Source organism: Podarcis muralis, chromosome 16 (assembly GCF_964188315.1).
Source record: "Podarcis muralis chromosome 16, rPodMur119.hap1.1, whole genome shotgun sequence".
Lineage (NCBI taxonomy): Eukaryota > Metazoa > Chordata > Lepidosauria > Squamata > Lacertidae > Podarcis > Podarcis muralis.
Window position 1 is genome coordinate 9,023,265 of NC_135670.1, and position 566,090 is coordinate 9,589,354.

The 566,090-nt window shown below is 50.1% G+C and overlaps 14 protein-coding genes and 1 long non-coding RNA gene across 34 annotated transcripts; 9 read left to right on the forward strand and 6 right to left on the reverse strand.

Moving 5' to 3' along the window:
* Positions 1–7,112: 7,112 nt before the first annotated feature.
* PMVK (phosphomevalonate kinase) lies at positions 7,113–18,983 on the reverse strand. 2 transcript variants are annotated; one of them, XM_028710023.2, is made up of 5 exons: positions 18,741–18,941; positions 16,808–16,871; positions 13,451–13,603; positions 13,233–13,362; positions 7,113–9,241 (listed from the first exon to the last, which is right to left on the reverse strand). In XM_028710023.2, exons 1-5 carry the CDS (start codon positions 18,824–18,826, stop codon positions 9,105–9,107), a joined length of 570 nt encoding a protein of 189 aa, XP_028565856.1. In that variant the 5' UTR covers positions 18,827–18,941; the 3' UTR covers positions 7,113–9,104. The 2 variants fall into 2 exon arrangements, with proteins under 2 accessions (XP_028565856.1, XP_028565859.1); XM_028710026.2 differs by lacking the exon at positions 16,808–16,871 and having other exon boundaries at positions 18,741–18,983.
* Positions 18,984–22,185: 3,202 nt separating this feature from the next.
* On the reverse strand, positions 22,186–46,463 carry PBXIP1 (PBX homeobox interacting protein 1). Of its 2 annotated transcripts, none has more exons than XM_077920158.1 (11): positions 46,302–46,463; positions 38,721–38,874; positions 36,208–36,277; positions 34,176–34,237; positions 33,148–33,304; positions 31,419–31,652; positions 30,640–30,663; positions 30,064–30,134; positions 28,922–29,095; positions 25,637–26,682; positions 22,186–23,243 (listed from the first exon to the last, which is right to left on the reverse strand). In XM_077920158.1, the coding sequence occupies exons 2-11, from the start codon at positions 38,781–38,783 to the stop codon at positions 23,138–23,140; spliced, it is 2,007 nt and encodes a 668-aa protein (XP_077776284.1). In that variant the 5' UTR covers positions 38,784–38,874; positions 46,302–46,463; the 3' UTR covers positions 22,186–23,137. The 2 variants fall into 2 exon arrangements, with proteins under 2 accessions (XP_077776284.1, XP_077776283.1); XM_077920157.1 differs by having other exon boundaries at positions 28,922–29,098.
* Positions 22,186–295,715, reverse strand: LOC144325793 (uncharacterized). The gene is made up of 2 exons (XR_013390971.1): positions 295,640–295,715; positions 22,186–22,661 (listed from the first exon to the last, which is right to left on the reverse strand). It is a non-coding gene; the product is annotated as an uncharacterized LOC144325793 (long non-coding RNA).
* Positions 50,814–57,679, reverse strand: PYGO2 (pygopus family PHD finger 2). The gene is made up of 3 exons (XM_028710387.2): positions 57,472–57,679; positions 54,330–54,379; positions 50,814–52,886 (listed from the first exon to the last, which is right to left on the reverse strand). Exons 1-3 carry the CDS (start codon positions 57,593–57,595, stop codon positions 51,795–51,797), a joined length of 1,266 nt encoding a protein of 421 aa, XP_028566220.2. The 5' UTR covers positions 57,596–57,679; the 3' UTR covers positions 50,814–51,794.
* Positions 59,555–109,967, reverse strand: SHC1 (SHC adaptor protein 1). 5 transcript variants are annotated; one of them, XM_028709031.2, is made up of 14 exons: positions 109,810–109,962; positions 97,318–97,371; positions 88,558–88,719; positions 82,358–82,428; positions 78,959–79,022; positions 76,264–76,383; positions 74,862–74,915; positions 73,209–73,260; positions 70,563–70,689; positions 69,123–69,294; positions 66,759–66,819; positions 65,401–65,541; positions 62,169–62,419; positions 59,555–61,336 (listed from the first exon to the last, which is right to left on the reverse strand). In XM_028709031.2, exons 2-14 carry the CDS (start codon positions 97,327–97,329, stop codon positions 61,208–61,210), a joined length of 1,416 nt encoding a protein of 471 aa, XP_028564864.1. In that variant the 5' UTR covers positions 97,330–97,371; positions 109,810–109,962; the 3' UTR covers positions 59,555–61,207. The 5 variants fall into 5 exon arrangements, with proteins under 5 accessions (XP_028564864.1, XP_028564865.1, XP_028564866.1 ...); XM_028709032.2 differs by lacking the exon at positions 109,810–109,962 and adding an exon at positions 101,403–101,520; XM_028709033.2 differs by lacking the exon at positions 97,318–97,371 and having other exon boundaries at positions 109,810–109,967.
* On the forward strand, positions 112,075–118,833 carry CKS1B (CDC28 protein kinase regulatory subunit 1B). Its single transcript, XM_028709035.2, has 3 exons — positions 112,075–112,340; positions 115,920–116,047; positions 118,332–118,833. The coding sequence occupies exons 1-3, from the start codon at positions 112,282–112,284 to the stop codon at positions 118,382–118,384; spliced, it is 240 nt and encodes a 79-aa protein (XP_028564868.1). The 5' UTR covers positions 112,075–112,281; the 3' UTR covers positions 118,385–118,833.
* Positions 122,878–137,199, forward strand: FLAD1 (flavin adenine dinucleotide synthetase 1). 2 transcript variants are annotated; one of them, XM_028710404.2, is made up of 8 exons: positions 122,917–122,985; positions 125,060–125,302; positions 128,114–128,873; positions 130,635–130,782; positions 131,919–132,017; positions 132,913–133,102; positions 135,433–135,506; positions 136,793–137,199. In XM_028710404.2, exons 2-8 carry the CDS (start codon positions 125,132–125,134, stop codon positions 136,926–136,928), a joined length of 1,578 nt encoding a protein of 525 aa, XP_028566237.2. In that variant the 5' UTR covers positions 122,917–122,985; positions 125,060–125,131; the 3' UTR covers positions 136,929–137,199. The 2 variants fall into 2 exon arrangements, with proteins under 2 accessions (XP_028566238.2, XP_028566237.2); XM_028710405.2 differs by lacking the exon at positions 125,060–125,302 and having other exon boundaries at positions 122,878–122,985.
* LOC114586599 (mothers against decapentaplegic homolog 6-like) lies at positions 149,203–164,250 on the forward strand. Its single transcript, XM_028710232.2, has 4 exons — positions 149,203–149,354; positions 153,282–153,661; positions 156,155–156,247; positions 161,706–164,250. The coding sequence occupies exons 2-4, from the start codon at positions 153,286–153,288 to the stop codon at positions 162,239–162,241; spliced, it is 1,005 nt and encodes a 334-aa protein (XP_028566065.2). The 5' UTR covers positions 149,203–149,354; positions 153,282–153,285; the 3' UTR covers positions 162,242–164,250.
* Positions 177,297–235,076, forward strand: ZBTB7B (zinc finger and BTB domain containing 7B). Of its 3 annotated transcripts, none has more exons than XM_028710292.2 (3): positions 177,297–177,416; positions 229,304–230,294; positions 232,560–235,076. In XM_028710292.2, exons 1-3 carry the CDS (start codon positions 177,386–177,388, stop codon positions 233,041–233,043), a joined length of 1,506 nt encoding a protein of 501 aa, XP_028566125.2. In that variant the 5' UTR covers positions 177,297–177,385; the 3' UTR covers positions 233,044–235,076. The 3 variants fall into 3 exon arrangements, with proteins under 3 accessions (XP_028566125.2, XP_028566126.2, XP_077776214.1); XM_028710293.2 differs by lacking the exon at positions 177,297–177,416 and adding an exon at positions 177,689–177,837; XM_077920088.1 differs by lacking the exon at positions 177,297–177,416 and adding an exon at positions 184,152–184,270.
* On the reverse strand, positions 236,168–260,354 carry DCST2 (DC-STAMP domain containing 2). Its single transcript, XM_028711096.2, has 15 exons — positions 259,765–260,354; positions 258,616–258,786; positions 256,032–256,133; positions 253,444–253,638; positions 250,984–251,049; positions 249,759–249,972; positions 248,677–248,834; positions 247,616–247,780; positions 247,298–247,465; positions 243,703–243,803; positions 242,571–242,701; positions 241,597–241,724; positions 240,469–240,562; positions 238,694–238,981; positions 236,168–236,678 (listed from the first exon to the last, which is right to left on the reverse strand). The coding sequence occupies exons 1-15, from the start codon at positions 260,063–260,065 to the stop codon at positions 236,582–236,584; spliced, it is 2,379 nt and encodes a 792-aa protein (XP_028566929.2). The 5' UTR covers positions 260,066–260,354; the 3' UTR covers positions 236,168–236,581.
* Positions 265,286–285,438, forward strand: DCST1 (DC-STAMP domain containing 1). Of its 2 annotated transcripts, XM_077920324.1 has the most exons (13): positions 265,286–265,385; positions 266,762–266,901; positions 268,151–268,328; positions 270,210–270,353; positions 271,462–271,583; positions 272,664–272,821; positions 274,147–274,246; positions 274,558–274,653; positions 276,874–277,000; positions 278,898–279,014; positions 281,555–281,697; positions 282,490–282,603; positions 285,135–285,438. In XM_077920324.1, the coding sequence occupies exons 2-13, from the start codon at positions 266,827–266,829 to the stop codon at positions 285,378–285,380; spliced, it is 1,620 nt and encodes a 539-aa protein (XP_077776450.1). In that variant the 5' UTR covers positions 265,286–265,385; positions 266,762–266,826; the 3' UTR covers positions 285,381–285,438. The 2 variants fall into 2 exon arrangements, with proteins under 2 accessions (XP_077776450.1, XP_077776451.1); XM_077920325.1 differs by lacking the exon at positions 281,555–281,697.
* Positions 286,359–332,512, forward strand: ADAM15 (ADAM metallopeptidase domain 15). 8 transcript variants are annotated; one of them, XM_028709747.2, is made up of 25 exons: positions 286,359–286,542; positions 293,712–293,815; positions 294,463–294,545; positions 295,054–295,132; positions 296,312–296,388; positions 296,898–297,081; positions 297,184–297,249; positions 299,359–299,427; positions 300,224–300,393; positions 301,694–301,775; positions 303,681–303,835; positions 303,947–304,121; positions 305,348–305,440; positions 306,666–306,861; positions 309,019–309,127; positions 310,357–310,522; positions 311,696–311,767; positions 313,337–313,448; positions 318,968–319,103; positions 320,665–320,715; positions 321,568–321,673; positions 325,586–325,663; positions 327,037–327,147; positions 330,581–330,690; positions 331,941–332,512. In XM_028709747.2, exons 1-25 carry the CDS (start codon positions 286,455–286,457, stop codon positions 332,002–332,004), a joined length of 2,736 nt encoding a protein of 911 aa, XP_028565580.2. In that variant the 5' UTR covers positions 286,359–286,454; the 3' UTR covers positions 332,005–332,512. The 8 variants fall into 8 exon arrangements, with proteins under 8 accessions (XP_028565580.2, XP_028565578.2, XP_028565582.2 ...); XM_028709745.2 differs by lacking the exon at positions 286,359–286,542 and adding an exon at positions 286,907–287,395; XM_028709748.2 differs by lacking the exon at positions 286,359–286,542 and adding an exon at positions 286,919–287,395 and having other exon boundaries at positions 327,076–327,147.
* Positions 332,513–343,604: 11,092 nt separating this feature from the next.
* On the forward strand, positions 343,605–375,016 carry EFNA4 (ephrin A4). Its single transcript, XM_028710210.2, has 6 exons — positions 343,605–343,816; positions 364,318–364,610; positions 366,866–366,934; positions 367,578–367,637; positions 370,176–370,582; positions 374,423–375,016. The coding sequence occupies exons 1-5, from the start codon at positions 343,701–343,703 to the stop codon at positions 370,265–370,267; spliced, it is 630 nt and encodes a 209-aa protein (XP_028566043.1). The 5' UTR covers positions 343,605–343,700; the 3' UTR covers positions 370,268–370,582; positions 374,423–375,016.
* A 70,694-nt stretch (positions 375,017–445,710) lies between these two features.
* On the forward strand, positions 445,711–506,529 carry EFNA3 (ephrin A3). Of its 2 annotated transcripts, XM_028709174.2 has the most exons (5): positions 445,715–446,173; positions 498,671–498,960; positions 502,631–502,696; positions 504,550–504,627; positions 505,116–506,529. In XM_028709174.2, the coding sequence occupies exons 1-5, from the start codon at positions 445,743–445,745 to the stop codon at positions 505,235–505,237; spliced, it is 987 nt and encodes a 328-aa protein (XP_028565007.2). In that variant the 5' UTR covers positions 445,715–445,742; the 3' UTR covers positions 505,238–506,529. The 2 variants fall into 2 exon arrangements, with proteins under 2 accessions (XP_028565008.2, XP_028565007.2); XM_028709175.2 differs by lacking the exon at positions 504,550–504,627 and having other exon boundaries at positions 445,711–446,173.
* A 19,099-nt stretch (positions 506,530–525,628) lies between these two features.
* On the forward strand, positions 525,629–538,594 carry EFNA1 (ephrin A1). 2 transcript variants are annotated; one of them, XM_028710390.2, is made up of 5 exons: positions 525,630–525,912; positions 533,953–534,248; positions 535,143–535,208; positions 536,020–536,070; positions 537,421–538,594. In XM_028710390.2, exons 1-5 carry the CDS (start codon positions 525,806–525,808, stop codon positions 537,534–537,536), a joined length of 636 nt encoding a protein of 211 aa, XP_028566223.2. In that variant the 5' UTR covers positions 525,630–525,805; the 3' UTR covers positions 537,537–538,594. The 2 variants fall into 2 exon arrangements, with proteins under 2 accessions (XP_028566224.2, XP_028566223.2); XM_028710391.2 differs by lacking the exon at positions 536,020–536,070 and having other exon boundaries at positions 525,629–525,912.
* The last annotated feature ends 27,496 nt before the right edge of the window (positions 538,595–566,090 follow it).

Genomic DNA, 566,090 nt, shown 5'->3' on the forward strand with positions numbered 1-566,090 from the left:
TTTATATCATATTTTTTTTCTCCAAAGAGCACAAGGGGATGTACATTGTTATGTACTGAAGTTCTCACCCTGGGCCAGCAGGGGGATACTGTAGATAGTTATGCAAATGAAGGATCGAAAAGTGACGTTCAGTGATTGGATAGTTTTGTATGCAAATGAAGGATCAAAAAGTGACGTTCAGTGATTGGATAGTTTTAGAATGTTGCAACAGTTACAATTGTTCTGTAGCTCTATATAAGCAGGCTGACTGAGCTCCTCAGTTTAGTTCTGTTCCAGCTTACAAAATAAAGAGCTGCTTTGGAGAAATCGCTGTGTCGTCTGCTATGTCAACCCACAACTTAACATACTGTACATAGTTTTCAGTTTTTTCCTCAAAACAACCCTGTGTGGTAAGCAAGGCTGAGAGACAGTGATTCACCCTGTGGGTTTTGTAGCTGAGTGGAAATTTGAACCCTGGTCTCCCAGGTTGGAGTCTAGCGCGCTAACCACTACTCCACACTGACGTTGTCAATAAGAGATAGAGTTAACAACATTATTTTTAAGAAAGAGAATAATTAACATTTGCAATAAAAACAGAGTAAAACACATGTGACTTCTACATGTCTCAATAGGTTGAAATGTTTTAAGCAGGTTCTGAAAAGTGTGCCTGCCTGAGGTCAACAGGCAGGCGGCTCCAACATGCTGGGGCTGCCACATTAAAAGATTGATTATAATTAAAATTGATTAAAAGATCTCTATATATATACATACATACAGAACACACAGACACTGAGTTGGACCCTTGGCCCATTTAGCTCAGTATTACCCACTCTGACTGGCAAGCAGCTCTGCAGGGCTTCAACTGGGGAGTCCTTTCCTGCCCCATGTGGAGAATCCAGCTCACCAATTCACCAAGAACGTGTTCTTTTGCTTTAATAGTATGCAACTTTTAAAATAAAAAACCCCCAATTTTTATTAAAGTTTTCACAGTGCAATAAATTAATATCTAGAACAGATAGAATCAAAAAGAAAAGAAAGGGAGGATTAGAGAGAAAGGGAACAAAAAGGACGGAAGGAAATATTAATAATATAATAATTAATAATAATAATAATAGGCACAGGTTTGATTTTCATAAGGAACCTCCTTTGGCACAAGCGCACCCTGATCATCAGCCACCAGTAATTGGGTTTCCTAATGTACGAGTTGTTGATAATCCACCTGCTTATTTTGGGGAAATGCTTCTCTCCCCCCCACCCCCACCCCGACTCTGCTCTCCCGCTTTCTGCTCTCTAAGAGGCTCCCATCTGCACACACACACACTGTCTTTCTTCCAAAGGTTGATGGTGGCAGGTTGCCATGGACACAGCATCCAGGTACCTCTCTTCCTGCTCTGCCTCAGCCAGCAAAGCCTGGGACTTGATGGCCTTGCAAATCACAAAGCAATCGGGGAAGGGACTTTCCCGCCCCTCCCCACTGCCTATCCCCCACACCGGAGAGGCTTGCATTTGTCCAGCACACCTGAAGGTCAAGGTTAAAAGCCCCCTGTACTACTTCCGGGATCTTCTGGAGCTAAGAGAGGATAAAAATCTTTCTTATACAGTGATCAAATTAAAAAACCACTTAACACCACTGACAGTAAAGCGAACAAGGAGAACAATGAATGAACAATTGGAAAAAACAGCTACCCAAAAATCCACAGATGGAAACAGCAGGTTTCTCAAATAAATAAATTTATTTTTAATTATTATTATTTTTTAAATTGCAACATTGAACTGCAGCTATCTGGGCAGCAGGTTTGGTATTTGTTATTAATGAACAAATGTATATTATTCAGAAGCAGTGTGGTGTAGTGGTTAGTGTTAGACTAGGACCTGGGAGACCTGGGTTCAAATCCCCGCTCAGCCATGAAGCTACCTAGCTGGCCTTGCACTAGTCAGTGCTTCTCAGCCTAGCCTACTTCACAGGGTTGTTGTGGAGATAAAATGAGGAAGGGGATAACAACACCTTGAACTCCTTGGGGGGTGGGGGAGATGGTAAAAGGTAAAGGTACCCCTGCCCGTACGGGCCAGTCTTGCCAGACTCTAGGGTTGTGCGCTCATCTCACTCTATAGGCCGGGGGCCAGCGCTGTCCGGAGACACTTCCGGGTCACGTGGCCAGCGTGACAAGCTGCATCTGGCAAGCCAGCGCAGCACACGGAACGCCGTTTACCTTCCCACTATAAAGCAGTCCCTATTTATCTACTTGCACCCGGGGGTGCTTTCGAACTGCTAGGTTGGCAGGCGCTGGGACCGAACGACGGGAGCGCACCCCGCCGCGGGGATTCGAACCACCGACCATGCGATCGGCAAGCTCTAGGCACTGAGGTTTTACCCACAGCGCCACCCGTGTCCCTAGAGGAGATGGTATATAAATGCAATTAATAATAGAATTGTAAAATTAGAAGGGACCACAAGGGTCATCGGGACGCAGGTGGTGCTGTGGGTTAAACCACAGAGCCTAGGGCTTGCCGATCAGAAGGTCAGCGGTTTGAATCCCTGCGATGAGGTGAGCTCCCGTTGCTCGGTCCCTGCTCCTGTCAACGAAAGCACGTCAAAGTGCAAGTAGATAAATAGGTACCGCTCCAGGTAAGGTAAATGGTGTTTCCGTGTGCTGCTCTGGTTCGCCAGAACCGGCTTAGTCCTGCTAGCCACATGACCCGGAAGCTGTACGCCGGCTCCCTCGGCCAATAAAGTGAGATGAGCGCCGCAACCCCAGAGTCGGCCACAACTGGACCTAATGGCCAGGGGTTCCTCTACCTTTACCTTTACAAGGGTCATCTAGTCCAGCCCCCCCGCAATGCAGGAATCTTTTGCCTAACCTGGGGCTCAAACCCACGACCCTAAGTCTTGTGCTCCACCAACTGAGCTATCCCCAACATAATAAAAGATGGTGATGATGGTTGGGAATGGGCAGAGCGGACCTAATGAGAATAATAGACCTAAGTTAGTGGCGCTCAGTAAAGTCAGTGGTTCTACTCTGAGTAAAACTTAGCTGGCTACAACCCTGTATGATACTGAACCTGCGCTAGCGGGCAGAGAATATTGGGTACACAGTCCACAGTACACAGGGCCAGGATGCGAGAGATAATCTGGATCAATTGACACAGAACACAAAAGGTTTCTGCTAGTATAGGTGAAGACTGAAGAAAGCAGTTAACCCAGGTGTGCAGACTCTGGAAATTAGTTTGTACTGGAGATCCTTGGCCTCTGACACCCCAGGATTTCTCGTAGCCCCAAACCAGAGCAGGTAGGTGTGTGTGTGTGTGTGTGTGTGTACAGCAGCGATCCTAATTCCGCAACAGGCTTTAAGAAAGCCCCACCCACACATTCCCATGTAACTGTGGTTACATAAGACCCCTCCTTCCCCAAATAATCTTGAGTTGCCCTATTTGGCAAAAAGAGGAAAGTAGCTGGGGCGAGGGCAGGATTACAAGAGAACATCTGGAGAACGGCGTCCAGGATGCTCAGTGGCGGCGGGCAGCTGGGATCCCAGCCCTCTGCATCCTCACAAAGGTAGTTGTGCGGCAGACTTGAATCTCCATCCTCAGAGGCAGGATGTCTCTGAATCTGTCGCACTCAGGTCCCGCTTGCAAACTTCCTAGATTTAGGACCGAGCAAAGGGAGGACTGAGAAAAGATAGATGGAAGTTTGCTCCAGGAAGAGGCTGTGATGAGATATCATTAACTACAAACCCCAATCTACGAACTCCAAGTTTTGCAGTGTTTCTTCGGGTTCATAGCTGATGAAACTGCCGTGGCGGCCACCAACTTTGGAAGAGGACAGGGCAAACTCATGCAGAGGGCTCTCTACGGCTACTGGCCGCAATGGGTGAATACCAGCTGCTGGGAACCACAGGAGAGTCGTTCTTGTGCTCGGATCCTGTTTGCAGCCTTCCCCTTTGGACACCTGGGCGGCCACTGTAAGAACAGGATGCTAGGCTAGATGGGCCCCTTTGCCTTGATCCAGCAGCTCTTCTTATGCTAACAGCCAGGATAATTCAAAACAGAGCCTCCATCTCCTAAGGCAGTCTACCCCTGAACTGGAGAGATGATGGAGAGAAACAATCGAGGATGCTTTAAGTGCCTTGCCTGGGAGGCTTCCATCAGCAAAACAGGATGCTGGACCAGTGGTGTAGCTTTGGTTGCCAGTGCCAGGGGCCGCACTGAGGGGTGTGGGGGGAAACGAACAGAATAAGTATGTGCATTCAATTCATAGCTGTCAACGTTTTCATTTTTTTAAGGGAAATTCCCTTATTCCGAATAGGAGTCCTCGCAAGAAAAGGGAAAAGTTGACAGCTATGATTCAACTGCCTCATCACCCAGGAGATTGCAGCCACAGAGATAAGAAAAGAAGAGTCGTTCCATTGTCTGTAAAGGTCATTTCCTGGTTTGCACAGAGTATATTGAGGCAGCACCAGGTGTTGAAATTTTGCGCCCCTGTTTTGCACCCAGGGCAACCGCCCCAGTGGCCCCCCCCCCTATTCTATGCCACTGTACGGACCGAGATGGGCCCTATGCTCTTAATAGGGTAGAAATGAAATAGAAATTCACAGTTGGGTTAAAGACCCTAACCCCAGGAAGAAGAAATAGCCTCTTCTTCAGCTGTGGGAGAATCTCTGCCCCAGCGCCCAGGAAGAGTCCCAACCCACATTCCTGAGGGATCATACATCTCTCTTACACTTCTAAAATCCAAACATCAGGTCCCCGGCTGCCGGAGAGGGTATTAAGAATCATATCCTTATACTTAGAAGAGGCGGATAATCTCCCAGGCTGCAGAAAAGCATTAAGCAGAGGGCAGAGAGAGAGATTCTCAGCTGGTACAACTCTGAGCCCATGCCTGCCCACGTCAGTGCTTTGAGCATCCCCACATCAAGGTGTAGGGAACTTCCGGCCCAATTGCGGCCCTCCAGTGCTTTTCATTACTATTATTTATTATTATTCTTTTAATTTATATACCGCCCCATACCCAGAGGTCTTGGGACGCGGGTGGTGCTGTGGGTTAAACCACAGAGCTTAGGACTTGCCGATCAGAAGGTCGGCAGTTTGAATCCCCACAATGGGGTGAGCTTCCGTTGCTCGGTCCCTGCTCCTGCCAACCTAGCAGTTCGAAAGCACGTCAAAGTGCAAGTAGAGAAATAGGTACTGCTCTGGCGGGAAGGTAAACGGTGTTTCCGTGCGCTGCTCTGGTTTGCCAGAAATGGCTTAGTCATGCTGGCCACATGACCCGGAAGCTGTACGCCGGTTCCCTTGGCCAATAAAGCGAGATGAGCGCCGCAACCCCAGAGTCGTCCGTGACTGGACTTAACTGTCAGGGGTCCCTTTACCTTTACTTTATACCCAGAGGTCTCAGGGCGGTTCACAGATCAGCCTTAAAAACCACAATATATATAATCAAAATGAAGACATCCCGACATCCCTCTATGGCTACTTTATGAAGGAGGGGAGATTTGATCAGAATTCCTTGCATCGCATCTGCACTGGCTCTGCTATTAGGAGCTTTTTCTATGGAAGGAATTGTTTGTTTAGGTTTACATCCCTGCTTCTCGGGGGTTTTAAGACTCTGCTCGAACATACATTGACAAAAGGTAAACGGAATGCAACGTGTTAACGCATCCGTAACTTGAAGCACATATCCGGATGATGAATTCGTACATTTGACGCCCAAAACTCACTTATAGTTCTGCTTCCCTTTGGACCACATCAGTGAGGACGAGAGGGAGCGGTTCTTGTCATCTGGGCAGCCCAAGACCTCCAGACACACTGCCCAGGCTTGCGCCCTGGAGAGGTCACTTGGATGCTGCCAACACAGCAAAAACAACACAGGAGGCAGCAAGTTACCGGTCTCTGCAGCCGCAGCAGCAGTGCAATTCTCCAGCGGTTTGCCTTCACCCCTGGAAGCGTACTCCATTGTCTCTCGAGACATGGATGCCAACAAAAAGTAGGCAGTCGACAGCCCTCCGAGGGTACAGCATTTGACTGCAGATCACGAGGTCCCCAATTCATACCCATGTTTCCCCCTTTCCCAGTGGAAATAAATGCAGTGCTGTTTATCTGAAATGGCTAGTTTCCAAATCATGCTGTCTTTGATGAGAGGCAGTGGTGGTGCTGTGGTTAGGGGGTTGGACTAGGAACCAGGAGAGACCAGGGTTCAGGCCCCTACTTGGCCATTAAGCAAGCAAGGCACTACAGTGGTACCTCGGGTTACATACGCTTCAGGTTACAGACTCCGCTAACCCGGAAATAGTACCTCGGGTTAAGAACTTTGCTTCAGGATGAGAACAGAAATTGTGCTCCGGCGGTGCAGCGGCAGGCCCCATTAGCTAAAGTGGTGCTTCAGGTTAAGAACAGTTTCAGGTTAAGAACGGACCTCCGGAACGAATTAAGTACTTAACCTGAGGTACCACTGTACTTTTCAGTCTAACCTACTTCACAGGGTTGTGGAGAGGGAGAACCATGAGGAACCTGAAGAAAAAATACAAACGCAATAGATAGATAGATAGATAGATAGATAGATAGATAGATAGATAGATACCTGTAGACAGACAGACGGACAGTCTAAAATTCCTGGTAGAGGACAAGGATCTAGAGATCACGATAAGGGTGGCCAAATTCTGTGCGACTGCCATAAAACATAGGGAACAAGCTGTACTACCAAAAATGATTAAGGTTTTAAATGACAATTTTAGGTTATATTTTAGTGATCAAATTTTAATATATATTTTAAACTGCCGCTATATCTGTATTGTCTCTGTTATACCCAATTGCCATTCAATGTATTCCTGTTGTGTTTTATGATTTTCCTGATATTGTGAGCCGGAACTGCTCTATGACCGTAATAATAAAATTCATTCATTCACTTCACAGATAGATGGGGGGGGAACAACAACCTCAAATCAGCCCCAGCCAGCCAGGCCAGTGGTCAGGGGTGACGGGCGATGTAAAGGCCAGCAACCTCAAATGGAGGAAACCTTGAGTTTGGCTGACCCCTGTGCAAGAACTATCCTGACCGACTCCACGTCCTGCACCTGAGCAAACGAGACTCCAGACCCACCTGATGGAAACTGGACTATTCTAGACAGACGAGAGCCGGAAACTGTAACCAATCCAAAGCTTTATTTTGAGTACAACAATCTTCTTCCTCTCCAGAGGGGAAGAGAGGAGATGGGCATTTGGTTGAGCAGTGAGTGGCATTAGCAAGAGATTATACAGCCGCACATCCAGTTTGCGGTGCGGGGAAGGAAGTCAGGTGTGCTGAAAGGAGCAGAGAGAGGACCTCGTCCCGTGTACCTGGGCTGTGTTTGCACGTTACACTCAAACCACGGTTTAGTGCAGCATTATCGAGCCAGACTGCCTCTCCCACGACCCTCAGCCTCCTGAGTAGCCAGGACAGTGTCAGAAGCTGTTGCAAGCTTGCATCTGAATGAGGCATCACGGCTCGACTATGATCTGTTTCAAAAGATGCCAAATGCAAACCATGGTTTCACGAAGCTGCCTTACTGAAATGAGCCCTTGCTATGGTGAAACTGGGATTGGACATGGCAAGTTTAAGGGGAATTGGAATCTTCTGAAATCCTCCTTTTCTGGCTGTGCGAGAGGATAAGGAAAGGGGGAAAGCTCGACTGCTAGAGGGGACTAGACTCATTCGCGTGGCACTAAACCGTGGTTTGGCATGATGTGCAAACATGGCCAGGGAATATGCTAGGTATTCTGTAGCCCGGGGGCAAATCGGGTTGCATCAATAGCAAACCTTCACCCTGTCCCTAGTTTTGCTCCCAAACACCAGCCCACGTGACTATCTCACCCCAGCCCAAGCGCTCAACTCTCAATTCCCGCACAGTTTGGTCGCCCCCCCCCCTCTCCTCTTCAGCAGCAAAAGCCTGCCCTGCAATTTCTCAGCTTAGAACCCATTTTGGTCGCGTTGCCAACTACTTTCCCCATCATGGCTCCTGTGTCCTTCAGAACTTGCCGAACAACGTTCCCATCCGAGTAAAAAAGCCCTGTGTCGTTTATGTTCTGGGGATTAATCCAACAGGCTCAGCTCTCCCACTCTGGCTTGATCCCCACCTGTTGAACTTCAGCCCCCTGCCTCGTTCCCATCACATAGCAAGGAAAAGGCACAGGAGCCTTGGTCAGGGAAGAAGTTGGTGAGATGATTTCCAAATTAAGGATTCGGTTGGGGAGCCGGGCAAGCGAGGAGAACAGGAGGAGGTCAGCACTTTTAAGAATAAGGCACAGCGATTCCCCCCACCTTAGGGAAAGTGTGTGTGGTCAGTCATCAGCAGAAGCAGCTAAAAGTAACACTCAAAAGCGTTCCTGTCTCAGATAAAAATCAGCTTGAATCTGGGACGAGGAGCAGGACTGGAAAATGTCCCCTGAAAATAACATGCATATAATTCAACCAGCCGAGGGGACCCTATCCTGCCGGATTCAGGTGGACAGGATGATTGACAGGCACAGAGCTAGGCAAGGGTTACGAAATAAGATTTGTCCGGGGAAACAGAGCCGCAGAAGTGTGAAGCTTGAGGTTATTCTGCCCCCTGGTGGCTGAAAGCTGTAAAGGTCTAAAACTGCGACCCAAGATGGGAAGGAGGAAGGAAAACCCAAAACGGACCAAAAACCGCCCGCTCCCCACAGCACAAACATACATTTCCTGCAAACATCAGCCCTCACCTGATGCTAGGTGGGGAAGGCGCCAGTGCCAGGTACGAGTGCAAAAGAACAGCCCGCGGAAATGACACACAAGCGAGCAGTCGGCCAGGATGGAGACGCACACCCTGCCTGGAATGGAGTCCCGGGGAGGGAAGAACTGGCACTGAATTATGGCACTCACTGGAATGGACTCTCCAAAATGAAAGGAAGAGAAGAGTGGGATGGGTGTCAAAAAAACAACCCCGCCCAGAAATGCCGTGCCTTGAGGCGCACCTGACCGCAGCCCGGTGGCTACGGCGGCATTCTCCAGATTCTCTTTCTTTGGTGATGCAGCCAAACCCCAGCCCAGGTCCAAAGTAATGGAGGGTGGGGTGGAGGGAGACAGAGAGAGAGAGAAAGAGAAGGAAGTGGAGATAACACAAGGGCCCTGGGTTGCGCTACAGCTTGCTGTGGATAAACTGAAGCAGTTTCTCCAGCTGAGCGTCCAGGGAAAGCTGGTCTCCGTCGTTGGTGATGACCCAGTCATAAGGCACTCCCTGGTCCAGGCCACATTCGGATTCCGCGTCGTCAATCCCTGGGGTGGAGAGGAGAGGGAAGACAGTCAAACGTTGGCCATTTTGTAGTGATCAGGTGGGATTGCTATGAGGAATTATAACAAATATAGAGTAAGCCATCTGTGTCAGCAATGAAAGCATTGCGTTGACTGGGTTTAAACTATTTTGATATGATTTTTTATCAATCCACACCTCTGCATCCCTGTTCCATTTCTCTTTCTTGACCAGTCATGTACACAGATAGGCAGGTGTCCTGGGTCATCAAAGACAGTGGGCAGTTTCTTTGATGTAGCTTTTCTGATATGTTAATCTTAGGGCCAGGAAACAGGTCTCACATAGAGGTGATAATGATCGCTGTCCTCCTGGCCATCCTTCTTATCATGTGTATTGATTGTTTATGACCTCCGGGGTTGCCGAATACACTCCTTTGTAGTTTTCATTCATTTACCCCAAAAGTATGCATGCTTAACTAGTGTTTGTAGTTTAACTTTGTCCCCACGTGGGGTTTGTTGAAATGCTCAGAAGAAATCTGATTGGTTCTAAGAACACTCTGTAAAAAGGTCTTTTGTGAATAAAATGACCTGGGCCGGAGGGTGGAGACAGAGATTATTATATGCACCCTTCCCAGAGTCTTGCTGGTTCAAGCCTCTGTGTGTATTCTTATTAATCAGAGTTCATTCCTTCCTTTACTTTGGGAATGCCTCACATTTGACTTGCTGGTGCTAAATGGTCTCGGTCCCATATAGCAGGGGTGGCCGACTCTCAAGAGACTGCGATCTACTTTTAAAAACTGGCAATGATCTACCCCTGTTTTTGGGGGGGTTCAAAGTTGCTGGGCTTTTTTTTTTAGGGAGGAGGAAATCCCTGTTTTTAGGGATTAAAAAAAAAGCTTTGGTGGGCAAAACTTTCAGGAACTAAGCTGTTCGAAAACAAAGGTACAACTGTATGGGGGAAAATTTTAATGTTAGATGTTTTGTAGTGGGGGTTGTATTTTGCTGGAAACCGCCCAGAGTGTCTGGGGCAACCCAGTCAGATAGGCAGGATATGAATAATAAAATTACTATCATTATTAACACAAGCTTCCCAAATTCAGGCAGTGGGGAAGGGTGCAAGAATGCAAGGAGAGCAAACAGGATAAGGCCACCATCCTGACCAGAGATGCCAGGATAGCTCCGCTGGTGAGAGTGTGGTGCTGATAGCGCCAAGGTTGCAGCTGCGATCCCCATATGGGACAGCTGAATTGAAATACTTTATTGTCACTTGTACAACTTGTATACAGTGAGATTACTTGAGCACCCCCCACTCAGTTCTCTTTGTCTTAATTCCCCTCATTTACTGACACACACACACCAAACCCAAAAGTCAGTTGCCCTGTTGTTATCTTTTCATTCAGCAGAAGCTGTTCTTTATCCTGTTGGTGCGACTAATCCTGCTTCTATATCTTCTGCCTGAGGGCAGGAGATCAAGAAAGTGCCGGCCAGGGTGTGAACCATCCCTGAGAATTTTCCTCACTCTCCTGAGGCAACGTTGTTCCGCTATTTCATCCAGCGGATTCACGGGACAGCCCATAATATCTTGTGCTGTATTCACCAACCTCTGTAGGCACCTCCTATCAGTTGATGTCAAACCAGCGTACCACACCGTGATGCAGTAGGAAAGGACACTTTCTGTTGTTAAGCGGTAGAAGGAGATCATCAAATGTTGATTGACATCGTTCTTCCACAATACAGTGGTGCCTCGCAAGACGAAATTAATCCATTCCGCGAGTCTCTTCGTCTTGCGGGTTTTTTCGTCTTGCGAAGCACGGCTATTAGCAGCTTAGCGGCCATTAACGGCTTAGCGGCTTTAAGAAAAAGGAAACAAACTCGCAAGAACTCGCAAGACGTTTCGTCTTGCGAAGCAAGCCCATAGGGAAATTCGTCTTGCGGAACGACTCAAAAAACGGAAAACCCTTTCGTCTAGCAAGTTTTTCGTCTTGCGAGGCATTCGTCTTGCGGGGCACCACTGTACTCTGAGGAGATGGAGTCTCTGTTGGGCTTTCTTAACCACCTGGGTTGTATTTATTTACCAAGTAAGGTCTTGGAAATATTCCTGCCTTGAAGGGGGGTTGGACTAGATGACCCTTGTGGTCCCTTCCAACTCTACAATTCTATAATTCCATGCCTACGGAAAGCCCAGACAAGCAGGACAGGAGCACCAGTCTCCTCGTTGGTTTCCAGCAACTGGTGTTCAGAAGCATCGTCAAAGCGGAATACCGTATTTTTCGCTCTATAACACGCAGTTTTTTCCTCCTGGAAAGTAAGGGGAAATGTCTGTGCGTGTTATGGAGCGAATGCCTACAGATGGCAGGGGAATCCGCTGCAGTTGTGAGCAGTCCGTGGCTCTCTTTGAAACTGCAAAGCGGGTGTAAGCGGCTCCTGTCAGCGAGCCGAGCCGGGCAGGAGGGAGAGAAGCAGAGCGGGGTTGGTTGCTTTAAAACAACCCCGTGCTCTATGTCCCTCTCTCTTCTCCACTGAGCTGCTAAGTAGCAGCAAAGCTTTTCAGCCAGCCTAGCCGGGAGGAGGGAGAGAAGCAGATCGGGGCTGGTTGCTTTAAAACAACCCCGTGTCCCTGCCTGCAGTTTTTTGCTGTCCGATTTTGGATCAGCCACTGTAGGGGCTGTGTGTGTGTGTGTGTGTGTGCGTGCTTGAGCTATCGTTCTCCTCCTCCTCCTTCCTGTTCACTCTCACAGCGCCCCAGCGCTCTCCTGCGACTTTAGGAGTGATACTCTGTGTGTCTCTCTGTGTGTGAGGCATCGTTCTCCTTCTCTTGCTTCCCCTTCACTCTCCCAGCGCCCCTGCTACTTCCAGCGCCCCTGCGACTTTAGGATTGATACTCTGTGTGTGTGTGTGTCTGTGTGTGTGTGAGGCATCGTTCTCCTTCTCTTGCTTCCCCTTCACTCTCCCAGCGCCCCTGCTACTTCCAGCGCCCCTGCGACTTTAGGATTGATACTCTGTGTGTGTGTGAGAGAGAGAGGGGGGGGGGTCGTTCTCCTTCTCTTGCTTCCCACTCCCAGCGCCCCTGCGCTCTCCTGCGACTTTAGGATTGATACTCTGTGTGTGTGTGTGTCTGTGTGTGAGAGGGATTGTTCTCCTCCTCCTGCTTCCTGTTCACTCCCCCAGCGCCCCTGCGACTTTAGGGCGACTTTAGCATGGATCCACATGGATCCTCAGGATTTTTGCATTGGGCTACCCCAAACTCACCGTCAGATCACATGTCTGTGGCCACAGCATGAACCACAAAAATCATACATCCACTGTTTTGTTTAGAATATTTTTTTCTTGTTTTCCTCCTCTAAAAACTACGTGCGTGTTATGGTCTGGTGCGTGTTATAGAGCGAAAAATACGGTAGCTTTGACTTGATTGCACAGCTAATATATAGGAAGAACAGTCCTTAGGGGTGCAGAAAGCTCCTTTACAGCAGGTTCCAGTCTAGTCCAGTTTTGTCTACACTACATTGCTGCATCTCTCCAGGATTAACCCCCCAGAGCAGTGTTTCTCAAGTTTGGGCCCTCAGCTCTTGTTGGACTACAACTTCCATCATCCTTAGCTAGCAAGACCAGTGGTCAGGGATGATGGGAGTTGTAGTCCAACAACCCAAGCTGAGGACCCATGAACTTACTAAGCTTGCTTCTCACCTTCCCAACCTCGTTTCTTCATGCAAATCCAGGACTGTGATGAGGCACTACAAGCGCTCCAATGGGGGCTGCGTGACGACAACCTTGCCTTTCCATTTATATAGGAGGGAAAGGTTGCCATTTTATGTTCAGTCTTATTTTCTCGCAGAAAATATTATGATCTGAACTATTATTTTTATTGGAGCAGGGATTTTTTTCTACTTACTGCAAAGAACTGTCAGATAATTAAATGTTTTTGTTTTGCATTGAATTTTAAAAGCCTAATTGAACACCAAGCCCTGCATTGGGCAATGAGCAGAGAAATGAGAGGCAGGAGTGCCTGCGGCTCACTCACCCATTACGAACACCCAGGCCCGTCTCTTTCGCGTCTCCTCCGTGGCTACGACACGCACCACTTTCACCAGATCCCCATACACGTCCTGGAACCACTCCACGTCCGAGATGCGCCGCGTGTCACTCACTATCTGTGTGGGAAGACTGGCGGGTTAACATCCGGGGAGCTGGGTTCGAATCGATCCCTGCCACCAGCAATTTGCCACCGCTCAGCCTTACCCAGATGGGCTGTGTAACGCCCTCGACCACAATGCGGCAGAAGAATCCCGGGTCGGTCTGGCGCCGCTCCTCTCCCCATCGGATCATGTCCTGCCGATACGTCTCCTTATAAGAGCTAGAGTCCAAGAGGCGCTGGAAGTCCAAGCCGTGCTCCTACAATGGAGGCCAGAAAGGTGAGCCAGTTATCAAAGCTCCGGGACGAAAATGATCGGCGAATGAAACTGATCCAAGGGTCTACTCCTAAGTATCTTGTGGGACTCACTTCTTCGTGAAATACAGTCAGGAGCTGGAGTCAGGCGTACGCCAGCAATGAACCAATAAACCACCTGATGTCAGTGACGTTAACTGTTTATGCAAAGAGACCACATAACACCGGTCGTGAAAGACCTGCATTGGCTCCCACTACATTTCCGAGCACAATTCAAAGTGTTGATGCTGACCTTTCAAGCCCTAAACGGCCTCGGCCCAGTATACCTGAAGGAGCGTCTCCATCCCCATCGTTCAGCCCGGACACTGAGGTCCAGCTCCGAGGGCCTTCTGGCAATTCCCTCACTGCAAGAAGTGAAGCTACAGGGAACCAGGCAGAGGGCCTTCTCAGTAGTGGCGCCCACCCTGTGAAACGCCCTCCCATCAGATGTCACAGAAATAAACAACTATCTGACTTTTAGAAGATGCCTGAAGGCAGCCCTGTTTAGGGAAGTTTTTAATGTTTGATGTTTTATCGTGTTTTTAATTGGGAGCCACCCAGAGTGGCTGGCGAAAACACAGCCAGATGGGTGGGGTATAAATAATAAATTATTATTATCAGCAGCTCTTCCCAGCAGGTCTTGCTTGCCCCAACGGGGCAGTTGTGACAACTGAAGGGCCCTGCCTTCCCACAGCTGAGTCCTCCCCAAGCAATCTGAGACACCTCAGTGTGTCTGCCTTTGCTCTGCCCTCTTCATACCTCTTCTGGTCCGGGGATACAAAAGGGGAGAGGAGCTGGTCGCAGCAGGAGGGGGAGACTCCCTGGTGTCTTCAGAAGAGTGGCCCCCCCTCCCCCCCAGCCTCCACTTCTGTCTCTGATTCTGGGCCTCTCTCTGCCACAGGCTCCTCCCCGCTCACCAAGGCTTGTTCCCTCTTCAGCATGGGTAGGCAGACTAAGGCCCAGGGGCTGGATCTGGCCCAATTGCCTTCTAAATCTGACCCGCGGACAGTCCTGGAATCAGCGTGTTTTTACATGAGTGGAATGTGTCCTTTTATTTAAAATGCATCTCTGGGTTATATGTGGGGCATAGGAATTCGTTCATTCCCCCCAAAAAAATATAGTCCAGCCCCCCACAAGGTCTGAGGGACAGTGGACCGGCCCCCTGCTGAAAAGGTTTGCTGACCCCTGCCCTTCAGCTTCTGCCACGTCCTCCTCCTGGCCTGCTCCCTCTTCTCGCTCTGACCTCACATCCTCGTCCCGCTGCCACTCTCCTGGCTCAGAGCTTTCTTCCCCTAGGGGGTTCCCCAGCTGGTGTCTCCCGCCACTCCTCTTCATCCAGCCAGCCCATGACAAATGCATGTGGGCAACTGTTTTTAAGATGGGGATAAGACAAATCCACTAAGATCTGACCACAGTGATCCATGTGACAGTCACCTCCAGGCTTGATTATTGTAACCCACTCTACGCGGGGCTGCCCTTGAAGCTGACTCAGAAACTCCAGCGGGTGCAGAATGCCGTGGCGAGGCTCCTTACTGCGGGATCACATTCATCCAGTGCTTTACCAACTGCACTGGCTCCCGGTGGAGTACAGAGTCAGGTTTAAGGTGCTGGTTTTGACCTTTAAAGCCCTATGTGGCCTAGGACCCTCGTACCTATGGGACTGCCTCTCCCGGTATGCCCCACGGAGAGCCTCAAGGTCCATAAATAGCAACACCCTCGTGGTCCCGGACTCTAAGGAAGTCAGATTAGCCTCAACCAGAGCCAGGGCCTTTCCAACACTGGCTCCGGCCTGGTGGAATGCTCTGTCACAAGAGATTAGGGCCCTGCGGGACTTGACATCTTTCCACAGGGCCTGCAAGACAGAGCTGTTCCGCCTGGCCTTTGGTTTGGACTCAGTCTGACCCTCATGTTTCCCTCCCCTTAAGGTTTTGATCTATGGGCTACTTTTAAAATGAGACTGCATTTTAAATTGCATTTTAACCTGTATTTTAAATTGGTTTTCCCCCCTATTCTGTTTTTACTGTAATTTTACTGGTGTTAGCCGACCTGGCCGGGGAGTGCGGGGTATAAATAAATTTTATTAATTAATTAATTAATTAATTAATTATTATTATTAAGAGGAGAAGAGACAGAGGAGAGGGAATCTATCCGAGGCTGTCAGCAAAGCTATCAGAGAACATCAAGAGAGCGCTGGTGGACCAGGCCAAATGCCCATTCATTCCAGCTTCCTGTTCTTACAGTGGCCAGCCAGATGACTCAATGGGAAGCCCAGAGACAGGACCCAAGCACAAGAGAAACTTTCTCCCCTCCTGCGATTGCCAGCAACTGGTAAACGGAAGCATTACTGTCCCCACCTGTGGATGCAGAGCATAGTCATCATGACTAATAGACCTCAATAGCCCTCTGCTCCAGGAATTTTGCCCAAACCTCTTTTGAAGCCACCCAGTTTGGTGCCCATCACTGCCTCTTGTGGCAGGGAGTTCCACTGTTTTTTAAATCTTTTCTTTGTCCGCTTTGCTGAGCTTCAATGAGTTCCACTATTACCGGAGAGGGAGAAGTACAACTCTCCGAGACACCCGTGATTTTATAAACTCCGATCGTGTCCCCTCTCATCAGCCTTTTTCTCTGGAATAAAAAATCACCGAATGCTGCTGCAACCTTCTCTCACAGGGGAGCCGCGGAATCCCCCTCGATCTAATTCAGCCGCCCTTCTCTTTTCCAACTCTCGGCTTAACTCAGCAAGGACGCTATTATGCACATAACAGAAAAGATAGTAAAGGGTAAAGGGACCCCTGACAGTTAAGTCCAGTCGTGGCCGACTCTGGGGTTGCAGCGCTCATCTCGCTTTATTGGCCGAGGGAGCCGGCATACAGCTTCCAGGTCATGCGGCCAGCATGACTAAGCCGCTTCTGGCGAACCAGAGCAGCACATGGAAACGCCGTTTACCTTCCCGCTGGAGTGGTACCTATTTATCTACTTGCACTGGCGTGCTTTCGTACTGCTAGCTTGGCAGGAGCAGGGACCGAGCAACAGGAGCTCACCCCGTTGCGGGGATTTGAGCCACCGACCTTCTGACTGGCAAGCCCTAGGCTCTGTAGTTTAGACCACAGCGCCACCCGCGTCCCAACAGGGAAGACAGAAGGGTACAAATTGGGGGAGGAACAACCTACCTTGGCATACTGCTCTTTGAGGGGTTCTGACAGGCGCAGAATAGTGCAAACATCCGGGCCCAACCTGTCAAGGGAGAAAAAATTAAATGACTCAGATCCAGAAAAGGCAGAAGTTTCCATCCTCAAGGACCCTTTAGGGGAGAAGGGCTATGGGTAGGTAGGCAAACTAAGGCCCGGGTGCCGGATCAGGCCCAATCAGTGTGTTTTTACATAAGTAGAATGTGTGCTTTTATTTAAAATGCCTCTCTGGGTTATTTGTGGAGCATAGGAATTCGTTCATTCCCCCCCAAAATATAGTCCAGCCCCCCACAAGGTCTGAGGGACAGTGCACCGGCCCCTTGCTGAAAAAGTTTGCTGACCCCTAGGCTCAGTGGCAGAGAGTCTGTTTTGCATGCAAAAGGTCCCAGGTTCGAATCTCAACATCTCCATGGGGACAGTCACCCACTGCGAGAACACGATGATGGACTAGCTAGGCCACTGGCCTGATCCCAGCAGCCAGGCTCTTCTTATGAACTCTGCCTTGGCTTAAACAAGGCCTAGTCTCTTCCCATCAGATGCGCTGCAAAGTTTGAGAACATCACCTCCCTCCAGGGAAGGGCTTGGCAGACTGTGGATCTTGCCTGTTTTCCCACAGAGCCTAGGACTTGCCATCAGAAGGTCGGCGGTTCGAATCCCCGCAACGGGGTGAGCTCCCGTTGCTCGGTCCCTGCTCCTGCCAACCTAGCAGTTCGAAAGCACGTCAAAGTGCAAGTAGATAAATAGGTACCACTCTGGCATGAAGGTAAACGGCATTTCCGTGCGCTGCTCTGGTTCGCCAGAAGCGGCTTAGTCATGCTGGCCACATGACCTGGAAGCTGTACCAGTAAAGCGAGATGAGCGTCGCCGCAACCCAAGAGTCATCCATGAGTGGACCTAACACAGTCAGGGATCCCTTTATAATAATTATAATAATAATTTATTATTTATACCACGCCCATCTGGCTGAGTCTCCCCAGCCACTCTGGGCGGCTCCCAATCAAATGTTAAAAACAATACAGCATTAGATATTAAAAACTTCCCTAAACAGGGCTGCCTTCAGATGTCTTTTAAATATAGGATAACTGCTTATTTCCTTCACATCTGAAGGGCGGGTGCCACTACCAAGAAGGCCCTCTGTCTGGTTCCCTGTAACCTCACTTCTTGCAATGGGGGAACCACCAGAAGGCCCTCGGCCTTTACCTTTACCTTAAGGACTAACGTTGGATTAAACTGCTGCAACTCGTGGCCTTCCCTCTTCCCCACACCCCTGCAAGGTGGGCTCCTTCCAGCTGCCCATGCCAACTTTTCTACACTGCCCCGCAACCTTCTCCCAGCCCCGTCGCGTGTTGCGTCACGTTTGAAGGGGGAGGAAGGAAACAAAAGGAGGAAACACGGAAGACCGCCTTGCTCCCCATCCCTAAGCCGTGGGGTGTCGCTTCTTTCCTCTCCTAACCACGGGGAGAAGGGAGGTCGGGGCCGATCTCGCGTGCGCTCCAGCTTCAGACGTTCGCTAGAGGACACGGGAACGGGATTGAGAGAAGTCTTGCGGCCACTCCAAAGAAAAAGGCTTGAAAATTAAAAAATGGGGGGACCGTGGGGTGTCGCTTCTTTCCCCTCCTAAGCACCGGAGAGGGAGGTCGGCCCGATCTCGCATGCGCTCCCGGTTCAGACGTTCGCTGCGGACACGGGATTGAGAGAAGTCTTGCCACCACTCCAAAAAAAGGCTTGGAAATTAAAAAATGGGGGGAAATACAGGTTTGGGAAGGTCTCTCCCCGCCGGATCCCGCGCGCACGTGGAGCGGTGGGTGGTCTTTCGCCTGCATCCCACCCACCCCGCCACCCGCCATCATGCACGGGGGGGCAGAGCGCTTCCTCCCGCCTGCTCCTCTTGTGCAATCCCCGCGGGGCTTCTTACTGGCTCTGGATTTCCTCCGCCACGAAGTCCTTGCCCGACTTTCTCTTCCCGCTGAAGAGCAAGATCAGCTTCGGCGTCTGGGCCATTGCAAAGAAGAACTCCGCAGCAGCAGCAGCAAGCAGCACTCAACGAAGTCTCCCTCCCTTTGCCGGCCTTAATGGTCTCGTCCGGAACTGAGCATTCCGTCCCGCCGCCCTCCGCCCGCCTCGCACCAATGGGGACGTCGCAGGCGCCGCTTCCTGGAAAGCGGGCGCTACCAAGTGAGGAAAGCGGAAAAAGGGGGCGGTGGAAAGAGGCGGGCGGGACGAGGAAGACCGAATCACGCGGCGTGGGCGGAATAGAACGATCTGAAAGGGGAGGGGCTATCCTTAAGCCACGCCCCGCATGGAACCTGCGTCTTGGTTAGGAGACAGGCGTCATTTGCATATTTAAATATGATTTAAAAAAAATAAATCTCAGTTTAGGCACAAAGGACAGAAGGGGGTCATTTGGGAGGCTTATGCCGCAATACATATATTCCATTAAAAAAAAAAATTAAAAAGTTTGTTACGTTTATAAATATTTCCTAAGTGTTGAGTGTTTGGAAATAGTTAAAAAATAATGACTTTTGAAAGGGACTATGAAAAAAAGGGTTTTTTTCTCTTCTCTCCCCCACCCCAGTTATAGCTGATTTACAGTGATGCCAAAACAATTCTAATGAATTTAAAGTATTTTCGGTTTCACTCTTAATTTGAGAAAGTGTAATAAGCATGCCCATTTAAAAATGAGTGATGTATACTTATTAGTATTAGAAGATAGTCTTTGAGAGGAAGTGAGGGAGTATATTACCAAGGATGTTCCAAAAGAAATAGTAACATTTTTAAAATTCAGATTGGTAGCTAGGTTTGAATATGTAAGCCGCAGGTGCGTACAGACACACACAAATAGTTCTGCTGGCTTAAGGTACAAAGCAAAGTATTTTGGAAGGGAAACTCTAAAGAGGGGGAGCCCTCCTCCCCCCAAAAAACCCTGTCCATTGATGTCTGAGCATGCTCTAGTAATGGAATAATAACAGATCTGGAGTTGGCAGATGCAATGGAGTACCCAGGAAGTGGGCATGGCTGGCCAGCCTCTTAAACATGAGCCCCCCATCCTGTCGCAAGTTCCACTTGTCATGACTAATATCCATTGACAGGAGTCTCCTCTTCATGAATTCACCTTTTTTTAAAAAACAACCTATGTAAGCAAGGGGCCAGTGGTCGCAGGTGCCCATTTGGGGATGATTGGGCGAAAGGCAGGGAGCCCAACAGAAGGTGGCGCCAGAGAGCCCAATGACAGGCAGAGCCACCCATTTCTAGTTCCTGTTTCCCCATGATCCTCCTCACTGCTGCCTTCTACAAGGGCAACATGGAGAGGAGGGAGGAAGCAGATGGACTGGTTGTAAGTTAAGAAGAAAGGCAAGTGTGGGTTTTCAGAGCCCTGCCCCATCTGCCCTAGTGAACCAGCCTTCGCTGGAGTGGGCACTGCGATCTCTCGCACCAGTCAATCTCCATCAGTTAATTGTGTGACGTGAAGAACGTGTGGCTTAAAAAAATGCTTCTGCCACAATGGACTCATTCCGCCTCCTCAATTCCAACAGTACATTCAGAAACTTGGGCGCAACTGATGTGAAAAATCGCTTCTTAGTCTTGCAACAATGACATCCCAGCTCTGGCCGGATACTCTGAAGTATGATTCTCCTGCTTTCCAGGTCATCAAACCCACCCAAACCTAGCGGGGGCCCGTCTAGCCAAAAATGTAGACAACTCTATGGTAGGGTGGGTGGCTGGAGGACCAGTTGTGTTCTGCTGAGTCACAAAAAGGGGATGAAGGTTGAAGTTCCCTTGTAAATCCATCTGTCTTTGAGGCTCACCCATCCATTGATACACGGCAAAGGCGGGCAGCACATTCTTAATGGTGGGATTTGTGACCTCTTAGTGGGTTTTCCCAGTAGTGATGTACAGTGGTGCCCCGCAAGACGAATGCCTCGCAAGACGAAAACCTCGCTAGATGAAAGAGTTTTCCGTTTTTTGAGTCGTTCCGCAAGACAAATTTCCCTATGGGCTTGCTTCGCAAGACGAAACGTCTTGCGAGTTCTTGCGAGTTTGTTTCCTTTTTCTTGAAGCCGCTAAGCCATTAATAGCCGCTAAGCCGCTAGGCCATTAATAGCCGCTAAGCCGCTAATAGCCGTGCTTCGCAAGACGAAAAAACCGCAAGACGAAGAGACTCGCGGAACGGATTAATTTCGTCTTGCGAGGCACCACTTTATGGAAGTGAGAGCTGGACCATAAAGAAGGCTGATCGCCAAAGAATAGATGCTTTTGAATTCTGGTGCTGGAGGAGACTCTTGAGAGTCCCATGGACTGCAAGAAGATCAAACCAATCCATTCTTAAGGAAATCAGCCCTGAGTGCTCACTGGAAGGACAGATCCTGAAGCTGAGGCTCCAATACTTTGGCCACCTCATTAGAAGAGAAGACTCTCTGGAAAAGACCCTGATGTTGGGAAAGATGGAGGGCACAAGGAGAAGGGGACGACAGAGGACGAGATGGTTGGACGGTGTTCTCGAAGCTACCAGCATGAGTTTGACCAAACTGCGGGAGGCAGTGGAAGACAGGAGTGCCTGGCGTGCTCTGGTCCGTGGGGTCACGAAGAGTCGGACACGACTAAACAACAACAAGTGTGATTTTAGCTTTGCAATGGGAGTTGGCGCACCTGTCTGGCAAGTGAGATGCTAATCTAGGGTTGCCATATTTCAAGAACTGAAAATCAGAGTACAAAAGTTGAGGGGGGAGGAATTGCCTGGACATTTTGCCCATTTTTCGAAATTCCCCCTGGACGCTAATTTCGCCGGACATGTCTGGGAAATTCCAGGCGTATGGCAACCCTAGCTATCCCAAAGATATTGGAGGTGTCAAAGCACTTTGCTTATGCTTAGAGATACAATTCCTCCTTCACACACACTTCAGCGAGCCAGTATCCTGCATGCATTGTTGGGAAAGAGAGGAGAGTTTGAGCAGGGGCAGGAACGCAGGGAGCTGTGTCAGAGGTTTGGTGCATCTAGCTTGGTGCTGTCTACACTGACCGGCAGCAGCCACCCCGGATTTCCCCTCACCCAGTGCTACATGGAATTGAATTAGGGACCTCCTTCTGGCAAAGCAGGGGGTTGAGCATTCAGCAGTGGTCCTTTCCTTAAACTCAGGAATTACTCAGACGCACAGGCCGGAAGATTCACAACGATATTCTTAGCAGGTGTCCTTGCGTTTGAAAAAACAACAACAGCAAACGACCGAAAGCTGTTGCCATGGCAAAACAAAAAGAGGAAGGACATTTCCACCCCGCCAGCATCACACACACACCCCACACTCCCTCTCCACATTCACCTTACGGCCTTCAATGGGCCACTTAATCAGAGACAACCTTGGAAAGAAAGGAACAATCAGTGCCTTTATTTGGTTTCCGACACACTCACAGTGCAAGAAATTGTGAGGGAGTAGGGAGGGGGTGAATGTGGGGTGGGGAAGAAGGAAAACAAGCCATCCCCCCAAGTGACTCAACCCTTCCCCACCCCCATCAGGTGAGGAAATGATATCCCCATTTTCACCATTCCTAGTTAGAGAGAATTTCGGGAGAATTTCAGAGTTTAGAAGGGACAACAGCAAGGTCACGGCGTCCCGAGAAGGAAAATCTCGCCGGCGTCGTATTTCTAATTTGGGGTTCCAATCCATTTTTCCTTTGACACAATTACAGTGGTACCTCGGATTACAGACGCTTCAGGTTACAGACGCTTCAGGTTACAGACTCCGCTAACCCAGAAATAGTACCTCGGGTTAAGAACTTTGCTTCAGGATGAGAACAGAAATTGTGCGGCGGCAGCGGGAGGCCCCATTAGCTAAAGTGATGCCTCAGGTTAAGAACGGACCTCCAGAACGAATTAAGTTCTTAACCCGAGGTACCACTGTACTTATCCCAAGCTGAAAGAGAGGTGAGTGAGGACCCTTGGATCTGGGTGGGAAGGCCCTATAGAGAGACCCTCACCCACCCCCAGCAAAGATCTCTCTCAACAGGAGGGGACATGGGGTGAAAAAGGATTGCTTTCCTGATGATAATCCAACCGTCCTCTACTAATGGTCATTACTGAGTGGAAGCAAACTTGGGGTGAGTGGGGATGGAGGGCTCTGAGTGGAAATGGGGGGTGGGAGGACAATGTATCTGGGTGACCCCACACATCAGAACTTGGCATGTTGGTAAAACACTTTCCTTCCCTGCCAAAGAGTAACGGTACCAACCCCTCCACCGGGACATCAAGTGATCCTTGATAGGCCCAACTCCTTTACCCTCCCACCCTGAGCCAGATTAGTCCTGGCGGGTCCTGCCATCCTAGCCATGGGGCCAGCTGGTGCTCTCTCGCCCGTTCTTGCGCCCGTGTCCCTCGGGGTTCCTCTCCTTTGGGTGGCGCTGGGAGCTGCTGTCCCGCTGCGCGAATCTGGGGAGAAGGCAATAAGGTTAAGGCTGATAACATTGAGTGGGTGAGCATATCAGACGATACAGCGATTCTTCAAACAGCTCTTGTTTATTCACAGGCCAGAACAGAACTGAACTGAAGGGTTCAGTCCGCCTGCTTATATAGAGCTCCAGTACAACGTAACTGTAACAATGTGATGGCCTGGGATTCCGAGTCTGAGAGCGATCCGGAGGAATCCCAGCCGGCACAGGAGTCCCCGCCTCCAGGGCCGGCTGAACTGGGGCAAGGCCTAGATGCTGAGGAAACTCAAGAGCAGGCACCAGGTGAAACCATTCTGGCCCCAGAGGTGCTGGAAGACTCAGTGGCTACAGGTGAGCCTTCCCCGGGGCCCAGTAACCCTTCGGCCTCTCCTGAACTGCAGAGGCTTAGGGCAGAGAGGCGAAGGGAACTGGTGTCTCCCAGGAGGAGTGCTCGCCTTAAGGCCAAGAGAGGCGGGGCTTCTGGGGGCCGGGACCGCCCCCGGCCTTAGAAGAAGATAAAGGTCAGGCAGCCCAGTCCCAGGTTGCGGGAGCAACGTCGTTGTGGAGTACCTGCTTTACCCAGTCCTTGATCTGCACTCCCAGTGTGCCTATTCCTCGCCCGGCTTCCTGTTTCTGACTCTCCGGTGTTCCTGTTCCTCGCCTGGCTTCCTGCTTCTGCCCTACCAGTGTTCCTGTTCCTCGCCTGGACTCCTGCTTCTGCCCTACCATCGTTCCTGTTACCCCGCCCGGCTCCCTGTCTCGGACCTCGCGTCTCATCTAGTGATCGTCTACCCTGCTAGAGACTCTGGACTGATCTTGGGCTACGGTAATAGTACCTTATCCCCCCTGGGACCAGCACAAACAATTTTCTAAAACTATCCAATCACTGAATGTCACTTTCGATCCCTTATTTGCATAACTATCTACAGTATCCCCCTGCTGGCCCAGGGTGAGAACTTCAGTACATAACATTGAGCCACGCAGGTGCAGAGCACACCATTGGCAATCTGCTTCCCCTTCTCTCTCCCACAACCAGGAACGTCTCAGAGCCACGTATGACATGGGGAAAACATACCGTATAAATAGGAAAATAAGAAGAGCCTGCCGGATCAAGCCAATGGCCCATCTAATCCAGTATCCTGTTCTCACAGCAGCTCCCCAGATGCCCCCGTGGGAAACCCACAAGAACGACCCACACACAAGAGCAGCTCTCCCCTCCTGTGGTTTCCAGTCGTCGTTATTCAAAAAGCGGGACTGCCTGAGACTGTGGAGAAAGATTGCAGCCATTGTGGCTAATAGCCACCAATAGCCCTCTCCTCCACGAATTTGTCTCTGAAAGACATCTCGGTCGGGGGCCATCACTGTGCCCTGTGGAATTGAGTCCCATAGCTTAGCTAGGTGAAGGAATAAATGTGAGAACCAGTGGTAGCATAAGGGGTTAAAGTGTTGCAGTAGGACCTGGGGGACTTGGGTTCCAATCCCCTACTTGATCACAAAGCTCAGTGAGACCGCATTCAAACCATATATTTAAAGCCCCTAGAGCATGGGTAGGCAAACTAAGGCCGGGGGGCCAGATCCGGCCCAATCGCTTTCTAAATCCGGCCCTCAGATGGTCCGGGCATCAGCATGTTTTTACTTGAGTAGAATATGTCCTTTTATTTACCGTATTTTTCGCCCTATAGGACGCACTTTTCCCCCTCCAAAAATGAAGGAGAAATGTGTGTGCGTCCTATGGGGCGAATGCAGGCTTTCGCTGAAGCCTGGAGAGCGAGAGGGATCGGTGCGCACCGACCCCTCTCGCTCTCCAGGCTTCAAGAAGCTCTCCGCAAGCCTTGGGAGCCTGCAGGAGTTCCCGCCCAAGGCTTCTGGAGAGCTGCCTGCATCCCGAAGCCCGGGGCACGCTGAGTAGCGCCCCCCAGGTTTCAGGCAGATATCCGCAAGCCTGGGGAGACTGGCGCGACTTCCTGCTGGGCTCCCTAGGCTTGTGGATAGCAGCCTGTTCTGGGGTGGAGTCAGGGGAAGCTCGGGCTTCCCCCACCCCAGCCCCGCGCCTGGGGGGGGAAATAATTTTTTTTTCTTTATTCCCCCCCCCCAAAAAAAAACCTAGGTGCACCCTATGGGCCAGTGCACCCTATGGGGTGAAAAATACGGTAAAATGCATCTCTGGGCTATTTGTGGGGCCTGTCTGGTGTTTTTACATGAGTAGAATGTGTGCTTTTATTTAAAATGCATCTCTAGGTGATTTGTGCAGCATAGGAATTGATTTCACCCACCAAAATATAGTCCAGCCAATCACAAGGTCTGAGGGACGGTGGACTGTCCCCCTGCTGAAAAAGTTTGCTGACCCCTGCCCTAGAGAGTCTCCCGCACCCGCAACCTCGCAGGCTCTCTCACCTGCCCGCAGGGGCTGCCCCCAGCTGCCTCAGGATCACCTCCTCAAAATTATCCGCTTCCTCTTCGCTGCCCCCCAGCTGTTCCGCCAGCTCCTCCAGCGCGTCCTCAACCTCATCCAGGAGCTCCACGAAGCTCAGGCGGTCGTGGGCAAAGGCACCGTCGCTCCCAAAGTAGCCGTCGAGGGCGGCCACTAGTCCTCCGTAGTGCTCGGCCCAGCCCAGCCCAGCCAGGTAGCTCTGGAGCATGGGCAAGAAGCGCGGCTTCTGCACTGGCTCTAACCCTTCCTGCCGTGCGCACTCGCCGACGCCGGCACAGCCCTGAGGGGGCCGGTACGGGTGCTTGGCCAGCGCTTCCCACAATGCACCGGGCTCAGCGGGCTTCTTGGCTTTCCGGTGTTCCCCGTCTTTGGCCGACTTGGCGTCTCGCGGCCCCTGGTGCTTCCTGGGACGGTGCGGCCCGTCGTTGGCCATCTTGGGAGCCTTGTACGGAGGACGGTGTTCCTTCTCCGGGCCTTCGCCGTGGTGCGTGGGCTTGCGCTCCTCATGGCCATCGTGCCTTTTGTGCCAGGCTCTCTCCTTGCCTCGCTTGGCTTTGTGGCCATCTTTCCAGGACGGTTTGGCCCCCTCTTCTGCCCCCTCCAGCTCCTGGGCCACCCTCCGCTCCACGCCGTCCAGTTCCTTCCGGAGCCCTTCGGACACGTTGCCGGGCGGAACCTTCTGGAAGGCTCTCCCCAAGTCCCGCCGTACGGACGCCAGCAAGGAGCGCAGGCGGCGGATTTCGGCCTCGGGCCTCTCTGCCTTTTCCCGCTGGCGGTCCTGCGAGGGCAGCTTTTCCGGGCGCGGCTGGGATTTGGAGTCGCCCGCCTCGGCCAGCTTCTCCCGCAAAAGATGGAGCTCAGCTCGTGTGGCGAGGAGGGAGGCCGTCTCCCGCTTCAGCGCCTCTGCCAGCCTGGAGTTCTCGGCGGCCAAATTCTGCCGCTGAGAGGTGAAGTCCAGTGCCTCGCCTTCCGTCTTGCGCAGGAGCAGCTGCAGTTCCTCCTTCTGGGCCTGCAGTTTTCCAAAAGGAAAGGAAAATAGAGATGTGTTCGTTCGCTGGAGCAAAGACGCGAGTGGAAATCCCAACCCCAGGACGCAAGTGACAAAACATCACCAGACCAAGGAACCCAGAATAATTATTAAGGGCCGCGCTCCAAAAACTGTTTGTGGAGCATTCCTTTCAGCAGTAAAATTCAGGACAGAAAGGAGTTATTTTGTCATTGTTGCTGTTGTTAAAAACGTCCACCTAGTCCCACATTCTATTCTTTTTATTTATTTATTTAAAGTTTTTATTTATACTTTTTCAAATTTATGCATTTAATTAATTTTACAATCATTTTAACATTTCAAGGTTTGACTTCCTTCCCGCTCTTTCTGCGGTTCCTTAAATTTATTTTTTCATATCTTCTGCGTATCCAAATTCATTTAATTTACTCATTTAATTATCTAATTTAAATACAAAACTGCAGGTTATTACAATAACCCTGCCAATGTTTTTATCTGTTTGCAATTTATCTGTAAATATTCAATAAACCATTTCTATTCTTTTATAAAAAGTTTGCTATCTTGATTTCTTATTCTTCTGGTGAGTTTCGCCATTTCTCCATATTCCATAAGTTTTTGTATCCATTCTTCCTTTGCTGGGGCTTCTGCTTCTTTCCATTTTGTGGTGAGTAGCATACATAAATAAATTTCTATATAATTTAGGTAGTTCTGTCCCTATAATTTTGAGTTCCATTCTCACAGCCCCCAACCAGATAACTATGGGGAACCCGCAAGGAGGACCCCAGGCACGAGAACCTTCTTCCCTTCTGTGGTTTCCAGCAACCGTTATTCAGAAGTATCGGTACCGCCAACCATGGAGTCATTGAAGGCCTTATTTACCTCCCCAAATTTGTCCAGTCCTTTTTTAAAGCCACCCAAGTTGGTGGCCGTCACTGCCTGCCTCCTGTGGCAGTGAGTTCCACAGTTCAGCTGCGCTGCGTGACAAAGTACTTTTATCCATCCTGAACTTTCAATCCTTCAGCTACCTCGGATGTCTGCAAATTCTACTGTTAGGATGACCAACTAAGGAGGAACGGCTTATGAAACTGCTGGAATATGCTGAAATGGTGAAATTAACAGCTGGGTTAAGAGGACATAAGGCAGGGTCGCCATACGTCCAGAATTTGCCAGACATAGCCAGAATACTGCACTAGGAAGCAGCGCCCAGGAGGAAATCACTAAAAAAAAGTCTGGGAAAATCTGGACGTATGGCAGCCCGTGTTGTCGGTGTCATTTAACAACTTTGGCCAAGAAAAAGAACAGCTAGACAACTTTTGTGCGCTGATTTTCACTTTTTGAAATATGGCAACCCTAGCATAAGTATTTAAGAAGGAATGAAAACCACTGATGGATTATATGTCAAATTATCACCAATATATGAAGGATTTGAAATATAAGCAGTGGATTACTGAAAGATTTAACGGTAGAGGGGCTTAGATAATAAATATGTATCTGCTATAAAACAGCTAATGAAAAGGAGTAAAAATCAAACTTCAGGAAAGGAGGGGCGGGAAGTCAAGAAGAAACGTGTGTTAAAAAAAAGATTTGTATGTAATGATAAATGCTTTGAAATATGTGGGATACTTAATGAAAATGATATGAATGGGGAGGGGGGTCAAATTCTACTGTTATGAGAGAGAAGAATCAGGTCCTAACTTATTAAGGTAAAGGTAAAGGACCCCTGGAAGGTTAAGTCCAGTAAAAGGTGACTACGGGGTTGTGGCGCCCATCTTGCTTTCAGGTCAAGGGAGCCGGCGTTTGTCCACAGACAGCTTTCTGGGTCATGTGGCCAGCATGACTAAACCGCTTCTGGTGCAATGGGACACTGTGACGGAAACCAGAGTGCACAGAAACGCTGTTTACTTTCCCGCCACAATGGTACCTATTTATCTACATGCACAGGTGTGCTTTCAAACTGCTAGGTTGGCAGAGCTGGGACAGAGCAACGGGAACTCACCCCGTTGCGGGGATTCGAACCGCCGACCTTCTGATCGACAAGCCCAAGAAGCTCAGTGGTTTAGACCACAGCGCCACCTTTTACCTAACTTTTTACTGTCTCCACCGACTGGCAGCATCTCTCCATGATTTCAAGTGGGGGACATTCCCCCTCCTACTCGGAGATGCACCTGGGTCTTGAACCGGGGACCTTCTGCATGCAAAGGAACTGTTCTACCCTCCTTCGCTCCACCCAGACCCTCCACGCCACCTGCAGTTCTGCTTGCATAAGCCGGATGTCTTGATTCTCCTTGGCCAGCTTGTCTAGCAAGAGTCCCATGGCATCCAGGCTCTGGCGGTCACCATCTGATGACATCACTGCTTCCTTGGCTCTCTGAAGCTCCTCGCCAACCGGGGGTTCCCGTGGGGGCGAAGCTGGCCAATCCTGCTGGGGTGGGGTGGGAAGTCACAGTGAGCCTTGTTGGCTCCCAATACATTTCCAAGCACAATTCAAAGTGTTGGTGCTGACCTTTAAAGACCTAAATGGCCTCAGTCCAGTATACCTGAAGGAGCGTCTCCACCCTCATTGTCCAGCCCAGACACTAAGGTCCAGCTCAGAGGGCCTTCTGGCGGTTCCCTCACTAAGAGAAGCCAAGTTACAGGGAACCAGACAGAGGGCCTTCTTGGTAGTGGCACCCACCCTGTGGAACGCCCTCCCACCAGATGTCAAAGAGAAAAACAACTACCAGACTTTTAGAAGACATCTGAAGGCAGCCCTGTTTAGGGAAGCTTTTAATGTTTAACAGACCACTGTATTTTAATACAGTGGTACCTGGGGTTACATACGCTTCAGGTTACATACGCTTCAGGTTACAGACTCCGCTAACCCAGAAATAGTGCTTCAGGTTAAGAACTTTGCTTCAGGATGAGAACAGAAATTGTGCTCCGGCGGCGCGGCGGCAGCGGGAGGCCCCATTAGCTAAAGTGGTGTCTCAGGTTAAGAACAGTTTCAGGTTAAGAACAGACCTCCGGAATGAATTAAGTACTTAACCTGAGGTACCACTGTACTTTGTTGGAAGCCGCCCAGAGTTGCTGGGGAATATTATTATTATTATTATTATTATTATTATTATTATTACTACTACTACTACTATTATTATTATTTGCAAACATCAGGATTTGAACATCGTAGCCAAGTGTTGGTCCCCAGGGGGCCCATGTGGCTCCGCCCTCCTGACTCTCCCAAGGCAGCCCATTGGCTGGAATCTTTGCCTGGGGAGCAAGCCAGCAAGAAGATTCCATATGCTGACCCAGACCCTGTATTGTTTGCACTGACTGGCAGCTGCTCTCCAGAACTCCAAGCAGGAAACCCTCTGTTCCCTCTTGCGTCAGCACAGAGATAAAAATACTCACCACCCCAACAGAGCCAGGAAGGGGCTCTTCACTGTCTGAGCTTGACCAGGTGCTGAAAATGTCCACTGGGCCTATAGGAGACAGCCGGGGTGGGGTGGGGGGAGGGTGTAAAGGAGAAAAAGGGGAGAGCTGAAAAAATTAAGAGCCTCATTCATATATATATATATATATATATATATATATATATATATATATTCTGTTTTACAAATTCAGAATATTCATTTAAACATCTTTAAAATATCAACGGCTTCCCTTCTTCTCCTTCCATGGTTCATTTTGCATATCATAAATCCCTGCATATTTTACATAAACAAAACAATTCAGCATTCCATTATTACATCCATCAGAACTTATTGACCCTGCTGAATTTAACTAAATGCTGCCAATGTTTTCAAATGTACACAATACCCCTCCCCATATATTCAGTAAACATTTCCCAATCTTCTTTAAATATATGTTCTTCTTGTTCTCTTATTCTATATGTTATAGAGCCTCTTTCTAAGCCGGCAAAATAGGGGGGGGGGGTTCTGTGGTGGCTCCCCACTGGTGGGGAAAGGGAGTTAAAACAAGACTTACCATCATCTTGGTCAAATATGACCCCTGTAGAGAGAGGTAAAGAGAGGCAATGAGGCTTTATTGTTATTTATTTCATGAAATGTCTACGCCATTCAATTGTTTTAAAAAAGCCCTCACCATGGTTTGCAAAAAGGTTAACACAGAGGGGCTACCTTTGAAGGTGACTCGCAAACTGCAATTAATCCAGAATGCGGCAGCCAGAATGGTGACTGGGATTGGCCACCGGGACCACATAACACCGGTACTGAGAGATCTGCATTGGCTCCCAGTACGTTTCCGAGCACAATTCAAAGTGTTGGTGCTGACCTTGAAAGCCCTAAACGGCCTCGGTCCTGTATACCTGAAGGAGCGTCTCCACCCCCATCGTTCAGCCTGGACACTGAGATCCAGCGCCGAGGGCCTTCTGGCGGTTCCCTCACTGCGAGAAGCCAAGTTACAGGGAACCAGACAGAGGGCCTTCTTGGTAGTGGCACCCGTCCTGTGGAACACCCTCCCTTCAGATGTGAAGGAAATAAGTAGCTATCCTATCTTTAAAAGACATCTGAAGGCAGCCCTGTTGAGGGAAGTTTTTAATATTTAACGCTGTATTGTTTTTAATACTTGATTGGGAGCCGCCCAGAGTGGCTGGGGAAACTCAGCCAGATGGGCGGGGTATAAATAATAAATTATTATTATTATTATTATTATTATTATTATTATTATTATTAAGACTGTCACAGGCCCATCCCAGAGGGAACAGCTAGCAGAGTTAGCCCCACCCTAGCAAGGCCACCGCTTACCCAAGGATGCCAACAAGGCCAAACCCAAGAGGGCAAGGAACCCGAACAGCCATTTTGTCCTGGGAAAGCCACCGTCGTCGCCCTCGAAGGCCTCCACGCCTCGATCTCTGCCGGCCCCTGGCAGAACGGGGGGCGCGTCCCGACCCTTGCGCCTGCGCAGGCCTTCGACGTCACGCTCCTTGGACGCCTCTTCCCCACTGCTGGAAGTGTTCCCCTCTTCGTCCCCCAGAGGGCCTGGGAAGGGAAAGGAGAGGAAAGAAGAGGGCAAGAAATGAGGATCAAAATATTGCATCAACCGGAGAAAACAGGCTCACCTGTGGCCGCTCGCCTATGGCGAGGGTGAAATTGCTCCAAGCAACCAAGCAAAGAAGCTATTACAGGTTGCGGATGGAGAGGTGGCGAGTCACCCTCTTTGCTCCTGAACCCTGAGCTCTCTTTATGGAAATTCAACCTCTGAACCTCATGGTTCCTGCTCCACATCCTCCTCAAGTGGAACTTGCTCTTGAACTGCAATAATACTGTAAAGGATATTGGGGTTGCTTGTGCATAAAGGGTGCTACTGTTCTAGGCAACGTAGCCTGGCTAAACCTTTCCCTGGCTGGACAGCCCTTTCTCCATGGCTGTGTCAGTCGCTGGCAGAATCCGTCAGTGGGAGTTTCCTGAACTTCTTCCAACATAGAAACTCTTTGACAGCAAGTCTCCTCCTCGCCTCCCTGCGTGGAAGTCTCCTGCGCAGAGTGGGCGTGCCCAACGGAGGTCCTGTGCTCTCCCCGCTGGTCTCTGTGGAAGAGTCTTGGAGCCCTCTCTCCGCACCCCGCAGTTTCCCCTTGCTTCCTGGTGTCACTCCTATTCCCTTCCTCAAAGGAAGTGTTCTCTCTCCCCCTGCTTGTCCCTTCTCCTGCATCATTGGGGAGCCTTACCTCCACTATCGGCTCCGATGGCAGTTCCCTGACAAATACCTTCTGCTTGCCAGGATGGAGTGAGAGCGAGTGAACATCTGTAAGCAAGAGTCTCTGGCGACCCTACAGAGCTAAGGTTTCGTCTGCTGTTCCACCTACTGTTGCCTCCTGGATATGTCCACCACTAGAATGTGGGACGCAGGTGGCGCTGTGGGTTAAACCACAGAGCCTAGGACTTGCCGATCAGAAGGTCGGCGGTTTGAATCCTCGTGACGGGGTGAGCTCCCGTTGCTCGGTCCCTGCTCCTGCCAACCTAGCAGTTCGAAAGCACGTCAAACTGCAAGTAGATAAATAGGTACCACTCTGGCGGGAAGGTAAACGGCGTTTCTGTGCGCTGCTCTGGTTCGCCAGAAGCGGCTTAGTCATGCTGGCCACATGACCCGGAAGCTGTACGCCGGCTCCCTCGGCCAGTAAAGCGAGATGAGCGCCGCAACCGCAAAGTCGGCCGCGACTGGACCTAATGGTCAAGGGTCCCTTTACCTTTAGAATGTGGCCCCCTGAAAGCTGCCCACAAGGAAGTGCGGCCCTCAGACCCGACAAGAATCTCTGCTCCACCTAAGTCCTTAAGCACACCTGTCCAGACACTAACTTGAAGCCTAAAACTCATGCAATTGCTTGCATTTGTGTTCAGTTTCCTTGCCCTCTGCACTTCCTCTGTTGCTTCTTCCGGCAGCCAAAATGTAGATGTGTAGGCTGCTTGGGGCAGAGATCTGTCAAAGGCCTCCGCATTATTCCACAAAGAACTGCCAGTGCTGATGGCATTCCGTCACCTGCTTTGTGGATGAAGACAGTTCCCTGTGGGACAGGCACAGATCCTTCCTCAGCATCGCAGGTGCTGGCCTCTTTTGCATGTGACAGGACGGGCTCTGGGGTCTTGACTAGCGTGGGGACTTCTTCAGAACTGGGGTCCACCACCACTTCAGGACCCTGGATCGCGAGAGAGAGATAAGGATGCTTGTAAAATTGGCATTGTTCTCGAATTGTGAATGTGTGTGTGTGTGCCAACTTCCTGGCAACCTCATATCCAGTGTTGCTTGGGAGTTCTAAGATACAAAAAAAAAATTGGTGCAGCTTTAAAAGGTTCAGTCTGCCATCTTGGTTCAAAATGGTGCCCAACCAAAATATTGCTCAAAGAAAGATACGCTAATATGCCTAGATTAAAATGTGAAGTACTGGATGGAAGAAAAATTAGTAAGGAAAGATAATAAGAATATATAGATGATTTGAGAAGATTGTAGAATGCAAAGATTATTTTAAATTTTATAATGTGGAGGAAATCGAGTGGGGGCGGAGGGAAGTGGGAGGAAGGAGAAAAGAAGAATATGATGGATTGAGGAAATATAAATGTAAATGTATAGGGGGATGGGAAGGAAATGGTGTTGGCTTTGGTACATCTGGTATTGTGATGTAATATGTGAAAACCAATGAAAAACAAAATGGTGCCCAACTGTATCCAGGTAAGAGGAGCCATCGTGCAAAATTTGGTCAGACCAGTTTCTTTGTACAGTAATGGCTTTCGTTGGCCAATTACCTCCATTTACATATCCAAAGCACTGCCGCCAACTCCAGGAAGCGCTGGGTGCCTGGGCACCCACAAAATTTTCGCTGTGGGCGCTTGGCCTACTGCCGCCCGCTGCCTTACCTCCGGGGTGCATCTGTGGCCGCAGCAGGCCCCAACAGAAGAGGGCCTGTGTGGATCGTTTGGCTAATTGCCAAATGGAATTGGGTTCAAAGAGGAACAAAGCCCCAAAGTTGGAGAATTCTCATATCCATGCAGAGAATTAAGCGAATGCTCTACCTTCTGACTGGCGCCGTCTGCATCAGGGCGGTCGACGAGGGTTTTGCTTTCGTCGAGAGGGGCTGTCCAAAAAGATGTCTGTGTTAAAGCTAGTAAACGAATGCGTTTATTATGTTCATCTGCATCCAGGGCATAGCTGTCAACCTTCCCTTTTTTTGCGGGAAATTCCCTTATTCCAGCGCCGCTTCCCGCTGCTATCCCGGATTGTTAGATATCCCGTAGACTGTCCCCGGGACAGGTGAGGCTGCTGATCCCTTATTTTCAAATCTGAAAGTTGACAGCTATGATCCAGGGTGGGGAACCATTTTCAAAGCCAGAGGCCCGCATTCCTTTCTGGGCAACTTCCGGGGAGGGGGGGGGCGCATGACAGGAGTTGGCAATGCCAGAAGCAAACCTGGACAGAGCAAGGGGTGTCAGGGTTCAAGGACACGTTTCAGCCAGGCAAAAACACCCAAGGAAGGTGCAAAGAAGGACTGGTGAGGGGCGGGGCCTAGAGAAAAGGGGGCATGGCCTGTGAAAGGGGGTGTGGCCTGGTGAAAGTTCCAAGGGCCAGAGAATAAGAGGGCTAGAAGGGCCGCATTCAGCCCTCAGGCCTGAGATATTCTCTCTCTCTCTCTCTCTCTCTCTCTCTCTCTCTCTCTCACACACACACACACACACCCACCCACCCACCCACCCACCACTGTAACCAAACAGGGTCTGATGAAAATACCAGGTATCCTCCATCACTGAAAATACCGTATTTTTCGCTCCATAAGGCGCACCTGACCATAAGGCGCACCTAGTTTTTAGAGGGGGAAATCAAGAAGAAAAAATATTAGTCAGTCCCTTCTCCCTCCTGGGGAAAAGCCCCCAAGAGCGGCTCCACTCTTTAAAGGGTGGGCGGCTCCTGCTGGTTTTACTACGAGGTGGGGAAATCCGTGCGCCCTTTAAAGAGTGCACGGCTTTTGCGTGCTTTTGCGGGAGGTGAGGGAATTCCCCCACCTCGTAGAAAAGCCCACAGGAGCCGCGCACCCTTTAAGGAGCATGCGGCTCCTGCGGGCTTTTCTATGAGGAGGGAGAAGGGACTGACTGGCCGCGTCAATCCCTTCTCCCTCCTGGGGAAAAGCCTGCAAGAGCTGCGCGAAGCTTGTGTGCGGCTCTTGGGGGCTTTTCCTGCTTGCCTCCCCCCTGCATTCGCTCTATAACACGCACACACATTTCCCCTTACTTTTTAGGAGGGGAAAGGTGCGTCTTATGGAGCGAGAAATACAGTATGCTTCTGTGATGGCCTGGGAATCCGATTCAGAGGATGAACCGGAGGAATCCCAGCCTGCACAGGAGTCCCCGCCTCCAGGGCCGGCTGAACTGGGGCAGGGTCTTGATTCTGAGGCGCCTGCACCTGTGCCGGATCCTCAGGAGCAGGCACCAGGTGAATCCATTCTGGCTCCAGAGGCAGTTGAGGACTCAGTGCCTACAGGTGAGTCTCCCCCTGGGCCCAGTAACCCTTCAGCCTCTCCTGATCTGCAGAGGCTCAGGGCAGAGAGGCGAAGGGAACTGGTTTCTCCCAGGAGGAGTGCTCGCCTTAAGGCCAGGAGAGGCGGGTCTCCTGGGGGCTGGGACCGCCCCTGGCCTCAGAGAAGATAAAGGCCAGTCAGCCCGGTCCCAGGTTGCGGGAGCAACGTCGTCGTTGAGTACCTGCTCCTGTCCGGACCCAGACCTGACCCTCCAGTGTTCCTGTCCCCGCTCGGCTTCCTGCTTCGGACCTCGCCCCGCTCCTTGCGAACTGTTTCCAGGCTAGTGACCCAGGACCGGATTACGACTATGACCACGGTAACCTTCCCCCCGGGACCAGCACAGCTTCCCTCCTTCAGAGCAGTGGGGTGAGCCGGACCCCATATGCAAAGCAGCTTCCTCATTATATACTGAAGTCCAGCTTGCAATATCATGCAGAGGATTACAAAGCAACAAGGGCGGCCAGGATATGCCGGGTGGGGTTAGGAAAGGGCATGGAAGGCAGCTAAGGGTTTGGGCCTCATCCATTGCTACATACCTTGTGTCTCTTCCTGGGCCGGCTCAGACCCAGCCTGCGTTTCCAAGCCAAGGTCTTCTACAGGCAGAGCCTGGAGGGGCAAAACGCAACGAAAATAGAGGTCACAAGATTTCCCCTTTTTCTCATAGAGTGGCATGGGGGAGGATCTTTACCTGGCCCCGCCCCTGTGGGCCAACTTTGGCAGGTGAGTGGGGCAACCCACTTGTCAGTCACTCAACATCATGATGGTTGTGTGTGTTTTTTGTAGCTATGTTTTTATTTATTTATTATTGGATACAGAAAAAGAAGAAGAAAACAGCTGTGATAAAATATCAGAAATAGAGATTTATTTATTTTTTAAAGCAAAATACCCAGGCGTGCAGGAGGAATTCAACTGCCCATGGTTGATCATTATATTTGAGGTGCATATTTTTAGGACCTTATTTTCTTGACTGTAAGTTGTTTAAAAGTGTTTGTAATATTGTGCTTTAATGTCGCAACCCACGCTGGGACCTTAGGGTGGAGAGTGGAATAATCATCATCATCATCATCATCGGACGCAGGTGGCGCTGTGGGTTAAACCACAGAGCCTAGGACTTGCCGATCAGAAGGTCAGCAGTTCGAATCCCTGTGATGGGGTGAGCTCCCGTTGTTCGGTCCCAGCTCCTGCCATCCTAGCAGTTCGAAAGCACAAAGTGCAAGTAGATAAATAGGTACCGCTCCAGCGGGAAGGTAAACGGCATTTCCGTGCGCTGCTCTGGTTCACCAGAAGCGGCTTAGTCATGCTGGCCACATGACCCGGAAGCTGTACGCCGGCTCCCACGGCCAATAAAGCGAGATGAGCGCCGCAACCCCAGAGTCGGTCACGACTGGACCTAATGGTCAGGGGTCCCTTTACCTTTACCTAATAATAATACAGGTAGACTGCCCCTGCCCACCCATCAAAGTCCATCACAAGGAGCTCCCGCAAGGGCTTGATGGCCAGCTGGTTGCCAGGCGCTTGGGAACTGCAGCGCAGGGGGATTTTCTGCCTCCCTAGCACCAAGCGCTTTGCACTGAGCCCCCCGCTAAAATGAGAAGGGGCAAGCTCCAGTTCTGCAGGGGTTTCCAACGGAAGCCACTTGGCGCTGCAGGAGAAAGGCACAGGGGTCCCTCTCTTGCTCATCAGCTGCCTGGCGGAAGCGGGAGAAGATGACCTGCTTTGAGTTCCCGACCGTCTCTTCGTGGTCACCTGGGCACCTGCCCCACATATGACACCTTGCCTGGAGCAAGTGGGCGTGGTTTAGGGGGAAACGGTCCTGTGGGCCAAAGGGTGGGTGATGGCGGGCGAGGTGCAGCCTGGTGAAGAAAGGAAGGGATCGTAGCTCAGGATCTCCTCTGCCTACGGAAGGCTCCAGCTTCAACTGGCTGCATCTCCTTGCCTTCTGAGAGGCTGCAGGTCCCAAGTGGGTGGGGCCAGAGGCAAAAGTGGGCGGAGCAACTGATGCAAATATTACCTGTGTACAGTATAGGTAAAGGTAAAGGGACCCCTGACCATTAGGTCCAGTCGTGACTGACTCTGGGGTTGCGGCGCTCATCTCGCTTTATTGGCTGAGGGAGCCGGCGTACAGCTTCCGGGTCATGTGGCCAACATGACTAAGCCGCTTCTGGCGAACCAGAGCAGCGCACGGAAACGCCGTTTACCTTCCCGCCGGAGTGGTACCTATTTATCTACTTGCACTTTGATGTGCTTTTGAACTGCTAGGTTGGCAGGAGCAGGGACCGAGCAACGGGAGCTCACCCCGTCACGGGGATTCGAACCGCCGACCTTCTGATTGGCAAGTCCTAGGCTCTGTGGTTTAACCCACAGCGCCACCCGCGTCCCTACCTGTGTACAGTAGGCCAGTTAATAAACACCCCCCCAATCATGTATCCAAAGGAGCATTCCACCCCCTCAAGAGGGTACGAAGCAACACTGGTGAGGGGGTGTGGCCTGAGGGTAGAGGGTGTGGCCTGGAAAGATGGGTGTGGCGTAGGTAGGCGGGTGTTTCATGGAAAGAGGGTGTGGCCTCAGGAAAGGGGTGTGGCCTGGAAAGATGGGCACGGCCTAGAAAGATGGGTGTGGCCCAGGGAGAGTGGGCGTGGTTTGAGGACGCCCTCCAACCCTGAGGTTGCCCACCCCCTTCAAACCTCACTGCCAACTTCAGGGATGGGACATCTTCCAAGGGATGCTGATGGACTCCAGCTTCCATCAGCCCCAGGCAACAAGGACAACAGCCCAGGAGGATAGCCACTCCAGCCCCTAAAAACCTGAAGGGCTGCAGGTTTCCCTATCCACCCACCCCCCAGCCTACAGAGAAAAGAAGCAGCTTCTAGGGCCCACCACAGACCCCAACCTGTGTCCTCCTCACAAGAGGTCAGGCCTGGGAGACCCAAAAGCCTACGAGGAGAGGGCTTTTGAGGAGTTTCTTATGCTGTCCCACCCCTGATGCCTTGCCCCTGCCCCCACAGAGCCTTCGCCCCCTCTCCCCAGTTTGCTTTCGGCTCCCGCTCACCTCAGAGCCGGCAATCACCCAGCTGTTGTTGTCCGACTCCCGGGAGTCTGAATTGTCAGTCATTCTGGCTCATGCCACGGGGCGTTGGGTCAGCGGGGCCTCCTAAGGATGCAGACCCCCAATCGGATGGGGGGCTGGAAGGAACAGAAGACGTCTGAAGAGAGAGAGAGAGACAGAGGAGGTTCTTTATCAGCCTCGAGTACAAAGGAGGCGAGGCCGGCCGCTTCACGTCGGGGGAATTTGACTGGCAAATTAATTTGGGCAGAGAAATTGGGGCACAGGCTGCAGATGAGATGCAAAAACCTGGAACAGGCCAGCCGGCCTCTCTGTCTCCCATCCCAGCACAGTCTGCACTGACTGGCAGCAGCAGATATGGTCTCTAACCCAATGAATAAAGATCCCAGGTTTCATGGTTTTGAGCAAACAGCTGGTTTAAAATAGGAGGATCGGAACAGAGTCAGACTGATGGGTCCATTTAGCTCAGCATTGCCTACACTGACTGGCAGCAGCTCTCCAGGGTTTCAGGCAGGGCAGATTCCCAGCCCTACCTGGAAATAGCAGGGACTGAACCCGGGACCTTCTGCATGCAAACTGAGCTAAGGCCCTTCTCCATATCCTTTCAACTTGGTAGCTCAGGGAAGTTACCTAGCTTTAAGAATCATATAAAATAAACTCCTTTGCCAGTTTCCTCCATTCAACACTATTTTGCCCTTGGGAAAACAACTCTTTCCCCTGCCAATTCCCCAAGTGTGAGGACGTGTATACACACCTCCTACCCCAGGAAGTAGGGACGCAGGTGGCGCTGTGGGCTAACTCACAGAACCTAGGACTTGCTGATCAGAAGGTCGGCGGTTTGAATCCCCGCGATGGAGTGAGCTCCCGTTGCTCGGTCCCTGCTCCTGCCAACCTAGCAGTTCGAAAGCATGTCAAAGTGCAAGTAGATAAATAGGTACCACTCCATCGGAAAGGTAAACGGCGTTTCCGTGCGCTGCTCTGGTTTGCCAGAAGAGGCTTAGTCATGCTGGCCACATGACCCAGAAGCTGTACGCAGACTCCCTCAGCCAATAATGCGAGATGAGCGCTGCAACCCCAGAGTCGGCCACCACGGGACCTAATGGTCAGGGGTCCCTTTACTTTACCCCAGGAAGTGCCCAGAGGTGACAATTGCTGAGCTGATTGTTGGTCAAGGAAAGCCTAATCCCATCACCAGACCTGCCAAGGGGTCCAGACATGCAAAGGAAGTTCTATTGTACTTTGGGTGGTGGGACTTCAGAGGTGTTTGCCTATGCTAATCTTATACCTGGGTCTTGCCCTGCCATGCCTGCTTATGCTAATCTTGTACCAAGGACTTGTTTGGACATGTTTGCCAAGGTTAAACTAGTGTAACCCCTGTCTACCTCTCCCCTTTTGTGACATGTCAGTGATGTAGCAATGATGCTGTACGAACTGTATTCTGGGATATGGTGGGAAACTTTTAAAAGTCCTTGTCACTCCATCCTCGGGGTTCAAAATTCTTCTTTGAACTTGTTGCGCTATAAACTTTGGTCTACAGCTATTTGCTCCGGTTGGTGGCTGGACTCCTTCCTTTATTCCGCAGTTTTAAGGTCATAGATATGTAATAAATGTTCATAAATGTACCAAGCAAACACGTACATAAATATATAAACCACATGTCTGAAAACGCCACAGAAAAAAAGTCCTGAACAAATTGACCTCAATTATTTCTTTGCAAGGTCAAAGTGGGAAACCTCCCCATTGTCTTTTCCCTTCACAAATCCTGTCTTAAGGGCACATTTAAGATATGAATAGGGTGTGAGCCTGTGACCTGGCCCAGAACTAAGTATTTATCATTACAAAAGACTAGCGAGGCTCCCCAGGCAATCCAATCAAGTGACCATTAAACAGGTAATCTGGCAGGCAGGAGGTAAACAAAGCACTCAGATTTCAGCCCTTCTGTGATGTATGTATGATGTTTCTGGGGCTGGTCTTGATCTACAGGGTGGCAATTTCGAAAGTCTATATAAGGCCTTGTGCGCCATTGTTCTGGGTTCCTCCTGTGTGTGGTGAGCAAGGACCCTGTTGCAACAGATCAATAAAGATCAGGCTTACTAGCTGCTTTGCTTCTCAATATTCTCTGGTTGGCCTCTGTTATTTTCTCCTACCAATAGGGAACCTACGTAAGGACTCTATATGGGCTCTTGAATATCCCATAAGGGAAAAAGGGCAGATTTTGTTTACAACAGCAGGGACTTGCAACGAGATGGGTGACTGAGCAGCCTCGCACCTGTAACAAAATCAGTGGAGTTGAGTCACAGGGTTGTAACCAATGCTGGTCTTTAGAGTAGACCCGTTGAAATTTAATGGCTTTGACTAACTTAGGCTGTATAAACACCGTACATTTAAAGCACTCACCCCAAAGAATTCCCAGCACTCTTAAAAAGGTAACGGGACCCCTGACCATTAGGTTCAGTCGTGACCAACTCTGGGGTTGTGGCGCGCATCTCGCTTTACTGGCCGAGGGAGCCGGCATACAGCTTCCGGGTCATGTGGCCAGCATGACTAAGCCGCTTCTGGCAAACCAGAGCAGCGCATGGAAACGCCGTTTACCTTCCCGCCAGAGTGGTACCTATTTATCTACTTGCACTTTGACATGCTTTCAAACTGCTAGGTGGGCAGGAGCAGGGACCGAGCAACGGGAGCTCACCCTGTCGCCGGGATTCGAACCGCCAACCTTCTGATCAGCAAGTCCTAGGCTCTGTGGTTTAACCCACAGCGCCACCCGCGTCCCAGCACACTTAGGAAACTACAACTCCTAGGATTCTTTGGGGGGGGATGTACATCAGATGCGTGGTGTATATACAGCCTTCGAGTAGAATGCACTCTTTGTGTAGAACGTGCAATAGATAAAACTCATTTATCTCAGTGGGTCTACTCTAAAGTGGATTGAGTTGGAGCCAACCCAGAATAGACAAGAGAAGGACATCTTCCCTTATTAGTTTGGAAAGGAGGGGGTGGGTGGGCAGTTTTAAAAACGTCTTCCAGGCAGAGCTATTCTCGCTGGAAAGAGAATGTGGGGAATCCAAATTATGCCGGACTCTGAACGAGGTCTGATTACCAGCACTCCGAAAAGCAAGGAGAGGAAGAGGAAAGAAGTCCTCTTGCAAACACAAAAATGGGGCCCTGGGACAAAGTTGGTGGGTTTTTGGCGGGTGACACACACAGGTGTCAAATGAATAGGTACTCCAGACCTCCCCTTAAAAAAAAAAAGATGCCCATATCTAAAAACCTCTATTTTTCTTCTCTTCTTAAATGTAATAAAAAGAAATCGAACAAAGAATTAAAACCTTAAACCATAAAGATTTGCAGTTTGGAAACAAAATTACAAAGATCCAATGCAGCTCTAAAAGGATAATAAAGTATTGTCCCTTACAAATATTCCCTTTGGTATTGGTAAGAATAAAAACAACCTCCACTTGTGATCTCCCTTATTGTTGAGAATCTGGCGTTTGCATATATTGGTGGCACTGAGTGAGCCTGCAACTCAATATTTTGTAGAAGAAGTAAAATCATGGCATATATGAAAATTAAAAATGGTCGTTCAAGCTCTGCCCATTATGTAGTTTTAGTTTATGAGACACCTCTTCAAGTAGGGCAATCTGCCAGCCCTTAAACACAGCAATCCCGATGATTAAGATTAAAGGTCTTCCAGGATTTAGCAATGCAGCAGGCCTGGTCTGCAGTTAAAAGATGAGAAGTAAGTTCTTTACTTTCCAAGACCTCTTCTCTCCCCCTCCATGCAATACATTCTTGTTAAATATCCCCCCACCCCACCCCTTCCCTGTAGGGAACAGCTGTCAGAACAGGAGACTGACTTTGGGGAAAAGGAGGGAGGTATTTTTAGTCGCTTTTAATACACTTTAGCAGGTGGAAATTGCTGAGCAGACCAGCCCAGACTGCTCTGGAGGGACATGACAAGATATTTCTTGCCTCCTGCCCCAGAATCCATTTAACTCCAAGCTTTTCGACTCCCATAGGGAGCTCCAGAAGGGGAATAATTTCTGCTCCCCCCACAACAAGTAACTCTCTACTCTTCCTTTTTTGGACGCAGGGTTTTAAACAGCCTTGCTGGTTTGGCTCCCCCCCCCCTCTCCTGCTAGGCCCCCGTGGTTATAGGAAGGAAAAGCACCTTTTTTCAGATAATTCCTAATCTGGGAGTTTGAGGAAAAAGAAGGAAGAAAAAGGCTGCTGTTTTAAATGTTATCTTATTTTTTAAAAGCATGTACCCGTGGATGCTAACACTCACTGCAGGTGCATGTAATGTTTGCCATATTTAGGGTATAAATTAGACCCATCCGTTTCAAGAGTAAAACTGAGTTGGAGACAAGCCTCTCGAGGTAGGAAACCGTTAGTCCATTGGTCTATCTAGCTTAGTGTTGCTGACACGGACTGGCAGCTCTCCAGGGTTTCAGGCAGGACACGTGCCCAGCCCTAACTTGGAGATGCTGGGGATTCGAACCCAGGACCTTCTGCATGCAAAGCAGGTGCTCTGTCACTGTGCTACAGCCCTTCCGTTCCATTGAACTGGCATAGGAAACTGCCTTCTAGTGAGTCAGACCGTTGGTCTATCTGGATCAGCACTGCTGGCACTGACTGGCAGCAGCTCTCCCTGACAAAAATTGGGAGAAAAGAGAAAAGTTTTGGGGCAGGATCCTTGGAGTGAAATAGGCACTGTTGTTCCTCTTTCAGAAGCCTAATCCCGTGGGACAAAGCTAATTCCCAACACCACACAATCACAAATCCCCAAAGTCACACTGCACCCCTAGTATGTACATATATTTCTGTGTCCTCTGATCCTGCTCTCAACGTACAAAGAGGCTGTGGTTTTGCAGCAGGCATCAGAAGATGCAAGCAGGAAGCGGCCTTGTTTTGCTGCTCTCAACTTCTGCCCCCCCCCCCAGCTCCGATGCCATAGCAACCCTGGCAGCGGTGCCCTTAATAGGAGATTTATGTGGGACAGCGGAACCTAGCCGGGCCGGATCCTTGGCGGCAGTGGCTACAGGCAGCCAAGCACCACCCGACACAGGCAGGGACAAAAATGGGCCTCTCTATACAACAACACTTAAAAAAAAATTTCATAGGACAAGAGAATCCGCAGCGGTGTGGCGGTTAGTGTGTCGGACTATGACCTGGGAGACCCAGATTCAAATCCCCTCTCAGCCTGACCTCTCAGTCTGACCTACTTCACAGAGCTGTTGTGCAGGATATGGGAGGGAGGGAGCCATGTACACCAACTTCAGCTCCTTGGAGAAAAAAAGCAGGGTATAGCTGCAATAAGGGGGTTGGACTAGATGACCCTTGGGGTCCCTTCCAATTCTACATGAGGTCCTGGCAGCACTTCAGCAGGGATGTGAGAGGGCTTGTTGAAGGGCAGGAACCCGGAATGGTGCTTCCATCATACGTGAGCTGCCTGGTATCTTCAGGGCATCTCATAATGTGTTATAGCCAAACGTGGAGCCCTCCACTACAACTCCCATCATCCGTGAGCAACTGGGCTATTCTGATGTGGGCTGATGGGAACTGGAGTCCAACAAGAGACGGAAGGGCTTCGTACCTCTGATCAGACCCTTCGTAGGTTTCGACGCAACCCACTAACAAAGCTCTTCCCCCTGGAAATAGCGTGAGTTGTGGATGCGAAACACGCACTGCTGCAGAGAACTCAAGTTGTTGGGGCAAGTGGGGAGAGCTACAGCCCTTGTTGGACTCTCATAATTCCTCAGCAGTTGCCCTGGGGTCCTTGGCAGGAAGGGCAAGATATAAGTTTAATTTAAAAAATAAATAACAAGTCGAAAAGGATCTGCAGGGCCTGTCCCCACCCTCTCCCCTCAGCCATAGATCGCCACCTGGCCTGCCTTGCAAAGCTGTTGTGAAGCAGTGGTGGATTTCAAATCCCATCACCACACCCAACCCAAGCAGGAGGGGTGATGGGAGTTGTAGTTCAGCAACTTTTGGAGAGTTCCCTCCCCCCCATCCCCTTTTCGCAGATCGCTTAGCAAAAGGACACACATTACTTTCACATTCAAAATAAGGACATAAAGGCTAATTATATTAGCAAATAGTGCAAAGTAATAAAACAAAAACTGGTAATAATATGATAGCCAGGGGTTTGGGACCTGTTGACCTCCGGAGATGTCGCTAGATTAGAATACCCATCCTCCTTGACCACTGGTCGTGCTGGTCGGAGCTGGTGGGAACCGAAATCCCTAAACATCAGTGGTTTGCCCACCTGCCATAAGGTTTAGGGTGCAACCTTGTAAGCACTGACCTGGTAGGAAGTCCCATTGAACTGAATGGGTGCTTACTTTCCGGAGTAAATATGTGCAGAACTACAGTTACTGAGATCGTAGTGTCATGAAATCAATGACTTGGAAGTCCTCCAGCCCAACCCTCTGCAATGGAGGAATCACAGCTGAATACAGTGGTACCTCTGGTTACATACGCTTCAGGTTACATACGCTTCAGGTTACAGACTCTGCTATACCCAGAAATAGTGCTTCAGGTTAAGAACTTTGCTTCAGGATGAGAACAGAAATCGTGCGCCGGCGGCGCGGCAGCAGCAGGAGGCCCCATTAGCTAAAGTGGTGCTTCAGGTTAAGAACAGTTTCAGGTTAAGAACAGACCTCCGGAACGAATTAAGTACTTAACCCGAGGTACCACTGTAATCCCCGACAGATAACTGAAGGTGTGAAGCTCTTGGGTGTTCAAAAAGCGGTGTGTGCGAATGTTGAGCATAAATAAATCACCCTGTAGCACTGTCAATTTGGAAGGCGGAAAAGATGGACCCCTTACAAGCATTCCTAGCGTTGAAGTGAGGATTATACAGCCAATTAAGATCTTGCCTCTCCATCAAAACACAACCCTAAGGATTCCAGGGGCTTGCAAACCCAAGAGTATACAGAACCGGTGAATAAATTCTTCTGGATTAATTCATGCAGGGTATGTGGGCACGACTGTGTATGCGGGTACAATATATGGGCACAGGTGGGCTTTTGCGATGGGACAGAGGAACCTCTCCCAACTCCAGCATCGCCCCTCTCAAACCACGCATAAAAGGATCTGGTCTAGACCCTTCCCTTTGCATTGATCGCTGGGCGAAATGCCAGTTTCGGAACCAAAGTTACCTGCAATAGATCCAAGGCAACAGTGTTGGGCGGAGGGGAGCACATTTGGAGGGATCTCAAAAACAAGTACCATCGAAACTGCAAGCCTACTCTCTAGATAGATAGATAGATAGATAGATATCCCGAAAAAGCAGCAACTCTCTCCCAGAAGACAAGGTGAAATCACAACGAACTCACCCCCCCTCTAAAGGGGCAACGGGAGAGCTGATGGGGCTGTTGCCATGGTAACCCTGCATCAGCGACCCTCGGGGATTCCCTCTGCTGGACCAAATCATGCCGCCGCCCCCCTCTTCCCTTGAGAGCTGCTTGCCCTAAAATTGTGCCCCCCCCCTCTCCGGTGACCCATACTATTACCCCACAACAACCCCCTTCCTCTTCACCTTTCCTTTCCATCCATCCTTACCTTAGTCTAGGGGGCTCTCGGATCTGGAAGTTTTTTTAGAAGGTGGAGAAAAGGAAGGCTGCGGACGCCTCTTAACTTTGTATAGGAAACTTCGCAGCACTTTACCCTGCGGGGGGGGGGGGGAGGAAAGGGGCGGGACCTCGGGGCCAGGCAGCCTATCCCAGGGGTTGGGGGAAATGAGTTTGGCCAATGAAGGGGAAGAGAGGGCAGGACAGGGCGGGCGGGGGGAGGACAGCACTGTTTTGGAATCCGCAATGCAATCCTGAGGCCGGGAGATAAATGTGTGCAAAACCCCCTAAATGGGGAGAATTCTGGATCGGGAAGGAGGAGCACGCTTTGCGGCGAGATTAGGGGTCCCCCATAAGATCAGCCTTCCTAAGGCTTGGGGGGGTGTAGAGAAGGGGTGCCCCCCCCAGTCAGCCATTTAGGATCCTAGCGAGCAGGCATGACTAAGCTGAGCGAGGCTGGAGAGACAGCAACAGCTGGGAGCCCGAGCAGAGAGGCGGGTTCTCCTGCCATCCCAGGGACACTTTATACCAGCCCTGGATAGCTCAGTTGGCGAGAGCACTGTGCTGGTAACGCCAGAGTCGCAGGTTCGATCCCCGTATGGGGCAGCTGCGTTGCAAGGGGGTTGAGCTAGATGACCCTCAGGGTCCCTTTCAACCCTGGAATTCTACAGTTCTGGGGAAGGACTAGGGGACCTGTCGCTGCCACCACCCCCTGGCAGGCTGGCTGCTAGGAGACCCTCGCTGCTGGCGAATTCTGACTCTAAAGTGAGAACATGGGAAGAGCGAATGGCCCATTGATCCAGTATCCTGTTCTCACAGTGGTCCGCCAGGTGCCCCAATGGGAAGCCCGAAAACAGGACTTCCACTTGCTAGGAGTAACTGGTATTCAGAAGCCTGACTGCATCCAACTATGGAGGAACAGCCGTCGTAGTTAGTTGCTCTCTCCCCCACAAATCTGCCAGCTTTGTTAATAATAAAATAATTTATTATTTATATCCCGCCCATCTGGCTGAGCTTCCCCAGCCACTCTGGGCAGCTCCCAATTGAGTGTTAAAAACAAGACAGCATTAAATATTAAAAACTTCCCTAAACAGGGCTGCCTTCAGATGTCTTTTAAAGATAGGATAGCTGCTTATTTCCTTCACATCTGAAGGGTGTGGGCCACTACTGAGAAGGCCCTCTGTCTGGTTCCCTGTAACCTCACTTCTCACAATGAGGGAACCGTCAGAAGGCCCTCGGCGCTGGATCTCAGTGTCTGGGCTGAATGATGGGGGTGGAGACGCTCCTTCAGGTATACAGGACCGAGGCCGTTTAGGGCTTTCAAGGTCAGCACCAACACTTTGAATTGTGCTCGGAAATGTACTAGGAGCCAATACAGATCTCTCAGGACCGGTGTTATGTGGTCCCAGCGGCTACTCCCAGTCACCAGTCTAGCTGCCGCATTCTGGATTAATTGCAGTTTCCGAGTCACCTTCAAAGGTAGCCCCACATAAAGCGCATTGCAGTAGTCCAAGCGGGAGATAACTAGAGCATGCACCACTGGCTAGACAGTCTAACTCCGAAATTTTGGGTCCCCTATGATGGGAGTAGTCATGATTTATGTTGGGGGGGGGGCAGGACACCCACCTGTCATCATCCTCCGTCTGGCTCCATCTAGCAGATTGGGAATGAAATGTCTCAACAAGGGTTGTTTTAAATTACTTTCTTTTGGTCCCAAGTGCTCAGAAAAATCTTGTCAAAATCTTCCTACAATTTCAAATTTTAGTTAAGCATTTTTATTTATTTACTTTGATTTAAGGGGAGGGCTACCCCCTGGCTACTATGCCCATGGTCCCTTCCAAAGTTTTGAACTCGTTTTGTACTGCAAACCCCACGTTTTGTGCTCCCCCCAATTGAGTAACTTATGCTCAAAGTGGGGGCCATAAGTAACCCCCCCAACCCAACACTGTCCACCTTGTGCCACAAACCCTGTGTTTTGTTTTGAGTATCACTTACTCAATTGTGGGGTGGTACCCAACGCAGGGTTTGCAGCACAAAACAATTCTGAAATTTTGACACCAGTTTGGAGTGAATTGGAGAATGTTGGGTTCTGCTCAGGAGTGGACCTGCTGAAACTGAAGATCATGGCTCTTAAGTCTATTGATTTAAATATGTCTACTCTGAGTAAAACATTGTTGACTAGCACCCATGGGGGGGGGGCAAGGCAGGCAAAGGGAACACAAGACCTTTTAAAAAGGATTATCTTGATATCTAAAGAGGCTACCACCTGCACCCGGGAAACAATTGTCGGGGGGGGGGGGGAGCCTTTTTTCAGCTTGAGGGCCAAATTCCCTTCTGGGGAACACATCTGAGTGGTGGGTGGGGCCAGAGGCAAATGTGGGTGGAGCAACAAATGTCTCTGGAGCAAGCTAAAGACCTGAGGAAGGAGATCATCACCCCATTCTGTACTAACCATCCCAGGGTGCTCAACCACTGCCACAATGTCCTTTCGTCTATCAGATCAAAATGATCAGATTAACAGCAAAGGTTGCTAGGTTCATAGCAGGGGCAGTCAGAATAAGGGCCACTAACTGAATGCTGATTCAGGACTTTAAATTGGAATTTATATATCAAATTTCCTTTTCTGCATATACTGTAATGTTTTACCGTTGCTATGGCCATTGGCTAATGCGAATAAAGTTTTCTCTCTCTCTCTCTCTCTTGAGCAGGCTTGTCTCTTACACCCACAGCTCTCTATTCTTCCTCCAAGCAAGCAATAGGCATTGTCACGAGTTCAAGGACACATTCCAGCCAGGTACTAACAGACAGCCTGGGGAAAGTCCTGTAAAATTCCAGACAACTACATCCCCCAATGTTCCTCTTCCCTGGCCCAAAATTATTTCCCTGCAACGCTGCTTCTAAGGAGTGCAGAGGCTTCCACTCTCAAAAACAAACCTGCAAGGCAAGCTCAGCTAAAAGATGCTGACCTGGGATCATCAGGTGAGCTTTGGAATTCCAGAGGGAGTGAATCCAGGGAGCAAGCTCTGCAAGGAGGTGAACAGGGGATCCCAGAATTGATCAGCAGCCCCGATACCTGATCTGCATCCTATAGCATGTTGGCTCTGTAACCGGACAGTTTCTGGCTTTAGAGATGCGTTTGGCTGAGAAAGCAAAACAAACCCTTCAGGCCGGGCGATTCAGCCTTCGCCATCCTGAGAAGGGGGTGCAGACATACCTGCCACACCTAAATCTCTGCAACATTCACCTCCACCCCCGCAGATTTCAGCAATAGATGGGACATTTTGACAAGCCAGCAAGTTAAATCTCAACCCAGGTCACCTGCACCCAAGTGAACAGTTCACTTTCTATATATACCGTATATGTATATTAGCATTCATTTATGTGAGGTTTTTGGAGTGGTCGCAGCACTCACAATAACCGTGAACGGGAGGTCAATTTTATCTCATAAAACCACCTTGCAGTATGTCTCCTGGAAGCACAGGAAGTTCTCTAATCCTCTCAGCAACCTTGTAAAGGGAGGTAAAATTTTATCACAGATGCACACCTGTTGCGGAATCAGACAAGAGCCTCTTTCGCCATGACATTTCGCCAGTGTTCTTTTCTGTACCATGGAAATGGTTCACTCTGTCCTCTCCCTCCCACCCACCTCCCTTAACTTCTACTCCACTGTTGGAAGATTTACCCTAAGAGCACCGCAGCCAGAACCCCCCCCCCCCAAACCAGAGATTTTGCCTTTAGATTTCTAAGTCCCCTGCCAGCCTCTTTCTTGGCAAATCTCAGCAGTCCAGGCTTGTCCTTGGCAGCCGAGTGGGTTTGGGGCTTTGTTTCTTCAGCAACCAGCCCGGGGGGGGGGGGTGCTTTGAAAGGAAGCAGAAGCTGAGAGGTGACACTTTGTCAAGGAAGCAAACAAGGGGGGGGGGGAGAAATGCCTTTTTGTGTGTGCGTCTCAGTAGACTCTGTTCTTTCAAGCCTCGGATTGTCCAAATGGGCATTTTTGTGGCTTTGGCATGTGGAGGGGACGCTTAGCCAGCATGTTTGGGGGTCAGAAAAATAGAGCAAGGGCATGAAGGTCTGGTTTGTAAATTTTGTGTGCTTATTCCAACAGGATCAGATCAATTGTCTCTCTAATCAAGCATCCCGTTTTCGACAGTGCACAGAGGGAGTTGCCTTCTACAAAGGCAGACCACTGGCCTATTTAGTTCAATACGGCCCACACTCATACGCAGCTCAGGAGGGGGAGGCAGTATATGCCTCTGAATACCAGCTGCCAGGAATCACAAGCAGGGAGAGTTGCTGTTGCAGTCAGTTCCTGCTTGTGAGCTTCCCGTTGAGGCAGCTGGCTGGCCACTGGGGGAAGAGGATGCCGGACTAGATGGACCACTGGCCTGATCCGGCAAGGCCCTTCGCATGTTCAAATGCAAACCACTAATTCATGCACACATGAAAGTATAAGTAACCAGGTCACTGCTCCCTCCCACTAGCTTTCAAACTGAGTTTATAACAGCACGGTACAAAATGTTTCTTTTAATACGTTCACATAAAAACCAAGAGAGTGAGAGATAGAGGCTGTAGGTGTCTGTATGTGTCTCTGTGTGTGTAAACACACGCGCACACACAGCAATGATTCCCTACGCCCCCAGATTCCCTTCTTTTCAAAAAGTCCAGCAGGACAAAACAGATTTTTTTTTAAGAAAACAATTATCAAAATCACACCAGTAACCACTTGACCAAAACACACACACAAGTACAAAAAAGGTCTGGGTCTAAGGGAGAAAACAAACAAACCCGCCAATTTCTTTTTAAAAGTAAAAATTTAAAAAACCAAAAAGATGTCCAAGAGTGTTTTCCTCTTGCATGGCTCTCTTGAAATGCCCTCTGAAAGAGGTTCAGGGCAAGGGTGGTCCGTTCTCCGTTACTTGAGGGCCTGTCGACCTTCAAAATATCAACCCTCCCCACAGGGCCCAGGCTTTGGCTAACTCACACCTAGCAGTAGTTCTAGGAAAATGGGAAACTGAGGGAACCGTGCTGCATTTGAGGAGAGCGGGTGGTGGTCCTCTTCTAAGCAAACGCCAACGGAAGAGAGAGCATAGACACCCCCAGTGAAGATACTGGTCCAAACCGTGGTAGTAACCGCTCTCCAGTTTATGCTAAATTGCCATCTGCTGGGTATCTGCTGCCCAAGACTGGCTGTTCTGTGGCTTCGAACCGCAGGAGCGGCTGTAAAGAAAGCCCAGGAGGAGATGGAATGCTTGAAGGCTTGGGAAAAAAAGCTCCAGGTTCCGGAGGTCACAGGAGGTCGAAAACTCTGTCCTGCCCTCCCACCAAATCCTTTCAATAACCGGGAGGCTTTGAACATGTGCTACCCGTGTTCCTTGGACAGGCTGCAGAATCCACGGACGAAGCCGAAGAGTGTCTAGTGGCGCAGAGCAGGGATGCCACCACCTCCGATGCCCAGGCAGAGAGAAGCGGCTGCGGCGGAGGAGGCTCAGCCGTCGTTGGCGGCCACCAGCTGCCCCATGCCCTCTCGGATGTAGACCGACTGGATCTCCTTGGTCTTCAGGCAGAAGTCGCAGGCCCAGACGGCCGAGGCCTCGGTGGTCAGCAGCCCGTAGGCGTTCTCGGTCATCCCCGTGCACTCCCGGTGGAACCACTTCTGGCACGAGGCCTCGCACAGGATGGCGTCCTGGTCGTCGTTGACCTCGCTGCGGCACGCCCCGCAGGGGTACACCAGGCCGGGAGGTGGCTGGTGGCCCGAGTTCCCGGAAGCCTTGCTGGAGGGCGGGAGGCTGTTGGCTTCGGGCGTGGCGCCCCCGCCGTGCCCCGTGCTGTTGGGCGCAAAAGGGGGCTGGGTGCCGTTGATGGCTGCCGGCGAACCGCTGTGCTGCTCCTGGCTGAAGGTGCTGGGGGGCGGGTTGAGCGGCTTCCCCCCGCCGTTGTCTTCGCCGCCACCACCACCGCCAGGGGGGAAGCTGGGGTCGGGCCCGGGGAAGGAGCTGGGGTTGGGGGGCAGGTTGGGGAGGTTCGGGCGCTGCATGGGGGACTGTCCGAACAGGTTGCCCGGCTGGTTGAAGCGCTGGGCCATCGGGGGCCCCCCGGGGGGGTTTAGGGCGGGCCCCGGGCCCATGTCGCCTCCGCGCGGGGGCTGCCCCATGGTTGGGGAGATCATGGGGCCGAAGCCGCCCATGGGGCCCTGCATCAGCTGCCCCCCGGGGGGGCTGAAGTTCTGGCCCAGGGGCTGGCCAAAGGGCTGGCCGCCAAAGCCCATCCCTCCGGACTGCACGTACCCGGGGTTCTGGGGAGGCATGTTGAAGGCGGGACCCATCTGGCTTGGTCCGAAAGGGGGCGGCTGCCTCCGCATGGGCTGTGGGCCCCCGCCGTAGCCGGGCGGCACCTGCGGCCCCATCGCCCCCTGCATGCGGAAGTTCCCAAAGGGTCCAGGGCTGCCAAGGAAAGGCGCGGAGGCAGAGCCGACTTTGGGGGCCCCGAAGTCATCCTCAAAGGGGTTCGACGCCACCAGGTGGTCCACCATGGGCGTGGGCGGGGGAGCAAATTCCGAGAGGTGGGAGTAGGCAGGGCCCTGGAAGGGAAAGATGCGCCACAGTTAACAGGGGGGACCTCCGCTGCGCGGATGAAACCAATCTGTACATTATGCCCAGGGAATTCTGGGCTGCTCCACCATGGGTCTGAAAACAGGGTCGTATTTCTCGACCAGCCTCGCCATCCAGGATGGCCATTTGATTTAACCAGGTTAATTCTTAATGTTTCCCCCCCCTATAACTCAATTGATCTTTTTTGGAAAATGACACCCTCCCCTCAACAAAAAAATATTGAGGTATACAGTGAAGACACGGCGTAAGAATGTGATTTAACCCAGAGCAACCAAAGAGAGGTTCGGAGGGTGGCAACCTAAGAACGGGGCCTTTTCTGCAGTGGCTCCCTATTTGTGGAATGTTGTCACTTGGCACATTCGTTTACATATCTCTAGACGCCAGGCGAAAAGGTTTCTCTTCAACCAGGCCTTTGGCTGAAATCTGATGCCCTTTTAAATGTGAGGTGCAAGGGGGGGGGTTAACTGGGTCGTCTCTGGTCTTATTTTTCATTATGTATTTTGTGTGTTTTTTATTGTAATATTGTGTTGTGAACCGCCCTGAGATCTATGGGTATAGGATGGTACACATAATAATAATAATAATAATAATAATAATAATAATAATAATACAACTCAGGATGTCTGAAAAAGTGCAGGACTGTTTGTCTTATTCATGTAATCGATAAAAGAGTGTCAGTCAGTTGTAAATGACTCTTTGCATCTCTGCCAGCCGTATTTTGTTGGTCAATTTCTCTATGAGGACTAGTCACCAAATTATGTTAAGTTATTTCAATAAGGATGCCCCTTCCATGTCTTTCTAAAACATATGGGCTATAGGAAGTCTAACTGCTAACAACAGTTAACTAATAAGAGATTTAAATGAGATATCTGCATTCTGAACCAGAGATATATTCAACAGGCTGAATGATTTGCTTGGCTAGTGATATTAGGTATCTCAATTAATGACCATATTTACTCGAGTCTAATGTGCCATCAAATCTAATGCACAATTTTCTGAACTTTGAAACAAAACAAAAAAAGTATTTCCTGGCGAATGTAAATGTGCCCCTTCATTTTTGCAACGTGATTTGGCCAAAAAAGATGAGCTTTAGATTTTTAGTAAATACGGTAATTCTTTTGCAGCTACTACTTTAGCTTTAAGACAGTTTCAAATCTGCTTTTTGATCAGGCCAGAAATTCACTTTCCAAATGACTGAAGCATTAGAAAATGGACGCAGCAATGCGGCAGAATCTGTGTGGAGCAGGAAGAAGTAAGGAAAAGTCCAGATCCAGAAATCTTACTTGGAAGAAAATTAAGGTGCATGCAAGGCAGAAGGGAAGCAGACAGTAATTCTCAGAGGCTGCTCTGTAGAGATGTATTAATGCTGATTCATATATGGTCCAAACAGGCACACACCCCAGTCACGTTACCTGTGTATTGGACTTGCGGCGCTTCTTCTCGGGACTCTTCATTTGAAGGCCTAATTAGGAGGAGAAAAGGGAGGAGAAAATGAAATGTAGATGTGACAAGCTAATCCAAAGTCTGGGTGGTCAGTCACAGCCTGAACATCCCGGTGCACCGCCTTGCAACTAAGCCCGCCCACGTCACTAGACCACAAAACCCAACAACACCCTGTTTGCCTGTCTACAGATAACTATGCAAGAAATGTGTGTTTCAAAAACAAAATCAACTGCATCAAGGTCATTCCCTGCCTAGTTGCTTGGGAGGAGGGAAGAACCTTGCTTTTCCAGAACTTTAAGAGAGACATTTGAAAAATGCATTGATTGAATTAAGTGCCACAGGATGTTGCAAAAGCCACTACCTTTAATATGCTTAGTGATAGCCCAGCCCACCTCCTTGTGTCTGTAAGCATATTAAAGGTGGTGGCTTTCGCAACATCTTGTGGCACTTAATTCAATCAATGCATTTTTCAAACATCTGTCTTCTGGAAAAGCAAAGTTCTGGAAAAGCAAAGTTCTTCCCTCCTGAACAGATTTTGCTTTGGGGCAGAGCTGGAGGAGAACAAACAGTATGAGAGGGGAAATTGCCTTCAGGCCCTGCTGAAATATTTGCCTGGGCACTGTGGAAAACTGGGTGGTGGGTAAAAACCACCCTGTGATCTTGAGATGAATGGCAGCATATAAATTGAGTTACTACTACTAATTATTATAATGTGTCCATGCTCATATTAAACAAAACAGTTCTTACGATTCCTCTAAAGCATGCGTGGATAAACTGTGGCCCTCCAGATGTTGTTGGACTACAACTCCTATCAATGGCAATGCTGGCTGGGGCTTATTGTGTCCAGTTCTGTGCAGCACAATTTAAGGAGGATATTGACAAGCTGGAACAAGTGCAGAGGAAGACAACCAAGATGAAACCAAACCTTAGGAGGAACGGTTGAGAGTTGGGGGTGTTTAGCCAGGTAAAAAGGAGACTGAGAGGAGATACATCTGAAGGGCTGCCCATGGAAGATGGAGCAAGCTTATTTTCTCCTGCTCCAGAAGCTAGGGCCATAACCAATGGATTCAAGCTGCTAGAAAGGGGATTCTGACCAAACATCAGGAAGATATTTCTGACAGCAAGAGCTATTCAACAGTGGAACAGACTCCCTCAGGAGGTGATGGACTCTCCTTCCTTGGAGGTTTTCAAGCGGAGGTTGCATGACCATCTGTCATGGATGCATTGAGGGTTTGCACCAAATGACCCTTGGATTTCCTTTCAACTCTACAATTCTATGAACACCTGGGAGAACCACAGGTTCTCCATTCCTGTTCTAAGGGACTAGATAAATTCATGGCACAATTGTCCATTGGCAGTTGGAATTGATGCTTTTGAATTATGGTGCTGAAGGAGACTCTTGAGAATCCAATGGACTGCAAGAAGATCAAACCTCTCCATTCTGAAGGAAATCAGCCCTGAGTGCTCACTGGAAGGACAGATCCTGAAGCTGAGGCTCCAATACTTTGGCTACCTCATGAGAAGAGAAGACTCCCTGGAAAAGACCCTGATGTTGGGAAAGATGGAGGGCACAAAGAGAAGGGGACGACAGAGGACAAGATGGTTGGACAGTGTTTTCGAAGCTACCAGCATGAGTTTGACTAAACTGCGGGAGGCAGTGGAAGACAGGAGTGCCTGGCGTGCTCTGGTCCAGGGGGTCACAAAGAGTCGGACACGACTAAACAACAACAACAAGTTGTCACTAAAGCTAAAATAAAAATCACCTGGAGAAGACAAGGATTGAACTTGGGACCTTCTATATGTGAAACAGATGCTCCACCACTGAGCTACCGCTCTTCTCTATAACAAAGGGACATGGGAAGCTGCTTTATTCTGAGTCAGACCACTGGCTCATCCAGTGTATTGACTACACTGACTGGCAGCAGCACTCCAGGGATGTACACAGGACCTTCCAAGCCCCACGTGGAGCTGCTGGGGGGTTCAACCTTGCACCTTCTGCATGCAAAGTACATCCCTTGTTTCATTTTCACTTACTACATTAACATACCACCTTTTTTCTTCCAAGGATCTCAAGGTGGTGTACATGGTTCTCATCCTCTCACAACAAACCTGTGCAGTAGGTTAGTCTAAAAAATGGTGACTGGCGCAAGGTCACTCAATGAGCTTCATAGCTGAGTGGGGATTTGAACCCTGGTCTCCCAGGTATTCCAACACTGTAACCATTACACCACACTGGCTCTCATGGTAGTAAACAAAGGGCCAATTTAAAGAGGAGCGCAGCAAGCTGCCTAATCCAGAGTGAGGCCATTAGTCCTTCTAGCTCTGCAGAAGAGTTTGGATTTGATATCCCGCCTTTCACTCCCTTTAAGGAGTCTCAAAGCGGCTAACATTCTCCTTTCCCTTCCTCCCCCACAACAAACACTCTGTGAGGTGAGTGGGGCTGAGAGACTTCAGAGAAGTGTGACTGGCCCAAGGTCACCCAGCAGCTGCATGTGGAGGATCAGGGAAGCGAACCCGGTTGCCCAGATTAGGAGACTACCGCTCTTAACCACTACACCACACTGGCTCTCAGTAGTAGAGACTGCCTGGCTGGCAGTAGCTTCTCGGGATTTCGAAAAGGACATTCCCAGCATTTGGGAGCCAACCTGGGACCTTCTGCGTGCGGAAGAGATGCTCCCTGCCTCTGAGCTTGCAGCCCTTCTCCCGACTGCCCTGTTCCTTCTAACTCACCAGGGTTCACGCTATCACACTGAACAACAGACTCAAAAGGACCTAGAGCTACCAGGCGAGGGCTTAAACACAAGGCTGCTTGAGCCCCTGTAAGCCCCATTGATTTCAAGGGCGGAGGGAGCTGCCACTCGAAACGTGCCGACTCCAGAAGCCTAACTTCCGAGTCCCATTGATTTCAATGGATCTGATCTCAGAACAGCTAAATCCGAACCCAACGTGCACGTTTTAAAAGAAAACAAATATTTAAATTCCAGAGGGAAAAGGGGGTTCCACCCACAGACAAGACACCCCCCCACCACCATCATCATCGTGCGCCCTCCCCTGTCACTCAAGGGCTCCGTCTCCATGGCAACCACCCTCGCCCGCCTCCCGGGCCCTTACCGGCCTTGCCCTGCTTGCGGCCTGGTCCTGTGGAGATGTTCCCTGGCGGAGGAGGCGGCGGACCCGGAGCAGGCGGAGCTGGGCCGACTCCCCCCTCCAGCTTGTCGGGGTGCGGGGCCGCCATAAGAGGGGAAAGGGGGGGAGGGGGGAGGGAGAATGGGGGGGGGGAGGGGAAGAGCAGCTACGAGCGCCGGAGGGGCCCTGCGCGCGCCATCGCGACGGGAACAGGAAGCGGAAGCCGAAGACCATAGAGTTGAGAGGACAGAGCACAGCTTCCGTCTTCCACCGGCTTTGGAAGGAGAACGCGCGCCGCTGTGCCGCTCTAGGGACTAAGCAGCTCTATGGCGACAGAAAAAAGGCGAGCCTCGCTCAATAGTGAAAGGAGGGACACTCTATTTCCCCCTCTCTACGGCTCAGGGAACCTAGCCAATAAGAAGAGAGCTTAGACATGAGGCGAGTGAAGGGGGATTGGGATGTACCATTTCGTCAGCGGGGGGAGGGAATAGAGAAACTTTTTAACAGACACAATAGATCCTGACCCTGAGTAAAGTTCCTCAGGCGGAATGAAATCAAGGCACGGCCGGAAGGTTAAGACCACTTTTTCCCCCAGAACGGGTGACATGACACACATCCTTTCCCTACCTACCCCTGTGGAATATTCCTAAACGGCAGGCGAAGGACAGGCTTAATCCTGACAGGCCCGGCCATTAGCCAATCAGCGGTAAGGAACAAAACGCTCTTAGCCAATGGAGCTTAGGTTCTGCCTTAAGGCATCATAGGAATTGTAGGAACGAATAGGAGCAAGCGATTCCCTACTGCAGAGGCGGTGGGAGCGAGTGGCCCCCAGTGGAGAGTTTGGGGCATAGCCGTCAACGTTTCCATTTTTTAAAGGGAAATTCCCTTATTCCGAATAGGATTCCTCGCAAGAAAAGGGAAAAGTTGACAGCTATGGTTTGGGATGGCAGCTGGAATTCCAGAGAGACAAGCAAGTGCGCTATACAGGCGGCATGGGGACAAGCGGGTGCTTTGGGATCTGCTCTGGAACACTTAAGAACTTCTATATTAGAAGTAATTAGCTATATTAAGAAAAAGTTTAATTATGATAAAAGTGTGTATTGGCAACAAGTAATATGAAATCGAAATATGGAATAGATGGGAGGTTGGGTCTTTAGTGTTAAGACCAATATATGTTTTATTGTTTGCTAAGAAAATTATGTTTTATTGTTTGCTAAGAAAATTATGGGACGTGGGTGGCGCTGTGGATAAAAGCCTCAGCGCCTAGGGCTTGCCGATCGAAAGGTCGGCGGTTCGAATTCCCGCGGCGGGGTGCACTCCCGTCGTTCGGTCCCAGCGCCTGCCAACCTAGCAGTTCGAAAGCACCCCCGGGTGCAAGTAGATAAATAGGGACCGCTTACCAGCGGGAAGGTAAACGGCGTTTCCGTGTGCGGCTCTGGCTTGCCAGAGCAGCGATGTCACGCTGGCCACGTGACCCGGAAGTGTCTCCGGACAGCGCTGGCCCCCGGCCTCTTGAGTGAGATGGGCGCACAACCTTAGAGTCTGTCAAGACTGGCCTGTACGGGCAGGGGTACCTTTACCTTTACCTTAAGAAAATTATGTGCCCATGGTTATTACTGTGTGCAATTTGGTATTTGTGTTTTTTTCTTTTTTCTTGCTGTATCACTAAAAATCTAAAAAATAAAGAAGAAGAAGAAGAAGAAGAAGAGGAGGAGGAGGAGGAGTTTGGATTTGATATCCCACCTTTCACTCCCTTTAAGGAGTCTCAAAGCGGCTAACATTCTCCTTTCCCTTCCTCCCTCACAACAAACACTCTGTGAGGTGAGTGGGGCTGAGAGACTTCAGAGAAGTGTGACTGGCCCAAGGTCACCCAGCAGCTGCATGTGGAGGAGCGGAGACATGAACCCGGTTCCCCAGATTACGAGTCTACCACTCTTAACCACTACACCACACTGGCTCTCAAAAAAAGTAAGACCCAAGTAAGACTCTTTGCTGGGTGCCCCCAACTCCACCCCACCTGCAGCTAAACAGGCAAACAAACAAGAAGTGAGGTTCCAGCAGCCACAGCTTTAAAGAAATACCAACTTTTAATAATAATAATAATTATAATAATAATAATAATCATTGGGTTCCTTTGGTATAATCAAGATAAAATCAAACCGATAAAAAGTGTGTGTATAGGATTGGGGGGGGGACACGTGAGGTGAAAATGAAGTCCCCCAGGGTGGGGGGACAGGCACAGTGATCATGGGTGTGTGTGGGAGGGAGGAAGGGGGGGGCTACACTTTGGCTTCTGGAGTATAACAATGTACATGCAACACTAAAGTTATCAAACTTATTTACAGACCTGGGGAGGGGAGGGAGGTGTGGCTGCAGCCTGAGCACTGCAAGGAGACGTGGCTTTCTTATACCCCCACCTCCTCTCTCCCTGGGTCCTTTGGGTGCTCTGGAAAGCTTTGTGCTCCCCAATATTGCCTCCTTGCGGAAGGTCCTCGAGTTCAAGGACGAGCGTCCCACAAATCCCGAGAGGTCCCTGCGCTGCTAAGGCTGTGCTTTCATAGAATCACGGAGGTGGGAGGGACCCCTGAGGGCCATCTAGTCCCACCCCCTGCAATGCAGGCGAGGAGAGGGGCTGTAGTGTAGGGCGTAGCCCAGAGTAATCCCGCCCCCTCCTCCACCTTCCCCGCAGGGCACTTTTGCCAACAGGGATGCCCAAGGGGTGTAGGAGTGCCCGCCGGGGCACAGTGATGGCTGTGCAGGTCCTAGAGATTGGGGGTGGGGGGCAAAAAAGGACAACAGCCGCCTTCTCTCCCACCCCAACCCCACCGCCCTCCAAAGCAGGCCACCACAGCAAGAGGGATTTTGCATAAAATCTCAGACCTGTAAAAGGGTCAAGGCACGCAGAGTTAATTAATATGTAAAGTGAGTGTTTTTTTTTGGGGGGGGGTGTATGTGTTACACATCTGGGTCCAGGGGGAGAACTGCGCTCTCTCTTTTTGTGCTTTACAAAAAAAAGGGGTGGGGAGAGAGGCTATTGTTTCCCTCCCTCCACCCTCTCCCCCACAAAACAAAAAAATACGACCAGCAACTTTGGCATTAGCTGACTCCATTGGGCAAAGATTCAATCAGGCGCTGCTACAAACGGAGACGGGAACAGACTTCCGCCCAGCCGCTTTAAAAAGTCAAGAGAAGAAGGGTGAGGTTACCTGAACTGGGGGTGGGGGGTAAATAGGCAGGCGAAGTTTGGGGCCCTTCTGCCCCAAGGGAAGCTGTGCAGGCACAGGATCCAGCAAGGGCCACGAGAAACCGAGACCCTCACGCCCTCACTGAGGACTAGCGCCCTGCGCAGGCTTTGCAAAGGTGATGCAGTGCTGGCCCAGGGCCTCCTTGTGAGAAATGAAAGGTGGGTGGCGATAAGCGACAGGAGAGTTTGTTGATAATCGGAGAGCATCTTCTACCAAGGAGGGATTTGTGGAGTGAGGCAGGTGTCCGGCTCGCAATAAAAGGGAGACGCTTTGGCAGAGATGGCACCGCTCTGGCCAGTGGTGGAGGGAACCATTGATGCCTGGTGTACAGGCGACACATGTCTGAGGAACAGAACACCCGTAAAAGGCAGGAGAAGCTGAGGTGAAGCTGCTGGAAGGGGCAAGGCGGCAATTATTTTTTCCCACTGAAGGATTTGCAGGGTGGGGATTCGGATGACACCCCAGCCCCTCGCTGCTCACGATCTCCGCTCCACTGGTTGCTGCAGGCAGAGCTCGCTGCCCGCCGAAATGATTGGCAGCCGATTGTCCATGTGGTAGCTAATGAGGTGGCTGACGCTCTCAAAGCGGTGATCCTTCGTCCGGACCTGCAGGTGCGGGAAGGAGACTCTGACAGTAAGGCTTTTTAAAAATTATTTTTTAGTAAGCCTTAAATGCACTGCTTGCGCAATGGGGCTCCTCCCATTCCTGCCTCTTACCCCACAAAACTGGCCTGGGAGTTGGTGTTGGGGAAACCCCCAGAAGAGCCCATGAGAGGAGAGGGGCAAAACAAGAATTAGTGGGCGCTGGCTCTGCCCACCTTTGGGTCTCCCTATCTCCTGTCTTTCTGCCTCTGGCTCCACCTCTTGCTGGGCTCTAGCTCCGCCCACCTTTGGGTCTCCCTGTCTCCTGTCCTTCTGCCTCTGGCTCCACCTCTTGCTGGGCTCTAGCTCCGCCCACCTTTGGGTCTCCCTGTCTCCTGTCCTTCTGCCTCTGGCTCCACCTCTTGCTGGGCTCTAGCTCCGCCCACCTTTGGGTCTCCCTGTCTCCTGTCCTTCTGCCTCTGGCTCCACCTCTTGCTGACTCTGGCTCCGCCCACCTTTGGGTTTCCCTCCTCCTGTCCTTCTGCCTCTGGCTCCACCTCTTGTTGGCTCTGGCTCCGCCCACCTTTGGGTCTCCCTCCTCTTGTCCTTCTGCCTCTGGCTCCACCTCTTGCTGGGCTCTAGCTCCGCCCACCTTTGGGTCTCCCTGCCTCCTGCCTCTGGCTCCACCTCTTGTTGGCTCTGGCTCCGCCTACCATTGGGTCTCCGGACCTACCACCCTACTAGTCTCTACAGGGGGCAGCCAGCAAAGCGGGGATTTCTGACAGGAGGGGCTGTTTTGTAGGTCGCACTTGGCCCCTCTCGCCCCACCCCCTGAAGCAGAAGAGGGAAGCCTCACCACTCCTTCGGGGTCCACGAGGAGCAGGTGCTTGGGCTGCCCCCCCTGCAGCCCGGTCAGCACATACTGCCCCGGCGTGGTGGTGCTCTCGCGCACCAGGAAGTCCCCGTTCGCCTGCAGCAGCTTCTCGGCATCTTTGCGACTCATCCGGCCGTGGTACCAGGGCTCCCGTCGGAGCTGCTCCTCCATGGAGGCCACCAGCTGGGCTGGGGACGCAGGCGGCGGCCCCCGCAAGGCATCCTCAAACGGCTCTGGGGAGAGAGGCAAGCGGTGAGAGGCGCATGACAGCCAAGTGAGGTCTAGCAGCTTGACAACTCCTTTCAGTGCCAGCGAGATATACAGTGGTACCTCTGGTTAAGAGTTTAATTCGTTCCGGAGGTCCGTTCTTAACCTGAAACTGTTCTTAACCTGAAGCACCACTTTAGCTAATGGGGCCTCCCGCTGCCGCTGCACGATTTCTGTTCTCATCCTGAAGCAAAGTTCTTAAGCCGAGGTATTATTTCTGGGTTAGTGGAGTCTGTAACCTGAAGCGTCTGTAACCCGAGGTAACACTGAAATTGGTTGGGGACTACAAGACGCTAGGAGAAGCCCACAGAGGGAAATTGAGAGTGGGGCAGAAAGCTCCCTCATCGTTTTATTCATTTATTAATTATTATTATTATTAGGGATTTATGGTGGGAGCTGGAGCCCAACCCACCACATTGGTGAAGCCTGATTTTGTGCATTAGGAAATCTCCCGCTACTCCCAATTCAAAAGTTTACAAATACCACAATAGTTTAAATGGAATGGTTTCAAGTCAGAAACATGTCGACACTATTTCTTAATCCTCTCTTTTGAAAGGGATATGCACTTCTGCAGGAACAGGTGTGTATCTTGAGATGGGAGAGCAGTTAAATTAACACTAATACAGTGGTACCTCGCAAGACGAATGCCTCGCAAGACAAAAAACTCGCTAGACGAAAGGGTTTTTTGCTTTTTGAGCTGCTTCGCAAGACGATTTCCCCTATGGGCTTGCTTCGCAAGACGGAAACGTCTTGCAAGTTTGTTTCCTTTTTCTTAACACCGTTAATACAGTTGCGACTTGACTTCGAGGAGCAACTCATAGAACGCGGTGTGGTAGCCTTTTTTGAGGTTTTTGAAGACTTTGGTGATTTTTGAAGCTTTTCCAAAACTTTTCCGATACCGTGCCCCGCAAGACGAAAAAATCGCAAGACGACAAAACTCGCGGAACGAATTAATTTCGTCTTGCGAGGCACCACTGTACCTGATTATTGAGATACAGTGGTGCCCCGCAAGACAAATGCCTCGCAAGACGGAAAACCCGCTAGACAAAAGGGTTTTCCGTTTGCGATGCGCTTCGCAAGACAAATTTCCCTATGGGCTTGCTTCGCAAGATGAAAAAGTATTGCGAGTCTCGCCATTTCCCCCCGCTTTCCCCCCCCTTTTTCAAAGCCGCTAAGCCACTAATAGCCTTTTAGCAGCTTAGCCGCTAATCCTTTAATAGCCGCTAAGCCGCTAAATCGCTAATAGCGCTAATCCTCTTAGCCGCTAATGGGGTTGCTTCGCAAGACGAAAAAACCGCTAGAAGAAGAGAATCGCGGAACGGATTCTTTTTGTCTTGCGAGGCACCACTGTATTGTAACAAAGGGCGGTAGATAAACGAATCGAACAAATATCCTCCAGCCCGAAACACACTTGTAAATATGCCTTTTAAATAAGGTCACCAAACATTATGTGCAGCCTCCCAACCTCAAGCCACACTTCATGGAAGGCTCTCCGCCCGGCCTCCTCTCCCCTCTACTATTGCTTGCAGGCAGCCATTCCATCAGGCTGCCTCAGCAGGAGAGATTGGGAGCAGAAGGCTCATTTCCTCAATTCTGCTGGAGGCCCAGTTCCTGCGCCAGCCGCCCAATGGTTGAAGAACGTGCCCGAGTTTGATTTCCCCCTCTTCCCTCCCTGTCGCTTCTCCCTCATGTGTCGTGTGACCTCAGGCACTCTGGTGATCATGCTGGGGGCCATCTTACCTTATTTTGTGTTATTTTCATTCGTTTAATTTTATTCCACCCTTTTTTCCTTTTCCTCATAACACAGTTCAGATGATGTGCTCAATGCACTTCTTATCCCGGTTTCTTAATGCTGCTCATTGACTGTAATACTAAATATTTGATAGCTCAGTTGGTAGAGCGTGAGACTCCAGAGTCGTGGGTTTGACCCCCACATTGGGCAAAAGGTTCTGCGTTGCAGGGGGTTGGACTAGAATCAGTGGTTCTCAACCTGTGGGTCCCCAGATGCTGTTGGACTACAACTCCCATCATCCCTGAGCTCTGGCCTTGCTAGCAAGGGGTGATGGGAGTTGTAGTTCAACCACATCTGGGGACCCACAGGTTGAGAAAGGCTAGACTAGATGGTCCTTGTGCTTCCTTTTAACTCTAGGATTCTATGAATTAGTGACGAGTTCGATTTCCCTCCCTTCCCCCTTTTCCTTGCGTGTCTTTTTCATTTTTAAGATAGCACCTGCCTGCAGGCTTGCGGTCTTCTTTTAATTGACCGTACGGTGGCTTCCTGGGAGTCTTTTTGGCTGAAGAATGGGGTAGAAACGCTTGATATGACAACTCTCCCCAGGGAGGCCTGCTAGGACCAATATTGGGCACCAGGCAAGGACATGATGAGATCGTATTATTGTTTTTCTCTCTCTCTTTTTTTACTTAGGATGCAAATCACTTTGGGACTTTGGCGAGAAGTGCACATTTCACAAGCCAAAGCTAGCTTGCAGGTTACTAATAATTGTACTAGCCTGTTGGAAGAGGAGGGACAAAGAGAAGAGGAAAAAGAAGAAGAGTTTGGATTTGATATCCCGCTTTGTCACTACCCTAAGGAGTCTAACCTTCTCCTTTCCCTTCCTCCCCCACAACAAACACTCTGTGAGGTGAGTGGGGCTGAGAGACTTCAGAGAAGTGTGACTGGCCCAAGGTCACCCAGCAGCTGCATGTGGAGGAGCGGGGACGCGAACCCGGTTCCCCAGATTACGAGACTACCGCTCTTAACCACTACACCACACTGGCTGTTCGCCTTGCCCCTTTCAAAAGGCATTCCCCACAACATTTCCCCACTAGGTCCTTCCACCAGCCTTTTTACCCGCCTGTGGCTACCAGGCAAGTGCTTAATTGCAAGGCTGTTGCCCCTGTGCCCACGAGTCTCATGCACATACACAAACATGCCTTTGACACTCACTCATGTCAAAGAGATCTCGCTGGGCACTGCCGTTGGCAGTGGCCCCCGGAGCCCCCTGCCGCGCCTTCTCCAGGTTCTGCACATTAACGTAGGAGGGGTCGTCAAAGAGATCCGTGCGGCCGGGTGGGCCCCTCTCCCTTCCTGCGAGAGGGGACAGAACAGAGCGTTAGGAAACCCGAAGGAAGACTGTAACAGATAAAAGCCCCACATGGCAGCAAGCAGGATGGGGAGCTCAGGAGGTCAAGGGTAGCTAAGAGGAGAAGAAGAAGAAGAAGAGTTTGGATTTGATATCCCGCTTTATAACTACCCTAAGGAGTCTCAAAGCGGCTCACATTCTCCTTTCCCTTCCTCCCCCACAACAAACACTCTGTGAGGTGAGTGGGGCTGAGAGACTTCAGAGAAGTGTGACTGGCCCAGGGTCACGCAGCAGCTGCATGTGGAGGAGCAGGGAAGCGAACCCGGTTCACCAGATTACGAGTCCACCGCTCTTAACCACTACACCTACCAGGAAAAGCCTGGGTCTACCACTTCTGGCGGGGAATGGGAACGCAGGAACATTGGAAGCAGCCTTAAACTAATTCACACCCTCCAGTCCACCTATATGGGGGCTGGCAGGGTCTTTCCAGAGTTTCAGACAAGGGTCTTTTCCCCAGCCCTATCAGGAATTGTCAATAATTGAACCTGGGACCTTCTGTACTCAAAGCAGCTGCTCTACCACTGAATTATGGCTCTTCTCCTGAAATTAAAGCATGAACTGGTGGGTAGCGCTGTGGTCTAAACCACAGAGCCTAGGACTTGCTGATCAGAAGGTCGACGGTTCGAATCCCCGCGACGGGGTGAGCTCCCGTTGCTCGGTCCCTGCTCCTGCCCACCTAGCAGTTTGAAAGCACGTCAGAGTGCAAGTAGATAAATAGGTACGGCTCCGGTGGGAAGGTAAACGGCGTTTCCGTGCGCTGCTCTGGTTCGCCAGAAGTGGCTTAGTCCTGCTGGCCACATGACCCGGAAGCTGTACGCCAGCTCCCTTGGCCAGTAAAGCGAGATGAGCGCCGCAACTCCAGAGTCGGTCACGACTGGACCTAATGGTCAGGGGTCCCTTTACCCTTTACCTAAAGGCAAATTTAAATAGGAAGCTTCCTTATCCTGAACCAGTCTATTGGTCTACCTAGCTCAGAGCTGACTGCATTGACTGGCGGCGGCTTGCTGGGGTTTCGGTCAGAGAACATCCCCAGCCCTTCCTGGAGGTGCCAGGGACTGAACTGGGGACCTTCTGCATGCCCCAGCACTGAGTCAAAGCCCTACAGCATCACCGGCTGCCAAGGGTTCCCTTTTCCCACTCAAGGCAAAGCTTGGAAGCTCACCTTGTGCTGGGAGGTGCGGTTTCTTGGATTCGTAGTCCCCGGCGGACATCTGGGAGACAGGCTGAAGGAAGAAAGGCAGTGAGTGAGGCATCTAAGCTTAGACTGGATTCGGGAGGAGGGAGAGAGGGGCCCTCAGGAACAGGAGGGGCCCTCTGAAACAGGAGCTCAAATGCTTAAAGATGCGCTTGACATTACAGTCAAACCGTGGCTTGGCTCCTGAACAAATCGGCTCCCGAACGCCACAAACCCGGAAGTAAGTTTTCCGGTTTGCGAACGTTTTTTGGAAACCGAACGTCCGACATGGCTTCTGATTGGCTGCAGGAAGCTCCTGCAGCCAATCAGAAGCCGGGCCTTGGTTTATGAACAGTTTCGGGAGTTGAGCGGACTCCCGGAACATATTAAGTTCAAGAACCAAGGTACCACTGTAAAGTCTAACGTTTTACAATTTTTTAATGTGCTGTAAGCCGCCCAGAGTGGCTGGGGAAACCCAGCCAGGTGGGCGGGGTATAAATAATAACATTCTTATTATACCTGTAGATCAGGGATGGGGAACCCAATGTCCCTTCACCTGTATATGGACTCCAACTCCCATCAGCCTTGACCAGCCTGGCCAATGGTGCAGTGATGGGAGTTGTAGTCCCCAACAGCATCAGAGGACTCTGCAGTTAGGATGGAGCAGAGTGCTACTCTGGGCTTCAGAATACAAGAATAGCCCTGGCTGATCAGGTCAGTCGCCCATCTGTTACAGCGCCCTGCTCTCCCGTTATTCAACCAGATGGCCTCAATGGGAAGCCCACAAGCAGGCGCTGAGCCCCACGGCAACCCTCTCCACCCACAATTCCCAGCGACCGATGCTTAGAGGCAAATCACAGCCTAAAAACGGATGGTAGAGCATAGCCGTTGTGGCCATTGACAGCCTTTTCCATTAATGCTCTTTTAGAAGCAACCAAGGGGGTGGCCGTCGCTGCTTCCTGTGGCAGTGAGTTCCAGGGCTTAACTGTGGGAAGAAGTATTGTCACAGAACTGTCGCACTGGAAGGGACCCAAAGGTTTAGGGGTGCAAATATCCAGAGTGTGGGGGGTCAGGTGGGATCGCTATGAGGAATTCTGAAGTATGGAGCAAGACACTGTGGCAGCAATGAAAGCATTGCATTGACTGGGTTTGAATCATTGACAAGAGTTTCTGATCGATCATAATCCATGATGGATTACGCAGAACTGGACAAATTAACAGGGAAGATCAGATATCTACGAGACCACAAGTTCATCGAAGATTGGGGGTAATTTTCAGACTATTTGAAATGCACACGTGACGAGCAAATAACGCTAGTGGGATTTCAAGAAGCTCTGTGAATGTTTGAGGAATATTGTATTGAAGAAAAACAAGAGGGAGAGGGTATATAAGATGCAATATAAAAATTAGGAAATGCGTAATTAAAAAACTGAATAATAGATGATTGTCAGAGAGGCTGAAGGAAGTCTAAATTAGAAAATATGTGATAAATTTAGATTGGATATTATAAACGTATGTTGGAAAATTAATAAAAATTATTTTTTAAAAAAAGAGTTTCTGATCGAATCCCACAAGCCTCTGCACCGCTGCCATTTGCTTTCTCTACGCCTGACAGGCACATATAAGCATTCTAAATACACAGGCCAGCTGCTTCATCTGGCATCCTGGGTCATAAAGATGATTGTTAGCTTTGACGTACCTTTCCTTGGTTTTCTTAATCTTAGGGCCAGGAAATAGTTTCACATGGAGGTGACAAAGATGCCTAATCTTTCCTTGCCATCCTTCCTCTCCTGTTTACCGCTTGTTTATGACCTCCGGGTTTGCTGAATGCATTCCTCCTTTCAATCCTGTTTTATTTACCCCAGAATGTATGCATGCTTAAATTAGCTCTTTGTAATTTTAACATTAACTTTGTCCCCACGTGGGGTTTTTTGAAATGCTCAGAGGAAATCTGATTGGTTCTTACGAACACTGTGTTAAAAGTTCTTTCGTGAATAAAACGACCTGGGGCAAGGGGTGGACGGATTATTATTATTATTCGCACTCCTCCCAGAGTCTTGCTGGCCAAGCCTCGTGTGTATTTTATTAATCAGAGTCCAATCCTTCCTTGCTTTGGGAACGTTACACAAAAGGTCATTTTGTTCAACCCCCTTGCAATACAGGAATCCCAACCTTCAGCTGCCCCAGATAATCCTGCTGGCTTCTAGTGTCATGAGATCGAGAGAGAAAACTGGCCCCCTGTTCACTTCCTCCACGCTGTACCTATTTAAGAACCAGCCTGGTCGCCTATGGCGAGTAGGAACTGCATGCAGGTGAGCGAGCGAGTTGGCAGAGGAACGCCGGCGCACTAACCAGGGTGGCTCCTAAGTGGTTGGGCATCAGGGCCGCCGCAGCTCCTTCTCTCAAGCGCATATCTACCACGCCTCCCAGCGGGGGCTCCTTCCCCGGGAAGTCGTTGTAGTACTGGTGGTCTGGCAGCGGTTCCTCCTCTTCGTCCCAAGCGGAGCCATCGAATCCAGCCATCCTGAGGAAAGAGGGCAGGTGCTGAATGCAAGAGAAGCCCTACTGGATCAGGCCGGGGAAGCTCCCATCATGCTCAGCATCCCCACACGATCCAATCAGATGCCTTAGGGAGGGCAGACAACAGGGCACAGAGGCTATAGCCCTCTCCTGCTATTAAAGGTAAAGGGACCCCTGACCATTAGGTCCAGTTGTGGCCGACTCTGGGGTTGTGGTGCTCATTTCGCTTTATTGGCCGAGGGAGCCGGCGTACAGCTTCCGGGTCATGTGGCCAGCATGACTAAGCCACTTCTGACGAACCAGAGCAGCGCACGGAAACACCGTTTACCTTCCCGCCGGAGCGGTACCTATTTATCTACTTGCACTTTGAGCTGCTTTCAAACTGCTAGGTTGGCAGGAGCAGGGACCGAGCAACGGGAGCTCACCCCGTCGCGGGGATTTGAACCACCGACCTTCTGATCAGCAAGTCCTAAGCTCTGTGGTTTAACCCACAGCACCACCTGCGTCCTTGCTATTACTACTCTGCAAACAAGTTTTATTTCGTTTTTAATCAGCAGATAACAAGATACAAGACAGCCACAGGAAAGAAGGGAGCGCAAATTGTCCTTCTTGAAATATCTTGCCTGTTTTTTTGCAAGGGAAAAACTGGGGCGGAAATCTCGCTTGAGTTTTCAAGGACCTAATGGCTTCTTTGCCATTAGGTATAATTTTATTTTATATACAAACAGCAGCTCAGGAGGGCTAGGTACCCACAGGTCTAAGCAAGCGTCCAGATTTAATACAGTCCAAGGTTACGTAGAATTGAAAATTTAAAAAATGGCAATGATTTTGATTTAAACCATGGAACCCTTTGTAATCACAGAACACACATCCTTCTCTTGGTTATGTTTTCTTATCGATTCAGTAAATCACGTAGCTGCATCCTTTATTTTTTTATAGACAATTGTGACAACTAACCTTTCTTTAAAATAAAGCTATTGTTTCTTTCATTGCTGTTCTTGCCTACAATTGTTCAATAAAAAATATTTGAAAAGCGGAGGGAGTGTGCTATAAAAAAACAAAGAGATGCCACAGCATATAAACAGGGTGTTGGAGATTCTATTCCTTGTCGGAATTTCAGATGGTGTGAGATATTCCTCTGTAATCGCTATATTCTCCAACACTGTACATGCATTTAATATGTGATCCCTGATTGGTTGGGGCATGACTGGTTTGGGAAAGGGGTGGGTGGGGCCCTCCAGGTGTTGCTCGAAAAAACCCGCTTGGCCTTACCTGTCATGAGGGGTGACGAGCTTGGGAGGGTTCTTGAGGTACTGTTTGAAGCGCAGCTCAAATGCCTGCCCAATGGTGCTGATCACGTCCTGTGCCAGCCCCTCGGGGCACTCCAGGATGTGGCAGGCTGTGGGGGGGGGGGCAGGGAGAAGCAGAGTAAGGTAACAGGTCGTATTGGATGCTGTTTCGGGTGCTCAAGAGTAGAACCAGTGCAAAAAAAAAACAACACAACCACCCACAATGAAATAAACCCAAGCAAACTGAAAGTGCTATAAAAAGACTGGGATGAAAAAAATCAGTTACAAACCGACGTAAATACCGTATTTTTCGCTCTATAGGACGCACTTTTCCCCCTCCAAAAATGAAGGGGAAATGTGTGTGTGTCCTATGGAGCAAATGCAGGGGGGAGGCAGGCAGGAAAAGAAAAGCCCCCAAAAGCCGCACACAAGCTCCACGCGGCTCTTGCGGGCTTTTCCTCAGGAGGGACAAGGGACTGACGAGGCCAGTCAGTCCCTTCTCCCTCCTCGTAGAAAAGCCCACATGAGCCGCACGCTCCTTAAAGGGTGCGCAGCTCCTGTGGGCTTTTGCGGGAGGTGGGGGTATTGCCATAGCCGCATGCCACCTCACCAGCCGGGAGAGGTGACGCGCGGCTATGACAGCAGCCTCTGCACTGCGCACCTTTCCGCTGCGCCCCGACTTGCTCTTTGGGGCTGGCGGGGGGCTTCCCCCCCGCCAGCCCCAAAGAGCAGGTGGAAAGGAACCTGAAGCCTGGAGAGTGAGAGGGGTCGGTGCGCACCGACCCCTCTCGCTCTCCAGGCTTCCAAGGTAGCCGCCTAAAGGCGACTGAACGCACCTTGAACGGCACCTTGTTTTAGAGGGGGAAAACAAGGGGGGGAATTCTCCCCCTCTCTGCGCAGCGCCTTCTGCCGCTTCGCTGAAGGGGTGCTGGGCAGAGAGGGGGAGAATTTTTTTTCTTGTTCTCCCCCCTCTAAAACAATGTGCGTCCTATTGTCTGGTGTGACCTATAGAGCGAAAAATACGGTACATATTTTGCACACAAACATTATACCTATATCTATAAATTTAATGGAATCTAATAGCAATTAGAATCTTTCTTTCTCTCTCTACCCCCCATCTATTTATCTATTCATATCTGCCAGGGAACTGCCATCAAAACAGGGGCGGGAAACAGAGGGGCAGTCCTGTTACAGGGAGCCTCCGAAAATCTTGCGAAGCAGTTCTTCTTCCGGTGATGAGGAAAGCCCCACCTCCAGAGGGGCAGAGGTGAAAGGACCAGAGGATGCTGGTGGGAGCCTCAGCACCGCTCCTGGCCAAGCCGGCCGGGAGGGAAGCACGCCCCTTCCGTCGCCCACCTTGCGCAGAGGTCTAAAGTGCAAAGAAGGAAGGAAAAGGCTGGGAGCAATGAGACTTCTATGCTGGGGGAGGTCCAGGAAACAACCACTCCCGGATTCTGCTAGTGATTGAGGCAGATATGAACTTGTGGCTCTGCACTATAAATAGTTTGCACCAAAATAAAGCTTGTAAAAGACAGGTCTGAGTCCTGCCTGGTTACTCGCGAGCAACCACCACTGCCATCTGACAATATCCAAAGCAAAAGACAAAGTAAAGAGTGCATGCTAACAGAATATCAACAAACAGAAGACATGTACCGTATTTTTTGCTCTATAGGACGCACAGGACCATAGGAGGGGGAGAACAGAGGGGATTTTTTTTTCTTGTTCTCTCCCTCTAAAACAAGGTGCGTTCAAGGTGCATTCACCCAAAGCCTCTGGAGCACAGCGGGAGTACCTGCTGCGCTCTGGAGGCATCAGGCAGCTACCTTGGAAGCCTGGAGAGCAAGAGGCGTCGGTGCGCACTGACCCCTCTCACTCTCCAGGCTTCAGTGAAGGCAACCCGAAGCCTCTGGAGCGCAGGGGGAGTTCCCGCTGGGCTCCGGAGGCTTCAGGTTCCTTTCGACCTGTTCTTTGGGGCTGGCTTGCTAGCCTTGCTTGCCTCTGAAGGGCAGCGGGGTGAAGGCACCCCGCTGCCCTGCAGAGGCTTTGCGCACAGCCATCCCCAAGCTAGAACAGCAAGATGGAGTGCTCCACAGCGCTCCGTCTCCCTGTTCTGGCTTTGGACTTAGCCACGCAGCCTGCATTCGCTCTATAGGACGCACACACATTTCCCCTTAATTTTTGGAGGGGGGAAAGTGTGTCCTATAGAGCGAAAAATACGGTAGCTCATGAAATGTTGTCGAGCGCCATCACTGATCACTTCTCCAGCTTCTTGTAGCAGCACTAGAAGCTGCCTTCTACCAAGTCTGACCCGTTGGGTTCATCCAGCTCAGGACCGTTTACACCGGAGGTGGGGAACCTTTGGCCCACAGGCTTAGATCAAGCCCACCAGGCCTCCCAATTTGGCCCCCACCTGTCACTGGTATGCCTGTCGGGCGCCAAGACTTTTTAAATAAAAAAACAACAACCTTGATTATTCTGATTAAAGTGCTCGCTCTTTTTTTTTTAATGCTGCTGGCGTTATTGTGAGTGAGCTGAACGCGGTTGCTGGAAAAGCAGGATGCAAATCTGTTAAACCCAGTCGAAGCTGACCCGGCCCCTGGAAGTTTCTGGTTGGCGCAGAACGTCTTACCTCTGTGGTTGACAGGGTCTTTGGCAACGTAGGCAACATATTCGGCCGTGTCCTGGGAAGATGGGAGACTGGATAAATGCCAGATTAAAAAGGGGAGAGAGGGAAGAAGAGAAAAAACCCCACAACTACCTTTCACTGGCGCTGCTTTATTTGCCACATCTATCTATCTCCCGGGATGCGGGTGGCGCTGTGGTCTAAACCACAGAGCCTAGGACTTGCTGATCAGAAGGTCAGCGGTTCGAATCCCCAAGACAGGGTGAGCTCCCGTTGCTCGGTCCCTGCTGCTGCCCACCTAGCAGTTCGAAAGCAAGTCAAAGTGCAAGTAGATAAATAGGTACCGCTCTGGCGGGAAGTTAAACGGTGTTTCCGTGCGCTGCTCTGGTTCGCCAGAAGCGGCTTAGTCATGCTGGCCACATGACCCGGAAGCTGTACGCCGGCTCCCTCGGCCAGTAAAGCGAGATGAGCGCCGCAACCCCAGAGTCGGTCACAACTGGACCTAATGGTCAGGGGTCCCTTTACCTTTATATCTATCTCCCACCTTTCTCCCTCCAGAAGCTCAAGATCGTGTAAATTGTTCCTACCTGGTTTATCCTAACAACCCTGCAAGGTAGGATTGTGTGTGTGGCCAAAAGTCATAAAGTTTGCTTTGGAAACCAGTGGGAATTTGAACCTGGCTCTCCCCAGACTTCAATGCCACACCGCACCAGCTCTCAGTTTCCCTGACATGAAGGAGGGTAATAAGAAGTTATCTGAATCCTGCTGGAAGGGAGAATGGCTAGTCCAGGCATAGGCAAACTCCGGCCGTTCCGATGTTTGGGACTACAATTCCCACCATCCCTAGCTAACAGGACCAGTGGTCAGGGATGATGGGAATTGTAGTCCTAAACATCTGGAGGGCCGGAGTTTGCCGATGCCTGGGCTAGTGAAAGGATCTAGCAACTGGGGTGCAGTGGAATGAATATACTCAGGACTGCATGGAGTCTGTGCTTGAAGACCCTAAAAATTCCACAGCACGCATCCCTGGAATTCTGCAACCTGCATAAATCATGCGAATGGCGTTAATCTGCATAAATTATACAGGTTCTGCTAGCCACAGGGATAGTCTATGCGTGGCTCACATGCAGAGAGGATGGTAAAGGTAAAGGGGTAAAGGGACCCCTGACTGTTAGGTCCAGTCGCAGACAACTTTGGGGTTGCGGCGCTCATCTCGCTTTACTGGCCAAGGGAGCTGGCGTATAGCTTCCGGGTCATGTGGCCAGCATGACTAAGCAGCTTCTGGCGAACCAGAGCAGCACACGGAAACGCCGTTTACTTTCCCGCCGGAGCGGTACCTATTTATCTACTTGCACCTGACATGCTTTCGAAACTGCTAGGTGGGCAGGAGCAGGGACCGAGCAACGGGAGCTCACCCCGTTGCGGGGATTCGAACCGCCGACCTTCTGATCAGCAAGCCCTAGGCTCTGTGGTTTAACCCACAGTGCCACCTGCGTCCCTGGGAGAGGATGGTACTCAACTAATTTTCAGTGCAAGCATTAGCATTAATGCAGGAGGTTTTTCCCCCATGTGCATCCCACACTGTCTCCAGAAACCCCAGAACAAGGTTAGGGGGCAAACCAGGGAGCGGGGAGAACATTCTGCCCTCTCGACACTCACCGGATCCCCTCCGGAAGCAAAAGAAATTGATTGCATATGATGGTTGGCGATGATCTAAACAATGGAAGGGAAGGAAGAAGGAAAAATGAGACGCAAAGCACAGCAAAAAAACACTTCCTCCCCGCCCCTTCCCACCCTCCTGAAATTCTAACAGTAAAGTCAAGCTCTCCTGGATTATGGGAGTGCCAGATTTTAGCTCCCCAAGGCAGACTTCTCTACCCTGATGCCCTGGCAGGGACTGGCAGGACGCTGGCAAGTGGGCACCAGGGGAAGGGGGGCAGTGGTCTGTGGGGGCCTGTACCAGCCAGGAGGCAAGAATCAGAGGCAGGAGAAGGGCTGGGTGCTTCTCCACCCTCCCCTACATCACTGTCGCCCAGAACCAGGAAAGAGCAGAAGCAGGAAGAGCAGAAACAGCACCCACACAGGCGCAATCTCTGGCTAAGTGCGCACTGCCTATTAGGGGAAGGTATATAAACTGGTGGAGGGGGGGTCGTCCCCAGTTGCTGCCAACGCCCCCTAGAGCGATGACCCAGGAATAGTCATACCTCATGTTACGTTTTTTCAGGTTGTGTCCCGCAGCGACCCGGAAGTACTGGAAAGGGTTACTTCCGGGTTTCGCCAATCACGCTTTGCACATGCGCAGTAGTACCAAATCACACCGCGCACCTGCGCAGATACAGCGCTTCAGGTTGCGGGCTTTTCATGTTGCAAACGGGCCTCTGGAATGGATCCCGTTTGCAGCCAGAAGTACCACTGTAGCTGCCTAGATGCTAGATTGCTGTGTGCAAGTATCCAGACCCGTAGAGGCAACTGTAAGTGTTATCTTAGACAATAAAGAGTTAACTCTATGCCCTGCGCATTCCGTGTCTGGGAAGCACCCCTGATGTGGTTGGCATGGCCAATGGTTGATGGCCATTGTGGCCTAGCAGTAGCTGGAAGGGATGCAAGTTTTCCTTCCCCACATTGGAAGAAGATAGAAATGTGATCAGAGCTTAGAGAAGGCAAACAGTGGTCCAGTTCAGGGATAGGGAACTTCTGACCCTCCAGATGTTGCTGGACTCCAACTCCCATCAGCCCCAGCCAGTGGTCAGGAACAATGAGAGTTGGAGCCCAGCAATGCCTGGCGGATTCCTCAGCCGTGCCTTAGATGCATGTCCCAGCCAATCAGGGATCACGCATTAAATGCATGTAAAGCAGGGATACAGAGATGTTGCTGGACTAACATGGCCAATGGTCAAGGGACAAAGGGAACTGTAGACCAGCAACATCTGGAGGGTCATAACAAGCAAGGAGGAAGGCTGTCTAAGCCCATGATCCTCAACACCCGTCCGTCACCGAGGTGAAAGTATCCATTCTAGACAGTGTGTCCCAGAGGATGTTGGGAGAGAAGATATCTCCTTACCTGTTTACAGTCAGACGCCATGAGGTTGAGGCTGCTGGTGGAGATGGTGAGTGTGATTGGCATGCCGGCAAACTTCAGGTTGCTCTTGCCGAGGATGGAGTTCAGCGAGCGGCCGCAGGGCTGCCAAGAGGGAGGGAGACGCACCCCAAGGATGTTAGCAGCAGCACTGGCTGGAGAAGACCAGGATTGAACCTGGGACTTTCTGTGTGCAAACCACGTGCTCTATCACGGAGCGACGGCCCTTCTCCAGAAAACACCCCAGGATTGCCGGGGATTGAACCCAGGGACTTCTATAGGCCACTAAGCTATGGGGCCTGAAACAGGTCTGGGTTAACCAATCAGCAAAATAAGCACGTGCTTAGGGCATCACAGAATTTTTCCATTGCCGGATTTCTAACATTAACAGTCACAAATTGCTCGGCTGCGTGTTCCATTTTCTCAGTTGAAGCATATTAAAAATCCCAACAGAACTACTGTGCAACAAAGCAGGCTGGATGCCTTACCTCTACTAAGTATAGAAGCAGATGTGTTACGTAAGGATCTGATCAAAGACTTTGCAATTAGAAAAAGCAGGAGAAGATTTTTCAAATATAAATCAAGCGGTTTATTATTGTTTCTGTTTTGAATTAGATCTACGGGGGCACCAAAACCTTTTAAGTGCTTAGGGCCTCTAAAGGTCTCAAATCCAGCCCTGGAATGAAATCTGCAATCCTAGAGATCTGCTGCCAGCCAGTGCGAACAATACTAAGCTAGGTGGACCAATGGCATGGCTCAGAATAGGGCAGGCTCTATTTAAAAGCAGCTGCTTGTTCAAAACCATGAGGACTAGGATCTCTATTTCTGTGTATCAGGCAGCTCCCTGTGTTCCTAAGACCCAAGCCTATTCGGGAATGGTGACTGGTAGCCATTGGGACTGGGGGGTGGGAGGCCCACAGTAGGCGGAGCCAGAGCCAAGGACCCCTGGGATTGGCTGTTAAGGCAGGAAGGCAGGTGACAGGGCTGGACAGAGAACCCTGCTTGAACGCCTGGAGAGCTGCTGCCAGCCAGCGCAGACATAACTAAGCTGGCAATCAATCAATCAATCAATCAATCAGTTCCTTATATGTTCCTAAGAGATCAGGGAGAAGGGTGCACAGTGGGAAGAGGCAAGAGCGAGCCTGGGAAGGGCAGAAGGAACAAAAGGGAGATGGGCTGATGACCAAACGGCCCCCTCACCTCCCCACCCTGCGCATGCCCCCCCACTTTCCTCCGCGTCCATTAGACGGGCTGTTATGGTTATCTATTGATCAGCCTCGCCTGCGCCGGGCCTTTATTGCAGCAACTCAGTCCCCATTTCCCAGCCTGAGGGGGAAAGGGGGGGCCAAGGCTGGAGACCTCAAATCAAATCACGCACAGACACACGTGCAAGCTTTCCTGAAAAGCACGCGCGGCTCTCACCCGTCTCGCACTCTGGGAGTGTTGCTGTTCCAGCTGGGGTGTGCTGAACGCATCCTCGCACCAGCTCCTTTTATCCAAATCACAAGCCCTTAAGAGTTATTCTGCCCTCTGTGGTTGGTTCTGCCGTGCTTGCTTGGGGATCTTTGCACAGACTACTAGGCCTTGTTGAAACTACAGATTTAAACCACCGCAATGCCAATATAAACAGCCATGGCTTCCCCAAAGGTATCTGACATTTTTAAGGGTGCCTCGGATCGTTAGGAGACCCAGCCCACTCCTGTTGCCCTCCCAGAGGTAACAATTCCCAGTGGGATTTCGCCCCCCTATTTCAGGAAAATAGTAATAGGTTAAAAAAACAGACATTTTTACAAGTTACACCCTTGAATATGTGAAATATTGTAGGGTGCTCCCAGAATCATACCCTAATAGACTCGAGCAGTTGTAACTCGCTCTGCTGCAGTATACTATATCCATGCACTGCACTGAAGGGAGAGTGGATTACCACTGGATTACCGCGAAAGGCTGTCTTGCGTGAGGAATCCAATTTGTAGCTGCACACAAGGCAACATACAGTCTGGCAAGATTTTATTAAAGCTTTTTTGTGATACAGTTAAGATAAAGGAAACTAATCCAAATAAAAATAAAAAAAGCAGAGAAAGAGAAGCGTTCTCTCTCAAAAGTAGCTCTCAACCCTTGTCTCACAAAGAAAGTGGTGCACCGTCCCAGCTCTCACCTGGGAACTTTCCTTTTCCTTTTCTTTTCCCTTACCTGCCAATTCCCAGAGTGGTTTAACAATCAATCCCGTTTCCTAGGAACCTCTGGGAACTGTAGCTCTGGGAGAGGAAGAGGGAAGCTTCCTAACAACTCTCGGCACCCGTAATGAGCTGCAGCTCCCAGAATACAGTGGTACCTCGGTTTAAAAACAGTCCTGTTTACGAACGATTTGGTTTACGAACTCCGCAAAACCGGAAGTCCTGGTTTGCGAACTTTACCTTGGTCTAAGAACGGAAGCCGAATGGTGGAAGGGCACCGGCGGTGGGAGGCCTCATTAGGGAAAGCGCACCTCGGTTTAAGAATGGTTTCTGTTTAAGAATGGACTTCCGGAACGGTTTAAGTTAGTAAACCGAGGTACCACTGTATTTTGGGGGAAAGCCATGATAGTTTCAAAGTGGCGTCGCAGCTCTTGAGATGTACGGGGCGAATTTTGACCACAGAGAGCCAAAGAGAAAAACAATGAAGTATTCTCGGTCCACCTCACCTTTCTCCTGCGAACGGCTCCCTTGGCCCCAGGCACAGCTTCGCAGACAAGGCCAATAGCCTCCCTGGAGGAAGAGGAGAGAAATGAGGGATGGGTGTATAGAATCTTAGAATTGTGGAGCCGGAAGGAACCCGGAGGCTCATCCATCCCTCTGCAATGCAGGAATCTCAAGTATGTACTGGCAAAAAGTGGCAGACAAGCTCACCTGAACCCTCGCCCATTTTCCTTCCTTGGAACAGGACAAAGACCTGCCATCATGTTGAGCAGCCTGTTTTCCCAGCGTGGGCCAACCACCCTGACTTTGGAAGAAGGGCGGTATATACCGTATTTTTCGCTCTATAGGACGCACTTTTTCCCCTCCAAAAATTAAGGGGAAATGTGTGTGCGTCCTATGGAGCGAATGCAGGCTCCTTGGCTTCAGCGATAGCAATGCAAAGCCTCTGAAGCACAGAGGGAGCGCTCCCTCCACGCTCCGGAGGCGTTGCTTTCGCTGAAGCCTGGAGAGCGAGAGGCGTCAGTGTGCACCGACCCCTCTCCAGGCTTCAGGGATAGCCCCCTGAAGCCTTTGGAGCCCAGTGCGAGTTCCCGCTGCGTTCTGGAGGCTTCAGGTTCCTTTCGCTGAAGCCGGGAGAATCTTGCTCTCCCAGCTTCAGCAAAAGGAACCCGAAGCCTCCGGAGCTTCAGGGATAGCCGCGCGCAGCCCCTCCAGCAGGGAGAGGTTGCGCGCAGCTAAAGAGGAAGCCAAAACAGCGAGCGGGATCCATCCCGCTCGCTGTCTTGGCTTGTGCCATAGCCGCGCGCAACCCCTCCGGCAGGGAGAGGATGCGCGCAGCCTGTACGCTGCTCTTTGGGGCTGGGGGGGGGGGGATAAGATTTTTTCCCTTGATTTCCCCCTCTAAAAACTAGGTGCGCCCTATGGAGCGAAAAATACGGTAAATTAAATAAAAGGGTGTTGGACCAGACGGGCTGCTGGTTTTGCCCACAAGGGCTCTTCCCAGGTTCTTAGGACTCTCTACCTTTGTCGCATTGTTATGTCAGGTGTGCATGGGCTCAACCGATCGCTACCGGTGCAGAAGCACTGTGGAATTGCCCGCCGTTAAGAGAGGGCACCTCTGGATGAGACGCTGCCCTGTCGCTGCTCTGCTTCCTTTGCCCAGCAGGCTATGTTGCCAGCCACCCGAGAGTCGAGAGGTTTCTAAACACACACGCACATCACACATCCGTCAGTCAGTCACCCTTCCACGCAAGCGAGAGCTCAAGGACACCTTCCGGGCAGGAAAGAACACCCAAAGAGGATGCAAAGCAAGGCGGATCGGGTGTGTGTGTGTGTGGCCTGGGGAAGGGGTGTGTGGTCCCAAGTGCCGGCTAAAGAGCCACATATGGCCCCTGCAGGGAGCCCGTGCACACACAAACACACACAGTGTGTTTGTGTTTGGTTTGTGTGTGTGTTTGTGTGTCTCCCAGCTCCTTGGTAGCAGAGCAAGGATGGAAGAGGACGTGGGGGAAGAAATCGAGCGAGAGCTGTTAATATTTGATGATGCTGTATAAACGCTTCCTGTCTTTAGCGGATTAAATTTTTTTTTTTATTAAAAAAAACAACAACGCCGGCCGTTGATGGCAGGCTTGGGGCCTGGCTGCTGAAGCCTTTCCATCTCCTGCTGGCTGCTCCCTCCGGTCACCTTTTTCCAGACCCTGCGTCTGCCCGGTAATGGACAGGCTTACAGTGCAAACACACACACACACACACACACACGCCTCTCTGCTCCCCCTCCAACTCAGCTTTAACTATTTCCTGCTGCTGCTAAGGATATGAGCTGGAGCGGCCTGCCTCTCTGCTGGCCTCTGCAGTCAGTTTTGGCTTCCCAAGGCCAGAGTGGCTGGGGCAAGCCAATCAGATGAGCGGAATACAAATAATAAAATTATTATTAATATTATTATTGAGTCTCGGGTATTACAGGCTTGGTTCTTGGGATTTAATTAACAGGGGTGGGGGAGACGCAGCTTATCTTGCTGCACCAAGGGCCCAGTTTGCATCTGATGCAGATGCAATACAGAATGACTTGGCAGCATCTGGCCCAGAGACACAACAAGTAGCCTCCTTTGATGGTGGGTGACTCTACAGCATTTCTGCACTGGGACAACAGATCGAGCCAATGACAAGGCATAAGAGAATTACTTGGCCCCCAGCAAAGCCTGGTTGGAAGGACAGCGTCCCATCCAGAGGCACAACAGGCAGCCTCCCCGGATAGTGGGTTATTCCACAGTGTTTCTGCATTGGGAGTGACTGGTTGAGCCAATACACAGCCGATGCAGAGGCACCACAAAATCGGCTCCCCAACAGGTGCCGGTTGGCAGGAGGAAACCCGGGGCAGGGACTCATCCAGAGATACAACAGGCAGCCTCCTCTGAGGACAGGAAAGACTATCGGATCACACCGTCAAGCTAAATGACCTCCACAGAGAAAATGCACATTGGAAGGAGGCAAACACAAAGCAGCAACTCATGCAGAGACACATGAGACAAGCCTCATGCAGAGACATGTGTCTTGATCGTCTCAATGCTCCCTATGCAGCCATACCCAGTACGGTGCAGAGGTGCAGATATGGAAAGGAAGTAAGCCCAGAGCAGGAACTCACACAGAGACACAACGGGACACACCCTCTCAAAGCTTACAGCATTTCTGCTTTAGGAGTTAGTGAGTGACAGGAGCGAGGCAGCAGTCAATCACCCAAGCGAGTTGGAGTTAACTCTTTATTAGCAAAAAACAGTCTGAATAGAGTGTCGGGCTTAATGAGGACAGCAACTCGTATTGCCCCCATGAAGCCGTTGCAGAGACTGAAGGTTCCCGCCTTCTCACAGCTGCCTAAGCCCCCTCCTCCCCAGGGCTTTTTCCAAGCAATTGGAGACTGAGAGCCTGCGTGCAGCCAGCCTCTGCTCCGCTCTTTTCATGCCTCTTCTGGTTCTGGGAGACAAGTGGGGAAGGGAGCTTGTCGCAGCAGGTGGGAAAGATACCTGTGACTCTTCACCAGCCTGACTTATCTCCGCCTCTTGGCCTCCCTCATCCCACTCTCCTGCCTCCGATTCTGGACTCCTCTCTGGCACCGACTCTCCCTGCTCACTAAACCCTGTTACCTCTTCCGACACCTCCTCTTTCTGGTCTTCTCCCTCTGACTACTTGCATCGTTGCCCCACCACCAATCCCAGGGCTCTGAGCCTTCTTCCTGAGCCTTCTTCCTTCTTCCTTCCCCAGCTGGTTCCTCCCACCGTTCCTCTGCATCCAACCAGTCGGCGACCCTGAGTGATGGATTGCAGCCTGTGCGGCGGCACAAGAGAACTATCCTGTCCAACCTCCCCTGTCCCCCACACCACCCCTGGTCTCCGGATGACTGCGCGGCTCACCTTGTGACTTGAGTCCTCGTGTTGAAGTCGAGAGCCCGCATGGATTGGAGAACTTCCACACAGCCCATGTACTGATGGGAGAAGGAAGAAGGGAGAGCCTGTTAGGTCCCAAAGTCCCCTCTGTTCTCATTCACCCTCATCCCCATCACCCAGATATTATGAATCAATTATTCCACCTCCACCCTGCTCACCTCCCCTTTTCCCCCTAAGTGAACAAGAGGACAGGTAGGGCCCCTGGAAGACTTCCAAGCTGCAGTATTATCCTTATTACTCATCACCACCATCAGTGAATTTATTTTCTGTCCTCCGCCAGCAGGTCCCAGGGAGGGCGATGACAATTTAAAGCCAAATGCAGCCGTAGGAATAGGGCGATGGGCCCCGGAAACCACTATCTCAGGGGGCAAAGGCTGTATAGTGGAAATGACGGAGGCTCGCTCCTCTGCAGGGAGGGAATTCTAGAACTTAGGGGGCTGCCACAGAGAAGGCCCAGTTCCAGGCCATCTCCTATCGTACAGCGAGCCAGCAGTAAATCACATCGAAATTGGAGCTCACTCTTTATTAGTAAAAACACGGTCTTTACTGGTTGGCAGTCAGGACTAGTGAGCACAGCAGCTTATCCCTGGTCGGTCTTCCCCCCATGAATCCTTTCTTCTTCTGTGATGGAACTCCTATTTGGGGACTTCCCTGGCTTTTTCCTAGCCCACATAGGACCAGTCTGGATAGTTGGCCTTGGTGAAGATTTGACGTTTTCATCCCCAAAAAGTTTTTGATTGAGTTCCACTGAAATGAGGCTGCATTTTAATGTTGTATTTTAATCTTGTTTTTAAGTTGTATTTTAATCAATTGGTTTTTATACCTGGTGTTAGCCGCCCTCAGCCCGGTCTTGGCTGGGGAGGGCGGGGTATAAATAAAACTTCTTCTTCTTCTTCTTCTTCTTCTTCTTCTTCTTCTTCTTCTTCTTCTTCTTCTTCTTCTTCCTCTTCTCAATTGCCCAGACTGAAAGTCTGTGTCTCCCCCCAGCTGCCTAAGTCCCCTTCTCTTCAGGGATTTCCCCAAGCAATCAGAAACTGCGCCTGCATGCAACCTGCCACTGCTCTGCCCTTTTCATGCCTCTTCTGGTTCTGGGAGAGCTTGTCGCAGTGGGAGGGGGAGACACCTGTGACTCCTCACCAACCCGACTCATCTCTGAAGTGGGTGGAGGAACGGATGCGAATTGTACCTCTGTGCAGTGAGCTAGTTTCTACACCCAGAGAAACAAACACACACACTTTGTATCCTTCATCTGGATAAAGCAAACCCAGCTCTCACGACCTCACACACACAGCAGAGCCTGTGAGAAAGAGCCTCTCCTGGTCCTGATCACAAAGTGGCATTTCCAGCTGGTTAGCAACACAGGAAGCTGCCTTGGACCATTGGGTCCATCCATCTAGTATTGTCTGCACTGTCTGGCAGCAGCTCTCCAGGGTTTCGGGGTCTCCCCCAGCCCTACCTGGGACCTTCTGCACGCAAGGCAGGTGCTCTGCCGACCGAGCTGCAGCCTTTCTGTTGCTGCTTGTGGAACAGGGCGCAGGAGAGATCCGTTGGCACAATCGCCAGCTGGGATGAAGAATCAACAGCAAAGAGGGCGGAAGGGGCAAGCAGCTGGCACAGGATGTGCCACTGGGCACCTGCCAGGCCGGCTGTGCGCGGTGGGAAGACACAAAGACTTCAGCGACGCCAGCGAGGCGAGGCGAGGCTACCAGTATGAGTCAGAGAAGGGGAAGTGGCAACGCAAGTGCCGCTCGCCAGACCCTGTCTCTGAACGCTCTCAGGGCAGTGTTCCGTCTTCCAATCCTCTGCCACCCTCCCGGGCGCTCAGAGGCAGCAAACTTGTCCTCTTGCCGAGTGTCCACCCTACAGAGTAGGTTAAGCCAAGGACGCTTAAGGCTCGGGCTCTGTAACGGAGCGGTGATTCGGAAAACAGGACGCTGCCTTGCACCAAGTCAGATGTTCATCCAGCTCAATACTCTCCACCCTGACTGGCAGCAGCTCTCCAGGGTTTCAGGCAGAGGGGGACAGCCCTACCTAGAGATGCCAGGGATCAAACCTTCTGCAAGCAAAGCAGATGCTCTGCCTCTGGGCTATGGCCTTCCTTAAAAATAACTGTAAGATTCCAGTCCTCATGATGCTGAATTGACAGGAACACAGGAATCTGTGATCATTGGTCCATCGAGCTCAGCACTGTCAACACTGACTGGCAGCAGCTCTCCATGGTTTCAGGCAGGGCACCTTTGCCAGCCCAATGTGGGGATGGCAAGAATTAAACATGGGACATTCTGCAAGCGAAGCAGGTGTCCTGCCACCAAGCCGCAGCTGCCTCCAAGGCTTCAGTCTTGAAACTGACCCTGGCGATCACAGCGGGACGCAGGCAAGGAGCATGAAAGGAGGCGTTCCCCTGGGTGGGTTGTAGGGGTTTGCGTGTGAATTTGTTTCCGCATAAATCCAAAAGGATATAAGGGCAGGGGGAGGAAAAGGAGGGGGGGTGTTGGAAAACCGGTCCCCTTCCTGTGTTGTACCAGCAATGGTGGTCAAGAAAACATGGACTGGAGACCTGGATCTGGACTGTAATCCTCCTACTGCTCACCTTCTCCCGTTGAGGGTACAACCAATCGTTCTCTGTACAGAGTCGGCACTGGGGCACCGAGGGCAAAGACACTCCCAGTGACACGGCTGTGTGCCCCTCACTAGACAAAGGTTTCAGTGAAGCTCAAGCCCTGGGTTGGGGGAAAGGTGCAGTGTGGAGTCAAGAGGTTAAAAGGACTCTGGGTAGCAGCAGGACATCTGCTCTGTATGCAGAAGGTGTATCGGGTTCAATCCTCAGCATCTCCAGGTAGGGCTGGGGAAATACCCTGGAGAGCTGCTGCCGGTCAGTGTAGACAAACCAGAGTGAGATGGACAAACTTGCTATAAGGCTGCTTCCTATGTTCCCATTAAATCAGAAACATGAGGACTAGAATCTTGGTTTATTTTCAGGGAAAAGGCGACAGCTCAGTGGTAAAGCATCTGCTTCGCTTGCAGAATGTCTCAAGTTCAACCCCCAACGGCACCTCCGGGTAGGACTGGGGAAAATACCCCTGCCTGAAACCTTGGGGGCTGCTGCCAGCCAGTGTGACAATACTGAGCTTGGTGGAGCAATGGTCTGACTTGACAGTTCGGACTCAACTTCAGACCATGCAATGGGGGAACAGAAAGGCATGCACTCTGCACGCCATCAGGGGAAAGTTTATTTAGCATTTCTGGTTGCGCTTTACACGCAGGGCAGCCTGTTCCGTTCACTAGAGCTGGGCCAAACACCAGCCAAACATCGCGATACAGTGATACACCGCAGTGTTGGAAAGCGGTGGGAGGAACAAGCTGCGTTGGGCCCGGCCCCACGAGGCACCAAGGTGAAACCGCCTCAACTTCCTTGGCAGGAGCAGCAACAATATCAGCCTTGCAGGGCTCGTTCCTCCACATGCAAGGTGCTAGCAGGAGTCCCTCCACCACCAGCACCCAGCGCGCCAAGGGAAAAACGGGCTCTATCAGCCACGGCGCCTTGCAGCTTATTCCTCCCTCGGTTTGAGGGCCAGAGCGCAATGGAGCCTTCACCTGGTGGTACATCGTGGGTGAGAGTGCCATCACGCTCAGGCCCTCAAACGAGTCCTGGGCGATGTATCAAGACATCACCAAAACCTACCATTTACCTGGGGCAGGTGGGTGGGTGGAACGACCTTCCTTCCAGATAACCTCAGTTCCCAAGCAGCCTGCGGGCAGCGCAAAGATGCAGAGGCGCACACCTGGAACAGCAGCAACGGGCTGACCAATCCCTGGGCTCCGCCAAACCACAGAGGGATGCCCCAGCCTCCCAAAGCAGAGATCTGGAGCTGGCGGTCATCACAGCCAGAGGCTTGGAAGGGGGGCGGGGGAAATGGAAGAGGAATTCCAGCCGACTCGATGCGCCTGGCGCATGTGCGCTGTGGCCCGGGGGGTGGACGCTCGGGTGCACGCTTGTCAGAAGCAATCATGTGGCAGAGCAGAAGACCCGGGACAGATGCCTGCCAGGGAGGACACACCATAGCAGCCATGGCTGGCAGCCTCTGCGGGGAGAAAAGGGCGAAAGGGGCTGTGTCCCCCCCCCCCCAATCTCTGCACAAAGAGGCCAGAGTAAGAGGTGGCCCCTGCTCAGGATTCTCTGCAGCGCTGCCTTTCTTGGGAGACGGGGAGGAGGGCTGAAGAGAACAGCAGGAACTCTCCTCGGTGGCCTTTTCAACAGCTCCCGACTCGAAATGACAAGTTAAGATAGGAAGCTGCCTTAGACAGAGACTTAGATCACTGGTCCATCTGGCTCAATGCTGTCTACACTGGCTGGCAGCAGTTCTCTGGGGTTTCAGGCAGGGGATACTCCCTGCTCTTCCTGGAGATGCTGGTAACTGAGACCATCCGTGTGTGAGGCACGTGCTCCGTGTTCGAAATTATCCAGGCGCATTTTGCAGCTGGCTTTCAACCACTTGTGACCAAGTGAAGATGCCTGGATGGTGCCTGACATCTCCGCCATCTGTGGATCCTTGGATCTGGGCTGTTTTCACACACTAGCACCCCTTCCTGTAGAATTCTATCAGTTATATTTTATCTGCACGATCGGAATGAATTTCTGGAACCAAAATGCTTTTTCTGTGCGGCCTGAGCACGAGCCGTCACCGTTAAGAAAAAGGGGATGGAATAGGCCAATATATATGTGCACTGTCCCTGGGTCAAGCGACTTTTCTTCTTCAAGTTCTCAAAGCTCTTAAGCTAGCTCAGGGTTGACATCTGAACTAGCCAGATGCTTAGCTGAGAATCAATCACAGCCAATCCATTATTTGAAAAACAAGACTTTAGACCCGTCTTGCCCCAAAATGGCAACTAGACGTTACGTTTTGGTGACTGCAACCTTGGTTTAAGGAGCCATTTGTTGCCTAGCTTGTATATCTGAGTTTCTAACGCTGCATGTGCTCCCTCAGTCAAGTTATAGCCCTGCCTCTGAAAAGGAACAGGAAGATTCTAGTCCTCATGATTCTACCTGGAGATGCTGGGGATTGATGCTGCAGCAGGTTGCTTTCCTCATAGCATTGATGCCCTGACCTGCGTTGCATAGATATAGGAAGCTGCCTTATACAGAGTCAGTCAACCTAGCTCTGCATTATCTATAACAACTGGCAGCAGCTCTCCGGGGTTTGGGGCAGGGAACACTCCTGGATACACCCTTGGGGATTGAATCTGGAACTTCCTGCATGCAAATCAGTGGTTCCACCTTCAAGCCACTGTCCTCCTAGGAACCAAGAAAGATGCGAAGCCGAATTCAAAAGCTGCCTCATATAGAATCACACCATTAGATCATCTAGGTCATTACTGTCTGTGCTGAATGGCAGCAGCTGCTCTCTAGGGCTTCAGAAGGGACAGTCCCCCCCCCCCCCCCCCGCAGCCCTACCCAGAGATGCCTTCTTTCTCCATGCAGAGTCAATGCTCTGCTGCGGAGTGACAGCCCTCTCCCAACTTATGTAGGTCATGCACGCCCTCTCTCCACGTGGAAGCACCTACCCTGTTCCCAGAGAGGCCAGCTATGGAAAAGAGGCTCTCTGTATGCTCTGGAGAGGCGCTGTTTTCTTAGCTCAAGAGGCACTGCCAACACACACACAAACACACAGACGTACTTCAGCACAGTATGCCCCCTGCACATTAGGTCTTGGCAACTGGAGACCTCCAAGATCAAATCTGAGCCCCTCTTTCAGTGGGATCAACTATCCCCCCCCACCCCACAGCAACAGAGGGGCGTGTGAAAGCGGGGAAAGGCAGCTATGGCCAATCAGTGCACCCCAAGTAACACGCTGAACTAGGAAGGGGAGAAAAGCTCTTGGCTCACTTTCCCATACAGTCCCTGCTAGTTGCCAACCAGCGGCTCCATGGTGGGCTGGCCCCTCCACCTGCCACTGGACTCTGACCCCATTTGATCCCGGCCAGCCCAGCCAGATGGGATTTGGAGTCCAGCCACATCTAGAAGACCACTAGGTTCCCCATCCCCGGCCGAGATACGCGTCCCAACCAATCAGGGTTCCCAGCGACTGGGACTTGCTGCCAGACCGCTGCACCCACAAATGCCCTGAACTACCTCCTGTCCCCGCCCGCCGCGATCGCCGCTAACTTACCCGGACGAGGTAGGAGACTCCGGGACCCATCACCTTGTCGTCAGGGTGCAGCCAGCCCCGGCTGGGCTTGTTGACGAAGCTGCCGTGCCGTGTCCACTCGTCTCCCCCCAGCTGGCCGCCTTCCACCCGCATCCTCTTGGCGCAGCCCAACTTGTTCATATCCTGGGAATAGAGACCGACAGTCCCCGCTGAGTCCGGGAAGGGAGTCGCGGCAGCGACGGGAGCGAGGGGGGGAGGAGGAGGAGGAGGTGGTGGTGCCGCTGGCGGCGGATGCTCCCCGGAGCTGCCCGCCTCCTTGGAGAAGGCACGGAGGCTGAGCAGAGTGGCCGGGTTGGCAAGCTTCAGGTTGGCCATCTTGGGGAAGAAGGAGCACAGGGTGGTGGGGCTGTCTTCTGACTCGGAGGACAGGTCGCCCAGGGGGAGCATGGGGCTCAGCGAGGAGGAGGACAGCGAGCTGGGCAGGGAGGGGGCCACCACCAGGGGGTCCACGGGAGAGTCCCCGTCGGCCGCCACAGAGCCCTCCTCCAGGGAGGAAAGGGAGTCATTGCGCAAGTGGTTGTATTTGCTCTTTTGCAGCAGATCCATGCCCCAAACCGGCGGAGGAGACGGGACGAAACCAAGGCGCCGGGGGGGGGGGGAGAGAAAGAAGCAGGAGATGGCGAGGGTGTGCGGGCCTGGCACCAAACTCAGGAGCCCACGAAAGTCAGAACGGATCCGAGCGAGATGACTCCTGTCCGGCCCCCTGTAGGCATGGCTGCGGAGAAGAGAGGTGTTGGCGCAAGAAGGGCAGCGGAAGCGGGGAAACTGTGCCACAGGTGAAAGACCGTCGTCACAGGGCGCAGACGTCGCTCCGTGCCCCCCGCCCCCTGACAACGCTGCCAGATGACCAGCGACCCTTGGACAGCTTTGCTGCGCTCGAGAGGAAGAGGGAGAGGCCGCCGGCTAGTCCCTGAGGTCGGAGCGATGGCCGGGAGGGAGGAGTGGCTGGCACACGCCCTGGAGAGCCGTCACGCCACCTGTGGAACGGCCGCCCTGCCCCGGGGCCGCCTGCCAAAGGTCCTGTCACGTCCTCTTGGCCACAGGCACCCCAGGCCCTGCCAGCAGGTCTCACACAGCCCAGGAGAGAGAGGAAAAAAAGACAGCTGAGATGTAGAAAGTGGCCGACAACGTCCAGAACGGTGGATGCTCTGGTCTCGAGCTCGCCTGCCGCTCCGCTGAACGGATGCGCAATGTATATAGATGTATTTGAAAAGGAGAAAAATTATTATCCAAGAGCAGGGAGGCCCCGGAGCGCCTTCCAGCTGGGCCCAGCTTGGCAGGGACCGGAGAGGTGGCGCGGCCGCAGGGTCTGCCAGGAACGCGAACAAGGCTCCTCTGTGAAGTCACGGGAGCCCACGTGTCAATCAGTGGGCAAACGCCGGCCTGCCTCCCTCGGAGAGATGGAGGTCTGGGAACACGCCGGGAGCCGAAGAGGAGGGGAAACGGGTGTTGGCCCCCCTGCACCCGGCTGGTCAAAGGGGCGAAGGCGGAATCCGAGTCCCCCTTGCTTTCGGGAGCCAGCAGGCAGCCCCGACCTCGGCTCTTCTCCCCACACCTCCTCCTCTCCCCTCTTCCCGGCTGCAGTCGCTGCTGCTGCTGCTTCTTCCAGAGCAGAGAGACGCTAATTGCTACCGCATCCTGCTCGCAATCTCTGCTGGGCTCTAAGTGACTGCGGCTCCCGTTCTGGGGAAGAGGCGGGCGCGGGCGCGGGCGGGTAGGGGGGGTGCGGTGGAATGAGAGAGAGAAAGAGAGAGAGGCCAAGCCCCCACTGCCAATGCTAGGGCAGTGCTGACTCACAAGAGCTTGGCTTCTGCACCCCCCCCCCCAATGTGCAGAAAGGAAGACAAGGCATCTGTATAATAAAATGCGGAGGGAGGGAGGAGGGGCCTTGTGGGGGGAAAGAGCCGGAGCGGCAGCACACAAACACTTGTGAAAATCAAGGTCAGTGGTTGCACAGGGAAGCGAAGGGAGGTTTTTCCGGCAGCTAGGCTGGAGGGGTGTGTGTGGGAAGAGCGCAGGGGGGAGAGGGGGGAGGCAGGACACAGGCAGCAAGAGCAGGGGGTGAAGAGGAGAGAATGGGGACCGGTTGCACAGCAAGGTGGGTCCCGATCCAATAGGGGCCACTCCGCATCTGAATCCACACTCCTGACTTAACAACACCTCTGGTTTTGCAGTTCTTTATGGCATAGAGGAACCCACCCTCCCTCTTTCTTAGTTAACGCTTTAGGATATAAAAGTTGACACTATACCCTGCAAGGTAAAGGTAAAGGTAAAGGGACCCCTGACCATTAGGTCCTGTCGTGGCCGACTCCGGGGTTGCGGCGCTCATCTCGCTTTATTGGCCGAGGGAGCCGGCGTCCAGCTTCCGGATAATATGACCAGCATGACTAAGCTGCTTCTGGCAAACCAGAGCAGCGCACGGAAACGCCGTTTACCTTCCCGCCAGAGCGGTACCTATTTATCTACTTGCACTGGCGTGCTTTCGAACTGCTAGGTTGGCAGGAGCAGGGACCGAGGAACGGGAGCTCACCCCATCGCGGGGATTCGAACCGCTGACCTTCTGATCAGCAAGCCCGAGGCTCTGTGGTTTAACCCACAGCGCCACCCGCGTCCCGCAAGGTAGGCCACTGTTAATTTCCTCGCACCAGGACAGAGAAAGAAAGAGAGAGAGAGGCGAAGGAAGGCTTTGTCCAAGTAATATGCAAGAAGCAAGATTCGAAAGGAGAGTCAGGCTTCACACACAACTCGGGCTGCTGCCCCACCTAGGCCTACTCAGAAGCAAGTCCCGCCGAATCCAAGGGGGCTTCCTCCCAGATAAAGGCGGGTTCCGCTTGCAGCCTCGGTCTCTTAGTGCTAGAGCGTTCCCTTCATCACGACGATTCCAGCCACACAAAGCAATTCTTCACCTCGAAATCACCTCTACAAATCCTCACAATAAAAATGGGGGGCGGGATCCGATAACAAGATTAGCCGTTAGACAAAGGTTTGCGAGCTCCTAGCCCACAATCGGAGTCAAACTGCACTTTTTAAAAATCCTGGTTTTTAATCCCATAATTAAGCACTGAATTCCCTCAATCCAGGAGGAAGGTATAAACCAGCCTTGGCCAAGTTGTTGTTTTGCAGGGTGAGGTTGGAGTGGATGGCCCTTTGGGTCCCTTGCAACTTTACAGTTCTATGATTTTCTGAGTTTGTGCCGTTCAGATGTTAAGACTACAACTCCCATCAGCCAGCATGGCCTATGATCAACAATGCTGCTATGTATGGAAGAACATCAGAAAAGCCTGGCTCCTGGTATCAGCTCAAAGGCCCGCTGGAACCCAGCATTCTGTTCTGACAGGAGCCAATCAGATTCCTCCAGGAAGTCCACAGGTAAGAGCCCTCCTTCCCTCCCTGCCACTCATGGGAACAAAAGAAAAGCCCACCTGGATCAGGCCAAAGGCCTTTCTAGCCCAGCCTTCCCAGTGGCCAAACAGATACTTCCTTTAGAAGCCGGCAAGCTGAACCTGAGCGCAACAGCCACTCTCCCCACTTGCAAAGGCCAGCAGCTGCCATTCATATCACTTCTGATCACGGAGGGAGGATGTAGCCATCCTGGCCAGCAGCCACCGAGAGCCTTATCCTCCCTGAATTTGTCTAGTCCTCTAAGAAGACGAGCCTGGCTGCGGGATCAGGCCGGTCACAGTGTTAGAAAGACAGAGATACACGCTAGGTGCCGGTATTTCGTAAGCCCAGGTGGAAGAGGAGGCGACGCTTGGGTGAAGTTCACCAAATCGCTGGGGGAACTGACTAAGTCCATTTGGGGGCAAAGCCTGGAACAATTTCTAGTTCATTTCTTACCATGTGTGTGTGTGTGTGTGTGTGTGTGTGTGTCTATATACAGTGGTACCTCGGGTTACATACGCTTCAGGTTACAGACTCTGCTAACCCAGAAATAGTTCTTCAGGTTAAGAACTTTGCTTCAGGATGAGAACAGAAATCGTGCTCTGGCGGCACAGCGGCAGCAGGAGGCCCCGTTAGCTAAAGTGGTGCTTCAGGTTAAGAACAGTTTCAGGTTAAGTACGGGCCTCCAGAACGAATTAAGTACTTAACCCGAGGTACCACTGTATACACACACACACACACACAGTCATACCTCGGGTTGAAGTCGCTTCAGGTTAAGCCTTTTCGGGTTTCGCCACTCACGCCCAAAATGACGTCATGCGCATTCACGGAAATGGCAAATCGTGACCCGTGCCAACGCACGGACGCAGGTTGCGTTCGCTTCAGGATGCGAACAGGGCTCCGGAACGGATCCCGTTCGCATCCAGAGGTACCACTGTATATATGATTTGGGCCTTTAAGATGAAAGTTCAAAACTGTCAGGAAAAAGAAATTAAACCATTCTTATACCAGTGTGTGTGTGTGTGTGTTTAAATTTTTTAAGCCTTTGATCAGGGGGAGAGGCCAGGGTTCAAGCTGCTGGCCATCCCTGCCTCTTGTGGAAAGGAATTCTGTAGTTTAATAACACGCTGCAGGAAGAAGTACTTTATCTGCGCTGAACCATCCAACTTTCAGCTTCATTGGACATCCCTGAGAGTTTGAGCGTTATAAGAAAGGGAGGGAAAACATTTGCTCAATCCCCTTTCTCTGTGCCATGCATAAATTGAATCACCATCTGTCTCCTCATCTCTAACATTAATTCCTCCCCCCCTTTGATAATTTTGGTTGGCCTTTCCCCCCCCAGCAAACGGAACACGAACTGATCCGGTTCGTTCTGCAAAGGGACAAACATTAACTGGGGGGTTGGGGGGTGGAAGTTCCTTTTCTTTTAAACATGTTGGACTGTGAACTGGAACCGGTTCCTTTAAATAAATAAAAAAAGGAAGCTTTCAAAGGGAGGAAGGAGGCAGAGTTTCACCCGTGGGCTCCTTCCTCCGAAAGAAAGAGGGCGGCAGGATCATGAGACCCCAAAGACCTGAAAGAGGGAAGAAGCGGAAGGAGGAGGGAAGGTTGAATAATGCTCTCCCTCCCCGAACGGATGTGCCTTTGGCCTCTCAGCCCCAGTTCAAGGACCCTGGGGGCCGGGGGAGACAGGAAAGCACACCCTGTGCGGGAGGCCCCTCTGGGCCTTGTTCCTATAGGGGCTTTGGGAAGGGGCGGAAAGAGCAGCCATTTCCGCAGCAGCCTGGCCCTTCTAGGTGGTTTCTTGTCCGGGGATGAAGTTTTCCTGGAGGGGGGGATCTCCTACCATAAGGCTAAGGGGGGAAGGGCAAGCGCTCAGTGGTTAGAGCACCAGCTCTGGGTGCAGAAAATCGCAGGTTCACTTCTTCAGGGTGTCTCCTGCCCAGAACCCCAGAGAGTTGCTGCCGTTTAAATCATAAATAAATAAATAAATTTTTATTTATACCCCAACCTTCCCGGTTCAGAAAACCGGGACAGGGCGGCTAACAACAAATTTAAAACACTTAATTGATGCAACAAAAACAGCATAAAAGACAGTATAAAACATGAATAACAATCAAAAATCAATTTTTTTTGGGGGGGGGGGATCCATCCAATAAACATTAAGATGATCACCAGGGCTAGCTGGCTAAATTAGTCCTATTTGGGCCAGCGAGGAGACCAGGGGAGAATTAGCTGTGGGATCTCAGAGCGGGTAATCTTCATAAAAAGGGGAGGGGGAGGGAAGGGGAATAAAAGATCAGGCTAAGTTCAAATTGAAAGCCAGGCAGAATAGCTCTGTCTTACAGGCCCTGCGGAAGGAAGTTAAATCCTGCAGGGCCCTGGTCTCATGGGACAGAGTGTTCCACCAGGTCGGAGCCATCACTGAGAAGGCCCTGGCTTTGGTGGAGGATAATCTGACTTCCTTAGAGCCCGGGACCTCTGCTTTTTCCGAACCATGAGGGCTAGGAACTTCTGTTACTAGGAGATGGACTGCAGCTTCGGGTGCAAAAGGTCCTGGGATCCACCCGCAAGATCTCCAGGTGGGAAACTTGCCGTTTGAAACCCTGCCGGTCAGTGTAAGCAATAACGAGTGAGACTGAACAGCCAGCGTGGTCCGACTGGTCGACCTGTGGTCTAATCAGAGTGCCGACGGAAATGTGAGCAGGCGGGTTTTAAAATGCAAGGTGGGTGGGAAGGACGGAGGAGGTCGCAGGGGGCAGAAAGCAGAGATCATAGATTTGTTGAGTTGGAAGGGACCCTGAGGATCATCTAGTCCAGTGTTTCCCAACCTTGGGCCTCCAGCTGTTTTTGGACTACAACTCCCATCATCCCTAGCTAGCAAGACCAGTGGTCAGGGATGATGGGAATTGTAGTTCAAAAACAGCTGGAGGCCCAAGGTTGGGAAACACTGATCTAGTCCAACCCCTTGCAGTGCAGAAATATGCAGTCGACCCATACGGGGATCGAACTTGCAACCTTGGCATTATCACCACCAAGCTTTAACCAACTGAGCTATCAGTCTTGGAGAGGAGGAAGAAGAAGGCCTTGAAGAAGAGGGAGAACTGGGAGAGAGGACAACTGCACGGGATGGGGTTCACATATTCATTCTGGAAACCACCTGCCAAATCTCAGGCAGCAGGATGCTAGTCCCTGTGAAATTCACACCCATACATGTCTTCCTTTGTTCAGGGCTGAGCAGCAATGTTCTCATTTAGCCACAAGGTGGGGTCGCTGCAGTGCAGAGCATTGGAAGCCAGCAAAGAATCAAGGGAGCGCTGTTTTTTTCTGGTGGTCCGGGCCACAATAAAGGCAGTCAACAACAGCATTACAATTCACCAACGAAACAAAGAGTTGTAAGGGGTGCTCATCGTGCCCCTTAAAGATCACATGCAGTAATAATTTGGGGTTTACTTGCAAAGCCTGCAACCCGTTTGCGCAACCTTCGCAACCCACTTTCAGTTTGTGACTGGGTTAGGGCCTTTGCCCCAGTTATAAATTTCCATTTCGTTTCTGCCCCAGTTATAAATTTCCATTTCGTTTCTGCCCTATTAGGTCAGGATAACATGCGCTGAGCATCAGAAAGGTCACAGGCTCCCGCCTCCCTAGATTCATGCCTTGCCGTCTCCCTTGATAACATGCGTGAGGCGCAGGGAACCTTTGGCCCTCCGGGCGCTGCTGAACTACAACTCCCAGCAGCCTAGAAAAGCTTGTATGCTGCCATATCCCCTGATCAGAGGAGGAGCAGAATCATGCAGGGGGAAGGGACTATTTCCAGCTTTGGAAGCCGTGTTTGAAATGCGCCATGCGCATTTTGCAGCTGGCTATTGGCCACTTGCAACCAAGCGAAGATGCCTGGGTGCCAGGATGGCACCTGTTGCCTCCACCATCTGGAGGTGCAAGCCTGGAGATCTTTGGATCAGGACTTTTTTTACACGCTAATACCTCATCCTGTAGAATTCTATCAGTTATATTTTATCTGCACAATCGCAAAGAATATCGGGAACCAAAATGCTTTTTCTGTGCAGCCTGAGCACGAGCAGTGAAAAACGTTATAATTAATTATTGTAGCTTGGCTTCACTTACCCCACCCCTCTGCCCTGCTCCCAGTTGTGAAGAATATCCCTACATTATGAATGGTCCGTGCCGCCATTAAGAAAGAGAGGTCAGAATGGGCCAATGTGTATTGTATATTTTTTTCTTTTGTATAATTGTGCTGTTTCTTTGTCTGTTTTATTTTTGTTTTCTTCTTTGCTTTCCCCCCTAAATGTTCTTTGTGTGTATGTGTTGATTTTAAACCAATAAAGATTAATTTAAAAACAACAACAACCCCAGAATAGGCCAATATATATGTGGACTGTCCCTGGACCAAGGGGCTTCTAAGTTCTCAAAGCTCTTAACCAAACTGAAGGTTGTCATCCGGACTAGCCAGATGTTTAACTGAGAATCAATCACAGTTAGTCAGTCATCTGAAAAATAAGATTTTAGACCCGTCTTGCCCCAAAATGGCAACTAGACATTCCATTTTGGTGACTGCAACCTTGGTTTAAGGAGCCATTTGGCACCTAGCTTGTATATCTGCGTTTCTAACACTGCTTGCAAGTTGCTGCAGGGGACCGACAGCGAGCAACTTCACAGGTGAGGTGTTCCTAGGACCAAGGTGAGACTGTCAAGCTCCCTTGCTATTTCTGAATGCTGTGAATGTAACTTGGTTATAACTACAGTCATACCTTGGGTTAAAGTAGCTTCAAGTTAAGTATTTTCTGGTTGCGCTCCCTGACAACCTGGAAGTAATGGAGTGCGTTACTTCCGGGTTTCGCCACTCGCGCATGCGCTGACGCTCAAAATGATGTCACGCGCATGTGCGGAAGCAGTGAAACACGACCCATGCATGTGCAGTCGCGTGTTCTGTTTACTTCAGGATACGAACAGGGCTCCGGAAAGGATCCCGTTCGTATCCAGAGGTACCACTGTATAGTATCGAAATGCTGCTATTGTTTTGCGGGCTGTGATATTTGCTGTTGAGTTGTTGCTTTATTATGTTGGTATGAAATTGTTTTCCCAGGGTTGATTTTGAAATGCACCCCTGCTTTCTCTGCTGCAAGCCTTTTCGAGTGTGATTCCCCCGCCCCGCCCCCCTCATGTGTGGAAAAGGAAATAAAATGAATGAATGAAGAGAGACCACGATCAACGCCACCGGGAAGTAGAGGGAAGGGAGGGGACACAGAGGGCTGACCTGCCACCGTAGCAGCCAGCCAGCCCTCCACCACACCCAGGAAGGGGAGAGGCAGCCGGCCTTACCGTGTACTCCATCACAGGCAGATGCCGGAGGGCCCCTCTTCTTGGGAATGAGACCTGCGGTTCAGTGACAAAGAGGGAATTAGCCAGGACAGTCCGAGCCATGGCATATGCTGGAAAGCGGGGTGGGGTGGGGTCTGGGAATCAGGGAACGCTGGGAAACGCTCACATGAAAGAAGCAGGAAACTGCTCTGTGCAGGCTCAGGAGGTTTGGGGGTGTCCATGGGACAGTATTGCAGAGCAGATGTCATCAGGGAGATGTCTCTGCTCCCAACCCTGCTCAAAGCTGCCTTGGAAAGCTTTTTTAAGCCAAAACCCAAAAGGCAGCATTGCTGGGGGTGTATATCAGGAGAGGTTCATGGGAGAACAGAATACTGTACAGGTGGCAGATTCAGCTCCCCAGGAAATGTACAGGTGGCAGATTCAGCTCCCCAGGAAACTTCTAACCCCCCCACCTTACCCCATCCTTCCTCAAGTGCCTAGTCCTCATGGCCGCCTGCTGAAATTTCAGGCGCTAGAGAGGAGCTTGAACAGCTGGACTGAGGCCCCATACACGCTATACCGGGGTCTGCAACCTTTAAGACAAAAAGAGCCACTTGGACCCGTTTCCGAAGGAAAAAAACTGGAAGCCGCAAAACTCGTCATTATAAAAATATCTTTGTCACTTTTTTATTATTTCTTTGTTTGACCCCTCAGAATTACTCCTCCTCATAGAAATAAATGTTAAATTAACAAGTTACCTTTTTATGTGTGTGTGTTCTTCACTCCCCTTCAAAACAGTGACCAGCGTACATGCCCCCTTTCAATGCAGTGACCAGCGTACATGCCCCTTACAATGTAGCGGGCGGGCGGGAAGGTGACGTCGGGATGGTGCGTGACTAACGCACGCACCGCCCCCATGCGACGTCACAGCCAGTACAGCGCCCGCCACAGTGGGGAGTGTCGGGCGCACAATGCGCCTCCTCCCCTCGCTAGTATCCGCCCCGGAGCCGCGGCAAAGGTGTAAAAGAGCCACATGCGGCTCCGGAGCCGCGGGTTGCAGACCCCTGCGCTATACCTTTAAAGCAGCGTCATATGCCTTTGAACAGTCGCCATTTCCCCCCAAAGAATCCTGGGAGCTGTAGTTTAAGGGTGCTGAGACCCCCTACTCCCTCGCATCCCAGAGCTGCAGCTCCCATACTTCCCAGGGGAGGAGGGCTGAACCATTTTGGGAACGGTGGTTCTGCAAGGGGAACAGGGGTCTCCTAACTGCAGTTCCCAGGATGCTTTGCAGGAAAGCCACGACTTTTTAAAGGGGTATGACACTGCTTTAAATGTATCGTGCGGACAGCAGCCTTCCCACACAAGATGCTGTTTATCCATGCAGCCCAGAACTGAGTGCAGTCATACCTCGGGTTACAGACGCTTCAGGTTGTGCGATTTCGGGTTGCGCACAGCGCCGAACCCGGAAATACCGAACCCAGAAGCACCAAATCGCAACCCGCACATGTGCAGATGCGGCGCTGTGGGTTGCGTCTACTGTTCTGTTGTGGGTCAGTGTGTCAACCAGAGAAGAGTCTTTCAGAGAAGAGGCTACCTGAAGGCAGCCCTGTTCAGGGAAGTTTTTGGTGCGTGATGTTGTGTCGCGCTTTACTGTTTTTGTTGGGAGCTGCCCAGAGTGGCTGGGGCAACCGAGTCAGATTAGTTAGCATATAACTAATAAATTATTATGATTACGGTTATACAGTGGTGCCCCGCAAGACGAATGCCTCGCAAGACGAAAAACTCGCTAGACGAAAGGGTTTTCCGTTTTTTGAGTCGTTCCGCAAGACGAATTTCCCTATGGGCTTGCTTCGCAAGACGAAACGTCTTGAGAGTTCTTGCGAGTTTGTTTCCTTTTTCTTACAGCCGCTAAGCCGTTAATAGCCGCTAAGCCGTTAATAGCCGCTAAGCTGCTAATAGCCGTGCTTCGCAAGACGAAAAAAACGCAAGACGAAGAGACTCACGAAACGGATTAATTTCGTCTTGCGAGGCAGCACTGTAAAGGCTGCAATTATAATCTGATAAATGTGATTATTGTATTTGATAAACTAAGCATTTTGGGAAGTTCCTAGCCTACACTGTTGTACATTTTCTGGTTTTTCAAAATGAATAAAGTGAGTGTATGTGTGTAATACACACACACACACACACACACACACACACACACACACACACCTCATAGACATTCCCACAGCCTTGGGCTGATATGGTGGCAAAGTCCCCTCCCCAGTAACCTCCAAAGGAAGAATGCAGAGTCCAAGATATGCTTGTGCGGGAGGCAAACAAACAGGATTTGAACTTCCTGGTGTTGCTGCTGGAAGCAAGCAAGCCTTTCTATCTGGGGCCCTAACCTCGCCCCAGGCATGGAGCCTGGCTGATGGGAGAGATTAGGGCGGGAGGCGACCAGATAAGGGGAGCTCAGAGGAGGAGCAGGAAAACGCAGCAGGCTAGAGAAAGTCAGCAGTAAACAGGCTGTGATTAATGAGCTGTCTAGTGGGGGGAGCAAGCCAGGGAGGCCTGAAAACAGGAGGGAAGGCAGAGCCGGGTGCCCAGTGCCGGCTCCCAATAGCTTATAAAGCTTTTGAGGAGGGAGGGTGGGTTCCATGGATTCGTGGAGCCCACATGTTCAAAGGAAGTCTACCCCAGAATGCCAGTTGCAGGGGGACAAACAGGGGTGAGAGATGCTCGCCCCATCACATGACTGGGGGATTTTCACGAAAGCAGAACGCTTGACCAAATGGACTTGCGGCATTAAAAGGAGCGAAAAAACTGCATGAACAATTTGCCCAGAGAAGCAGAGTGGTGTAGCGGTTAGAGTGTCGGACTAGGACCTGGGAGAGACCAGGGTTCGAATCCTCATGGGGTGTGGCCCTGGCCCGTCACTGCCTCTCAGCCTAGCCTACCTCACAGGGTTGTTGTGTGGGGATGACCCACAGGGCCCCTTCCGACTCTACAATCCTATTTTTCTTTGACTGAGGATGGGGAGAACCATGGAGCTTCTTGGAGAAGTACAGTGGTACCTCAGGTTAAGTACCGTATTTTTTGCTCTATAAGACTCACGTTTCCCCTCCTAAAAAGTAAGGGGAAATGTGTGTGTGTCTTATGGAGCGAATGCAGGCTGCGCAGCTATCCCAGAAGCCAGAACAGCAAGAGGGATTGCTGCTTTCACTGCGCAGCGATCCCTCTTGCTGTTCCGGCTTCTGGGATTCAGAATATTTTTTTTCTTGTTTTCCTCCTCCAAAAACTAGGTGCGTCTTGTGGTCTGGTGCGTCTTATAGAGCGAAAAATACAGTACTTGATTCGTTCTGGAGGTCCGTACTTAACCTGAAACTGTTCTTAACCTGAAGCACCACTTTAGCTAATGGGGCCTCCTGCTGCTGCCGTGCCGCTGAAGCACGATTTCTGTTCTCATCCTGAAGCAAAGTTCTTAACCTGAAGCACTATTTCTGGGTTAGCGGAGTCTGTAACCTGAAGCGTATGTAACCTGAAGCATATGTAACCCGAGATACCACTGTAGGCCGGGTAGAAAATGCAATAACTAATAAGTCAGTAGGGAAGTTCTGCTGCCATGGGTTCAAGTCTCGGTGTTGATCGCTGCACTCAGAGCAACGAAGGGAAGGGCCGTGGCTCAGTGGCTGAGCTCCAGCATTGCATGCAGAAAGCCCTGGGTTCAATCCTTGCCATCTCCAAGCAGGGCTGATAGGAGACACTGCCCCAAAACCCTACACAGTGGTCTAACTCAGTATAAGGCAGCTTTCTGTGTTCCTATGGCATATCCCCAGACATGTAAGACTCGGGGCATTCCAAAGCTTACTTTCTGGTTTAGCGGCATATATAAACTTTGGCTCTCCAACTCAGCTGCAGAGGTGTCAACCTTTTGCGGAAATAAGGATGTGGGAAACAGCAACCCCACACCCCGGCCTGAGAGTGCCATTGCGGGCTGCGGCTTCTGCAGAGGCCAAGCACACTCCCTTCCGAATGGAGGCCGGTGCAGGGAGACATGGCGCTCTCTTTCTCCCTTCCGGCAAAGCCAGGAAGGAGTTCTTCCTCCCGGGCGGCTGACTTACGAAAGGGTGGCGATCCCTCGCACAGACGGATTGGGAATGGAGAAAGCAAATTGTCCTGCTGGCCTGGACACACACACTTTTCTAACCCCCATCTCGGAAAGCAAGAGCAAACACGAGAGAAGAAACTACAGCCTCACCCCTTCAGGAATCGCTCCTCCTCTTCCTAGAAGAGAGAAAAGGAGGTTTCCCTAACTTAAAACTGTTTCTGGTTCTTCATTTCTCTCCCCCCTCCTCCTTTGCAGGCCATCCTGATTTTACAAGCCCTGAAATCTGAGATATCAGCCAGCCCTCTCTGGGCAGGAACAAGACAAGCCCCATAACCCAGTCGCAGTTCAGACATTCCTTTGTTCTTAGACGTCCCCCAGGTGACCAACCCAACCAGGGAGAAGGAACTCCCACTGGCCTTGATGTACCTGGTAGAAGGATTAGTCTTTCTTTTTTTCTTTTTTTCTTTTTGCAAAGTTCGGTGGAAGGCAGTTAAAGGACCAGAGAAAAGGGTGTCGCGGATAGAAGCACAGCGGTAAAGAGCTTGCTTTGCACAGAGAAGGTCTCAGGTCCAAGCTCCAGAATCTTTACAAAGGGGGAGGAAAGACATTTGTCAAACTCTGGAGAGCTGCTACCAGTCAGGGTAAACAACGCTGAGCTAGACGGACCAATAGTATGCTTCCTATAAACCAGACAGACCAATAGTATGCTTCCTATAAACCATTCAGAACCATGAGGACTAGGACCCTGCGCTATTTCAAGGAGAAAAACCGTAGCTCGGTGGCAAATCTGATACACACATGAAAATCCCCAGGTTCAGTCCCTGGCATGCAAGATGGAGAAATAACACCTGTCTGAAAACCTGGAGAGCTGCTGGTCAGTGTACAGAATACAGTGGTACCTCGGGTTACATACGCTTCAGGTTACAGACGCTTCAGGTTACAGACTCTGCTAACCCTGAAATAGTACCTTGGGTTAAGAACTTTGCTTCAGGATGAGAACAGAAATTGCGCAGCGGCAGCGGGAGGCCCCATTACCTAAAGTGGTGCTTCAGGTTAAGAACAGTTTCAGGTTAAGAACGGACCTCTGGAACAAATTAAGTACTTAACCCGAGGTACCACTGTACCTAGCTAGAAACACCAAGGGGTCTTGACTTGGGAGAAGGTAGGCTTCTCCATGTCCTGTTCCCTTAAAAGTTCAGATTATAGAATCGCAGAGTTGGAAGGGACCCTGAGGATCATCTAGTCCAACCCCCTGCAATGGAGGAATATGCAGCTGTCCCATAGGGGGATGGATCCTGCAGCCTTGGTGCTCCAGATGTCGCTGAACTCCAAATCGCATCACCCCTGGAAGTTGTAGGCCCACTACCCATCCCTGCCAAGGGTGGAGCCACTGGAGTATTTTGCCTCCACTTCCCATGTGTTGTCCAGCCCTGCCAGGCAGTGGATCTTTTACAAACGATGTGGCTTTTTCAGAAAATTCTGAACTGGGAAAGTTTGCCATGCACATATTAGGAAAATTCAATTCAGAGAGTTTTTTTCAGTTTGCATCAAAACATTTTCTGACGCCAGCTAGAGCAGGTATGGGGAAACTTTGGCCCTCTGGGTGTTATGGAACTACAACTCCCATCAGCCCCAGCAAGCGTGACCAGTGGCCATGGATTATGAAGGTTGTTGTTCTCAGGTGATTGACAGGAGGGTGGCTCTGCAGGTATGTGCAGAGGTAAAGATCTGATTTGCCAGCTGGACCCAGTTCCCCAGCCCTGCCCTAAAGAGTATGTTCCTTTTACTTTTACAATGCTAAAGTCGTGAGGAAGGCCTGTAACTCAGAGGCAAAGCTCCTGCTTTGCATACAGGAGGCCTCAGGTTCAATCCCAGGCATCTCCAGGTAGGGCTGGGAATATCCCTCTGCCTGAAAGGATAAATGGTCTGTCTCTGTACAAAGCAGTCACCTCCGTTGAAACTGCCAGCCTCGCCTAACACAGAATCTGCAGTTGGCATCTATTGTTATCAATGGACTTATGAAACAGAAAGAATTCCCCCAGAGAAGGCTGGAAGGTTTTCCAGAAAATTTCCTGCCCCATATCCCTGGTCTCTTAGGGTTTTTCTTACAGTCTCCCTTTTCCAGCCCGGCTGTTTGAGACAAGCGTTCAGAATTAGCTAGGTGCCAGGTGCAAATGAACCACTTGCGACCAAGTGAAGATGTTTGGGCGCTAGGATGGCGCCTGACATCTCCACCACTCGGAGATCCTTAGATCTGGACTGTTTTCACACACTAACGTCCCAACCTGTAGAATTCCATCAGTTATATTTTATCAGCACAATCGGAATGAATTTCTGGAACCAAAGTCCTTTTCCCGAACAGCTTGAGCAGGAGCAGTCACCATTAAGAAAGAGAGTTCAGAATAGGACAATATATACCGTATTTTTCACTCTATAGGACGCACCCGACCATAGGATGCACCTTGTTTTAGAGGGGAAGAACAAGAAAAAATATTTCTCCCCCTCTCTGTGCAGCGCCTCTTCAGCAAAGCAGCGGGAGAAATGGAGCCCCTTCCATTTCTCCTCCTGCTTAGCTGAAGAGACGCTGCGCCTTAGCTGAAGGGGCACCTACCCTTCAGTGGAAGGCAACCTGAAACCTCCGGAGTACAGTGGGAGCTCCCGCTGCCCTCCAGAGGCTTCAGGCGGCTATCTTTGAAGCCTGGAGAGTGAGAGGGGTCGGTGCGCTCTCCAGGCTTCAGCGAAAGCAACACGAAGCTTCCGGAGCGCGGTGGGAGTGCTCCCACTGCGCTTCGGAGGCTTCACTTTGCTTTCGCTGAAGCCAAGGAGCCTGCATTTGCTCCATAAGACGCGCACACATTTCCCCTTAATTTTTGGAAGGGAAAATGTGTGTCTTATAGAGCAAAAAATATGGTACAGTGGTGCCTCGCAAGACGAAATTAATTCATTCCGCGAGTTTTGTCGTCTTGCGATTTTTTTCGTCTTGCGAAGCACGGTGTCGGGAAAGTTTTGGAAAAGCTTCAAAAATCACCAAAGTCTTTAAAAACCTCAAAAAACGCTACCACACCACGTTCTATGAGTTGCTCCTCGAAGTCAAGTCGCAACTGTATTAACGGTTTTAAGAAAAAGGAAACAAACTTGCAAGACGTTTCCGTTTTGCGAAGCAAGCCCATAGGGAAAATCGTCTTGCGAAGCAGCTCAAAAAACAAAAAACCCTTTCGTCTTGTGAGTTTTCCATCTTGCGAGGCATTTGTCTTGCGAGGTACCACTGTATGTGGACTGTTTCTGGATCAGGGGCCTTTTCTCAAAGCTCTTAACCGAGCTCAAGGTTGTCACCTGAACTAGCCAGATGTTTAACTGAGAATCAATCAGTCAGTCAGTCATCTGAAAAATAAGGCTTTAGAGCCGTCTTGCCCCAACAGGGCAACTCGTCATTCCGTTTTGGTGACTGCAACCTTGGTTTAAGGAGCCATTTACCGCCTAGCTTAAACATCTGAGTTTCTAGCACTGATTTAAAAGATCCTTGTAAATGCAGATCAATGAAGGAAGCTGCCTTGTACTCAGTCACATCACTGGACCATTTAGCTCAGTAATGTCTACACTGACTAGCAGCAGCAATCCAGGGTTTCAGGCAAGGGCATTCCCACCCACAGCTGGAGATACTGCGGATTGAACCTGAGAAGTTTTGCATGCAGATCGGATGCTCTGCCACTGAACCATGGTCCTTCCCTTGGAAAGAAAGTAAAATGCCAGCCCTCATGATCTTAGACAAAGGATAGGGTTCCCATGAATAGGAATGTGGGGAGCTGACTTATTCCGTCACATGATTGGCCCATCTAGCTCAGTACGGTCTAATCCAGGGTTTCCTAACCTTGGGTCTCCAGCTGTGGTTTGAGGACAACTCCCATCATCCCTTGCTAACAGGACCAGTGGCCAGGGATGATGGGAGTTGTAGTCCAACCACAGCTGGAGACCCACGTTTGGGAAACCCTGGTTTACACTGACCGACAATGGCTCTACAGGGTTTCAGGCAGGGAACATGCCAAGTCCTTCCTGGAGATGCCATGGATTGAAGCTGGGACCTTCTGCATGCAAAGCAGGTACTGGGCTGCGGTTGTTCTGTCAGGCATCCAGATGCCCCAAAAGCCTTAACAACGGAGGCGGCTTCCTTTTCCCAATTTAACAAGCATTTCCTGAACCTCGGCTGCAACCTGACTCAGTGTTTTGTCAGATCTCCGCTGAAGTAGCAGAACTGTGTGGGAGGAAAGGGGCCACAGGGTTCAAGAGAAGATTCACGGGTGCTTCCAGGATCAACTCCATGGCTGAAGAGTGTTGGCACACTTAGCACGCAGCTGTGATACAAGTCAGGCAGGCAGCCAACAGGATTATCATCAACCAGATACCTATAGCCAAAGATTTGCAGGCTTGGCTCCAATCAATACGTGTTCCCTGATTGGATGGGATATGTACCTGGCTGGGGACAAGAATGGGGAACATGGGGCCCTCCAGATGTTGCTAGATGTTCCCATCACCCCATACCATGCTGGCTGGGGCTGATGGGAGCTGGAGTCCAGCAACCTATGGAGGGCCACAGGTTCCCCATCTTTTCCAGTAGAGAATACTGGGTGAAATGGATGATCTGTATGAAGCAGCCTCACGCGTTCCTCCAAACAGCAATTCACACAGACAGGGAGAAGGAGGCTCATCCGAAAGAAGAAAACATTATTAAAATAAACCAGGCGGGAGGAGACCCCAAGAACACCAGCTAATTTAAATCCAGATCAAAGCTTGCTGCAACTATCAAATGCTTGGGAAACACCACTGGCCCAGGGCGCAAGGAGAAGCTGCCGCAGAGGAGGGAAACCCACATGCAAGGCTGGAAAACCCCACAGATTTGGTTGCCAAAGCTCGGGATTTGAATACAGTATTTGCCTTCTCTGCCCCCAAGGGAGGACCCTGCCTGGAAGAGAAAAGCTATACATCTGCTATTTTGTAATCATGGGATATTACTCATTGCTTACTCACGTCCTTTAAAAATAACACCCCCCCAAAGCTAAGCATTTCGCAATGGGGTGGGATGCATGTACCCAGCCAGAACTGCATCCCTCCTCCACCACCACCTGCTCAACCCCAGTTCCAGCTCAAAGCAGACAGGCTGATGGGAAAGAGACAAAACTCAGACTCACCTAGTGAAGGACTATGGAAGAAAATGGCACAGCAACTGCCAAAAGGAGGATATAAGGGGGAAAGAGAGATGGTACTCCTCTCTGACAGGAGTGAGGAACCTCAGGCACCAAATGTGGCCCTCCAGTTCTCTCTATCTGGCCCTCAGAACTCTCCCCAGGCCGCACCCCTCAGTGCCCCTGCTCTGCACTCTCCTTGAGTGTTTTTGCCTGGCTGGAATGTGTCCTTAAACACTGATCACACCTCCTGCTTGCTTTGATGGTGTGTGAATGTGTGTACTGCACAAATTTACACTCATTGCTCTGCACATTTCCACATGTGGCCCTCAGAAGGCTGCCCATAAGGGAATGCGGCCCTTGGATTGCAAAGGATTCCCCCTACCCTTGCTCCATGCCGCACCAACAGCACTGCAGGGATACCGAATACAGGAGCCGCGTAAACAGCCAGAGGTCCCCTCTCCTCCACATCTAGGACATAAGCCATTGTGTCTCCTCGCTCTCTAGGTCTGCTACAAGGACTCACTCTCCCATAAGAGAACTATTGGGCCAAAGTAACAAAGGGAAACCCAGCCAGATGAGCAGGGTATAAATAAACTGTTATTATTATTATTATTATTATTATTATTATTATTATTATTATTAAGAGGCTGAGCCGTAGCAGACCTGGCCTCTGCAACAAACTCATTAACTGAGAGCAAGAGTGGAGAACCTTTGCCCCTTCCAGCAGTGTTCGAAACTCCTATTTTTTAAGGCACATTTTGCGACAGGGAATGTCATTAGCTCGAGCAGTTTCTGAGCTCTGGGTGCAGTACTGCGCCTAAGATTTCAGATTAAAACTGCAGAGTGGAAGGAAAGGAGGAACTTTTTCTGCCTCCCCCACTTCCAGCTACTCTCTGAAGACCGGAGAAGAGACCCTCTTAAGAATATTAGGGGGGTGGGCAGGGGAAGGACTAGACCATGTGAAAAATGAACATAATATTTTAACTGCAGTTCATTCATTCTCAGCTTTGTATTCTTGTTATAAAAAAGCCACCTAGACATTCCGTTGTTGCATCCATAACCTAGGTTTAAGTTGCCACTTAGCTCCTAGCTTTCATATCTCAGTTTCTAACACTGCCTTCCAGGTGTTGCTGGACTCCAATTCCCATCAGCCACAGAGCCAGCATGGCCAATGGTTAGGGATGATGGGAGTTGTAGTCCAGCAATGTCTGCGGAGGGCTGAAAGTTCCCCAGCTCTGCCTTATAAGCAAGCCAGTCTTCTCTCTCAGACCACCTTCCACAACACAGGGATGATAATACAGTACTGACCCAAGGAAAGAGATGGTGTTGTGAAGCATTTCAGAAACCAATATGAGCCTAGCTGCTAGATGAAACCAAGTGCCCATGCAGTTCAGAATCCTATTCTCATAGTGGCCAACCAGATGCCTCAGTGGGAAGCCCAACAGCAGCTGATAGGCCCTAATAGCCTTCTCCTCCATGAACTTGTCTAAGCCTATAGTCTTAGGTGCATGTTTGTAGCTTTCATGGAACACTAAACAGGTATTAAAGGTAAAGGGACCCCTGACCATTAGGTCCAGTCGTGACCGACTCTGGGGTTGCGGCGCTCATCTCACTTTATTGGCCGAGGGAGCCGGTGTGTGGCCAGCATGACTAAGCCGCTTCTGGCGAACCAGAGCAGCGCACGGAAACGCCGTTTACCTTCCCGCCGGAGCGGTACCTATTTATCTACTTGCACTGGCGTGCTTTCGAACTGCTAGGTGGGCAGGAGCTGGGACCGAACAACGGGAGCTCACCCCGTAGCGGGGATTCAAACCGCTGACCTTCTGATCGGCAAGCCCTAGGTTCTGTGGTTTAACCCACAGCGCCACCCACATCCCAAACAGGTATTAACAGAGATCAAATCCACACCATACACTGAAAGCACATCCAATGCCCATTTAAAGTACACTGCTTTCCCCAAGGAATCCAGGGAATTGTACATAAGAACAAAAGAGAAACCCTACTGGGTCAGGCCAAAGGCTCATTGTCCAGCTTCTTGTGCCCACATTGGCCAACCAGAGGCCCCAATGGGAAGTCTGCAAACAGGACCTGAGGGCGACAGCAACCTTCCCCACATGTGGTCAACAGCAGCTGGGATTCAGAAGCATACTGCCTCCTCCGACAGTGAAGGGAGAACATAGCCATTGTGGCCACTTATATCCACCACGAACTTGCCATATTTTGAAGAGGACGCGATGACGGCAATTCAAAGCAAATAAATGCAATCTGTCTCAAATTTTACTCCTGGAAATACAGGACACACGTCGCTGGCCATCACTGCATCTTGTGAAGAACCCCAAGGTAACTCGGTGTGATGATTTCAAGACTTTTAAGATGTGCAATCATCATTGGAAATAATGATCCCCCACCACAGATTAAATGCTGTGCTTCTCGATTTCAGTTTAAGATTCGCCCTGTGCCAAGAGCCCACACACCCCTCAACCTCCCCCTTTTTGAATACAATAACGGACCGAGTAGATTAGACACACAGGCTGCCTCTACTCCACCATTCTGTTTCCCACACAGTGGCCAACCAGATTCCTCTGGGAAACCTACAACTAGGGCAGGGAGGGCTTGGCCTTCCCTGGTTTGTCCCCTAGCAACTAGTATTCAGAAGTAAGTTGCCTCTGAACCTGGAGGTTCTGTTTCACAGACACGGCTCACAGCTGTTTGCAGACTTCTCCTCCTCCACCTCTTGCATGAATCTGCCCGATCTCCTTTTAAAGGAAGCTGCCAGCACAACCTTCACCGTGTCTGCTCAGTGGCAAATCCTGTTGACTTCAGTGGGGCTTAAACACACACAGACACGCACCACCACTTAGCCTACCCTGAATCTGCTGCCGGGTCGGGTCACTCCCAAGCCCCCATGTCATGGGAGAGAACCACCCATATGCAGAGATCTCGGGCTGGAGGGTCGAGGCGCAGGTTCGAATCCGCCGCAAGGCTGAGTTTTTTAACCCGTTCCCTCCCTGCCTGGCCTACCTTGCAGGGCTGTGCCGAGGATTCCGAGGAGGGCGGCCCCCTCCTTTGCTACACACATACGATTCGCAAAAGGAAAGGCGAAGAAAGGAAGAAGAAGAAGAAGACCCAAGTCCGGGGGGAGGCGAGCCTAGAGCGCCGTGGGGGGGGGAGGACTCGCCCGGAGTCAATCACGAGGGAGGGGGCGGGGCTACGAGGGAGGGGCGGGCCCGCGCTTCTTACCGGGGCGGCGGCACCATGGGGGTCCTCAGCGGAAGGCAGAGGCGGCCTCCTTCCGTCGCGCAGCAGCTCCTCGGCAAACTTCAGCTGGGCCCCGGGCCCCACTCCTCCTCCTCCCCGTCAACCACTTCCGGTTGCGGCCGCCCCAGAACCTCACTTCCGTTCTTCAAGGGCTTACTTCCGGTTCCTCCTCTATGGCTCGAGCCCGACTCTGGTTCGCACGCCCCGCCCCTCATTTCTTTTTTTTTGAACCAACCCTTCGCTAACCCCGCTAGAGATAGAAATCAAGGTAGAGTGACACGCGCAGCCTGAAAGTCGGAGGGCTCTTAAAAACAACAACACTTATTTAAAGTTCCTAATGGGGTTGTTTTTATTTCTTCCTCCCATAGAATGAGCTGTTCGACAGTGGAACAGATTCCCTCAGGAGGTGGTGGGCTCTCCCCTTCCTTGGAGGTTTTTAAGCAGAGGTTTGATGGCCCTCTGTCATGGACGCTTTAGCTGAAATTCCTGCCTGCATCGCTGGGGGTTGGACTAGATGACCCTTGGGATCCCTTCTAACTCTATGATTTACCAGGAAGTAGGGACCACCCACAATACGAAAGATGGGTGTGGCATACGGAATAGGGTGTAGACTGAAGTGTGTGAGACAGGCAGGGAAGCAAATTTCTTGAGTTTTTACCAAAAATGTAACCAGTGCAGGTTGGACCACAGCCACCCACTCAGGATAGAGATGCAATGATAGGGAAAGCTGCATGGGTCAGAATTCTACCTGCTGTGAAAGCTTTTAAAGGTTCGGATGTCAATTAAGATAGGGTCCCCAAATGAAGCGGGTCCTGGGCCAGAAAAGGTTGTAGGTTCTAATAATTTATATTAAGGCTAAAGAGTGACCTAAAAATGTTTTAATAAATTCATTGTTTTTATAGCAATATATATTAGTAATTATGTAGCAAATTACCTGTAATTTATATTAGGGTCAATATAAAAATATTATGATGTATATGTATTAGAACACGCTTAATCAACTCTAAGCGAAAGGCTGGACTGGATGAACCCCAAACTGGAATTAAGATTGCTGGAAGAAATATCAACAACTTCAGATATGCAGATGACACAACCTTGATGGCAGAAAGTGAGGAGGAATTAAAGAACCTTTTAATGAAGGTGAAAGAGGAGAGCGCAAAATATGGTCTGAAGCTAAACATCAAAAAAACTAAGATCATGTCCACTGGTCCCATCACCTCCTGGCAAATAGAAGGGGAAGAAATAGAGGCAGTGAGAAATTTTACTGTCTTGGGTTCCATGATCACTGCAGATGGTGACAGCAGTCACAAAATTAAAAGACGCCTGCTTCTTGGGAGAAAAGCAACAACAAACCTAAACAGTATCTTAAAAAGCAGAGACATCACATTGCTGACAAAGGTCCGTATAGTTCAAGCTATAGTTTTCCCAGTAGTGATGTATGGAAGTGAGAGCTAGACCAGGGGTCTGCAACCCGCGGCTCCGGAGCCGCATGTGGCTCTTTTACACCTTTGCCGCGGCTCCGGGGCGGATACTAGCGAGAGGAGGAGGCGCATTGTGGCGGGCGCTGTACTGGCTGTGACGTCGCATGGGGGCAGTGCGTGCGTTAGTCACGCACCGTCCCGACGTCACCTTCCCGCCCGCTGTCAGATTGCGGCTCCGGAGATATATTTGTTTTAAACGTCGCAATGGTTTTGCGGCTCCCAGGTTTTTTTTCTTCGGAAACGGGTCCAAGTGGCTCTTTTTGTCTTAAAGGTTGCAGACCCCTGAGCTAGACCATCAAGAAGGCTGATCGCCGAAGAATTGATGCTTTTGAATTATGGTGCTGGAGGAGACTCTGGAGAGTCCCATGGACTGCAAGAAGATGAAACCTATCCATTCTGAAGGAAATCAGCCCTGAGTGCTCACTGGAAGGACAGATCCTGAAGCTGAGGCTCCAGTACTTTGGCCACCTCATGAGAAAAGAAGATAGTCCTAACTATCCCTGCCTCCCTTCCACTTCCGCGCAGAAGAAGGAGAGCGATAAATTATTAATTTTTTTAAAAAAGCGAGCGAAGGGAAGGGGAGGGGAAAACCCAAGGCAATGCAATGCCAATGCCAGCCAATCAGCCCTCTTACGTCAAGAAACGTCGCCCTCCCGGCGCCTCCTCCGCCCAATCAGCGCCATCGGCGGCGGCGTTTGAAAAGCGGCGGTTGAGGAAGGGGTGTGCGTGTTTGCGTTTGTGAAGCGCGGGGGAGGAAGGGAGAGGACAGCAGGCGCCCTCGCGCACGCGCCGAAACGAGGTCTCGCGCCCGGCTCCTCCCTCGTCCCGCCTCCTCTTCCAACGGGCGCCAGTGAGAGAGGCCTGGGCGCGCGCCGCCGCTCGCTCGTTGGCTGCTGCTGCAGGGGCTGCCGGGATACTTCTGTGACGGGATTCTCCTATTAATTATCGTCGTTGTTGTTGTTGTTTCCCTCTCATGGCTCACAATCAGATCTACTATTCGGACAAGTACGACGACGAGGAGTTCGAGTACCGGTGAGAAAGGGCGAGGCCTGAGGCGGGGAAGCGGCGGGGTTTGCCCTGAGAGGGAGAAGAGGGGCGTGGCTAGGGGGTTGTTATGGCTACGTTGAGGGGCGGGGCCGTAAAGGAGTGGGCGGGGCCTTCCATAAAAGAGAGGTGGGCAGTGTGGGGTAGTGGTTAGAAGGTGAAGACTAAGCCCTGGGTTCAAATCCCTCCACTCAGCCATGAAGTCCATTAGGTCGTGACTGGCCTCTCAAGCTAGCCTACCTCACAGGGTTGTTGTGAGGATAAAAATGGGTGAGGGGAGTGAGAACCACTTGCTCCATCTCATCCTCCTTGGAAGGAAGGTAAAGGTAAAGGGACCCCTGACCATTAGGTCCAGTCGTGAATGACTCTGGGGTTGCGGCGCTCATCTCGCTTTACTGGCCGAGGGAGCCGGCATACAGCTTCCGGGTCATGTGGCCAGCATGACTAAGCCACTTCTGGCAAAACCAGAGCAGCGCACGGAAACGCCGTTTATCTTCCCGCCGGAGCGGTACCTATTTATCTACTTGCACTTTGACGTGCTTTCAAACTGCTAGGTTGGCAGGAGCAGGGACCGAGCAATGGGAGCTCACCCCGTCGTGGGGATTCGAACCACCATCCTTCTGATTGGCAAGTTCTAGGCTCTGTGGTTTAACGCACAGCGCCACCTGTGTCCCTCCTTGGAAGGAAAGGTGGTGTCAAAACGTAATATTATAATGGAATAGCTTCAGGAAGAATCTCTCAGAATAGTGAGCAGTTCTGATTGTAAGTTGGGGAGCAGCTCTGGAAAGAAGCTTATAATCTGTTATTTGGATGGATCTAGCATTATCATCATTACTGTTATTGTCATCATTTCTGGTGTAGGGAACAGTTTTTAGGAATAATCTCTCAAAACAGTAATCGGAATAACCAGTTATGATTGTGGGTTGTTGAGTGCAGCAGATTCAGTACTAGGAAAAAGGAGGTTTCTGATATACAGTACTTCCTTTGTTATACTGTGCAGGTAGTTTGGATTGAGAGGTGACTTTCTAGTGGCTACTATATGTATACGGTGGTACCTCAGGTTACAGATGCTTCAGGTTACAGACTCCGCTAACCCAGAAATAGTACCTCGGGTTAAGAACTTTGCTTCAGGATGAGAACAGAAATCGTGCGGCGGCGGCACAGCAGCAGCAGGAGGCCCCATTAGCTAAAGTGGTACCTCAGGTTAAGAACGGACCTCCAGAATGTAGAACTGATCGAGACATTTGGTCAAGTTGCAGGATTTAAATTGAACAAACAAAAAACTAAAGTCTTGGAGAAAAATCTAACAAATGAAGAAAAAGAGACATTCCAGAATGAAACAGGTCTGGAGATAGCAAAAAAAGTGAAGTACTTGGGGGTGAATTTGACAGCGAAAAATGTGAATCTTTTTAAAGACAATTATGATAAATGTTGGACAGAAGTTAAGAAAGACTTAGACATATGGTCAAGGCTGAAACTCTCCTTGTTAGGCAGAATTGCTGTTATCAAAATGAATGTATTGCCTAGAATGTTATTTCTGTTTCAGACATTACAAATAATAGACAAGATGGACTGTTTCAAGAGGTGGCAGAAAGACATATCGAAATTTGTTTGGCAGGGCAAAAAGCCAAGAATAAAATTTAAGACATTAACAGATGCGAAAGATAGAGGGGGTTTTGCCCTGCCGGACTTAAGACTTTACTATGAATCAGCAGCGTTTTGCTGGTTGAAAGATTGGCTGCTCCTCGAGAATACAGACATTTTGGATCTTGAAGGATTTGATAACAGATTTGGTTGGCATGCATATATATGGTATGACAAGGTAAAATTGCATAAAGGTTTTAAGAACCATATGGTGAGGAAAGCTCTGTATAATGTTTGGATAAGGTATAAAGATCTGTTTGAAAGTAGAACCCCCAGGTGGTTGTCACCAATGGAAGCAAAAGAGGTGAAAAAATTGAATATGGGTTCTAATTGGCCTAAATATTGTGAAATTATAGAACAAGATGGTGAAAATGTAAAATTGCAGAGTTTTGAGAAACTGAAGTTTAAGGTGAGAGATTGGCTACATTATCGACAGATAAATGAAGTATTCAAACAGGACAGAAAGAAAGGCTTCCAAGTGGAGAAGTCAAAACTAGAAACAGAACTGTTAGAACCCAATACTAAAAACTTGTCAAGAATGTACAACTTGCTGTTGAAATGGAATACTCAAGATGAAATGGTGAAATCTAGTATGATTAAATGGGCACAGGATATTGGGCATGACATTGAGCTTGCTGACTGGGAGCAGTTATGGACCACTGGTGTTAAATTTACGGCATGTAATGCCTTAAGAGAAAACATTATGAAAATGATCTACAGGTGGTACATGACTCCTGCTAAGTTAGCGAAGATCTATCATTTGCCCAACAACAAGTGTTGGAAGTGTAATGAAACGGAGGGAACTTTCTATCACCTTTGGTGGACCTGCCCGAAGATTAAGGCTTTCTGGGAAATGATCTATAATGAAATAAAAAAAGTTCTGAAGAGAACGTTTGTTAAAAAACCAGAGGCCTTTCTCTTGGGTATGGTGGGCCAAATGGTGCCAAAGAAGGATAGGACATTTTTTATGTATGCCACTACAGCAGCAAGAATTCTTCTAGCAAAGTATTGGAAGACGCAAGATTTACCCACGTTGGAAGAATGGCAGACGAAGGTGATTGACTATATGGGACTGGCAGAGATGACTGGCAGAATTCGAGACCGGGGGAAAGAGGCGGTGGATGAAGATTGGAACAAATTTAAAGTTTATCTCAAAAACTGTTGTAATTTGGAAAATTAGGGGCTCAGAGTTATAAGAGATAAAGAACTACAGTTGTATTAATAACTAATTGAAGTTAAATATATGAAATATAATCAAGTTTATTATCAGAGGGTTGCTGAAAAATCTTGAAACAAGAATGCAGAAAAGGGGTGGTATGGGGAAGTCGATTTTGTGTTTGTTTATGTTTATGTTTTTGCTTTGTTTTTTCTTTACTTATGGAAAACTAATAAAAATTTATTATAATAATAATAAAAAAAAAACGGACCTCCAGAATGAATTAAGTTCTTAACCCGAGGTACCACTGTACTGCCTTGAGTATTGGAGGCAACATGCTTAACAATTGCTGAAGAATAACAATAGGAAAGTGACATTTCCTTCAAGTCTAGTCTTGTGGGCTTCCCAGAAATGTAAGACCCTGCTGGATCAGGCCAGTGGCCCACCTGGTCCATCATCCAGTTCTCATAGTGGGCAACCAAATGCAAAACTCTCTCCTGTGGTTTTCAGCCACTGATATGCAGAACGAAACATTGCTTCCTCTGATTGTGTAGGTAGACCGTAGCCATCATGGCTAGTGGCCATTGATAGGCTTGCTCTCCATATATTGGATGAATTGAACATAATTGCTGGACCAGATGGGCCATGGGTCCAATTTGTTGGGTCTCTTTACTTTCTGATGATTGACTTAATGGTCACAAACTATTTTACAGCGATCCTTCCTGTGCTTCTTTTAACATTCTCTTCTCTTGATCCTGCCACTGCAGGCACGTGATGCTTCCAAAGGACATTGCCAAGCTGGTCCCGAAGACCCACCTCATGTCCGAGTCAGAGTGGCGGAACCTGGGGGTCCAGCAAAGCCAGGGCTGGGTTCACTACATGATCCACGAGCCAGGTAGGTTGCACAATGGCACAGGAGGCCTGGAGCAAATGCTAAGAGACCTTGCTTGAGGGGAAGGGCTGACAAAATGGCTTTCTGATATCAGGGTAGCAGGAAATAGATTGGGCAGGATGTGAGACCTGCTATCTCTCTGTTGCACGTGCACACATTTCTTCTTCTTGATGACCAACAAGAGCTATAGTACAATAGCTGCTTTAAACACCAAGTTGAATTGTGCTCTGCCAGAATTCTAGGCAACTGGCTTTCTTACGTCTGGAGGAGGGGTGGAGGATATGTGATCCCTGATTGATTGGGACATGTATCTAGGGCATGCATGGCGGACCTGTGCCCTCCAGATGTTGGACCGCAAATTCCATCATGGCTGACCAATGAGAGTCCTGGGACTGCTGGGATTTGGAGTCCAGCAGTGCGTGGAGAGCCACAAGTTCCCTGCCCCTGCCCTGGACGCACAGCTAGTCTGACCTGAGATAAACAGCTCCTCTAGTTCCACACTGCACATGCTTAAAACAAGGAAGTCGTTCCCACAGGAGGCAGGCGGTGTTGGTCAGCAACTCAGATGATTTTAAAAGAGGATTGGACAAATTCATGCAGTAGAAGGTCATAAGTGCCTACTACCCATGGTGGCTATGCTCTTCCTCCACAGCAGTAATACTTCCAAGTACCAGTTGATGAAACTACAGGAGGGAAGAGTTCTATTGTTCTCAGATCCTGCTTGCCACAGGCATCTGGTTGCCCACTTGGCTGGGCTAGGTGGCCCATTGGCCTGATCCAGAGGGGTCTCCTTGTGTTCTTATGGACAACAGTGAAGGAGGGCTTTTGCCTTTATGCCCTGCCTGTGGACTTCCTGGAAGAATCTTGCAGGCTCTCCTTATGTTCTTCGGAGAGCTATCCCATTCAAAGGGAGGTAGTGAGGGGTGCAGATTACTGTTACAAATTATAGTTACAATCTCAGTAACTATAGACTGTATATCTATTCAGACTTAAAGATATTTAGGCCTTTGCAGAGAGCCACTGCCCTATAAAGCCTGTGTTTTTTAAAGCACACAAATGTGGCTTCAAAAATAGCATCCAATGCTTCTGTCGGCTTCTTGCAAATCCCAGTTTTGATTTAAAGTTGCTAGTTCCTTACTGCTTTCTATTTAAGCAAATGCTTCTGCCTCCCCTAGGAGCAGAGTTTATGTATTAATAAAGTACTCCTTATGGCCCAGTTTACTGGTGTTCATAATGTTCACCACCTTTGGTATGTGATTGAATATGACAAGATGAAAAGACTCCTGGCATATACTGCATATCTTGCCTCTCAGTTTGGCAGAGCACCAGCCATAGTCGGGAGTGTCCATTACCTCCACTAAAGCAGGAAGTTACTTTCGTCTTCCCCTAGTCCAGATCACAGTCAGGGTTGGCCTGTCACTCAGTGGGTGACAGAAGCTCTGAACTGATCAGGGAGCTGGCCAGGGATATCAAGAAGAGAAAGTGCCCTGCAGTAAAGCCAAATTAGAGTTTTGATGCAGCCATTTTTTATTGTATAAACAGAAAGAATCATTTAAGAATTATTCCTATAACTCACGCCTTGCTGTAATTGTGCTATATAGACTCATCTTAAAAACTTGGCTCTGTAATTTGTTTTTATACTGAATATGCTCCGTATATAGTTTTGTTATTGTTTGTATGGTTATATGTTGGCTTATACATATGCTTATGATGAATCAATAAAAATTAACGTGATTAAGTAGAAAAAAATGAAATATTTGAAATATTTTAACTACCAAAAACAGCTTACAATGTTCTGCAGTCACAATTTTTGAAGAGGGAGAGGGACCTGTGACAAGCGTAAGATTCTGCTTCTCCCAATCCCTTCTGCCTGCAGATTTTTTAACATAGGAAGCTGTCTTATACTGAGAGACCACTGGTCTATCTCTCTGTGTTGTCTGCACTGACCAGCAGTGGCTCTCCAGTGTTTCAAGCAGGGGTTTCTCTCAGCCACATGTGGAGATGCCAGAGATGGAATCTCGGGACCTTCTGCATGCAAAGCGGCTGTTCTACCGCTGCTCTTACATGGTTGTAGCTTTAAGTTTATTGTTGCTGCAGTGTGGATTAGCAACTTCAAATCAAAACCTGGATTTGGAGGAAGCTGATGGATGCTGTTTTGGAGGTCATGTTTGTGACATCTGATTTTTAACATATGCTTAGAAACACCCATGTTAGGCTTGAGTCACCTGGCCTTTCAATATTATTTTCTAGATCTTTTTTTAACATGCCACTTCCTCTCTCCCTGCAGAGCCCCACATCCTGCTTTTCCGACGGCCGTTGCCAAAGAAGCCAGAGAAATGATGTGCTTGGGCCTTTCCCCATGTTTTAGCTATAAGCACCTTTAAACAAAAAACCCAGCAACTGTGTTTTTTGGAAAAGTTTGACAAATGTTTTCACTATGTCTGTCAAGAAAAGGCCACTCGATGCAACAGTTAATGCCGGACAAGAAAAGCTTTGCTTGCTGCAGAAAGACTGCCTGCTGAAAAGGATTGGTTTTAGCTGCTGAAACATTGATATTTTTTTACACTGGCTGAAGCCTTGCTCCTGCTTGATCCCACACAGCAGGGCTGGTTTGGTTTTTAAACCCAGGAGAATGCAGTGTGTTTCCCTGGTTGGATATTTCTAATCTATGTTTTTTAAATCTTTTTTTAAAACCTTGTATTTCATGTTAATCCTTTGGAACTTTTAAAAGTTACGCTTGATATGACTGTTCTTCAGGGTCTGTCAATAAAGCACCAAGGTTTTACACATCCTTTTTGCTTATTTCATAGACTCCCTCAAACCTTCTGGTTGCTGTGCTCTCAAATGTGGCTTGAACAGCTTTGTATTAACAGCTGGTGTCCAAACAGTGCATGGAATTGCATGCAGACAAGTGAATGGACAGGCAGAGAAGGAAAAGATCTGCCAGCGTGCTAGGTAGATATCTATATTTTATCCAATCAGTGGTTATTTCTATGCCTCCAGGGGCAGCACCTCCTCCATGGTCACCATAACAATGCTAACAACAAACCTCTTAGCAGGCTACTAAATTATTTTATTTCTGCTGGTAAGTAACCTTTATGGATTTATTTACAAAGCTGAGCTAGAAGTATTTAAAAAATAAGCTGCAGATGAGCTTGTGCATCCATCTGTCTCGGGAGATAGTGGAGGAGTATGCCTTTGCAAGTGATGTCAAACTGTTGGAAAGTTGCAGCGCCTGCTGTGGCTGTAGAGACCGATATGGGAGAGACATGTTTTGTTGCAGGTGGGGCAGATGAAGGCATCTGGTTGTGCTGTGGCACATGCATCACGGCGTTTCTACTCTTTGCGCTCCTCCCAGCAGTCATTCCTCCTCTGGTCACTGCTATGCAAAAATGGCGTGACTGTCTGTCTCCAGGCACTGCGGTCATCTGCAAGGAATTTCCACATAGCAGGGCTGATGTCACGTTTGCAGACATCTTTGTAACGTGTGTTACAGGTTCTCTTTCTGAGGCCTTTCCGCAGAAATGCAACTGTCTCTTAAAACAAACAAACTTTACGCATCAAGAAAGGACATTGGTACCTGTCTAGGCATCCCATTGCCTCTCCTTAATACTTAAGTGGGCACAGGAACAAGTGGGGGCTGGCTCATGTGCATTCAGTTGCACAGTATTTTTCCCCTCTTAAAGAAGCAACTTCCACCTCTGGGGAAAGACTTGGCAAAGCTGCTAGCATGAGCAAATGAAGGAATGGGTTAAGGTTAGGGGAACCTCTTGCCTGGGGGTGGATTGCAGCCCTCCAGTCCTCTCTGCCTGGCCCTCAAGACTTCCGCTATCTACACGCCTTACTGACCCTACCCTGTGCTCTCCTTGAGTGCTTTTTGCCTGGCTGGAATGTATCCTCTGCTAATGCCTCTTCCTTGCCTGGATGTGTGGACACAAAGCTCTGTATGTGTTGAAACCTCTGTCGTCAGTGTGGCTGGAACATACTCAACCATACAAAGGTAAGTGTCATGCCTGTTGCTCCGCCCATTTTTGTCTCTGGCCACACCCACCACTGGCCCCCTGAAAGTTGCCTTTAGTACAAGGGTAGGGTAGCTTTTTCAACCTAACAGCTATAATAATTATAATAATAATTTATTATTTATACCCCGCCCATCTGGCTGGGCTTCCCCAGCCACTCTGGGCGGCTCCCAACAGAATATTATAACACGATAAAACATCAAACATTAAAAACTTGCCTAAACAGGGCTGCCTTCAGATGTCTTCTAAAAGTCTGGTAGTTGTTGTTCTCTTTGACATCTGGTGGGAGGGTGTTCCACAGGGCAGGTGCCACTACCGAGAAGGCTCTCTGCCTGGTTCCCTGTAACTTGGCCTCTCGCAGTGAGGGAACCGCCAGAAGACCCTCGGTGCTGGACCTCAGTGTCCGGGTAGAACGATGAGGGTGGAGACGCTCCTTCAGATATACTGGTGAAACAGTGAATTAGCTGCCTCACCTACAGCTTTTTAAAATTTGAACCTATCTTGTGTCCCAAAGGCATCAGAACAGGTGAGAGCATTCAGGAGAGAAAAATGGAATTATTTTTATTCCAGCTCAAATGCAAAATGTCCACCTGGAATTTTTTTTATTTTTTTTGTAAGCTGAGAATTGGGCAGCAAGCACCCTAATTGACAGAAGAACCATTGCAACAGCCTTTAATATAAGAGTGGGCAAGCGTTAGCCTCTGGGTGTTGCTGAAATACAACTCCCATCAGCCCTAGCAATCATGGGCAATGGCTTCGGGCAATGAAAACTATAGCTCAACAGCATCTGGAGGCTCCACCAACTTGACTCAAGAGGTTGTAGTGAGAATTAAGAGGCAGGAAGATACAGTTGTCTGGTTTACACCCAATTCAAAGTGATGGTTTGCTCAACCAAAGCATAGGTCGTCTGGGCCCAACAAACTAACAATGGTTTGTTTACTGGCAGCAAACTGTGATGTGAAGTCATGATCTCCTTGGCTTAGGAAACAGTTTGTTTTGGCCATGGTGTGTTGTTAGGGCCAATCCTAACAGGCTTTCTTGACCATGGCTTCTTTTGCCACCCCACCACATATATTTGCTGACCTACAGAAGCAACAGAAGCTGGAAAACAAACAAAGCTTTGGAGAAACAAACCATGGGTTCTCTGCAATATGAGTAATGGCTTGCTGAGTAAACCATGGTTAAAGCAAACCTTGGCTTAGCTTTGTGTGCAAACACAAGCAGTGCTGCAGCATTTTAGTGAGTTTTTATGAGCAGGATTTGTGTGAGATATAAAAACCCTGGTCCACCCAGATCTTTCTACACAAGCAGAACTTTAAACGGTTTGAAGCATAGTCTAATTTTTAACATGCACTATAGCAGCTGAGCTGACTGACATGTCCTGGCCTGGGCATCATTACTAAGAGGAAACACAAGCACTCAAAAACATTTTGTACCATGATGAGAGTTCACACACACACACAAAAGAAGTCTGCCAGGGTGAATTCACATTATTAGTCATGAAGGGGACATCTCTCGCTGTAGTACTTTTCTAATGTGTGTGTGTGCATAGCGACAAGCTGATGTTTCACAACTTTCTCCTCCTTTGAGGAAATATTTTCCAAGTGAGAATGTCTGCTGAGGAAGTGCTGACCACATGCAGTGGATTCTGGGAGCAGGGTACAAACTCATTTTACTGGATAAACTGGTTGGGATTCATCACTGGCCTACGCTGACTGCAGCTGTGCCCTAGAAACACACCTTGCAAGGGAAAACTGGTAGTCCCAAGCAATCCGTAAGATAGCCTTTCTTCCCAACAGAGTTTGAAAACTGCTGCTACAGAGGATTTATATTTATATAAGATGGCAGCATGAAGTGCTTCTGTACAGTGTGCTCAGTCACTGCATTCCATCTCCACCAAAATTTTTGGATAGCTCAGTCGGTAAGAGCATGTGACTCTTAATTTCAGCGTTATGGGTTCAAGCCCCACATTGGGCAAAGACGATTCCTGCATTGCAGGGGGTTGGACTAGATGACCCTCGTGGTCCCTTCCAGCTCTACAATTCTGTAGGCACTGAGCATAGGTAAAGGGACCCATGACCACTAGGTCCAGTCGCAGATGACTCTGGGGTTGCGGTGCTCATCTCGCTTTATTGGCCGAGGGAGCCAGCGTACAGCTTCCGGGTTATGTGGCCAGCATGACTAAGCCGCTTCTGGCGAACCAGAGCAGTGCACGGAAACGCCGTTTACCTTCCCGCCAGAGCGGTACCTATTTATCTACTTGCACTGGCGTGCTTTCAAACTGCTAGGTTGGCAGGAGCAGGGACCGAGCAACGGGAGCTCACCCCTTCGCGGGGAATCGAACCACCCTAGGCTCTGTGGTTTAACCCACAGCGCCACCCGTGTCCCTAGCCACTGAGCATACTCAAGCCTTATTGAACTTTTGAGAGATTTCGTCTCTTCCTCCTCCCCCTTTTCTGACTCCCCTTCCCAAATATTTTCCATACATCTGCCAACCTTGTCTGCTGATAGACCTTCCTAGACTGATGATGATCTGTAGTGTATTAATATTATTTTCATTATCATCCTTCATTTCATCTCCTTACTTTTAGCTATCTCTCGCCCTAAGAGCCCCAACCTCCCTCCTGCCTTTCAAAGACACCCTTGAAGAAAGGTGAATGCCGCAAAGCACGATGGGAATCGTAGTCCCCCCTCCCTCCCCAAGGGTCTCTTGCTCATTCTCCATCTTCCTTCTAGTAGGCGTATCAGGCTTGCTACGAGACGAAGCTTCTGGCCAATCGGTTTCTTTCCATAGGCCGTTCTTTTCCCCGCCCCTTTTCCTGCTGTCCAATGGGAGGGGAGGAGGCGGGGCGACGTCGACGGAGCGGCCAATGGATAAGAGGCGGGCGGGGAGATTCGGTGAGCTTTGATCTGAGACGGGAGGTGAGTAGGAAGAGCGAGGGAGGGGAGGCTGCTCTCAATATGACTTTGGGGGGCTTCGCGAGGCTCCGTCCCAGGATATGTTTTCAGGGCCGTCCCATCCCCCTCTGTGTCCTGAAGGATGCGAAGGAGAGTAACTCTGGCCACGTGCAGAGTGCTTTTCCTCCCAGGGAACGCAAAACAGGGTTAGAGCAGAAATCATGTAGCATTGGAGTGGACTGAGGGTTGCCAACTTCCGCACTGGCCTCTGAAGCTGTGCCTTTAAGAGCAGCTGGATCTGCAGCGATCAGCAAAGGATTTTGTTTATCTCCCGTGACAGCCACGTCTTTACCTATTATTGTTGATTTTATTATGTAGTTTTATTAATTTTTATTTATAATTATTTTATTTTAGATTTCTTACCTGCCTTTCACAATGAAGTCCCAGAGTGGGTTATCAATAATAATAATAATAATACGGCAATATTCTTTACAACACAATGCTTATTTTCATTATCTACCAATATATATTGGGGCAGAGTTTGGTAAGATGGGCACCCTGAGCGAGGACAAAATTTGGCACCCCCACCCCCAAATATTTCTTATTTTCACAACAATTCTTTTTGGTACAGTTGCTTTTTTATGGATCTTCTCAGTGGTTACTCATATAAATATAGATCATTATTATTATTCTCTTGCCCTTCCCTCTCAAAGATTATTGTAGACCAGTGTGGTCTGCAAAAGTGTGGTATGCATACCCCAGGGGGTACAGGAAAGGGTTTCAAATGGTATCTCTCTCTCTCTCCCTCCCTCTCTCTCTCTCTCTCTCTCTCACACACACACACACACACACACACACACATCTTTATCATAGATAAAATATTATTATTAAAACTCCCCCCAAATTCTCTTCCAAGAAGGGGCATGCCAGTAAGACTAAATTTTCAAACCCAATTATTGTAAGTTTGGGAAGACCCAAGTCTAACATATTGCAGTCAATAAGGGGGAGCTGGGGTGTTTCATTTGTGTGTGCGTGTAGGTGTTTTATGAGGATGTTAATGTTTTATGCGACTTTTTAATGGCTTGATGCATTTTTGCTTATTTTTTTAAATGCAAGTCGCTCGGAGACCTTGTAGGAACAAGCGACTAGTAAGTTTGATAATAGTAATAATAATATGTGCATCAAAACTTCGCAAATGTTGCTCAAGTGGTTGAGGTTAGGGTGCTTTCCTTCCTTTCTTTTCTGACCAGTTGGCACCCATCCTCAAGACCCCTGGATTCTAGGCCCAAAGCAGAGAGGAAGGAGCAGGCGCCTCTGCAATGTAGCTTGGCTGGGCAGCTTGGATTCCTGAATTCCTTGAGAGGGAAGGGCAAGTGTAGCTCTGACTTCACCAACCTGAACGCTTCCAGGTGTTTAGGACCGCACTCCTATCGGCTGCAGCCAGCACCGCCGAGGGGAGCTTCCCTCATTTTGGGAAGGGATGTTACCTGCCTTTTATCCATGTGTCTTGTTTGGGGGCACGGAGGATGTTTTGCCTGTTTTGGAGAGGACCTTTCTGAGCATCGTCAGTGTCTCTTCTGTGAAATGGGTATTTTGCGGGGCCTGCTGCAGTCTCTCAGGTTTCCAAATGTGCCTGTGGAACTCCCCCCAAAAGAAAACGTTGGGGACCCGTACACCAGGTGACTATACTTTTAAAACACATTCAAAGCACATACCCCTCTCGCAAAGAATTCTGGGCACTGTAGTTTGTTAAGGGTTGCTAGGGCGGGGGAAGAAAACTACGGTACCCAGAATTATTTAAGGGACAGAATGTGCTTTGAATGAGCCATAACCTGTAGACATTTCAGTGCTCATTCTCACTGTTTATTAATTCTAACTCAGTGCTGTTTCATAGAATCTAGTGGCAGCTTTGCATTCAGCCGTAGCTTGGTCGCCGTAGGCGAGAAGGAACCCCACGCAGGTGACCAAGCGAGCTGGCCCAAGTCTCCCCTCTTACGTCTGGGTGGCTTCAAACATACGAGGCCTTACAAGGAGTGTTCCATCGCAAGGAGAGGTAAACAGGGAATCCTACTTTGTGATCGTCTTGCTTGTTTCCAAGTTTTAGTTCGTGCCAGCCTCCTTGCTGCTTTGCCATGTGGGTCCCCCTGCACCCTGCTGAGCGCTGGCAGTGATGCGCTGGAACATCAGGCTGTGCCAGGGCATTCTGCACACAGGACGGCAGAGCGGGTATCTCCGAGCCATGGCAGCACAGAGCAGCGCCGCCGCTCCCGGAACCAGTGAGGGAACCTCGGATGGCACCGTGACAGCTGGGATCATAGTTATCGGGGACGAGATTCTAAAGGTGCGTGAGCTGCGGGAAGGTGTGGCAATGGCCCTTGTCTTAGATGCAGTGGCGGCTGGTGATGCCCATTGGGGGCTGGCGGCAGAGAGGGCAACAGTAGGCAGCGCCAGAGGCAGTAATAGGCGGAGCTGGATTCTAGGTTTGTCCCCATCCTCCTTCCTGCGAGAGCCAACGCAATTTAGTCTATATCAGGGGTCCCCAAACTAAGGTCCGTGGGCTGGATAAGGCCCAAGGGACTCGTTTATCCAGCCTGCAGCAACCCCTGCCGCCCGCTCTTACTAGCACTCCGCTGCACGGCTGCCCACTTCCGGGTCGGAGGAGCACCAGAAATAGCTTATGCGCAAGGGTTATTTGTGCATGCACAAACGTTATTTCCAGTGCACATCCAGGTCAGAGGTGGCTTGTGCACATGCGCACAAGCTATTTCCGGTGCTCCTCTGACTTGGAAGTGCGCCAGAAATAGCGTGTGCGCACGCGTACGGGCATGCGCTCCTCCGCCCTCCAGCCCGCCGCACAATCGGTGCTGGAGACACCGGCCCGAGGTGCGGTAAGTTTGTTGACCCCTGGTCTATATGATCTACATGGAACCCCAGCCAGTAATCTAAATTGATCTTTTGTTTTTATGAGATTTCATTAAGAGTTTTCATAATACAGTGGTACCTCAGGTTAAGTACTTAATTCGTTCCGGAGGTCCGTACTTAACCTGAAACTGTTCTTAACCTGAAGCACCACTTTAGCTAATGGGGCCTCCTGCTGCTGCCGCACCGCCGGAGCACAATTTCTGTTCTCATCCTGAAGCAAAGTTCTTAACCTGAGGTACTATTTCTGGGTTTGCGGAGCCTGTAACCTGAAGCGTATGTAACCCGAGGTACCACTGTACAATTAAAAACAACAATTAAAATGAAGCTAAACAAAAGGAAGGAAAAGAAGAATGCAAAGTCCTCTCTCAAAGGAAGATCTTAACTCTTGTCCCACACACAAAGAGGCGAGACTTTTCCAGCTCTTACCTGGGAGATCTTCCGTTCCCTACCTCTCACGCAGGGTCCTTCATCAACCACCCTCTCCTTCATCCGCATGCAGACCCCTCCCTAACCCAGAGGCTTAAGGAAGATAACAAAAACCAAAGTGGAACAAAATCAAGAGCTAAATTAGAATTCCCTGCCTATTGACATCGGGCAGGGGTCTTCACTGTAGCCTTTTCAGCACCTGCTAAAAACATTTTTGTTTAGACAAGCCTACCTAGATATTTTTATGATGCATTTGGGGGGGTATTTTGGTGGTTTTAATTTTTTTAATGTTTTATTTGGGGTGGTGGTTAATGAAGTTTTCACAATACTATAAAAAAACAAACTAATTACAGGAACTAAAAGAAAGAAACTGAAAAAAGGAACAGAAAAAAGCTACAAGATACCCCCTCACCACTATATGTTTATTTGTTTTTAACCAATAATCCTATTGTTCTTTCCTTTTTATATGTAAATATTTTTATTGGTTTTTGTCATACAAAATTATAAAACATACAACACAATATATCACAAATACAATCTTATTTGGACTTCCCTCAACACCTCTGATAATCCTCCATCTTAATCACTTCTTATGCATTTCCTAACTTAATATTGCTTTTACATTCTTAACATATCATCTCTCCTTTTCCATTTTTACAATATTTCTAATATTATTCCTCACAGAACTTCTTGTAAACCTACAAACGTCGTCTGATCGTCACAAATACTTTTCAAATAATCCGTAAATTTACTCCAGTTTTTGGTAAATTTCTGGTCCCACCGGTTTCGGATCCTTCCTGTTAGTTTGTCAAGTTCCGCATAGTCCATTAATTTCATCCTCCATTCTTCCCTCATTGGTAATTCTTCTTGCTTCCATTTTTGGGCCAATAATATTCTTGCTTCCGTTACTGCATATAGAAAAAGCTTACATTCCTTTCTATTTATATCATTTCCAACAATACCCAGGAGAAATGCTTCTGGTTTCTTTATAAATGTATATTTCAACATTTTTTTCAACTTGTTATATATCATCTCCCAGAAGCATTTCACCTTTTTACATTCCCACCACATGTGATAAAATATTCCCTCTTTTTCCTTACGTTTCCAACATTTATTACTAACTTTATACATTTTTGCTAACTTCACTGGTGTAATATACCATCTATACATCATTTTCATCACATTTTCTTTTAATGCATTACATGCAGTAAATTTTAAACCTTCATTCCATAGTTTTATCCAATCACTCAACTGTATCCTATCGTTCTTTCCTTTTTGTAAACCGCTGTGAGGTATTCTGCAATCAAGCGGTATACAAATATTATCAAATAAATTAATAATCCGGCCTCTGCGTTTTGGACCAGTTGAAGTTCCTGAGTCATCCTCAAGGGCAGCCCCACGCAGATTGGATTGCGATAATCCAATGTGGATTATTAAGTGAAATATGTAATAGGATCGATGGGGTGAGCTCCCGTTGCACGGTCCCTGCTCCTGCCAACCTAGCAGTTTGAAAGCACACCAAAAAGTGCAAGTAGATAAATAGGTAACGCTCCGGCGGGAAGGTAAATGGCATTTCCGTGCGCTGCTCTGGTTTCGCCAGAAGCGGCTTAGTCATGCTGGCCACATGGCCCGGAACCTGTACGCCGGCTCCCTCGGCCAATAAAGCGAGATGAGCGCCGCAACCCCAGAGTCGGTCACGCCTGGACCTAAAGGTCAGGGGTCCCTTTACCTATGTAATAGGATGCAGGATTTGGCAATATTTGTGGCAGACCTCTTCGCACTGACAGCTCTCTTGTTTCGGCAGGGCTACACCCAAGACACAAATTCCTTCTTCATGTGCAAGAGGCTTCGCTCGTTGGGTGTGAAGGTGGCCAAGATTTCCGTGGTTCCTGACGACGTGGCTGCCATCGCCGACGAAGTCTCGTCGTTCTCCAGCAAGTTCACCTACGTCCTGACCTCGGGCGGGATTGGCCCCACGCACGACGACGTGACTTTTGAGGCGGTCGCCCAGGCTTTCGGAGAGAAGGTCGTTGCCCACCCAGAGATGGTGGAGTTGGTGAAGAAGTTTTTTGGCAAGACGGGGGCTGACTGCCCCGAGATGAAGCTGGCCCGGGTCCCCGCTTCGTCACTGCTCAACTACGGCGAGGACGAGAAGACGGGCCGCCGCTTCCCCTACCCGCTCATCAGCGTCCGGAACGTCTACGTTTTCCCAGGCATCCCGTCGCTGATGAGGCGAGCGCTGGATGGTCTCGGCCACCTCTTCCGCAACGAGAAGACCCAGTTCTGCTCGCAGGAGATATTTGTCAACTCCGAAGAGACCCTCATCGCGCCCATACTTGACCGGGCCAACGCCAACTTCAGACGTCGCACGAGCCTGGGCTCCTACCCGGATTGGGCCAGCAACTACTTCCGGGTCAAGCTCACTCTGGACTCCGATTCGGAAGAGGACCTGGAGGAAGCGGTGGCCTTCCTGATGAAGCACCTGCCGCCGGGGATCGTGGTGCCCCTAGTGGCCGATCCCGTCTCGCAGGCAGCCCAGGACGTGTATGGCTTAGCAGAATCTGGTAGGGGAATACAGTCATACCTCGGGTTAAAGACGCTTCGGGTTACATCTTTTCAGGTTGCATCCCGCGGCGACCTGGAAGTACCGGAAAGGGTTACTTCTGGGTTTCGCCGCTCGTGCATGCTCAAAATGACGGCATGCGCAGAAGCAGCAAATCGCGACATGCGCAGACGCGGGTTGCAATCTGCTCATGTTGCAAATGGGGCTCTGGAGTAGATCCTGTTCGCAACCAGAGGTACCACTGTAATGCCTGGCGTACGGCTGGATCTGTGGGGATAGAGGACCGCGAGGTTAAGAATGCGGGACTATGCAGGGGCTGAAAGGAGAGGCAGCGTGGTTTAGTAGGCAGAGCAGGGGTGGGGGGACCTGTGGTCCCTTGTAGATGTTGTTGGACTCCAACTCCCATCAGTTCCACATGGCCTGTGGTCAGGGATGATGGGATTTGTAGTTCAGCGATGTTTTCAGACTCCAGCTCCCATCAGCCCCCAGCCAGCGTCACGGATGATGCTTAGAATCTGTTTTGGCTACTGACCCAACTGCTCCCCTGTCGGGACAGAGATAGCCTAACTTCTGTGGCCTACATTCTGGTAACCTCTAGGTTAGATTACTGCAATGCATTGTACGTAGGGCTGCCTCTGAAGATGGTTTGGAAACTTCAGCTGGTGCAGAATTTGGTGGCCAGTTTGCTTACCAGGGCAAGATGGTTTGAGCATTTAACCTCAATCTTGGCTCGACTGCACTGGCTGCCAAGTAGTTTCCAGGCCCAATTCAAAGTGCTGGCTTTGACCTATAAAGCCTTGAATGGCTCAGGACCACAAGGAGCAACTCTCTCCATATAAACACTCCAGGACTCTGCATTCAACCTCTGAGACCCTTCTTCATGTGACTCCTCCATGTGAGGTTCAGAGGGTGGGGCAACACGAGAACGGGCCTTTTCTGCAGTGGCTCCCTATTTGTGGAATGCTCTCCCCAGAGAGGCTTGCCTGACACCTTCATTAATTGGCTGATAGAACATGGGACTCTTAATCTCAGGGTCGTGGGCGAAGGGTTCCTGCACTGCAGGGGTTTGGACTCGATAGCTCTTGTGATTCCTTCAAACTCTGCAATTCTATGATTCTAGACACCAAGCAAAAACGTTTCTCTTCCCCCAGGCATTTGGCTCATTAAATAACCCACGGCCTTTTAAAGTGGGGCAGGGTGTTGTTTTAGTTTGTTATTATGGTAAGTATTTTTGTGTTTTTATATTGTAAACTGCCCTGTGATCTTCCGTTGAAGGGCAGTATAGAAATTTAATAATGATGATGATGATGATGATGATGTCAAAGTTCACCAATGGTCAAGTCCTGTCAACTTAAACTACCTTATAAGGTTGTTGTGAGTACAGTGGTACCTCGGGTTAAGTACCGGTACTTAATTCTTTCTGGAGGTCTGTTCTTAACCTGAAACTGTCCTTAACCTGAAGCACCACTTTAGCTAATGGGGCCTCCCGCTGCCGCCGCGCCTCCGGAGCCCGATTTCTGTTCTCATCCTGAAGCAAAGTTCTTAACCTGAGGCACTATTTCTGGGTTAGCGGAGTCTGTAACCTGAAGCGTCTGTAACCTGAAGCGTATGTAAACCAAGGTACCACTGTATAAAATATGGAGGGCAGAACCATGCACACCACCTTGGTAGCTCCTTGGAGGAAAAGGTGGCAAATAAAAGTGATAATGTTTTTAATTTTTATTACTATTATTTTTCATCTTAGTTGCTTTTACCTCTGTAGGTTCCCCTCTTGGCCAGAAGGTGGCAGCAGCAATTCGGACCATTGAGGAAGCTTTGGATAAGTACATCCTGTCAAAGCTTTGTGTCGGATTCAATGGGGGAAAGGACTGCACAGCCTTGCTTCACCTCTTCCATGCTGCCGTACAGAGGTACTTTGCATCCTCTTCCTTCAGTATTTCTCATTAGGGCTTCCCTAGATTGGGGCCAGGCAAGGGTTGTTGTTTTTTAAGCCTTTTCTGATTGCATAACAAATCGCACAGCTTAGTCGTTTCCCAACCTGTGGAATTTTTCAGCAAGGCAGCACAAGTTTCTAATCCTCATCAGTGGCTTATCTGCATTTTTCTTCTTCCTTTCTCTTTCCCCCAATTCAGATTTGTTTCTTGGAAGAACGATAAAAAACAAAGATACAAATCAGGAGGGGCAGGTGCTCATTTGTGGCATTTTGAGGACCCCAGAATCAGGGCTTGTCCATCACAAATTTTTCCGCCTGCAAAGGCAGCAGCTGTTAACAAGGCTACATAAAGAGAACCTCCTTATTCCGAAGCAGTCTATCCCTGGGTGCCAGTTGAAAGTGGGGGAAGGGGAAAGCACCTTTTCTTTCCTTGCCTGTGGACTTCCCAGAAGCTGGCCCCATGAGGAATGGGGTGCTTTGGGGTGGCAGGGCAGACATAGCTCATTGGCGCAACAGCTGCTTGGAATGCAGAAGGCCCAGGTTCAGCCCCTGCGTCGCCATTTAAAAATAAAACCAGTTACCTGCTAAGAGGGAAGAAGTCCCTTCTCTGCCTGAGAACCCTGGAGAGCTGCACTGCCAGTCAGAGAAGGAAATTCTTGCCTAAAGGGACAAGTAACCTGGTATAAGGCAGCTTAGTGTGGGACGCGGGTGGCGCTATGGGTTAAACCACAGAGCCTAGGGCTTGCCGATCAGAAGGTCGGCGGTTCGAATCCCCGCGATGGGGTGAGCTCCCGTTCCTCGGTCCCTGCTCCTGCCAACCTAGCAGTTCGAAAACACGTCAAAGTGCAAGTAGATAAATAGGTACCGCTCCGGCGGGAAGGTAAACGGCGTTTCCGTGCGCTGCTCTGGTTCACCAGAAGTGGCTTAGTCATGCTGGCCACATGAACCGGAAGCTGTACGCCGGCTCCCTCGGCCAATAAAGCGAGATGAGCGCCGCAACCCCAGAGTCGGTCACGATTGGAACTAATGGTCAGGGGTCCCTTTACCTTTTAAGGCACCTTAACCGGTTCCCACTGAAATGAAGGGTCCCTGTGTTCTCTCTTTCCCACCCAGGCGGTGTCCGGAGAGGTCGGAGAAGCTGCAGGCTCTTTACATCCGGATTGTGTCCCCGTTTCCCGAGATGGAGGAGTTCATCGAAGACACAGCCCAGCGGTACGAAGCTTGTACTTTCATTCTGGGGGGGCTGGTGTAAGGTCCCTTAACAGGCAACAAACAAAACGATCGGCACCTTCGTTTGTTGTATCCCCGTATTCTGTGTTGTTTCATTTTGAGTACCACCTAGAGGACTTTTTGGAAATGGGAACAGCACTGTAAGCTGGCATTCTGGGGGATTTGTTTAGGCCCCAACATCCTGGCAGGACTCCTTGCTGTTTCCACCATAGCTGTCAACCGTCCCTTATTTGGCGGGAAACTCCCGTATCCCAGCGCTGTGTCCCTCTGCTGTCCCTTATTGATGATGTCCCTTAAATTTCCCGGGTTTCAAAGGAAGCAGCTCCTCTCCCTCCCTCCCTGCCGGCCAGGGAGGAGGGAGGCTCCAACTGTGTTGCTTGGCTGCGTTGCTCACCCAATAAGGAGTCTTAAGAACGACTGGGGGGTTGGAGCTTGCATGCCTTGTGCCGATCAAATCGGCCGCGTTGCCTGGGGACTCACCTTTGCTCAGCACTTCCCAGCGGAGAGGTGACGGTGGTTTTCCTTGCTGCATCCCCTTTGCCGGGTTGCTGTGCTGTGGGAACCACCGCTTGAGGCTTTGTTTGGCTGCTGCCTGGGCTTTCTGCCTTTGGCTCGGAGGGGCTCAGAAGATGAACATACCTGTGCCCGGGAAATCCCTTATTTTGGCTGCTGATCCCTTATTTTCGAGGCTGCTGGTCCCTTATTTTCAAATCTGCAAGTTGACAGCTATGGCTTCCACCCAGATCTAAAATGCAGCAGTCCTCAGCGATCGCCATCATTGTTATTAAATCTGTTGCAAACGAAAAGGTCTTCTTTGTTCGGCACCAAAAAAAAAAATGTTGGCGTCAGGTGAGACTCCCTCTTCTACCTCCCGCAGGTACAACCTTCAGATGTGTAATGTCCACGGGAACATCAAACAGGCGCTGGGCGAACTGAAGGCACAACAGCCACAGCTAGAGGCTGTGTTGATGGGCACCCGCCGCACGGACCCTTACTCATGCACCTTGACGCCCTTCTGTATGACGGATGCCGATTGGCCCCAATATATGCGGGTCAACCCTCTCCTGGTATGTAGCAAAGGCGCCGTGGCATGTCAAAGGGGGCTGGGTGGGTCTGTTGGGGTTCCTCGGAGGCATCTCGCCCAGTAAGCAGAGATGATGGTGATGATAAATTTATTATTCATACCCCGCCCATCTGGCTGGGTTTCCCCAGCCACTCTGGGAGGTTCCTAACAAAATATTGTTATTATTATTATTAATACAGTGGACGCTCGGGTTGCGAACGTGATCCGTGCGGGATGCACGTTCACAACCCGCATCTGCGCACGCCCGGGTTGTGATTCTGCACCTCTGTGCATGCACAACCGCCGAAACCCGGAAGTAACCCATTCCAGTACTTCCAGGTTTCGGTGGTCCGCAACCTGAAAAAACGCAAGCTGAAGCGGCTGTAACCCGAGGTATGTCTGTAATAATAATAATAAAGCGATGAAACATCAGACATTAAAAACTTCCCTAAACAGGGCTGCCTTCAAATGTCTTCTAAAAGTCAGACAGTTGTTTATTTTCTTAACATCCGATGGGAGGGCGTTCCACAGGGTGGGTGCCACTACCAAGAAGGCCCTCTGCCTGGTTCCCTGTAACCTCGCTTCTCGCAGGGAGGGAACCGCCAGAATGCCCTCGGCGCTGGACCTCTGTGTCCGGGCTGGACGATGGGGGTGGAGATTGCAGCTAAGGGTCTGAGTGTGGAAGGGGGGAAGCGTGGCCGCATGGCGTGGCTCCCCCGGACTGCCACAAAGCACCCTGGTAACAGCCACAGATTGAGCTCTGGGCTTCAAGGGCGCCACCTACGCTGCTGTACCAGCATCATGGGAGAATACGGTCAGTTGACACACACCCCCAATGGACCAATCCCGGCCCTCCAGCCCCTATAAACCATTGGCTTCAGATCTTGCTTCTCAGATGTCATCTGCGCTATGCTCTTAAAGCAGGCTAGAGAAAATTTACTTCAGCTTGCTGCTCTTTTATTAGTTGTGCTAATAAGGAAGACAATTCGCCTCCTTCGTGCTATGTAAAAAATCCAGAACTCTTAACATCTGTATTTATTTTTTAGTATTCCTCTCTTGTTCACTGAGCTTACTGGTGATGACCTTTATCCTTTCGTATCTTGTCATCTAAACCATTTTCCTGGCCTTATTTATCTCCCTTGTCTCCCATGTGTAATAGAGGTTTGCTAAAGTGTTATTCTGGAGAATGCAGTTTGTGTGGATTGCTAACAAAAAAGGATTTTTTTTGGATAAATAGTTATTTGATCTGTATTGCTGTATTGCATTTGCCAACCTTTGCGATACCTGCCTATGACTCAAAAATGACAAAACATGCTGAATACTTTTTTTTATTATTCTGTTCCTACATAGTATTATTGAAAGTAAATAAAAATATACCCCGAGAAAGGCATGGCTTCCCCAAAGGAATCCTGGGAACTGGAGTTTCTTAAAGGTGCTGAGACTCCCCTCATGGAACTACAATTCCCAGGGTTCCCTGGGAAGAAGGACTGAATGTTAACCCATTCTGGGAATTGTAACTGGTTTGTTTGTTTGTTTGTTTAATGCACCAGCCTTTGTCAAAAGATTTCAGGGTGGTTCACAAGATAAAAATACAATATAAAAGCACAACTAAATAGTTAAAGCAGAAAAAACGAAACGATACCACCTCATCCCATAAATACATTTAAAAGGCTGTAGGATATTAATCCATCGTGAGGTGAATAGGGGTCTCCTAATGGCACCCTTAGGGACGCGGGTGGCGCTGTGGGTTAAACCACAGAGCCTAGGATTTGCTGATCAGAAGGTCGGCGGTTTGAATCCCCGCGACGGAGTGAGCTCCCGTTGCTCAGTCCCTGCTCCTGCCAACCTAGCAGTTCGAAAGCACGTCAAAGTGCAAGTAGATAAATAGGTACCGCTCTGGCGGGAAGGTAAACGGCGTTTCCGTGCACTGCTCTGGTTCGCCAGAAGCGGCTTAGTCATGCTGGCCACATGACCCGGAAGCTGTACGCCGGCTCCCTCAGCCAATAAAGCGAGATGAGCACCGCAACCCCAGAGTGGGCCACGACTGGACCTAATGGTCAGGGGTCCCTTTACCTTTAATGGGGGGCTCGATCTGATCTATTCTATTCACTAGAGGAGACATCACCGAGTTAGACTTCTCTTTTCCTCCTGAGTGTAAACCCTTTTCCTGCCTTTCTTAGACACCGCATTACGTGCCTCTGGCCCTCCTTTGATCCTCTGTGCCTAGGAAGGTATATAGGACTAAACTTGCCTTCATTTGCTGGGTGGCTTCCTAGAGCAGAGGAGTTTGAAGGAATGTCAGCCCTCCTGATTACGTTGCTCTCCTTTTCCCAGGACTGGACATACCGGGATATATGGAAGTTCCTTCGCACGCTCTACATCCCGTACTGCATTCTTTATGATAAGGGGTAAGAACAGATGGAGAATTAATAACAATAATATAGCAATACCGACTCTACCCCAGCTGGGTGATTTGGGAGCCAGGGTCTGGGTGTGATAGATCCAGGAATGCAGCTTAATCCAGAAACTGCAGTTAGTGGTTAATTAATGCTGCAGCACAATTGCTGACAGGAGCGGGACCTTTTCAGCATGTAGCGCCTCTGCTGGTTCCCTGCTTGCCACAAATTCAAGGTGTTACTATTAGCATATGAAAGCTTTTAACAGCTTGCGACCGATTTACTGGTGAAATCATCTTACCTTCATATATGCCCACCCGAACCGCTCCGATTTGCAGAACCGGCACCATTAGGGGTGCCACATAATCCTCGTCCCGCATTTGTAAGAAATCAATCTTTTAGTGTAGCAGCACCTACACTTCGGAACCCCCTGCCTGTGGACATCGGACAGACACCTTTGCTGGACTCTTTTTAAGCGCATTTTTGCCTAAGCAAGCCTACTCAGGCATGTAGACATGCGTTTTAATCTGGTTTGTGGTTTTTTAAAGCAAATTGTTGATTTCAATTAACTTTCGAATGTTTTGAATAGTTGCTTTCCACTCTTCTTACCATTTCATGGGTTGTTGTTGTTTTTTTACAATCGAGCAGTTTGTTGCCATTTTGTGCAAGGGAATAAATGTAAATAAATACCGTATTTTTCGCTCTATAAGGCGCACCAGACCATAAGACGCACCTGGTTTTTGGAAGAGGAAAACAAGAAAAAAATATTCTGAATCCCAGAAGCCAGGATAGCAAGCGGGATCGCTGTGCAACGATCCCGCTTGCTGTCCTGGCTTATGGGATACCCGCGCGCACAATCCGGCTGGCTGTCCTGGCTTCTTGCTTGGCTGCGCGCAAACTCTCCCAGGCAAGGGGAGCCTTCATTCCCTGCCCGGGAGAGGCTGTGTGCGGCTAAGGCTGCCCCAAGAGCCGCGCTCCCTTTAAAGAGCATGCGGAGTGTGTGTGTGACTCTTGAGGGCTTTTCCCGGAGGAGGAAAGGTCCCCAAGAGCCGCTCACATGCTCCATGCGGCTCTTTAAAGGAAGCGCTTTAAAGGGAGCGCTGCGCAGAGCCTCCCGCCTGCATTCGCTCCATAACACACACACACACATTTCCCCTTACTTTTTAGGAGGGGGAAGTGCGTCTTATAGAGCAAAAAATACGGTAAATGTTCTAAGGCACATTGGAGATGAAGTACCCCTGCTTGCTGTGGCTTACATCCCTCCTGTCTCTCTCCCCCACCCCGATCCCTCTTGACAGCTACACTTCGCTTGGGAGCATGAGTAACACACAGAAGAATCCGGCCCTGCGCTATACGAACGCCGCAGGGCGGGAATGCTACCGGCCGGCCTATGAGCTGGAAAACGAAGAGGACGAGCGCAACTCCCGCCACTGAAGCCTGGCTAGGCCTGATGCTCGTTGCCCCGGCAACCGCTGGCCATCGCTGGAGAGCTGACAAGGCCCAAAGCCTAGCTTGATTAAGGCTTGGGCCAGGCCGGGGCAAAATGGCGTTGGTGCTGCCACTACCGCGGGGCCACCAAGGGGCTGCTCTCACACCGACAATGTGATCGGCCAGCCCTGTCCTTGTGACAGTTGGCTGTAAGCACCGTTCCGTCCATCATGTGAGGGGACAGTAGACCCTGGGAATAAACTAGTTCTTCAGTTGCCTCTTTGGGTTATGTTCTGCTGTGTGTTTTAACAGTGGGGTGAGGGCAAGGTGAAGTGAGATAGGGGCTCTGCAGGGTCCGGCGGTGCCAAAGAGTAGCGCTCGAATCCTTTCTTTGACCTTCCCACACCCCCAAATTTGCCATATCAGGGGCAGGGAGCCTGGCGCCATCTTGAGGTCGCTGAACCACAGCTCCCATCAGCTGTGGCCATGCTGGCTGGAGCTGATAGGACTTGGGAGTCTGGCAACATCTGAAGGGGCCACCATCCCTGTGCTAAGTGCTGGAACCAAAGGCCCCATCTATACTATACTATACTATACTATACTATACTATACTATACTATACTATACTATACTATACTATACTGCTTCCCGCAAAGCATCCTGGGAGTTGTAGTTTGTTGAGAGTTACAAGGAGACCCCGCTATTCCCCTCCCAGAGCTAACAATTTCTTCTTTTTTATATTTTTTATTAATTTTAACATATAAATTATAAAATGTACCACAAAACTTATCACTTATACAATCTTTTTGGACTTCCATCAGCACCTCTGATGATCCACCGTTTTAACCACTTCTTATGCATTTCTTAACTTTATATTGCCTTTACATCTCTTAACAAATCACCCTCCCCCTTATTCATTTTTACAATACTTCTAATAATACTCCTCACAAAACCTCTTGCAACCCTACAGATGTTGTCTGTTCTTCACAATTACTTTTCAAATAGTCCATAAATTTACTCCAGTCTTCCATGAATTTCTGGTCTCGCCGGTTTCGAATCCTTCCTGTTAGTTTATCTAATTCTGCTTAGTCCATTAACTTCATCCTCCATTCTTCAATCAGAGCTAACAATTTCTAGAGTGGTTAAACTGGAGCTCTGTGAGGGGCTACAAACTACAACTCCCAGAATGCTATCTGTTTAAAGTGATACAATACTGCTTTTAATGTCTGGCACGAATGGGGCCCAAGTCTGTTTTTCAAACCTATTTGATCAAAATTCACTCTAGAAGCTATTCCAACAAAGCTGGGTCCAGTTTTGAGGGTGCCCTGGGGAAAAGGTCCTCTGATTCGCCCCCTCCTCTGTCAAGCAAGCCGAGTGGGGCTTAGGGACGGGGAAGAAATGCAACTCAGCTCATATGGCTTCTTCACACCTCCTGAAACAATAAGGGAACTGAAATGCCCACTTCTCTGAATTTTGCGTTGCAGTTCTCAGGCCAACAATAGAAAGAGCAAGGGAAGGTAAGGTAAAGGGGAGCAGGTGGCACTGTGGTCTAAACCACTGAGCTTCTTGGGCTTGCCCATCAGAAGGTCGGTGGTTCGATTCCCCGTGACGGAGTGAGTTCCCGTTGCTCTGTCCCAGCTCCTGCCAAACTAGCAGTTCAAAAGCACGCCAGTGCGAGTAGATAAATAGGTACCACTGCGGCGGGAAGGTAAACAGCGTTTCCATGCGCTCTGGCACTCGTCACAGTCCTCCGTGTGCCAGAAGCGGTTTAGTCATGCTGGCCACATGGCCTGGAAAGCTGTCTGTGGACAAATGCCGGTTCCCTCGGCCTGAAAGCAAGATGAGCGCCACAACCCCATAGTCGCCTTTGACTGGACTTAACCGTCCAGGGGTCCTTTACATACCTTACATACAGCAACACAAATATTATTTGGCTAAAATGTGGATAGCAATCCATATATTGGTGAAAATAACGTACCGAAATGCATTCTGTCAGGGGAAACTTTTGCACAGGAAGATGTGTATACAGTACTGGGAGAAATTTGCACTAGAGCATAGATTTATTTTTATGAGGACTTTTAAAAACAGATTTGCAGACTGAGGTGGAGGACTGAATACTGGAAAATCGAGAATCAGAGAGCTGGCACTGAAACTGACCGCTCTGCCCAGCCCTAGTTCAGGGCAGCCTTTTTAATTACCCATAATGCCCCAGTGTGACAGAACGTCAAGGACTATGGGTAGTTAAAAGGGTGGGTCAAAGTTAAAAATGAATTTATGGGGGGAACCTCAGGCTTTGGGACCTCAGCAGCTCAAGGCTGCCAGATGTTGACTCTACTGTTGTTAATATCCTTGGAAGTGGGGAGAATGAACACAATAAGGGGGTCTGCCCCCCCACCCCCATGCCGGGATTGGCATCGATTTCAGTAGGGTGGAACAATGTAGGTTGTGAAAGCAGTTAAAAGTGGCCTTTTTTGCCCCTGCTTAGATCGAAACTGCCCTGCCTAGCCCCTCAGCTGCCTATAATGTTAAAAAAAATATAACATTATGGTGGTGCAATCCCCCTCATCACACCTGCATTGTGGCTAACAGCTTGCGCTGCGCACAAGACTCCCTCCACACCACAGACCTCAAAACAGTGGTTCTCTCATGACGGGAAGGAAACGTAGGTCACCTGTTGAATTTCAGGCCGCTTTTCTAACAAGCACAGATTGCGCCTTGTCATAATAAACCCGCAAAAACAACCCTATTTGAAAGAATCGGTGATGGGGCTTTCCAGCCTAGAATGTAGGATTCTGTGACTATGAGATGCCCTTGTGGTTTGGAAAGGGTTTCCGGGTGGGGGGTTTCTCTCCACATGTGACAAGAGAGGGGACTGTTCTGGCATTAGGCTAGCTAGCGAGGGCCAGGCCTCGGCAGCACCCAAAGCGGCCTTGTGACCTCTCGGATAACTGAGAAGTTTCCAGCGATTTGCACAAAAGGACAGCGTCGGCACCACACGCCTGCTTAAAGCCAGCTCTGAGCCAGCCTCCCCAGAGTCGAACATGCATCTTCCTTTGCAGAGGTTTGCAGCCCCACGTCCGTGGGTCTTGGCGGCCCTCACGGGCCCCTACTTTGGCCGCCCAAGGGCCGCACGACCGCTTGCCCTCCCCTACTACAAAAGCGGGAATGTGGTCAGTCTGGGTTACTGGGCCCTGCAAGCTCTCCGCGAATGTCTGTACGTCCTCCTCTGCTGCTGGTGCCTGAAGGAGATTCTGGACTGAAGGGTGTCCGTCTCCCATGGGTGACTAGCCTTGTGGGCTGCGCCATGCTGAGATGCCAGGCTGCTGTGCCACCTGCTGTGCCCTTCCGGGCGAGCCTTTGCCCCAGGTTTTCCAGATCTTGAAGATTCCTCCTGGCTGCTACGTTGTAAGCCACCATACCATGTAAGTTTGTTTTTGCTTGTTTTTTTACGCTTCTCAATCGCCTAAGGCCGCCTTGACCAACCTGGACTACAACTCCCATCATCCATTGTCATTTGCCATGCTGGGAATTGTAGTCCAAAAGATCCGGAGGGAACCAGTTTAGGGAATGGAGTGATCATAAGCGTGCTGGGCTTTTTTGCTGCCTGCCTGGGACCGCAGAAGTGGATAACTATTTGCCATGCTGTAATGCACATTTGGGTGGGAGATCTAGTTTAACAAGGCTGCTTTTGCGTAATATAAAAAGCTGCTCTCTGCCAGGTCTAGCTATGCATCCATCTCACCAATAATGTCCACTCTGACTGGCAGCAGCTCCCCAGCATCTCAGGCAGAGGTCCTTCCAGTTACCAACCACTTTGCTCTTCTTCAGCCTGATGCCCCCGCCAGATGATGTGAGACTACAACTCCCATCATTCCCTGCCAGCTTAACCAATTGTTCTGAATGATGGGAGTTGTGATCCAACAGCATCTCTTTAATGTGGTCTTTTAAATGGCTGTAACAGGCCCTGGGACCTTAAGGTAAATGGCGAGTAGGAAATCAAAACACTACTACTACTATTTAAAAACAGACAATTATGATTTAATACTACTACTGATCTGGGACGCAGGTAGCGCTGTGGTCTAAATCACTGAGCCTCTTGTGCTTGCCGATCAGAAGGTCGGAGGTTCGAATACCCGCCACGGGGTGAGCTCCCGTTGATCTGCCGTGGCTCCTGCCAACCTAGCAGTTCAAAAGCACACCAAAAGTGTAAGTAGATAAATAGGTACCGCTCTGGCGGGAAGGTAAACGCCATTTCCGTGCGCTGCTCTGGTTTGCCAGAAGCAGCTTAGTCATGCTGGCCACAAGACGCTGAAACACTATGGACAAACGCCGGCTCCCTCGGCCTGTAAAACGAGATGAGCACCACAACCCCAGAGTCGTCCACGACTGGACTTAACTGTCAGGGGTCCTTTATAGTTTTACTACTACTGATAATAATAATTTCCTACATTTATATCCCTCCTTTTCCTGTAAGGAGCTCTAAGTCCGTTGATAGTTCTCCTCCTCATTTAATCCCCACAAGAACCCTGTGAGGTAGGCTGGGCTGAGAGGCGGTGACTGGCCCAAGGTCACCCAGTCAGCATCATGGTTGAGTGGGGATTTGAACCCTGGTCTAGCACTCAAACCCTTGTAAAACTGGGGTCACCAGCATCGAATGATGATGATACAGATCGTGGGTAGGCAAACTAAGGCCTGGGGGCCGGATGCGGCCCAATCACCTTCTAAATCTGGCCCATGGATGGTCCGGGAATCAGCATGTTTTTACATGAGTAGAATATGTCCTTTTATTTAAAATGCAACTTTGGGTTATTTGTGGGGCCTGCCTAGTGTTTCTACATGAGTAGAATGTGTGATTTTATTTAAAATGCATCTCTGGGTTATTTGTGCGGCATAGGAATTTGTTCATTCCCCCCCCCCAAAAAAAAAATATAGTCTGGCCCCCCACAAGGTCTGAGGGATAGTGGACAAAAAAAGTTTGCTGACCCCTGATATAGATCATAGAGTTGTAGAGTTGGAATGGACCACAAGGATCATCTAGTCCACCCCCCCCCCCGCAATGTAGGAATCTTTTGCCCCACATGGGGCTCGAACCCAGAACTGTGGGATTAAGAGTCTCACGCTCTACGACTGAGCTATGCTGGCTGTGTTCTGCTTGTATATTTGTAAATAGAGCAAATGCCACAGGGACACTTTAAGGCACCCTGACTGTCTTCCAAAGAAAATAAGCTTAGTAGTGCTGCCCCCTAAACTTCTGTCTGCTCCAGGAAAATGGGTGTGCACAGCAATAAAACACACACACATATGAGTGAGAAGGGCAGGAGTTTGAGACTAGGAAAGATTTTGCTGGAGAAGCCAGCTTCCCAAATAAATAATAAACCAAGTAGGCTAACCAATGACAGGCTAGAGCAGACATAGGCAAACTCCGGCCGTCCAGATGTTTGGGACTACAATTCCCACTAACCCTGACCACTGGTCCTGTTAGCTAGGGATGATGGGAATTGTAGTCCCAAGCATCGGGAGGGCTGGAGTTTGCCTATGCCTGGGCTAGAGTATAGGCAACCAGTGAACCCTGCCTGGTTTTGCTCGCTAGATTCTCACCAGGAACCGTCTGATCAGAAGAACAGGAGTTTAGGACAGGATAGTCCCCCACCCCCACCCCGCCGACTGAACTTCTATTCTGTTTCAGGCTCCTGAGATGTAAACAGGACCAAACTGAAATAAACCAGCAACACCCAACCACCGATATAACCCAGTTCTCCGAGAGCGATGAGGATAAACGACAGCTTGGCTCTGGGAAAAGGAGAGAGACAAAAAAAGCCGGCGTCTGCGCTGGATTTCCGTCAGCTGCCGGGCTGGGGACGACTCAACAGAAATAGAAGACTCCAAACAAAGATATACAGACTCCCAGCCTGTATCCGGCTGGCTCATTCAAGGGGGGGAAACAACGTACATTGTCCTGGAATTCCACCACTGCAGCTTAGGGAGACCTTAAGCCACAGATCGAAAACCTATAGCCCTCCAGATGTGGCTGGACTACAATTCCCAGCTTTCCCGAACCATAGGCTGTGCTGGGTTGGGGCTGATGGGAGATGGAGTCCAACACTAGCTGGAAAAAGCCAGTTCCCCCTCCTTTCCAGCACAATGCCAGTAAGTGCATTGGAGATGTGTTCCCTGATTGGTTGGGACATGTGTCTAGGACAGGGTGGGAAAGTGGCTGGACTACAACTCCCATTTTCCATGAGCCATTGGCCATGCTGGAAGTCGGAGTCTGACAACTTCTGGAGATGTCCTCTATCAGTATGCCTAGGAAAACAGGGCTCCTGGGGCAGAGGGAATTTCAGCCACTGCTGGTGGTGGTTTTGCATGGTGAGGATATACGATATCTTTATTGTCATTGTCCCATGCAGAACAATGAAATTGAAAAACTACATAAAACTACATAAAAACTACATAAAACATTCAAAAACCCCTAAAAACTCTGAAACCCCATTTTAAAATACACTATACTATAGAGACCCCTTATGCTGCGTTTAGAACCAGAATTGCATTTGCGTAGAAACTGTTTCTCAGGCGGCTTGTCCTGGTCTTTATAACCCTGTACCTTCTTCCAGAAGGCAGAAGCTGAAAGAGATATTTCCAGGGTGCGCACTATCCTGCACTATCTCTGCCGCTTTCTTATGGCACCTGGAAGCATAGATTTGATCTAAGGTGGGAAGAGTGCACCCAATTATTCTCTCCGCAGTCTTTACAACCCTGGACAGCATTGTTTTTTCTCTGGCCGTGCAGCTCCCAAACCAGACACACAGACCATAAGTTAATGCGCTCTCCACAGTGCAATGGTATTGGAGGGGAGGCAGCTGAAATGTCCCCTTCAACTCAGCTTAGAAGAGCCAGGGGAGCCTTATTCTACCTTGCATGTTCTCACGATGACTTCAGCCTCTTTTAGTGCTTCTCTCTCACACATGAACCATATTAAAGCAAAAATCCCTGCATGTAGAAACATATTGCGTCAAGGCAAAGGGGTGATCAGACCTCTTGCCCCTGAGGTGCTGGCTTTCTTCATGCAGGGGGTTTTGTTTTGATTTTTATGGGACAGGGGAGATTCATGTGACCCCACCCCCTGCAATAAAACCATCATGCACAGTGGCATTTTGAAGTGGTCTATGTTTGCGGTGATTATAGACTGAATCTGATTTTTAGAGAGGGTTGTGTTGTTTCTGATCCAGATACACAATATTGCCTCTCTGTACCAATGGGTTCCTGGGGTTACACAGTTTGCAAACTTGGTTTCTTGCAATCATAATGGAGTTGGGGTGCCCTGGGATTGGGCAGACTAACTTCTCCCATGTTCCCCAAGCGAGTTCCCAGAGTACCCAAGAGGGGAAAGGTGCAATTCGAATGTGCCTCCTGACCCATTCCTTGGAAACAGTGCCTACCAACCCCTCCAGCTTCCTGGTTCAGCCCTTCCTCTGCTCATGTAGCCTGAAAACCTAATAAATTATCTTTGAACACTGGCTATATTTTCATCAGCACTTCTTCACACAACAAACTTGCAGAACTCCCTGCCACAAGAAGTGGCAATGATCGAAACTACCTCAGATGGCTTTTAAAGAAGCGTTAGGTACATTAGCAGAGGAGGATAAGCCTATCAGTGATGATAAACCATGAGATCAAAATGGAACTGCCATGTTGGAACTGCCATGTCTGAATAGCAGGTGGTAAGGACAAACAACAGTTAATGCCCATCATCTTCATAACACTAAGGTCCAACGTGAGCGCCTTCTGGCGGTTCCCTCACTGTGAGAAGCAAAGTTACAAGAGACCAGGCAGAGGGCCTTCTTGGTAGTGGCGCCCGCCCTGTGGAACGCCCTCCCATCAGATGTCAAGGAAATAAACAACTGACTTTTAGAAGACATCTGAAGGCAGCCCTGTTTAGGAAAGTTTTTAATGTTGGATGTTTCATTGTATTTTTAATATTTTGTTGGAAGCCGCCCAGAGTGGTTGGGGGAAATAATAATAATAATAATAATAATAATAATAATAATAATAATAATAATAATATTGCCTGCCTGGCCACAGCTGGAAACAGGATATTAGGATAGATGGATTAATTATTGGTCTGATCTGCCAAGTTAATGTTAATAAAGCAATGAGATATAAAGATAAAGGGACCCCTGACCATTAGGTCCAGTCGTGGCCGACTCTGGGGGTGCAGCACTCATCTCACTTTATTGGCCGAGGGAGCTGGCGTACAGCTTCTGGGTCATGTAGCCAGCAGGACTAAGCCGCTTCTGGCGAAACCAGAGCGGTGCACGGAAATGCTGTTTACCTTCCTGCCGGAGTGGTACCTACTTATCTACTTGCACTTTGATGTGCTTTTGAACTGCTAGGTTGGCAGGAGCTGGGACCGAGCAACGGGAGCTCACCCCGTCGCGGGGATTTGAACTGCCGACCTTCTGATCGGCAAGTCCTAGGCTCTGTGGTTTAACCCACAGTGCCACCCGCGTCCCATATATCCCCCAATGGACAGGTGCAAATTCTCTGGTCATATGGGACTTTTTTAAAGGATCCTTCCTTCCTCTGTGAGGGCAGAGCCGAGCTTCTAGCAAGTGTAAAAGCCCTTCTTGCATTTTTGGATAAAAAAAAAAGAGAGAGATATGCTGCTGGTGCAGCTATATCTCTATCGATTTCTACAATTTTGTAGTCGGGCACCTTAAGCAGTCCTGTTGTCTCTTGGTGTCTATAATTCTTTGCCTAACCATTGCTTTTCCTTGGCCTGAGCCCAGATTTAAAAGGGCTTGAGGGGCAAAACCCAGTTTCTGAAGAATGTTATGGATGCTGAGATTCCTGCATTGCAGCGGGTTGGACTAGATGACCCTCGGCGCCCCTTCCTTCCAACGCTACAATTCTCTGCTTCCCTGCCCCAACCCCTCCAGCGTTCAGCTTCGCTGCTGGATTCTTGCATTATTCTCTCCTCCCCTCCTCCTCTTCCCCTTTCGGTCGCCACTTCCCCATTCCTGACACCGGCTAGCCCTGCCGGCTTGTCTCCAGCTCAGCTCCAGGCCGTTTCCTGCTTCTCTTGATAAGATCCTCTCTCTCTGCAAAATCCCAGACTGGCTGGAGCTCTCTGCAAAGGTCACAGCCTGGACAGGCCTGAAATCTGGCGAAGAATGCAGCCGGCCCCTCCGGGGAACTCCCCTGTAGGAACCGGGGCTCCACATCTCTTTGCCTCCACGGGGTCCGGCGGTGCCAACAGGTGCCAACCGTTTGTTCTGTGATGGTATGACTTGGCGGCGCCCGCCTGGGCCAGCCTTGCAAAGCGCCGTTCCCGGCCTCTGTTGCAATGTTCAAAGCACATCCTCCTGCTCTGTTGAATTGTAGTTTTAACCCTCACAGAGCTACAGTCTCCAGCACCCTTGGCAAACTACAGTTCCCGGGATTCTCTGAGGAACGCCACGTGCTTGGGGCAGAAGGCCCTCCCAGACTAAAACTGCGTACAGTGGTACCTCGGATTACAGACGCTTCAGGTTACAAACGCTTCAGGTTACAGACTCCGCTAACCCAGAAATATTACCTCAGAACTTTGCTTCAGGATGAGAACAGAAATCGTGCTCCGGCGGCGCAGCGGGAGGCGCCATTAGCTAAAGTGGTACATCAGGCTAAGAACAGTTTCAGGTTAAGAACAGACCTCCGGAACGAATTAAGTACGTAACCAGAGGTACCGCTGTACACAACACATATTTAAAGTGCACGCACAATGCAAAACAAATTTTGGGAACTGTAGCGTGCTGGGAGCTGTAACTCTGTGAAGGGGTAAGCTACAGTTCCCAGGGTTCTTGGGTGACAGGATGTGATTTAACTGTATGGTGTGTGTACAACGTTAAAACACACAGCTTTTCAAAGGATAAGGATAAGGAGGTTTGATACACGCAAAACGATAAAGGCATCCTCTGCGAATGCATAAAGCGCTCCAAAGAATACTAATTTACTTGGTAGCCAAATACACAAGTTAGCCTGAGAGCTACTGCTTTATTAGGGTGGCCAACTTGCTAAAAACCATGTTTTAAAAAATGCAAGATGCATTTTAATTGTGACAACGGCACCCCTTTGACCGTGGGGGGGGGTTGAGGACAGCGGGGGGGGGGGGGACGACTCACGGGTTTGTCACCACCCATCCCCCAAATCTTTGGAGCTGCCTGCTCAAAGAGGATGGGGGCAGCCCCGGGCGCCAGTCAAATCTCGCTTATCTCCCTGGAAAATTGAAGGAGGAAGTGTAAGAGATAGCCAGCTCTGAGCCATCAGACTTGGACGCCCTCCGTCCTTAAAGGGGCAGCCTTTTTCCGCTGCTGAACAATTGCCAGATTTTTTTTAATTTCTCCTTTCCCCACTATGCTTTTATAGCAGGTGCCAGACCGACGGGGGTTTAATCTCGGCCTGTGTTCCACTGCTGCCCCCCATCACTGGGGGCAGCTGCTGGGACCATATAAAACCAGTCCTGAAAGACCTACATTGGCTCCCAGTACGTTTCGGAGCAAAATTCAATGTGTTGGTGCTGACCTTTAAAGCTCTAAACGGCCTCGGCCCAGTATACCTGAAGGAGCGTCTCCACCCCCATCGTCCAGCCCAGACACTGAGGTCCAGCGCTGAGGGCCTTCTGGCAGTTCCCTCCCTGCGAGAATTGAAGTTAACAGGGAACCAGGCAGAGGGCCTTCTCGGTAGTGGCGCCCTCTCTGTGGATTGTCCAGATAAATGTCAAACAGATAAATACAATGGTACCTCGGGTTAAGAACTTAATTCGTTCTGGAGATCTGTTCTTAACCTGAAAATGTTCTTAACCTGAAGCACCACTTTAGCTAATGGGGCCTCCCGCTGCTGCTGCTGCTGCACCGCCGCTGCACAATTTCTGTTCTCATCCTGAAGCAAAGTTCTTAACCCGAGGTGCTATTTCTGTGTTAGTGGAGTCTGTAACCTGAAGCGTATGTAACCCGAGGTACCACTGTAACTAAAAGACTTTTAGGTCATCTGAAAGCAGCCCGGTATAGGGATGTTTTTAATGTTTGAGATTTTTATTGTGTTTTTAATATTTTGTTGCAAGCCGCACAGAGTGGCTGGGGCAACCCAGTCATATGGGAAATATATAAATAATATAACTACCATGGTGATGTAATACAAGCTATAGCTTGAGCCCTTTTTGCAGCCTGCCCTGCCAAGTTACCTGAACTACGAGGAATAATAATAATAATAATAATAATAATAATAATAATAATAATAATGTGTAGGCAGAAACTTCCCCCCCCCACCCCTTTTTAGAATCCCTTGGGCAGGAAAATGAAACAGATTTTGAGGGTAGGCCTTGCAACCAGCTAAGCTCTACCTTTAAGCCTCAGGAATTGTGTCCCTTTTCCATCCTCCCCCCACCCACCCCCTTTCCCACCCAGTCCTTGTTTCAGACCCAGAACCTCTTGTCCCTTTCTTGGGCTCCGTGATCACTGCAGATGGTGACGGCAGTCACAAAATAAAAAGACGCCTGCTTCTTGGGAGAAGGGCAATGACAGGCCTAGACAGCATCTTAAAAAGCAGAGACATCACCTTGCCAACAAAGGTCCGTATAGTTAAAGCTATGGTTTTCCCAGTAGTGATGTGTGGAAGTGAGAGCTGGACCATAAAGAAGGCTGATCGCCGAAGAATTGATGCTTTTGAATTATGGTGCTGGAGGAGACTCTTGAGAGTCCCATGGACTGCAAGAAGATCAAACCTCTCCATTCTTAAGGAAATCAGCCCTGAGGGCTCACTGGAAGGACAAATCCGGAAGCTGAGGCTCCAAGACTTTGGCCACCTCGTGAGAAGAGAAGACTCCTTGGAAAAGACCCTGATGTTGGGAAAGATGGAGGGCAGAAGAAGAAGGGGGACGAGAGAGGACGAGATGGTTGGACAGTGTTCTCCAAGCTACAAACATGAGTTTGACCAAACTGCGGGAGGCAGTGGAAGACAGGAGTGCCTGGCATGCTCTGGTCCGTGGGGTCATGAAGAGTCGGACACGACTAAACAACAACAACCATTTTCCCCCTGACATCCCAGGCACTGATAAAACCTTCAGGTCAAGCCTGGCAGCTGCCTGCTGCCATTGGCATGACTTGCCCTGGCAGAGATCCCTCCAGACCAAGGTTTTCCCCCCCAAGCTCTCCCCCCACCCCACCCTCACTGACGCCCCGTTTCCTCCCCCTGCTTGCTGCCTCCCACGCAGAGAGAGAGAGAGAGAGAGAGAGAGAGAGAGAGAGAGAGAGAGAGAGAGAGAGAGGCTGGACGGAGGAAGCATGGGGAGGGAACAGCCCGCAAGAAAAGAGCTTGCCAGGAAGTCTGTGGGTTGAGCCGTCCTGGTCTCCTGGCGGGGTCTGCACCCAGTGGTGTGTCCAGCCGCTCTTTGCCTTCACAGTGAGTGTGATCCGCCCTATCTCGCTTTTGGACAGGCGTCTCTAACTCGCCGGGCAGTTAGGGAACCTGCTTGCTGATGCTGGGTACCGGGGCGGGTGCATTAACATGTTAGATGCCCGCCGCGCGTGCACTGTCGCTTGCGCGGGGCGCACGGGTGATAATTTGCTAACCAGGGCCGGATTTAGGTCTGATGAGGCCCTGAGCTACTGAAGGTAACGGGGCCCTTTATATGTCCAGCTGTCCTTTGTCAACAACAAATTGTCGCTGTTTTTTTTCTGTGTTGAATATATGCTACCTGGTAATTTATGGACCTAACAGGTATCTAAAGCCATTGGCACATAACAAAATATGTATTTTATCAAATGTTGAACTGAAACACAGTTAAGAAGAAGTCTATTAGTAGTGAAATACCATTAAGAAGAAGTATGTTAATAGTGAAATAATTATTAAGCTCAAACAAAATTATTTTTGTATGCATCACAAACTTAATAATGCAAGAACTTTGATTGGCATTTGGCAATCACGAAAGTTCCTTTGAAAGGCTCATAATCTAGTCTCTAGAAACTTGCTGTAACATGAAATAATAATTGTAGGTTTTGTTTTATTTGTTTTTAATCTTATATTTTGGAAATGTACACCCAGGTGTTTTTTCCTTTAATTTTTTGGGGGGCCCCCAAGAGAGTGGGGACCTAAGCTATAGCTTGTTTAGCTTATAGGTAAATCTGGCACTGGTGGTAATGTGCTGACAAGGGCTGAGGTTGGTGTGGGAAATAGCCCCCCCCCCCCCCCCGCTGACCAGAGATTTAAAGCTCTGTGATGCCTCTATAAACAGCCATGACTTCTTCCCCCAAAGAATCCTGGGAGCTGTAGTTTCTTAAGGGTGCTGAGAGTTGATAGGAGACCCCCTGTTCCTCTCCCGGAGCTACAATTCCCAGAATTCCCTGGGAAGAGGGATTGTTAGTTAAACCGCTGTGGAAATCGTAGCTGGTGGGTGCTGGGAACTAGGGTTCTCCTCTCAGCACTCTTAACAGTCATGGCTTCTCTAAAATAATATTGGGAGCTGTAGCGTGTGGAAGGTGCTGAGGGTTTTTAGGAGACCCCCGTCCCCTGCAGTCCCCTCTGACAACCACAATTCCCAGAGCGGTTTAACAGTCAATCCCTCTTCTTCATTGGAACCTCTGGGAACTATAGTTCTCTGTGAGGGAAACAGGAGTCTCCTAAAAACTCTCAGCACCCTTAACGAACTACAGTTCCCAGAATTCTTTGGGGGAAGCTATAGCTGTTTAAAGCAGTATTATCACAGTGCTTTAAATGTAGGTTGTGAATGTGGCCCCTGGTTGGGTCAGTGTGGTTGGTTCCCCCCCCATTTTTTAATATATAATTTTTATTTATTTTCCATTCAACGTTATACATTCACATCGTCATTGTCCACAATGCCACCCTGGCTCTTTAGAGCCTATCAACGACTCGTGGCTTTCGAAATTAACCTTTATATCATTGCAATTTATACATTTTCCAGTTCCAATTAGACTGTTTACAGAACATCTCAAAATTTAAATGGATATAGAAAGATAGAAAATTTATCATTGCAAGTCTTCGGACAGCCCTGCGAGCGATGTTAATTGCTCACAATAATCTTTGAAATATTGTATAAATTTACTCCAGTCCTTTTGGAATACTTGATCGTGATGGTTTCAGATTTCTCCTCTCGGCTTCTCCAGTTCTGCAAAGTCCATCATCTTTATCTGCCGCTCTTCTTTCGTTGGTACTAGGGTTTCTTTTCCATTTCTGGGCTTAAAGAATTCTTGCCGCGGTTGTTACATACATAGCGCTTCTCTTCCATTTGTGTGCCTCTGTTTGCACAGGTCCGTGTGGGTTAGAATGTGGCTGTAATGCACAATGGATGCCAGTTGCTTTGTGCTGTTGTGCCGCTGGCTGGCTACTGTTTACAGGGAATCAGCAGAGCAGGCTCTGGGATTTTCGGCTGGACTGCCTAGCTGTCTCCAACAGATGTGAGGAAGCATTTGAGCATTTGAGAGTCAGAGGAGGTCTCAGAAATCATCTAGTCCACTTTGCTGTTTGATACCATTGCGGCTCCTCTGCTAGATGACTTTCCAGCCTCTAGACTGCAGTGTTTCCCAACCTTGGGCCTCCAGCTGTTTTTGAACTACAATTCCCATCATCCCTGACCACTGGTCTTGCTAGCTAGGGATGATGGGAGTTGTAGTCCAAAAACAGCTGGAGGTCCAAGGTTGGGAAACACTGCGTCTAGAGAAGGAGATCTCTTCATCTCTCAAGGGGCAAACTTTTCGCCTGTTTGTGAATAGTTAGGAATTTCTGCCTTCTACTGAGTCAGACCATTGGCCCATGTAGGTCTGTACTGGTTACACGGGCTGGCAGCAGCTCTTTTGGGCAGCAGAGTCTTTCCCAGTTCTAACTGACCCTGGGACCTTCTGCTCTGTCACTGAGTAATAATAATAATAATAATAATAATAATAATAATAATAATAATAATAATAATAATATTTATATGCCACCCAACTGACCAGGTTGCCCCAGCCACTCTGGGCGGCTTCCAACAGAATATGCAGAAACACAACAGACCATCAAACTTTAAAAGCTTCCCTATTCAGTGGTACCTTGGTTCTCAAAATCTGTTCTGGAAGTCCATTCCAAAACCAAAGCGTTCCAAAACCATTAAATGAAAGCAATAATCAATGTACTGTACTATAAAATAAATAAGACAGTATTGTAGGTGATAGTCATTGTTTGGATGGGGGGCTTTTACCTATTTCCACAGTCACACAGTCAATCAATCAGTAGCTGAACTGGGTTCCACACAGTCACAAAAACAAATTGACCGAAAAAGCCTCAAAAACAAAAACACAAAATAAATAGCAAAAACAAAAGCGCCAAACGTAATCCGTTCCAGAAGTCCGTTTTGACTTCTGAAACGTTCGGAAACCAAGACACAGCTTCTGATTGGTGCAGGTGCCCCAGAAACAATAGCTGCCAACCGCATCAGACGTTTGGCTTCCGAAAAACGTTAGAAAACCAAAGCACTTAATTCCGGGTTTTCGGCGTTTGGGAACCAAGGCATTTGAGTACCAAGGCGTTTGAGAACCAAGGTACTACTGTATACGGCAGGCTTCCTCAACCTCATCCCTCCAGATGTTTTGAGACTACAATTCCCATCATCCCTGACCACTGGTCCTGCTAGCTAGGGATCATGGGAATTGTAGGCCGAAAACATCTGGAGGGCTGAGGTTGAGGAAGTCTGGTATATGGAAAAACAACAGACCATCATACAGTAAAAGCTTCTCTATATAGCATTGCCTTCAGATGTTTTCAGAAGGTTATGCAATTGCAGTGGTACCTCGGGTTAAGTACTTAATTCGTTCCGGAGGTCCGTTCTTAACCTGAAACTGTTCTTAACCTGAAGCACCACTTTAGCTAATGGGGCCTCCTGCTGCCGCTGCGCAATTTCTGTTCTCATCCTGAAGCAAAGTGCTTAACCTGAGGTACTATTTTTGGGTTAGCGGAGTCTGTAACCTGAAGCGTATGTAACCTGAAGCGTATGTAACCCGAGGTACCACTGTATTTATCTGTTTGACATCTGCCTGGGAGCGTGTTCACAGGGTGGGCGCCACTACCGAGGAGGCCCTCTGTCTGGTCCCCCCCCAGTCCCCGCAAAAAAAAAAAAAAACCCTCAGCAAAGATCATGGTGCTCTGCCTGGTTGCTAAGCAACACCTCCACCACCTCTTGGTCAGCTGACTGCCACACTCGCAGAATTAACCCTTAAATTACAAACCGAATGATCCTTGCACTTCCAACAGGCTATATTACAGGGATGCGATTGAGAAGATGCTTTGAACGCACGCACAAAAAAATAATAGTGTTGGTTTTGTCGTTCTGTCTCTATAAAGCCTCATGTTCCGGTCTCGGCGAGCCAGCTTGGCACAACGGCTTTGGAGGCACCGCTGCGTCACGCCCGGCCCCGACGACAGCCACGGGGCGTTGAAGCCGGCGGCTCTGGCCCTCTTCAAGAAGCTGAAGGAGAAGGAGCTGGAGCTGCTGCTGTGGGCGGTGGAGAGCAGGGGGGCGGGCGAGTCGGGCTGCGTCTGGGTGGAGTCGCGAGGCTCCAAGCCGGGCCTCCCCGCCTCGCTCCTCCTGTGCCGGCTCTTCCGCTGGCCCGACCTGCGCCACCCGCACGAACTCAAGCGCCTCAGCTTCTGCAAGAGCACCGGCGGAGAAGGCGGCGTCCACTGTTGCAACCCGCATCATCTTAGCCGGCTCGCCGTACCTGGTGAGGAACGCGGGAGGCAAATCAGGCGGTGTTTTGGGGCCTTTGACCCTCCAGGTGTTGTTGTTTAGTCGTGTCCGACTCTTTGTGACCCCATGGACCAGAGCACGCCAGGCACTCCTGTCTTCCACTGCCTCCCGCAGTTTGGTCAAACTCATGCTGGTAGCTTCGAGAACACTGTCCAACCATCTCGTCCTCTGTCGTCCCCTTCTCCTTGTGCCCTCCATCTTTCCCAACATCAGGGTCTTTTCCAGGGAGTCTTCTCATGAGGTGGCCAAAGTATTGGAGCCTCAGCTTCAGGATCTGTCCTTCCAGTGAGCACTCAGGGCTCATTTCCTTCAGAATGGAGAGGTTTGATCTTCTTGCAGTCCATGGGACTCTCAAGAGTCTCCTCCAGCACTATAATTCCAAAGCATCAATTCTTCGGCAATCAGCCTTCTTTATGGTCCAGTTCTCACTTCCAGGTGTTGGCGGACTACAACTCCCATCATCCCTTGTAAGCTTGGCCTATGGCCAGGGATGATGGGTGTTGTGGTCGGGCAACAGCCAACGGCCACAGGTTTTCCCCATCCCTCTTGTAGACACACGTCCCAACCAATCAGGGATCACAGACCAAATTCACATGCAGAGGTGGAAAGAAGGGGTGGGGAGCCCGCGGCCCTCCAAATGGGATGGACTCCAACTCCCACCAGCCCCCGGCCATGCTGGCTGCGTCTGGTGGACCAGATCATCCATCATCCTTGGCTATCGGGCATACTGGCTGGAGCTGATAGGAGTTGGGAGAGCCCAGAAAGTTCACGAGGACCACAGGCTCCCCGATCTATTTTCCCCGGGGGCCGAATCTGCTCTGCGTGGACCTACAATGAAGCTGAGCGCTAGAAGATCCAGGGCAGATTGAACAAAGTGCTCCTTCACGCAATGCGTAGTTAAACTATGGCTAAATTGACGTACAAACTACGAGATAAGGACAACTGTGACTTTAAAGAAGAATGGGAACACTTTACAAATTACTTTAAAAAACAACAAAACGAGTTGGACTCCTTGGCAGGTTTTGAATAAACATAAAAGGTAAAGGTACCCCTGCCCGTACGGGCCAGTCTTGACAGACTCTGGGGTTGTGCGCTCATCTCACTTAAGAGGCCAGGGGCCAGCGCTGTCCGCAGACACTTCCGGGTCACGTGGCCAGCGTGACAAGCTGCATCTGGTGAGCCAGCGCAGCACACGGAAACGCCGTTTACCTTCTCACCAGTAAGCGGTCCCTATTTATCTACTTGCACCCGGGGGTGCTTTCGAACTGCTAGGTTGGCAGGCGCTGGGACCGAGCAGCGGGAGCGCACCCCGCCGCGGGGATTCGAACCGCCAACCTTTCGATCGGCAAGCCCTAGGCGCTGAGGCTTTTACCCACAGCGCCACCCGCGTCCCTTGAATAAACATACACAACTTTATTGATTGATAACATGGTAGACAGATAATGTAAGGTTATTTGTATAATTTTATAACATGCGGAGAATAATATGTGGTGAGAAATCAGAGAGAGGAGCTGAGGGAAGTCTCTGGGGGAGGGGAGGGTTTGAGGGGGGGAGGGGGAAAAGGGGAGAAAATAATGAATATGATATGTGTTGATATGCTGTTATGTTGAAATTGTTAATAAAAACATTTTTTTAAAAGCCTATGGAACTCCCTCCCACTGGAGGCAGTGAGACAGCCACCGATTTGGGTGGCTTTAAAAGAGGATTGGACAAATTGGAAGTGAAGCCTCTCTATGGCTAATACCCAGGACGTCTGTGTTCTCCTGCCACTGTCATTGCTTCTGAATAACTGTTGCTAGGAATCACAGGAGGGAAGAATTGCTGTTGTATTCAGGCCCTGCTAGCGAGTTTCCCATGATGCATCTGGTCAGCTACTGTCAGAACAGGATGCCGGACTAGATGGGCCATTGGCCAGATGCAGCAGGCTGGTGCTGCTGCCATTATTATTATTATTATTATTATTATTATTATTATTTACTACCTTTATCTTCCAACGATCTCAAAGTGGTGTACATAGTTTCTCCTCTTCCCCATTTCATTCTCACAACAACCCTGTGAGGTAGATTAGGCTAAAAGATGGTGAATGGCCCAGGGTCCATAGCTGTCAACTTGTCCCTTTTCTTGCGAGGAATCCTATTTGGAATAAGGGAATTTCCTTTAAATAAAGGGAAACGTTGACAGCTATGCCAGGGTCACAACCAGTGAGCTTCATGGCTGAGTGGGGATTTGAACCCTGCTCTCCCAGGTCCTCTAACCATTACACCACACTGCCTCTCAATATGTTCTTATGCTCTTCTGTATTCAGCTCCCGCCATCCCTGTCCGTTATCCAATCTGGCTGGGGCTTATAGGATGCTGGACTTATTTTATGGCAGCACCCGCTGCCCCCCTAATCTTCAAGATATGAGACAAAGGATTTAAAAGTGGCTCATGCCTTCCCTTATTATTATTATTATTTTCTTTTATAGAGACCCCTCTGCCCCCCTACGGCAAGATCTCTCCTTTCGCAACCCCTCTGAAGTGCGCCAACACGTTGAACAACAACCGCAGAATATGGCAAGGTGAGAAATCGGGAGCCTCGGTGTGACAGAGGGTCTGATCCTGCGCATGGCTGATTCTGTGTCCAGGCTGTCAGCAAGGGAATAAATTTTCCCAGCAGGGATTGGAACCAGCTTCTGATCTGGTTTGTGGGCCGGTTACTCCCAGGTTGCTGAGACTCCTCAAAGGAGTAGAAGATCTGCTTTTGCATCTGGTAGATTCCAGCTTCAATTCCAGGCATCTCTTCCAGGGGGGGGCATTCCAGAATAGTGGAACAGGGAAGCAGAGCTCCCCCCCCCATCTGCTCTGCCCTGACAAGCCAGCCCCATAGCCTCCCTGCACCCATCTCTTCTAATATGAAGAGGCCTGAAACCAGGACATCGTCTTCTGGGGCTGCACTATTGCACAAGTCTCGTGACCCGTGCAAGATTGCAAAAGGGCTTTTTTTGGACACAGTGCCCCAAAAGGGCTTTGGGGGGCAGCGAACTTGTGCAGCACCTCTAAACACGCGCTTTGGGTTGCCGTGCCCCCCCCCCCCCAAACTGCAGCCCCAAATAACGCGAGATCGTGGCGGCCGTTTTGGCCGCCTCTCACAAGAAAAATCAGAATGTCCCGTTTTCGTCAGGACAGTTGGAGGGTATGTTCTCCTGTCACCTCGGGGCATCAGGCTGCCTCAGAAGAGAGAGTTGCGAAGCAGAAGGTTTATTCTATCAGCTTTGCTGGAGGCCCAGCACCACCAGACACCAGCTGCCCCTGAACTGTGCCCACGTTTGGTCAATATAGGGCAACAGTTTTGAAAATCTGTGCCTGAGCTTGGGTTTTCCTCTGCCCTCCCTGTCCCTCTTTCCTTGTGTGTTGTGCCTTTTTTTGTTTTTAAAGATTGCAAGCCTGCAGCTAGGGACTGTCTTGCTTTGATTGTAAGTAAGTCGCTCCATACTTTTTGGATGAAGAGTGGGGTACAAATACTCAAAATTAATATATTTAGGTCCTTGACTTTATGCCCCATCTGTGAGAGACTGAGCTAGACGGGACTTTGCTCTGATTTAGCAGTGCACTTCTTATTTTTGGCCACGTGAGGACTGAAACCTGCCTCTCTCAGCACTACCCTGAATCGTGGCCCCCAACCCTGTTTGAAAAGCCTCCTGCAGTTAGAGGTCCTTATCCCGGGCACGCCGATTATGCTGTCCTCTTGAGAGGAGCATGAAAAGCAGGCAGGGAACTGCCCGGTCCAGAGGCCTTCCTGGAGGCTTTGCAGAGCAGAAACTTTTCAAAAAGCGAGGGACGGACACCGACAGACGGCTGCCCCTGTTATTTCTGGTTCCCGGCGGCCGGGAGGAAGTTGCAGCCCGCAGAGACACAGACAATGTGCCCTGACGTACAATGCAGCCTGGGATCTGGCGCCCAGCCACGCCGCCACGTCTGAGCAAGCTCTCGGCGCCTGGGCTGGCTTTTCCTCTGTCCCAGCCAAAGATGTGGGACCCCAGCGAGAGACCGTGGGGCCTACGTGCCGCCTCTCAGCGCTCCCAGCCGCCCCCCGTGGGACTTCCCGCTCGCATTGTCCCAGGGCGCCTTTGTCTGAGCAGAAACCCAGGAGTCTCCTTGACCAGGAGGAACAGTCCATTCCTTATTTGTTTAATTCTATCAGTCCCTAGTTGTTTTTTAAAAAAATAATCTTATTTTTTGCCTTTGGGAGCTGTGCCTTGCCGCAATGGGGCCAAAGGGCCATAACTCAGTGGTAGGATGCCTGCTATGGATGCAGAAGGTCACTAGCTCTACTTATTACTTTATCTTAGAAGATTCTAGTCCTCATGGAACCAGATAAATAGCCGATTTAAATAGGAAGCTGCCATACACATTGAGCTCAGTACCGTCTGCTAGGGTTTCCTGGACATAGCCAGGATTCGGCCATTGTAAACAGCGCCCAGGTGGAAATGGCTTAAATGCTGTGAAAATCTGGACGTATGGCAACCCATCTTGGAATAATAATAATAATAATAATAATAATAATAATAATAATAATAATTTATTTGTTCCCCAGCCACTCTGGGCGGTTTCCACAGAGACCAAAAATACACTAAAATGTCACACATTAAAAACTTCCCTGAACAGGGCTGCCTTAAGATGTCTTCTGAATGTCAGGTAGTTGTTTATCTCTTTGACATCTGGTGGGAGGGCATTCCATAGGGCGGGCGCCACTACCGAGAAGGCCCTCTGTCTGGTTCTCAGAAGTGTAGATTTTGGCGAATTCCTTAAAAATAGCTCAAAAACAACTTCTTTTTTTGAGGGGGGGGAAAGCTCAACCACTTTGGGCAAAACTAAAAAAAAAAACCTCAACAACTTTTGTGTCTGGATTTTCAGTTTTATGGCAACACCAGTTGGTTCTCAAGCTTTTTTTCTTTGGGCCGCACTTTCAGAATAAAAATTGCTCGCATCACACCGGATTTTTTCATTGATAAGAAATGCATTGGAAAACAAAAATCTACAACTCCTAGCGGTGCTTGATTTTTTAACAAAGAACACAACTACATTATAATCTGACCACGGCACATGTGGAAAGTATGAAACAATGCAGAACATGACTCATTCCCAGAATATAATATTGGTGGTCCTTGAATCTCCCCTTCCTATTTGCCATCCTCTCCTGCTACACCCTTTGAGAATCACTGGTCTGCACTGACCATCAATGACTTCTCCAAGAGTTTTGGGCAGGGGACATTCGCAGCCCTACCTGCAGATGCTGGGAATCGAACCCAGGACCTTCCACTCGTAAACTGGGTGTTCTACCGCTGAGCCACACAGCCTTTTCCCCTTCAAAGACTCCTCCAGGGCAATACAATTCACTTTAAATCAGCATCATTATCTATACCTTTGCATCTGTACATATCTATACACATGAAAATCTCTGCCTCATTTTTGTCTTTTTTGTGGAATACAAATGCCCACCTTAACTTTGTGGTCTGATCCTGCAGGGCTCTCCTTAAAAGTTCTCAAATGAATTTTGGAATAAGGCGTTTTGCTGAGATCTCTCTGTTAACAAACAAAATCTTTCCATGTTTCCGCCTAGCTTTTTTTTGGAGGCTGTATGTGGGAACGGAACGGGATTTGGAAAGGAAAGAGCTTATTTCTCATCTCTTAACAGCAGCCCAGGGGCTCCGTGGCTAATATCCTGGAAGACTTTTAATCTTAATCATCTGGATTGCTGGCATTTAAGGGTTTGGCAAATTGCCCTTCCTTAAAAAAGATTATCTCCTAAACGAAAAGTATCTAAAAGGCAGAGCTCGAATGACTCATTCATATATATGATCTTATTTCTTGTGCAAATATTTTTATTTGTTTATTGCATTTATATACCAATTTTATCTTCCAAGGAGCTCAAAGTGGTCTATAGGGTTCTGCTCCTCACAACGACCCTGTGAGGTGGGTTAGGTTAAGAGATGGTGACTGAACCAAGGTGAACTTCAGGGCTGAGTGGGGATTTGAACCCTGCACTTCCAGGTCCTAGTCCAGGGGTCAGCAAACTTTTTCCGCAGGGGGCCGGTCCACTGTCCCTCACACCTTGTAGAGGGCTGGATTAAAAAACAACAACAACACAAATTCCTATGCACACTGCGGAGAAAATCAATGACAAACCTAGACAGCATCTTAAAAAGCAGAGACATCACCTTGCCAACAAAGGTCCGTATAGTTAAAGCCATGGTTTTCCCAGTAGTGATGTATGGAAGTGAGAGCTGGACCATAAAGAAGGCTGATCGCCGAAGAATGGATGCTTTTGAATTCTGGTGTGGGAGGAGACTCTTGAGAGTCCCATGGACTGCAAGAAGATCAAACCTATCCATTCTGAAGGAAATCAGCCCTGAGTGCTCACTGGAAGGACAGATCCTGAAGCTGAGGCTCCAGTACTTTGGCCACCTCATGATGTTGGGAAAGATTGAGGGCACAAGGAGAAGGGGACGACAGGGGACGAGATGGCTGGACAGTGTTCTTGAAGCTACCAGCATGAGTTTGACCAAACTGCGGGAGGCAGTGGAAGACAGGAGTGCCTGGCATGCTCTGGTCCAGGGGGTCACGAAGAGTCGGACACGACTAAACAACAACATGCACACTGCGAGGGGGGCAAGTAGTCCTTATCTTCCCAGGGGCTGCCGCCGCCACCGCCACCACTGCGCAATCTGCCCCACAGGAGCACCAGTGTGGTGGCAGGGGCAGGAGGAAGAGCCGAGCGGCAGCGGCTCTGCCAATCAAACGCCGCGCCTGGTTTACCTCAGCGCGGCGCAGGGACGTCTCTGCCAATCAAACGTCACTGAGGTAAACCAGGCGCAGTGTTTGGCTAGCAGAGCTGCCGCCGTTCAGCCTCTTCCTCCCATCGCTATTGCCCGAAGTCTCGGCTTCGCGGCACAGGCTAAATTTAGGACCCAGGTGGGCCTGATCCTGCCCGGGGACCGTAGTTTGCCAACCCCTGTCCGAGTCCAACACTCAAACCACTACGCCAATTGAGGCGCCTGCTCACTCACTCAGTGCCATCAGTCTATGCAGATGTTTAGCTTATTTAAACCTTTGCTGGAACCTTGATTCTCAATAATGATGGAACTCACAGTTAGAGAATACTTTCATTTTTTATAAATCTTTGTTATTCGTGTGCGTTAATGCTTTGTGATACCTTTTCAGCCGCACTTTTATCTTTGTACTTTCGTCCTTCCAGGCTGCGGCGCTTTATAATTTAAATTTACGAGTCACAGAATCATAAATAAATAATAATAATAATAAACCTTTATTGTCACTACACCACCTGTGTGCAGTGAAATTAAACAATCCCCCCCACACATACACTTAGACTTGTTCGCGCTCTGTGTGCTTGTCAGAAGTCAATTACACCACTATTATTATTATTTTTTTAGAGAGTGGGAAGGGACCCTGAGAGACATCTAGCCCAACCCCTGCAATATAGGAATATGTTTGGGCTGCCATACGTCCGGAATTCCCCAGACGTAGCTAGGATACGGCCCTCGTAAACAGCGTCTGGGCGGAAATTGCTTAAATGTTCGGGAAAATCCGGACGTATGGCAACCCATGTCAGAAGTGTCAATTTTGGCGTTCTTCTTCTTCTTTGTAGATTTTGCAAAAACTTTTATGTCCAAGTTTCCATTTTTTAAAAATACGGCAACCCAAATTGAATATGTAGCTGGAGTATCTGCACTAAGTTCTTCTTTTTGTTATCTTTGCGCTTTTCGTTAATTAACAAACTGATAATTTTTTTTTAAGTTCTTGGAGGACTTTAATGTGGAGGAATTATAATATGCAGCTGATTTAGATATACTACTAAGGACCCACGGAGGGGAGTCCTAAGATTCGGAAGAGCCTTGTTTGATTTCGAAATTTCAACGTGTTAAATGTGAGATTTGTTTTGTAAAAACCAATGAAACTATTTAATAATAAAACTAAAAAGTTCTGAAGGGAATGCCTTTCTCTCCCCCCCCTCCGCAGACACCAGCCTCTCCCAGCGCTCCCTCAGAGACGGCCACTGGTGCAAACTGGCTTACTGGGAACACCGCCTTCGAGTCGGGAGGCTCTTCTCCGTCCACGACGACCACGTCAACATCTTCGCCGACCTCCCGGCCGGCAGCGGTTTCTGCCTGGGCCAGCTGGGCTCCAGGAACCGTAGCCAAGCCGTCCAGCGAGCCCGGGCCAAGATCGGGCAAGGCTTGCTCCTGAGCCGCGAAGGCAGCGGCGTCTGGGCTTACAACCGCAGTGACCACCCCGTCTTCGTCTGCTCCCCAACCCTGGGTCCTCCCGGCGGCTCCGGGCCGGCTGTTCACAAGCTGCTTCCCGGCTACTCCCTCAAGGTCTTTGACTACGACCGCGCCGGCAACCTGGCCTGCTGGCAGGGCCACCACGACGGGCCCTACGATGCCCACAGTGTCCGGATCAGCTTCGGCAAAGGCTGGGGCCAGTGCTACTCTCGGCGGTTTATCACCTCTTGCCCATGTTGGTTGGAAGTTCTGCTGAGTATACCTAGATGAAGAGGGGGGCAAGGAGCCAGGAAAGGGGGCTGGTTTTGCGGGTGGTGAGGGGGGAACCCCCTCTCTGAGCCTTGGGGGCGTCCGGGAAAGATCTACGTATTATTTCCCAGCTTCCTCGCGCAGGGAGAGAGAGGATTCTGCGAGAGTCGGGTGGCTTTTGTAAGTTATCTGTTTCCTTATAAATATACGGGTTGAGAAGGTAGTGTCATATATATAAGTCGAGAAGGTAGCCTGAGGGCGAGCAAGTTAGAGGTAGTCGCAAGGCAGAATTAGAGCAGGGCCCAACAAACTGAGGTTGACAGCAGAATTTTTGTTTTTTGTAGTTCACAAACCAGTTCAGCAAGTTCGGTAGCTTCCTCCCTGGGAATTTTAGCACTTCTGCTAGTGCGGCTGCAGTTTTAAAGTTTCAGCATCCGTCTCCCCTATGAAAAAAAAACTACAGTTCTCAGGGAGGGGTTTTTTGGTTGTTGTTTTTAAGCGAAACTGGTTTCAAACTGGATTTGTCGTGTAAACGCAGCTGCTGCTTTGGGGATGGAAGGCAGCCACTCAAAGCAGTCTGCTGGGGCAGAAATGACACCATTCAGGTTTGTAAAAGCTTCACCCCGTGAAGCTGAACAGCAATAAAGTGCAGGTTGGAGAAGCAATAGGTGTGTTTTTTGCTGTCCGTTTACAGCATCCACTGTAGGGAACGTTCCGCTGGCTTAGACGGCCTTAGAAAACGGAATTGGAGAGATTCCTGGAGGAGGACTGGCCCATCGACGTCTCTTAAATGTGGTGGGTAAATGGAACCTCCAGTTCCAGACGCAGTCTACCTCGGAATATCACGTGCTGGGGATCGGTAGCAAGGGAAACAAACCACAGCTTCCCACCTTGCTTGTAGGACACGGGTAGCCAATTTATACCAAATCAGTTCATTGGTCCATCTAGCCTGGTAGTATCTACGCTGACTGGCAGCACCTCTCTGGGGTATCGGGCAGGAATCTCCTGCGACCTGGAGATAACCAGGAGCAAACCTGGGACCTGTCTGAATGCAAAGCAGATGCTCTGCCACAGAGCTAAGGTCCTTTATGTACCAAAACAAAACCCTAAGATTCTAGTCCTCATGATTCTGAATAAACTGGTGAATTAAAGAGGAACAATACAAGCTGCCTTAAAGTGAGCCCAGCCCTTGACCCGTCTATCTCAATATTATCAGTATACCAAGGGCAGCAGCACTCCAGGGTCTCAGACAGGCGGTCATTTGCAGCCAATTTGAAAATGCCAGCATTTGAACCCGGGACCTTTTGCATGCAGGGGAGATGCCCTACCCGTTGCGAACCTCTGGTGGGCTCCCTTTTGAGGACAGGACGCCAGGCTGAGATAAAACCCTTTGGTCTGACGTATCAAGAGTTGTTGTGGAAAGAAGCTGGGAGGACAGCAAGTTGGAAAGCAATAGCGAAGGAAATCTTGCTCATGTCCTGACCCTTTTTGATCTCTTAAGTAAGAGCCCAGCTTCGGCTGAGACATTTCTTTATTTTTGCCTCCTTTTCTCTTTTGCTATTAGTGCGCCACATTTATTTCTAGTGCGCTGCATAGAACACATAACTTGATATTTGTGCGGGGGGGGGGACCAGGTGTGACCGACCCTCTTCTCTGTTTGAGCAGAGAGAGAGGTTCAGAGGGGATCCTGAAATGAGAAAGGAGGAGGAAGGGGTGTTTGTGAGGATGGGAAAGTGGGTCTTGAGGAGAGGGTCTAAGGAGAGAAGAGAAGATGAATAGATGGGAGGTTTGCCGAGGCAGAAGAAGGGGCTGGGAATGGATGGTGGTTGTGGGAGCTGGAGGAAGTTGTACTATAACAAAAGTAGGAGCCTGACAATACCTTTTGTAGGTGTTACGGGCCGAGCAATTTTATACCCAGTTTATTTATTTCATTGTCATTTCATAAAAATTTTATACCACTCGATTGTAAAAGGAAACCAGCAACCCTCGGAAGAGGTTTACAACAAGAATAAAGCAAATAACATGATCAATGCAGACTGTTTCAGAATCATAGAGTTGGGGGGGGGGGTCCAAGTCCATGCAGTGCAGCTGTCCCATACAGGGATCGAACCTGCAACCTTGGCATCATCAGCACCACACTCTCGATAACGGAGCTATCTACCAAGAGCAGCTCTTTACAACGTTCAAAGGAATAATTAAAACCAACGATAAACGGAAAACCAGATTAAAAGGTAAAGGTAAAGGGACCCCTGACCATTAGGTCCAGTTGTGGGCGACTCTGGGGTTACGCGCTCATCTCGCTTTATTGGCCGAGGGAGCCGGCGTACAGCTTCCGGGTCATGTGGCCAGCATGACTAAGCCGCTTCTGGCAAACCAGAGCAGCGCACGGAAACGCCGTTTACCTTCCCGCTGGAGCGGTACCTATTTATCTACTTGCACTGGTGTGCTTTCGAACTGCTAGGTTGGCAGGAACAGGGACCGAGCAACGGGAGCTCACCCCATCGCGGGGATTCGAACCACCGACCTTCTGATCGGCAAGTCCTAGGCTCTGTGGTTTAACCCACAGCGCCACCCGTGTCCCATGAAACCAGATTAACCTTCTACAAATCTAGGCGGGCTTTCCTAACCGCAGGTTTTTAGCAGGCGCCGGAAAAAGTGCAGCGAAGGTGCAGTCGGTGTCAATCGGCAGGGAGTTCCAAAGTGCCAGTGAATCCTCACTATAGAAGTTTTGATTTCTTAGCAGTGCAGAACGAGTGTTCTATAGGGACATAGGAAGGTGCCTAATACTGAGCAAGGTCATGGGGTTCATCTAGCTCAGTATTGTCAACACAGACAGGCAGAAGCCTCTCCAAGCTCTATCTGGAGATGCCTCTGCTTGCAAGATTCTAGTCCTCATCATTCAAAATGTACAGCTGGTTTAAAGAAGATCATAGGAAGCTGACTTATACCAAGCCAGACCATTGGGTCCATCTAGCTCCATAGTGTCTACACTGACTGGCAGGGGTTCTCCCAGGCTCCAGGCACGATTTCTGGAGATGCCGAACCTGGGACTTTCTGCATGTGAGGCAGAAGCTCTGCCACTGAGCTACAGATCTTCAACTGGAACCCTGAATGAGAGGGTGCACCTCCACAGGCACATACCTCCACATGTGGTGGGAGTGCCCCCAAATCCAACTATTCTGGACAACAGCCATACGAGAAATATGTAACATAACTAAGCAAGTATTAGACATCACCCCAGAATTGGCCCTACTAAACATTTTCCAAGACAACAATGCCCATTTACACCACAAAGAACTCATAACCCACCTACTTTCAGCAGCCAGAAACACCATGACCAGACACTGGAGAGACCTGTCTGGAGTAAGCATGGACGAATGGTACCAAATAGTATGGGAAACAGCCCTACTAGAAAAATTAACCAATAAACTGAAACTGACACGGGGACAAACAGAAGAAGACGCCTAGTAGGGCTGTTTCCCATACTATTTAGTACCATTGGTCCATACTTACTCCTGACAGGTCTCTCCAGTGTGGCTCCCCTTTATCGCGTACACAGCCCAACAAGACAACGACAATAATCCACCAACAGCATACAAATCAATATGGCTAACCTGATCCAAAACACCCACCCACACACGAAAACAAAGATCACCACAGCTAATCACAAACAAACAACCACACCCTAGGCCAACCCCAACCTCTCTCACCACTAAAGAAACACAAATGAACAGCACGAGCAACGCTGACACCAAACCCTACATACATTAAGCAAAATAGAAACATGGCCACCCGACCCCCCCATCTCCCCCCTTCCCCCCCCCAATGTCTCAAAAAAAATATGGAACCCTGAATTTGACCAATTGCATGCAGGTGGGCAGACATAAGGTTAAGTGACCCCAAGTACATTCTCTGCCCAGGAGCTTGTGGTCATTACTACCAAGTTGACCACACCTTTCTGGCCTTTGGAGGGTCTCTTTGTCAATATATCCCCCCCCCCCCCCGGAGCTGCTTCCCTCAGCGAAGCTGGAAGGCAGGGTATACATTTCCCAGGGAATGGATGCTTGCGACAAGAGTACTTCTGAGCGCGTGCAGAGCGGCACAAAGGAAGGAAGTAAAAGCGCCACTTTTGCAGCGATGTGCTTGAGAGGGCTTCTCTGAGCATGTGCAAAATGAATTCTAACCCCCCCCCCCGCTGCAATGCAGCAAATGCATTCCGATCCAGCCCATATGGAAACAGGAAGGAAGTCAGCAGGCTGGGCGCCAAGAGAGAGGGAGGTGGGTTTCTGAGACCCCCACATCTTCCCGGGGAACCTCCCATTCTTTGAAATCAGTGTACTCAAAGTGGCGTCTCTGTGACTGCCAGCAGGGGGCAGTGTGTCCCCAGCTGCATCAAACGTTTCCTAAATATTTTTCAGGGCCCATGTACTGTATAGGAACACAGGAAGCTGCCTTATCCAGAGTCTTTGTAGTCATATAGCTCAGTATTGTCTACACAGACTGGCAGCAGCTCTCCAGGGGTTCTACCTACCAGCCCTCCCTACCTGGAGGTGCTAGGGATTGAACCTGGGACCTTTCGCACACAGAGCAGATCCACTGAGCTATAGACCTTCCCCCAAAAGGATGGTTGCCGCTCCCTCTTTCCTGGCCTGGCTCCTATGCCCATACAGTTGCCAGGCAGGTAGGAGCCCAACAGGTTTGGCTTTGACCCAGAGGAGATGCAATGGGCCATCTGCTTGCCAGAGTAAAGGTAAAGGGACCCCTGACCATTAGGTCCAGTCGTGACCGACTCTGGGGTTGTGGCACTCATCTCGCTTTATTGGCCGAGGGAGCCAGTGTACAGCCTCCGGGTCATGTGGCCAGCATGACTAAGCCGCTTCTAGCGAACCAGAGCAGTGCACGGAAACACCGTTTACCTTCCCGCCAGAGCGGTACCTATTTATCTACTTGCACTTCATGCTTTCAAACTGCTAGGTTGGCAGGAGCAGGGACCGAGCAACAGGAGCTCACCCCGTCGTGGGGATTCGAACCGCCGACCTTCTGATCGGCAAGTCCTAGGCTCTGTGGTTTAACCCACCTATAGGTTAGCTTAAAACACACACACACACACACGGATGGGGAACCCGCACTGGCACCCTCAAGTGTTGTTGGACTCCAAATCCCATGATCCCTGACCACTGACCAATGCTGGCCGGAGCTGATGGGAGTTGTAGTCCAGCACCATCCAGAGGGCCAAAGCTTCCCCATGCCTGCTTTTAACAATACAGCTCGGTGCACCCCATACATTTAAAGCTCACGAAGAATCCTGGGACCCATAGTTTGTTGATGGTGCTGGGAATCTTAGCACTGTGAAGGGTGAACTACAGTTCCCACGACAACTTTATTTTGGGAGGGGAGGGTGGCGCACAGGTTTCCTAAGCCCTGGTTTATCGCTTTGCAATAAAATAGCACTTTTAAAAAAACAATGCTCAGGCATGAGTGCAAGCGAAGAGTTAAAATCAGAGCAAAATGGAGGTGCCTCTCCGCAGCTCCCAAGCAGGGCATGAAGGCAACAGCCCTCTCCTGTCAATTGTTCCTCAATGTCTGGCATTTGGAGATAGACTGCCCCTGGAGTTGGAAGCTCCACCATGGCTCATGGCTTTATGGAAGTGACCTCCCCGGGGCTCAATCCTGGGCAGTTTGGATGGAGGTGCTGGGCTGCGCAGATGACAAGACCACCAGCCCCTGATCTCAGGGGTCCAAAGGAAACCAGAGCAAGACGTTTGGCACCAGCTTGGCTGCAGGAGGTGCTGGAAGTTGCTACCCAACTGTCTTAGGGACTCCACTTTTGTAGGGTTTACCCCTTAGCCCTTTATTCCCCTGACCCGTAGACAAATACTAAGTGCAGCCTTCCTAAGGCAGCTTCCTATTATAGCCAGATCTTTAATATGGGCCCATGAGGACTAGAATCTTACTTCCGCTTTAGGGGAAGGGCCAGAGATCTGCAATGGGAGCAGCTGCGCTTCCTTACAGCTCTCGTGCAAAGCTTAAAGGCCAGATCCCGTAGCCAGGCGGCCCCCAGAAGCTTGCCCAGAGGGGAATGTGGCCCTTGGGGTTGAAACAGATTCCCCTCCCTGATCTGAAGAGCAACCCATTCCCCACCTGGGAGACCACGAAGCCCGGAATCTAAAATTACCCTGCTGTGCGGCTGTGGCTGTGATATGAGCCATTCTGTGGCCTTTCATGTTCCTAGACGGCTGTGCATGACAGGGGAAGTGACGGCTTCCTCCCTGACGCTTCCCAACCTCCCCCCCCACCCACTTAGCCCACCCACAACCCGCAGCGTGATTCTCGAGTCTTCAGAGAAACCGAAAGATTTAAAGGAAAACAGAGGGTGGGGGTGGAGGAGGAGGAAGAGAGCGAGCCAGAATAAACTTCTTTGTGTTGTCATCTGACTGCTGGAGGGGGGCCCGGGGCAGAGGCTGGGATCCCCAGACATCTGGTAGCCGAGGGAAGATGAGAAAGACCAGGCATGGACAAACTCTGGCCCTCCAGATGTTTCGGACTACAATTCCCATCATCCCTGACCACTGGTTCTATTAGCTAGGGATGATGGGAGTTGTGGTCCCAAACATCTGGAGGGCCGGAGTTTGCCTACGCCTGAGAAAGACTCGTAGAACTGCAGAGGGTCATCCAGCCCAACCCCTTGCAATGGCGGAATCTCGAACCCACAACCCTGAAATTAAAGAGTCTCGTGCTCCACTGACTGAGCTATCCCTTTGTGTTTCCTTCCAACGGCAGGAGTCTCCCTGCCACCCGCTGCCAGAGGTAGCCGGCTCTACTGTTGGGCAAAGAGTGTGTTGTGGCAGGTTTGGGCCCCTGTTAAGTGTGGCCCTGAGAGATACAAGCATAATACTGAATCAAGCGAGTGACCTATCTAGTTAGTCCAGCATACTGTTCTCACAGTGGCCGACCACATGCCTGCGGCAAGCTCACAAGCAGGCCTTGAGCGCTACAATATTGTCTGCACTGACTGGCAGCATCTCTCCAGCACGTTCAGGCAGCGGTCTCTCCCAGTCTTACCCGTACATGAGAGCAAATCCTGAAACCATCTTGACTCGAAAACATTTCCTTGACAGAGGGGGAAATATGGGAGAAACTTTCCCTAATACAGTGGTACCTCGGGTTACAGACGCTTCAGGTTACAGACTCCGCTAAACCAGAAATAGTAGCTCGGGTTAAGAACTTTGCTTCAGGATGAGAACAGAAATCGTGCTCCGGCGGCGCGGCAGCAGCAGGAGGCCCCATTAGCTAAAGTGGTGCTTCAGGTTAAGAGCAGTTTCAGGTTAAGAACGCACCTCCGGAACGAATTAAGTACGTAACCAGAGGTACCACTGTAGTTCTTTCACTTACAAGTCCTACAAATCCTGTCTTAAGGGCGTGTTTTGTGTAGGCATAGGGTAGACCTCTGACCTGGATTCAAGAACTAAAGTATTTACCATCTCAAAAGAACGGCCTAGACTGACCAGGTACGGTAATGCCTTTATCAGGTATCTTGGCAGACAGGAGAGAAGCCACACTCTCAAATTTCTGTTGTAAACTGCCTCTTTCTGTGATGTACGGGTGGTCTTCGGCTAAGAGGTTTGGCAATTTCTGAAGTCTTTAAAAGTCCTTGTACACCTTTGTTCTGGGTCTCTCACCTCCTTGCAAGGAGCAGAGGGGGCTCTGTTACAACAGGGAAATAAAGATCTCCCTGGCTTTTGCTGGATCCTGCCTCCACCCATTCTTCTCCGACCGACAACGGACTTAGGGGACCGAAAAGTCCCTTGATGGGGAGTTAAGGCTGTCAAAGCCAACCCCTAATTTTTTCTATAACGCCACCTACAATCTGGGCCGGTGGAGGAAGAGGTGAATGTATAAAAAGCGCAGCGGCTCCCACTCTATCTCCCCCTTGCGGGATCTGTTCCTCTCCGACAGGGCCTAAAATTAGAAATCAGGCGGCAGGGTCGGTTTCTGGGGGCGCAGGGTGGTTTACGTACGCCTCCGAGTGTGGCTTGCCTTTCATGCCTCTCCTGAGCCCGCCGTTCTTTCCTCGGCCCCTCTGAAGTGGTTGACACAGGAAAGCTTCCCCTCCACCCGAGGCGGACGCCCCCCTAGAGCAAGCACCGCCAGATCCCTTCAGCCACAGAGTTTGCCTCCTGCCGTGTGGGGTTTTTCAAATCAGTGCACGCCATAAAGGGGAGTCGGCGGCTTCAAGGCCTCCCTCCGCTGTCGGAGGCAGCGAACCGGGAATCAGAAGGGGGGGAAAGGAAGGCGCTGCTGCAGTTGGGGGCTGCTTGGGGGCTTCCCACAGGGGGCAACTGGCTGGGCACTGTGAGTTGAGGGTGCTGGACTAGGTGGGCCTTTGGCCATAGCTGTCAACTTACAGATTTGAAAAATCTGAAAGGGACCAGCAGCCTCGAAAATAAGGGATCAGCAGCCAAAATAAGGGATTTTGCTATTGTAAAGAATTACATACATTGGTAGGATTGACAGATGCTGTCAATCTGGCATGAGGCGGTTGCGGTGCTGCCGCGGCCGCTGAAGCGCCGCCCTTCTGCATCCCTCCCCATCCCCTCCTCTTCCCTCAGGCCGCCCCCTCAGCTGCCACCACCGCTGCCGCCGCCTCCGGGCTTGTGGGCAGCGTGGGCAAGAGTCTCTCTCCCTCCCCCCCCTCTCCTGGGCGGGGAAGGACCGATGGAACTCATTGCGCCAGGACGACGGCGCCAGCGCGCGCGCTCTCTTGCAGCGGAGGACCCTGAGCCGCTGCTTCCCTCCCAAGCCGGGCAAGCATGAAACCCGGGAAATTTAAGGGACATCATCAATAAGGGACAGCAGCGGGACACGGCGCTGGGATAAGGGAGTTTCCCGCCAAATAAGGGACGGTTGACAGCTATGCCTTTGGCTGATCCAGCTGGGGTCTCCTTATGAGTCACAGTGTCCTCGAGCCTTGGCTGTGGACCTCCCCGGAGGAGTCTGAATGACCACGATCAGAACAGGAGGCTGGACAAGATGGGGCTTTGCTCTCATCCCCCAAGGCTGTTCGAACCATGGGATCATGGAATTGCAGAGTTGGAGGGGACCCTGAAGTTCATCTAGTCCAACCCCTTGCAATGCAGGAATCTCAGCTAAAGCATCCATGACAGGTTGCTATTCAACCTTTGCTAAAAACCTCCAAGGAAGGCGGGTCTACCACTTCTTCCCCTTTCAATTTACGGTGTGCAGGCAGAACATATATTGTTGTTGTTTAGTCGTTTAGTGGTGTCCGACTCTTCGTGACCCCCTGGACCAGAGCACGCCAGGCACTCCTGTCTTCCACTGCCTCCCACAGTTTGGTCAAACTCATGCTGGTAGCTTCGAGAACACTGTCCAACCATCTCATCCTCTGTCGTCCCCTTCTCCTTGGGCCCTCCATCTTTCCCAACATCAGGGTCTTTTCCAGGGAATCTTCTCTTCTCATGAGGTGGCCAAAGTATTGGAGCCTCAGCTTCACAATCTGTCCTTCTAGCGAGCACAGATCCCTTCATGGATCACTGCCTTACCATGGCGAAGGGGCTTGAATAACTCAGAGAAGCTATGAGCTATGCCGTGCAGGGCCACCCAAGATGGACAGGTCATAGTGGAGAGTTTTGACCAAACGTGATCCACCTGGAGCAGGAACCGGCAAGCCACTCCAGTATCCCTGCCAAGAAAACTCCATGGACAAAGACAACAGGCAGAACGTATACAGACAGCAAATTCAAATAACTCAAGATATTCATTCATTCATTCATTCATTCATTCATTCCATTCGTGAATCACTTACCGTAAAACATCTCCAAGTGGTCTCACAATAAAAACAGCCATCAAAACAATTATGCCATTTCATATATTAAAAACAATTATAACAATTTAAAAAAACAACCCAACAATTAAAAACACTTTCATATGTAAAATCAGCTTGAAATCTAGTGTGCCTAGGACTCAGTAATTCTCTGAGAGTCGGGGCAGAATACTGTGATCACCTCCACGTAGTATATACTTATAATAATAATTATTACTATTATAAAATATTTCCTCCAATAAACTCAAGGTGTGGGTAGTTCTTTTCCCTCCACAACAACCCTGTGAGATAGGTTTGACTGAGAATGAGCGACTGGCTCAAGGTCACACACAGAGAGCTTCAAGGCTGAGTGGGCATTTGAAACCTGTTCTCTCCCAGGTCAGTGGAAGCATAAACGTGTTGTGAATAAATAAATCAACACGGCTTTGGGCATGTGCAGAGTGCATTCTCTTGAGCTCGGGCTGGGTGGCGTACAATAAATAAGTAAAGAAAAGAAAAAGAAAGCAGAACAAAAAACCTCAAATATTTACCAAATAAACAGAAAATAAGACATAAAACCATTGAGTCAAAAGTTATAGAGATACAAAACAAACAAACTTGGCTCACGATGGATAGCTCCGTCAGTAAACTCTTGATCTCAGAGTTCGAGCCCCACGTTAGGCAAAAGATTCCTGCATTGCAGGTAGACTCCAAAGTTAAAGTGCAGGGATAGATCCTGATGACATCATTTATGGAAAGGGCTGGGTAAACAGAGAAGTCTGAAAGTATCACAAAGATGGTTCTGGAGAAAAGCCCCTTGGAAGACTGTTCTGTCACCAGGGAGCCACTCCTGAAAAGGCCCCCTTCTCTGGTTCTCACCAGCCTCACTTCATCCAACTGGGGGCACTCAGATCAGAGCCTCCCAGGAGGATCTTGAGGTTCAGGGAGGTATATGGTCGTGACTTGCACCCACTGAAACACACTGTACATGCTCAGGAGAACTTGCACCTCTCCTTACCCGAACAACACTCTGCATGTGCTCAGGGGACACCTTAACCTGTCCGTACTGAAATGCACTCTGTACATGCTCAGAAGCATGCCCAGTGCTTCTTACTGCTATGTAAGTACTTTAATCTGTCCCTTTTGAAACACACCCTCTGCATGTGTCCATTTCTACATTGAAATTTACTCTGCCTCTGCCAAATTTCAGGAAGGAAATCGTACGCAGGGAAACGAACGCATCTGTTCTTCCGACTCTGATGATTCTATGAAGGCAGAGTGCACAGCCATCGCAAGCTCCTCTCCCTTTCTCTCCGTTCGCAACACAGATTGTAAGCTCCTCGGGGCAGGGAACTGCTTTGGTTACAACATGCCGGAGCAACAGAACAATAAGGCCTGAGCTGCGATCCTGAGAGGTGTGTGCGCTTGGGGGGGGGGGGCGCAACCGCCAGGGCTGGGCTTTTGCGATCCTTCGGCATGCACCCGAGCCTCGCTGGGCCCAGATCCTGCATCCCTCTTGGAACGGGCTCTCCCCCACTGCTATGGGCCTTGGGCTCAGCCGCTTCAGTGAGATAATGTCTGTGCAAAGGGACCTGTTTGCCTTGGCAAGGGGTCTGTGAGCTTCCTCCAAGCTTTCCGCCCAGCTCAGCTCAAAAAGCTCTCCTGCGTGTGGCTGTTTCTGACTCAGGCTGAGAAGGAAGGGAACAGGATTGGGAAGCGGAGCCAGGGATTTTTCCATGGGGGGGGGGAGGACGAAGCTCCTGGCTGCGCACTGGGTGGGGCGAGAGGGTCTGTTCAGGTGAGGCCAGGTGAGTGTGAAGCGAGGAGGAACACGGTGAGCTCTTCTCCCGCCCGTCAGGCGGCAGCCAAACAGGTTGGGCCTGTGTGTGTGACCCCACCCAGTTACCTGCAAGTGGGGGGGGGGGGTTGAGCAGGGATAAGGGAGTCTACACCACCCTGCCCAGCATGGAGAGTTTCCTTTGCATGGATCCGAGCCTGGGCACATTGCTGGATCAAACTGCCCCCCCCCATCTGCACCCCACAACCAGCGGTGGGGCAGGGTCCGTGGTTCATTCAAAGCACGCCTTGCACTCTGGAGCCTGGGCTTATTTCATATTGCATAATCTAAACGGCTGCCGACGCACATTTAATGAACATGGCTTCACCCTTCACAGAACAGGTCCCAGCACCCTTTAACAAACTACAGTTCCCAGGATCCCATAGCCTTGCACTCTAGAATCATATACAGTGGTACCTCGGGTTAAGAACTTAATTCGTTCTGGAGGTCCGTTCTTAACCTGAAACTGTTCTTAACCTGAAGCACCACTTTAGCTAATTGGGCCTCCCGCTGCTGCTGTGACGCCGCCGTGTGATTTCTGTTCTCATCCTGAAGCAAAGTTCTTAACCTGGGGTACTATTTCTTGGTCAGCGTAGTCTGTAATCTGAAGTGTCTGTAACCTGAAGTGTCTGTAAACCGAGGTACCACTGTAGCAGGCAAATCTTGAAAATGGTTTGTGGATATGACCGCCTTTCCATGTGCCTCTCTCTCTGACCCCCCCCCCCACCCCCAGTTCTGCAATTTCTTGAAAATCATTCTGGATCCGTTAATACAAAACACATCTGCAGTGTGTTTCAGAGTCCACAGAGGAAAGAATTCAGAGATCCTCTTCCTAAATATTTGCTGCCAATCTTCCAGGCTTTGGTGTCCCAGGAGTCTTGTCTGTGCTGGCCCTTCGATCCCAAAACACAAGGAACCCAATCTCATTTTGCTTCCAATGGCGGGGTCCACCAGATACAGTGGTACTTCTGGTTACGCACTTAATTAGTTCCGGAGGTCCGTACTTAACCTGAAACTGTTCTTAACCTGAAGCACCACTTTAGCTAATGGGGCCTCCTGCTGCCGCCGCTGTGCGATTTCTGTTCTCATCCTGAAGCAAAGTTGTTAACCCGAGGTACTATTTCTGGGTTAGAAAAGTCTGTAACCTGAAGTGTATGTAACCCAAGGTACCACTGTACCCCCCCTTGCCCCACTCCCTCCATTGTTAACCACCTTGTGGGATATCTTTGGGAGAAGAAAAGGTTGAAGAGTAAACATTACACAAATCCAGAGTGGAGCCCCTAAGACGGTTGGGCGACGCCTGGTACGTCCCCTTTTGGCAATTCCTGCAGCCAAGGTGGAGCCAAATGTCTTGATCTGATTTCCTCTGGGCCACATCAGCGATGCTAAGAAGGGGGTCTTGTCATTGGGGCAGCCCAGGACCCCCATACACCCTGCCCACCCCGGGGAGGTCACTTTGGTGCTTACAAGTTCCCACTCCCTTCTCAAACTCCTGTGTCGCATGCAGGACTCCAGATTCCAATTGGATGATCCTCACCAGCTTCCCCTGACCCTTCTTTAACCCTTCACAGACCCAATAGCAGAAGTTCTGCTGCCCAGTTGTTAAACCATGTAATCACGCAGCCTTTCTCAACCTCTGGGTCCCCAGAAGATGTTGAACTACAACTCCCATCACCCCTAGCTACCAAGGCTAGAGCTCAGGGATGATGGGAGTTGTAGTCCAACATCATCTGGGGACTCACAGGTTGAGAACAAGTACCCAGAGAATGCGGATCAGACTCTGAGCAAAATAGCATTTTCAAAATCTCTCAACAGAGTCCTCACCTGCATGATAATTCATTTGACGCAGTTAAAGGTAAAGGGACCATTAGGCCCAGTCGCGATCAACACTGGGGTTGCGGCGCTCATCTCGTTTTATTGGCTGAGGGAGCTGGCGTACAGCTTCTGGGTCATGTGGCCAGCATGACTAAGCCGCTTCTGGCAAACCAGAGCAGCGCATGGAAACGCTGTTTACCTTCCCACCGGAGCGGTACCTATTTATCTACTTGCACTTTGATGTGCTTTCAAACTGCTAGGTTGGCAGGAGCAGGGACCGAGGAACGGGAGCTCACCCGATCGCGGGGATTCGAACCGCCGACCTTCTGATCGGCAAGTCCTAGGCTCTGTGGTTTAACCCACAGCGCCACTATAAACAGTCACGGATTCCCCCAAAGAACCCAGGGAGCTGTAGTTAGTTAGGGGTCCTGAGAGTTGTTAGGAAACCCCTCTTTCCTTCTCCCCAGGGATCTCGGGGAATTGCAGCCCTGCGAGGAGAACAGAGGTCTCCAAAAAACTCCCAGCAACCTTTACAGTTCCCAGGATCCTTTGGGGGGAAGCCACACTTTCAAAAGCGGCATCAGAGTGCTTTGTAGTGCAGATGAGGCCCAAGTCTCTTGAAGCAGAAATGTAGCCTTTTGGACTTTGAAAGCAAAATCATCCCCTCCAATTCCAACGATCTGGCTACGCATGCCAATGCTGGCACCGCCTAATCTCGCCAGGTTGAGCGGGCTCCGTAGAGGCCGCTTATTCACTTTCTCGCAGGAGGAATCCAGGGCCTGCGAGCTCGCTTGTTCACCTCTGCCCTCCCCCTCCCATTTTCCTTTCCTGCCATGCCTTTCTAAAAAGCAGCAAGCTGCGCACAGGGTTATTTCATTATTATTGATTTGCAAGAAGCAGCTCTGGAGAGCCTTTCCGAAGGCCAGGCTAGGATATTGCTCCAAAGGAACGGCTGCATAAATACAAGAGGAGGAGGGAGCGGTGGGCCTCCACGTGGCCTGTAGATGGTGCTTAGGGCGTGTGCGCGCTTGGGGCTGATCCGGAGCCAGATGGCTTCGCTGCGGGCTGCATCATCAAGGCCAAGTGCTGCGGCGCGGGGGGGGGGGAGGAGGAGAAGGGGGTGACCAATCCTCCCCCCCCCCCAGTGGGAAGTCGTGTGTCCCCCCCCCCCACTTTCCCCTGCCCCACCGCCTGAGGATTAAATCATCCTTTCCGCTTGCAAACTTCTCTTCCGCAGCCTCGGATGATTCAGCTGTTCCTAGGACTCTCCTCAAGTGACCGAAATGACGCCCCCCCCCCAAAAAAAACCCCTACCCAGGCCGGATCTCCAGTCCCCCCTCACCCCAAGTTTGCAAGAAGCCCGTTAACCCTTGCAAAGATTCCCAGCAAAGGGGAGAGGAGGAGGGGGGGGGGTGGAAAGCCTTTGCAAAGAACCCAGGCGTCCGGCGGATAAAGGGGGGGGGGGAGGAGAGAAAGGGATCTGATGGCCGCCAGCTTTTACGACCTGAAATAACCCTCTCCCCTCACCCAACCCACCCAGGCGCTTAGGAGGCGGGTGCGGAGGGATGAAGGGCGGCGGGTCGCGCCAGTGGGAGGCGAGGGATCGCCCGCTCCGTCCAATGGCGAGGCGGCGCAGGCGGGATCGTCCCCCGCTGCCTTGGGAAGAGGCGAAAAAAAAATAGGACGCGAGAGGATGAGATGGCGAGTGGAACTGCGCGAGCCAGGTGCGGAGAAGGCGGGGCGCCGGGAGGCTCGGGGGCGGGGCTTGGCGCAGGTGGGGGCGGGGGCGGGGCTTGGCGCAGGTGGGGTGTGTGGGGGGGTACACGGGCGCGCAATGTCGGGGGTGGGGGTTGGAGAGCGGGGGAGGGCTGGCCTCCTTTTCCGGGTTGCGGGAGGCTAAGGTCGCCTGGCGCAGCTGGGTTGCTAAGCTGGAGGGGGGGGCGGGGGAGGAAGGACAGGTGAGCCGGGGGCGTGGCCAGGACAGGTGAGCCGGGAGGGGGCGCAGAGAGGCGGAGGGGATCGTGCGCGACACTCCGCCGCCGACACCGGCCAGCGCAGGCACGCGCGCCAGAGAGATCCCGGTATCTATTGAAAAGTGTCCGCGGAGCGTCCCGAGAAACCCGGCCGGGAGGGGAAAATATTGGGGTGAGTCCGATCCTCCGCGGCGGGGCGCCGATCCTCTGGGGATGGGGGTTCTGGGTCCCAAAACTGACCCTCACCAGGAATTTGGAAATTCACCCCCCCCCCCAATTTCTTCTTCGAAACTTCCCCTCTGCTTCTCGGAGATTTAAACGCACACGCGGGGACCCCGAGAGCAGAAATCGAGCCCCACATAACAAGCTGCGTGGGGTGGCTGGGTGGGGATTTCCTTATGGCTCTTTTTCCTCTCCCCCTCCTCAAATCCTCCCCACTACCCCCCCATCACCTGCTTTCCCTAGATCCCTTTTCTCTCCCCCTCCCCCCTTCCCAATAAGAGGTGATGTTAGGACGCAAAAAGGCACGTTGGGGATAAGATCAGGGCAGGAGTGAGCCGTTTCCCTATCCCAGTTTTTAAAAACCTGATTTTGTCCGGGGGGAGGGGGAGGGCAATCTTTTGGAAGTCACGCCCGTTTTCTCTCTCCCTGGCTCCGTACCCATGACTGGAGCCAATGGTTTGTATGGGTATTTGTTTCTGTGGATCAAGAGTTATGTTTCTGGGGAGGGGGGTGTTCCCCTCTTTTTTTGGGGGGGATTACTCCACCATTCCAGGGTTTTTTGAGAGTGGATGAACTCTGTCCCTCCTTTGACAGGTTCCCTGGTTACTCCCCCCCCCCTTCCTTCTTGAGTTTGAAGATTCCCAGCTTGGGGGGCTATTTTTACCAATTGCTAAGCTTGTAGACGTCCAGCGCATTGAAGGATGGACTTAGGGGGTGCTTGGTTCGCAAAGGTTTCCTGGCAACGTGGCTGGTGCCCGGTCTGGGCCTTGGTGACATCGCAGCGGTAGGGATCCTCTCCACTGTTTATCCTTTGCCCTCTCTGCACCGTGGGTTGGCACTGCCTTGGCATAAACGGTGGGCATGTTTGTGTGTGTCATTTTTTCACCGTCATATGCCACCCGCACCCTCTGTCACAAAATCTTCTTGTCCAGGCAGGCAGGTATTGACTCCTTGCCAGGGGTGGGCAGCGTGTGCCCGCCAAAAAGGCGTCGTTCAAATAATGGTGGAGCCGGTTTTAATTGTTGGAGCTGTTAGGTTTGAATAGGGGTGAGGCATGACCGTGGCTTGCTGTCGTCCTCGTATGAGCTGGGGATGGTGCTAAGGGCAGTTGGGCATGGTTGGAGGAGAGCGGGCAGTGCCCCACAAGTGCCCAGTTGGTGGACTGTAACCTGGGGAGGGACTTTATTAGGACGAGAGCTTCCTCGTTAGCTAGAGTTGCTGTCAGGCTTGTGTCTTACCTTGCTACTGCTACTGGATTCCTTGCTTCTGTAGGGCGGACCCCAAATACCTTACCCACTGAAGCTAAGACCCTGCCATTCTTGTGTGCACGAAGGAGCAGGGGTGGCATCTGTGGCTTCGGTGCTGCCAGGGAGGGAGGGGCCCAACTGGGATCTCGTCCCATGTGCATCCCCGCTTCCCACTCTCGTACCACCCGCCAGCAGGGAATGGATGGCAAGTCAACAGAAAGCTGTTTTACCCGCTTGGCACACGGGCACTGAAAGCGGGGCTTGTCTCAAATGCAAAAGTGCCCTTTGGAATCCAAAGGGTATGATTCTTAAGGTGCCCGTTTTGCTTGGGTGCTGTGTTAGTAAGAATTGAGTGGGTGATTTCTTTTTCTTCCCTTTTCCCTTTGGGCCAACTTTACTAGTTGGACTCTGCCCTCCAAGTTACACCCAGCCCCACTGATTACCCTTCCCTCCCTTACAGGGCTGTGTCTATAGGTGTGCTCACCTTGGCAAGCCTGGCAGCAGCCTGCGAGTTTCCTACAGGCAACTGTTTGGCCGCTGTGAGAACAGAATCCTGGACTAGATGGGCTATTATGTCTGATCCAGCAGCCAGCTTCCTCTTCTGTTCTTATTGGGAGCCTTGATTCTTGGGGTGGGACTTTTGCTCAGGATTTCTCCTGACCTTTTGGCTCTCCCCGCCCTCCGCGGTGTCCCAAAACAAATTTGTAAAGTTAGGACAAAGGGGGAGTTTCCTTCCCTCCCTCCTCCACTTTCAGTGGAATGAAATGCAGCTTATGGTCCAGACGGTAAAAAAAGCAATATTATTGGTAGCACTACAAAGAAAGTGCTTCACACATGTTAAATACTTCTTACTTTTAGGAAGTCTGCTTCACATCAAAGTTGATGAGTGAGAGTTACAAGGACGGGGAGAAAAAGGAAAGCAAATGTGATCATTTGAATCAAATAAATATTTTATTTTATTTTCAAGTACATATAATTTTTAATGGCTCACCCAGTAAAACTTTCAAATCAATCGTGAGATGACAATGGAAGATTCCTTAGTTACGTATTTTAAACTAAGGAATCTCCCGTCGTAGCTGTGGTGGTTTCCGAGCCTGGCGGAGTTACTCCTTGAAAACAGCCCTTTCCCACTTTTGTTTCTTGCAAACACAGCCCACAAGAAGGAGACATCATCCTCTAACCCCTTGACAATAAAACTATTCCATCCGTCTTATTTCAGCGTACAGAATAATATGGCCAAACGGGTCTGATTGATAAGACTGATGAGTATAAGCTATTATGTTCCGATGTAGAAAGGTCCTTTTTGTTGACTGGCAATCTCTCCTAGGCTGGTGAGTCTGGTTAATGACACAGATTAGCAATTGGGAATCCAGAAATTGGAAGTGGTGGTTATTCCTGGAGACTTAACGCAGGGTGTGATCTTGCCTGTGTGGCATCCGAATTTTGTGGGGTCTTTGACAGTTGTGTGTGTGTGTGGATCCGACGTTCTCTTCTCCCTTATCACAACATCTTAATACTGTACTTTTAAAAACATCATTGAAATATGGATAGCTCAGTGGTAGTGCATCTACTTTGCATGGAGAAGGTATCGGGTTCAGTTCTTTGGCGTCTCCACTGCTACCAGTGTTTTCCAAACTTGGGTCCCCAGCTGTTTTTGGACTACAACTCCCATCCCCCCCCAGCTAGCAGGACCAGTGGTCAGGGGTGATGGGAATTGTAGTCCCAAAAAATAGCGGGAGACCCAAGTTTGGGAAACCCTGGTGTACAGAACTGGATGTACCAAAGGCCGTTTGCTATGTTCCTATAAGGCTCTGCTTCTTATGCCGGCTGGGAGGTCCCTACCCCAGCTAGATTATTTTATCACTCTGATTTTGACTTCTGTGTTTATATTATCCTGTCTAAGTATATATATTGTGATTTCTGTTTCACAAATAGGATGCTCTTAGTTGTTCTAAATGCTTCGGTTGGACACTGCCCAGAAAACCAGAGAACAAGTGGTGGGCCGTATCCAACTAAGTTATACTCAAAAGTAGACCCACTGGCCCAGTTAATCATATCCATTCGTTTCGCTGTGTCTACTCTGGGTATGATGAAGCTTGGATGCGACCCATAACCAGCCGTTCCGTCTCTGCGTTCTGTCCTCTGCACCCACACAACGCTCACTGCCCCAGTCGGGACGTGGGTCACGTCCATACCATACATTTAAAGCACTCTTATGCCCCCTTTCCCCCCTGCCCCAAAGGATCCTGGGAACTGTCAAGGGAATTGTAGCTTTGTGAAGGTGAGAACCACATTTTCTAGGATTGACACCCAGTCCCGCTTCCCCGGGAGCCCTGAGAATTGTAGATCTGTGAGGGCAAAGAGGGAGGGGTCGCCGAACAACTCTCTGCCTCCCCGAGCAAACTACAGTTCCCAGGATTAACAAGCAATCTCACTTCCCAGGGAACTCTGGGAACTATAGCTCAGTGACCGAATGACTTCCAGCCCCCTTAGCAAGCTACGGTTTCCCAGGATTCTTTGGGGGAGGCAGCCATGGCTGCTGAAGTAATAATAATAATAATAATTTATTATTTGTACCCCGCCCATCTGGCACGGGAGTATGGATCGTAAGCTCTTCTCGTGTGTAAAGGTGGACACCCAGTTCTTTGCCCACCTGCGTGCCAGAGGAGGAAAGGTGACGGTTCCCGGAGGCAGCCTGCGAGGCGAGCCAGCCTCACCCGCCTGTTAGCGCCGTCCCACCTCCCTCAGGGCTCTGAACCGGCAGCGCAAGGGTGAGCAAGGTGGGGAGGCAGCTAAGAATACACCTGCGCCATGTCCCCAGGTGTCCTCCTCATGTGCTGGAGGTGGGGGAAGGGGGGGGGCTTGTGAGGCAACAAAGTGGATTGTAGGTTGGTGTGTGTGTGTGTGTGTGTGTATGGGGAAGAGCAATAAATAGCAGGCAAGGACGTGAGGACGACTGAGAAGGTAAATGCTCGGATTAAGGCATCCCAAAATTAGTAAACTGAGCCCCCCAGCACCTCTTTGGTTTTAACTCTCCCTTCTCAGTTTTGTTTTGTGTGTTTGTTTGGTAAGATCTGTGCACCGCTCGATGGTTTTTTAAAAGAGAAAAAGCCTCAAAACGGTTTACAGAAACAGTTAAATGATTGAGAAGACCGATTAACGACAATGGTTTAAAACATTACAAAAATTAAATTAGAATGACGGAACGCTGGGTGGTATTCAGCTATGCTTTGTCCATTATGCGTGATGAAAGCTCATTCATTTCAGTGGGTGCTTGTGAGAAAAACGTAACTGAATGTCACTAGCTTTTTCGTGATGATGGTGTTTTGTGCTGGCTGGTTAGCCTTTCCTCTGAGCATGTGCGGAGTATCAGATACTTATTTGCCTCAGCCACCAGCCTGTTCGTGTGCAAAGATGTGCACCTATAAACACAACTAAGCAGATGAAATTGCCACCAATATATGAGAATATTCTGTTGCCACCACCTCACGTGCAGGGTATTTTTCTGTAAAGTCCTCACTTCATTTGCATGCATTAAGTCGTTGAGGGAAATGCAGATTTTAAAATGAACCTCGGAGCATGCGCTGAGTTCCCTTCCTTTATTCTCTGATAAAGAGTGGGTGTCAACTAAGCATGGTTTTGAAACAGCTGTGTTGAAACCCAGTTTTGCAGCTGCATCACTGCTTAAGACTTGCACTTATTATTTTTTTTCTAATAAAAAGAAGAAAAAGCTCTGGGTTGTGGGAGGTGGGGGGTTACACTTTGGCTTATTTCTGGCCCTGCTTTTCGCTTGGCTGGGTGGTCTCGTGGGTTGAGTCTTTGGGGACTCCTTTCCTGCTTCTCGCTCCTGCAGCCCGGGCAGAAATTCAACAGGTGCAGCCTTCCTCTCCCCACCAACCCATGTCCTCCCTGAAAGTTTTGCTTTTTCTCGAAAAAGGTGACGTATCTGGGTGTAAATATGACTGCAAAAAAATTTAAATTGTAGAAAGACAATTATGAAAAGTTATGGAAGGCTATCAAAAGAGATTTGGATAAGGTTGAAATTATCTACGTTGGGCCGAATTTCAGCGGTAGAGATGAATGTATTGCCTGTTACTGTATTTTTGAAAGTGTTGCTTTTTCTATCTGTTAAAAGTGTGTGGGGGGGTTTGCTGGTGACCCCAAATGCCAGGCAAGGAGGTCCGGGTTTCGGAGGCCTGAGGGACAGTCAGCGGTGCAACAGGGTCAGCCACAACGGCCGCCCGCTCTCTGGCCTGGTTTCTGCTCCTGGTTTCGGAGCCGTGGCCTAGTTGGGCCGGCTGCGCCAAACGTGGCCTGGTTGCCGTGGGAGCCTGGGCTGCCGCAGCAGCCAGCCTCCTCAGGGGGCGGCTGATGAAACCACGGAGAAATCTCCCTGCGTGTGCCGCGCCCTGTTCTCTGCTGGAGGTGCCCCCCTCCCTCGCCGCCCCAGGGTGGGGGACGACGCTGCCCCTGAGCTCCTCCGCGCTCCATGGCAACCCTGCGTGGCACACATCCCCGGCCTGGCTGCCGTACCCCAGGCGAGGCCTGTAACAGGAGCCTGGCTTGGCAGGGGGAAACCTGCGACGAGCCGGGCGCGGTGCCAACCGGTTGGCACAGCCGAGCCGAGGGAGGGCCAGGAGGGTTCGCCCACCAACCTTTCCTTTTATTTTTCCTGCAGCTTCCTTGGGAGCACCAAACAGTTTGCGTGCTGCTGGTGCTCCCCGCCCCCCCCCCCGCCCTGCCCCTGGCACCAGTGCCAAGATGACTTGGCAAAGAAAAAAGTACCAGTTGCCAGCTTGTGCCACTGCAGGGGTGCCCGGTGCCCGGCTGAAGGAGGCGATGGAAAGGCAAGGGGGAGAATCCCATTTGCTAGCTGATATTTGAGGGGGCGCTTGCCTCTGTGCGCAAAGAAAGTGGGTATACTCCCTGGCAACAGTTGGTATGACTTGGCGAAGTTCCCCTCCCCGGGGTGGTGGGTGGGGTGGGGTGGAGTGGGGGGAGAGAGCAGGTGACAAGTCGGAAGCAGAAGTGGGTCAGGCCTTGCCGCTGTGCCGGGCAGGGCTCGGCGGGCACTCTTGCCACAACCCTCCTGACTCTTCAGCTGCTCTTCCACCAGCCACATGGGCACCGGATGGGGTAAGAACTGGAGAACCCAGGGGGGTCTTTTGGGAGGGGGGAAGGAGGACTTTCTGCCTTTGGACTGCCCCCCAGGGGCTCCCACGATCACTCTGTCTTAATTTTTAGCCTTTAAACTTTTTAAACGAACCTCTAGCTGCCATCTCCCCCGGGTTGTTTTTTCTCGTTCCACCTCTGACACACCAAGTGGGAGGATTCGAACTCCGATCCGGGTGGCTGTTCCTGATCATTAGCGTGCAGAGTCAATCCTCCCTGGCATGAGAGGTGTCAATGGCTGGGCGGTGGAGTGCCAGGCCAACTGAGGGCGGAGGAACTAAAGGTTTTGCAGATGCTTCTGGACTCCATCTCCCATGTTCCCCCACCATTGGCCGTGCTTGGCAGGGGCTGATGGGAGTTGGAGTCCAACATACTTGTTCCTCATCCCTGCTTCCTCGTCCTCTGTAAATGCATTTGGTATGGGATCCCTGATTGGCTGGGACATATAGGATGGGGTCGGGAATCTACGGCCCTCCAAATGCTGGGTGCCACAGGTCCAACCGCCTCCCCCCCCCCCCGCTTCTACAGATTATTGCACCCCATAGCCTTGTTCTTCAGGACACGGCTGTGGGCACAGGTGGGGCAGAGAGGGTGTGTATGCGAAAGAGAGAGCGCTTGCATGGTTCCCTCTCCTTCCCAGGAAACTCGCTGCTCCTTTCGGCTTGGCCTAAATTGCCAAATTAATATTCATACACATACACATATCAGTTCACAGCGATTGCGTGCGAGGCAGATGGGAGCGGGCGCTATAATTCCCTGGTATTCGAGGACGTGTGCAAAGGCAGTGTAACGTGGATGTGTGGCTTTTGGGGTGGTGAGGTGATTGCCTCCCCCTCCCCACACACCAATATTTTGGCATTCACCTGTGGTGCCCGGCTGTGCCCTGGTTCTAGGCTGTGGGCACCCTTAGGACCGCACTGCAGAGGTGTATAAAACAAAGGAGACATGTGACCCTCCATTTTGTGGCTTTTGGGTGGCAAAGAAGCAGTCATGGCTTCCAACCCCCAAGATTCTTGGGATCTGTCGTTTGGGAAGGGTGCCAAAAGTTTTTAGGAAACCCATATTTCCCCTCTCGGAGCTACAGTTCCCCGAATGGTTTAGCAATCGGAGTTCTGAACTGTAGTGCTGTGAGGGGAATAGAGGGCTTCTAAGAATTCCCTTAAAAAACTACAGTTCCCAGGCTGTGTTAGCAACCAACCAGGCCCCAGGCGCAAGTCCAGTTGCGACCATTTGGAGATCTCTGGTTGCCGGGTTGGCGACTGGAGAAAGCAAAACGCCCCTTATCTCAAATAATTTCCTTGAAGCTTGCGTTTGTTTTATTCTGGATTGTTTTATTCGACGCATTGTGATCCGCTTTGAGATTTCTTCCCGAAACTGCAAAGTGGGATAGAAATGAAATGAACGACAACAGTAATAATAAACCCCGTTGTAAAAGAAAATGGCGCCAAGGTCTTCCGCTGTGGCGACCGCAACCCAGGTTAATGGTGCTGTTTGGCCATTAGATTGTACATGACACTGTTCCCAGGATTCTTTTAAGGGAAGCTACAGCGGTTAAAGCGATGTAATTGTGGTTTAAACTGGACAAAGTGAGAGCGTGGCCTTTGTTGTGGGGTCAGGACTGGGACTCCCTTGCTGGGAAAAGGAGGCTTTGGCTGAGTGTGCGCACTGCGCAATTGTGGGTGGCTGTAAGCTGTGGCCGTGGGTGGGACTCAGGGTTGGTGTAGGGCTGTGGGATTAGCATTGCAATTTTCCCTCTGGCTGGCTCAGCCAGCTTGGAATTGGAGAGAGGGGTGGTGGCGAGGTCAGGTCAGATTTTAACTCTGTGTGAGAGAGTGCCAGGGGGACAGAATCATGGCCGTTTGGGGGGTGACTTTGTGAGGTGCTGGGGCGACATTGTAGGCTGGGACGAGGGCTCTGTCTACTTCCCGCTCCACACCAGAAGTTGAGAAAAACATGGGTACCAAGTGGTCAAGGCGTTTTGGGTGTTGGTTTGGGGAAAGCCTTAAAAAACAAACCCCTGTTTGTTTTGGGTGCTGGATTTCAAAAAATGTGGGGCTCTGGGGTGGGGTCCCCCCTCAGTCTTGTTTTGAAAGCACAGCTTGGTTGACTGAGAGCTCTGTCTCCTATTCCCAGGCTGTGGTTACTCCTCAGTGTAGAAGGAACTCTTTACATGCTCAGATGCACTCTTGGTTGTTATTATTTTTTGTGTCAGAGAGAAGTGCAAACCTGGCATAGAAAAGGGTTCCTTCCCAGCCTAGATTTAGTCCTATATATAGTTGCCCCACCTGGAAGAAACCGCTCAAGACTTCCTGTTCCTACAGACTTTGGAGGAACTTACGTATATGGGGAGAATCTTACAGGGAGGCACTTTTGACCTTATTCCTGTGTCCTGGGTGGGAGTCAGTCTCATTTTTTCCCCTGGCACGAGGTGAATTGCTTTCTAACAGCAGTGTAACGGGCAGAAATCCAACAGGTGAACTTTCCCCATCCCAGGCAAGGACGTGTGGTGATAAGGATAGCTTCACCTGTGGGGTACCTGCCTGAGATCCCACCGTCTGAGCCCCAAAGAGCTCAGCCCTAAAAGAGTTGGCAGTCTTGCAGTGGGACAGTCGCACTTGCCTTGGCACTGCCCACTAGCGATGCCCAAGGGTATGAGTCTAACCTTGAAGAATTGGGGGCACTACCATTCTCTCCCCCCCCCCCCACACCGCAGTAGGTAAATATATATTATTTTTAAGTAGGTTTCCACTATTCCCCCCCAAAAAAAGAAATGCAAAACAGGGGTGCCAGTTTCTCCAACTGTGATTTGTGGACCATTCTTGGCTCAATAGCTTCATCCGGATGTTTGCATTAACAATTCTTGCTGTTTTTTTAATTGATTTTGATTCCTTTTTTATTATTTCTTATATCGTGTTTTCTCGTTTCACAATGTGGATCTCACGGATTAAAAAATACAATGGAAAACAGCGCATGACAGTTGCTACACCAGGCGGGGGAAATCAATGGAGTGGTCGGCCAATTTTTAGCAGGGGTTTAGCAATTTTTTCCAGGGGTCTGTTTGGGTGGATGAGGTTAGAGAGGAATGTATTCATATATTTATTTATTTATCTATTTATTTAGCCCATTGCTATCCTTGGGTGTAGCCAAGGAAGTGCAGGGGCAGCAGCTTCCCCCCTCTAAACCAAGTACAGTGGTACCTCGGGTTAAGTACTTAATTCATTCTGGAGGTCCGTACTTAACCTGAAACTGTTCTTAACCTGAAGCACCACTTTAGCTAATGGGGCCTCCTGCTACCGCTGTGCCGCCAGAGCATGATTTCTGTTCTCATCCTGAAGCAAAGTTCTTAACCTGGAGCACTATTTCTGGGTTAGCAGAGTCTGTAACCTGAAGCGTATGTAACCTGAAGTGTATGTAACCCGAAATACCACTGTAAATAAATAGAAATACTTAATTAACCGACCAATTGCATCGCAGGTATCTCAGTTCTGTGCCCCCCCCCCCCAAACATAAAGCCTGCTCGGCCCACTAAAATAAAGCCAGGCTACGCCCATGTCGCTATCCCAGATTCTTCTCCAAGGAGTTCAAAGTGGTCCCCGCCTCCTCATTTAATCCCCACAACAACCTTGCGAGGCAGATTAGGCTGAGAAATTCCAGCGTCGCACCCAGGGAGCTTCAGGGTCACGTGCGAATTTGAACCTTGCTCCGACACACAAATGTCTGTGAGGAATGTGTGTATGTGTGAAACATCAATCTATTTTTCAGAAACGAACGAACGAGTCACCTTTGAAATCTCCATATCAAACATGTAAACATTTGCTTGCGAAGAAGTGAGAATCCTTTTCCTTTATAGCAGCAAACATTCTGAACAACCCCCCCCCCCGATATTTATTTGTTTATTCAAATTGATATACATAGTTATGGGTATCCAATTCCAGTTCTTCATTGCCTCCCTTGTCCTTTTATAGGAGCCTGTCATCCCAGCTGACTTTTTTATATTGCAGTTTTATGTCGCGAACAGCCCTGAAATCTAGGGTGGCGTGCAGATTCTCATCGCAACTGCAATTTTTGTAGTTTCCAGCTGCTCTGTGGAGATGGGGGATTTGGGGGAGCTGCTGAACCTGAGGATATCTCCCCCCCTCCACCCTCCCGCAACTGCTTCTAAGTCCTTATACGCTTGTCTTTACTATTCCAGATGTTGATGGACTCCAGCTCCCATAATTCCCTGGGGCTGCTTGGAGTTGGAGTCCAGCAGGGCTGGCTACCTTTGTCCTGCAGAGATGCGCGCAACAACAGAGGCACAGGGTGTTGTTCCGTGCTGCCCCTTTCTGCACCCGGCCCAACGCCCACTCGGCAGCGGACCCCACCCAGCCGCCTCTCCCGAGTCCCTTGGGGCCAAGTCCCACCCTGTAATGTTCCCTGAATGACTCCACCTTCTTCCTGCTCCCCTCCTTCTCTCTGCAGCCTCCTGGCTCGTGAAGCGCTTTGCAATCTCTCCCTCCACCTGTGCCCTGAGCCTGCGGATCGGGGTGGGGGAACCTTTGCCTGGTACGGCGAACCAGTCAACCTGCTGAAGGGGTTGCATCAAGCGTGCTTCCTACTCGGAGTAGACCCCACTGAAACGAATAGCTAGATTTCTTTTTCTTTTTTTAAAATAATTTTTTATTGATACAGCAAGAAAAAAGAGGGGGAAAACACAAATACCAAATTACACACAAGAATAATCTTAGACACATAATTTTCTTAGCAAACAATAAAACATATATTGGTCTTAACACTAAAGACCCAACCTCCCGTCCATTCCATATTTCAATTTCCTATTACTTATTGTTAATGCACACTTTTATCATAATTAAACTTATTCTTAATATATCTAATTTCTTATATCTACCTTGCAACTATTACTGAAGTTCCTCGAATGCTGCAATAGAATTTAAACTACTATATTTATTTTTCAGATATTCTTTGAAAACCTCCCATTTTGAAACAAATTCCTGTTTCGATTTATTCTTTATTTTTTCTGATAAAACAATTAAATTCGGCGTATTCTGTCTAGATTTCAGCGGCTAGACGGCTAGATTTCAGCGGGGTCTGCTTCAAGTGGGACTTAGCCAGGTACGACCTCAAGGTGTCCCAGAAACCAGGGAAGTGGAGTGTTCCTCTGAGCATGTGCAGAGAGTCTTCTGCTCATTCTAACTGCCTGCAATAGCAGGACAGCTATAATTTTTCTGGCCTCCTCCGGAATGCAGCACTGAAGGTCTTTGTGCACAAGAGGAAGAAAGGGGGAAATAGATTTTTTTCTCTTTCTCTCTCCACCCCTTGGGGGGGGGGGGAATGGCTTGTGGCCAGTCAAATTTGTCCTTCCTGTTTCCTAGACTTGGGTTCCGTTTCACCAACTCCTTCCTTTCTTCTCCTCTTCCTCCTCCAGCCATGTCTTCTGTTTTTCTCCTTGTGTGTTTTCCTTTTTGGAGAAGGGTCAGAGAGGGTGACAGCAGAGCATGGCGAATATCGCTAAAGCTGCACTGATTTCTATGCCCTTGCAAAACCCTCAAATTATTATTTATTTTAACTTATTGGTTGGGTCCCTCCCCCTTTTTACTACAAAAAAACAACAACTCAAAAGTGGCAATAAACAAACAGTGCATGTTAAAACCAGCATACATCTAAAATGGAAGAAACCTAAAAAAATGGTTCATATTTTTAAAAGGCAGGACTAAAACGTCCCACCCGCTGAAGGAGGCCACAGATTAAATGAAAGCCCAAAAGCTTGACGGGAAATAAAAGTTTTTGCCTTATGCCTAAAGATAAGATGGTGCCAGCCGAGCCTCTCTGGGGAGAGTGTCACAGAAGCAGGGGGCCACCACCAAAAAGGCCCCGTTCTTGTGTTGCCACCCTCCTGCTGGAAGGGGCACACAGAGAAAGGCCTCAGGTGACGATCTGGGTCAGTCCGTGAAAATCTCTGCTTCTCCTAACCGCCTCTTTTTAAAAATCTCTCTCAAAAACAACCTAAGTTATTCAGATGGTGCCAATATCTCGTTGCTGCTGTCCTGAAGATTGGCAGTGCCCGCCCTTGGCACGCAAACCCAGGAAGCAGTCGATTCTCCGCAAAGAGTTTAGGGGCACCTGGAAGGGTGAGGTGGGGACATGGTTTGAGGAGTAAGCAAGCCTTTTTGCTCGGACAGGCTCTGATTCTGTCCTACCTTACAAGGGTGTTGTAAGGTTGGCTGGGGGCCTGATCAGCCTTGATAGCAGAACGAGGTGGTGAAAATAGGGATAATCCCACAGTGCTTGGAGAGGAGCTGGGAGTGGTGTGCCATGGGAAGTAAGTGCAGGTATGTGTGTGGGGGTATGGGGTGCAACTGTGGGATTTCCCATCCTCATTTGCTCCTTGCGCCAGCCCTGTAAGGTAGGTCAGACATCGGGTTCCAAGAAGTGATTGCAAGATTTGGGAAGAGCTGGAAATTACAACTGGGATGACACGTCCAAATAAAATTATAAGGGAGGAAATGATTAAATGGAAGTCAACAAATGTGTGTCTGTGTGTCTGTCTGTCTATCTATCCATCATCTATCTATCTATCTATCTATCTATCTATCTATCTATCATCTATCTATCTATCTATCTATCTATCTATCATCTATCTACACACACACACACACACACACACACACACACACACAAACATAGAAACACCCCAGATAATAAGAGAGAAAGGGTCAGAATGTTTGCCCTTTGGAAGGAAATGAATTTAAGCATATTTTCATGTTTTTACAAGCAAACATTTAAATATTTGGTATTGATGTTTTAGAGATAATTCATCTATTTATTTAAGAAAAGAAGATGGATATTTGACGTGTGTATCATTGGTTCCCATTTTCCCCTCCCACCAAACGCTTTGAAAATTGCTGGGGGGGGGGGGCGGTATTACTGGACCACTTTATGAATTTTGTTCCCGTTGTAGTAATTGTATGATTTTGAATTTTTATTCTTTCTTCCGTATTGCATTTAACGGCGTTACAAAATATAAGAAATAAACGAAGCGATAAAAAAAACACAATATGGATATTTAATGTGATGAAAACGCTGTCACCTGTCTTTCACGACGTAGCTGAAGAAATGGCATGGAGCACCTGGAACGAAGCGTAGTTTGGGAGCCCCCGGTTTAGATTTTTTAAGTCAAGATAAAATACAACGGTGGTGCTTTGTAGGCTGGCTTCATGCGAGTAATGAAGGCCACATCAGGATCTTTGAACACACACGTCTTCCCCCAGAGAATTCTGGGAGCTGTAGTTCATTAGAGGTGCTGAGAGTCGTTAGGAGACACCCCTGTTCCCCTCCCAGAACTACAATTCCCAAAGTGGTTCCGCAATCAATCCCTCTTCCCAGGGAACTCTGGGAATTGTAGCTCTGGGAGAGGGTGGGGCCAGTTGCAAAAAGTGGGTGGAGCGACTAGCATAGATTTTACCTTTGTGAAATAGACTTATATTCTTTGCAGACAAAGTCCTATACGCCCTGCTCTGTCCTCCATTTCCAAGCAAGGAAGAGGCATATGTCAGAGTTCAAGAACGGCAAAAACCAGGAAGGAGGTTGCGAAGCAAGGCTGGGGAGGGGCGTGGTGTGGGGAAGGAGGTGTATGGGGAGAGTCCTAAGGGCCAGAGAGAAGGCCTGGAGGGCCATCAATGCCCCCTGGGCCTGGGGTTCCCTACCCCCTCCTTGACAACTCTTATATTTTACCTGGGACTGCAAAAAGAACTCTCTGTGTGTAGATTGCCCGACTGACGGACAGTGAGGTCCATCACTATCACAGTTGGTAGAGCATGAGACTCTTAATCTCAGGGTTGCGAGTTCGAGTGCCGCGTTGGGCAGAAGATTTATGCGACGCACTGGGTTGGACGACCCTCGTGGTACCATCTGACGCTACAATTCTGTGCTGGTTCTAAGGCAGTGTTTCCCAATCTTGGCTCTCCAGCTGTTTTCGGACTACAATTCCCATCATCCCTGCCCGCCGGCCTTGCTAGCTAGGGGTGATGGGATATGTAGTCCAAAAACAGCTGGAGACCCAAGGCTGGGAAACACCGTTCTAAGGCATCTTCTTCTTTAAGTCAGCCCTTTATTCATAACCTTGAGGACGAGAATCTTGTTTTATTTTTACAGGGAGGGCAGCAGCTCATTGCTGTGCGCAAGGTCCCAACCCCAGGTGGGAAAACGGACCCCCCCCACCTGAAACCCAGAAGAGCTGTTCCAAGTGCAGCAGCGCAGACCACCAGTCTTCCGCCGGATGGGCCGGCCATTTGAAATTCCCCCTGGCACGGGGATATTTCTGATCAAAAAGCCCCATAACACAGCAAAGTATTGCAGCGTAAGAATATAAAATGGGGACGGAAGCAGCGGCTTTAGAACCAGGAAAGCGAAGGCAACGGACTCTGTGTCTGGATGAGGCCTGAGTCTAAGGCCAGGGTGGGGTCTCTTCTCTTAATAACCACTTCTGGTTTGCAACAGAGAACGAGAGAGAGAGAGAGAGAGCGCCCTTGCGACAGCAGCTCCCACCCAGGCTGAGTCACGGGCCTCTCCAGGAGGTCTCCCCCCCCCCCCATGGCACCATCCTGAACCCTCCTTGCCACACAAGGTGCCTGGGCCTCTCCCTGGCCTGCTTCGCCCTCCTTATCTCCCTGCTTGCCTCACCTTCATTTCCAGGAAGTGCAACGACCTGGCTGGTGACTGCGGAGACCAGAGTTGGGGGTGGCAGCTGGGGGAGGGAGGGGGGAGCCGCATTGGGCAAAAGGACAGGGAGTGGTTGTACTGCCCGGCTTTCGTGGCTGCTTTAAAAACGTCTTTTAAAAGATTTTCGCCGAGGTGGAGGAGAGGCTGGGGTTGTGGACCGCAAGGACTGTCACTCCCCAGTATGAACCTACCCGGGACCTTGAGATCATCCTCCGAGGCCCTTCTCCATGTGCCTCCTCCGTGAGATGTTCTGAATGTGGCAACAGGAGAGAACGGGGCCTTTTTTGCAGTGGCTCCCTGTTTAGCGCCAGGCAAAAAACGTTCCTCTTCAACCAGGCCTTGGGTCGATGGACGTCCAATGCCCTTTAAAATGTGTTTGTGGGAAGAGGGATTGTTGGTTTGTTGTTGTTATGTGTTTTATGTTCTCATCTTGTAGTTTTATGTTGCGGACCGCCCTGTGATCTTCAGCTGAAAGGGTGGTTTAGCTCATCATCATCATCATCATCATTACAGTGGTACCTCTGGTCAAGAACTTAATTCGTTCTGGAGGTCTGTTCTTAACCTGAAACTGTTCTTAACCTGAGGTACCACTTTAGCTAATGGGGCCTCCTGCTGCTGCTGCTGCGCCACCAGAGCACAATTTCTGTTCTCATCCTGAAGCAAAGTTCTTAGCCCGAGGTACTATTTCTGGGTTAGCGGAGTCTGTAACCTGAAGCGTCTGTAACCTGAAGCGTCTGTAACCTGAGGCACCACTGTATCATCATAACAACAACAATAATAGAGCCTCCAGCTGCAAGGGTAGTGTACCCCTTGAATAGCAGGTGGCTGTGGAAAAAGCAGGAAGCTGTTGGCTAGCAGAGAGGAATGGAGCAGAATGCGGCGGCAAGACTCTTTATGGGATCTTTGCCACGGGATCACATTCCCCCAGTGCTATACCAGCTGCACTGGCTCCAGGTGGAGTACAGGATCAGGTTTAAGGTGCTGGCTTTAACCTTTAAAGCCCCATATGGCCTAGGACCCTCGTACCTACGGGACCGCCTCTCCTGGTATGTCCCACGGAGGACCTTATGGTCTTCAAATAAAAACATATTGGAGATCCTGAGCCACAGGGAGGTTAGACTGGCCTCGACCAGAGCCAGGGCCTTTTCCACTGTGGCCCCAGCCTGGTGGAACACGCTCTCATAAGAGACCAGGGCCCTGCAAGATTTGGCATCTTTCCGCAGGGCCTGCAAGACGGAGCTGTTCCGCCAGGCCTTTGGTCAGGGTTCAGCCTGACTCATTTTCTCTTTGTATAAGAACAAGCACAAAGGAGGTTTCGCAGCCCGCTCACAGGTCCTTATAATATCAGTGGAAAACAGTTGGTCCTGGCTAGTATTAACCGCTTTCAATTTTAACCTGAGGATTATCATTTGTCCAGTTTTAACTTTAATTTATTTGAATTATTTTTGGGATGCATTTTAATCAATTGACTGCTTGTTTTTATGCATATTGTATTATTTATATGATGTTAGCTGCTCTGAGGCCGGAGAGGGCAGGGGAAAAATAAATAAATAAATAAATAATAATAATAATAATAATAATTGCAGAGATAATATATACCACCTCCAAGTAGCAGGTGGATGGGAATGTAGCAGCAAGCTGTTGGCTAGCGTTGCAAAATATGGAGCCTCTGGTTGCCAGGGCAGTATACCCCCTGAATAGCAGGTGGGTGAGGATAAAACAGGAGGGGGACTGCCATTGCCCTTTGTGCTTTGGGTCAAAATGTTGGATCAAAGCCCGTGTTGCAGAAGAGAACCTCTGAAAGATGGATGCCTCAGGCTGAATATGCAAAGCCTCCATGGATGGGGGCAGTCTATCCTGGAACGCCAGCAGGGACAGAAACACAGGCCTCTCCCCTTTCCGCCCCATCCCAGAGACACCAGAGACCGGCTTCTGTCAGGAACAGGACTCAGTGGCCCTGATCCCAAGCCTCATTGTTGCACCAGAGGGACAGCGAGGTGTGGGTTGTTGTGGTTTGTGGCTATGCGCCACTAGCCGGTCCTTGAGACGGCCTCAGCCATCCTGTTGCCATCTCAGGCGTCGTTGCGCAAGGGAGTTGCAGCGTAAGCCGGCAACCGCCTCTTCTTCCCTTTCCACCTCTGTGCCCGTTTTGGGGGCTACACCCTTGTGTCCTGGGCTCACCCTCTGGGACGGATGTTTGAGCGCATTTGAAGCGCATAGGGAGAGGTCTTTGGGTGCTGGTGGGAGGGAGAAATTGCTTTATATGGAGAGAGTCAGGCCACAGGGGCCTTTCCATATAAAGCAAGATTCTAGTCCTCAGGTTTCTGAATAAAGGGCTGATTTAAACAGGAAGCTGCCTTACTCCAGATCAGGCCGCCGTGCATCAAGCTCGTTATTTGTCTACATTAGCAAAGCAAACACTGTGCAGAGTCGCTGGGGCAACCCTGCCACATGGGCGGGGTATAAATAATAAAATTATTAGTATTTTAAATCCCCCGCTATGGTCCCTCAACTTGATCACATCTCCTTCGAGAAATAGACTTGTAGAAAGCCTGTCATTAGCTTGAGGAATAGGTTCATCTATTCGTTATTTATTCTTTCATTTATAGCCCATTATATACCGTATTTTTCGCTCTATAAGACGCACCAGACCATAAGACGCACCTAAGTTTTGGAGGAGGAAAACAAGAAAAAAAATATTCTGAATCTCAGAAGCCAGAACAGCAAGAGGGATCGCTGCGCAGTGAAAGCAGCAATCCCTCTTGCTGTTCTGGCTTCTGGGATAGCTGCGCAGCCTGCATTCGCTCCATAAGACACACACACATTTTCCCTTACTTTTTAGGAGGGGAAAAGTGAGTCTTATAGAGCAAAAAATGCAGTATTTCTTCCCAGGATCTCAAAGTGGCGGGCATGGTTCTCCCATTTCACAACACCCTTGCGAAGTAGCCTTGCCCTGGCCTAGGCCACACCAAAGGTCGAGTGCCATTCCCTTCCAGCCTTTCACTTTCTTTTTTTTGAAAGTAGCTCTCCCACTTCTAAATTAACCTTATTTTCAGCCGTTTGGGGCCCCTTATCTCAGCGGGCCACACAACAGCCCTCCAGAGCGGACTGGCGCTATCTCTAGGCCGCACTTGGAACGGGAAGGGTGGGAGAGAGACGAGTCTGTCGGGTGGGAGATGGCAATTCGCTTTCGCCCCTGTGCCCCCGTTGGGCATGCTGCCATCTCCACTAACCTTCCTCGGAATAAACCCATTGAAAGGAACGGGCCTCAGTTAGCCGTGCGCATTCACCTTAATGTGTGCTGACTCTTGAGTAGGACCACCATAGGCTATGGACATTAGGACGCCATTTTGGAGCCATCGGGCCTGGAGTCTTGCAAGTCCCCGCTTTCGGGACATATTGGTGTAGTGGTTAGAGAGCTGGACAAGGACCTGGGAAGAGACCAGGGTTCAAATCCCGCCCTGGCCATGGGGGGGGGGGTTGTCAGTCGCTCTCTCTTGCCTATCCCACCTCGCAAGGTTGTTGTGGGAATTAAACCCAGGAGGGGGGAGAGCCACGTACGCCACCTCCTTGGAGGAAAAGGCAGGAAATGAACGCTATCCCTGGGATACCTCAGCTTGGTAGAGCATGAGATTCTTCATCTCAGGGCTGTGGGTTCGAGTCCTGCGTTGGGCCAAAAAGGGGGTTGGGCTAGATGACCCTTGGTGTCCCTTCCAACTCGACAGTTCTATGATTCTGTGAAATGGGCCCAGTGTGTGTTGGTGCCTGGGATCCTGCCCGGAGGCAGTTGTGCCCACCCCATGCCTCTTGCACAACGGAGCATGTTTTTCATTTTCTGAGGCGCATGTCGTCCGATGCCCTTCCAGCCTATCCTAGCCCTGTTAGCAATCCCACCCCCCTTTTGCAAGCCGCCACGCAGCAGTTCCTCTTTCATATCAGCTGCCCTTCTTAAGTGGGTAGTAAACGGACAATCTTATTTCCTCGTTCCCTCGCTCTCTCTCTCTTTCGTTCTCTGTTTTCTTCCCCCACCTGGGTGGGCTCTTCTCGTCCAGCTGGCTTGTTCATTTTTCCCCTCACCGGGGTTGAGGGGTGGGAGGGAAGCGGTCTGGCTCCCCACGCTGCAGCTGTGGGCGAAAGAAGAATCGGAAGCCTGCCTGGGGAACCCAGGTGTCCGGGCCGAGGCACCTGTTTGGTGGTGAACAGATTAAGGGACTTCCCTCCCCGCTCCCACCCGCAGACTTAGAGACTAAGGGCCCATCTGCACTGAACATTTAAAGCAGGGTCACGGCTTTGCCCAAGGAATCCTGGGAACTGTAGTTTGTGAAAGGGTGCTGAGGCCTGTTAGGACCTACAGTTCCCAGAGTGGTTTGAACAGTCAATCCCTCTACCTAGGGGACTCTGGGAACTGTAGCTCTGTGAGGGGAATGGGTGGTCTCCTCTCGGCGCCCATTGCAAACTACAGTTTCCCAGGGGAAGCCACGGCCGTTTAAAGTGGGATGGAACTGCTTTAAATGCAAAGTGCAGACGGCGGGTGTAACTTTGTTAGTTTGCTTTCTATCGGACTGAGTTCTGGTCATAGCTGTCAACTTACAGATTTGAAAATAAGGGGCCAGCAGCCTCGAAAATAAGGGATCAGCAGCCAAAATAAGGGATCAACAATAACTCTGATAAAATACATATTTTGTTGTGTGCAAACGGCTTTAGATACCTATTAGGTCCATAAATCACCATATAGCATATATTCGACACAAAAAAAACAGCAACAATTTGTTGTTGACCAAGCACAGCTGGACATAGAAAGGGCCCCATTACCTTCAATAGCTTATTTAAGGGACATCATTAATAAGGGACAGCAGCGGGACATGGTGCTGGGATAAGGGACTGTCCCGCCAAATAAGGGACGCTTGACGGCTATGGTTCTGGTTTGTCTGTTTTTTAAAAAACAGATTTGAGGGTTGGCAGAGTCCCGGGCAAAGTTACCCATAGGCAGCTGACTTAGTTGGTCACGGGTGTGTTGTTTTACACACACACACACACACACACACACACACACACAGTGTTGGACTGGGACTAGGGAGACCTAGATTCAAATCCTCCCTTACCCAGTTGAGGGACTTTGGGCTGACTCCCGCCTCTTGACCTACCTCATAGGGTTGTTGTGAAGATAATACAAGAGTGGGAATAAGCTCCTGGGAGGAAAGGTGGAATAGAAATGGAAACACACAAAGCCGCTGCTTTTTCCATATCACACACTCACAACCAGACTTTTAGAAGACATCTGAAGGCAGCCCTGTTTAGGGAAGCTTTTAATGTTTGATGCATTACTGTATTTTAATATTTTTTTGGAAGCCGCCCAGAGTGGCTGGGGAAGCCCAGCCAGATGGGCGGGGCATAAATAATAAAAAATTATTATTATTATTATTATTATTATTATTATTATTATTATTACTACTGTATTATTATTATTATTATTATTATTATTATTATTATTATTATTACTGTATTATTATTATTATTATTATTATTATTATTATTACTGTATTATTATTATTATTATTATTATTATTATTATTATTATTATTATCTGCATCTGGTCAGGTACTACCGGCAGACAAACCAGAACTCAGTGCATCTGGTTGGCAATTGTGAGAACAGCTTGCTAGGCCGGCCTGGTCTAGAAGCCTCGCCTTGTGTTCTGATAGGGGCAGAAACCAGCTCAGATTATTTTGATGGGTGAAGAGCCGCAAGAGCCGTCTAGAGCCTCCTGTTTCAGGAGCAGTCTACCTCATTCTCAGCTGCAAGGGAGGAGAGTTGCTATTGAGCTCAAGGTCCTGTTCGACCTCTGTGAGAACAGGGTGCTGGGACTAGACAGGCCCGTGGCCTGATCCTGCTGGGCTCTTCTTAGTTTCTTGCGACCTTCCGCAAACCAGACCTGCAGAAGGCTAGGACCAGAGCACCTCCTTTGAGGGGCCTAATCAGAGCCCACTTCCAATGCCAGGCTGCGAAGTGATGTGTTTCTGAGCATGTTCAGAGTTCAAATGCCACATCCTGCCTGTCTGGGCATTTCTCCCAGGAAGCTCTCAACATGAGCACCTTTGCGAAATTACCCACCTAGAACTTGCCAGGACAAGGGAAGGGAGATTTTATTTTATTTTATTTTATTTTATTTACGTCTTCCAACAAAATTTTGATTTGACGAAACCAGACAAGGAGCGTCCTCTCCAGAACATGTCCTTGCCACTAACCCTGGAGAGTCGCTATCAGTCACTGATGACAGTCCTGAGGTCGATGGACCAGATCCTGACTCAGTAGAAGGCAACCACCTATGTTCTTTTGACTAATGGTCCAAACTTCCTAGGTTCCAGTTTATATGCAAAACCATGAGGACTAGGAACTTCTAATTTGGCAGAGGGAGTTGCTGGAAAGAACATAAGGACACAGGAAGAGCCCTGCTGGGAAACCAGAGCTCAGTGGCCTTGCATGCAGGAGGTCCTTAGTTCAAGTTCCGGCATCTCCAGGTAGGGCTGAGGGCATCCCCTGCCCGAAATCTTAGACAGTTGCTGCCAGCCCGTGCAGGCAACACTGAGCTCTATGGACCGGTGGTCTGCCTGTTTATAAGGCAGCCCCGTCCTATATCTGGTGCCAGGCCTGTCTCTCCTTGCCATCTCCCCTGGCGCAGTTCTGTGCCCGCCTTGCCCCATCTGTTCAGGGCACAGCGAGGGAAGAAGCCCTTTCTGCTGGCGCCTTTGCTACCCTGCAGGCTGAGTCAAGCCAGCACTTTCGGGGAGGGACCTGGGTGGGGGCGCGGCTTGGCTCAGCAGGGGCAGCGCCCACCTTGCCAGGCCGCTCGGCAGGGCAGGTTGGGGCACGCCGGCTTGGCTCAGCCCCGCCAGGTGACACAACACGGCTCAGAGAATTGGGGCAGGAGGCAAGGAAGTAGGGCGAGGAGCGAGGCTGGCGGTGGACACCCTTTCTGGGTCGCTTGGGGCAGGTGCCGTAATGATGTCTCTCCCACCACCCCACCCCACCCCCGGCGGCTGGTATTCAGAGGAACGTCGCCGCTCCTGGCAGCGGAGGGAGAGCGTCGCCACCGTGGCTGGCAGCCGTCCGTCTCCCAGGATTTGGCCACCAAGTGGGTGGCAATCTCTGCACCTTGTGGCAGGGAGTTCCAGAGGGGAATTCTAAGCAGAACCTCCATATTCCAAAGCAGTGTCTCTCGTTCTTGCTTCTTTCTTGCTCCCCCACCCTCGCGGTCCATTTTTCCTCACCCGAGGGAGATTTGGGAGGGGGAAAAGGGGTCACCAGGGCTGTGATTTGAGGCAGGATAATTGAGAGATTCCCTCCCTCTTCTTCTCTCCAAAGGTATGGTTCAACCTTTGTGGAAGGAGGAGGGGACTCTGGAGCATGTGCAGAGTGCACTTTCCACACCGCAAAGCGCCCATTTGCTAGCCTCTGTGTGGTTGGTGCGTGATAAAAGTGTCTGTGTGGAGGGGTCATCCTTGCTCGCTTGCCTTCCCCCCCTCGCCTACCCTGGTGTTTCAAAGGTGGAAATAGTGTCAACGTTGTAAAATCCTTGTCGCCTGAGATTCTTGTTCAGAACATCTGCATCCCCAGCCAGCAACATGTGGCTGAAGGCTCTCTTCCCCTTTCTGTATGCTGTTGACCAGATGTTTTGCTAGACTACAAATCCCATCGTCCTTGACCATTGGCCAGACTGGCTGGGGGCTTATGGGAGTCCAAGAACATTGGTCAAACTACAATTCCCAGCATCCCCGGCCATTGGCCATATTGGCTAGGGGGGCTCATGGGAGCTGGAGTCCAAGAACATTGTCGAACTACAACTCCCAGCCTCCTTGGGGGCTGATAGGAACCAGAGTCCTCCTCCTAGGCGCCTCCGCTGCGTAGATTTATCCGTCCTACCCTGTTCAAAAAGCCAAGAGGGTCTTTGCCGCCACCTCCTTGAGGGTTTGAAACAAACCGAAACCGCAATTGTCTGCTGCCAGAACGAGCCCAGGCATTGTGCGTTGTGACTGTGCGGTGATGTTCTTGTGTGTGTCTTAACACGCATGTGTCCTGGAGACGAGGCCCGCCCGCTTCTATGATGTTAACTCCTCGAGAACCTGGCAAAGAGTTGCAGCCTTGAAGCAGGGAGTCACACATAGCAAAATCTGAACAGGACACCCCCAAAAAAAACCCAACAGAAAATGATTTTACTTGTATATTCATAACATTTAATCCTCCTTCCTTCTCCTCCAAGGAGCTCAAAGCAACGTACAGAGTTCCCCCCTCCCTCCACACTAACCCTGCAAGGTAGGTTAGGCTGGAGATGGTAACTGGCCCATGGTGACCCCAGTGAGCGTCATGGCCGAGTACGGATTCGAACCCAGGTCTTTCCCGTCCTTATCCATCTTAACCATTGCATCAGCCCCAATAGGGAAGAGCTGGAGGGCTTCAAGGTCAGATGGTTCTACTTTGCGGATGTCACGCACATGGCAACTTTTATTTTTGTCACTCTGCAAAGTTGGGTGTGGGGGAGCGGAGGGCCGCATTCTGTTCTGGGCAGCCTGCCAAGGGCCGTGTTTGCTAGCGGTGGGCGGGGCCAGAGGCAAAAGTGGGCGGGGCAGTAAATATAAATTTTGCCTTTGAGCATGGGGCTAATTTCTACACTTGCTCACCTCTCTCTCTCTCTCTCTCTCTCTCTCTCTCTCTCTCTCTCCAGGCGAGTAAATAAGGCATGCTTTAGTTGACATTCCTGCATTTCAGGGGGTTGGACTAGATGACCCTGAGGACCCCTTCCAATTCTATGATCAGAGCTGAAAGGCACATTCTAGCCAGGCAGAAACACTCAAGCAGTGTGTGAAGCCAAGGGCCAGCGGGGGGGGGGAGTGTTGCCTGGGGAGAGTCCTGAGGGCCAGATAGCGATATCTCGAGGGCCACATTCAACCCCTGAGCCCGGGGCTCCCCACCCCAGAGCTAAGAGGCCTCCACTGACTTTTGTATGCATGTGTCTGTTTGTGAGTTGTATGTCTCGCCGCTTCTGCAGTTGGCTCTGGAGCTGGCTCGCCACTAATGGAACCTCCCACTTCAGGGGCAGTCTACCTCCAGGTGCCAGCTGCTCAGCGCATGCCAGAAGGAAAGGCGGAGGAGGAGGGCGGCTCTTCCTTTCATATGCCTTTTGGAAGGCCTAGGCTTGCCAACTTCCGAAACGGCCTCCGCAGCTGTGCCTTTTTTTGGGAACGGGATCTATAGTCAGGCATGTGTGCTTTGATCCATGTGCCGGAGGACGCCACGCGGTCTGTCTCTCACACGCTGATTTCCGCAGATTGAAGCACAGGAGCTGCCCAAGCCATGCCTTCCAGGACAGTTGGCAACCCTGCTTTGTGTTTATACGGATGGAGCCCAGAGCCTGCGAGGAGCTTGTGTGCGCATGTGAATGCCAAAGGACTCCCCGCCTCGCTTTTCTTACAAGCTTCTCTTAAATTATCTGCTTGCTGATCAGCCTCAGGTAGCTTCTGTGCTCACCACAACTGCTTCTCCCGCACCTGGGTGGGTGAGTGGGTTTAGAGGCGAGGCCTCCAAACCGACGCGATTTCCCAATAAATGTCACGAGCCGCCATTGCACATTTTCAGAGGGTTCCGAGTGGTCCCCACATCTCTTGCCTTGCGTCCCAACGACCCTGGCACGTGGCGTTATTTCCCCCCCCCCTCTATAGGGCGAGTGGGAAACGCTGAGGGATGTGCATGGCGAGATTCGAACCCGGGACTATTTCCTGACTTGTAGCCTTCGCCGCACTTGGCTGGCTGCTCGCTGGTGGTGGTTGGTGTGTGTGTGTTTTTCCCCAGGTGGGTGCCTTTCCGGGGAGCAGGGAGAAAGCAGGGTGAACCCCCCTGCCGGGCTCTCCGTTCGAGGCTGGAGAGCGTGGCAAAGGGTTAAGAAGGTTTGAGGGTGGGGTGCTCACAACCTGGGGTGTGGGCGTTGCCTCCTGTTTGAGGTGGGATCCTGCCTGCCTGCCTGGCTCAGAACTGTTTGCTCCTTCGAGAGAGAGAGGGGGAGAGAGGTAAGTGGCGAGGATGAATCGCCAGGGGTGGCTGAGGGATGTGTTTGGGCAAAGGGGGGCTTGGAGAACAGGCGCTCCAGGTGCCAGCCCTCCTGAGATCAGCTTTTGAGGGTTCGCCGGCGGCCCCTCCGCCAGAAATGTGTGCCCGTCTGGCAGGGTTCTGCGGAGAGGTTCCAGAACCAAACAGAGCTGGTCGAAGGGCCCTGCAAAAGTGTCGGAGGCTGCAATTTTAGCCCTTTCCGGAAGCTATAGGTGCTGGGTTCGGGTGACGGCAAAGGGGGACCCTCTCCCTGCCCCTTGCTACTCTCGTGGGGCAGCTTGGCAAGGGGTTTCTGCCCCCCAGCTGTGGGGCCTGGCAGTTTGGAGGTGAGGGGGAGCATTTAAACTGGCTCTGCTTTTACGTTCCGAAGATGATGAAATTATGTGTGTTTGTGTGTGTGTGTGTGTTTCAGTATCAAACATAACCTAGGCAAATGGCTGTTTTTGGCATCCTTTAACCGCCCCGTCGTATCCACAACCGAGCCCCCCAGTGTGTATTGTAGCCCCACACGTTCCCACCGCATGCTTTTGGGTCCCTGTGGTTTTCATTCCCTCCCCATTTTGTAATATATGATTTCCGCCTGGGTAGTTTTCCAAAGAGTTTCAATTGCCGCATCCCCTTGGAATTCTCCCCCCCCCCACCCCAGATCAAGTGGGGTGTGTGTGTGTGTTGTGCTCTTTCTGTGGGGTGCTCTCCCTTCCTCTATCTCCTGCTGTCGGAGGATTCCTTCGGTAACTGGAATCCACCGTCTCCTTCCATAATTGAAATTTGGCACAAACTGATTCACCCTTGGAGAGGCGTTGATGGGAGGGGAGGGAGAATGAGCTGTGGCAGGACTTTCATATCTCCGGTGTTGTGGCACAGGTTTTGCTTGCTTGCTTCCTTGAAATCCTCTGGATTTAGTTTGACACCTCAGCCATGTTTCTAGTCCTGTGTGTGTTTGCGGGGGAGAAACTGCAGAGATCTGTGAAAAGCTTTTCCGGTGCCATCGTCATGTTTTGCGAGGGGAACTCCACTTTCTGTAGTTCGGTTTCCTTCTTTATTAAATGGCAAGTTGGCAGATTCTTTTTTTAATATACGTAGATTCTATCAGCAAAGTTACTTCAACATAAACCCATTTTGTACAATTCCCGTGTTTCTGTTTCAATTCGTCCTGTTCATCTCCAGTTTCCCACTCCCAAACTCTCCTTGCCCACCAAAAAAGTAATCTCAAAAACTTACGAAGGGCAACCAGATTGCTATTAGGGTGGATGAGTCCAAGTTCAGAATTTTTGTATTATTATTATAATTATTATTATATTAAATTTATTACCAACCACCACCAGAAAGCAGCCAGCCAGGTCCCAGGGGATGTTGCGCCCATTTCAAATCTGGTATTAAAAATAGTTTAAACCGATTATAGTCTCAGGAACAGGGTGGGCCCTGAAAGCACACACCTGAGATGTTGTAGGCCAGAGTCGAATCATAGAATTGTGGATTGGAAGGGACCCCAAGGGACATCTAGTCCAACAGCAGTGCAGGAATCTCAACTAAAGATGTGTGCCTTCAGCATCCCTAGAAAGCTGTGCAGTGGCGAAGCCAGGCGTACCTCCCACAACTGAGGGGCTGCCACGGAAAAGGCCCTCTCGTTTGCCACTGCCGCCACAAACATCTGAGGGAGGTGGAATTACCAAGGTGCCCCCCAAGGAGGGTCTGTGGGGAAGGACAAGGCCTCTCAGATATTTGGAGCCTGTCATCTAGGTCTTTGGGTGCTGGCATTTATTAGCACCTTGAATCGGGCCCGGAAACTGAAATTTTCCAGTCGCAGTTGAAATCGGGCCTTAAACGGGCAGTCAGTGCTGATTTCCGCATCTGTGCAAAGATGTTTTTACAACTCATCAGAGATGTCGCTGGGAAATGATGCTAAACCCATCCTAGGTTGAAGTTGGGTCTTGTTGTCCCAGGAAAGGTGGTTGGGTAGGGGCTTAATATGCACGCAGGTAGCTACAAATTCTGCTGCCCATCTCTCAGCGCTGCGGTTTGCAGGTTGGGAGCCCATTCGTAGTGCTCAGGGGACCAATCCTGTTTTTACCACTCTGAGCACCTGGAAGTGTGCAATGTAGCAAAGCTTGGGGGAAGGAAGAGGCATAACCACTTTTCTCCGCTGCTGTGCCGCCCGACCCACGCTGCAAAAGGATGTCGGTTTTTATTTTCTCAAAAGAGGCTTTGTCAGGGTGTTGGAAGCTGCCCTGTGCAGAATCGGGTCCTCGGTCCGTCAAGCCCAGTATTGTGATTGCTGACGGGGCAGCTGTGTACCTGTCTTTACCTGCAGCTAGCAACAAAATTATCCAGTTTGTCCAGTCCTCCTTTAAAGCCATCCACGACAGTGGCCACCGTTGCAGGTTTGATCCCTGTCTGGGACAGCTGCGTATTCCTGCATTGCAGAGGGTTGATCCTCTACAATTCTCGGATTCTGCGTGGAGGTTTCTGGGTACCAGGTTTGGCGACCGCAGTTTAAAAACCTCTGCCTTACCTCCATATTGAGTACCATTTCCATTTCCACCTGTTCTTTTCTCCTTGCTTATTGGGACAAGCGAATTACTGTGAGAGCAAGCTACAGCCAAGCGATGTAATTGAGATCACCGAGTCGTAGCGTTGGAAGAGGGGCTCCATGGGTCATCTAGCCCAACCCGCTTTGCGAGTGGACATTCTGTTGTGGCGACCTAGATTCAAGGTGCCATTTGGCACCAACTTATATACCCAAGTTTCTAACACTAAACCTGAGCAACTGGTATTCAGAGGCACTGCTTCCAACAGAGGAGGGGAAACACAGCCGTTGTGGCTTCCAGCCATTAGTAGCATTTGCCTCGCTGGATTTGTCTGACCCCCCCTTTAATGCCATCAAAAGTTAGTGGCTATTGATTACCTCCAGTGGGACACGGGTGGCGCTGTGGCTTAAACCACAGAGCCTAGGACTTGCCGATCAGAAGGTCGGGGGTTTGAATCCCCGCAACGGGGTGAGCTCCCGTTGCTCGGTCCCTGCTCCTGCCAACCTGGCAGTTCAAAAGCACGTCAAAGTGCAAGTAGATAAATAGGTACCACTCCAGTGGGAAGGTAAACGGTGTTTCCGTGCGCTGCTCTGGTTTGCCAGAAGCGGCTTAGTCATGCTGGCCACATGACCCGGAAGCTGTACGCCGGCTTCCTCAGCCAATAAAGCGAGATGAGCGCCGCAACCCCAGAGTCGGTCACGACTGGACCTAATGGTCAGGGGTCCCTTTACCTTTACCTTTAGTGGGAGCAAGCTCAGAGCCTTTGGATAGGCCTACTCTACTTGGGCTTGCGTAAGATGGCATGCTCCCCCTCTTCCAAATTTCTCCCTCTCTTGCCAAAGACCCAGGAACCCATTTACAATGGATTGGTGCCCCTGATGAGATCTTGGTTCCGTCACAGGTAGCAATAGGGAAACACCTGAGTCGTTCGTCGTGTGAGAAGCTGGGGCGAAACATCCGGGAAAGTTTGGACAGGGATAGGAAACTCGGCGGGTCCTGCAGTCCCCAAATATTAGCTGTGTGGGCCTGTGTGTGCTTTCGCTCAGTCATTTCCAAACTCGCGTGTTGCAAAATTGCTTCAAGAAGTGACGCCCATGCATTGAGGAGGAATACAGGAAGCTGCAATAGAGTGAGTCCATCTAGCGCAGGGTTCCCTGCACTGACTGGCAGAAGCTCTCTAGGATTTCAGGCAGGGAATCTCTCACAGCCCTACTTGGAGACGCAATTGGGGGCTGAACCTGGGACCTTCTGCCTGCAAGACTCTGCCACTGAGCTATGCCACTTCTCCCAAAGGAGGAAGAAGAGGGAGGCCTGTTGTGTCTCTGCATGAGTTCGTGGTTCCGCAAGCTCTCCCATTAGGACCAGGCGATGTATCGATATACAGTGGTACCTTGGTTGTTGGAACTTCATCCGTTCTGGGAGTCCGTTTGACTCCCAAAACCGTTAGAAAATCAAGGCACAGCTTCCGATTGGCTGCAGGAGCTTCCTGCACTCAATCGGAAGCCGCGTCGGACATTCGGCTTCTGAAAAATGTTCGCAAACCGGAACGCTCACTTCTGGGTTTGCGGTGTTCGGGAGCCGATTCATTCGGGAGCCAAGCCGTTCGACAACCAAGGTACCACTGTATCGTCCCAAACCGGTTTGAAGTCCATATTGTGATATCAGTATCATAGTTTTTGACCTCGCAATATATTGCGAATCATGACGTGTACATTTGCTTTGGAAAAACCACAATGTGGGAAAAACCATGAAGCCTAGCTCCGTCCTTATTTCAGGCATTGTGATATATCAGAATATTGCGATGTTTAGTAAAGGTAAAGGGACCCCTGACCATTAGGTCCAGTCGTGACCGACTCTGGGGTTGCGGCGCTCATCTCACTTTATCGGCCGAAGGAGCCGGTGTACAGCTTCCGGGTCATGTGGCCAGCATGACGAAGCCACTTCTGGCGAACCAGAGCAGTGCACGGAAACGCCGTTTACCTTCCCGCCGGAGCGGTACCTATTTATCTACTTGCATTTTGAGGTGCTTTCGAGCTGCTAGGTTGGCAGGAGCTGGGACTGAGCAACGGGAGTTCACCCCGTCGCGGGGATTCGAACCGTCGACCTACTGATCGGCAAGTCCTAGGCTCTGTGGTTTAGACCACAGCGCCACCCGCGTCCCATTGCGATGTTTAGCTGGTGATATATCACAAAGTTGAAAACCAGATACCACCCAGCCCTACAGAGCATTATGACCTAGCCTTAACCCTTGCCTGCCCCTTACTGTCCTCAGCCTCCCTCTTTCTCCCTGGTGCACCCAGGACCCACTGACATGGGCTCCTTCGACAGATGACCATTTTGTTTCTTTCGCCATTTAAAAACTGACCTTCTTATGGGCAAAATCCAGTGCACCTTGGCTACCGGGACTTTCGGCTTACCAGGTTTTTGGAACTTGGCAACATGTGCTGTCTCTGCGCGCTTCCATCTCCTTGGGAACAGTCTTTCCTCCGAACAGGTCAAAGTGGCTTACATAGTCCATCCCCCCCACCTTTGCATCTTCACAACAAGCTTGCAAGGTAGGTGAGCCGCAGAGATCACGGACCAAGGTCACCCAGTGCGATTTGTGGCCAAGTGGGGCAGGTGGGGATGTGTTCAACTCAAACCCTCCAGTCTTGGTCCAACCCTCTAGCCACTACACCGCACTGCCTCCTGTGGAGGGGGGAGGGAGAGAAGCTACGCTTGCATTTCGCCAGCTGGCATGTTTCGAGGTTGCGACTGGAAGGAAAATAATAATAATGGTCTCTGTCTCAGTTGGAGACCGAAACAGAAGCACCATTGGCTTCCGTTGTCTCGGAAAGTCGCACTTCAAAGCATCAGCAAATGCAGCGATGGCAATGAAAGGAACTTTTATCTGATTTTCTTTTAAAAATAGACAATCCAAATAGTCAGCGTGGGGTTTTATTTTTTTTTATTCTGAAAAAAAACACCCAGAGACTGTCTCCTAAAGACAGAACTGTCGTCCTTATTCAGGATGCTTTCAGACCTTGTTGGATCACAGCTGCCATCCATCCCCAGCCAGCAGGACCCAATAGTCAGGGAGGATTAAGTTCGGGGGAATCTAGACGGCTACAGGTCCTCCACCCCAGACTTGGGCACATGGCCCAGGCAATCAGGGATCACATGGCCCAGCCAATCAGTGTTAAAGGCATTTACAGAGCTGTAAAGCAAGGTTGGGGAAGCTAGGGGAATGTTCAAATGTCGTTGGGCCACAGCTCCCATCAACCCCAGTCAGCCTGGCTCAATGGTCAGGAGGGATGGGAGATGAAATTCAGAAAAATCTAGCGGGTCACGGCTTCCCTCTTCTCAGGCTTTGAGAGGTGGGGTCCTACAGATCCTGGAAGTGAGGAATTGGAGTCAGGAGGAGGGTTAGAGTGGGAAGGTGGAAGGAGAGAGAAACAGAAGCCTATTCTCTCTCTCTTGTTCTCCCAAATTCATGGAGGATAAAGGCTCTCGATAGGCTACTAGCTGTGCTCCGCCTCCACAGCTAGAGGCAGCAGCGTGTGGCGTGGTTAAACTGTGGAACTCCCTGAGACAGGAGGCAGCGATGGCCGCCATCTTGGATGGCTTTGAAAGAGGTTTGGACAAATTCTTGGAGGTGAACGCTACCCAGGGCTACTAGGACTACCCAGTAGGACACAGCGATGCTTCTGAGGACAGTGGTACCTCGGGTTAAGTACTTAATTCGTTCTGGAGGTCCATTCTTAACCTGAAACTGCTCTTAACCTGAGGTGACACTTTAGCTAATGGGGCCTCCCGCTGCCACCGCGCGATTTCTGTTCTCATCCTGAAGCAAAGTTCTTAACCCGAAGTAATATTTCTGGGTTAGCGGAGTCTATAACCTGAAGCGTCTGTAACCTGAAGCGTATGTAACCCGAGGTACCACTGTACTGACCTGGAAACCACAAGAGGAGAGGGCCGCTCCTGTGCTCAGGTCATAGCTGTCAACGTTTCCCTTTTTTTAAGGGACATTCCCTTATTCCGAATAGGATTCCTCGCAAGAAAAGGGAAAAGTTGACAGCTATGGCTCAGGTCCTGCTTGCTGGCTCCCCACTGGTTGGCCACTTGAGGAAACAGGAGGCTGGACAAGATAGGCCATTGGCGTTCTTGAGACGCTGAGGACTAGCCTCATGCGCTGTGGCCTTGCAACACAGAAACTTGCTTTCTTCTACTTTCAGCGCCTGATCTGTTTCGGACCTGATTCACCACCCAGTAGCCAAACTAAACACGCTCTCTCTTTCTCTCTTTCTTGGCCCTGTCCAAGTCTAAGCCAGCGCTCCTTTTCCTGCAAGCTGCAACAACTGCGCTGCTGGACATTTTTTTTAAATATGTTCCTGAAGCGTATGACTATTTCAGTCTCCCCCCCCCCCCCTTTCTTAAAGAGACCACGTTGTTTAGGGGCTTGGAATCCTCCCACCCATCTGAGCCACTCCCTTCCCCTGGGAACTCGCTAGCAGCAAAGTCACATCAGGGCGGCTGTGTGGTTTTGCGTTGTGTTTTGTGTGTGTGTGTGTGTGTTTTATGGTAGGAAAGCCTTGCTCTCTCCTGCTTGCTCCCAGCTCTCTGGCAGGCGGGTTCCTTTCCTTGCCAGGGTCCTCCTGACCCAGGGGAGAGGCTCTGCGTGTACCGGGGGCCGTTCCCAGGACCTGTTTGGGCACGTCCCCTTCCCACCCATCGCCTGCCTGGCACCGCTCAGGAGCTGGCGCAAAGGCCGCCGCCCCCCCTCCTTCCGTCCTTCGGGGCCGGCTTGCAACAGAGGGATTAATGGGCGTTGGGCAGGGAAAAGTACAGCTGGTTCCTGAGGCTGCCTGCCAGTGCCCAGGTGTTGCCACCCTTGGCTTCCCTGCCCTGCAGTCCGCTTCCTTGACTTAGGCAGATGAGAGTATCCCGACGCCCATGGCGGGAGCCCAGCGCCACACCCGAGTTGGGAATTTCTGATAAGAGGAGCCTGGTTATCCGCATCAGGCCAGTGACCCAACTCACCGGTCCTTCTGTTCTCTAGATGCCCCACTGGGAAATGGTTGAGATAGCCTGACAACCATGCCTCTTTCCATTTTATTTTTAATTTTTCCTGTGCTCAAGCAGGGCTGGATTAACCATTAAGCAAAATAGACTTGATGGTTGTGGACCCTCCTTCCTTGGAGGTTATCTTTTAAGCAGAGGTTGGGTGGCCCTCTGTCGTGGATGCTTTAGAGCTGAAGATTCCTGCATTGCAGTGGGGTTGGGATGGATGACCCTCGGGGTCCCTTCCAAGTCTCCAGTTCTGTGATTCTAAGCCTGTGCTTCTAAGCATCAAGGGGAGGCACCACAAAATTTTTCCACTTTAACCAAATTAATGGTCACAAACTGCTCACCTGAGCGTTCGTTTTCTCAGTTGAAATCATGGGAAAAAATCGCAACAGAACAACTTTGCGGCAAAGTGGGCTTGGGTGCCTTATCTCTCCTAAGTATTGAAGCAGGCGAGCTACGCAAGGATCTGATCCAAGACTTTTCAATTAGAAAAAGGAGGAAGGTTTTCCAAGTGTAAATAAAGTTGGAAGTACAGTGGTACCTCACGTTAAGTACTTAATTTGTTCTGGAGGTCCGTTCTTAACCTGAAACTGTTCTTAACCAGAAGCACCACTTTAGCTAATGGGGCCTCCTGCTGCCGGCGCGCCGCCGGAGCATGATTTCTGTTCTTATCCTGGAGCAAAGTTCTTAACCTGAAGCACTATTTCTGGGTTAGCGGAGTCTGTGACCTGAAGCGTATGCAACCTGAGGTACCACTGTATTCAAAACAAGCATTATTTTCCATCTTACTGTAGGTTTTGTTAAGTTTCGTTTCAAAAAATTACATTTTGTTCTACGGTTTATTATTGTTTATAGTTTGAATTGGATATATATGGGGGGCACCAAAATATTTTAAGTGCTTAGGGGCTTCGATAGGTCTTAATTTGGCTGGAGTCCCCTCCTTCCCCCTCCCTGCTTTTGGGATGGGGTGGGGTTCAAGCCAGGAGAGAGCTACCTATGCTATCCTCCTCCAAGTGTGCTAGATGGGCTGGATCCAGAAGGCTCTTTTTACATTGCCGGACTCCAACTCCCATTAGCTCGCACCAGGCAGCACCAATGACCAGGGATGATGGGAGTTGTAGTCCAGCAACATCTAAGGCCCGCAGGTCCTGCATCTCTGCTTCTTAAGCTCCCTGCCTTGATGCCGCTCAGACTCTTGGTTCATCAGTCCCAGTGCTGGTTCCCCTGTTTGGCGGCAACTCTCTCTGGCAGAAAAGGGTTGTTCCCATCTCGTTCCCTCTGCTTGCGGGTTTCCCAGAGGGGCATCTGGTTGACCAGTGTGCCATCCTGGGCCGCATGGGGCTTTGGCCTGACTCAGCTGGGCAGAGTCTGTGGCAGCTGGGTGCACCAGGGAGGAAGAGGGTGATGCAGAACAGCAACTCATGCAGAGCAGCAGCAGGCAGCCTCCTGTAAGAGGCAGGCCCAGGTTCTGGCATTGAGGCATGGCAGGATCAGATGGGAGAAGGTGGAACAGCAAACTCATGCAGAGACACAACAGGGCCCCCTCCTCTTCCTGTAGATCAGTGGTAGATCTTTTCAAGGCAGAAGGTTCAAGCCGCAGTTGCGTCTCCCGGTAGGGCTGTGAGACACTCTCTAACTGAAATCATAGAGAGCTGCTGCCAGTCAGTGTAGGGAATCCTGCGCTAGGTTGACACCATAGATGGCAGCTTCCTGCATTCCTCCTCAATGCATAGGCGTTGCTTCTGGAGGCAATTTTGCAACACACAGGTTTGGAAATGAGTAATAGACACATACAGCTAATAACTCGCACAGCTAATATTTGGGGATTGCAGGAGCTACCGAGTTGCCTTTCGCTAGCCAGCCTTTCCCCGGGCGCTTCACCACGGCTTCTCGCAACACAGGTGTTTCTAAGACGCTACCTGAGAGGTCACTGGGATCCCTTGGGGGCAGTGATCAAAGGTGTTCTTAGGTCCTTGGTTTGGGAGGGAGACATTTGGAAGAGGGGCAGTGTGCCATCTGACACAAAGCTTTCCATTTGGCTGCAGAAGGTCCCGGGGTGAGTTCCAGGTTTTGAACATTCAGGAGCCAAAACATCTGAGAACTAGGCTGCTCAACTTCCAAGGTACAATGGTTGCTCGGGTTAAGAACTTAATTCGTTCTGGAGGTCCATTCTTAACCTGAAACTGTTCTTAACCTGAAGCACCACTTTAGCTAATGGGGCCTCCTGCTGCTGCCGCGCCGCCGGAGCCCAATTTCTGTTCTTATCCTGAAGCAAAGTTCTTAACCTGAGGTACTATTTCTGGGTTAGCAGAGTCTGTAACCTGAAGCGTATGTAACCCGAGGTACAACTGTACTGGAGACCCACTGCAAGTCAGGGTAGCCCACAGACGGGGAAGCTGTGCCCAGACTCCCAGCTCCTCCAACCCCAGCCAGCAGGGCTATGAATTGGGACTGAGTGGGGAGTCCAGAGGGCTGCAAGGCCCCCCAGGTGTGGGCTAGACTAGAGCATGGGTCAGCAACCTTTTTCAGCTGTGGGCCAGTCCACCGTCCCTCAGACCATGTGGGGGGGGCCGGACTATATTTTGAAGGGGAAAAAATGAGCGAATTCCTATGCCCCACAAATAACCCAGAGATGCATTTTAAATAAAAGCACACATTCTACTCATGTAAAAACATGCTGATTCCCAGACCGTCTGCAGGCTGGATTGAGAAGGCGATTGGGCCGCATCTGGCCCACGGGCCTTAGGTTGCCTACCCCTGGGCTAGAGTGTCAGACTCGAAGCACAGAAGGTAAAGGTAAAGGGACCCCTGACCATTAGGTCCATTCGTGACCGACTCTGGGGTTGCGGTGCTCATCTCGCTTTATTGGCCGAGGGAGCCAGCATTTGTCCGCAGACAGCTTCCGGGTCATGTGGCCAGCAGGACTAAGCCGCTTCTGGCGAACCAGAGCAGCGCACAGAAATGCCGTTTACCTTCCCGCTGGAGCGGTACCTATTTATCGACTTGCACTTTGACGTGCGTTCGAACTGCTAGGTTGGCAGGAGCAGGGAGCGAGCAACGGGAGCTCACCCCGTTGCGGGGATTAGAACCGCCGACCTTCTGATCGGCAAACCCTAGGCTCTGTGGTTTAGACCACAGCGCCACCCGCGTCCCTAGCGAAGCACAGAAACTTGGCTGCAAATCCATAAAAGGTATTGGTGTTGAGTGACCTTGGGCTGAACAGTATCTCTCAGGCTCGCCTACCTTGCAGGGCTGTTTGGAGGGAAGGCTATAGGCATTCCCCAGGCTGCTTTGGATGAAACTTAAGACAGGAACGTAATGCAAGCGTCTAACCGTCCTGATCGACTTAAGGAATGTTCTTCTTTGGCAAGATAGCATCCTGATTTTCTTTTTTTAATGCCTTTGCCATGAATACTACAATCCTTTAGCTTTCAGCCCCCATCCCTTGAGCCAGAAGCGAAGTCTCTTGAGTTTCTTAAGCCGGTCAGGTTCTTGAGCATGTCTAAGCAGCCAAGCCAACCCCACCTGCAAAGGCGCTTTAAAATCCCAAATTTGTACTATGGCTGCGTCTTAATTCCCTAACGTCCAGCACTTGGAGCTGCCTGCCCGAGCTGGGAACGTTTGGCAAACACGTCTCTTCCGTAATAAGTTGAACCCCATCGCTTCTGTTAGGTGGTGTTTTGTTTTAAGTTAAAAAGGAGACTCTTGCTTTTTGGCCATCTTATTTTGCGTCCCATCGTACGAGAAGTTGGCGCAGATCTTTGGATCACGTCATGTCGACGACGTCTGTGACGTGCCGATTAGCTAGGATGTCTGAGGTCACACCCCCAACATACATCGAAAACACACCTGTACCACTTTGGCAATCATGGCTTCCAACCCACCAAAGAATCCTGGGATCTGTAGTTTCCCCCACCGCAGAGCTACGATTCCCAGAATCCTTAACAAACCACAGTTCCCAGAATCCTTTGCAGGAAGCCATGCACTTTAAATGCAGCGGTGTGACCTGACTCCCACTGGTAGGAAAAGGCCCTACTTTTCAATCCTCAGCATCTCAAGGAGGCCTGGGAATCTCCTATCTGATACCCTGGAAAGTCCGTGTGGACAACTGTAGAATCGCAGAGTTGGAAGGGACCCCGAGGGTCATCTAGCCCAACCCCCTGCAATGCAGGAATGCACTTGTCTTAGCAATGGCAACAAGAAACACTGTTCTCTCCCCCTCTCTATTATATTGCTGAAATAAATCAAATATGGGTGGATTGGGCAGGGAAACCAGGATTTTTGTGTGTGGAGTTCCACATCCAGACAAGGGCAGAATTATTTCAGTTCTAAGAATATAGGCTTGGCTTCAGTTAGTGGATTTGAAACAAAAAACTAGGTAGATCCCTCAAGTCTGAAGTTGTGTGGATGTACAACAAGTATACAACGGGCAGCAGGGTGTATGCCTTACAAACAACCCAGGGTGTGAGAACCAGGGATTTTATGACCGCACAAGGCTTTGTTGTCTCAGGACTCTCAGATCCCTTTGTGCTGCTTTAGGATTGGAATTGTTTTTCAAGTTGTTCAATAGTTTGGCTGTGTGTGTGCCCTCCGTTACGACATAAAGACGAATAATTATAAGATGCTTTGGAGAGTTCAAAGCTCTCCCTGAACTTATCTGGCCAATCTTGGCTGCAGCCCTGTAAGGTAGGCTGGCGTGGCTGTCCCCTTTATGGGGCGGCGGAGACTGAGAACAGGGCAGCATTGCCCCCGAGCCAAGTCATGCGTTGGCTGGTGTGAGATTCAAATCTTGAGACTATCCGACTCGCACCCGAGGTTCCCGAGACTTGAGATCGCTTCCACGCTCGGCGCTTTGCTTCTGCCTTAATTAACTTTCCCATACTTGCAAAGCAGAATGCTAAATGTGAACATTCGACAACAAAAGCTTTGGTTTTTCTAAGCTTCTTCCTTGCGTTAAAATTTGGCTCAGGTGTGTGTGCTCGCCATCGCCTCTTGAGGACTAGCGGCCTAAGGCGCCGGCTGGGCAGGAGCCGGATTTGCTAAATACTGTATTTTTTGCTCTATAAGACTCACTTTTTCCCTCCTAAAAAGTAAGGGGAAATGTGTGTGCGTCTTATGGAGCGAATGCAGGCTGCGCAGCTATCACAGAAGCCAGAACAGCGAGAGGGATGCTGCTTTCACTGCGCAGTGATCCCTCTTGCTGTTCTGGCTTCTGAGATTCAGAATTTTTTCCCCCTTGTTTTCCTCCTCCAAAAACTAGGTGCGTCTTGTGGTCTGGTGCATCTTATAGAGCGAAAAATACGATATCCAATGCAACTCCAGTAAATCCCAGGTTCTGGTAGGCAACTGGAACAAAAAACCGAAAACCCAACGCAATTCCAAGCTGGACTGAAAAATGTGCAAATTTTTAAACTCTTCACCCCGCCCCTTGTCCCATTTGGCTCCGCCTCTGACTTGATCCTCCATAACCTACCAAATCCCTCTAGGCTCCGCCCCCACCACGCCTGGGATTCCGTCCTAGCTGAAAATTCTCCTAGGCCCCGCCTTCACCCCACCAAGCCCCGCCTCCCCACCCAAGCTGTTACTTCTGCGGTCTGCTGGTTCTGGGGCTGATGCCCAGGACGGCCGTCACAAATGCAAGGGGAACCGCAGGGCTTAGTGTCTCTTTCGGGGGAATTCTAGCTGATTCAGCTTTTCTCTAACCCCTGTGTGGCAAACGACACTTTCCAAATTCCCCCTTTGCTGCATTCATCCTCCACCCCCCCCCTTTTGCTTCTGGTCACCCTCCATATTCAGGGCTTCCCGTAAATGCGCAAAGCTCCAGCGCCCATAGATGTGCACTTTTGGCCCTGGCCTCCCGGCCCTTATCTCTCAGCATCTCCCCCGAGAGCGGCGGCGGAGGTGGAAAAACCCCTCCTCCAGTCACCGCCGGGGTAGCTCAGCCCTGCTGCAACATCCGCCACCCACTTTTTTAATTCTTCTTAAAACGGAGGCGAACAACTGCCTGGAAGCTACATTCTCCCCCCCCCCACTCTCTGCACCCCGGCCTTCCCTCAATCCTGACACCCTCCAGGCATTGAGGGACTACGACTCCCATCATCCCTGAGCGTAGGCTGTATGTGTGGGGAGGTCGGTGGGAGCCAGGAGCCCCCGTCAGTGAAGACCACCAACCTAGATGGCCTTGAAAGAGGAGTGGGGGCCTCTATAACTTTGCAGCCCAGACCGTGGCTGGCTCCCAGTGATAGAAACTCAAGTACAGTGGTACCTCGGGTTACAGATGCTTCAGGTTACAGACGCTTCAACTTATAGACTCCGCTAACCCAGAAATAGTACCTCAGGTTCAGAACTTTGCTTCAGGATGAGAACAGAAATCGTGCTCCAATAGCGCGGCGGCAGCAGGAGGCCCCATTAGCTAAAGTGGTGCTTCAGGTTAAGTACAGTTTCAGGTTAAGAACGGACCTCCGGAACGAATTAAACTCTTAACCCAAGGTACCACTGTATATAAGCTAATTGCAAAATGGCACCTTGAATCTAGGTTGCGGTAGCCGCAACAGAATGTCGATTTGCCACTGGGGGGGTTGGACTAGATGAGCGCCGGGGTCCCTTCCAACGCTACGATTCCATGATCTCAACTACATTGCTTGCCCTTACAACAATTCACCTGCCCCAAGGAGACGCACACACAGGCGAAATGGAAATGGTATTAACTATGGAGCAAGGCGTTAGGGATGCGGGTGGTGCTGTGGGTAAAAGCCTCAGCGCCTAGGGCTTGCCGATCGAGAGGTCGGCGGTTCGAATCCCTGCGGCGGGGTGCGCTCCTGTTGCTCGGTCCCAGCGCCTGCCAACCTAGCAGTTCGAAAGCACCCCCGGGTGCAAGTAGATAAATACCTTCCTCTGGCGGGAAGGTAAACGGCGTTTCCGTGCGCTGCGCTGGCTCGCCAGATGCAGCTTTGTCACGCTGGCCACGTGACCCGGAAGTGTCTCTGGACAGCGCTGGCCCCCGGCCTCTTAAGTGAGATGGGCGCACAACCCTAAAGTCTGTCAAGACTGGCCCGTACGGGCAGGGGTACCTTTACCTTTACCTATGGAGCAAGGCAGAGGTTTTTTAAGGCAGAGGTGGGGAAAATGCAGAGAATCCTTCACAGAACAGTGCCCTAAAATACGTAACTGGACTCGTTTCGATTAATGTCTGCAGGAGACTTGGATATTTAAGTTATAATTAGAAAAATCTTAATAATTATTCTTAAAGGAAACGGTTTATAAGAAGTAAATGAGGAGTCCAGATACAGGATAAAGGAAGTCTTTTATTTGGTTGGTTGTATTGTTGTATGTTATGCTCATTGTATGTTATGTTCATGTTTAATGAGGGTGGATTTGTGTATTGGGGGTGGGGGGTTTATGTTGTGTTGTAAATAAAATTCCAATAAAAATTTAAACATTAAAAAATAAAATAAACTGTGGTAGACAACCTGGCACACAGAAATTTGCATGTGGTCGCAATTGGACCTGTGGCAGTAGCAAAACGCGCCTGGCTAATTTCTAACACCGCTGGCTACGGGTTCGGCTCCATTGTCTGCCCCAGGGGGTTATTTATCGAGCCTCTAAGGGGCTGTTTTGTGTGGATCAACTGGCCAGCTTGACTTTGAAGTTGGGAACCTTTGGTTCCTTTCATGGCCAGTCTGAAGAAGTAGCCAAACCCGACGGATAAGTTCTGAGTATTTGGCGGGGCATGGCGACACTGAACCCCGCAGAGGAGGCATTGACCTTGCCCGCTCGGCCATGCTCCGAGGGGCCCGAAAAGGCCCCTGTAATTTGTTCCCCATCAGATGTTGGAGGGTATCTTTTCTGAAGCCTGGGCTCCGAAATCTCCCTCCTGGGTGACGGAGGAGACAGCTTTCGAGTGGTTGAGAGGCCGTGGGTGTGATGAGCCGCGAGGCACGCAATTCTCACAGACCCCCCCCCCCCTTTGGCCTGCCGCAGCAAAAAAATCTTTTGCTGAAAACAGGAAAAGGTGTCAAACCCCAGAGCTCCCACGTCAAAGGTGCAGCGTGGGGGGGACGGTGGGGGGAACGGTTGCTCCGTAAAGATCTGGTATGGGTGTCGCTAGATTTGTTGCCGAATCTTCCCCTTGTAGACAGTCCTTCGGCCGACAACGACAGCTTGATCGCACCCAGGGCATTCGCGATGGGGAAACTGCCATCTAGCTAAGCCTTCGAGCCCCACGTTGGACAAAAAAATCCCTGCATTTTAGAAGTTTGGACTAAATGACCCTGCTCTGTGATTCAATGATTGTCCACACGGACTTGCAGCAACTGTCCAGGGCAGGCATAGGCAAACTTGGCCCTCCAGATGTTTTGGGACTACAGCTCCCATCATCCCTACCTAACAGGACCAGTGGTCAGGGATGATGGGAATTGTAGTCCCAAAACATCTGGAGGGCCGAGTTTGCCTATGCCTGGTCCAGGGTATCAGATATGAGATTCCTAGGCCTCCTTGAAGAGCTGAGGAATGAATGTCGGGCCTTCTTCTACCACTGAGTCATGGCCTTTCCCCTAGAAATAAGCTAAGGTTCTGGTCCTCATGATTCTAGAAAATAGATTTGAATAGGAACCCAGGAATCTGCCTTACACTGAGTCGTCTAGACCGCAGCCCCATCTAGCTCAGGACTGTCGACACGGGCTGGCAGGGGCTCTCCGGGATTTCAGGTAGGGGACGTTCCCAGCCCCACCTGGAAATGCAGGGGATTGAACCCGGGACCTTCTGCATGCAAAGCAGGTGCTCTCCCACTGAGCTGGGGCGCTTCCCAACCCCCCCAGGGCTGCTCACAATACACCTCCATCCTGCATTACAAAAGGGTGCAGTCGCAAGCTCACAGGTGAGACCGGGCTCAGGGCAAGATTGCTTCATCGCCCCAGCCTGAGCCAAATGGCTGCTGTATCAGATCTTGGTGTGTAAACTCTCTGCCATAGGTGGGGAAATGATTCGAGCACAGCAGGTAGCTGGAGTTTATTGTTTGGAGTGGGGTAAGGCGGCACGACGCACCGCCGTTTAGATTAGTTCATGATCAGCTCCCTTTTTGGGATGGATGTGTAAGGCTAGAATGCCAGCAAGCATGCGCAGAGTGCCTTTCTCTTGGCACCGATGCCTTGCTGGCTTTGCAGGTTTGGGGCCCAAGGACTTCTCATTTAAAACAAGGCAAACAGATATCAGAATGTGTGGTGGTAAGAATTCTCATTTTGGATAACAAGAGCCTGATTTGAATGCCTGCTCACCCAAGGAATAAGTGGCCTTGTTCAGACTCAGTTTTCCCCACCTGTGAAATGGAATCAGCAGTGCTCTGAGTGGCTGTGATGACTAACCTGGACCATCATTTTAAGATTGTTTCTGAGACAAGCTTTATTCCTCTGGTTTTTACACCTTTTAGATACTGACTTGTTCCTTCATCTTTGAAAGCCTAGTTCTCGATTCCTCATGTTCCACAGCCTTCCAATCTGGACTACTACTACTACTACTACTACTATTAGCAATGAATCCAGAACAACTTGGGCAAAAACATCTGAACACAACATCTCCACATTCTCTAGTTTCCATATCAATTTTGTCTCTGCCAGCGAGCTGCAAAAGGGCATGTTATTTTAGAAATAAATACACTGCAGTTCTGATTTATCTTTAAATCTTGCATCAAATGCACAGTTAAACCGGAATAAATTACCCCAAACCTCTGTCAACCAGGCTATTTGGGAACTGAGCTGGATATTCCTGCGTTTGGGCAATTTTTATTTACATTATTTGGGTTGTTAAATGTGTACCCTGCCCTAACCTTTCAAGGGGCCCTAAGCACATTATTCTACACCCTGCCCTTTCTGTTATCTCACCAACCCTGTAAGGTAGACTATGCTGAGAAGAGGGCATTGACTGGCCAAAGGCCAACCAGTTAGCCTAGTGGCCGTGTGGGGATTCGAACTCGGATCTTCTAGCTCTCTAACCACTATACAACACTGCCTCTTAAGGCACAAATGCATTTCCTGAGCAGTATTTCCTAAACCTCGCATCCTCTAGGTGCAGATGTGCTACAACTCCCACCATCCCTGACCACTGACATTGATGGGAGATATTGTCCAGAACATCTGGATGAAGATTTTGGGGTGCCAAATTCCCCGAACAGAAATCTTAATTGAAAGTGAAGTTTACTTTATCAGCAGTCAACATTTTATAACAACTGAATGCACATAAATGCAACTGAAAATCAGAATTAAAATACTAGACACTCAGGCAATATTTTCAGTCAATCCTAAGAAGTCTATTAAGGATAGCTGTGCCCAAAAACTTTGCCTCCTGATCAGTGGTTGACTTATAGGAACGCTGCAGCTCGGAGGAGGGACCAGGGAAGGGACTGTATTATGGGATATATTAAACCTTTCCTCACCTCTTCATCCCGTGTGGGACGCGGGTGGCGCTGTGGGTAAAAGCCTCAGCGCCTAGGGCTTGCCGATCGAAAGGTCGGCGGTTCGAATCCCCGCGGCGGGGTGCGCTCCCGTTGTTCGGTCCCAGCGCCTGCCAACCTAGCAGTTCGAAAGCACCCCTGGGTGCAAGTAGATAAATAGGGACCGCTTACTAGCGGGAAGGTAAACGGCGTTTCCGTGTGCTGCGCTGGCTCGCCAGAGCAGCGATGTCACGCTGGCCACGTGACCCGGAAGTGTCTCTGGACAGCGCTGGCCCCTGGCCTCTTGAGTGAGATGGGCGCACAACCCTAGAGTCTGTCAAGACTGGCCCGTACGGGCAGGGGTACCTTTACCTTTACACCTCTTCATAAAAACTATAATAGAGAAGGACATGCAAAACAGACTCCGCCTCCGCATTGTTACAGAAGCTGCATCTGTTGTCCACTGAGGCCACAGTCACACCATAAGTTAAAAGCACTATGACGCCGCTTTAAACAGTCATGGCTTCCCCCAAAGAATCCTGGGAGCTGTAGTTTGTTACGGGTGCTGTTCGGTCCCCATTCTCCTCCCAGAACTACAGTTCCCAGAGTGCTTTAAGAATCAATCCCACCTCCCAGGAGCTCTGGCATTCGCTGAAACACATAAAATTCTAGTCCTCATGATAATCTATGGCAGGGGTAGGCAACCTAAGGCCCGGGGGCCGGATGCGGCCCAATCCGGCCCACAGACGGTCCTGGAATCAGTGTGTTTTTACATGAGTAGAATGTGTGCTTTTATTTAAAATGCATCTCTGGGTTATTGGTGGGGCATAGGAATTCGTTCAGTTTCCCCCCCAAAAAATTATAGTCCGGCCCCCCACATGCTCTGAGGAACTGGCCCACGGCTGAAAAAGGTTGCTGAGCTCTGATCTATGGGAACAGCTCTTCTGGGGGACGATGGGGATTGGATTGGAGATGTGCTGCTCACTGAACCACATTATGGGAACAGTGTGAAGGGGGACATGGGGGCAAAATATAATACAGTGGTACCTCGGGTTACAGACGCTTCAGGTTACAGACGCTTCAGGTTACAGACTCCGCTAACCCAGAAATATTACCTCGGGTTAAGAACTTTGCTTCAGGATAAGAACAGAAATTGGGCTCCGGCGGCGCGGCAGCAGCAGGAGGCCCCATTAGCTAAAGTGGTGCTTCAGGTTAAGAACAGTTTCAGGTTAAGAACGGACCTCCAGAACGAATTAAGTACTTAACCCGAGGTACCACTGTAATGGGAGAATCAGGGTGTTGCACAATTGTCCTCATGTTTTTTTCTCCGTGAAATATTAAGCAAATGGTGAGTTTGGGTCATAGATGATGCAGTTTAGTAGTGCATTCAGGCTATGGCATTCATGGTATTATGGGAATGATTCTTCCTTGGGAACATAGGGGAGCTGACTTATACCTTGCCGTTGTCTACACTGACTGGTTGGGGGTTGTATAGGTGTGCCTGCTTGCTATTTGTTTTGGGCTGGGCGTGGGCATTTTGACTTTTGCTCAGGGGGTGTTCCTTTGAGATGGGTGTTTTGCAGTTCCTCCCATTTCTCTATATGTCTCTTCCCCTCAAAACTTTGGGGACCCCCAGTGTTGCACCTCAAAGCTGCCCCGTTTTCTGATCTCAAACAACACCGGGCATGTTGCCTGTGGTTTCTGCAGCACGGCGACGCTCTTGACATGCTCAAAGGCACTCTCTGTAGCATGTGCAGATGTGCGGGCAATAAAAGTGGGTTGTGCTCACCCTGACTGTACAATGCTGTAGAGGGCATCCTGGGTACTGTCTACGCATTTATTTACTTGCCAGTGTGAGGAACCTGTCGCCCTCCAGAAGCCAGCAATAGCCCTCCCTCCCCCCCCACAAATTTGTCTAATCCTCTTTTAAAGCCATCCAATTTGGTGGCCATCTCTGCCTCCTGTGGCAGGGAGTTCCGTAGATTAACTCCGCTGCAGTTAAACTAAAAAGTCCCAAATGCTACCACTCATTTCTGACGCTTTCTCCTTTTTGTCCTCTCAAGGGGCTCAGCAGGAGGGTCACCCCCTCTGGCAGTCTTTGCAAGAACTCGGCGAGGCAGGTTAGGCAGAGTAAGGGGAGCCGACCCAATGTCACACTTTGGGGGTGAACAGAGGATTTGACTTTGCGCTGGCTCTGCCGCAGATACAGAGTTCTGCCCTCCTTCTGCTTTTCCTGATAAAAGCTCCATGCTTTCAACAAACTGCCTAGCAGGCAGCAGTGCAACAGGTGAAGCTTTCCCAGAAATGGCTGCACCGGTTGAATTTCTGCCCGCTGTGCGGTTTTTAGAGCCCTCTGCCTGCAAAGCCCTTATAGCTGATTGCGTCTGGACCCTGCCAGTCTCCCCTCAGCTCCCTTCCGAACCCTGATGGCTTCCGCCTGTGCCACAACCACCACCTCTAATCCCAGCCGATTGCTCCTCCTGCTAATCCCTCGTAATCTGATTGGCGTTTGTCAGGGTTTGTCAACCCAGAGGGGCATGATGTCTTAATTGCAGCTCAGCCCGTCCCTCTGCCTCCCACCTGTGCCCGCAGGGGCAGGTGGAGAAGGCCTCGTGGGTAATCTCAGGACTCCTGGGTTCTATTCCCAGCCCTGGGAGGGGAGGGAAATCGAGAGCGGAGGTTTCTGTGTTCTCAGCAGAGGCTTGCTGCCTTGTTTTCTTCCCCCTGCTGTTTTGCAGCAGCAACAGCCAGGCAGAAATTCCACAGGCAAAGCGCTGCTTGGTCACCTTTCTCTGCAGTGGGAAGGGCCGTGCAGCTGCTCGGTTTGTTTTCCTGCACGGCAGCCAGGCAGAAATCCAACAGGAAAGACACAGCTCTCACCTGATCCCTGCTGCTCAATTTCTGCCCTCTTTCACAGCAGCCAGGCAGAAACTCGTCAGGTGAAGTGCCACACAGACACTGCGTGCAGCAGGTGACCTGCGACTGCTCAGCTTATGCTGCCCTTTAGAGCTGTCAGACAGAAATTCAACAGGAGAGGCTCTTCTCTCTCTCTCTCTCTCTCTCTCTCTCTCTCTCTCTCTCTCTCTCTCTCTCTCTCTCACACACACACACACACACACACACACACACGCAATATTCACTGTGCAGGGAAGATCGCGTCAATGTCAGCCTGACATCGTGACATCCTGCGGGGAAGGGGGCAAAGGCAGTGGCGCTTAGACACGAGGAATGGGAGCACGAGGTTTGGGCTGGGGGGGGCGGGGAGAGGGCCGGGCGTGCAGTGTGGGAAAGGAGTGGGGCGCTGGGAGGGCCAGGGCGGCTGCTAGCTGGGACTTGGAGAGACCGCGGAGAGGAGACGGAGCAAGGCCTGTCCTGGGCATTTTGCCCCATTGCACCCCTCCCTGAGGGAAGGCAATCAAAGCCAGCCTCTCTCTCTCTCTCTTTCTCTTTCTTTCTTTCTTTCGTTCGTTCGTTCTTTCTCTCTCTCTCTCCCCCCTCGCTCCTCCATGCCAGGCAGGGGGTGGCAAAGTTCTGGCTGAGCTGGCATCCCCCTGGGCGTTGCCATGACGCGGACCGCGCCCAGCTGCTGGGTCAGAGTGCTCCTCCAGGAAGAAAAACCACGCCTGCCTGGCAGGTCCCCATCCGTCGTCCCCCCCAACCTCCAAGCCTTCCCACCGCCGCTCTCCTCCTCCTCCCCGCAGAGCCAGCCTGCCCACCTGCCCATCCCCTTGCCCGGCCGGTTGAGCCTGCTTGGCAGAGAGGGGAGCGGCTGCCCCTGCTTGGAGCCCGTCCCCTTCCCACCCACCCCTGCCCCGTCGAAGGCAAACACACAGCCCAGCTGGCTGGCACCCAAAGCGGGCAGGGAGCGGCCACAAGGCAGCCCCGTTCCGACTTCCGAGAACAAGGCGAGGCACCACGACGAGTCTCTCTCGCTCTCTCCCCCCCCCCATACCCCTCCATCTTTGCCCAGCTGGCACCCAGGTTATCTGGGCGAAAGGAGGGTGGGAGAACAGGATGCAGCAGGGGAAACATTATTAGAGGGTGCCGGAGGGAGTTTAGGATTATTTTACTTTCCTTTGTATAGCACGTTTTTATCCAAGCAGCCTAAGGCAGCACACGTTGCTCCCCCCAACTTCCCACAACAACCCTACAAGGCAGTTTAGGCTGTGAAGCAGTGACTGGCTCTGAAGAGCACCCAGTGAGCTTCGTGGAATTCGAACCCGGGTCCCTCCCGGGTCCTAGTTCCAACAAGTTGGGATTCGAACTCGGGTCCCTCCCGGGTCCTAGTCTGACGCTCTCGCCACCACTGGCTCTCTCTTAAAAACTGACGTCTCTTAATTGGTATTGGGTAGGGGGTGAGTTAACCCTTTCCATTTCAGTTTCTCATTTCTACCATTGTTTGATTTTTTTGTTTTCCCCCAAAAATGAAAATTCGTTCAGTGTGAATTTTTCCTACTGTACCCATTTTTCGTACGCAGTTTGCCAGAGAGGCACAGAGAGGAGCGTTTCCCCCTAATATAATGCATGTTTGGGTAGGGTGTTTCCACGAATACATGCACTAAAAGTACAATTTACCGTCAACGGCGTTTGCACCATCATCCTTTCCCATACCCCAGAAGTTGTTGGACTACAACTCCCATCATCCTTGACCTCTGCCTGAGCTGGCTGGGGACAACGGGAGTTGTAGTCGCAACATCAGCTTGAGGAGGAGCCAAAGCTGAAGAAGGCCATAGCCTAGAATATGGAGAAACTGCATCATAAAATTCAGAGGAGTGCAAATTTCTGAGGCGGGCTGCGTTTCAGTTCTTGCATCATTTCGGAAAGTGCAAAAATTAGGTAAAGGTAAAGGGACCCCTGACCATTAGGTCCAGTCGTGGCCGACTCTGAGGTTGCGGCGCTCATCTCGCTTTACTGGCTGAGGGAGCCGGTGTACAGCTTCCGGGTCATGTGGCCAGCATGACTAAGCCGCTTCTGGCGAACCAGAGCAGCGCACGGAAACGGCGTTTACCTTCCCGCTGGAGTGGTACCTATTTATCTACTTGCACTTTGACATGCTTTTGAACTGCTAGGTTGGCAGGAGCAGGGACCGAGCAACGGGAGCTCACCCCGTCGCAGGGATTTGAACCGCCGACCTTCTGATCGGCAGGTCCTAGGCTCTGTGGTTTAACCCACAGCGCCACTGCCTTAAAATGTGAACTGGATCGAAATGTTCCCCCTTTCCTGGGGAACTGCACCTGGGACCTCACCTACAGCACTAAGGATCTTTATAGTTTCTACTGGAAGTTTCTAGACTCCTGTCAGCCCCCAGTCAGCATGGCCACAGATTCAGGTAATGATGGGAGTTGTAGTCCAGCAACTTCTGGAGGGCCACAGGGCCCCCTCTTCTGTCCTGGACCGTGTCCCAACCTATCAGGGATCCCATATGAAATGATTCCAGCATGGCCTACCCCTGATCTGTACTCTGGCGCATAGAAACGGCAGTGTTCCTAAGCACATACAACATGCAATCAGAATTTCTACCTGGGAAGCGCCACGCAGCCTTGTTAGGAACATCTAGGGCAGCCAATGCCCTCCAGAGGTTGGCAGCTGTCATTCACAACCTCTGGAGGCCAGCAAGCCGGTCTCTAGGGAATGGCTTGGCTGAAGAGGCTATGCTAAGGGCCACATTCCCTTCGTGGGGGGGGGCCACATGCCAGCGGTGGGCGGGGCCAGAGGCAAAGCTGGGTGGAGCAACAGACGTAATTTGCCTGGAGAAAAAGCGCTGTTTTGTGGAGGGACAGCGCAGCACAAAATTGTGCGAGGGCACGGCAACCAAAATGACGGCCATGCTCTCTCGATAAATAATAATAATAATAATAATAATAATAATAATAATTTATCATTTATACCCCAGCCACGTGGCTGGGTTTCCCCAGCCACTCTGGGCGGCTTCCAACAAAACACTAAAATACAATAACCTATTAAACATCAAAAGCTTTCCTAAACAGGGCTGCCTTCAGATGTCTTCTAAAAGTCTGGTAGTTGTTTTTCTCTTTGACATCTGGTGGGAGGGCGTTCCACAGGGCGGGCGCCACTACCAAGAAGGCCCTCTGCCTGGTTCCCTGTAACTTGGCTTCTCACAGTGAGGGAACCGCCTGAAGGCCCTCGGCGCTGGACCTCAGTGTCCGGGCAGAATGATGGGGGTGGAGACGCTCCTTCAGGTATACAGGACCGAGGCCGTTTAGGGCTTTAAGGGTCAGCACCAACACTTTGAATTGTGCTCAGAAACATACTGGGAGCCAGTGTAGGTCTTTCAGGACCGGTGTTATGTGGTCTTGGCGGCCGCTCCCAGTCACCAGTCTAGCTGCCGCATTCTGGATTAGTTGTAGTTTCCAGGTCAAAAAACGGGAAGACAGTACGTCTGGGAGGATGGCGTCCTGGATTTTGCCTTCAGATTGTTGGAGGGTATGGGCTGCTTTCCACCCACCACATTCCTCTCTCTCTCGCCTAAATCCAGGGCAGCCCGAGACATGATGGCAGTCCAAGGTTGCATCCCAGCTAGCAAGGGTGTGAAGGCAGGGTCCGTGAGGGGCGTGGCCTAGGGAGAGAGTTCCGGGGGCCAGACACAGAGGCCTTAAGGGCCGCCTGAGCCCTCTCCCCCTCCTTCCCCCTGCAGCTTTCGCTCTGGGTCTTCTCTCTCTCTCTTTGGGCGCCCTGAGAGTGGAGGGTTTGAGGCTCTCAAATGCCATGGGTCGTGGGCGGCAGGAGGGAACTGCCCTATCTTTCCTAGGAATCTGCCTCTAACCCTGTCTCTATCAGGCCCCTGATCTCCTTTGCACCGTCTGGGGGCGAGGGACTTCCTCCTGCTCTGAGAAGAAGTCAGTGTTGTGCTCTCTCGGAGTCTGCACACTTCCTTTCCGTGTGTGTCTGTTCTTTTCTGAGTTTCTTCACGTACGTCTGCCATCTTCCCTGAAGGAGGCCTGGGTTTTATTGCTTTATTGCTTCTACGTTGTCTTCTCTGTCTCCCCCCGCCCCCACCTCATTCGGTAGAGAACGTAAAACTCTTCATCTCAGGGTGGTGGGTTCGAGTCCCGTGTCGGGCCAAAAAATTCCTGCATTTCAGGGGGTTGGTCTAGATGACCCTGGAGATCCCTTCTGCTATTCCGTGATTCTGTGATAAAGGTTCTAAGAGCAGCTTACGTAAGATCAGTTAAGAAAACGACAACTGCAATGCTTGCACTCTGAAAGACATGGCACACAAGGAAAAGGCATGGGGAGGGAAGAGGAAAGCGAGCAAAACACAACCCCTTTTTGATTTAGGCTTGGAGGGGAGGCAGGCGGGAAAGGTGAGTCCTGCACTAAGAAGGCCTTTCTTCAAACCTCGCCTCCATCTTGGAGGTGCAGCTGTCGCGGCCCTCCCTCTTGGCCACAAAGCTCACTGTGGGTGACCTAGGCCCAGCCACTGCTGTTCAGCCTAACCTATCTCACTGGGTTATATTGGGGATCAGTTTGAAGAGAACCATGTACACCACCTGGGGGGAAATGGTGGGGTTTAAATGCAAGAAATGTATAAATGGTAAGAACTGAAAGCGATCATTTCCCGCTTTTAGTTTCTTTAGCTCCTTTCCTGGATTGTCAGTTTCCTACAGAGACAATGTGTGCAGTTGGTGAATCTTTGGGCAGATCAAGAGTGAAATAGTCTCTGATGTTGAATGACGAAATACAATCAATCTTGGCGAGTGATTTAATGAGGAACCTGCAACATCGCCTCATAAACACCTCAACAGACCCAGTTTCGGATTTTCTACAAATTAGCACACTCTCCAGACCCTGTTTAACCAAGCCCAATGCCACTAACTGCACACAGGGAAATCAGCGAGGCTGGTTCAGTGGGCAATGCGAGGACGCAAAGAAAGATCTGCTAAGGGCTATTAGAATAAACTTTCCGAAATTAACAAGGGAAATAATGGGATGGAGCAGAGCAGCATATAAACAGGACTAACACAACCCTCTGTTAGCCTTAGTAAATGACTGCGAGTTTAAGGAATTGATTGTAACTTGTAGGATTAATTGATCAAAACTTCTCAAAATAAATGATTGTCCGTCCCCAAACACCTTGCTTTGAATGGCTTTTAAATACAAAACCTAAATGCTGCCTGTATTGGCTGGTGCTAACATCCCTGCTCTGTCCCCCTGTTCTTGCAGGTGAGGCAATGGGAAGCCCTGAAGACGACTTGATTGGGATCCCTTTCCCAGAACACAGCAGCGACCTGCTGGGCAGCCTCAACGAGCAGCGCCGGAGGGGGGTTCTCTGCGACGTGACCTTGCGGGCCCAGGGATCGGAGTACCGGACCCACCGGGCCGTGCTGGCAGCCTCCAGCCGCTACTTCCGGCGGCTCTTCGCGGGGCCCGGCATGGGCGTCTGCGAGCTGGATTTCGTGGGGGCCGAGGCGCTGGGCGCCCTGCTGGACTTTGCCTACACTGCCACCCTGACCATCAGCACGGGCAGCCTGGCAGAGGTGCTGCGAGCCGCCCGCCTCCTTGAGATCCCCTGCGTCATCAAGGCCTGCGTCGAGATCCTGCAGGGAAACGGCTTGGAAGCCCCCGTCCCCGATGACGCCGCCCGCGAGCGCGCCCACCGCTACCTGGAGGCCTTTGCCACCCTTCCCAACGCCGAGGGTGACCTGCCCGAGCCGCCCGTCTACCCGGCCCCCCGCCGCAGCAAGAAGATCCGCAAATTCCTGCAGGCCAAGGGCTCCCGCCTCAACAACCACCTCGCCGAGCTGTCGCCCTCGCCGTCCCCCTCGTCGACGGGGACGCAGGAGCGGCCGAGCCCCCCCAGTCAGGCCTCTCCGGCGCCAGTCCTCGCGCACCCCCACGAGGACGAGGTGCTGGCACCCTCTCGCGCCTTCCCGTACCCGTACGCCCCCGGCCTCTCACCGGAAGACCTGGGCTCGGACGAAGAGCCCACCGAACACGACATCATGTCCTACATGCGGGCCCTCAACCCGGAAGGGCCGTCCCTGGGCCTGGACCCCCCGGACAAGCTGGTGCGCAAGCGGCGCTCGCAGATGCCCCAGGAGTGCCCCGTCTGCCACAAGGTCATCCACGGCGCAGGCAAGCTGCCTCGCCACATGCGCACCCACACCGGGGAGAAGCCCTTCGCCTGCGAGGTCTGCGGGGTCCGCTTCACGAGGTGAGCCTTTCCCCCCTTTCTTTCGAAACTGGCTCGCTCTGCCCGCTGCGGCCTGGCTTGATGCCAGCAGCAGGATGGGGCAGGTGCGAGAGAACAGACTGTACCACATGGGAGTGTAGGGGGGGTGAAAATACCACAACTTCCTTCTTTTGCTGTTGGCCGTGTTGTTGAAAACACAGCTCCTTGCAAAGGAGGAGGAAAAGGTTCTAGATCAGAGGGGAAGGGGGCTCTTTTGTCCGAAGGCCCCATTGCTTTGCAGGGAACCTTCTGGGGGCTGGCATGCCCAGGGGTAGATACAGCGAGAGGCATTGAGCGGGTGGAGTTAATGGATGCGCCTCTGGATCTTTGTTCGGGAGGGTACATCCGAGGTTTATTTTTATATGCGCACAACCTGCGTCTCTCCATCCAGACATCCCAAATTTCCCGGGAAAAGGGGATTGGTTGTTAAAGCACTCAGGGGGAGGAACGGGTGTGTGTCTCCTAACAGCTCCCTTGGTATAGCACGAGACTCTTAATCTCACATTGGGCAAAAGACTCCTGCATTTTGGGGGGTTGGACTAGATGCGACCTTCGTGGTGCCTTCCAACTCTGCAGTTCTATGATTCTAAGAACTCTCAGCACTCCTAGCAAACTACACTTCCCATGATTCTTTGGGGGAAGCCACAGGTGTTATCATAGTGCTTTAAATGGCTAGTGCAGATGGGGCCTAGGCAAAACCTTACCACTCCCATTTCTGCTGAAAAGCTGGCCCCAGCTTCCTTCCTTTTTGTTTGTAAACGGGGCATTGGTCACCCTCCGAGAAGACCCATTGAAATTGGTGGGCTTAAGTGACTCAGGCTTCTACTGAATCCAGCCCAGTGTTTTTTTAAGCCATGCTGGCTTGGTTTTATTATAATTATAGAATCTGTAGAGTTGGAAGAGGAGACGAGGGATATCTGGTCCAATTCCCTACAGTGCTGGAACAATTTTGCACAACATGGGGCTCAAACCCCCAACCCTGAGATTAAGAGTCTCATGCTGTACTGTCTGAGCTATCCCAGATGTCTGTGTTGGTCGTCCCCCACCCCGAGCTGCGCAGAAGGGGGGACAGAAGTTTAAAATAAACAGTACCTTTTAATCCTGCACAAAGTGGTGCTCCCTCTGCTAGAACTGTCAGCAGCGAAGAGACAGGTGAAGAGACAGGCAGTGAGGACTGTTCCATCTGTAGCAGTCAAGGGAGCCTGCCTATAGCCAAGCTTCAAAGAAGCTTCTCCTTTCCTAGAGCTCCCTCTAGAGGCCATTCTGCATTTATCTAACTGAGCAATTACTGCGGGGGGGGGGGGGGGCTTTTTTGTACCCCATTTGCCTATTTTTGTACCCCATTTGCCACCAGCCCCTGCTAGCAAGGCCAATGCTCAGGCATTGCGATTTTTGCATAGTGCACAGACACACAAATCATGATTTGCAATATATAATATCCTTCAACATTTCTCTGATGAAAATAGAGGTGTATTATTATTATTGTTATTATTATTATTGTTATTATTACTACAGTGGTACCTCGGGTTAAGTACTTAATTTGTTCCGGAGGTCCGTTCTTAACCTGAAACTGTTCTTAATCTGAAGCACCACTTTAGCTAATGGGGCCTCCCACTGCTGCCACCGCACGATTTCTGTTCTCATCCTGAAGCAAAGTTCTTAACCCAAGGTACTATTTCTGGGTTAGCAGAGTCTGTAACCTGAAGCGTATGTAACCCGAGGTACCACTGTACTTACTATTTATACCCCACCCATCTGACTATGATGCCCCAACCACTCTGAGCGACATATATGAAAACATAATAAAACATTAAACATTTTTAAACTATACAGGTCTGCTTTTAGATGGCTTGGGGGTTGGATAACTCCATATCCTCTTAACATTTCTCCAGTGAAAATAGGGACTTCCTAAGGAAAAGCAGGATGTTCCGGAATCAAATCAGAAACCAAGATGGCTTCTTGTAAATCTGGGACTGTCCCTGGAAAATAGGGTCTGATATATTGCCAGGTCAAAAATTATGAAACAGTATCACAATGTGTACCTCAAACCAGTTTCGGACAATATATCGCCCAGCCTTAATTCTGTGTGGTCCGCTGGGCTCCTCTCCGTTTCATAAGGACTAGCAACCCTCTTGTTTGAAATTGAGGTTGCCCACAAGCAGAAGATGCTGCTGGGGCCGCGGGCAGAGGTTTCCCTAAGCTCTTGCTGACGCACATCTCCTGTCTCCCCCCCTTTCCCCCTCGTAGGAACGACAAGCTCAAGATCCACATGCGGAAGCACACGGGAGAGCGCCCCTACTCGTGTCCGCACTGCACGGCCCGCTTCCTGCACAGCTACGACCTGAAGAACCACCTGCACCTGCACACGGGCGCCCGTCCCTACGAGTGCTGCCTATGCCACAAGGCCTTCGCCAAAGACGACCACCTGCAGCGCCACCTCAAGGGCCAGAACTGCCTGGAGGTGCGCACCAGGCGCCGGCGCCGTGGGCCCGATCCCGAGCCCAACTCCTTGCCCGCCGCGGGGACGCCCTTGGCCGACCACGACTTGGCCAACGGGCTGACGGATGAGCAGTGCCTCTCGCTCGCCCGCGGCTACTGGGATCCGGCCCGCGCCCAGCAAGCCCTGTCTCCTCACATCAAAGAAGAGGAGGACGAGGACGAGGAGGAGGAAGGCCGCGAGGAGGGAATGGCGACGGACGACGGGCCGACGGCGGAGGCAGAAACGGCGTAGGGCCCCCCCTCCCCGAGACTAGGCCTCAGGCCTTCTTTGCTTTGGCCGTTGCCACGGCGACTCCGGGGACTAGGCCGTGGTCCAGGCCGAGATGCACTATTTCCCCACCCTTTCTGTTGCCGCGGCAACGGAGACGAGATGCACTATGACCCGCCCCTCCCTGGCGCACTGATTTGGTGCCTTTAGCGACCCCTCAAAGGGGTTCGGGGCAGTTATGAACCAAAGCAGGTGGGGTTGGGGTGGGGTTGGGGTGGTGGGAGGGCAGAAAAGCACGGGAGAGGGTTCATATGCTCAGGATCAATGAAATAAGCAATTAAATAGGGGTAGTGCTATTTGGGGGGGGGCGTGGGAGGGAATCCTGATTTTTTCCCCCTAAGAAAACAAGAGAATTATATAACTTTGGGAAGGGGGGAGTGGTTGGTGGCCCCCAGACCCTGCACTTTTGGGGGGTGCTCTGACCCCCATGTTAGGGAGGCTAGGAGGGGATGACTAGATTTATTTATTTTTCTTAAGGCGAGGATGTCAGGTTGAGGAGCTTTTGAGGAGTGTGCCAGGTTTGATCCCTGCCTCTGGCTTTCCAGAGAATTTTATTTCTGAGGGGGCAGAAGAGAGAAAAGAAGATCTTTATATTATTCCGGGCCCTGAGACAGGCAGCTGCTTTTTGAGAGAGGGGGGTGAGTGGGAGGCCCACAACCTTTGCATGGTGGGGAAGGGAAAACAGAGGGTGTTTTTTTCCACACCACCCAGGGGCGGTGCCTGCACCCTATATCGACTGCACCTCCTTTTTTGCACAGAGAGCCCCGCTCGGCCCTCGAGGCTTCCTGGTGGCGTCCTTGCACAGTGCAGTGGGCTGGTCCCAGCAGCAACTCGGCGTTGTCGCCCCCAGCTTGTTCAGTTGGGGTAGGAAGATGCCCCCAAAACGAGTCTTCTGACCCACATTCCCATAGCTCTTCCACACCAAGACCCGGAACTCCTTGCAAGAAGATAGGTTTTAGCACTTGGCGGGGGACGGACCATCAACTTGGGGTTACCCCCCCCCTATAAAAACCCTCCCCACAGAAGTTTCATTCCACAGCAACAGGTGTCCGGTGGACTTTTGCACAAAAAGGCAATGACCCCGTTGTGTTGACACTCCCCCACCCCACTTTAATTTTCCTCCTCCACCGTTGCACTAGGGTTTTTGCCTGCGATTTGAGGGCGGGGAGGGTTCGGACTGGCACACTCCTCAATGGTGGTTAGGGGTCAGGTCTAACTTGTTCCCCCTCACCCCCATTTGCACATTCCTTAGATTTCCGCGCCCCCCATCACCTCTCTGGAGGGGGCAAAACAGCCGGTGGGTTGGGTTGGAGAGAGGCGGCGTTTGGGGAGCGCAGGGAAAAGTCCGTCCCTAGAGTATTAGCACAGAGTTTAATCTATATTTAAGAGATGATGTAATATATTATTCCCCCCTCCCCAAACTCTGCTTTCCCTTCCACCCCCAACCCTGTCCCAATTTCCCCCACCCTCCCTGCAGGTGTGTTTTGGGGGAGCCTCTCCTCGGGTGAATAGAGGGAGGGCAGGTCTCTGGTGAGAGCCCCATGTCTTCCCGGACTTTGTTTTTTAAAAAGTGCCTGTATGTTTAAACTTGAATTTCTAGCTACTTGAAGTGCAAAAAAAAAACCCCCGCTTGTTCCACCTTACCCTGCAATACCTCAGCTACACCTCACCCTGTCTTCCCTGTCTTGAAGACGCCCCCCCCTCCCCTTAGACTCTTCCTGCAGCAGCGATTTGGTGATGGGGTGGGGGGTGGGGACAGCTGGAGATGAATGAAAATACCACCCTCCCCATTGCCTTTCTCTGGGACCGCTAGCAAAAATGTGCATATTTTCCTGGATGGCTGTGGGGGCGGGAATGTGGAAAAGACGGATCGGGTGTTCACCTCCCCGCCATTTCATTTGGTGTTGTTTTTTTTTATTAATTATTATTAATGTGCTGGTATTCCCGGTGTCCGTTGAGGCTGCTTGACAATAAAAAAAGGAAAGCAGGGGAAATTTTGGGCTTGCGTTGGTGTCTGTGCCTTCATGGACAAAAATTCTCTCACAAAAGGTGGAGCGAGGTGGCTTGCGCGCGACACGAGGGTTTACATTACCTGTGCCAGGAGGTGCCACTAGACCGGCTGACACATTGTGCGTGTGGTGGTTTTTTGCTTAAAAACAATGTTTAGGGGTACAGTGGTACCTCGGGTTACATACGCTTCGGGTTACATTCGCTTCAGGTTACAGACTCCGCTAACCCAGAAATAGTGCTTCAGGTTAAGAACTTTGCTTCAGGAATCAGGAACAGAAATCGTGCTCTGGCGGCGCGGCAGCAGCAGGAGGCCCCATTAGCTAAAGCGGTGCTACAGGTTAAGAATAGTTTCAGGTTAAGAACGGACCTCCGGAACGAATTAAGTACTTAACCCGAGGTACCACTGTACTCTCAGTTTGACTCAAGTAAATCACCATTTTATAGTTCAAATCAGGGGAAATAAATACAGTAAATGGACAAAAGTACAATGGACAAAATTTTTAGGCGTATGCAGACCCCTACGTAGCCCCAGAAAAAAGCCCCACTGTGTGTTTGTGTGTATACACACGTCTTACACAAATTCCTTCACTAGACGGGAAAATATGCTGTGAGCAAAACTCCTCCTTCCTCTACTGAGGGGTGACCATGTTTTTTGGCTGTGGCCTCCACATGGGGGTGTGGGAGAGGGTAATAATTATATCCACGTAGCACCTCCAGCAAAACGCCGCAGGGTTCGCAGGATCCAGAGGGGAGGATGCTAAGCAGTAGATTTGAATGGCAAGAAACGAGATTCTGACTAAATCTTAGGAAGAACTTTTTTGACAGTGGGATGGAGCACCTCGGAGGCTGGTAGACCCAGGGGTCGGCAAAGTTTTTCAGCGGGGGCCAGTCCACTGTCCCTCAGACCTTGTGGGGGGCTGGACTATATTTTGGAGAAAAAATGAACGAATTCCTATGCCCCACAAATAACCCAGAGATGCATTTTAAAGAAAAGGACACATTCTACTCATGTGAAAACACGCTGATTCCTGGACCGTCCGCGGGCCGGATTTAGAAGGCGATTGGGCCGGATCCAGGCCTTAGATTGCCTACCAATGTGGTGGACTCTCTGTCGGACATTTTCAAACAGAGCCTGGACAGCCATCTGTCGGATTCTTTAGCCGCGATTCCTGCACTGTGCAGCCACTGAGAATGCTCAGTCCTCACTGAACTGATTTTAGGATATTCCCCCATGTCCCTTAGACTTTTCCTAAATACCTCTTGGGTGGGTGGGTGGGTGGGTGGGTGACATTTTGGCAAACCTCAGGATTCCCCTCTGCAGCCCCAGGCCGTTTCCCTCCTGCTTGCGGGTGGGTGGTGCAATTCTGGCTGCGTAAGGACCAGCACGCCCTGGCTGTATATTGAAAAGAGAAGGCACTGATACCTAATTTATTGCCATACATACTTTCTCACTTTAAGGGAGGTGGCAGAGACTCATTCTCTGTCTCGCTCCCTACTTTTTGGGGGCAGACCTCTTCTCGCTTTTCACCTCCTCCAGCTCCTCGCCGCTGCTGGTCTCCACTTCCTTCTGGTAGCCAAAATCGAGGCTGCTGGAAGGCGGGGAGAAAGGGATGGGTGATATAGGAGATCTCATTTAATTTTAAATGGTTTCATAGCCTCACTTTTCCCGCTCGCCGGATGTGCTGGAAGCTACTCGCAAAAAGGGACATCTTAAAAATGAGACGATCTTGGCAGAATAATTTTAAGAAATAGACGAAAGACAAGAGAGAAGCACAGGCTTGGTGAGTTGTTGTTTTTTAACTCTGTAAGGTCAAGGTTTGCCTCCCACACCACCTTCTGGGGGGGGAGCATGTGGGGGGCAGAGCCAGAGGCGCATTGGGTGGAACATCCCAGTTGTGCAGATATCAGAGGTTGCTACAACTATGCACACGACTTCCCCCATGGCATCCAAAAACACCTGGAAGGGCTGAGGTTCCCCATCCCTGGTGTATTCTCTGCTGTTACGAGTTGTCCGGCAGGCAGGAATTCAACAGACGCAGTTGCAGCCTCGGCACGCCACCGTGGCTGGGCCACAGTGCCGCCGGTTGACTGCCTGCCTGTCCCACAACTGCTAAAGGCACAAAACAGTGTTTGGGATGAACAATGGCGGATCTTAAGGGCGGCTCTGCTTTGGGTGCAGAAGGTCTCAAGTTCATTCCCTGGCATCTCCAAGCCAGGCTCCCTATCTGAACCCCTGAAAAGCCACTGCTTGCCAGTGTGGGGCAAGTCAGAACTAGAGAACTATGAATCATAGAATCTTAGAGTTGGAATAGACCACAAGGGCCATCGAGTCCAACCCCCTGCCAAGCAGGAAACACCATCAGAGCACTCCTGACATATGGTTGTCAAGCCTCTGCTTAAAGACCTCCAAAGAAGGAGACTCCACCACACTCCTTGGCAGCAAATTCCACTGTCAAACAGCTCTTACTGTCAGGAAGTTCTTCCTAATGTTTAGGTGGAATCTTCTTTCTTGTAGTTTGGATCCATTGCTCCGTGTCCGCTTCTCTGGAGCAGCAGAAAACAACCTTTCTCCCTCCTCTATATGACATCCTTTTATATATTTGAACATGGCTGTCATATCACCCCTTAACCTCCTCTTCTCCAGGCTAAACATGCCCAGCTCCCTTAGCCGTTCCTCATAAGGCATCGTTTCCAGGCCTTTGACCATTTTGGTTGCCCTCCTCTGGACACGTTCCAGTTTGTCAGTGTCCTTCTTGAACTGTGGTGCCCAGAACGGGACACAGTACTCCAGGTGAGGTCTGACCAGAGCAGAATACCCCGAGCTAGATGAAGCAGCGGTCTGGCTCTGCACAAGGCAGCTTCCTGTGTTACTGTTTTGATCAGCCCCGAACCCTGAGGACTGGGATCTTAGTTTTATTTCTCGGGACAGGGCCTCAGAGCTCCAACTCATGGGAGCTCCCAGGTGGCAGCCCCCCAGTGGGCTGCAAGAGAACTGCTGCCAGTCAGTGTAGACCAGGAGTCAGCAAACTTTTCAGCAGGGGGCCGGTCCACTGTCCCTCAGACCTTGTGGGGGGCCGGACTGTATTTTGAAGAGAGAAAAAATGAACGAATTCCTATGCCCCACAAATAACCCAGAGATGCATTTTAAATAAAAGGACACATTCTACTCATGTGAAACACACTGATTCCTGGACCATCCACAGGCCGGATTTAGAAGGCGATTGGGCTGGATCCGGCCCCCAGGCCTTAGTTTGCCTACCCATGATCTAGTCCAGGGGTCAGCAACCTTTTTCAGCCATGGGCTGGTCCACCGTCCCTCAGACCATGTGGTGGGCCGGACTATATTTTGGAAAAAAAAAATATGAACGAATTCCTATGCCCCACAAATAACCCAGAGATGCATTTTAAATAAAAGGACTCATTCTACTCATGTAAACGCATGCTGATTCCTGGACCATCCGCGGGCCAGATTTAGAAGGCGATTGGGCCGGATCCGGCCTCTGGGCCTTAGTTTGCCTACCCACGGTGTAGACAGTATGGAACTAGGTGGCCCCAATGGTGTGACTCCTGGATAAGGTACCTTCCCACGATGCCTTGCCCTCACCTCGATGTCGATCCTGAGGAGCCGTCTTCCTCAGAGCTGCTAGATGTGTCGTCGTCATCTTCTTCTTCACTGCTGCTGCTGCTGCTCCCTTCCTGCTCCTTCAGCTGCTCCAGGATCTTCTTGGCCAGTTCGGGGGGTAAGCGGCGGCAGCCCCCGCGCCCTTTCACGGCCCGCTCGATCCGTGCCCTCAGCAGTCGCCGCTGCTTCTGGCGTTCCTTGTCCGGCGACCCGCTGAGCGCCTGCACTGCCTTGGTCCACAGAGCCATGGCCTCTTCGTCACTGGAATCCCTGGATGAAAGCGAAGGGCTGTGTGGCTCAGTGAGCGGAGCACCTGCTCTGCATGCGGGGGGGGGGGGAGTTTCAGGTTTGACCCCCTGGCATCTCTGGGGAAGGCACCCTGCCTCAAAGTCTCAAGAGCCAATACTGGCCAAGAGGGACCAGTGGTATCACTTGGTGCGAGGTGACTTTCTATGATGGGCAGGTATTTATTAATTTTTTTAATTTAACACTTATTTTTACATCCATATGTAAAAATGAGAGGGAGCTCAAGGCGGCCTACGCTCCTCAATAGCTCAGTCGGTAGAGCATGAGACTCGCAACCTCAGAATTGTGGGTTTGAGCCCCACGTTGGGCGAAAGATTTCTGCATTGCCGGGGGTTAGATTAGATGACGCTCATGGACCCAACTCTGCGATTCTATGAGGTAGGTTAGGCTGAGAGGCAGTGACAGGCCCAGGATCACCCAGGAAACATCCTGGCAGAGTGGGGATTTGAACCCTGGTCTCCCAGGTCCCATGGAGTTTTCTTGGCAGGGATACTGGAGTGGCTTGCCGGTTCCTGCTCCAGGTGGATCACATTTGGTCAAAACTCTCCACTATGACCTGTCCATCTTGGGTGGCCCTGCACAGCATAGCTCATAGCTTCTCTGAGTTATTCAAGCCCCTTTGCCACGGCAAGGCAGTGATCCATGTAGGGATCTATGCTCGCTAGAAGGACAGATTGTGAAGCTGAGGCTCCAATACTTTGGCCACCTCATGAGAAGAGAAGACTCCCTGGAAAAGACCCTGATGTTGGGAAAGATGGAGGGCACAAGGAGAAGGGGACGACAGAGGACGAGATGGTTGGATAGTGTTCTCAAAGCTACAAACATGAGTTTGACCAAACTGCGGGAGGCAGTGGAAGACAGGAGTGCCTGTCGGACACGACTAAACGACTAAACAACAACAACTCCCAGGTCCCAGTAGCATAGCAATGGTTGCCAGTACCTGGGGCAAGGCAAGTGTTGTGCCCCGTAACCCATGGTTCCTGCAGGGCCAGATGGCAGCAGCAGAGAAGGGTCCTCCCAGTGGGGAGAAGGAAGTGGGGAGGGGTCAGAAAGCTGGGGAGGTGTCAGGAGGGGTCAGAGGCTGTTTATTTTATTGTTATTATTAGTTTCATGAAAATTTTACACTGCTTGATTTTTTTTTTTAAATCAATGTGGTTTTTTTTCTTTTGAAATTTTGCCGCCCCCAATTTTGCACCCAGGGCAACAGCCCCACTGCCCCCCCACACACACACTACTCCACTGCCAGGTCCTACCCCAGAGCTCTAACCACTACGCCACAGTTCCTTTGCCCTGGTTTCAGCACCAACGAACTGTAAGCTCTAAATCATTTCATCACTCTTCTTTCCTGCATGCCTGGGCGCTGCAGGAGAGGCCGTGTAGAATTACGGTAGCTTCTAGAGAGGCTGGCATTATTTACTAGGGCGCCCCCAAACACGAAGTTTCTCACTCACACCTCCTCGTCCATGTCTCCCTGGTAGGTTAAAGGCGCCATGCAGATGGAGCACATGTTGTCCAGGAGTTTGTAGCAGTCCGGACAGTAGATACCTGCGGAGACAGGATGGGGAGAGTCATGTGGCGTAAGAGGAGCCAGGCTGGGATACCTTTACCAACCCTCTGAGTGGGTGGGGCCAGAGACAAAGGTAGGAGGAGCAATGGCAGAGTGGGAGGAGCAATATAAGGTGGTTCAATTTCCACACGCCCCTCTCTGTACTCTTACCCAGGCAAAATCAGGGTGTGAAGGCAAGGAAAGTGAGGGGTGTGGCCTGGAGAGAAGGGGTGTGTCCAAGGATGGGGGTGTGGCCTAGGGAGAGTCCTGAGGGCCAGGCAGACCGGCTTGGAGGGCCGCATTTGGCCCCCTGGATTGTGTTTTCCCACCACTGCCGTACAGATTTTCTGGGGGAGAATCCCAAGGGTTACATACGGAAACTTTTTCAGCTCAAGACATGGGCGTAGCCCGCTGCCACACCACAACCCCCCCCCCCTGCCACAGCCAAAATCAAGTAAATAAATAAAAATACTTAACTAAAAGTGGACAGAGCAAAGGGTATAAATTTCACCTGCTACAGCACGCTAGTTCCTACCCTCACTGCCACGCACCCCACCCGGCTCTCTAGTCTCCGTCCAAGCAAGTGAGAAATGGGATCAGAGTTCAAGGGCACAGTCTGGCCAGGCAAGAACATGCAAGGAGGGTCAGGAACGGGCTTGGTGAAGGCTGTGGCCTGGGAGCACTCCAGATACAAAGGCTTGGAGCATAGCTGTCAACTTTCAGATTTGAAAATAAGGGATCAGCGGCCTCACCTGTCCCGGGGACAGTCTACGGGATATCTAACAATCCGGGATAGCAGCGGGAAGCAGCAGGAAATGGCACTGGAATAAGGGAATTTCCCGCAAAAAAAGGGAAGGTTGACAGCTATGGCTTGGAGGCCTGCATCAGCCCTCTGGGCCTGAATCTGCCCACTCCTGCGGCAGCCGCCAGTAGCTGCATCCTGCACAATATGATTTACCCCGCCCTCCTTTTACAGCCTTTCTGGGCCTCGCCTTTGCCCCACAGCCTCCCTCGCCCCGCCCCGGCTTCCAACCTCGGCATCCCTGCGTACTGCAGGTGACAAAGTCCTCGCTGTCCACGTCCTTGCGGATCTTCCCGCAGCCCATGCAGTAGGACTCATGGATGCCCAGTTTCTTGACCAGCCACGAGCAGAGCCGAGACCTGCGGAGGAAACCCGTGAGGGATGTCTCTTTCACACACACAACGCACTGCAGGTCAAGATTCTGCAAAAGCACCACCAGTCTCTGCTTTTATCTGTGTGCAGGTGAAACGTCGTTTTGATATATATACCACCCCTATTCAAACATCCCAGCTGCTACTGGCCACAGCTTCCTCAACCCTATTATTACCACCTGCCCTTCACCAGAAGGTCCCTGGACAGGTTAAGGGTAAAGGGGACCCCTGATCATTAGGTCCAGTCATGACCGACTCTGGGGTTGCGGCGCTCATCTCGCTTTACTGGCCGAGGGAGCTGGCGTACAGCTTCCAGGTCATGTGGCCAGCATGACTAAGTCGCTTCTGGCGAACCAGAGCAGCGCATGGAAACGTTGTTTACCTTCCTGCTGGAGTGGTTCCTATTGATTTACTTGCACTTTGAGGTGCTTTTGAACTGCTAGGTTGGCAGGAGCAAGGACTGAGCAACGGGAGCTCACCCCGTTGTGGGGATTCGAACCGCTGACCTCCTGATCGGCAAGTCCTAGGCTCTGTGGTTTAACCCACAGCGCCACCCGTAACCCACCTGGACAGGTTACACGAGCATAAAATAAAGCATTATAATCAGTGTGTTCCGAAAATATATTTCTCAAGTGTAGGGTGATAGATAGATTGTATTTCCTGTGCTCTGGCCAGAAGGAAAAGGATATCGGATGGAAAGCATTTCTGATGACGACAACGACAGAATTGTTTGTCCAATGTTTTTGACTGCAGCTCCCATCAGCCCCTGCCGGCACGACCATCATAGACTACAACTCTTTCCTTCCATTATGGGGGAAAGGTTTGGGGGCTTACTTAGCTGCGAGGACCAGCAAAATGTTGGTGTGGCCCCCGTCTGCAGAGCGATTCCTCACGGCCTTTAGCACGGCTTGGGCCAGCCCCGTCCTTCGTGTCAGGATGGTGTTGTAGAGGTAACAGGTGCGCTCCTAAAGGATCATCGCGGGGAAATAAGATCACTGGGTTGAGCGGGAGACCAGGCGCCCAGGGAATTAGTTGGGGTGAAGGCCGCATGCAGAAAAAACCGGATTTGAGGTGGTCAGGTGGCTCAGGGGGGTGTTGTGGTTAGAATCATAGCGTTGCAAGGGACCCCCCAAGCATCATCTAGTGCAGGCATGTTCAAAGTCCATTTTGGGGGCCTAATCCGGTCCACCGGTCGTCTTAATCCGGCAACTTTGGTTGGCCCTTTGGTCAGCCCCTCACTTCATCAAATCTGGCCCTCTTTGAAAAAGGTTTCGACACCACTTATCTAGTGTAACTCCTCCAATGCAGGAATTTCAACTACAGTGGTACCTTGGGTTACATATGCTTCAGGTTACAGACTCCGCTAACCCAGAAATAGTACCTCAGGTTAAGAACTTTGCTTCAGGATGAGAACAGAAATTGTGCAGCAGCACGGTGGCAGCGGGAGGCCCCATTAGCTAAAGTGCTGTTTCAGGTTAAGAACAGTTTCAGGTTAAGAACAGACCTCCGGAATGAATTAAGTACTTAACCCGAGGTACCACTCTAAAGGTAAAGGTAAAGGACCCCTAACCGTTAAGTCTAGACATGGACGACTCTGGGGTTGCAGCACTCATCTCACTTTACTGGCCAAGGGAGCCGGTGTTTGTCCACAGACAGCTTCCGGGTCATGTGGCCAGCATGACTAAGCCGCTTCTGGTGAACCAGAGCAGCACACGGAAATGCCATTCACCTTCCCGCTGTAGTGGTAGCTATTTATCTACTTGCACTTTGACGTGCTTTCAAACTGCTAGGTTGGCAGGAGCAGGGACCGAGCGACGGGAGCTCACCGTGTCATGGGGATTCAAACCGCCGACCTTCTGATCAGCAAGTCCTAGGCTCTGTGGTTTAGACCACCCGCTTATTAGCCTACCTGAAGCTAAATTCTTCCCTGATCCAAGGGCGTGTGTGTGTATGTAGAGTCACTCACCTGTTCACGGGAGGGATAGTACCAAGCACACACGACCCGCCGCAGGCGCTGTATGTAGGTGCCGAAGATGGCGATGAAGAAACAGACGCCGTACATGAGACCTGGGAGACAGGTGGTTAGGAGGTTTGAAGAAGCAACACCACTTAATTATCTACCTACTTGGCACATTTAGATCCATCCTTCCCGTGGTCCTAGCCCGGCACTCTTACCACTGCCCCACACTCTTATATCACATGGAGAATCCTGGGAACTGTAGTTTGTTAAGCCAGCTTGCCGGGAGGAGGCTTACAAGGCACCATCCAACCATCTCAGGGACTCCACTCCAGATTTGCGCAGCGTTTGCTCCTGAGTCTTTTCTTCCCCTGAAGGTATCCCACAAGGCAGCAAAGGTTTGGGGTCAGTGTCAGGAGTGCGTGCAGGAGCCAGGCCCTGTGACCTGTAGGACTTTGCAGGACTGGGGCCTTCCTAAGTTTGTTCTGGAGAGGCAAGGTGCGGCCGCACAGGTGAGGCCGATTGGTAACTCACTGCACCTGGTGGCAAGCCCCACCTGCCCCTCACTTCCCTCTACAGCAGGTGCAGAAATCACCTTCTTGACCGCTGGGCCCACTCCTGGTCTTGCCCACTCAATCCTTCAGAGCCTGTCTTTGCATGCAGGGGCATTCCCTAACTCACCGAGGGTTTGCGACCCATTGGCTCCCTTCACTTGGTTCCGCCTGTCAGTCGAAGCTGTTCCCTGGGGTGTGGCCGCCCTCTCATGCTGACAGCTTCTAGGAGCCACAGGTGAAAGCTGGGTGCAGGGTGGAGACCCAAGATGGACAAACTAGCCCAGAAGGAGCCCGATGTGTCCCCCGCCAGAGGTACTATCCTCTCCCCTAACACCCCGTTGCACTGTGGTACCCTTGCGGAACATTTCCTGCACTGTGCAATTCCAGAAGCAGCCACAAGAGGCTGGTGCAGAGCTTTGAGCTTTTAATGGGTGATTCCATGGACCAGGGGTCAGCAAACTTTTTCAGCAGGGGGCCGGTCCACTGTCCCTCAGACCTTGTGGGGGGCCAGACTGTATTTTGAAAGGGGGGGGAAATGAACCAATTCCTATGCCCCACAAATAACCCAGAGATGCATTTTAAAGAAAAGCACACATTCTACTCGTGTGAAAACACACTGATTCCTGGACCATTGGTGGATTGAGAAGACGATTGGGCCAGATCCGGCCCCCGGGCCTTAGTTTGCCTACCCATGGACCATAGCAGTTCAGCAGTTCAGGGAATCTCCCTCTCCTCCACTTTGCCACTGTTATTAAGTTCTTGGTGCGCTTTCTTCTGTGCAATGCAGCTTAGACATCTGTATCCCCCATCTAGTTTCTTCCCTGATGCTGGTGGCCGAGTCTGCCTTGCAGCTGGACTTGTGGCCGCAAAATCCCACTGGGACCTTTCAAGTCCGCCTTTCACCAACCTGGCTGGCACCCTCCAGATGTTTTGGACTACAACTCCCCATCAGCCCTGGGCAGCGTGGCTGTTGACTGATGGAACTTGTAGTCCACAATGGCCCGGCTGCCTGGGGCCGATGGGAGATGTAGTTCAAAACAGCTTGAGGGCGCCAGGTGGTGAAGGTTGCTCCAGCCCACAACCTTAAGGCTTCCTCTCCCACAACCAGTCATGGAGTGGCTCTCTCACCGTCTCTGGTGCCACCTACTGCTATCCTCCCCATGCCCTCTCAACGCCCATCAGCAATCACGTGACAGCAGAGGTTCTCAAGCTTTTGAGGTCCACGGATCCTTTGACCAGCTACATTCTTTCTGCAGCACCCCTGTGGAAAGCCCCGTTATGGCGCCCCTTGCCTGCAGAGCTGGCAGACTCTTAAAGTAAAGGTAAAGGGACCCCTGACCATTAGGTCCAGTTGTGGCCGACTCTGGGGTTGCGGCGCTCATCTCGCTTTATTGGCCAATGGAGCCGGCGTACAGCTTCTGGGTCATGTGGCCAGCATGACTAAGCCGCTTCTGGCGAACCAGAGCAGCGCATGGAAACATTGTTTACCTTCCTGCCGGAGTGGTACCTATTGATCTACTTGCACTTTGAGGTGCTTTTGAACTGTAGTGTGATGGCCTGGGAATTCGATTCAGAGGATGAACCGGAGGAATCCCAGCCTGCACAGGAGTCCCCGCCTCCAGGGCCGGCTGAACTGGGGCAGGGCCTTGATTCTGAGGCGCCTGCACCTGTGCCGGATCCTCAGGAGCAGGCACCAGGTGAATCCATTCTGGCTCCAGAGGTGGTTGAGGACTCAGTGCCTACAGGTGAGTCTCCCCCTGGGCCCAGTAACCCTTCGGCCTCTCCTGAACTGCAGAGGCTCAGGGCAGAGAGGCGAAGGGAACTGGTTTCTCCCAGGAGGAGTGCTCACCTTAAGGCCAGGAGAGGCGGGGCTCCTGGGGGCCGGGGCCGCCCCTGGCCTCAGAGAAGATAAAGGCCAGTCAGCCCGGTCCCAGGTTGCAGGAGCAACGTCGTCATTGAGCACCTGCTCCTGTCCGGACCCAGACCTGACCCTCCAGTGTTCCTGTCCCCGCTCGGCTTCCTGCTTCGGACCTCGCCCCGCTCCTTGCGAACTGTTTCCAGGCTAGTGACCCAGGACCGGACTTCGACTACGTCAACGGTAACCTTCCCCCCGGGACCAACACAGCTAGGTTGGCAGGAGCAGGGACCGAGCAATGGGAGCTCACCCCATTGCGGGGATTCGAACCGCTGACCTCCTGATCAGCAAGTCCTAGGCTCTGTGGTTTAACACACAGCGCCACCCTTACCCTTTTTCAAATACCCTCCCTTGTGAAGTGTTCCCTCAGCCTCCTCTCCCCTCTGCTTGGGAGTCCTTTGGGCAGCCACAGCCACTGCCCCTGGTCTCTGAGCTGCCTCCCCACCCCAAAGAAAGGTGTCTCCTCACACTGCCCCACAGGGGCCTGGGAAGCACTCCCTAGTCAGTCCCAGAGGCAACTTTCGCCTGGGGAGCTTGTAGCCAGGGCCGCTGCAACTAACAGCTGTGCAAACCTTGGGGAGGCAGAGGGCATCAGAGGAGGGATGGAAGGAAAGAAAAAGGGTTGGAGGCCAGTGTTGCCCGTGGCACCCCTGACCATCATTCAAGGCAGCCAAGGGTGCCACGGCACGCTGGCTGAAAACCATTGCTCTACAGGACAGAGGCAGGAACGAAAGTAGGAGGGGGCTATTCGTGTCTTGCCCATCTGATAGGCTCCCTGGAAGCATCCAATGGGATGGCACTTCTAGGAAGAAGATGGGGACAGAGCTGGTTACAGGTAGGTAGCCGTGTTGGTCTGCTGTAGTCGAAACAAAATAAATAAAATAATAAAATAAAATAAACTAATTCCTTCCAGTAGCACCTTAGAGACCAACTAAGTTAGTTATTGGTATGAGCTTTCGTGTGCATGCACACTTCTTCAGATACACTGAAACAGAAGTCACCAGACCCTTGTATATAGTGAGAGGGTGGCTCTGGCTCCACCTACTGTTGGACCTCCAGCCCTACCAGTCCCCAAAGGCAGCACCAGCCCCTACTGGGGAGGAAGCCTTTCCCAGCCCCTCCCCCCCCCAGTTACCAATGGTGATGTAGCCGTCGTAATCGGGCTCCGCCGGGCGCAGGCGACATTTCCGGGACAGCACGCTGACGTTGCCCCTCTGCAGGACCTCGAAGGCCGAGACCATGTCGCGGTACATCTCGCCGGTGTAGCCTGTCCCGTTGACACTGACGCTCATCGTCACGGGGGCTGCGGGGAGACGCGGCTCAGGCCCTGATCTGAACGGGAGCCCTGATGTCTGAATCCCAATCTCCACCCATAATTGGTGCAAAAACAGATCCACCCTTGTACTCTTTTGGCAGGCTGCACAATAGACCACCATCCCACCAGTTCTGTTACCTCTTGCGACGATTTCTCCATGCAGCAGATACCGCACCAAGTCCAACAGCCAGAAGACCGAAAAGTCGGCGATGATGAGCAGGACAGCAAGGGTCAGTTGGCGGAAGAGGGAGACGATGGCCAGCGTGTAGCGGAGTTGCTCTTTGCGGGGCAATATGAGCGAGGCTGCAGAGGAAGAAGCAATAGCGGCTGGGTGGACTCAGGGCCACATTCACATCATTTAAAGCACTACGGTGCCCCTTTAAACCACCATCCTTCCCCCCCCAAGGAATTCTGGGAGCTGTAGTCTGTCCAGGGTGCTGAAAATGATTAGGAGACCTCCCTATTCCCCTCACTGAGCTAAACTTTGGAAATTGACAGTGTGTCACCTAAACACACTACATTTCCCATGATTCTTGGGGGGCGGCGGCAAAGCCATGCTGTTTAAGGTGGTATGGTACTGCTTTATATGTACAGTCATACCTTGGGTAATGAACGCTGCAGGTTGCGCGTTTTCGGGTTGCGTTCCGCTACTTCCGGGTTCGGCGCAGTTTCAGTGCTCACGCATGCACAGAAGCACAAAATGATGTCACACGCATGCGCAGATGCGGCGCTTCAGGCTGCGAACACAGCGGGTTGCGAACGTGCTTCCCGCACGGATCATGTTCACAACCTGAGGTATGACTGTACAGTGAAGATGGGGCCTTGGTGTGTAATGCATTAATAGTAGTAGTAGTAATAATAATAATAATAATAGTTATAATAGTTATACCCTGCCTATCCAGTTCAGTTTCCCCAGCCACTCTGGGTGGCTTCCAACACATATAAAAACATAATGAAATGTCAAACATTAAAAACTTCCGATACAGGGCGGCCTTCAGATGTCTTCTAAAAGTTGTGTAGTTCTCCTATTTATTGGATGGGAGGGCGTTCCACAGGGAAGGCGCCAATACCGAGAAGGCGCTCTGCCCGGTTCCCTGCAGCACACATATGCATGTTTCCACCCAACACCTCTCATTTTAGTGAATAATTTCCGGAGGCCAGAATATCCAGGCTGGGTCTTTCTAGAGCTGCTGCCTTACTTGGGCGGATGTACTTGGTACACTCCTTTGCAGACAACGGCAGGACGGTGGGCTTCTTGTTCTTCCTCCGCATTGCGTCCATCTCCAGGAACGGCTTGGTGATAAAGATGTTGTCAAAACTGTCCTCATGTAAATAATGCTTCCGGTATAGCAGAGCCCTGTTGAAGTCAAGCAGCAGACATTTCCGTGTTGCTTTCACATGAGAAAGGCTGATAGGTTAGCTCAGCAAGTATAAGAAGATCCCTGCTGGATCAGGCGAATGGTCCATCTAGCCTAACACCCTGCTCTCACAGTGGGACCCGAGCACAAAAGCACTCTGTTCTCCTGCAGCTTCCAGCACATGGTCTAAATGTCCTTGTGGCGATCACACAGGGTCCCCGGACGTTTAACGGCCTATTGATCCCTGTGCCACCACTGTGCTCGCTTCCCCGCTGCCACCAACCCGTTACTCTCGGGTACACACTGATTCCAGACAGATGTTAAAATTAAACCAAATAAACAAGTTTATTTTACAAGTATTAACAAGTTTATGGTTTCTCAGATAATATTCTTGTCAGTTTCTTAACTTTAGTTTCTTTACTGGCCTATACCTTCCTAATACCTTCTGACTGATTATCTCAGCTGTTTGACTGACTCCTCTTAACAGATTCTCTCACATCAGACTAGCCCAACCCACAGACTTATCCTCTCCCTCTCTTCTCTAACACCAGACTGACTTCTTAACAACTCTAACTCTAACTCCTCCCCTTGGGTTCCTATTGGTTAGTCATTTTACAACTAGTTAACCCTTTCCTTATGAACCCAGTATGATGTCACACACCTAGGAGGGCAAACGCCACAGGCCTCCCAACCAATCAGGGATCACATATCAAATTGAACTTAACAGTGGTGTTTAGCCAAATGGAACTTATAGAGGTGAACCTCCAGAGGTTGTTGGACTCCATCTCCCCTCAGCCCCAGCTATTAAGGCCAATGGTGAGGGATGATGGGAGTTGTAGTCTACTGCCACCTGGTTCCTTAGCCCTGCCTTAGGAATGGCATAGAAGCTCCTCGCTCCTCTTGGCCTCCTTGCTGTGACTCACTTGACGTAGAGGTACAGAATGACCAAGGTAGACATATAGCCAAAAAGCCCTACAGCCTCCTTCGCAGGCTGCAGGCGCTTGGAGACGTCCTCCATGATGTCAAAGGCGACTTGGGACAGGCTCTTGCTGGCATTGACGGTCACGTCGTAGTGGTGCACAGCTGTGATGTTGAACTCGAACTCGTGTCGCACGCGGTTCAGCACAGCCACGATCGCTGGTGATGCATATTGGGGGAGAGGGGAGGGGAGGGGAGGGTGTGAGAACAAGGGTGGCTACGTCTATACTACAAATCTAGCGGGGGTGTGAATCGCTTTGTTAAAAGGTCACGTTTTGGCGACTCACAGAGCCACAAGACTGTTAAGTATAATTGTTTAATTGCACGGTGAAATTGAGAATGCCTGTATGTATATTACTAAGGGTTTAACATTGGGATATTCCACTGAAGCATACTGAAGCTCCCTGAGGTTGATAATTAACTGCTGGTGTTCTCTGCTAGCTTTATCGCGAGTGTTTAACCTTAGATCATGTGAGGGGTATTTGACTGCAAATCTCCACCTTGAAGGGAGTTGCCTGTTAATCTTTCTCTGGAAGCCACAGGGAGCAAAGGATGTGGTAATGATGTTTCTCCAGCAGCAAATAACCTTATGCTAGATGAAGCTATGGCAGAGACAGAGCTTTGATTTTTGCTCTGACCGTAATGATATTATATATTTAAGAAGAAGAACCTCTGCATGAATATGCATATGCTTTATACTACTTTCTGGGTATATCATTGATCGTTTTTGTACCTGTTTTGAATGAGTTATGGTTAGTAAAGCTTTGAATCATATTTATAGGTCTGGGCAATTTTTATTCCAAAAGGAGTCAGTTTTTATGCATCCAATTGTTTCATGGCGCACAGGAATAATGGGAATTATAGTCTCAAAACATCTGGAGGGCCGAGTTTGCCTATGCCTGGTCTGAGTTTTGGTTTTAGTTTTCCTTTGCCCTCCCTGTGCCTTTTACCTTATGTGTCTTTTTTTTCAAGATTGCAAGCTTAGGAGTAGGGATTGCCTTGCTTTGATTGTATATAGGCTGCTCTGGAAGCCTTTTGGGGTACCAAATGCTATGTATAAATAAAGGTGTCCACTTAAAAACTCAGGGAAAGCCCTGCTGGATCAGACACCGGTTCAGGCCCACCTGAACTGCACAAGTGTTTTATCCCCCAACCTTTCTCCACACTCACGCTCAACAACCTTGCGGCGCAGGAACGGTGCTATGTACTGTGGGATTATGCAGAAGAGCAGGAGGACTGTGGGGGAAAAAGACAAGACCATTAGGAGGGCAGGGCAGAGTGGTCTAGCTCCCAGCCGCACACTCATTCATTGGCTGGCCTCAGTCACAGCAATATTGCTACTCCTAAGCATTAATATAGAGATTAGTGAGGCCAAAGCATGTTCAACACATTATTTCATTCACCCACAACAGCCCTCTAAGGTAGGCTTGTATTACCATCCCTTCTTTTGTCAGTTAATCGGGGCCTGAAAAGCCAGTGAACTGCAGCTACCATATATCTTGCCAGCACATAACACAACCATAACACACCAGTCTCCCCCGCCCCAGTAGCTCCCAACAATATATTATTAAATGGCTGATTTCTGCGAATCTCTCTGGATTCAGCTATACAGCTGCAAACATAACGTTTTAAGTGTGTTTTAAGTGCATTATACAAATGTGACACTAGATGGCGATGGTGAGCTATTGACAAATTCAATATATAATTTTATTTATTTTATTTTTTAAAAAGCATTTTCACAGCATTTTTTTTTTTTAATGTGTCTAGATTCCACCTCTGTCTGGCCTGGTCGGACTCCGGGGCTGAGCTCTGGTGGTGTTTGAGGCTGGGGCCATGCAGAGAACGTGAAGAAGCATCTGAGTCACGCTAGCTATTTGCCACAGACACCAGAGGTCAAGGCTCACACTAGGATGACGAAGGGGTCAGAGGTTGCACAAAGCAGTGACATGGCTCATGAGAGGTCAAGGGTAACGTTAAGCAGGTGGATGAGGGGCTCAGAGGCCGGTTCATGGACTTTGATTAAGGCCAGGGGTCCCAGTAGGCAGAAATGAAGCTGGGCAGAGGTCAGGGGTCATCCTAAATAGTGACCAGGCTTGTAGGAGCTAGAGGAGCTATGCCGTGTCTATCCTGAATAAGCATAGTTTGTGCTGGTTAGGTCACAAACAGTGACTAGACTAATGTGGAGTCATGCTAAGCAGTGAAAAGTCGGAAGAGGTCATAGGTCAGGGGTCATGCTAAGCAGAAACGAAGTGAACCAGGGGTCAGAGGTCAGGAGTCACACTGGGCAAGGACTAGGCTAACGAGCAGCTGTAGGTCATTCTAAACAGTGATTAGCCTAGCAAGAGGTCAGAGGTCGCAGTAAGCAGTTGTGATGGCCTGGGACTCGGGCTCAGACTCGGAACCAGAGGAGTCTCAGTCTGCACCTGATCCTTTGCCTCAGGCATCATCTGAACCAAGTCTGGGGCCTGATCCTGAAGAGCCCCAGTCTGCACAGGTTCCCCTGCAGCAAACACCAGCTGGGCCGAGTCAGGGGCCTGAGCCTGCCTGGCTCCAGATGCGGGGATTCCCTTGTTGCCTCCAGCTGGGCCATCACTTACAGCTGCTCCACTACCAGTTGGGTCAGGGGAGGCTGAGGCGGTCTCTGGGTCTAGTAACCCACCGACGTCTCCCGAGCTGCAGAGACTAAGGTCTGAGAGAAGTAGAGACCTGAGTACTCGCAGGAGGAGTGCTCGCCTTTGGGCGAGACAGGGAGGTGAGTCGCCGGGGGATCAGGACCGGCCGTTACCCCCGTCAGAGATAAAAGGCTGCTGGACCCAGCCCCAGATTGCGGGAGCAACCAGTCATTTAAGAGAGGAACGCAGAGGGAGAGCTGAGTCTCCAGTAAGAAATGCTAGAAGCAAGGACAGCAGTTATGCGTCTAGGCAATTTACAAAGTCCAGAGAGATGCCCAAGAAAGTGGTTTGCTTCAATTGCACAAAATTGTATTCATTTAGCACAGGCATTCCTAGTTTTGCATCACTATCAAAAGCTGCTCTAGCCATCTTAGAATTCAAAAATTTGAAAAATATTCAAAATTCAAAAAATTGTCAAAATCTCAAAAATCTCAAAATACAAAACAAATCTTCACTGCCTTGGGTCACTGTGAACTCTGAGCGGGGGCGGGTTGCTTAATCCCCACTGCACAATAGAACAAAAGACCATGTGCTTACCAGGAAGTTCTCTCAGAAAAATACTACACAGCTCAAAATCACAATCCAACGCAATCCTTCAAAAATACACCAAAAATATGCAAAGGTTGCTGTTTGCCAGAACCTGCCTGTGATCCTGTGCCTGACCTTGCCTGGCTTCCAGCCTTGGCCCTGTCGGACTGACACCTTGCGGAACCCTTGCATTTGGGATCGGACCTGGACCGCGTTACTCTGGTTAACCCTGGGCCCAGCGCAGCAGTGACTAGGTTGACGAGAGATCAGGGGTCACGCTAAGCAGTGACTAAGCCAGCGAAGGGTCAGAGGTTTGGGGATGAAGGGCTGGAGTCAAGGGAATCCCACTGACCGCTGCCCTAGTGTCAGAGGTCAAGTGCAGCCATCGGAGGGGCGGCAGGAGGGTCAAGGGGTCAAAGATTACGCTCACTATTAGCCAGGCCACAGAGGTGCTTGAAGAGCAGGACGACGGAGCAGAGGAAGTAGAGGAAGGGGACTGCCCGCTCGCACGTGTCCTTGGCGTTGTCAAAGAGACGGGTGCACTTCCGGTAGGGGGTGCCCATCTCCTCGTTGCAGACCTCGCCCAAGTTGAGGAGGAAGTACCACACGTTGCGCAGGCAGTGAGCTGCACGGAAGGAAGGGGCAGAGAAGAAAAGTGTCAATTTGATTGTCTGGAGCACGTGCAGAGCACAGCAGCTAGGCTGCTTGTGGCTGCCGGTCAATAACACCCTGCTGGCAGAATTTGAACTCGCGGCGAGTCTTCCGCTGGGCCAATGGGGGAACTATTGCAGGACCTCCCCCCCCCATCATTGTTTGTACAAACACGACACACACACACACACACACACACACACACACACACACACACACACACAACATATGCGACGCTTCTGTTATAAATTCATAAAAAATCAGCCGTACATTGGATCTGTACTGTTCCACTTTTATTTTACACCATGAAGGAAGGACTATCAAAGGAGGGAGACTTGACACAAGGCAGCCATAATCCCCAAGCGTACCAACACATCCGCAGCAAGCCCTACCCAGTTGGCATGCCAACCTTGATGGTCCTAGACGGAAGATCATTACACTCACAAAGGACCTGCATATGGGAGTGGATTCAGTACAGACTGAAACAAAGGACAATGACCAGCCCTTCCCTCTGGGGCCAAGAAACAGTGAACTCCTCTTTGTCCTCAGGAATGTAATCATGGGGAGGGGGAAAGGAGGAACCGGACAGGTGACAAGACACTCAGGTTACCTCCACAACTCCTCCCTCAACCCCTCCTCTTTGAGATGTGTCAATGATGTAGTCATGATGTAGTTGTGATGTAGTTCTAGGAGTGTAGCATGGGGGACTAAAGGTAAAGGTACCCCTGCCCGTACGGGCCAGTCTTGCCAGACTCTAGGGTTGTGCGCTCATCTCACTCTAGAGGCTGGGAGCCAGCGCTGTCCGGAGACACTTCCGGGTCACGTGGCCAGCGTGACATCGCTGCTCTGGCGAGCCAGAGCCGCACACGGAAACACCGTTTACCTTCCCGCTAGTAAGCGGTCCCTATTTATCTACTTGCACCCGGGGGTGCTTTCGAACTGCTAGGTTGGCAGGCGCTGGGACCGAACGACAGGAGCGCACCCCGCCGCGGGGATTCGAACCGCCGACCTTTCGATCGGCAAGTCCTAGGTGCTGAGGCTTTAACCCACAGCGCCACCTGCGTCCCGCATGGGGGATTAGTAGCTAATAAAAGTTGGGTTCTTCTTTTGTTCAGGGCTTCCATCTTGTTCCACCTGGTGGCAGGTGGGAGTCCTGTCGTGACAGTCTCCAATAAAGACCAAGCCTACTGGCTGCTGTTTTGCTCTGGTATTCCTGGCTGGTGTCCTTAGTTTTTTGTCCAAGGGAGCCCTCTGATTTCTCCATTAACAAATTTCAAGGTATAATATGTCCTTCTTCAGCTCAGGACCAGGTTACTTGAGAGACGGCCTTATCCCTTATACATGCAGGAGATCACTGCGGTTGCGGCAGGGTCTCCCTGCTAATCTCAAAGAATTCAGAAATCCATTATCTCAGAGCAGGGCTTTTAGGGGGCCTGTACCTGTTCTGTGGAACAGTATCCCTGTCCAGATATGACAGCCCCCCCCCCCAACTAGCTGCACTTCCTGGAAACAACTGGATATATTTTTGTCCTGGCAGGTTTTTCCACCTGGATAAATGGGTCTTTACCACAAGTGTACACTTTCCTTGTCTGTTTTCAATTTCACTTGCGGAAAGCTCTCCCCAGAGAGACCAGCCTGACACCATTTTAGGTCCTGGGGGAAAACAATCTTCTTTCACCAGGCCTTTAGCTTTTAATTTATAGGCTGTTTTAAACTATTTTTAATATTGCGTTTTAATGTTGTAACTCATACCTTAGGGTGAAGGGCGGCTAATTAATAAATAATAATACTCTGTGGCCTCCTTGACTGGGTGGGATGTTTTATTCCTGCCTTCTTAAAAGAGGGTTGTGCTTTCGGTTTTTCACTTCTTTTGTGCCAGCTTTAATGGATGTGTTTGTTTGTTTGTTTGTTTGTTTGTTTGTTTATATACCATAGGTTGCTTTGAGTTATAGATGCATTCATTATTATTATTATCATTAAATTTATTGATTTTCCCCCCTTCTTTTTACCAAGGTAACTCAAAGCGACTTTTGGTATATAAACAAACGAACACATATTATTATTACATTTAATTTTTATTACCTGTAAATTGGTTTGGAATGTGATTAGTAATTCAAAGATGATAAGGATGATAATCGTAATAGTGACACAGTCTCTCTGGGTAAACTAGCTGCCTTGTGGTAGGTTGGAGTTAGCCAAAAGCTCTCTTCTCATTTGATCCCACGGGTGACGCCATAGGAAACCCAGCCAGATGGGCAGGGTATAAATAATAAATTATTATTATAGGGTGCAACCCCTTTAGTCCATCTCCTTGGCTTCTTGCATCCTTCCTTCATCCCAACCCATTCTTCACCCATTCAAACTCACCCACGTGCCGTACAGAGTCCATGACAGATCGGAAAAGCTTTCGGACGCGGTCACCAACCACTTTTGCCTTCTGAGCGATGTCCTTGATTTTTCGTAGCGCATCTAGGCAGAAGATGTTGGGGGGGGGGGGGGAGAGAGAGCCCACCTTAAATATGGTCGGTGTCTATTAAGAACCAAGAACAGTGCCAGGACTGAAGGCGTAGGCAGTGTTGGTGCTGTTCTAAAGTTACTAGACTCCAATTCCCATCAGCTAGGATTGCCAGATTTCAGAAAGTAAAATTCCTGAGCTTTTTGGGGGGAAAACATAACCCAAAAATAGTGATTCTAAGGTTTTTGAGCTGTTTCCGCTGCTTTTTCCATCATGTTACCATATATCCAGGTTTTCTCTGACATTTTGCCAATTCAGCAAAATTCCCCCTGACGCCATTTTTACACCCAAAAACCAAGACGTGTCAGGAATTTTCCTGATATATGGCAAGCCTACACCAGCCCATGTTAGGACGGTTAATGGTTAATGAGGATGTTTAGCGTGGAGAAAGCAGGAGAAGAGGAGTTTGGATTTGATATCCCGCTTTATCACTACCCGAAGGAGTCTCAAATCGGCTAACCTTCTCCTTTCCCTTCCTCCCCCACAACAAACACTCTGTGAGGTGAATGGGGCTGAGAGACTTCAGAGAAGTGTGACTGGCCCAAGGTCACCCAGCAGCTGCATGTGGAGGAGCGGGGAATCGAACCCGTTTCCCCAGATTACGAGTCAATCACTCTTAACCACTACACCACAGATAGGCTGCCTCATCGATACTGTCGGGCACCCAAGGGAGCTGAATGTTTGGAAACTGGGAACAGATAAACGGATGTCCACACAGCACAAACTAAGGAATACGCTCCAAAAGGAGGCAGTGATGGCAACCAACTTAGATGGCTTTAAAAGTGGATTCAGCAAAATCATGGAGGCTAGCAACTGCTACCAGCCACAGTAGAAATGTTCTTCCTCCAATATTGGAGGCATTCATGTGCCTCTGAATTACCAGTTTGGTGTTGCTGCACTCTGTCCTGCTTTGGGGTTTACCGGATGCATCTGGGGGTTGTTTGTTTGATTGTGTGTCTGACCGCTAACCAGAAGGTTGGTGGTTCGAGCCCATGTTGGGATGTCTGTGAGCAGGAATCCTACACTGCAAGGGGGTTGACCCAGATGCCCCTCAGGGGTCTTCCAACTGTACAATTATGTGATTCTACAATTCATTTGGGCCACGGGTGGCGCTGTGGGTTAAACCACAGAGCCTAGGACTTGCTGATCAAGCAAGGTCAGTGGTTCGATTCCCCGTGACGGGGTGAGCTCCCGTTGCTTGGCCCCTGCTCCTGCCAACTTAGCAATTCGAAAGCACATCAAAGTGCAAGTAGATAAATAGGTACCGCTCCAGTGGGAAGGCAAACGGCGTTTCCGTGTGCTGCTCTGGTTCGCCAGAAGCGGCCACATGACCCGGAAGCTGTACGCCGGCTCCCTTGGCCAATAAAGCGAGATGAGCGCCGCAACCCCAAAGTCGGTCACAACTGGACCTAATGGTCAGGGGGTCATTTACCTTACGATTCATTTATATTTTGTTATTTGTTTATTTATTGGATTTCCATACTGCCCTTCATCACAAGATCTCAGGGCAGATGGCAAGATCTTTCCCCCAGAAACTTGTGTGGAATCACATGCTAGTGGTCGCCAATGTCCGAGACATAAAGTGGGCGGGGTCACGGAGGTAAATATTGCCTTTGCACAGTGCAAGTAAGGCAAGCAAGAGGCAGTCTTCTTCTTCAAGGGAGCGTGTCAGGAAAAAACACTTGAGGAGGGTGTGAAGTTGGGCTGTTGAGGGGCGTGGTCTGGGGAGAAGGCGTGGCCTGGGCTGCTGAGGGGGCAGGGCCTAGGGAGAGGAGGCATGGCCCGGGGAGAATTCAGAGTACAGTGGTAACTTGGGTTAAGTACAGTGGTACCCCGGGTTACATACGCTTCAGGTTACATAAGCTTCAGGTTACAGACTCCGCTAACCCAGAAATAGTGCTTCAGGTTAAGAACTTTGCTTCAGGATGAGAACAGAAATCGGGCTCCGGCGGCACAGCAGCAGCAGCAGGAGGCCCCATTAGCTAAAATGGTGCTTCAGACTAAGAACAGTTTCAGGTTAAGAACAGACCTCCGGAATGAATTAAGTACTTAACCCGAGGTACCACTGTGCTTAATTCGTTCCGGAGGTCTGTTCTTAACCGGAAACTGTTCTTAACCGGAAGTACCACTTTAGCTAATGGGGCCTCCCACTGCCACTGCGCCACCAGATTTCTGTTCTCAACCTGAAGCAAAGTTCTTAACCCGAGGTACTATTTCTGGGTTAGCGGAGTCTGTAACCTGAAGCGTATGTAACCTGAAGCGCATGTAACCCGAGGTACCACTGTACCAGACAGAGAGGCCCAGAGGGCCCCATTCAACTCCTGTGGACAGAGGTCTTCCAACCCCTGCCTTTCAAAAAATACACTCCCAACCCAGCTAGTGATAAAAGTGCAAGACTAGTGCAAGCATAGCAGCAACAAAACCCCGTCGTCTCACTGATCAGGGGCTCGCGGGCCCTCTGCAGCATTTCTGCCGTCTGGTTGAGGGCGAGCTCGGCGCCACACGACACGGCATCGGCGCACCGGGTGAAGTTGCGGATGATGTTGGCGAAGGGGCCCTCCATGGCCAAGCCGAATGCCAGGATCAACAGCATGGTCTTGCCTTCTTCTGTAGGGGGCGATAGAGATGGGAGACGGAATAGAAAAGCGTCAGGGGCTGAGTGGGTTCCCTCTCAGCGAAGCCTTTCTCCTCCCGCCCCAGAACTGCAGCTGTATGTCGCCGGCCAGTTCTTAGGCCCTGCCAACAGCACTGAGTGAGGCGCTTCAACAAAATGTTGCAGTGCGGAGTGTGGCTCTTTGCGGCTGCCTCCTCTCAGGCCTACCTGGAGATGCCAGGCATCGAAACTGGGACCTTGTGTGTGCAAGGCAGATGCTCTCCCAGCGACATAGCTGTCAACTTACAGATTTGAAAAGAAGGGACCAGCAGCCAAAATAAGGGATTTTCCAAGCACAGGTATGTTCAACTTCTGAGCCCCTCCGAGTCAAAGGCAGAAAGCCCAGCCAGCAGCCAAACGAAGCCTCAAGCGGTGGTTCCCACAGCGCAGCAACCCAGCAAAGGGGATGCAGCAAGGAAAACCACCGTCACCTCTCCGCTGGGAAGCGCTGAGCAAAGGCGAGTCCCCAGGCAACGCGGCCGATTTGATCAGCACAAGGCATGCAAGCGCCAACCCCCCAGTCGTTCTTAGACTCCTTATTGGGTGAGCAATGCAGCCAAGCAACACAGTTGGAGCCTCCCTCCTCCCTGGATGGCAGGGAGGGAGGGAGAGGAGCTGCTTCCTTTGAAACCCAGGAAATTTAAGACACATCATCAATAAGGGACAGCAGCGGGACACGGCGCTGGTATAAGGGAGTTTACCGCCAAATAAGGGACAGTTGACAGCTATGCCCAGCGAGCTACAGCCCTTGTTCTCTCAAGTAACCAGTATTAGGGGTAGGAATAGCCCCCAAAGAATAGCAGCTTTCGCTGTGGGTCGTTCCCCAAAATAGTGGATTCTGTTTGGCTCACGACGCCACTTCCTACTGCCCACCTCCAATGCTGTCTGGGTACTGCATTATTTTCACTTGTCTTGGGTTTTTCCACACTTACTTGAGAAGATCTGGGGCAGCATGAGGAGGACGGTGACACGAACTTTGCATGAGAAGGCCATACCAAGGCCAAGCCCAAGGGCCAGGGTGATGGTCGACAGAAGGCAGTACCAGATGTTGTACCCCTGCACGAAAATGACCATTGCCCCATAGGCTGTGGCGAGGACCATGCCCAGGGCAAAGCCACCCACGCTACGGGTCACGGACCGGCCCAGGGTGTCCTCGACCACCCGTGGGACCTGTGGCTTCTTTCTCTTCCTGTTTCGACCCCCATGCGGTGAGAAAATAGACAGGAGACCCATGGCGGTGATGGCTTCAAGGAGGATACCCAACAGAGTACTGCATGGGCCAGAGCAGGGGCCGCTCCGTGGTCTCCGTGTCTGCAATGGGTTTGGAAGTGTGTAGGTAAAATCACAAACCAAGAGAAACCTGTGTCAAAAACTTATGGGGTGGTAAGATATTTGGAAGGGGGGAGCCAGGAAAGGAGAAAGTCTCCAGTCAGTGTGTTATTGTCCCAAGAACAACTACACCAACGTTCCTATTTGAGGTCTGAAAAACCAGTACACTTGAGATTCCGCTAGGCTCCACACATCACATGTCAGATTCTGTCCCTAGCCCCACCCACATTCTACAGTAGCTCCTCCCATCCCTTGCTGGATCCTCTCTTGACTCCACCCTAGCCACGCCCACATTATGTACTAGCTCCACCCATCATCTGCTGGATCCTCAATTGACTCCACCCTAGCCACACCCACATTCCACACTAGCTCCTCCCACCACTTGTTGCATTCTGTTGACTCCACCTTAGCCCCACCCACATTCCACACTAGCTCCTCCCAAACCACCTTACCAAATTCTGTCCTGGCCTTGCCCCTAGCCCCACCCACTTTCTGCCCTGGCTCCTCCCATCACTTGCTAAAAACACTTCTTTTCAGTTTCCACTGCAAGTCTGTCCCTATCCATTTATTTAAGCCCTGCCCTGATTTCGGGTGATTCCCCCTAGCCCAAGCCCTAGCATTACACAGAGGATATGAAATTTGTGAAATCAGTGTTTGGCAACTTAAATCAGAGGGACAAGCCAGGAATTGCTCTAGAACTTCAGAGGATATCCTTCGAAAGGGCATTGCTAATAATAATAATAATAATAATAATAATAATAATAATAATAATAATAATAATTTTATTATTTATACCCCACCCATCTGGCTGGGTTTTCCCAGCCACTCTGGGCAGCTCCCAACAGAACACTAAAAACAGAATAAAACTTCAAACATTACAAACTTCCCTAAACAGGGCTGCCTTCAAATGTCTTCTAAAAGTCAGATACTGTAGTTGTTTATTTCCTTGACATCTGATGGGAGGGCGTCACAACTGAGAAGGACCTCTGCCTGGTTCCCTGTGGTTTCGCTTCTCGCAGTGAGGGAATTGCCAGAAGGCCCTTGGCGCTGGACCTCAGTGTCCGGGCTGAACAATGGGGGTGGAGACGCTCCTTCAGCTATCCTGGGCTAAGGCTGTTTAGGGCTTTAAAGGTCAGCACCAACACTTTTAATTGTGCTCGGAAACGTACTGGGAACCAATGTAGGTCTTTTAAGGACCGGTGTAATATGGTCTCAGCGACCACTCCCAGTCACCAGTCTGGCTGCCGCATTAACTCAGTTTAATCAACTCAAATCAATTCTGCTCTTGCAACTTAACCAACATTGCTTCTATTCATCCAACGATCTCAATAGATCACCCAGCAGAGCTGAAATTCTGAGAGAGAAGGCGGTGCATTTTTCCTGTCCCTTGTAAACACACTTTGCTCGGCAACGTAGAACCCAGATTGTGATGACACAATTCTCACGGAAGGGGTCAGGCTGTGTTTGGAGCTGTTCCGCTTCAGGTTACTTGTTGGTGTGTGTTGAGGGAGGGGTTTTCCCTTCAATGGAATGCTCATCTGCACAAATAGGATAAAAGAATCACTGCACTTAGAAATCTAGCCTGTCAGGAAGAAGGCTAGGCTAGTGGGACTTTCTGCTTCGATTATTGTTTGTCTTTTGTAAGTTTTGGTGATTTTAAATTTGGAGGTTTAAGTATAATATGTTGGTATGGGAAACTGTCGTGTAACGGGCCAACGGCCGTAATAAAGATCAATCCAATCCAATCCAATCCAATCCCTTCAATGGAATGCTCATCTGCACAAATAGGATAAAAGAATCACTGCACTTAGAAATCTAGCCTGTCAGGAAGAAGGCTAGGCTAGTGGGACTTTCTGCAGCTACGGCTGTTCCCCAACTGCTGATAGATGACAGTGGAGGGAGATGCCTGTTGGAGTTAATTACTGTGCACAAGGTTCTTGCATATAATTAACAAGCAACAACAACACCCTAACCATTCCGATTTTCCTCGCCGGTGAATCCGTGCTTTGGACGTCTTGGTTTTTTTAAGAAATACAACGTCCTGCTCCTTTTTTGCATCAGGATACAGGTGCTATGGGGCACTCAGACGACAAAGGAAAGTACCAAAGAGTGAAGAAGCAGAAGGGCCGGAGGCAAAAGCCCCCCAACACCAGTAAGTCTCCCCCTTTGAGCACTTGCCCTACACTCAAGCCTTGGATGAGAGGTGGGGTATCCATACCCTTGTCCTCTAAGCCTCCCTGTCCGGCCCTTAGTGACTCTCCCCTGGCCACACTCCCTCTCACCCGGGAGGACATGCCCTTCACTGGGTCTGACAGTGAAGGAAGAACATAGGAACCAGGGCTAGTAGCCGTTGGCAGACTTTTCCTCCATTAATTTGTCTGATCCTCTTTTAAACCTGTCTAAATTGGTGGCCATCCCTGCCTCCTGCGGAAGTGAGGTCCATAGTTTAACTCTGTGCTGTGTGAAGAAGTCTTTTCTGTTATCTGTCCCAAATCTTCCAACACTCAGCTTCGTTGTACGTTCTATCCACTCTCTCCGCGCCAAGCGTAGTTTTATAAACTTCTCTTGCAGCTCTGAAGCGCGCTCTCAGCTTCCTCCTGCCTCGCTTCTGCATCACGTTCCTTTGGAGCCAGCCGGACGAATTCTGGGCTGCCAAGTTTTTCCTGGGGGCTGGAATTGGGAGCTTGTATGCTCTGGGTGAGTCCACTTTGATCCAGTAAGGGCTGGAAACGTGAATGCAGATGGAGGTAGATATATATATATGCATTTTGAATTGGTCTCGGCCAACATCAGGTCCCGAACTATCAGGGTCCCATGAAACTGGAGGAGCTCACAGCATTTTGGAAGCAGGTAGGTAGTCCATAAGAGGCAAATGTTGCATTCTAGAGAAGCAAAGACGGGCAATAACTCAGAGCACCTGCTTTGCTTGCAGAAGGTTGGTGCCTCCGGTAATGGCGGAATTCCTCTGATCGGGAGGAATTTGCCCCATGGGAATCTGGGTCTGGCCACCACGGCAAAGGCGGAGACCCGCAAAAAATCACAGGTGGGAGAAGCCTGTGAGCGTGGGATTCGGCGGGCACCTTTTGCGCCTCCCCTACTCGTGGGGAAACCCGGTTTTGGGGGTCCGGAGCGACGTGGGGTGAGCAGCGCAGTGCTTCGAATCGTCTGCTTCTTCCACGGAACGAAGCCGCATAGCTGTTGTCGGAGAGCACTGACTTTTTCCTGTGGACAATTTGATTCCAAAGTAACTACCCGTGAGTAGAGCTGAAGCGGGAGAATTGGATTTTTAAATGCTTAATTTGGTATCGAAACGGGGAGGTTCAATACAGGTTAAGAAACTGTTCTTTAACCTGAAGCACCACTTTAGCTAATGGGGCCTCCCGCTGCCGCTGCCCGATTTCTATTCTCATCCTGAAACAAAGTTCTTAACCCGAGGTACTATTTCTGGGTTAGCAGAGTCTGTAACCTGAAGCGCCTGTACCCCAAGGTACCACTGTATTACAAAAATGCTTTAAAAACAATAAAAAAAAAATCAGGATTTTCACTTTGGGGAACCCTAAGCAAGAGAGGCCCCTGTCTTGATTTCCAGGCCTTTCCAGGATGCTGATTCTCCCCATGACCATCTCCGAAGAGCACAAGATCGACCTGATGTGTGGCATGGCTGGTGAGGAGGAACGGCGGAGGCTCTGGGGAGAAAGAGGAGGTGCCACGGCGGCGGAAGGATTTGTAAAGGGTTTGGGCAGCGAAGGGCCCACCATCTTGGGAGACCTGTTAGCAGCAGGGCCCAGTTCCCTTTAGCTTTCTGCAAATACCCCTGTAACCCAAAACCTCCGTGCAAACAACCAAAACCATGAATGGTCTTACACTGGAAGAGGCTTATCTAGTGCCAGGGAGTTGTGGCAATCAGTGGTCATATTTGGAGATTTTAGAAATTTCCGTGGGGACCATGGCATGGCACCAAAGGGCCGCCACAGACGGGGTGTGTGGCATATATCCTGTTTACCCAGGCCTGAGGTGCATGTTTGCAAGGCCTACGCTGTCCCTGCGGTTGTAATCTTTTTCAACTGTTTTTGGTTTTGAATTTTGTGTTGTTGTACCCCTGCCCGTGGGACCTGCTGGTAAAGGGCAGGTAATAAATTCAATTATCCTAACGCACAATGTTTCCCACTGGGAACATGGCATGACACAAAATGGCTGCCACAGGGCGCTTGGCATGGGCATAGCCAGGGTTTTTGTTAGGGGGGGCAGCCAAAGTTCTTGAGCTTTTTTAAAGGAGATCCTCCCCCAAGTTATTATGCCTTTTGGGGGGAAATCATGGGTAAATATATACCCCCAAAAGAGGATACAGTGGTGCCTCGCAAGACGAAATTAATTCATTCCGCGAGTTTTGACGTCTTGCGATTTTTTCGTCTTGCGATGCACGGTGTCGGGAAAGTTTTGGAAAAGCTTCAAAAATCACCAAAGTCTTTAAAAACCTCAAAAAAGGCTACCACACCGCGTGCTATGAGTTGCTCCTCGAAGTCAAGTCGCAACTGTATTAACGGTGTTAAAGAAAAAGGAAACAAACTTGCAAGACGTTTCCGTCTTGCGAAGCAAGCCCATAGGGAAAATCGTCTTGCGAAGCAGCTCAAAAAACAAAAAACCCTTTCGTCTAGCGGGTTTTCCGTCTTGCGAGGTACCACTGTATTACGTGGGGCAGGCTTTGGTTGAGGGGGACAGGCTTCTCCAGGGGGCATAACCTCAGTTGACTGAGTACTTTCAATGGTTTTCAAATAAATGTGAATATCTGGGGTGTGTGTGTATGTTTTCAGGGCCCACTGTTCCCGTTATTGTAATCTGCTTTTACTTTTAGTTTTTTAATTGCTGTACCTCCCCTGGAATCTGCTGGTAAACGGCAGGTGATAAATTTAAGATAAATAAATGAACATGCCATGGGGGTTGTTGAAATTCCAAAAGTGGTTTAAACAACCCATCTTTCTTCAGAAGTGCAATGTGTATGCAATTAAATCAAGCTAGTTCCTCCCCAGCGCTGATAAGAGCATGGGGCGGCCCCACAGCATAAAAACTGACCGTCTCCCCCATCTCCCTCCCCTAGGTGTGGCTGCCCTGGGCTGGGGTACGTCCCCACACTTCCGCTGTGCCAGCCTCCTGGTGGTACCCAAATTCCTGGGGAAAGAAGGACGGATTTACATCCTCACCTATGTCTTGGCAAGGGTCTTAGATGGTACAATAAATACTCATATCTATGACTGCGTGAGAGAAATGTGTAAAATTAAGCTTGATATATGGAGAAATTGAATGGAGAATTATTTTTCTTCTTCTCTCGTAATACTATAAAACTCAGGGATATAGAATGGTACACAGTATGTACAATACAGTGGTACCTCTGTTTACAAACTTACTCCTTTCCGGGAGTCCGTTCTTAAACCAAAACCGTTCTTAAACTGAGGCGCGCTTTCCCTAATGAGGCCTCCTGCCACCGGTGCCCTTCCACCATTCGGATTCCGTTCTTAGACTGAGGTAAAGTTCTCAAACCGGTTCACTACTTCCGGTTTAGCGGAGTTCGTAAACCGAATCGTTCATAAACAGGACTGTTCTTAAACCGAGGTGCCACTGCCTAGGTCAGGCCAATGGCAGTGTCTCCGTATGTTCCTTAGAGTTTTACTGCCCTTCCCACCTAATTTTTCCTATTCCCACCATGGAACGCTCATCTTCCTGCCCTGGTCTGCCATTGGATTCTTCGTCAGCAAATTTTTAACGGGGTGTTTCTATTAGCGCAGGTTTAGGAAACCTCAGGCACCAGGGGCCTAATGTGGCCCTCCAGTCCTCTCTATCTGGACTGTCAGAAAAAATAGTGAGACAATAGTCATGCTCACGTCATACATTTAAAGCACTCTTACACCACTTTTAAGAATCATGGCTTCTCTCAAAGTATCCTGGGAACCATAGTTTCTTAAGGGTGCAGAGAGCTGATCTTTCATGGAGCTACAGTTCCCAGGATTCTTTGAGGGGAAGCAGCCATGGCTGTGAAAGAAGAGCGCTTTTGCATGCTGTGATCTTACTGGACTTTGAGGGCCCTTTTTCATACAGGATAAAAGAATGGGAAAGGAGTAATGTAACACTGTATAAATTTATGAGGGTTTTTGCAGTAGCTGGGGCTGTAGTGTTTAGTTGCTACTAATTGTTGTTTTCAGTGCATTTTGTACTGAATATGTTTTGATACGCCTCTATCCAGCATGATAATGTGTGTGCGCTTGCATGTATATAATACAACTTACTATATAATAAGATTGTAAGGATGTCGTCATGCTGCAGTTTGTGTGGCTGCTGATAGTGTGCAAAAAAAGAGAACGTATGGGGTGAATGTGACCAATAAAGATTATTAACGGGGGCAGGTTTGAGCATCCCTACTTTTTCTTTCTGGCTGAACAAGAGGGCTACCCACAGAGGCTGTGGTAAGCAGTCTAACTTATGGTGCCAACTATGCTGCCAGTGCCAAGAAAGCCACAGCAGAGGCCTCTGCCCCATTCCTGGATAGTTTGGCACAAAGGGTGCCACTCTTCTTTCTTGCATGATGTTTGTCTCCCTCCTCCCCACCAGGTCCGGTGGCAAATACCCGTCACAACCTGGGCGAAGTGGTGCGTTCCATCAGCTGCACAGTGGAGATGCAGATTGACAATGCCAAGCGTGCCTGGAAGATTTCGCTGTCCCCTCTACGCAAGATTCTCAAGGACATGGTGGTGAGAAGCAGTTTACTAGCTCGCCAAGTGGGGTGGGGTGGAGTGGGGGTTGGCAGTACTGCTAGTGCCCCCCGAAGGTCCCTGGACATTCAGCATGGGAGCTTCTGGCAGGGAGAAACCCTGGTGTGATTGATTAATAATATGTTATTATCTATTAAATTTGTATACCGTCCTTCATCCGAAGATCTCAGGGCAGTTCACAGTACAGTGATACCCTGGGTTACATACGCTTCAGGTTACATACGCTTTAGGTTACACACTCCGCTAACCTAGAAATAGTGCTTCAGGTTAAGAACTTTGCTTCTGGTTAAGAACAGAAATCATGCTCCAGCGGCGCGGCAGCAGCTAGAGGCCCCATTAGCTAAAGTGGTGCTTCAGGTTAAGAACAGTTTCAGGTTAAGTACGGACCTCTGGAACGAATTAAGTACTTAACCCGAGGTACCACTGTATAAAAATGCAAGTTAAAAATGCAAAACTCGCCATATAAACAAGAACAGAACAAAGCTATAGCCCCCGCCTCCACAAATACATTTAAAAGGAAATAGGTTAGTCAGCCAAAGGCCTGGTTGTAGAGGAAGCTTTTCAGCTGGCGAAATAGAATGAAGGCGCCGGACGAACATCCCTCGGGGACAGGAATTCCACAAACAGGGAGCCACTGCGGAGAAGGCCCTTTTCGCGTTTCCACTCTCCAGACCTCACGTGGAAGGAGGCACACAAAGAAGGGCCTCAAAGGATGATCTCAGGGTCCGGGATAGTATGGGGAGAGGTGGTCCTTGAGGTATTGCGGTCCTGAGACGTTTAAGCTGTTTAAGGAGTCTAGGCAGAGGCTGAAGAAAGCAGCTCAGCACAGAGGGGATAGTTTTCTAGGAATGGCTTGGCTTTGCAAGCTGGGGTGCTGCTAGTTTTCTTGGAGCATCTGCCTGGCCATTGGGTGTTGCTGGACTCCAATCAACCGCAGCCAGCATGACCAATGGCCAGGAATAATGGGATATGTGGTCTGGCAACACCTGGGGGGCCACAGATCCCCTCTTCCCTAGATTACATGGATTACATGGACCACTGGTCCCATCCATCAGGTCATGCGACGTGAGAATGGTGGAATGGGAGCCCTGAAATTTGCCCATTGTGGTAGCTGTCCCTGCTGCTTGGGGAAAATATATAGAAGCGATCTTTTCCATCTGTGGGGCTGCCATCTCTAGTCCACCCCCCTCTGCCCCCATCCCTCTCCCACCCCTGTTTTCTGCACCAGAGGAGTGGCAAGACCCTGAGGTCCGAAACCAGGGACGTCTCACGTTCCTTCTCAGAGCTGAACGAGCAGGTGGCCAGCCAGGCAGGCCTTGGGATTCGCTCGGTGAGGTCGGCGGTGCACAAAGCCAACCCTTCCACACAGGAGATCTACGAGGCCAAGACCCGGATGCGCTGTACCCGTAAGCATATGGGAAAGGGACACGTGGGGTTGTGAGCACGGATTATTCGAAGGGTGGGCATGAGGATCAAATATCTGGTCAGCATCACTTTTGCTTCTGTTCACCATCCATCAGTTCTGTCCCATTTCCACCTTTGTCAGAGCTTTATTTTATTTTTTTAATGCATTTAAACCCACATTTGACTCTGCATTCAAACCTGCATTTAATATCACATTCACACCATCCATTTAAATCACTCATAATCCACTTCAACAGTCATATCTTTCCCCAAATGTCTCCAGCGGTTCTCAACCTGTGGGTCCCCAGATGTTGTTGGACTACAACTCCCACCAACCCTAAGCTCTGGCCTTGCCATCTAGGAATGATGGGAGTTGTAGTCCAACAACATCTGGGGACCCACAGGTTGAGAACTGCTGCAAGCCGTCTTTGTTCATTCATTTCAATGGGGCTACTGTAAGTAAAACTTAGTTGATGCCGCCCAGAAAATGTAAAAATATAGAGCATTAAAAAGTTGACAACATCAAATAAAAAATGGCAGTGGACACCAAAGAAGTTATTCCTGATAAATCCTAATCTTTCCCCTATATATCGGAGAGGGTGTATCATATCCTCATGAGGGATGGGATTGATTGATTACATTGTACCCAAGGAGCTCAAGTTGGCGTTCTCCTCCTAGTCATTTTACCCTGTGATGTAGGTTCAGCTGAGAGTGAAATTACTCAGATTACTGATTGGCAGATATGGCCATCTCTGACTTTTGTTCTACTAAATAGGACTCTCTTTCCTTGAAGGTTTTTAAGCAGAGGTTGCATGGACATCTGTCATGGGTGCTTTAGCTGAGACTCCTGCATTGCAAAGAGTTGGAATAAATGACCCGCGGGGTCCTTTCCAGCTCTGCAATTCTATGTTTCTATGATCCTAAGCATGTTCTCGAACAGAAATCTAGATTTTAACCATCAGGAGCTGTTGAGTCTTTTACTCTCGGCTACTTGTGAACTGGAAGATGCTGCAGAACATAAATATTGAACAGCGGTATCGAAAAGTTTGGCATTGTGCAAAAATTTAGGGCAACCAGGGGGCAAAGGATAAAGGCCCCATCTGAGAAAATATGGAAAGCATTTATTGACTGCACAGCAGAGCTTTCCAAACTGAGTCGAGACGCGTCTGTGTGCGGCTGCAGTGTGAGGACGCTCCCCACGCTCTTCCTAGGCCTGGAAAGGGGTTAGTTTAACCTCTGGTTTGCTAGTAAAACTGAATTACTCGTGTTGCAAAATGATGCATGTCTAAAAAGTGTGTCACCGACATGTAAAGTTTTGAAAGCTCTGCTGTACAGGATAGCTCAGTCAGTAGAGCGTGTGACTCTTAATCTCAGGGTTCCAGCCCCACATTGGGCAAAAGATTCCTGCATTGCAGGGGGTTGGACCAGTCCCTCTGCATCCCTTCAAAATCTATGATTCTACTCTTCAAACTTTTCAGTCCAGTTCCCACTTTTAACCCAAACATTCATTTGTGGATTTCTGAACCTTTCACCAAATATTTGCATGCCGGTAGTGCTCCTGTCGCAACCCACCTCGGACCAGGCCGTGACCCACGAGGGGGTGCCGATTCACCAGCTGAAGACCTCCTTGACTGCAGACCTTTAAAGTTATCTCTTCGTCTCGGAACCTGTAAAGAAAAATCTAGTGAGGAAAACCCTGTTACAGAAACTATAAAGGAGAAAGGAAGAATTAAGTGTGAATAGCTGTCTTAAGCCTGTTACGTTAATGACTTGCCCTTGGCATCTGTTTCGTTTGATTTATTTTCAGTTTGCATTTTCAAAGAAGTTTAGCAAATAAAATAGTAACAACAACACTGTCAACGCTTTCCTTTTTCCCCTTCTAGAAATTATAGACCAAGCCATCAAACGCTGCCAGAACTGGTTTGCAGTTAAGCATGCATCTTGCATGCGGACAATTTCTGTGCCCTTCATCAACCACCTGCTTTGCATTCCTATGAAGTTCAGCTTCCTCTGCCACTTTGCCAAGAGTGAGTTCCAGCCAAGGACAAGAGAAGAGAAGCTGCCGTGATAATAATAACAATAATTTATTATTTGTACCCTGCCATCTGGCTGGGTTTCCCCAGCCACTCTGGGCGGCTTCCACAAAGACAAAAAAATCCACTAATATATCATACGTTAAAAACTTCCCTGAACAGGGCTGCCTTAAGATGTCTTCTGAATGTCAGGTAGTTGTTTATCTCCTTGACATCTGATGGGAGGGCGTTCCACAGGGCGGGCACCACTACCAAGGAGGCCCTCTGCCTGGTTCCCTGTAGCTTTGCTTCTCGCAGTGAGGGAACCGCCAGAAGGCCCTCAGCACTGGACCTCAGTGTCCGGGCAGAATGATGGAGGTGGAGACGCTCCTTCAGGTATACTGGGCTGAGTCCGTTTAGGGGTTTAAAGGTCAACACCAACACTTTGAATTGTGCTCGGAAACATACTGGGAGCCAATGTAGGTCTTTCAAGACCGTTATTTTGTGGTCTCGGCGGCCGCCCCCAGTCTCCAGTCTAGCTGCCGCATTCTGGATTAGTAGTAGTATCTGGGTCACCTTCAAAGGTAGCCCCACATAGAGCGCATTGCAGTAGTCCAAGCGGGAGATAACTAGAGCGTGCACCACTCTGGTGAGATAATCCGCGGGCAGGTAGGGTCTCAGCCTCCATACCAGGTGGAGCTTGAGGTCATTGCTTGTAGGGACTGCTTGTTGTGGGGCTGGCGGGCTGCTTTTTAGCCTCTTGATAACAGCTCTGCTACCTAGGCTGAACTACAGTTCCCAGGGATCTTTGGTGGGCAGGGGAAGCCATGCAGGACCACCCTAAACCAAGGTTTGGCTTGGCACACCATGTGAACCAGACCGGCGTGTCGGACTCAAATCCCAATCCAAACCACATGCTTTCCAGAAGAGGGTCCCTGAGGCTGGGCATCCTGTCCTGTGAGTGCCCACCTGCCACCAGCAGTGGTACATTCCCCCTCCACCTGCCCATCTGAAGTGGTACATCCCTGCCACATCCTTGCTGAGCACCTAACTCTAGTTCTGAAATGCAGCTTCGCTCTCCAGCTGCTTTCTTCCACCTCTTCCTCCTCCTCTTCCTCTGCAGTTATGCACACTTGGTGCCGCGACAAGATTCCTGTGGAAGGGAACTTTGGCCAAACCTACGACCGGGTTAACGATTCCGTGGACAGTTTAAACCAGGACTTCACAGCCAGTTTAGCGGTCAAGGTGCGTATGGCAAGGGCAGTAGGGGTCTATATATTTATTTAAAGCACTTCTGCCCTGTTGTTCAGCTGAAAAGACCCCAAGCAAGGCTTAAGGTAAAGGTAAAGGGACCCCTGACCATTAGGTCCAGTCGTGACCGACTCTGGGGTTGCGGCGCTCATCTCGCTTTATTGGCCAAGGGAGCCGGCGTACAGCTTCCGGGTCATGTGGCCAGCATGACTAAGCCACTTCTGGCGAACTAGAGCAGCGCATGGAAACACCGTTTACCTTCCCGCCGGAGTGGTACCTATTTATCTCCTTGCACTTTGACGTGCTTTCAAACTGCTGGGTTGGCAGGAGCAGGGAGCGAGCAACGGGAGCTCACCCTGTCGCGGGGATTCGAACCGACGACCTTCTGATCAGCAAGTCCTAGGCTCTGTGGTTTAACCCACAGCACCAACAAGCAATTAAAAAAATAAACAAACCCCAGGTATTTAACAACAACAACAACAACAACAACAAATAAATAAATAAATAATAATAAATAAATAAATAAATAAATAAATAAATAAATAAATAAATAAATAAATAAATAAATAATAATAATAATAATAATAATAATAATTACTAATAATAATACACCACCCATCTGGCTAGGTTGCCCCAGCCACTCTGGTAAGCTCCTAACAAAATATCCAACAGACAATAAAATGACAAACATTAAAGATTTCCCTATACAGGGCTGCCTTCAGCTGTCTTCTGAATGTCATATAATACTTTATATCCTTGACATCTGACGGGAGGGCGTTCTACAGGGAGGGCACCACTACCAAGAAAACCCCCTGCTGGTTCCCTGTAACTTGGCTTCTCGCAGGGAGGGAACCGCCAGAAGGCTCTCGGCGCTGGACCTCAGTGTCCGGGTAGAACGGTGGGGGCGGAGACGCTCCTTCAGGTACACTGGGCTGGGGCTGTTTAGGGCTTTAAAGGTCAGCACCAACACTTTGAATTGTGCTCAGAAATGTACCGGCAACCAGTGTAGATCTTTTGGGACCAGCGTTTAGGACATTCCTTTCCTTTCTTCTCCCCCACCCTCCCGGCATCCAGGAAGAACACCAGACCATGCTGGTCGGTGCCAACCTCTCCCACAGACACCTGGTGGATGAAGTCAACGAAGAGGTGGCCAAGCAGGGCGAGCGCCTGAGCACCTCCATGTCTGTGCTTCGGGTCCTCCTCTCCTGCATGTTCATCATCGTCTTTGCCTCGTGAGTTGGGCTGGGGGCGCGGCGGCTCCTGGGTGGGGTCAGGGAACCTATTTGGGTTGTGCCTGAGGCAAGCCTGAGGCCCTAGATTTGAGCACCCTTCGGCACGTTGGCAAGCTTCGTGGATTTTGTTGGATGTCTGACCATCGGCCATGCTGGCTGGAGCTGATGGGGGCCGGAGTCCCTGAAAACATCTTGAGGGCTGCAGGGAGGGCCTTCACCCCTGTTGTAGAAGCAGGAGCCAACAATTACAGAAACTGTGCCTCTGCCCTGCCTACCGACCTTCCTAAGTCTCTGGGCGAGCGTTTGACACCTGGCTTTTCACTGACTGCAGCATGAAAACGTGTTCTGTCGTTATTCCGTGCGTGAAAATAAAAGAAGCCAAGGGAGGGGAATCTGTGGCCCTCTGGGTTTTGCTGGTCTATAGTTCCCATCATCCCTGATGGGAGTTCTAGTACCAACAAACAACTGGAGGGCTGCAGGCGCCCCATCCCTGCTTCACCCCTCTGCAAGAGCATTTAACGTGATCCCTGATTGGTTGGGATGTGTGCCCAAGACAGGGGTGGAGAACCTGTGGCCCTCCAGAAGCTGTTTGATTAGAATCATCCTCCCCTGCCCATTGGCCATGCTGGCAGGGAGGACTGATGGGAGTTGGAGTCCCAACACCATCCAGAAGGTGTCAAGTTCCCCTCTGTGGAGCCAGTGTGGTGTAGTGGTTAAGAGCAATAGACTCGTAATCTGGAGAACCAGGTTCGCGTCTCCGCTCCTCCACATGCAGCTGCTGGGTGACCTTGGGCCAGTCACACCTCCCTGAAGTCTCTCAGCCTCACTCACCTCACATAGTGTTTGTTGTGGGGGAGGAAGAGAAAAGGAGAATGTTAGCCGCTTTGAGACTCCTTAGGGTAGTGATAAAGCGGGATATCAAATCCAAACTCTTCTTCTTCTCTTCCGATCTTGTGCAAGAGGAATGATTGTGGTGTTCCACATTGGCTGTGGGACTATAATAAGCAGGTGTGCAGTGGGGATGGATTTTGAATTTCTACCGGTGGTGGATTGGACACCAGAGCTGACAACCACCAGCAGCCCTGACCCAGAGCTTTGCAGCCTTGGGCAGCTGGGATCTGAATGTTGAGGACTAGTTGCATGCTGTGTCATTGGTTGCTGTTTTTTAGCAAATAGGCTGCATCCCAGGCCTTGGCAGGAGCTTTTGCAGTGGGCTGTGATGGGTTGGTAGTGGAGTTCGGTGGGATAGGCAGACAAGATTGGAGTGTCTCCCCACCTCTCGCCACATTCTTTTCCAGCCCCTTCTCCATCCTCTTTTCCCTCAGGGCGTTCTCCTACACAAACAGCTACACGCAGGACATTCGCTTCGACAATCTTTACATATCCCGCTACTTCCGGCAGATAGACGCCCGACGTCGGAAGCAGGTAGGAGCGGCCAGAGTTTGCCGCTTGGCCGGGTGGTGGCGGTCAGCAGTCACAGCCAGAGGGGGTTGTGGTTGCAGGCGGCAGAGGTCAAAGGGCATTCGGGGGAAGGAAGCAGAGCCCCTGTGGGGTTCTCAGACCCATGAAGGATTCGTCCCTCAGCAAACTTTTAGTCACAAGAGCTGAAGTGGAACCTCCACATCCAGAGACAGTCTACCTCTGGATGTAATGTGCTGGGTGATGGCAACAGGCAACAGGGTGATGACAACTCTTCCCCACTCCTACTGCCTCCTCCTGCCCTGCGACCCTTGCAGAAGAAGCGGACACTTCTGCCCTTGCGGCGTGCCGAGCAAAGCAGTCTCATCGACCCCCTCCGCCTCGCTTTCCAGCCGCCCGAGACCAAAAATATGGTAAGTGGATGGGCTTTGGGGCAGAGACCTACGGAGGTGGGGGTGGTGGGAGTTAGAGGGAGGCATCGAGGCAGGATACCAAAGGATTGGGATCCTGGTATGCTTTAATAATTGTGAGCTGTGTATCCAGTGCCAGCCTTACTCAGAGTAGGTTCATGGAAGTCAATGACATGACTCACTTAGGTCCATTAATGTCAGTGCGTCTATTCTTAGTAGGGATCGCAGGATCTATCCATTTCAATTCTCTTAGGCCACATTTGCAGCATACCTTTGAAGCACTACTATACCACTTTGAACAGTCATGGCTTCTCCCCCAAAGCATTCTGGGAGCTGTAGTTTGTCAAGGGTGCTGATAACTGCCAGGAGACCCCTGTATTTCCCCCCCACACACACACAGCTACAGTTCTCATTCTGGGGTTGGCCCTGTGAGTTTTCCTACCCCCGCACCCCCACTGCTGTTTTCATGCCAACTTCAGCTTTATTAATAAGGCAACCAAATGATAGTTGTAGCCAAGCAGAATCATACTAACATAATAATATTCATAGGAATTATACAAAACAAAAACGTGACCTATACAATATATCATTATGCGTTTTGGGGTACCAGACTCCCCTAAATTCCTGGATCCAGTAGATGTTAGAATTTAACCAACTCCTGAACCACTGGATCCAGCAAGGGTTAAAGTATAACCCCCTGGCCAGTCTCCTGATGAGGTAATCGCCTGGGAGATGAGCCATTAAGAAAACAAAAGGAAAGTAATGGGCCATTTAGAAAGCAAATTAAGATGGCTCTGTGCCAGACACAGGTGAGTGGGGCTCCTCCTTCAGTTCAGAGCTCGTTAGAAGAATGAAAACCAGGGTCTGGAGTTTTAGCATAGGCTGGAATGTGATTGGGAGAAAAAAGGTTTCAGTTTGGTAAAGGCGGCAAGCTAGAGAGAGGGTCAGAACTGTGTCTGATGTCTGTTGAAATCCAGGGCTGCAGCTATGGGGGAAACAAGACCCTCTTGGGACCAGGTTGTATATATGTGTAAATAAACCATATACCATAGAGATGCCACAGTCTGCACTGCGCCTCCTTTCCAAAGGGAAACACAGGTGATGTGTATGTTGGGCCTGAAACCCCTCGAATCTTGCACTGCCCAGAGATGTACAATATAAAGCAGACATAAAAATCCAGAATCTTAAATCTCGAGGAAGACTATATGACCTTGTCCAAGTTCAGCAGCTTTCCCTGTGAGCTCTATATGTCCAGTGGTGCCCTCTTTCTTTGGAGAGGCAGCGGTGGAATAGTGGTTAGAGTGCCAGGCTAAGACCAGGGTTCAAATCCCCCACTCTGCCATGAATCTCACTGGGTGTGACCTTCAGCCAGTCACTGCGTCTCACGGGGTGGTTTTGCGGATAAAATGGGGAGGAAGAGAAATGGGAGGAAGGCAAAAACGTTCCTTTTTAATCAGGCCTTTGTTTGATCTTATTGATGCCCAACACCCTTTTAGAATGTGGCTTTTTTTTGGGGGGGGTTAATTAGGTTACTGCTTTTGGTTTGATTTTATATGTTGTGGTCTTGTTGTGAACCGCCCTGAGACCTCCAGGTATAGGGTGGTGTATAAGTTGAATAAAGAAATAATAATAATAATAATAATAATAATAATAATAATAATAATAATATTAAATGTGCACCTCACCTTGAGCTCCTGGGGTGGTGGGGAAAGGTGGAATATAAATGTACACAAGTACCGTATTTTTTGCTCTATAAGACTCACTTTTACCCTCCTAAAAAGTAAGGGAAAATGTGTGTGCGTCTTATGGGGCGAATGTAGGCTGCGCAGCTATCCCAGAAGCCAGAACAGCAAGAGGGATTGCTGCTTTCGCTGTGTAGAGATCCCTCTTGCTGTTCTGGCTTCTGGGATTCAGAATATTTTTTTTCTTGTTTTCCTCCTCCAAAAACTAGGTGCGTCTTATGGTCTGGTGCGTCTTATAGATCGAAAAATATGGTAAATAGATTTAGCTGTTATTAATTGTTGCCCAGGCCAGACAACAAGTTCTTTAACCTGACTCCTTTTGCTCCTCCTCTTGTGATTTCTCTGAACGTTTTCCGCGTAGGTGTTTTATGCTGTTTACTGTAAAACATGGGCGATGTCCTCTATCCGGGAGCTGATCAGCCCCATATGTGTCACTGACCCACACTTATTCCTCCCGCGCACACACCCTGCTTCTTTCCAGATGTCAGAATTACTGGGCTGTTTGCCAGCATCGCTCTTCGTGATCATTGCCTGCGTCCTTGACTTCCTGCTGTATACCATATTCAGCACCATCAAACACCACTCCTTTGTGGAGTATTCTTTCCGCAGTAAGTTATATGACCCCGGAAGGGAGGTTCCCCCTTTCCCCTCCTCTCCAGCCCTGCCTTAAACATCAGCTGGATATTTAGAAAATATCAAACGGGCAAATATTTATTAATTTCCTTAGTTTTAGTACAAGGGTGGGAGAACCGTTCTTGTACTGCAAGGCAAACCTGCGGTGACCCGGGAATGGGCGTTCTCCGCTGCTGCCGCCTCTATGCTGAACCATAAAATAAAATGGCATTGGTTACGTTTCATCCCGCCTCTTATCTCAGTTATCTGAAATAAAACAGCAAATTGCACAACTTACGCTGTTTTTATGCATATGCAAGAACGAAAAAAACGAATCTGTATAACAGAATGTATCATAAGTTCATTGCAACACACAACAGGATCTGATTTCCTCGCCTTACTTGGATCTGTGTTGGTGGGACACCCCCTACTTTTATGCTTTAAAAGAAACTCCATTCTAGCTTTCTTGGGGGGGGGTCTTGCTCAGCTGGTGCCCTGAGCACGTACAGGTAAAGGGACCCCTGTTCATTAGGTCCAGTCGGGGACGACTATGGGGTTGCGGCGCTCATCTCGCTTTATTGGCCGAAGGAGCCGGTGTACAGCTACTGGGTCATGTGGCCAGCATGACTAAGCCGCTTCTAGCAAACCAGAGCAGTGCACGGAAACGCCGTTTACCTTCCCGCCGGAGCGGTACCTATTTATCTACTTGCACTTTGACGTGCTTTCGAACTGCTAGATAGGCAGGAGCAGGGACCGAGCAACGGGAGCTCACCCCGTTGCGGGGATTCGAACCGCCGACCTTCTGATCAGCAAGCCCTAGGCTCTGTGGTTTAACCCACAGCGCCACCCGCGTCCCTTGCCCTGAGCACATGCCTGTATGGCAATCCAGCACCACTCCCAGGCACCAGCAAGATGGCGCAGAGTCATTTTAAGAGCAGGAAGTTTTTATGAGCGCAGCGTTTGTTGTTGGAAAAGCGGAATACAAATCAACAGCCCTATTGCGATGTGCTCTACGTGGGTCTGCTGTCAAAGACGACTTGGAAACTTCAGCTGGTCCATAAGGCAGCAACCAGATTCCTGGCTGGGGTTCCATTTAGATCTCGTATAACCCCTGCACCAGTTGCCAGTTTGTTTCTGGGTCCAGTTCAAGGCAGTGGCATAGCATGGGGGCGGCAGCACAGGGCACAAAATTCTTAGGGTCACAAAATTTCAGCACCTGGTGCTGCCTCCATACAGCTGCGTGCTTCTGTCGCTGGGCTCTGTTGAAAATGGCTTCTCCGTGTGAAGCAGGAAGTGACCTCTCCAGACAGCAAAACAACTTCTTCTTCTTTTTCCCTGTGGCTGCAAACTCCTGGGTGACACGGATGCCATTGGGCAGTTGAATGCGCATGTGTACTCCATCTGTTTCCCTCTCTCCCGCACCCTTTCCGCCTTGCCCCAGACGCTTGCTACCCACGCTATGCCACTGGTTTAATGTATTTATGTTGGTGTTCAAAGCCCGATATGGCTCACGCCGCAAATACCTTGAAAGACTGCCGCCTTCCCTCGGGTGTGTGATAGACAGAGGGGCCCCTCTTGGTCGTTCCTTTGCCCGCAGAGCCCTGGGGTGGTGGTGGGCTGCAAGAGGGCTTGTTCTCTGGTGGCCCCCAAAACTCCCTCCATACAGGCACATGTCTCACGCCTTCATTATGCGGCTTCTGGCAAATGTTGAGGACGCCCCTTTTCACCCTGGCACTTTGACACTTACTATTTTTGTGGTCACAAGTTGTTTTTACTTTTTTTAAAACAACAACAACATTGTGTTTTAATGTTGTGAGCCGCCCGTGGGATGGCTGGGGTGAAGAGCGGGTGATAGCTAACTAGCTAAATCCCTTCTCCTGCCCCTCTCTGCAGGCAGCCACCACTTGGAAGTCATAGTCGGAGGGAACACCATGATGGCCCGTCTCCTGCGCAGCACCATCGGGGCCCTGAACACCTCCTCGGAGATGGTGATGGAGACAAACAACCTGCGTAAGTTGAGAAGGAGTCCAGGCAAGGGCGCCGTGCAGAGGATGGAGACCGTAAGATTGGGGGTGGAGGGTATTTTCTGTGCAGTTTTCCTGGAAGTGGGGAGGGATAAGGCCCTACGGTCCAGGGGTTAGCCTCCAGAGCAGCTGCCAATAGTAGTAGTAGTAGTAGTAGTAGTAGTAGTAATAATAATAATAATAATAATAATAATAATAATAATAATAATTTTATTTATACTCCGCCCTCCCCAGCCAAGACTGGGCTCAGGGCGGCTAACACCAGGTATAAAAACAATTGATTAAAATACAACTTAAAAACAAGATTAAGCACAACATTAAAATGCAGCCTCATTTCAGTAGAAATGAGTGCTATGCATATGGGCCAGATTTAGGTCTGATGAGGCCCTAAGCTACTGAAGGTAATGGGGCCCTTATATGTCCAGCTGTCCTTTGTCAGCAACAAATAGTCACTGTTTTTTGTGTTGAATATATGCTATATAGTAATTTATGGACCTAATAGGTATCAAAAGCCATTTGCGCATGTTGCCATGCAACCAGTCCACGCAGAATGTAGGCACCCTATATATAGAAATAAGCAAACCAGTGATATTTTAGGTAGCAGGCGGGGCCCATCACTTACATCCTAGGAGCCTACACAACACAAAACACTTTTGCTGTATGTAGGTTTTGTTTTATTTGTTTTTTATCTTATATTTTGGAAATGTATGGTACATCCAGATTTTTTCCTTTAATTTTTTTGGGGGGCCCCCAAGAGAGTGGGGCCCTAAGCTATAGCTTGTTTAGCTTATACGTAAACCCAGCGTGGCCTGAGAGGCCTGTCCACTTTTGCCCTCGGCCCTGCCCAGCGGAAATTTTCCCAGAAGGCAATGCAGCCTTTGGGCTGAGAGAGGCTCCCTGCAGGCCTCCACTCGGGATTGAACAAGACCATGGCTGTTGCGCTCTGTCAAAGGTTGCCCCTCCGTATTATGAATCTGCATCCTTCTGTTGGTTGAAGGATTGGTTTTTGTTGGAGAACACTGATGTCCTAGATCTGGAAGGGTTTGACAATGCTTTTGGTTGGCATGCATATTTGTGGTACGACAAGGTTAAAGTTCATAAATTGTTTAAAAACCATATTGTCAGAAGAGCAATATTTATGGTCTGGATGAAATACAAAGACTTACTAGAGGGTAAGACCCCGAGGTGGTTATCACCGGTGGAGGCCAAGGCTCGAAAAAGACCCAACATGGAGGCCTACTGGCCGAAATATTGGGAAATAATTGAAAAAACTGGAGACAATTGGAGGTTGCAGAGCCAGGAGAAATTAAAAAACAAGGTGCGAGACTGGCTACACTATGCTCAAATTCAAGAGGTTTTTAAAATAGATAAAAAAGTTGGTTTCCAGGTGGAAAAATCGAAACTAGAGACGGAACTATTGGAACCAAAAACTAAGATACTCTCGAGAATGTATAACTTGCTGCTTAAATGGAACACACAGGATGAGACAGTAAAATCCGCCATGATAAAGTGGGCACAGGACATTGGGCACAACATTATGTTTGAGGACTGGGAAAGGTTATGGAACACCGGAATGAAATTCACGGCATGTAATGCCTTGAAGGAAAACATTATGAAAATGATATACCGGTGGTACATGACCCCAGTCAAGCTTGCTAAGACATATCACCTGTCTGACAACAAATGTTGGAAATGTAAGGAGGCTGAAGGGACATTCTTTCACCTCTGGTGGACTTGCCCAAAAGTGAAGGCCTTCTGGGAAGTGATTTACAATGAGTTAAAAAAGGTATTTAGGTATACCTTTCCCAAGAAACCAGAGGCCTTCCTTCTGGGCATTGTAGACCAGAAAGTGTTAAAGAAGGATAGAACTTTGTTTATGTATGCTACTACAGCAGCAAGAATTCTTATCGCAAAGTATTGGAAGACACAAGATTTACCCACACTGGAGGAGTTGCAGACGCAACTGATGGACTATATGGAACTGGCTGAAATGACTGGCAGAATCCGAGATTTGGGAGAGGAAACAATGGAAGAGGACTGGAAAAAATTTAAGGACTATTTGCAAAAACACTATAAGTTGTATGAATGTTAAGAACGTGCATGATTTGGAAATTTTAGCTTCAGCAACTCGATGTGGTGAATTGAAAATTAAGTTATAAGAAAGACGAGGAGGAAACATGAAATAACTATATTATGTTTATTTTAAGGCACAAACAATTGAGATACAGTATTTCGAATTTAGAAACATAATATTTGAAAGATACAGTAAGACATGAAATAAGGTAACAAATTGCTGATGTTTTTATTGCAAAGAACGCAGGGTTCGGAAGATGTGGGGAAGTCCAGTTGGAATGGTAAAAATATTTTGGAAAAGTTGGTTTTTTATATATTTCTTTTTCTCTTTGTTCTATTCTTTTTTCTTTATTCTGTATTTTTCTGACTGTTTGAAAGAAAATTTAATAAAATATTTATATATAAAAAAAAGGTTGCCCCTCCGGTCCGTCTCTCTCTTTCTCTCTCCCTCAGACTGCTTGCCGGAAGCGCATGGAATGAGCAAGGAGCAGTACGTGAGCTGCGTCACACCGCTGGGCGCCCTGATCCTGCTGTGCTTCGCGCAGGTCTACGTCTTCCGCATCCGCCGTGTCATTGCCGCCTTCTTCTTCCCCAAGGTTGGGACGCCAGGCCCCAGATTAAATGCACACACTCACCCTGCCCAACACGAGAAATGTTCTCCGTTGCACCGTGAGGGCAACCAGCAGTGCCAGATTTATGTATAAGACACAAGTTATAGCTTAGGGCCCCACACTCTTAGGGCCCCCTAAAAAAATTTAAAGGGAAAATAAAACCTGGATGTACATTTCCAAAATATAAGATAAAAAACAAATAAAATAAAACCTACATACAGCAACAGTGTTTTGTGTTCTGTAGGCTCCTGTGATGTAAGTCATGGGCCCCGCCTGCTAGCCTGCTCCCTAAAATATCACTGGTTTGTTCATTTCTATATACAGTGGTACCTTGCTTCTCAAACTTAATCCGTTCCGGAAGTCTGTTCCAAAACCAAGGCGCGCTTTCCCATAGAAAGTAATGTAAAACAGATTAATCCGTTCCAGACTTTTTAAAACAACCCCTAAAACAGTGACAATTTGTTGTTGACAAAGGACAGCTGGACATATAAAGGGCCCCATTACCTTCAGTAGCTTAGGGTAAGGTTACCAGATTTTTTTCAGTGAATCCAGGGACACTTTTCAACTTCAATTGATTTTGTATGTGGACTGATTTGTAAATCCGGGGACTGTCCCCTGGAAACGGGGACGTCTGGTAACCTTAGCTTAGGGCCTCATCAAACCTAAATCTGACCCTGGCTACCAGGATGGTTGACGTCCATTTGCGGCCAGAACAGCCGGACGGCATAATAACAACGCTTTCTCTCCAGTCTCACGTTCTCTCTCTCTCTCTTTCAGAGGGAGAAGAAGCGCATTCTCTTCCTCTACAACGAGATGCTCCGGCAGAGGATGGCTTTCATCATCGTGCAGCGGAAGCGCATCATCCTGCGCGTGCGGCAGCGCAAAAGACTGGTGAGTGGAAGAACACAGGCAGCTTCCCTGAATTGTAGAGTCGGGAGGGAGCACCAGGGGTCATCTAGTCCAGCCCCCTGCACTGCAGGCTTCACAGCTGAAGAATCCCAAACAGATAGCCATCCAACCTCTGTTTCAAAATGTCCAAGGAAGGAGAGTCCTTCCCTGGAAGTCCGTTCCACCGTTGAACGGCTCTTGCTGTCAGAAAGGTCTTCCCGACGTTTCGTCGGAATCTCCTTTCTTGCAGTTCGAAGCCAATTGGTTCAGGTCCTCCCTCCCAGAGCAGCAGAAAACAAACTTGCTCCATCTTCCATGCGACAACCCTTTAGATATGGCTCCCATGTCACCCATTGTGCTTTATAAAGACTAGGACTAGCCGCCTGAGAAACAGTTTCTATCCAAATGCGATTTTGGTTTTAAACGCAGTGTAAGGTCGTCTTTAGGGACGCGGGTGGTGCTGTGGGTAAAACCTCAGCGCCTAGGGCTTGCCGATCGCATGGTTGGCGGTTCAAATCCCCGCGACAGGGTGAGCTCCCATCGTTTGGTCCCAGCTCCTGCCCACCTAGCAGTTCGAAAGCAACCCTAAGTGCAAGTAGATAAATAGGTACCACTTTATAGCGGGAAGGTAAACGGCGTTTCCGTGCACTGCTCTGGTTCGCCAGAAGCGGCTTAGTCATGCTGGCCACATGACCCGGAAGCTGTACACCGGCTCCCTCGGCCAATAAAGTGAGATGAGCGCTGCAACCCCAGAGTCGGTCACGACTGGACCTAATGGTCAGGGGTCCCTTTACCTTTACCTTTAAGGTAGTCTTTGAGTAGATTGTATTCTATTATGGGGTATCAGAGTTTCTGGGGGCTAACCAGGCTGGGATAGCAGGCTTGTGGGTTTTTGAATGTCTGATGTAGATTTTTTCAATTTCGTTGTTCTTTATGGGACAATGACAATAAAGATTATCGTATTGTATTGTACTCCAGGTTAAACATACCCAACTCCATCTGCCGTTCCTCATATTATCTCATTTCTTCTTTATTTCAATGTGCTATTGAATAACATGTTTTTGATTGAATAAAAGGAAGGATTTTCCCCAAACAGGCTTGCTCCCAGTGTGGATTTGCTTGTGAGCACCTGTTCTCTGCCCCCAGTGCATCTAGCGCACGAGTGTTTGGGCAGTTCTGTGCAATCCATCAAATCTCTGCCCGAAGGCAACACCCTGCCCCCGTTTCCTGCCCACTTGAGCCCCCTACCTTTCCACCTCCCCTGCTGCGCGGGGACCTCAGGGCAAGGCTTCCTGTTGGCTCAGCTGATGGGCCTCCGCCCATTCCCTCCCACTGGGGACCACTGAGTAAACCAGCAGCCTAGCCGGGCGCTTTTAAGCACCTGATGATTTAGCAGAGCAAGGGTCAGATAGTTTCATTCCAGGAGCTTGGCTGAAAAACAAGGCACATTCAGGCTCCATGACTATACGAAACAATGGCTCAATTGGACCCGGGCCAATCTCTCTACCTGCAGGGGAAGGGAGGGGTGGCATTACTATTTTTTAGAGCATTTGCACCCCGCTTTTCAGCCAGAGGCTCCCAGAACAGCTTACCTACAAGCAGTTGAAACAAGATTGTCCCTGCCTGGAGGCCTACAATCTAAAAAGAAGGCACACAAAGGAAAAGGTGCAGGGAGGGAAGAGGGGGAAAGGAAACTCAACATGGATTGTACCACTTCAGATTGCAGACACGGGGGTGGGGGGGGAGAGAATTCCATTTTAAATGGCTCTGGAATCTGGATCCTAAAAAGAGACTGTTGAATGCCGACTTTTTGAAATGGGTTGTTCTATTTTTATTTCTGGTGAAGGTTGTTATGTAATTTAATGTTGATGTCCCCAGCACCTTCTCGACTTGGATATATTTCCAATCAGCAGTCTCCTTCCTTCCCCAGGCATTTGTTGAAGGATTCTAAGAAATACACCCAAAAAAGTCTGTGCTGTTCTGAAACTGGTGGTTAAAATCAGGGCCGTTTTGAAAGGTTCAGTTGGCCATCTTGATTCAAAATGGCGCCCAGCTGTATCCAAACAGAGATGAAGACTCACTCTATGATTGCAGGAACTGCTGTATGAAATCCTTAGCAAGGATATAATAATAATAATAATAATAATAATAATAATAATAATAATAATAATAATAATAATAATTTATTATTTATACCCTGCCCATCTGGCTGGGTTTCCACAGCCACTCTGTGCGGCTTCCAACAAAGTATTAAAATACAGTAGTCTGTTAAACATTAAAAGCTTCCCTTAAGAGGGCTGCCTTCAGATGTCTTCTGAATGTTAAGATGTCTTCCGGATGTTAAGAGGCATCCGGAAACATGTGGCTAACACCTTTCCCTTTAGTGGAAATTCCTGCATTGCATGGGGTTGGACTAGATGACCGTTGGGGTCCCTTCCAACTCTGCAACTCTGATTCTATGATATAACATAAGCATATAGCTCCCTTTCTTGCTGGGGCTGAGCACCTCCCTCCCTTCTCTCCTCCCACTGCAGGAGAAGCCCTTCCTGGACAGGCTGGGCCGCTGGCTCCCGTTCCTCCAGCGGTTTCTCCGCAAGTACTGCATCCTCTGCGGCCTGCCCCAATCCAGCAACTCCAAATTGTGCCCAGACCCCGAGTGCGGGACCCTCTACTGCCGGATGTGCTGGCAGGACATGGGGCGGGTCTGCTTTGCCTGCAGCCCAGAGGAACTCCTGTCCTCCGATGACAGCAGCGAGGACCAGACAGGCTATGCAGATTGAGACAGTCAAAATGGCACCCACCCCGCTTTTTTGTTATTAAATGATTGGCTTGGTTGTTCGTTTTCCTAATCTTGGTTTTTCTTTTTTGAAATAATTTTCATTCGATTTTACAAATATAAAATTATAACTATACAGTGGTACCTCGGGTTACAGACACTTCAGATTTCAGACTCCGCTAACCCAGAAATAGTACCTCGGGTTAAGAACTTTGCTTCAGGATGAGAACAGAAATAGTGTGGCAGTGGCAGCGGCAGCGGGAGGCCCCATTAGCTAAAGTGGTACCTCAGGTTAAGAATAGTTTCAGGTTAAGAATGGACCTCCAGAACGAATTAAGTACTTAACCCGAGGTACCACTATACAACCATACACATATACATTTAAGGATTCTTCCGAATCTCTAGACTTCTCACCATCCCCTCCATGGGTCCTATTATTAAACCTTCTCTACTGCATCTTCTCTACTGTCCATATTTTATATAACTCCATTACCTCCATAGTACTTGCTACGTACATTACAAGTGCTATTGCAATCCTGCTAATGTTTTCATCTGCTTACAGTGGTCTCCAAGACAAATTATAATTTTTCCCCATTCTGTGTTAAAGTTTGGTCTTCTTGGTTCCTGAGATTTCCTGTCAGTTTCGCCATTTCGGCATAGTCCAACAGTTTAATTTGCCATTCTTCTCTGGTAGGGACTTTCTCTTCTTTCCATCTCTGGGCTAATAGCATCCCTGTGGCTGTCATCACATACATAAAAAGTCTTAGGGGGTAAAGGGGTCCTTTACCTTTACCTATGATTTTTTTTATTTATTTAATGTATTTATTTCAAAGATTTATATACTGCTTGCCCATCATAAAGCCCTCGAAGCAATTTACAAAAAGAATGAAACAATAAAATAATCAGTAAAAAAAAAAAGTTTTTTAAAAAACCCAGTAAGCTAAAAAACCCAGATTTTAAAAATCGGCCAAAATTCTACATATCTGGGTAGGTTTGCTTAAACAAAAATGTTTTTAGCAGGTGCCGGAAAAGACCTGACATCAATAGGCAGGGAGTTCCAAAGGGCGACTTCTTACAAATGTGGGACGACGACTATGCGGGTGTTACGCGCGGATTGCAACAGGATCAGTCCTGCAGATTGGAGCAGCGGAGGGGGCGTGTTTGGGGTAAGGCGATTTCGCAAGTAAGATGATGATGATGATATTTTTTTATTATTGTTGTTGTTATTGTTATTATTCTGTTTGGCAACACCTGTCAGGTCCAAAATGCCACGCCTCGCCCTTCCCTCTGGGGAAGGGAAATCCCGAGCCTCTCCACCGCCCCCCTTCCCCGCTGCTGCTCGGTGCCAATCCCTTTTCGGAGGCGGCGCCGCTTCCCAGCCTCGGAGCCCCTTCTTCGGCCGGGCGGAGAAGCTGGCGCCTCGCCCGCCCGGTGCGCCCTCCTTGGGCGCGTCCCGGCACTGCGCCAGCCGGGGAAGGAGGGCGGGCGCGCCGCGGCTTCTCGGGCCGGGCTTTGGCAACGCGCAGCCGGGCGGAGGCTGAAGGTCGCTTGGGCAGGAAGTTCCCGTTCTCGGGCGGGCCCAGCAGCTGCGCTGCAATGCGAGGCGGGAGGGCGGGCGGAGGCGGCGGCGGGGCCGAGGAGGAGGCGGCCCCTGATCCGTTGCAGCCCGGCCCCGGGGAGGGATTTAGCCGGAGCCTTGGCTGCTGCCCTGGCTGCTGCTCCGGAGCCAAGCTGCTCCCCTTCCCGGCCGCCCCGATCTCCGGCTGCTCTCCAAGCGAGCGCCCCGAAAGCGCCGCCAAGGGCGCACGGACCTCTCCAAGGAGCCGGCGGCTGTTGCGCGCTAGGGCGCACCGTCGGGGCGAGTCTTCCCGCGGCTCCCCGGCGGCTGCGAGAGACGCATGGCGCTGCTTTGGGGGGTCGGCGTACTTCTGGCTTCCTGCGCTCCCTTCGGGGTTGGCGGCTTTCTCCCCGGAGCGACGCCGGAGGAGCGCGAAGGCACTTCGAGAGCACGGAAGGACGGTGAGTCAGAGAGGCGTATGCCGCTTACCCCTTTCCCCGCCACCCCTTGGGGTCGCCTTCACACGTTACTTCTTCCCAAGCGCGGGTCCGTTTGCAGTCAGCTACCACGCAGGCTGACCCGGGAAGCGAGAAAGCCGCGGCGGAGTTGGGAATCCCGAGTAAACACGCATGAAGATTTGCAGCATTAAAAAAAATGGAAGCATAGCTTGGCTTGTTTTGATCCGCTACAACAACCCTGCGAGGTAGGTGGGTTATTGTGAAGCTTCCTTATTTCAAGTCAGGCCATTGGTCCATCTTCTGTATATCCACACTGGCTGCCTAGCAGCAGCAGCTCTGAGTAAAGGTGCTTTTATTGCCAAGCTTACCTGGAGATACTGGGGATTTAACTTGGAGCCGTTTGCATGCAGAGCAGGTGCTCACAATAATAAATCAGGCCAGCATTATTGCGTGTTGCAGAGAAAACAGCAGCTTGTCAGTAGTGAGGTGGGAGAGGTAGGAGCGGAATTTCCTGATGACTCAAGTTGCAGTTCTATTCATATCTGCAAAGAAGTCATTCCCGTTGGATTCGATGGTAAGTGGCATTAGAATTGCAGCCTCTCTCTTCTAAGCTGTTATACCAGGGTGGGGAAACCTGTGTATCTCTCTTGCCAAATGTTTGCGGACTCCAGGTCCCATCAGCCCATGCTGGCTGGAGCTGATGGGAGCTGGAGTCTGACCTCATGGGCCACATCCTTTGGACCTCTGTAAATGCATTTTTATGTGATCCCTGATTGGTTAGGACATGATTGGTCCAGGACAGGAGTGGAAAACCTGTAGACCTGCAGATGTTGCTGGACTACAGCTCCCATCATCCCTGACCGTGGGTGCCATGCAGTGTGCATGACCCTGGCATGCCCAGCCCCTTCATAGGAAATTTTGAGGGTGCTCGGGCACCCAGTGCCCCAGGGAGTTGGCCAAACTGGCTGGGACTGATGTGAGCCAGACAACATCTGGAGTGTGACAATTTCCCCATCTCTGCCTGTGGTTTAGTTTATCCCACCATGGAGCCATTGGCCAACCCTCTTCATTGGAGTCAGACAAGATGAAGGTGCCCCTAAGCATGTTCAGAGGGCATTTGCATTAAAAGGTAAAGGTAAAGGGACCCCTGACCATTAGGTCCATTTGTGGCTGACTCTGGGGTTGCGGCACTCATCTCACTTTATTGGCTGAGGGAGCTGGTGTACAGCTTCTGGGTCATGTGGCCAGCATGACTAAGCCACTTCTGGCGAACCAGAGCAGCGCACAGAAACGCCGTTTACCTTCCCACCAGAGTGGTACCTATTTATCTACTTGCACTTTGACGTGCTTTTGAACTGCTAGGTTGGCAGGAGCAGGGACCAAGCAATGGGAGCTCACCCCGTTGCAGGGATTCGAACCGCCAACCTTCTGATCGGCAAGTCCTAGGCTCTGTGGTTTAACCCACAGCGCCACCCGCGTCCCTGGCATTTGCATTGTCACACAGTAAATAGACCCATATCAAATATTAGAGGGGAAATTTCCAAAATGGAGGGGGAGGGGAGTTGCTGCTAAAAAATTTAACCCCCCCCTTACAAATTAAACACTGAGTCGTTTAGGCATGTTTTCATCGCGTTCAATGGGATTGCTCTCAAGTAAGTATGACAATAAGATTGCAGCCCTTAACTGCCCTGCCCTGGAAAATAACTGAAGTGAATGCTCTAGACAGGTGCCTCTTTGAAAACGTGTCTTGCTCATCTAGAAAGCTGGGATTGGCGCTGTTTTCTGACTGCACCCTTGGTTGTGTGAGTCTGGGCTTCCTGTATGGTGTTTGGTCTATTCTTGCCCTCTGAATCAGCAGCCGAAAGAGCCAGTTTTTGCCCTAGTTCAGTGGCGGAGCAAGTGCATTGCACACAGGAGGTCTCGGGTTTCATCCCTGGCATCTCCAGGTAGGGCTGCGAGAGACTCCCTCTCTGAAAACCCTGCAGAGCTGCTGCCAGTCAGTGTAGACAGTACTGAGCTTTGATGGGCCTGACTTGGAAGAAGGCAGCTGCCTATATTCCTAGGTTCTCTCCCCATCATGGGTGGAGGTTGCTGATAGCAGGAGAAGGCAGGTGAGGAGGATTTGGGGGGTGGAAGGGACGCTGGTGGTGCTGTGGGTTAAACCACAGAGCCTAGGACTTGCCGATCAGAAGGTCGGTGGTTCGAATCCCCGCAACGGGGTGAGCTCCCGTTGCTCGGTCCCTGCTCCTGCCAACCTAGCAATTTGAAAGCATGTCCAAGTGCAAGTAGATAAATGGGTACGGCTCCGGCGGGAAGGTAAATGGTGTTTCCATGCGCTGCTCTGGTTCGCCAGAAGTGGCTTAGTCCTGCTGGCCACATGACCCGGAAGCTATACGCCGGCTCCCTCGGCCAGTAAAGCGAGATGAGCACCGCAACCCCAGAGTCGGTCACAACTGGACCTAATGGTCAGGGGTCCCTTTACCTTTACCTCCATTTTTTAACAGTGGTTTGAGATGAAATCAGCAGGTGTAGTTTCCATGACATGGAAAGGAATACGATCACCTGTTCACTGCTGCAGGTCAAATTGCTGTTAAAGGCGTAGCTGCAGAAGTTGGCAACACTAGACCAAACATCCATGAGTTTGTTTTCCAACAGGTTTATGAAGCCAAGAGCCCTCTCCCCCCTGTTAATCTCTCTAGCCCGTCCTTGGTTACTTCAGACACGGTTGGGACTACAGCTCCCATCCTCTGACTGTGGGCAACGATGGCTGGGAATGATGGGGTTGTAGTCCTAGCAACATCTGGGGACCAAGGTTGGGTGTGGCTGCTCTGTCGGCAGGTAGGCTGCCTCTGAACCTGGAGGCTCCATTATCTGCTATCCTCGTTATAGTTACCTGTTTGAGAGATGGCAACCCTGGTCCTCCACTTCCAAAACAGTGGGGGATCGAGAAGTTTAGGATGAAGGGAGGTTAAAGGCTGCTTTTCAGAATTTATGCCTAGGGATATAACGGGGATTTTGTGGGATCAGAGCAAAACTCCCATCTCTAGACCATTATCTTTCTGTTCTCCCAACAGTGGCCAGTCAGATTCCTCTGGAAAACTCCAAGAACGAAGGCAGTAGCACGGCCCTTTCCTGTGTGAGAGAGCTGCTGCCAAGCCAGGATTAGCGATTCTGAGATTGATCTGGATTAAGGCAGCTTCCTAGGATCCTAAAAAACAGAGCTGGAGAAACTGCGGTCTTCCGGATGGTGCTGAACTCCACCTCCCATCTTCCCTGACCTGTGGGCCATTGCTGGCTGGGGCTGATGGGAGTCGGAGTCCAGCAATGTCAGGAAGGCTGTGGGTTCCCCGTCCCTGCTTCACACCTCTGTTAAGTGCAGTTAACCTGTGATCCCCAATTGGTTGGGACGTGTGAAGGACAAAGGGAACCAGTGACCTTAAAGGTGTTGGACTACAACTCCCATCATCCCTGACCATTGGCTGCACTGGCTGATGGGAGTTGGAGTCCAACCAACCTTTGGTTTGGGCTGCTAAGAGATCGGGGGGAGCTGGAAGAGGTTTTTACTGTACTCCTTAAAATCTACACAACCCCCTGGAAGTGATGGGAGGGGACATTGTGTGTCAGCACACTCAGCGTTTAGTGCCTCTCCAATAACAACGCTCCGTTTACGTTACTGTGCTCTCCTCGATCGGATGCAATCTTCCAAGAGATCCTCACTCTGGCTTTCAACTTATCCTAAGTGCTGCACAGAAATCCATGTGTTTTCTGCTAAATTTTTTTATTGGTACCTCCACAATGGATTTTGGCTTTGCCCTTCTTGAGCTCCTGGGCTGCATTGTCTTCCAAGCAACCTTCTGGGGGCCAGATGCCAGGGGTGGGCAGGGCCAGATGTCAAAGTGAGCAGAGGAATAGGGGCTTCCATCTGGCCAGCAGCCCCTGTGAGAACAGGATGTGGGCCTTTAGCCTGATCCAGCTGGGCCCTTCTGATGTGCTTTTCACGGAACCGTAGGGTTGGAAGGGAACCCTGGGGGTCATCTAGTCCAACCCCCCCGCAATGCAGGAATTTGCAGCTGTCCCTTACCGGGATCGAACCTGCAGCCTTGGCATTGTCAGTGCTATGCTCTCACCAGCTGAACTATTTTATGAACCTTTACTCAGACGGTCTTCACACTTCTTAAATGGTGTAGCAAACAGGCGGTATATCATTGGTAGAGCGCTTGCTTTCCATGCAGAAGATGCCAGGTTCTGTTCCCAGGATCTCCAGGTAGGGTGGGATGAGGCGCTTGTCTGAAATCCCAATGGAGCTGCTGCCAGCCCGTGCATGCAATACTCGGCTAGAAGGACCAACGTTCTGACTCTGGAACAGGAACCTCGGAAGCCGCCTTCTGCAATCAGCCATATGTTTTGAATGATGGGGGCTGGGGTCTCGCGTTATTTCTAGGGGGAGGGCCCAGACCTCGGTGGCAGAGCGCATGCAGAATTGCAGGGTTCAGCTCCCGGGATCTGGAAGCGACTCTTGTCTGAAATCCCAGAGAGCTGCTGCCAGCCAGTGTAGACAACACTGCTCTTGATGGGCTGAATCTGCATAAGGCAGCTTCATAGATGGTAGGAAGGAGCTTAGTCCACCCAAATTCCCGGAATGCTGCTGCAGGCCAGTGTGATCAATCCTGATGTCGATGGACCAAAGATTGATTTAGAAAGACGTTTCCCTTTATCTGTGCACGAACATGTCAGCATGTCAGGTCAAACAGCAACGAGATGCACCTTTACCAGGAACTGAGCCCCATCGAACAGAGGCAGGGGATGGTTCTGAGTAAACATGCATGGGCTTGTAATGTTAGTCACCTTTTCTGCACCCCCCCTCCCTGCTTTCAGCTCACCACCCTCCCTTTTCCAGCACCATTTAAGCCCTTAAGCCTGTTTGAGGAAAGGCTCATTTGCTGCACATCTCAATGCACTGTGTCGAGTGATTCAGCAGAACCCCACTAAGAAAGGAGGTCCTTTCTTTAGTTCCTTGGAAGGGGGGGGGGGAGAAGTCTATTGTGGCATAATCTTGCTCGTATTTCAGCTCTAAGGCTGAATTCTGCTCGTGCAAAAGAATAAGAATAAGAATAAACCTGTGCGCAACACCACACAGGTTTCTAGTCCATAAGATCTTCAAAGTCTGGAGAGGGACTCAAAAGGTAGGGCAGATCTAGAGGACCTGCGGCCCCCTCCAAAGGTCAGACCGCCAGCACTCAAGGTGATGTATAGGACTCGGCCTCCCACCAGCCTCCCAGGCAGTATGACTAGTGGTTAGAGATGGTGGGAGTTGGAGAGCCCAGCAATATCTGGAGGGCCAAGGTTCTGTCCACAACTGTTTCCATGCCTTTCAGAAGCTGAACCAATTAGGCCTTGCAACTGTTTATAACAGTGTCCATTTGCATTATTCATTGAGGTGACGGCATCGCAAGCTTTCTCCATGGGGAATCCAGACTTTCCAAGATACCGATTTAATACATGGCTGGGCATAAAAGCTGGTGGGGGGGGAAAAGGGCTTTCAAGTGGATAGAGCAGAGAGGGAAGGGGAGCGGCGAATGCTTTGTTTTTTTGGCATTCCGTGTTGCACTGGAGAAGAAATCTGTTTCCGTTTGCATTTAAAGGGGAACTTGTTATATCTGCACTTCCCGGAACAATCTGCAAACCAGAACGCCCTCCTTTGAAATGTGCAGCTCTCCAAATTTTGCAGTTCCATCCTCCAGCTGTGTGAGGGGTCTTCAAATACATATACCAGGACGTTGTGTGCGTCAAAATGTATGCATTAGTCAAAAAAGCATGCAGCAGTGCATTGTGTCTGGGAAAAGGTTATTTTGCAAAAATAATAGTTGAAATTTCATACCAAAAAAACAGGCATGAGAAATTAGCACTAAAATCAACAAGAATGAGAACCTCCAGACACTTTTAATGTGATATGGCACCCTTTTATCATGTATGCAGCGAAACCATAATTTTCATGCCTGACAAATCTGGAACTGGACTTGATAATCTGATAACGCTGATCCTCTAGATTGTTGCTTTAACCCATGTGCTATTGGATTCATTCTACGTGCCTATTTTGTAGTTTCGTTTTTCACCTGTTGTTAAATCCCTGTGGTTTTATATGCATTATATAGTGAAACGAAACCTTGGGGGGGGGGGAGAGAAATTGATGCTGAAAAGCTGGTGAATTTTCACGAAGGCTTGAAAAAAAACCTAAGCGTAGATTGGAGTGGTGAGCCAAATTTAAGATTGCAGGAAAACATGAAACCGAGAGTAACCCCTTGCCCATTCCCAATTTCAGATGTTGGGACCCAGCGGCCATGGGATGACAGGACCTGTTCGTGGCCCATCTCACCAACGATCCTGCAGGGCGGGCAGCCCGTCAGCCTGAAGGAGGCGGCGTTGGTGAGTTTCCCTGCCGGCTTTCCAGCTGGAGAGAGATCTGTTAACCGGGAGAAAGCTGGAGGCGGTCGGAAAGGGGGCAGTGGAGCAGCTGCGGTGACGCCGTGACCTCGAGCTGAGCTGGCCAAATGAGCTCATCGCGCTCTGCAACCGGTGCCACTCGCCTCCCCCTCTCCCCAAGCCTTCAGCCTGCCCTCCCAGTCCTATGCCTGACCCACGGATGCTGGGAGCCTTCAAGCATTTCCGGGTATTACTCCTGGGCAGGAAACGCTGGGTGGGGATGGCCGGGGTGGGGGGAGAGAAGCAGACACCCCTGCGCAACATGCTCGGACACACACACACACACACCGCTCCCCTTCACGCCTGCAGGAGGACAATGAGCTAAGCTGGGCGAGGTGCTTCCTGCCATCAAGGGGACGAAGGAAGCTTTTTTTTCCCCTGCCCTAGGTTTGGCCTTGGTGAAGGGGGCACTTTTGGAAAGAGTTTAGCTTGCATGCAGAGATCTGGCCCAAGAGGGTGGTCTCAGCCACTTGCTCTGGCTCACAGCGATACCCCTTCTTACTAAGCAGGGGCAGGTGCGATCTGTCCACACAGAAAACATGATGGGTTCCCTGTCGCCTTCTGCCAACCATCACCTCTCTCCTTCTCAGGGGTCTCAGGGCTTCCCGGCTCGGCTGAGGGTTGCACTGGAGGTCGAGGGAGATCGCCTCCTCCTGGACTTGGTACAGAATCGGTGAGTTTGGGTTTGCATCATTGGCAGAAGTGACAAGCGCCTTCTAACCAGAAATCTCTAGCTTTGCCCCTGGAATTGCAGTGGTACCTTGGGTTACATACACTTCAGGTTACAGACTCCGCTAACCCAGAAATAGTACCTCGGGTTCAGAACTTTGCTTCAGGATGAGAACAGAAATCCCACAGCGGCGGCAGCAGGCGGCCCCATTAGATAAAGTGGTGCTTCAGGTTAAGAACAGTTTCAGGTTAAGAACGGACCTCCGGAACAAATTAAGTTCTTAACCTGAGGTACCACTGTATTGGGGATTGAACCCGAGACCTTCTGCATGCAAGGCACGTTCTCTGCTAGGGTCCCTCGACTAAAAATAAATTAAGCTTCCAGTCCTTGTGGTTCTGATTCAAGGGGCTAATTTTAAAAAGGAGCTTTGCTGCCATCTTTTCCCTGCAACCTTCCTGCGTCCTCCAAATCCACGGTTTTTCCCTGCTGATTTGTATGTCTTCCTTCGTAGGGAGCTGCTGGCAGGCACCCAAGGACTCGTCTATTACCTTTCCAACGGGGAGAGGGCGACGCATCCGACAAGCACAGAGGTGGGCATCTGTTTTTCTGGCTCTGCACAGCCCATTCCTCTGCTGGCACCCATCCCCGCCGAGATCCGGGGCCTGGAGAACATTTATTCCTGGGCCCACCTCCTCTGCCAGCTGGGACTCTGCCACGATGCAGAAGTTTCAGCGGAGGTGCCAGCTCCAGGGCTGGAGAAGCAGGCTGGGATCTGAGTGGGCAGCGATTGGCCAGGAAAGAGAGTTTGGGGTCATGGCAGCAGAGGGTTCACAGGGAAAAGGTCCAGCCTGTGGGCGGAAACTCTGAAAATGGCGGATTTCACGTTGGGAAAAGGTAGCTGCCTCAGGCCTTTCATAGTCCAACCACACTGTGTATGATTCTGGTTGTTGTATAGTGGTACCTCAGATGCTTCAGGTTACAAACTCTGCTAACCCAGAAATAGTACCTCGGGTTAAGAACTTTGCTTCAGGATGAGAACAGAAACCGTGCTCTGGCGGCACGGCAGCAGCAGGAGGCCCCATTAGCTAAAGTGGTACCTCAGGTTAAGAACAGTTTCAGGTTAAGAACGGACCTCCGGAACGAATTAAGTTCTTAACCCGAGGTACCGCTTTATTCTCAAAAAGGTTATTGTGGAGCTGGGAAGGGTTAAGTTAAGGGTTATATTTAAAGCACTTTAAGCTGCCATGCTTCCCCCAAAGAATTCTGGGAGCTGTAGTTTGTGAAGGGCGATGAGAGTTGTTAGGAGACCCCTGATTCCCTTACGGAGAACTACGGTTCCCAGAGTTTCCTATGAAGAAGAGGGAATGGTTGTTAAACCACTCTGGGAATTGCAGCTCCTTCAGGGGAGTAGGGAGGGCGCCTGACAACGCTCAGCACCCTTAGCAAACTCCAGCTCCCAGAATTCTCCGGGGGAAGCCATAGAACGGCATCACAGTGCTTTACAACGTATGGTGTAGATGTTTATAGACTTGGAAGGACCACACAGGTCATCACTCCCGGCAGTGCAGGAATCCTTTACCCGACGCACGGCTCGAACCCACAACCCTGAGATGAAGAATCTCTTGCCGTACCGACTGAGCTGTCCTAGGTCATGTGGCCCCAGTGGTCAAGGGGATGGGGCAAATCTCCTGTGAGAAAAGCAGGGGGCGGGGCTATAACGCCAAACCTGGGTGGCTGTGCTTATTCTCCCTGCTTTCTCCGTCTTCCAGGGCAATTGCTGCTATCGAGGCAAGATCCAGGGCTACCGAGACTCCTGGGCCAATGTCTGCGTTTGCTCTGGACTAAGGTACGAGGAGGGACACGGGTGGTGCTGTGGGTAAAAGCCTCAGCGCCTAGGGCTTGCCGATCGAAAGGTCGGCGGTTCGAATCCCCGCGGCGGGGTGCGCTCCCGTTGCTCGGTCCCAGCGCCTGCCAACCTAGCAGTTCGAAAGCACCCCCGGGTGCAAGTAGATAAATAGGGACCGCTTACTAGCGGGAAGGTAAACGGCGTTCCGTGTGCTGCGCTGGCTCGCCAGATGCAGCTTGTCACGCTGGCCACGTGACCCGGAAGTGTCTGCGGACAGCGCTGGCTCCCGGCCTCTAAAGTGAGATGAGCGCACAACCCTAGAGTCTGTCAAGACTGGCCCATGCGGGCAGGGGTACCTTTACCTTTTTTTTAAGGTATGGGGAGAGGCTGGACAAAGTGAAGCTCTGTGGGAGGACAGAGGGTTCACCCCTGAGCAGATTCCTTTTACTCTTGCGGTTTTCCGTGGGCAAAAATGTGGCTGACTGTTTATTTTCTTTCCGCCCTGCCAGTGGTCTGCTGGTTGTGTCCAGCGACAGGAGCTACAGCCTGGAGTCCAGAGCAGAAGAGGATCAGGGTACGAGGGCCTACAGACTCGAGTCGGTCAGGCAAGAGACGGGGGAATGCGTGCTGGTCTCTCTGTCCCGGGGACAGTTCCACCCGCGGCCACAGCCCGAGCGCAGCTGGCTACAAAGGGTACGTTTTGAACATCTGGGCCAGAGCAGCCTATTCTGCTGCTTATTCTGACCGGCAGTAGCAATCCAGGTGCTTAACAGTGTTTTTTTTTCCGTCTCCCAGGCGAAGCGCGAAGCAGAGCCTGAACGTGGATTCGTGGAGCTAGTGATGGTGGCCGACCAGGCAGAGGTGAGACGATGCTTGTACCGCCCCCCAGGCCCCCACGGCAAAGCCCATAACACAAACGCAAACACATTCCTCGTAGCTTCCCAGAAATAAAGTTGCCGTCTCTTCTAAAATGCACCGCAAATGTACAGTTTTACCCGGTGAGGGACATTTCCCAATTGGCTGGTTCCTCAAGTTGCCAGATCTCAACGAGGAGAGGTTTCCCTGTTTCTCCTTGTTCCCTCACCGTCCCCATCAGAAACCAAATCGGAAATCTGCACTGAATGTTTCCAGTGGTTGAATCTGTTGCCGTTTGGTAAATCTATTGCAGCCGCGGTACGCAGAAAGGAGTCTGGTAAGATGACTGGTTGAAAGGGTAAATAAATCTTTAGGTCTTTAAGTCGTGGCATACAGAGCTGCCCTAAGTATAGTCATACCTTGGAAGTTGAACAGAATCTGTTCCAGAAGTCCGTTCGACTTTTAACCGTTTATGCTGATAATTGCTTCATTTTATTTTCTCCGTAAACTACTTTGAGGTGGGTTGTTATAGTTTGTTTTGTTTTGTTTTTAAACTGAGCGGTGTGTAAGTCTTAGAAAATAAATAAAAATACAGGAATTCCAATGGAGACAAATAGTAAAGTAGAAAAGTTTTGAGTAAAAAACACTGTGGAGGTGAGGGTCAGAAAGTCACCTTATGAAGGAATGTAATTATTTGGTTTGAAGGTTATTGTGAAAATGTTTGAAAAAGTTAAAATATGTATATGTATACATTGGTACCTCGATTCTCGAACTTAATCCTATCCAGGAGTCTATTCGACTTCTAAGGTAAAGGGACCCCTGATCATTAGGTCCAGTCGTGACCAACTCTGGGGTTGTGGCGCTCATCTCGCTTTATTGGCTGAAGGAGCCGGCGTACAGCTTCCGGGTCATGTTGTCAACATGACTAAGCCACTTCTGGCGAACCAGAGCAGTGCACGGAAACGCCGTTTACCTTCCCGCCAGAGCGGTACCTATTTATCTACTTGCACTTTGACGTGCTTTCGAACTGCTAGGTTGGCAGGAGCAGGGACTGAGCAACGGGAGCTCACCCCGTCACAGGGATTCGAACTGCCGACCTTCTGATTGGCAAGTCCTAGGCTCTGTGGTTTAACCCACAGCGCCACCTGCGTCCCTATTTGTCTTCTGGAGCCGTTCAGAAATCAAGGTGTGGCTTCCGTTTGGCTGCAGGAGCCTCCTGCACTCAAGCGGAAGCCATGTTGAACAATTGGCTTCTAAAAATGTTTGCAAACCTGAACACTTACTTACAGGTTTGTGGCGTTCGGGAGCCAAGCCACCGAACAACCAAGTTACCACTGTATATAAATACAGGAATTCCATAGCGAACCCAAACCTGTTCAGGCGCCTGGGTTTTAAACAGGTGGTACAGGACAGGGCCTTAACTTTGTCATGCAGGAAATCTGAAGTTTTTCTTTGTACTTGCGCACTTCCCACCTTCTGTCCAGAGAAGCAGGAGGCATGATCAGAGTTCATTGGCATTAGTGACATGGTTAGAAGGTGTATGCAAAAATGTTTAAAAAGAAAAGGTGGGAAAGACCAGAGTAATATTATGTCAAAGGTATATAAAGTGGTATAAGGGATTAAGACATGAAGATCAGGTAAAAAATGATGTGGAAAGAGAAGAAAAATTAGAGACATAATAGGTCGAAACGTATAATTATAAATGAGGTTTGACAGAGGGTCAGAATTTGCTGAACTTGATTGAACAAAGGGGAACACAAAAAAGGGAGATGTGAGGAAGTCAGGAAAGAGGGTTATAGAGTTATGAAATTAAAAAATTGGGGTTTTTTTCTTTCTTCTTTTTTCTTTCTGGGTATATCTGTCTTTGTTGTATGCCTGTTTTACTTATGTTTTTGTTTTGTAAAATCTTAATAAATATCTTTTTTTAAAAAAAAAACAGAGTTCATGCGCACATTGCTGCCAGGCAGAAGTGTTTGAGGAGGGGCGTGGCCTGGAGGAGGAGGGGCGTGGCCTGGGGAGAGTTCTGAGGGCCGGACAGAGAGATGCAGAGGGCTGAGCTTGGCCCCCAGTGTCTGAAGTCCCTTCCCACCACCTCTGCTTCTGTTTCCTTTTCAGTTTGAGCTGAACCCCGACCTTAACTGGACGCAAACACGGATGCTGGAGATCGCCAGCCACATGGACGGGGTGAGTGGCTGCCCTAGGCGGATGTGGGTGGCGCACGTGGGAATTGTAGTTTGACGACGTCCTTGGACTCCAGTTCCCATCAGCCAGTATGGCTGATTGTCATGGATTATGGGAGTTGTAGTCCAAATCCTCTTCCAGGTTAGGGGAGGTTGGCTAGGCAATTCTCTGTTGAGTTCCCCTGACGCCAGGCAGCTTCATATATATTGGGGAACTGTCTTTGCTTTTTAAAAGACATTTCTCCAAATGCTTCAGTGTTTACCTCACACGGAGAGTAATTTTGGGGAGAGCGCGGCAGGGAATTTGCAGCTTAGGACCCAAGAACCTTAAGGGCTGCTGATTCCTTCAGCTCTGCCTTCTGGGCTGAGGTCTTCTGAGGGGACACTTTGATGGCCGACGCTCCTGAGGGCCAGCTGGACTTTTCCAAGGGCAGAGCCTTTTGTATGGCAGGGTCCTGACCTATGGAAATCCCTTCCCCTAGAGTTTCGACAGGAATAATCCCTGCTTGGTATTTGGATGTCTTCTAAAAAAGAAACATCCTGGATTATTCAGACAGGGTCTTTCGAATGTGCAATTCTTTGCCAAGCAGCCTTGACTGATGTGCTTGACACTTTTATGACGATCTTGTACTTTTTAGTCTGTATACCGCCTTGCAAAATTTATAATTATTTAAATGAATGAATGAGTGAAAGCACTCACCCCTTTTTTTCTCTTGCCCTCTGACCTTTTCCTTTCCTTTCCTTTTTTTCTTTCTTTTAAAAACCCGCTCTCTCCTATTTTCTTCACCTCCTCTGCCCAGTTTTACCGGACGGTGGGTCTGCGGGTGGCTCTTGTCGGCCTCGAAGTCTGGAACAAGGGGAACCGCGTTTCTGTGGACGGTTCCCCCCGGGCGGTTCTGGAGCGGCTCCTGCGGTGGAGGCAGGAGGAGCTGCTTCCTCGGATCCCACACGACAGCGTCCAGCTTATCATGTAAGGAGCCTGAGGGTTAGCCGCCCTGAGCCCAGTCTTGGCCGGGGAGGGCGGGATACAAATAAAATATTATTATTATTATTATTATTATTATTATTATTATTATTAGGAAGGGCTCCAGAGAATCCTTAGCGGGGGAGTGTAGGGGGGGCGGACTGGCAAAGTGAGGTGTTTGTAGACGGAGCAGCCTGGGTCTTCATTTGGTGCATTCTGGGTATTTGCCCCAGGAGGAGTACCAGGTGCTTGGCCTGGATTACCGGTGCTGTGTGTTTGGCCAGGCAGGGGGTGTGGCCTGCACTATTGATGGGCAGGGATTGACACCAACCAGGCCTGTGGGCGGGGCTGCACTTTTGATGGACAGGGATTGACACCAACCAGGGCTGTGGGCGGGGCCTGCACCTTTGATGGGCAGGAATTGACACTAACCAGGGCTGTGGGCGGGGGCTGCACCTTTGATGGGCAGGAATTGACACTAACCAGGGCTGTGGGCGGGGCCTGCACTATTGATGGGCAGGGATTGACACTAACCAAGCCTGTGGGCGGGGCCTGCACTATTGATGGGCAGGGATTGACACTAACCAAGCCTGTGGACGGGGCCTGCACTTTTGATGGGCAGGGATTGACACTAACCAGGCCTGTGGGCGGGGCCTGCACTTTTGATGGGCAGGGATTGACACTAACCAAGCCTGTGGGCGGGGTCTGCACTATTGATGGGCAGGGATTGACACTAACCAGGCCTGTGGGCAGAGCCTGCACTTGTGATGGGCAGGGATCGACACTAACCAGGCCTGTGGGCAGAGCCTGCACTTTTGGTGGGCAGGGACTGACACTAACCAAGCCTGTGGGCGGGGTCTGCACTATTGATGGGCAGGGATTGACACTAACCAGGCCTGTGGGCAGAGCCTGCACTTGTGATGGGCAGGGACTGACACTAACCAAGCCTGTGGGCGGGGTCTGCACTATTGATGGGCAGGGATTGACACTAACCAGGCCTGTGGGCAGAGCCTGCACTTGTGATGGGCAGGGACTGACACTAACCAAGCCTGTGGGCGGGGTCTGCACTATTGATGGGCAGGGATTGACACTAACCAGGCCTGTGGGCGGGGCCTGGAAATATGATAGGTGGAGCTATCCCAAAGCCTGCCCACTTCATGCCTGCCCACTTCATGCCTGCCCACTCAGCTGTGGCAGGATTCCCAATGTGTACTTGGCTCTGTCTGGTGTAAAACCTTATCTCGCCCCCCCATGCCCCAATTTGGTGATCTTCTCCCACACTTCTTTCTCCTGCCCTTCCCCATAGGGGATCTCCATTCACCGGGGGCTCAATAGGAACGGCCACGCAGGGTTCGATTTGCTCCCATCGCTCCGGCGGGGTCAGCATGGTGAGTACTTGTGCCCCTTGCTTTCTCAGAGGCCGGGTTAGCAGCATGTTTCTGGATAGCCCAGGTAAGCGGGTGCCTGTTGCATTACTATCTGTTCCACGGAACCAGGGCAGCCTCATTGAAAGCCTTGCCTGGAGTGGCTGTGGAGCTGTGCTTCTGATATTTTGGGGGGAGACTGACCCACCAGGACTATCGGGGTTCTGCATTTGTGTAGACGTTTGACCTAGAGTTTGGAATTTTATGTTCATTTGTGTTGTTAAATGTTGCAGAGCTTTTTGTTCCAGCCACATTTAATAATCCTCCCGACCCAAGTGCTTTGGGGCAGCGATGCTGGCGCTCCTTTTTCCTTACGGGTATTATGGTCTGTAATAATCAGGAGCTGGGATCTGTAGACAGCTGTCCTTCTGTTTAAGTGACTTAGGCAGGAGACAATTGGCCTTTTGCTGGCCAAACTTCCGGGAAGGCCAGTTCAGTTTTATGTTAGATATTTAATGGAAGAAAAACCCCAAGGTATCACTCGCAGTGGTTAAATTTCTGCCAGTAACACTGGGAGCAAGAGAACATCTCGCCGCCTGAAACTGTAAGAACCTTTTTTCAGGGACTAATGTGCAATTATTGTAGCTGTATATGATGGTTCTTACATTGTGCAGTACTTTACAATCTGTTTTGCTCCGAGATTGTTTCGTATGGTGTGTTTGTTTTGGCCTATTGAGCATAATAAATTGATTGATGGATGGATACGCTTTTGGGGTTTGGGGTAAATCATGGAGAAGTGGAACGAAACAGAAAGGGTCACAGTCCTGATCTGCTTAGCAGAAGTAGTATTCTGGGAATAATAGTATAAAAGTAAAAACAAGGAATAAATGAAGTATATATATATTTAAAATATAAATAAATAGGTATTCTGCTTTTAAATGCCTGCTGAAAACTTTTCTGTTTCATAAAGCTTATGCTTGACAAGACACCTTTCCACAACATTTATCTGATTCTATTTTATTGTATGCTTTTTATGTATATAAGGTAACCTTTCGTAGTTTGCACATTAATTTTTTTTTTTACTTGTTCATTGAACTACAGAAAGGGAAGAGAGAGTGAGGAGAAAAACAAGTACATAAGTGAGATGAACAAATCTCTTTCTAGTCTCTCCACACATTGCTCTTTCCAATACACCACAAAACAGTTCCATCTCTCCCCATGGATTATATATCCCATCTCATGTGTTTTCTCTTTTTCTGGATTATGTCTGTCGTTTTATCCATCACTGCCACCTCCACACATTCCTGAAGAGATGGTGAATCTGTTGGCCTTGCATTTCCTTTCCCACAGGGTTTTTAACGGCCCTTAACTAAGGATCTTTATTCTTTATGAGTTAGTGGTATACTGTATATGCATGTGTTTTTATGAATGAATAAAGGAGGAGTTGTTGTTTAGTCGTTTAGTCGTGTCCGACTCTTCGTGACGCCATGGACCAGAGCACGCCAGGCACTCCTGTCTTCCACTGCCTCCCGCAGTTTGGTCAAACTCATGTTGGTAGCTTCGAGAACACTGTCCAACCATCTCGTCCTCTGTCGTCCCCTTCTCCTTGTGCCCTCCATCTTTCCCAGCATCAGGGTCTTTTCCAGGGAGTCTTCTCTTCTCATGAGGTGGCCAGAGTATTGGAGCCTCAGCTTCAGGATCTGTTCTTCCAGTGAGCACTCAGGGCTGATTTCCTTCAGAATGGATCGGTTTGATCTTCTTGCAGTCCATGGGACTCTCAAGAGTCTCCTCCAGCACCTCCAGGTCACAAAGAGTTGGAAACGACTAAACAACAACAAAAGGAGGAGTGCGAATTAGGTTGGCTTGCTCAAAAATGCAAACCAAAGGGAGTCGCAGAGCAATCTCCAGCTGTCTTTTCTCCTCTTCCAGGACCACTCGGTCAGCCCCTTGATGATCGCCTCGACTCTTTCGCACCAACTAGGCCACAACCTGGGCCTTGACCACGATGGCGCTGGCTGCAGCTGTGATGGCTCTGGCCCTAACTTTCCCCCTGGTCGCAGCTGCATCATGGAGCCACTGACGGGGTGAGCCTCTGCATTCATGTGGGGTCCCCCCCCCGGGTGGCTGGGTGGACTGCTGAAATGCAGGGGGTTTGAGGACACCCCACCTCTGACCGTTTCCCTCTTCTCTGCCAGCATCATGCCCGGTTTAACCTTCAGCAGCTGCAGCCATCGAAAGCTCCAGCAGATCCTGCAGAGCGACCGGGTGTGGTGCCTCCTCGACGTGCCGGATCCAGGGCGCCTGGTGGATTCTCGCTGCGGGAACTTCCTTGTGGAGGACAAGGAGGAGTGCGATTGCGGCCTCCTGGTGGTACGAAGGGCACCTCTCTCCCCATCTTCCTCCTCCTCTCCTCTTTATTATTATTATTTTTTTATTTATACCCTGCCCATCTGGCTGGGTTTCCCCACCACTCTGGGCGGCTCCCATCATCATCCAGCAATAAATAATCAAACATTAAAAACTTCCCTAAACAGGGCTGCCTTCAGATGTCTTCTAAACTTCAGATAGTTGTTTATTTCCTTGACATCTGATGGGAGGGCGTTCCATAGGGAGGGCGCCACTACCGAGAAGGCCCTCTGCCTGGTTCCCTGTAACTTCTCACAGTGAGGGAACCGCCAGAAGGCCCTCGGAGCTGGACCTCAGTGTCTGGGCTGAACGATGGGGTTTGAGACGCTCCTTCAGGTATATGGGGCGAGGCTGTTTAGGGCTTTAAAGGTCAGCACCTTTGCCCCATGCAGCTTCCAGATGCCCTTGCTGTGTAGTAACAATAATAATAATAATAAATAATAAATAAATAATAGTTTTATTATTTGTACCCCATCTATCTGACTGGGTTAGGGACGCGGGTGCCGCTGTGGGTAAAAGCCTCAGCGCCTAGGGCTTGCCGATCAAAAGGTCGGCGGTTCGAATCCCCGCGGCGGGGTGCGCTCCCGTTGCTCGGTCCCAGCACCTGCCAACCTAGCAGTTCGAAAGCACCCCGGGTGCAAGTAGATAAATAGGGACCGCTTACTGGCGGGAAGGTAAACGGTGTTTCCGTGTGCGGCTCTGGCTCACCAGATGCAGCTTTGTCACGCTGGCCACGTGACCCAGAAGTGTCTCCGGACAGCGCTGGCCCCCGGCCTCTTAAGTGAGATGGGCGCACAACCCTAGAGTCTGTCAAGACTGGCCCGTACGGGCAGGGGTACCTTTACCTTTACCTTTACCTTATCTGACTGGGTTGCTCCATTTATGAGAGGGTTGTGTTCCGAGGCACGGCACGTTGAGGTTAAGTCCTCTCATGTATGACTCCATATAGAGGCTTCAGCACAGAAGCCTAGGCCGAAAAGGGTCCCCTTGAAGTAGAGAGTTCTCCTTCGTAATTGACGGAGAAAGCTGGAGTTGGTGTGAAGGATGCGTCCTCTACGTTTTGCTGAGAGCCTGCTTTGGCTTTGCTCAGCTCACTGCGGCCCGGTATAGTTGTGCACGTTAAGCCTAAGCAAGGATCTGGGGCAGCCCAGTGGGTTTTTCACTGAACTGATGCCTTTCTCCTTTTTCAGGAGTGTACAGACCCATGTTGCAATGCGAGCTCGTGCAAGCTGATGCCCGGAGCCCAGTGCGCCATGGGGGGAGCCTGTTGCCACGAGTGCAAGGTAAGTTGTCGGAGCAGAGGAGGGAACATCTGCCAGTGGTTTCTCAGCCCTGCCTCGAAGGGGTGTTGCGTTCTCATTCACACAAGCCCTCTAATTTGACTTTTAAGTGAAAGCTTGCATGTTCCACCTAAAGATTTGTTGACCAATCCGGGAGACCTGCTGGTCTGTGACTGACAAGGCATGTTGGCCCCAAGTCTCTCTTGGGCCCCCTTTTGAGCCCCCAACTCTGATCTTGCAATAGTTATCTGAGGCCCTTCTCTGGGTGCCCCCTCCCTGAGTGGTCCCATGGGTGGCAACATGAGAGCAGGGCCTTTTCAGTGGTGGCTCCTCGCTTGCAGAATGCTCTTCCCAGAGAGGCCTGCCTGGTGCCATCAATACATACATTTAGACCCCAGACAAAAACATTTATTTTCCGCCAGGCCTTCAGCTTTTAATTCTCAGTAGCCTCTTTGTGGGCATGTGGTGTTCCAACCCTGCTTTTTAAAAATGTGAATGTATTCCAGATTTTTCTCTTTTGTGTGACGGTTTTGATGTGAATATTATTTGATTGATGTTGTATGTTGTTTGAGTTGCTTTTTTGTGGCAAATAATTTTTATGAACTACAATAATTTAGGGGTGTGTTTGCAGCACACAACTCCTAATAGGCATTTTTATGATTTTATGACTCCTCCTTGATGGCCAGAAACTTGATTTATTGCACTAATTTATTATACTGCTTAATGTTGCAATAGGCTTTTTTTCCACCAGGCCTTTGGCCAAGGCACAGTCTGACCACCTCCTTTGGTAATCCTCACATAACTCTAGCCCAATGGTTGCCATGAATTTGATTTTGAATTGATTTTAGAATGAATTGATTTTAGAATATACAGTGGTACCTTGGGTTACATATGCTTCAGGTTACAGACTCCTCTAACCCAGAACTAGTACCTTGGGTTAAGAACTTTGCTTCAGGATGAGAACAGAAATCGTGCTCCGGCGGCGTGGCAGCAGCAGGAGGCCCCATTAGCTAAAGTGGTGCTTCAGGTTAAGAACAGTTTCAGGTTAAGAACGGACCTCCGGAATGAATTAAGTACTTAACCCGAGGTACCACTGTATTTCAATTAATTGATTGCGATTTTATGTAAACTGTGTTATTTTTACTGTGTTAGCCGCTCTGAGCCTGGCTTCAGCTGGGGAGGGCGGGATAAAAATAAAATATTATTATTATTATTCGTCCTTCAACAGCTCCGCAGTGCAGGATTTCTCTGCCGGGAAGCCCAGAACGAATGCGACCTCCCCGAATACTGCGACGGTACCTCCCCGCGTTGCCGGGCCAACGTCCACAAGCAAGATGGGATGCCGTGTGGGGACGAGAAGGCCGTCTGCTATGCCGGGGTCTGCCCCAATTACTTGAGCCAGTGCCAAGAACTTTGGGGCCCAGGTGAGCTGGTGTTTGGGGCTGTGTGCAGGGGGGAGGGTTTTTCCAAGGGTGGGCTGGGGCGAGCGCCCGAGAAGGCCTGACCTGCTTCTTGGCCTCATCCGCACCATGCATTCAAAGCACGCTTACACCACTTTAAAATCCATAATTCAGAACAGTTTAGAACTTAAGAAGGGCCTCCTGGGTGAGGCCAATGGCCCATCTAATAGCCGGCATTCTGTGTTTTTTTTAAAAAGATATTTATTAAGCTTTTCAAATTATTACAAAATGAAAACAGAAAAAAGAAAAATACAAAATAAAAATGATTAAAAACAATCCAATCTTTCCATTACTTAACTTTCATTTGCTTATTTCCCGGACCTCCTCACACCTCCCTTTTTTGTATTCCAGTTCATTTTATTAGTTCAGCAAATCCTTTCCCTCTTTATTTAACCTAGTCTTTAATCTTAAAATATTATAGCATTAAATTTTTTACCTATTAATGATCCATTTTTTCATATTCCTTTATAGCATTACAGCTAAAAACCCCTATACTTCAATCCAACCTCATTTTAACACTCTTTAATTTTACAGTATTTCTGTAAATAGTCTTTAAATTTCTTCCAATCTTCTTCCACCGACTCTTCTCCCTGGTCTCGGATTCTGCCAGTCATTTCCGCCAGTTCCATATAGTCCATCATAATAGCCGGCATTCTGTTCTCACAGTGATCAACTGGGGAAACTGCAGGCAGGATCCGTGCACACCAGCTCTCTCCCTTTTTTCAGGGCTGGAGTCAGCACAAAGAAGCAGAGCCGCTTGTCAGTGAAGTTAACTGTTTATCCAAGGAAATAAACGTCCAACTCTTCAACCCTTCCCAGTAGGCCTTGCCCCCCCCTGTGGAGCAGTTGCCAGGACTGAAGATATACAATATACGATCTCTTTATTGTCATTGTCCCATGCAGAACAATGAAATTGAAAAACTACATAAAACTACTACAAAACTACATAAAACTACTACAAAACTACATACAGTGGTGCCTCGCAAGACGAAATTAATTCGTTCCGCGAGTTTTGTCGTCTTGCAAATTTTTTTCGTCTTGCGAAGCACGGTGTCGGATAAGTTTTGGAAAAGCTTCAAAAATCACCAAAGTCTTTAAAAACCTCAAAAAAGGCTACCACACCGCGTTCTATGAGTTGCTCCTCGAAGTCAAGTCGCAACTGTATTAACGGTGTTAAGAAAAAGGAAACAAACTTGCAAGACGTTTCCGTCTCGCGAAGCAAGCCCATAGGGAAAATCGTCTTGCGAAGCAGCTCAAAAAACAAAAAAACCTTTCGTCTAGCGAGTTTTTTGTCTTGCGAGGCATTCGTCTTGCGAGGTACCACTGTAAAACATTCAAAAAACCCTTTTAAAATACACTATACTATATAGAGACCCCTTATGTTGCGTTTAGAACCAGAATTGCATTTGCGTAGAAACTGTTTCTCAGGCGGCTAGTCCTGGTCTTTATAACCCTATATCTTCTTCCAGAAGGTCCTTGCCTTCTGCCCTTTCTAAGTCTCCTCCTCTCCTGGATGTTTCCCAAGCAGTCTTACACTGCTTCTGCGCACTTCTGTTCCGCTCCCCTCGTTATTCTCACGGGATCATAGATTTGGAAGGGACCCTGAGGATCATCTAGCCCAGCCTAGTGCAGGACTGTGTCCCATACGGGAATCAAACCTGCAACCTTGGCATTGCCAGCACCAAGCTCCAACCAGCTGAGCTATCTAGCTATACGATAGGTTCCTCAGTGTTAAATAACCACACATACACAATTTTTAGTGAACGTTCCCTCATAGTTGCTAACAAATACAGTGGTACCTCAGGTTACATACACTTCAGGTTACAGACTCTGCTAACCCAGAAATAGTGCTTCGGGTTAAGAACTTTGCTTCAGGATGAGAACAGAAATCGTGCTCTGGCGGTGCGGCGGCAGCGGGAGGCCCCATTAGCTAAAGTGGTGCTTCAGGTTAAGAACAGTTTCAGGTTAAGAACGGACCTCCGGAACGGATTAAGTACTGAGGTACCACTGTATATGGTTCTTTTGCCTGTTAATTTTTTCATTTATTCACAAGCCGTGACTATCAAAATGGCATCATGCTGCTGCTGTCGTTGGCTGTCCTGATTGTCTCTCCCCTGGCAGGTTCGGTCCCTGTCTCGGACGCCTGTGTGGCCTCATTGAATGGCAGAGGTGACCTGGAAGGGCACTGTGGTCAGCAAGCCGATGGTTCCTATTTGCCGTGTTCAGAGAAGTAAGTGCTTTTCCTGTAAGGGTGGGGGCCAGTGAGGGGCGTGGCCTATTGGAAGGGGCGTGGCCTGATAAGAGTTCCAAGGACCAGATCAAGTTGTTGGGGGGGGGGGGGCGATTCTGTCCCCCAGGCCTGAGGCTCACAAACCCCTTGTACAGGCAGACAAGACTAGCTTCCCTTGTTTTAGGCAGGTTTATCTTTCCTAGTTCTACCTGGAAATGCTGCAGGTCAAACCCAAAGCCCTTTTAAAAATTGTAGTAATAATGTAAGCTCAAAGGTATTGACAAACAAAAGCAGAATTGAAGTTACCAAACATGGGAGCAGTACAGAGGTTGTACTCGGGTTAGAGGCGCTTCAGGTTACAGGCGCTTCAGGTTACAGACTCCTCTAACCCAGAAATACAGGGACCTTGGTGGCGCTGTGGGTTAAACCACAGAGCCTAGGACTTGTCGATCAGAAGGTTGGTGGTTTGAATCCCTGCAACAGGCTAAGCTCCCGTTGCTCGGTCCCAGCTCCTGCCAACCTAGCAGTTCGAAAACACATCAAAGTGCAAGTAGATAAATAGGTACCTCTCCGGTGGGAAGGTAAACGGCGTTTCTCTGCGCTGCTCTGGTTCGCCAGAAGCGGCTTAGTCAAGCTGGCCACATGACCCGGAAGCTGTACTTCCTCGGCCAATAAAGCGAGATGAGCGCTGCAACCCCAGAGTCGGTCACGACTGGACCTAATGGTCAGGGGTCCCTTTACCTTAACCCAGAAATAGTACCTCGGGTTAAGAACTTTGCTTTAGGATGAGAATAGAAATTGCGTGGCAGTGTTGTGGCAGCAGTGGGAGGCCCCATGAAAGTGGTACCTCAGTTTAAGAACAGTTTCAGGTTAAGAACGAACCTCCAGAACGAATTAAGTTCTTACCCTGAGGTACCACTGTAAAAGCAACAAAAGACATTATGGAAGCTTTCCGTGAAAGGGAGAGAGTTTTCTTACATCTGAGTTTGATAGGTAAGAAATGAAATCCCATCTGAACAGCGTAGAAATGTCCCAAGTCTTCCTTACTCATAGAAACACATGGGGTATAGGAGTTATTTTCCCTGCAATGGCCGAAGCCCCCATATTGTACCGCAGTGACACTAGAAGTCTTGCTTCATTTACTTGAAAAAACTTGAGGGCTGGAGACTTGACGTGGAGAGAGTCAAGAGCAACCAGTGTGTCAAAGACTTGCAATCCCTTTCTGGCAGGGACGCCTTGTGTGGGCGGCTGCAGTGCCAACCCAGCAGTACCAATGCTAGAAAACAGAACAGAACGACCAGGGCTCCCGAATGCCCACATCACACCCCGACTCCTGTTGATGACATCCTGGATCTGGCCATGGTGTTGCCCGGCACAGGTTGTGGGGCTGGCAAGGTGAGTGGGCATCGTGCGGGCACAGGGGGTGTATCTTGTTAGGTCACCCCCCCCCCCTCCGCGAGCTGCCGCTTGGAACACAATCCTCCTCTGAGATGGTCAATTTGTTCCTTCTAGGACATATAGGACATAACATACAATTTGAAGATTGGGGAAAATTGTGGAGAATAGATTTAAAATTTACAGACTGTTCTCTTTTGAAAGAAGTTAATAATAATAATAATAATAATAATAATAATAATAATAATAATAATAATAATAATAATAAATAATAATTTTTATTTATATCCCGCCCTCCCCAGCCAAGGCGGCTAACAAGCAATAATAAAAACAAGTTAAATGATTACAACTTAAAAACAAAATTAAAAATACAACATTAAAATATTGAAACATTAAGATATTAAAATGTAGCCTCATCGCAGGAGGAGAAGGAAAAGAAAAAAGAAAGAGAGGGAGGGAATCAAATTGGCTCCAAGCCAAAGGCCAGGCGGAACAACTCTGTCTTACAGGAAAGAAATCAGATCCTGCAGGGCCCTGGTCTCATGAGACAGAGCGTTCCACCAGACCGGAGCCAGAGTTGAAAAGGCCCTGGCTCTGGTTGAAGCCAATCTAATTTCCTTAGGGCCCAGGACCTCAAGGGTGTTGCTATTTATGGACCTTGAGGCTCTCCGTGGGGCATACCGGGAGAAGCGGTCCCGTAGGTATGAGGGTCCTAGGCCGTGAAGGGCTTTACAAGTCAAAAGCAGCACCTTAGATCTGATCCTGTACTCCACCGGGAGCCAGTGCAGCTTGAAAAGCACTGGGTGACTATGCTCCCATGGCAGAGACCCCGATGTATAGATGGTATATAATACCAGTACAGATTGCAAGAATGTACAAAACTGGGTCAAACGTATGCTGGAAGTGTAAAGAAAAAGAAGGGACTTTTTACCATATGTGGTGGGATTGTAGAGAAATTTTTTAAAAATTGGGAAATGATATATAACGAGTTGAAGAAAATGTTTAAATTAACATTTGTAAAAAAAACCCCAGAAGCATTTTTGTTAGGGATTGGGGAGGGGGAGGGAAAAATGGGGGGGGGGGAATGAAGAGGATATGTTTTGATAATTTGTTATGTTGAAATTCTTAATAAAAACTATTTTTTTTAAAAAACTGTTCCTTCTCTGGTTGCAGGTGTGTGTTGACCAACGGTGTCGAGAGCTCTCCTCGCTCAAGCTGCCAGCATGCCAGTGCAACAGCCATGGGGTAAGTGGAAGGACTTGGGGGGCAGAGCCGTAGTGGTCTGGGGTTGCAGGGGTTGCGTGGGTCTGCCGAAGACCCATTACGATTTCTGCAGCCCAGTCCCCGCCTCCAGAATCCTAGAGCCAGCCAATCAGCATGAAAGGAGAGCTTTTTAGCCGCTGAGAAGTCTTCTCGTCCTTTGTGCTGATTGGAGCCAATGGGAGTGGAAGGAGGGGAGTCGGCCATTGAGGATGGGCTCCTGGGGTCACTCTGGAGAAGGGGCTCGGGAATAACACCTAGGGGGATTTTGTTCTGTATATGCTCCAAATCTAAGCATTTAGGAACACACTGAAATCACAAGACGCTTCAGTTTCGAGAGAACGGCGTGCAAGTTCTGTTGTGGACAGTGGGACTTTCAGGGAAACGCAACTTAAGTTATTCTGAAAGAAGATATCGGAGCACTCCAAGTTATTTGCCCATGAATGTGCACAGAAAATAGATCTGGCTGAAAGGCCACACAGGGAGGTTTTCATTGAGTGTTGCAATGTCTCTGCCCAGTACAGTCGTACCTTGGTTTTCGAACAGCTTAGTTCTCAAACGTTTTGGCTCCCGAACGTCGCAAATCCAGAAGTGACTGTTCCGGTTTGCGAACTGTTTTTGGAAGCCGAACGTCCGACAGGGCTTCCAATTGGCTGCAGGAGTTTCCTGCAGCTAATCAGAAGCCGTGCTTTGGTTTTTGAACGTTTTGGGAGTCGAACGGACTTCTGGAATGGATTCCGTTTGACTTCCAGGGTACGACTGTATACCTGTAGGAGCATCTCCATCTTCATCGTTCAGCCCGGACACTGAAGTCCAGCTCCGAGGGATTTCTGGCGGTTCCTTCCCTGTGAGAAGTGAAGCTACAGGGAACCAGGCAGAGGGCCTTCTTGGCAGTAGCGCCCGCCCTGTGGAACCCCCTCCCATAAGATGCCAAGGAGATAAATAACTATATGACTTTCAGAAGACATCTGAAGGCAGCCCTGTATCGGGAAGTTTATAGTGTTTGATGTTTTGCTGTGTTCTTATTCTGTTGGAAACCACCCAGAGTAGAATTCTAAGATTATTGTACAATCTTGGTAAAGGGTGTGGCAGTGATTATTGTGAAGGCACCTCTGAACCTGCCACTACTCTACTGTATGGGAGGAGGGGAGTTAGAAGCCAGGAATCTCCTCCCCATTCCCCTCACAGAACTACAATTCCCAGAGTTCCTTGCGACGACAGATTGCGAAACCCCTCTGGGAATTGTAGCTCTGTGAGGGGAATGGGGGGGTGTTGCCTAACAACTCTCAGTCCCCTTAACAAACTACAGTTTCCAAAGATGCTTTGAGGGAAGGCATGGCCCATTTAAAGTGGTATGATACTGATTTAACTATTGCATGGATGGAGGCTGAGTTTCAGCAACCCCATCTCCCATAGAGGCGGATTGGGGCCTCCGAGGGTAACCCCTTGATGGGCCACGATGTGGCGGAAGTGAAGGGAAAAAAGAAAGTGCTCTGGCCTTTTCCGATTCTGCCAAGTCACCTCCTTCTGTGGGTCCTTCTTCCCTGTTTGCAGGTATGTAACAGCAAAGGACACTGCCATTGTCAGTCTGGCTGGGCTCCTCCGAACTGTCTGAGCAGCGGGTCGGGGGGCAGCATAGACAGCGGATCAGCTGCTATGGAGTCAAGTAAGTAGCCGTGGGGCCCAGTGGGCTGGGATAAGTGCTGCAATTCTCAAAGAGGCTGAACGGTCAATTGTAGCTCTCTGGGGGGAATAGGGGTTGCTCCTAACAGCTCTCGTTACCCTTATCAAACCCCGGGTCCCGGGGATCTTTGGGAGAAGCCATGACTGTTTCAAGTGGCATCACAGGGCCTAGGACCCTCGTACCTACGGGACCGCCTCTCCCGGTCTGCCCCACGGAGAGCCTCAAGGTCCATAAATAGCAACACCCTAGTGGTCCCAGGCCCTAAGGAAATTAGATTAGCTTCAACCAGAGCCAGGGCCTTTTCAACACTGGCTCCGGCTTGGTGGAACGCTCTGCCTCTTGAGACCAGGGCCCTGCAGGATCTGATTTCTTTCCGCAGGGCCTGTAAGACAGAGTTGTTCCGCCTGGCCTTTGGCTTGGAGCCAATTTGATTCCCTCCCTCTCTTTCTTTTTTCTTTTCCTTCTCCTCCTGCGATGAGGCATTTTAATTAGGCATTTTAATATTTTAATGTTTTGGTATTTTAATGTTGAATTTTAATTTTGTTTTAAGTTGTAATCATTCAACTTGTTTTTATTATTGCTTGTTAGCCGCCCTGAGCCCGGGCTTGGCTGGGGAGGGCGGGGTATAAATAAAAAACTATTACAGTGGTACCCCGCAAGACGAACGCCTCGCAAGACGGAAAACCCGCTAGACGAAAGGGTTTTCCGTTTTGGAGGCACTTCGCAAGACGAAGTTCCCTATGGGCTTGCTTCGCAAGACGAAAGCCCATAGGGAAATCTCCGGGACAGCGGGGAAGCGCCTCCGCTGTCGCCCGCCAGCATTTTAAAAAGCCCCGGGACAGCGGGGGACTTCTCCGCTGTTCCGGGGCAATTTAAAAGCCCCGGACCATGCCCCGATGCCGGGCGGTGGGGCGGGAACGCCTCCCCCCGCCGCCCGCCATCAGGACCATGCCCCGATGCCGGTGGACGGGCGGGAACGCCTCCCCCCGCCGCCCGCCATCGGGACCATGTCCCGATGCCAGGGACGGGGCCGCGAAGCCTGGGCGCGCTGATCTCGGCGCGCCCAGGCTTCAGGATGCCGGCATCTCTCCGCAAGCAGCGGCAGCGCTGCCGCTTTTTGCGGAGAGGTCCGCGAAGCCTGGGCGCGCTGATCTCGGCGCGCCCAGGCTTCAGGATGCCGGCATCTCTCCGCAAGCAGCGGCAGCGCTGCCGCTTTTTGCGGAGAGGTCCGCGAAGCCTGGGCGCGCTGATCTCGGCGCGCCCAGGCTTCAGGATGCCGGCATCTCTCCGCAAGCAGCGGCAGCGCTGCCGCTTTTTGCGGAGAGGTCCGCGAAGCCTGGGCGCGCTGATCTCGGCGCGCCCAGGCTTCAGCATGCCGGCATCTCTCCGCAAGCAGCGGCAGCGCTGCCGCTTTTTGTGGAGAGGTCCGCGAAGCCTGGGCGCGCTGATCTCGGCGCGCCCAGGCTTCAGGATGCCGGCATCTTTCCGCAAGCAGCGGCAGCGCTGCCGCTTTTTGCGGAGAGGTCCGCGAAGCCTGGGCGCGCTGATCTCGGCGCGCCCAGGCTTCAGGATGCCGGCATCTCTCCGCAAGCAGCGGCAGCGCTGCCGCTTTTTGCGGAGAGGTCCGCGAAGCCTGGGCGCGCTGATCTCGGCGCGCCCAGGCTTCAGGATGCCGGCATCTCTCCGCAAGCAGCGGCAGCGCTGCCGCTTTTTGCGGAGAGGTCCGCGAAGCCTGGGCGCGCTGATCTCGGCGCGCCCAGGCTTCAGGATGCCGGCATCTCTCCGCAAGCAGCGGCAGCGCTGCCGCTTTTTGCGGAGAGGTCCGCGAAGCCTGGGCGCGCTGATCTCGGCGCGCCCAGGCTTCAGCATGCCGGCATCTCTCCGCAAGCAGCGGCAGCGCTGCCGCTTTTTGTGGAGAGGTCCGCGAAGCCTGGGCGCGCTGATCTCGGCGCGCCCAGGCTTCAGGATGCCGGCATCTTTCCGCAAGCAGCGGCAGCGCTGCCGCTTTTTGCGGAGAGGTCCGCGAAGCCTGGGCGCGCTGATCTCGGCGCGCCCAGGCTTCAGGATGCCGGCATCTCTCCGCAAGCAGCGGCAGCGCTGCCGCTTTTTGCGGAGAGGTCCGCGAAGCCTGGGCGCGCTGATCTCGGCGCGCCCAGGCTTCAGGATGCCGGCATCTCTCCGCAAGCAGCGGCAGCGCTGCCGCTTTTTGCGGAGAGGTCCGCGAAGCCTGGGCGCGCTGATCTCGGCGCGCCCAGGCTTCAGCATGCCGGCATCTCTCCGCAAGCAGCGGCAGCGCTGCCGCTTTTTGTGGAGAGGTCCGCGAAGCCTGGGCGCGCTGATCTCGGCGCGCCCAGGCTTCAGGATGCCGGCATCTTTCCGCAAGCAGCGGCAGCGCTGCCGCTTTTTGCGGAGAGGTCCGCGAAGCCTGGGCGCGCTGATCTCGGCGCGCCCAGGCTTCAGGATGCCGGCATCTCTCCGCAAGCAGCGGCAGCGCTGCCGCTTTTTGCGGAGAGGTCCGCGAAGCCTGGGCGCGCTGATCTCGGCGCGCCCAGGCTTCAGCATGCCGGCATCTCTCCGCAAGCAGCGGCAGCGCTGCCGCTTTTTGCGGAGAGGTCCGCGAAGCCTGGGCGCGCTGATCTCGGCGCGCCCAGGCTTCAGGATGCCGGCATCTCTCCGCAAGCAGCGGCAGCGCTGCCGCTTTTTGCGGAGAGGTCCGCGAAGCCTGGGCGCGCTGATCTCGGCGCGCCCAGGCTTCGGCATGCCGGCAACTCTCCGCAAGCAGCGGCAGCGCTGCCGCTGCTTGCGGAGAGGTCCGCGAAGCCTGGGTGGACAGCTTTTGAAGGCAGGGGGGGAGCAAAGACTTTCGCCCCCCGCCGGCCTTCAGAAGAGGTCCTGGACCTCTTCTGAAGGCCAGCGGGGGGCAAAAGTCTTTGCTCCCCCCTGCCTGCCTTCCCGGGAGAGCGGAGAAACGCAGCGCGTCCCGGAGGGCTTTTGAATGCAGGCGGGGGGGGGGCAAAGACTTTTGCCCCCCCCCCCAGCCTTCAGAAGAGGTCGGGGGACAGACTGTCCCCGGACCTGGTCTGAAGGCGGTTTCCCTAGGAACGCATTAATTGATTTTCAATGCATTCCTATGGGAAACCGTGCATCGCAAGACGAAAAACTCGCAAGACGAAGAGACTTGCGGAACGAATTAATTTCGTCTTGCGATGTACCACTGTATTATTATTATTATTATTTAAATGCGACTCGACAAACTTCTCGCATCAAAACCTTTGAAAAGGCCTTCAGCTATTTTTCTAGCCGTTAGCTTCCATTGCTGCCATTGATAACCTGCTTTCAGGTCTTGCTTTCGGGCTTCCCCATGCGGAATCCAGTTGACCACTGGGAGAACAGGATCCTGAAGCAGGTGACCCTTTGGCCTGATCCAGCAGCCATGCTGTTTTTATGTTCCTATCTGACACCCGTTCTGGGCCTGTTAACAACTCAGTTGGCTCAAGAGAGGCATGGTTAGCCAGGAGTCTTATTTCTATTACTTACTTCTATTTTATTTTATTACTTACTATTTATTATCTACCTAATCATCATTATTTAAATCATATTCATGTGTTGAAACGCATGTTTTCAAAGCCTCTTCTGGAAGCCGTAAACGTTGCGAGGCAAGACAATTTTGAAAATAAAACATCAGTAACAGCAATGGAAAATACCATAAAAGGAGGCAGACAATTGCTCTTCTGCTTTCTTTTACAACAGTGATTTCCCAAAAGTGCTGTAGCCTGAGGCTGGCTTTTTTCCTTTTCTCTTCCAAATTAAAAAACTTGAAGGTGCACATAATTCATAGACCCAGAAAGTAGGTCCCAGTGAAAGGTCACACAGCCTTGAAGGACACTCATGCATATACAATCCAGCCACATAGTTGTTATATCTCCCTAGCATCCCTTCCAGACATCCTTTTTATCTTGCATTCCTGACAATTTGTGCTCCTGATGGCATCAGGATGGTTTTGTATGCGATCCTGCTCTTGATACCCTTTGCTTCTCTTTTCTGTCCCGCTTTTGTTATGTTCTAATAGCACGAGACTCCCCCCCTCCAGGCGGCAATAATGTTGATAACATTGGGGAAGCTTTGCAGAACTGCTAGTAAAAGCAGGATGGCGTGGGGGACGGTTAAAAATCCGCCATGAATGCGTGCTTTTTTTCGTCGATGAGAAGAACCTAAGGAGATCCAAGCAGGCTCGTCTCGCGTTCTTAACTTTGCAGAACACAGCTGCAAAGCACAGCAGCCCAGGGTTGTCCCAAGCGAAGTCCTACAGAGAGCAGACCCCTTTAAATAACTCTGTCCAAATTGGTCGCGTTGTGGGTTTACTCTCGGGACTAGCACTGGATGCAAACCCCAGTCTGGAGGAACCCCCTAGTGCAGCGGTTCTCAACCTGTGGGTCCCCAGATGTTGTTGGACTACAACTCCTATCATCCCTGAGCTCTGGCCTTGCTAGCTAGGGGTGATGGGAGTTGTAGTTCAACAACATATGGGGACCCACAGGTTGAGAAAGGCTGCCCTAGTGTATCATTGCAGGAGGAGATCAGTATCCAGGCCAGATTCTAGGGAAAGAGAACAGCCAGAAGATCCTAGGAAGCGTGGATGAGGCCAGGGGCCTATCTAGTCCAGTATCCTGTTCTCACAGTGGCCAATTGGATGCCTGCAGGAAGACCACAGGCAGGGCGTAAAGGAAAGAGCCCACTGTTGCTCGTAGGAACTTAAGAACAGCCGTGCAGCCCGGATCAGGCCATCCAGCATCTTGCCCTCACAGTGGCCGACCAAATGCCTGTGGGAAGCCTGCGAGCAGGACCCAAGTGCGAGAGCAGCTCCCTCCATTTGTGACTCCCAGGAACTCCCAGTATTCAGAGGGACATCCAGCCTCCGACAGGAGAGGCAGAGCAATAGCCATTGTGGCTAGCAGCCACACATAGCCAACAGCTTTGCCCTCCGCAAATTCATCTAATCCTCTTTCAAAGCCATCCAAGTCGGTGGCCATCCCGGCCTCATGTGGCAGAGAGTTCCATAGTTTAACTGCGTGAAGAAAGACTTTCTGCTGATCTGTCCCGAATCTTCCAACATTCAGCACCCATGAACCCAGCTCTCATATGTTGAGAGGGAGAGAACAACTGTCTCCACCCACGCATAATTTTATAGAGTCCCATTGTGTCACGTCTTTTCTCTCAGCTTAAGGGAGTCCCAAACGCTGCAGGAGAGTTGCTTCAAGCCTATTGGGAAGGGAGGATTAAACCCCCAGCCGCTCTCCTTCTGCCGGGTGGGTGGATAGCTCCGTATTGTATATAACAGCGTAGGGCGTTCAGAGCTGGTGACTGAGTTGGGAACAAGGTCTCTTTTGTTAATGGGAAGGCAGCGGGGGAATATACAGCCTGGCATGTGGCATTGTGGACGTGCGTCTGCCTGGCACTGAATAACACACTGTCTCTTCTTCCCCCCACCCTCTCCTTCCCAGGGGGCAGCGCCACCTCGACCGCCTTAGTGCTGACGGCACTCTTGCTGGTCTTAGTCCTCTGCCTCGGGATCTGCTGCACCAAGCGGGTCCACAAGCGCCTCTGGCAGATTGGCAAGGGCACCAGCTGTCAGTACAGGTAAGATGGCACACCCTCCTTGCCCCGCACCTTTGTTCCCTGCCCCGCTTTCCACCAGTGTCCTGGTGAAATGACTCCCCCACTTTCCCTCCAACATCCCCTCCAAATGGCTGCCCTAGCAAAGGTGTGAACCTTCCTTCCTTCCTCCCTCCCTCCGTCCCATTAAAGGCCAAAATGTGCCACCCAGGTGGCTCAAAGCCGTCATGCCAGGATCTCCTTTCTGATGCTGGTTTTAATTTCAGGACCACAATATCTTTCATAGCACCTCTGCCGATATGACCCTATCTGGATTCCACCCCCTCTTCCACCTTGGTCTTCATCTGAGTCGGTTTTCCAGGTTTTGGAGGGTGGTGGTCAAGGAACAGGGCCTTTTCAGTTGTCTGCGGAGTCCTCTTTCCAGCTAAGGTCTGCCTGCTGCCATCGTTCCGCTTTTATTGGCACCAGGCTGAAACTCTCCTCTCCTTCCAGGTCTCTTAGTGGAGTGTGATCTGTCGGCCGGTGGCCTACATGGTGGGAATATAACCTTGCTGTTTTTAGTGGGTTTCTTTATGAGCTATCTGCAATGGCTCTATCGGAATGTATTATTTTTATGATTTGTTCTTTTTAATGTTGCTTGGAGACTTGTCTGCAGCAAGCAATGGAGAAGTCAAATAACTGTGGAGATGGGTTGTATCCCGTTTCAGCCCTAGTCGGAGCAGACCCGCTGAAATTATTTGTTTATTATGTTTTTATCCCACCTTTTCCTCCAAGCGACTCATGGTGGCATGCACAGTTCCTCCTTCTCCCCATTTTATCCTTGCAACAACCCTGCAAGGGAGCTTAAGCTGTGAGACAGTGTCTGGCCCAAGGTCACCCAGAGAGCTTCACGACTGGGTGGAGGATTTGAACCCTAGAATCATAGAATCATAGAGTTGGAATAGACCACAAGGGCCATCGAGTCCAACCCCCTGCCAAGCAGGAAACACCATCAGAGCACTCCTGACATATGGTTGTCAAGCCTCTGCTTAAAGACCTCCAAAGAAGGAGGCTCCACCACACTCCTTGGCAGCAAATTCCACTGTCGAACAGCTCTTACTGTCAGGAAGTTCTTCCTAATGTTTAGGTGGAATCTTCTTTCTTGCAGTTTGGATCCATTGCTCCGTGTCCGCTTCTCTGGAGCAGCAGAAAACAACCTTTCTCCCTCCTCTATATGACATCCTTTTATATATTTGAAGATGGCTATCATATCACCCCTTAACCTCCTCTTCTCCAGGCTAAACATAAACATGATCTCCCAGCTCTTCGTCCAATACTCTAACCACTACACGACCGCAGGCTCCTTAAACAACATGACTAACATAGGCCCATTAATTACAGTGGGCTTACTCTAAGCAGAGCACAATTGGATGCCATCCAGTAATTCCTGCCCTAACCTCCATCTGATCCCTCACACTGTGTTGACACCTGGCTGTTTCTCTCCCCACGCACCCATCCCGTGCCCCACAAAGGGACCTCTCTCCTCCCCTCTCCCCAATGTCACACACTGCTGTGGAACACTAACTCTGCTCCCCTCACCCTGCAGCACTGAGGCAGAGTCCCGGGTGCGATTCATCCGCCCAGCTGAACAAAGAGGGTAATATGGCTGATCCTGCAACAGCTGAGCTTTGATGTCATTTTTGGGTGTGAATGAAACGGTGGAGGCTTCCCCCCCCTTCCTATCTGGTGCTGGTTTGGTGCTTTGCCTGGGTTTGGTGCTTCTATACAAATGTACCGTATTTTTCGCCCTATAGGACGCACTTTTCCCCCTCCAAAAATGAAGGGGAAATGTGTGTGCGTCCTATGGGGCGAATGCAGGCTTTCGCTGAAGCCTGGAGAGCGAGAGGGGTCGGTGTGCACCGACCCCTCTCGCTCTCCAGGCTTCAGGAAGCTATCCGCAATCCTTGGGACCCCGCGGGAGTTCCCGCCGGTCTCCCAAGGCTTGCGGAGAGCTGCCTGCATCCCAAAGCCCGGGGCGTGCTAAGAAGCGTGCTCCGGGCTTTGGGCAGCTCTCCGCAAGCCGTGGGAGCCCAGCGCGACTTCCCGCCGGGCTCCCTAGGCTTGCAGATAGCAGCCTGTTCTGGGGGCTGGGGTCGGGGGAAGCTCGGGCTTCCCCCGCCCCAGCCCCGCGCCTGGGGGGGAAATAAATTTATCCCCCCCCCAAACGGTGCACCCTATGGGGCGAAAAATACAGTATTTCTCTTGCGTGCACTCTTCTCTCCTTTGGGTCGAAATCCAAGTCCCTGAGGGCTGCTTGGGGACTCTAGAACCTTTTGCATCTCGAGGGCCGCATTCCCTTCTGGATGACCTATTGGGGGCCGCATTGCAGCGCTGGGCGGAGCCAGAGGCAAAAGTGTGTTGGTCTCTCTCTGTGTTGTGTATATGTGTGTGTTGGCCTGTAATATGTCTCCTAAGACCAAGGCCTCAGCCTCCCTGTTCTCCCCATCAGGATCACGCACCCTGAGCCTCGGACTTACAGCCAAGCCCCACCAGGGCGCCCCCGCCCCCCACAGTTCAGGCAGAACACTGAGCTCCAGCTCATGCCGACTTCCAAGGTAAGTGATGGGTTCCCACCTTCGTGTGTGGATGGCGCCTGGCTGTGCCACCTGTGATCGCTGCATTTCTTTCATTTACTAATTCGTTAGATTATTACAATATCATCTTACGGTTCAGACCCCTTACTCACAGCCCCTCCAAGGGTCCCTATTTTTTCAGGGGCGTTCCTGATTTGGAGAAGCCGTCCCGGTTTCTGATTCGATCCCGGAATGTCCCACTTTTCCTTAGGACGTCCCTATTTTCATCGGAGAAATGTTGGCGGGTATGGAGTTATCTGACCCTCCAAGCCAGGGGTCAGCAAACTTTTTCAGCAGGGGGCCGGTCCACTGTCCCTCAGACATTGTGTGGGCCCAGACTATATTCTGAAGAAAAAATGAACAAAGTCCTATGCCCCACAAATATCCCAGAGATGCATTTTAAATAAATGCACACATTCTACTCATGTAAAAACACCAGGCAGGCCCCACAAATAACCCAGAGATGCATTTTAAATAAAAGGTCACATTCTATTCTTGTGAAAACATGCTGATTCCTGGACCATCCATGGGCCAGACTTAGAAGGCGATTGGGCCGGATCTGGCCCCCGGGCCTTAGGTTGCCTACCCATGCTCCAAGCTGTCTGAAGGCAATCCTGTAAAGGGAAGTTTTTTTAAAAAAAATGTTTAATGTTGTGTTATGTTTTTATATATGTTGGGAAGCTGGCCAGAGTGGCTGGGGCAACCCAGTCAGATGGACAGGGTATAAATAGTAAAATTATATCATTATGGAATGGGACGCCCCTATTTTCATTGGAGAAATGTTGGAGGGTATGTACTTGCAATAATGAGATACCAGAAGAATTTGGAGGGGTGCTGCTTTGACAAAGTGGTACAATAAAGTCTGGCAAATAAGCACTTGGGGTTTTTTTGGCAGGGGGGTGGAATTGACTAACTAAACTTGGCCCAAGGTTTGAAGCACAAAGACCTTTTTGCCACAAATCAATACACCTCCTTTTTATGCACATGGCTAAAAATGAATAGAGGCTCCCCTAACACTATAAAACCTTGTGGTTAATGCAAACTGCATATCGCCTTCCATACTAATGGGTAGGAACGTATGTTCTTTGAATGTTATTTTGGATGTAAGGCCTAAACTTCCATCTTCAGGGCTAGGGTGGGATATTTTATTTATTTGTTGCATTTATACCTCCACCTTTTTCTTCAGGGAGCCCAGGGTGTGGAGTACATGATTCTCACCATCATTTAATCCCCACCATAACCCTGCGAGGTAGGCTAGGCTGAGAGGCAGTGGCTGGCCAAGGGTCACCCAATGAGCTTCATGGCTGAGTGGGGATTTGAACCCAGGTCCTAGTCTGACACGCAGCTTACAACCACCACACCATGTAGGCTTTCGGCTACGTGTGTATGATATAGTTAAATAATAATTGCATTTTTGTTGGATGAGAGGAAACTGTTTTAGTGCCACAAAAAGAAAAGGGAAAAATTTAGTCTGTGTTTTTAGCAACAATCCCCCCCCAATATATACCGTATTTTTCGCTCTATAACACGCACCCGACCATAACACGCACGTAGTTTTTAGAGGAGGAAAATCCGTAGGCATGCCACCCGTAGGCATTCCCTCCATAACACGCACAGACATTTCCCCTTACTTTTTAGGAGGAAAAAAGTGAGTGTTATGGTGCAAAAAATACGGTATATATATACAGGAGGTAGGTTTTAAAATTACTGAAGTGAAGCACTCTCTCCCTTCCCCCCCCCCATAGCAACAATTTTATTTTATTTTAGAATTAACAAACATTACCTCTCCCAGTTCTTCTTTATTATATTTATTACATTTTGTTTTAAAAAATTAGCTTATTAAATACGATGGATCCAAACTGAGGAGTGGGTAGTTGTGCAGAGTCTGAAGAAAACCAGAATCTCATGACCTTCTTTTACGCACAATCTCCACACACCCAGTTGTCAAATTTTGTTTCCTGGTGATAACTTATTAAGTTGTACTTTTCAGCCTTACGGACATTGCAAACTTTTAATTCCAAGGTTGCAGATAAAACGTTTAGTAAATTTGTGTTTAGTAAATTTGTGTACCATGTGTGTGCATGTTTACATCTATACAGATAGATATCTATATCTGTCTAGATCAGTTACAGGTTGCTCTGAAGTTTTCACTGATTATAATCGGTCCGTTTGTGTGTTGGTTGCCATGGTAACTATAGGCTTGGGGCCTGTCTCCTAGGCTGCTTCTATTGGTCATGGATGGTGGTGGGGCTGTTGGGCTGTTGCCACGGGTGATTGGCTGAATAGTTGCTGACAGGTGGCGGGGCTTAGAAACTGTTGCTATGGCTGGCTGTGGGAGTGGTCAGTTACTCTTGGGAGGCGGGGCTTACAGATCATTCAATCCTGTTACATCCTGAGAGTGTACCTTGTTTTTTTGTGGGTTTGGGGATTTGGGGGGGGGGGGATTAGTGGGAGAACAAAAGCACCTTTGCACCAAAAGAGATAAGTTCCCTTCCACCCTGCTAGCCTGGAAGCATTTGATGCTAAATGTAATATTTTAATATAAACTCAGCTGCATACACTGCAGACTAATTTTAATCATGAAGTGCCATCTTAGTTTGAAGCGCTTAATTTTCCAGGCCTACCCTCCAAATGCTGAGTAGTGAGTTAAAAAATGGGGGGGTGGAGTTGGGGGGGGGCTTTGCAATGGAGTATGCTGGTAGAGGGCATGGAATGGAGTGTCCCAGAGGCAGAGGTGTGGCTTGCTGGCTGGGAGCCCTGAACAGAAACGCTCTTTCTTAGGAGGTGATGATGCACTGCAACATTTTTGTTGCTGCGCAACCCCTTTGTTTAATTTTTAAGTCGGAAGAGGGGGCCCGGCGCGTCCATAAGGGAGCTGAATCTCCCACAGGCCCCTCTCTCCCTGTAAACACAGCCCTGAATAAAAGGCAAACCTTCAGAATGGAACAATTTCCCCAGAAAAAGGGGGAGGTGTTGCCCTGTGAGACTATATGGTATTGTGAAAGAGCAGGTAGAAGTGTAGATAGGACTGGCTAAGGAGAAAGTCCCACAGCACCCTCAAGTGGCTGGAGGGTGTTATGACAGCTTGTGCTGCCTCCTTAGGCTTACTGCAAAGGTGGGACTCTGACTCCCATCAGCGCCGGCATCCAGTGATGATGGGAGTTGTAGTCCATCCACATCTGGAGGGCCGCAGCTTCCCCAGCCCTGCTGTTACTAGGCTTAAATGCTCTATAATTCACCAAAACCCTGTGCCAGATTTGTAGAAACCTGGTTCTAAGCCAGAATAGATGTGGCTCAACTAGGTTAATTAATTTGAGTGGGTTTGTTCTGAGTAGAACATGGCTGGATATGACCTCTAAATGCTTAATTTTTTAATTCCTGAGGCTGAGTGGGATTCTTTAAAATGCGACTAGGAGAAGACCCCCTTCCTTAATTTTGGAACGGCCTTTAGTTTCTCCTTCCTAAGCCTCCCAAACCAGGCTCAGGCTGGCTGGTGGCAGTTTAACCCGGTGGAGCTCGAGGCACTCTGTACGTGCTCTGGGACACCCCTTTCTTCTTACTCGCGCAAGGTGTTCGCGGCAGAGTCTCTGCAACATGTTCTGGGACCGATCTAAGACTCAGAATTAAATTCCTAAATAGACGAGAAATTTTTGGGGTGCCTGTTTCTCTCTCTGTCTGTCTCTCTTTTCTCCTTGCATGGTTGCATTTGCATGAATGTGTGTGCCTCTCATGTACCCCTAGCCATGCATGCCACAGGCTGGAACGATAACTCTCTCTCTCTCTCTCTCTCTCTCTCTCTCTCTCTCTCTCTCTCTCTTTCTCTTTCTCTTTCTCTCTATCTCTTCCAATCTGCTCTCTGGTTTCCTTCTGGCGCTGCCTTCCGTCTCTCTGCAGCCTGCTGTCCCTGATGCCTCTCGACCTGACCCACCATCCAAACCTCTTCCGCCTGACCCGATCCCAAAGGGTCAACAGGTAACGGAGCGGGAGGAAGGAGGGGGCAGGGGCGGCTTGTCCCTTGACCCCATTGCATGGTCTCCTGCGACTGGAGGAAAAGTCGTCGGTCCATGGCAGGGCCTCAGTGTTTTGTGTGCAGGTGTCCCAGATTCAATCCCTGATGTTATCTCCGGCTAAGTGTTGCCTGAAAGAGGCTGCCAGTCCGTGTGGACAGTGCTGAACTAGATAGACACAATGGACTAACTTTGGTATTTAAAAAAACAACCGCTTCCCGGCTTCCTCTTTAAATCAGAGCTTTATGCAGAACCACCCTATTAAAAAAGTTAGCCAACAAACTTAAAATAGCTTGGGGAGGACAAGCAAAGGAGGATGGCTCCCCCCCCCCCCGCCCCTGTGTGACTCCCCTTTATTACATGCACAGCACAAGACCTATCCCCCCTCCCCAAGCATACAAATCAATATGACTAATTTGACCCATCAACGCAGCTCCCTTCACCAACAAACGACACTGCAACCAGCTGAACGCAACGAACCAAGCTCTGGGCTCTCTAATCTCTCGCAGTGCCAATGAAAATAAATAGATAGATAGATAGACCTACCTGCGTGACGGTGGCACAAAATCCCTGCCCAAACACTGTAATAGAACGAAAGGTCATTATTCTCCCTATTTCTCTTCCTCCCCTCTCTTTTCCCCCATCTGCACAATGTCTGACAACAGTGTCTCATACTGAATGTCAACAAACCGTGAAAAAGTCCCTATGAATTCTGTGAACCGCCCTAAGACCTTCAGGTATAGGGCAGTATATTAATATTATTATTATTAATAATAATAATAGAAAGTGGAGATACTATATGTACTTTTCCATGTTCGTTTGTTTTGTAGCACAATAAAATCTGTAATAAAAAAAATAATTTAAACAAGAAGAGAACCATGAGGACTAGAATCCAGCAAAATCCAACCACAGGTTTCCTCATCCCTGGTCTAAGCTGACCGGCAGGGCCCCTCCAGGTTTTCAGACAAGAGAGCCTTTCCCAGCCCTACCTTGAGAGATGCCGGAGGCTGAAACGGAGTCCTTCTGCATGCTCTGTTTCTGAGTCGAGGCCAAACCTTAAAAACATGTAAGGTTCCGGTCCTCATGGTTCTGAACAAATACCAACATAGGAAGCTGCCTGCTGCTGAGTAAGGCCATTGTTTCCACCCAGCGGTGGCTCTCCAGGGTCTTTATCCAGCCCTGCTTGGAGATTCTGGGGATTGGACCTGGGACCCGCTTAATCCAGATCTGCCTTCCCTTAGTAAACAGCAAGGCCCTCCCATGCTTCTTCCAGAGCTGCTCCCCCAACATACAACACCCCCCCAATCTTTTTCTTCTTCTTCTTCTTCTTCATCCGAGCATGTCTTGTCTGTTGCTGTACCTCCTCTTTCTGCCCAGGCCTCGGTCCAGGACAGGCCAGCGCCCCCAACGCGCCCATTGCCTGCTGACCCCATTCCTAAAGATGCTCAGGTAACTGGCAGCATGGTGCCATTCCTGGTGGTGGTGGGGTGTGTGTTTTTTGGAAAGGGAGGAGGGTGGTCTGTTTGGGCAGGGTGGAAGGTGGATGGGAACAGCTGTGGGAGTTAATGGGAAGGTCCCTCCCCCAGTTCCCCTCCAAAAACAGGGAGCGATCCCTCTTCTCCATACACCGAATATTGATAAATTCCATCCAAAATCCATTTTCAAGGACGAATCCCAGTTGTCCGGGAAATTCCAGGCGTATGCCAGCCCTATTCCTCCCCGTCCGATGGGGAAGAATATTTATCCCATAATTTTTACCCCATAATTTTTACCTTACCTGGCTCTCATCCTGGTTTGGGCCAAGCAGAAAGCTGCTGGAGAAGTTCCTGGTGCTTTTTTGTGCTGATTGCGCTTCTTGGAGCAGAGCAGTGCGATGTCATACCCAAGGCATTCTGGGAAGTGCCAAGAAAAAAGCACACCAAGAACTCAGGCCAATGTAAGTTTCAATCGTGGGAGTGGTCCCTTCTCGCAAATCAATAGTCAATAGTAACAAAAACTAATCCATTCAAAAGTATGTATTCTGACAAGGGTTACAAACTCAAATAGAGATTGCAAACTCTTAACAGAGATTACAAACTCAAACTCATAAAAATATGTACAACACAATAATTCATTACAGAATTAGAGATAAGAGTTTATGAGTAGAGATAAGTTCACGTCAGTCCAGATTCGTCGTGGAGGTCTTAGTTTCAATCATTGAGCAGAAGTCAGTTATGGATTAGAAACCCGGACAGGGCCCTGTTTCGATGTATTCACCGTCATCAGCTGGAGGTATCAAATATTACATGAAAATACGTTTAAATTCTCAATTATCATAAATTATAATTTATAAAACAGTATTATACAACATTTGGTTCCTTACCTAATTTTTAAAGGGTTGTGTAAGTTTGAAGGCTTTCGGATAAATATAACCTGTTATTTTCTACGTTTCTCGAGGATAACAACTGAAAATAATCAATATTAATAATAGTTACATGTGTTGAATTGAATTAAAAACTCTAAGGTTACTATTGACTTATTGATTTGCGAGAAGGGCCACTCCCACTATTGAAACTTACATTGGCCTGAGTTCTTGGTGTGCTTTTTTCGTGGTATATTTAATAACAAGAACTCCAATTTATTCTGGGAAGTGCAGCTGATGGGAAGCTCCCAAGAGAGCCTAGCGTTGCTGTATGTGGGATGCAGCCTTCTTTAGCATCTCATGCGATACTGGGACCTTGCGACCATTCAGGCCGCAATGTCGAGAGGTTTGGAGCAGACAAAAGGAAAGACTGTGGAACTCACTGCCACAGGAGGCAGAGAGGGCCACCGACATGGGCGGCTTTGAAAGAGGATTCGACAGATGGGTGGAAAAGAAAGCTGTTCCGCTCGCAGAGCTACAATTCCCAGAGTTTCCCCAGGAAGAGGGATTAAGTGTTAAACCACCCGCAGAATTGTATAGCTCTGTGAGGCAAATGGGGAGGTCTCTTAACCGCTCTCGGCGCCCAGAACAAACTACAGCTCCCAGAATTCTTTGAGAGAAGCCATGGCTGTTTAATGGGCTATCCCAGTGCTTTAAATGTATGGTGCATATTAAAGATATGTAACCACTTGAAAGAAACAATTAGGCCTAGGATTAAAATGGAATTCAATTTATAAATAAGAAAATGTACGATAAGGAAAGCTATGTAATATGATTAGGACTGTGATATGGTTTTTTGAAACTCTGATATTGGACACTGCTACATATAATTACTAAGAAATTCGGACGGAAGAGATTCGAGGAAGTCAAATACTATGTTTATGAAGATGGATGGTACTTAATTTTAATTAATTAAGTGGTAATATGTTGTATGTATCTTTTTTCTCTTTTTCTCCTATTTTTTGTTTGTTTTTATTATTGTTAATCTTTTTTTTTTTTTACTATGTTTATCTACTGAAAATAATAAATATTATTTAAAAAAAAAAAGTATGGTGCGAATGTGGCCTGAGGCAAATTTTAGACACGGGACACAACAACCAGTCGGTGGTGTTTGAAACCCAGTGTACCACTTTGAGCAGCCATGGCTGTCGTTGTCATTCTGTCATGACAGAAAGACCAACAGAAAAATAACAGAAAAACTAAGAGAAAAAGACAACAGAGATTTTGAAAAAGATTGGGAACCCTTCATATTATATTTTCAGAAACAAAGAAAGGCAATAGACTTGATGGCAGGATTTAAATAACATTCGCATTATTAGTACCAGAAAATGTTTAGAAGAATAGTGGAATAAGATGATGTAGTTAATTTTATTTTTATGTTTATAGGTTTGATGTTACATTATTAATAACCTTTTCTGTTGAGAGATAGCAAAGGGGATGAAAATAGAAACAAACCAGAAACGCAAGTTGGGGGGTCTTGGAGGGGAGGGAGGGAGGAATATATAGTAAACGTTAAGAATGTGAGATGTATGTAATGAATGAAAATGAAAAATGAATAAAACTTTTTTTTAAAAAAAGAACAGCCATGGCTTTTCCCAAAGAATTCTGGGAGCTGTTTTCCTGTCAAGGGTGCTGAGAGTTGCTAGCAAGCCCTTCTATTCCCCTCCTAGAGTGGGGTAACAATCCCTTTTCCCAGGGGAAAGAAGTGAAATTTGTAACGACACTATTCAGCTGCTGAGGCCCACAAGTGAAGTGAGGCCCACAGAGCTCATTTACGTGGTTCCACTCTCTGAGCATAATTTAGCTTGACACCAGCCATGGAAATATACTATATTTTTCGCTCTATAAGACGCACCAGACCACAAAACGCACCTAGTTTTTGGAGGAGGAAAACAAGAAAAAAAATATTCTGAATCTCAGAAGCCAGAAGAGCAAGAGGGATCGCTGCGCAGTGAAAGCAGCAACCCCTCTTGCTGTTCTGGCTTCTCTGATAGCTGCGCAGCCTGCATTCGCTCCATAAGACGCACACACATTTCCCCTTACCTTTTAGGAGGGAAAAAGTGAGTCTTATAGAGCAAAAAATACGGTAGATATATTTGTTTGAGGGGCATCTGGTTGGCTACTGTGGGAAGAGGATACTGGGCTGGATGGGTCATTGGCCGGATCCAGTCTTCTTACGTACTTAAGTTGACGTCAAAGCAAGCAGAAAAATGATAAACCCTTGGCCATTTTGTAAGGTTAATTGAAGTGAGCGGCAGCCCCCTTGCAAAGATGTCAGGAAAAATTGCTCATACACACGTGTTGTTTTGCATTGCGTGTGTGTGTGGTGTCGCACCCATGCACTTAATGAAGAGTCTAAAAATAAATATTCTGCACCTCTCTGGCCTCCGCCCCCTTGCTAGCGTGAGGTGGTGCGCAAGCGTTTGAGCACGCGTCACAACCCGCCTCCCCTAATTCAGGCTCCCTCTGTTTTCCTCTCAGCCCCCTGCCAAGCCTCCGCCACCCCAGAAACCGCTCCCTTCGGATCCCCCCCGGGCCGAACTCTGCGCTGTTCCCAACTATGACCCTCGGGTCCAGATGCTGCCATCGAGGTGAGTGGAAGAACGGGAGGCGGCTGGGGTGGGAGAGGCCGAGAGGGAGACAGCTGCTTCTTTTCCAGGTGCGGGGATTTGGAGGAGAGGGGTGGTGGGCAAGACATGCTGCTTAAACCAGGGCTTCCCAAACATGGGTCCCCAGCTGGTTTTGGACTACAGTTCCCATCATCCCTGACCACCGGTCCTGCTAGCTAGGGATGATGGGGGTTGTAGTACAACAATAGCCAGAGACCCATGTTTGGGAAGCCCTGCCTTTCAACGGTGCTGCGGGTGGTTTTAGATGTTCTCAATACCGTTTTTACTCGAATGTAATGTGCACTTTTTTCGCCAAATTATGTTGCGAAAATTAGGGTGCGCATTAGATTTGATGGTGCATTAAAAAGTAAAGGTAAATGGACCCCTGACCATTAGGTCCAGTCGTGACTGACTCTGGGGTTGCAGCACTCATCTCGCTTTATTGGCCGAGGGAGCCGGCGTACAGCTTCCGGGTCACGTGGCCAGCATGACTAAGCCGCTTCTGGCGAACCAGAGCAGCGCACGGAAACGCTGTTTACCTTCCCGCTGGAGTGGTACCTATTTATCTACTTGCACTTTTATGTGCTTTTGAACTGCTAGGTTGGCAGGAGCAGGGACTGAGCAACGGGAGCTCACCCCTTTGCGGGGATTCGAACCGCCGACCTTCTGATCGGGAGGTCCTAGGCTCTGTGGTTTAACCCACAGCGCCACCTGCATCCCTGATGGTGCATTAGATTTGCGTAAATGCGGCAATAATGGTTCATTTCATAGTAGCCTCGTACCCAATGTTGCTTGGGAATTCTATTATTATTATTATTATTATTATTATTATTATTATTATTCATATACCACCCTTCATTGAAAGATCTCAGGGCAGTTCACAAAATAAAAATGCAAGATAAAAGCACAAATAAATAGTTAGAAACACACACAAAAATAATCCCCACCCCCCAAAAATGCAGTGCAATTTTGAATGTTGCAGCGATTCAAAATGGCGTCCAATTGTATGTGCTGGCCAGCAGTCAGGGATGTTGTAACTTAACGTTATTCGATTCCGGCTCCCATCAGTCCCCAGTCATCATGGGCAATGGTCAGGGATGATGGGAGTTGTAGTCCGGCGACATCTGGAAGGCTCCCTAGCCCTGCTCTAGTGAAGTTAATTAAAAAAAGAACTTGTTATGACACGTACGCCTCAGCGCGAACCTTTCCTTCTTTCTCTGCTTCCCACGCAGGCCAGCTCCTCCTCCTCCTCCTCCCATGGTGTCCGGCCCATCATTACACATCCACAATATCTAAGCCAGGCCAGGCCAGGCCCACGGACTCTTCCTGCGGTGCCCCTCTCCGGCCAAAACGGGCGATGAGGACGACAACCCCAGCCCCTTCCTGGCACTCGCTTCGCTGGCTGCTTCGAATTTACAGGAGGGCGGCTTTGCACCCTTGCGAAGGCAGGGCTGTGTTTCGTTTTGTTTCCCCCCCTTTGCCCAGAAGTTGCACTCCTAGCTTGGCTGGAAACCTCCGCCATTTTGGCGCCATTTTGGCTCCAAAGTCCCTGCTTTTGGTTTCGGAACCTGAACACAAGGAACTGTGGGGGGAAAGGGAACAAGTCTTTGCACTGGTGAAAAAGGAGGGCGAAGGTGTGTGTATGTGTGTGTGAGAGAGAACAATTGTGTGTGTGTGTGTGTGTGTGTGTGTGTGTGTGTGTTTATGAGGGATGTCATTCCCTAAGGGAATCCTCCCCTCACGAATCTTGCCTGGAAATCGCCCCTTTCTTTTCTTCGTAATAAAAACGGACTGGTTCCACTTACTTCTTTCAGCGCCTCTTTATCCAGGCTGGGACTGACCACGAAGGAAGGCCTGCCTCAGGCGCCATCTGAAGGTGCCACCATCTTTTAGCAAATGTACCCGCAGGGCAGGGGAGTTGCCCCCCTGTCCCGTTCCGTCGGAGCAGCCGTGGTGTTGGGTACTTGGGCCACAAATCACCAGTTTGTGTTAGGATGCCGAACAGCCAGGGTCTCTCTCGCACTGTGCCATGTAAGCAAAGAAAAAAAGTGGTGGTGTTTTTTTTAAAGGGGGTGTTTGGGAAGTGGTAGGAGATCTGGTGCCCCGGCAGAAAAGAGCCTGAGTCCCACAGTCCCATCTCCTAAAGAACTCCTCTGCATCCCTGGTTGCTGTTGTCCTTACAGTGGTACCTCTGGATGCGAACGGGATCCGTTCCAGAGCCCCGTTCGCATCCAGAAGCAAACGCAACCCGCGTCTGCGTGTCCGCGGGTTGCGATTCGCCGCTTCCGCACATGCGTGTGACGTCATTTTGATTCGTCTCTGCATGCGCGAGCGGCAAAACCCGGAAGTAACGCGTTCCGTTACTTCCGGGTCGCCTTGGAGTGTAACCTGAAAACGCTCAATCTGAAGCATATTCAACCCGAGGTATGACTGTACGTAAGAACATAAGAAGAGCCATACTTTGATCAGACCAACGCCCACCTAGTCCAGTATCCTGTTCTCACAGTGGCCAACCAATGCTTCAGTGGGAAACTGGCAAGCGGGACCCAAGCACGACTGTAGAGGCAAAGCGTAGCCATCCATAGCCTTGTCCTCCACCATTAATTGGTCTAATCCTTTTCTAAAACCATCCAAGCTGGTGGCCATCACTGCCTCTTGTGGCAGGGAGTTCCGCAGTTAAACTGGTTGCTGCATAAAGAAGTCATTTATTTTGTCTGTCTTGAATCTTCCAGTGGAACTGAATGTTGGAGGCCCACAAGTTCTGGTGTTAGGAGAGAGGGAGGAAAGCATTTTTTTTCAATCCACTTCCTCCGCGAAATGCATAATTGTATAAACTTCTATCATGTCACCTGTTACGTGCCACAAAAAATTCCCAAACGCCGTAACCTTTCCTCGTTGCCTTTGGCGCAGCGCTGGCGATCCGCCTGCTTTATATGTAGCTGTAGTGAGAAATTTTATTTTGCATTCAGAATTCATTTTGCGTTCAGTTTTCTTGGGGGGAATGTGTTCAAATAATTATTCTTGCATATCAAGCGGCTGATTGGAAGCCTGTTTTGGTGAGCCGTTTTCTTCTTGCAGCGAGGCTGTTCTCTGAGAGGCAGGTTGGGATTCTCCCCCCCTTTTTTGACAAAAAAATTGGTCATTCACCAAGACTCTCCTTTTGTCCTGGGAATCTGAAAGACACTTCTTGCCATCTGCTGATGCACATGAGGAATCATTTGGACACGTTCCCCAGAGAAGATTGTTTAAAAAAAACCTTTCCCAAGGACTAATTGGTACATATTTGCAAAAGGCTTAAGAGCAGAAACGGATCTGTAACCCATTGTTCTGTAGTTTTCGTCGCCCATTGTCCTTTCCTCTTGTGTTTGTTTCTTTGGAGTACATTAGTATATTTTCGTATTTGTGGGTCTTGCCTCATGGTTGCGTTTGTCTTGGCACAAGGCATCGTGCTTTTCAGGAACCAAAGAGCCTTGTTCAAATAGGAATTGCGGATCTCAGTTTGCAGGCCAGAGCTTTGGGTGGTCTAGCTTGGACATAACACATAAGCTATCTGTGAATTTCTGGTATGAAGTGCCAAATTATTTATTCATTTCGTAAAATTTTACACCACTTAATGGGGAAGTGGAACCTTCAGAGCAGTTTATGAAAAGAAAGCGATGAAATTGTTAATAAGAAACAATAGAAAGCAACTGTTCTGAATGTACAAAAAATAATTAAAATCAGCAATAAGCTAAAAACTGGGTTAAAACATATGCCAAGTACATTCTACATGCCTGGGTTGGCTTGTCTGAACAAAAAATATTTCAACAGGCGTCAAAAAGAGTACAGTCATACCTTGGAAGCCGAACGCCTTGGGAGTTGAATGTTTTGGCTCCCGAATACTGCAAACCCGGAAGTGAGTGTTCCAGTTCACAAACGTTCTTTGGAACCTAAAAGTCTGACGGTGCTTCCTGCAGCCAATCGGAAGCCGCGCCTTGATTTCCAAATGTTTTGGAAGTCGAATGGACTTCTGGAACGGCTTCTGTCCAGCTTCCGACGTACCACTTGACAGGGAAGATGCCTGCGTGGTATCAATCAGCGGGGAGTTCCAAAGTTAACTGGTGCCACACTGAAAGATCAATTGCTTACAAATGCAAAATTGGGTTTTGTGCGGGACCTGTAGCAGAGCCAGTTCCGCAGATAGAAGTGGAGTAGATAGTGTGTAAGGGAGTTAACTGGTTCCAAGCTGGTAAGGGCTTTTTGTACTGATAGGGACACCTTGAATTCTGCCCAGTAGCAAATCAGCCGGTGCAGATCTCTTGAGCACAGGAGTTATATGCTGACAGGGGTCCCTGTCAGCAATCGTGCTGCAGCATTCTGCGCTAGCTGCTGCTTCCGGATCAAGCGCAAGGGAAGCCCCGCATAGGGTGAATTGCAGCAATCCAGTCTTGAATTAACCAGTGTGCATGAGCTGGTGCGACCAAGCTGTATGTGCCCATCCCATAGCTCCGCGGTGTTGTCAAGAAAGCAACCTGTTTTGTGGACTCAGGACCCAGGCTCAGGTGGATGGGAGCAGGGGGGAAGTTGATGAAGTCCGGGTGGAATTTCTCCCCAGGGTCTCCTTCCCGCATATCTCCAGGTGATGCCTGTGTTATTGATGCGTTTCTGGTAAAGGTGAGGCCTTTGGGGAGAGGAGGTGAAAGAGCTCTGCTCTGAATCAGGTGTATGTGATCATATTTAGGCATGCTGTGGCGCCCATGGCAAGGCAACGGTGCTCGTGTTTAGATAAAATGTTCCCAGATTTGAGTTGATTGTGAGATACGCATTGTTGGAGTTTGATAAGACTCAATTGTCTTGCTAGGAAAGGGGACTCTTTAGGTCTGATCTTGTTTATTATTATTCATTCATTTAACAAGATTTAGGCATTTACCATATTTTTCGCTCTATAGGACGCACCAGACCATAAGACGCACCTAGTTTATGGAGGAGGAAAACAAGAAAAAAAATATTCTGAATCCCAGAAGCCGGAACAGCAAGAGGGATCGCTGCACAGCGAAAGCAGCGATCCCTCTTGCTGTTCTGGCTTCTGGGATAGCTGCACAGCCTGCATTCGCTCCATAAGACACACACACATTTCCCCTTACTTTTTAGGAGGAAAAAGTGAGTCTTATAGAGCAAAAAATACGGTATCTTACAATTCTGTGATTCTAAGATCTACATATTGCCCGATCAATGAAATCCTACGGTATTTTACAATTCTGTGATTCTAAGATCTACATATTGCCCGATCAATGAAATCCTGTTGAGCGGTTTATGTAAAGCAAAAGTTAAAAGATTCAGATAAAAACCAAACAAAAACCAAACAACAAAAGTCAGTTGATGTAAAATTTACCAAAATACCAGCAATCAATCTATAGCAGTGTTTCCCAACCGGTGTTCCGCGGCACACTAGTGTGCCGCCGGACGTTGCCTAGTGTGCCGTGGGAGGGAGGCGGGCGAGTCGGGCTAATCCTCCGGCCCCGCTCCCCCGGGGAACGTGCCCCGTCATCCGCTTCTGCCTTGCTCCCTGTGACAGGAATTCCCCAAACTGCATCAGCATCTGCCGCTTGCCCAGCAGCCCCGGCGCTGCCTTGCGCCCGGCGCGCCCGCCATCCTCGGCGCAGGGAGCGAGGGGCGCGCAGGCAGGCGCTGCCCGGCGGAGCGACGGCTCCTTCCGAGCGGCTGGCAGTGTCTGGGCATGACTGGCCTCCCGCCTGGTCCCGCGGCGGCTGCAGACGCGGCTGAAGCAGTGCAGGGAAGGAGACGCCCGGCCGCCCAGCCCCGCCCCGCACGCTCCCACTCTCTCTCGGCGGCCGGGGAGCGGGGCCAAAGCGGGCCCCCACCTGAGTGGCGGCTGCGTGAGCCAATAGGCGAGCTGGGGCAGAGGGGGAGGCGGGGCTCCGGAGAACAAAGGAGGGAGGGGGCACCTGGGAGAAGGGGGCGGGGCGGGAGGAGCGGGGAGCGCGGCGCTGCGCCCGGGACGCCCCAGTTCCGCCGGGTTAGAAGCCGGCGGCCTACCTCTGCTGGCCGTGGAAGGCAGCCGGGTCTGGGTCGCGCCCCGAGAGTGGCGGGGTCCGCGCACAGCCTGCCCTCCAGGCTGGGAAGTGGCTCCTAGGCTCCGCCTGAAGCCACGCAGAGCCCGCAAGGCGCCCTCGGCGCAACTTGGCCGGGGCAAAAGGCGAAGCTCTGGAGGGAAAGGCGGCCGGATTCCCCTCCTCGGCGGGTCCGGTGGTCTCCCGCCTCCTCTGAGGAAGGGTCTCTTCTTCAGCTTTTCTGATCCTTCGTGGCCCCGTTGGGAGAAGCCGAAATAAATAATGGCCATGCCATTAAAGTTCTCTCTTTTATAAAAGGGATCCTAATAGAATCGTAGAGTTGGAAGGGATCCCCAGGGCTATCCAGTACTGTACAACCCCTGCAGTGCAGGAATCTCAGCCATAGCATCCATGGCAGACAGACATCCCACCTCTGCTTAAAAACCTCCAAGAAGGGAAAAACCTCCCGAGGGAGACCATTCCCCTGTTGAACAGCCCTTACCAGCAGAAAGTTCTTTCCCATGTTTAGTCAAAATCTTTATTGTAACGTGAATCCACTGGTTCGAGTCCTACCTTCTCTACCTTCTATGCTGTTACTATTTTTTTATTTTTTTTTACATAAGTAAAAAGTGACCTTTCCCCATCTGGCATGGTGGTGTGCCTCGAGATTTTTTTCATGAAACAAGTGTGCCTTTGCCCAAAAAAGGTTGGGAAACACTGATCTATAGAGCATAGGAACTGTTTGGCTGCTGGGTCAGGCCAAGGGCCCATTTAGTCCAGTGTCTGTTTTTGCCATAGACAGCCAGAAAACAAGAGTTGGAGAACGTGAAACCGACAGAGTAATCCATCCGTAGATATTTTGGACCCCTGACTCCTATCATCCCTGACCATTGTGCATGCTGGCAGGGGTTGATAAGGAGTCTGAGTCCTGCAAATGCCTAAAGGAGGCACAAAGTTGGATCCAGAAACCCCCCATCTCCCCCCCCCCATCTCAGAATGGCCACCTCTGTTTTACCTTGGATAATTCCGTGTCCCTAATTCTGTGTCCTCCACTTTTTGGCAAGCAAGTTGTGGTTGCTTTGCTATACCACTAGGTGGCAGCCCAGCCTAGGAGTCCATCACCCCCCAGCTAAAGTTCTAAATATCCATACAGTTGCCTGGTTTGTTCCTAGAGATTTCGAGACTGGGCAGTGCAGGTAGTAGCAGAGGCTTCTGTTGCAAGGATCTCTGTTGGGGCGTAATGTGTACGTAAGCTTTGATGGTAACACTGAGTTCTTTGCTTGGGGAGAGAAAAAGGTAAGAACATAGCCAACACGGTGCAGCCATATTGTCCTCCACAAAATTGCCTAATCTTTTTTTTAATTAAAAAAGAAACACATTTGTATTAACAGACTTTTCATAAATAATCAAGGTACAACAAGTGTCTGTTTTCGAATACAGGCCAATTGCAGTCGTTCTCAGACATTTTTGTTGTAGGCATTGAGGGGTTGAGGGAGGGAGAGGGAGGAGAAAATAGAGAAAAGAAGGAAGAGGAAGAGGGGGGAGGTGAGGAAGACAGTAAACCTTCCTTCTTTACTTAGTATATGAGTGCATCATGTGAATAGGTGCCCCATATCCTCTGAAGCTCAACATCAAAAAAACGAAGATCATGGCCACTGGTCCCATCACCTCCTGGCAAATAGAAGGGGAAGAAATGGAGGCAGTGAGAGATCTTACATTCTTGGGCATGGTGACAGCAGCCACGAAATTAAAAGACGCCTGCTTCTTGGGAGAAAAGCAATGGCAAACCTAGACAGCATCTTAAAAAGCAGAGACATCACCTTGCCAACAAAGGTCCGTATAGTAAAAGCTATGGTTTTCCAGTAGTGATGTATGGAAGTGAGAGCTGGACCCTAAAGAAGGCTGATCGCCGAAGAATGGATGCTTTTGAATTCTGGTGCTGGAGGAGACTCTGGAGAGTCCCATGGTCTGCAAGAAGATCAAACCTCTCCATTCTGAAGGAAATCAGTCCTGAGTGCTCCCTGGAAGGACAGATCCTGAAGCTGAGGCTCCAATACTTTGGCCACCTCATGAGAAGAGAAGACTCCCTGGAAAAGACCCTGATGCTGGGAAAGATGGAGGGCACAAGGAGAAGGAGACGACAGAGGACGAGATGGTTGGACAGTGTTCTGGAAGCTACCAGCATGAGTTTGACCAAACTGCGGGAGGCAGTGGAAGACAGGAGGGCCTGGCGTGCTCTGGTCCAGGGGGTCACGAAGAGTCGGACACAACTAAACGACTAAACAACATCCTCTTTAAAAGCTATCTAAGTCGGTGACCGTCACTGTGGCAGTGAGTTCCGCAGTTTAACTAGGCCCTGTTTTTATAAACTTACGCCATGCCACCTCTTGCCTGCTTTTTCTCTAAACTCGAGAGCTCCCAAGGGTTGCCACCCTACCTTGCAGGGGAGTCGCGTCCCTGAGCTAGCTCCCACCCCCCTCTATCCTCCAATGAGGCCCCAGGCAAGCATGGTCACTCAAGGAGAGGGAGCAAGGCAGAGCCACAGAGGGGTGTGGCTTGAGGGGAAAGGGGCGTGGCCTGGGGAGAGTTCCGAGGGCCGGACAGAGAGCCCTGGAGGGCCTGAGGCTCCTTCACCCTTGTCTTAGGCTGCTGCTGTTGGAGATGGCGTCTTCCTGGCTGCCATCGCCGCTGAGTTTCACCTCCCAGGACACACATCCTGTGGCGAAACGTGGAGGTTGAGTCACGGGACGTACAAGAGTTTCGGATGGAGACTTGGCAAGGGGGGGTCGCTCCGCCACGCAACCCCTGCGTGAGCTTCGGCTGAAATTGAAATCGCTGGGGATCGGGGCCTGTTGCCCGCACTGCAGTTGTGTGCTGACCTTGCACTTTGGCACAAGTTCTCTCGGTGTGTGTTGTGTGTGTCCCACGGTTCAAGCACCTTCTCCCCCCCCCCCCCCGTGAGAACAAAGGTTCCCTTGTCCTGCCCAGCCACGCGGATCCATGTTTATGGGGCTTCCCAACCCTGTAATTTCACCAGGTACGTGACTCTCAACAGGAGCCCCCGGCTGCCAGTCCACATCATGTGCTGGCTAGCTTGGGAAGGAGGCATGGCTGGCACTGGAAAGGCACTGCTGAAGTCTCTGGGTTTGGGTATATTTGGGGGATGGAGGGAGGGAAAGGTTGCCCATCAAAAAAGCCTTGTGTGTGTGTGTTGGTAATGGAGCACGCCGCGTTTTGCACCCAGCTCCTTAGCCTCCTTACGTGATCTCCACCTGGGAAAACTATCAAAAGCGGATTTTTTTTTAATGACAGGGCATCCTCCAACACCTGGAATTTCTATGGGCCGCCGGGCTGTGTTCCAGGTCCTGCGGGACGTGCCGATCATAATCGATCCCAACTTTGAACTGCCGAAAGAAATATGGAAGAGGCTGGCAGAGCAGGAGCCTCTTCATCGCAGGGTTGTGGGTTTGAGCCCCATGCTGGGCAAAAAGATTCCTGCCTTATAGGGGCTTCGACTCCATCTAGTCCAGCATCCTGTTCTCACAGTGGCCAGCTAGGTGACTCAAGAGGAAACACCCTTTTCTTTCTGCAGACATTGTGAAGTTGCAACTGTGCAACACACACACACAGCTGTCCTCCATCCAGAAAATCAATCACAGTCATCACACTAGAAAGACACCTTCTACCCTGGCTCTAAGCACTTGAAGAAGTCCAGGTAAAGGTTGTGGCATGGGTGCAGGGAAGTCTGAGAGTCCTGGATAGCTTACAGGACCAAGGCTGGAGTCCTTCCCCCCCTCTAGCCACCCAATACAGTTGACTTCTGAAAATCCTACAAGAAGGATATGGAGATTCTAAGCCCACACCTGCTGTTTTCGCCATTCAGTGACTGGGAAGCAGCAGGACATCTGCTCTGAGTGCAGAAGGTCCCAGCTTCAATCCCAATCCCTAGCAGCTCCAGGTCTGGCTGGGAACGTCTCCTGCCTGCAACCCTTGAGAGTCGCTGCCAGCCAGTGCAGGCATAACAAAGCGTCCTGCATATATATGGAGATGGACTGAGCCACCCTGGAGGATCAATTTGCCCCTAATGGATAGATCTAGGGAAGCAGTCTTCTCCTGCTCCCGATGAAATAAAGAACGTACATGGAGGATTGTAACCAAACACTGTACAATTTATGCCCTGGTGCAGAGCTGTGAACCTTCATTTGCTGCTGGGCTCTGACCAGCATGGCCAATGATCAGGGTCTGGGACTGATGGGAGCTGGAGTCCAAAGTAATCTTGGGGGGGGGGCAATAGGTCCTCCATCTTTGCCATAACTCCTAATGAGAGTATATGTCTTTCTTGTGCAGAAAGGGGTTCGGTTCCGGGGGTCCACACCTAAGTGCAAAAACTCATAAAGCCAGGAATCCCTTGGAACAGCTGCCCCAGGAAGAATATGGGGTTACTGCATCCTATAATGGAGTCGAGGGAGAAGGGAAAAGAGCAGACACACACATGACTCTCTTATTGCTGAGAGTTTGGGCCTGTGGAAGAGAAAAGAAAGTTTAATCACACTAAACACTTCAATATGTTGTGCTCAGGACCCGTCTCAAAACCACTCCAAATTTTCTGCTTGGCCTGGAGGATTAATTACGCATGTGAGCCAATGATGATAAAATGATGATTTGATGAAAAGGACAATTGGGTTGGGGTGTGTGAAAAGGTGTCCCTGCGGCCTGGTTTATGGAAGTTTATGCACATGGTTAGGGGACGCGGGTGGCACTGTGGGTAAAAGCCTCAGCGCCTAGGGCTTGCCGATCGAAAGGTTGGCAGTTCAAATCCCCGCGGCGGGGTGCGCTCCCGTCGTTCGGTCCCAGCGCCTGCCAACCTAGCAGTTCGAAAGCACCCCCGGGTGCAAGTAGATAAATAGGGACCGCTTACTAGTGGGAAGGTAAACGGCGTTTCCGTGTGCGGCTCTGGCTCGCCAGAGCAGCGATGTCACGCTGGCCACGTGACCCGGAAGTGTCTCCGGACAGCGCTGGCCCCCGGCCTCTTGAGTGAGATGGGCGCACAACCCTAGAGACTGTCAAGACTGGCCCGTACGGGCAGGGGTACCTTTACCTTTTTATGCACATGGTTTATGTGTCTGAAGGTCCTGGGCTGCCCAGACAACAAGACCCCCATCTCAGCGTCACTGATGTGGCCCCGAAGGAAAGCAGAGCACGACGTTTGGCACCAGCTTGGCTGCAGGAGTTGATGGAAGGAGACATACAAGGCCCCATCCAACCATCTTAGGGGCTCCACTCTAGATTTGTGTTACTCCTGAACCTTTTCTTCTCCAGAGATATCCTACAAGGGAGCAGGTATGGATCTCCCCCCCCCCCCCCCGGAGTTTACTCCCAAAGCCTTACTCATGAATCAGTATAGCTGCAAAGGCAGCAAAGGTTTAGGACCAGAATTTTCCTTCTCTTCCTAGATGGGGTCCCTTCCCAGGCCGACAAGCCCCATCTGCCCAGGTGAGATAGATGTATTACGATTTCAATAAGGGATGGAGAAATAAGAAGGACCCCACTTGGATCAGGCCAATAGCCCATCTCCTCCAGTCCTCCAGTGTCCTGTTCTCACAACCCTTCGTTTTCGGAGTGGTCCTGGCTTCTGAGGTTGCCAGAGGGTTTTGGAGCACACCCCAGATCCCCTTCCTCAAGGTCTGTACAGTTAAGGCTATGGTTTTCCCAGTAGTGATGTATGGAAGTGAGAGCTGGACCATCAAGAAGGCTGATCGCCAAAGAATTGATGCTTTTGAATTCTGGTGCTGGAGGAGACTCTGGAGAGTCCCATGGACTGCAAGAAGATCAAACCTCTCCATTCTGAAGGAAATCAGCCCTGAGTGCTCACTGGAAGGACAGATCCTGAAGCTGCGGCTCCAATACTTTGGCCACCTCATGAGAAGAGAAGACTCCCTGGAGAAGACCCTGATGTTGGGAAAGATGGAGGGCACAAGGAGAAGGGGACGACAGAGGACAAGATGGTTGGATAGTGTTCTTGAAGCTACCAGCATGAGTTTGACTAAACTGTGGGAGGCAGTGGAAGACAGGAGTGCCTGGCGTGCTCTGGTCCAGGGGGTCACGAAGAGTCGGACACGACTAAACAACAATAGCCCATCTCGTCCAGTGTCCTGTTCTCACATCCCTTCGTTTTCGGAGTGGTCCTGGCTTCTGAGGTTGCCAGAGGGTTTTGGAGCACACCTCATATCCTCATCCTGCGCCGCCTTCTGGGCACAGGAGCCAAACTCCTAAGGAAAGAGACCTCTTCGCCCCCCCTAAAATATTTGAGGGGTCCGGGCCCCCCAAGTTGATAGGCATTGCCATACAAATGGTGCTCGTGTGCCACGTCTTGTGATCGATTACCTGGCCCGCCATTTAGTTTTTCCAAGTTGGCACCGCTGGATATGTGTGTGTGGGGGGGGGTGATTTCCCGTTCTCCCCCGCCCCGCACCCCCCCCCCAAAAAGGAGTGCCACGCTCGTGAATATCTGCCTGTCGAGCACGAAAGCACCGGAGCAGGGGCGAGCCGGCAACGTTGGCAACCCCTCCCACCCATCCATCCATCCAGACTTCCGCCGGGCGAATGAAGCGAGAGATCGAGGGGAAAAGGGGGCTTTTTCTCGGAGCGCCGCGGGCCTCGAGGGGTTAACTCCGAACTTCCCTCCTCTCCCCCCCCCCCCGCCTTTCTTTCTTCTTTTCATTCTTCCTTTGCTCCGAGTTGCTACTATCCGCGCCGAGCCCCGGCCGCTGATTGGTGGGAAGTTAGAGCTGGCCGCGATCGGGGGCGTGGCCGCGGCGGCAGCAGCACTTTCTCCCCCGCTCGCTTCCCCTCCCCTGGCTTCCCTCCGGCCGATCGAGCGCGCTCAGTCCGTCCAGTTGCCCCGACGGGGGGCTCGGCAGGGGCGGCGGCGGCGGCGGAGCGATGCGCCCGGCGGGGGCGCTGCCCTGGGGGCTGCTGCTGGTGCTTTGGGGTGCCCTGCTGGGCCGGCAGGTGCGGGGCCTCCGCCACAGCGTCTACTGGAACGCCAGCAACCACAGGTAACGCCGCCGCACCGAAAGTATTTGGAAAAGAAAAAGATGGGGAGGGAGGGATCCAGTGGATCTGGGTCGGGGATCTGGGTCGATCCCCCTTTAGGCCTCACCTGCGCCCCGATCCCTCCCAGGAACGCACCCGCCTGCCCCACCTCCAGGCCCCTGCGACCCTCGGGGGCCTTTGCCGCCGTGCGCCCCCTCCTCCCACAAATCCTCAAGTTTTCTGGATCTTCGCTTGCGGTTTGTTGGACGGGACTCTCTTTTTTCCTGTGGTTCGACTGGAGAGAGAGGGGCGGACTCCCTACTTCGTTCCTTCCTGCCTCTTACACCCCCTCCCCAAAATAAATGGCGTTCAGGTCCTGCAAGGCTTCGCCGGCCCTTCTTAAACTCGTTCTCCCCCGGGCAGGATTTGGTTAAAGAGGCCGGTGGGGTGGGACTTGGGGGGGGGAGAGAGAAAGGGGTGAGGGGCTTGCCTCTCCTCCCCCACCTCCCCTTTCCAAGCTGGCTTCGTGTTGCGCGCTCAGCATCTCTTTGTCTGGCGGCCTCCCAGGTGCCGCCCCCCTTTCCCCCATCTCCCTCCATGAAAAATTCGCCTCTGCCCCCCCCTTCTTCCCTTCCCCGCCCCCCCAAGCTGGCCGTTGGAGGGGGTGTTGCTCATCCAGTTAATGTGGGGAGGAAGGGGGTGTCTCCCCTTGGAACTACCTGGCAGGAGAGTCTTTAAAAAAAGCACATTTTCTTAGCTTGGCGTGGCATTGGTGGCAGAGTTTGGCTGGGCTGGCGGAACCTCTTGAGGCCTGGCTGCTGCCTTGGCCTCTGTTTTTTCTCTCTCCCCAGAGAGTCTTGCCCGGTCTTGTGCCCCACAGGTGCCCGGAGGCTTGGGTGCCTGTCCTTGCTTGTTGGGCCTCTCTTGTGGGTGATGTTTGCCCTTGCTCCTGCCGGCAGTTGCTTGGGGGGGGGGGAGAGCTTTCTGGGACCCCAGTGGCAAAAGTGACCCCTAACAGGCATTCGCTATCCGGGGGGGGGGCTCTGCCATGCTATAGGATCATTCCGCCTCTTTTCCCCAGCCTAGAGTAGTTTAAGGCTCTTAGCTAAGTCAGGAGAGCGTGAGACTCATAGGGTTGTGTGGGTTCAAGCCCCATGTTGGACGAAAGATTCCTGCATTGCCGAGGGTTGGACTAGATGACCCACGGGTCCCTTCCAGCCCTACAGTTCTATGATTCTGCAAACACCCTCTCTGCTGCCTGAAACCCTAGACAGCTGCTGCCAGTATTGCCCAGATGGAACAAGGGTCCGACTTGGAGTAATGTAGCTTCCTATGGTCCTCTGTGAATCAGCACTTTATTTGGAACAATGAGGGCTGGAATCTTGATTTATTTTTAGGGGACGGGCCAGAGTCTTGGAGCCCGTGCTTTGCCTGCAAAGGTTCTCAGGTTCAATTCTCAGTATCTCCAGGTAGGGCTGGGAAAGGGCACCCTCCCCCTTTGCCCTAAACCCCGGTGAGCCTCTGCCAGTCAGTGTAGGCAATACTGAACTAAGTACAACAATGGCCTGACTTCACAGAAGGCCATTTCCTATGTTCTTGTTTAAAACCTTGAGGACTGGGACCTTTGTTTTATGGCAAGGGCTCGTAGGCCTGGACTCTAGCGGCAGAGCATCTGGTTGGCATTCAGAAGGTGGCAGATTCAGTCCCCGGCATCTTCAGGTCGGGCTGGGAATATCCCTTGCCCGAAACCCTGGAAAGCCACTGCCAGCCAGTGTGGTCAATACTGACCTAGATGGACCAACTTCTTACAATCCCACAAATGAGAAAGAAGAGCCAACTCTGGATGTCTCTAAGGAATGGTACCCATGTCACATTTTTCCTTGAGAAAGAGAGAAGCAACAAATTGAAAAAACAAATATAGTGGTACCTCGGGTTAAGTACTTAATTCGTTCTGGAGGTCTGTTCTTAACCTGAAACTGTTCTTAACCTGAGGTACCACTTTAGCTAACGGGGCCTCCTGCTGCTGCCGTGCCGCCAAAGCATGATTTCTGTTCTCATCCTGAAGCAAAGTTCTTAATCTGAAGCACTATTTCTGGGTTAGCAGAGTCTGTAACCTGAAGCGTATGTAACCTGAGGTACCACTGTAAATAAAAACTGAGATTGGAAAAGGCTGGCTCACTTTCAAATATGGCTTTTCAACGCATTTGAGTTCCCTCTCCAAAGCAATGCTAACTCTTTCTGGAAGGCGTTCCCTTTGCTTTTCTGCTGTGCACTCTGCACATGCACTGGAGCCATTTCTGCCTGCCATCAATCCCAGGGTCGAGCTTGGGCCTTGGGAATGGGGTGCCTCAGCTCAGCACAATTTTAAGCACTCTGTGTTGTGTGGCAATGCCCAGGCCCTGGTACTAATCTCCTTTTCTCTCTCTCTCTCTCCCTTTTACTGTTGTCAAGCTTATCCTGCTTTTTCCTTCCTCGGTGGGGCCCACCCGGGGAGGCGGAGGGGGCGAGTTGGGGCGAGTCTGGCTGGCGGGGGGGACGGGACACGGAGAAGGAGGGTGGGAGCTCAGAGTTACACGGGAACATTCCTGCTTGTTTTGTTTTCCCTGGCGTGGGAGAGTCAGGTTAGTTGGCGCTTGGGTCTTGGGCCTAGCCAGAGCGGCCTTGGGAGTGCCATGGGGGGGGGGGAGCTGGCTGCCAGCCCAATCTGAATTATAAATCCCGCGGAAGGATGGCAGGGTGAGAGGGAGCTCCGAACGAAGTTTGGGAGGCTGGGAAAGGCACACACACACACCCCGGACCGTGCCAGCTTGTGCAATCTGAATATGCACTTTTATTCCTCCCCCCCCCCCATATCACTCATTTTCGCAAGAATAGAGGTCACAATTCAAAGTGTTGGTGCTGACCTTTAAAGCCCTAAACGGCCTCGGTCCTGTATACCTGAAGGAGCGTCTCCACCCCCATCGTTCAGCCCGGACACTGAGGTCCAGCGCTGAGGGCCTTCTGGCGGTTCCCTCACTGCGAGAAGTGAGGTTACAGGGAACCAGGCAGAGGGCCTTCTCGGTAGTGGCGCCCGCCCTGTGGAACGCCCTCCCAGCAGATGTCAACGAGAACAACAACTACCAGGCTTTTAGAAGGCATCTGAAGGCAGCCCTGTTTAGGGAAGCTTTTAATGTTTGACGTATTACGGTATTTTAATATTTTGTTGGATGCCGCCCAGAGCGGCTGGGGAAGCCCAGCCAGACGGGTGGGGTATAAATAAATTATTATTATTATTATTATTATTATTATTATTATTATTATTATCAACCTGAGTCTGGCCTGTGTTACTAGAGGCCTGCAGTACGAACACCAGAAGGCCGCCCCCGCCCCCATGCTGGATCAGGCTGAAGGCCTTATCTCACCCAGCATCCTTTTCCCACATTGGCCAGCCAGATGCGAAGACTGGAGGCATCAGTCCTCTCTCCCTGGTACTCCTAAGGGGAGCCCTGCAGGATCAGGCCCATCCAGGACCTCATCCTGTCCTTCCAGTGGCCATTCAGAGGCCCACGGGCAGGGTGTGAACCAGTGCTAGAGACTCGGGTTTGTAAGCTAGGCGCCACCTTCAACCTAGGTTGCGGTTGCCACAACGGGACGTCTGTTTGCCGGGGGGTTGGGCTAGATGACCCGTGGGGTCCCTTCCAACGCTACGATTCTGTGACCTCAACTACATTGCTTGCCCTTGTGACGCTTCGCTGGTCCCAGGGTGCAAGGAGGATAAAGGCAAAGGGGAAACGGAATTAGCTATAGACTAAGGCAGAGGCTTTTAAACTTGGTTGCCGGCTTGGCGCCAGAAATCCTTGTCTGAAACCGTGGAAAACTGCCTCTGGCCAGCGTACACCAGGGTTTCCCAAACTTCAGTTTCCAGCTGTTTTTTCCAACTACAACTCCCATCATCCCCAGCTATCAGGACCAGTGGTCAGGGATGATGGGAACTGTAGTCCAAAAAAACAGCCAGAGACCCAAGTTTGGAGAAACCCTGGTGTAGACAGTACTGAACTAGGTGGACCTAATGCTCTGACTCAGGATGTGGCCACTTTCTAACTCGTCTTGACGTTTGAGCCTTTAACACAGAACCATGAGGACTAGAATCTTTTTTTAAAAAAGATATTTATTAAAGGTTTAATAGTTACAGAAAAAAGAAGAAACAATAAAAAGTTCACAATACATCAAAAACAAAAACAAAAAACAATACAGCAAAATGACAAGAAAAACAAAAACATTTAAAAACACATCCAATATCTCTATATTTCTACCTTTCATTTACTTGTATCATCGACCTCCTCACACCTCCCTTTTTTGTATTCTTGTTCAATTAGCTATTTCAGCAAATCCTTTCCATCTTAATTTTTGCTCTATAATTTATCTTACTTAATTTTTTACTTAATTCTTTATAACATTTTTGCTAAAGCCATATAACTTTATTCCAGCATCCTTCTAACATTCATTCATGTGGACTAGAATCTTGAGTAAATTTTAGAAGAAATGAGGGCCCAAGCTTGATCCCTGGCATCTCCCGGTAGGGCTGGGAGAGAGAGCCGTGCCTGCACTGATAGCTCAAGTCAGTAGAGCATGGGTAGGCAAACTAAGGCCCGGGGGTCGGATCCGGCCCAATCGCCTTCTCAATCCTGGCCTGTGGACGGTCCAGGAATCAGTGTGTTTTTATATGATCAGAATGTGTGCTTTTATTTAAAATGCATCTCTGGGGTATTTGTGGGGCATAGGAATTCGTTCATTATTACTATTTTCTGAAAATATAGTCCGGCCCCCCACAAGGTCTGAAGGACAGTGGACCGGCCCCCTGCTGAAAAAGTTTGCTGACCCCTGCAGTAGGCTCTAAATCTCATGGCCATGGGTTCGAGCACCATGTCCTGTCAGAGATTCCTGGGGACTAGATGGCCCTTCTGGTCCCTTCTGATTCTATGAAATCCTGCAGAGCTGCTGCCAGTCAGTGTAGGCAGTATGGAGCTAGTCAGTGTTCTGACTCTGTGTGGCAGCTTCCTGGCTGGTTCGGCATCCTTGTTTCTGCAGTGAAGTCTCTGGGACGCCCCTGGGGGGCAAACCTGAACTTGAATGGGGCAGAAAGCCTCCTTGCTTGTTGGCAGCGAGTATTGAGAGGCACCTTGTCTCTGATCCTGAGGGTAGTTCTCAGCCATCTTGTCTCGTAGCCATCGATAGAGACTTCTCCTCCGAGGATTTTGTCTAATCCCCTTTTAAAGCCGTCTAACTTGGTGGCTTTCACCACATCTTGGGATAGCTAATGCCGTAGCTTAACTCTGAGCCACGCAAAGAAGCAGCATTTCCTTTCGTCTGTCCAGAATCTATCTCTGCCCTCTCTCCCCCGCCCAGATGTATATGTATATATTATCCACGGCTTGTATTAAAACTAAATTGTACTCTTTGAGAGAAGAGCCATTGGAAACGACTGGACCTCAGTTAGGTCACCGTCCATTTGAAGCCCTGTGGCGCCAGCCATGGCTTCCTGCAAAGGATTCTGGGAGCTGTCATTTGTTCAGGGTGCTGAGAGGAGCTACTATACAGTGGTACCTCGGGTTAAGTACTTAATTCGTTCTGGAGGTCCGTTCTTAACCTGAAACTGTTCTTAACCTGAGGTACCACTTTAGCTAATGGGGCCTCCCACTGCCACTGCGCGATTTCTGTTCTTAACCTGAAGCACCATTTCTGGGTTAGCGGAGTCTGTAACCTGAAGCGTATGTAACCTGAAGCATATGTAAACCGAGGTACCACTGTATTACCATCTCATCTCTCTGCAGTAGTTTTTCTTAAAGTTTTAAGTGTCTATACGCTTATTGCATTTATAAATTTTAAATGTATTGTTGTACAATGTTTTGATTGTTTTTTTTCCTTCTGGGACTGTACCCCCAAGTGTGTTTTATAAGCTGGTCTCCGACCGTAACAAATTATCTATTTATCCATCTACTATATTACCAGAGCTACAATTCCCAGAGTGCTTTCGCCGTCATGGAGCTCTGGGAGTAGTAGCTCAGGGAAACGTGCTTCCTAACAACTCTCATAATGAACCTTAAGAAAATACAGTGCCCATGATTTTTTTAAATTTTAATTTTTGGCAGGTAGGAGAACCATGACTTTTTTTTTACAAATGGGATGGTAGCGCTTTAAGTGTGTGGAGTGAATATGGCCTTAGGGATGTGTAATATATATTTTTAACCCCTTGCACTTAGAAATGTAGTGTGTCTGGCAGAAACTTCCAAGACTGCCCTTACCCCTGAGATGCTAGCTTTCTAAGTACAGTGGTACCTCGGGTTACATACGCTTCAGGTTACATACGCTTCAGGTTACAGACTCCGCTAACCCAGAAATAGTGCTTCAGGTTAAGAACTTTGCTTCAGGATGAGAACAGAAATCGTGCTCCGGCAGTGCGGCGGCAGCAGGAGGCCCCATTAGCTAAAGTGGTGCTTCAGGTTAAGAACAGTTTCAGGTTAAGTACGGACCTCTGGAACGAATTAAGTACTTAACCCGAGGTACCACTGTACTGTACTGGGATAGTTTTGTACCAAAGAATGTTCAACCAGGCGCACGTCCCACCTTCCCAGCCTGAAATGCTCCTATCCTAGACCATCACCCGCTTACCTGGAGATAAGCCCCACCAAACTCGCTGAACTTCCTTCAGAGTAACTGTTCTAACAGGTACAGCTCGAAACTCTTGGGTGTAAATTTGTAATGTGCAGGTTTGAAGTTTGGGCGAAGATAATTTGACCGGCTTTTTGCCTCAGTGGAGCCTACTTGTTTTGGAGTAGTCTACCTCTAGAAGCTTTCTGAAAGCCTCTGGTTGGCTGCTTTTGGGATTGAAATTGCTGGCGTTTTATGGAGCCTCCTTGTGTTTCTTTCGCATTCGGAGTTTTGGATGTTAACATTTGCCTGCCTGCCGAAGAAAGCAGCGACTGAAATTTGCTAATCCGTTGACATTCCAGGAGATTCCTTGCTTTGCTGAGATTCCGTGCACATTTCCTTGGGAACGCCTGCTTACTTGGGAGTAGGTCCTGTTGAATTCAGTGGGACTTACTCCAGAATTACTCCTTCAAAACAATAATTCTTGGGCTGCAACCCGCAACCTATTTCAGTTTTAGACTCACTATATTCATTTGGTCCCTCGGCAGAGGCTTAGAGAATTCATTGTTGGAGATTTTGTGTGTGTGTGTGTGTGTGTGTGTGTGTGTGTGTGTGTGTGTTTTAAAACTTTCCTTATTCTTAAGAAAGGAATATAAATCTGCAAACTGTGGATTGCCTCAAGATTTAATTTTCCTTAGAGCAGATCTGTTGGGACTAACTGAAGTTCGATCACAAGGGTAGCCAGAGTGGTGCCCTTCTGATATAATCGGACTTCAACTCATGTGGCAGTGAGTTCCACAGTTTATCTATGTACCATGTAAAAAAGTCATTTCTTTTATCTGTCCCAAAGCTTTGGAGGTCCAGGAGTTCTAGTGTTGGGAGAGAGGGAGAAAAGCTTTTTACTTTCCCTGTGCCGAGCATAATTATAGAAATTATCAAGTTGTAGTCCAGCAAATATCTGGAGGGCCCTATACGTGCTACCTTTGTATGGGCTTATTCTAGGCTTGAATTTAGGTCGCATCCAGCCCAATGATCCCAGCTGAGGTGGTGTGGTTGGGCTTCAGTCCTGTTCACATTTACTTGGGAGTAAGACCCATTAAACTCAGTGAGATTTAGTTCTGAGCAGAACTAAGAAGTGGAAGGGATCATCCAGAACATTTTTGTAGAAAACTTGAACATTTTGGGGTTTTTTGGGTGTCTGTGTGTGTGTGAAAGTGCAATATTGATACATATACATTTTTTATATTCTTTTTATGGCTGTAGGTTTCCCTTTTAAGCTTTTAATGAAAAGGTAGGAGAGACGGTATATAAATTTGTGGTGGTTTTTTGCAAGCAGATTTGCACAGGGGGAATTCCAACAGAGAATTCCCTGTTTCTCGTGCCTTTTTACTCCACTTCAGTCTCCATCGCCCCTGTTGATACATCTTCATCTTTCAAAACAGCCAGCTATTTGCTTGTGAGGCTTTAATGTTGAAGAGCCCTTCGGTTGAGATTGTGTTTGTGTGTGCTAAAAATACAGCACACTGCTGCGAGAGACGGTACATGTTGCTGCCTTCAAGAATGCCGCTCTGGCCAGCTAGGCCCATGGTCGGGAGGACCAAAAGTACTTGCGTTCTGGGTCTCTTCCCAAAAACTTATCTGCCCTTTCTCACTGGCTCTCCCCCTGCCACGAAGAGAATCCCTTTCAGCTCTCACGTGCACCCTCTCTGAAACAGAGCCTCAAACCCTGGTCCCTTCCAAACTAATACTACTACTATTAATAATAATTTGTTATTATTTATACCCGACCCATCTGGCTGGGTTTCCCCAGCTGCTCTGGGTGGTTCCAACAAAATATTTAAAATACAATAAAGCATCAAACATTAAAAGCTTCCCTAAACAGGGCTGCCTTCAGATGTCTTCTAAAAGTCAGACAGTTGTTTATTTCCTTGACATCTGGTGGGAGGGCGTTCCACAGGACGGGCGCCACTACCAAGAAGGCCCTCTGCCTGGTTCCCTGTAACTTTGCTTCTCACAGTGAGGGAACCGCCAGAAGGCCCTTGGTGCCAGATCTCAGCGTCCAAGCTGAACAATGGGGGTGGAGACGGTCCTTCAGGTATACTGGACTGAGGTCGTTTAGGGCTTGAAAGGTCAGCACCAACACTCGGAAACATACTGGGAGCCAATATAGGTCTTTCAGGACCGGTGTTATATTGTCTTGGCAGCCACTCCTAGTCACCAGTCTAGCTGCCGCATTCTGGATTAGTTGTAGTTTCCTGGTCGCCTTCAAAGGTAGCCCCATGTAGAGCGCATTGCCATAGTTCAAGCAGGAGATAACCAGAGCATGCACCTCTCTGGCGAGACAGTCCGCGGGCAGGTAGGGTCTCAGCCTGTGTACCAGGTGGAGCTGTTAGGCATCTGCCCTGGATACAGAATTGACCTGCGCCTCCATGGACAGCTGTGAGTCCAAAATGACTCCCAGGTTGCGCACCTGGTCCTTCAGGGGCACAGTAACCCCATTCAGGACCAGGTAGTCCTCCACACCTGCCCGCCCCCTGGCCCCCGAAAACACTACTTCTGTCTTGTCAGGATTCAACCTCAATATGTTAGCCGCCATCCATCCTCCAACCGCCTCCAGACACTTCACCGCCTTCACTGGTTTCGACTTGAAAGAGAGGTAGAGCTGGGTATCATCCGCATATTGATGAACACCCAGCCCAAACCCCCTGATGATCTCTCCCAGCAGCTTCATGTAGATGTTGAAAAGCATGGGGGAGAGGACGGAACCCTGAGGCACCCCACAAGTGAGAGCCCAGGGGTCTGAACACTCATCCCTCCAACACCACTTTCTGAACACAGCCCAGAAGGAAGGAGCGGAACCACTGTATAGCAGTGCCCCCAGCTCACAACCCCTCTAGACCAGGGGTCAGCAAAGTTTTTCAGCAGGGGGCCGGTCCACTATCCCTCAGACCTTGGGGGGGGGGCGGCTGGACTATATTTTTTGGGGGGGGGAATGAACAAATTCCTATGCCCCACAAATAACCCAGAGATGCATTTTAATATAAAAACACACATTCTACTCATGTGAAAACACCAGGCAGGCCCCACAAATAACCCTGAGATGCATTTGAAATAAAAGGGCACGTTCTATTCATGTAAAAACACACTGATTCCCGGACCGTCTGTGGGCTGGATTTAGAAGGCGATTGGGCCGGATCTGGCCCCCGGGCCTTAGTTTGCCTACCCATGCTAGATGGTCCACACAGCAAGGCCAATGATCAAGGGTGATAGGGTTTGGAGTAGACAAACAATGTCTGGCGGGCACCATGCCCACTTGCATACATGTGCAGACCCTGGTGCTTTGAAGAATTCACACCAGCCATGCGCTTGTATGCACGCAGCCATGCGTCTTTGAAGCAAAGATGCACACTCGTACACACTTCTCTTCATACACACAAACAAACACACTTTCTCACCTACATTCTTCTTCTCTGTCCACCCACCAATCGTGTACGTGTCTATATTTTTGGTGGCTTCTATGGGGTGAGTGAATGTGGCAACCCTCTCCATCCCTCCTTGTGCTCCCTCACCCCACCAACATCTAGGTTGAGGATTCTGGATAAGAAACAAACAGCACGTCCTGTTTTGCAAACTCGGTTCTCACGTCTGTTTTAAAAGGGGCCTATTATTTGCCCGCTTCCGAACTTTGTACCCTCTCTTGCAAAACCCTCCGCAGCCTTGGCTCCACTCTTAATCAGGGCTTTGAGCGCTCTTCTGTTTAGTCATTGTGAGGTGGCTGCTGTTGTTTTACAAAGGTTTCCATGCAGGTAAAAACAACAACTCCAGAGGTGCCGTTAACCTGGCGAGGGCGAAGGCGTAACTCTGCCCCCCCCCCCAAAAAAAAAACCCTGGCTGTAAAGCTGCAGAACTCTGGAAGAAATACTAGACAAGGTTCTCTGGGAAGCGTGTTTCCTTGGCTCTTGAAACCAAGGCTGCCCCCAAGCCTCAGACGGCTGAGATTTGGGGAAACGTTTCTCGTATCTGAGAATTTGACACCACGGCTGTCTTGCATCTCGCCAAACATTAGTAGCTGCGAATCCTAGCCAGACTTTTTGGGCTGCAGGGCAGTGGGGCAAGCTTTTTGCTGTCGAACTACATTCCCTTGTGGGTTGTCTCTGTGGCGTGGTGGACCCATGCCAGCAGCAGGCAGGCCTGAAGTTAGTGGGGGAGGCCCAGACCCCAAATTGGGGTTCCCTTTCCCTCTGTTTCTGTTCCTCCTTTCTCTCTCTTTGCCTCGATCCAGTTAAAGCACCCCAAAGAATCCTGGGAATGGTGGTTTTTAAAGGGTGCTGGGAACTGTAGCTCTGTGAGGGGGTAAACTACAGTTCCCATGATTCTTGGGTGGGGGTGGGGAGATGTGACCACCTCCTACTTCTCTTCCTCTTCGTCCGGCAGGGTTTGAAACGGACAGTTCTTAGGAATATAAAAAGAAGCTGCCTTCTACTGAAAGTCAGACCGCTGATCTATCTAGCTCTGTGCCGTCTACACTGACCGGCAGCAGCTGCCCTCCTGGGTTTCAAACAGGAGGCTTTCCACTGGGGTTCAACACGGGGAACTTTTGGTGCAAAGCAAACCTAGAGAACTCGTTGCTTCCCAAAGGTCTTTTGGAATTAGCTACAGACCCACTGGTTGCCCATCCATGCTTTTTAGATAGAACATTTTACATGTGGATGGTTTTTGCACTGCTATCCTTGGCTTAAAGGTAAAGGGACCCCTGACCATTAGGTCCAGTCATGACCGACTCTGGGGTTGCGGCGCTCATCTCGCTTTATTGGCCGAGGGAGCCGGCGTACAGCTTCCGGGTCATGTGACCAGCATGACTAAGCTGGTGAACCAGAGCAGCGCACGGAAACGCCGTTTACCTTCCCGCCTGAGTGGTACCTATTTATCTACTTTTACTTTGACGTGCTTTTGAACTGCTAGGTTGGCAGGAGCAGGGACCGAGCAACGGGAGCTCACTCCGTCGCGGGGATTCAAATCGCTGACCTTCTGATCGGCAAGTCCTAGGCTCTGTGGTTTAACCCACAGCGCCACCTGTGTCCCTTATCCTTGGCTTACATGGGAGTAAGTCCCATTGCAGTTAGTGGGACTTTCCTAAGTTAAAATACACCGGCAGTCGTAGACCTGAGTTGCTCGGGGATGATAAGAAACCCTAAGATATCAGTGCAGTTTGGGAAGAATCCGCCTGCCATCTTGATTCAAAATGGTGCCCAACTATATCCAGACATACAGAAAACTCAGTCCTGGATCTCAAAGACCATTGTGCAAAATTTGGTTCCGCTCTCGTACGAGGTTTCTGAGTGTAAAGCGGACGGCCAGCTTCCAAAATCACACCCTTGATAGGATCCACCCTGGATATTAGGATCCTCCTGGGATGTGGGGACAGTTGGGTGACTAAATTTCCAATAATTGAAATAAGTAACACAGACCTAGCTTGTTTTGAATGTCTGCGGGTGCTCTTGGCTAATTGGTGAAAATCAAGGTTGTGTAGACTTTAAAAATAAATAAATCTGGTTATATAAATATTTGACTCTGTGTGAAGTTTGTCCTCTCCACACCCTGCTTACTTAGCAGTTCACGGTTGAGTCAAACGAAATGCGGGTTGTGCCGTTGGGGGTGTGTGTGTGTGTTTTTCTCTAAGGCTGCTACCAAATCCAAATTTAATCAGAGTTGCGGTGATAGGACGGGGTCCTTTTTGTTGAAGCTCCGCCGTCCCCCAGTTGTTTTTCCATCTTTTGGGGAAAAGATACTGATGTCCTCTATCTTTTACCTATAGTGGGAGAAAAGCAAATAGGGGTGATTATCCGCCCTCTCCAAAAAAGCTGGCAAACTGTCAACACCTCCTCCCACTGGGTCCGTTCCTCCAATCATAAGAAGGACCCGGTGGATCGGGCCAAGGGCACATCTAGGCCAGCATCCTGTTGCACAGTGGATCAGTGCATTTGGCTGTTAACCAGAAGGTTGGTGGTTCGAGCCCACCCAGGGATAGCTGTGAGCAGGATCCCTGCATTGCAGAGGGCTGGATCCCTTCCAAGTCTACAGTTTTGTGATTCTAAGCGTGACCCAAGTACAAGAAGAGCAACCAGTGTTCAGAAACATTCCTGCTTCCAACCATGGAGGCAGCAGAGAATAGGCTGGTAGCCATTGATAGCTGTGATCTAGGGCTGCCCAATACAGTGGAACCTCGGCTTTCGAATGTAATCCGTTTCGGATCACTGTTCGACTTCCGAAACGTTTGAAAACCGAAAACTGAAAGTGGAAGCCTCAATTAAATAGGGAAACTCAAAATGGAAGACGTTCAGGTTTTGAAAAACGTTTGAAAACTGGAACATTTACTTCCCGGTTTTCAGCGTTCGGGAGCTGAAACGTTCGAAAACAGAGCCGTTCGAGAACTGAGGTTTGACTGTACCTGCTTTTCAACATCACAATATATCACCAGCTAAACATTACGCTGTGTCGATATATCACAATGTCTGAAATAAGGATAGAGCTGGTTTTCAACTTTGTGATATTATCACCAGCTAAACATTGCAATAAACTGATTTGTCACCATCCCTGATATGAGAATATTGAAGTCTTTTAATGTTTAATTACGTTTTTATATATGTTGGAAGCCAACCAGAGTGGCTGGGGCAACCCAGTTAGATGGGTGAGTTATAAATGATTTAAAAAAAACAACAAGTACAATAATAATTAGCTAGCTTCACGGTTCTTCCCATGTTGTGATTTTTGCATAGCACACACACAAGCAAACATCATGATTCGCGATATATTGCCAGGTGAAAAATTATGAAAGCAATATCATTTTATGGACTTCAAACCGGTTTGGCTATTCAAGTTGTTGACCATCAGTTTTAACTCTTTGCTGCGTTAAGAATCCAGTTCAGAAACTTCAGCAATAAAGCGAAAACAGAAGCTGCCAAGAGACAACCCGCGTGTTTTCCCGCAACTCGCCCACTCGAGCCCTTAATTCCTCCAGGACAGCAAGCAGCATCTAATCTCATCGATCTTCACAACAGTAAAATAGGTCATTGGTGCTCCTAATTAATGAGCGGCGATCCTTGCCTTTTCCAGGATCTCCACCCTGGCCATTTCCGATCCGTCCGGTTTTTTGCACAATCGGTGCACAATGGCAGCAGCGCACTCCCCACGCATCAAGGAGTTGTGGTTTTCTTGTGGGGATTCCTCGTTCGCCACACGGCCAGCCTGCAATATTTTGGACGCAGGGGTGGGGTTAAATGCCATTCCAAGCCCATTCAGATGTCATATCCGCTGTCAGTAATGATTTGCTATGTGCCTGGGCCTGTACTTAACAGTAGGGGAAAGTTGGAAGCTACAGTGGTACCTCGGGTTAAGTACTTAATTCGTTCCGGAGGTCCGTTCTTAACCTGAAACTGTTCTTAACCTGAAGCACCACTTTAGCTATTGGGGCCTCCTGCTGTTGCCGCGCCGCCGGAGCACGATTTCTGTTCTCATCCTGAAGCAAAGTTCTTAACCCAAGGTACTATTTCTGGGTTAGCGGAGTCTGTAACCTGAAGCGTATGTAACCTGAAGCGTATGTAACCCAAGGCACCACTGTATTCCTGAATACTCAAATTCCACTTGTGTTTTTTGTTGTTGTTAAAGGTTGTGAAGAGTGACATCTATGGTGCAACCATATTTTGGAATACCGTGTACTGTTCTGATCACCTTACCTCAAAAAGGATAATCTTAGGGTTGCCATACGTCTGGAATTTCCCGGACATTCCTGGAATACTGTAGTTGGAAGGGTTGTCTGGGCAGAAATCGTTCTTGCCGATTTCTGTAAAAAAAAGCTCAAAAATGGCAAAAACAGTAGGCCTTGTGGAAATCCACCCAAGCTGAATGGAGGAAGTTTGAGGACAGAATCCTCTTCTGTGGAACTCACTCCCACAAGAGGCAGTGACGGTGACTGGTTTTGATGGCTTTAAAAGGGGACTGGGCAAAATTCACAGAGGAAAATGCTATCAAAGGCTATTAGCCACGATGGCTACTGGGGCGATACCTGCTTTCCAGCATCACGATGTATCACCATGGCGATAGAGCGTTGCATCGTGGTGTTGAAAGGGAAGGAGCATTTGCCCTGGTCCTGCGAGGCACCGGGGTACAACCGCTGCCGCCCCCAGCTCCTGGCGCAGGGAGGAAGGCAAAGCCCACCTGTGATTTACTGCCAGGTGAAGGCGCCATTGTGCTGGCCCTCAAACCGGTTCTGGACGATGTACTGATGAATAAGGCCTGTCACGTTGAAGAGACATGTCTTCTTCCTGTTTTTGTTTGTTTCAGGCGTTTGCATATTAGTTTCAGATTAATCTGTTTGGCTGCGCGGTGCTGTAATAACGGGAGGCCCTTCTGTGGCAGGATATTAAAACGGGGAGTCAAACCTGAGGAAACGAAATCAACTCGCTGTCAAAAGCATCCACCGCCCAAAGAAGCCAAAAACTCAAATGTAATAAGAGCTTGACAAAACAGGTCAATCCAAATGATAAACTGGGAACGTTGTTGTTTAATGTGTTTTTAAAAACGCCGTTTATCTGTTTTGAAACAGGAGCAAAGTTTGCTACAGGGCCTGAGTCGCTGGCTTGCTGGAACTGTTGTTAACCGCTCTGGGATGAATATAAATATATTATTATTATTATTATTATTATTATTATTATTATTATTATCATTATTATTATTATTATTATGAGGTGGTCTTTTGAGTGGCTGGACTACAGCTTCCATGGGACCCAGCCGCCATGGTGGAACAGCCCCAGGAGGTGATAGGAGATGTAGTCCGATCACTGGAAGACCACAGCCCTGCCTCAAAAGACCACAGGACTTTGGTTAGGATATTCCAGGAAACCAGTGGCTCAGGAGTTGGGGGTGATGGGATTTGTAGTCCAGCAGCATCTGGAGGGGCATCGCAGGCATGTGGTTTGAAACAGGGCGGGCGAGACGGCCTCCCGCCTGCCTGAGGATTTATTCTTTATTTTATCACGCCCTCCAAGGAGTTGCATACATGGCTCTCCCCCCATTTTACCCTCGCAGCAACCCTGTGGGGTAGGCTAGGCTCAGAGGCAGCGACCGATCCTCACGCCCAGTGAGCTTCGCGACAGTGTGGGGGATTTGAACCCGGCCTCCGCCGTGAAGCGCACTGGGTGACCGCAGACCTGTCATGGTGTCTCAACCTATCCCGCCTTGCAGGGTTGGGCTGAGGAGAGCGGGCAAAGGAGCAGTTCAAGAACGGATGGGAGCCCGGAGGAGCTCTGGTTGTGGCTCCTGGTATTGTTTTGGTTTCTTCACCGAGTGGCCATGGCAGTGTCGCCCTGAGGCATTGTGGGAAATTTAAAATGGTGTCACCCAAAGTGACACCATTTTTTTTTTTAATTATTCGTTTTTTAACATATCATTTTCAACAATTGCAGTGGTACTTCGGGTTACATACGCTTCAGGTTACAGACTCCGCTAACCCAGAAATAGTACCTCGGGTTAAGAACTTTGCTTCAGGATGAGAACAGAAATCGTGCTCCGGCGGCACGGCAACAGCGGGAGGCCCCATTAGCTAAAGTGGTGCTTCAGGTTAAGAACAGTTTCAGGTTAAGAACAGACCTCTGGAACGAATTAAGTACTTAACCCAAGGCACCACTGTATTAAACATACTTTTATATCTTATACAATTTTTTGACTTCCATCAATCACATTTGAAAATTTTCCAATCTTTTCACTTAATGTACATTTCTTACTTTTACTATTACATTTAAATCTCATAACTAATATCTCTCTTCTTTGCAATATTTCATATGTTTCTCCTTACAAAACTTCTTGTAGTCCTACTAGCGTAATTTGTTGATTACAGTTGCTCTTCAAAGAGTTCGTATATTTCTTCCAATCTTCTGTAAATCTCTGGTCCCGCAGGTTTCGAATCCTTCCTGTCATTTTGTCCAATTCTGCGTAGTCCATTAATTTTGTCTGCCATTCTTCTTGTGTGGGTGAAACCTTTCTTTTTAAGGGGCAACTAGGGCGGGCCTTAGCAGGCAGCTCTGGCAAATGACCAAGAGTGTTGTGTGCTGGTGGCCAGGGCTGAGGAGCTTTTCTCGGAGAGGCCGGGAGGTTCTGGCCTGCTGTGGTTTCCTTGCCACAGGCGGCCATGTGCTTTTTGGGTGCAGATTGGGAGTGCTGAAGCGCTCTTGACTTGAGCATCCCTTCATACCCCTCAGTTTGGTCCATGCCTTAAGTTCGAGTTCTGACACTTTGGGTTCATGCCTCGAGTTCGAGTTCTGACACTTTGAGTTCCTTCGGGCAAACATGAAATGTAGCAACTTTTCCTTTAGGGAAAGATGCTTTGTGGTCACTGACAGAGCACCCAGGCACCAAGGGTTTAATACCTGGCATCTCCAGGGCTGGGAATGTCCTCAACAGCTGCTGCCAGTCTGTGTAGACAATGTTGAGCTGGTATAAGGCAGCTTCACCTGTTCCTTTTAAAAATCAGCCCTTCATTTAGCACCATGAGGACTAGAATCTTACTTTGTTTCATGCGGATGAGTGATAGCTCAGGTGGAGAGCATCTGCCTTGCATACTGGAAAGGTCCCAGGTTCAAATCCTGGTGTTTCCAGCTAGAGCCGTGGAAACTCCTACCACAAACCCTGGAGGGCAGCTGCCAGTCAGAGCTAGACGGACCAAAGTTCTGATTCCTATGTTCCTGAGGCTGCTTGTGAACGTGTTGTTTTTTTTTTTGTTTTTTTTTTGACATACCAAAGCCATCCCCGCCAAACGTGCCCGTTACTTCCTGGTGGGGCATTGCAAGGGGGTCATGTGCCCATGCGTGGGTTTTGGCTGCCACATTCCCCGACGATGCATCACTCCTAGTCGGGGGTCCTTTGTCTTGGGGCTGGGCTGTCGGCCCGTTGCCCTGGGGGCTCCCCGCTGACCCTTTTTGCTTCCACTCACGTGAATTAATCGGAGCTGACATCTGCTTGTTTAGCAGAGCTGGGCAGCTGGATCGAAGCAGTGGGTGGGGGGCGCCTGCAAAGTCTGTGCCCCCTCACTTTTTTTGGGGGGGCGTTTTTGGAGAGAGTCCTTTCCTGTACATCATCAAACCTTGGGCTTTATACTAGGATGAAGAGAAGTCCGTGAGGGATGGATTTGTGTGTTAAGATAGAAACTTCTTCAGGATTGCTAGGTACAGGTTTCTGTTGTGAAGAGTCTTCTACAGACAAATGGTTTTGGTCAAGAATGCGAAAGAAACAGGATGATACTGCTGTGATTGAAAAAAAAAGGGAGGTAAAATAAACCACGGGACGCGGGTGGCGCTGTGGGTTAAACCACAGAGCCTAGGACTTGCCGATCAGAAGGTCGGCGGTTCGAATCCCCGCGTCGGGGTGAGCTCCCGTTGCTCAGTCCCTGCTCCTGCCAACCTATCAGTTCGAAAGCACGTCAAAGTGCAAGTAGATAAATAGGTACCGCTCCAGCGGGAAGTTAAATGGCATTTCCATGTGCTGCTCTGGTTCGCCAGAAGCGGCTTAGTCGTGCTGGCCACATGACCCGGAAGCTGTATGCCGGCTCCCTCGGGCAATAAAACGAGATGAGCGCCGCAACCCCAGAGTAGGTCACGACTGGACCTAATGGTCAGGGCTCCCTTTACCTTTAAAATAAACCACAGGATTAAGAGCGTCTAGCTGCATAAAATCTGTAAGGCAAGCTCAGAAAGAACTCGCAGCAATATAGTCCAGAAATCCCTCACAACTCCCCTGAGAGTGATAGCACCATTTTGCAGAATGAGGGTGCCCGCTGCCCCCCTGTGTGACTCCCTGCTCTAGCCTAAGATCCTTCTGAGGCAGGCAATGCTTTCTCAGTGCTGAAATCAAATGTGGCTGGCCTGTTTAGTCATACCCAATGTATAAAGTACTTGCCCTCGGAGGAGGGTGCTGGTTGCTTCTCTGCATGAGTGCCCGCTATGCTTTTTGGCAGCTTTCAGTCAGGCACTGCTAAAGTGATAGAGTAATTCTACCACATTTCAGTGTTGGATGAGAGGTAAACATGTTGAAGGAGGTGGGGGGGGAGATTACAGGCACCTTCTTTCCACGAGTGGGTGTTTTCTGCCTCATGGGAGCTGTGAATTATATTTAATTAACTTTGGGAAAATCCCAGCATTTTCCCTCAGGGACTTTTCGAACGTGTAAACCGCAGCAAACCTGTGAAATGCTTTCTTTTTCGGAACGGGCGAAATGCTTTTTTTGCAATGGTATGTTGCTCAGAGTGCGGCGTCTGAAGACATTTATGTAAGGCAGGGGTGGAGGGAACAGTGTTGGACTACAACTCCCATCATCCTTGACCATTGGGCCTCCAATCCAAGAGGCTCCTCTGTGCTTAGCAGTGTTTCCCAACCTTGGGCCTCCAGCTGTTTTTGGACTACAACTCCCATCATCCCTAGCTTGCAAGACCAGTGGTCAGGGATGATGGGAATTGTAGTTCAAAAACAGCTGGAGGCCCAAGGTTGGGAAACACTGGCTTAGAGCAGGGGTGTGTAACCTGTGGCCCCCCGGATGTTGTTGCACTCCGACTCCCACCAGCCCCAGCCAGCATGGCCAACAGTGGGGGGTGATGGGAGTTGTAGTCCAGCAATGCCAGAAGAGAGACAGATTCCCATCCTTGCTGCAGACCTAAGGCAACACTCAAACCCAAGATTTCTGCACTGTTGTTGTCTTCCGACTCCCATCAGACCAGAATGGCCCAGTGGTCAGGGGCAGCGGGAGTTGTAGTTCAGGTTGCCGGCCTTTGATGTGGAAACTTGAGGAGTCATCGGCCACACCTTAAATAAGGGCCTGGGAGCAAACTGGATGCCAACGCGGATTAGGAAAGGCTTGGCATTCGTGTTCTCAGCATCCGGTCTTAGCTCAAAGGAGAGTCGTGGTGTTCTCCAACCGATGGAATTTCTGACGTGTCTCCAAAGAGCTCTCTGATAATCATCTTCTTGTGCAGCAGCTCCTTGACTTCTTTCCACTGCATGCTTTTGGCCTATTTTGCCCATGAGAACTAGAAACTTACTTGCTGTTGGGTATTGTTTTGTTTTTAAAGAAAGCTGATTCTTAGGGATCTTCCTTTTGCACCTACTGGGTCACTTAATCAGAAGCACCCTTTTGCCCCTTCTGCTGTTGTTGCTCATTTTAATCCGGGTTCTTCTCCTTCCAGAAAGTGTCCCATCTAGGAAGGGGCACAGAAAAAATACATATTCTCTCCATCTTGCCCTTAAGACTCTACCCAGACCACATCTCTCGTTGACTTTGCTTTGGCCACTCTTTAGTGCTTTTGCCTGGCTGGAATATGTCCTCGAACCCTGGTCATGTAGGAAACAGGGGCATGTGCAAGTCTGTTCGTAGCAACTCACCAGCCTACTGCCCAAAGGTTTACCGCCGTTGCTCCTTCGGCTCCTGCCCAACCCTGCCACCCGGCCCCCAGAAAGTTGACCTGCAGGGAATGCGGCCCTCTGGCTCAAAACTCCTCCCTATCTTAATGGGCTTAGGATTTTATTTATGTTAAGTGATGAATTAATATGTTTAATTCCATAAGGTGAAGATCTAAGGATGTTAATGTTTAAGTTAAATTTCATAAAAATTGGGATTTGGAAAACCGTTAAAAGGACATGCAATTCAACCAAGGGGAAGCGAGGAAGTCACTTAACAAAGTTAATAACTGTAATTTTCAATAAGGCTATGATTTTTGTTTGTTTGTTTTGTGTGTTTGTTTGTTTGTTTATAATATTGTGAAAACTAGTAACATTTTTGAGGGGGAAAACCCCACAAAACTCCTCCCTATTCCCTGTTCACTTTGGCGGCTGACTGATTTGCTTCTCCCCATTCGCAGATTCCTGGAAGAAGACTATGCCGTCCAGGTCTCCATCAACGATTACCTGGATATCTACTGCCCGCACTACGAGCAGCCGCTGGCAGCGGGCAGCCCAGAATCCTTCACTTTGCTCATGGTGGACATTGAGGGCTACCGGGGCTGCTACGAGACGCCGGGAGCCTTCAAACGCTGGGAGTGCAACCGGCCCTACGCTCCTTACGGGCCGGTCCGCTTCTCGGAGAAAATCCAGAGGTTCACCCCTTTCTCGCTGGGCTTTGAGTTTCAGCTGGGCCATGACTACTACTATATTTGTGAGTTGGGCCTTTGGCAGACATAGGAAGGTTCCGATTCGACTTGAGGGCCAAATTGTACAAGGTTTTCTTTGAGAGAGAGTTATGAATGGGATTTAGTGCTGCACCAAACCTTTTTTTTTTTTTTGAATTTTTTTATTGGATTTTCAATAATCTACAGTATTTTTCGCTCTATAGGACACACTTTTCCCCCTCCAAAAATGAAGGGGAAATGTGTGTGCGTCCTATGGAGCGAATGCAGGCTCCTTGGCTTCAGTGATAGCAACGCGAAGCCTCCGAAGCGCAGAGGGAGTGCTCCCTCTGCGCTCCGGAGGCTTTGCGTTGCTTTTGCTGAAGCCTGGAGAGCAAGAGGGGTCGGTGCGCACCACCTCTCTTGCTCTCCAGGCTTCAGGGATAGCCACCTGAAGCCTTTGGAGCGCAGCGGGAACTCGCGCTGCGCTCCGGAGGCTTCGGGTTCCTTTTGCTGAAACCGAGAGAGCAAGACTCTCCCGGCTTGAGCAAAGAGGGAGAGCTGCGCAGCGCCCCTTCAGCCAAGCAGGAGGAGAAATGGAAGGGGCTCCATTTCTCCTGCCGCTTCGCTGAAGGGGCTCTGAGCAGAGAGCGGGAGAATATTTTTTTTCTTGTTCTCCCCCTCTAAAACAAGGTGCGTCCTATGGTCGGGTGCGTCCTATAGAGCGAAAAATATGGTACATAAAAATCCATTCCAAATCCAAATGTCGAAATTACTCTGAATCTCCTGACTCCCCCGCCTCGAAACCCTTCCATGGGCCTTATTGATCCTGTTTTCAACTGCATATCACTACTTCTCCCATTTTTTAATCTTTCTAAATTATCCATACATACCGTTACATTACAACTGTATTTAAAAAAGATCTTGTCTTCTTGGTCCCTGAGCTTCCCAGTTAATTTTGCCATTTTGGCAAACTTTTAATTTACAAGTTTTGGGCTGGGTTTTGCAACAGAAGATAGGGTGAAGCAGCATTTCTGTGTGTGAAAGGTTTTTTTTTTGGGGGGGGAGGTTTTTAAAAAATGTATTTATTTCTATTCTAATGTATTTATTGATTTAGTAAATTTACATCACGCTCTTGATCCAAAGGCCACATGGAGGGTTTAAGATATGGTGTGTTGCAACAGATAGTTGCATTTATATCCCAGCTTTTTCTCCAGGGAGCTCAAGGTGGCAGCAGTATTCAGAAATACAGTGGTGCCTCGCAAGACGAAATTAATTCGTTCCGCAAGTTTTCTCATCTTGCGATTTTTTCGTCTTGCGAAGCACGGTGTCGGGAAAGTTTTGGAAAAGCTTCAAAAATCACCAAAGTCTTTAAAAACCTCAAAAAAGGCTACCACACCGCGTGCTATGAGTTGCTCCTCGAAGTCAAGTCGCAACTGTATTAACGGTGTTAAGAAAAAGGAAACAAACTTGCAAGCCCATAGGGAAAATTGTCTTGCGAAGCAGCTCAAAAAACCCTTTCGTCTAGCGAGTTTTTTGTCTTGCGAGGCATTCGTCTTGCGAGGTACCACTGTAATAGCCCTGTTTGGACAGTGGCTAAGCTTTGGGTGCTCCTCTGAACCCTTTCTGATAATCTGTGAACTTAACCTCACCCATTCATTGCTATAGCATCTGTGACTGAGCCCTAACCCTGCCGTTGACCGCCTATGTGGTGTAGTGGTTAGAGGGCCAGACTCTGGCCTGGGAGACCTGGGTTCAAACTTCCATTTGGTCACAAACTGATTGAGTGGCTCTGAGGCCATTTCTCTCCCCCCCCCCCTCTCTGCCTCACTGGGTTGTTGCAAGGATTAAATGGAGGGGGCCAGCGACACCTTGTTCCCTTTCTTGAGCTCCTTGGAAGAACATGAGGAGAGATGGATCAGGCCAATGGCCCATCTAGGCCAGCATCCTGCCCAAACAGGTGCCTCTGGGGAACCTGGAAGCAGGATTCGAACACAGGAGCCCTCTCCCGTCTTGTGGTTTCCAGCAAATGGTATTCAGAAGCCTCCAACTGCAGAAGCAGAGCTCAGCCATCGCAACCAGTAACCACTGACAGCTTTCTCCTCTGTGAATTTGTCCAGTCCTCTTGTAAAACTATCCAAATGGGTGGCCATTATTGCCTTCTGTGGGGGCGAGTTCTGTCGTTTAGCCATGTGCTTCCCCCAAAGGGTTATGGGGGCTGTAGTTTGGTGCTGGGGGGTTTGACTTCCTTGCATTCTAACCCCCCTCTGTCTCTCTTATCTCTGGGTCCTTTCCCTCCCCACAGCTATCCCCACCGCAGAGAGTCCCGGACGCTGCTTGAAACTGCGGGTTTCAGTTTGCTGCAAGACAACCAGTGAGTCCGTCTATTGTCTGTCCGTCTTGTTCAGGCAGGGATGGGGGGAATAATAGGCATCTGCAGGGATCCCCCCCAGTACAGAGAACCAAGTAAATAATCCAGACAGAGAAATAAACTGACCTATGTACACATGAATTGTTCAGCAATCGCTTCTCCAGTAAGGACCGGGAGAAAATTCTGAAAAGCCAACCTGGAGATCAGGGATAGGAAAACCTCAAGCCAAATGTGGCCCTTGAGACCTCACTCTCTGGCCCCTAAGACTCTTCCCCAAGCCACACCCCTTCAGTGGCCCAACCCTCCCTGAATGTTTTTGCCTGGCTGGACTATGCCCTTGATCTGTGTGTGTAGAAACTAGTCTAGTGTAACAAGGTAAAATTTGCATTTATTGCCCCCCCACCTCCTTTTCCCTGTGGCCCTGCCCACTACTGGTGTGCGGCCCCCGGAAGCTTGTCCAGAACGGAGTGTGGCCCTCCATCTCTGCAGGTTTCCCTCCTCCTGATTTAGATAATGGGTGTTCCACGTTAGCTAGATCTGCTTTCCTTAAATGTGTATATATTGAGGGGGAAACTCGTCAAGGACCGGGAGAGGAAGTTTGGTCCTGTCTGCACCTTCTGAACTGACCCGTTCATTTTTATTCTAGCCGTAGAGCCTGTGACGGAGGGTCCCAAATCTCAACCACGTGGGAGAGGCAGCTCCGAGGGTGAGTGGGGCTTGGGCACGGGGGTGGCAGCAAGGCGGTTTGTTGCATTTAAAGCGCATGATTTTTAAAAGGCACCCTCAGTGTGCCTTGTGCTTTACTGAGGAATATGACAAACAGAGGAAAGTTCTCTTCTCCAAAGAGCTTACAATCACACATTTCTCTGTCCATGACAAAGACAGAGGAGGTGATAGGAAGGCAGCCGAAATGTACACTGGCTGAGTAGATCTAGCTGATTCTGGTTCTTAGGCCTCGATCCAGTCAGCGATGACAGCGAAAAGGTTGCCAACTGACCCTTAAAAACCAGCCTGACCGCTCTTGTGCCTTGAGCAAAATGGGGGGTAGCTCCCAACTAGCCAGCGAAGCTTTTATTTATTATTATTTGTTTCATTTATATCTCACCTTTTCCCCCAAGGTGGCATATGTATGAATCTTCCCCCTCCCCATTTTATCCTCACAACAGCCCTGTGAGGTAGGCTAGGCTGAGAGGCAAGCACTGACCCAAAGTGACCCAGTGAGTTTCATGGTTGGTTGGGGATTCGAACCCTGGCCTCCGAGGTCCTAGACAAACACTCTTGACTTTTACACCACACTGGCTATTTTCCCAGCACGGAGCGGGAGCTTATCCCCTCAGGCTAAAAGTGTGTGCAGCGTAGCTCAAGCTGGTGTTAATAGGTGTTGTTAAAACTTACAGGAAAGTTGGCAACCCAGTCAGGTGTTTTGCCAAAGAGTTCGTAAACGCGGAAGACAGTTTTGAGGAAGGATGGTGGTGGGGAAGACGGAGAGAGAGAGAGAGAGATTAGCACCAAATATTGGTATTCCAAGATTTGGCAAATCACCTTTTTGGGAAATAAAATATTGCAGAAGCTGGAGGTTTTCAGGGGCCAAAAAGGCTTGAGATGGCCTCCTTGGCATTTGATCCAATTTTCTTTTATCTACAATCACCAAGGCTCCAGGTACCCACAGGTCTATGCGATTGTCTCGATCTACCGCTGTCTGAAGTTATTCTTTATCTCCCTTTTTGAAATAAAAACATGTACCTGTTTTGATTCAGACCACGGAGCCTTTTGCAATTATAGGCCGCACACCCTTTTCCTTTTGGCATGTGTTATTATTGACGCAGTAAATCACACTGCCGTATGCTATGCTTTTTTATTGGCAATTGTGACAATGTACCTTTTTTAAAACAACTAATGTTTCTTCATTTCTTGAAACCTGTTTGTTATTAGAGTTCAGTTTAAGAAAACTGGGGGGGGGGGAGGAAAAGGAAAAGGGGTAGCGAGGGACTCTCATCATCCCTGACCATCAGGCAGTTGCAGCTGGGGATGGTGGGAGTTGGCATCTGAAAACATCTGGGGGTTCATGGACATCTGGGGGTTCATGAGTTCCCGCTTTATACCTTTGTAAGTGCATTTAATATGGTCCCTGATTGGTTGGGCCGAAGGTTCTCCACGTCTCTGCCTATTTGGTACATACTGGTACCTCCCACCATCCAGCCAAGGGCCTTCTGGCAGTTCCCTCACTGTGAAAAGTGAAGTCACGGGGAACCAGGCAGAGGGCCTCCTCGGTGGTGGCACCCACCCTGTGGAATGCTCTCCCATCAGATGTCAAGGAAATAAACAACTACAGTCATACTTTGGGTTAAATTTGCTTCAAGTTGAGCGCGTTCGAGTTGCGCTCCGCGGCAACCCGGAAGTAACAGAGCGCGTTACTTCCATGTTTTGCCGCTTGCGCATGCGCAGAAGCTCAAAATGATGTCATGCGCAGAAGCAGCGAAAAGCGACGCGCGCATGCGCAGGTGTGCCATCTCTAGATACGTTTACCTCTAGATGCGAACGGGGCTCCGGAACAGATCCCTTTCGTATCTAGAGGTACCACTGTACAGTGGAACCTTGGTTGTCGAACGCTTTGGAAGCCGAACGATTCAGAACCCAAACGCCAACAACCCAGAAGTGAATGCTTCCATTTTCGAACGCACCTCGGAAGTCAAACGGCTCCCGAGGCATGTTTCTCCATTTTTTAAAAAGGAATTTGCCAACCGGCAATTGCAGCTCGGTTGTCAAACGTTTTGGAAGTCGAACGGTCTTCCGGAACGGATTACGTTTGACAACTGAGGTTCCACAGTACAGTGGATGCTCGGGTTGCAAACGTGATCCGTGCGGGTTGCACGTTCGCAACCCGCATCTGTGTATGCGTGGGTTGCGATTCGGTGCTTCTGCGCAAAGCACGATTTAGCGCTTCTGCGCATTCGCAACCGTTGAAACCCGGAAGTAACCTGTTCCGGTACTTCTGGGTTTTGGTGGTCTGTAACCCGAAAAAACGCAACCTGAAGCGGCTGTAACCCGAGGTATGACTGTATCTGACTTTTAGAAGACGTTTAAAGGCAACTCTGTATAGGGAAGTTTTTAATGTTTGATGTTTTATTGTGTTCGTAATATTTTGCTGGGAGCTGCCAAGAGTGGTTGAGGCAACCCTGTCAAATGGTCATAACACACAACAACAGCAACAGCTCCCATTTTTTTCTCTGTTCTCCCCACACAGATGCCGCTGTAGCCCCCGGACGTAGCTCTGTCCCTTCCTGGTCCAGCGGGGCCTGCTTGGGGCTGGCTCTCTTACCCTTCCTGTGGCTCTGACCCCACCCCCACCCCCAGGGCCGGGGACTCTTAAGAGGCTCCAGGCCGGGGTGAGGAGCGAGGGCGGCGCTTGGTCCTCCTCGTCCCCCACTCGCAAGGATGCTGGATTCCTCACTTGGCACTTTAGAACTCAGAGGCGATGTACTGGTGGGCCTCCTTCACAGCCGGACCCCTTGCTCCCCAGAGACGAGCTGAACTCCCAGATGCTGCGTCAACCCAGCCGAAAGGGGGCAGGACACCCCCATAAGTCTCAGTACGCCCACCCCCTTCTCCGTTTGGATCCGCTGAGGCAAGAGGAAGACCTTTGGCCTGGAGGTAAGGCTTGGAGCAGGCAAGGTGGTGGTGGGCCAAGAGGGAAGCCTTTTGGCTAGACTATTACAATGCTCTATGTGTGGGGCTGCCCTTGATGTTGGTCTAGAAGCTGCAACTGGTGCGATATGCGGCGGCTCAGCTGCTCCCTGGGGAAGGATATTGGCAACACATTACCCCACTGTTGAAAGAACTGCCCTTGCTGCCAATTGGTGATGAGGCTAGTGCAGAAAGTCCTCTATAGCATGGGACCAGGATGCCTGAAAGATCGTCTCGCCCCTTATATAACCAATGGATCACTGTGTTTTCCAAGTGAAGGCCGCCTGTAAAGGTAAAGGTAAAGGGACCCCAAACCATTAGGTCCGGTTGTGACCGATTCTGGGGTTGCGGCGCTTATCTCGCTTCATTGGCCGAGGGAGCTGGCATACAGCTTCCAGGCCATGTGGCCAGCATGACGAAGCCGCTTCTGGCGAACCAGAGCAGTGCATGGAAACGCCATTTACCTCCCCACTGGAGCAGTACCTATTTATCTACTTGCACTTTGACATGCTTTCGAACTGCTAGGTTGGCAGGAGCAGGGACCGAGCAATGGGAGCTCACTTCGTCGCGGGGATTCGAACCGCTGAACTTCTGATCAGCAAGTCCTAGGCTCTGTGGTTTAACCCACAGTGCCACCCACATCCTTTGAAGGCCTCCTGTAGATATCATCTTATTAGGAGGTCTTTTCCCAACTCTTTGGAATTCCCTCCCGTTGAATATTAGGCAGGTGCCAAGCACTGTTGTCTTATCAGCACCTTCTGAAGACCTTCCTGTTACAGATATAAAGATCCTAGCCTGCATCTGTATTGGAATTGTTTGCAATGTTTTTCTTTTGTTTTGTTTTATCCCTTGCTGCTTACCACCCTGGGCTCCTTTGGGAGGAAGGGTAGGAGAGAAATCATATAAAGAAATAAGAGTTTAAATAAAGCCATAACAGAAGGACCATGAAGGATATTGACTCTGGCCCCCTCATTAATGCAGGATCTACAATGCAGGCTACAGCTACAGCATGGATGGGAGATCCTGCAGCCTTCCCAGAGGATGCTGGACTCTGACTCCCAGCAGTTCCAGCATAGCCAATCCTATGTTGGGAGCCCAGCAACCTCAGGGTAGACCAAAGGTTCCCCCACACTTGAGTTGGAACCATGAGGACTGGAATCTTACTTTTTTTCTGGAGGAATTGAGGTAGCTCAGTGCATTTGCTTTGCAGGGTTTCTGGGTAGAGAGACCTGCCTGAAACCCTGGAGGGTTGCTGCCAGTCAGAGCAGACAGTATTGAGCTGGGCAGTCCACCATCCTTGACCGATGGCCATGCTGCCTGGGGCTGATGGGAGTTGGAGTCCAGCAATCTCTGGGAGGGCCACAGGTTGCCCGTCCTTGATATACAGTGGACACTCAGGTTGCAAACGTGATCTTTGCGGGAAGCACGTTTGCAACTCGCAGCGCTGCGCATGCGCATGCGCATGCACGGGTTGCGATTCGGCGCTTATGCGCAAAGCACGATTTAGAACTTCTGCACATGTGCAAGTGCCGAAACCTGGAAGTAACCCGTTCCGGTACTTCCGGGTTCGGCGCGGTGCGCAACCCAAAATCGCGCATCTTGAAGCATCTGTATCCAGAGGTATGACTGTACAGAGTGCCTTAAGAGGTGAACAAAAAGAGTAGGATTTCAGAGTTTGGAGAGGTCTTGAGAGGCCATCTCTCCTGACCTCATGCTTGGCGCAGGGATCTCGCAACATTCAGCATCCTTGACGGCCATCCACCCACCCTCTGCTTAAATAAATCCAGGGAAGGCGAGTGTGCTGGTCTCGGGGGCTAACCGAGAGGCAAGGTCCAAGTCCAGACCAAGGTCAGGGGTCCGGTATGGAGGCTGTCCATCAAAGGCGAGGCGGGGTCCAAGACAGGGAGTCGGGTGAGGTCAGAAACTCTGGCAGAAGAGCAGGACAGGGTGCAGGCAGGAACAGGCTACCAACAGTGTTGCTCCCGCAACCTGGGACTGGGGCTGGCTGGCTTTTATCTCCTCTGAGGCATAGGGCGGCCCCGGTCCACAGGTGACTCGCCTCTCCTGGCCTGGAGGCGAGCACTCCTCCTGCGGGAACTTAGTTCCCTCCGCCTCTCTGCCCTGAGCCTCTGCAGCTCAGGAGAGGCTGGAGGGTTACCGGACCCAGAGGCAACCTCAGCTTCCTCTGACGGGGCTGAGAGTGGAGCACCTGCAGGCAATGGGTCCTCCATCACCTCAGGAGCCAGAGCAGACTCAGCTGGTGCCTGCACCTGAGGATCCAGCACAGGTGAGGACCCTTCAGGCTCAGGCCCCAGCCCCGGCTCAGCTGGTTCTGGAGGGGTGGGGGGGACTCCTGTGCAGGCTGGGATTCCTCAGGTTCAGCCTCTGAATCCCAGGCCATCACAGCTAGCTTGCCGCTTCTGGAGTTGGCCTGCTCGACATCTCTTAGGACATTTAACTCGTTTATTTCGACCGTTTAGATACAGCTTAATTGCAACTGCCTTCGGGTGGCGCACAGGTAGCTCAACAACACGTTAAACATTTATCCAAAAGTCAGCTTAAAACTAAGATCAGAATTTGGTTAAAATGCTTGCTGGGTTTTGTTTTGTTTTTTTGAAATTAAAGGCTTCAGGAAGGTCAACAGGGGAAGGAGGCCTGTTTGATCTCAGCCGGGAGGGAGTTCCATAGAAATAGGGTTCACAGTATGGAATGCTCAGCTCCCGGTGGATGCAAACTGTGCATATGAGCCACAGAGGCTTGCTAACAGAGGCTCCTCAAAGACCTCCATGATCGGGCAGGGATATAAGGATTTTGGGGGAATGGCTTCACGGGTGGGTCCCGATTGGCCTGCAAGCCATCGATTCACCTCCCCTGCCCTGGGGGTTTTTTCCTCCCTAAATTTTTTTGGGGTATCCCTGCAAGAACTGAGGTTCCACCCCATGCCTCTTGGCAATCTCTCCCTCTTCTTGTTCGTCGGTGCTGTAGGGACCAGCGCTAACCTCTGAACTTTGGAAATAGCCAGTGGGTAGGTGGGGGGGGGAGATAAAGGGAGATTAAAACAAGTGGACAACAAACAGCCGCAGAACTGCTCAGCTACTGGCAACAGGGCATTAGGAGGGAAGGGACAAGGCAGAAAATTACAGAACAAATCACATAATCTGCGGAGGCGGTTCAAAATCAAATAACAGAACCATGAAAATGTCAGAAGCCAATATGAAAGACCGGGAGGAGGCGTGACCATTCGTGTCAGCAAAGGGCACTAAAAACATGGGTAGTTTCTGTGTATCGGCCGCAGCTCAGGGACAGAGCAGCTGCTTTGAATGCTGAAGGTCCCCGGGTCAGTCCCCAGGTGAGGCTGAGAATTGTCCCCTGCCCGGAAACCTGGAGAGCCGCTGCCAGTCAGTATAGACAGTATGGAGCTAGATAGACTCTTGTTGTAAGGAAGCAATCATATATTTGTCAACCTGCTGGTGACAATCAGATAAATTGAATCTGAGGGGGCAAATCTCTGGCCGTGTGCTAATGTGGGGAGCTAAACAGAGCACCCATGTTCAGAAGCAGTCTATCTTCCAGGCAACAGAATGAATGGTCTGACCCAGCCAGACCCTTCTTAATGTCTGTACATTCCTCAGTGGGGAGAGGAAGGAACTCTGCACATGCTTCAAGGCAGCGCTTCCGTTAATGGTCATGTCAAGTGTTCTGGGGGGGGGGTCGGTCTGAAGCCAGGTTGTGGCGAAAGGGCTTGGTAGCTGAGCCCCCCCCCCCGTCTGCCTCTTAACAGGGTCTCTCTTGTTCACTTCCCTACAGGAGTCGATTCTCCACGGTGACATTCCGGCCGGAGGTCAGGTTGACCGTTTCTGGTGACTGCGATGGTGTCGGAACGGGGATTTTCCAGCTCGCCAAAAAGACTCAGATTTGGTTTTTGGGGGAAGTGGCATGGAATTGGGGGGGGAGTGGGGGAGAGACTGAAATATCTCTTCCGCAGCGCAGCAAAGGACTCGCAATATTTGTGTCCAGGACTGTGGATATGCCAAAGATGGGGAGAGACACTTTGCAGTCCGTGACACTCGAAGCTCAGCTGCTTTAAAAGAGGGGGGGGCATTGACTTCTCCCCCCACATTGCCCCTGTTTTATGTCTCTGTCGAGCTCGGCTTCTCTCTCTCTTCCCTGCCCGGAAGCAAAAAACTGGACTGTGTCAGCCCCCCCTGCCGCCCCCCCCCACCTTGTGTTCTCGGCGAGAACGGCGATGATGGCGCCTGTGCTTTTGTCTTCTATGAAGACGCTTCCTCGGCGTCACCCATTCCTGGTTTACGACTTCTTCGTTTTAAATATGTTGGAGTCCCCCCCACCCCTGCCATTAATTGTCAGTGACTGAGCCAAATGATAAAACGGTTTCGGAAACTCGGCCCCCTTTCTTTCTGTTCCTCCATCCCCACCGAAAAGTCGGAAGGGGCATTGGGGAAACCTAGGATATCGGGATGGCGGGGCTGGGAGAGCTGTGTGGCTGGTGGGATGTGGAAGTCTTCGGCTGCTGGTTTGGGGGTGCAGGAGCAGCAGCTGAGATTTCGTATGGGGGCGGCAGGGAACCTCAGGCCCTTGAGCTGGATGCGGCCCTTTGGGGGCGGTCTCCCTCTGGCCCTCAGAACTCTCCCACGCCCCTCAGCGCCCTGGCATCGCACCTTCTTTTGGGTGCTTTTGCCTGAACTGAATGTCCCTTGGACGCTGATCACGCCCCTCAGTTGCAGGATAGAGAAGGTTTTGTGTCGGTGTGTGCTAAATAGCAGCCTACTGTAAAGGTGAAGGTAAAGGGACCCCTGACCATTAGGTCCAGTCGTGGCCGACTCTGGGGTTGCGGCGCTCATCTCGCTTTATTGGCCGAGGGAGCCGGCGTACAGCTTCCGGGTCATGTGGCCAGCATGACTAAGCCGCTTCTGGCGAACCAGAGCAGCACACGGAAACGCCGTTTACCTTCCCGCCAGAGCGGTACCTATTTATCTACTTGCACTTTGATGTGGTTTCGAACTGCTAGGTTGGCAGGAGCAGGGACCGTGCAGCGGGAACTCACCCTGTTACGGGGATTCGAACCGCCGACCTTCTGATCAGCAAGTCCTAGGCTCTGTGGTTTAACCCACAGCGCCACCCGTGTCCTTTGCAGCCTACTGTACAAAGGCACAATTAGCATTTGTTGCCCCACCCTCTTTGGCCACTGGCCCGCCCACCATGCGGCCCCCAAAAAGTTTACTAGAAGGGAAGGCGGCCCCCGGGGCTGATATATATTCCCCACCCCTGTTGTACAGGGGCTGCTTCCAGAAAGTCAGGGGGTGCGTTAGGCAAGAGATCTGAACTTGTGTCCCTTCAGTTTTAGGCTGGGGAAGGGCGAATTGGTGGGGGTGTTTCTCCCCCTTGGATGCTGGCAGGTGCGTAAAATGGTGGCAGTGGGAAGCTTAAGGGCTCTTTTGTCATGAAATCCACCATTTTCTGCTTCCAGTTGTAGCCAGATCTCTTCCCCGCTCCTGTCCAGTAGCCTTAAAAAAATGGAATTAGCAAACAGGTCATCTGAAAGGGACTGGACTCTCTGTAACCTGAAGAGGAAGGGCCACAGCTCAGTCGCAGAACATCTCCTTTGTGTGCAGAAGGTCCCAGGTTCAATCCCCAGCGTCTTCAGGTAAGGCTGGGATTGTCCCCCAATCCAGGGCCGGCCCTACGATGAGGCAGATTGAGGCAGCTGCCTCAGGCGGCAGGTGCTAAGGTGCTGGGAGGGGACATGGCTGCAAGTGCCATGTGGTCTGCTGCCCTCAACTGCAGTGGAAGACACTTTCTTCTCACCATCGTCGGAGTAAGATTCCACTCCCAATCAAACTAGCTTCTGTATGTGCCTTGGGGGAGGGCGCCATTTTGTTTTTCGCCCCAGGCAGCAAAATGTCTTGAGCCGGCCCTGGTCCCTGCTGTCTGAAACCCTGGAGGCTGCTGCCGGTCGGTGTTGGCATTACCAAGCTAGATCCAATGGTTTAGCTCGGTATCAGTGGCACTGGTGATTGCAGATGGTTCTCTGCTGGACTGGGGACCCTAAAACATGGCTGGACTCCGGCTCCCATCAGCCAGTGGCCAAGAGTGGTGGGTGCTGGAGTCCAGCCACATCTGAAGGTGCCGAACTACAACTCTTGCATTGCAGAGGGGTGGACTGGATGGCCTTAGGGGATCCCTTCCAAGTTTACAATTCTGCAATTCTACGACTACCATCAGCCCTAGCCAGCACGGCTGGTGTTTCAGAGATTACAGGAGTTGTAGTTCAGCAGTTTATGGAGTACCAGTTGGTGGTGGTGCGAAGGCTGCTGCATGCAGGGCCTGCCTCTGTCCCAGCAGCGATTTCAGGGGGGTCTTGCGAGAGGACGCCCCCTCCTTTAAGGCAGGCACCAACGATGCCAACTTCGGAAATCAGGCCCAGAACTCCGTGCGGGGCAGAAAAAAGAGGTCTCTGACGTCTCTCTGCTCGGTTTGGCTCCCTTTTGTTCTCTTCCGCCTCGTCTCCCCCAGCCGCTCGGTACCGCGACCTTACAGGCGGGTGGGATTAATTGCAGTGTTTGATATTGAGATGTCAGGAAATGTCACGATGGAAGTTTTAATTACGGACCGCCTGCCAGCAATTAGTGTAGACGCCGCGGCGAGCCGGGCCCGGTGGGGGAACGGCGCCGGCACCGTGGCAACGGGTGACCCAGCCCATGCCAATCGGTTTCGTGTGCCGCCTCGCAGGGGCAGTGGGCAGGTCCCAGCTTCTGGGGGGGGGGGGACAATGGAAAGCCCACTTTTTGGGGGCGAAAGGCTCTGGACTGCCTGCTGGTCAGACGCGACGAGGCAGCCCACCTGCGGTGGCAGATTTCGAACGTGAACTGAGAGTGGAAGCCAGGCAGGTCTGACCCACGGGGCCCCATCCACCGGGAAGATCTCCTGCACAAATCCCAGTTGACATGAACATGTGCATATGCTGGTATTCTGCATCTTTTATGAGCACGACCATATTGTTGCAAAGAATTGCTTTTGGACAAAACTTGGCTTAACCCTCCAAAGCTGAGCAAGATTTCAAGTTCATTATTTTATTATTATTTATTAAAGTTGCATACCGCCGTAGATCTCAGGGCGGTTCACAACATAAAGACACAATTTATCAGCAACACTGGGGCCTGTCGAGTTTCAGGGCCTTCTGTGACCTGTGTAGCCCCCTCTTCCATGCATGGTGAGCGAAATTAGTAGGAAATTAGGTTCCCATCTGCATAATTTGCCCTATGTCTGCTCTGGGGGGAGGGGGGTGTTTAGCCCATGGGGAAGGGCCGTAATTCTGTGGTGCAGCTTCTGCAGAAGGCATCAATCCCAATGGTCTGATTATGAGGCAACTTTCTACAGTGGTACCTCGGGTTAAGTACTTAATTCGTTCCGGAGGTCTGTTCTTAACCTGAAGCACCACTTTAGCTAATGGGGCCTCCCGCTGCCGCTGCACCGCGGGAGCCCGATTTCTGTTCTTATCCTGAAGCAAAGTTCTTAACCTGAAGCACTATTTCTGGGTTAGCAGAGTGTGTAACCTGAAGCGTATGTAACCCAAGGTACCACTGTATTTAAATCAGCCCTTTTTATTCAAAGCCATGAGGACTAGACTCTTAACCATTGTATTTAAGAAAAGGGCCATAGGTCAGCTGTAGAGCACGTGTCTTGCATGCTGAAGGCCCCAACTCTGATCCCCAGCATCTCCAGGTCGGCAGGGGGTCTCCCCCCTGCCTGAAACCCTGGAGCACCACTGCCAGTCAGTGCTGACAGTACTAATGTGTCCTGGTGGCCTGACTTCTTCCTGAACAGGCAGCTTCCTGTTCCTGTACACAGGTTGCATAATCCATTTTCCCTTTCTTTCCGCAGAATTCGAACCCCTCCCAGCCCCTGGCCAAATGTTAATAATTTACTTAATCCTGTGAACACGCATCTCGGAGCCGATATCTATCCCGGCAACCTGTAACGCAGGTGATTTTACCGCTTCCCCAATAGCGCATTAATTCTATTGCCTGATCAGCTCTCCCCGCCAGGAAGCTTCCCCTGATTTTTTAACCGGGATCGATTTCCCCAGCGCTTCTTGCCTGCCGAACCTCAATTGGATTGGGGAGGGGGCTGGAGTGGCCGCTTGCGCCCACGCACGGCACAAAAGCCGCCAGCCACATTCGCCTCCCCCTTCTCGCCGCAGACAGCCGTGCCCCCACCCTCCCCGGCTCGCACGCTTGTAGGATTTATCCCTCCTCGCCCCCCCCTCCCCCGGCGCCCTCGGCGCAGCGCGGTATAACTCTGGCTGACGTTAACGGCCCCTGCACCAACGCCACGCCTAAACGAGGCAATTAGAACACCCGCCGCAAATCAAGGCTGCAGAATTAGTGTCGGCCGTAAAACGGCGGCAGGTGGCATCGCTAGGAGCCCGGGCAATTGCCGGCAGAAGCCTGCAAATCAACGAGGGGGGCCTGCGCCGCACAAATGTGGGCGCGGGGACAGATTTGTGTGTGTGGCTTTTCCTTCCTTTCTCTTTTTTTACTGCCCCCTGATTAGAAAACCGGATCCCCCATAAACCTGCTTCGTAGGGAAAAGGTCAGCGGGAGAGGAATAAGGACCGCAACGTACTCGTCCTCAAGGGGGCGCTGGGGGCTACAGTTTTATTTGTTTGTTTGTTTGTTTGTTTGTACCCCGTCCATCTGGCTGGGTTTCCCCAGCCACTCTGGGCGGCTTCCACAAAGTCCAAAAATACACTAAGATGTCACACATTAAAAGCTTCCCTGAACAGGGCTGCCTTCAGATGTCTTCTAAATGTCAGGTAGTTGTTTATCTCTTTGACATCTGATGGGAGGGTGTTCCACAGGACGGGCGCCACTACCGAGAAGGCCCTCTGCCTGGTTCTCTGTAGCTTTGCTTCTCGCAATGAGGGAACCGCTAGTAGGCCCTCGGTGCTGGACCTCAGTGTCCGGGCTGAACGATGGGAGTGGAGACGCTCCTTCAGGTATACTGGGCCGAGGCCGTTTAGGGCTTTAAAGGTCAGCACCAACACATTGAATTGTGCTCGGAAACGTACTGGGAGCCAATGTAGGTCTTTCAAGACAGGTGTTATGTGGTCTCGGCGGCCGTCCCTGTCACCAGTCTAGCTGCCGCATTCTGGATTAGTTGTAGTTTCTGGGTCACCTTCAAAGGTAGCCCCACATAGAGTGTGTTACAGTAGTCTAAGCGGGAGATAACCAGAGCATGCACCACTCTGGCGAGACAGTCCGCAGGCAGGTAGGGTCTCAGCCTGCGTACCAGGTGGAGCTGGTAGACAGCTGCCCCGGACACAGAATTGACCTGCGCCTCCATGGACAGCTGTGAGTCCAAAATGACTCCCAGTAAATGATGGCAGCCCCATTCAGTCCAATGGAGCCCTGGGCAAGAGAATTTCGGTGTTTCCTGGCGGCTCTCTTGGTAAGATTGGACGTAGCCTATCTAGCCTGTGGGTTCAATCTCCAATGGCATCTCCTGGCTGCTCCCTGAAAGCTTTGGAGAAACACTGCCAGCCTGTGTAGACAGTATTGACAATGGTCTGACTCAATCCTGTCTTCTTGTTGTGTTGGACCCTGCCACACTCCCCCCCCCCCCCCGTATCGGTTCTGCCTGCAGTGGAGCGTGGCAGCCTAAGCATCGGATGCGTGCTCCGGGGGCGCAGGAGAAGGGGGGTTGCGTTGTCGAGTGTTGTGCAGCTGCAGCAGCCAAGGCCTGCCACGGCATGTTGATTTCACGGACCTTTATGTACAAATGCGGCTCGGTTTCCTCTGATCCCGCTCCAAGCGGCTTTGGAGGAGCTTGGCTGCTGCCGCCGCAAGTCGTCCCCGTTCCCAGCTGCCCACCCCGCCGAAGATGCAACAGGTGACGCCAGGCCAGGATCTGGCCCGTCAGGTCTCCGGCAAACACCTGCCAATCAAAGAAGCACTAGGAAAGTCCCATCTCCGCAGCTGGGCCACGTGGAGGATAAGAGAGCAATTGCGAGAGGGTTCTTGTGCTGGGATCCGTGCCAGATTTACGTATACGCTAGACAAGCTATAGTTCAGGGCCCCACTGTCTTGGGCGCCCCCAAAAAATTTAAAGGAAAACACTGGATGTACGTTTCCAAAATATAAGATAAAAAACAATTACTTTGATAAAACACATATTTTGTTATGTGCAAATGGCTTTAGGTACCTATTAGGTCCATAAATTACTATATAGCATATATTCAACACAAAAAAACAGTGACAATTTGTTGTTGACAAAGGACAGCTGGACATATAAAGGGCCCCATTACCTTCAGTAGCTTAGGGCCTCATCAGACCTAAATTTGGCCCTGGCCAGGATCTTGTGGGATTCTCTGAGGGGCTGCCTGCTTGGCCACTGTGGGAACAGGATACTGGACGAGATGGGCCCTTGGCCAGGAGGATATAAAGCCTAGGGGTGCTTACGTGGCCCCCTGGGTTTTCCTCCTGGCCCAAAAGTTCCTCCCCATTTCATTTCCCCACTGTGCAATATGGCAGGGATGAAGACCATATTCCCCCTGCACAACCCACCCTCCACAGTGTTGTTGGGCTACAGCTTTCGCCGTCTGTGACCATTGGGCATGCTGGCTGAGGGCAAAGGGAGCTAGAAGCCAGCAACATCCAGAGGTTCCCCCATGCCTGTAATAAACTAGACTTGCCAGGAGTCAAGGGTGGGGGAACTTTTCCTGCCAAGGGCTGCATTTCCTTGGGGGTAATTGTTGGGGAGCTGGGAGTGGTGCAGGGGGTCTTCCTCTCTCTGTCTCTCTGCCCCCCTTCCATTCACTTTCTTTCTGACACCCTTTCCTTTCTCGCACATTCACCTTTTCCTCTCTCACCCCCCTGGGCTTCCCCCAAAGGGTTAGAGCTGATCACTTGCAGAAGAGTCCCCATTTCCTTCCACCACCCCATTGATTTTGTGTTTCACTCCCAGTGACGTGAAATTATTTAATTATTGCATTGATACCCCCACCTTTACTCTGACGAGCGCCATGCGACATACAGTAGTACAGTGGTACCTCAGGTTACATACACTTCAGGTTACAGACTCCGCTAACCCAGAAATAGTGCTTCAGGTTAAGAACTTTGCTTTAGGATGAGAACAGAAATCGTGCTCTGGCGGTGCGGCGGCAGCAGGAGGCCCCATTAGCTAAAGTGGTGCTTCAGGTTAAGAACAGTATCAGGTTAAGAACGGACCTCTGGATCAAATTAAGTACTTAACCTGAGGTACCACTGTACTTCAGTTCTCGAACGTAATCTGTTCCGGAAGACCGTTCGAGTTCCAAAACGTTCGAAAACTGAGGCGCGGCGGGCTGTCTGCAAATTCAGTTGAGAAAATTGAAAAAACACGCAGCGAAAGCCGTTTGACATCCGAGGCACGTTCGAAAACGGAAGCATTTACTTCCGGGTTTTCAGTGTTCAGGTTTTGAAATGTTCGTCAACAGAGACATTCGAGAACCAAAGTACCACTGTACAGTATATGATTCTCTCACCATTTTCCCCCTGTTCTCACAAGAACCTTGTCAAGTAGTTTAGGCCGAGCGAGCAGGTGACTGGCCCAAGTTCACACAGCAAGCTTCATATCTGAAAAGGAGGGAGGAATTTGAACTCAGGTCTTTGTCAGATCCTTAGTACAGCATCTCACATTAGGCAGAGGCCCTTGGGCCCTAAGTTGCCCACCTCTGGGTGGTGCAAGGCTCTGACTGAGAGCATAAATTATTGGGTGCAACTCACCCAACACCAGCCTGCCCTGCTCTCTTCCTATAGGGCTCAGCCAATGCTACACTTCCAGATTTCTGTTCTCACTTGGTGTGCTCTTTAAAGAAAAGGGGGGGAAAGATGATCATATTTGAACATCGCTGCCCTGAAAGGTAAGTTACAGATAGGTAGCCGTGTTGGTCTGCCATAGTCAAAACAAAAAAAATTCCTTCCAGTAGCACCTTAAAGACCAACTAAGTTAGTTCTTGGTATGAGCTTTCGTGTGCATGCACACTTCTTCAGATACACTGAAACAGAAGTTGCCAGATCCTTCTATATAGTGAGAAGGTGGGGAGGGGTATTACTCAGAAGGGTGGTGGGAATGGGTGATTGGCAGATAGCTGTGATGAGCCTGTTGACGACTCTTAACGACTGCAATAGGTCTTACAGGAAAAAGCAAGGGGTGAGAAGGTGAAAAATGGCTTTGTCATGTATAATGAGATAAGAATCCAATGTCTTTGTTCAGACCAGGTCTCTCCATGGTTTTAAGTTTGGTAATAAGTTGCAATTCAGCAGCTTCTCTTTCCAGTCTATTTCTGAAATTCTATTTCTGAAAGGTAAGTGTGATACATATTCCAAGTACTTTGGAAATTCAACAGCCCATTGCCACCCCATCCAAAGTCCAACTAATATCCTGAGGCAGGCAGTATCTCTTTTTATCAGGAATACTTACATGCTGTGATTAATTTTCCAGTTCCTGTGTATCAAATTGTTCTTAGGCCACATTCGCACGATATATGCACAGAATTAGGATACCACTTTAGACAATCATGGCCTCGGCCCAAAGAATCCTGGGAATTGTAGTTTGTTGAGGGTGTTGAGAGCTGTCGGGAGACCCCTACAGTGGTACCTCGGGTTAAGTACTTAATTCGTTCCAGAGGTCTGTACTTAACCTGAAACTGTTCTTAACCTGAAGCACCACTTTAGCTAATGGGGCCTCCTGCTGCCGCCGCGCCGCCGGAACACAATTTCTCTTCTCATCCTGAAGCAAAGTTCTTAACCTGAAGCAATATTTCTGGGTTAACCTGGAGTGTCTGTAACCTGAAGCGTATGTAACCTGAAGCATATGTAACCCGAGTTACCACTGTATTATCTTCCCGGAGTAGTTTAACAGTCACAGGGGACTCTGAATTGTATCTCTCTCTGAGGGGGATAGGGATCTCTTAAGCATCCTTAACAAACTACATCTCCCAGAATTCTTTGGGGGAAGAAGCCATAGCGTTTTAAATGAATGGTGTGCATGTGACCTTTAAAGATGCAGTAGCGGGGGGGGGGGGGGGGCTGGTTTTTATTTTTTTTAAGGCATCTCTTCCAACTGTGCCAAACCCAGAGTAGCTTGACTTACAACACTTGGATTTGTTCTAGAGCATGGGTAGGCAAGCTAAGGCCCGGGGGCCGGATCTGGCCCAATCGCCTTCTAAATCCGGCCCTCGGATGTTCCGGGAATCAGCGTCTTTTTACATGAGTAGAATGTGTCCTTTTATTTAAAATGCATCTCTGGGTTGATTGTGGGGCATAGGAATTTGTTCTTTCTTTTTTTCTTTCCCCAAAATACAGTGGTACCTCGGGTTAAGTACTTAATTCGTTCCGGAGGTCCGTTCTTAACCTGAAACTGTTCTTAACCTGAAGCACCACTTTAGCTAATGGGACCTCCTGTTGCCGCCGCACCGCCGGAGCACGATTTCTGTTCTCATCCTGAAGCAAAGTTCTTAACCTGAAACACTATTTCTGGGTTAGCAGAGTCTGTAACCTGAAGCGTATGTAACCTGAAGCGTATGTAATCTGAGGTACCACTGTATAGTCTGGCCCCCCCACAAGGTCTGAGGGACAGTGGACCAGCCCCCTGCTGAAAATGTTTGCTGACCCCTGTTCTAGAGGGATTCCAGCATCTCTGATGTGGTACAAACTTTCCATCAAGGTGTTCTGGGAGGCTTTGAACAGGCAGCACTCCCAATCCAGCCACAGATTTCTGCTCCTTAGTGCTGCCGCTGGTCAGCAAAGGGAACTGCAGGTGGCTTGAGAAGGAAGTGCCGGCATCACAGCCCAGAATCCTCTGGTTCCTTGGTGTCAGGTGACCAAGGGTGGCCAATCCCATGCCACGGACTGCTATAAAGTTCCAGGGCTTGTTGCTCTGACCTCAGTTCAGGGTGCTTTGGTGTTTGGAGGAGGTTGTTATGAGCGTCTCTCGGAGTGGGTCTCTGTTAAGCTTCCTCTCGGCCTACCTGGCCTGCCATATCCTTTTAGCCTTACTGGAATTGCCTTACTCTCTGCTCTTTGCTCTTCCTCCAATGGTTGGAACCTGATTCTGCTCAGGTCCTGGGACACTTGCCAGTGCAACTGGCAAAACCTGAGACTGTCCAGGAGGGCGGAGCCTGGTGGCACAAAACGGAGCAGGGGAGGAGCTTGGTTGTGGAAGGGGTGGAGCCTGAAAGACCCGAGGGCGGAGCTCCTAACAAACTGTTTCAAAGCAAGCAACAGGTAGCTTGGCTTGCTATATTTTGAAGAACAGAAAAAGAGGACACGTTTGCCGACTTCTGCTTTTAACTATGGGTCGCTACGACGAGACTCATTTTACATACCCATGGAAAAGAGGCCATGTCCTGGAAAAAGAGGACATATGGCAATCCTCGCAGGGGTGCATAAATTTGTCAGTTTGGGCGGCTCTCACTTTCTCAGTCTTCAGTTCGCCACATTTCTAGGTAAGTGCTTTTTTGTTTTGTTTTCAAGGATGTTGCAAAATTCATTATGGGTGGCATCATGTCTCACTCAGAGTAAACCCGTTGAAACCAGAAGGGTTTAACAATCAATCCCTCTTCCCAGGAACTCTGGGAATTGTGGCTCCACGGAGAGAATTGGGTGTGGGTGTGTTTGCGTCTTGTAACAAGTTTCAGCACCCTTAACTAACTACATTTCCCTTATTTATTTATTTTTAGGAGGGGGGGAACCATAACTGTTTAAAAATTTACTTTGCTTATTTCATAAAATTTACGTACCGTTTGGTTAAGATATGGTGCCAGGCCTTTTTTTCAGCCGGAACTCAGTTCTGGCACCTCTCAGGTGGGCACTATTGCCATTCTAAGAGAACAAGAAGAGTTCATGGCGAGTTCTGGCACCTCTTTTTCTAGAAAAATAGCGCTTTAAATATATGGTGTGAATGCAGCTTTAAAGACCCCCTTCACCCACCACCCCTCATAAAACCATTAGTCCCAGAGCCGGTGGGTAGAGGAAGGGAGCAGTAGCCTTAGTACATTTAGGGAATTTTAGATTCTGGACTGGATGGTCTGACTGTATAAGGCAGCTTCCTCTGTTCCTGTGGCTACTGGTTTAACTAAATCAGCTTCCTATGTTCATATTTAAATTAGGCCTTTGTTTAGAAACATCAGGACCAGGACGTCTATTTCTAAAAAAGATGATGATGATGGTAATAATAGTTATTTTTATACCCCGCCCTCCCCAACCAAGGCCGGGCTCAGGGCGGCTAACAAGCAATAATAAAAACAAATTGAATGAATACAACTTAAAAACAAAATTAAAATACAACATTAAAATATTGAAACCTCATCGCAGGAGAAAGGAAAAGAAAAAAGAGGGGGAGGGACTCAAATTGGCTCCAAGCCAAAGGCCAGGCGGAACAACTCTGTCTTACAGGCCCTGCGGAAAGAAATCAGATCCTGCAGGGCCCTGGTCTCATGAGGCAGAGCGTTCCACCAGACCGGAGCCAGTGCTGAAAAGGCCCTGGCTCTGGTTGAAGCTAATCTGACTTCCTTAGAGCCCGGGACCTCTAGGGTGTTGCTATTTATGGACCTTGAGGCTCTCTGTGGGGCATACCGGGAGAGGCGGTCCTGTAGGTACGAGGGTCCTAGGCCGTGAAAAAGGAAAAGGACCCCTGGACGGTTAAGTCCAGTCAAAGGCAACTATGGGGTTGCGGTGCTCATCTAGCTTCAGGCCGAGGGAGCTTGCGTTTGTCCACAGACAGCTTTCTGGGTCATGTGGCCAACATGATTAAACCGCTTCAGGCGCAACGGGACACTGTGACGGAAACCAGAGCGCACGGAAACGCCGTTTGCCTTCCTGCCACAGCGGTACTCATTTATCTACTTGCACTGGTGTGCTTTCGAACTGCTAGGTTGGCAGGAGCTGGAACAGAGCAATGGGAGCTCACCACTGTCACAGGGATTTGAACCACCGGCCTTCTGATCGGCAAGCCCAAGAGGCTCAGTGGTTTAGACCACAGCGCCACCTGCATCCCCATGTCTATTTCTAGGGAAAGGGCTGTAGGCCTGTCGCCCACTGGCAGAACACCTGCTTTGCATGCAGAAAGTCCCAGGTTCAGTCCTTTGTGTCCTTCAGACTCTTCGTCTGAAACCTGGGAGAGCTGCTGCCCATCAGCATAGACAATACAGTGGTACCTCTGGTTAAGAACTTAATTCGTTCCGGAGGTCCGTTCTTAACCTGAAACAGTTCTTAACCTGAAGCACCACTTTAGCTAATGGGGCCTCCCGCGCCGGCGCCACACAATTTCTGTTCTCATCCTGAAGCAAAGTTCTTAACCCGAGGTACTATTTCTGGGCTAGCGGAGTCTGTAACCTGAAGCGTATGTAACCTGAGGTACCACTGTACAGAACAAGATGGACCAAGACAGCTTCCTATTTAAATCAGAACCTTGAGGACTAGCCACTTACTTGGTTTTAAGGGGAAGACCATAGCTCAGTGCTAGAGCATTTGCTTCGCGTGCTGACAGCGCCAGGTTCAATCCTTGGCCTCTAGGTAGGGCTGTGGGAATGACTCCCCCATTTGAAACCCTGGAGAGACGCTGCCAGTCAATGCAGACAACACTGAGGTGGGTGGACTGACTCACCAGAAGGCGGCTTCCCAGGTTGTTCCCATCTTGGCATGTTTGTGCCTGGATGCCTGCTTTCCTCTCAAGCAGCTCCTTCCTCTCCCCAGAGCTCTGAGCCACCGCTGCTGGCACTGCTGCCCGCCACTGCTGCCTTCCGCTGCAGCGAGCGAGTCACGTCCGAGGAGAGTTTTTATGGTTTTGCCTGCAAGCTGCACAGCCGGGCTGACTTAGGCCCCAGCAGCAGCAGCAGCAGCACCTCCTCCTTGCTCTTCCCCCTGAGCCTCCTATACAAGGTTGCTGCCCGGCCTGGGTTTTTCCTTTTTTGCCAGGTGAAACTCGCCAGCCACCGTATACTGTAAGGCAAAAGAGACTCAATTTCAGGAACCGGCACAGGGTTTTAAGATAGGGAAATAGTAAATCCAGATTTATCTATTTTTTCAGGAGCAGGAGAGCAGGTGTGGATAATCTTTTCCAGCCTGAGGGCCGCATTTTCTTCTAGGGGGGGCCACATAGGGGCAGAGGGGAAAGTGGGCATGGCATTGGGTGTAAATCTTACCTTCGTTCAGTGGGCTAGTTTCTACAAATGCACGTCCCTCTCTGATCTCCATCCAGGCAAATAAGAAGCATGATCATAGTTCAAGGGCACAGTCCACCCAGGCAGAAACACTCAGAGAAGCTGTGAAGCGGGGCTGGTGAAGGGGAAGGCCTGGGGGAGAGTCCTGAGGGCCACGTTGAAAGGCTCGGAGAGCCGCTTTTGAGGTTTCCCACCTGTGCCAGAGAGCATCATGTCTAAAATATGGCAACCAAGGGCTCAGGCTTAGCTAAGAATTTCTTCTGGTTGGTTGCAACCCCTGGATATACAGTGGTACCTCTGGTTACGAACTTAATTCGTTCCGGAGGTCCGTTCTTAACCTGAAACTGTTCTTAACCTGAGGCACCACTTTAGCTATTGGGGCCTCCCGCTGCCACCACACGATTTCTGTTCTCATCCTGAGGTAAAGTTCTTAACCCGAGGTACTTCTTCGAGGTTAGTGGAGTCTGTAACCCAAAGTGTTTGTAACACGAGGTGTTTGCAACCCAAGGTGCCACTGTACAGTGGTACCTCAGGTTACATACGCTTCAGGTTACAGACTCCACTAACCTAGAAATAGTGCTTCAGGTTAAGAACTTTGCTTCAGGATAAGAACAGAAATCATGCTCCGGCGGCGTGGCAGCAGCTGGAGGCCCCATTAGCTAAAGTGGTGCTTCAGGTTAAGAACAGTTTCAGGTTAAGAACGGACCTCCGGAACGAATTAAGTACTTAACCTGAGGTACCACTGTATAGCAATTGTACGTGCTTGTCCCAAAGCTGAATAAAATAATAATTTTATTTATATGCCACCCATCTGACTGGGTTGCCTGAGCCACTCCCAACAAAGAGCACTCTGCCCATGTTCAGAAGACCCTCAGCAAAAGATCCCAAGGTGCATAAATTAAAACCTGGTTTGGGAGGCAAACTCAATAACATAATGGCCAACGGCCAACCTAGTCCGGCCTCCTGTTCTCACAGTGGACAACCAGATGCATTAGGGAAATCGACAAACAGGACCTAAGGACAAGAGCGCTCTCCCCTCCTGTGGTTTCCAGAAACTGATATTCAGAAGAATTATTGCTTCTGACCGTGGAGGCAGAGCACAGCCTTCAATAGCTGTCTCTTCCATGAACTTGAGTGCCGCCATTTTAACTATGCGCTGTGTGAAGGGAGTTTATCTGTCCTGAACCTTCCTGCGTTCAACTTTGTTGGTTGCCAATAATAATAATAATAATAATAATAATAATAATAATTTATTATTTATACCCTGCCCATCTGGCTGGGCTTCCCCAGCCACTCTGGGTGGCTTCCCAAAAAATATTAAAATACTGTAGTACATCAAACATTAAAAGCTTCCTTAAACAGGGCTGCCTTCAGATGTCTTCTAAAAGTCTGGTAGTTGTTCTCATTGACATCTGGTGGGAGGGCATTCCACAGGGCAGGTGCCACTACCGAGAAGGCCCTCTGCCTGGTTCCCTGTAACTTGGCTTCTCACAGTGAGGGAACTGCCAGAAGGCCCTCAGAGCTGGACCTCAGTGTCCGGGCTGGACGATGGGGGTGGAGACGCTCCTTCAGGTATACTGGACCGAGGCCGTTTAGGGCTATAAAGGTCAGCACCAACACTTTGAATTGTGCTCGGAAATGTACTGGGAGCCAGTGTAGGTCTTTCAAGACCGGTGTTATGTGGTCTCGGCGGCCGCTCCCAGTCACCAGTTTTGTTGTCATGAGAGAGGGAAGAAAAAAGCCTTTCTCTCCATTCCTTGCATGATTTTAGAAACTTCCACCATGTCACCTCTTACTTGCCTTCTCTCTAAACTAAAATATCCCACTTGCCGCTGAAACCTTGACGTTGAAGAAGAGGTTCAGGGCCTCAGCTCTGGTCAAGATCCAGCTTTGTTGTAATGTTTTTTTGTCTCCAATAAGTGTGTATTTGGGGTCAATCCTCCCTGTCGCATCTTTCTACTGGGTGGTGAGAGTCACTGGTGGCATTCCTGCCTTAATGTGCAGATTTGAAAGCAGGGTTGCACACAGCTCTTGGCCTCGGGTTAGGACAGGCAGCGTGCCAGCCATGGATTGTGCCCTTTTCAGACGCTGGGCATGCCTCCCCGATCTTGCCATCCTGGAACAGGATTCTCCTAGTACAAAAGCGGCTCCCAAGCTACCTTTTGGCTTGAAAGGTCCAAAGCCAGAACCCCAGGCCAACCGGTGCTGGAGGAAGCCAGCAAATTTAGAGACTTCAGGAAAGACCTGGAGGTCTGGCAACCCAGCCAATACAGTGGTACCTCGGGTTAAGTACTTAATTCGTTCCAGAGGTCCATTCTTAACCTGAAACTGTTCTTAACCTGAAGCACCACTTTAGCTAATGGGGCCTCCTGCTGCGCCGCTGGAGCACGATTTCTGTTCTCATACTGAAGCAAAGTACTTAACCCGAGGTACTATTTCTGGGTTAGCGGAGTCTGTAACCTGAAGCGTATGTAACCTGAGGTACCACTGTAATGCTTCTTGCTTACCTGGAAGGAGTGTGCATATGTAAAAACCTCTGATTTTTGCATGGCTGCCTATAGCAAAGATTAAGAGGTGGTGCTGTTGCTCTGCCCAATTTTTGTTTTGCCCTGCCCACCCCGGCATGTGGCCCCTGGAAGGTTGTCTGTGAAGGAATTGGACCACAAAAAAAAGCTTCCTTGCCCCAGGTCAGTTAACCGCTCTCCCTGTTAGGTGAGCTTCACCGGTTGAGTTCCTGACTGGCACCCAACTGTTAAAAAGGGCCAGGAATATTCCTAGGGAGATTTTTTTTTAAAAGGTAGGGAATCTTCCTCTTTCTTTCCCCCCTCCTCTCCCCTTCCCTCATCGGCTGCGGATGAGAAATGGCCTCAATAAAAGCTAATTGACGGCGGCTCCTGGCAAATCGAATTCTTCGGCCCCCGAATCAGGAAGATGGCTGCTTGCCCCCACCAGCCCGCGGCCGCCCAAATTGAATCTATTAAAGGTAAATTACGCCATGATGCTCCCTCCCTGCTCCCCACTCCTTCTTCCCCTCCGTCTCGCCTTTTTCTCTCTGCCTCGGGGCTTCCTCTTAATGCCACCCTGGGGAGACGTCTGGCCCAGAATCTGTAAATGAGACAGAAAGGGAAGGCAGGTTGGGGAGGAAAAGAAGGGGAAGGCGGTTGTGGCATATGTGTGTGTGTGTGGTGGGAGTGCTCTCACAGACAAAGGGCTCCCTGTGCTGTGAAGCAGCCACCCAGAAGCCTCTGGGCACGAAGGCAGACCCTTGTTTTTCATCCTTATCTCCTTCTGCTAGTACTTCTGGGTAGACTGCTTCTTCCTCTGGAGGCTCTATTCAGTGACAGCAACTAAAAAGCCTGTGTGTCTATATATATGAGAGAGAGAGAGAGAGAGACAGACAGACAGACAGTTACAGTGGTACCTCGGGTTACATAGGCTTCAGGTTACATACGCTTCAGGTTACAGACTCCGCTAACCCAGAAATAGTGCTTCAGGTTAAGAACTTTGCTTCAGGATGAGAACAGAAATCGTGCTCTGGCGGCACGGTGGCAGCAGGAGGCCCCATTAGCTAAAGCGGTGCTTCAGGTTAAGAACGGTTTCAGGTTAAGTACAGACCTCCGGAACGAATTGAGTACTGAATATGAGGTACCACTGTACAAGCAGGGAGCAAAAGCAACAGCTCTTCCCCACTTATTCATCCCGTCACCTGCTGTTCAGAGATAAACTGCCCCTATACATGGAGGTTTAGCTGTTGGGCCTTTTACAGCTGTCGGTGAATTTATTTATGTACTTTGACATCAGTTTATTTATTTGATTTCATCTTTAAGACCCGCTCCTCGTAAAACGTCTCTTGGTCATTTTGCAGTACCCTCCCCCACAAAAAAAACCAATGATAAAAACAGTTACACACAATTTCCATATATAAGAGCAATTCTCCCATGTAAAACTAAACTTCACATCCGATACATACATATAGCATTTATACGGCCCTTCTCTTGCAACAGACGCGGGAAGGTGAAATAAAAGAGCGGCAAAATTTAGTGTGGTCTTTAAAAGCGTCTTCCTAAGTAATATGCACACAGCGTATAGTTAGGAATTTGCTGCAACTTGGACGGGCTTTTCAAGAGGATTGGACAAGTTCATGGGTGGAAATAAGGCAGGATGTGCCTCTGGGTACCAGTTTCGGGGAGTAACAAGTGCGGAGAGTTGTTGCTGCGCTCGGGTGCTGCTTGTGGGCTTCCCATCAGGGCAACTGGTCAGCCACTGGGAGAACAGGAAGCTGGACTGGACGGGCCTGATCCTGGAAGCTCTTCTTAATGTTCTTATGAATAACAACGAGAGAGGAGCACATTTCTTTATGCCCTTCCTGTGCTCCGCTTTGGCATGATCCATCTGCAGGGCTTTTCTCATGTTCTTATGGGTTTACAGTGACGGAGGGTTCTCATAGAATCATAGAGTTGGAAAGGATTCTGCGGATCATCTAGTCCAGCCCCCTGCAGCTGTCCCTTGAACCCGCAACCTTGGCGCTGCCAGCACCGCATTCTAATACGGTTTGTTAGAGCAGTGGTGGGCATGAGGGTGCCAGTGTATTATATTAGGGGGAATTGCTTTGGGGGCAGGAAGTCTGCATCAGGCAAGACTCTGTTAAAAAAAGACTGGGGAAATGGGAGGCAAGAAAAACCAAAATGGACATACCTTGGAAGTCAAACGGAATCTGTTCTGGAAGTCCGTTCAACTTCCAAAGCGTTTGGGAGCCAAGGCACAGCTTCCGATTGGCTGCAGGAAGCTCCTGCAGCCAATCGGAAGTCGCGTCGGACGTTCGGGTTCTAAAGAACATTCGCAAACTGGAACAATCCCTTCTGGTTTTCGATCGTTCGGGAGCCAAAACGTTTGACTCCCAAGGCGTTTGAAAACCAAGGTATTTGCTCATTCCCTTCTGGGAACGCACCAACAGTTTGGAACACTCCTTCCATCACCATGGGTCAACTTTGGCAGGTAGGTGAGGTCCTACCCACCTGCCAATCACCCTATGTCATCATTTGGCCCACAGTGGGATGGGGAAATGGCCAAAAGGTCCCCCACTGTCGCATCATCAGAATGTTGCAGAAGTCTTGCACGAGGTGGGGAATAAAATTAAGCTGTCCTTGCTTCCCACTGTGGGCCATCCAGATTCCTCCGCAAAGCCCACAAGCAGGAAATGAGCCCAGTAAAACCTCCTTTGCCCCCCCAGAGCTGATATGCAGAGATAGAGTTCGTTTGAACAGGGATGCTCCATGGCTAAGATTAATATTATTGAAAATAAATTTATTACCTGCCCTTCATCAGCAGGTTAAAACAGGTTACGGCCACACTTCCTGAAAATGCACATCTCTGGCTTCAAAAGCCAGGGAAGAGAGGTGTGCCGATAGCTGTATGGTGATGGTGCCAGGCGGACCTCTCTGGGGAGGGAATTCCACAACTGAGGGGCTGCCACAGAGAAGGCCCTGTCCTGAGCTGCCACCACCCACCCAGCTTCTGAGGGAGGTAAAGCTACCAAGAGGGCCACCCTCTACTGATCTCCTTTAGGGCAGGCAGCGGCCTCTCAGATAGTTGGGGCCTGAGTCCTCTAGGGCAGTGTTCCCCAACCTTGGGCCTCCAGCTGTTTTTGGACTACAACTCCCATCATCCCTCGCTAGCAAGACCAGTGGTCAAGAATGATGGGAATTGTAGTCCAAAAACAGCTGGAGGCCCAAGGTTGGGGAACACTGCTCTAGGGCTTTGAATACTAGCAGGAGCACCTTAAATTGGCTCTGGAAACAAACGTGACAACCATGGCTCACCCCAAGGAATCCTGGGAGCTGAGGCCCCAGTTGCGAGGACGCCCCTAATTCCTTGGACTGGCCCTGGAAACGGCAACCCCAGCCAGTAATTTAGCCTTTTGGACCCATTGACGTTTCCAAGTTGTCTCAAGGGCAGACCTCTCATCATCGCCACATTTTTTAAAAAGCCATTTGAAGCAGGGCCCTTGGCCTCCTGGTCTGCGTCGATCCCAGCAGACGGATACCCTGCGTGCATATTTATGTCAAGCATATCGCTGGGCCCCTTTTTCATATCTGTGTCAGCAAGCGCGCCCGCCTCATCTCCCCCTCGTCTTCCCTTCCTCTCGATTCTACCCTGCTCCTGACAGCTCCGTTAATCTCCCTCATTTTCTCTGGCCGCTGGGAGGCTCTGACATTTGTAAGGCATTAGGCCTGGCCGTCAGTTTTCCCCCGGACCGGCTGCGCTGTGGTAACCTGCCCCGTCTTCGCTCCCTCATTAGAGAGGCGCACTGGGGCTAATCGCTACATCATGCTCAAATCAGTGGCGCGGGGAGCTCCTGTTTGGGCGCCGAACAGCGAGAGGATTTGAAACACACCAACGGGCAGAGGGCAGATTTTGGGATTCTGGTGAGCTTCCTTACTCTGGCCTCGTCGTACCACTGGGTTGAGTTCAAGTCCTGCTTCGGGCTTTTAGAAGGGCATCAATCCTGTCGTGACAAGCTCTCACAGTGCTCAGATTTATTTTTTTCGCATTTATTACACCCCACTTTTCCTCTAAGGGGCTCAAGGGGGCAAAACCGGCTCTTTCCTATCCTTACGACAACCCTGTGGGGTAGGTTAACAGGAGAAGCCTTCATTGGCCCAAGATCACTCAAAAGGTTTTGCAACTGAGCAGGTATTTGATCCCTGGTCTCCTTGGTCCTGGGGATGCGGGTGGCACTGTGGGTTAAACCACAGAGCCTAGGACTTGCTGATCAGAAGGTCGGCTGTTCAAATCCCCGCAATGGGGTGAGCTCCCGTTGCTCGGTCCCTGCTCCTGCCAACCTAGCAGTTCAAAAGCACGTCAAAGTGCAAGTAGATAAATAGGTACCGCTCTGGCGGGAAGGTAAACGGCGTTTCCGTGTGCTGCTCTGGTTCGCCAGAAGCGGCTTAGTCATGCTGGCCACATGACCTGGAAGCTATACACCGGCTCCCTTGGCCAATAAAGAGAGATGAGCATCGCAACCTGAGTCGGCCACGACTGGACCTAATGGTCAGGGGTCCCTTTACCTCCTTGGTCCTAGTCCCAATGTTCTCATCCATTCAGATAGACTGCTCCTGCCCAAAGTTGTTTGATAACAAAAAAGAGGCTTTTCTTGTACCTCCTTGGTTTTCTTTTTTCTTCTTCCTTCTTCTCACTCCAGCACTATTCAGATGTGATTTGCTGTGCTAGGCTCCAGGAGCAAGGGCCATTGAGCACCTGTGCCAGCCTTTCCTTCCGCCTCCTCACTTAACCTCCTGCCCTGACTAAGCCTCTGACTTTCTATCTGTCATGAAATCATGCCTCATTATTTCATGCCCTAGTGGGAGAGGAGGGTGCCTCTGTGCTGAGGCGAGGTGGGATACAGGGCGAGGCTCAGGCTTGGGTACCAGGCAGACAAAGGCAAGCATAGGATAGTTGAGGCCAGTGTGGTGCAGTGGTTAGAGCATCGGACCAGGACCTGCAGGGTTTAAATCCTTACTCAGCCATGGAGCTCCCTGGGTGACTTCGGGCCAGTCATCCACCCTCAGACCGACCAACCTCACAGGGTTGTTGTGAAGGTGAAATGGGAAGACGGGCTTAGTCTTGGAAACTGGTTTTCAGTGCTGGCGTTTTGCTCTGAAACGTTAGGGGAACCAACCTCTACTCTCTGAGCATGTACAGAGTAGTCCCGTCCCCCCACTGATCACCACTGCCAAACCTCCCACACCTGGGATCAGGGCCAGGACTTTGAAGCCGGATGAGAAGTATTTTGACCAGATCGATGCTGCACCAAGCCTCTTTAATTGCTCGTTTGGCAAACCCAGAATCCCAGACCCACATTTTGAGGCTGTTCTAAAGCAGCTGTTTGCCCTCCCTCCAGCCCCAGGGCAGATTTTGACACTCATCTTTACAATATTTCTCTTTCTCCCCCCCCCCCCCGTCGCTTCACCCCTGCCCCCCCCCCCCAGTTTAAATAGGATCCTTTTCAGCTCTGCATTTGAATGGTTTTCAGGCCTCCTGATTTCCAGCTATCAATATTTGATTTTATTTTTACTTAGGCTCCAGCCTTGCAGCCAAGATTGGTTCCCAAAGCAACTTATAACAATTAAAATCCAATATTAGAGATTTCTGTTAGGGACCAGAAGGAGCTGCAGGTGGATCTTAGTAGGGTGTGTGTGTGCATGCATGCGTGAGGGCTGGCGGATGGCAGGGACGCCAATTCACAGTCGCATCTCTTCTGCTGATTTGTGAGGTCTTCTGGCAGCTAATAATACCATAGTCCAAGTTCTTAGTCCCTTTCCTCACAGGAAAGGAAACAGAAGGCGCCACAGGTGGGCCTGAGAGCCAGCGTACTGGGGACAGTTTTAAATTTAGGGAGAGCCTGCCTGAGTTCTGCACATTGCACTATGGAGTAGTTATACAAGAAGCCATTGTTTCCCCTTCCTCCCTGTGCTCATTTGCATTCAGCGCTGCCCCCATTCTGCCGCAGTTCACCTTCTGCCAAAAACCCAGTTACTCGCCTCTTTCTTTATTTACGTTACTCCGCAGAGGAAACCCAGTGCAAATGGGGGGGGGGGGTAAACTACCTGCATATCATTTGTGGGGCCGAAAGCAAAGACAACAGCAAATATAGGTTTTATCCGCTCACTGGTGTCTGTCCCAGACATGGCATAGTGGTTAGAGTGTTGGACTAGGATCTGGGAGGTAAAGGTAAAGGGACCCCTGACCATTTAGGTCCAGTCGTGGCTGACTCTGGGGTTGCAGCGCTCATCTCGCTTTATTGGCCGAGGGAGCCGGCGTACAGCTTCTGGGTCATGTGGCCAGCATGATTAAGCCGCTTCTGGCGAACCAGAGCAGCGCACGGAAACGCCGTTTACCTTCCCGCCGGAGCGGTACCTATTTATCTACTTGCACTTTGACGTGCTTTCGAACTGCTAGCTGGGCAGGAGCAGGGCCCCAGCAACGGGAGCTCACTCCGTCGCGGGGATTCGAGCCACCGAACTTCTGATCGGCAAGTCCTAGGCTCTGCGCCACCCGCGTCCCTGGATCTGGGAGACCAGGGTTCAAATCCCCGCTCAGCCATGAAGCTCACTGAGTGTGACTTTGGGCCAACCACAATCTCTCAGCCTAACCCACCTCGCAGGGCCGTTGTGGATCAAACAGAGAGAAAGAGAAACGTGTGTGCCAACTTGAGCTCCTTGGAAGAGAATTGGGGTGTAAATGCAGTAAATGAATAAGCAGCTTCCTATCGTATCCTTCACTGAGTGAGGATGACAGCATCCTGTTTTTATAACTGTTTTTCTCTGTGTGTGGTTGGAGCACGGCCAGTGATCAGCGAACGATGGGAATTTCCCCCCAAAAAAAATCTTCCCCTAATTGAATTTTAACATAACACAAGAGGAACCATGCAGGATCAGGCCAGTGGCCGCATCTGTTCTGCCCTCCTGTTCTCACTGTGGCCACCCAGATGCTTGTTGGAAACCCTCAGGCAGGATTCGAACACAAGACCACTCTCCTCTCCTGAGGTTTCCATCAACTGGAAGCATGATGGCCTCTGACTATGGAGACATAGCACAGCCATCCTGGCTGGTAGCCCTTGGTAGCCCATGCCTCTCTTGATTAGTCCAATCCTCTTTTAATCTATGGCTAAATATCAGGAAGAACTTTCTGACTGTCAGAGCTGGTCTCCCTCAGGAGATTGTGGACTCTCCTTGGAGGTTTTTAAGCAGAGGTTGGATGCCATCTGTCGTGGATGCGTTAGCTGTGATTCCCGCAGGGCCACTTTGAGAACAGGATGCTAGAGGAAGCTGCACGATGGGCCTGATCCAGCAAGCACTCATTACATTCCTACATATTTCCACGCCAGCAAAAGGCTAGAGCATGGGTAGGCAAACTAAGGCCCAGGGGCCAGATCCAGCCCAATCACCTTCTAAATCCGGCCCGCAGACGGTCCGGGAATCAGCATGTTTTTACATGAGTAGAATGTGTCCTTTTATTTAAAATGCATCTCTGGGTTATTTTTTGGGCACAGGAATTCGTTCATTTCCCACCCCAAAATATAGTCCGGCCCCCCACAAGGTCTGAGGGACAGTGGACTGAAATAGTTTGCTGACCCCTGGGCTAAAGCATAGGTATTTTTTAAAATCTCAGCTCTGCGTGGAGTTAATGTACCACGTCGGCTTGCATGCAAGCGCAGCCGAGATGGTGCTTTATATTCTGCGGCCCTGTCCAGGCAAGGGCCCGGGCCTCTGCTGCTTGACCCTTCACCCCCTGCCCCACCTTGCGGCGGCAAATGGTGCCCGGGCCCACCTCCCTGCTGCAGCGCCTTGACCTAGAAAGAGCAGGCCGCTTTGGTACATCATGAGGGGGCTGCCAGGATTAGGTGCTGAGTCAGCCAGATCTCTTCTTCCGTTTGGCTCGCTGCTCCCTGTGGTGTGTGTGAGGGAGGGAGGCACACGGAGGGAGGGAGAGGGATGAATTAAAGTCAGTGTCATTGAAGTTTGGCGCATGCATAAGAACCAAAGTACATGGATATAATAAAGAGAGGTTTTGTTTTGTTCCGCTGCTGAGATGACTGCCCCAGGCTTTAAAAGGGGATGGCAGGCACTTGCGGAAGAGGAAGGGAGCCCTGTGCAGAATGTGTGTGTGCATAGGAAGGGGAGCCTCCCTGTTCAGGTGCAGCCTACCTTCTGAATAGGGACGCGGGTGGCGCTGTGGGTTAAACCACAGAGCCTAGGACTTGCCGATCAGAAGGTCGGCAGTTCGAATCCCCGCAGAGGGGTGAGCTCCCATTGCTCGGTCCCTGCTCCTGCCAACCTAGTAGTTCGAAAGCACCTCAAAGTGCAAGTAGATAAATAGGTACTGCTCTGGCGGGAAGGTAAACGGCATTTCCATGCGCTGCTCTGGTTCTCCAGAAGTGGCTTAGTCATGCTGGCCACATGACCCGGAAGCTGTACGCTGGCTCCCTTGGCCAATAAAGCGAGATGAGCGCCACAACCCCAGAGTCGGTCACGACTGGACCTAACAGTCAGGGGCCCCTTTACCTTTACCTTACCTTCTGAATAAGCAGGGGGTGGGCACCCAAAGGCTCCTTAGTGCTTGAAGACACAAGAGATCATGGGCAGGTTCATGGAGCGTTAAGTCCGGTGACTGCTGCCAGTCATTGCAGGTAACTGAAAACAGCTGATAACAGGTGCAGTCTACCTCTGAACACTGCTATAAGATGGGATGGCCGTCACAGGCTTTAAAAGGGGATAGGGACAATTTGCAGAGGAGGAGAGCTGTATGGGAAGCTAGGAGGGATGACCCCTTCCATTTTCAGGAGCCGTCCACCCTGGTAGGAGGCTTCCTTCTTAGTGCTTAAAAAAAGAAGAAGAAGATTGCAGATAAATTCATGCTAGCAACGGTTGTGAGTTGCAATAGCTGTTTGGAACCACCCACAGGCAGTGATAGCTGCTGGTCACCAACAGCAAAGGGGAGAGGCTTGTGGCTTCCATGCTTATTTGTGGGCTTCCCAGAGGCACCTGGCTGAACCCTGGCAAAATCAGAATGCCAGAAGAGATGGATATTTTTGGTCCAATCCCAAGCAAAGCCGCCACATAGGCATGGGAGCAGTGATGTCGTTGTCACAGGAGTGGGCCAAAGACCCCTTACTATTTCTGCAGCAGGGTCCCTGCCTCCAGCATCCTACAGACACCAAATCAGCACGAAAGGGGAGCTTTTAGGGCAATTTTCAGCCTTTGTGTTGATTGGAGGCAATCAGAGTGAAAGGAGGCGAGTTGTCCGCTGAGGGTGGGCTCCCAGGGTGACTCGGGAGAAGGTGTGCGCGGGAAGAACACTCAGGAGGAGTTCTTGTTCTTTTTGCTTGAAAGTTAAGCATTTCGGAACTCTGAAAGCACAAGTTGCATCAGATTCAAGAGACTGAGGTGCAAGTTTTGTAACGTCCAATGGAACATCACTGAAAAGGCAACTTAAGATAAGAGAGCTCTCAAAATGCTTTGTGCATGCACCGAAAGTAGTAGATCTAGCTGAGAGGCAACATGTGGAGATCTGCATTGATCATTGCACTGCATCCCTAATTATTATCGTTGTATAATTGTGTGAATGTTGTATAATCGCAGAAAGTTGTATAATCTTAGGAAATGAGGTGGCTGTGAGGAGGTGGGGTGGTGGCTGTGACCATCACGAAGGGACTGTGCCCTTCTGAATTCGCCACCACAGGAGAGGGTGCCTTTGAGCCATGCAAGGGACTTTCCTCCCTGTCACTCATCTGTCCCAGAGCCCGCTTTCCTTTCTTCCCTCCCGCAACGACACACCGGACAATGGGCAGATCGGTTTGGGTCCCTTCTCTTAAGCCGTGCGCATACCCAAGCGCGTGAAAGAGTGCGTTTCTTTCCCGAGCGGCCTTTTGTCCCACGGATTATTGTCGTTTCACAATCGCGTTTTCCCCTGCCCGCCTCCCCAAACCTACAAAAGTCCCCCTCTATTTCTACAGCTTTTCAACTCTCTTTCTCAGGCTGCCGGGAAGTGGGGGGTGTGGGGGAGAGAGATTCCCTACACTTTAGTGTTTTGCACAAGGCCGGGCATGGTTGTCGGGGCGCATTTTCCGCCAGCCCCCTGAGGCGCTTTGCCCGCGGGCCCGGAACAGGCCTCACAGTCGAGTGCTTAATGCCGCGTGTCGGGGGGGCCTTTCTCCGGCCGACACGCCGCGAGATGGGAGCTGGCAGGCGAACAAGGGGCTGCCGGCCGCTGCGGAGTGGCAGAGCGACCTTGACGGACACGGGGCTTAAGCCCTGCAGCGGGTCTTGGCGGGAGCAGGCCCTCGGCCCCTTTGTGGGGAAGCCTTCCTCAAAGGCTGGGCCTTCAATAGGTGAAGGTCAGGGGGTGGGGGGAGAGAACAGAGGAGCCCAGCTGGATCCGGCGAAGCGCTCTGTTCTCACAGTGCCTCACCAGAGGCCTCAGCGGGAAGGCCGCAAACAGCGGCTCTCCCCTCTTGCGGTTCCCAGCAACTGGGGTTCAGAGGGGTGCCGCCTTCGTAGAATCATAGAACTGTAGAGTTGGAAGGGACCACGAGGGTCCTCTAGTCTAGTCCAGCCCCCCGCAATGCAGGAATCTTTTGCTCAAACTCACGACTCTGAGATTAACAGTCTTGTGCCCTACCGACTGAGCTACCCCAGCTTTATCATTTGCTGTTTTATATGAAACTCGAAAGGGACCATTCTAAGCTGCACCTGTCTGTTCCAGCAGAGACCTCTCCTGGTTTCCGTTTTTTTGGTGAAACTAGCACTAAGCTTGGGCAGAATTGACAAAACTGCTGGCTAGGTATTTGAAAGCTCAAAATAACATTTCTTTTCCCTGGAGGATGTGGGAGGAGAAGGGATGAGGAAGGTAGGCTTTTTGATGTGGTCAATTTCTCCAAAATAAATATTTGGGAATTACCAAGTCTCAAGTGTTAAAAAGGTAAAGGGACCCCTGACCATTAGGCCCAGTCGTGACCGACTCTGGGGTTACGGCGCTCATCTCGCTTTACTGGCCGAGGGAGCCGGCGTACAGCTTCCGGGTCATGTGGCCAGCATGACTAAGCCGCTTCTGGCGGCCCAGAGCAGTGCACAGAAACGCTGTTTACCTTCCTGCCAGAGTGGTACCTATTTATCTACTTGCACTTTGAGGTGCTTTTGAACTGCTAGGTTGGCAGGAGCAGGGACTGAGCAATGGGAGCTCACCCCGTCGCGGGATTCGAACCGCCAACCTTCTGATCGGCAAGTCCTAGGCTCTGTGGTTTAACCCACAGCGCCACCCGCGTCCCTGTCTCAAGTGTTACCCTTTGCAAATTAATCTGAATACCTGGATGAGTTTGTACCCAAGTCTCCAGTTTTCCTACAAACGCCTTTGACGTAGCCATTGTGGCCGTAGAGAGCCTTCTCCTCCGTGGATTTGCCTGATCTCCCTTTCAAAGCCATCCTAGCTGGGAAGTGCAAACCAGGTCAGTTTGCTTAATAAAATAAAGGGGAAAGAAGAGACAGAACCAAATCCCCAAGCATGCCTTGATGCAGCAGGTTTCTAGAGAATGCAGACATGCCTGTGGATGTACTTTGCCGTAGCGTGCCGGCTCCCCTGCAAGGAAGTCTGTGTGGTGCCGAATCCTCTAAACGTGGGTTAATTGGACGGAGGACTTGAGCTTAGGGATTATTAAGGAACGAGGAATTCCTTTCCTCTATTCCTTCCCCCTCCGCCAGCATCCCCTGGCGGTTGCGAGATCGGAGTTTGTGTGTGAGGAAAAACGTAGGCTATGTACACATTGGTGGCTTAAAACGCAGCGAGGTTGCATTTGGAGACAGGGTTCCCCCCCATTGCTGTACAGTGGTACCTCGGGTTAAGTACTTAATTCGTTCCGGAGGTCCGTACCTAACCTGAAACTGTTCTTAACCTGAAGCACCACTTTAGCTAATGAGGCCTCCTGCTGCCGCCGCGCCGCCAGGGCCCGATTTCTGTTCTCATCCTGAAGCAAAGTTCTTAACCTGAAGCACTATTTCTGGGTTAGCGGAGTCTGTAACCTGAAGCGTATGTAACCTGAGGTACCACTGTATATACCATGATGACTGTCTTCCACCTCCACCGTCAAAGGCAGTAACAATGTGCCTCTGAATAAAAGTTGCTGGGAATCACAAGTGGGGAGAGTTGCTGGCGCACCTGGGCCCTGGGCTGACCACTGGGGTGTCTGGCTGGCCGCTGTAAGAGCAGGCCGCTGGACTTAGAAGACCCCCTCTGGCCTGATCCAGCAGGACTCTTCTCATGGTCTTATGAGGGCCTCGGACTTTAGCCCCATCAGTTCCAATAGGGAAGAGCATGTGGCAAAGGTGGCAGCCTCCTTGGGGAATTGGGTGCTTCTGTGTTGCCATGCCAACGGGGCCTAGTAGGGCATATCAGCCACAAAAGAGAGGTTGATCGTTGTACAGAGACCCTGATATGTGTGTGTGTTGGTGGAGAACAGTGGTGGGTGGTGGTTGTTTTAGTTTTTTGATGGAAAGGAGGCAGGCTAAGCTTAAAAGAAATTGTTTTCTGTTGCCCCTTCCTCACCCGTTATTCACCAGGAAGTGAATAGGATCTGCCAGGGAGATGAGGGACATGGAAGCTTATGTTTGTAGGTTGGGCATCCTTGGAACGACTCAGGATTAAACTGGAAAGATGTTAGACTCGGAACGTGATTTTTAAAGCACACAAGGCTGGGTGTGGAAAGGCTAGATGAACCTGTCGATTTCATTTTCTCTGTTTTTCATATTTCCAGGCTTAAATCCAGTTCTTCCCATTTCAACCTCAGCTTGATACAGTGGTACCTCGGGTTACATACACTTCAGGTTACATACGCTTCAGGTTACAGACTCCGCTAACCCAGAAATAGTACCTCAGGTTAAGAACTTTGCTTCAGGATGAGAACAGAAATCGTGCTCCGGCGGCGCGGCACCAGCAGGAGGCCCCATTAGCCAAAGTGGTGCTTCAGGTTAAGAACAGTTTCAGGTTAAGAAAGGACCTCCAGAACAAATTTAGTACTTAACCTGAGGTACCGCTGTATTTAGTTTTAAAGCCCTTGTGAACATTCACCATATTTCTAACTGCAAATTTCTCCCAATTTTTATATACCCTTACGGATTTTTGCAACAGATATTCTCCCTAGCACAATGCATTTTTATATGCTTTTCGATGCATGCTTTCCCCCAGTCTGTGCATCCCCCCCCCCCCAATTAGCAGGAGAACTGCATCAATTAGCAGGAGAACTGCATTACAAAATTCAAAGATACATTGGTAAGCCCATAAGAAGGCCCTGCTGCATCAGGCAGAGCAGAGCACATTGTGGCTAGTAGCCATTGACAGCCCTCTCCTCCACGAATCTGTCTAATCCTCTTTTAAAGCCATCCACATTGGAGGCCATCGCTGCCTCCAGTGGCAGAGAGTTCCATAGTTTAACCATGAGCCGCGTGAAGCAGTTTCTTTTCTCTGTCCTGAATCTTCTAACATTCAGCCTCCTGGAATGTCCACTCGTTCCAGTGTCCTGAGAGAGAAAGAAGAACTTTGCTCTACAACAATAATAATTTTATGATTTATACCCCACCCATCTGGCTGGGTTCCCCCAGCCACTCTGGGCAGCTTCCAACCCCTATAAAAACACAATAAAACGTCAAACGTTAAGAACTTCCCGACACAGGGCTGCCTTCGGATGTATTCTGAAAGTTGTGCAGTTCTTTTTCTACGTGGAAAAAGTTTTACGAACTTCAATCATGTCGCCTCTTACTGAATTTCTTCCACTAGCGGGGGAACAAATGTGAAGACAGGGCAGGAAAAATGTATTATGCGGAACGGGTGACCTGCTTGGTGCCTACGAGGCATTTGAAGCCATGTCTAGCAGGCTCCCCTGATTCCTCAGCACGTTTCTGTCTGGCCTCCCCGCACCCACCGAAGCCCCCCTGTCTCCTGTCTCCGTTTTCTAAGCCTGATGGACGGTAATCCTGCTGCTGTGCCAGGCTGGACGTGCCGGGCTGTCCAGTGTGGCTGCAGGGCCGCATCCAGCCGCATCTTCTTCTGCCACTCGCATGCTAAACCCCTTTCATTGCCCCCGAGGGGGAGACAAAAATCTCTGCGGCGCTTTGGAGGCTGCCTGGTTTATTGCCGTACGCCTGCTTTCGTAGGCAAAAGTTTTTTTCTCTCTCCCAGTTTTTGTTAGAGGCGTGAAATGGTCTGTGCGAGGGAGGCGATTCAGCAGAAATTGGCCTCTTATTTCTCTCTCTCCCCCCCCCCCCCCCGCCTGGAAAAAAACCCCCGGCATTAGCTTTTCAACTTTACACCAACCTGGTTTTTATTGCGGGCTGAACCCCTCCTCTCCGCTGCCAGCTCTTCCTGAAATAAATTTTGGATGCTCCCTTTCTTGAATCACTGCAGCAGGGCCAATGAGAGCGTTGGATGCCTGGGAAGAGAGATGCTTGTGAAACTAATTCACGTATTGTAGGCAAGGAACATTAAGGAGCTGGTGTTGTGCTGCCGAGCTATGATCTTTCTCCCAAAATTAAAGTAAGATTCCAGTCCTCATGGTACTCAATACAGTGGTACTTCGGGTTACATATGCTTCAGGTTACAGACTCTGCTAACCCAGAAATAGTACCTCGGGTTAAGAACTTTGCTTCAGGATGAGAACAGAAATCGTGCTCCAGTGACGTGGCAGCAGCTGGAGGCCCCATTAGCTAAAGTGGTGCTTCAGATTAAGAATGGGCCTCCAGAATGAATTAACTACTTAACCCGAGGTATATAGGAATACAGGAAGCAGCTGCCTTATGCCTAGACAGACCATTGGTCTGCCTAGCTCAATATTGTCTACACTGACTGGCAGCAGCGGCTGGCCAGGGTTTCTGGCTGGATTCTCTCCTAGCTCTACCCTGGAGTTGCCAGGGATTGAACCTGGGACCTTCTGCTTGCAAAGGCTGCAGCCCCTCCCTTAATTTGTACTTTGGGTTAACTTGGGGACCTCGCTGTCACAAGAAGTAAGGTTGCTGATAAAGAATGTTATGTACTGAAGTTCTCACCCTGGGCCAGCAGGGGGATACTGTAGATAGTTATGCAAATAAGGGATTGAAAGTGACGTTCAGTGATTGGATAGTTTTAGAAAGTTGTTACAGTAACGTTGTACTGGAGCTCTGTATAAGCAGGCTGACTGAACCCTTCAGTTCAGTTCTGTTCTGGCCTGTGAATAAATAAGAGCTGTTTGAAGAATCGCTGTGTCGTCTGATATGTTCAACCACAACTTAACAAAGTGATTATTTGACAATCTCCCAACAGCTATTGACTGTGACAGATCTACAGAGCAGGGTTGGGAAAGCTCAGACCCAAATCTGTATCTTGCTTTAAGCCTCTCTGTCTGGGGCTCGGGACTCTTTTGCACTGCACCCCAGCTGCACCCCTTCTCTGCAGACCACGAGCGTCACTGTTTCTGCCTCCTGCCCTCCTTGAGGGATATTGCGTGGCTGAAATGTGTCCATGATGTCATAGAATTGTAGAGTTGGAAGGGACCACAAGGGTCATCTAGCCCAGTGGTTCCCAAGCTTTTTTGGGGGGGAGGGTGCCCCCTTGGTTCCATAAATTCACCTCCAACGCCCCCTATTCAGAATAGCACTTTGCACAACTCACTAAGATGATAACACAATAACACTAAGATGAAAACAACTGTGCATGCATTCAAAATAAAATTAAAACTATTTAACTTAACTAGGGCTGGATTCAGACACATCAAATAAGCGTTTCAGGAAAACGCATTGTAAACTTTGTATGAGAAATCGCCTTGGCAAAAATGGAGCTCCACAGCGCCACCTGGTGTCACAGTGCTATAATGCATATACAACACATATAAAACTGTTTTTCTTTACCAATCTAAGGTACAGGGACCCCTGACCATTAGGTTCAGTCGTGACCGACTCTGGGGTTGCAGCGCTCATCTCGCTTTACTGGCCGAGGGAGCCGGTGTACAGCTTCTGGGTCATGTGGCCAGCATGACTAAGCTGCTTCAGGCAAAACCAGAGCTGCGCACAGAAACACCGTTTACCTTTCCGCCGGAGCGGTACCTATTTATCTACTTGCGCTTTGACGTGCTTTCGAACTGCTAGGTTGGCAGGAGTAGGGACTGAGCAACGGGAGCTCACTCTGTCGCAGGGATTCGAACCGCCAACCTTCTGATCGGCAAATCCTAGGCTCTGTGGTTTAACCCACAGGGCCACCCGCATCCCTCCCTGAGTCCTAAGTTAGGAAAACTGATGAACTACCATCTTTTCAAAGACTGGCAGTCATTTACATTTCCAGCACCCCCCACTGCCCCAAGGGGGTAGTACTGCCCACTTTGGGAACCACTGATGCATAAATATTTCACCCAACATGGCTTGAGATTAAAAGTCTCGTGCTCTTCCAACTGAGCCAGGGCTCTTGCTTGCTTGAACGGAGGATAGAGAGGGCGTGTCTACAGAAACTAGCCTGCTGTAACAATGGTAAAATTCACTGTGTGTTGCTCCACCCACGTAACCTCTGGCTCCGCCCACTATTAGCATATGGCCCTTGGAAGGTTACCTTGAGTAGGATGCGGCCCTCGGGCTAAAAGAAACAAAAGAAGGTTCCTCTTCCCTGGGGTCCAGTAGGCGGCATCCAGCTAAATTCTACGTAGAGTAGACCCAATGAGATTAATGGACCTCAGTTTGTCATGCTGATCGATTTCAGTAGGTGTAATCGGAACCGAGATACAGCCCCGTGCTAATTGCCATACATTACACAGCAACATTGACTATGGAACCAACTCTCAGGTGTGAGCATAGATCCATCTTGAAAGATTTCTGATGGCGGCTGGGCAGATCAATCCCGGGGGCGGGGGGGGGGGGGCTGGCGAAGCTGGCGAGGCCTTGCCTTTATACAGTATGAACAGTGTCCGTATAACTCTCATCTACTGGGGATTTACTGTCAATTGATTTCCTCCAGGATTCTCCTCCGCCCCCAACTTCTAATCTAGCATTTTGGAGAAAGGACAAGCACTTCTCCCTCTGGAAGATTTGTAATTTTTATAAAACCTCAGGCGTGCGCCTGCCTTTGTTGCGATTGTGGCAGTGCAGTAAATACACACTGTGTTTGTTTGTTTACAGAATGGCACAAAGATGTGGGTAGGAGGAGAAGGGTCCCTGCCCTGATGATCTTACAGTATGAAACGTCACCTTCTTAGAACATTATCTTTTGTTCAGAGAAGCCTAACCAAACAGACAGAAGTTATGGTGGCTTTTTATTTATTTCCGAAAATGTATACACTGCTTGATTGTAAAAGAAACCCTCAAAGCGGTTTACAAAGTGAAAGATAAAACAATAAGAAGACTTAGCAACAATAATTTAAGACATCCGACAATTTAAAATAACAATGGGCTAAAAACTTATTGCCAACAAAGGTCCGTATAGTTAAAGCCATGGTTTTCCCAGTAGTGATGTATGGAAGTGAGAGCTGGACCATAAAGAAGGCTGATCGCCGAAGAATGGATGCTTTTGAATTATGGTGCTGGAGAAGACTCTTGAGAGTCCCATGGACTGCAAGAAGATCAAACGCATCCATTCTTAAGGAAATCAGCCCTGAGTGCACACTGGAAGGACAGATCCTGAAGCTGAGGTTCCAATACTTTGGCCACCTCATGAGAAGAGAAGACTCCCTGGAAAAGACCCTGATGTTGGGAAAGATTGAGGGCACAAGGAGAAGGGGACGACAGAGGACGAGATGGTTGGATAGTGTTCTCGAAGCTACCAGCATGAGTTTGACCAAACTGCGGGAGACAGCGGAAGACAGGAGTGCCTGGCGTGCTCTGGTCCAGGGGGTCACGAAGAGTCGGACACGACTAAACGACTAAACAACAACAAAACAACAAAAACTTATTAAAACACTCACCAGCTTTCTAAGCTTCTGGGTAAAGGTAAAGGTGAAGGGACCCCTGACCATTAGGTCTAGTCGTGACCGACTCTGGGGTCGCGGCGCTCATCTCGCTTTATTGGCCAAGCTTTTGTCTAAACAAAAATGTTTTTAGGTGGCGCCGAAAATAATACAGTGAAGGCACCTGCTTGATATCGATAGGCACCCAAAGCTCAAGCTCTTGCAAAGGCAGAATGGGTGTTATGTGGCATCTATAACTGCGCCAGTTCTGTTGATCAAAGCAGTCAGGTGGGGATATATGGGCCGAGACAGTTTTGCAGGGAAACTGGTCCAGGTTGTTAAAGGGCTTTGTTATACGGAGAGTAGCACCTTGAACCTGGCCTGATAGCAAATTGGGAATCCAGGGCACATCTCTGAGCACAGATGTTAGGTGCTGACAAGGCCTCACTCCCGTCAGCGATGGTGCTGCAGCATCCTGGCTTTTGACACCTGAGATGAGTATTTTTAGGACCAGCTTTATTTCTGTGATTGCAAGCTGTTCCAAACTGTTTTTAGCATTGTGTTTTTAATTGTTGTAACCTGCCCTGAGACCTTGGGATGAAAAGAAAGATGATGATGTTGATAATAATGATAATTATAATAATAATGATTCTTAACTACTGTTGATTTCAACCCATCTTTTCAATATTTTTGAAGTGCCTGTTTTTAACTCTTTTTTTAACGAGGAATCTTCACGCTGGTGAGAAAGTGTGGCCTAAGGAGGGTCATTGCAGGCCGCAATTGGTCCCAACCCCTAGGATTCCCCCACCCCTGCTGTAAACAATTTTATTTTATTTTTATTTATTGAGACAACAAAACTGCTTGACTGTATATGCCACTTGATTGTAGTTAAACCTCTAAGCGGCTTATGAGAAATATTAAAATTATCAATCAGAAAAGACTATTCATAGTGTTGGTGCTGACCTTTAAAGCCCTCAACAGCCTCGGTCCAGTGTACCCGAAGGAGCGTCCCCACCCCCGTCATTCAACCCAAGGGTCTTCTGGGAGTTCCCTCACTGTGAGAATTGAGGTTATAGGGAACCAGGCAGAGGGCCTTCTCAGTAGTGGCGCCCGCCCTGTGGAATGCCCTCCCGTCAGATGTCAAGGAGATAAATAACTATCTGACTTTTAGAAGCAGCCCTGAAAGCAGCCCTGTTTAGTGAAGTTTTTTATGTTTGATCTTTTATCGTGTTTTTAATATTCTATTGGGAACTGCCCAGAGTGGCTGGGGAAACCCAGCCAGATGGGCGGGGTATAAATAATAATAATAATAATAATAATAATAATAATAATAATAATAATAATTGGAAGACCCTCGAGGTCCCTTCCAACTCTACAATTCCATGCTTCTGTGAAACTTGGCAACATGCTACTTGCCTGGATAGGCTTGTCTGAACAAAAAATGTTTTAAGCAGGAGCTGGAGAGAGTTTAGCAAAGGCGCTTGCCTGGTGTCAACAGGCAGGGAGTTCCAAAGTGATTGATTTCGAATCGCTGTGGGACAACTATCCCTATGGCCCCTGTAGCAGTGCCTGTCCCACAGCCCAAAGCGGTTGAGTGAGCATGAACAGAGTGCCTTGCAGCTATCCACCCCGGACGCCACCAATGCCTTGAGCTGCTACGATACTCTTTTAATGGGTGATTTGGGTTTAACGCAATCTCGCAAGCGCTGTCTTCCTGGAGGCTCGGTCCCCAGCTCCTCAACGCTTCCGCTTTCCGAACGGAGGCTCGCACCTTGACCAGCCTGCGGCGGACGGGATGCAGAGTGGAAGCGAAGGGCAGATGTGGCCTGGAGGAGAAAGCTGCCACGAGCCGCCTTCAAAGGACTTCGCCCCAGGGCAGCCACCACGGGCCAGAGCTGGGGGTAAAGGGAATGGAAAGCAGAAAGGCAACTTCCTTTCTCTCTGCCTCTCTGCAGAAGAGTCCAAGCAGCCAGAGAGGGAGTGTGCAAGAGACCAGCTCTGAATCAAAAGGCAGGGCACAGGCTTCTTCTGTCCCTGCCTTCTGAAGCAATCCCACTCCTATCCAACACTTAAGAAACACTGGCAAGCACAATGCCTGCAGCAGTGATATTGACCGGATCGAGTCAATAGCTCCCTCTTCTTCAAGTGAAGTGCCCTGGGTTGTTGTTGGAGGGTGAGAATAAGCAGCGGAGGAGGAATTTTGCTGTTGTGTTACTATAAAATATATAGTTTCCGTTGTTGTTTTTTTTAAGGGTGTTTCAGATGAGATTCCACTTCATGAGCTGCCTTGCAGGCAGTTTTATTATGTTTTTATATGGGGAAAACCCATAGCTCAGTGATAGGGCATCTGCCCCAGTTTCTGTGCTGGTCCCGAGGGTTAACCGTGCGGCGAGGTCCGAGTCCAGTCCGAGGTCGAGGGTGCGGTATGGAGGCTGTCCGTCAAAGGCGAGGCGGGGTCCAAGGCAGGGAGTCGGGTGATGTCAGGAACTCTGGCAGAAGAGCAGGACAGGGTGCAGGCGGGAACAGGCTACCAACAGTGTTGCTCCCGCAACCTGGGACTGGGGCTGGCTGGCTTTTATCTGCCCCGAGGCATAGGGCGGCCCCGGTCCACAGGTGACTCGCCTCTCCTGGCCTGGAGGCGAGCATTCCTCCTGCGGGAACTTAGTTCCCTCCGCCTCTCTGCCCTGAGCCTCTGCAGCTCAGGAGAGGCTGGAGGGTTACCGGACCCAGAGGCAACCTCAGCTTCCCCTGACGGGACTGAGAGTGGAGCACCTGCAGGCAATGGGTCCTCCATCACCTCAGGGGCCAGAGCAGACTCAGCTGGTGCCTGCACCTGAGGATCCAGCACAGGTGAGGACCCTTCAGGCTCAAGCCCCAGCCCCGGCTCAGCTGGTTCTGGAGGCGGGAACTCCTGTGCAGGCTGGGATTCCTCAGGTTCCGAATCCCAGGCCATTACAGTTTCAGTCTCCGATGACATCTCCAAGTAGGTTCTGGAAGAGATCACTGCCTGAAACCCTGGACAGCTGCTGTCCGTCAGTGCATACCCTCCAACATTTATCTGATGAAAATAGGGACGTCCCATTCCATAATGATAATTTTACTGTTTATACCCCACACATCTTATTGGGTTGCCCCAACCACTCTGGGCAGCTTCCAACATATATAAAAACATAAAACTTATTTTATTTTTTTTAACTTCCCTATACAGGATTGCCTTCAGCCAGCTCAAGGGTTGGATAATGTCATACCATCCAATGTTTCACCAGTGAAAGTAGGGACATCCTAAGGAAAAACAGGACATTCCAGGATCACATCATAAACCGGGACGGCTTCTCTAAAGTAGGGATGTCCATGGAAAACAGGGACACTTGGAGGGTCTGTCAGTGTATACAGTGCTGAGCCAGATGGACCAAGGTCCTGACACTCAGCAGAAGGCTGCTTCCTGTGTTCCTAGACAACAACCCTGCGAGGTATGCAAGGCTGAGAATTTCAAGGTCACCACCCAGCAAACCTCACAACCTCTGAGCGTCAAAATTTGAACCCACGTCCCAGCCCGACTCTCTAACCGCTAGGCTACCGCTGGCTCTCTAGTGTGCTTATGTGGGAACTACCCAGGCAGTGGCGTAGGAAGGGGGGCGGAGGGGGTGGGCCGCCCTGGGTGCCACTCTGCAAGGGGTGACAAGATGACCCCTGCCTCCCCCCAGCTGTAGAGCGGCTGAGGGCGCCCGCAGTCCGTATGGGCGCCACCGCTCCCGTGCGCTGTCCGTATGGGCTGCCTATCGCATGGCGACTGTACGGTCGCCGTACGCGAGCAGCATCCCATACGGACTGCACATGTGTGGCATCCCGCATGGTTGCCACATATGCGCAGTCCGTACGGGATGCCACACATGCACAGTCCATACAGGCTGCGCCGCCCCGGGTGCCGGAGAGGGTTCCTCCGCCACTGTACCCAGGGGAACAGGGGGAAGCATACCCATCATTTTCTTCTGTCACAATTCCCCCCCCCCAAAAAAAACCCCACCCACTCTCTGAGACTCCTGCATTGCAGCGGGTTGGCCTAGATGACCTTTGGGTCCCTTCCAACTCTGTGATTCCGTATCATTACAAAAGCATCAAGCGCCACTTTCTCCGGGTCCCTTTTTAGGATTTGGTTAATCGCTAAAATAATGTTGCCGTGATTAACAAAACAGAGGTGCCCCCCCCTTCCTATTTGTATGGCAAAACGTTCCAGCTTCATCAGTTGCTCTGATAAAAACTCATGCTGTTTCCAAGCCGGCAGTTCCAGAGCTTTGAGGACGGCACGCTCAGAAAGGCTTTGTTTGCCGAAATGAAGCGATGCTATCCTGTTAATGTGCCCAGCGTGTACATCCTGAAGGTTTCGCTGCGGGCCTCTCTGCGGCAATTACTGATAAGCCTGGCAGGGCTGTGCTTGAACCCAGGACCTTCTCCTCAGCGCTTTGAGCGGCACCTTGCCCTAGGGATGGGGGTGGCAGAGTCTATCAGGCCACATTCACACCGTATACAGCGAAGCCGCGTTGAACAGTCGCGGTTTCCGCCAAAGGATTCTGGGAGCTGTAGTTCATTAAGTGCGTCAAGCGAGTTACAGTTCCCAGAGTCCGCCGTGAGTAAGGTTTATTTGTTGAACCACTGTGGAAGAAGTTGTCGCTCTGGGCCTCCTCACAACGCTCAGCACCCTTAACCAACCACAACTCCCAGAATTCCTCAGGGGAAACCATGACCCTTCAGGGTGCTGAGAGTTGCTAGGAGAAGCTACGGTATTCCTCTCACAAAGTTGCAGTTTCCAGAGTGCAGTTTAAGAATCAATCCGTCCTCTCAGAGAACTCTGGGAATTATAGCTCTGTGAAGGGATTTTTTTTTGGGGGGGTTATTTTTTGGGGGGTTATTTGGGGGACGCAGGTGGTGCTGTGGGTTAAACCACAGAGCCTAGGACTTGCTGATCAGAAGGTTGGTGGTTCGAATCCCTGTGACGGGGTGAGCTCCCGTTGCTCGGTCCCTGCTCCTGCCAACCTAGCAGTTCGAAAGCATGTCAAAGTGAAAGTCGATAAATAGGTACCGCTCCAGCGGGAAGGTAAACGGAGTTTCCGTGCGCTGCTCTGGTTTGCCAGAAGCGGCTTAGTCATGCTGGCCACATGACCCGGAAGCTGTACACCGGCTCCCTCGGCCAATAAAGCGAGATGAGCGCCGCAACCCCAGAGTCGGTCACAACTGGACCTAAGTCCCTTTACCTTTACTGATCTCCTAACAACACTCAGCACCCTCAACGAACTGCAGCTAACAGAATTCTTTGGAGGAAGCCATTTCTGCTTTAAGTGGTCTCATGTACAGTGTAATTGTGGCCTCAGTTTGTCGTCATTTTCACACTTCTTTGCCTTTTAAAAATAACACTCCTAAAAACGCACCAAGATATCCATACAAATCTCTCCTGATATACGCAGATCTGTATGCAGTTTTGGCCAGTATACGTGTTTTTGAAAAGCAAGTCTCCTAATGTAACACATATTTCTATGTTCACTAATACATGCATGTTACTCGTGCTTTGCCCTAGTACATGCATTTATGTACACATTATTTGGCTGGCTAGCTAGACAACTGCATGGCAGAATTAGGAGGGATGAAATCCAAAGGGTGGCTGAGGTTCTGGTTCTCAGATTATTTTGGAAATTGGAAATTAGGAAGGTGTGCAGTTAAATGTAGCCCCTACCCCCCCCCCTCAATATCTGGAGCCAACACTATACTTGACCCCTCTGATTTGCAGCCTTTCGCTCTTTTGCAGAGTTGAATCTGAAAGGGGGGGGGGGGAGAGAGAATGCGGTTTATCCAAGATTGAGATTCATTTTTTTTAAAAGATATTTATTAAGATTTTACAGAATGAAAAAAGAAAAAAGAAAAATACAAAATAAAAATAGTTAAAAAACAATTCCATCTTTCCATCACTTATTTTTCATATGCTTGTTTTCCGGACCTCCTCACACCTGCCTTTTTTGTATTCCAATTCAATTTATTAGTTCAGCAAATCCTTTCCCTCTTTATTTATCCTAGTCTTTAATCTTAAAATATTATAACATCAAATTTTTTCCTGTTAATAATCCATTTTTTCATCTTCCTTATAGTGTTATAGCTAAAAACCACTTACCGTAACTTTTTATCCAACATCATTCTAACATTCATTAATTTTACAATATTTCTGTAGGTAGTCTTTAAATTTCTTCCAATCTTCTTCCACCGACTCTTCTCCCTGGTCTCGGATTCTGCCGGTCATTTCTGCCAGTTCCATATAGTCCATCACCTTCATCTGCCATTCTTCCAGGGTGGGTAGATCTTGTGTCTTCCAATACTTTGCAATAAGTATTCTTGCTGCTGTCGTGGCATACATAAAGAAAGTTCTATCCTTCTTTGGATATCCAAGATTGAGATTCAAACCCAGAACTTCCCAATTTGAAGCTCAACTACTTAGTCAAAATAGGCTTCAAACACACCATACATCTATGTCCATTGCTTCTCCCAAAGTACCCTAGGAACAATTGGAGTGCTACAGTTCCCAGCGCCTTTAACACACTACATTTCCCAGGGTTCTTATTGGTGTGATTTAAATGTGCCTTGAATGCATGGTGCTTGCGCAATCATGCACTACCCCATCACTTAAGAGACGCACTGGCTTTTTCTTTCAGGGGACCAAGGTTGGATAATTAGGTTAGAAAAATGTTAGGATGATTCAGGAATGATAAAAAAGAAATATCTGCTTCTGTAAAAAGGAATGAGAAAGGAGAAGAAGAGCAGACATATATCTTTTGGTGTAATGTTTTTATTTCTACGGACCCCCACCCCACCCCTCGCAAGCCTTGTAAGAAGGAAGGAAGGAAAGAAGGGGGTCTCCCGAGACCCACTCTCCTCCCCACCCCTCCTCCCCACCCCTCCTTCCCTGGGTTTAATTGGCTTTAATCACAGCCATGTCACCGGGTGAGTAATCGCAGGGTAATTACCCACTGGCACCGGGACAATCTGTGAATAAGCCCCTCAAAGCAGAGCCTGCCTCACAGGGGATTAGGGAAAATAATTACTTGGATCAAATGATAGCAGGGGGTTAACCCCTTCCCTGGCGCAACTTCTGCCTGCCTCCTCAAGTCGTCTCTGACTTGGGCAGCGGGCCTCCTCCCCTAGCACCTGTGTGCCTTTAAGGAGGTAGAAATCCAACAGGTGCTGCTTTAGCTGCAGCACAACCAGGGAATAACGGCCTGCTAGGGTGGCGTTTTGTCCCGTAACTGCAGCCTTCTTCAACCTGCCGAAGAGCCAGAATGGTCAGGGGTGATGATGGGAGTTGTAGTCCAGCTACATTTGGATGGCCACCAGTTCCCGCACCCCTCTACCAGGCACATGTCCCAGCCAATCAGGGATCACACATTAAATGCACTCACAGAAGTGGGTGGAAGAGCCCATGACCCTCCAGGTATCGCTAGACCTTTCTGCATTGGTTTGTCCATTGAAATTCATGGACATGACTATATAGGAACTTAGGAAGCTATTTACTTAGTCCCATGAGGACTGGAATTTTACTTTAATAAATAGGAATATAGGAAGCAGTCTCAAACTGGATCAAGCCATTGATCCATCTAGTTCAATATTATCTTCACTGGCCAGCAGTGGCTCCCCAGGGTTTTAGGCAGGCCAGGGGATACCCCCAGCCCTACCTGGAGATGCTGAGGATTAAATCTGGGACATTCTACATGCTAAACAGGTGTACCTTCCTTGAGCTACTATGAAATGAGATGTGGAGGAACCTGTAGCCCTCCAGATGTTTCGGAACTACAACTCCCATCAGCCCCAGCAAGTGTGGCCAACAGCCAGGGATGATGGGGCTTGTAGTTCAGCCATGTCTGGCGGGCCAAAGGTTCCCCAAGCCCTGCCTGAAATTATCTGTTAATATCAGTGGGCCTACTCTGAGAGTGTAGCTTGGTTGGGGTGCAATGCAAAGTTCTGGCTGGTTTGTGATTTTCAGCCACACACACACACCATTTCTCAGCCAGGTCCGGCAAGCTCAAGGCCAGACGCTTGAGCAGCAAGAAACGGGATCGATGGTGTGAATAATTTAGAGGGGGCTGTTGGGGAGTTGGTGGGGGGGCAGATGGACACATCCCAGTGACAGATTCACAGGCCCCAAAGGGGCCGGGTCAGCAACGCATTTATGGAGCAGATCCCCCACCCATCCATTCCGCAATATGCTGACATTAAAATGCAGACTTCCAGAAACACTACTGGCCCCATCCTCCCTGTGTCTACTCCAAAGTAACCAGCTGTCTTTACTTTACTTTATTTACTAAAAATGTCTGTCCTGCCGTTCCCCCCCCCAAAAAAAATGCAAACCAGAAAGCCGGGGGGGGGGGACCAATACAATTAAAAAATAAATAAACATAAAAAGTTTTAAGGACAGTCTCATATCCTCACAGCTAATAATTTTGAGGGGAGATTCAGGACTCCAGTGGCTCACATGGATGGCTTTAAAAGAAGGATTGGACCAACTAGTGGAGAATTATAAGGTCACCAGCGGCTGCTAGCCACAATGGCTATGTTTCGCCTCCCTGGTTGAAGGCAGTGATGTTGTTTCTGAATACCAGTTGCTGAAAAACGGAGGAAGGGAGAGTACCTAAGTGCGTACCCACCAACATTTTGGGCCCATCGTGTGCCCGCTGGCACCTGCCACTGCTGCCCACCCACCCCCTCCTTTGCCCATCTCCTCCTCCTCCTTCTGTGGTGGCAGGCGCAGCCTCCCAGATGTGCTCTGGCATGACCCTTTGGCCACCCTAGAATTGTCAACAGGTTCATACCAGAGCACCTTCTGGTCCCAGCGGTCTGGCACTTATCAGCACGGTTGGACGTGACCCTGCTGACTCATGCCCAGGTGCCTGTCTTAAACAGGACATTGCAGGATCCAAACAGAAGCCAGGATGATCTGGGATGTCCCACTTAAAATGGGGCAGTTGTGGGGTATGAGGATACTTTTCTACTCAGGTCCTGATTGGAGGTTTCCCAAAAGGCACCTAGTTGGCCACTATGGGAACAGGATGCAGGACTAGGTGGGCCTTTGGCCTGATCCAGCACCTGGCCTCTTCTGCTGTTCTTTAGGGTCCCCGCTCCAGACTGATGGGCTTTCAGTTTTTCTGCGGGTGAATCCTGCACTGTGTCATTGATGCAATCATACCACATTAGCGGTGGGTGGATAATAGACCATCCAGGCATCAGTTGGCTTTATTGGTTGACATTATTACCTTCTAGAAAGGTACCTAACCCAGCACCACAGCGACGAGATGAAAAAAAATAAATCGGGATGTTTGTGGCACAGAAAGATTCAGGGTTTTAGCAGGAAGTTATGGGGCGTGCGGGTGGCGCTGTGGGTTAAACCACAGAGCCTAGGGCTTGCCGATTAGAAGGTCGGCAGTTTGAATCCCCATGATGGGGTGAGCTCCTGTTGCTTGGTCCCTGCTCCTGCCAACCTAGCAGTTCGAAAGCACAAAGTTCAAGTAGATAAATAGGTACCGCTCCGGCGGGAAGGTAAACGCCGTTTTCGTGTGCTGCTCTGGTTCGCCAGAGGCGGCTTAGTCATGCTGGCCACATGACCTGGAAAACTGTCTGCAGACAAACACCGGCTCCCTCAGCCAGTAAAGCGAGATGAGCACCGCAACCCCAGAGTCGTCCACGACTGGACTTAACAGTCAGGGGTCCCTTTACTTTACCTATGCACAGATTAGAAAGGTAGCAGTCTGCCTGCCCTGGAACTTTTTCAGTATTGAATGTGAGATCATGTCTAAGCACCTTGATAGCATCATGAACACAAGTCCTCATAAGTGCACCCTTCCTTCCTTCCTTCCTTCCTTCCTTCCTTCCTTCCTTCCTTCCTTCCTTCCTTCTCTTTAGCAAATGTAACAGTGAAACAGGATGTCTGGATTGGTCCAAGCGTTACAGCAATCTTCTTATGCTCTTATGAGTGACTAAGGGGACATCTGGTTGGCCACTGTGTGAAAATAAGATGCTGGACTAGATGGGTCATGGGCCTGATCCAGAAAAGGGCTTTTCTGGTGTCCCAGCAGTTACAAACACCTTCCTTCAGCAGGGGAAATTTGCTCCACAGAGGAGAAGGGAGGGGTTGAAGGACAGAGACCTTGTCAGCCCCAAAGACCCAGTGGAACAGACTCCCTTAGAAGGTAGTGGACTTTATTGGAGATTTTGAAAGAGATGTTGGGAGGCCCTCTGCCAAGGATTTTTAAGCTGTGATTCCTGCATTGCGGGGGTTGGGCTAGATGACCCGCTAGGTCCCCTCCAACTCTGTGGCCCAGCAGCCCTGTCCACTGCCACAGCCAACCGTATTCCACTTGGAAAGCTGGCAAGTGGAGCACGAACGCAGCATCCCTCTGCCTCTTTGCCCTTGCCCCACCCAGCAATGGCTGTTCAGTGGTAGACTGCCCCTGACCTGGAGGTTCTGTTTTAGCTGCGATGGCCGCCGGCTGCTGGTCAACCCAGGAAACTGAGGTTGTAGGGTGATGTCAAGGCCCCTAAATTTCTCTCTCTCTCTCTCGGGGCCAGATTTGATCTCATTGCGTCCCCCCCACCCTATGCACCGTCCCAGAATTCCAGTTTGCCAGCACGAAGCACTGGGCTCCCGCCTCGGTTTTCTGCGACAGAGTCTTTGCAAGCGCCGCCCCTGAACCCAGCGGAGCCATATTTCAGCATTACCGTAGCGCAGCGCCAGGGCTCATCCGTTCCCATCCCCCGATTATTTATTGCCTCATTTTCTCCTTGGCGCCGCCGGCTGCTGAGGGAACGAACCAGCCGTCCCCCCCTGCCTGCCTGCCTTGCCTGCTCTCCCCATGGCCGCCGAAATTGCTAGACGGAATGAGCTGAAAGAGAGCAGGGAGGAGGAGAAGGAGGCAAGGTGAAGGAGCTGGCCAAGGTGGCCGTGTTTTTGGAGCGCCGTGGCCATGCAGGAGCAGGTGGCCCAATTGGGCGAGTGACCCTCTGCCTGGCTGGCGTTTGCCCTGTGGCATGTGGAAGACCCCAGTTTCAGTCCTGGAGAGCTGCTGCCAGTCAGTGTGGACAACACACCATTAGATGGGCAAGTGGCCTGACTGCATCCAAGACAGCTTTCCGTTTGGAGGACGGGACGAAGCTGAGCGGTCAGATGTCTGCTCTGCATGCATGAACTCCTAGTGGTGTGGAGGTGCAAAGCAAGGCCAGCAAGGGGAGTGGGCCAAGGGCCAGATGGAAAGACCCAGAGGGCCACATGTGGTCCCTGGACACCTGAGATTCCCCACCCTTGGTTTAAATTCACTGGGGAGGGAGAGAGGTAACAGAGGGAGAAGTTAGGATCTTGGGGGCTGAATGTCAGGAGACGTACCTGTGGTGCCCGAAGAAGAAGAAGAGTTTGGATTTGATATCCCGCTTTATCACTACCCTAAGGAGTCTCACAGCGGCTAATAATCTCCTTTCCCTTCCTCCCCCCCCCACAACAAACACTCTGTGAGGTGAGTGAGGCTGAGAGACTTCAGAGAAGTGTGACTAGCCCAAGGTCACCCAGCAGCTGCATGTGGAGGAGTGGGGAATCGAACCCGGTTCACCAGATTACGAGTCCACCGCTCTGAACCACTACACCACACTGGCTCACTGGCTTTGGGTTGCAGATGACTGGGGAGCTGATCTTCCTGCATGCCTGCATTGCCCGATGGGACTGGGGTTGCCAAATGACAGGGGGGAAACCAGTCTGGGCTGCTCTGGTGGCTTTCAACAACAGCTGGATGTGCAGAAAACGAACAAGGACTGCAACCTGAACATTATTGCTTGCTCAGGTCCGCGGATGAAGTTAGCGTTACAGTCTTCCTCCCACTGTGCACCCCAGGCTGGTCCACACTGCACTTCCCCAGTGCTTGGGGCGAAGTAGCTCAGTTGAAGGAACAGGCTGTACTTCAATGGCAGAGCACCTGCTTTGCATGCAGAAGGCCCCAGGGGGTCAATCCCAGGCATCTCCAGTTAGAGGCTGTGAGTGTCGCCCAGCCTGATGGAGAGCTTCTGCCGGTCAGCACAAACAACACAGAGCCAGATGGACCAGTGGTCTGACTCCATATAGCATAGCCTCCAACCTTTCTCCGATAAAAAATTGTTGTTGTTTAGTCATTTAGTTGTGTCTGCCTCTTCGTGACCCCCTGGACCAGAGCACGCCAGGCACTCCTGTCTTCCACTTCCTCCCGCAGTTTGGTCAAGCTCATGCTGGTAGCTTCGAGAACACTGTCCAACCATCTCGCCCTCTGTCATCCCCTTCTCCTTGTGCCCTCCATCTTTCCCAACATCAGGGTCTTTTCCAGGGAGTCTTCTCTTCTCATGAGGTGGCCAAAGTATTGGAGTCTCAGCTTCAGGATCTGTCCTTCCAGTGAGCACTCAGGGCTGATTTCCTTCAGAATGGATAGGTTTGATCTTCTTGCAGTCCATGGGACTCTCAAGAGTCTCCTCCAGCACGACCGATAAAAATAGGGACATCCTATTCCATCATCACCATATTTGTACCCCAGCCACTCTGGGCAGCTTCCAACATATATAAAAACATAATAAAACATTATACATTTAAAAAAACTTCCCTGTACAGGGCTGCCTCCAGATGTCTTCTAAAGGTTGTATAGTTACTTATCTCCTTGGCTCGGAGGGTCACATAATTCCATACCTTCCAACATTTCTCCGATGAAAATAGGGACGTCCTAAGGAAAAGCAGGACATTCCAGGATCCAATCAGAAACTGGGGCGGCTTCTGTAAATCTGGGACTGTCCTTGGAAAATAGAGACACTTGGAGGGTCTGGTATAAAGCATCTTCCTATGTTCCTATCGGCTACTATTACCAAATGCATCTATACCCAGAAATTAGCATACACAAATCAGCACCCTCTCCTTCTCCCTATGTAGTGGTGTAGCAGCTCTGGGTTGCAGGGGGTCAGAGTCCCATTTTTACTTCTGCAGCAGGGCCCCTGCCTCCAGCATCCTCCAGCTGCCCAGCCAGCATGGAAGGGGGCCGTTTAGCCTCTGAAGAAGAATCTTATCAGTCTTTGTGCTGATTGGAATCAATCCGAATGAAAGCAGGTGAGTCAGCCATTGAGGATGGGCTCTCCGGGTCACTCTGGAAAAGGTGTGTGGGAAGAAAGGCGAGGAGAACACAGAAAACTCAAGGTGCTTCAGTTTCAAGAGAACGGTGTGTAAGTTCTGCTATGAGACAATGGAGCTATGCGGAAAACACAACTTAAGTCGCTCTGAAATAAGATGCTGGAGCACTCCAAATCCTTTGCTCTTGCATGTGCACAGAAAACTGTAGATCTGGCTGAGAGGCAACACATGGAGATCTGCATTGATCGCTGCAAAGCCTCCCTGTTCTTGTACAATTATGAGATTGTTGTGTAATCTTAGAAGGGGCCTTGCTGCGATGGGTGTTGGCGCCTGTGAGGATCACAAAGGGACTCTGCACCTACGGAGTGTGTGCATTTGACAGGTCTGAATGATCGGTGTGATAAACTTCGGCACATCGCCTTGCTAGAGAAACTCTCTCGGAAGCCACAGGTGATGAGGGGGCAACGGGAAAGAGATCAATTTGTGGCCATTTGGTTTCCCTTTATTGAATTTACAAATGCATGAGAGCATGGCAGGGTGTTCCCGGTGATATATAAATCCGTGCAGATATCCTGAAGCCCGTGGGGAAATCTTTAATCTTTAACATTTCCGTATATGCTGGTCAGAAACGTTGTAAAAAATTGGTATCCGAAAGCCACTGCCTGAATATTCAAATACTGCTATGGACAACTTATTAATTTGACATCTCATTAAATCGTCATATTTCATATTACACCTTGATTGGGGGCTGGATCCTGATTATCTCTTGGTGGGTGGCATTTTTGGAAGTTTATTTATTTGCAGTACAGTGGTACCTCGGGTTACATACGCTTCAGGTTACAGACTACGCTAACCCAGAAATAGTACCTCGGGTTAAGAATTTTGCTTCAGGATGAGAACAGAAATCGTGCTCTGGCGGCGCAGCAGCAGCAGCAGCAGGAGGCCCCATTAGTTAAAGTGGTGCTTCAGGTTAAGAACAGACCTCCAGAACGAATTAAGTACTTAACCCAAGGTACCACTGTAACAGGGACGCGGGTGGTGCTGTGGTCTAAACCACAGAGCCTAGGATTTGCCAATCAGAAGGTTAGCGGTTCGAATCCCCGCAATGGGGTGAGCTCCCATTGCTTGGTCCCTGCTCCTGCCAACCTAGCAGTTCGAAAGCATGTCAAAGTGCAAGTAGATAAATAGGTATCACTCCGGCGGGAAGGTAAACGGCGTTTCCGTGCGCTGCTCTGGTTTGCCAGAAGTGGCTTAGTCATGCTGGCCACATGACCTGGAAGCTGTACGCCGGCTCCCTCGGCCAATAAAGCGAGATGAGCGCTGCAACCCCAGAGTCAGTCACGACTGGACCTTATGGTCAGGGGTCCCTTTACCTTACCTTTGCCACTGTAATACCTTTTGGTTGTGCAATGGTTTTCTTTTTTTGTAATACATAAGCAAAAACTCAATAATGCGCTATATTTAGAAAAGAAGGGGCATGGCTGTGAGCGGGGTCTTCCCGTGGCCATCAGGAAGGGACCCCTACACCACTGAGTGGGTATGCATGTGTGATTGACAGGCACCTGGGCAGCCTAGGAAAGGAAACATTAGCGGGTCTCTCCAATCCAGCCTTTCGACCACTGTTGTCAGCCCGTTAAGCGACATGAATCCGATTGGGAAATGGCAGGCGCCATCAATATCCTGGTCCCGCCACAATTAATCACCGGCTAATTAGCAGCGAGGGCTCCGATCCCAGACAGAGCTGCCGGCAGTCAGGGAGGGAATCAAGACAGGAAAAAGTAAAGAGGGAAACCAAACAAACCCAGAGGCACCTGTTTGTACTTCCTGTTGGGAATTACTTGGATTGCTGATAGGTTGGCCTGCTTCTGGGCGCTCACAGTTTCTGACAGGGAAGGGTGTGCGCGTAGGTATATAAAGAGCACACTCTGCGCTGAGGTTCACGAGGACACGGCAAAGTGCATTTATTGTTTGTTATGGCCCACATCCAGGGCAGCTCAATTCAGACAAGAGATTGCAGTGAAAGTAATTAAGGGTTGTACCCGGCACTCGACCTGCTCAGAACCAGACGCATTGAAATTAATAGATATAGCTAACTGGAAGATTGTATCTCCCTATACAAACCTGCCTGGGTGCTAAGATCTTCAAGTGAGCACCTTCTCTGGTTCCCATTGACATCAGAAGAATGGAAGTTGGTAATGAGAGAGAGAGAGAGAGACTTTTCCATGGCTGCTCCAAAATTGTGGAATTACCAAGAGAGGTCAAATTGGCTATGCTTCCACCACTGACATTGTCCTTCTGCTTTTGGTTATCCTTCCACCACTAGGTCAACCTTCCTGTTCAGACAGGCCTTTGGAAACTTAGGTGCCGGCAATGCTGGCCACTGGGCTGCTTACAGGGCAAACCGTATTTTAATTGTAGGTTCTGATTGTGTTCTGGTATGTTTTCACTATTCTTTTTAACTTGTTTGGGGTTTGTTGTGTTTTTGTATTCTAGAGCGATGTTTTTAAATGCTGGAAGCCACCTTGAATCCCAGCTTGGGGAAAGGCGAGCCACAAACACATTAAACAGAACCATAGAATTGTAGAGATGGAAGGGACCCCAGGGGTCATCTAGACCAACCCCCTCTGTGCGGGAATCCTTCTCGCAGCCATCCCTGGGTGGGCTCAAACCACCAACCTTCTGGTTAACAGCCAGGTGGGCTGACCCATTGTGCTGCCAACTAAAAACAGTTGAATAAATCTATTTTATTTTATTTGATCCACTGATTTCGATGGATTGACTCTTGAGTATAACTTAGTTGGGGACAACACTATACAGTAGTGAACATATCGTACATTCGAAGCACATTTTCCCTCCCTTCCCCAGAGAATCCTGGGATCTGTAGCTTGCCCTTCACAGAGCTGCATCTACAGGTAGGGCAAAGTTTTCCCGTCTGAAACAATGGAGAGCTGCTGCCAGTCAGTGCAGGCAACATTGATCTAGATGGGTCAACATGTCAGTTTCCTCTGTTCCTTCCCATGCTCCTCCTGTTGAATTTCTGCCTGCTGGGCTGCTTTCCCAGCACCCACGAGTTCTCACCAGCCCTTGCCAAGAAACCTGCACCATGTAAATTTATTTTCCCCGGTTAATTTTTAGCCCAGAGTGATGTTTCCTACAGGAATGCACTGGCTACGGATTCCTTGGCAATTGGAAGGGAAAGTGTGGTTTGCCAGGAAGGGCTGGGGGGGGGGGGAACCTTAACAGTCAGGAAAGCTTCCCATGAGCTTTGATTTGTTGCTGACGCTATCTGACTCTCCAGATCAGCAATTGACAGCCATTGAGCAACTGAATGGTGCAACTTGCCCCTGGGCCAAAAACACTGTTTGGCTTTGCCCACTGACTCATTCAGACATGAGACCTGGGCAGAGGACATTGTTAACCCCTACCTCCCTGGGGGCTTTGGCTGAGTTGTGCTCTTTGAAGGTGGGACTGGGGGGACCTGCCGCTTGACTCCATCTCCCATCAGCCCTCCAGCCAGAATTGCCAATGACCAGGATAGATGGGAGAGGGAGCCCAGCAGCATCTAGGAGGGCCACATTCCTGGGTCATTCCTAGCCAGGTCTCAGCTTGTGTTAAAATCAGCAAAAGCTGGAGATCGGGGATTATTTATGCATTTGTTCCTACACTTAAAAAAAAGGTAAAGGTACCCCTGCCCGTACGAGCCAGTCTTGCCAGACTCTAGGGTTGTGCGCTCATCTCACTCTATAGGCCGGGAGCCAGCGCTGTCCGAAGACACTTCCGGGTCACGTGGCCAGCGTGACAAGCTGCATCTGGCGAGCCAGCGCAGCACACAGAACGCTGTTTACCTTCCCGCTGGTAAGCGGTCCCTATTTATCTACTTGCACCCGGAGGTGCTTTCGAACTGCTAGGTTGGCAGGCGCTGGGACCGAGCAGCGGGAGCGCACCCCGCCGCGGGGATTCGAACCGCCGACCTGACGATCGGCAAGTCCTAGGTTCTGAGGTTTTACTACACTTACGTACGTGTAAAAAAAACCCCTAAAAATCCAGTCGTCTCCCTTTTTGTTTTTTATGATTTCTAGCTTCTGTCTTCTTCCGTTAACTCGACCTATACTCATGTTTTGATCGGTTTTTTTGATGTCCTCTACTCAGACTTAATGAGGATATACACAGGAAGGTGATGGGTGGATGGTGAAGGACCCTGTGCGAGAGGCAGGGAAGGGAAAGTCTCCCAGGGTGGGAGGCTGGGAGAAGGAAGGGAAGCACCCAGGTGAGAGCTGGGAGGGTCCACTACCTTTTGTGTGGGACAAGGGTTAAGAGGTAACTCTGCCAGATGGCTCTGTGTGTTGGTGTGCACCACTTTTCTCTTTGTTTCCCTTCATTTAACAAAGAAAATGCAGGCAAAACGCCATTTACACCTGTTCAATATGTGCACAACCGCACATTCGCACATTGAACTGACCCCAAAAGGGGTGGAATGGGGTGTTTTGCAGGCTTTTCCAACGGTGTTTCAAATATACGTGATTTCACTTAAATGAAACACAACTCCCTTGTAAATGGAGATTTGCCTCCACTTTCTTTTATCTACCCTGAATGCTCAGATATTCAGCCTCACTGGGTGGCCATGATTTCTACTACAATGGTACCCTGGTTTTCGAACATACAGTGGTACTTCGCAAGATGAATGCCTCGCAAGACGGAAAACTCGCAAGACGAAAGGGTTTTTTGTTTTTTGAGCTGCTTCGCAAGGCGATTTTCCCTATGGGCTTGCTTCGCAAGACGGAAACGTCTTGCAAGTTTGTTTCCTTTTTCGTAAAACCGTTAATACAGTTGCAACTTGACTTCGAGGAGCAACTCATAGCACGCGGTGTGGTAGCCTTTTTTGAGGTTTTTGAAGACTTTGGTGATTTTTGAAGCTTTTCCAAAACTTTTCCGAAACCGTGCTTCGCAAGACGAAAAAATCGCAAGACGAAAAACTCGTGGAACGAATTAATTTCATCTTGTGAGGCACCACTGTAATCCGTTCTGGAAGTCCGTTTGACTTCCGAAATATTCGAAAACCGAGGCACAAAGGGTGACCTGCCAATTCAATAGAGAAAATTGTGAAAAACAACAGATAGACGCAGTGGAAGTCTGCGTTGCGTTTGAAAACAAGCATTTACTTCCCGGTTTTAGGCGTTCGAAAACTGAAATGTTTGGAAATGGAGATGTCCGAAAATTGAGGTACTGCTGTGTTACGTGAGAGGGAAAAGAACTTTATTCGGTCTCTCCACGCCACACATCATTTTCTGAACTTCTTTCATGGTCTCTGCTGCTTGGTCTTTTCTCTAAGAGCTCCAAACACTGCAGCCTTCCTTCACGGGGAATCCACTCCATTTTTATTGTTTGGTGTGTTTTGAAATCCTCCGTTTTAAAAGGGCCTTTTATCTGTGGCATGGTTTTCCCAGTAGTGATGTATGGAAGTGAGAGCTGGACCATAAAGAAGGCTGATCACTGAAGAATGGATGCTTTTGAATTATGGTGCTGGAGGAGACTCTGGAGAGTCCCATGGACTGCAAGAAGATCAAACTGATCCATTCTGAAGGAAATCAGCCTTGAGTGCTCACTGGAAGGACAGATCCTGAAGCTGAGCCTCCAATACTTTGGCCACCTCATGAGAAGAGAAGACTCCCTGGAAAAGACCCTGATGTTGGGAAAGATTGAGGGCACAAGGAGAAGGGGATGACAGAGGACGAGGTGGTTGGATAGTGTTCTCGAAGCTACCGGCATGAGTCTGACCAAACTGCGGGAGGCAGTGGAAGGCAGGAGTGCCTGGCGTGCTCTGGTCCAGGGGGTCACGAAGAGTCGGACACGACTAAACGACTAAACAACAGCAACATCTGTGGCATGCTGCTAGTTGCTTGGGAAGCCCTTTTATTTTCTACGAAGAGGCTAGCAAAGGTGGCTAGAACCAGCCTCCCTCCCCGCTTGACTTCCCACATGCAGAAAAACGCCTCTCTTCCTCCTTCCCCTAGCAAGCCAGAATCTCTGCCCGCGTGCCAGGCGAGGCAGGGCCAAAGGTCGGCTCCCTTAGGTAGCCTGCAGAGAGCCTTGCCAGCCGCCTCCCTGCCGCCGCCTGCCGTCTAGCCGCTCCCTCCAGATCCGTGGTTTCACCGGGGCTCCTTCTCCATCTCTCTTCACACCTCGGCTGGCATTTCCTTGGATCTCTGTCTCTTTCTCTTTCTGCCGGCAGCCTGGCAGAGGCAAAGAGCGGGTTAAGGCACACAGCCCAGCCCCCCCCCGCAAATCCCCCCAGGAGGATGCACTACTCAGACAGGCAGCAAGGGAAGCATCTTATCACCTTCTTTCCCTGACTTGCGGCCTCCGCAGAAAAAGCACAAGTTAGCTGCAGCATTCGTTACTTTTATTATGACATTCATCTCCCACCTTTCTTTTCTTTTTCTTTAATCCACGCAGCTCAGGCTGGCACCCGCGATTCTCTTCCTCTCCTTTTCGCCCTCCCAACAACCCTGAGAGGTAGGTTAGGCCGTAAGACTGGACACCCGGTGGACTTCATGGCAGAGCAAGGATTTGAACCCAGGTCCTAGTCCAGCCTTCTAACCACCGAAGCGTGTCTTCTAGGCTAGGTAAAGGTAAAGGTACCACTGCCCGTACGGGCCAGTCTTGCCAGACTGTAGGGTTCTGCGCTCATCTCACTCTAGAGGCCGGGAGCCAGCGCTGTCCGCAGACACTTCCAGGTCACATGGCCAGCGTGACAAGCTGCATCTGGCGAGCCAGCGCAGCACACAGAACGCCGTTTACCTTCCCGCTGGTAAGCGGTCCCTATTTATCTACTTGCACCCGGGGGTGCTTTCGAACTGCTAGGTTGGCAGGCGCTGGGACCGAGCGACGGGAGCGCACCCCGCCGCGGGGATTCGAACCGCCGACCTTTCGATCGGCAAGTCCTAGGCGCTGAGGCTTTAACCCACAGCGCCACCCGCGTCCCATTCTAGGCTAGGTGGACCCATAAAGGTGGAAGTGTAGCCTGCCAGACAGAGGGTTACGGTGGCCTTGGGCCAGTCCCTGCCTCTAGGCTTAGCCTACCTTATAGGGTTGCTCTGTGGATTAAAATAAAGGAGGGGAGAAGAACCTTTCTGCCACCTTGAGCTCCTTGGAGGACAGGTGGGTATAAAAACGCTTGTTTTCACGCCCCCCCCCCAACTTGAAGAACCATTCAGTCTGGTCCAGAATCTAAAATTATCTGAATGTACTCCATTCTGAGGCTGCCACCTCCTTCCCCCCCTTGCCCCCCCCAGCCCACTGGCTCCATACACCAAGACCATGGATTTGGAGTTGCAAGGAGAATGGGAAGTAGCTGGATCCCATTCAAATGCAGATCCTGAGGATTGCAGGGCTATTGAAATCCAAAGGTGGCCCCAATGTGGGGAGGGGGCTTAATCCTCAGCCCCCCAGCCTACCCTGCTTTCCATAATCCCCTTTGAGTTAGTGGTCTGGAGACTGGAAGGGGAGGAGTAAAGCCCCCGCCCCCTTCCCCAATACTCTTGTTTCCCTCTCCATAATATAGAGTCTATATATCCCCATTGCTCTCTCTCCCCCCCTTCTTTAATCTCCATCCATGTGTGAATCATTTCAGAAGAGGATGGAGGAGAGAGGGAGAACCTGAATCTGAGAGGTGTTCTGTGCTGTACAGAGTAGGAAGTTGCCTTATACTGAATCCGACCATTGGTCTGTCTAGTTCAGTACTGTCTGCACTGACAGGCAGCAGCTCTCCAGGCTTTCAGGCAAGTGAACCCTCAAGGGAAGGAGGCTCAGAGCCAGGAGAGTGTTGCTGGGATGGTGATGACTGGCCAGAGGGAGCAGGCTGGGAGGAGGAAGTGTCCGAAGATGAAGAGGGAACGGGGTTTAGTGAGCAGGAAGATGCAGTGACAGAGAGCGGTTCAGACTCAGAGGCAGAAGCGGAGGCTGGAGAGGAGGGGGTGGCCAGGCTGCTGAAGAAGCCAGGGAGTCACCCCCTCCTGCTGTGTGACCAGCTTCTCTTCCCTCCTGGTCTCCCAGAACCAGAAGAGGCATGAAGAGGGTGAAGCAAAGAGTGACGAGACGAAGGAGTCTCAGGTTGCTGGGAAAGGGCCCTGGGGAGGAGCCTTAGAAAGTGGTGGAAGTTGGGGACTTTCCATCCTCACAACCGCCTCACCGGGGCAAGACCTGCCGGGAAGAGTTTCTGTGCTCACTAGGCCTACGCTGTTTTGCTTCTTTGAATAAAGAGCTAACTTCACAGACAACCTTGTGAGTTATTGCCGACTTGCTCCCGACTCCCGCCTTGACATCCAGCAGCAGCTCTCTCCTGTTCTTCTCAGCGGCTCCTTCTGCCTAATAAAAAGCAAGACGCTAGTCCTCATGGTTCTGAATAAAAAGGCTGATTTAAATAGGAATCTGGGAGGCTGCTTCATGCCAAGTTATGCCATGGGTCAAAGGGACATAGGAAGAAGCTGCCTTATCATGGGTCTGACTCTTGGTCCACCGAGCTGAATAGCTAGAATGCCAGAGTTAAAGTTAGCCAGTCCAAGGGTGGAGCCACAGGGCGATCTGTTGGCTCTGGGGTGGGGCTAATGCAATACCTGGCGATTTGCAGGCGGAGCCTCTTAGAACCCACCTGGAGGCTTAACGCCCTTGTATGTCCTCCTGCCCACACACAGTTTTCCCCGTTTGGGGCTTGCAAAACACCGTAGCCAGCTGGCAACCCCATGGATGCCCTGGGGACAGGTGGTCCGTATTGCCATCGTCTTCAGCGTAGCCCCCCGGACGTCGCTGGGAGGGCGGGGAAGCGTAGCGGGCTGAGCACTGGCGAGACGTTGACTCAACCCGACGAGCCATGAGGGCCTCATTCAATTTTAATAGGCACCGTGGCGCTAAAAAAGGAAACAGGAAATGGAACAATGGGCAGGGGAAGGGAGAAAGGCGCCCACCCCCTAACCGTGGGATCTGGGTGAACTGGGGTGGGTGGGGACGCAGTGCTCTCCGTCGGTCACCCTCTTCTGAAGCTGGGCGGTGGGTTTTGCAGTGCAGAGGTATACAGTCCTAGCATTTCTGAGTTTGTGGTGGGGATTCAGACCAGCAGCATGGCAGAACAAGGCCTATCCACTGTGGTAGAGTGTCGGGCTAGGACCTGGGAGGGACCAGGGTTCAAATTCCTCCTTGGCCTTGGAGCTCACTGGGCGTGACCTTGGGGCAGCCTACCTTCCAGTGTTGCCTTGTGGATTAAATGAGGACAGGGAGTAGAATTATGTATGCCGCTTTAAGCTCCTTGAAGAAAAAGCTGGATAGAAATACAATCAATCGACTGATCAATCAATTGATCAATGGACTGATCAATCAATTGATCAATGGCCTGATCAATCAATTGATCAATGTTCTGCAGGGATGCCAAGCGATTCTCGGAGTTCTCAGAGTGTTTTAACAATCTGTCCTCTAGGGAAATCTGGGAATTGCAGCTCTAGGGCCTCCTACCAACAACTTTCTGCACCCTTAACAAACTACAGTTCCCAGGATTTTTCGGGGAAAGCCATGGCAGTTTAAAGTGGTATGATACTGCTTTAAATGTAAGGTGTGGATGTGACCACAATGGTTTTTTAAAAGTCAGCATAAGCACCATACATTTAAATCGCACACCCCATGAAAACAATCCTGGGAACAGTAGTTAAGGGTGCTGGGAATCGTAGCGTTCTAAGGGGGAAACTACAGTTCCCAGGATTCTTCGAAGTGGGGAATGTGTTTTAAATCTATGGTATGGACACAGCTGAAATCCAAAGCTGACATTTGGACATTTAACATCCTGAACATGAGTTGCCAACTGCAAGCATGTATTCAATTTTCTTTTAGGGTTCTCTGGTGCTCACATATTTCAGTGGAGACACTACTGTCGTCAGAGATGCAATGGCATTTGGGCTGGGGCGCTGTGGGTGGGGCTCAGCCTGGCCTACTCAGTTCAGCGGCGTAGCGTGGGTTGTCAGCACCCGGGGCAAGGCAAGTAATTTGCGCCCCCTAACCCATGGATTTGCCCTAACCCCAGATGTTGCGCCCGGTGCGGCCGGCCCCCCCTGCACCCCCCACGCTACGCCACTGACTCAGTTACTCTTATTTTGTGGTTATCAGTGTTTTATTTGTATTAGGTTGAAAGAAAATAGAACTGTTTAGAAAATTAAAACCCAGTTTTGCCTGGGACGTTTTATTTGCATCAAAATGATTAACATTTAGAAAATTAGGTTTCGCTTTATTTTTAAAAATGTGCTTTTTAATCCAAAGACATATACCATTAAGCAGAGTGTGGCGGCACGTATACCATACATTTAAAGCGCACGCCTCCAAGAATCCTGGGAACTGTGGTTTGTCTAAGGGTCTGAGAATCGTAGCTCTGTCGGGGTCAAAACCACAGTTCCCAGGCCTCTTTCGGGAGGGAGGTGTGCTTTAAATGTAGGGCGTGCATTTAAAACACCCCCTCCTCCCCAAGGATCCTGGGAACTGCGGTTTGTTAGGTGTGCTAAGAAAGATTGCTTTGTTGGGGGTAAACTACAGTTCCCAAAGTCCTTGGAGGTGCTTTAAACGCCCTTTAAAAGTACGGCATGTTCAACAGACTCCAGCTTTTTGTCCTACATTTGTTTGACACGTTCCTCCGGTCACGGCGCTTAAGGGGCGACGGCTGGATCGCGAGGAGCCGCGGTTTGACTTCCACGTCTCGGGTGCCACGCGTAGCACCTTGGGCGTGCCTCACCCCCCCCTTTTACGTGGACTAGGTTTCCATCGCCGGGGGCCCCCGGAGGGGGTGACGGTTTCATGCCAGGCCTGTTTGCCAAGGCCTCTTTCCCCGCCACGCTCCCGCCTGCTCCTTGCAAGCTCGCTCCGTGTTTATTTATTTAATGAATAATTTATCCCGCTCTCTGCTCGGCAATCTCCATTATCACGCGCCCCCCCCTCGCCCACCGCCCGCTCCAGCTGCAATGCACCCCCAACCCACCCACACCCCCCTTTGCTCCTGCCTCCACCGCCCTGTGCAATGATTTATTGAACACTGTCTATGCACTACACTGCGAGCTGTTCTGTCACAGGAAGCCACGGTTAAATATTAACCAGGGCAGGAGGAGGCAGTTCACACACACAAAGATGCAAACACACACACACACACACCGCAGGCCTTCTCCTTATGCCCCTTAGAAACATGCCGGCCAGAGGTTTCCCAACCCTGAAGTAGGGGTACTTTGCTATGCTTCTTTTTCTGATCGAAAACCGGGACGCTTGTCTTCCGGGACGCGCTCCCGGGGTAAGTCATGTGACCCGCGCCACAGTCTCATCCGTCGATAAGCGCTTTTCTTCGGGCGCATCTTGCGTGGTGCCCCCAAAATGCATGGTTTTGGGTGCCGCGCAAGATGACGGCTTTTTCCAGACGGGAGCGTGCGAGATTGCGGCGGCCAAAATGGCTGCCTCCGTCTCATGCAAAGAAAGGGAGTGTCCCGTTTTCTCCTGGCCACTTGGCAGGTATGGGGTACCCGAGTCCAGGATCCAGGCCCTGCCACATGAGGGAGAGATTCAGGCCATGTTCACACCCTGCATTTAAAGCGTGGTGATTCCAGTCAGGGCTTCCCCCGGAGAATCCTGGGAAACGGTTGTTTGTTAAGGGTGCCGTTGTGTGGAGACCCTGATTCCCCTCACAGATGGACCAACTCTCAGCGCCCTTGACAAACAACAGCTCCCAGAATCCTTTGGGGGAAGCCATGACTGTTTCAAGTGACATAGTAAAGGTAAAGGGACCCCTGACCATTAGGTCCAGTCGTGGACGACTGGGGTTGCGGCGCTCCCTTTATTGGCCAAGGGAGCCGGCATACAGCTTCTGGGTCATGTGGCCAGCATGACTAAGCCACCTCTGGCGAACCAGAGCAGCGCACGGAAACTCCATTTACCTTCCCGCCGGAGCAGTACCTATTTATCTACTTGCACTTTGACGTGCTTTCGAACTGCTAGGTTGGCAGGAGCAGGGACCGAGCAACAGGAGCTCACCCCGTCACGGGGATTCGAACCGCCGACCTTCTGATCGGCAAGTCCTAGGCTCTGTGGTTTAACCCACAGCGCCACCCGTGTCCCCTTCAATGACATGATACAGCTTTAAATGTGTGGTGCGAATGTGGCCTCAGAGAGCCTGGCTTGCAGGAGTTTTTCTCTGAGGCAAGATTCGGACACAGGTCCTCCTCAATCTTTCCACCACATCTAGGCACCTGGTCCGTCTCCTTCATTCTGGTGATGTGTGCCATTGTGCCGCCGAAACACCTTTAGGAAGCGTTTGGCTGCCCCTGCCCCGGGCAGTCAGTCTCCTAGTCCCTGGTGCTCTCTCTCTGCCTGCTGGTGTCCCAGGGCCGAACTCTGCCGAGTGCCGGCAGCTTGGCACCCGTTGGCGGACCACCCCACCCCCTCCCCATTTTGTTGTTGTTGTTGTAAGCTTGGCGTTCTCCCAGAGCCAGCACGTGGAAACGGAGCCGCCTGCCACCGGCTTGGGGAAATGAATCAGAGCCGAAAAAGCGACAAAAACAACCACCCCCTCGCTCTCAGCCAGCCAAATCCGAGCGATGGCATTTGCTCCCCCCTTGGTCAGCAAAGGAACGGGCATGGGTGGTTCCCCCGGGACCTGGCAAGGGGAGGCTTGTGGGGCTGGTAGGGCTCAGCCAGCTGCGTGTGCCACCTTCCTACCCATGAGGAACGGCTGCTGATCAGTGGCAGAACATCTGCTTGGCATGCAGAAGGGCCCAGGTTCAGTCTCCAGCACCTCCAGAACCCGGCCGCCCTGGAAGAAACTGGCAGGTCTCCCAAAATAGCCAAAATAGCCTTTATTTGCCGTGTGCCGCATGGACCTAGGAATGCAGGCTGCTTCATTCCACAGAGCTGTAGGAAGAGCCAACCTAGGAAGCTGCCTTCTGCTGAGTCAGACCACTGGTCTATTGCATACACTGACTGGCAGCAGCACCACTGGTCTATTGCATACACTGACTGGCAGTAGCACTCTTTCCAGGTTTTTTCAGGCAGGGAATGTCCTCAGCTTTATCAGGAGATAGGCACACAGGAAGCCACTTTATCCTGATTCAGCCCATTGGTCCATCTAGCTTAGTATTATCTGCTCTGACTGGCAGCTGCTCTCCAGGGTTCTAGGCAGCGTTCTCTCCCAGCCATACCTGGAGGTGCTAGCAATTGAACCTGAGACCTTCTGCACGCAAAGCAGATGCCCAAAGGAGCGTCTCCACCCCCATCGTTCAGCCTGGGTCCAGCTCCGAGGGCCTTCTGGTGATTCCCTTACTGTGAGAAGTGAAGCTACAGGGAACCAGGCAGAGGGCCTTCTCAGTAATGACACCAGTCTGGTTGAATGCCCTCCCATCAGGTGTCAAGGAAATAAATAACCAAAAAACTTTCTGAAGACACCTGAAGGCAGGCCTGTTTTAGGAAGTTTTTAATGTTTGATGTTTTATTGTGCTTTTACGTTTGTTGGAAGCCACCTAGAGTGGCTGGAGCAACCCAGTCAGATGGGCAGGGTAATAATAATAATAATAATAATAATAATAATAATAATGCCCCGTCACTGATCCAAGGCCCATGAATGCGCTCGTGATGCAGGCTCCATGTTGGGCCTGGTGTTCCCCTTCCACACGACGGCGGTGTGTTTATAACAGCATGTGGAGGTGTGTGTGCCTTTTATGTGTGTTTTCATCCGCAAGAGAACGCTGTGTAGGGGGAGTTATTTCCATACATCGGCGGATGGGGGGAGGGAGAGAGAAATTCCCACTGCTGCGCAAGGGTGGCACAGAGTGGCAGAAGGTGGTGGCTGGCACAAAGAGGCAGACAGAAAGCCAACACATTTGCAGTTCCCTGCCACAGAGCTTCAGCTGTGAATCCCATTCCTCCCTCTCTCTCTCCCTCTCTCTCTCTCTCTCTTCTCTCCCCCCCACAATTGCCTGTAACGAACTCATCCACCATTGTCGTTGGCACTGCCCGTTCTCGCTGTCGGCACTGCTTGTGCCGTCAACCTGCCACGGTTCCTGACGGCTGCGCTGTGGGCGGGAGATCGCAAGGGGGGTGGGGGGGTTCTGCAGGCAGCGTGCCTCGATCTTGTCTCTGGTGATGTGCCAAGAGGAAGGGTGCCAGCCTCGCCGCTGCCGGAGCGCCCGTCAGTCACATCACTCCACCGCGGTGGTAAATGGTGTACCCTGGCGGGCACGCTGAATAACAACCAGAGAGGTGGGGGGAATGTTCTGTATCCTTCGTGCAAGCATGCTTTCCAAAGGGGGCACAAACCAGCGGTTGTGTTGTGTGTGCATATATGTGTGTACAATATGTTGGCAAGGCTTGTTTTCTGCAAAGTTGTGCAAGTTCATGGCTGCTGTGGGTTATGTTCCTGGCTGCTATGGGATCATGTGCCCCACTCACTCCAAATCGAAACTGGTGGAAGCCTCTCCCATCCCAATATTCTGTTCCATATATACGCATCTGTGTCAAACTCTGTTCTGGAGTCCTGACCTGTGAGGTCTGTCTGTCTATCCCTCCATCTATCTATCAATCACCTATTGAAAGTATTTAGTTAAACTGCCACCAACCTGAGGGATGCGGGTGGCGCTGTGGGTTAAACCACAGAGCCTAGGGCTTGCTGATCAGAAGGTCAGCGGTTCAAATCCCCACGACAGGGTGAGCTCCCGTTGCTCGGTCCCAGCTCCTGCCAACCTAGCAGTTTGAAAGCACCTCAAAGTGCAAGTAGATAAATAGGTACCACTCCGGCGGGAAGGCAAACGGCGTTTCTGTGTGCTGCTCTGGTTCGCCAGACGCGGCTTAGTCATGCTGGCCACATGACCCGGAAGCTGTACGCCGGCTCCCTTGGCCAATAAAGCGAGATGAGCACCGCAACCCCAGAGTCGGCCACGACTGGACCTAATGGTCAGGGGTCCCTTTATCTTTTTACCACCAACCTGGATTAAAAGAGGATTAGACAAATCCAGATTCATGGAGGAGAGGGCAACTGACTGCAACTAGCTACAGTGGCTGTACTCAATCTCCGTGTCTGGAGGAAGCAATGCTTTCTGAATATCAGTTGCTAGGAACCTCAAGAGAGGAGAATGGTCTTGTGCTCAGATACTGCCTGATGGTTTCCCACAGGCAACTGGTTTAGCCACATTGAGAACAGGATGCTGGATAGGCATTCCTATCCCACATATTTCTCCGGGGAGCTCAAGGTGGCGTACGTGGCTATCCCCTCCTCATTTAATCCCCGCAACAACCCTGTGATGTAGGTTAGGCTGGGAAGCAGCGAGTGGCACAAAGTTCCACCCAGTGAGTTTCATGGCGGAATAGGGTTTCGAACCCAGGACTCGCAGGTCCTAGAGTGACACTCACCACACTGTCTTCCAGTCAAATGCTCCGCTTTCTCTGCTTTTCTAGTATTCACTGCTGTGTGTGTGTGTGTGTGTGTGTGTGTGTGTGAGTGTGTGTGTGTGTGTGTGTGCGCGCGTGCCAAATTTGGTGGCAGGTCTTCTCCCCTCCCTCCCCACTTTTAGGCAGAAACTTTCTTAGGGCTCTTTTTTTAGGGGTCAGGAGGTCTTGGAATATACGGTATTCACTTTTTTTTTAGCTTTTACGTGCCTTAGCTCCTTTGGGGTACACTTTGGCTGTGTACACACCATACATTTAAAGCACATAACTTCCACTGCCCACCCACCCCCAAATCCTGGGAACTGTAATTTCTTAAAGGCGCTGGGAGATGTAGCTCTGTGGGGGGAGGGGGGCAAACTACAGTTCCCAGGATTCTTCTTGGGGGGTGAATCCGTGCTTTGAAATTGTTATGTACTGAAGTTCTCACCCTGGCCAGCAGGGGGATACTGTAGATAGTTATGCAAATGAAGGATCGAAAGTGACGTTCAGTGATTGGATAGTTTTAGAAAGTTGCTACAGTAACGTTGTACTGGAGCTCTATATAAGCAGGCTGACTGAGCCCTTCAGTTCAGTTCAGTTCTGTTCTGGCCTGTGAATAAACAAGAGCTGTTTGAAGAATCGCTGTGTCATCTGATATGTTCACCCACAACTTAACTGAAATGTCCTTTAAATGCAAGCCCCAGCATTTTGAGGGAGCTATATACAGATAATCCTGCTTTCAGACTGTTTTGTAATAATTGGGGTGTCCCAGACTATCTGTCTGCCAAGATTCAATTTACCAGGTGATGTTCGAAGCTCCTTGATAATCCTGGTGTCTGCATGATGTCCCAGCTGTCTATTCTCCCTACTTCAGATCTGTTATATAAGCCGGTTCCTGACCTTCCAGTGTGGGGCAGTGGTTAGAGTGCAAGGCAAAGACTGGGAAGATCCGAGTTCGAATCAGCCACGAAGCTCATGGAGTGAGCTTGGGCCATTCGTTATCTCTCACCCAAATTTATTCCACTTGGGTTGTTCTGTGGGTAGAAATGGTGCGGCTGAAATGGTGCAGCCCGCCCCCCCCCCAAGACATGCGCAGATCAGTGGTTGGCAATCCTTGCAACAATCTTGCAAATGACAACCTTGCAGTGTCGGCCAGAACCATGAGTTGCGTGGTGCTGGAGGGGGGGGCGGGTGGAGGCTGTGTAAAGAATTATTTTGGCTACTGCAACAGTGTCTGTGGCAGAGGTGAGACTCAAAAGAGCTGAATCTCTGTGGGACTGGATTAAGGGGGAAACAGATCTCTTCTCAGTCTTCCCTCTGTAACTGTCTCAAAGGTTCCTAAGCCCCAGACTGTTAGTATTATTAATTTAATTTATATACCGCCTTTCGACAGAAGTTCCCAGGGTGCTTCACCACATACAACGCAAATGTCGCTACACAGCATAATATCAATACAGCATAAAGATCAGAACATTTGTATAATTACACTTGTAGTAATAAGATTTACAGAACAAAATACAGATTTCCCTAACGGCAATGGCATTAAAAACACTCTGCTTTATTTGCCATGGCATGTAGCTGTAGAAACTCGGTCGGAATACCTGTTTCAGATCCAGAAAAAGTGAGGAGGTTAAAAGTGCAGTGCCTCTGAGCATGCGCAGGGTGTTACATGGCCTCCAACTGGAGCTTAACTCCAAATGTTGCTGGACTCCTGACTCCTCTGAGCCTGCCTGGCCAGGGATGATGGGAGCTGGAGTCCAGCAACATCTGGAGGGCCACAGTGTTCCCCACCCCTGTCCTTTACCTGTATCCCAACCAACCAGGGTTCACAGATTCAATGCGCTTATGGAGGTGTAAAGCATGAGTTGGGAAGCTTGTGGCCCTCCAGGTATAGGACTTCCAACACCCATCTTCCCTGACTGTTGGCTATACTGGCTGGGTAAGTTCATTTCGTATGTGATCCCTGATTGGTTGGGGCACGTGCCTAGGACAGGGGTGGGGAACCTGTGTCCCTCCCAATGTTGCTGAACTACAACTCCCATCCTCCCTGGAACTATTGGCCATGCTGGCTGAGGGTGACAGGGGTTGGAGTCTAAGAATATCTGGAAGTCCATGGTCTCCCCATTAGGGCTGGGTGATATATTGTCCAAAACCAGTTTGAAGTCCATATCAGGATATTGGTTTCATAATTTTGATATGTGAAGCCAGCCAATGCCTCTACATAGCTCTGTTCTTATTTAAGACATCGTGATATATTAGTATATCACAATGTTTAGCCGGTGATATACTGAGATGTTGAAAACCAGTTATCTCCCAGCCCTACTGTTTGCCTCTACATAGTTTCATCCTTATTCCAAACATTGTGATATGTTGGTATATCATGATGTTTAGCTGGTGATATATTGTGATGTTGAAAACCAGATATCGCCCCGCCCTCCTCCCCACCCTTGCTTTGCACCTCTGCAAGTGCATTTAATATGGGGTCCCTAATTGGTTGGGATGTGTGTCTAGGACAAGGGTGTGGTGGGAGGGGAACCCTGCAGCCCTCCCAGCTGTTGCTGAACTTCCAAACATGCATCAGGCTGAGCAGCCAGCATGGCTCAATGGTCAGGGGTCACAGGAGGTGGGAATCCAGCAGCACCTGGAGGCTTTGACAGCCCTGCTTGCGATGTCAGCACCCGAAGGGTTAATGGCCAGCTGCCTCCATCACACACACACACACACACACACACACACACACACACACACACTCTGACTGAGCCTCTGGGACTGCTGTTCTCTCCTTGCCCCCTCCCCTTGTACCTTCCACCCTCCTCTTTCTCTACCCACCCCCCTGCAGCCACCCTGCCCGCTCCAACCATCAGCCCAGTCGTTCAGAGCTTGTTTTTTTCCATGTTGTATTTTCTACACTTCACTTCCTCAGATGAATAATTAATTGAAGCTTTTTTTGGTCTTTCCGCGTTTGTTTCGCCAGCCTCCTCCCTTCCCACAACTCCCCACCCCCCCACCCTTCCCAGCTGGGGCTACTGACAGGCATCTAAACAGCCTCTCTCCCCCCACTCACTTCCAGCCATCCATGCACAGACACAAACACACGGCCCACCTTTCTGCAGGCGGGCAGAGGTGAGCAGCCCTTCCCCAACCATGCCTGGTGCACGCCTACGCATGCGTTGGTGTGTGAGCATGCATGCACACTTTGCTGCTCAGTAGCTCTAAGCCCAGGCCTGTGGGGAACCTGTGGCCCTCCAAGGTGTGCTTGAACTCCCAGCTCCCATCAGCCAGCATGGCCAGTGGTTGGAGTAGATGCAGGTTTCCCACAAGCATCTGCTTGGCCACAGTGAGGACAGGATGCTGGGGTAGATGGGCCTTTGGCTTGATCCAGCAGGGAGGCTCTTATGGGCGCTGAAGCCCATCAACATCTGGAGGGCCCCAGGTTCCCCACCCCTGTCCTTGACACATGTCCCAACCAATCAGGGATCACATCTGAAATGCACTTTGTTGTTGTTTAGTCGTTTAGTTGTGTCCGACTCTTCGTGACCCCCTGGACCAGAGCACGCCAGGCACTCCTGTCTTCCACTGCCTCCCGCAGTTTAGTCAGACTCATGCTTGTAGCTTCGAGAACACTGTCCCACCATCTCGTCCTCTGTCGTCCCCTTCTCCTTGTGCCCTCCATCTTTCCCAACATCAGGGTATTTTCCAGGGAGTCTTCTCTTCTCATGAGTTGGCCAAAGTATTGGAGCCTCAGCTTCAGGATCTGTCCTTCCAGTGAGCACTCAGGGCTGATCTCCTTAAGAATGGATTGGTTTGATCGTCTTGCAGTCCATGGGGCTCTCAAGAGTCTCCTCCAGCACCAGAATTCAAAAATGAAATGCACTTAGAGAGGTGTAAAGCAGGGATGGGGAGCCTGTGGCCCTCCAGATGTTCAGGGGACTACCATCAGCCAGCACACCCAATTCAAACAAAGAATTATTGCAATTTTGAATTCCGTGCTTAAAATCCGTGCAAGGCTCAGTCCACCATCCTAATTCAAAATAGTGCCCAGTTGTATCCAAAGAAAGACAAAAACCTGCCGCTTGATCTCAGGAACCATCACGCAAAATCAGGTGGTGATATTGTAAGATATTGTAAATGCAGAATGAACAGTGTTCCAAAAATACAGATTGTTATTGTGGCTTTTGTTGCACCATCTATATACATGGCGCTATACCAAATAAATAAGTAAAGAAGTGAGAGACAGTTCTCTGTCCTGAGGCACTTACAGTCTAGATCTAGAAAACCTCACAACGGGAGACAACAGAGCAAGGGGAAATGAATCTGCAACGATTTCTGTTCTGAGGGTTGATTTCTTTCCATAGTGAACAAGGTCCAGGGCAGGGGGTTGCCAGCTTTTTCAGGCATGCGGGTACAGCTGGATTCAAGGGCCGGGCAATACCTGGTTTTCAACATCATGATACAGCTAAACATCACGATACAGAGGTACCTCAGGTTAAGTACTTAATTCGTTCTGGAGGTCCGTACTTAACCTGATACTGTTCTTAACCTGAAGCACCACTTTAGCTAATGGGGCCTCCTGCTACTGCTGCGCCGCCAGAGCACGATTTCTGTTCTCATCCTGAAGCAGTTCTTAATCCGAGGTAATATTTATGGGTTAGCAGAGTCTGTAACCTGAAGCGTATGTAACCTGAAGCGTATGTAACCCGAGGTACCACTGTATACAGATATGTCCCGATGTCTGAAATAAAGATGGAGGCATGTAGAAAGGTTGGCTGGCTTCACGGTTTTTCCCACATTGTGATTTTTGCATAGCGCATGCACATCCCATGATTCACAAAATATTGCCAGGTCAAAAATCACATCACAAACTACACCCCCGCCCCACCCCCGAATATATATCAAGTTATATTCTGATGTGATTAAAACACACACACACACACACACAGAACCAAGAATGGATTTTTATGTTCTAATAAGTGGCAGGGGCTATGGAGGCAGACAAGTACAAAGTCAGCTCTCCACAGCTGACGGTTGCCGAAGGCGGATTGCAGATTCCACCTCTCTGCTTTCTGAGCCTCTAAATGTCTGCCTCAACTTATCCCACGGTTGTCACTCATCCAAAGAGGGAGAATTAAAGCACTGTGTAAGGCAGGTGGGGGAACCTTTGGCCATCCCAGATGTTGCGGAAATACAGCTCCCATCATCATGCTGCCTGCAGCTGTCGGGAGTTGTAGTTCAGTAGCATCTTCTTGACACTTGTCCCAACCAGTCAGAGATCACATACATTTAGAGCAGTGTTTCTCAAACTAGGGTCCCCAGGTGTTGTTGGACTACAACTCCCATCATCTCTAGCTAGCAGGACCAGTGGTCAGGAAGGATGGGAGTTGTAATCCGACAACAGCTGGGGACCCAAGTTTGAGAAACACTGATTTAGAGGAAGGGCCACAGCTTAGTGGTGGAGCACCTGCTCTGTGTGCAGAACGTCCCAGATCCCAGCGTTTTCCAGGCTGAGAATTCAAACTCGAGAGAGCTGCTGCCGGTCAGTGTTGACACTACTGAGCTAGACAGACCAATGGCTCTGACTCTGAAGCTTCCTGTGTTCCCCTTTAAACCAGCTCTCTATCTTGAACAGGGAGGACTAAGATTTTACTTTAAGAACCTGCCCTCTGCCCTCTTTCCTGCTGAGTGACCTGATCCTCAAATCCAAGGGTGGGAGCACCCTTGAGTCCTTGCACTGTGAAAAAGAAAAACTCCTTCCTCCCTTTCATACAACCCTTTCTAAGGAGTGTGAGAATGAGATGGTTTTTCTAAAGGGGCGTGTCAGGCAGTGATAATTCCACGAATAGAGAGGAAATTCATTCCAAAGGTTGGTACTCATCTCAGCAGACATGGCCTTGGCATTTCTCGGGCAGGGCACCAACCTGGAAGGAGAGGGAGAATAGAAGCTCGTTTAAGCCAGGAAGGGAAGGCACCTTTTGGACCTGGGGTAGGGACCCTCCAGGCAACCCGGTTTGGCCCTTGAAACTGTCCACAATGGCAAACTGTCAACACACTCCTGGGCTGACCTGAAGTCTCCAGGTTTGCCTCTCCAGGTGGCAGGGAGAGGGCTTGAATCTCCAGGTGGGCGAGAGTGCCTTTCATTATTATTTCTTATCAAGAAGACTATGCATGGAGCTGGCCAGCTTCTGCTTGGCAGGATGGGTTGCATAGACTCGGGGGGGGGGTCTGCTCTACTCTGCTCCTTCTTCCCCTCTCCCAATTAACCTCCGTCTCCAGGACTCAGTGGAGAGAGGAAGCACAGAGGAAGAATACGGTAATCAGAGTCCCCCCACAGTACATCACCAGGGGCCACCCCTAGCTCTCAGGTTTGGGCTCTGAAATCTCAGGGTCTGGGATACTCCTGCCTTGGCCATCCTAGCCCATAAGCTGCACCCTGTGGTTTTGCCTGGCTGGCTTCTGAGCATGCCTCTTGCTTCTAAGGATGGTGGTTAGAGAAGTAGGGGGTTGAGCATATGCGTAGAAACCAGCCTGCTAAATGATGGTAGCGTTGGCCTTTGTTGCTCCGCCCACTTTTGCCCCTGGCTCCTCCCACCACAGACATGTGGCCCCCGGAAGGCTGCCCAGAAGGGAACATGTTGCTGGATTCCATCTCCCAGCAGCCAGCATGGCCAATGGGCAGGGAAGATAGCAGCCATAGACTTCGCAGCATTCAGAGGGGAATGGGGCCCTCATCCTGGGCCTCCTGCCCGGAAGCTACTCTGGTGGCTCTCCGGATATTGTTGGGTTACAGTTCCCATCAACCCCTGGACAGCACGGCCACTGGTCATGGATGATGGCAGTTGTAATCCAGCAATGTTATTGGATTCCAGCTCTCATCAACCCCCAACCAGCACAGCCAATGGTCAAGGCTGATGGCAGCTGTTGTCTTAACAGCATCTAGAGGGCAACAGGGCCCCCCTCCCTGTTCTTCTGCCTAGAGGCTACTCTAGATATCATTAGACTGCAGCTACCATCTGCCACGGTCCGGTCTACGGGCAACCGAAGTCCCGGATGAGGACGTTGGGACAGGGGGCAAGATGGTGGGGTGGGAGCAGGAACGAGAGTCCAGCAGCCAGGGTTTGAGGGTCAGGAAGCAGGGAGTCATGAAGCCAAGGTCCGAGGATCAGGACGCAAGAAGCCAAACGCAGCAAGACAGGAAGCGTGTTGCTGTGGCAAAGAGCCGAAGGGAAAGGCTGACCATTATATCCCTTCCTGGCTCTTGCTACCAGGTGCAGTGAGTTACCAAGCGGCCTCACCTGTGCGGCCTCACCTTGACTCTCCAGAACAAACTTAGGAAGGCCCCAGTCCTGCGAAGCCCTGCTGGTCACAGGGCCTGGCTCCCACACACACTCCTGACACCATCAACCCCCAGGTAGCACGGCCGCTGGTCAGGGACGATGGGCATTGTAGTCCTGCGACACCCAGAGGGCCACAGATTTCCCCTGCTTCAGGGAAGTGGCCTGCGCTTTGTTGCTTTGCCAAGCAGAAGGGAAGGGTGGAGTCACCCTGGCACAGTGTTCCTTTCTCAGTCCCAGGCCAGCATTCGCACCTTGGCCCAGGACCTGGGGCGACATTCCTGACGCGCCTGAGCCGCAGCCATGGCCACAGCCCCAGACATGTTCAGGCAAGGGCTGGGCCCTGCCGGCTGGCGTTGATTTTCTCCCCGGTGGGCGGGAAGGTGTTGTCTGCCTCCCAGGTTTTCTGGATCAGCTTTTTTGGGGATCACAGGGAGGCCTCCCCAGTTTGCCGCATGAGACCGCAGTAGCCAGGGAGGAGGTGGTGGTAGTGGAGAGTTTCAAACCTGCAGATTCTCGGCCATTGAGGACCCGGCCAACTCCATACTCCGGAGTCCATTCCAGGACATTCTTTGCTGGTTGCTGAACAGGATAGGTGCCAAGCAAACCACACCCTTTCCCCTGGAAGCTGTGGTTCCTGATCTCAGAACGCAGGGAGGCTGGCTACCATTCCACGAGGAAGGAGAGGAATCAGTGCTCTGCACCACCTCAGAGGCACTTTTCTCTTCTCATTATCCCTCCCCCCACCCCGGCATAGAAACTACGTAGTTCTGCGGCTGGGTATGGTGGGTTGTCCCCCCACCTCTCAGGATGAAGCCTGCTCCTAGTTCTGTTTGGGCGATGGATGGAGAGTTGGGAGATAAAAGACAACCTCTAGCTTTCTTCCAGATGTTCGCCACCTGGCAACAATTATTTCCTAAACTGTAGAGTTTGCCAGGGGCCGAGGGGGGCCTTCTCACTCCAGCCTGGAAATTGTTGCCCTATAAACCTGACTTTCCTTCCACTTCCCAGATGTCCAGTGGCTGCTGATGGCAAGGCCCTCTGCCCATGCTCAGAGGCTGTGTCCCCGCTGGATTTCCCCACATCCTGAGCGCTGCAAAGTTGTGGCATTCAAAGGCAGCGTTTAAACCTTTGCAGATAAGGTGTACTCAGAGGCCCTTTCCCTCCCGTGGCCAACTTCCCCTGTTTCCACAGAATTAAAAATATTATTGATGTTTTTAACATCAGCCCCTCTCTCATTCACAAGCGAGTCCCAAGGACAAAGCCCCGGGGGAAATGCTGAGGCAAAGGCACTCTGCCCATGCCCACGGGCCTGTCCCTGTGATTTTTGACTCCGCACAGAATTCAAAACAGCCTTGGCACAAATGTAATATTTTATATGGGGGAGAAGGAGGAAGGAAAGGTGTGCGTTTGAAAGGGAGGGGGGTTCTCCAGATGTTCTGCGAGAGGGGGGGGCTTTCTTTCAAAAGGGGCGGGGCGTAGTGGCCGGACACGGACACGCCTCCCCCGCCTGTAATCGAAAGCAAAGGGCGCGCCAGGAAAGGGACCCCCAATAGATGGAGAGACGCGTCGGGCGCGCAGCGTGGGGAGCCCGTGGGAAAGATCGGGCGCGCGCGGCGTGCAGGGAGCGCGCGAGGGGGGCGGTCCCGGGGCCGGAGGCGCGCAAGGAGGAGGGAAGGAGGAGCCTCGGCGGCGCTGGGGGCTCCGGCGGCGAAGAGGAGGAGGAGGAGGACGGCGGCGGCTCCGATCGCCTTTGGATCTCTTTCTCGCCCTCGCTCTCCGTTCCGGCGGCTTCGCCTCTCGTGCACGGTCGCGCCTGGCGCTGCGCTGCCCCGGCCGGCGGGATGGCCGCGCTCCTGCTGCTGCTGCCGCCGCCGCCTGCCCCGCCGCTCCTGCTGCTCCTCCCGCTGCTCTGCTTGCTGTGCCACGGCCCCGCCGGCAGCCTCGGCAACCGGCACGCGGTGCATTGGAACAGCTCCAACCCGCAGTGAGTACCGGACCCGGTGGTTTGGGGGGTGGGGTGGCGGGAGAGAGAGAGAGGGATGGGGGGGGGAAAGTGTTTTTGCTTTTTTTTAAAGGGGGGGGTTGCTCAAGGAGAAAAGAGATCGGGCTCCGTTTGCCCGTTTGCGCCTGTATATCCCTGGACCCCCGGAATTTGCCCCGGCGCGGGAGGCGAAGGTGGGTGTTAGGCAAAGAGGGGTCGGCGGGTGAGGTGGGAGAGGGCGCGCGTGCACTGCATAAGGGGGGGGAGGGGTGTCTGGGAGGAGGGGGTGCGCGTGCACGTGGACGGGGCGAGGGCACGTGCGCGGTGGGGATCGGGGTCCGCGCGTCGCCGGAACCTGGGGATGGGGGAGCAGAGATTTCATGGGGGGGGGGGAGGGAGCGGGGTTGTCTGCTTTTTGTCTGTGCGTCGGGAGAGATCCTGCAGAATATGAAGCTTCCTCTGCCCCCCCCCTTCTCTCCACCCTCTTTCCTTCCTAATCGCCCCCTCCCCCAGTCTGGCGGCTGTCTGGACTGGGACCCCAGTCTCTCCCTCTCTCCGCCCCGCAACTCACCGGCACCCCCGTCTCTCCTTGCCCGTCTCCGTCCCCCCACCGTCTGTTTCCCCTCTCTAGTTTTTGCAATTTCAGCTCTGCTCCGCTTCTTAACCCCCCCCCCCGCCGCCGCCGCCAAATTCCCCTAAATCCAGGCACCGTGGCCTCCATAGTGAGGTGTGTTTAGAGAGGGGGAGCGGGGCCGTCTGCGCTTTCCGAGCGAGTTTATTTGTTTATTTCCTTGACCGTCGGTGTTTTTTTTTTAAAAGGACAATTTCTCCTTAGTTCAGGGGTTTTGGTGGGGGGGCTCGATCAGACCGCGGTTGAAGGGCAACAGAGCCCTCTGTGTGTGAGAGAGAGAGACAACGTGACCTTTGCACCCCCGCGGGCACTACCAGCACCCAAAACTTGGGTGGCACACACTATTTGGGGGGGGGGGCACGCTCTGCCCTTCTTTATATATAACCCTCCCGATCGAGATCTCCCCATGCCTGCTGCTACCCCCAGGACTCTCGCCACAGACAGCATGCCCAGCCTTGATCATGTGTGTGTGTGTGGCGTGACCTATATATCTGAGCCTAGGTGTGACTCCGTGTGCCAAACCCTCGCCAGCCCTGGCACGGGTTCCCGGGCTGTTTGTGGGGCTGAGCCGCGAGACTGGCAGAGCAGACACACGCCTACCGATCTGTAGGCACGGCAGATGCGGGGGGACGTCGAGCGCCCTGCCCGCCTTGCATCCCCGGAGCACCCCGTGGCACGTGCCCAGGCAGTGCCGGGGCTCCTCTGGGAACTGGGCGAGGTTTTTTCCCCTTCTTCCTCCTCCTCCTCCTCCTCCTAACTGGCTGCTGCTTAGCGAGAGAGAGGGAAGGCTGTGGGGTGTTTATTGCAAAGAGAACGGCAAAGTGCCAAGGGAGAATCTGTCTCTCTTGAACATTCATGCAGGGATTTGGAGTGTGTGTGTGTGCAGGGACGGAAGCTGCCTGATTGATGCCTAATCATTTCTCACCCCCCCCTTATTTTTTTTAAATGCCTCTTTTAAAACCATCCGAGGCAGGCAAGGCCGGTGTTCATCCTAGCATAGCCTTCTCTGGAGTCAGAGAGAGACTTGGTGCTTCTAACTCAGTGCGGTCTACACTGGCCGGCAGCAGCTCTTTCAGGCAGGGAGATGCCAGGGATCCAACTTAGGACCACCTGCATGCAAGGACAGAGGCTCCTCCTGCTCAGCTGAGGCCTTTCAGCGCCACCTTTTCACCCTTTCCGAAGGGGCTCACCTGCCTGACCCTTCCTTTGTAAATTTGCCAGGACACCACAAAGGGAACGGGCTGCCTGTATGTGAGTGTTTGGGAACACACACACACACACAGAGAGAGAAGGTGTGTAGTGTGTGTGGGGGGGAGGGGGGTTAACCAGGGGGGCTGACAGTGGGGAGCCGCACGGTTTGAAAGCTGGAGGCATTAAGGGCATTCCTGCTCCATATTTTTTTGTTTTCCCAAGTGGGAGGGATCTGAAAGATATTTATCGCACACACCATCTCTTGATTCTCTTTTGTTTCAGAAGGAGCCTCATTTAGCCGGCTCTATTGACTGCTGGGCTCCGTGTAAACACGCTGGCCATAGATAGCAAGTGAGAGGGGGATTGTATACACCTCCCCCCCCCCCCAGTTTGCTTAATGTGAGTCAGTTAGAGCTGCTTCCACGGGCCTGCCGCTTGTATTTTGAAGTGTGATGGGGGGGCGGTATATAATTTGGCCTATCCCTCTTTATTCATTCATGTGTGGTCCACTCAAATTCCTGGTGGAGTCCTGGTGGCCAGCAATGTTTTTTCCCCTCCTCTCTCTCTCTCATGTGGCGGGAGGCTGATTAACCAACAAAGCCACCTGATTTCTTTAGAGGGCCCAGGCAGGGCCTGCTGTGTGGCAGCAATCCTTGGCTGAGGAAGACATGGTTCTCGGCTTGTGTAGGACGCCTACCCCCCTTTTATTTACGTGTGTAGCTCCGGGACCGAACCTCCAGCGAGCCGCGGCGTTGATTCCCAAGTGCATTTGGCTTGACCGGCGGCTGCTGGTGCCACGAGTGGCCCAGATCTAGAGACTTGAACAGAAAAGTGTTGTTTTGCAAGGTGGGACACCTTGCCGAGTCGCCGTTTCTCTGCGTGATTCCACCCCTTCGCTTTTTGTAAAAAAAATAAAATAAATCAATGGGGGCTTTAAGTAATAATCTGGAAATTGTAATGGCCGCCGAACAGAGCCACAGGGAGCCAGATCAATGGGGGAGTTAACAGCGCCTGTGTCTTGCATCTCTAATGCTCTGCCCATGGGGTGAAGCGAAGGAAGGGACATGGCCGGCGTGGGGAGACCAGGGCGGCAGCGTAAGTGGGCGGCGCCAGGCACAGGACCCTAAAAACGGGTGCTGGCGTGGCTTGGGAACAGGGTGACCCTCTGGGGTCTGACCCTCTGCCAGTGCCTGTTTCCTACTCCCCGGTGGCATATCCCTGCCGCTTTGCGTCTGTGGCTTCCATTTTCTCTGGGACTTGGCCGTTACCCGACGCTGGGAAGGACGGGTCGAGCCTGGAGTCCACGTGTGCCCGGCTGTCTGCAAATTTCTCTCCCTCCTGCTCCCCAGTGTCTATCTGTCCGTCCGTCCTTGGTGCGTCTGGGTCTCACGCCCTCCGTCCGTTCCCTCTCCCGCGCCTCTTTTCTGTGTGCCTCGAGGGAGGACCGTCTCCTTTGAGAATGTCTCCTGAGGCGGAAGCCCAGGCCCCATAAATTGCGCCTCTGAATTGGGCGCTGGCGGGCGCCACACAATGGCGGAGCAGCGGACGCGGGGCCCTTTGCTGGGGGGGACCTCCCCACACACCCAGCCCCCTTCCTCCGGCTAAAAAGCTTTCTAACCTGGCCTGACTTTTAGTGGTTGTGTGTATGTGTGTGTGTGTGTGTGCGGCGCAGGGGTGGGGGTGGCAGTTGAAGAGAGAGGATGGTTGCTAAGGAGCCGTATCAAGGGCTCAGGTAGATCTGCTCTGCAGAGCCTGACCCACAATGCACTGGGGCTGCCTTGGCGGCAGTGATGGCAGTGGTCACAACGGGCCTAGCTCACCTGGCTTGGCTTATTTCCCACGAGACCTCGGCACCCCAAACTAAACCTTTCCCCGCTCGGTGCCACGGACTCCTTTTTGGGGCCTAGCCATTCGATGGTTGTCTTTGCTGGGGTGTCGGGGAAAGGCTTCGGTTCGGCTCCCTTTCCCCTTCGGTCTTTACGTCCCCGCAAACCGCGCCGTGGGTGCTGGGCCCCCGCCTTTTGTGGTGAGCCGAGGCGTGTTGTTGGGGGGGGCGGGGGGTCCCTGCCGCAGAGCCGAGTTGCCGGCGCGTCGGGGATATTTATGGCGGAGCAGTGCGGCAGTGTTGGTTTCACTGCAGCCGCACGCGCCGTACATAGCCTTGCGCGCCGGGATTTTGGGGATAAATTATCGGCGGAATTGGTCCTTGTGGGGCCCCGGTCACCGGGTGTTTAGAGAAGCCATAAACAAACCCCCGCGAGACACCTGTCATGGGGATGAGGTTGCTCTGGAGACATTTTGACCTGACAGCGCTGAAAGCTGTTCCTGCGGCCTTAGGGTGCTGGGCTTTGAGAACGAGCGCAGTAGCCCTTCTTTGGGATGGAGACGAGACGATGCCCCAATTCTTCCACCTCTGGGAAGCTGCTTGCTTTCCCCCCATTCCCCTGGAGAGACATTAGGGAGCATTCCTTCCCCTCCGTACAAAGCTTGTTTGTGTTTATGAATATCCAGTTTTCCTCTCATTCCAACTGCTGCTGAAGCAGGTTGCTCTTATTATCCAGGATCGGGGAGGGAATGAGTTTTTTGACGTCTGCCCTGTCCCCCGCCCCCAAACCCATTTCATCAATGTGGCGTCTTACACACACACACACACACAGAGAGAGAGAACGTGCCCCACTGGTCTTTTTCTGCCTGCTTTGACTTATGTGTGCCACTCTCCTCAGGACCACATTTCCTGCAAACCCACAATGAGATGGAGGTTTGCCATTGGTTTTGGGGGCTCCAAGATGGCTTCATCGCTAGGTCTTCGCTCCATCACCCGTCCCATCACCTTTCAGTAACCGGCATGGCCTTAGTGGATTACCCTTAGGCCGGAGAAATGCTTTGCATTTCTGGGAGTTTGATAGGTTTTTTAAAAAATAAAAATTGGCTGCAGAGTTCCAAAAGAGCCATGGTTATTGCATTTTTCCAGGCACTTGGGTGAACTGCAGCCTGGGGTTTTACCCAGATCGGACATCAACGCAACCTGATCCTCTCCTCCAAATATTGTATTAGAGATGAAACTGGTGCCACCTGCCTGAGTTTGGTCTCCCATCCCTTTTATTTCTAAGTCTTTCATGCCTGCTCCAAGATTATGGTGGTGGTTGTTGTTGTCCTCAGACTCCCTGCAGAAAAGGTGTCCTCCGCTCCCCAAAAATCTCTGGGGTTCACGCCCCTCTTGCTTTTTAAGCAGGTCCCTGTGTCACACTGGTGTGTATCTGTGTGTTTTTCCGGACAAGGGCAGATGTGACTGGTGTGCTGATGAGATGCAGAGCTGCTGATTGGTCCAGGATGGGCGGAGGAAAGGTTGGGAGGTGGTCTTCTTTAGAGGGTCCTGCATACAAAGCTCCACACATTTCTCAGTCTTCAGACTAGGATCAAACACTCCCTGCCCCTTTCAAAACAGAGAGCCAACTGGGGTCGGTTGGGGAATAGCTTGAATTAGGAAACCTTTAAACTTCTTACCATTTTCTTTTAAAAAGACAGGCTGGCATGTTATTCAGGGAAGGTTTCTAGTCCTCATGCTCTGCAGGCAGGGAACAGTGTTAGAAACATCAATAGTATGGGGGTGTGTGGAACACTGGCATTATCTTAACAGGATGGAGAAGAATACCAGCTTAAAGTTTGCCACATTTTAGTGGGTAGACATCTGAGTAAAATTGTGTGTGTGTGTGTGTGTGTGTGTGTGTGGAAATACTCCCAAGATTCTTTATGGGGCTATCAAATCTGTGTTTCGCAGCCCTGTTGAGCCAAGCGTGGGGAATCTGTGCCCCACCGGAAGTGTTCAGACTACAACTCCCATCATCCATAACTGTGCTGGAGTGGGATGATGGGAGTTGGAGAGCCACTGATTCCCCATCTTTGACACAGAGGGATTTTTTGGCGGGTAGGGATATTGCTAGGTCACATTCACAGGTTCCTCCTGTGAAGGAATTTCTACGCAGGAAATTAACACATAAACCATGGAAAGATTGTTGCAAGCTGTGTTTTTGCATGTGGGTTCACATGGCTTGCGAATGTGTGCTGTGTGCTGAGCATTTCAGACCCCATCCTCACCATCTGTTTAAAGCACTCTGATACCACTGTGTCCCCCAGAGAATCATGGGAATTGTAGTTTCAAGGCTCTGAGAGTTGTTAGGAGGCACTCCCTCACAGAACTACAATTCCCACAGGTCCCTAGGAAGAAGGATGGGTTGTTCTACCACTCTGGGAACTGTAGCGCTGTGTGGAGAAGGGCTGTATAGCTCAGTGGCAGAGTACCTACTCCCAAATTCAATCTGTGACGTCTCCAGGTAGCCTTGCCTATCTCATGGGCTTGTGGTGGACTGACTACAGCAGGGGAGGGACTCTTTGGCCCTCTGTATGTTGCTGGACTTCAACTCCCATCCGCCCCACCAACATTGCCCTTGCCCAGTTGTGATGGGAGTTGCAGTTCAGCAACATGTTCCCCTTCTCTGAGCTACAGGCTCATACAAGGCCATTTTCCTGGTGGCAACTTGGAATCCCTTCCAGGCGATGATGCAGAGAAGCTACACAAAAGCCGGTTGTCTTCCTTTCAGACCCGCAATTATTTATACATAAAGTTGGGCAGCCAGAACAGCTAGGAAAGGAGATGTTGTGGACTAGGAACTTGTGTGGACGTGCTGGTGAGGCTGGGCTCCTAACCCCATGTGCACACCGTGAGGAGGAGCTCCCCGGAGGAAAGGCAGGATTCAGATGTGAGGCATATCTCAAACCCACAAAAGTCTGTGTATACAATCACGGCGCTCAACACCCTGCAACAAGGTTGGGCAAGCTGTGGCCCAGCCAGCCTGGCCGATGCTCAAGGAAGATGGCCAGTAGCCAGGGACAATGGGAGCTGGAGTCCAGCAACGTGGTTTCTCATCCCTGGGATAGCTCAGTCGGTAGAGCATGAGACTCTTCATCTTGGGCAGAAGATTCCTGCATTGCAGGGGTTTGGACCAGATGACCCCCATGGTCGCTTCCAACTCTACAATTCTATGATTCTGTAAAATGGCTCAGGACCACAAGGAACACCTCTCCTCATATAAACCAACCCAGATCCAGAGACCATCCTTTGAGGCCGTTCTTCATGTGCCTCCTCCACAAGAGGTCTGGAGGGTGGCAACACGAGAACGGGCCTTTCCTGTGGTGGCTCCCCGTTTGTGGAATGTTCTCCCCAGAGAGGTTTGTCTGGTGCTTCCATTATACACCTTTAGGTGCCAGGCGAAAACGTTCTTCTTTACCAGGCCTTTGGTTGATTCTGTGGCCTTTTAAATGTGTTTGTGGGGTGGGGTTATTGTTTTGTTTTTGTTTTAACTATATAGTTTGTGGGTTTTATCCTGTATTCTTATGTTGTGAACAAGCCTGAGATCTTCGTCCTGATCGCTTCTCGGCCTTTTGGCTTAGATCAGGGCCTATCATGCCCAACATCCTTTTCCCATAGCAGACGGTCGCTGCTGTGTTAGAAATTAGCCAGGAGCCAGGCGCATTTTGCCGCTGGCGTGGGTCCAATTGCAACCACGTAGAGATCTCTGGATGCCAGGCTGGCGACTAGGGAAAACCAAATGCCATTTAGAAAAGAAGGCTCTGGAATGTTTTCCTTGAAGCCTGAATATGTTTTATTCTGGGTTGTTTTATTTGATGTTTAATGTGTCGTAAACCGCTTTGAGAGTTGCTCTCTAAAATGTAAAGCTGCATAGAAATGAAATGAATAAGAATAATACTAAGTCCAATTGCAACCCCCCCCCCCCAAAAAAAAAACCCCGGCATCTAGACATTTTGTTGTGGCAACCATGACCTAGGTTTAAGGTGCCATTTGGCGATTAGTTTATATACCTGAATTTGTAACACTGCCAACCAGATGCTTATGGTAAACCTACAAGCAGGACTTTGAGCACCACAGTGCTCTCTCCAACAGCAGACTAGGGCTGGGCGATAACAGTTTTCCAACATCGCAGTATATCACCAGCCAAACATCTGGTACCTCGGTCTGGAGGCCCGTTCACAACATGAAAAGAGCGCAACCTGCAGCGGCATGTCTGCGCACGTGCGGGTTGTGATCCACGTCTGCGCATGATGTCATTTTGCGCTTCTGCACATGCGCGAGCGGCGAAACCCGGAAGTAACCCTTTCCGGTACTTCCGGGTTGCCGCGGGACGTAACCTGAAAGAGCGTAACATGAGGTATGACTGTATATCACCAGCCAAACATCTGGCGATATACCGCGGTGTTGGAAACACAAACTGCATTGGCCTCAGCCTGCAAGGCGCCGGGTGAAATTGCCACAGCTCTCACCATCCCCGGTGTCCCCCCCCCCACTTGTGGTGGGTGCCAGTGCCGGGCTGGGGGGTCCTTTGATTGTTTGGAGGGGAGTGGCAACCACGCACTCCTCAGCCGAGCAGTTAAAAGATCCAGAAGGAGGAACAAGCTGTATTGGTGCCTCGCCAATGTAGCTTTTTTCTCCCTGTGCACAGTTATGGGGTCAGAGTGGGATGTCAGCTTCACTCAGCCGTATATCGCTGGTAAAACCGCCACTGCTCCTGAGTCCCTCTGCTAGCAACGGAGCGGTGAGTGTTTCACCAGCGATATACCGCTGAGTGAAGCCGACATCACAGTCTGCTCCTCATACCGGTCCTGGGTGATATATTGACATATCGCCCCAGCCAAAGCAGACACAGTCTTCGTATCTCATAGCCATTAATCCAGTCCAGACTCCTGTTCTTGTGACACCCAGCCAGATGCACCAGTAGGAAGCCCCCAGCTGAACCTGGGCACAGCAGCATCAATTCTCCCCACCTGCGATTCCTAGCATTTGGCATTCAGCGGCGCACTGTCTCTGGCAGTCGATGTAGGAACATAGCCATGGATAACCCTGTCCTCTAGGAACTAAACCAGCATCCCTGCTGCATTGAGGGTGTGTGTGTGGCTTCTGCCCCAAGTCCTTCCCTGACAGCATCGCTGCTCAGGATCCCGGGAAATGGGATGCTTGGCTTGGCGGGCCAGTGGCCCAACCCAGCACAGCTTTCTTCCCTAAATGCTAAAGCACATTTGCTCCTAAGAGCATCTTCTTCTGTGTACCGGCGCATCCAGCGATGTAACACACAGAATGCCAGAAAAAGCCAGTCTTAATCAAACTGCTGGTCTCATGGGATTGCGGTTATTTATTTTGTGTAGATGATCCTTTTCCCTGTTGCTAGGGACAGACTTTCCGTTTTTTCCCCCTTTTCTTTTTAAGGTCTAGTTCTCATTTGAGGTGATGAGTATGTGCCTTGTCTGCACTGCTTCCAGACCTCCGGTGAGCGTCCACGTGACTGGATGCTGCTCTGTGCCAGTGGCAACAAACAAACATTCCCTTGCAGGTAGAAAACTAGGGAGACAGGTTGTAGCCTTGCTTCTCCCTGAGATGCTAGCTTTCTCTGTGAAGGGAATGGTTTCTGATGGAGGATAATTTCCATCGGGTAAATCTCCACTTGCATTCTGGGTTCAGCCCATCCTCTGGTACAGTGGTACCTCGGGTTAAGTACTTAATTCGTTCCAGAGGTCCGTTCTTAACCTGAAACTGTTTTTAACCTGAAGCACCACTTTAGCTAATGGGGCCTCCCACTGCTGCCGCTGTGCCGCTGGAGCACAATTTCTGTTCTCATCCTGAAGCAAAGTTCTTAACCTGAGGTGCTATTTCTGGGTTAGCGGAGTCTGTAACCTGAAGCGCCTGTAACCCAAGGTACCACTGTATAATGCAAAAGCTTCTTTTGTAAAAAACCAGCCAACCCCCCCCCCCCCCCCCCCGCTTCTTGTGAATGCAGTCTCCCGATTTTGTGATGATTCAACAGATGAGCTGATTAGGGGCAGAGGTAGGAAAGGTTTTCACCCTCACATGACGTGTCAGGCTACTGCAGGCCAGGATGGTGGGGGGTTTTTTTTGGGGGGGGAGGTGTTGCCATGAAGGAGCTTTCGGAAAATCTGTTTCTGCTGCGCCTTCTAAGATGTTCCACACCCAGGAGAGGTTTGCTCCTTGCTCTCCCCCTTCCACCCACCCAGATCGCTCTTAGGGCCACTTTCAGACATGATTGCCTTCTCTCCAGCGCTGTTAAAAAGCTTTCACCGTGTCAATGCTCCATGTGGAATCAGCGATATCAAGCATCAGCGCATGAATTATTGGCAGGGGGCTGATGTGCAGGAGGGTGCCGTAATGAAACGGGGGAAATAGGATGCTGCCCTGGGCTGAGTGATTCTGACTCCTCCAGCCTGGTTTGGTGAGCTCTGACTGAGTGCTGCTCTGCTGGATCCCAAGCAGCGAAGGATCTCCCTTGCCCCTTCTGCCTGATCCTTTCAACTTGGGCAGTGAGGGACCTTTGGTCCTCTGGGTGCTGCTACGCTACAACTCCCACCACCCCTGGCTGTTGACCATGCAGAGGCGGCTGGGAGTTGTAGTTCAGCAACATCAGGGCGGAACTGGTTGCCTCACGCCTGTTTTTGCTGAGGATGAAGTCAGCGAACCAAGCAGGGGATGCAGCCATGCTGTTGCCTCTCCCCTAGCTAGCAGGACCAGTGGTCAGGGATGATGGGAATTGTAGCCCCCAAACAGCTGGAGACACAAGTTTGGGAAACACTGCTGTAGTGGGTTAATATTTAGGAGGCATTGCCGGGGAATGGAGCAAGCAGGGGCACACCTCCTAATATCTGTATACTACAATATTTTTATACTCTGGCTTAATGAAATAAAACCTGGCAGCGAAAACGTATGTGTGTGTTTGCCTTGTAATGCAAAATGCTACTTAAAATATAAGCCTACTAGAATTATTATTTTTTAAGTGCAATGGATCTGTAACAGAGCAGCAGAGCATTATTGGTCGTAAAATTGTTGTTTTTTAATGGTCAAAAGGCACCAGCTGCCCTCTGCTAAAAGCCTAAGAGTCAAGAGGAACTGTGTGCAGCCTGCCTTAGTTTCTGAGGCCCATGTGTCAGTTCTGAGGCCTACCTCTGGGCTTGTGTTGTGCCTTGCCTGGCTGGTTGTGGGTGCTTTGAGTCCAATTTGTGCTTATTTAATCAGGCTTAAAGCCAGAGAAGGGCCTTTAGTAAGGGGGGGGGGGGAGACCTGTGGCCACCCAGACGTTGTTGGACTCCAACTCCCATCAGCCCCTGCAATGTCCAATGTTCAGGGATGATGGGAATTGGAGTCCTGCAACATCTGGAAGGCGACCAGGTCCCCCCATCCCTGCCCTCCTCCAACTGACAGCCAACTTCCAGAATCTTGAAGTTTCTGCTACCCCTTACTTACCCCATCCCGTTTTTCATCACAAGAGCGGCCATTTTGGTTGCTGTTCTCTTGCGCAATTTCAGAGCATGATTCCCCTCAAACATGATTGGGGGGCACACAGTGCCCCAAAAGGTGCTTTGGGGGGCACCGTGCCCCAAAAAGTGCTCTTTTTGGGGGGGACTGCAATGTGAAATCGCGCAAGATCACAGCAACCAAAATGGCTGCCATGTTCCCGCAATACAAAAATATGAAGATGGGGTCCAGAAGATGGCGTCCCAGATTTTGGCTTCAAAGTGTTAGAGGGTAGGCAGATTATTAGCATGGGATCGCTTGGAGCTCGACTTGTGACATTTGGTCTACAAACATGACATTGTTGTAAGACATCAGTTGTGTGGAGCAATGGCGGCTAGAAGTCACCAAGGAGAGTGGTCTTTTGATAAATTTCCTCCTGGCCCATTTGCTATGAGGCTTAACACAAACGCACCCCGAGTTTAAGAACTGAAACTTTGTGTAAAAACCACTGTCAAAAGAAGTCTTGTGGCACCTTAAAACCCAGGCAAATTTATTATGGCATCGGTTTTCATGGGCCAGAGTTGGCCTCATAACACGGTTCACCCTCTGGAAAAACTGTGTAGGTTTAATTGGTTTCTGTGATGTTTTGGCTCTGGGCTCAATCCATACACCATGGATTAAAATGTGGTCAAGGGTATATCCCATGGGAATCTCTGACTGGTAGAAAACTTTCCTGAATGGGATTTCACTCCACTGCCAAATATATATATATATATTTCCTGTACTAAATTTTCCTGCAGAATTTTTTCCCTTTTTCATAACATCATTAGTAACAAATGCTGATTGCCCATGCCCTATTACACGGCGGCTGGCAGGTTCAAAAGTTTTCAGCTTTCCTTTGCTAAATACAAATAAAATAAATCTGCAAAATTAGATCACAAGGGCGTCGATGAATTTCCCAATGCGAAACCCTCTGGTGGAAATGACCTTATGGGAATTAGCCTAATGTGGATGAGAAAATTCTCCAGAAAAATGTCTGTGGCTAATTTTCTCCCCATAAAATTCACACCACTGTGTTTCAGGGATCTTAATTACAACCCTGCCTGTCTCTGCTCACACACACACACACAAACACACACACACACACACACACACACACACACTTCCTTTCTGTTGGCACATCACTGCTCTGCTTTCACCATCCTATTTAACATCTCCTGTGATTCTTCTCTGGGTGCGCCTGACTCTTCCTGAGCCTTTCACAAGAGCAGGGTGGGGAGTGAGGAAGAGCTGGCTGGCTGGGCGTGTGCTGATCTGTCAGCGGCTGCGTGGGTAGCATTCCTGAATGGAGAGATGCTTCTTTCTTCTGCCTTCCCACCCACCCTGACCCACGTCACGGCAGGACCATGGCAGGTGGTGAAGGCCAGAGAGGCCCATCTCGTCCAGAATTCTGCAAGCGGGATTGGATTTTTTTTCTCCCACTCTCTCATAACACACAACTCCCGACACCCACAATCTATTGCTCCCCTTTTCTCTAAACTTAAAAAAAAAATTATCCCCAAATGCATCAGCCTTTCCTCAGACAAGAGTGGTTCCATCCACTAGTTCATTTCGGTTGCCCTTGTCTGATCCTTTCCCGCAGTATCCTAGCTGTTCCCAACTATTCCTCATAGGATTTGCTTTCCAGATCCTCTCCGTCAACCGGTCTTCCTTTTCCGAACACGCGCCCCTTCGTCAACACCTCCTTGGAGTGCCGTAGACAGCGTTCTGGAAGCGACAGGCTCAGCTTCCTTACAGGGCTTGTAATTCTCCACTGGATCCTAATTCCACCCAGTCCAAAAAGATGGGGAAGAATTACCCTCCTTTTGTGTCTCTGAAAGAGGCTCTGCCCTGGCCTGGCTTGTTCCAGAGGTGCAACAGGCAGCCTCGCCTGAGGACGTTTCCTTCTGCTTGCCATCCCGTTCACAGACAAAGTGGAGTCTAGTTGGAAGGAAGCAAATCCTACAGAGGCAGCTGCCTCTTATTCTGGGGGTGGGTCCGTTGGCGCTCATGGGAGCCTTTAAATAATTTTTTGGTGTGTTGCTTGCAGTGCGCTAATGTGCCCCAAACGCACACTTTGGAAATCATTGCTTTGGGCTGTAGCAAAAGCAATCGCTGAGAGTGTGGCGGCGTCTTAAAAAGATAAACACATTTTATTGTGGTGCGCAATTTTGTGGTGTCCACGGCTACCCTCCGTTTGTGTGGAAGGGGTTTCGTGCCCCCTTGACCCTTCCCAAACACGCCGCGTTTCCGCTTTCTGTTCCGCTACGGTAACCTAACTGCTCGTGACCGATCTTAAATTCAATCTTGTTCCTTTGTTTTGTGCAGTGGCGTCTCTGCCGCGGAATGCCGAGCAAAAACCAGCCGCTTGGATCTTTTCGAGTTGCCTGGCTTTCTCTCTGCTAAGGCGCATGCCATAGAAATGATTGAAAGTGAGTTGATGGGAATCTGTGCAAAGTCCCAACCTGTCAACCTGCCTTCTGCTTCAATAACTTGCAAGCGCCCTGTGCCCCAATGCTGAGCGGTCTGGAGAGAAATTGTGGCTTTCCTGAGCCCAAGCATCCCTCCTGCCTGTTGTGTCTCTGTATGATTCCCTGTTCTGGGCTGCCTCATTCCCCATTTATTGTTTATTAAATTTGTATACCACCCCATACCTGCAGACCCTCCAAGTATCCCTATTTTCCAGGGACAGTCCTGGATTTACAGAAGCTGTTCCAGTTTCTGATTTGATCCCAGAATGTCCCGCTTTTCCTTAGGACGTCCCTATTTTTGTCTGAGAAATGTTGGCGGGTATGTAGTTATGCGACCCCCCAGGCCAAGGAGATAAGTAACTATACAACTTTTAGAAGACATCTGAAGGCAGCCCTGTATAGAGAATGTTTAATGTTTTATTATGTTTTTATATATGTTGCAAGCCGCCCAGAGTGGCTGTGGCAACCCGGTCAGATGGGCGGGGTATAAATAAAAAAATATTATTGTTGTTGTTAGGGAATAGAGTATCCCTATTTTCAGCAGAGAAATGTTGGAGGTTATGTACCCATAGATCTCAGGTCAGTTCACAATATAAAATCACAAGATATAAAACACAAGATATATAATAAAAAGGGCCTTGGATGTCAATCAGCCAAAGGCCTGGTTTAAGAGGAACTTTTTTGTCTGGCACCTAAAGGTGTATAATGAAGGCGCCAGGCGAACCTCCCTGGGGAAATCAATCCACAAATGGGGAGCCACTGCAGAGAAGGCCCCGTTCTCTTGTTTCCACCCTCTGGCCCCCTCGTGGAGGAGGCACACAGAGAAGGGCCTGAGAAGGTGATCCCAGGGTCTGGGTAGGTTCATACGGAGAGAAATGTGTTTAAGAAAGTGGTGTTCTAAGTTATGTTTAGAAATGCACGCAAAAAGGATTCGGGTTTTATCTGAGGTTAGTCATATTTAAGAGCCGACCCACTGAAATGAATGGACCTTAGTCACACCCATCAGTTTCAATGTATTTACTCCTGAGTATGACTAACGTTGACTCCAGCCCAAAAGCTGGATTCGAATGCTAATCTTTCTGTGGATTTTTAAAAATTGAAAAATAAAGATAGTATATGTTTTGTGCAGGCCTGGCACAGAACAGACTTATGAATGAACAATTCTGAAATGGACATGGAAAGGAAATAAACCAGGGTTACCCAACATTCTGTTCTCCAGATATGGTTGAACTCCCAGTTCCCATCACCCCTGACCACTGGCCATGCTAGCTGCGATTAATGGGAGGTCGGAGGGCACCATTTTGGCTCCCCTTGAAATTGGCAGATCGGGTTTTATCCTTAAAATCATCCCTCCAACACATACACACACCCTTTCTTTGCAGGGAATTGTCATGGCACAGGATCGGCTCCTCTTACTGCTTTTGCACCCAGTTAGACAACTTTTTGGAGGATAAAGCCAAATTGAGAGTTGCTGGCCCCTATGGCTTTGTTCTCCCTCGCAGTGATGTGCATCTGAATACCAGTTTGCTGGGAATCACAAGTGAGGAGAGTTGCTTCTGAGCTCAGGTCCCGCTTACGGGGTTCCTATTGGGGCACCCACTGTTGGCCACTGTGAGAGCAGGATGATGGCCTGGCCTGATCCAACAGCCAGGCTGTTTGTACAGTCATATCTCATGTTACCTTTGCTTCAGGTTGCTCGTTTTCAGGTTGCGTCCCGCGGCGACCCGGAAGTACAGGAAAGGGTTACTTCCGGGTTTCGCCGCTTGCGCATGCGCAGAAGCGCAAAAATAACATCATACGCGCGTGCAGAAGTGACGAATTGCGACCCGAGCGTGCGCAGACGCAGCTTGCGTTCCTTTCAGGTTGCAAACGGGGCTCCGGAACGGATCCTGTTCGCAACCATAGGTACCACTGTATATCCAAATGCTTCTGAGTTAAATTTGGAGGAAGGCTGCCCCATCCTTGTGAGAAGCCAGGGGAACATGGGAACCAGGCTTATAATGAGCCAGAATCTAACCCGCCAGGATTTCAGGCCAGGGAGCACCCCCGGCCTTACCTGGCGTCACCAGGGATCAAACCTGCACTCTTTTCCGCTGAGCTGCAGCCCTTCCCCTCCAATGTTTGCTGACGTCGCATTGCTAAATCCAGTTTGCTCCACTGATGATCTCTGACCCTTCCGGACAGCAGGGAAAAGGTTGCCTTCTACAGAGTTAGTCCAACTGATCCATCGGTGTCACCTACAAACTGACTGGCGGCAGCTCTCCATGGTTTCCCTGCCACCAGGGTCTGAACCTGGAACTTTCGGCATTCAAGGCAGATGCGTCGCCATGGAATAAAGTTCAAGTTCTGGTCCTCCTGTTTCTGACGAATGGGCTGGTTTTAATTGGGAGCTGATTTATGACTTCATTCCCAGCCCTACCTGGAGATGCCAGGGATTGAACCTGGGTCCTTCTGCATACAAAGCAGGTGCTCCCGCCAAGCTACAGGTCTTTTCTCTCTCCGAGTCCCCTGGAAGCAGCAGCCGCATCCTTCCCTGCGTCCGGACACAGACGGAGGAGAGGTTGAGAGCTCCGGCGCTGTGTAAACAGCACCATCCCACCCATTTGTACCTGTTTAAAGAGGGATTACACATCTGAAGCAGAAAATCCCCGATTTTAATACCAGTTCAAGGAGCCGGGCCTTTTTTAACAACAGGGAAGAATCAACTTGAGGCCAGCCAAGGTGGGGGCTCTCATCATCATTATTATTTTTTTTGGGGGGGGAGATGGTGGTGGCTGGCGGGAGATCAGAGAGGTGCGGTTTTGACACGCCAGGCGAGTGCCAGTTCCAGCGAGGAGCAGGGAAGAGAGCAGCCCTCCATCCGGATCGGCAAGTTGGGGGGGGGGCCTTAATCCAGATTAACCCCAGGGTGGAGATTAAAGGGTATTTTTTTTACAGTCATCTTAATCCTGTTAAGCAAAGCCCCTCTTCTCCTCCTCCTCCTCCTCCTTTTTTCCATTTTCTCCTTTTGCGCGCTCTTTCTCTTTCTTTTTCTCTTTCTTTCTCTCTTCATACAGCCGGCCCAGCCAGGCTCTGAAGTCTCGAGCCAGGATCGAGAAGAATTGCACAGTTTTCTTAGAAGGACAATAAATAAGCTTCTCCCAAGCGTGTGTTAGAGGCAGCATTGTTAAAGTATCATAGGACTGCCTCCATGCTGGCTGGGAATTTGATGCCACAACGTAGGAGTAAGGCCTGGAAAGTTGTTTTGGTTATTGTTATTATTATTATTATTATTATTACTTTGGGTTGTTGTTTTTTTACCCTGGAACAATAAATCAAAGTCTTTTGTTAGGGCTGCCATCAGATTCCACGATATATTTCCGATGTGACTAATGTTCTTTGCTGAACAGGGTGCAATATAAAGGGATATTTTCCACCTGTTTTCTTTCTGAATTGCCCCGGGAATTGCCCCTTTCCATGCCTGTTGTTGCTGCTGTTGTTGTTGTTTAGTCGTGTCCGACTCTTCGTGACCCCCTGGACCATAGCACGCCAGGCATTCCTGTCTTCCACTGCCTCCCCCAGTTTGGTCAAACTCATGCTGGTAGCTTCGAGAACACTGTCCAACCATCTCATCCTCTGTCGTCCCCTTCTCCTTGTGCCCTCCATCTTTCCCAACATCAGGGTCTTTTCCAGGGAGTCTTCTCATCTCATGAGGTGGCCAAAGTATTGGAGCCTCAGCTTCAGGATCTGTCCTTCCAGTGAGCACTCAGGGCTGATTTCCTTCAGAATGGATCTTCTTGTAGTCCATGGGACTCTCAAGAGTCTCCTCCAGCACCATAATTCAAAAGCATTTCCATGCCTATCCCTGCTCATGTCTAACATTGAAGGGGAGAGGTCGTTGCTCAATGCATAGAGTAGGTTCATCATTGTGTGCAGAAGGTCCTGGGTTGAGAACACAAGAGCCCCGCTGGATCAGGCCAGTGGTCCATCTAGTCCCTGTATCCTGTTCTCACAGTGGCCCAGCAAGCGGAACCCAAGTGCAGGATCCTTCCCTTCCTGCCTCCAACTGCTCCCCCCCAAAAAAATCCTGGGAACTGTAGGCTGAATATTTTTGAGGGGGGGGGATTCCACTCTCAGCTACAATTCCCAGCACCCCTAACAGACTACAGTTCCCAGCAGTCTTCCAGGGGGATGTGCCACGGCCCTTAAAGGGGTGTAAGAGTGCTGTGAGTGCATGTCGTGGATGTGACCAAAGGAACTGTTTTCTTCTCGAACACCTTGCCCGGCCGGCCCTTGTGAACATTTTCCTGCTTTCCCCCATGCCCCTTAATGTTTTGACACGGCTACCTGTGTTTGATTGGCGAGAAAGGAGCTTGAAATAACAGCCGCCCTTTCTCGCAGCCCCTCGTGGGTGATTCAAATTGATTTCAGGCAGTCAGTTTGGCACGTACCTAACCGGTTAACTCACATCAGGGACAGGGGAGGCACATTGGACTCCCATCAGCCTTGGAACGGGAGGGACTGGGGTTCTGCATCTAGACCTAGATCCAGAAACTAAGATATATAAGCTGATGGCCAAATGGCACCTTAAACCTAGGTTATGGTCGCCACAGGACAATGGCTGGGTGCCCACTCCATCAGGAAGCTCACTGGGTGACCTTGGAGTCAGTCACAGACTCTTAACCTACCTCACAGGGTCGTTGTGGAGATTAACTGAGGGGGGGGGGAACCATGTACACCTTGGAGAAAAAGGTGTGCTGTAAATGCAAAATATGGCCTGAAGCTCAACATCAAAGAAACGAAGATCATGGCCACTGGGCCCATCACCTCCTGGCAAATAGAAGGGGAAGAAATGGAGGCAGTGAGAGATTTTACTTTCTTGGGCTCCATGATCACTGCAGATGGTGACAGCAGTCACGAAATTAAAAGGCGCCTGCTCCTTGGGAGAAAAGCAATGACAAACCTAGAACGCATCTTAAAAAGCAGAGACATCACCTTGCCAACAAAGGTCCGTATAGTTAAAGCTATCGTTTTCCCAGTAGTGATGTATGGAAGTGAGAGCTGGACCATAAAGAAGGCTGATCGCCGAAGAATTGATGCTTTTGAATTCTGGTGCTGGGGGAGACTCTTGAGAGTCCCATGGACTGCAAGAAGATCAAACCTCTCGATTCTGAAGGAAATCAGCCCTGAGTGCTCACTGGAAGGACAGATTGTGAAGCTGAGGCTCCAATACTTTGGCCACCTCATGAGAAGAGAAGACTCCCTGGAAAAGACCCTGATGTTGGGAAAGATGGAGGGCACAAGGAGAAGGGGACGACAGAGGACGAGATGGTGGGACCGTGTTCTCGAAGCTACCAGCATGAGTTTGACCAAACTGCGGGAGGCAGTGGAAGACAGAAGTGTCTGGCGTGCTCTGGTCCAGGGGGTCACGAAGAGTCGGACATGACTAAACAACTAAACAACAACAACATAAATGCAATAAACAGGCTATTCTGATTACCTGCTTAAGAAATCTGGAGGGGCCAGCCTGATGGAGATGTCATTTGCGAAGCTGGCATCCAGATATCTCCACATGGTCGCAATTGGACCTGCGCCAGTCGCAAAACACACCTGGAGCCTGGCTAATTTCAAGCACTGCCTAGATCGATAACAGCTCTGTGCCCTTCTGGCCCATGTTTGAGTAGTGAGGACTAGCAACTTGACATGTGTTTGGGCTAGACTCCATCAGCCAGCCTGGCCAGTTGTGATGACAGGAGCTGATATCTAGCAATTCATGGGGGGCCCTGACCTAAATCAATTGCTGCTCCCTGCCCTTCTGGGGCAGATACACCCCCCCTTCATTTTATAATGAATATACAGTGGTACCTCAGGTTACATACGCTTCAGGTTACATACGCTTCAGGTTACAGACTCCGCTAACTCAGAAATAGTTCTTCAGGTTAAGAACTTTGCTTCAGGATGAGAACAGAAATCGTGCTCCGGCGGCACGGCAGCAGCAGGAGGCCCCATTAGCCAAAGTGGTTCTTCCGGTTAAGAACAGTTTCAGGTTAAGTACGGATCTCCAGAACGAATTAAGTACTTAACCCGAGGTATCACTGTAGAACAATTATAATAAGCAGCTGAAAACGTAAACATGAAAAACAGAACCATAAAATACTCAACGCGGAATGAGTACTGTTCCACACGGGCTGAGACACAAAGACCCAGTCACGGAAAAAGAAGAAACAAGAACAAAAGTTGTCCTCAAAGAAAGAAAGAAAGAATATTAGTGTTATTTGATTGTCAAGTTTAGTTCCAGCTTTGCCGGGCTTGTGACGACGGGTGCCTTGAAAATGATGGTTCAGCTGTGTATGTAATAAAGGGATGTCAGATCGTATGAAAAGCGCCTGGAGGTTCCAGTCCTTGCTGAAATCTCAAATTCTGTGCAATTTCCTCTATTATAGCTATGTTCCAGAATGAGTGATAACAAGCGTTTGGTGTAAGATTTCAGGCTGTTTTCCATTGAGTTGCAATTACTGATAGGGGTGATTAGTGAGGACTACCAACTTAGCATTTTTTTGGAGAGAAATCTCTGGGAACTGGGATTTCTATATTTTTTAATTTATAGCTGTCTGTCTGTCTGCTTTTCTGTATAATGCCTTGAGAGCAGTTGTTTCTTTTGGACCAAGTTGTGAGGAGTAGCGGGAGACCCGAGTTCTGGTCTGCCTGGATAGCTCAGCTGGTGAGAGCGTGGTGCTGATAACGGCAAGGTTGCAGGTTCGACCCCCGTATGGGACAGCTGCATATTCCTGCATTGAAGGAGGGTTAGACTAGATGATCCTCAGGGTCCCTTCTAGCTCTGTGGTTCTATGACACACACTCTGATGCCACCTGTAGTTTGGCTCATCTCCAGTTCCTTTGGCAGCAAGTCCCCTCTGTAGCCCACAAAAGTCCCCACAGTCTCTTGACCCTGTCCTGTAACCTGGGGCCCTCCAGCTGACATCATGACATCATGGAGTGAAGGTTTAAAAAATAAATAAATTGCAAATTGCTGCGGAAATGTGGAGAACTGCATCTAAGATTGGAAGAATTAAGAAAACAAAGTGGAACTGAAATGGACAGATTCATCCATCCGCCCAGGGTGGGGTGGGCTTTATTCTTCCACCTGTAAAAATGATGCCAACATAATCCAAATATAGTCAGTCAATGTGGACCACAACTCCCATTATCCCTGCCCATTGGCTATGCCCACTGAGGCTGATGGGAGTTGTAGTCTGAGAACGACGTTGTTGTTGTTGTTGTTGTTGTTGTTGTTGTTGTTGTTGTTGTTGTTGTTGTCACTGCCCTTTATCCAAAAATCTCAGGGCGGTGTACACAGCATTAGAAACTCCCATTGTTCTAGGCACATTTTGCAACAGGGAATTTCATTAGCGTGATCAGTTTTTGAGCTCTGGGCACAGTACTTCCACATAGGAAGGCTCCTTATGGCCCAAGGTGAATTGACCCCAGGCAGCTCAAAAGTACAGACAGCCAAATGTGGACTACAACTCCCATTATCCCTGGGCATTGGCTGTGCTGGCTGAGGCTGATGGGAGTTGTAGTCCAAGAACATTGTTGTTGTTTATTTATCCAAAGATCTCAGGACTGTGTACAACATTAAGAACATAATATGTGCAGCATTGTTGAACTACAACTCTCTGCCCACTGGCCATGCTAGCTGGGGCTGATGGGAGTCCCATCCCTGCTTTATATACCTCTGCAGGTCCATTTCACATGTGATCCCTGATTGGTTGGGATGTGTGTCAAGGTCAGGGGTTGGCAACCTGTGGCCCTCCAGATGTTGCTGGACTCCACCTCCCATCATCCTGGACCACGGGCCTTGCTGGCTGGGGCTGGTGGGAGTTGGAATCCAACAACATCTGGAGGGCCGAGGTCCCTCATCCAGAGTGTCTCAGAGCAAGCAGGCCCTGTGTTCAAATTCCCACTGGCCCCTAAAGCAAGGTGAGAAGCTGCGTCCTTCACAATCCCCCATTTTTCATTTCTGCAGAAATCACACCCCCTTTCCGTAAGTCGCTTTGTATTCTTTTGTCCTGAAAGAAGCGATAATATAATAAATATAAATTACTACTACTATTACTTGGAGGAGGTGTGGAGAACCTGATTCTCAAGAGTCACATTCGGCCCTTTGGTCTTCTCTTTCTGGCCCTTGAGAGCCTCTTCATGTGAGACCCCTTCCTAGCAAGGGGTCTGTAGGTGTAGAACTAGCCGCCTTGTACAAAGGTTTAATTTGCATGTGTTGCCCCGCCCACTTTTGCCTCCAGCCCCACCCATCCCTAGCATGCGGCCCCCAGAATGGAATGCGGCTCTCAGTCTGAAAAAGGATCCGCAGCCCTGATGTTGCAGTAGAGATTATTCATCCTAGCATATTTTTTTAAATGGCATTATAAAACCACAAAGCCTAAGACTTGCCGATCAGGTCCACGGTTCGAATCCCTGCGACGGGGTGAGCTCCCGTTGTTCGGTCCCAGCTCCTGCCAACCTAGCAGTTTGAAGCACATCAATGTGCAAGTAGATAAATAGGTGGGAAGGTAAATGGTGTTTCCGTGCGCTGCTCTGGTTCGCCAGAAGCGGCTTAGTCATGCTGGCCACATGACCCGGAAGCTGTACGCCGGCTCCCTTGGCCAATAAAGCGAGATGAGCGCCGCAACCCCAGAGTCGGCCACGACTGGACCTAACGATCAGGGGTCCCTTTACCTTTACCTTATCTAACCCCAAGCAAGGAGCTAAAGGTGGTTGCATGTGGTTCTCCCAGTATCTTCCTCACAACAACCCTGGGAGGTAGGCTAGGCTGAGAGACAACCCCGTGAGCTTCAGATACCAAAGCCCCAACGCACGCACGCACACCCCCCCCCCCAATGTAAGTTAATTGTGGGGAGGGTGGAAATTGCAAGCCTTTTAGGAGATTCTTTTCTAGGATGGGTCGGGCGGTGGAGCCTTTTCCTTCCAGTCAAGAACGAGTTCAGCCCCACCGTGAGCGTTCGCAGCGAAACGACATTGGCTCACTGCGGTCAGAGAGCGCGCCAGCCTCGTCCGCGGAGAGAGCCTTGCCTCTTTGCGTTTATGTCAGCAACACTCAAATCTACCTTGTCAGGCCGATGAAGCGTCTTTGAGAGGAATTGGTCCCCGTCCAGTAAGAGGGAACAGCTTCTGGTGGTAGCGAAGGCTGGCGGTGCGACTGGGAAGAAGAGGAGGGTTCTGGGTAAAACCTGCGGCACTAGAACCAGGGTTACCAACAGGCTGGACTGGTAATGGGAGGTTTTCCTGCTCAGCTGGGATGGCCGTGTCTGGGAAGAAAATTCACGGAGTACCAGGCTTCCTGAGGCTGGTAGCTGCCACGGCTGGGCTCTGTCGAAGACAGTACAGTGGTACCTCGGGTTAAGTACTTAATTCATTCTGGAGGTCCGTTCTTAACCTGAAACTGTTCTTAACCTGAGGTACCACTTTAGCTAATGGGGCCTCCCACTGCTGCTGCGTGATTTCTGTTCTCATCCTGAGGTAAAGTTCTTAACCTGAGGTACTATTTCTGGGTTAGCAGAGTGTGTAACCTGAAGCGTATGTAACCTGAGGTACCATTGTAATACTTCTGAATGCCAGTTGCGGGAAACTGCAGGAAGGGCGAGTGTTCTTGTGGCCGAATCCTGCTTGTGAGTTCACAATGAGGCATCTGGTTGGCAACTGTGAGAACAGGATTCAGGACTGGACAGGCCACTACTGTGCAGTGTTAGAAATTAGCCAGGTGCCAGGCTCATTTTGCGACTGGTGTGGGGGTCCAATTGCAACCCCGTGGAGATCTCTGAATGCCAGGTTTGTGACTGACATCTCCATCAGGCTGACCCCTCCAGCTTTCTTAAGCCAGTGAGTAGAAGAGCCTCTTTATTGCATTTACCGTATATCCCACCTTTTTCTCCAAGGACTCAAGAAGCTGAAGGCCAGGCTTCCTGAGTGGGGATTTGAACCCTGATCTCCCAGGTCCTAGTCTGACACTCTAACCACTACAGCACCCTGGCCGCCTAGAGTACTTCTGTATGATATTTTAGTGGGGTTTTTGGTTTCTATGGAAGCCGCCCAGAGTGGCTGGGGAAACCCAGCCAGATGGGCGGGGTACAAATAATAAATTATTATTATTATTATTATTATTATATGGGGCAGTACTACAAATTGAGTAGGTAAATCAATATGGAGAAAAGGGCAAATGTCCTTTAGCAAAGGATCTGAAATAGTTTCCTTGAAGCTTGCATTTGTTTTATTCTGGATTGTTTTATTTGATGTTTCAAGGTGTTGTCAACTGCTTTGAGTTTTTTTATTTAAAATATAAAGCAGTTTAGAAATTGGAAATAAGAATGATGATGATAATAATAATAATAATAATGATGATGATGATGATGATGATGATAATAATAAATAATAATAAATAATAATAAGGCTGGCGCGCTCTCTGACCACAGTGAGCCAATGTCAGATGTTTCGCTGCGAACGCTCACGGCGGGGCTGAACTCGTTCTTGACTGGAAGGAAAAGGCTCCACCGCCCGACCCATCCTAGAAAAGAAGTGTCTGGAGGCGGTTGGAGGATGGATGGCGGCTAACAGATTGAGGTTGAATCCTGACAAGACAGAAGTACTGTTTTTGGGGGACAGGAGGCGGGCAGGTGTGGAGGATTCCCTGGTCCTGAATGGGGTAACTGTGCCCCTGAAGGACCAGGTGCGCAGCCTGGGAGTCATTTTGGACTCACAGCTGTCCATGGAGGCACAGGTCAAATCCGTGTCCAGGGCAGCTGTTTACCAGCTCCATCTGGTACGTAGGCTGAGACCCTATCTGCCTGCGGACTGTCTCGCCAGAGTGGTGCATGCTCTGGTTATCTCCCGCTTGGACTACTGCAATGCACTCTACGTGGGGCTACCTTTGAAGGTGACCCGGAAACTACAACTAATCCAGAATGCGGCAGCTAGACTGGTGACTGGGAGCGGCCGCCGAGACCATATAATACCGGTCTTGAAAGACCTGCATTGGCTCCCAGTACGTTTCCGAGCACAATTCAAAGTGTTGGTGCTGACCTTTAAAGCCCTAAACGGCCTCGGTCCAGTATACCTGAAGGAGCGTCTCCACCCCCATCATTCTGCCCGGACGCTGAGGTCCAGCGCCGAGGGCCTTCTGGCGGTTCCCTCATTGCGAGAAGCAAAGCTACAGGGAACCAGGCAGAGGGCCTTCTCGGTAGTGGCGCCCACCCTGTGGAACGCCCTTCCAGCAGATGTCAAAGTGATAAATAACTACCTGACATTCAAGAGACATCTTAAGGCAGCCCTGTTCAGGGAAGTTTTTAACATGTGATATTTTATTGTATTTTTGGTTTTTATGGAAGCCGCCCAGAGTGGCTGGGGAGGCCCAGCCAGATGGGCGGGGTATAAATAATAAATTATTATTATTATTATTATTATTATTATTATTATTATTATTATTATTATTATTATAAATAAATAAATAAATGCTATTGGTGGATAGGGACGGCACCTAGACAGTCTGCTGTGGCGACTGCAACCCAGGTTTAAGGTACCATTTGGGGATCAGCTTATATACCTCAGTTTCTCACACTGCCCACCTTTTTGTGGTGGGTGGATTTTATTGGTGCTCAGCCTGCATGATCGCTATATGGGGGACTTAGCAGGATTTATTACATTTTGACCAGGACCCACGAAAAGAAGCGCTTCTTTGCACAGTTAAACTGTGGAATTTGCTCACGCAAGGGAAAGAAGTGGCCAGCTTGGATGGCTTTGAAAGAGGGTGAGACAACACCCTCTTTTCCCACCTTGCCCCTCCGACCCAGCACCTTCCCTCTTGAGATGCCCCTGTGCCAGAGCGTTTAAGCGCCTGCCCCGTGGTCCCTTCTGCTGCCGCGCTTGGTGACTGGAGACCCGTCCGCCTGCAGCAGCACCCGGCGTTTCCACTTCAAGGCGCCTCTTATCTGCTCGAGCTCCACAGCAGCCGTGTGTTCGGAGGCCGCAAGCTGTTGAGATGGAGAACCCTTCAAAGCGGCAGCCTCTCAGCTCCTGCGGGGGCCGCTGCCTCAGCCTCCTTTGTGCGCCCTGAATGGCTGGCTGGCTGGCTGCTCGCTCTCTGGGCAGGTGAGAGCCATGGCCTCGCAGCTGCCACTGATGCTGGGCAGAGAGGGGTCAAAAGCCCGGGGCCTTAATCCCCATCTATGGAGGGGGGAGGCAGGCAGGGGCCAGGGATGAGGGGGGTTGCAGGCAGAAAGCGAAGCCTCCGGGCTTGGATCTGTGTCTCTGGGGGGGAAAGGTGAAGCCAAGGAAGGGTTGGTAAGCATCCGCCTTGCAAACAGAGGGTCCACGTTCAGTCCCTGGCATCTTCAAGTATGGTTGGGAATGTCCCCCGTCTGAAACCCTGGAGAGCCACTGCCAGTGTTTGAAATTAGCCAGGCGCCATGTGCATTTTGCAACCAAGTGAAGACCTGACAATCTCCATCATCTGAGGATCCTTGGATCTGGACTGTTTTTGCACACTAAGACCCCACCCTGTGGAATTCTATCGATTATATTTTATCCGCGCAATCAGAAAGAATTTCTGGAACCAAAATGCTTTTTCTGTGCGGCCTGAGCAGGAGCAGTGAACAACGTTACAGTTAACCGCCTGCTTCCTGAGCATGTGCAAAATGCTTTTCCTTTCTGCTCTCCAGCTCCTGTCCTGCACATGGGAGGAGGGAGGGGAATTTCAGAAGCACAGGAGGGTGTTAACTCTGGGCAGGGTTTGTTCCCCAGCGTTTTCCCCGTCCTTCAAAACGAAATGCCTTTCATCAGCAAAGGTGTCGACCGGTTGTTGCGCCCAGTTTTGTGGTGCTTTCTTCCTTTTCTCAGCAGGTGAAGGTGGAACTAGGTCCCCGAGGACAAGGCAGCTCCCCAAAACTGAGCTCGTGACTCATGGGTGCCAAGCAAGCACGACTGGGCTGCTGGTAACTGGGTGTCTCTGCAGAGCAAGGTGGAAAAAATGTCAACGAAGGGAATTAGGAGGTGTGCTTATGCCTGTGTGAACGAGGACAGAGCCCCAGGGCCTGTCAAGAGTGCCAGAATTTGGGCTGAGAAACGTTTCCGCCATACCTGACATCTCCTGGCAGGGCTGGGAGAGAACCGGTCTGAAATCCTAGAGAGCTGCCAGTCAGTGTAGACAACATTGAACTAAGGTGGACCAGTGTTTGAAATTAGCCAGGCCCCAGGCACATTTTACACCTGGCTTTTGACCACTTGTGATCAAGTGAAGATCACCTCCAGGATGGAGGTGTGTGCCCGGGGATCATTGGATCTGGACTGCTTTCACATACTAGCGACACGTCCAGTAGAATTCGATCAGTTACATTTTATCCGCACAATCAAAGAGGTAAGAACAAGCCAAGATAAATGTTCAGGTTGTCATCTGAACTAGCCAGATGTTTAACCCAGAATCAATCGCAGTCAGTCCGACATTTGAAAAGTAAGACTTGAGAGCCGTCTTGCCCCAAAATGGCAACTACAGTCATACCTTGGGTTAGAGACGCTTCGGGTTGCATGATTTCAGGTTGTGCACCACACCGAACCCGGAAGCACTGGAACGGGTTACTTCTGGGTTTCAGCACATGCACAGAAGTGCTAAACTGCGCTTTGCACATGCGCAGAAGCGCCGAATCACAACCTGCACGTGCGCAGACGCAGCGTTGCGGATTGCGGACACTGTGGGTTGCAAGCGTGCTTCCCGCACGGATCACATTCGCAACCCGAGTGTCCACTGTAAATGTTTTGTTTTGGTGACTACAATCTTGGCTTAAGGAGCCATTTGGCACCTAGCTTATATACCTGCATTTCTAACAGAGTCGTCTGACCTCTGTAAAAAGCAACTTCCCGTTCCCCTACTTGGGGAAGAACCAGCTTGGCTGCTGGGAGTTTGTTGAAGTAGAAGGGCCCTTTGGCGTGATCCAACAGGGCTGCTTTTAAGTTTGCAATTGTGCAAACGCCTTCCAGTGTGGCACTGGGTGCCTTGTGCCTTGCCGAGTGCGAATAGCTGTTCCTGCAAAGGAGACATGTGTGCGGGGGGAGAGATGGGGCTGCAGTGCTTAACCGGGGGCGGGGGCAGTACTTGGGTGTTGGGGTCCCTGAGCGCAGGTGGCCGGGGTGTCCAGACGGGCGTTCCCGACCTGTGGCAGGCAACCTGAGCGCTGCTGGGGATGGGCCGCGCTCTCCCTGGTGCCACACGGACCCCTTAATTGAGTTGCCAGCTGCAGATTGATCGCTTAATTAAAACTCAATTAAAAATCCCATTGATCTTGTTAGCCAAAGCGGGCAGGCTCTAGATTTACTGGGGATTTACCCGCGTGGCTGTCGTCGGGCTGACGATGGCGAGAGGGAGGAAATAAAAGAAAGTGTTTTTAGTTTGCTTCTCTCGCCAGGCTGATGTTGCTTTCTGTTTCCCTCTCCCCAAAGCACAAAACTTGAGGTGTATTTACTTGAGGAGTGAAGTCATTCCTGGTGCAAACATCTCAACCTTTGCCTCTGGCTCTTCAAACATTCTGCCCCTTACATTTTCCTCCCAAAATATTTGTTTGCTTTCCACAACAAGCCTGTGAGGTGGCCTAGGAGGAATGACTCAGTTGCCCAAGGCTGTATGGCAGAGCCTGGGTCTCCCCCAGCCCCTGATCTTGACACTGTCCAGGGATTGAGAACCTGTAGGGCGCCCCCCCCCCCACGGCGATGGACTACAGTTCCCATTATCCCTGGTGATTGGCCCTGCCGGCTGGGGCTGATGGAAATCAGATCCTGACAACATCTGGAGGGCCACAGATGTTCATCACCTTTGTGCTACACCAAGGGTTGGTGTCCTCCTGGACTGCAACTCCCATCATTCCTAACCATTGACCACGCAAGCTGGGAATGATAGGAATTGCAGTCTATCGGGAGGACTGTGCGTTGGCTATTCCTGTGTTAACACCATACCTGTGTCGTATACTTGAGCCATCTAGCTATAGCTCAGTGGTAGTAGTAGTAGTAGTAATAATAATAATAATTATTATTTATTTATACCCTGCCCATCTGGCTGGGTTTCCCCAGCCACCCTACGTGGCTTCCAACAAAAGATTAAGGTAGCAATTTTGCATGCAGAATGTCCCAGGTTCAATCTCCCGACATCTCCAGAGGGACTGAAAATGTCCCCTTTCTGAACCCCTGGAGGGCTGCTGCCAGTCAGTGTAGACACTATTGAGCTAGAGGGACCCAGTGGCCTGACTCTGTATAGGGCACCTTCCTGCGTTCCTACGGGAGACACAAAGGCCTGAGCAGACAAATGAGAAGTCAGGCCTTCTCCCTGCGCCCTGCAGGCCTCTGCTTTCTTCCTCGCTAAATAGAAATCAACCAGATCAATTAATTTATTTGCAATAAATCCGACTTTGGCTTGTAGTAAATAGCGCGCTTGGTCGCCTGTTCAAATTGGTAGGGCAGGCAAGGAAGCTTTTAATCGGCTCTTCCCCAATAAATGGGATTGGGGGGGGGGGCAGGCAGGCTTCGCTGGCAGAGGCAGAGGTTCTTCTGAAGGCTAATGGGTGGGAATCGCAAGTGGGGAGGGTACTCTCAGGTCCGGCTTGCAGGCTTCCCATCGAGGCATCTCGGTGCGCCCCTGGGAGAGCAGGATGCTGGACAATGGAGTGTGCCTCCGGGGGTGAAGTCAAACCGCTGTGCTAGCAGCACCAAAGTCCCTAACTCACCAAGGGTTTGAGACCCACGACTTGGTTTAGTCAGCCAGTCAAAGCAGTTCCCCAGGTGTGGCCTCTGTCGCATGCTTCCAGCTTCTAAGAGCTACAGGTGAGAGCTGAGCTCAGGGTGGGGTGAACAAAGCACCCCAGAAGGAGCACGATGTGTGGGCCCCCAAAAGTACCACCCCTCCCCGAATACCCACTGCACATGCGGAACTAGGGGGTTGTTTATGAGGCCTGATCCAGCAGGGCTGTCTCCTAATGTCCTTTGGTAGCCTAGGTTTTAATGCTGGGGTTGGGGGTCTTTTTTCCTGCCCGAGGGCCGCATTCCCTTCCAGGGGCCACATGCAGGTGGTGGGCGGGGCCAGAGGGTGGGTGGAACAGCAAATGTAAATTTCACCTTTATAAAAAAGACTAGTTTCTCTCCCACTCACCCTCTGTCTTCTCCATCCAGGCATGCAAGAAACATTATGAGAGTTCATGGACATATTCCAGCAGGGCAAAAAACATTAAGGAAGGTACAGAGCACAGCCTATTGAAGGATGTGTTCTGGGGGCCTTACAGGGGGTCCCAAGGGCCTGATGGAGATGCCTGGGGGGGTCACAATTAGTCTCCAGGCTTGAAGTCCCTCATCTCCAGTTCAATGTTTCTGTTGGCTAGTTGAGCTCAGCAGGCCAACCTGTGCCCCCCCCCCCAGCTTATTTGGGGGCATGAAAGTGGGCCCACCCTTCACCCATCTCCAATAACTAGGTTCCCCTCTTCTCTCCTGCCCACTCCCGCCTCCCCCCACGGCAAAGTCTGTGCTGCTGTGTACTCTGTCGGGGAAAGAAAGTGTAAAATCAATGAGCTGTGTTGCTCTTAGCCGATCAATATCCTCCTCCCCACCACCCACCACCTCCCGACGCACAAAGGCAAAGCTGGAGCGGAGGCCCAAGTGGCCGCCTGCACCACGGGGTAGAGGTCTCCTCTGAGCCAGTGTCATACAGTCCCTGGCATAACCACTTGTGGACTGGCTCTTTGCGATGTCTCGCTGCTAGAAGGCCAACAGAGGTGTGTGTGTTTGTTTGTGTCCCGTCCCCCCACCCGCAAAGCTTAAAAGGCACAAATGGCCTGAAAGTTTTTCAAAAGAGGTAAAAGGCTGGATGTGGGAGGGATCTGTACTCGGAAAGGCTTCAGATGGTGTGCTTGTTTATTCTGCAAAATTTTCAGTGACAATAATAATACCTAAGTATATCTTCCTATATACATAAAAATGTAAGGCGGTCATCACGCAGCCCTCTTGGGAGGATTTGTAGCACCACATCACAGTGCTATATTTGCAGGATGTTAGGGTGGCAGGTTGTATAGGGGTTTAGTGGGGGGCAGAATGGTAGGGGGTCGGTGAGTGGAACAAGCAAGGGCACAGCCCCTTTGGGGTGTGTGTGTGTGTGTGTGTGTGTGTGTGTGTGTGTGTGTGTATACGCGCGCGCGCACACACACACACACACACACACACCTACCCACCCCACACAACAACAAATCTAGCAACATCAACAAATTTTATTCTCCAGTCACAGACCCAAGAGCAAATTTTATTGTGCGGTCACAGACCTGGTGAGAATATATATATATATAGCACGGTGATAAACAGCATAAAATCAACCATAGAATTACATTCATAAAACCAGTACAAAACAACTTCACAAAATCAGTAGGTCAGATTTAATACAGCAGCATAGCTGGATCACGCCTCAGGGAAGGTCTGGGATGAGCAGAATATTAAGCAAGGGCCTAAACGCCAGCGCTGTCCTTGCCTGCTTGGCGTTCACCTGCGTTTGAGCCATCTGCCAAAACTCAGGGGGCAAATGGAACTCTGAGGTTCTTCTTCATGCACACTTAGCCTATGGAACTTACCGCCACTGGGTTTATTTATCTATTTGCAACATCGGTCTGCCTTGCCCAGTACTATCTCCACTGACTGGCAACAGCTCTCCTTGGTTTCAGAGAGAGAGAGGGTCTCTCCTTGTCCTATACGGAGATACCTCCGGGGTTTGAATTTGGCACCTTCTGCATGTGAAGCAGATGTTCTTTTCCCCAAAACTCCCTCGTATTGAGTCACACGATGGGCTCATCTAGCCCAGTGCAGCCTACACTGACTGGCAGGGGCTTGCCAAGGGTCCAGGCAGCAGCCTCTCCTAGTCCTACACCTGAGATCAAACCTGTGACCTTCTGTGTGCAAAGCGGATGCTCTGCCACTAAGCCACGAGCTGCCGGAGAGCACAAGTCCCCACGTCCTGCTTCTGACTTGCCAGATGCTGAGGCCTAATAACGAGGGAAGGATATTCCCATCATGCCCTGCTGGTAACCCTCCCTGAGGCGTTTTCATTGGCCGCTGTAGCATTGAGCAGGAATGCATCGAGGAAGGAGGTTTCTTGGCCTGTTCCAAGAGCCCAGTTCTCCTCAATGTGTCATTTTGGGTACAAAATCCTCTCTCTCCCGCCCACCCACTGCTTCCCCTAGCCCTGCCCCTTTCTCTGTTGCCACGTGGACACCCTCTGCCATTGCCGCAGCGGGCACCAGGCCGTCCCCACTGCACTGCCCCACCAGCCCCTCTTTTAGCCTGGCAGATGGGCTACCCCTGGCACCTCTCCTTCCACCCCCCACCCTCTGTCCTCTGCCACTTGCCAGCAATCTCGGGGGGCACTGGCGGGTTCCTGGGCTGCCGGACGCCGTGCCCGGGCAGCGCTCGTCGCTGGCGGTTCTGCCAGGGGAAATCCATCTGCCCGGCTCCGACAGGATGATGGAAGGTGCCTCTGCCCTGAAAGCGCCTGTTCTAAAAACCCAGCCGTGCAGAAGCGATGTCGCTCCTGTTCCGCCGCGGTGCCTTAACCCTCCACACGCCGGCAGAAGGGGCAGGGAGACCTCCAGATGCTGCCGAAGCTAACAGAAAACTGCTGCTGAGTAGTTCAAAGGGGGGGGGGGGTTCCTGGTTCCAGCATCTTGGGTCCAGGTGGGGCTCTCCAGACCCCTCCCAGGAAACTCACAGGCAGGGCGTGAAATCGCAGGAGTTACATAGGTGGTTGCTATATACTAAGTCAGACCATTGGTTGGTCTAGCTCAGTACTGCCTGCTCTGACTGGCAGCCACTCTCCAGGGTTCCCGAGTGAGTCTTTCTCCCACCTGGGGTGCCGTTGGGGTTTAGACCTTCTGTGTTCAAAGCAGATGTTGTGCCCTCCCCAGCTGTTTGTCCTCCGGTATTCCAGGGTAAAGGGACGCGGGTGGCGCTGTGGGTTAAACTACAGAGCCTAGGACTTGCCAATCAGAAGGTCGGCGGTTTGAATCCCCGGAATGGGGTGAGCTCCCGTTGCTCGGTCCCTGCTCCTGCCCACCTAGCAGTTCGAAAGCACAAAGTGCAAGTAGATAAATAGGTACCGCTCCGGCGGGAAGGTAAACAGCGTTTCCGTGCGTTGCTCTGGTTCGCCAGAAGCGGCTTAGTCATGCTGGCCACATGACCCGGAAGCTGTCTGTGGACAAATGCCAGCTCTCTTGACCGATAAAGCGAGATGAGCGCCGCAAGCCCAGAGTCATCCACAACTGGACCTAATGGTCAGGGGTCTCTTTACCTTTACCTTTATTCCATGGTAGACTATCTCTTGACATGGATGCTTGACTGCCACTGCGTTGAGCTTAAGAGGCATTTCTGTGCCTTATTAGGACCACCCTCTTGCAGGAGTTCCCCCTAGTCGCTAGTATTTTCTTTCTGAAAGGAGCCAACCATCTGCCCCAAGAAGGGCACAAAAGAAACGGCCCTCCTGCTCCCTCAACCTGGGCAGTGTCACCCAGTAATCAGGGACGAGGGGAGTTGAAGGCCCTAGCATCTGCATCTGGGGAGAACCGGCTTTTGGGGGTAGACTGCGTCTGAACATGGAGGTTCTGCCTGTCACCAGCTCCTCTATACCCTGCTATATAGCACCCAACAACTGATAGGCATGTGTGGTACATAGTAGCCAGCCCCCAGCTCTTTTCTCTCTGTCTTTTATTTAAAATACTTTTTCCATATCCCGTGGGATGGTGCAGAGAAGGTCCCAGGCCTTGAGCCTGTCCCTCGCCTACCCACAGAGCTCTTCCCTTCCCCAGCTCTGCTGCAAAGTTGGGAGAGGTTTGGGGGGGGGGAGAAGATCCCTCCATGCAGGGAAGAGAGCCAAGGGATGCCACGGGCGCAAGTGAGTTATGGCAGGAAGGGGTGTCCTCTTCAGCACAGCATCCAAGTGGCTGGGCACAGCAGCACGTTGTACTCGCCTGGGCAGGAGCCGAGCGTCATCCTGGGTGGGGATTTGGCCTGAGGGGGGTGCTGGGATGGTTGTTGGCGGTTTGCAGCTGTGCTCTCTTTTGGAGAAGTCGAGGTGTGGCTCCAGCATCTTCGAGGTCCTTTTGGAAGCGCAAGGAACCACACTGCAGTGTGTGTGTGTGTGTGTGTGTGTGTGTGTGTGTGTAGAGGAGTCATAATAACTTAAGTCATAATAACTGCTGGATCAGGCCAAAGTCCCGTCTCCTCCATCATCCTGCAAGAGGACCTGAGCAACTCTCCCCACTCGCTGCTCCCGGCAACGGAGAGGCACATCACTGACCCCGACCGTGGAGGGAGATCATAGACGTTGTGGCTAGTAGCCACTGGCCACCCCCTTTTGGGAACCGCTGGTCTGCACTGACTGGCAGCAGCTCTCCAGGGTTTCAGGCAGCCCTCCCTGGCAGTGCTGGGGGATTGAACCTGGGCGTTCTGCCCCTGAGCCCTTCCCCCTGACGTGCATTAGTGTGTCCAAAACTTAAGACTATAACATCAACCGATCTGTGCTATCAGAATGGTTGGGAAAATAAAAATGCCATTGCGTGGTCCGGAAGTGACGAGAAAGTTGATGTCAGGTGAGCCTCCCTGGCCAACAGACGGATATTCAGAGTAGTGGACTTGAGGACCTTGGAGCCCAGGGTTCAATTTCCCTACTCTGCAGTTGCCCCAACAGGAAGTGCAGGCAAACTGCAGCTTTCACTTAAAACAGAAAAGGGCAGTTTCTAGTCCACATGGATGTGAATGGATTCATTTACACAAACCATTGGATCCCACCCAACCCCCCGTTTGGCACTAGTTGGATTCCTTTAAATTCTGGAAATGAGGTGAAGCGTGATATGGGACCTGCCAATTTTTAAATTTTTTTTTTTTTTTGCTGGACTACAACTCCCATCATCCCTGACCATCAGCCATGCAGGATGGGATTTGGAGTCCCAACAACATCCAGAGGGCCGCAGGTTTCCCCTCCGCCCCTGGTTTAGACAAATCACTGCCCAGCCTCCGATTTTTAGCCCTGAGAAAAAATTATTCTCCTCTCCAGCCCTTCAGTTTATTCCTGAGACTGTTTACCAGGCTGCCGATAGTTCTAATAGGTCCCACTGCAGGAAGCAATCCCTGTGGGGGGCGCTTTGCACCCTCAGCAGCGCGCTCTCTCTCTCTCCTGAGCCATGGGGAGAGGCGAGGGTTGGGACTCTGGCTGTTGTTTTGCATCTAAGTAGAAGTTTGCGGCTGGGTCGGAACCCGCTTGCTTACCTGGGTAAGAATGCAGGCAGAGGTTCAACAGGGGATGCTCCCCGTCACTTGGGGTAGAGGGGGAAGGTTGCTGTCCCTGTTGAATTTTGCCTGCAGCTTCACTTACAAAAAAGGGAGGCGGTGTTTGAGCTGAATTACTGACTGCGTCTTCCCTGCGCAAAAATGCACAGGAGCTTTCCCCAGCAAGAGGATAGAGAGCGGTGATCTGAGCTCACTATATAATTTCCATTGAGCACAAGGGATGCTGTCCCCTCTCCCCAGTCTTACATTCAGCTTTGGATCAGCTACAAAGTGCAATCCTATGCATGCCTATCCAGAAGGGAGCTCAGTGAGACTTTATTCCCAGCAAAAGGTGCATAGCCCAAGCAGTGTTAGAAACTCGGATGTATAAGCTGGTCGCCAAATGGCACCTGTAGCCTAGGTTATGTTTGCCACAACAGAATGTCTAGGTGCCATTCCCCACCCACCATGAAATCTGTTGTTGTTGCTGATTTCATTTCTATACCGCTTTATATCCTAAAGGAAAAGACTCAAAGCAGTTTACAACACATTAAAAAGGTCAAATAAATCAATCCATTATAAAACAAGTTCAAGCTTCGAGGAAGTGCCTGGGTCCTTTTCCCACACTGACTGCAGCCAAGCCAGGCCTTTTGCATCATATGCCTGGTACTTTGAGGAGGTAAAAGGTAAAGGGACCCCTGACCATTGGGTCCAGTCGTGACTGACTCTGGGGTTGCGGCGCTCATCTCATTTTATTGGCAGAGGGAGCCGGCGTACAGCTTCCGGGTCATGTGGCCAGCAGGACTAAGCCGCTTCTGGCGAACCAGAGCAGTGCACAGAAACGCCGTTTACCTTCCCGCCAGAGTGGTACCTATTTATCTACTTGCACTTTGACGCGCTTTCGAACTGTTAGGTTGGCAGGAGAAGGGACTGAGCAACAGGAGCTCACCCCGTCGCGGGGATTCGAACCGCCGACCTTCTGATTGGCAAGCCCTAGGCTCTGTGGTTTAGAACACAGCACCACCCATGTCCCACACGGGTCTTTGAGGAGACCCAGGTGCAAATTCCCCCCTCAGCCATGAAGCTCATGGGGCCTCTCAGTCTAACCTGCTTCACTGGGTGCTGCCAGCCAGTGCAAACACCACTGAGCTTAATGACCATTGGTGGCAAAAGGCAGCTTCCTATGGTTCTAAGCAGGGGGCGGGGCACTGGCCAGCGAGGGGCGGGGCCTGGTGGGAAACATCTGCGGGCAAGAGAGCGAGGCCTGTGGACCAGAGTGTCCCTGCCCCTGATGTGGGAACTTGGGTAGGAGGCAAAGGGAAAGCCTGCCCTCTGCTGGAGAAGCTGGGGAGTCCCTGCCAGCCCAGACAAGACAGCGCTGGCCTTGACAGGGTGAGCCGCCGGACCCAACAGACAGCACCTTCGTACGCTTCTCTGACGAACGCAGGCAGGTCCCAACCTGTCGGGGATCTTGAATGCCTGGGATTATTCCTGGTCGTGTGCCCCAGGCAGGTCTGGAAGCCCGGCCAAGGCTTCTTGCAGGAATCCGGGCACTGCCCTTTGAGGTGCTGGCTTAGGAATTTCGCTTGGCTGGGTGCGGCAGTGGCGGTGAGGGGCTAGTCCGGGGCGGGATCGCCTGACTTGTATTTGCGGCCTTCTGCCAGCCGCTTTCTGCTCCTCTGGCGCAATGAGGGCTGACCCCTCCCTCGACCCACCCTGGCCTCTTCCCTTTTCACAGGACGCCGTTTTCACACCACTTCAAAGGCAGCCGTTTTGCTCTGGGGCGGATCATTGCACCTTGATGTGTGTGGGGGTTTTTTTTGGGGGGGGGAGAGAATGCGTTGCCTGCTGTGTGGCGCTGCCCGCACTTCCAAGGGGCCTAGCTGGCACAGCCCTGAGAAAGGGCAGGCAGACCAAGGAAGCTGTGTCTTTGCTGCCCCACCTCAGGCCTAGCAACCAGGGACGGTGCCTCTGAACACTAGCAGAGTGCCTTTCTCCTAGGCTGGGCGCCTGGGGTGGTGAAAGCTGTGGGCTGTGCATGGCATGAGGCCTGGTCTTCTGCAACCCATCAGGCCTGCGTTAATGCAGGGGAAATCTAGGAGCAGGTGGGGAGCTGAAACTGACGGGGGAGAAGCACAGGGTGCGAGAGAACTTCCCTGGAGGTTTTTAAGCAGGGGTTGGATGGCCATCTGTCAGGGATGACCTAGTTGAGATTCCTGCATTGCCGGGGGTTGGGATAGATGACCCCCAGGTGTCCCTTCCGACTCTGTGATTCTATGCACATCTGGGCTGAAGGCAGGTCCTGGATCTGTAAAGGTTGAAGACCTGCCACTCTAAGCAGCCCCACTTGCACCCCGATCGCCGGCGTTTCTCCATCCTGTGCAAGTGGACTTGCGAGGCTGGATTTGTTCCAGCTGCAAACACTCTTCTGCCTCCCCTTCATCCTCTTCTACCTCTTGGGTTTTGGGGGTAAGCGTTCATCGATTTTTAAACGCCTACAGAATAGGCCATTGATTGCAAAAAGCTCCCGTTGCCAAATTTTAAGAGGGAGCTGTGTGGGCACCGTTCTGTGTTATTTAAACGGATCTTAACATGGAAGCCGTGTTGCCGGTTCCTAGGGGGGACCAGGGAAGAGGGGGAGATGCATATTGAACATGTATATTATTGCTGCGGATTCCTGTACCCTGGCGAAAACATTAGGTGCCTCCTGAATCGGGGGCCTGTTGAAAATGTGCTGGAACTGCGTGCTTTAAAAATAATTCTATAAAAGTACCCTGGCAGCCTTAAGACACGGTTGCTTTACACCTCTGTCGGTGCAGCTGAATGTGTGATCCCTGACTGGTTGGGAGGTGTGCCAAGGACAGGTGTGGGGAAACCTGCAGCCCTCCAGATGTCGCTGGACTACAGTTCCCAGCACCCCTGACCATTAGCCCTGCTGGAAGTTTGAGCCCAGCACTCTCCTGAGAGCTGCAGGTCTCCCTTCTCCGCCCTTAAGACAGGGGTCAGCAAACCTTTTCAGCAGGGGACCAGTCGATTGTTCCTCCGACCTTGTGGGGGGCCGGACTATATTGTTGGGGGGGGGAATGAACGAATTCCTATGCCCCACAAATAACCCAGAGATGCATTTTAAATAAAAGGACACATTCTACTCATGTAAAAACACACTGATTCCCGGACTGTCCGCGGGCCGGATTTAGAAGGCGACCCCAGGCCTTAGTTTGCCTACCGATGCCTTAAGAGGTATCCACCTATCTTGAGAGTGAATGCCTCTTCTAAAGGGAGGCATTCTTGCATCTCTCCCATGCAGCACAGAATCACAGAATTTTAGCGCTAGAAGGGACCCCAAGGGGCATCTGGTCCAACCCCCTGCAATGCAGGAATCTTTTGCGCAACGTGGGGCTCGAACCCATGGCCCTGAGATCAAGAGTCTCATGCTCTACCCACTGAGCCACGCTGCTCCTTAGAGCAGGGCTGAGGAACCTGCAGTTCTCCAGATGTTAATAGTGTGTGTGAGAGAGTGTGTGTCGGACAGTGGCTTACTCGGCCAGAGAGGTTGTGACAGAGGCAAAATTTGAACCCAGGACTTTTCAGGCTCCTCAGGTCAGGGATAGCTCGCCAGCTGTTGTTGCTGGACTCCAGCTCCCATCATCCCCGACCATGGGCCATGCTGGCTGGGGGCTGATGGGAGATGGAGTCTGAGCACATCTGAAGGGCCCCAGAGACCTCACATCCCTGGCCAAAGATGCTGCTTTCGATGCTTGTGGAGGACCGTTTTTGGGCAGCTGAAAAGAAATGCAGTTTGCATCAGCTGCAAACCCCTGTTCCTCTAAACAGGAGAAGAGGGTCCTTTGCTGTCCCGCCCCTGGGCACGGGACTTGTTGGAGAGGCGACGATGGCAGCACCTCCAGCCACAGTGTGGCGGTCCCTCCTTGCGCATCAAAGGAAGGTGGAGAGAGAGGCTGCCTGTCACTCTCGCCAAGGCCTCCGATTTCAAGATGTGCACACAAGGCGCTTTTGCTCATTGGGCTGGAAATCTGGAGGAGATGACAGTGGCAAAGCGATGGGCCAGCAGGGAGTTGCTGAAGGGTGTTTGTTTGTGTGTGTGTGTGTGTGTGTGTGTGTGTGTGTGAACCTACCCCTGGCTTCCTAGCATGGGTACAGAACGGGGACGTGGTGAACTGTCCATGTATGAACATCATGCGGAACAATTGTTGTCGGACAATTGGGCCTCCAGATGTTGCTGGACTGCAACTCCCATCAGCCCCCAGCCAGCATGGTCAATGGTTAGAGGTGATGTAAATGTAAAGGTACCCCTGCCCGTACGGGCCAGTCGTGTCCGACTCTGGGGTTGCGCGCCCATCTCGCTTAAGAGGCCGGGGGCCAGCGCTGTCCGAAGACACTTCCGGGTCACGTGGCCAGCGTGACAAAGCTGCATCTGGCGAGCCAGCGCAGCACACGGAAACGCCGTTTACCTTCCTGCCAGTAAGTGGTCCCTATTTATCTAATTGCACCCGGGGGTGCTTTCGAACTGCTAGGTTGGCAGGCGCTGGGACCGAGCAACGGGAGCGCACCCCGCCGCGGGGATTCGAACCGCCGACCTGACGATCGGCAAGTCCTAGGCGCTGAGGTTTTACCCACAGCGCCACCCGCGTCCAAAATTAGGGGAGGTGAGTGTTTCATCCCGGCAAATCTGTCCCAGGCCTCTGCTGTCTCAAGGATATCACTGACCCAGTCCCAGTTCTTATGAGCAGTCCATGAGGTGATGGGGGTCCAGCAAAACCTGGAGGGCCAAAGGCTCCCCACTGCATACTGGACACACGTCCCAACCTATCAGGGATCACATATTAAATGAACTCACAGAGGTGTGACTCTAAATCCCATCAGTCCCAGCCAGCAGGCCCAATGGTCAGGAGTATTGGGAGTTGTAGTTCAACAGTGCAGAATATCCCACCAGACTTAGCTTGCAGTCGTTTTGAGCTTCCACTGTGTTTTGTGTTCTCGATTTTGATAATCCTTACAATGACGCTGTTAGGTCAGTTGGTATTAGCAGCCTTCTACATCGGTCTCAGTTCCTGGGGTGTAGGGCAGTGGACAAACACGGCTACTTAAGTAAGAAGAGAGGGGGGAGCCCCCTGAGCATGTGATGAGTGCTTTTCCTCCTTTCTGAGTGCTATCAATACCAAGGTTTTCTAGTAAGGAGGCCTGGCCTCGGGGTCTGAGACAGTAGCAGAGCAGAGATGTGATCGCTTGAGTTTCAGGTTCACCGCTTACTGTCTCCACCGCTACAGTGTGCAAGTTCTCAAGAGCAGAACTACATTGCGTGATAAGAGCATCAGATTTGGGATCTGAGACTGGGGAATAGGAGACATGCCAAAGGATATAAGAGCCTCGTTCTCTTTTGGATTCCTGGTCCCAGGCCTCCAGCGCTGGAGAACTTCACAAAACAGGCACACCGACGGCAGCCAAGCCCTGGCAGCTGGCATTTGGAGGTAGACTGCCACTGCACGAAGAAGCTCCATTCTCAGCATCCATTGGCAGACACCTCTTTTCAGCAGCTTATGAATTAGAATCCCGGCCCTCCTTATAAGGACTGCTCTGCTGGGTTGGCCAGACAAGCTTCTTTTAATCCAGCCTCTTTTTCATCCAAAGGCCTTTCCCATGTTGCATTTCCCCCAACCGTCAAAGATACACTGCCACTGGATGTGGAGGCTTTGCTTCCCCACTGCAGCCCGTAGCCAGTTCCCCCATGGCATGAGACACACATACGCACACATTGGGGTGCGTGTGTCTCATGGCCAGCCGCCCCCTGGAATCTCTCCCCAGCGCCTGGTCTTTAGAAGTGTTTTGGCGCCTTGCATCTCACTCCCCCCCCCCCGTTGGTGGCGCAAAGGGTTACGTCCCTCCGTGCCGCCGGTTCAGTGCTGCGCGGAGACCGTGGCTAATTAATTGGCGGAGCCGTGCATGCGTGCTGGTGTGCGGCCTGTCAGCCTGTCAGGATTATCAAAGCCCGGGCTCCCAATCAGGCAGGATTAGGCAGTGCCGGGGCCTCCCCTGAGCACATCAGAGGGGCCTTGCGGTGCAGGATCAGCGTAATGGAAGCTCCCCAGGGGCGCCCTTTTAGAGCATTAACGGGTAACAGGATTAGTGCCAGCAGTGGTGGAGAAAGTGGGGAAGAAGGGGTGGGCGTCACGGGCGGGTTGGCTGCCGTTCCTCCGCACTCCACACACAGAAAACAAGATTTTCTCCTTTTTCTAAGGCTCTCTCTTGCACCCGCACGTTCTGCAAGTTGCCCCCAGCTTTGGGCAGCTTCCTTGAGGCGGTGAAGGCAATGGCCAGAGTCCGTTTGTGCCTCCCCAAATGCATAAAAACCGGAGGAGATTTGAACTCGCTGCAGGCAGCCCCTTGTCCCCCCGGCCACACCCCCTGCTTGGCGCTCTAGCCACTACACCACACTTCCTTCCTGGAGTACTTCTGCTATTGGGCAGCTCTATAAATTAAGGAGGTAAATAAATATGGGGAAAGCAAAATGTCCCTTAGATCTGAAATATTTTCCTGGAAGTTTTATTCTGGATTGTTTTATCTGATGTTTTAAACTGCCTTGAGATGTTTTCTTTAAAATGTAAAGCAGTATAGAAATGCAAATAATAATAATAATACAACTTACTGAGAAAAACATTCTGTTGTGGTGGTCATGGTAACTGAGTTTTAAGGTGCCATTTGGTGATCAGCTTATATGTCTGAGTTTCTTGCACTGTTACTTAGTCTTAGACTGCCCCTGAACACAATGGTTTGGTTTTAGCTGTCATGCAAATAATAGCCTTCTCTATCCTTCTCTGTCCCAAATGTCTCTGGGTAATACCATCTCAGCGGTGGGAGGGTGGGGGAAATATTGCTCTGGTTTGATGCCTTGGCTATTGGAGGTAGAGAAGCTCACAGGGCTGCAATTTCCAGAGTTGGTTTAGCAGTCAGTCCCTCTTCACAGGGAACGCTGGGAATTGTAGCTCCCGGGATTCTTTGGAGGGGAAAACATGCTTTCAAGATATGGTGTGTGCGTTAACGTGGCCATTCAGCCCAGACCTCTGTACAGATGTGTATGTTCCCCCCCTCTCTCTGCACACCTCAATAGAGGAAAACGAGAGGATGAGGGTAGAGGAGCACTTTCCTGCTCCTCTCTCTGCAAGGGACCCCACCCTTCACCTCCACCTCTGCTCTCGCCTGCCCTTGCTCCTCAGCAAAGTTATCTTAATTGCTCAGTGGGATGCAATTAGAGCTTTTTTTTCTCTTTTCACACACTCACTCCTTGCTGGGTGACAGCAGCAACAGCAGCAGCAGCCCCTGATGGGAAGTGTTGGCACAGCACAACCCCCTTGGGCACTCCCTGGCACCCGCCCAAAGGCCGAAATCCCTCTTGCCCTGTTAGGAGCTGGCACCCAGGAGGGGCAAAACAGACGGGGAGGGGTGTGTGTGAAGCGCAGCGTTCTCCGACATGATCCCCTGAGATTTGGCCACTGGCAGGAGGAGGCTCGTGTGGGGAGACTCGGCTGCCCCCTTGCCAGCCAGCTCTGGCAAAACAAGCTGCCGGGATTTATTTATTTATTTCGTGGGGGGGGGGGGCGCAGATGATGGGCCGCAGCCGGAATTCCTGTGCCTTCCCCTTGTCAACTTTACAAATTGAGCAAACGGCTGGGTTCGCACCGGGCTGGGAGTTGCAACTCCTGCCCTGGAAAATAAACGAGATCAAGCAGAGGGGAGGCCCGATTCCTTTTGAGAACAGATGCATCACTAAAATACACACACATGCAATTAAGCGGGTCTGTTTCCCGTCTCCTAAGGGTGCCAGCCATGCCCTTCCGCCAGGGTACTCCATTCCATCCCTACCCCAGTTTTGCAAATGGGTGAATTTTGCAACAGCCCACAGCTGTCAGTTCTCATTGTGTGTGGTTTTTTTCTTCCCTGGGGGAGGATTTCCCCCTTGGATTTTTTAAAAGAAAAGTTGTACTTGGTCAGCCTGGATAGCTCAGTGAGTTAGAGCCTGGTGCTGGTCACGCCGAGGTTGCAGGTTCGAGCCCCGTATGGGACACCTGCTTATTTCTGCATTGCAAGAGGTTGGACTAGATGACACTTGTGGTCCCTTCCAACTCTACAATTTATGATTCTGCAAATCTTGGGGACCCCCTAAACATGATGGGACCTCCCTCCCTCCTCGGTGGCCGTGCCCCGTTTGGTGCGTCAGTCTCCCTCGCTGTTTTCTTTGAGGAGAAATGTAAAAACATTCCTGTTTGCCAAGGCGTTTGATGACTGAACATCCTGTCCCTGCCAGTCCTGAAATTATTTGCTGGAGAGCGAGGCCACATTCATATTTTACTTCAAAAGCACCACAATACCACTTTAAACCATCATGGCTTCCCCTACCAAAGAATTCTGGGAACTGTAGTTTGCTGTGGGTGCTGCTGGAGTTGTTAGGAGGCCCCTATAGCACAACAGTGCCATAATTCCCAGGTTCCCCCTGGGAGGAGGGATCGATTGTTAAACCACTCTGGGGGTTGTATCTCTGGGAGAAGGATGGGGGGAGCTCCAAGCAACTCTTTGCACAAACTACAGCTCCCAGGATTCTTTGGGGGAAGCCATGGCTGTTTAAAGTGGTATCGCAGTGCTTTAAATGTATGGCACGAATGCGGCCTGGGTGATTGCTCTTAGAAGTTTTGAACGTTGTTCTAAACTGCCTTGTGGACATTTTAATTGAATCAGGATTGATATGTTTTAATTGTGTTAGCATGGATACGCTTCCTTCCTTTGGAGGAAGCCTCAATCTAATAAATAAAATTATCTATTAAGCTTAATAATTGTGTAGAAGACGGATTGTCTTGAGTATAATAATTCCTCTTTCCACACAAACGTGCAGTGGTACCTCGGGTTACAGACGCTTCAGGTTACAGACTCCACTAACCCAGAAATAGTACCTCGGGTTAAGAACTTTGCTTCAGGATGAGAACAGAAATCTTGCTCCGGTGGCGCGGCGGCAATGGGAAGCCCCATTAGCCAAAGAGGTACCTCAGGTTAAGAACAGTTTCAGGTTAAGAACAGACCTCCAGAACGAATTAAGTTCTTAACCCAAGGTACCACTGTATTAAGGTTTTCCTTCCAGCCTTTCTGGGGCTACCTTAAGTGGAGCTTGTGAGCTGGGAGAGATGGCCTTTCTTCTCCCTGGAAAGAGCCCGTAACCACATTTTAGAGTGTTTGATCTAAGCTTCACAGAATCCTAGAGTTGGAAGGGACCCCCAAAGGTCATCTAATCCAACCCCCTGCAGTGCAGGAATATTTTACCCAACGTGGGGCTCGAACCCACAGCCCTGAGATTAAGAGACTCATGCTCTACCAAGTGAGCTTGGGATTCATCCTGCAACAGAGTGAGCTGCTTGCAGTTAGCCTGTCCCCATCAGCAGCCTAGCCCTCTGGGTGGGTAGGGCCATTATCATTGCAAGGAAGCTATCTTAGAGCTAGACTGCAACTGTTCCCTCCCTGTCTTTCAACAGATTGGAGAGCTGCTTAAAGCGCTTTTCCCCCTCCCCGCTCCTCAGCATCCCTTTTCAAGTTCTTCATACCCCCCCCCACACACACACTTCTTTCTCTTTGGCGCATCTTCCTTCTGGCTGCTGGAATTTTCTCCCTTTCGGCAGAAAGTGTGTGGGTGTGTTTTTCCCCCCTTGAAAAAATAATTCCTGGGATTGCCTTCAAATCACAAAGAGTCGGCAGTGCGTTTTATGTAAATAATGAATCCACCAACTACCACCCCACACCCCACTTTCGCGAGGCTTTCGGGCGGCTGCACAACTTATAGAATTTGTGGTAAAATTTAGATACGGGATTAAAAAAATCTAAAAATGAAATCCATCTTTAAAATCTCACACATGGGGCTATAAACAGAACACTCGGCAGCATTTAAATAGCACATGGGGATTGGAAAGGGGGAAATGAGTAGGAGACCGGTGGCTCTTTCTGGAGGGGATGCAGCAGAGGGTTTTTTTGGGGGGTCACCACCACAAAGGTCCCGTAATCGATTGCCACCCACCTCCTGAAGGAGGGATGGGACACAGAGAAGGACCTGATTTTTAGTGGTTGGCCTGGTTCATACTTCAGTCTGGTTTTGTTCACCATCACAACACAAAAGGTGGTCCTGCACATGCTGTTTTCCCCGTGCTTAGGACTGATCTCTTCACGCAGTGGCCCCAAGAAACCAGCCTGTGATAACCCTGAAAGACAGGATGTTGTTGGGTTCCTGCTACCATCAGCCGCAGCCATTGTGGCCTGTGTCCACGGGTGATGGCAGCTGTAGTCCAGCAACATCCAGAGGTCCACAGGTTCCTCACCCCTGTCCTTGACACGTGTCCCAACCAATCAGGGAACACATATTAAATGCACCTGCAGAGGTGTAAAGCAGGGATGATGGGTAGTTCAACAATGCAGTGAAAAACAATGTTCTTAATGGTGTACACCCAGTGTTAGATGACACCACAAACCAGGGTTATGGGCGCAACAACGGAACTAAGCACACTTTTTTTCATAACAAGAATACGAAGCTGAAAATGAATGAACTTTCACATGATCTAGTCCTTCCTCTGCCCACCCCCAACCCTAATGTTCTTTTCACCAGTCTTCAGAGAGTGGCTAGAAGTGGGGAGGCAGAAAAAGGTGGTCCTCTCCTTCCACTCTGCAGTTTTAATCGGAAATCTTAGGCACAGTACTGCGCCCAGGGCTCAGAAACTGATCACGCTAATGAAATTCCCTGTTGCAAAATGCGCCTAGAAGAATGGGAGTTTCTAACGCTGTGTACACCGCCCTGAGATTTTTGGATAAAGGGCAGTATATAAATTGAATCATCAACAACAACAACAACAACAACAAAGTCGGTATCGGACTACAACTCCCATCAGCTTCAGCTGGCATGGCCAATGGGCAGGGATAATGGGAGTTGTGGTCCACATTTGACTAACTATATGTGGATATGTTGGTACCATTTTTACTGGTGGCGGAATAAAGAGAGTCCCTCCCCCGCCTGGATGGATGAATCTGTCCATTTCAGTTTAGCTTTGTTTTCTTAATTTTTCCAATCTTAAATGCTGTTCTCAACATTTCCGCAGCAATTTGCAATTCATTTATTTTTGTGCAAAATAAATGATTTTTTTTCTTTTTGGCAATTCATTTCTTTTGCGCAACTTTCTCCCGATAAACACATTTATGCATGCAGTTTTGGCTAATACATTTTTGCAAGCAGCTTTCTCTAATACAAGGAAACTTTATATCTTATTTTCACCAATGTGTGCATTTTCCTGGATGCCGTTCCCAGAGTGGCTGGGGAAACCCAGCCAGACGTGCAGGGTATAAATGTTGTTGTTGTTGTTGCTATATGCTCATGTCTTTGCACATATTGAATCACAGAGTTGGAAGGGACCACAAGGGTCATCTAGTTCAACCCCCTACATTGCAGGAAACTTTTTCCCCAATATGTTTGGTGGGCCAAGAAAATTGCATTGCTCTCCATTTTTTTTCTTTCTTGCATTTTATATACCGCTTTCCCCTACCACACCCTAAGGAACCCAAGTTGGCATAAATGGTTCTCTCCTCCCAACAACAACCTTGACAGGTAGGCTAGGCTAAGAGACAGTGACTGGCCCGAGGCCACAAACATGCCGATTATATAGATTAGAAGTTTGCTTTCTTTCTAAACGAAAGCTGCAACTCACAGTTTACTGGCTCCTGCCCCAAAATCTGGACTTCCAGCCCAAGCAGCTGTCACTCAGCATGCTTCACTTTTGCGTGGGGATTCGAACCCTGCTCTCTCCCAGGTCCTATTCCAACACCTTACCAGCTCTCATCCTCAGTCCCTTGCCGCCTCCAGCACCGCCCAGGAGTCTTAACATAACTTGCGTTTTGCAAATTAGAAATACATAAATAATTTGCAGAGAGCATCTGCACAGCATGTGTGTCTGTGGCCAATCGATGTTCGGCGCCCTCCGTTTGACACAAGCTTGGAAAAGGAGAGCATGGGGAGGGTGCCTTGCGCGGGTTCGAGCGAGAGGATTGGAAGGGTCTGGGGAAGGCAGAGGGGTGGGGGGACGACACGGACGACCTCGTGGCTCAGAAAGGGGCACCAGAGTCTTCCCAGCCCGGCATCCGCAGGTCGCGTCCGTTCCAGGCGCATCGAGATGACTGTTGCTGTCCAGACCGATCTCGCGAGGTGTCAATCAACGCGGCCCTAGACGCCCGATGGCGTTAGGCTGACTCCTGTCATTTATACACGGGCAACCTGCAGAGCTGGGAGCGGGCCGAGGAGGGGGGGACGGGGAGGGGGTTGGATGGTAGGTGCATGGTCTGGCTTGATTAAAAAATATATCCATTATAAAACGGATACAAAGCCATCCTGCAAAATGACCGCCCAGCACTGCTCGGTCCCTGGCCTCAAGCAAAATTTGGAAGACTTTCAGTTCAGCTGGCATCCAACTAAGGCTGCATTTGTAGCATCCTAGAGCTTTATGGAAGTGAGAGCTGGACCATAAAGAAGGCTGATCGCCAAAGAACTGATGCTTTTGAATTCTGGTGCTGGAGGAGACTCTTGAGAGTCCCATGGACTGCAAGAAGATCAAACCTCTCCATTCTGAAGGAAATCAGCCCTGAGTGCTCACTGGAAGGACAGATTGTGAAGCTGAGGCTCCAATACTTTGGCCACCTGATGAGAAGAGAAGACTCCCTGGGAAAGACCCTGATGTTGGGAAAGATGGAGGGCACAAGGAGAAGGGGACGGCAGAGGACGAGGTGGTTGGATAGTGTTCTCAAAGCTACCAGCATGAGTTTGACCGAACTGCGGGAGGCGGTGGAAGACAGGAGTGCCTGGCGTGCTCTGGTCCAGGGGGTCACAAAGAGGCGGACACGACTAAACAACAACAACAAGAGTTTTAAGAGTTGGAAAGGACCTCCCCGCTAGGTTCATCCAGTCCAACCCCCTGAAATGCAGAATTCACAGCGGAAAGCATCCCTGATGCCACTCTGGTGTTTGCACCACTCATTTAAAGCACACAAGGCTTTCCCCAAGGAATCGTGGGAAGCGTCATTTGTTAAGGGCGCTGGAGCTCTGTGAGGGTGCAAACTACAGTTCCCATGATTCATGGGGGGCAGGGAGAGCTGTGCCTGTTAAAAGTGTATAAATGGTGCTTTGCGTTGTATGGTGTGGGTGTGAAAACAATGCACCGTTTTATTTTTATTCTAGCGCTGTAACTTGTTTCAAACGAGAAGCTAGGGCGACATACTTCATTCCTTCATTGCAGGGAGTTGGACTAGATGACCTGTGGATCTATTCCGTCTCTACAGTTCTATGATTCTGTCTCCCAACCCTTCTCCCTTTTCGGCTTTCCAACAACCCTCCAAGGTAGGACAGGCTGAATGAGAGAGAGCAGTTGCTTGGAGGGAAACCCACCTGAGTGGCGATTTGAACCTGGGTCTTTCCTCGCCCCCCCCCAAGCAGGACAGCTCTGAATTCTTTTGCCTGTATCAGTCGTGCAAATGAGAGTGCATTTACACAACTCCTGCCGTTGCATTATTTTTTATTCTGGTTTTGCCAGCTGTATGGGAGACGGAATCTCCACCCTGCACACGCACACACACAAACACAACCCCAGCCACCAGGAAGCTTGTTCAGCCACCCATCAGGCCTCTGCTGTTTCGTCAGATGACGTCCCCACACTCTTTAGTCCTGAGGGTCTGAAAGCAAAGGAGGCCTTTTCCTTCCTGAGGGCCACATGCTGGTGGTAGGCGGAGACAGAGGGAAAAGCGCGTGGAGCAACACATTTCAATTTTACAGTGGTGCCTCGCAAGAGGAAAAGAATCCGTTCCGCGAGTCTCTTCGTCTTGCGGTCTTTTCGTCTTGTGAAGCAAGCCCATTAGCGGCTTAGCGGATTAGCGGGCTTAGCGGATCAGCGGATAAGCAGCTTAGCGGATCAGCTGATAAGCGGCTTAGTTGCTTAGCGGATCAGCGGCTTAGCGATCAGCTGTTTAGCGGCTTAGCGGATCAGCTGTTTAGCGGCTTAGCGGAACAGCTGATAAGCGGCTTAGCGGCTTGGGGAAAAGGGGGGGGGGAGGGAAAAAAACCCTGCAGGAACTCGCAAGACATTTTCGTCTTGCGAAGCAAGCCAATAGGAAATTTGTTTTGCGAAGCACCTCCAAAACGGAAAACCCTTTCGTCTAGCGGGTTTTCCGTCTTGCGAGGCATTCGTCTTGCGGGGCACCACTGTACCTTCAAAGGCTCCTTCTTGTTATTGTTGTTGTTACCTCCCAAGTGTGCAGTCTAGGGTTTATTTTGGACTCACAGCTGTCCATGGAGGTCAATTCTGTGTCCAGAGCAGCTGTCTACCATCTCCATCTGGTACGCAGGCTGAGACCCTACCTGCCCGCTGTCTCACCAGAGTGGTGTATGCTCTGGTTATCTCCAGCTTGGACTACTGCAATGCGCTCTATGTGGGGCTACCTTTGAAGGTGACCCGGAAACTACAACTAATCCAGATTGTGGCAGCTAGACTGCTGGCTGGGAGTGGCCGCCGGGACCACATAACATTGGTCCTGAGAGACCTACATTGGCTCCCAGTATGTTTCCGAGCACAATTCAAAGTGTTGGTGCTGACCTTTCAAGCCCTAAACCAGGAATAGGCAAACACCGGCCCTCCAGATGTTTGGAAGTACAGTTCCCATCATCCCTGAACACTGGTCCTGTTAGCTAGGGATGATGGGAATTGTAGTCCCAAACTTCTGGAGGGACAGAGTTTGCCTATGCCTGCCGTAAACAGCCTCTGCCCAGTACAGTGGTACCTCGGGTTAAGAACTTAATTCGTTCCGGAGGCCCGTTCTTAACCCGAAACTGTTCTTAACCTGAGGTACCACCTTAGCTAATGGGGTCTTCCGCTGCCGCTGCGCGATTTCTGTTCTCATCCTGAAGCAAAGTTCTTAACCCGAGGTACTATTTCTGGGTTAGCGGAGTCTGTAACCTGAAGTGTCTGTAACCTGAAGCACCTGTAACCCGAGGTACTACTGTATACCTGAAGGAGCGTCTCTGCCCCCATCATTCAAGGGACACACAGAGAGGCCTGGGGTCCACATTCCAGCCCTGGGCTTGAGATTCCAGCCCTGCTCTGAGTGGGACTATATAACACTGGAGCGGACTCGCTCGGAAAGTGCTCCTTCATAGCCAGAGCTTGGTGGCCGTGTGTCAGGGATTCCTTAGCTGTGATTCCTGCAGCGCAGAGGGCTGGACTAGATGAGGCTGGGAGTCCCTTCCAACCTCAAACATGGTGAGAGGTTTCAGAGTGCTGCACCCCCAGTACTGTATTCTCTGCTCCTGCAGGGACTTGGGGCAGACACAGCCCTGATTCTGGGGGTGCTGTTTGTATTGGGAGGGTCCAGCGGACCCGTTTCGTTGAAATGAATGGCAAGCTCATCCTGAACTGGTGGAAAAGGTGCCAGGTTGCGTCCTGCGGCCTCTAGTGATCGCCTCTTGGAACTTCATCCCAATCCTGGGCGTTGGGAGAACCCCAAACTCCTTGCTGTTGATGGGGGGGGGGTCCTTTGGGCTGGGGGTGCAGTTGTCAAGTACTGGCATTTATACCCATTCCCTTGCTTTTACATACAAAGGTATTGAGGCAGACTGTAGACTCTGTGCAAATGTATTAATACTTTTAATACATTGATCAGTTTTTATGTTAATTTAAACTTGGGCTGTGACTGTGCTTTGTTATCTAAGACAGCAGGTACCTTTCAGGAGGGAGCCACAACTTGCATGTAGCAGCCTTGTGTTTTCTCTCCCCTCTCCGCCTCCCCCCCCCCCGCCGCCGCCCCCAAAAAGTGCATACCAAATTTGATGTTCTTGTTGTTTAGTCGTTTAGTCGTGTCCGACTCTTCGTGACCCCATGGACCAGAGCACGCCAGGCACCTCTGTCCTCCACTACCTCCCGCAGTTTGGTCAAACTCATGCTGGTAACCTCGAAAACACTATCCAACCATCTCGTCCTCTGTTGTCCCCTTCTCCTTGTGCCCTCCATCTTTCCCAGCATCAGGGTCTTCTCCAGGGAGTCTTCTCTTCTCATGAGGTGGCCAAAGTACTGGAGCCTCAGCTTCAGGATCTGTCCTTCCAGTGAGCACTCAGGGCTGATTTCCTTAAGAATGGATGTGTTTGATCTTCTTGCAGTCCATGGGACTCTCAAGAGTCTCCTCAGCACCATAATTCAAAAGCATCAATTCTTCGGCGATCAGCCTTCTTTATGGTCCAGCTCTCACTTCCATACATCACTACTGGGAAAACCATGGCTTTAACTGTTGTTCTTCATCACCCCTAATCATTTTTACATGATTTTGTAGGGTGTGCTTATTTTAAATTGGGTTTATTTGCTGCTTTGTCGTTTGCTGTATCATAGAATTGCAGAGTTGGAAGGGACCACAAGGGTCATCTAGTCCAACCCCCTGCAAATGCAGGAATCTTTCGCCCAATGTGGGGTTTGAACCCGCAACCCTGAGATTAAGAGTCTCATACTGTAGCAACTGAGCTATCCAAGGGCTGGGCTCCTTTGGGTGGAAGGAGGAGATAAATTGAATAAATAATTAGTCACTGTTCGTGTTGTTGGCATTCGAGAAGCAATGGGAAAGTGACATTATTAACTATTAATAATTCATAGATTATTATTGCCAATAATAATAACAACAACCATGGGTTGTATCCAGCTACTTAGCACAGACCTGTCGAAATGAATGAATCTAAATTAGCCACATCTTTTCAAGAAGGCTGATCGCCGAAGAATTGATGCTTTTGAATTATGGTGCTGGAGAAGACTCTTGAGAGTCCCATGGACTGCAAGAAGGTCAAACCTCTCCATTCTGAAGGAAATCAGCCCTGAGTGCTCACTGGAAGGACAGATTGTGAAGCTGAGGCTCCAGTACTTTGGCCACCTCATGAGAAGAGAAGACTGCCTGGAAAAGACACTGATGCTGGGAAAGATGGAGGGCACAAGGAGAAGGGGACGACAGAGGACGAGATGGTTGGATAGTGTTTTCGAGGTTACCAGCATGAGTTTGACCAAACTGCGGGAGGTAGTGGAGGACAGAGGTGCCTGGCGTGCTCTGGTCCATGGGGTCACGAAGAGTCGGACACGACTAAACAACATTCAAGACAGCTCAGTAGGTAGCGCTATGAGACTCTTAATCTCAGGGTTTGGGGTTTGAGCCCCATGTTGGGGTGAAAGATTCCTCCATTGCAGGGAGTTGGACTAGACCTTTGTGGCCCCTCCCAACTCCACAATTCTATAATTCTAATATTGGCTGCGTTTTGCTGATTCGGAGAATTTTGGATATCCTATTCTGGATTCCTATTTTAATAATAATATTTCCGCCTGTGTTCTGAAAATGACACACGTGCGTGAATGCTCCTTCCACAAACTGGGGAGTTGTGGTTTGTTCGTTTGTTTACTTGCTTGGGACCAATCCTGACCCCCCCCCTTTCTCCTTCCCCTTCCCAGCTTGCGCCGCGAGGGCTACACGGTCCAGGTGAACGTCAACGACTACCTGGACATCTACTGCCCGCACTACAACGCCTCTGTGCCCGAGGGGCGCATGGAGCAGTACATCCTCTACATGGTGAACCACGAGGGCTACCGGACGTGCAACATCAGCCAGGGCTTCAAGCGCTGGGAGTGCAACCGGCCCCACGCTCCCCACAGCCCCATCAAGTTCTCGGAGAAGTTCCAGCGCTACAGCGCCTTCTCGCTGGGCTACGAGTTCCACGCCGGACACGAGTATTACTACATCTGTGAGTCTTTGACATGCAACCGTCCTATAGTCCTTAAATGCAAGGGGTGGGGTGCAGGGGTGGGGCTGAGTTCCATCTCTGACACCATCCGTTGAGGGAGAAAGGGGTCTCTGTTAGCAAGTGATCGGAAGGACCTGTTTCTGAGGGTTGAAGGATTTGGTAGAGCTCCCAGCTAGTCAAAACCGAAGTAGCCTTCTTGCACTGGGACCTGGTTGAGGTTTTGGGTTGCAAGTCCCATCAGCGCCAGCTGAGGTCCAACACATCGGCCAGGGGCCCAAGGTTCAGGAAGACTAGACAGGGATGAGCTTGATGGTGCAGCGGGCTTATTCAGTAGAGGGAAACATCTTGTGAGCTCAGGGGAGGTCTTTGGGAAAAGGCCCATAAACTCAATGGTAAAGGATTTGGGTTCAATCCCCTTCGTCTTCTGAGCTAGATGCACCAGTGGTCCAACGCAGGATAAGGCAGCTTCCTGTGTCCCTGTTTAAGTGAACCTTTTATCCAGAACAATGAGGACTAGAATCTTACTCAAAGGAAAATTTGGTAGCAGAGTACCTGCTTTGCATGCAGAAGGTCCTGGGTCCGCTCCTGAGTTGAGTAGACAGTAGAGTTCTGATCGATTGATTTGTGTTTATATCTCACCATTCCTCTGAGGAGCTTGAGGATGCACACAGTTTTCCAACCCTGCTTTTTCCTCATCCTCACAACAACCCAGCAAGGGGTGTTAGGGTTGAGACTGAGAGAGAGTGGCTGGTCACCCAGTGAACTCGGTGGCTGAGTGGAGATTTAAACCAGGGTCTCCCCACTCCTAATCCAACAATCTTAAATGCTTTGGCTGCATATGTACCTTAAAATTAAAGCACTCCTAAGGACTCTTAGCACCTTGAATAAGATTTGGTTCCCAGGAGTCCTTGAGGGAAGCCATGACTATCTAAATTGGTATCATAGAGGCCTCCTCTGCCCACACATTTATAGCACTATCTCCCATTAAGGCTGCTGAAAGGTCAAGATAGTTAAAGACTGCTGATTCTGCCCCACCCGACCAATTTTTGAAAGGAAATCCTTCCTTTCAGATGTGTGTGCACACATTTCCTCTGCCCTCCACACCTCTACTCCTTGTGTCACCTGGCAGGGCTAAGTGGTTGCATGTATTTCTAGGGTCCACCAGGTGGCAGCCCTGGCTAAACTTGGGCGCAGCTTTGCTCAGGCCCAATCTACACCTTGAGAAGAATCCCATGATACGGGACAGGGTGGCTCCAGCGTGAATGGGTGGAGGGAATGATCTAATGGCTAATGGGAGCTGGAGCCCAATAACATTGCTGAGCTACAGCTCCCATTGTCCCTGACCATTGGCCACATTGGCTGGGGCTGATGGGCATTGGAGACCAGCCACATCTGGAGGGCCAAAGGTTCTCCATCCCTGTTTTACACCTCTCTTTAAGTTCATTAAATATGTGATCCCTGATTGGTTGGGATGTGTGTCTGGTACAGAGATGGGAACGCTGTGGCCCTCCAGGTCCAGTCTTGGACTATAACTCCCATTATCCCTGATGATTGGTTGGGCTGGCTGCTGGGAGGCCAACAGTACTGGGAAGAAGAAGAAGAAGAAGAAGAAGAAGAAGAAGAAGAAGAAGAGGAGGAGGAGGAGTTGTTTGGATTTGATATCCCGCTTTATCACTACCCAAATGAGTCTCAATGCGGCTAACATTCTCCTTTCCCTTCCTCCCCCACAACAAACACTCTGTGAGGTGAGTGGGGCTGAGAGACTTCAGAGAAGTGTGACTAGCCCAAGGTCACCCAGCAGCTGCATGTGGAGGAGTAGGGAAGCGAACCTGGTTCACCAGATTACGAGTCCACCGCTCTGAACCACTACACCACACTGGCTCTCTTTAAGCTCATTAAATGGTTAGAGTGCTGGACTGGGACCTGGGAGACCAGGGTTCAAATCTCCACTCGGCTATGAAGCCCCACTGGGTGACTTGGGGCCAGTCACTCCCTCTATCTCTCTCTGGCTAACCTACCTCAGAGAGTGGAAATGGAAATGAGGATGAAATGGCAAAGGGCAAGAATCATTAGAATTGTAGAGGTGGGAGGGACCACAAGGATCCAACCGCCTGCAATGCAGGAATCGTTTGCCCACCGTGGGGCTCGATCCTGCAACCCTGAGATTGAGTCTCGTGCTCTACCAGCAGAGCTATCCCAGTTTATGTGTGTACATAAGAGAAAAAATGGAATGCAAATGGAATAATGAAATAGGTTGTTTTCCCCTCTTGTTTTCTCATCCTCTACAACACACTGGCTTTTGTAGCTGTAGACAGCAGGCCAACTAGAACACCCAAGTTTGCCAGTGAACTCTTTCCCTTCTCCTCCCACCCACCCCCCCTCAAAAAATCCCCCTGCCTATCCAGCCAGCAAATGTTGCCGAGCACGTCTATAATGAGTACAACCAGATCCGAGCGCGAGATTAAACCTTTTACTAGAGATTACACTCCTCGCCTTCTTTAAAGGGAAGGAGAGACGGAGGGCCGTGTTGATCAATTTGCTAATGCTTCCTCCTTGCGTTGAAAGGCGGGGGAGTCCCTTGCCAAGGGGCCGGATCCTGAAGGTGGCCAAGGAGCTGGGGGGGGGGGAGCCTTGAGGAACAGGCAAAGGTGGGGGTTGGTTAGTTCAGGCCGTGATCCTTCCAGGGTGCAAACAGATACGGATCAAGTAAACAAGGTTGGCTGCCCTGATTCTCATCTGCAGGATGTCAGCAGGTGGAAGGTGCGTTTCTGGGACCAGCGCCAGAAATCCGGGCTGTTGGGCAACAGCCAAGGCGCCCCCCCAAAGGGGTGGGGGCAGCATGGAGCTGCTGGCTGACACAGAGTCAAAACATTGCTCCATCTGAGTCCAGTTGTTGTCTTGCAGTGCCTCTCCAGCCCTACTGGGGATGCCATTGGAGATGCCACCTTCTGGATGCAAAGCAAGTGCTCTGTCGCTGAGCTGTGCCCTTCCCCTCGAAATAAAAGCGAGATGCTAGTCCTCAAGATTCTGGACGAAGGGCTGATTTAAATAGGAAGCTGCCTTATAAACCAAGCAGTCGGACTGTTGGCCCGTCCAGCTCGGTATTGTCTGCCCTGGACAGGGGCAGGGAGATTTCTGCCTGCAGGGTCAGTCTCCTGCTGCTGAAATCTAGCACCTTCAGTGCAAAAGGGCCCCCAGGTGCAATCATTGGCATTTGCAGCTCAGAGGATCTCAGGTACTGGGGAGGAACTTAGCATATGGCTCAGGTAGACTGCCTTTGCCCAAGGAGGTTCCTTTTGACTTAGCTAATAGAACTCCCACCCTATGAATTTGTTGGGTGTGTGGGTGCCTATTCTGCAAATATACCTCTTCCTTCCTTTCTTAAGAAAACAGGTAGGAAAAAATCCCCCCCCCCCCAACTGGCTGGCCACCGGGGGAATAGGATGCTGGACTGGAAGGGCCACTGGGCCTGATCCAGCAGGGCTCTTCTGATGTCACAGCAGTTCAGAGCAGAACCTCCATGTCCTACGGCAGTCTACCACTGAACAGTAGATTGCAGGCTTCCCATTGGGACATCCAGCTGGCCAATGGGGGAACAGGATCCTGGACTGGATGTGCCTTTGGCCTGATCCAGCGGCCTCTTCTGACGTTGCTTTCTGTTCCTTTCCAGCGACTCCAGCGCACAACCACCGCCGGGCCTGCCTCCGAATGAAGGTCTTTGTCTGCTGCGCCTCCCGTGAGTGCCTGGCTCCTTTTCTCTTTTGAACCCCCACCTGGCACCCCCACCTCCCCAGGGCACCCCCCTCACCCCCCGGTGTGCGCGAGACACATCCCTTGTCCCAAGCGCTCTGAGCACGTTCATCTCATGCAAACACACAGCTGCGTTGCATCCAGCCGAGTTCGACTCAGTGTAGACCTGTTAGGAAAAATGGTCACGCTCATTCAAGTTAATGGGTCTACTCTGAGAGGTGGATACAAGCCCCTCATTTTTCTTCTTCTGTGCTGCTCTAGATATCTGTGCCTGACCAAAGGGAGCAAGGATTATCTGGGGTGCAAAAGCCTGCAGAGGTCCTAAGCAGCCGACTTTTTCTCACTCGGTTTGTGTTTCCATGCTTTCTGCATTTGCACCACAGAACCTGGTGCTAAGCAAAGCATGATGACAATCTCCATTATCATTGCACTGTTTTTATTTTCTAAAGCGAATTGTGAGCCCTCGTGGACAGGGCGCTGTGTAGATACTTCTTAGAAATTTTACCTGCTGCTTTCCCCCCCCTTCAAAAGCAAGCCGCTAGTCCTCATGGTTGCACACTCTCTCTCTCTTGCTAACGCGCCCCCATGTGGTGAAATGGAGGTGCAACAGAAGGAAAGGTCGCCGGCACGCCCAGATGAAAAGGGGATTTTTTAATGTTTACGTTTCTCTCATTCGGCGCATGGGGCGCGTTCGGAGAGAGCAGACAAACCCCGGCGGCAGTTGTTTCTCCTCACTTTCCAGTGACAAACAGCCCCTCCTCGCCTGTGAGACTGACCTCCGGCTGTTTAAATAAGTGCATAAATCCGTTGAATATTTCATAACATTTATCGTCGCCGTTAATTTATTAATCGCGTTCTACACAGCCTATGCCGTTTACCCAATACTTCTATGCAATGATATGGTTGCTGTATTACGTATTTACACACTGGCTTATCTATCAAAATACCCAAAGCGTTTCCGACACAGAACAGCATGAATAATTTCGGGGGGGGGGGGGAGGCGTAGTGAGCGCCAGAGGGCACTCAGCACCAGCCATGCCTCTGTGTCTCCATCCCATAATCTGGGGCCTTCCAGCTATTTTTGGACTGCAAATCCCATCAGCCCCAGTCAGCACAGAGATCTCTGAGCTAGTTGGACCAAGAATCAGAATAAGGCAGTGCCTCACATTCCTACAGCAGCTGTTTGGTCAAAACCATGAGGACTAGAACAATACTATTATATTTAAGAGGAGGTTAGCAGTAGAGCACCTGCTTTGCATGCAGAAGATCCGAGGCTCAGTCCTCAGCATCTCCAAGAAGGGCTGGGAATGCCCCGCCTGAAATGCTGCAGAGCTGCTGCCAGCCAGTGTAGACAGTATTGAGCCAGGTGGACCAATTGGTCTGACTCTCAATAGGGCCGCTGTACTGATGGCGTCGATTTGAAAAGGACACTAAGGCTTAACAGCCCGCTAATGATAATCCACACTAAGGCTTAGCAAAAAGAAAGGCAGTGACAGATTTGTGCTCTGAGTGCACCCCATAATACTCCACTCCCTACAAGGTGCTGCTCATCATTTCTGACACAACCACAGCCCTCCTGGTGCATGCTCCATTTTCTCCCAAAAAAAACCTTCGTTGTGTGTCACGTGACCCAGTGGCCTCAACTGACATCCCCCCCCCCAACCACATACAAGGGGCACCCGGCTTGTTTGGGAGTTCCAGGGTTGGGGGGCAGCAAGCTTCATCGGGGTGGGGTGGGTGAAAACCACAACATAGGGGTGGTGGGGTTTGGGGCCTGGTTGCCGTCCTCTCTCCCCCCTGGGCATAACCCTCTTCCCCCCCACCCTCTCCTGCCCACAGCGTCGCATTCTGGGGAGAAAGCGGTTCCGACCCTCCCGCAGTTCACTATAGGGCCCGAGGTGAAGATCGAGGACTTGGGTGAGTGATGCCCACAGTGCTCTCTCTCTCTGCTGGGGTGGGGGGCGGCAGGGGGCACTGGTTTTTCTCCCGGAGACTCAGCAAAACACCAGCCCCTCCCTGTTGGCAGTGCCCCCCTCCACTTGCTGGAAAGAGGGCAAGAACTTCTCCAGAATTCTGTCTGTCCTGGACTGGGTAATAAAGCCCTCTAGTTTTGGCGTAGCTGCCGTCTCCTTCCCCAATACACCCAGAATCCTTTGCTGCCTGCCACCTTGAAGGCGCTTTAAGCAGGAGGCACTCACCACAGGAAGAGGGTCCCTGACCCTTGAGCTATGAGGTAGCAGCCGTCTTCCTCCCTGATACCCAAAATCCTTTGCTGCCTGCCATCTTGAAGGCGCTTTGAGCAGGAGGCACTTGCCAGGGGAGGGGAGAGGGTGCCCAACTCTTTGCTAGAGTCCAATCTTCCCTTTTTCTCTCTCTTTCTCTCTCTTTTTCTCCCCTCCTTGCAGATAATTTTAACCCTGAGATGCCTAAACTGGAGAAAAGCATCAGCGGGACGAGTCCGAAGCGGGAACACTTACCCTTGGCGGTGGCTGCTGCCCTCTTCCTCATGACCCTGCTGGCCTCCTAGCCGCCCGCGAGTCGCCGCAGGAGAGGGGCCCCGACTCAAGCTCACCGACCCAGCCTGTGCCAGCGGCCCTCCCCAGTTTGTTTCTGAGGACAAGAAGAAGAGAGAAAACACCAGACCTTTTTTTAATCTATATATCAAAAGAAATACAATTCCAAAGGGAGGCAGCTTGAGGTGATGCAGAGGAGGAAAGGCCCCAAGATGGAGGACGACTGACCTTTCTGGCTGTGCTGCTCCTTCTTCCTCCTCCTGCTCCTCCCCACCAGCTGGGGGGGGGGTCCTCCGCTTCCGATTTTTCTCCCCACCCACCCCCTTCTGCCGCTCACTGGGGCTGCTCATGTGTGTGAGGGGAATGGCGGGTATTTCAGAGCAGGCCCTCCCTCTCCTGCGGACTTTCGGAGGGGCGGCCGAAGTTTTGTTCTGGTGTCCCGGAGAAGAAAAAAAAAATATGGCATTTCCCTCCTCCTGCCGGGCTCCCAGTCTCTTTGGAGGACCGCAGCAATAGGCAACCTGCCCGCCTTTTCCAATGCCCCCACTGCAAAAAAAGAAAAAGGCACCTGGAGAGACAGAACCACCTTCAGGAACTTTTAAAAAATGGCTCAGGTCAGGACACGGGGAGTGTTTTGCACGGCCTGAGAAAACTTTTGCAAAGGAGAGTTGTGCGCCCTGCGTAGGGGGTGCGGGCACCGTGGCCCAGGAACGCCCACCCCAGAGATAGGTGGTGGCGGCAGCAAAATACACTGTCTTCCTGGTGACTCTCAAGCTGGAGGGTGCGTGTAGGGTGGTGGGGGTGTGTGATCTCCTAGCCCTCAACCCGAGGGGGGGGGTTACCTGTACATATCTCTTTATGTGTCCTGTACAGAGAGAGAGGCTCTATTATCCGTGTCTATAGATTATATAAAAAAACCTGATCATGTAGTGGGGTGGGCACGGGGCGGGCACCGGCCCGCCTGTCTAAGCCAGAGTCTTTTGGGGTTTTGTTTTTTAGCTTTTTTTTGGGTGGGGTGGGGGCGCGATTCTTCCCTTTGTCTTCTGTGAAGACCGAACCTATGCAAAATGCACGGACACTTTTTTTTCGTTCCCGGGGGCAAAAAAACAACCAACCAACTACACGGACAAAAAAACAAGCAAAGGAACTTTGGGGGTGGCGAGGTGGGGGTAGGGTTCTCCTTTTTTTTTTTTTTTTTTGGTGCCCCCTCCCTCCCCCACCCCACGAGAGCTTTGGCTGGTGATTTTCATATACTTGCTCTTAGTCTATTAAAAAAAATGAAATAAAAGGTGGAGAAAAAAACATACATATAAAGATAGTTGTCTTTTCCCTGCGCCGTCTCCTTGCGGTGGTTTCGCAAGGGCTGTTACTCCTGCTCCTACTCAGAGGAGACCCATTGAACAGAAAAGCCCAGCTGCATCAGACCAGTGGCCCCTCTAGATCCAGCATCTTGTTCTCCCAAACAGACGATTGTGGGGAACCTGCAAGCAGAATTCAAACGCAAGAGCGCTCTCCCCTCCTGTGGCTTCCAGCAATGAGTATTCAGAACCGCCTCTGACAAAGAAGGCAGAACATAACTCTGTCCTCCATGAATTTGTCTGATCCTGTAAGAACAGCCTGGCTAGTCCAAAATCCTGTTTTCACAGTGCCCAGCCAGGTGCCTCCAGAAAACCTGAAAACAGGACCTGAGCTCTCTTCTCTTTTGATTGTCAGCAAGCGAGAGAGATGATAGGTAGCAGAGGCTGTTGTTTAGTTGCTTAGTCGTGTCCGACTCTTCGTGACCCCCTGGACCAGAGCACGCCAGGCACTCCTGTCTTCCACTGCTTCCCCAGTTTGGTTGAACTCATCCTGGTAGCTTGGAGAACACTGTCCAACCATCTCGTCCTCTGTCGTCCCCTTCTCCTTGTGCCCTCCAACATCAGGGTCTTTTCCAGGCAGTCTTCTCTTCTCATGAGGTGGCCAAAGTATTGGAGCCTCAGCTTCAGGATCTGTCCTTCCAATGAGCACTCAGGGCTGATTTCCTTCAGAATGGATCAGTTTGATCTTCTTGCAGTCCATGGGACTCTCCAGAGTCTCCTCCAGCACCAGAATGCAAAAGCATCAATTCTTCGGCGATCAGCCTTCTTTATGGTCCAGCTCTCACTTCCATACATCACTAGTAGGAGAGGTAAAGCATAGCTATTTTAGCTAGTAGCCATCGATCCACTGCAGTTGCTGGAAATGGGCAATGAGAAATCCCACTGGCTTCCATTGGGCAAGTCCTTGAGCGCCCCAGCAACTCGCCCCACCTTTGATTCTCGGCAGCTGGTATTCGGAGGTGTGCGACACCTCTGAGAGTGGGGAGCCTGGCCACCGTGTCTAGTAGCCATCATTAGCCCTTGCCACAAATTTGTATACAGTGGTGCCTCGCAAGACGAAAAGAATCCGTTCCGCGAGTCTCGTCGTCTTGCGGTTTTTTCGTCTTGCGAAGCAAGCCCATTAGCGGATTAGCGCTCTTAGCGGATCAGCTGATAAGCGGCTTAGCGGATCAGCTGATAAGCGGCTTAGCGATCAGCTGTTAAGCGGCTTAGCGGATCAGCTGTTTAGCGGCTTAGCGGATCAGCTGATAAGCGGCTTAGCGGCTTGGGGGAAAAGGGGGGGGGGACCCTGCAGGAACTGTACCGGTAATCCTCTTAAAGCCATCCATGTTTGGGAGGCAGGGCAGGGAGGGGCCGGGAGAGAAGAAGACAGAAAGGGTTCTTTGTCATGATGCTGTACCCTTCTGACCCCAAGAAATTATGCCCCCCAAATCAGGCTGAAATGTTTTTTGCTTGGAATAATTCCATACGCCTCGATTTCATGCTGCCTGCAGAGGAGGGGGACAGAGATTGGACAAGCTCTGCCCACTTTCCCAGTTTTCTGCGGACCCTGCGTGATTTTCACCCTACAGGAGGCGCAGAAGAGAAAAGGGGTCCCCCCTTCCTTGCTCTAAGCCTCCTGCGCCAGCTGCAGAGGACCCCCAGCGCTCTCTCCTTCCAACAGCTCACTGCTGCTCCCACGAGGGGACGGAGTTCTTTCCTTCTGGGGCTCAGCCAGAGGTCAGGGTGCTCCTCGGAGGCTTAGACACAAAGGGCAGAGTGACACCTCATCCGCCCGCCTCCCCTTGAGTGAGTCACAGTCTGGAAGGATTCTGGCTGCGCAGACAGCTGGGGAGAACCTAGAAAGTCCTCAGGTGCCCATCTTGAATCATCTAATTGCACAATCCTCGCCCAGACTTTAGGGGGTGAAGCCGCTCCCCCACACAAACAATGGCAACTGTTACCATCTGCAGGCATACACTAATCACCCCTAAAGGCAGTCTCTGATCTTTACACACACACACACACACACACACACACACACACACACACACACACCCCCAGCTATTCTGTTTGACTCCCATGTTCTGAAGCGGTTTCTAGATTGTAAGTTCCTTGTGGCAGAGACCTGTCCTCGTTGTTTGCAAATACAGTGGTGCCTCGGGTTAAGAACTTAATTCGTTCAGGAGGTCCGTTCTTAACCTGAAACTGTTCTTAACCTGAAGCACCACTTTAGCTAATGGGGCCTCCTGTTGCCGCCAGAGCACGATTTCTGTTCTCATCCTGAAGCAAAGTTCTTAACCCGAGGTACTATTTCTGGGTTAGCGGAGTCTGTAACCTGAAGCGTATGTAACCTGAGGTACCACTATATAATAAAGAACCTTAGAAGCGGAGCTGTAACAAAATGTTGCAGTGTTCAGGATTCCAGGCACTTTGTTCTGTTCCCCCTCTCCAACTATTATCCACATGCACCCATGTTTTTTCCCTGAACACTCTTATTCCTCATAGAAAATGTGGGGTGTATTCCCAATCCCACACACATTTTGTCCCATTTCCCCCTCCCCACATAAAGACTTCCTATTTCTGCCACCTTTGGGGTCCCTTGCAAGCAGGGATGTTGGAAAACTCCATCAGAAACAGGAATTGAAGTTGCTGTGACCCACACATTTGTCCGAGGTCAGGAGCACAAACTGCCTAAGCCAGTATTCACTACCATTGCTGCTGCTGCTGCTGCTGCTGCTGCTGCTTTACAACACAAACCGTACTTAAATAATCGTGTTACTGCCTGCGTTGCTTTTGATGTTTTCCTTCCAGGCACCACCAAGTCAATTTATTAACTCACTACAAAATTAACTGCATCAGCTTTGGCCCCAACAGGCAGCAAGACGGACAGTGCAGGGTTTGGCCAAGGTAGAAGAGAAGCAGTACTGGCTGTGATGGAAATGTCTGGCTCCTTAAATCCCTACCTCTGTGTGTGGGGTAAGGGACGTGGGTGGCGCTGTGGGTTAAACCACAGAGCCTAGGACTTGCCGATCAGAAGGTCGGCGGTTCGAATCCCCGCGATGGGGTGAGCTCCCGTTGCTCGGTCCCTGCTCCTGCCAACCTAGCAGTTCGAGTGAAAGTAGATAAATAGGTACCGCTCGGGCGGGGAGGTAAACGGCGTTTCCATGCGCTGCTTTGGTTCCCCAGAAGCGGCTTAGTCATGCTGGCCACATGACCCGGAAGCTGTATGCCGGCTCCCTCAGCCAATAAAGCGAGATGAGTGCTGCAACCCCAGAGTCGGCCACGATTGGACCTAACGGTCAGGGGTCCCTTTACCTTTACCTGTGTGTGGGGTGCTGGTTTGACTGCACACACAACAACAAGTAAGAACATCAGAGCCTGCTGGATCAGGCCAGCAGCCCATTTGGTCATGCATCCTGTTCTCACAGTGGCCACCCAGATACCTATGGGAAACTCGCAAGCAGAATGTGAGCACAAGAGCTCTTTTTCTTCCTCAACTGGCATTCAGAAGCGTTGCTGAGGATTAGACAAATTCATGGAGGACAGTGCTGCCAGCAGTACAGTGGTACCTCAGGTTAAGTACTTAATTCGTTCCGGAGGTCCGTTCTTAACCTGAAACTGTTCCTAACCTGAAGCACCACTTTAGCTAATGGGGCCTCCCGCTGCTGCCGCGCCACCGGAGCACAATTTCTGTTCTCATCCTGAAGCAAAGTTCTTACCTAAAGCACTATTTCTGGGTTAGCGGAGTCTGTAACCTGAAGCGTATGTAACCTGAGGTACCACTGTATGCCTCTTGAGTGCCAGTTTCTGGAAATTGCAATGGGGGAAAGTTGCTGCTGCGTTCGAGTCCTGCTTGTTTGCCCTGCTGACCACTGTGACTGCAGGATGCTATACGAAATGCTTTATTTATCCCACCTTGAGGTCGCAGGAGCACCGAGATTCGAACCAGGGACTTTCCCGCACATGCATTTAAGCTGCAAAGCTGCGCCATTGTGTTCTCTTTCTGCCTCGCCAGGTGACACTGTTGGGTTTATGCACAGGGCGCTGCCAAGTCAGAGCCTGCCCTGGGAGGGAGAAGCTGGCAAACTGGCTGGACGGGTCTTGTCAGCAGAGGGGGGGGGGGTGAGGAGGCTGGCTGCTTCCTTCCCACAGGCCTGGTGGCAGGGGATAGGGGCCAGGGGGAAGGAAAGCCTCTTGCAGAGAGGAAGGGGACCGCCCCCAATCTTCTCCTGGCTCCCCCAGAATCTCCCACCAGGAAAAGAGGGGGAAATCCCTAGCCTTGGCATGGGGCAAAGTCTGTGCCCGCCAACTTGGCTGCGTCTGAGTCTGTGGGTGCGGCTGCTTTCAGCCGCATGCAGCCGTCAGGAGTGGATGTGAGAGGCCTCAAAGGACTGCTTTTAGCTCTCTAGGGTTCAGCTGCAAAGAGTTCTTTCATTTGTGAAGGGAAGAACATTAAGGTGTAAGGTGATGCAGACAGAGTCTCTGCCCCAGAGAGTCTCCATCCTGGGCAAAAAAATGGTCACCAGGGAAAGGGATCAGGGAGTGAATCGGTTCGGCCTGCATTTAAGGGAAGGTGGAAGCTGTGATTCCTGCACTGCAGCCTGGGGTTGGACTAGATGACCCTTGGGGTCTCTTCCACATCTACAATTACCTAATTCTATGAAAGGCAACGCTACCAAAGCCAGACCTCCCAAAACAATATGCAAAACGGAATTCGGGCATCCATTGGGATTCGCACTTCTCCAGATTTTGTGACACAGGTTTCCAACCAACATCCCCCCCCCCCACACACACACAAATGCATCGCATTAGGGAAAATTGTACATAAAAGGAATCTATTTGTGAAAATAATACATCAGGACTGAATTATATTACGGAAGACTGCTTGCAAAAAAAATGGGTACCCAATTCAAAACTGCATCTACACATAGAAATAATAGAATCCTAGATTTGTTGAGTTGGAAGGGACCATGACGGTAATTAATCCAACTCTGCAATGCAGGAATCTTTCACCCAGTGTGGGACTCAAACCCGTGACCACATATGTGCTGATCAGGAGGAATTCACATTAAAACGCTGGTGAGTTTTCATAAGGGTTTTTTCTTAACCCACTAATTTCTGCAGAAATACGCAGAGCTAACTTTAAAATGGGAAAATCTGAGAAGCTGAGAAAATCTGAAATGGACAGGTCCTTCCACCTCCAGCCAGGACCAGGCAATGGATTGTGGAGAGATTTGGGGGGAGTCATTAAGGTGAGCTCAGGCTGGTTTGTTCAGTGGGACTCAAGAGCCCCCTTCAGTCTCTAGGGAAATGGGAGGCTGTGTTCTCCCCAAGAGAAGGGAGAGACCCTCTGCACATGCTCAGCGGTGCTCTTGCTCATGTTCTGAGCCTGAGAGCTACTTGAGCCCAATTGCAAAGCGCTGTGGCTTCATGCCAGGGCTCTTGTTGGGCTGCTGTGCCCTTTGCCCAGCCACCTGCCCGCGTGACAACCCCTGTGCCCGCCAACTCACCCGGGCACTGCCCTCACTCCCTGTGAGCTATAAAGTAAGTTGATCACGAGATCCTTGCCCTTGCGGCTACAAGCTCAACGCAAACATGCTCCTTACTACTCCTTGGCTATTTGTGTACTTGCTCTGGGCAGGTGCACGTACGCAGAAATCTCACTCCTCCCCTGGTGACACTGTTGACAATGCTACGATAGAGTAAAGTCTCGCCTCACCCTTGCTCTGCCTCCAAGCTGGCACTGCTCCCTTGTTCTCTAGGGTATGTGTGTGCTGGCCCACTGTGGTCTTCACACAGGGATGGAGGAACCTGCCCGGACCTTCAAGCCACAGATGAACTACAACTCCCATCATCCCTGGCCATTGGCCACACTGCCTGAGTGGGGCTGGTGGGAAGTGGGAGCCCAGCAATATCACGAGAGCCATGTGCTCCTCATTCCTGCTTTACACCTCTGTAGGTGTGTTTAATATGTGATCCCTGATTGGTTGGGACATGGTTAGTCTAGGACAGGAGTGAGACACTTGCAGCCCTCTGACCATTGCTGAGCAATGACTCCCATCATCCCCTGAAGTTGGCTATGCTGGCTGGGGCTGATGGGAGGTGGACGTCCAGGAACATCTGGAAGGGCCACCAACTCCCCAAGCCTGTTTTCCATGCATTTAATATGTGATCCCTGATTGGTTAGGACATGATGGGTGTAGGAGATGGGTGGGGACTCTGTTGCCCTCCAGATGTTGCAGAATTACAACTCCCATCATCCCTGACTACTGGCTATGCTGGCTGGGATTCCTCTCCCTATTGCCCTTCCTCCACTTCTCAAATTAGCATTTGGAGAACTGGGTTTGCTGTGTGATACGCAAAGAAGCCAAGCACAGGTGTTAACAGGAGAGAAAAATTACAGGAGCCCAGATTATTTTCATCAACTGACCCTCCATCGATCCAAACCTCTCCATAAATCATTTTTCTCACTCCAGCAACAAGATCCAATCCTATTACGCCTTTCCCAATACCGGAAGAAGTACTTTAAAACTGTATGCATTTTAAAGTGCTAAATCTTGCTTGGTTTACAAGCGCCAGGATACAGGAGAGATCAGACATGGTTAGATCCCAATTCGTCTGCAGAAAGCACCTTCGTGGAAGCACTGTGAGCAAAGAGAGGCTGTTCTAGGCCTGGGAGACAAATAGTTGGAGAGCTGATAGATAGACAGAAAAGACTGCTGCCTTTTATAGGTTAAAAACTGGGGCTGTGCATCTCTCAGCCTCAGCATTCCTCGTGTGTAAAATGGGCACATTACTTGGTGACCACTGAGCAGCTCCAATGGCAACTTTCAGCTATTTGTCATGGATCCCTGGGTCCTACTCAAAAGGTAGCTTTCGATGTGATATATGTGGGTCACCCCAGCGTGTGGCTCCAGCAGGTCAGTGGCCTTGTTCCTTGAACCACCAATTTTGCAGCTGGCTCTGCCCATTTTAAAGAGGAATGGCTCTCCCAAGATGGCGCCTGCTGCCATACACCAAAGTCTAATCTAAAATGAAATAACTCCCCTCCATTTCTTTTTTTTTAGTCCAGCAAAGGGCAAATGTGGCTGGACACAGCAACTCCCATCAACCTCAGCCAGCTTGGCCAATGGTCAGGAATGGCGAGAGTTGGAGAGTCACTATATTTCATCAGCTAACCAATCAAAACTCAGTTTGGATCTCTTTTATTGGACGCCCTTAAGATGGGGAAAGAGGACTCGAGCGATGTCAAACTTTGGTTATGAGCGTGGAAACCTTGAACCTGGTGCAACAGACAAGGGGGGGCATAAAAGGAAGAGGTACTGGGACTGAAGAAAGCCACACTGGCTGCCCATAGACATGGGGGAAATAGTGTTTCCCCCTGCACAGAACATCTATGTTTTTATTGGCAAGGGAGCACTCTGTGCATGCTCCAGGGCACTATTATTCCCTCACCTGCCCCTGGACAGAGAACACAGGTGAGCCCTGGATTCAGCAGATCCCTGGTGTGGGGATTTAAAACAGTTCTGGGGGTTGGGGGGAAGAGACAGAAGGGGGTTTCCAAGGTTACCCTCCTCCACCGCCCTACCCCCTAGATTATGACCTACTGGTTAAATCCTTTCTGCCCTGCAAAGGGGGAAATTATGTCTCTTAATTTCTGGGAACTTAGCCGGAATAAAGTGATCCCCTTCCGCCTTACGTGTTTTCTTCTTCTTACATGCGGGACGTGCGGAAAAAGCCTTGGGAGTGAAAACCCCGGCCATAAACTCTTGTTATCTGTTTGCTTTTATAGAAGGTCACTGTGTGAAGAAAACTCTAGAGAGGTTGCACGAATGCCTTTTGGCAGCTCGAGGGAGGCGGGGGAGGCTGCGGGGTCCAGCGGGGGGGGGGGGGGCGTTGACATGCCTGGGTTCAGGAAGGTGGCACCAGAAAGAGAAAACATTTGTTTGCTTTCCAAATTGGGACTGTATTGCCTAGCGCAGGGGTCAGAAAACTTTTTCAGCAGGGGGCCGGTCCACTGTCCCTCAGACCGTGGGGGGGGGCGGATTATATTTTGAAAAATAAAATAAAAAATTCCTATGCCCCACAAATAACCCAGAGATGCATTTTAAATAAAAGGACACATTCTACTCATGTAAAAACACGCTGATTCCTGGACCACCCACAGGACGGATTTAGAAGGCGATTGGGTCAGATCCGGCCCCCAGGCCTTAGTTTGCCTACCCATGGCCTACCAGATGGAGCCGGTGTGTTTCTGGATGAGAGAAGGAAGTAAGGGAAAGGAGTGTCACCACGTGCTTGGGATTTGCAAAGTCTGGAAAGGTTTGTGCCTCGGAATAAGGCATGGAAATAGAAAAAGGACTACAGTGGTACCTCGAGTTACAGACTCTTCAGGTTACAGACACCACTAATCCAGAAATAGTACCTTGGGTTAAGAACTTTGCTTCAGGATGAGAACAGAAATTGGGCTTTGGCGGCGCAGCGGCAGCGGGAGGCCCCATTAGCTAAAGTGGTGCTTCAGGTTAAGAACAGTTTCAGGTTAAGAACAGACCTCTGGAACGAATTAAGTTCTTAACCCAAGGTACCACTGTACTAGACAAATCCACTGAGGATCAGGCTGCTAATGGCTACTAGCAACAATGGCTATGTCCTCCCTTCACTGTCGTAGAATCACAGAACGGTAGAGTTGGAAGGGACCCCATGTTTCATTTAGTCCAACCCCCTGCAATGCAGGAGTCTCAGCTAACGCATCCGTGACAGATGGCCATCCGACCTCTGCTTAAAAACCTCCAAGGAAGGGGAGTCTGCCACCTCCCAAGGGAGACCGTTCACATTGAACAGCTCTTGCTGTCAGAAAGCTCTTCCCGATATTTAGTCGGAATCTCTTTTCTTGCGACTTGAAGCCACGGGTTCAAGTCCTGCCCTCCGGAGCAGGAGAAAAAAAAGAAGCTTGTTTCATCTTCAATGTTCTTATGTTCATAAGATGTTCTTGCTTGGTGTAGCATTGCTGCCTCCAGCTCACAAGGAAGCCTTCCCCACGTCCTCCCCCGGCGAAGATGCTGGACTAGATTAATGGCTCGTAGATGGCTAGGTTTCTAACGCCCCTGTTTGGAGGCAGCAATGTGCTTCTGGAAGCCAGTGGCTGGGAACTGCAAGCAGGAGGAGTTTCAGGTCCTGCTTCCGGGCTCCTAATGTGTTGGCCATTGTGGGAACAGATGCTAAGACCAGACAGGCCTCTGGTCTGATCCACCAGAGCTCTTCTCAAGACCGTAGCAGAGGACCCTCCCAGAGCCTACTTTGCCGGGAAGGCCCTCGAACCCAGGACCTGTCCTCTTTCCTCAGTCCTACCACCTGAGACGCAAAGCATGTGCTCTGGCCGCTGCTCCCTGTGGCAGTTCGAAACTTGCAAGGGCAGGAGGAGAGGGAGGTTTGCGAAGGTAGCCTCCTCTCCAGCGTGTCGCCAAGGGGGAATCGGCTTACTGCGGCCTGCTGTCTGGCATGTCAGGATTGCCGCCAGCTTCTGCTCCCTCCCTCTCTCTCTCGCTCGCTGCCTCCTCCGTGTTGGGCATGGAACATTACCCGCAATCAATGCATCATTATGCGATAAACAAGAGGAAAGTTGTTTTGCAGACACGTCAAGGAGTTATCGCTTTCTCTGCCTCTCGCTCTCTCCGGCAGCTGTTTAAACGAGAATGGATCGGCATTCGGGACCGACAAGCGCCGCCGTGCCGGTAAGGAGAGCTTGACGGACGGCCATGTTTAGGTGCTCTGGGGAATCCGCCGGAGGCTCTTACTTATTGGTCCTATCGACACAGGCAGCGGAATGGAGTGGTACAGTCCGGGATGGATTGTTCGGCTCGGAATAACTTAGAGTGCTCCTCTATGTCCTTAAAACAACAAAGCAAAACAAAGAAACTGCCAGCAAGTAGAAAGCTAGCACAGCAAACCTTTCTCTGTGAGGGGTTATGTTTCTACTGCCAGGGAGTTGTTCCAGCTTTTGTTGTATGGAGGGAATTACTCAAAAACATTGACTTTCCCCAAGTTGCAACTGAACTATCAGATCAAGTCGACCAAAATGGTGCGCTCAGGATAAAACTTTGCCCTGACTCAACAGAATAAGCAGGAGAGTCCCGCAAACGTTAGCACGTTCTGGAAGAAGTGAATTATTGCAGAATGGCAGCCTTGTACCTGGAACAGCTTGGGAATTTTAACAACAACAAGCCCAGTAAAGTTTTGAAAACAGCAGCTAAAATCAGTGCAGATTTCAGAGGCACAAGTCAGCCATCTTGATTCAAATAGCATCTGATTGTATCAAAACGTAAACAAAAACCCACTCGTTGATCTCAGAAACCATTGCAAAAATATGGTTAAAATCAATGTGGCTTCAAACGTTCCTGTCCATCTTGATTCAAAATGGCATCCAGTCGTATCCAGAAATAGATGATCTCAGGAGCCATTGTGCCAATCTTTCCAAAATATGTCATGGGTTGCTAATTAAAAACAGCAGGCCTGAGGAAACTGGTACTCTCCTGAATGGATGTGCAAGTTCATGAATGGTGCTTTGCCAGAGACAGCCAACACAGTGCCCTCTGGACGTCAGGGATGATGGAAATTGTAGTTCAGGGACATCTGGAGGGCACCACATGAGCTACGTCAATGCTGTGCTGGTGTTGTCAATTAACACACAGCTGCTGTTGTCAAGAGGTGGGGAGCCAGGCAGAAGGACGCACATACCACTCTAGGCCAGACTTACCCCAAGTGGGCACTAGAGGGCTCTCTAGGCCAATAGCGTGAACTGTGCAGCACTTTTGCTGAAGCAGCCGCAGTATGGTTCAAACCCCAGTTACGGTGCCCGGTTCAAATTCCGCTTGCTTGCTTGTCCATAGAGCAATGGCAATAATTAAGAGCAAACTGTCCAGTTAAGAAACAGGGCAATTGGAGCCCTCTGATCATGCGGTTCCTATCTCATCGAAACACCTTTGCTTATCCAGATAACAGGCTATTAGGGATGTCACAATCTGGAGGTCCAAGCTCCCTCAGAAGTTGGGCCATTATCTGCTCTCCTTTGTCTTCTTGTCAGACTTGAGAAGCCCTGCTTAGCATTTGAGGGAGGGGTGGAGAGTAAGCAAACCTACCCAGTGCCAGATTTACGTATAAGCTAAACAAACTATAGCTTAGGGCCCCACTCTCTTGGGGCCCCCATAAAAATGTAAAGGGGGGAAAAACTGGGTGTACATTTCCAAAATATAAGATAAAAAAACATAAAATAAAACCTACATACAGTAACAGTGTTTTGCGTTGTGTAGGCTCCTATGATGTAAGTAACGGGTCTCCAATCATGTTAAGTTAGAGAAGGGGTCAGCAAACTTTTTCAGCAGGGGGCCGGTCCACTGTCCCTCAGACCTTGTGGGAGGCCAGACTATATTTTGAAAAAAAATCAAAATGAATGAATTCCTGTGCCCCACAAATAACCCAGAGATGCATTTTAAATAAAAGGACACATTCTACTCATGTAAAAACACGTTGATTCCTGGACCGTCTGCAGGCCGGATTTAGAAGGTGATCTGGCCGGATCCGGCCCCCGGGCCTTAGTTTGCCTACCCATGAGTTAGAGCTTAATAATTATTTCACTATTAATATGCTTCTTCTTAACTGCATTTCCGTTCAACAATTACTTTGATAAAATACATATTTTGTTATGTGCAAATGGCTTTAGATACCTATTAGGTCCCTAAATTACCATACAGCATATATTCAACACAAAAAAACAGTGACAATTTGTTGTTGACAAAGGACAGCTGGACATATAAAGGGCCCCATTACCTTCAGTAGCTCAGGGCTTCATCAGACCTAAATCTGGCCCTGAACCTACCCAGCGCTTCACAGCATTTTCCCTACCTCTTTCTAGAAGCAGCTTCCGTCTTCTCCTTCTCCCCTGCCATCTTCTCTGCATAGAAGCCTTCAGAGCCCATCAGATTTGCTGCCTCGGTCCAGCTGCCCTTCCACCCTGACTCAGCTGCAGCCTATCTTGGCTGATGGCTGGTGGGGCTGCCTTGAGTAGGCTGCAAAATTTAGCAGCTTCTTCCCCAATATATCAGTTAAACTTGTGTCTTATACATGCACACACATATACATATACAGTGGTGCCTCGCAAGACGAAATTAATCCGTTCCGCGAGTCTCTTCGTCTTGTGGTTTTTTCGTCTTGCGAAGCACGGCTATTAGCGGCTTAGCGGCTATTAACGGCTTAGCGGCTTTAAGAAAAAGGAAACAAACTCGCAAGAACTCGCAAGATGTTTCGTCTTGCGAAGCAAGCCCATAGGGAAATTTGTCTTGCGGAACGACTCAAAAAACGGAAAACTCTTTCGTCTAGCGAGTTTTTCGTCTTGCGAGGCATTCGTCTTGCAGGGCACCATTGTATCAGCATCCTTGTAGGCTTGGGAATTCTACAAAAAAACCCCCAAAAAAATAAGAGCAGTTTTTCCAAACAGCGGTTCTTTTCAGCATAGGTTTGGAAGGGTCCACCCGCCATCTTGATTCGAAATGGCGTCCAGCCAAGCAAGAGAGAACAAGCTCGGTCTCAGGAAACCTTCGCACAAAATTTGGTTGCGATGTCTTGAGAGGTGCCCACATGCAAACAGGCAAAGGACCGGCAGTGTTTCCCAAACTTGGGTCTCCAGCTGTTTTTTTGGACTACAACTCCCATCATCCCTAGCTAGCAAGGCCAGTGCTCAGGGATGATGGGAGTTGTAGTCCCCCCAAAAAAAACAGCTGGAGGCCCAAGTCGGGGAAACCCTGGATAAACTGGAAGAATAGGATCCCCTTTAATCAATGGATTGACGACATGACGACACTCGCGACATATAAGCACAGGCATTGCTTTGACAAATACCTTGACATTTGAGACAACATTATTCAGAATATAGTAGGTTTTTAATAATCATATCCATCCGGACAATAATATTATTTATATATCTATATAACAATTTATGGAACTGTAACTGGTTATATTTATGTCTTTCTTTCTTCCTTAATGTGTTTTTTCACTTTTTATCTTTCCTTTCCTTTCGTCACTTTATTTTGTATAACTGAAATCCTTTAAATAAAATATTAACAAGAAGAACTTTTTGAAATACAGATATTATCTATAAATGCATATACATATATTGTGTACATTTATACACACATTCATATGTATATGCATATATAAACACACAGACACATATGAATTCCTATTTTTATATGCTTTTATACTACTATTTTACTGGCTTTGTATTATATTTAATTTTATTTTCTATTTTCTATTTCTGACACTGTTTAGTGATTTTATATATATATATATATATATATATATATATATATATATATATATATATATATATGATCAATGCCACAGCCTTGAACTGTGATAAATTTGCTTTGCTGGGTTGGCGGTTTGTTTTTTCAAGTGATGCCCAGTCCAGAACTGCTATGTTTACTGGGCAGGCCTGATGCTCTATTGAGGGGAGGGGGGCTGGCTTATTATTGGGCTGTTCAGATTAGTTACTGGCTCCCCATACGTTCAGACCAAGGTCTGATCTTGCCCTGTTCACATGGGTTATTTGTTCTCGGATTAAGTGGAAGGAGATGAAAGGAGACGGGAGTGCTGGAAACTCATAATTCCCGTTCAAAATTGGGAAACAGAAACATAAGGATTTTGACCCCAGCTTTGAAGGGTTTTATATGGGGGAGTCAAGCTTGGAGGAAAACACACAGGTCACTGTGAAATTTAAGGCAACCACCTCAAGCATGGAAGCACCAAATCTAAGAACTTAATTGAGGTTAGAGCTAGCTGGCATGGTGCCTTCCGGTGTGGAACTACAACTCCCATAATCCATGACAACTAGCCATGCTGGCTGGGGATGATGGGAGCAGGAGTCCGACAACATCTATAGAGCCACCCCCCCCCCATGCTGATAGACTCCAACTCCCATCAGCTCCAGTCAGCAGCACAGCCAATGGACAGGGCTCATGGGCGTTGTAGTCCAGCAACATCTGGAGGGCCACAGATTCCCCAACTGTGCCCTACGACTTAAAGCCAAAGGGGCCCAAACTGAACCCCCCCCCACAGAGCTAAAAAGGATAGAGCTGCGAGGACGTCCTTGTGGGATTATTCAGTGTGAGTGCCTCTTTGGCCACATCCACAGCCTACATTTAAAGTGCTATGATACCGCTTTAAACAGTCATGGCACCGCCCAAAAGGATTATGGGAGCTGTAGTTTGTGCAGAGCATTGCTAGGAGACCCCGCTATTCCTCTCACAGAGCCACAACCTTCAGAGTGGTTTAACCATCGATCCTCAGAGCACTGAGGGTTGCTAGGGACCTCACTGCCCTCATTCGCCTCACAGTGCTACAATTCCCAGAGTGGTTTTATTCCTCTACCCAGGGAGCTCTGGGAAATGTAGCTCTGTGAGGGAGAACAGCCTTCTCCTCCATGGATTTGTCTAACCCAGGGGTCGGCAAGGCTTACCGGGCATGGGCCGGATCACTCCCGGGGAGATCCTCTGTGGGCCAGACTGGCACAGCGTGACGCCAGAAATCTCGTCTGCGCATGTCCACAGCGCTGGAAATCGCTTCTGCGCATGCCCAGACGCTGAAAATTGCGCCTGCGCAGAAGTGGTTTTTGGTGTCTGGGCATGGGCAGAAACAATTTCCGGTGCCACAGACATGCGCAAAAGCATTTTCTGGTGCCACAGACATGTGCAGATGCAATTTCTGGCATCTGGGCATGCGCAGAAGCAATTTCCGGAGCCGCGGAAGAGAGTCCCCACGCCAAGCTGTGCTGGTTTAGTGCAGCGCACAGGGACTCGCCAAGCGGGCGGCTCGGTTCGGGGTGGCTCGTTGGCTGGTTAAATGGCCTCCATGGGCCACTTCTGGCCCATGGGCCTTAGGTTGCGGACCCCTGGTCTAACCCTCTTTTAAAGCCGTCCTAGTTGGTGGCCATTACTGCCCCGTGGAAGCGGATTCCCTAGTTTAACTGACCCTAGGATACCCTCCTAGGAGCTAGTTTTCAGAGTTGCCTGGGAAGAGGGAACTGATTGTTGAACCACTGTGGAAATCGTAGCTCTGTGAGGGGAAGAGGGAGGTATCCCAATAACAACAATTTTATTATTTATGTGCCGCCCATCTGACTGGTTTTGCCCCAGCCACTCTGGGCGGCTCCCAACAAAACATTAAAAGCGCAATAAAACATCAACCATTTAAAACTTCCCTAACAACTCTCAGCATCCGCCAAAAACTACAGCTCCCAGAATTCTTTGGAGGAAGCCTTGACTGTTTAAAGCGGTATCACCGCGCTTTAAATGTATGGTGTGAATGTGGCCTAAGTTCCCTGGGCCCTAACTGTTCTGGGTCAAAAAAGGGCCTGTCGGACTGCGCTGGTGTTGCCGTGTCATGTTTTCTGGTGTGACTGCTTGGATCAGCCCTTGTGCAACAAGTTGTTGTGGCACATGGGAGGCCGCATGTAGGCATAGTGCGAGCCTGGGCTTGCCCACTCACCTCCTGCTGCCGTTCCCTTCCAGCACATGAGTGTCTGGGTCCCTCGAGTTTACAAGCCTGCTTGTGTTTAAGGAGGCAGCCGCAAAAGCTACGCCTGACTCTGTGCCCTGCGCTTCTCTGGCGCGACCCCTAAGTTTCTTCCATGTGCCAAGAGGCCGGTGTGGGGCAGTGTATTTATGCGCATGCACTGCCCTACTGCCCTCTTCGATTTTCCTTTTCGTTTTAGATAATTTCATTTGCTTTTGCTGGTGGGTGGGTGGGTGGGTGGGTGTACGTGCAAGTCTCTCTCTCTCTCTTTTAAATGATATTTATTACTTTTTCAACATTTTCAACACAACACTACAAACAAAAAAGAAAAGAGAATTAAGGAATGTTAGAAAAATGTTGGAATGAAGTTATATGGCTTTAGTAGAAATGTCATAAGGAATTAAGTATAAATAGATTAATAGAAAATTAAAGGAAAAATAAGGCAAGAATGTGTTAAGATAATTATAGGATAGAAAACAGAGTAAGATGGAAAGGAATTGCTGAAACAATTAATAGAAGTGGAATACAAAAAGGGAGGTGTGAGGAGGTCGCTGGAAATAAGTGAATGAAATATAAGATATTGAAAATGTTTGAGGTGTTTTTAAATTGTTTTTGTAGGTGCAAGTCTCTTGCGTTTGTTATTTTCACCTTTAAAAAGGTGTGTATTGGCCATTCTTCCATTCCTGCACAAGAGATGAGTGCTTTTGTGTGTAATAATATAAAGCTTCTCTTTGTTCCTGTTTCTTTTTAGATTATTATTTATTATTATTATTTATTCAACATACACTGCCCTATACATGGAGTTCTCAAGGAGGTTCACAACAGTAACATTAGACTTTAAAACTGTTTCTTTTATCCTTGTACATTATAAAAATATACTTTGCCTTGAGTATAAAATTTTGTATATCTTTTGATAAGTATCAATAAAAATGTTTTTAAAAAATAGAAATGTAAAGCTGTATCCAGCTGCCCAGCCCTATGAAGGACTATGTTGTCTTGCTGTGTGTCATTTTCTAAGATTGCATGTGTTTGATTTATACCTGCTGCTATATTTACTTATTTCCCTTTATTAAAAAGTATCAATATTTTGCTTTCTGTCCAAATAGGTCCGCAGCAATAAAGCACAAAGCTGAAATACAATCATTGTCTAATAAAATAATTATTGAATGCAATCATTCATGAAAGATTAAAAGCCCAAAGTAGATAAATAGTGGCTGGTGCTGCAATTCTAAAACGTACTTACTGGAACAGCCTTGCCCAAAATACATAGTCCAAATGTTTTGCACTACAACTCCCACCAGCCACGCTGTGCGTTATCTTATATTCCTCAATCACGTCCACATCTTACTCATCATTTTGCGGAACTCAATAAGCCCCAAATGTTGCAACCTTTCCTCATAAGGGAGTTTTTCCATCGCCTTGATCAGTTTGGATTACCCTCTTCTGAATCTTTTCCAGGAATCTCTTTTTAAAGATTCCTGTGCTCTTGGTTCTGAACAAAGGACTGATCTGAGTATAGGGATAAGGGAGTCTGGGGAGCCCTCTAGATATTGCTGGACTCCAACTCCCATCAGCCCCTGGCAGCAAAGCCCAATGGTCAGGGATGATGGGAGCTGGAGTTCAACATTACATCTGGAGAGCCACAGGTTGCCCCTTCCCTGTCCTAACCATTCAGGGATCACATACTGAATTCCCCTACGACGGTGTAAAGCAGTGCTCCCCAAACTTGGGTCTCCAGCTGACTACAACTCCCATCATCCCTAGCTAGCAAGACCAGTGGGCAGAGATGGCGGGAATTGTTGTTTGAAAACAGCTGGAGACTTGAGTTTGGGAAACCCTGGTGTAAAGCAGGAATGGGGAGCCTGTGGCGTTCCAGAGGTTGCTGGACTCCAACTCCCATCAGCCCCAGCCAGCACTGGCCAACAGTCATGGATGATGGGAACTGGAGTCCAACAACAATTTGAGGGCCACGGGATCCCCATCACTGTGGGGAAGTTGCTTTATACCAGCTATGACCCTTGTTCTGGGGAACCTTTTTCAGCCCCAAACCCATATTCCTTCCTGGGCAGCCTTCCAGGGGCACAGTGGTGGGCGGCGCCAGAGTATAAAGTGGGTGGAGCCACAAATGCAAATACTGTAATACGTTTCTACATTAGGCTACTTTCTACATACAGAGACTCACCCAGGGAAGCAAGAGGTGTTTGATCTGGGTTCAAGGCACATCCCAGCCCGACAGAAACACTCAAGAAGGATGCAAAGCTGGGCATTTAAATCACTATGATAGCACTTTCAACTGTCATGGCTTCCCCAAAAGAATTATGGGAGCTGCAGGTTGTAAAGGGTACTGAGAGTGGGTAGGAGAACTGTGTTGTCACAGAACTACAATTCTCAGAGTAGTTTAACAACCAAGCCCGCTTCACGGGGAACTCTGGGACCTGTAGTTCTGAGCTCCTCTTAGCCCCCTCAGCAGACTACAGTTCCCAGGACTTTCGAGGGGGGGAACCAGGCTGTTTTAAAAGCAGCACCATACCTTTTAAGTGTATGAAATGAAGTGAGAGCTGGACCATAAAGAAGGCTGATCGCCGAAGAATTGATGCTTTTGAATTCTGGTGCTGGAGGAGACTCTTGAGAGTCCCATGGACTGCAAGAAGATCAAACCTCTCCATTCTGAGGGAAATCAGCCCTGAGTGCTCACTGGAAGGACAGATCCTGAAGCTGAGGCTCCAATACTTTGGCCACCTCGTGAGAAGAGAAGACTCCCTGGAAAAGACCCTGATGTTGGGAAAGATGGAGGGCACAAGGAGAAGGGGACGACAGAGGACGAGATGGTTGGATAGTGTTCTCGAAGCTACCAGCATGAATTTGACCAAACTGCGGGAGGCAGTGGAGGACAGGAGTGCCTGGCCTGCTCTGGTCCAGGGGGTCACGAAGAGTCTGACACGACTAAACGACTAAACAACAACAACAACAACAATGAACAGAAACAAAACGGTGGAAGGGCACCGGTAGCGGGAGGCCTCATTAGGGAAAGCGCACCTCAGTTTAAGAACGGTTTCGGTTTAAGTACGGACTTCCGGAACGGATTAAGTTCGCAAACCGAGGTACCCCTGTAGATTAATCAACTGAAGCTTTTTCATTGGTTTTGAACCAGGGCTCACAAAGAGTCGGGTACGACTGAACGACACAACAACACCTTTTAAGAACTGTAGCGCAGATGGCGCCAAGAAAAAGCAGCCAGCTTTGCTGTTGTGTTTTGCTTTCTGACCCACGTGCAAGGACCCAGGGCGTGGCAGCGGCTGTTGTTGTTAGCGGTGGGGTGTGTGAGAGCCTGACTCCCAGCGGGTCTCTCCCGTACAATCTTTCCCTGTCTCTCTCTCTCCGCGCGCAAAAGTCTCCGCAGCGAGTGTTGCTCTTACTCCGCCTTCCCTCCTTGTCCTAACCAGCCCCACCCAGCCCAGCCCGGGGCGGGGGCCTCCCTGGTGTATAAAGCTCGGCTCTGGGCAAGCTGCCCAGCTTGTCGAGAGAGCGAGATCGCAAGGCGAGGGCGGAGCAGTTTGGAGAGAGCGCTTGTCCGCGCCGTCGAGCAGGCGCCACTCAGCCGCGGCTGTGCGTAAAGGCGCATCAAGCACACTTTTGGTTTTCTACTCTTTTACGAGAGAACCCCAGGCGTCCTCTCCAATGGAGCTGCTGCTTTTGCTGTGGGCCCCGCTGGTGGGCCTCTGGTGCGGGCTGTGCGTGGCGTCCGGAGAGCGGCACACCGTCTTTTGGAACAGCACCAACCCCAAGTGAGTTTTGGGGGAGCGTGGAGGGGAGAACCAAGCCCTCGTAGCCAGGGGCTGGAGAGTTACCGTCGTCACCAATGCCCAGCCAGAATTTACTTTTTGCGTGTGTATAAAAGGCATGACCCTTTATTTTGGCGTCGCTCCCGCCCCACCCTGTGATAATGGGGTTGTGTTGGAGGGATGGCATTTGGAGACCCCCGCCTTCCAACCAGGCACCCAGGGGACGCTTAGGGGTCCGGTTTCAGGGGGTGTTCCACTGGAGGCGCCTTGCAGGCGGGGAGCGCGGCCAGCCTTGGCCGATGATCGCCCCGTTGTTGAAAAAATCTGCCGTGTATTGAATAGGTGTGCGTGTCTTTTTTGCAGAGGGGGCGGGCAGAGGTTTCTTGAAGTAGGGCGCGGACGTTCAGGGAAAGAATGAGTTTCGCCTAGAAACCCCCTTCGGTTAGAAGTTAGCCATGGAGGGGTCGTTTTCCCTAGAAGTTGGAATATATCTGGGGAAGGGCCGTGGAGATTCTGAGGGGTGGAGATAAGTTGGAGGGAAATAGGACTCTGCCTCCATCCCCTTGGTGGTTTTGGGCACTCTCCTACCTTCCAGCCTCGGTCGTTGCCCCTGTTAAGGGAATTGGGGCAGCTGGCCCTTTAAATCTGGCGTGAATGCTCTGCAGATGAAAGTTTTCCCCTTTCTTTTCTCCCTTGTTCCCCCCCCCCCCCGCCTCTTTGCCTTAGCAAACTCTTCTTCTGTTCCTGCGCCTGCATTTTGGGCGAGGGCCACCCAGGGCAGCCCACCTCTGGCAGCCTGGCACAGATTTCCCTTGCCAGCCCCCAAGCCTCCTCATGTTTCAGGTTGCCTCTGCTGCTACCCTTTCTTTGAAGGAGGCAGGTTTAGCTTTGCAAAATGGGGGTGAGGGGTGGGTTCCTGGACTTTTGGAAGGAGGAGGAGCTGGTTGGGCATAAAAGCTGGAATTCGTAAACATCCACACGGTAGGCCTGCGCTTGGCACCCAGCCCGCACCTAGGCACCATGACAGAGGCATGAATCAGGTCTTTGCTGGGAAAGATAGGGCAGTGCGGACGGAAAGGACCCTTTGCTTGCCGAGGTGGGGAGAGGGACGCCGCCTTCACCCCCTTTGCCCCTTGGGGTTCCCGAGTCCGGTTTAGAGCATTTTTGAGGAGCTCGTGGTTTTTTAATGAGTTATGTCACGCCGGCTGTAATTTATGTATGACTCGCAAAGGACCGAAAAGGAAAAAGACAGGTTCTCTGCCCCAAGGAGCTTACAGATCTGTACTTCTGATGGCGCCTGTAGGAGACATCGGGCTTATGTTTGCGCGCTGGGAATTGGAGGGTGGGGTGGGGCATTAAAAGTGGCCCACAGCCAGGGGTGCCAACTTGAATAAAATATTGGGGGGGGGGAGTAAGCCTCCTCCCACATAATCGATCACATGACTTAGCTCACCATTTGAATGGCAACGCCCATTGTTTTTTGAGGGGAGCTGCCCCCCCCAAAAAAAATACTCGCAACAAGATGCATTAGGGAAGGAGGGAGAAGGTGTTGTTGCGGTTTGTTTGTTTTTTAATAAGAGCTGTGGGAGCGCTTGGGCTGAAATCCAACAGGTGCGCCCCCTGGCATCTCTGGGAGGGCTCACCTGTTGAATAGTGGCACGGTTTTTCCCCGTTTGTTAAAAGGCCCAGAGATTGGTGGGCAAAGGGTTTCCAGCCAGTTCCCGGGGACTGAAGAGTTAATTGCATTAAGCCATTGTTTTTATGCTGGAAGGTAAGGTGAGGGGAGGGAGGGAGAGCTCTGGTGCCTTTGTTCATTCAGCCTGTGTGTGAGAAGCACAGACATCTGTGTCCTGTTGTGCAAACCTCAAGGCCAGGGATCTGGCTGGCCCTTTCCAGGTGGCCTTCCTCCCCCCCCCACCCCCATGGCAGCTAGCTTGTGAGATTTGCCCGTCCCCCTGGCCTCGGGTCAGGTCAGCTCTGTGCTGTTGCCTTGGGTGGGTCTGATCTTGCTTTAATCAGAGCTTTTGTCAGTGCTGGCACTGAGTCTTTGTAACTGGGAAGGCTGAGTGATTGGAGAAGTAAACCCTCCACGCCTAGGGGCAGTGTACCTCTGAATAACAGTTGCTGGCAGGGAGGTGGGGGCAGCCAGCAGGGAGGAAGGGCTGTTGCCCTGCTTGGGGAGCACACAGCAGAGGTGTTGGGCTAGCCACTTCTGAAAGCAGAACACTGGACTTTGAAAGAGATTTGGGCAAGTTTGTTAAGGCTATCTGCTGGGAATCGCATACGGGGAGATTTTGGGTTGAGCTCAGGTCTTGCTTTGGGGATTCCTGGAAGAGGCATCTGGTTGGGCACTGTGATCCAGCAGAGCTCTGCATCAGTGTTCGAAATTCAGATATATAATCTGATTACCAAATGGCACCTTAAACCGGTTACGGTCGCCAGAACAGAAAGTCTAGGCAGCATTTTTATTTTGCAATGAAATTCATTATTATTATTATTATTCATTTCTATACTGCTTTATGTCCTAAAGAAAAAAAATATCAGAGTGGTTTACAACACATTAAAAAAACATTTAAAAAATGCAGAATAAAACAAATTCAGGCTTCAAGGGAAATATTTCAGATCCTTCTCTAAGTGACATTTGGCTTTCCCCATACAGTATTTATCTACTTGCTTAATTTGTATAGCTGCCCCATAGCAGAACTACTCTAGGAAGGCAGTGTGATGCACTGGTTAGAGCAGGCTTCCTCAACCTCGGCCCTCCAGATGTTTTTGGCCTGCAACTCCCATGATCCCTAGCTGGCAGGACCAGTGGTCAGGGATGATGGGAATTGTAGTCTCAAAACATCTGGAGGGCCGAAGTTGAGGAAGCCTGGGTTAGAGTGTCAGGCTAGGACCTGGGAGATCAGGGTTCAAATCCCCACTCAGGAAGCTTACTGGAGTCAGTCGCAGACTCTTAACCTACCTCACAGGGTCATTGTAGGGGTTAACTGGGGGGGGGTGATCCCCATCGCATGGCTGCGGTAGCATAAGTGGTGCAGGAATTGCACTTTGCAAATGCACAGAGGTTCCTTTCGTCTGTTTGTAACCTGATGTTCCCAGCTTGGCACTGAAAAGAGATGCTAGGACTCTTCAACCTTGTAAGCCCTGGGGAGGGGCGTGCCTGTGGTGAGATCCTTTGGGGATTTAGAAAAAATGCGTCCCTGGACTACAATTATAGCTCAGGTAGAGCATCTTCGTTGCATGGAGAAGATACTGGGTTCAACCCCAACTGATCTTTTGGTGGGGCTGGGGGAAACTTTGGCCTGAAACTGCTGGAGAGTTGCTGCCAATCTGTGCAGACTAGGCGCGTGAATACGCTGGCTCTGTTTTCTGAGCTCCTATTGGAGTCAGAACCATGAGGACTAGAATCTTAGTGTATTTTTAGGGGAAGGGCTAGATGCACCAAGGATCCGACTCAATATCAAGGAGCTTCCAGGATTCAAAAAAACCTCCCATTGCCACTGACCATTGGACATGTTGGCTGGCTGTGAGTTGGCCTCTGGCGGGTGCCAAGTTGGCAAAGGCGCCTTCAGGATGATCTGCAGAGTTTTACTTCATTGCAGAAGATGAATCGAGTGGTGATTTCAAAGTTGCGCCTGTCTGCCCCCTGCAGATATTACTGGCCTCTTCTCTGCCTTTCACTGGTGCCTTAAACCCGCCGGCTGGCACTGCCAAGAGGGCAAAGTTCTCAAGCGGCGCAGGCAGCAGGTGGTGGGCCTTAGCCAGCAAGGCTGAATCAGCTTGGAGAAAGTTGGAAGAGAGCAAAGCCGCAGCTGGCCAGCCGCTCCTTCCTTTCCCAGGGTCCATCTCCCCCCTTCCTTACTAGCCGTGGGCCTCTTCCTTCCCGCCCGGCGCTGGCGAGAGCCCAAGGGAAGGCGCCAAGGGCACGCGGGGCAGGAAATCTTTCTCCTTTTTTAAAAAAACCAACATGTTAAGATATATATTTTAACGTGTGTTTTTTCCGCCCAGGACGCTGGAGGCGAAACCGTCTTTTTGGCACGGAGGCTTAAGAGATGGCCAAGTCCGATGCCAACCTGGCTGGAGGGGCGGGATGGAGCGTGCAGCGGGGGTGTGTGTGTGCGTTTTGTGTACAGCTCCTGCCCCTGCAGGGAGGAGGCAGTTGCTGTGGCGGGTGAGAGTCCAGGCGGAGGAGATTGCAGGGCCCAGATGTGGCCACTTCTGGCAGGGTGGAAAACCCTGAGGCTGCTGTGTCTGGGCAGTTTCCTTCCAGGAAGGGCAGCCTTAATCGCTTTGTGTTGGCCTGTTGGTTGTCAGAAACAGCAGTGATCACATCCATGCCATACTTTCAAAGCACATTGCTTCCTTTCCAAAAGGATATTGGCCCTCGTGGAGCTACAGTTCCCAGCACCCTTAAACTACAGTTCCCAGGCTGGGAGCAATGGAAATTGGAGTTGAATATCTGGGGGGGACACAGGCTCCCCAGCTGTGACTCCTTAAAGAACTATTGGACTTATCATGGCTTTGCCTTTCACGGTCAACTTCATCACTGTCTGGAGCAGCCGCTAGCCCATGCTGGCTGCAGATTATGGAGTCTGAAAGCTGTTGAACGCCAGCCCTGCTCGGCCCCAAGTAGCCAGCATGCCCAGTGGTCATGGATTTTGAGATCTGTAGCCTGAAACGTCTGGAAGACCAGTGTTTGAAGTTAGCCAGGTGTGTTTGCTACTGGTGCGGGTCCAATTGCAACTACGTGGAGATTTCTGGGCGCTAGGTTTGGCGACCACAGTTTAGAAACTTCTGCATAGTTAGTATCATTTCCCCTGGGTGTTTCTCCTTCTTGCGTACTGGGACAAGCAAATTGCTGTAAGAGCAAGCTACAGCCAAGCGCTGCAGTTGAGATCACAGAATCGTAGCTTTGGAAGGACACCATGGGGCATCTAGTCCAACCCCCGGGCGGATAGACATTCCATTGTGGCCACTGGTAACCAGGGTTTATGGTGCCATATGGCGCTTAGCTTATATACCTGAGTTTGTAACACTGCGTTCACCACCCCGATCTACAGTTCCTCATTCCGTGTTGCACTCCACTTTTATTCAGAGCAGACCCATTCACGACCCGGACTAACTTGGTTCCATTAATTTCATCACGCCTGTCTTTAAGTAAAAAGCAATTGACTACAACACATCAGTGCTATGCTATCTTGGCAAGTGGCTTTGGGTCACTGTTGCAATAGGGACAACAACTAAGAAAAGCGAAATAATAATGATAATGATTAACTTAGCCAGATCTTTACTGTGTAGAATTAAATGCCCAAGCCTTTGCATGCCAATAAACCCCCTCCTGCCAAAAACAGAAAAAAGCAAAAACCCTTCGAAAACCACCACCACAGGACCTGATGTCATCAGGCACCAGTTGTCCCTGAGTGCATCACTCATTTTTACACTTTGCCATCCCTTGGATCATGAATTTGGGGGTGCCAGCCCCATCTAAAACTCGTCTGCTGCCAGCTACACCCATTGCAGTAAGCAGCCTTTCTGAATCTCAGTTGCTGGAAACCGCTGGAGGGGAGAGCTGCTGCTGTGCTCAGGGTCTGCTTGCAGGCTCCCCATAAACAGCTGGCGTGCCCCTGCGGAACAGCACCCTGGACCTGTCAGGATTGGCACCCGCTGCCTTGTGACACCAGGCAGGCGCCTTCCCCGTACCCTTTGGGGCGCTTGCTAAAAGCGATTTTTTTTCCTTTCGGCAAGCCTATCCAGACATGTAGAAACCGCCGTGTGTTGTTAATCTGGTTTTCGCTTATAGCTGATGTTGTTATTTTTTGGGAGTGTCTAAAAACACTTGCCTTTTTTTAAGAGGATACTTCTGTTGTTGTCTTGCCAGCTGATTTGAGGACTTGTGGCAACCCAGCGGTGCATAAAGCCCTGAAATAAATGGATGAGGCTAGGAAGGGCCATTGGCCCTTCTTGTTGCATTTGATTGCGCTGTTTTGACAAGGATCAGCCAGCTGCTTTGGGATCTTCCAGGGGGTCAAGACTTCTGGGTGGTGCCCTGGGGCGAGGAGACAGACGGAGGGTGGGTGGGCGCACCCCCCCCCCAACCCAGACCCTGCTGCTATCTCTGCACCTGAGGCCAAGATAAGGTGGATCCTTCGTTGCTGCCTCCTGCCACCCGCCTGGGGTGGCCAAACCGGTTTGTGGGTTCGTTCTCCCGAGGAGTCTTTCGGTTTCCAAAGCTTCTGTGACTCAGGGCGGAGTCCCTCTTTCCACAGCTGGCTTGGCGATGCTTTAATAAACACCTTGGCTCTCTGCTGGGAATGTGGGCTAGCCCAGCAAACGACAATGCTCTTGTGTCGTGTGCTCAGTGGGTAGAGCATTTGCTTTCGATCCTGGGTTCAATCCCCAATGGCATCTCTGGGTAGGGCTGGGAGTATCACCTGCTGGCAAGCTGCTGCCAGTCAGTGCGGACAGCACTGAGCTAGATGGGTCAGTTTTCTGACTCCGTATAAGGGAGCTTTCTGCATTCCCATTTAAACTATTTTGAACTGTGAGGGCTGGATTCTTTCTTGAGCTTTCGCACCGCAAACTTGCCCATGGAGGAAGCTGCCTTCTACCACTCGCCTAGCTCAATATTGTCCACACGGGCTGGCAGCAGTTCTTCCAGATTTCAGGCAGGGAGAAATTCCCCATCCTACCTGGTTATGCCGCTGGAGATTATCTCCAGATAATTTACAAGTAAGCCTGCTGACTTCAGTGGGTCTTACTCAGAACTTTTCTTTGTTTTGTATCACAAAATCCTTAATAAAAACTTTTTTTAAAAAAAATAAAAACATTAAGCACTTGCAGGTTTGCAACCTAAGTTGTGACATCCAGACTCCCCCATTCAAATCTCCCCTCTGCGATGAGCTCGCTTGATTAGCCTTTGGCCTCAGTGTTTCTCCCACCACCATCTGCAATATGGGTATAATGTAACTGATTTACCTTGGGACTGTTGTAAAGATGTCAGCCGGATTAACATTTGTGCAGCAGTTCCAAGGCTCATAAACGCTGTAAAAAATGGATTTTTTTAAAAAAAAATAATTTTTTTTATTTTTTTGCAAATGGCCAGGCTGAAGTTTGTTCTTTTTTCGGGGGTGGGGTGAGGGAATTGCATGGAGCATCTGCCTTGCAGCTATAAGAGAGAGTTGCATAAAGGTTTATTTAAATGCATTTGGTCAACTTAAGAAAACAACATGCAGGTAATGGATAAAGTGGCAGTGATTTAGGTTAAGAGCCAGCCCCAAATAATTACCCGGAGGGAGGGGTGTTTCTGCAAGTCTCCCACTTTGAGGAAGTTGTTTGTATGCACTGTTTTTATTCTATTCTTTAAAAATCCATCTCAAAGATATACAGGAAGAGCTTAACAAAAGCTCCCTTTGAGTAGCGTATGAAAGAAATACACGGAATCCATAGAAAAGCATGCGTTCCGTACTTTGTTAGCGACTGAATCAATGGGTTTCCATCTTTTTAAAGTCCGTTTTCTCCCCTTTGTTCATCTGAATAGAATTGGCTGATTCCTTGTCATAGCCATATTGTTGTAAATTTTACTTTTCCAGCCTGGGATGTTGAAGCTAGGGGGGGGGGGGGAGTTACAAAGGGATTCCTATCTTGCAAGGCTGTCTTGTGAGGATTTCTTGTAATTTTTATTTTATTAGCGGGGAGGCGATGGAACTGTCTGTGACACTTTTATTTGATTGGGGTGCTGGGGCAATTGAAATGGCATCGATTTCCAAACGGGGTCTGCTCTCCCCCCGCCCACAAGCCTTCTACAAAGGGGTTAGGAGATAGTTTGTAAGAATTTCCTAGACGTTTCTCGCAACGTTAACTTTATTGGAGGATGGAGACGAAACGGTACCGGCTTCAAAATTGTGTCTGTCCGTTCCACTGCCACCAACCTTGTAGGAAGGTGCCTACTTTACAAGGTAGTTTGTAAGGATTTCTTAGAGGAAGTTTATGCAGTTAGAGAACAAGCACTAATCTTGCTGTCGTTCCCTTCTCCTGATCCAGGTTTCAGTGGGATAGCTATGCCGTCGAGGTGCGGCTGAACGACTACCTGGACATCATCTGCCCGCACTACGAGGACAGCAGCGTGGCTCCTCACTCGATGGAACGCTATACCCTATACCTGGTGGAGCAGGAGGAGTACGAGACCTGCAAACCGCGCTCGAAGGAGCAGATCCGGTGGGAGTGCAACAAGCCAGATGCCCTGCACGGCCCCGAGCGGTTTTCGGAGAAATTCCAGCGCTACACTCCCTTCACGCTGGGCAAAGAGTTCCGGGAGGGCCACGAATACTATTATATCTGTAAGTGTCCGTGGCAGAGAAACCACACACACACCCTTACTGGCTGTCATTTATATTTCCATTTTAGCGCTCCTAAGATTTCTTATCTTGTGTCGTTCTGAGATGGTGGAAGGTCACTTATTTAAGCCCATTTTACAGATGGGGAAAAAGGAGGCTGGGAACGAGAGGGCTACATGGTGGTTTTTATTTCTAACAGGCCCTGGTTATAGGACTTTAAGGGCCGGGGTTTTCCCAACATTTGTGGTTTGGGTTAAGAACATCCACTGGGGTAGGAAGGTTTGTGTTAGGGGGCATTTAACCCTCTTTTAAATCCATCTCAGTCAGAGGCCTAGGCTGAATTTTTCAGCAGTGCAGGGAATTGGGTTGGGTTTGTGAGTTGAGGGCCCCCAGATCTCTTGTTTTGGGCCAGGTAATGAATTTGAGGGAAATAGTTCAGGATTACTGGGTAGGATATAAATTTTGCGGATTGAACTAAACTAAACTGACTTCTCTATAGGAAATTTGGGGGCGGTTAATGGGGCTAATCAAACTTGATAGGAACAGGATTTGTTGATGAATTAATTTGGGCGGAGGGTAACGAATGAAAGAGGAGCTGATTTGGGGTGATCTGTGGTGGGGTGCAGTTTAATTGAAGAATTGAAGATAAGTTATGTGTTGTATTTTATATATATATATATATATATATATATATATATATATATATATATATCCTCCACCCACCCACCCAAAATAAATGCACCAGTAAATAAAATTTAATAAAAGCTTCTCTAGTCTGTGTCAAGTTACCAGGTCTCAGATTCATATAGACTAGATGTCCTCCAATCCCTACACAAAACCTCCTGGCTGTTTCAACTCTTGCCAATAAAAATCTCTCTCTCAATTCTTCCCTATTAGCAAAACCTATCCATCACCACGGAGAATCTTGCCTTAAATTGAAAGTCGTAGTGGTTGGAAAGAATGGTGAGTTTTCTAGTTCCTGTCTGTCTGTCTGTCTGTCTCTAGTTAAACCCATGCCATTGTCCTGATCAAACTGCCCCCCCCCCCCGCAAATGCTATCTGCCAAGTTCTGCAACAGCCTTTGGCAACCTGGTGCCCATCAGCCCCAGTCAGCATGGCCAATGGGCCAGGGATGACAGTGAAATCGGGGGGGGGGGGCATCAGCTTGGGGAAGGCTGCCTTGGGGAAATAAGACAGATCTGATATGAGTCCCTGTCTCCCCTCCACTTCCTATTCCATAAGGTGAGATACTTGGCAGTTTGGTGGGGAGCGATATAAATTGGGATAACTGTATGTGTGAGAGAGTGGGGAGGAGAAGGTTTATACTCTCCTACCTGAAGCTAATACTCTGGTCTAATCTCACCCCCCACTTTTTTATGTGACTGCTCTTGAGCCTAGTAATAATACCTGACACACGTCAGTATTCAAAACTGTTTGCCTGCATCCGCTCCACCAGGCTTCCTCAACCTCGGCCCTCCAGATGTTTTTGAGACTACAATTCCCAGCATCCCTGACCACTGGTCCTGCTAGCTAGGGATCATGGGAGTTGTAGGCCAAAAACATCTGGAGGGCTGAGTTTGAGGAAGCCTGCTCTCCTTGCAAGGGGTATTGCCCCCTAGTTGCAAATAGGATTGCCCCAGTGGTATTGCCCCACATCAAGAGAACAGGGGCTGCAGGCTGAGATTTAAGCTGGGGCTGAGAACTATGGGCTCAATATTTAGGTTGGCTGTGTTCTGGGGTCCGGCCTTCACTGTGTGTCTCCGTTCGCTTTTAGGTCGGATGCCCCCCAGCCGCAGCCCCACCCTGAAGGGGAGACATCAGTCAGGTAGGTCCATGGGAGAGAGTTTGTTCTGTAGTGGTGGGGGGTGTGGAGGTGCCGCAAAGAGGGGCGGCACAATCGGCTATTTGCAGGGGACCCATTGACAAGAGACCCCTCTGGACCTTTGTCTCCTCCTTCCTCACTCTTGCCACCAAATAATATTATTATTATTATTATTATTATTATTATTATTATTATTATTATTATTATTATTTTATTTATGGGTTTCTCCAGCCACTCTGGGCGGCTTCCAACGGAATATTAAAATACAATAACCTATTAAAGATTAATAACCAACATTCGTTTCCAGCCCCCTCGCACTCAGGCCCAGGCAACAGGGGCGGTGAGAATGAGGCCACACACCCCAACATGCATGTATACCATTACGGTACCACTTTAAACAGTCGCGGGTTCCCCTCAAAGACTTCTGGGAGATGTAGTTTGTTATAGGTGCTGAGACACACGCACACCCATTCTCCTCCCGGAGCTACAATTCCCAGAGTGGTTTAACAATTAGTTCCTCTTCCCTGGGAACTGCAGTTCTGAATTTCCGGGGTAGGGGTGTCTCATATCAGCTCTCAGCTCCCTTAGCAAATAAGATTTCTCAGAATACATTGGGGGGAACCGTGACTTTTTAAAGTGCCGTCGTGGTGCTTTAAACGTATGGTGGTGCGGGTATGGCGGGGAAGAGAAAGGAGCTGGCAGAAGTGGTGAGGAAGGAGACTCAAGGAGGGAAAATGGAGGGCGTCAGACCTCCAAAAGGACGGAAGTGAGTGGGTTTATTAAGTGGTTCAGGAGGAGAGGATTTGAATTTGGGTTGAATTTTGCGTGCCACTTTATTATTATTATTATTATTATTATTATTATTATTATTATTATTTATTTAAGCGTTTATTAATTTTCCAATTTTCCAATGCTGTATTGTTTTTAACACTTGATTGGAAGCCGCCCAGAGTGGCTGGGGAAACTCCGCCAGATGGGTGGGGTATAAATATTATTATTATTATTATTATTATTATTATTATTATTATTATTATTATTTATTTATTTATTTATTTATTTATTTATTTATTTATTTATTTATTTATTATTCCAATAAGAACATCCAATTAACATATAAAATCCAATAAAAATAAAAAACTAAAATAAAAAAGTCCAATTGTAATCTTGGACTTCCAAATTGTAATCTTAATTTTTTTTGACTTCCCACGGTCCCACGGTCTGAATTCCAACGCATTTTCCACCTTACCGTAGCCCTGCCTCTCATCGTGCCACATATTATTCTCGTCCTATGTGCCCAACTTTGCTGCTTACCAGACCCTTTTCTCACCTGCTTGTCTCTCTTTCCCCCGGCAGACGACCCTGATGCAACGATGCTTCGCAGCGTGGGGCAGAATTCGGCCCCCCGTCTCTGCGGCCCCTTCACCTTCGTCCTCCTCCTGCTGCCACTGCTGATGCCGCAGGCGCCCTGATGGCACCCAGTTCCCCAGCTTGAAGCCATCAGCAAAGGGGGCAGCACCTGTTCTGTTGCCGCCGCCACCCCCGCAACACAGTGTGGTGTGGGGGACGCGAGCCTCCATGCGCCCGCAATGCCTCCGTGTGATGCGGTGGTGCACCAGTCGGTTTTAGCAGGCTGAGCGCCGGGATCAAATCGCCGGCAACCCTATGAGGGATGTGGCTGGTGGGGTCTGTGACTGGTGAGGGGTCTTGTGGACAGATATATGCCTCCAGCAGGCAGACATGGACCAGATGGGGACTCTCTTTGGCTCCCCGGCGGCAAACAAGGCTTGGATGGATCCGGCCCTGCCACAAAGGTCGTGGCGCTGAGTTTCCTGCGGGCAGGAATGCCACCTTGTATCGCGCCCTGTTGGTGGTGCTTGTGGACTTTTGGGCACACCATGAAACTGGAAACACACAGTTACCTTGGGACGATGTACAGTGCAAAAAAAAAAAAATTATGTGACTATCAAACAGGCAGGCCCTGGAATTTTTGGAGTGGGGAGGAATCCCCTGTTCTGTGTGCCCCGCTTTGACGACGACTCTTCCCCTTGCCTGCACCCAGAGTTCAGAAGACCGCTGCCTTGTACCTGAAAGGATCAAATTGGAGACCAGTTGTGTTGAGGATGTGATAAATCAGACGGGTTCACCTGGTCCAGCATCCTGCTTCTGGCAGTGGTCAGCCATTTATCTCCAGGAAGCACTACCAGTCCTCCCCGTGCCGCTTACCCATGGCCACCGTCAGCTTCTGGTATACTGCCTCTGCCCAGGGAGGTTCCATTTTCAAATCTGGCAGGATGGCGGACATTTTGTGTCTTGTGTACGCAAACCTGTTGAGGACAGCAAAGGGCAATGCCCCTGTTTGGCACACGGTGATATTCAATCACAAGGACAGAGAAATGAACAGACTGCAAATATATATATATATATTTCTGTGTGCGGAGGGGAAGGGGAGATAATGTTGTAGAGCTTTTTACCTCTGTAAAATATATATATATCTATTTTTATACTGAATAAATAACTCCAGAAGAAACGTGCTACATCAGTGTTTGTGCTCCGCTGCGGTGCTGATCTGTATGAACTTGGAGGTCACCTCTGGTGTAGGGGCAGAGCCCGGGAATGGGAGGTGATTTGAATATTGAGGGGTGGAGCCTGGTGGTGGAATTGGCTATTTTTGTGGGAAATGGGCTATTTGCAGTCTTGAGTGGCAGAGACTCCATTTGGGCCTTGAATATTTTGGAGACACTTTCCCCCCTACAGATCCTCTTGGTATATCTACTACTCTCAGGTGTTCAGGGTGTCATGGTTTGTCCACGGCAGTGCCTAAGTCATGGGTAGGCAAACTAAGGCTCGGGGTCCAGATCCGGCCCAGTCGCCTTCTCAATCTGGCCCTTGGATGGTCCAGGAATCTGCGTGTTTTTACATGAGTAGAATGTGTCCTTTTATTTAAAATTCATCTCTGGGTTATTTGTGGGGCATAGGAATTTGTTCATTTCCCCCCCTCCAGAATATAATCTGGCCCCCCACAAGGTCTGAGGGACAGTGGACCGGCCCCCTGCTGAAAAAGATTGCTGACCCCTGAAAGGTGTGGAGTTTCCACAGAGATGTATCCACCACCTACATTACAAAGTGTCAGTCCTTTGCGGAAGATGCACTCCGGCCTTCGAGACCAGATACATATTTTTGGACCCACCCTCTTACCTTGATTGTAATCTGTTTTAAATTGATTTTTAATACGGTTTTTTATTACTGTAACTGGCTCCCTGGAACCTGATAGTGAAGGGGCAGCTAAGAGATTGAAATAATAATTACTATTTAGTTAGTTATTTGAGACATTAATGCACCGCTTAAATATCCGCATTTCTAAGTGGAGTGTGTAAAAATAAATATTGCAGAAAACAGGAAGATTTTTTTAAAATTATATAAAATTATATAAACGAGCACCACCTTAACATGCCTGCTGGAACAAGGAAAATTGTAGCAACGGAAGAATAGCAAAAACCTACAAGTCATGCTAGCTCAGGCCTCCTCCAGATGTTTTTGGCCCACAACTCCCATGATCCCTAGTTAGCAGGACCAGTGGTCAGGGATGCTGGGAACTGTAGTTTCAAAACATCTGGAGGGCCAAGGTTGAGGAAGCCTGGGCTAGCTTTTGCTGTTAAATATTCTGTCACCTGAATTTTTACTTTCCCCCTAGAAAACCCAGGGAAGTAAGACAAAATGTCAAATGTTGAGACTTGGGGAATTTTACTGATCTTTTAAGATTGGTTTGCTACTTTTGTAGATACTTTTGGGGCAGTGTGTATCATGTGACGCCCTCCCCCTTCCCTTGGGCATGCTACAATGGCTGCTTTTTGGTATTTCTACAGGTTTTTTTATTATTAATTTTGTCAATGAGGCCATTTAACCTTTCTTTTCCATAAAGCATCTGAGCGTTGTTTCCATTTTACGGACCAGAGACCTGGTGAATGATTAACGTCGCAAGTTGATGCTAATCAGGGACTGGTTTAAAACCAGAGTACAGTATTCGTTGATTCCAATCTCTCTGCTACATTGCACTAGCAAGTGGGGGCACGTGGGTATGAGAGAACTCTCTGCTTTCATTTTAAACAACCCCCTGCCAAGATTCTAGTCCTTAAGGGCTGCACAAATCCACTTGACAGCTTGTGGACTATGTTTCTAAAAACCCCAGACGGAGGAGTTGCTGAATAAAGACTTCCAGTGATCGGAGAGGGTGAGAGTTTCGCACTTCTGCTGTGAGCAGCAGCAGCAAGTTAACTTGGTTTTCAAAGGAGTGAAAAAATAATGGAAATGTGTGACATCTGGGCACCTGCATTGAGTTTGCTTAGTTCCAGAACAGTTCTGCAAAAATTACATTGCTTTACATTCGTTTTTAATACATACGTACTAGGTAAAGGTAAAGGGACCCCTGACCATTAAGTACAGTCATGGACGACTCTGGGGTTGCGATGCTCATCTTGCTTTACTGGCTGAGGGAGCCGGCGCCGGAGCGGTACCTGTTTATCTACAAGGCTCTGTGGTTTAGACCACTGCGCCACCCGCATCCCACTGTACAGTGGTAACTCAGGTAAAGTACTTAATTCGTTCCGGAGGTCCGTATTTAATGTGAAACTGTTCTTAACCTGAAGCACCACTTTAGCTAATGGGGCCTCCTGCTGCCGTCGCGCCGCCAGAGCACGATTTCTGTTCTCATCCTGAAGCAAAGTTCTTAACCTGAAGCACTATTTCTGGGTTAGCGGAGTCTGTAACCTGAAGCGTATGTAACCTGAGGTACCACTGTACTGGCAATTGTTAAAGGGTAAATCGTCAAGAAGGCATTAGCTCCTTGCCCCATGGAGCTTACAATCACAAATTTACCCCAGGATAGGATGGAAGGGAGAGAAAATTTGGGGAAGGATAGAGATTCAGTTAAAATGTACTGTACTTAGTTTTGCCTTTTAGTAAGGGACAAGGACTAAGATGGGAGCAGGCTCGGGGGCCAAATATACCTCTAGCCCTAAATATTGGGCCCTCAAGATTCTCCCCAGGTCATGCCCATTCCTGAGACACACCCCTTACCAGCCCTGCTGCATACCTTGCTTGAGCGTCTGCCCATCTGGAATGTGTCTTGGAGCTCGGATCATGCCTTTTCCTTGCCTGGGTGGAGGATAGAGAAGGGCGTGTGAGAAACTAGCCTACTCTGCAAAGGTAAAACGTAAGCGTCATTTCCCCCACCCACCACTTCCACAGGCATGTGGCCCCCGGAAGCTTCCCCAGACAGGAATTTGGCCCTTGGGGTGAAAACAGTTTGCCATTGCCAGACCAAGATAAGGTAAAGGTAAAGGTACCCCTGCCCGTACGGGCCAGTCTTGCCAGACTCTAGGGTTGTGCGCCCATCTCACTCTATAGGCCGGGGGCCAGCGCTGTTTGGAGACACTTCCAGGTCACGTGGCCAGCATGACAAGCTGCATCTGGCGAGCCAGCGCAGCACACGGAACGCCGTTTACCTTCCCGCTGGTAAGCGGTCCCTATTTATCTACTGCACCCGGAGGTGCTTTCGAACTGCTAGGTTGGCAGGCGCTGGGACCGAACGACGGGAGCGCACCCTGCCACGGGCATTCGAACCGCCGACCATGCGATCGGCAAGTCCTAGGCGGTGAGGCTTTAACCCACAGCGCCACCCGCGTCCCATGCCGGACCAAGATAGTTGCACCCAAAGGGTTTAGGGGAGAAGGGTTTGGAGGAGGCTTTTGAGACAGAACAGGGATCACGTAGATGTTACTGGGAGGGATGATCACAGGCTGATTCTCTGCCATGTACCTCTCAGGGAAACCTGTAGGAAGGTGAAAATGTAATTGGTTTGTTGATGATGCATCAGCAGCAGGGGGCTTATCCGACAGGCGCAAGTCATGGAAGCAATTTGTCTGGTGCTGTGGACTTGTCTGTGTTTTGTTGTTGTGGTGCATTCGGAGTCGGGGAAAGTGACCCGGCCCAGACAGGCGGCTGTTACTCAGCTGAACCACAGCGGCTGCTTTTGTGGTCTTTGTCAAAAGTTGGTTTTAGGGTCACTGTTTTCTTGCGCTTCCTTTGGTTTTGTTTCGTTAGCTGGAATACAATCCCTTTCCCATATCTCCGGTCACATCAGGGAGAGGCTGATGATTCGCAGGCTCAGACGGGTGTGAGACGGATCATCTGTGGTCTGATCTTGTGACTTCTGTTTTTATCTTCTGCGCTTTAAAGCAGACTGGGGCTGCAGACACACCATCCTTTGAAAGCACAGCCCTGCCTCAAGAACCCTGGGAACTCTAATTCACCCCTCACAGAACTACAATTCCCACCAGCACCCTTAATAAACCAGTTTGTTAATCATGGAGGGTTTGTTTGTTTGTTATATTTATAAACCTTCACCTTTGTCCAAGGAGCTTAAGGTTGAAGGAGGTGAGGACAGGTGCCCCACCTAGGCTCGAAGTCACAGAATCCTAGAGTTGGAATAGACCACAAGGGCCATCGAGTCCAACCCCCTGCCAAGCAGGAAACACCATCAGAGCACTCCTGACATATGGTTGTCAAGCCTCTGCTTAAAGACCTCCAAAGAAGGAGACTCCACCACACTCCTTGACAGCAAATTCCACTGTCGAACAGCTCTTACTGTCAGGAAGTTCTTCCTAATGTTTAGGTGGAATCTTCTTTCTCGTAGTTTGGATCCATTGCTCCGTGTCCGCTTCTATGGAGCAGCAGAAAACAACCTTTCTCCCTCCTCTATATGACATCCTTTTATATATTTGAAGATGGCTATCATATCACCCCTTAACCTCCTCTTCTCCAGGCTAAACATGCCCAGCTCCCTTAGCCGTTCCTCATAAGGCATCGTTTCCAGGCCTTTGACCATTTTGGTTGCCCTCCTCTGGACACGTTCCAGTTTGTCAGTGTCCTTCTTGAACTGTGGTGCCCAGAACTGGAGACAGTACTCCAGGTGAGGTCTGACCAGAGCAGAATACAGTGGCACTATATAAAGTCACCCCCCAACCAGGCCTCAAAACTGTCCAAAATTCCTTTTCTCTCTTCTAAAAAATCCACAGCTAAAGTTTTCCTCTGCTTTTCTCACAAGATGCTGTACATAGGCAAAATGTTACTTTTATCAGTACGAGAAGGCTTCAAAAGCTAATGAATAGGCTCTGTTCAAAGCAAGCCTGAGAACTGACTTTTATCTCATTCGGTTGTAGCACATATTGGACATGCTGAACCATGTGATAGGAATTTTATGGTCTTAGATATATGGTAATGTTCATAACTGCACATACATAGATGAACACAGGAAGGCCAACCTGGAACCATTTTGATTCCTAAACTGACCACATCCTTTCTCTGCAAGGTTAAACTGGAAAAGCCTCCCCATTGTCTCTTTCCTCACAAATCCTGTCTCAAGGATATGTCTGTTAGAATAAGGTGTGAGCCTGTGACCTGGCCCAGGAAATAAGTATTTTACCACTACAAAAGAATGGCCAGGCTCCCCAGGAAATCCAATCAAGTAACCTGCCAGACAGGAGATAAACAAGGACAAGAGAAAAACAACATTTAAATTTCTGTGATGTAGGTGGGATGTATCTGAGGGGTGGTCTTAGATTACACCCCTTCTGTGATGTATGCATAATGTTTCTGGGGGTGGTCTTGATCTAGATAATGGGAATTTCAAAAGTCTTTATAAGCTCTTGCACACCATCTTTCTGGGTCCTCCTCCTCTCCTGCGTGTGAGGGGAGCACCCTGTTGCAACAGATCAATAAAGATCAAGCTTACTAGCTGCTTTGCTTCTCAATATTCTCTGGTTGGCCTCTGTTATTTTCTCCTACCAATAGGGAACCTATGTAAGGACTCTATATGGGCTCTTGGATACCCCATAAGGGAAAAGGGCATATTTTTATTTACAACAGATGGCGACCACGCACGAAGGGACTTTTGGTTACCCGGATTCTGGAAGCGAGGAAGGATTGGTTATCCAGCGCGCACCAGGCAGTTTGCCAGGAGGAATAACCAGTCTTCCATCGATCCCAGGGTCTGGAAATAACTGGAGGTTCAGCGGGGCTAACCAGAGGAAGCAACGCATGATCAGGCCGGCCTTAAACAACCAGTCAAGAGATCGCAGGATCACCAGGAACAGCGCATGCGGAAGTGAGTATTAAGTAGGAAACACGGGTAGTGGGTTGGGTTCTCTAAACCACAGCAACCAAAATTCTTTAATTCTTCCTTTTCCCTTCAATTCTAAAATTTCTACTTTTTTCCTCATCTAAAAATTGCCTTCTCCTTTCTGTCCCCTCGATCTCAACACCAGCCCTAGCCCTTCGGAGTATGCCCAGGCAAAAGTTGTGTGTGACTTCTTTCATTTCCCTTCTATGCTGACCTATTCCTTCGGAGTTTTGCCCAGAAAAAGGTCGTGCTTTTTCTTCTGTACTGAAAACTATAACTCCCAGGTGCAGCCGCACCTCTGCCATGGCGATCTTTGTTAGAGATGACCTGTGAGCAGAGAAAGCAAGGGCACCTGATTCCTTTCCTTCTTTGTAATTTCTGAGTCCCAATCTGGCACTGCGCTACGCAAGCGTCCAGTAGGGAACTCTCAGGTTAGATTGTAAGAGGCAGGAGGTTGCTGTGGGCTCCCTGGCTGAGTAATGACCAAAGGGGGGGTTTGAGATCGCTGACCGCACTGTTAGCTTAGTAGCCAGGAAAGGCCAACAGCTGTACCAGCCTAGTAAGTCAGGCCAGACGAACGGCGGTGTGTCACAGTACTAATTCTCGGAGTTGTCCAAATTGAGTGTACTGTGGGTTATTTATTGTGTTTCCTGAAAAGTGGGGATAAAACCCCGACTGCAGTATAAAAGTAAAAGCTAGCGCTATTAAAAATTCTTAAATAAAATGGGTGCACCTCAATCAACAGAAATGAACCCACAGACTCCTGCTGGGAAAGAAGCCCAGTTGGTGCTTACTTCCCGCCTGGACTCTGACAATCCCCTTCAATTTGTGTTTATGAAACTGTTTTTCCAGTGTTTAAATTGTACTTAGGTAACATCCAGCAGCTGCTTATCTTAAATGTGCCATCTAAAATAAAAATGCAAGCTTGCTCCAAGTTCTAAATCTAAGAAAGCCATGTTGAACCTTATCAATCTTAAAACAAGACAAAATGGAGAATGAAGTGTGCAAATGTTTGTTATTTAAGAGAGGCTCTAAAAGAGAGTTTTCCTCCCAAGTGGTAAAATCCTGTATACGTGCTACTTGTGTTCTGAAAGAAGGATTACCCCACCTCCTTCCTCTAGATTAAGTGAGGAGGCTGATTTTAAGTCTAGTGGTAAATGATGTTTTGTTGTAACTTTTGAGTTTGTGAGTACACCTGTGTTCCAGTCTATTTTGGAATGTGAAGTTAACCTAATGTTTCTGCTGCAAAAGCCTAGTTGAGCCAACTGCTCTCTCAAGCTAAAATGCAGTGTATGTATTTCATTAAGCATATGCCTATGAAGGTATGGTGTTCTTTCTAAGAAAAATTGATATTAAATGTAGAGGCTTCCATGGCCAGCAAAATTCTATGAGTCCAGTCCAAATATCAGTCTCTATAAGACTTCCTGGCCTCTTTCTTAGAAAAATGCCCCCCCTTGTTTCATTCTGTCTCTTTCAGGGTTTTTTTTTCTTTTCTTCTCCTTCTTACTTCTGTGCCAAGTAAATTTACTCCCGAGTAAGCTTCCTTTAAAGGAAACTGCAAAAGGGGGGGGGGGGGTAAAGATTAGGCTTACTATTCCTCTGCAAGTTCAGGAAAATTTGTTCACTTTTGTATTCCTTTTAAATCAAATCTATGGCTGTTTTAATTATTTGTGAGTGGTTATATCAATTGAATTAACTTTGCTTTATAAGAGATCCTCTCCCTATCTTAGGAAAAATGTTCACTTCAATCTTCCTTTAAAGATACTTTCTCTAGGAACTTGCACTCATTAGTCTAAGGAAGTAAACTCCCACTCAAACCAGCTTCAAGATCTGCTAAAAGGGTATTCTGTATAAAGTTGGGTACTTTTATTTTCCTCTTCATTAGTACATGATATGCGCATGGCTTGTGATAGGTGTATGGCTTGCGGTCTCTTCCCCAATTGTGTCTGTGTACATAAGTATGTGTGTGTCTCTCTGGTAGTACAAATCTTGCTATGAACCCTGTATTTTAGGGTTGGACTAGATGACCCCAGGTCCCTTTCAACTTTCCCAATTTGTGGCTGATGAGTTGAAATTCAGCCCAGATTTGCTCTTTGTTTTTAAAAGGTGAGGGGTGAAAGCCGTGATGTTTTTGAAGCACAACTGGTGATATCAAGCATTTGAGTGATTACAGTATTTATCATTTTGTCTATTATTTACAAAAATCAAACTTAAAAGTCTATTCAAAGTTTAAGCACATAAAAATTCATATAGTCAAATTGAGTAGCCTTGACCATACCTGTAAATAAAGGGCAGAAGATTTTGTCTGTAAATGGTGAGGCTGAAATGACTGAGAATATTTAAAATAATAATAATAATAATTAATAATAATTCTCTGGCCATTTCCCCCATATATAAGGGCGTGGCATTGTTCCGCGAATAGCCAGAGGGATATTAGCCCTTTCCTGTACATAAAGGAAGCAGTCCTTTGCTTGGGCTGCAATTGCTAGCTTTGGTGAATACTTGAATTGCTGAGTTTCTCCTTTTTGTTTTAAAATCTAACCCTATTTTTAAAATCTACTCCTTACCCTTCCCTTCCCTTATTCAAATTCTAATTTAGCCAAAAGATGCAACATTTTCAATAGTATAAAAGGTTTGCTGAGACATGAACTCTGCACATGCACAGAGGCTAGATCAGCTTAAAAGAGAGAGAGAGAGGAAGGAGGGGGGAGAGGAGGTTTGGAGAGTGTGCTGCGGGGAGAAACCTATTCAAATTTCCTTGTGTGGAACTTGGAACCATTGGGGGAGATCATCCTTGATGTGTCTTTTGCTCCAGGGGCTAATTAAGACAAAGGGGTTGGGTACTGGACCATCAAGGGTCAAGAGGTTGCCAGGTTTCAGGTCTTGACATGCCGATTTCTTTTCACAGGTAAATATCAAAGCACTCCCACTGTGAGTTCCTCTCTTGAGTAGTTTGCCTCCCCAATGGGATTTAAATTTTATAACAGTTTTTTTTTTGTGTGTGTGTGTGTATGCCTATGCATTTTAGGAACAGCATTTCCTGACAGACTTCTCACGTAAAATAATTTTCCATTTCAACAGGATATGTGAACCCCATTAACAAAGTGTTTGTCCCTTCTTTTCTCCCACACCACAAATGATGAGAGGATGCAAACAGTGATTTAAATACTCTATGAAAAGTAATTGCATTTGTATTTCTTTTTGTCTTCCCTTAAAGCCAAACAGTCACTTTCTTTCTGTTCAGCAAAACAAGTCTGAATCCCTGCTATATTAGTTTTATTTCCCTCTATCTCTTTGTGGCTTTGACACTTTTTTAGGTTACAAATAATCTGTTTTTCATTTATTAATCAGTTTTTCATTGGGTTGTTAGAATGCCAAAACAAGTTACTTCAGGTGACTTCAGGTTAAAAACAAAAAAAACAAATTGTGTGTCTTAGCATTTATTTATTTTTGGTTCCTCATAGGTCATTGTGTGCGTGTGTGTACGTGTGTGCGTGTGCATGTGTGTGTGTGTGTGTGTGTGTTTTACTTTGGGGACATGTCCATCACATGTTGAAAGTCATTTTCATCAAGTTCTACTTATCAGATAGCACATGCTGAATTTGAACCTTTTTTCCATTGTTTTCCCATTTTTTTCAGTCCAGTGGTAATCTGTGTGGTTTTGATAATATCTTATTATTATTTAATAATAATTCTTTTCTAAATTTGATGTCTTTGTGTCAAGTATGTTTTCATCTGACTGGTAATCTAATTTTTTGCTTTCTTTTTATTTTTTAACCTTTGTTGTATTTTTTACAGTTCTCTTTCTATACACGTGGAGTAATTTTTTATGTAATAATATGGGGGGGAAAACAACAAAAACTAAGTGAAGGAAAGCAAACAAACTTAGCAGATAATAACAGTAATTATATGAAAATGTGATAATAATATTAAAATGAGTAAAATGCTTAACATGCTAAGATTTTATTATTTGCAGCTAATAACTCAAGGAGATTGGGGGGGGGGGCTTTTTGCCCCTTCTTTTTCTAACTGTCTTTTAAGTCCCTAAAACCCCCGCCCCCTTACAGGATGTCACTTCTACAGATGTGTTACTACAGACCTATGATGAAAAAGCTTCGCCACCACCTGCAGCAACAGACACCAAAGTTTTCAAAGTGCCCACAGATATCTTCTTTCAAAGGATATAGACTGATGGGGGAGTGGGGCTGACAAAGGGGGGAGGAGTTGAATTGCAAGGACATTTTCTCACTTGAACCTTAAGACTGTGCTCCAGGATTGAGAAGATCACAATTGTCTCAAGATATGCAACTGATATTTTATTAGTTTGTTTTGTATTATGTGTTATTACGCAAGGATGTTGAAATGTGTCTGACAGTGTGTTATTTCCACAAAGTGGGGGGGATATTTTTGTGTGTAATTGTTTTTATGTGAATCTCTTCTATGACTTCTGTATCTCTTGCAGATTCAGTACTGTCTTTAAGTAGCAATTGTTCTGTATTAATCTTGGATTCCCCGTATACCTGTGAAATTAATCTAACCACAACCAAGTATTATTCTTGGAACCATATTTTATCAGGTAGTTTTGAAACAACACACTTTATTATTATTTGGGATGTTTTGATTAGAATGCCAAATGGAAATGAGTGTAGATCATGTCTCAAATTTTATTTATTTGAGGACACGTCCACCATACATGGAATAAGGTTCCTACACTTTGTTTATATCTCCAACACATTATTTATTTTATTTTATTTTGCTAACATCTGCATATCATTTTCATAGTTTTTTCCCAGATTGCACACAGTGAATCTGAAGGTTTTTCCCCATAATTGCTCTCATTTTTTTATCTCAATTGGACAACCAAATTGTGTGCTTGCTCTTCTCTGCCGAATTTTGATTTTACCAAGGAGAAGCTTCAAGATCCATAAAAGCCTAGATAACAAGAAAAGTGTATATGCCTTGATTTAGCAGGAATGATCCCCTATAGAGTTAAATTAACTAATTTGGACAAGTGCCCTTTTAAGAATGGTTGTTTTAACAGATTGGTTTGAAGAGTTGAGAACCATGGGGCAAGAAAAATTCAAATTGGACTCAGTTTGAATTGGGCAAGTGTATCCAGGCTGCAATTAGCTTTTTGGTCCTTTAAGTGCAAGTGAGCAACTTCCCATGAGTGCAAGACCACAGCCTATAATAAAATCCCATAGAAAGGCCAAGGCCAAGGCATCTCCCTCACGAGATGTCCAAACCTGTGCCAGCTATGGTGAATGCCAGGCGACATGGTTAAATGAAAGCCCCGAGGGGATTCAACAGACCGGATGTGTTGCTGTAGCACTATGTCAGTGTGAGACCACAGAAGAGCTAGCTTGACACCTGAGAAACACACAAAAATGGCGAAGGACAAAACACCAACTGCATTTTTCAGTCATTAGTGGACCTTCCTGCTAGGTGTAAAGCATAGAACACTATTGAGTAAATAGTCTCTCCCAAAGTGTTAGAATGTCACAAGTAATTTAGTAGCAAAATGCAACATGTGTTATTTTTATATGATATATTTATACAAAGGCATCCATTTACAACATACGATGTTATTATTTGTGGGGCAAAAATTTTTAAGAAAAATTCTAGCCCCAAAGGGGGGATAATGTGATAGGAATTTTATGGTCTTAGATATATGGTAATGTTCATAACTGCACATACATAGATGAACACAGGAAGGCCAACCTGGAACCATTTTGATTCCTAAACTGACCACATCCTTTCTCTGCAAGGTTAAACTGGAAAAGCCTCCCCATTGTCTCTTTCCTCACAAATCCTGTCTCAAGGATATGTCTGTTAGAATAAGGTGTGAGCCTGTGACCTGGCCCAGGAAATAAGTATTTTACCACTACAAAAGAATGGCCAGGCTCCCCAGGAAATCCAATCAAGTAACCTGCCAGACAGGAGATAAACAAGGACAAGAGAAAAACAACATTTAAATTTCTGTGATGTAGGTGGGATGTATCTGAGGGGTGGTCTTAGATTACACCCCTTCTGTGATGTATGCATAATGTTTCTGGGGGTGGTCTTGATCTAGATAATGGGAATTTCAAAAGTCTTTATAAGCTCTTGCACACCATCTTTCTGGGTCCTCCTCCTCTCCTGCGTGTGAGGGGAGCACCCTGTTGCAACAGATCAATAAAGATCAAGCTTACTAGCTGCTTTGCTTCTCAATATTCTCTGGTTGGCCTCTGTTATTTTCTCCTACCAATAGGGAACCTATGTAAGGACTCTATATGGGCTCTTGGATACCCCATAAGGGAAAAGGGCATATTTTTATTTACAACAACCACAAGGCTCCTCGACCCCCTTGGCTTCTCACCCCTTTTCCTGGGAAGAGTCCAAAAGAATCCCAAGACAGGAGCTTTCTGTTCATGCTCAGGAAACACATCATGGGGCAGGACTCCTGAAGAGGAGGAGAAGGGGGAAGGAACTGGAAGGGGAATATAGGCTCTGTGCAAATGACTGTGAACCCGTGCTTGTTTTGTGAATCTATCGCACTTGCTCCTTCTACCAGCCGGATGGTAGAAATAAAGCTTTTTCTCTGAAACTATTCCTTGAGTGTCTGTTGACTCCCATTTCCCCATCCCGGGTGCAAAGCTCTTCTCACCCGAGGCTAAAAAGGCTACAAGGTGACAACATATAGTTTTCCCCCTCCCAATTTTATCCTCACAACAGCCCTGTGAGGTAGGTTAGGCTTAAAGATTTTGACCAGCCCAAGCCCATCCATTAAGCTTCATGCCCGAGTAGGGATTTGCACCCATAGTGTGACAATCTCTAAGCACCACACACACATCATAGATTTAAAGCACATTATTAAGCCCAAAGGATCCAGAGAACTGTAGTTCCCCCCCACGTGGTGCTACAGTTCCCACCATCCTTTTAAAAAAACTACAGTTCCCATGATTCTTTGTGGAAGGGATGGCGCTTTAAATGTGTGTTGTGTCTGCAGCTGGAAGAAGGGAAGGGAGGTGCTGATTTTCATGGAAGCAGTAGCAGTGACAGGCTGTTGAAATAACCTGGAGGGAAAGGATTTGTAGGCCTAGTGCAGGAGGTGAGGCCTGTTAGTAGTAAGTTGTGTGGGGAGTGTATGGACTCGGAGCACAGAGCCCCCTATAGGTATGGAAAGGTATTGAGACAGCAATATCGGTCCTGGCCATTGGCTGCCCTGTCAGCATGAAGCCTCGGGATTGGCTGGGACTTGTTCTAAAACTCTTCAGGCCTCCTCCCCATATTCCACAGAGGAATCTCTGGGAGTTGATGTGGTGTCTGACAAAGCCCACATTCACACCATACATTTAAAGCACTACAATACCACTTTAAACAGCCATGGCTCCCCCCCCCCCCAATGAATTCTGGGAGTTGTAGTTTAAGGGTGCTGAGAGTTGCTATGAGATCCCTCTTCTCCCCAAGCTGTAATTCCCAGAGTTCCCTGGGAAGAGGGATTGATTGCTAAGCCACTTTGCAAATTGTTGCTCTGGGAGGGGGAATCCTAACAATTCTCAGCACCCTTAACAAACTACAGGGGCGAGATCTGGGTTCAAATCCCTGCTCTGCCATGTACTTCAGACCCTCCAAGTGTCCCTGATTTCCGGTGGCAGCCTGGATTTACAGAAGCCGTCCCGGTTTCTCATTTGACCCCAGAATGTCCCGCTTCTCCTTAGGACGTCCCTATTTTCATCGGATAAATGTTGGAGGGTCTGGTACCTCACTATGTGTGACCTTGAGCCAAATGCTCTTTCTCAACTGAACCTCACAGGGTTGTCATGAGGCTCAAATGGTGGCCATATATATAGCCTTGTTCTCTGTGGCTAGATGAAATTGGAAAGTCCTTGGTACTTGTAAAATCCCTTTTTTTTTTGCTCCAAAGGTGTTTGCCTTTGTACCAATACACACACACACACACACACACACACACACACCATTGCATGTTGCTCAAAGCTTTTTGTTCACTTAACCACATGCTGTACACCTTTGGAGTGAGGAAAGACATGACCTTTCAAAATGGATTGGAACTGGTTTTGAAAAACCTATGTTGTTTGCAGGGGTTCAGGTCTGCAACCAGACCACCTCTGCCACGCTTGCAAATGTTCCATTCATCTGTCCTGCAGAGCCTTCAGAAGCTGCCTTGATGCTTATGGCAAGCTGATCGCACTCAATTTCTATTTTTATATATCATGTCTGAAATGTGTCAGCCCTCCTGCTCGGCCCTCTGGGTTTCAGAGTCTTTTGAAACTTAGGAATGCTTTAGCTCACAGATGAACCTCTTTGCACAGCTAAAAGTCCTGTGGCACCAGGGGGGGGGGGGGAACTTAAGCAGGTGGTGATGGCACAAAAGAAAATAGATTGTAGACTAGTCGAATCCGCTTTGTCAAATGCTCGCCTTTGGCAGGCAATTTTATATATTTGGGTGTAAAGTAGAGGGGGTATTGTAAGCCGTGAGGTTAAAAGGAAATAACAAAGGTGAAAAGTACAAAATGAGAGCTTGCTGGGATACAGCCAGTGACCCATCTAGTTCAGCATTCTGTGGTGAGCATGGCCAGAAACAAAAGTGAGTAGAGCAAATAATTTAAATTTTACCTTGCTACTGTAGGCTAGATTTCATGTGTGCACACATCTCCCTCCAGAGAAACAAAATGGCTCAAGGACATGATATGGCCAGGAAAAAGCACTCGATAAAAGCAGGGCGTGTTTCTGTGAGAGGTGTGGCCTTGGTGAATGTCCTGAGGGTCAGATAAGAGAGACCTAAAGGTAAAGGGACCCCTGACCATTAGGTCCAGTCGTGGCCGACTCTGGGGTTGCGGCGCTCATCTCGCTTTACTGGCTGAGGGAGCTGGCGTACAGCTTCCGGGTCATGTGGCCAGCATGACTAAGCTGCTTATGGCGAACCAGAGCAGCGCACGGAAACGCCGTTTACCTTCCCGCTGGTAAAGGTAAAGGTACCCCTGCCCGTACGGGCCAGTCTTGCCAGACTCTAGGGTTGTGCGCTCATCTCACTCTATAGGCCGGGAGCCAGCGCTGTCCGCAGACACTTCCGGGTCACGTGGCCAGCGTGACAAGCTGCATCTGGCGAGCCAGCGCAGCACACGGAACGGCGTTTACCTTCCCGCTGGTAAGCGGTCCCTATTTATCTACTTGCACCCGGAGGTGCTTTCGAACTGCTAGGTTGGCAGGCGCTGGGACCGAACGACGGGAGCGCACCCCGCCGCGGGGATTCGAACCGCCGACCATGCGATCGGCAAGTCCTAGGCGCTGAGGTTTTACCCACAGCGCCACCCGCGTCCCCCACCTTCCCGCTGGAGCGGTACCTATTTATCTACTTGCACTTTGTGCTTTTGAACTGCTAGGTTGGCAAGAGCAGGGACCGAGCAATGGGAGTTCACCCCGTCGTGGGGATTCGAACCGCCGACCTTCTAATCGGCAAGTCCTAGGCTCTGTGGTTTAACTCACAGCGCCACCCGCGTCCTCAAGAGAGGCTTAGAGGGCCGCATTTGGTCCCAGGGCCTAAGATTTCCCACTCTGGTCTTCTTAAAATGAAACATTCTACCTCTGTCCCGCCCCCCCCAAAAGAAATTATCCAAATGGCAAATAGGAACAGCTGGAACATTTGGAAAGCCGTCTCTCCCTTTCTAGCTGCCTGGAACGTCCCTCCTGCCTTCCGCAGATGAGGCCCTCTGAGCTCGAGCTGTTGACCTTCGCTGCCCTGCCCGCTGGGGTTCTTTTGATTAGCTAATTAATTAACTGGCTTTACAAAGGGAGGAAAATTACCCCAGGGAGGGGTGGGGAGAGAAAATTAGCAAAGAGGGCGATGGGTTGGAGGCGAGAGTAAGCTGTGCTTATTGAAATGCCTCTAGGCTGGGTTTCTCCAGAAGAGAGGATGTATGGAAGCTACAACCCCGCTTGCCAGTTTCAAATAAGGCAGGCACATCCAACTCCCAGTATAAAAATATAACTCCCAGTATAAAACTCCCACGTCTAACTCCCAGTATAAAAATATAACTCCCAGTATAGAAATACTGGCTTGTGATCTACCCATTGTCAGTACCAAGATTTGTTGGTTTTTTGGGGGGGAGGGGGGGTTGACTAAACTTGTTGAGCCTTTTTTTTTAGGGGGTTAAAATTGCTGAGCTTTTTTTGGGGGGCCACCTGGGGGGTCCATCGACCAGGGACAACCCCGTGATGGACCAGTAGATCGTGATCGACCGGTTGGACATGCCTGAAATAAGGCTTTGGTCCTATGGTACCACTTTGAACCGCCATGGCTTCCCCCAGTGAATCCTGGGAGCTGCGGTTTGCATGGGGTACTGAGAGTTGTGAGGTGACCGCTGTCCTCCCAAAGCTACAATTCCCAGAGTTCCCTGGGAAGAGGGGTTGATTGGGTTAACTGTTCCTGGGAATTGTAGTTTCTTGAGGGACCTCAACATTTCCTCTCCCAGAGCTACAATTCCCAGAGTGGTTTAATAATCAATCCCTCTTCTCTGGGGAACTCAGGGAAGGGAAATACAGTGGACTTTGTACAATTTTCAGGACCCTAACAAATGACAGCTTCCAGAGCTGTCTTCTTTGAGGGGAAACCATGACGCTTAAAAGTGTTATCACAGTGCTTTAAATGTTCTTGCTGCTGTTTTATTATTATATGCCTCCCATCTGACTGGGTTGCCCCAGCCACTCTGGTTCCCAGCAAAATATTAAGAACGCAATAAAGCACCAACCATGAAAAAACTTTACCCTTTACATGTATGGTGTGAATGTGACCTAAGGCAGAGGAATTTGAATTTTCCAGTTATGTGATTGACTCCCCTACTGAGAAGGGTCAGTCCGGAGGTGCCCAGCTGAGTCTGGCTAATCTCAGCGCTCTTTATCCTGGGAGCTTTTACCAAAACTGTTGCTATCTTTGCGTGGGATGCTGACAAGTCCAGGTGGCCTAATGAAAGTCGATTTGGTGCTCCTACGCAACAGATCTGCTTCCCAAAACAATTGGACTTCTTGCAAGAACAAAAGTGGCTGGGAAGAATGCACTGGATAGGTGGGAAAACACTTGCTTGAGCCAGCTAATGACTCTCCTGCAAATAAAATCTGCATGGATTCTCAGTAAACAGTTTGCCATGGTCTCACTTCCCCACAAACTCTGTGCAGGCAAATGCTTGAGAAAGAAGGTAATATGGAAGCCACTTTTCTGGATCTGGGAAACGGTTGTATAGCTCAGTGGGTAGAGCGTCTGCTTTGCATGCAGAAGGTTGAAATTTCAATCATCAGCTTCTCCAGATAGTGTTCAGAAAGCCTTCTGCTGAGGCCGTAGAGTTGCCGTATTCTGAAGAGCAAAACACACACAAAAAAGAGGACACTTTTATGGCCATTCAAGGCAAATAAATTCAACTTGTCTCAAATTTTAGCCCTCAGTTTCTCATTCTTCAAATCTTAAATTCAGTTCTCCACATCTCACAGCAATTTATTTTTTAAATTGTCATTAAAATTCATCTGCAGTTAGTGCAAATTTCTCCCAATAAACACATTTTTTATATGTAGTTTATACTAACTAGGGAAAGCAAATTTCCCCTAATTTGCATTCGTATATGTTATTTTCACTAGGAAATTCCGCAATATATGCATTTCTCTTAATGCTGTTTGTTTGGAGAACTGCGTCGTGAAATTCGGATCAGTGCCAGTTTCGAGGGACTGCTGTGTTTTCGCTTCTGGAAGGTGCAAATTTAATAGATCCCGTTTTAAAGGCATAATGGATTAAAATGTCTCCTTCAACCCTCCTCCTGCCTCAAACTACTGTGTAGAGAGCTGTTGCCGGTCAGTCTGTGCAGACACAGTATGGAGGTAGATGAACCAAGGGCTCAACTCAATATAATACAGTGTATCTCCCTATGTTCCAGATCTCAGTCAAGATCAAACTGCAGCCTCTTCCTTTGTTACATCCAAAAACACCTAGATTGCATCACCCTTCGCTGGGAGGTGGGGAGAAGTGTTTTGTTTCCCAGCTATTCAAAAGGCAGGCTATTGAGAACAGTCAGCCAATCTCCCTAACCAAAAACGTTTATGTGCTTGGCAACTGTACTAGGATGATTAAGTCCGCAACAATATTCCTGGCTCCATCAAGCCCTCTTCTACAACACAGTCCCAATCTTATGGCAAGTTCTTATATGTACTCGTAATTATCGTGCTTCATCCAATTCCCGTTTTCCGCAAAGTTTACGTATATATGATGCAAGGTCTGAAGAAAGTAGCTGTTTCTTTTCTTCCTGTATCTATCTATTTTTGCTTTCTCCCATAGAACTAGAATTCAGGGATTCTCTCCCTGAATTCAGTCAAATAAAATAATGGAGGAGAGGTTTTTTAATAATTATATTTGCATTCCCTGCTCCCCTTCGTCCAAGGAGCCCCACCAAGGCTGCATGATCCACACCATACATTTAAAGCACGCTATTTTCCCCAAATGTGGGACGGGGGTTGGCACTGTGGGTAAAAGCCTCAGCGCCTAGGGCTTGCCGATCGAAAGGTCGGCGGTTCGAATCCCCGCGGCGGGGTGCGCTCCCGTTGCTCGGTCCCAGCGCCTGCCAACCTAGCAGTTCGAAAGCACGTCAAAGTGCAAGTAGATAAATAGGGACCGCTTACTGGCGGGAAGGTAAATGGCGTTCCGTGTGCTGCGCTGGCTTGCCAGGTGCAGCTTGTCACGCTGGCCACGTGACCCGGAAGTGTCTCCGGACAGCGCTGGCCCCCGGCCTCTTGAGTGAGATGGGCGCACAACCCTAGAGTCTGGCAAGACTGGCCCGTATGGGCAGGGTTACCTTTACCTTACCTTTATTTTCCCCAAATAATACTGGGAACTGCAGTTTACCCCTCAATGAGCTGCCATCGGTGGCACCTATAACAAACTACACTTCCCAGGATTCTTTGAGGGTGGGAAAAGGCACTTTAAAGCAGGCAGCCTAACGTTTTCCATTTATTAGCTTAAATAAAGCCTCCAGGTTCAGAGGCAGTATACATTTGAATTCTGAACGAGATGGAAAAAACATCATGACCCAGTATCAGGCTGCATCCCACGTCATTTTAACCTGCACATCTCACAATAAATAAGGTGTAGCTGGAAAATATGACACAGAAAACATGACCAAAGATCCTGCCCCTTCTCTGTTCCACAATCACAGCTGTGCAGGTGTCCTGCTGTCTATATTTTCCAGGCCCCGGGCAACTGCTCCCTGTGTGTTGCAAGCAGTGATCTGAAAGCGCAGCTGGGCGAAGGCCGGCCGGCGTCTCCTGTACCAAGATGGCAGCCCTCCCGTCAACAGCAAGGCAGAGTCGGGTGATCGAGAGAGGTTGCGATTGGAATTGCTCAGTTTTCTAGAAAAGGATGAGGAAGAGTTCCAAGGGCCAGAAAGAGAGGTGTCTGGGGGCCGTATTTGCATAACCTCCAACATTTCTTTGATTAAAATAGGGACATGCTATTCCATGATGAGGATGATAATAATTTTATTATTTATACCCCACCCATCTGATTGGATTGCCCCAGCCACCCCGGGCAGCTTCCAACACATATGAAAACATAATAAAACATTAATACAGTGGTACCTTGGGTTACATACATTTCAGGTTACATATGCTTCAGGTTACAGACTCCGCTAACCCAGAAATAGTACCCTGGGTTAAGAACTTTGCTTCAGGATGAGAACAGAAATCATGCTCCGGCTGCGCGGCGGCAGCAGGAGGCCCCATTGGCTTCAGGTTAAGAACAGTTTCAGGTTAAGTACGGACCTCCAGAACGAATTAAGTACTTAACCCGAGGTACCACTGTAATTTGTTCTGGAAGTCCGTTCTTAACCTGAAACTGTTCTTAACCTGAGGTACCACTTTAGCTAATGGGACCTCCCACTGCTGCTGTGCCGCTGCTGTGCAATTTCTGTTCTCATCCTGAAGCAAAGTTCTTATTTCTGGGTTAGTGGAGTCTGTAACCTGAAGCGTCCATAACCTGAGGTACCACTGTATATATGTGTATTTTAAAAACCTCCCTATACAGGGCTGTCTTCAGATGTCTTCTAATGGTTGTATAGTTACTGATCTCCTTGGCTCGGAGGGTTGCATAACTCCATAGCCTCCAACATTTCTCCGATGAAAAATAGGGACATCCTAGGGGAAAGCGGGACATTCAGGGATCAGATCAGCAACTGGGATGGCTTCTGTAAATCACTGGAAAATAGGGACATTTGGAGGGACTGCATTTGGCACAACCTGAGGTTCTAGCGCTATGAGATGGAGCGCAAGATCTCTCTCCATTCACACAGACGGATGATGTCACAAACCTCTGCCATGTTCCTCCCCGGCTGCCTTCCTCCCTCGCCACAAAAAGAAAACAAGGAGCCAAAATGTTCGACTTGTTCTTTGTGTACAAAATGTTGTCATTGCTGCTTCTCAAGCCTGTAGACTTTTTTGGGTTCCCACAGTGCGCCGGCTCTGAGCCAGGTCAGTCTCAGCACTGGTCTAACCGGCACGGCAATTATAATGTCGTGGCATAAGTAGCAGCTAGATGAGCCTGACAGACGCGGAGGAATGAGTGTGGAGGTTAGGCTGACTTGGACGATCAGGCAGTTTACAGAACACCAAAGTATTTTTTATGGAATAAACCTACTAGACACTCGTCACCTAAAGGTCTCCATGCAGCTTACATGAAAGAAAAATACAGGCCCATACATAATACCGTGATGACATACCCTCCAACATTTCTCCAATTAAAATAGGGACATCCTAAGGAAAAGGGACGCGGGTGGCGCTGTGGGTTAAACCACAGAGCCTAGGACTTGCTGATCAGAAGGCTAGCAGTTCGAATCCCCGTGACAGGGTGAGCTCCCGTTGCTCAGTCCCTGCTCCTGCCAACCTAGCAGTTCGAAAGCACGTCAAAAGTGCAAGTAGATAAATAGGTACCACTCTGGTGGGAAGGTAAATGGTGTTTCCGTGCGCTGCTCTGGTTTGCCAGAAGCGGCTTAGTCATGCTGGCCACATGACCCGGAAGCTGTATGCCGGCTCCCTCGGCCAATAAAGCGAGATGAGTGCCGCAACTCCAGAGTCGGCCACTACTGGACCTAATGGTCAGGGGTCCCTTTACCTTTACATTTTAATGTGGGGCGGGGGGGAGAGCTGGGAGAATAATACAGACAGGAGTGCCTGGCGTGCTCTGGTCCATGGGGTCACGAAGAGTCGGACACGACTAAACAACTAAACAACAACAACAACAACAACCTCAGGTTAAATACTTAATTCGTTCCGGAGGTCCGTACTTAAGCTGAAACTGTTCTTAACCTGAAGCACCACTTTAGCTAATGGGGCCTCCTGCTGCCGCCGCGCCGCCGGAGCACAATTTCTGTTGTCATCCTGAAGCAAAGTTCTTAACCTGAAGCACTATTTCTGGGTTAGTGGAGTCTGTAACCTGAAGCGTATGTAACCTGAGGTACCACTGTACGTTAATATTTTATGTAACATGCAACGTATTGAAAAACGAAAACCCCATAAGCAGTAACCAATAACATTAGTGAAACTCAAAGACTAGACAAAGCAATATTCCAACCCACAAAACCTCAACCCCTTTGCGAGTCCAAAAACCAAATCACTTCGACCCAACAATTCCCACCCCCCCTTAACCTTCCCACCCAGAAGTCTGGCGTCAGGCTAGCTGCCGCAGATCAGCAGTGGGTGGGCCAAGGGTCCATGCCCCTCAGCTGCCCCGTTTTAAACGGGACATCCCAGATTTACAGAAGCCATCCCGGCTTCTGATTGGATCCCAGAATGTCCCAGTTTTTGTTTTTGTGGCTCTTTTTTTTGTTTTTGTGACTATGTGGAACCCATTTCAGCTACTGATTGATTGATTGTGTGTGTGACTGCAGTACATTGTTTATTGCTTTCCTTTTATGGACCCATGGTCTCGTTAGATAGTTAAATTCATTAAATTGCTGTTTTAGGGGTTGTTTTTAAAAGTCTGGAACAGATTGAACCGTTTTGCATTACTTTATATGGGAAAGCGTGCCTTGGTTTTGGAACGCTTTGGTTTTGGAATGGACTTCCGGAACGGATTAAGTTTGAGAACCAAGGTCCACTGTACTTATTCTTCAAAATAAAATGAGGGTGATCCTCAGCCTCTACGTGGGTCGTAGAAGGTGTAAAGTTTGTGGGAAATTGGGGCTCCGGAGTTATTTTCTTTACAAGCGAAGATGAAAGCGTTTGAGACTACTTTTTTGTCTGGGGAAAACTCCGACTACGGGGAACACCTTGATTGAGGTTTAAGAAAAGGATGTCTGGTGTGGAGGAAGGGCACTGAGTGAGAATTCCTCTCTCTCTCATCAAACCAGATGAAACTCAGCTCACGAGAGTCGGGGAAGATAGGCGAAAAGGAGGGGGGGAGAAAGCCTTCTTCACACAATGCATAATTAACGTGGAATTTGTTTCAACAAGGTGTGGCGATGGAAAACAGGCTCAGGTGCCTTATGAAAGTGGATCAGACCATTCAGGGAGGTGGAGAGAGATGGAGGCTGCTAGGAAAACTCAGCAGAGCCTCCATGTTCAGGGGCAGACTACCAGATTGCTGAGAGGGGTGGGCATGCGCAGGAGAGGCAAATTGCGTCTCCTGGTTTTGTGGGCTTTGCCAGAGGCGCCTGGTCTCCTCTCTGCACTCATCGGCCTGTGTTCGCTGTTAGTAAGAAGGATATTATCCGTAGGTAGCTCAGTTAGAAGAACGTGAGACTCTTAATCGCAGGGTTGTGGGTTCGAGTCTGGCATTGGGCAAAAGATTCTTGTATGGCAGAGGGTTAGACTAGATGACTCTCTACAATTCTACGAACTTACAATTCTACTTACAATTCTATGAACTTGTTACCGTATTTTTCGCTCTATAGGACGCACCCGACCATAGGACGCACCTTGTTTTAGAGGGGGAGAACAAGAAAAAAAAATTCTCCCCCTCTCTGCTCAGCGCCCCTTCAGCGAAGCGGCAGGAGAAACGGAGCCCCTTCCATTTCTCCTTCTGCTTCGCTGAAGGGGCGCTGCGCAGCTCTCCCTCTCTGCTCAAGCAAACGGAACCTGAAGCCTTCGGAGCGCAGCGCAAGTTCCCGATGCGCTCCAAAGGCTTCAGGCGGCTATCCCTGAAGCCTGACCCCTCTCGCTCTCCAGGCTTCAGCGAAAGCAACGGGAAGCCTCTGGAGCGTGGAGGGAGCGCTCCCTCTGCGCTTTGGAGGCTTTGCGTTGCTATCGCTGAAGCCAAGGAGCCTGCATTCGCTCCATAGGACGCACACACATTTCCCCTTCATTTTTGGAGGGGAAAAAGTGCGTCCTATAGAGCGAAAAATATGGTACTTTTCAAACCCCTACCCCCTGCCGTGGATCAGCATAGCTATCTAAAATCCCACCCACCCAGGGCTTGTATTTTGGGGTGGGTGGGGGGTGGGAGTGTTGAATAAAAGGAACATATCAACGCAGCTAGTTCCCTTTGGTGGCTGTCAATTACATCCCCCAAGAATTTTCAAAAGCGTTTGCTTCAAATGAGACCTTTTTAAATATATTTTAAAAAACACCCCAGAATGCACATTATTTTTCATAATGCATGTTATCATAACTTTGAACAGTTTTTGACGCCTCAGCCAGCCGTTCCCGAACGCTAAATTATTCAGACCTTCAAAATTCATTAGCACAGCGACAAGGTTGCGAGATTCTGTTCGCAGGTAAGTGAGGCGCCGCTTGTTGCGGTGGGTGGAAGGGAAGAGACGAGGCGCTTTGCCACTAATTCAGGTTTTTAAAATTAGGTAAGATTTCAGGGCAGGGTGAGGAGAGAGGGTGTGTGCATTTCCCCCCCATCTGATGATAATTTCTAGGGGGAAAGAGAGGGGTGTTTTTCCTCCCTCTGATGATAATTTCCAAGGAAAGGCCAAACAGAATGATCATGGGGAGCAGTAGCTCCCCCCGTGAAGAAAGCTTACAAAATATGTGGCTTTTAAAAAGGTCGTCTCAGCAGCATCAGTATTTCGCAAGAGAGATGTCAAGCACGTGCCTGGAAATTTAGGTTTGTGCAATTAAAGTGGATTAATGTTTGCAGCCGGCCCAGCACAACAAATCCACTTTTTAAAAACAACAACACTTTTTGTGGTTAGGGAAAGAAGCTGAGACGCAAGCAAAATTGGATGAAGTCTCACGGTCTTATGCCCTCCCTGCAAACAAATCAGAACAAATCCTCAAAAAAAGACCAGGCAATAGGCCACATTCACGCCATATATTTAAAGCACTATCGTGCCACTTTAACACAGTTTCTCACCAACGTTTCCCGGAAACTGTAGTTTGTTAAGGGCGCTGCAAGTTGCGAGGAGACTGCCCTATTCCCCTCGCAGAGATGCAATTCCCAGAATTCCCCTGAGAAGAGACATTGATTGTTAAATCACTCTGGGAATTGTAGTTTTGGGAGGTGAACAAGGGGTCTCCAAACAGGTCTCTGCACCCTCAACAAACTACAGTTCTCAAGATTGTTTGGGAGAAACCATGACTGCTATGGGTGCGGAGACTTGTTAGAAGATCCTTATTCAACCCCCCCCCCCCAAATATACAATTCCCAAAGGGGTTTAACAATCAAGCCCTCTTCTCAAGCAACTCTGAAAATTGTTAACTCTGTGAGGGGAATAGGGACCACCTAGTAACTCTCAGCAACTATATCAAATCGCAGCTCCCAGAATCCTTTGGGGGAAGCCATGATGGTTTAATGTGCTCTCACGCCAGACGCTCAAAGCATAATCCACCCACCCTCAAAAAGAATTATGGAAACCGTAGTTTGTTATAGGTGCAGGGAATTATAGCTCTGTGGGGGGCGAACTACAGTTCCCATGATCATTTGAGGGGACAGTGGCAAAGTGCCAATTTAAAAGGGTGGCTGTGTTTGTTGATTCAGAAAGTGCAAATCAAAAAAAGCCTACCTCTAAATGCAAACTGAATCTAATTTATCCCTCACCTCAGCTGACCACTGTTGGAAACTGGATCCTGGGTTAGGTGGAACATTTGGTCCAATATATCCAGGCAACCTGTTTGCTGTTGTGCTAGGCAAATTAAAGCTTGGCTTGCGACGCCAGTATACAAATTTGGCACAGGGTGTACGCAACATGAAGGGAAAAGGCGCTGTGTGCCTATGAAACAGGCGCAGGTGGGAGAGAAAGGAATGCCCTTTGATCCTACCTTTGTTCCCAGAGGCCCTTTGAGTTCCTTGCCAAAATTTCACTTTTAACTTCCCACTGCTGGGATCACCGCAGGGAATTGTTTTCATGTTCCATGGAAGGCAGAACTGTCACGAGGAGACCTACACGGCAGGGCTGCTAGTAAGATCTTTGAAAGATTCAGGGTCACAAGACCAGGACGCAAATTTGCAAAACATTTAAAGATGCCAATCTCTCTCTCTCTCTCTCTCTCTCTCTCTCTCTCTCTTTAAATATAAATAATATAAATAATATAAATATATAGTGTAGGTAGGTAGGTAGGTAGGTATACCTACATTTTAGGGGGAAATTTGTCTGCCTTGGTGAATCTGGGCTTCTCTTAAAATACCATCATCAAATTTTGCATGGTATTTCCTTGAGATCAAGGTGCAACTTTTTGTCTACTTTTGATGCAAACCAATGCTGTCCTGAATCAATACGGTCGACTGAATCTTTCAAACTGGACTGATTTTAACCCTTGATTTCAAAACTGCACTGATTCCCCCCCGCCTCCCCCCCCCCCGTTTCTTAGAATTCCCAAGCCATGGTGAGTACAGTGGTACCTCGGGTTAAGTACTTAATTCGTTCCGGAGGTCTGTACTTAAGCTGAAACTATTCTTAACCTGAAGCACCACTTTAGCTAATGGGGCCTCCCGCTGCCGCCGTGCCGCTGGAGCACGATTTCTGTTCTCATCCTGAAGCAAAGTTCTTAACCTGAAGCACTATTTCTGGGTTAGTGGAGTCTGTAACCTGAAGCGTATGTAACCCGAGGTACCACTGTATGTGGCTGCTAGTTCTATATACAGTGGTACCTCGGGTTAAGTACTTAATTCGTTCCGGAGGTCCGTTCTTAACCTGAAACTGTTCTTAACCTGAGGTACCACTGCCGCCATGCCGCCAGAGCACGATTTCTGTTCTCATCCTGAAGCAAAGTTCTTAACCTGGAGCACTATTTCTGGGTTAGCGGAGTCTGTAACCTGAAGTGTATGTAACCTGAAGCGTATGTAACCCGAGGTACCACTGTACAGAATACAGAATGTGTGCGTTGTGTGTCTGTATTATATTTATCCTGGGATGTGGGGGGTGTTAGGGGAAGGGGAGCACTGGGGGGGGGGGCGCACACCACGGAGGAGGTTTATGCTCCAAAGCTAAGCCTTTAGGAACATTGCAATCAAACAGTGCTTCCTTTTCGAGAAAACGGGGTGAAAGTTCTTTTACAGACAATGGAACTCCCAAGGAAACTTCAGTCACTCTGAAAGAAGATATTGGAGCGCTCCAAATCATTTGCCCATGAACATGCACGGGTAAACTAGTAGATCTGGCTCAAAGGCCACACAAGGAGATCCTCATGCATCACAGCAATGCCTCCCTAGTTGCGATTATTGCATAATTAGAAGGTTATTGCGCAGCCTTAGAAGGCTGTATAATCTTCGAAGGGGGTGTCGTTGAAGGGACCATGTTTTTATGAATTTGCCACTACACAACTGGGCACTAAAGCAGCGACATCTTTTCCCTAGCAGCTGGCATTTGGAGGTAGACTCCCTCCGGGCATGGAGGTTCTACTTAACTAGCACAACTTATTAGCTTTGCGGTGTGCGGCGACGATTAAGAAAAAGAAAAAAGAAAAACTGCCAATGGGGAACACACCTTTGATGATAATATTAATCTGCAGCAAGATTATGAGTGGTGGAGAAAGTGAGTGGGAATATTTTCCCTTACCTCATTTTACAAACAGCAGGGAACACCCATCCCTAAAGAGAGGCTGCAGGTTTCAGATCAGAGTGTAGAAAAGAGAATTGATTGCCCTTGATTATGGAATGTGGAGATTGATTATATAAGGGGGAGATGCAGCATGTGGGGTTGGTAGCCAGCTAGGCCCTACTCAGAGTAGACCTGTTGACATTCACGGACCTAAGCTAGTTGTTTCCATTCATTCTGATGGTCTTACTCTGAGTAGGACTGGCACTGCATAGCTAGAAGTCTTTATTCCCGAAACCAATAGCTTTGGCTGCAAAGGTCCACTGGCCTGATCCTGGAGTCCTCCTTAGGGAAAGGGTTTTTCTGGTCCTCACAAAAACAAGGGCAGTTGAAGCTGTCTGCAAGGACAGATCCCCGTCTTTCCATAGTGCTGCAACGGCTTTCGTCTGCCAAAAGCTTAAGAAATAGTTGCGTCATCACGTGCATCAGTCTCCTCTAGCGTTGCCCAATGAACTCCAAAGCATTTCACAGCCCGGAAGCAATCTGCTGAGGCTAGGCTGGTGGTTCTGTCGTTGAGCTGCAAGAACAGAAAATGGATATGGATACCGACTGCATGTGTGCTGAGGTGAAGAGAAGTAAAATCAGGGTGCTTGGGTGCCCTCTGTACGTCAGTCCAGGCTAGACTCTGATCACAGCCACATCTTGATTTAAAGCAATATCATACCACATTTAAAGTGCCATCATACCACTTTTGTAAAAAAGGCATTGTTTCTCCCCAACGTCTCCTGGGAACTGTAGTTTGAGGGTGCTGAGAGTTGTTAGGAGAGTCCCTTATTCCCCCTGGAGAGCTACAATTCCCAGAGTTCCCTGAGAAAAGGGATTGATTTGTACGCCTCTCT

Coding starts and splice junctions, on each gene's coding strand:
- DCST2 (XM_028711096.2), bottom strand. CDS start 260,065: ATGGGTCTCCTGTCTATTTTCTCACCGCATGGGGGTCGAAACAGGAAG. Junction 253,639..256,031: donor GGACTCTGTACGGCACGTGG/GTGAGTTTGAAT, acceptor CCTTCCGTGCAG/CTCACTGCCTGCGCAACGTG. Junction 251,050..253,443: donor CCTCTGTGGCCTGGCTAATA/GTGAGCGTAATC, acceptor TTTCCCCCACAG/TCCTCCTGCTCTTCTGCATA.
- PYGO2 (XM_028710387.2), bottom strand. CDS start 57,595: ATGGCGGCCCCGCACCCCGACAAGCTGGAGGGGGGAGTCGGCCCAGCT. Junction 54,380..57,471: donor CCGCAAGCAGGGCAAGGCCG/GTAAGGGCCCGG, acceptor CCTCCTAATTAG/GCCTTCAAATGAAGAGTCCC. Junction 52,887..54,329: donor GCCGCAAGTCCAATACACAG/GTAACGTGACTG, acceptor TTTCCCTTCCAG/GGCCCTGCCTACTCCCACCT.
- FLAD1 (XM_028710404.2), top strand. CDS start 125,132: ATGCGCTGGAACATCAGGCTGTGCCAGGGCATTCTGCACACAGGACGG. Junction 125,303..128,113: donor TCGGGGACGAGATTCTAAAG/GTGCGTGAGCTG, acceptor TTGTTTCGGCAG/GGCTACACCCAAGACACAAA. Junction 130,783..131,918: donor TTCCATGCTGCCGTACAGAG/GTACTTTGCATC, acceptor TTTCCCACCCAG/GCGGTGTCCGGAGAGGTCGG.
- ADAM15 (XM_028709745.2), top strand. CDS start 287,275: ATGGCGCTGCTTTGGGGGGTCGGCGTACTTCTGGCTTCCTGCGCTCCC. Junction 294,546..295,053: donor CTGGACTTGGTACAGAATCG/GTGAGTTTGGGT, acceptor CTTCCTTCGTAG/GGAGCTGCTGGCAGGCACCC. Junction 300,394..301,693: donor GACAGCGTCCAGCTTATCAT/GTAAGGAGCCTG, acceptor CCTTCCCCATAG/GGGATCTCCATTCACCGGGG.
- PBXIP1 (XM_077920157.1), bottom strand. CDS start 38,783: ATGACTGACAATTCAGACTCCCGGGAGTCGGACAACAACAGCTGGGTG. Junction 34,238..36,207: donor GGCCCAGGAAGAGACACAAG/GTATGTAGCAAT, acceptor CTTTTTGGACAG/CCCCTCTCGACGAAAGCAAA. Junction 26,683..28,921: donor TTATGCAAGCAGAACTGCAG/GTGGCGTGGAGG, acceptor GGAAAACTGCAG/GCCCAGAAGGAGGAACTGCA.
- SHC1 (XM_028709030.2), bottom strand. CDS start 89,142: ATGGATCTGCTGCAAAAGAGCAAATACAACCACTTGCGCAATGACTCC. Junction 74,916..76,263: donor TGGCGTCTGACTGTAAACAG/GTAAGGAGATAT, acceptor TCCATTGTTTAG/ATCATCGCCAACCATCATAT. Junction 73,261..74,861: donor TTGCTTCCGGAGGGGATCCG/GTGAGTGTCGAG, acceptor CCATCTTCCCAG/GACACGGCCGAATATGTTGC.
- PMVK (XM_028710023.2), bottom strand. CDS start 18,826: ATGGCCCAGACGCCGAAGCTGATCTTGCTCTTCAGCGGGAAGAGAAAG. Junction 13,604..16,807: donor TCAAAGAGCAGTATGCCAAG/GTAGGTTGTTCC, acceptor CCTCCATTGTAG/GAGCACGGCTTGGACTTCCA. Junction 9,242..13,232: donor GGCCTGGGTGTTCGTAATGG/GTGAGTGAGCCG, acceptor TCTCCACCCCAG/GGATTGACGACGCGGAATCC.
- LOC114586599 (XM_028710232.2), top strand. CDS start 153,286: ATGTTCCGGTCTCGGCGAGCCAGCTTGGCACAACGGCTTTGGAGGCAC. Junction 153,662..156,154: donor TAGCCGGCTCGCCGTACCTG/GTGAGGAACGCG, acceptor TTTCTTTTATAG/AGACCCCTCTGCCCCCCTAC. Junction 156,248..161,705: donor CAACCGCAGAATATGGCAAG/GTGAGAAATCGG, acceptor CCCCCTCCGCAG/ACACCAGCCTCTCCCAGCGC.
- EFNA4 (XM_028710210.2), top strand. CDS start 343,701: ATGCGCCCGGCGGGGGCGCTGCCCTGGGGGCTGCTGCTGGTGCTTTGG. Junction 364,611..366,865: donor CCATGACTACTACTATATTT/GTGAGTTGGGCC, acceptor CCCTCCCCACAG/CTATCCCCACCGCAGAGAGT. Junction 367,638..370,175: donor TGGGAGAGGCAGCTCCGAGG/GTGAGTGGGGCT, acceptor CTCCCCACACAG/ATGCCGCTGTAGCCCCCGGA.
- EFNA3 (XM_028709174.2), top strand. CDS start 445,743: ATGGAGAGACGCGTCGGGCGCGCAGCGTGGGGAGCCCGTGGGAAAGAT. Junction 446,174..498,670: donor TGGAACAGCTCCAACCCGCA/GTGAGTACCGGA, acceptor TCCCCTTCCCAG/CTTGCGCCGCGAGGGCTACA. Junction 502,697..504,549: donor CTTTGTCTGCTGCGCCTCCC/GTGAGTGCCTGG, acceptor TCCTGCCCACAG/CGTCGCATTCTGGGGAGAAA.
- EFNA1 (XM_028710390.2), top strand. CDS start 525,806: ATGGAGCTGCTGCTTTTGCTGTGGGCCCCGCTGGTGGGCCTCTGGTGC. Junction 525,913..533,952: donor TGGAACAGCACCAACCCCAA/GTGAGTTTTGGG, acceptor CTCCTGATCCAG/GTTTCAGTGGGATAGCTATG. Junction 534,249..535,142: donor CCACGAATACTATTATATCT/GTAAGTGTCCGT, acceptor CTTCCCTATTAG/CAAAACCTATCCATCACCAC.
- ZBTB7B (XM_028710292.2), top strand. CDS start 177,386: ATGAGATGGCGAGTGGAACTGCGCGAGCCAG. Junction 177,417..229,303: donor AGTGGAACTGCGCGAGCCAG/GTGCGGAGAAGG, acceptor CTGTTCTTGCAG/GTGAGGCAATGGGAAGCCCT. Junction 230,295..232,559: donor TGCGGGGTCCGCTTCACGAG/GTGAGCCTTTCC, acceptor TCCCCCTCGTAG/GAACGACAAGCTCAAGATCC.
- CKS1B (XM_028709035.2), top strand. CDS start 112,282: ATGGCTCACAATCAGATCTACTATTCGGACAAGTACGACGACGAGGAG. Junction 112,341..115,919: donor GACGAGGAGTTCGAGTACCG/GTGAGAAAGGGC, acceptor CTGCCACTGCAG/GCACGTGATGCTTCCAAAGG. Junction 116,048..118,331: donor CTACATGATCCACGAGCCAG/GTAGGTTGCACA, acceptor CTCTCCCTGCAG/AGCCCCACATCCTGCTTTTC.
- DCST1 (XM_077920324.1), top strand. CDS start 266,827: ATGCAGATTGACAATGCCAAGCGTGCCTGGAAGATTTCGCTGTCCCCT. Junction 272,822..274,146: donor TTCATCATCGTCTTTGCCTC/GTGAGTTGGGCT, acceptor CTTTTCCCTCAG/GGCGTTCTCCTACACAAACA. Junction 274,654..276,873: donor CGCCCGAGACCAAAAATATG/GTAAGTGGATGG, acceptor GCTTCTTTCCAG/ATGTCAGAATTACTGGGCTG.